Source organism: Triturus cristatus, chromosome 4_2, assembly GCF_964204655.1.
Source record: "Triturus cristatus chromosome 4_2, aTriCri1.1, whole genome shotgun sequence".
Taxonomy (NCBI): Eukaryota; Metazoa; Chordata; class Amphibia; order Caudata; family Salamandridae; genus Triturus; species Triturus cristatus.
In genome coordinates, this window is record NC_140586.1 from 181,554,345 (window position 1) to 182,131,060 (window position 576,716).

Genomic DNA, 576,716 nt, shown 5'->3' on the forward strand with positions numbered 1-576,716 from the left:
CCATGCTAGATTCTGGTGACATGGGATGTAAGGAACCCTCTCTCAGCCCAGAGTCACCCAAAATTATGCGCAACCCCAAAGGCATACTGGCTGTCAGTATAGATATTGATAACCAGCCCCTCACTCAATTCTCAAGCTCGAATAAGGACAGCAAGCTCAGCAGCTTGAGCCAACTGATAAGGGACTCGTGATGTCTCTACTACTGCACGCAGTGTGGTAATAGCATAAGCGGCAGTTGTAGTACCATCTGGTAATTTGAAACAAGAGGCATCAACATATAGTTACCCTTGTGGGTCAGATAAGGGGACATCAGTCAAGTCTACCTGTTCTTTCACTTTTTCTTCCGTCCGGAAGATACAGTCATGTTTGTCGACTTACTCACTCTCGGAAGGGAGGGGTAGTAACGTGGCTGGATTCAGAGTAGCACATCTTTTCATCGTGATATGTTTAGCAAACAATGTCAATTCATAGCCAGTAAGACATGCACTGGTGTGATGCTGTGTCTTTGTCTTATTCAGAAGTGTATCCACAGCACGGGGTACCATGACTGTAAGGTCAGTATCCGGTACAAGTCCAGCCGATTGTCTGATCGGAGTGGTCACGGCCGCAACCGCTCTTAGACAGCTTGGGAGGGCTCTTTTGACTGATTCAAGGACAGCAGAGAAATAAGCACATGGCCATTGCTTATCTCCAAATTTTTGTGTTAGGACATGAAGCGCACAACCAGCCATCTCATGCACGTACAAGACAAATGGCAAAATAGCATTGTCTTAGACCTGTATTGAAACTGGTGGTATATGCAACAGTCCTACGTCTGTATCACCTGTCGCCCACAAAGTGGGTGGCACATCAGAAAATTCAACAGGAAGAGGCACATTCTTGGACAGACACTGTTTAACACCCACTACATTTGGGCCCATTGTCATATAGACACCTGCCGGGGAACAATAAATAGTGACATGCAATTTCTTCAACAAATCTAAACCCAACAAATTCTCACTACAATTAGATGTCAGACAAAATGTAGAATCTACAGTGAAAGGACCAATAGTCAATGCAAGGGGTCTTGAAATGGGGCTCACAACCGCTACACCTGAAAAATCTACCAAAACATTATTATAGCCAGACAGAACTTTTTGTCGCATCTGTTTCTACCAAACATTCCTTAGTCAAACCTTGCAGTTCCGCTGTTACACAAGGACCACACTGGTCTACAGCTATTGGAACTGGTCCCCCACTCTGTCCCTGGCTAGCCTAGCTGTAAGACATTCCTGTGGCTTCATCCATATCATAGTCATCATGGTAGTACTGCCCATCGCGGGGGTCATCAAAGTAATTATTGTCAGAACGACCCTGTGAGGCTGGAGTATTCTGAGCCCTATCAGCCCCACCAGCTCCACGACCCAGTGCACAAGAACCTCGTCCTCTAGGGACCGCCACCTTCTGCAAAAGCACGGGACACTTGCTATGCCAGTGCCCCTTCTCCTTACAATATGCACACTGATTCGGCCCCAAAGTCATCGTTTTCGACTGCCTACTAGTGCATAGAAGCTGTCGGGCAGGACCACCACGTCCTGTACCATTCCCTTTAAATGCCTGTTGCAACAATACCTTCGTCTTCAAATTCTTATGCTTTTTCTTCATCCTCTCTTTCTGCTCTTGGTCCTGATGTTCATAGTATTGAGTCATATTCAAAATAACAGCAGGGGAAGAGGTGGACCAGGTACTTTCAGAGGCCTGTAAATGAGTCGCAATTTCGGAAAGTAAGTTAGAAACAAACCTGCAGACAAATAACCGAACACCTACTTCAATAGACATATCCTGCCCCCTGTAATCCAAAAATGTATCCTCAAACCGGGTGAAGAAATCAGAGACACTCTCATCTTTCTTTTGTCAGCATGCCGTCAGCTTGTCCCAACTTACTTTCTTCGGCGGAATAAGAGAATGCACATATGTAATAATGCGGTCTGGCTAAGCAAGTATCTCTGCTAGGGGCTTATCACCTGGCTTTTTTTCCTGATCCCATGCTTTAATTTGATCCCATGTACCACCCAACTTCGCAATATGATCTTAAGTATGAACCTGCCTCCAGATATCAACCGGAACAAACATTTCAATATCAGCAAGAGTCATTACAGTCGAAAAGGCAGCTATAGTCAGTTCTTTATAATGAGCAGTAGGATTTTTCCTAGGATCGGGCAAATGAGTCTTAAGGGATAAAACCTCACTTCTTTTTCAAGGAATATAAACCCATTGCTCCTGGAAACGGGCCACTATACCCGCTCAAGTAACATTACCTCGCTGATCTGTTAACTCTAATATCTCTGGGTGATATATGGGATAAACGTTTTGCATCAGAAATGGAGATACCATGGTAGGACTCTTCTCATGCAACCTGCCCCTGTAGGCAACCAACGTGGTAATGTTCCCAAAAGCTTGGCCTGGGTCCAAACCACTGGCATACAAGTGATCTCTAATATTGAATAAATTTTGTTGCGCGTCGTCCCCAAAATGTTAATGCCAAAGGCCAATCAACATGGAGGACATATGTTTTAGATCATGCTGCTGTATAAAAGGCTCATAATCTTTCATCACACCCCAAACATCCTCCATACTGTAAATGGGATTACGACCCCACTGCACAGCCTGATTAGCTACTACATTCTTCTCCTCATCCCCCAACGCAGACCGTACAAAAGGGCTCATACGCTCCTTAAATTCTGTCAAATCTCTATCCTCAAATCCAAGTGTTGGCGTCTCAGCACCCAAAAATGCCGGAAAATGAACCATCAAAGTTGGAGAGTCAACAGAAGCACCGGGTAGGATAGTCGCAGGCGGGTGCACCGGGGGAGAGAGAGCTGGAGATAGGGATGCTGAAACAGTAGGTGTGCTAACAGTCACAGTTGCCACAGAAGGTGAAGGCAAAGAAGGAGAAGGAGGAGCCGAAGCCACAGCCATCGAGATGACAGCAGTAGATACAGGGACAGTGGAAACAGCTGTATCAGGCAGCTGTGATGGCACAGGGACAGTGGGATATATCCTTTGCGGGGCATATGGGGGCAGGGGGCGGGGGGACGGGTGTCTAACAATTCCGCTACAAAGGTATCAGCTTCCTCCTGAGCCAAATACGATTTATCAACATGCAATCAGGATCTCCTATCTTCACATTCAACTCCCTTCTCCTGTTTCTCTCTATCATATGATACAGCTTTCTGAAACAGTGTCTGCATCTTCCCTTTCCTTGCCTCCTTCTCCGTTTTCAATCATCTCTGCCTAGCTGCTTTCTGGTACGTTCTGAGAGAATCAAACATAGACTGTCTACTTCGTCTCTTGAACAACTGTTCCTGTAAATATCCAATCTTTTGTTCTTCGAAAGGGCCCGTCAACGGCCACTTCAACTCGGCATTGTCCCTCTAATATTTGTGCCAAAATGCACTAAACATAATAGAGCCAAGACCATGCTTCACATACATATCAAAATTAGGAGTGCCTTCTGGAGGCACAGGCTGAGCTTCTTCCAATCGAACATCTGCAGAACAACAGCAACAGAGAAAACAGTTTACTGATACCAGACATTCTCAAAAGGAAACAAGTTCACTTTTTATGCCTGGCAAAGCAATTGCAAATGCTTTTATCACAAAGATGGTATTCAGACCGTACCAAATTCAAACCAAAATGGTACCATATCCACAAAGAACCAAAACAAACTCACCTGATATATGCAGATTAAGCGAACTAATTCTCCACTGCCAACTCTTCAGACCAAATGGTCAGATCCAATGGTTTCGTTGAGGACTCCAGTCGGGTTGACCGCTGGGTGAGGCACCGTCCGGCAGGACGGAAGGGCAGCTGTGAGCAATCAATGCTCCTCATACAGGGATCCCTGAACCATCAGTCCAACCCGACGATGGCCTCGACCTCCCTCCGTCAGCGGAAGGGGATGGATCACTCACCCGAAGAAGTCCCTGTTCGGGTGCCAACTGAAGACAGTGGCGCAATTAGTGGCCCGGGTCACTCACGACCACCTCCCAGCCTTCCATACTAAATAAAGAGTTGGTCAGACAGTAGAGAATACAAACCAATATCTATTTATTCAGGTACACTCAGAGTGGAGCCCAGTCTGTCAGTCGTTTAGGAGTGCTGCAGAGGAACTAACTTCAGAAAGCATAAACATACATTATGTACATTTCACAACCAATGAGGTCACGCCCACTGTGGAATTTTCCTTGCAGATGCAGCAAAACAGTGAAGTGCAGAAAATACGTTTTGATTCTGAGGCCGGGCACACACTATCTACTACTCAAGGTCGCTCTGCCCGTGCCCGCCACTAGACAAGTGGGAGATGACCTCTATCTAAAGGGAAAGGTATGCGCTAATAACAACTGTGGATTCATTAGTAAAGCAAAACTTAGCCTTAGAGAAACACAACTCAACAGAGGCCTTTTCTCGGAAATAGCGAAGAATAAGTTTCGATTATAACTCAAAATGGCGCGACATAGAAAATGGTGCCGCGAATGCTAACATACAAAGAACAATGCGCAAATATGAAGTTTTCTATTTTAACATGGGGGAGGTTACTCCTATCTCCTTTGTCTAGTTTCGTGCCAGAGCGGTAGCCAACGTCTCTCAGGACTGGTTTGAACTGGACTATGCACAAGGACACCAAATGTGCCCCTCATGCAGACTTTCCGTCCCTGGCAAGCGTACCCACCGAGTCCTAATACACTAAATCCTGTCTGGGAGGTGGTTGCACCTCCCTGTGACAGGATGTCTATCGTTCCGTCTTCCCCTACTCAAGCTTGGCTAAGCAGCAGGAGGGCAGGAATGTGTCTCTGGTCGGCAGCAACCATTTTGTGCTGTCCGGAGCTTGAAGACTGGTACCAGGAACACCAGGGACCGCACGAAGGAAGTTTCCGAGGGGTGGAATCATACTTCCCACACTGGTTACCGGTGTAGGGGGTATGATTCCAACATGTTTGACAACAAACACAATAGGGTTTGTTTCAGCCGTTTTAGAGTTGGTCATCACACCGTCGGGTAATGCCCCTCTATATATAGTATATGGCTGCTCCACTGACAACCCGGGAGAATGGACTCCGTAGGCTGCAGGGGTGTCCTGCTCATGCAGGGCACCTTCTCACTTAGAACCAAGCACCCTGCCCGCAGGATTGTAAAGGCCTACTATAGAGGTGACTTATAGGTTTTAAGTGCCTTGACCCTTAGATATAGTAAACCTAAATCTTAAGTAGGTGGTGCATGCACCACCTTACACAGGCTGCAATGGCAGGCCTGTAGTTTCATGGGTGGCATATTACATGCTTCAGCCCATGGGAGGCCTCTTGGGTACCTATGCCCTGGGTACATGTGTACCATATACTACGGACTGACAAGGGTACCCCAGTATCCAATCTGGAGTGTACCTAACTACATAACATAACAGTTTAGGGAGAAAGCAGATAGACTGGGGTCCTGATTAGCAGGATCCCAGTCAGACTAGTCAGAAACTGCATTACATCCAGCAAAAAGTGGGGGTACCATAGGAAACAGATCCTAATTTCCTATAGTCACCCCGCTTTTTGCTCTTGGTGCTGTAGTAATAGAATTGAAAGTAAACTGGGACCTGCTAACCAAGCCCCAGTGCCAGTGCTCTTTCTCTCAAAAGGTAATATGAATTGTTACATCCGATTGGCAAGCTGCTTTAACTCTCCCTTCTAAGTCCCTAGTATATGTTACCAAGGGCAAAGGTTTAAAGGGGTCACCAGGGCTGCCATCCTGAGTGACCAGAGTAAAAGTAAAATCTGCAGGTCTGCCATAGTAGCCTGCAGAAGCAGTTTCCCTGCTCGAGAATGACCCTGCACACACCACGTGCGACTGGGTCACCACACTGCCTTAATATAAGTACACCACCCCTCAGGTAGGCCTCCTATAGCCAAGGAGGCAGGGTGCATTATATTAACAGTGTGGACATGTATGTGCAAGCATACATTTCCCTACAGTGATCTTTCCATTAAAGATCAGTCACTGTAAGTGAACAACGGTCCATAGCTTAACAAGAACTGGCTACCGGGTGACCCTGAGTAAGCCAGCTCCATTATGGTGCTACCTAATTCTGTGATGTTGGGTATCAAACACCATGCTTTTTCACGCTTGACGCTAGCCTTGTGTCGAGGATGAGCTGGCATGTACACTAGTGGCATCCTTGGAGGTTACCACCAAGTTGCCCCAGACTCCCTGTGCTTTGGCGGGCTTTCCAAGCCGGTTGCCACCAAGACAGAGGTCTGCCCTCCTGCTGGGGAGTGCTATCACTCCCAGAGGACAGAGAAAAAAGGCCTGGGTAGGAAGGAGGCCATACCTTGGGCCTCCCAGGATGGCTTGTAAATGGCACACCAGGGCTGTGAGCCTCAAAGGCCACACCACCTCTAATTTATATGTGACTTGTCTACCAAGCACTTGTGCTTGAAAGGAGTTGTCAAGGTCCACGTACCAGACTCAAACTTTCCACGAGAGCAGAAGATAATTCCCCAAATCCCAAACTCCACTGCAAGCAGCATTCAAAATGGATCTGCTACTCACAATAAAGAGGGGGATTTGGAAAAAAGATAAGAGAGACTGCCACTGGATGTGCCACCTTCTCACACTACCCTACTATTTCCTAATCAGGAGTCTTCTTTGCCCCCTGCTAACATAAACAACAATGATAATTTCTATTGTAACTTCATCCTATATTACTTTAGATCTATTCTCTCTATCACAATTACCTCTGTCTCTCAGTGGTTTAGCTGCTCTCTTGTTAATCAGTTCATACATGATGTTATTTAAAAGTTTGTAACGTTTTCTTCAGTGAATGAAAAAGTCAATTTCTTTCCTTCCTTTCTCTTTTTCTTTAAGTACAGAGTGTACTCTCCATGTTCTAAAAAATGTTCTCTTCTTTTTTCATAGGATAGCCAGGTGCCAACTGAGGTAATTACTGAATTTATTTATATATGCATATAAAAGGTCTCTTTTATAAATATGAACTCCTTAGTAAAATCATCTCGTTTAATAGTTGACTCTTGTCTTTACTTCCACATGCATTGTACAGCTTGGGGTTTCTCAGCTGCCATAACCTCTGCTGAATGCTTATCTCTGTCTTTTTAGCAATTTAGAAAATAAAGTCTTAAATTGAAATAATAGTGGAAAAAAATGTTCGTATCTAGCTTCTTTCACTACTTACTTTCAGTTTTGATATCAATGGAAAAGTATTTTCGGTAATTCCTTGAATTAAAATATTCTTGCTCTCCTCTCTGTAAAACTGTGGATTATAAATTGAAGAATTCACTTACGGTTGCGTTGGCAAAAAAGGAACTTCTCTCTTGGGCAGCGCTCTGGATTAACACCAGTGATATCTCTGACCGGCAACTCTTTCTCGTGAACACTAAAACCAAAGTGGGAAGTTCTTGGGCAGTAGCGGAAGGAAGACACTACTCTCTTGAGGAGAATTCACCTCAAGGAAAAGCACGACGCAGGAACACTACTTCTCTTCAGTAGATATCAGTTGAAGTGCGCTTCGCGCATTGTGTGCGAGCGCGTTAACAGGTTCACTTCTTGAAAATAAAAAACGTGACTGCTACTTTCGCTCAGTCTTTTTCCCGCGGCTGCCATCTTGAATATCTAAGATCCTAGGGTTGTGGATTAATTTGAAAAGCACCTTCAAAAGTCTGAAGGACATAGATCCATGGTGCTTTCATAAAGGATATTTTAACTGCTTTCTGAACTTTCTGTGTTTAAATATTGTATCTGACAGTACCCCCCACCAAGGTTTCATCTCTCCCACCTTTTGGTTTTCTGGGATAGGTCTTATGAAATTCTGGCACCAAATGAGGTGCATGTACATTTGATTGAGGCTCCCAAGAACTCTCTTCTGGGACAAAACCTTTCCAGTCCACTAGATAAAATAATCTTACTCTTATTTTCTTCACATTCAAAATGTGCTTTACTTCGTATTCCTCTCTAGAATCAACTTGAACTGAATCGGGTGGAGTTAATTTCCTTAAACCTGGCAGACTTTTCTTGATTAAAAGCATCAGTGGCTGCCGGCATGGCTCGCGGTGGGAGGGAGCGGGGGTCGTGCGGGGAGAGCTTAACAAAAGAAAATAATAATAACTTACCTTTCGGCCAGGGCCCACGTCTCTACTCCTGCTCTCCTGCTTCCCACCTCAGGAACAGGAAGCAGGCATCCAGACTCCCCCACCTAAGCCAATCACAACCCTGCAATGCAGCGTTGTGAGTGGGCTGAGCGCCGTAACACGGCGCTTAGATAGGGTCTGTAGGGGTAGGCATGTTCTCCATGTAGGCTGTAATGCCGCCTGCATGGAGAAGGGTGACTGGTTTGGGTGGCCCGAGAGGGCCGACCAAATAGTCATTGCGCACTTAGGAGTGGGCAAACCACTCCTCTCCTGCCCTGCTCCGAGAGCAGAGCAGCCCCGCCCATCCACCGGCCCGCAAAGCAGCACAAACATAAAATGATAATAACTGAAAGTTATTATAATTTTATGTTTTTGTTTCTCACACTGCTTGAAAGCAGTGGGGCAGCTCTCCTCCGCCATAGCGGAGGAGCTGCCACTGAAAGACTTGTGAAACACAGAGTGTACTCTTAATCTTGGTAGAAGCTTCATCTATACAGACATTGGATTTACCATCTTTTCCACCAAGAAAGGTCCCACAAATAGTGGCTGAAATTTTCTGTTTCCTTTAAAATGCAAATATTGAGTCGAAACCAAAACCTTATCTCCTTAAAAAAAACTCTGTTCTCTCTCCTTTTTTTCTCTGCCTGCTTTTTACATGTTACCTTAGCCTTAACTAAATAGGTAGTGGCCTTCTGATAGGCTTACTGAAATATTTTTACAAATGTGTCAATTGGGGGTACTGCACTTTCTTCTCTTCCCAGTAACATGCTTGGATGTCTACCTGAATTTAAAAAGAAGGGGGAAAGCCCTGTGGAAGAGTATACTGCATTATTGTAAGCAGATTCTGCTGCCCAAATTAAATTTGGCCATTCTCCCTCTTGATCCATTAAATAAAGGTGCAATAATTGTTCCCATTCGTGGTTAACTCTCTCAGTTTGTCTGTCAGCCTCTGGATGGAAACTAGTGGACAACCAAGATTTCACTCCTAGACTTTTCAAAAAAACCTTCCAAAATTGGAAATTAACTGAGGGTCTCAATCAGAAATCACCACCTTGGGAACCCCATAAACTCTTACCACATGCTGAGTAAATAATTATAAACCATAAAGATCCACCCTCAGAACAGTTTCCAAAAAATAATTATCATGTCCTCCCGGGTAATGTATGTTTCCTACAATGGTGGGAAAAACACACAGTGTTTTGAAAATACCCCTCACACACCAAAAGGACCCTTGGTGTGATGCTTCATCATAGGGGTCTTCCCGCCCCTCTACGGGACGGGGCGTGCTACATCCTGCGAATTCGTGGGAGCACCTTTTTGTTGTGAAAACGACTATGTGTTTTGTAGGGGAGTGAGTGCGAGGGTCAGGAGTGGATGGGTGGGTGAGGTTAAAAAATTCCTGGCTCGTTGGGTTAGAAAATAATTTTTAATACACCTGTGAGCTGGTATTATTAAAAAGGGAGGTAAATATGCCTCAATGAGCTGTGCCTCCTAGGTCAGTCAACATGTTTCGAAGTTCCCCAGGCTTCTTCTTCAGGACTAGTGAGATCCCTATCTACACTCACGAAATTATGTGAAGTGCAAAATTACACTAATAGTCACAAGTAATTCAGTGCATGTCAATTCCCAATGCACGTATTAGATACCTTATTAGGTATCATCAATCAATTCATCTGAAAGGAAAGAACGGAGGTACATGTATTATAATGCGCGACATGTAACATGGCCAGCCATTGTGATAGTATAATAAACCTGCAAAAGGAAGTGCGATGAGTGAACATGTATTTCCTTATTATTATTCATAGTGCAGTTGGATGGTGGCGTGTCCCGCTGGAAAAATAGGAGGAAAAGAGACGGACAAAGACTTATGCACATGAAACATAAAGCACACACACTATGTCAAAGTATCAGGTCTAGTGATCCAAATGGTAGGGTTCTGCATTGCCTTTTTTTTTAATGATAGTTTGTAGGAAAAAGTATTATGGGTGGAAAGAGAACAACCTACTTGTATTCAAAAGGTAAAATGCCCCATGAGCCTGTAATGGGTGGGAGGGGTGCCTATAATTGCAACCTAGAAGGAAGACGTAAAACAAAGAGATATTAATTCCAAAAAGTCCCCTCGGCGTTCTGCCAAACTTACTACACATCTAAGAGGGTCCCCGGCTATGCCGTACTAACTGCTCCTGGGTCAGTGCCCCCACTGTGTCTGGCCTCCCCGTGGCTCCCCTGGACAATGGAGCTCGATGGGCGGGGGGTTTAAGTACAGTGGCTAATTGACCTTCCCGCTCTGGCTGGAGAAACAAATTGAAAGCACCTGTGTTTTTGGCCGGTTTTAGAAAGCTGGAGAGCTGACTCGTGATGCTTCTCCAAAGAGGTTCCGGTTGCAGCGTTTAGCGCTGAAGTACCGGAAGTAGAGCACGCGTGACAACGCGTGCGTCAGGTAAAAAGCTGGTGCGCTGACGATGTTCTGGTTGCAGTGTTTAGCGCTGAAGTACTGGAAGTAGAGCACGCGTGATAACGCGTGCGTCAGGTAAAGAGCTAGTGCGCTGACTAGGTGAAGTAAAAAATAGTAATAAAAACATGATATAAAGAGAGTGACCCAATAATCGGTCGGCGATACGAAAACTGGTAACTCTGAATTACATGATATTCAAGGGGGCGCATTACCCCAAGCGTTGAAATGAAAAAAAGGCGACTTTTTAAAAATCTGGTTAATACGTGAAAACCACGAGGTAGTTATTAATGATGGGTGGGAGGTATGGAAAAATGATATAGCGCTTTGAATTAAAGAAAAAGAGATTGGAGGGGGCGAATACCCCAATGGTGGGAATGCGTGGAGCTGATTGTGTTGGTAATAAGGCTGTTTGGTAAAGTGCCATGTCGTATATTGGGGAAAGTTGTAAGGTATGTCAAAAGGTGGTACAAAAGGGGGCAGGTAAAAAATGGGTGGTTGATAGTGCCAGGGCATTATTGGTTCTAGCAGCTGGTTATGTGAGGTAGGGCAGGTACCCTGGTACTGTCGCCAGGATATGGGAGATTTCCTGAAAGTATTGGAAAGGGCAGTCAAGGAAAGCCTGCTTTGAGAGCAAAGATTACTTAAACACACTGGTACATTCGTGAGACAGAAGAAATGTTGGAAAACCAGGTTTCAGAAATATACAGTGCACCCAGTATGGGGGTAGTTCATGAGAACTGGTTCCATGGTATATCATCCTTGAGCCCTTCAACGTGTGTACCTAAACGGAACACCCATCTTTGGTCTTTTTCAAAAAGGCCAACTTCGCTATTAAGTTGCTCAATGATGGTCCACTTTAAGTCACTCGTTCCATGATTGTGGGTTAGGTAGTGGATTTCCATCTTAGTTGTACTTTTTTTGCAGTGAGTGTTACTCTTCTGCTCCCCGATTCGGATCTTGACAGGTCTTGTGGTCATTCCAATGTATTCAAGGTTGCACTGGCAAGTGATCATATAGAAGGTATTCTTGCTATTGCAGTTAGTGAAACCTCTTTGTTCCCATTCATTGCCATTTCTAAATTTCAAAAACCTACTTTTGCGGGTTAAGTGGCACGTGTTACAACTGCCACAAGGATGGTGACCCTCAACTGGAGGTAAAAGTTGGTCCCTAGGTCTAGTGGGTGCTAGTCTCTTCGGTCTGGTGTGAACCAGCATGTCTTTTAAATTTCTTCCTCTCTTGTGGGCGAACATTGGTTTGGGAAAATTTAATTGGCAACTATTGAGGAGTCTCCAGTGTTTATTCACCACCTTGGTGATCTGGTTCGAATGTGTGTTGAAAGTGGTTACACAGATGGGTCGCTCATGTTGTTCGGTCATCACTCTATCCTCCAGCAGTTTTTATTCCTTGCCCTTTTCATGGCCTTGTCAATGACTCTTTTGGGATAGTTCAGTTGCATGAGTTTAGTTTTTAGGTCTGCCGCCTGGCTCCTGTAGTGATGTAACTCGGTACAATTCCTCCGATGGCAGAGAAATTGTCCGTAAGGAAGATTCTCCCTCAAATGGCATTGGTGAAAGCTATTATACATGAGCAAACAGTTCTTAGCTGTTGGTTTGAAGTGTGTCGTAGTTTTCAGGGTACCTTCATCAGGGTAAATGTTGAGATACAGAAATACCAAATTTGTGCATGAGATGGAACTGGTAAATTTCAGAAAATTGTTCTGACCGTTCAGCCATACCATGAAGGCTTCAGTGGAAGGGATGTCCCCTTCCCAAATAACTAGTATATCATCTATTTACCGTTTCCACGTTTTTATATTGTTGCAGAAGGGGTTCTCGGGATTCAGGATTATTTTAGACTCCAGTTGGTACATGTAGAGACCAGCTAGACTGGGAGCAAAAGTGATCCCCATGCTGGTCCCGTGTTTTTGTAGGGAGTATGTGTCTTCATACATGAAGTAGTTCTTGGTGATTGCCAAAGAAATGCACTCCAGCACCACATTTCGTGGTGTCTGGTATTCCCATTCGGCGGAGAACAGAACCTCCTCAATTATAGTTAATGTTTTGTCGTGAGGGAGGCTCGTATATAGGCTCTCTACATCGAGTCCTACGAGGATGTTCTTCTCAGGGTTAAACTCTATGTTTTGGAGTAGTTGTAGCACCCCCTTGGTGTCCTTTAGATAGGTCTCTGTAGATTGGACCATGGGGCGGAGGAATGCATCCGCAAATTTAGACAAAGGTTCCAAAATGGAATCTATCCCTGAGACAATAGGGCGCCCTGGTGGTTGCCCTAGATTTTTAAGAATCTTGGGTATAGTGTAGAAATACGGGACTCTTGGAGATTTTTTTGTAAGAAATTCCGCCTCTTTTTTTGATATTCAATTGTGGGCTGACGCCTCTTCTACCATAGTTGCTATGAGGACCCGGATGGATTCAGTGGGGTCGTCGCGGATAATCTCGTAATTCCTTGGGTCATCAAGGAGTTTCCTGCATTCATTGTCATAGGCGGTAGTCGTCTGTATCACGATGGCTCCACCTTTATCAGCCGGTTTAATGATAATGTCTCTGTTAAGTGATAGTTGGCGTATCGCTTTTCTCTCTTCATTCGAGGTATTCTGGAAGGTGGTGTTTTCTGACGCAGATAGATCTTGCATTTCCCCCATCACAGCTTTTTCAAATGCTAGTAGTTCCACCGGTAAAGCGGAGTCTGGGGGGACGTAAATTATTATGCCAACTGAGATGACTTAGACATGGAATTTAGAGGGACGAAATGACTCATCTTAGAAAAGTTGTCTACCTCCACCCAAATGGTTGAGAAACCTTGGCTGGAAGAGAGTTTTACTGTGAAATCCATTGATACAGTGTGCCAAGGATGAGAATCAGAGAGCAAAGGCATCAACAAACCTTGCAGGGCCTGTCTAAGGACCTTCCCTTTTACACACTGCTCGCTGGTAGCTACATATTGTCTCACTTAAGGGTCAATCTTGACCCTGCCGGGGAATTCTTTTTGCCAGTTTCGTTGTGGACTTCAAGCTACAGAAACCCAGGACCCCAGGAGGCAGACTCTGTAGCCTGCAAAGGCTGCACAGCTGTTCATCATCATCGCGCTATTTAACGAGCTCAGTGCTCCCGCGGCGCAGGATTATTTTTGCCAATTTTGTTGTGGACTTCAGGCTCCAGAAGCCCAGGGCCCCAGAAGGTGGTTCCTGTAGCCTGCACAGCCTGCACAGATGTGCGCCATCATCGCACTATTTAACGCGCTCAGAGCTCATGTGTTGCGGGACGCGCCCGGACAAATCCTGGGCCAATGGCGGACCCCGTCCTGCACCTGTCAGACTCAGGAAGAGACAGGGCAGAGCTACCCCCCTTTTCTCGCCGGGTAGGATTTTTGTAACCTTCAACTTGTATGCATACAATTCACCCGTGAGGTTTGTGAATTTCAACTACTTTCTGTATATGGAACTGGCTACAGCTATTGACTTTTATAGATATCGCCACCCGACAATATTGACTCTCGTACTTTTCATTGAGGGCTGGGCTTGATCTGTCACTTTGACTTTCTGTTAAATTTGATTGTGCAAGGTTCATGTTTATGTTTACATAAGGACTGATTTTAGAAAGGTCTTGATCATAGTGAAAAGAAAACATCCGGGTGAGATGGTGGGCAAAGCGTTCAATTTAGCTCGACCTTCTTCCTCTATTTTAAACTACATTACTGGTGCCATGGGGGTGGTTGAAAAACAGATAATGAGTGTTGAGGAAATCATAAATAATTGTACTGCAGATAATTCTGGATTGATTCCAACTACAGTAGGACCAAATCCCATTTCCAATCATGGTAGTCCAACAGGCAGAGGGCAGCTAGATGGCATGAAATTAGAAGAGAGCGTTGCTAAATCTCCCCTCTCGTGTTTGCTATTCACCCAACCGCAGAGAAAATGCCTTAAAACACCATCCACTACCCTGACTCAGATCCCTTCAGCTCCCCGGGAGGAGGGGTGGCACCCAAAGAAAACTATTCCCCAGAATCAAACTTTAACTAAGAAGCCCACTTATGCTCCAGTTAACTGCCCGTCCATACCATCTGCCGATCATCCCTCTCTGGTAGCCTCAGTACAGGCTCTTACGGACATGGTCAGGCTCTCATTTAGTGCTCTTAATAGGGCGATTAAAAGTCATTGAAAGCAGTGTCCTAACCTGTCTGGACCTGCTAGGGAAGGGCCATGTGCCATCTGATCATCACCCCACAGTAAGGGATAACGTAGTACCCCCACAGCTCCCACTAGGGCCCAACGTTCACTGTCCAGCCCAATGTGAGCCTCCCCTACCCCCTGTAGTTTCAGCCAACACTCCCACTGCATTTCCACCTAACATCATTCCGACCGGTTGCAGCCATAATCCAACCCCTTTGCCCCAACAAGTCCATCCTTCCCCCAGTAAACATTTTTCTACGATACATGATACTTTTTCCAATCCATTATCAATCAACAAAGCTATTCATGATTTACCATCTTCCTTTCCTATATCTAAATTTGAATGCCTGGAGCTTCCTCTGGTAGCCACACCTTATGTAGTAATCTTAGCCAATGCCCCCCCTCGTTTCTACCACAGTTCATGAATCCTGGATTTCACTGAGGAATAAATCCCTAAATTGGCTAAATGCGAGGGTGGGGTTGGGTGGTGCACTTTTTTGCAGTCCTTAAGATGATTTGGAATGTCAAATGGGTTGGCCTGGGGAGCTAATCATTGGAGGAAGATTGTGTGGTGCTCTTATTTAGATCTCCTAATTTAGTCGAAACCATATTAGTGAGAGCCAGTTCCCTATCCCTTACCGCAAAGTAAATTTCAGTTTTATCCCTCGGCTTCTTTTACCAGCCTCCCGTCTCTCACAAAACTTTCCAACAGCCATCCCAATTTTACTGGGCTTAGTTTACTGCTCCTTTACCTCCCATTGTAACTCCTAACAGGTTTGATTGCCTGTCTAATCTTAACGGTGTGGATTGACGGAAGGCCCCTACCATTTCAGGTGAGGGTAAATGGCATGGACTTTCCACTCTACCCGAGCTCAAACCTGATTTCTGCCTGGATATAGCGGCTGACTGCGATTCTCGCCCACCTGAGCCCTCAACTGATTAGGATTTCATAGCCAAATAAACAGCCGTCACAAGCCCAGGTCTCCTCCTCTGTTTTACTTAACACAGTTTTATTTTGGAATGTAGCTGGGATACGCCATAAATGTACTACAACCAAGCAGCTTGATTTTGCGTCTAAGTTCCATATTCTTTGCTTACAAGAAACTTGGGCTGTGGACTCAATACATCTTAATGGCTTCACACTCCAGCAATTCCCTCTACCTGTGGGAGACCTAAAGAGGGTTTATACATTTACGTGTCAAATAAGATGACCACGCTGAATTTTGTAGTGATTGCGACTAGAGTTTACTACCAGATCATCTCACCTATCAAACAGCATACTACTCTGGCTATAGTAAATTTCTATAATAATGCCTACATGTGAGATATTATCACTGTTCTCCACCAATTAAACACCGATCTCAAGTCAGCTTTCCCCACTGGATGCAGGGATTTAATTATCCTATGGGGTGGCGACTTTAATTTAAATCGATGTTGCATCCATCCAATAAGGTTTGTGGTCTAGCTGCCCCTGATAATGGTGATATCACTCACTTCTTACATACAGAGTATGGGGATTTGCTAAAGGATCTACTCTTCAAATACAATTTGTGTCTCTGCAATGAACTAACTAGACCCCCTGTTGAAGTCAAGAGTACTTTTAATGGCAGGGGAGAGAATAGCATCATAAATGTCCTGCTGTTTCCTTTATGTTATTCAGAGTTGGTCTTAGATTTCATTATTCGTTACATTGCAATTAGCGATGACTTTCCTCAAAGTGTTGCTCTGAATGCCAACCTTCTCTCACCACAGGGGCTATACAAAGTGTGTCATCTGTGGAGAACATCAATATCTCCCGCCACAAAGGGTATGCTTTAAGATGGTCCTTGGTAAAGCCATTTACTTTTCTAGAAAGATTAATTTCTAAACAGTGGGCGGCTTTTGATAATTGTCTAGATGAGTCTGCAGAGGCACATAAAATTATCACAGCCTTTGAGCAAATAAAAAAAGGTATTAGTGAAGGGTTTACCGTTAATCGGAATACAGCTGGATCAGGGAATTGTGGTTGGTTTGACTCTGCCTGCATGAAGGCCATAAGACGTTTAAAGTTAGCTCTAGGTAAACAACCTAGGTCTACCCAGGAAGTTCGGGAGGGCAAACATGCGTACAAGCTTGCTATCAAATACCACAAACAAGGTTTGAAGGAGGAGTCTTGGAATAAATTAATTGAGGCTAGCCTGATGAACAACAATATCACTTTCTGACGCATTATTAACTCTCCTTCTTTTAATACAGTTGACAGTCCTCATATTGAGAATGCCATTACAGAGGCTGATGTTGTGTAGTTCCTATAAAACCTTTACAGGATCTGAGCGTTTAGGCAACATACACTGCGGGCTTGGTGTCCGGACTGATTCTAGACACTCCCATTGGGTATGTTGGCCTGTATACAGCTCAAAGTGCTACTAGAAACTCCTCTTACCAAGGAAAGAATAGTTCCTGGCGACTATCGAACATGACAACCCTGATCCCTCAGAACCGTGGAAACAGTGCAATACTTTTTGCAATCACTCACTCGTGCTCACTTAGTCTCAGAGATATACACAAAATAAACGATATAAACGTTTTTCAATAAGTATTTATTGAACATTCGTCATTCTAGTGTAAAATAGGTGTGCTGGAACAACCACTAGACAGAAACAGATATAAATGATTAGAAGTACTAAGAAGGTAAAAGAATGGTAGGTTTCTACCATCTTGCTATAACTATGAATACAGGCAAGTATATAAAATACATGACAATAAAATGCGTACTCTTACGATGCTACCCTAAATAGATGTACCTAAGTGTACCTAGCATGTGTGTAGGTGTTAAGCCAAGAATCCCTCTAGGATAAAGTCAACCCCATTAACTGAAGTGAGAGATTGTGGGACCCCGTCTTGGTCTCGAGCTGGACACCCCGCAAGGGATGTTAGACCACTGCGAGCTGGAGTATCTGCATGCAGAAACCGTCTTGCGTCAGTGTGTCAGCATGGAAGTCGTGATCTCCTCTGACTATCTCAGCAAGATGTGATGTTTATATACTCGAAGGTATCCCCAGGGCTTTTACCTTGCTCTGCCACTGTTGGACTTAGGATGACGTTGAGAATGAACGTTGTACATAGGTATTATGCAGGAGATGACTTTCCTCAAAGTGTTGCTCTGAATGCCAACCTTCTCTCACCACAGGGGCTATACAAAGTGTGTCATATGTGGAGAACATCAATATCTCCCGCCACAAAGGGTATGCTTTAAGATGGTCCTTGGTAAAGCCATTTACTTTTCTAGAAAGATTAATTTCTAAACAGCGGGCGGCTTTTGATAATTGTCTAGATGAGTCTGCAGAGGCACATAAAATTATCACAGCCTTTGAGCAAATAAAAAAAGGTATTAGTGAAGGGTTTACCGTTAATCGGAATACAGCTGGATCAGGGAATTGTGGTTGGGTTGACTCTGCCTGCATGAAGGCCATAAGATGTTTAAAGTTAGCTCTAGGTAAACAACCTAGGTCTACCCAGGAAGTTCGGGAGGGCAAACATGCGTACAAGCTTGCTATTAAATACCACAAACAAGGTTTGAAGGAGGAGTCTTGGAATACATTACTTGAGGCTAGCCTGATGAACAACAATATCACTTTCTGACGCATTATTAACTCTCCTTCTTTTAATACAGTTGACAGTCCTCATATTGAGAATGCCATTACAGAGGCTGATGTTGTGTAGTTCCTATAAAACCTTTACAGGATCTGCGCGTTTAGGCAACATACACTGCAGGCTTGGTGTCCGGACTGATTCTAGACACTCCCATTGGGTATGTTGGCCTGTATACAGCTCAAAGTGCCACTAGAAACTCCTCTTACCAAGGAGAGAATAGTTCCTGGCGACTATCGAACATGACAACCCTGATCCCTCAGAACCATGGAAACAGTGCAATACTTTTCGCAATCACTCACTCGTGCTCACTTAGTCTCAGAGATATACACAAAATAAACGATATGGACGTTTTTCAATAAGTATTTATTGAAAATTCGTCATTCTAGTGTAAAATAGGTGTGCTGGAACAACCACTAGACAGAAACAGATATAAATGATTAGAAGTACTAAGAAGGTAAAAGAATGGTAGGTTTCTACCATCTTGCTATAACTATGAATACAGGCAAGTATATAAAATACATGACAATAAAATGCGTACTCTTACGATGCTACCCTAAATAGATGTACCTAAGTGTACCTAGCATGTGTGTAGGTGTTAAGCCAAGAATCCCTCTAGGATAAAGTCAACCCCATTAACTGAAGTGAGAGATTGTGGGACCCCGTCTTGGTCTCGAGCTGGACACCCCGCAAGGGATGTTAGACCACTGCGAGCTGGAGTATCTGCATGCAGAAACCCTCTTGCGTCAGTGTGTCAGCATGGAAGTCGTGATCTCCTCTGACTATCTCAGCAAGATGTGATGTTTATATACCCGAAGGTATCCCCAGGCCTTTTACCTTGCTCTGCCACTGTTGGACTTAGGATGACGTTGAGAATGAACGTTGTACATAGGTATTATGCAGGAGATGGTAGTCCTGCTGAGTTTCCAAGAATCCTCATGCATAATGTATGAGGCTATTGTTCAGGGAAAACCCCACGTTCTGTAAGCAGTACTGTACCTAGGTAAAGGGTCAGTCGTAGCAGCCCGTTATGTATGTAATGAAGGGAAAAATATAGGTGAAAGGTTGGGATGTTACCCAAGCCTATATTGGATACCTAACTGGAATATAACACTAAATGGCTAACCCATTTCACTAATCTTTATACAACTCAGGAGGCCACTGTCATCGCACTTCCCACAACAGCACCCTTTAGTGTGCCTGCTACAATTCCTACCCCGTCTGACCAAATCTACCCTGACTTTTCCTTAGACGAGGTAGTCTTGGCTCTGTAGGCGAGCAAAGGTGGTAAGGCTCCGTGCCCTGATGGGATCTCCATTGACTTGTTTAAATCTAATATTAATCTTTGGGGCCCTCTTTTAACTTTGCTCTTCAGAGCCTGCCGAAGTGAAGGATTCCTACGTACATGGCCCGAGTCCCTCATAGTTCCCATATTTAAGAAGGGAGACCGAAATAGTCAAGCACAATATAGATCCATTTCTCTGCTGGACTTCGTAGTTAAGGTGGCCGGACGCATTCTTCTAGGTAGAATGCAGGATTAGACAGAGTCCAATAGTAGTATCTTCAATTTGCAGTACGGGTTCCGACTAGGCGTGGGGACTACAGAGCAGGCTATCGACCTAAATTTACTCATAGGGAAATACGTGCTCATTAAAATAGGCAGCCTGTTTTAGCATTTGTAGACTTAACCTCTGCGTTTGATTTTGGGGTACATGATAAATTAAGGTCAATCATGGTCAGCATGGGTGTAAACCACACAATTCTGAACTTCCTTAGAAACTTGTATGCATGAAAGGGGGCAGAGTACAATACTGCCTAAAAGGCATATGCACCCAACCATTCAATATAGAAAGAGGAGTCCACCAAGGCTGCATACTCGCCCCTTTCTTGTTTAATCTCTACCATAACAGCTTAGGCAGAACCCTTGAAAGTAAGTGCACAGACTTACCCCAAGTCGGGCAGCATCCAATTCCAGCACTTTTATATGCAGACGACGCTGTATTAATGGTTCGTACCCCACTTGGCCTACAGCGATTATTTGATGAATTTGCCCAGTTCATGCAGAATCTTCGTATATAAATTAACATCAGTAAAACCTTCGTAATGAAACTTGGGAAAGAGCTACAAACTGCAGTGAGATTTTTATTGAGGGTTCTAAAATTTTGTTTACACCTACATTTTCATACCTAAGCATTTTATTTATCAAAGATGGGAACTGGACCAGTGCGATTAAGTCAAGGAGTCTTCAATTTGTCAAAAGCACCACAGCTCTGCTGAAATTCGATAGGAAAATGAGCATTGAAAACCCAATAGAAATGATGACCACCTATAAGGCCAAATGTAGACCAACTGCCACGTATGGGTCTCAGTTTTGGGGATACACAATTACTGATCTACTCCAGCTAGCCGAAAATGTGTTCCTAAGGAATCTCCTTATCCTCCCGAAAACTTGTTCAACCTTCGTTTGTCACTCCAAATTAGGAGTTCCCTATTTAAAAGATGTGATCAAGATCCAGGCAGTTTTGCTCTGGGACAAGATCTGGTCCTCTGAACACATAGTGCTCAACCATTCTATCGTAGAGGACTGTCTCAGATCTACGTCTGTGCTGAAAATCCCTTGGCTCAAATTTGTGCATGACTTTTTGGTCAACATTGCCCATCCTGAGCTTTTTGACCACCCTGAGCTCTTGATTAGCATCCAAAGGAAAGCTCGTAAATCGAAATGCCTCTCGTTACGTGAGTATTTGAGGCTATCCACAGAGATAAAACCTTCGGCCTGGAAGAACCAGTTGATTCTGACCAGTTATGATATGCAACCTTTTCTAGCTTATGTATACTATCCACGCCATAGATTTGTGCTGATTCGGTTTCGGCTGGACATGTCCCATAATTTAACCAGCTTCCCACCACTAATAGCTGGTCGCATGATCCTGTGTTATGCCCATGCGATAAGGTTTCCAAGCAGAGTACTATTCATATTCTCTTTTTTTGTATATTAAGAAAATGTTTTATTAACCCCCAGTTAAAACAACTTGGATTTGTGCAATGCCGACCAGCCTTCATTTATCTGCAGTCACTTTCAAATTTGTATATATATGCTATATTGTCACGGTTTATATTGGCTGTTATAAGATGTAGGAAACAGCTGTAGAAATGTTATTGACCACAAGGGTGTGGAGCTCCCCTGGTGTCTTTGTAGAGACGAGGTGGGCGAACAGATGCCGGATCCCAACTTCCTTCACCCACCAAATTAGCCCAACACAGTCAGAGCCAAAGAGGTGAATGTGGGGAAGAGGGAAAAACAAAACAAGGAAAGGGAGAAGGAGTCGATCACGATGGCACGATATTCCTACGGGTTTGACTGCAACTATATCCTATATGAAAATAACATAGGGTAGGTATATTCATGCATACAGTTGAAAGACGTATAGATAATAATGTGATGTGATATACCTGATGAACATCCCTCTTTCAATTCTTTTGAAGGAATACATGTGCAAGGTTTAAATTAGAAATGTTATGTTTAAAAACTGAAAAGGTACTAGGCATTAATGGAGGGGGTGCAGAATCTGGCATTCAATTTATAAAAAGCGTGAACAGTTCTGACCTTAACGAAGGCCACTATAATATCCATCAGACCGAAAAATATATTTATCCTGATACTAGGAAAAAACCGAAAAATCATATTTTCCTAGACAGGATAAAAACCAGAGAAAAGTTACAAAAAAAGTGCTGGGTCAAAAAATAGAATAGGCTATCTTTAGGGTTTAGGAAAATAACCTATTTCTACTTTCTTATTTGTTTCAGCATAAGAAAGAATGCAGAGAAAACAAAGAAAAGGCTCCAAAACCTCACAGAGTGGCAAGCAAGACATCAGATATGTAAATCTATACAGGAGTACTAGTACTCAATCCTATCATGAATTTCAGGTTTGGTGAAGAAAATAGGAAGTCTGAAAACGCTGTACTGTAGAAGCTGAAAGCACAAGGAAGGTCAGCAAGGGAACGCCAAGAACAGCTGACACCCCGGAAGAAAGACCGCGACCCAGAAGAGAACGCTCCTCCAGTCGCAGTAAGAATGCGCTGGAGATGTCTCCTAGACCCAACAGAGTAACAGCAATGAGGAATCAGGTAAGTGCGGACATAGGACTGAAATGCGGGTAAGGCTTGGCGGAAATCTGTGATGGAACGCGAAGCGCGCTCCAGTCACAGACCACCCTCTTTATTGGTAGTTGACCCCACCCCGTCCGCCGACATTCATCGCGAGCAGGGCTTTCATGACAAAGGGGATGTCCCTACCTGTTTTTATCCATGTGTTTTATCTAGCTTTTTAACTATTTCTTTTAATCAAATTTTAACTTAGATACCGTTATATTTAGCTTTTATGATTCACTTTGTGATTTCGAATAAAGCTTGATTGATTGATTGATTGATTGACCCAGTCACCAAAGATATCTCTTAATCAATTCCAGGATCTTTTTAACTCCTTGGTGCCCAGCTAGTGGGTTATCAGGACAAAGCTGAAGAACCTTTTGTGGAAGATCTTCACTAGGTAAATATAGAGCTCATTGAAAGTATTCAATCTCTTAACTCTCTTCCCGTTCCGACTCTAGCCAATTCCAACATTTCTTTCTTTGAAAAGGAACTCTTAATCTTGTCTTCCAAACCGGAATATGGAATGGTTCCTATAATCTTTTCTTCAGGAATAAACAATCTTTTTTCCAAGACTTTATTGTCTTCTCCACTATTCAATCGAGACAATGTATCAGCCTTTCCATTTGCAACCCCAGGTTTGTAGATCAAGACAAAATTAAAATCTGCCAAAAATAACAATCATCTCAATTTTTTTGGTGTATTCGTGCGAGCAGATTTGAGGAACTGCAAATTTCGATGGTCGGTAGACACTTTCACTGCACACAATAAATAGTGTCTCCACTCTTGAAAGGCATCCTTCTCAGACAATATCTCATTGTCTGCAATTGAATAGTTTATTTCTGCTGGTGTTAATTTTCTGGATCGATAAGCCACTGGATGAAGTTGACCAGTAGTTTTGTGTTTTTGAGACAATATTCCTCCAGTTGCCAAGTTTGAAGTATCTGCTTCCACATAAATAGGTTCTTCAGGATTTGGGTGAAGCAGCACTGGGGCAGTTATAAAGACTTCTTTTAGGAAACTGAAGGCCTTCTCAGTTTCTGTACTCCAGACAAATCTTTCTTTCTTCCTTAACAGACAAGTCAAAGAACTGACCTTTTCTGAAAACGTTAGGAATAAAGTATCTAAGAAAATAGGCAAAACCAATACAACTTTGTATTTCTTTAATATTCTTAGGTGATAGCCATTCTTTGATTGCTCTTATCTTGGCAATATCCATAGACACTCCATCCAAAGAAAGGATGAATCCTAAAAAAAAATCTACTCATTCAGTGTGAAAGTCACATATTTTTTTCAAGCTTAACATAAAACTGATTCTCCAGCAGCTTTTTAATAATTGTTCACATATGCTAAACATGTTCCTCCAAATTTCCTGATAAGATTAACACATCATCAATATAAACTACAACAAAAAAATGTAGAAATTCTTTTAGTATATAATTCACAAAAGGCTGGAAGGAAGCCACAGCGTTGCTCAACCCATAATGCATAACCTTGTATTCAAATTATCCAAATCGTGTTCGGAATGCTGTCTTCCACTCATCTCCCTCAGCGACTCCTACTAAATGGTAAATTCCTCTCAAATATAGTTTTGTATATATTCAGGCCTCTTTGACTTGGTCTAAAAGTTCAGAGATTAAAGAAAAGGGTATTGATTTTTCTTTGTGACTTGTTTTAGTGCTCTATAATCAATACAAGCACTGAGCTTTCCATCTTTTTGAGGAATGCAAAATAAAGGAGAGGAAACAGGAGACTGAAATGGACGAATGGAACCATTAGCCAAATACTGATCCAAATATTGATTGAGACAGAGATTTTCTGCTTCGGTAACAGCATATTTTTGACTACATGGCAAAGAGGCTCATGGCTCCAAATCTATCTTGCAATCATATTCATGATGTGAGGGTAATTTCTCGGCCTCCTTTTCATCAAATACTGTAGCCAGATCTCGATATTCTTGAGGAATTTCTTGTAATTCTAAGGCACACACCATCCAAGATTGGCTGGCCAGAATGGTCGTCTGAGATAATTTGTGCTCATCTAAACTCTAGTTTACGCAATGATTTCTACAATATTCTGAGTTCATTTCCACCGTTCTAGTGGCCCAGTCAATTTTTGGGTTGTGCTCCGTTAGACACTTGAATCCCAGAATGAGTTGAAACTGGGGAGAATCAATGAGACCAAACTGCAGTAAACTCTGGTGTTGATCTCCGTTTACCAATACATTTTTCTCAGTGTCATCTGTGATGGGACCTGAAGAAAGATTTGTTCCATCAACTGCCCAAAGTGACTCTGGTTTTTGTTTCTTGTGGAAGTGGATTCCTAGATACTTAGCAAACTTGATGACACAGTAGTTACCAGTGGCTCCCAAACCAATCATGACTGAGATTCTATTCACTTCCAATTTTCCAAATTTTATCAAACAGGATACTATTAAATGTGGAACAGACAACTGACACATATTTTCCACTTGTTGTAAATCTGGAGTTGTCTTCCCTGAAGCACCCACCAGAGGAGCTGCTTTTACTGATGGGGCCTGTCTTTTACCAGTGAATTACTCTTGGGCTTCTAAGAACACTCTTTGACAAAGTGACCTAAATTACCACAGTATATGCACAATTTTCCCACTCTTTGTCTCTCACTCTCTTCCTTAGTCAAAGGTTCTCGCACAGAACCAATCTGCATTGGCTCTTCCCCAGTAGAAGCTTCAGTGGGTTTCAGAGAATCTGATCTAATTCTATCAAAACTAGGGGGTGAATGATGGAATTCTCTTTTTTGTTCACTTTTTCATTCAAGTAAACGCTGATCAATCTGCAAAACCAAGTCAATTAGTTCAGAAACATCTGTGTGTCTCTTTGGAATCTGAGCCAAACCACCTTTAAGCTCATCCCTTAATCCTCTGTAGAAAATAGCCTCTCTCATAGTTTACGGCCAATTTGTTTTGACAATCAATTTGTTAAACTGAGCCAGGTAAGCTATCAAATCTCTATTTCCCTGCTTCAATTCCAAAAGCTCATTGTCATTGGCTTGTGATACAGATCAATGATCAAATATATGCAAAAACTCTCTTTTAAATTCTCCAAAACTAGTGGCACTTCAATCTGTCATGGTCCACGTACCTAAGTCAAACTTTCCACAGGAGCAGAAGATAATTCCACAAATCCCAAACTCCACTGCAAGCAGCATTCAAAACAGATCTGCTACTCACAATAGAGAGAGGGAAAGGGGATTGGGGAAAAAGATAAGAGAGACTGACAGTGGGCGTGCCACCTTTTCACACTATCTTACTGGTTACTAGTCTGGAGTCTTCTATATCACCTGTTAACATAAAACACAATTGTAATTTCTATTATAGCTTCACCATAGATTACTTTAGATCTATTCTCCCTATCACAATTACCTCAGTCTTTCAGTGGTTTGACTGCTCTCTTATTATTCAGTTCAAATATGATGTTATTTAAAAGTTTTTAGCATTTTCTTTTGCTGAGTGCAAAAGTCAATTTCTTTCTTTCTTTTCTCTTTTTCTTTAAGTACAGCCTGTATTCTACTTGTTCTAAAAATAATTTTCTTCTTCTTTCATAGGATAGTCATATGCCAACTGAGGTAAGTACTGAATTTATTTGTATATGCATATATGAGGTCTCTTTTATAAATATTAAGTCCTTAGTAAAATCCTCTCTTTTAGTAGTTTACTCTTGTCTTTACTTCCACATGCATTGTATAGCTTGGGGTTTCTCAGCTGCCATAACTTTAGCTAAATGCTTATCTCAGTCTTTCTAGCAATTTAGAAAATAAAGTCTTAAATTGAAATAGTAGTTGGAACAAAATGTTTTGTGTATATTTTCGTTCACTACTTGCTTTCAATTTTGATAACAATGGAAAAACCTTTTCAATAATTCCTTGACTTCAAATACTCTTGCACTCCTCACAGTAAAACTGTAGATTATAAGTGGAAGAATTCACTCACGGTTGCGTTGGCAAAAAATTAACTTCTCTCTTGGGCAGCACTCTGGTTTAACACCAATTATATCTCTTGCCGGCAGCTCTTTCTTGCGATCACTAAAGTCAAAGCTGGAAGTTCAGGGGCAGTAGCGGAAGGAAGACGTTACTCTTTTGAGGAGAATTCACCTCAAGGAAAAGCACGAACCAGGAACACTGCCTCTCTTCAGTAGGTATCAGTTGAAGTGCGCTTCACACGTTGTGCATGAGCGCGTAAACATGTTCACTTCTCCTTGAAAATAAAAGACTAGACTGCTACTTTTGCTCAGTCTTTTCTCCACAGCCACCATCTTGGATGTCTAAGAGCCTAGGACCATGGTTTAATTTGAAAAGCACCTTCACAAGTCTCAGGAAATGGATCCATGTCACTAACCTAAGGGATATTTTAACTGCTTTCTAACCCTTCTGTGTTTAAATATGGTATTGACCAAAAAATAGTGGGTTCTGGGTAGTTTGGTGACATACACCCCCTGGAGTTGATTAGCTGCAGGACCAATAGCCCATTGGCTACTGCCCCCACATCCTTAAGCACCCCCTAAATCCAGGGCATCCCCGATACCAGAATTCTGATCTGCTCTGAAGAAGAAAGACAAAGAAGAGACCTGTGTCGGCACGTGGCAGGACTCCACAGAGAGAAGGCGTGAAGCTCTGAACATGTGGCATTTCTCCCTGTACCTACTGGACTATGACTCATTTCGGACCAGAGAACAGGTCTAAAAGGAAGGTGAACACCTCTGCAACTGGAAGACTTCTCCAGGACTCTTAGGACTAGAGGTACTAGTCCCCCGCTGATGACAGGCCCATACCGCACTTCCCTAATCCAAAGAAGCACAGTCCACCAGGCTCTGTCAAGGACCAGCCCAAAAGTGACCAGCCAGGTGCTTTCTGGGAATTATAGTCCTGAACCTCCCCTAGGAATCAGCCCTTTTTGGTGTTCACAAAACTTCTGTAAGATTTGCTGCATCGCTGCATTTGCTGTGGCCAAGGTTTGTTGGTAGTCTGGCTGACTACTGATTGCTTTACTCGATGCTCCAAAACAGGAAAACACCCTGCATCATTGACCCTCAACTTCTGTGGGGTAGTTGTCGAGCACTTACATCCTAAACCTGTCTGCGTTGGTGTAACTTGTAAAGGGGATGAACTTCAGCCTAAAGGGGTTGGAACCTGATTGGTATATCTGCAGTTAAGGTTCACTATGTTTGGTACGGTATCTCGACCTCTGCCTTTATATTTAAAAATGGGGGATGGCAATCCATAGCTCTCATGTGTCCTGAAAAAGAGTTATTCCTGTAAGCAGTGACTGTGCAGTACTATAAATGCATTTTTCTACAGTCACTGCCTACCTTGGTGTCAATTTTAAGTGAGCGCCATCCCATAATTATCATGCCTTTTCTAGCCATCCATATTATTTATTAAGATATTGTATATCATGCTCCCACCAACCTATAATGCTCATCTGCTACTATTAGGGCCAAGGATTTAAGTCCCCATATACATTGCTTTTTATAAGAACAACTCTTTGCGCCCTGACAATGTTGCTGTTCTTAGAAGCGCAAATTATTTGTGGGGAAAATGAGATGCAGTGTATACTAAAACGCTGTTAAAGATGGTGGCTACTATAACCGAGCATTGCAGCTGAGATGTAGTCAGAACTGCCTCAATGTTTCCCTTAACCTTGGAACTCGTTGCCATCATTTAATTGAAATATTTTTCACTTCCGGGGTCAGGGAGTGAAGTACTGGGTTTTTAAAACCCAGCGGTGCAGGGGAACACACCCTAAGACTTCGAGTTCTTCCTGTTTCAGACCCACAGAAACACAGAGTCTTCTAGGTGAAGTCAAAGATCGTATTTATTGGCTGCAGACCAATTACAGGTATCCGAGAAGTACAACACAATGTATGTTCTCAGGAGACTGCTTAAACTTACAGGAACGGTCTTCTCCTTATATACAAAATATCATGCTTCAGGCACACATTCCTCGTTTTACGATATGGTCATTCATATGTATTCATTACAAACGAAAATGCAGAGTCATGATGACCATCCCACATTCCAGTTAAGCCAGCCCACAATTATTTACCCAGCGAGGCTCAGATCCCACATCAGATATCAGCAGACCCCAATAAACACGGGCACCTCCTGTTTGTAAAACAAGCCATAAAGCAGGAAGAGTCAGGTGTAAAAGAGATTAGCCGGAGGCTTGTGTGGGATGAAAAGGCTTTATGGTGTGTCAAACCCTGATGCTAATCAGGTGGCCGTAGGACGGGGAGCTCGTGGGACCGGACTGACCTGGGGCGGAGGAGCCAAATCGCATAGGTCACAGAGAAGTCAAAATGGAAGGCACGTGTGTTCTGAAGGCCTGTACTCGTCCTTAATGTGTAGCCTATGTGAGGGCAACCATAAGATGGCCACCGCTCCAAGATGGAACCCACGAAGTCAATGTGTAATATCGTATACACAGTGCATTTATCGATGAAACGTTATGCAAAGCACTTGTACATACTGCATTGGCCATTTGCGGTTCGCTGATACCGGAATAGGCAGGGTAGGGCCCTGCCTCCTAAGCGGTCCCAAATTTTAAAGTACCACAGACCCTCCTTTTGCCCTTACATAGGCAATAACTATACACATTTTAATCCGAGTCCAGGTCTATATTCATGAAGTCATGGAGATGTTGCTGTAGCATCATCCTATTACTTAGTTCGTCCCTCGATACAGGTTTCCTTACAAATAATGTAGCACAGAGGCCACATATCGCAGGAGCACACTGTATACACAGACAGAACAGGAAAAGAATGGCTAAGATCATTCCAACGACCATCAGAATCTTCCAACCCCAGGCAGATATCAGTTCCCAGAACCACCCCACCAGTGACCAATCTCCTTTATCCACGTGAATAGATTCAGATATTTTATGCAGTTTGGAGATGGCTTGATAAACTGTTGGAGCGTTATCTGGTATGAAAATGCAACAGCTAGACTGGATGACCTTACATACCCCACCGCGGTTTGCAAGTATGACGTCTAGAACCATACGGTTCTGCAAAGTCATGAGGCGATCCGCTTGGAGCTCAGCTGTCAAATTACCAAGGGCACCAGCCGTAACATTAACAGTGGATTCAACCACACGAGTCAGTTGTCTCAGGTTCCTACTATTGACCATAGGTCCCCAAAACGGCAGGAAACCCAGAAAGAAGTCTCCCGCTTCCTGACCGGCAGTATCCTCCTTACTAACCACGCCTCTCACAACTCTGGTCTTGTGATAATCAGAGGCAGCAGTAAATGTTGGCGGTAGCAAGTTTGCAATATAACATGTGCCCGAGAAATCAGGGGGCAACCATGTATATGCTCGGTCATTGCAGACAAAATATGTACCCTTGGCAGCCAAAAACGCAGGGGAAAACTGTGATGGAAAAGTGTACGTTTCAGTACAGTCACTTTTCCCCAGTTGAGCTCTTGGATTCTGACCATTACCTTGTAAACAGAACCGACCTATGTGGGGTACGACCCAAATTGGGGATGAGATTTTTCGCTGCCTTTCACCCAGACTAATGCTATACCCCGTCGCGTTCCAACCTACATAAGCTCGCAATTCATCCTTGGGAATAGATGAGTATGCGTCGATATCTCTGCTCATATCGGCAACTCCTTTCATTAAAGCTTTATTATTTGTGCTAGGTCTGATGGAACGCGGTTGTCGCGGGGAGTAGGCATCTAATGCAAAAATAAACATGGTCTGGAATGCCCATGACGATCCATTATAGCTAAACGGTAGCACTAGATAAGGAATACCCTTGTTAATGGTGTGTGGCATTAAACCACACACCCAGCACTTGGTTGTATTCATGACTAGTTGGTGCTGGTGCAGGAGTTGAATGAATGAATTGTTTACAAATTCGGAACGTCTAGCTTGTTCGTGTTCAGGCAGAGGGTAGAAAGAGTGTAATGAGGCAGTAGGAGGAGGTATAGGCTGTTCAGTGGGTGCAAATGGCACTTGAGAGGAGAAGAATACATAACCTACAGTAAACACCATCATACTAAATAATACAAACAGACATAATAATACAAAACGTTTGCTCTTCATTATTCTACATATTTTCATCTTAAAGTTCATTTCCTCAGCGGGTCTCTCCATCTTGAAAAACTCCATCCTCTAATCGTGCCGCTCGCGGCGGGTGAGTATCTTCTGCTAAGGAGTACGCCTGTCAGTCCAGGGAATGCCCTAGACCAACCAGAACCGTTGACCTAACGTCTTCGGCCTGTACCCCAAAGTCTTGGCACCGCGACCCTGCGGCTGAACCCGGATGGTGGTTCGAAAAACAAAAATCAAGAAAGTCCTTCAGATGGGAGAGCTATAATATCAAAAAATAGTAAGGGAAGGGAATTTTTATTTGTCCATAGGCCTTGGTCTCAAGTTGTAGCGGTTTCTGCCAGGTACTGACTAGTCTTGAAACAAGAGTTCAGGCTCTGTGGTGTCTATTCGAGTTGACGGTGGCACAGCTTCCTGCAAAATATCGTCACTTTCTTGTTCTGAAGTTGCGCCTCTTATGCGTGCATCACTAAATGGTACAAAACGAGGCACAGTGTCTGTTTCAGAATCAGCGATACCCTCCTGGACCCACCGGTCATATGGTAGGGGCAAAGGGATCCGTTTGCAGTGGGCGCCGTGAATCCAATTATTTTTCCCTTTCACTCGAACCGCTGATCTTGTCGACAGAAGTACGAGGTGAGGGCCGATCCAACGGGGCTCATCGTTGTTCTTTCGCTGAAAGTTTTTCATGAGTACCCACGAGCCAGGGTCGATATGGTGTCCTGGAGCTTCAGAGGCCTGGGGGAGAGTATCGTGCACCTGTTGGTGTAAAACACGCAATTTAGTCGTCAATTCATACAGGTAGTCAAGCAGTACTGGATGTTCGATTTCGCTGAATTTTGTCGGTCTTGGCACACCCCATACATTGGCCGGGTGGCCAAAAACCACTTCATATGGACTAAGTCCCACTCGTGAATGCACAGTCATTCTTGTTGATAGGAGTGCTAAAGGCAGAGCGTCAGGCCATTTAAGACCGGAGCTCGCCTGGATTTTGGCAAGTTTGAGCTTCAGAGTGCCATTGTAGCACTCTACTAATCCAGCTGATTGGGGGTGATTTGCAGCGTGAAATTTCTGCTTTATACCTAATCCCTCACACACATTCTTCATCACTCGACCCACAAATTCACTCCCATTATCACTCCACACCATTCTTGGCATTCCAAACCTAGGGAAAAATTCTTTCACAAGGGCTTTGGCTGTGGATAAAGCAGTGTTGTCTTTTAGGGGATATGCTTCTATCCATTTTGAAAAAGCGCAAACAACAACCAGTACATATTTCAAGTTGTTGCACCTTTCCATGTGGATAAAATCTAGCTGCAAAACCTCAAATGGATATGATGGAGGCGCAAAATGACCAGCTGGAGTTGGGGTTCCCCTACCAGGGTTGTATTACAAACATACCATACAATTCTTGACCACATTCTCTGCACACTTGGGAATTCCAGCGTTCTGCCATACTGGAGCCAACAACTTACAGATTTCTTTCACACTAATATGTGCCATTCCATGTGCCATAGTAACCACTGGAAGCACATATGCATCAGGTAGCAACCATCGCCGATGTTCTGACAAATCAACCCAACAACCATTCTCATCCAATTTACCCGTACTTTCTCTCCACTTGCTCAACTCTTTCTCTGTGGCTTCAGCTTGAAGGGACTTCACACTCTCTATCGTGTCTTCACACATTCCAACATCACCAACCCATCTTGCAGGGCCTGCAACATACATTCGAGTCTTCACATCTTTTGCTGTTTCTTTCACGATTTCGTCAGCATTACCACGACCAACATCATCAGTGACTTTCTTGTGAGCACTGCATTTCATAATCGCAACTTGTAACGGTAGGGTCAGTGACTCAAGGAGATCATTCACCAACTTGCCATTCTGAATTTTAGCTCCATGCGAAGTCAGGAACCCACGTTCTTTCCATAGGCACCCAAAACTATGGGCCACGCCAAAGGCGTACTGACTATCAGTATATATGTTCACTTTCATTCCTTCAGACAACACGCATGCTCTTGTAAGGGCAATTAATTCTGCTGCTTGAGCCGAATTATGTGGCACACGTGCAGTTTCAACAATCGTGTGCAAAGTCGTGATAGCATATGCAGCAGTCGTATCACCATTTGGAAGCTTGAAGCACGAACCATCCACCCATAAGGTACCATCACACTCAGTCAGGGGAGTATCTTTAAGATCCACTCTCCCTTTTGTCTCTTCTTCTGTTCTGAACAGACAATCATGCTGCTCAATCTCATCTATGTCTGCTGGAATCGGCAATAATGTAGCTGGATTCAACGTGTTGCATCTCTTTATGTGTATATGATTTGCCAACAGTGTCAATTCATATCCTGACAATCGAGCACTAGTTAAGTGCTGTGTCTTGGTCCGGTTTAACAATGTGTCCACAGCATGTGGAACCATTACAATTAATGTGTTATCCATTACCAATCCAGCAGTCTGTCGAATAGACATAGCTGCTGCGGCTGTAGCTCTCAGACAACTTGGTAATGCCCTCGCTACCGGGTCCAAGGTTGACGAAAAATATGCGCATGGACGCGGTCTGTCGCCAAAAGGCTGTGTTAACACTGATAATGCGCAACCGTCCTTTTCATGAACATACAATGTAAAAGGTTTGCTGTAGTCAGGGGTACCCAACACAGGAGCTGAACATAATGCATTACGCAATTCCCAAAAACTTTTCTGACACTCTTCAGACCATGGGACAGGATTCGGTGTGTTTTTACATGTTAATGCTAACAAAGGTTTTGCCAGCAAAGAAAAATTTGGTATCCAGTGCCTACAGTATGAAGTAATGCCCAAGAAAGCACGCACTTCTCTCTCTGTGTTCTTGGCACACTTAATTGTGCAATGGCTTGAATTCTTTCTGGGGTCAGTTTCCTTCCCTCCTTCGATAAGAGATGACCTAAGTAGGTCACTTCTTGTCGACAATATTGCAGTTTTGAGAGAGACACATTGTGATGAAAGGCAGACAAATGACACAACAATGACAATGTAGCTTCTTTACAAATCTTTTCAGTATCCGCGGCGATTAGTAAATCGTTAACATACTGAATAAGGATAGCACCACTAGGTAAGATAAGTGCATCAAGCTGCGCTTTTAAAGCCTGACTGTATATTGATGGACTTTCACAGTAGCCCTGTGGAGCGCGTTTAAAGCGGAAGCTTCGACCTCCTAAACTGAAGCCAAAAATGTCCCTACTCTCCTCTGCAATTGGGATGCTAAAGAAAGCATTCTTCAAATCGATCACTGAGAACCATGCAGCAGAGGCTGGAATCATGGTTAACAAGGCAGTTATATCAGGGACAACTGGAAACTGTGGCACAACAATCTTATTTACCTCTCTAAGATCAATCACAAATCTGTAAACAGGTGGCTGTGAAGGGTCCATACGTTTTAAAACAGGTAAAACAGGACTATTGCAAACGTTGCCTCTTGTTTCTTCAATTACACCCTTTTTAATCAAATCGCTGACAATTGCTAACAACGCTTTCTGACCTTCATTGGAGATCTTGTACTGGGGAATGCGTGGCAATCTGACATTGGCTTTTAAAGTGACCACGTATGGCGGTATTTCCAAGAGACCCACATCATTGGGACCAGTAGCCCAAAGGACATCCGGAAGGGATGACAATTCAGGTGGCAATTTATTCTTTGACAAATACATTGGGGAAATCACTTCCCTACCCAATGTAAGTTGTACTCCTGAAGGGGAACAATATAGCGTTGCATGCAATCTTTTTAACACATCTAATCCTAACAGATTTTCACCACAACCTGTCGTTAGGATGAGGGGTGCTTTTAACTCACAAGGTCCAACAGAAAGTGGCATAGGACTAGAAATCGGGTTCCTAACTGGGGCGCCAGAAAAACCTACTGAAACATTCATTTCGCCAGACAAAGGCGCGCCAGGGAGTTTTGAATGCATAATTGAACTCTTTGCAGCACCAGTGTCCAGCAGAAAGGGCTCTGTTACACCCGCTGTAGTCACCTTAACATACGGTCCACTCTGATCCACTGGCACTGAAACAACTCCCTCTCTCTGTCTATGGCTGTCCTAGTAATCATTACCTTCCACATTGTCGGCTTCTGCATAATAATCATTATTATAGTTCTGAGCTGTATTACCAGTTGCATTGGCTTGCTGATCAAAGCTATTTATCGTATTTTGAGGCGGAAGAGGACGCGCGTTCTGGGGAACATTTCCACGCCCTCTGCCTCTAGGAGCTTGCTGACCACCTCTACCTCTTGCGCCATACGCATTATTAGTACGCTGCAACAATTTAGGACAACTATACTTAAAATGACCTTCCTCTCTGCAATATGAACATTGATTGGGACCTATAGGGATACGTGGTTGATAATACCCATTCATTTGCTGGTTATTCTGAAACTGTTGGGGTTGCTGATAGATACCTTGGGTTTGCCTATAATTATTCTGTCCTCCACGTGGCGGATAAGCCTGCTGTAAAAGGACCTTCGTTTTCAATTCTTTTGTTTTCTTGTCTGTTCTATCCTTCTCGTCTTTATCTCTATTTTTGTAATACTGTGCAGTAGCCAGTATTTGCGCTGAAGAGGAAACAGCCCAAGAACTCTCTGAATCTTTTAATTTCTTACACAACTCGGGAAGTAGATTCTGCACAAATTTATCAACAAATAACCGTTGGCCACCTTCAGTACTCAGGTCTTGACCACTGTGGTCGATAAACGTTTCTTCAAACCTTGTAAAGAAATCGGACACTGTTTCATCTTTCTTCTGCTTGCATGCGGATAGTTTAGCCCAATTCACGCGCATCGCGGGCATTAAAGTTTTCATGTATGTAATAATTCTACCAGGGAGGTCTGCTACGAGGGGCTCAGGTTTTGCACCACCAACTTGTCTAGTGTCTGCGGCAACGATATTAGCCCATGTGCCCCCTAGTTCTGCAGCATGATCCGTATTACGAATGGATCCCCATAAAGGCTGTGGAACCACATTCCCAAACAAAATATCTATGTCAGCCAGATTCATGACACACGATTCTGCAGTCTGTGATAACTCCTTATAATATCCTGTAGGGTTTTTACGGGGGTCAGGTAATGTCTGTTTAAGTGCTAACACTTCAGAACGCTTCCATGGGACATGTACCCAAACACGCTGGAAATGAGCTGGAATAGGTGGATTAACATTTGCATCAGCAGGTCTCCAAACTGGAGGAACCTCACGCATCGGATATTGGTGCGCTTTTACCTTTTTCCCCACAGGGAATTCCTGTTCGAACAATAATTGTTGACAATCGTCATTCCTGAAGGACAGTAAAGTCGCAACTGCTTTATCTACATCGGGACCCACAATTGTACCTGTTCCAAAATTAAATCGCACTCGACACAACTCCTGCGGGTTTGAGTTTGAACCATGATCCTCCAATTCCTCACAGAGGAATTCACACATTTTGTCGAACACATACCTCTGTTTTGGGGCGTCCCATTGGTGAAACACCTTAACAACTGATTCCACATCATAGAGTGAAGGGAAAACAATCCACCTACGCGCCATATGATCTAATACCTCTTTCTCTTCAGGATTAGGCAGCTGACTACGCAACTGCTTACGTTGTAAACCAGGGGTAATACTAGATGACCCAAAGAGAGGCGACATTAAACTAGTAACTACATTAGCTAGTCGTTGTCGTGCTGAAGGAGAAGTTGAGGTGAAAACGGGGGGAAAGACAGAGGGAAGAAAAGCGGATGCAGATACAGGTACCTGGGTAGTGTAAGGAAGGGCGCCAGGGGAGGCAGCTGATGTACTAGGCAAAGTCGCAGGAAGTGCAGGGGCAACAGGTAACAAAACTGGCGGCCCTTGAGAGGGCTGCACTGCAGGGATAGGAGCCAGCTGAGGAGGAGCTGGCAGCTGTGGGAAGGCTTGCGGCACATTAACTGGAGGCTGCACATTTACGAGCTGTGGAGGCGCTGTGGCATTTTGCGCATACGGGGGTGGCGAACTTAGCAAATGGGACATTAGGGAATCCTTTTCTTTCTCTTTTGTCTCATCTTGTACAAGGGGTGACAAAACTGGGTAACATTTATCGATCCCTAGTTTGCGCTGTCTATGTAACTGCTCATTCATTTGTTCCTCCTCATTATCTTTAAATTGCACAGCTGCTTGCATCATTGACATACCTTTTTCTCTCTTATTCCTTTTTGCTAGCTTAATTTCCTTCTGTTTGGCTTCCTTTCGCCATAGGCGGAAAGAATCAAACATCGCCGGCCGGGCTTTCTTTTTAAACAATTTAACTTCCAAATTATCTAAGATATCTGTATCGAAACTTCCATTTTGGGGCCATTTTAAAACACCGTCCTTTCTGGTGTATCGGACCCATACTTCATTATACGCAATGGGGCCCACGCCATGTTTTACATAAAGCTCATAAGTTGGAGTTCCAATTGGAGGAACCGGACATGAATCCTCTAATTGGGAATCCCTTCTACAACCCAAACAAAACAATCTTCCAAATACACTAGAACCAGGCATCTTCGCTCACTAGTCTAGTTTCAAACTTCAAAGGATTATCGAATACGATAGTCTCGTGAATACACGAGTCCTCTGGCTTTGGCACTTGCAAGTTCCAAATCAAAGCGATCCCGAAGGATACCAAATTCCCGAAGGATACTAAACAAACTGGGAGACGCTCCACTTATACTTAACTGAATATCGATGATCGGTGGCATCACCAGAAGACTCTCTCGATTGTTTCGCTCTACCAAATCGTCAAGGGTCCAAAACAGGGCGATTAATCAGGGCAGCAGTCCTTTGTAGCCGTCGGGACGCGGAGAACGTCACAGAAAAGACTTTCGGACCACGTCGACATGCAGGGGTCGATGAAGTGGCGGCCTTCCTCCGGAATTTCCACACGAAGCTCCTCACGAACCTCTGGCTTGGACTGGTACCGCTGAAATCGCCCGACGTTGGGCGCCAACTGAAGTACTGGGTTTTTAAAACCCAGCGGTGCAGGGGAACACACCCTAAGACTTCGAGTTCTTCCTGTTTCAGACCCACAGAAACACAGAGTCTTCTAGGTGAAGTCAAAGATCGTATTTATTGGCTGCAGACCAATTACAGGTATCCGAAAAGTACAACACAATGTATGTTCTCAAGAGACTGCTTAAACTTACAGAAACGGTCTTCTCCTTATATACAAAATATCATGCTTCAGGCACACATTCCTCGTTTTACGATATGGTCATTCATATGTATTCATTACAAACGAAAAGGCAGAGTCATGATGACCATCCCACATTCCAGTTAAGCCAGCCCACAATTATTTACCCAGCGAGGCTCAGATCCCACATCAGATATCAGCAGACCCCAATAAACACGGGCACCTCCTGTTTGTAAAACAAGCCATAAAGCAGGAAGAGTCAGGTGTGAAAGAGATTAGCCGGAGGCTTGTGTGGGATGAAAAGGCTTTATGGTGTGTCAAACCCTGCTGCTAATCACAGGTGGCCGTAGGACGGGGAGCTCGTGGGACCGGACTGACCTGGGGCGGAGGAGCCAAATCGCATAGGTCACAGAGAAGTCAAAATGGAAGGCACGTGTGTTCTGAAGGCCTGTACTCGTCCTTAATGTGTAGCCTATGTGAGGGCAACCATAAGATGGCCACCGCTCCAAGATGGAACCCACGAAGTCAATGTGTAATATCGTATACACAGTGCATTTATCGATGAAACGTTATGCAAAGCACTTGTACATACTGCATTGGCCATTCGCGGTTCGCTGATACCGGAATAGGCAGGGTAGGGCCCTGCCTCCTACGCGGTCCCAAATTTTAAAGTACCACAGGAGTGACATTTGAATATGGAGAACCATTTCCCCGATGCCCATGGTAACCAATCAGCCGTGACACTGTCTGTTTTTCATCCAGGGGATGGGGAGAGGCCTCCCACTGACTTCCGGGTCGCCATCTGGCACTTCACAGGTGCCCGAGTCCTCGGTGCCTGTGGAGCATCAGAACGCAGACTGCCATCGCAGTGGTAAGTGGGGAGCCTTCTGATCATAGGCGGCAGCCTTTAAACATCTTGTGGACGGCAATGCAAGACGTTTAGTCTCACTACAACTAGCGGGTGATTTGGATAACATGCTAGGGCATATATTCTTGGTCCTCTTTTTTAGGTCTCGCCTGAGCCAGCGCATGCGCTGCTCTGGCGAGACATTTAGGGACCGATTCCGATCCGGGTCGGAAAGCACTCCGACCGAGCCGGATCCGGAGTGTTTTCCGATCGAGCCGGAGTCCTGCAGTCCGACCGAGCGAGTACAATGTGGTCGTATGTTGTCGGACTCGGTTCAGTCGGACTCCCATAGAAGTCAATGGGAGCAGGTTGCACGACGCGTACATGGGCTCCCATTGACTGAATGGGTATGTCGCGGACAAGTGCGCCCCCTACAGTGGGTATGCGTCGGTGCCATCTGCACCGTACATACCTGTGTTGGGGAGACCCATGGGTCTCCCCCTGTGTCCGAGTCCTAGGGCTGTGGGTGACAGGGGTCCGACGCGGACCCACAAAGGCAACCACCCAGACGATTTGCGAGCCGGACACTCCTGCTCGCACAGGTTGTCCGACGCATGTATCGTACTGACTTGGTCGTTAATTGTATCCATTGCACGCCACTGTTAGCTTCTGACCGAGACGTACGGAGCGGTTCGGACCCGGAAACGAGTCGGTCGCTGAATTTCATGTAGCTCGCATCGTACTTGCTCGCTCGTACAGCTGTAAGGGTCGGGTGGAAAACACGCGTACGGCACGTAGTTTTTCCAGCCAGATCGCGTTCGGTGCCCTTCCGACCCAGATCGGAATCGGCCCCTTAGTAGCGGCTTTTCAAAGTGGTACCAAAGCGGCCACCAGCTTGCTATCAAGCGTGCGTCCTGGTGTGCGCGCATCCCTCGCATGCTTTAGCGCGTCATCGCTTCATTGGTGAAAAGTCCATCGCGGTGTGACGGCAGGTCATGCTTGTCGACTGTTGGTGGCACTCGGAAAAAGTCCGCTACATGTATGTTCTGCCACATCGCAGCCACCTGAAGATAGGCAGTGTGGTCCTGGTGTCTTTTCATAAGCTGAGATGTATTTTTTATTTCTAAAGCGCTCAATCTGCCGAAGGCTTCTTGGCACTAGGGGAACTAAACACCGACTACTTTGTGTTGAGATCGCCTGGGCTGCCCTGTGAAATCTTTTATAAAGAGGTGGGTGAAGCTAGGCAACCTCTCCCCCCTAATCGGCCCTCATTCCCTAATAACAGTGGAGGTTATTAGGAAGTGAAAAATAGTGACTCCATTGCAGCCAGACCTCCCTCCTCTCTCGGGAATGCTGTCGGCCCCCTTGCCACTGGTCTGTGTTGCAGTGGATACAGACTCATGCCCTAGAAGGCTCCCAACCCCCTACATGTGCCCTTTAGAAAACCATAAACAGAATCGGGATCTTCCATGCACATAGATCCCGTTTCCCACATTTCAAAGGGCCGATGGAGCTTTTGATCTCAGATCAATGCGCCATTCACAGACTTCCACCTCCTTGGGGCCTTTTCCTCACTTGCGGTCCTTTAAATACAGCCCAAATATTGTGGCACCTGCAAGTTTCCATTTAATGCAGAAGCTGGAGGCAAAAAATTGAGCATATACTTTTTGCACATGCGAAATTTGCACACTGTTTGAAACACTTTTGCGTGAAGCTGGTCTTATTTTATGGGTTTTCTACTGGTTTTAATCACTTTTAACAAAGATCAGTTACCCTTAAATCCACCTCTTTAGACCTGCATAGCACTGGATCTGGATTCCGTGTTTTGTGCCTTAGGCCTGCTGCTTAAACCTATCCGTAAAGGTCCACCTCGCTTAGTGCTCAATGGGTTTACTAGCACGCGAGATCCATCCGAATCTTTGTTTTTATCATATGGTTTTATCTGAATGGATTACATTCCTATGCTTTTTACTGTTTGTAAAGGTTTTTATTAACCATACAATAAAAGTGACTTATGACTTCATTTTGCACAGTTTTTGCTAGTTCAAAAACGACCTCAGCTGTAGCTCTGAACTAGCTTTAAGTCTGCACATGGGCACTATAAGTTGTCTAATGTCGGCTCTGACTGAGCTCTTTGCCCCGCCCAGGGGTTTTCTTCGTATTGTGGTGCATGTTTTAATTTCACTCTCCTCCCTGTCTTATATCCTTTAAAGCATTATAAATGGCAGACTTTGAGTACTAGAATAGGAAGAAAAAACACAGCTATTGACACTTGACATATGTTGCCCTTAGATATCTAGATAAGGAATGGTGCAAAGAAGTTTTGCTCCAAACTCAGTTTAAGCTATGTTCAGAAAGTTTTGTGCCATGGCAAAATGTGGAATTTTTTCACCTACCAGACAGTGCAAGCTGTCTTTTTCCAAAAAGACCTATTTTCAGCTCACAGTGGGCCTAGAGCCTGCCCATTGCTTACCATCGATTGGCTTTATTGTCACTCTTTTATGCTTACTTCTTAGTTGTTAGCTTGCGTGGGCTTTACTTCCTCTTGTGTTTGTTCCTCCTCTGACGCTTAGTCTCAGTTCTTGTGTATGTCCACTGCTTACTATTCAGGCACTATTTTTTTTTCTTTTTGGGTGTCGCCTACCAGAAAGTGCTAGCTGCCTGTTTCTGAAAATAACTTTTGTTAGCTTAATTTGTTCTTAGAGCCCACCCATTGCTTACCATTGATTTGCTTTAGTGTTACTCTTATTTGCTTGATTTTTATTCATCAGCTTTTCTGGGCTTTCCTTCCCCTTTCTTGTGTTTGTCCCTCCCCTGGAGCTTGTCCTCATTACCTTTGTCCTTCCACTGCTTACTTAGTTTTCGAATTTGCTTCACCATGAACGAGAGTGCATGTGTTTTCCTGCTATCTACCCTCTGCACTTGTCTGCACTTCTCTTCCCTTCTTTGCCACACTCCATGGTGCTCTCTCTCTCTCGTCTGTGTGCTTCTCCACTGGTGCTGTCAGTGTTGTGCTCAGACTTGTGTGCTTCTCCTCTCCCCGTGTTGCTTTCTCACCTGTCTGCCTTCCCCCAGCTCCATGTAGCACTCTCTCACCTGTGTACATCTGTCCTCCAACACTCCACTTGCCTTCTTCGCCTGTGTGCTTCCCCCATCCTCTGTGTTGCTTTGGCCTTTCCCTACCCCCCGTTCAGCTTCCCCCACCTGCACCCTCTGTGGTGCTTCCAGCCATGTTGCTTCCGTCCACCCATGCCCAACTTGTGGCTCTTTGCCCCTTCCTGCCCTCTCTGTGTTGCTTCCCCCACATGTGCCCTCTGTGTTGCTTCCTCACACCAGCACCCTCCATGCTGCCTTCCCCCACCTGCTCTTACAAAAACAAAAAATCTCTTTTGTGCTACTTTTTTTATACACCGATTCCAACACATATTAGTAAACAAAGTGAAAATGAAAGTATCCACGTAATTTTGTAAGTGTTCGCATGTGTGGTGCACTCAGTTACAAAATGACACAGCCAATTGCATTATATGCTTTCTTTCTCCTCTTCTGCCATGCTGCACAGCATAGCTAAAAACCCTTGGAAAAGCCTATAGGTACCAAAAGCAAGACCTATTGTCTTGGCCAATGCTTCTTTCTGCTAGTGAACTATGGGCAGGGCAGACTAATTTACTTTGCCTTTTTAAACATCAAAATGTTTAAGTTACCCCTGTGCAAACTGTGTATCAGAGATTTTAAATTGCTTAAGTCAGGTAGTGAGAAGCTTATCAACTGATTAGTTTGTTTGTTTAGTGAAAGTATACACGTTATGTTATGTTATTTTACGTTTATGTTATGGTATGTGAATCCCTTTCTACACAGCAGCAAAAATTAATTGAAACAAGCATTGGCATAGCCAAAAGGTCTCGCCTTTGGGACCTTATAAGTGTTCAGCCATGCAACAGTTAATGTTGTTGCAGTAAGGATATTGTGCTGCATAACTAAATACTTATAAGGTCCCAAAGGAGAGACCTATTGGCTATGCCAATGCTTGTTTCTCTTAAAAAGCTTACAATTTCTTTTTTTTAAAATCTGAATGGCGTGTAACTTTGAGTATACCTCTATACCTTACCAACTAGACGATGTTGGAGGTGCAATGAGATTTTTTACCATTACATTATCATGATCGGCACCGTGAATTAGTGTTTGTGTCCCTTTACAGACACGTTGTTGTTTGCTGCACTGTACCCTGCAGGGGAGGCCAAGTTTTAGCCCCCCCGGTTGAGTTGCTGGTAGGAGTCCACCTGGCAACCACCCGGTAAATATGTCACTCTGGGAAGACACAAAATATGAGATGTGTCGTAATTTGAAAGTGTCAACACATGATAACTGTTTATAATTTCTGTTTTACTTTGTCTCTGGCACTATCACTCTTTGTTGCATTATTTTTATTAACCACTACAGATTCAAACCATCAGTGAGGTGGAGATACGTCCCCGTGCCCTGATGAAATTGGCAAAAACTGTTTGGGCAATGAAACATGTCGGCCATTCAAGTTAAAATGATCTAAACATGCAGTTTCTTTTAACCGAGTGTGGACACTATGAAAATAAAGACTGTGTGGAATACTTATTCACAACTCACTTTTAATTAGGAGATTTATTCACTCTTTTTTCACACTACGAGGCTTAGATGTTTGCTAGAGGATGTCATCATTTACACATTATTTTTATTTTTTCACCACTTCACATGAGCCTAAGAGTTAGGTCTCACATTTTTTCGTTCTTTCAAGAAAGTTGCCGATGATGACAGAATGAGCAATCTGGTGAATACCCACCAGTAGCTCCATGGATGGTGCTTACAGGAGGCACTTTCTGACTTCTCTCACATTTTTTCTTTGGTGGGTGTGAGATTAGCTGTGGATGGCTGATAATTTTTAAACGACGAACACTTCGAGGTGGAGCTTGACTAGAGAATTTAGCATAGCCATACCTAGGGGTATATAATACCCTCTCAACATAAGGTGTAAAGACTAAAAGTGTTCTGTCTAACCAGGTTATTTTTGTATGGGACCCCTTGCGGTCCTACAAGACCGTAATCTGTGAGACAGGCCTATGTCATGGTGCATACGCATGATCCGTGTTTGCCTATGACAACAAAAACCAGCATTAGGAAGCCAGACAACACTACAGTTCGGCACTCAGGGCAGTGGTACACATCTTTTACCATGCAGAGGACTTTTCTATCCCAACAACATCAGACTGCTCGCCTGCCCGTTTTCTTGCATGTGAGTGAGGAAACTACACTCACAGGCTGCACCTGATACTTCACATAGAGGTTAGGAACACTCAGCAACTCTACATGGTGCATTCTTCACTCCCTCTGTGCGGGACCACAGACTGCTCATCTGCCCATTTCATTGTTTGAGAGGGAAGAAGCTACATTTCTCAGGCTGCACCTGAAGCCTTCACAGAGGGGGGAATAAAAGGAGGATTCTCACCAGCTCTAAATAGTCTTTTCTTCATTCCCACTGTGCAGGATAAGCACAGGAGGTCCCCGGTCAAAACAGGGCCTGTCTGTGTCCTTCAATAGCTGACAGAGGTGGAGCCCTTTCTCCTTGCACTCTGATTCACATCCTTTTCCTACATAGTTAAAGGAGAAACCCTGGCTGCTGTTTCTGCTAATAAAGAACACCTTCCAAAATCTACAATAGTTAATTTCTTAATCAGTGCCATTGGCATCTTAAACAATGAAATTGATGAGATGGACGTAATGGAACAGATGCATTGAGTGACAGGGATAGAGCAGAAAAGCACCATATCAACCGAGATATGGCACTCTCCTCCCCTCTCCCTAGCGCCGGCTCACAATCAGACATTTGAGTGCCTTGCATGCACCTTTGCGCCGCAGTGCAAAGGTGCCTACATGAATCTAGCATAGATTTTGTACTGGAAGGGTACCCTTCTGGTACAAAATACTATATTTAGACTGATTTTAAAACATTTCCCACATTAGATGTATACAGTACATTGCAGCACGCAGGCAAAGGGGGGATAGTAAGGAGAAATAAAAGTATTTCATCTTTTTAACGCCTGCTTTCAAGTGGTGTTAATTTTTGTTACAAAATCCTGTCTTCTGTTGTTAGTAGATAGGGTTTCGAATCAAAAACCATGGATGGTCACACAGTAACGCTAATGTACCACCCATGGGACGCCCCCTTCTCACAGAGTAATGCAAAGCAGCGCTTTGTGTTACTTTTCCTTACAAACCAACGCAAATACCAAATTACGTTTGTTCATAAATACTGAAAAGGATTTTGCACCAGTTTTGTGTTATAGAAGTAGCACAAACGCAATGCAAAATCTTTGTAAATCTTTTCCTGGGTGTTTCTCATTGTGCTGTGCCCAGTCTGGTTGTACTGACCGTGGTAATATTACTACCAGGGAGACTGCCCTGACCACTGTAACAAAAGATTTTATTTATTTATTTATTTATGTAAAAGGTTTTATTTAGCGCTGGCTGGACCCAAGAGTATCAGAGCACTTTACAGCTTTTGGTAATACAGAATTACAATATAACTTTAGTACATTGAGATGAGACAAGGTAATTTGAAAATTTGAGACAGTGTTTTTTTTTTATTTAAAAGGGGTAAATTAACTAGAAAGACCTAATTCAAACATCAGATCGAAGATAGTAGAGCTGGAAGAAAGCAGTTAGTTAGTGTGTGAGGGGGAGGGAGGGCCAGAAAGTGAAGGACAACTGTGGAGGGAGGGTAATGTGTATTTTAAGAAAACCTTTGACTGTCGAAGCTGAAGTTCATGATCCTCCTCTAAGAGACACAATGTCTGTCTCCCACTGCTAACAAAAGGATATTTTGAGTAATTTTAATATTTGTGACCAACAGTCCTCTAGTATGGGTTGTTGTGTCATATGACCTAAGGGAGTAAATACACACCCTAAGTTGACTGTGGTTGACAATTCCTGGTCTTCGAGAACGTTGTGTCTAGACTCACCGTCACTGAAAAGATTCCTCCCAATTTAGTAGCTCAGCCAGTGACTGCTAAACAATTTTTCACATGAGGTACTTCTACTGAGTCTTGTAATTGGTCCCTTATTTGTGCGTAGTACCTCATATTTACTTAGCAGCATGCCTCTGTTGACCTTGTGGTTGTACTAACTAATGATCACTTTGATTGTAATATATCTTCAAAATAATAGTCTGATGACCACTATGGTCAATCGGTGACAAGAGCTTGAAGTACCTGCCCCTTTTACAACTTCTCTCTGAAGCTCACCCCTTTTTCATTGGTTTGGCGGATGCACTGCCTTTGGTATTCAATGCAACAGAAAACTTTACATAATTAAAAATTAAGATAGTTAACTGGGTCAGCCTTTAGATAAGAGGTGGTTGTCCAATTTATGTCTCAATTAACATGGTTAGACTTGTTTTTTTGAATGAGAATGGCATGAAATCCTGGTTTGGTGATTACATTATGGTAAATTTGGCGGGAAATTTAATTTCAAAACTTACTTGCATTCAGCCTCCTTGTCACAGAATCAAAGTGCTTTCTCTTCTATTTTTTTTAATAACCCTTCTCTTTTCATAATTCTACTATTGCCACTATGGTCACTGGGAGGGAATCTAGGCCGTCCTTTCCTAATCATTACCCCAACTCTACTTTCAACAAATTTGTGCCCTTGGGTTCATTGACTAGCAGCAACAGACTTTCTTCTGGCAATCCTGTCACTGGCATCTCCGATACAGATGTTGTTCTTGAACCAGTTGATAGTTTAGACACTTTAGGCAATCATTCTGATTTTGTCAGAATGTAGCTAATATTTACCTTATCTGATAAATAATGATATCCTGTGGTACGTTATTTATCGGGTTTAATAATTAGTACCTTTTACGGGTATTTGGGGAAAAGCATGCAGATTTTGGTGCTTAGGCTACAAAACCTATATGGAATGATAAATACTGTACTTTTTTCCCTGTTACACTCTTGCAGGCTTAACCTCCTGAAATGTAACAAAGGGTGAGATAATTAACTTACCTGATAATTACAAGCCATCTCGGGTTTCTGATACCCGTGCAATCAGGGATTTACACAGAGGTGAGAAAATTCCGACCAACTCGTAATTAGGGCCTTAGTCTCTTCAGATAATTTAAATGTTCGTTCCTGGAATGAGGCAGGCCTTCAGTCCAGTTCAGTATGACAGCCAGGATTGAGTCTCTTTTATAAAAGAATTTGATGTCTTGTTAGGACAAGACACATGAGCTTTATAATTTTTTCACTTTGATGGTTTCTCTTCTTTTTAATGGGTTTCTTTTTTTGAGGGTTTCTCTTCTTTTTGATGGGTTTTCTTCTTTTTTATGGGTTCTCTTTTTGAAGGGCTCTATTATTTTTGATGGGTTCTCTTATTTTTGATGATTTCTCTTCTTTTTGATGCTTTCTCTTATTTTTGATGGGTTCTCTTTTTGTGATGGGTTCTCTTCTTTGTGATGGGTTCTCTTCTTTTTGATGGTTTCTCTTTTTTTGCCATACCCACCCCTCTGGGAGGGCAAAAGGGGGACGTCTGATTTTAATAACCATTGCACTGACTTGGAAGGTTAAATCTCTGGTCAGTGACTTACCCTACTTACAGGACGTATTAATAAACAGCAGAAATACACAGAAAATGTTGTTGGTCTATTCCCATTATGATAATACGAAGAAGTTGTTTGGTTTTTTCGAGAACTTTAAGAGTTCTCAGTATTATCCTCCTTTCATTTTCGCTGTGGGAGGTTTTAATTCTCCTTTGTGTGCTATTCAGGTCAAAGTTCTTTTCTTGAGTTTCAACTTCAGAAGAAGGTGACTATTGCATTTCAGGCCTGATATCAAAGGTGAGGCTCTCAATGTCCTGATTCCTGATGTATTTGTAGAACTTGATAAATGTCCTTCAAGGACATGTCATACAAATGACATTCAATGTACTCCTACCTTTACAGGCAAAGGATCTCATAGCACAATCAACTGTTTACTCATGTCCAAGGATGCAACAAGCTCAGTTGCTGTTTCTACTATACTTTGGAATTATTTTAGTTATCCTGACCCTTTTTTGATTTACTTTCCTTAAATAACTCTAAAGTGAATCCCACCACTATATACCTAGGGGTTGAATCCATTAAATACAATGGTCTCCGAATAAGATGGAATTTTGTAAACTCTGAAACATTTTTGTGATTCTTTCTGGCACTAAGCACCAAGGAGATGTTTTGTTGTTTAGACAATAAGGCTGATCGAATGCCATTTTAGTTTCTTTTGATTTACTTTGTTCTTCAGTCAGAATATTATCATTCCAGCAAAACCGTGTTAAGCCTAAGACGGTTTGATTCTTCTATTCAGACCCATCGTGGACTGTTGTTTGCTTAAAAAAAAAACTCCACTATATGGCAGAGGTCAGGGCATGTAGAGTAACAGACGAAAACCACTGGTGGTGAGGATAGAAGCTTTGGACAAGTTACAAGCAGGCAGAGGGTAGAGTCCATTTGAACAGATTGTTGCAGTGGACTCACAAGAACTGTATTATTTCAGATATGCAATATTGATTCATACAGTCCTGGATACAATTGAACAGTGGCTCAATTTGCTTGTTTTAACTAATATATAAACTATTGTCAAACAAGGATCTATTCAGCTGACCTTCATGGATCTATGATCAGCTATTGATCATGGATCTATGATCAGCTATTGATCGCATGAATCAGTGATGTAGCACGTAGCAAGGGTGGGGCATGGGGCAGACCACCCCTGGCGACACGAGTTTGTGGGTGGTGGTCAGCCCCCCATACCTGCAGCCTTTGCGAGCCGGGCTACGCATGAGAATCACGAGCCTGCCCCCCGCTCTTACAAGCAAACGCCAGGGTCACCACGGGCAAACAATGGTCTAGCAACGCCACTGGCGTGAATAGATCAAAGTTGTGTCCAATAATGCCTTTCATGAGAGTCGAGTTCGCCATTGTCAACTTCTTGAGAGAATTACCTGCATGTCTTTCAGATATGGTAGGGAGGGTATGAGGCTGTGGGTGAATGTACAGAACCATTGAATTTAGGTAGTGGAGTTTGTCATGGTTGGGGTGGCATTTTATGATATGCCGGTGAGATGTAGCCCCTTTTATTGGAGGCAAGGGCTCGGTAGAGAAGTGGTGGGTAAATTAAACAGGCCAATAGCTGTGATAATTTGGAAGTTCCAGAACAGGTTAGTTAGAAGCTATGTTTAGCTTAGATACAGTATGGATGTTTTCAGGGCTTTTAGGATATCTGAGGTGTTGGGAGCATTGGACAGCATGTTGTGCAGATGAGAGTTGTGGTTAGCATGGAGAATAATACTGTGATACATTTGAGGCAATCCAAGACTGATCAAGTCTGAAAGGATAAGGACGTGGGGTTGCAAGAGTCAGTGGTAAGAGGACCTTTGTCAATTGTTGAGGACATTCTTGGTCTGGAAGGACAAAGATGAAGTGACTTTTTAAGCATGGGATAGGGCAGCTGGTGACACATTATCAGTTGCTGAGAGTCATGAGAAGGATGTTGCAAGAATTAAATTTGGGGCTGGTACATACTGATTTAGAATAGGGGTGGCAACTGAAGAAAGTGGATTGGGATTCTCATAGTTAGGGGAATACGGATATGGTGAAGAATGTGAGGCTGTTGAATATGGTGTTATTGCTCAACTAGCATGTTCTAAAAATGTTATCACCTTCATTTTTGATGTCAGTTTTCCTTTGTCATACAGAAGGGATTTAGTGCCTAGAGGAGGACAGAATAAATGTGAGCATATGCAATGTAGGGGGCACTTCGGGAAAAAGAGATCTAGCCAAAGGGTAGGGGTTGTTGTAACATGCTATTAGTGCAGCTAAAAGAAAATTGTTCTTTTCTAGGTGTAGTGTTATAAAAGGAATTTGCAGAAGATAATGATGAATTGCACTGGTACATGTGTATTTTGGACCAACTTGGTTCCAAGGAGCATATGGCGTGGGGTGTTATACATTGCTTATGTTGTGTTCATCTGTAGCTCTAGACTCTCCTGAAAATCAATCAAACTGAAAAACATTGAACCAAAGTAAATATTTTCAGGACTTTATTTCCACATCCAGAAACCTAGTATAAGCCCTACGTAAAATGCTTGCAATCATAAGGGAGTTAGTAACATCAGATGAAATCAGTTGCTTTTGTCTTAAGAGTTGGGCAGCATTCTGGAATCCAAAATTCAGCAGAGATCACAGGCATCCCCAGTGGATGTGAACACAATACAAATTGGGGTTTAGGGTGCTCTTCACATACAGGAGCCCACTGTACCACTTAACACAAGACTATTCAAGGTGAGCCCGACACACAGTTACTCACTCTATGCCCCCCTCCCACTCCCAGTGCCCAGTCATGCCTATGAAAGGGTACGGGCTCTCTCAGGCTTCATGCTGTAAAGTTGTGCCTTGAATCTCCTGTGAGGGGGGCATTGACTGCTCATTCAATTGCAGAAATCCCGGGTGCAGCAGATGGTTCTTGGTACACTGAGCTTAAATTTCTGGCAGTTTGCGGCGTTGGTGCAGCCGGAAGACACGACGACTAAGAGGAAAGAAAGATTGGAATCAGTAAATGTCACCCCGAAACTGATGAATAGATGCAAATCAAATCACACATTACAACTTATGAACAAATCTCCAGTAGCCAATCAGATCAACGATTTTCTGAACTATGCTCCAGCAGCCAATCACATCTCAGAAATGCTGATCCACTCTCTAACAGTTAATCAGATCACAGGGATCAAACCTCTTTCAAGCTGCTAGTTAAGATGCAGAATACCATGAACCACTCATTGGTAGCCAGTCAGACCCTAGAGACTTTAACAACTATCCATCAGTGAATCACATTCTATTTAAATGAGTGACTTGGGATATTGAGAATATATTTTCCTTTCTGAGCTATGGTGATCAAAACCCAATATGTTACTGGATGTTGGGGAATAATCAGGGGGTACAGGTGGTAAGGTTTTGCAGATAGACATTACACAACACACAACATGTACATACATACAAATACAGAAAGGGTCTCTTGGACAGCCCCTTTCCACCATGGGCTACTGTGGTGTAGCTGGCTTCAACCATTGGCTTACAGAGCTGTCCTTGGAATTGCATCAGTCCACATTTTGTGGATCCACAAAGTAGTTCCTCTTCTTGAGAGAAAGAGGGCTAAAAATTAATAACTCAAAAACATACACGATGGCCTGCGGTCCCGGAACAAAGAAAGCGCCTTGTTCAATCTTTTTAGATGACAAGAGGATCGAGACCACAGATCAATTTTCCTACCTTGGAATAAATTTCGACAGGAAGGGAAACTGGCACGCAGCTATTAATGCCAGACATCTAGCCTTCACTCGAGCAATAGGCGCCCTGAAAATTTTTGCGGCCAAACTAGGTGGAAGACCTGTGAAAGAGTTGATTGCAATTTATAAAGCTAAATGCATCTCCACTGCCACTTATGGAGCTGGCCTCTGGGGCATTGAAAACCCACAACTGATACAAAAAACAGAAAATCAGTTTCTACGCTATTTATTAGGAGTTTCTAAATCAACAGCAACTTATTTTATACATATTGAGCTGGGTCTATTGTACATTTCAGACGTTATTAAAATTGCGCCTATACTATTATGGCATAAAATTTGTGTTACCCCTGAGACCTCACTAAACAGAGACTTAATTACAGATTGTCTTAAACTTGATGGAATAAGCAACATTAAATGGCTCACCTACGTAAAAAACATGTTAACGGACCTTGGACACCCCGAGTTTTTTGCGAGGCCATCAAGTATGGAAATGGTGTCCAGAAAGTCGTTAAGAGAGTTGGCTCTCAACCATCTAACAAATAACAGATGGAATCTGGAAAAAATTAAAAACACAGTCACTGACTTCCAACAAGTAACTGTATATGAAGGGCTTCAAGGGTACTTGTCGATCCAGCCAAATTGTTATGCTCGAATGTTATTGACCCGTCTCAGATTTGGTATTTTTTTTCGTATGATTACTTTCCCTGTCTGTAATATTTGGTCAAATGAAATTTTACCATGTCCCTGTGATGATATCTCTGCTCAATCAAATATCCATTGTGTTTTATTTTGCAAATTTTATCAGTTGCCTAGGGGGGGCTTTCCTGAAACCAATTTTAAAGGCTTGGGGCATCCGCACTTGTAGACCAGCCATGATTAGGTTATTACAGCTAGAAAACGAACTTATCATCTCTGCAGTAACTAGCTTCCTAAAACTGGCCATCAAGTTTCGGAATTCAATGCAATCACCCTAAAATGCACTTTATGATCCTTTATATTGATAATATTTTTGACTGGTATGACAGCTCTGATTGTCTTTGATTGTTTTTAACCATTTTTTAACTGCTTTTATTTGCATCTAATTTTTACTGTATTTCCTAATGTATGCTTTTATGATTTTGATCTGAAAATCGAATAAAGCTTTCTTGACTTGACTTGACTAGTTCCTCTTCTTCTTGTTACACACCAAGTTAAGGAGTCAGACAGTGTGTGCTGCACAGTCCCCTACCCATTCCCTTTCTTCTAGTTGCCTCACCAAGCTGCTCCTCTCAAGTGCACCCGTTGCGTTTCTTCCTACAGTCTTTGCTGCTGTCCATTCTCCCACTGGGCGACTCTCATGCATGCTCTGCAGTTCCTTCCCTCTGCTCTCCCTTCTCTCACCGGGCCACTCCTCTCAGGTACTTGGCAGTTCCCTTGCTGCTCTCCCTTCTCCTGCGATGTCGCATCTCTCGCATGTGTTCATTCTTCCTTTCCTACAGCCTTGTTGAGATACCATCTCCCTTTTAGATGCACTACTCATGCTTCACCAGATTCTATTTTAGGACCTGAGGCTCCGATTAGGCTTCTCTTTCTTTACTGCCAAAACCTCAGCAGCCACTCAAAACATTTATAAACAAAACTACATACCCATGAGTATTAAGTAGGCCTCGGTGGTGAACTTCGCTCCGTCCGCGGAGTTTGTGGAGTTTTCTGCACTCCGCACTCTGCCGAGCTCACGAAGTGCAGAAAACTCCGCTTCACGTTGTGCAGCGGTAAGTTCGCGATCGCAAACTGTAAGTTTGCGAGCGCGAGCTGCCGCTCGGGTAGAATTTCTACCCGAGTGGCAGGAATACCAGCAAAACTGCATTTCACACTGCAGTCCGCCACTCGCCGGAACTTTGCTGAGTTTTTTTGTAACTTCACGGAGTTTAGCGTAGCAAAACTCAGCGAACTACTCTCCGGCCGAGTATTAAGCACCCACTCCCTTCAAACACTTTCTTTCCAGTCCATCAACCACAGCACCTACAGGTCAATAAAACAGAGAAACACCTTCTTGCGGCTTCTTTCTTCGCTGCTCAGCAGTCAAGATGGGTGTCTCTTTTTTTAAGTGAAGTAAGTATGTTTATTGTTTTATTATTTAAAATCTTTACAATAAAAAACTATGAAAGTACATTAATTCTGGTTGTTTAAAATGTCAATAGAGACATTTACTTTAGATGATCAACGGTAATTTATCATTTTTGTACATTGATAAGGAGGCAAGGAGGTAAAGTTAATTAGTCAAAAAGGCCTTGGAGAACGGCAGGGCAAATATGGTGAGGGGTGTTTTATTAACACTGTCCAAGGAGGTGACTATTTCCTCAGTCAGGGAGGGATAATCAGTCTGTTGTTAGAGCATGTTGCGATACTAGCCCCAGGCGATGTTTTGCTGCTTTTATGAGTGCCTTTTCCACACCATGGATGTACTTGACTGTTCTGGCAATGAAGCATGCATCTGATGAGTTGAAGACGGTCAGGATAGCTCCCCTGCAGGTGTGCACCCAGTGCTGTTTCCATTGGGGGTGCAAAAGTTTCCAACAAATTCTAGGGTGGTTGCGCAGAGCCAGATGCGGTGGATCAGGTTTTGGAATGCAAAGCCACAAAGCCTGCTGGCCGTGTCTCTTGCTGTCCTCATCCAGGGCTTGAGAAATGGTAGAAGAAATTGGGTCCGATTCACAGAACTAACTTAAGACAAAATCCTAAACTTACTACCATTTTGGTATTCACAGAAGGCACTTACTCATTTTGGTATTCACAGAAGGCACTTACTCATTTCGGTATTCACAGAAGTTAGGAGTCCTAACTTTAGGACTCCTAAATGACTTCTGTGAATACCGAAAGTCTTAAAATTAGGATTTTTCTCAGTTTAGTAGTAGTATAGTTAGGACTCCTAACTTTAGGACTCCTAAATGCCTTCTGTGAATACCGAAAGTCTTAAAATTAGGATTTTTCTCAATTTAGTAGTAGTAAAGTTAGGACTCCTAACTTTAGGACTCCTAAATACCTTCTGTGAATACCGAAAGCCTTAAACTTAGGATTTTTCTCAGTTTAGTAGTAGCAAAGTTAGGAGTCCTAACTTTAGGACTCCTAAACTGAGAAAAATCCTAATTTTAAGACTTTCGGTACTCACAGAAGGCATTTAGGAGTCCTAAAGTTAGGACTCCTAACTTCTGTGAATACCGAAGTGAGTAAGTGTCTTCTGTGAATACCAAAATGAGTAAGTGCCCTCTGTGAATACGAAAATGGTAGTAAGTTTAGGATTTTGTCTTAAGTTAGTTCTTTGAATCGGGCCCACTGTTTTTTTGTCTTGTGGTTTAGAGCTTCCACTAGGTACAGCTGAGATCTCAGGGATTTATAGCTATTCAATACAACCCAGGTGTGTTGGCATTTTGCTAGGGCTACCATGTCCTCTAACGATGCTGGAAGTTTAGATGATTTTGATATTGCCTTTTTGAATTGGGTTAGGCTTGCTGAGGTCAGTCACAATTCCGCCAGGCCTCCGAGTTTTTTAGCTTGTAGCAGAGAGTGGCAAAAGCTGCTCCTCTTGCATGAGACTGCTTTATTAGCCCAGACTTGAGCCTGATTTGTGCTTATGAGGTGCTTTGGGAGAGATGAAAGATTCACCTATATATGTAAACTGAGGTTTTGTCCAGGACCAAGATGTCTCTACCACTCAGTGCTTCACACCCATAGGCTAGGGTCGGTACTATTTTTGCTCTGGTGGTTTCAAGAATCAGGATGTAGGAGGGCCCATTTAGGTGTCTGAACAGCCCTGCCAGGCGTGCTGCAATGGACATCCTTTTCTTTTTGATCTCCTCTTTGTGAGACTTGTAAGAGCCGTTGCTGTTGAATGTGAGGCCAAGATAGTTGTAGCTGTCTGTTTCATCTATTCTGCTCCCCCGAAAGCCCCTTTGAAGGCCTTTCTCCCAGATATAAATATTTTAGTTTTTTTACTGTTTCATTTCATCCCATTGGTCTCAGCAAACTCCTCTGTCGCTTTCAATGGCCGCTGCATCCCGACTCGTGTTCTACTTAGTATCACCAGGTCATCGGCATAGAGTGCATTAGATAGCTGAGCAGACCCTAGTTTTGGGGCATGCAAGTTGGTGAAGAAAGTATTGGAGGAAGATCAGCAAGGAATACATTGAATAGCAGCTGTGCCAATACACATCATTGTTTAAGCCCTATGGTTGTTGGGATGGTCCTTGAAAGGTTGTCTCCATTCCTCAGTTTGATCCTTACCCAAGTATTGGTATATAGGGTTTCTATCGCTCTCAAGAGGTAGGGTATGATTTGCCAGGTCTTCAATTTTGACCATATCCTATTCTGGTCCGCTCGATCGAAAGTGGCCTGAAAGTCAAAGTAACATAGGTAAAGGGAAAGCTTTGAGGGTCTAGGATGGTCGAATATGAGCAAGAGTGCCATTATGTGTGTTATGGTCCCTGTATTCCTGGTGAACCCCGTTTGGTTGTGGGAGATAACAGAGTTCAAGTCGGCACAGTGCCCGAGGTGCCAAAGTAGGACTCCAGCGTAATATTTTGCCTCATTGTCAATCCGGGCTATCAGCCTATAGTTTCTTTGGTCAAGTTTATTCCCTCCTTTGAAGGTTGGTGAGATGATGGAACCTCTCCAGTTGGGTAGGATTGGTCCCCCATTTAGACTGTGATTGAAGAGTGGCCACATTGCTTCTGCCCATTTAGCTGAGTTGGTTTTATAGATTGATTGGGGGATCCTGTTTGACCCTGGAGTCCCGGTGTACCACTCCTTAGTAATCTGTTGCTGCACCTCTTCAAGCTTGATTTTAATGGTCCCTGGCTTGCCTGACTTCCGATTCGGTGCAAGTCTGCGATCTGGTCCTGTGATGTCTCATCTGTTCTCGTGCAGGTTGGAATTTATGTCTGCTTGAAGGTTGAAGTGGGCTGTTAGAAAAGCAGCCCAGTGTGATTATGGCACATTTGAACCTAACTTCCCGTGGATGGATTTTTTCAAAGACTTCACTGTGTGCCAGAAATTCCTTGTGTTGCTATGCTTGAGGTCCCATATAAGTTTTGCCCAAAAGGTGTAGGTGTTTTCTCTTTCAGATGGTCCAGTTTCCCAACCAGGGATGTACCCATGTGGTCCTTCCTTGCTGTACCTAGTTGGATCTGTTCAGAGATGTCCCACTCCTGTTCCTGGGCCTCATAAACTTCACTTTTGATGGTGTAGCCTATTAGTGTAATTTTTAGGTCGAGCCTAGAGCAGCGCATGCGCTGCTTGCTCGACTTTAGTAAGGGGCTTTTCAAACTGCTACCCGCCAGCCACCAGCTTGCGGTTACGTGCACAAGCACGCGCGCCTCGCTCTGCCTCGCCAATCATTGCTGCGTGCGCATCCCTCGCGTGCTTAGCACATCATCACGATCACTTTCGTTTTCACCGCGATGACGGCCAACAAGTGCCACTGTAAAAGCAACACTGCCTGCCAGCAGACGTCACTGTGAGAGCCAAAATTCCAGCTCCGTCAACTGGGTCACCATAAGAGCAGCACTCCTAGTCCCGAGCTGCAGGTATAGCAGTAAACAAGACAGTTCATATGTCAATTCTTTATATATCAATTACGTCATTCATATATGTATGCTTCAGTATTTCATGAAAGGCCGTCAAGCAATAGTGTAATAATACAAGTGACACAGTGAATAATAAGTGCTCGGTGACAGTGTGCGTGATATGTACAGTAGTTTAAAATCGAGAATATTCGAAAGTGGCCAGGGGGTTCAATAGTAAGGCTGCGTAATGGAAGAGTTCCTTTTTTGGCGCAGATTCTATGCAAAGGTCCACATAATAGTCGACGTTTCAACCCTAGTGCTGCACTCTTGATAGGTCAGTGCGGGTCTTCATCAGGACTTGGATAACCGGTGACGGCCTGTGATTGACAAAAGGACTAGGTCAGGTGTGTTGGCATCAGTGAAAGAACCTAAGTACTAAGGGTGGCAAGTAACTCACCTTAGTATGATTGAAATAGAATTCAAAATAGTCTGGGCCTGTGGAGTTGGTAAACATCCAGCTTGAATCTCAGGATGGGTTTGCAGTTAGTTATTCTGTGTTGGTGAAGGGCCTGTAAATAATTCATTCAGGATCAATTAAAATCATTATCTCCCAAATAGGGGGGGGGGGGGGGGGGAAACGATCAAAGTGAGAAGGGAGCCTGACTTGCTCACCTATGTAGTATGCGAGAGCAGTTGAATCACTGGTCCCGGAACATTCGGGGCTCCACAGTTGTATCTAAAATAGGTTGCATCTAGAAAATAATAAATAAATAACGGGACGTTAGAATAATCAAAGTAAATACCCACTGCATCTCGGCCGATTAATGGGTCGAATATTGCAGGGTAGGTGCTCACCTAATATTGTGCGAAGTGCTGTCTACAATCCAAGCGCTTCTAATCCCTTAGTGTGGGTAGTAGGCAATAGTGGCTCTTCATCCGAAATTAACTGTAAAGAAGCAATAGTCAGGTTGAAAAACCCAAAGAGCCTTATAGGGGCAAGGACTAAGAATATACGGGCGCCTAGGGAATTCTCAATTACCTCATTCGGAAGATCGGGCGGCAGGCCAAAGGTCCTGGCTCGTCTGATTGAATCGGCAGCAGCGTCCGGAGTGAGTCTGCATAAAAAGCCGAGAATAACGTGCGCGTGTACGCCAAACGCTGTGGGTTGCTAGGCAACGGGTGGCGCTGGCGCCAAAAAACGTGACTAATCGTCATGTGTTACCAAGGTAGCAAGGTAAACAAATACGTCACATGAGAAAATTCGGCTTCGTGGCGCAGGCGCCAACGAACGTGACTAATCGTCATGTGTTACCAACGTAACAAAGTAAACCAATTCGTCACATGAGAATTCGGCTACGTGGACACTCATGCACCAATTGCAGAGTATCGAGGCACAGAGTGACTGTTAGCAATTGTTAACCTGTGGAGTACAATAGTGCACGCATTCTAATGTATAAAGAGCTCCATGCCATGCAAGAAGGCGCCGTACTCTGAACGGTCAGCATAAACATTTGAGACACAGATTCAAGTCTCCATGCATGGTTCACAGTGTGCTCGAGTAAGTTGCCGAGGTACAAGTAACATGACCCATTGACACCAGTAATTCGTGCTACATGGTACGGTTCACAACAGTAATTCATATAACATAGAGTCATACATTCATGTGAGCAATTAGAAATTACAATGATGTGCTCTAAAGTTAGAAAATGCAGGTTAATACATAAGTGAGGGATTCAGACAGTTCTATGTTTTAGACAAAAAACTAGTGTATACTGGTTTGGGTCTGACTGAGCATAGGGGGCTGATTAGAGTAGGCCCATTTGTTTCGAGATCTCCTCCATCTCGTTCAACCCATTCTGGACTGAATTAAGCAAATGGATCCATCTACACTCCTTGTAGCTCAGTATCCTCACAATCGACCCACCTCTGGTACTAGGGATGATTTTTTCCAGTACCCACCATGTGATGTTGTTGGGAGAGTGATTGTGTGATGCAAAATGTTCAACCATAGGTGCCCCGTGTACCTTACATCTTATCCTACTCATGTGCTGCAAAATTCTGACTTTCACTTTCTGAGTCGTTTGTCCCACATATGTGAGTCCACAGGGACATTGGATGGCATATATAACATTCATACTGTTGCAATTGGTAAACTGTGTGTGTAAATGTGGTTCCTTCATAGCATAAGTCGCATGCCTTGCATTGCCCACATTTGTGGTGTCCAGATACAGGTGCCAGCCCCAGGAGATCCCTAAGGTCAGGTTGTTTGAGGAGGAACATCTGTATAGTCTGGACAACCCACACTTGAATGCCATCTCAGTGTGGAAGCGTTATATAGACGACGTCATTATGATCTGGTCTGGGAACAACAGCGAACTCAATAATTTCTTCACCTGGCTGAATGCGAGATCAACCGACATCCAGTTTACAATGACATGTAACAACGAAGCAATTGATTTTCTGGACTTAACATTCCGTTCACAAGATAATCTGCTATACTGTGATCTGTATCGTAAACCCATGGAAAGAAACTCATTACTTAAATACCAGTCCCATCATCCACGCAGCCTGCGAGACAATCTCCCGTATGGCCAATTCCTCAGACTGAGGAGGAACTGCACAAGAAGGACAGACTATTTCAGGGAATCTGAAATATTAGTGTCCAGACTCAGAGAGAGAGGTTACCCTACAGGTCTACTCAAGCGGGCAAAGAAACGGGCATGGTATTGCCCCCGGGAACAATTGTTAGAGATCAACCCAAAACAATTGGAGACAGACAAAATAGTCTGTGTGACAACATTCAACACTAAAAGCAATGAAATAAAGAAAGTTGTGAAGAAATATTGGAACCTAGTCGCGAGTGAACTACAGATATCGCAGGATCCCACATTTGCCTTCAAAAGAGGCAAAAATATTAAGGACTCGGTGGTGAATGCATACTTGGACACACCCAAACAACCTGACCTTAGGGATCTCCTGGGGCTGGCACCTGTATCTGGACACCACAAATGTGGACAATGCAAGGCATGCGACTTATGCTATGAAGGAACCACATTTACACACACTGGTAGAACATACAAACTTTCCCAGTTTACCAATTGCAACAGTATGAATGTTATATATGCCATCCAATGTCCCTGTGGACTCACATATGTCGGACAAACGACTCAGAAAGTGAAAGTCAGAATTTTGCAGCACATGAGTAGGATAAGATGTAAGGTACACAGGGCACCTATGGTTGAACATTTTGCATCACACAATCACTCTCCCAACAACATCACATGGTGGGTACTGGAAAAAATCATCCCTAGTACCAGAGGTGGGTCGATTGTGAGGATACTGAACTACAAGGAGTGTAGATGGATCCATTTGCTTAATTCAGTCCAGAATGGGTTGAATGAGATGGAGGAGATCTCGAAACAAATGGGCCTACTCTAATCAGCCCCCTATGCTCAGTCAGACCTAAACCAGTATACAATAGTTTTTTGTCTAAAACATAGAACTGTCTGAATCCCTCACTTATGTATTAACCTGCATTTTCTAACTTTAGAGCACATCATTGTAATTTCTAATTGCTCACATGAATGTATGACTCTATGTTATATGAATTACTGTTGTGAACCGTACCATGTAGCACGAATTACTGGTGTCAATGGGATCATGTTACTTGTACCTCGGCAACTTACTCGAGCACACTGTGAACCATGCATGGAGACTTGAATCTGTGTCTCAAATGTTTATGCTGACCGTTCAGAGTACGGCGCCTTCTTGCATGGCATGGAGCTCTTTATACATTAGAATGCATGCACTATTGTACTCCACAGGTTAACAATTGCTTACAGTCACTCTGTGCCTCGATACTCTGCAATTGGTGCATGAGTGTCCACGTAGCTGAATTCTCATGTGACGAATTGGTTTACTTTGTTACGTTGGTAACACATGACGATTAGTCACGTTCGTTGGCGCCTGCGCCACGAAGCCGAATTTTCTCATGTGACGTATTTGTTTACCTTGCTACCTTGGTAACACATGACGATTAGTCACGTTCGTTGGCGCCAGCGCCAGCGCCACCCGTTGCCTAGCAACCCACAGCGTTTGGCGTACACGCGCACGTTATTCTCGGCTTTTTATGCAGACTCACTCCGGACGCTGCTGCCGATTCAATCAGACGAGCCAGGACCTTTGGCCTGCCGCCCGATCTTCCGAATGAGGTAATTGAGAATTCCCTAGGGGCCCGTATATTCTTAGTCCTTGCCCCTATAAGGCTCTTTGGGTTTTTCAACCTGACTATTGCTTCTTTACAGTTAATTTCGGATGAAGAGCCACTATTGCCTACTACCCACACTAAGGGATTAGAAGCGCTTGGATTGTAGACAGCACTTCGCACAATATTAGGTGAGCACCTACCCTGCAATATTTTCGACCCATTAATCGGCCGAGTTGCAGTGGGTATTTACTTTGATTATTCTAACGTCCCGTTATTTATTTATTATTTTCTAGATGCAACCTATTTTAGATACAACTGTGGAGCCCCGAATGTTACGGGACCAGTGATTCAACTGCTCTCGCATACTACATAGGTGAGCAAGTCAGGCTCCCTTCTCACTTTGATCGTTCCCCCCCCCCCCCCCCTATTTGGGAGATAATGATTTTAATTGATCCTGAATGAATTAGTTACAGGCCCTTCACCAACACAGAATAACTAACTGCAAACCCATCCTGAGATTCAAGCTGGATGTTTACCAACTCCACAGGCCCAGACTATTTTGAATTCTATTTCAATCATACTAAGGTGAGTTACTTGCCACCCTTAGTACTTAGGTTCTTTCACTGATGCCAACACACCTGACCTAGTCCTTTTGTCAATCACAGGCCGTCACCGGTTATCCAAGTCCTGATGAAGACCCGCACTGACCTATCAAGAGTGCAGTACTAGGGTTGAAACGTCGACTATTATGTGGACCTTTGCATAGAATCTGCACCAAAAAAGGAACTCTTCCATTACGCAGCCTTACTATTGAACCCCCTGGCCACTTTCGAATATTCTTGATTTTAAACTACTGTACATATCACGCACACTGTCACCGAGCACTTATTATTCACTGTGTCACTTGTATTATTACACTATTGCTTGACGGCCTTTCATGAAATACTGAAGCATACATATATGAATGACGTAATTGATATATAAAGAATTGACATATGAACTGTCTTGTGTGTTGCTTTCAATAGAATATTGTATATTTTCTGAATAACGCTTGATTATGCCCAATGTGTAAAGTAATTTTTTCACCCAACGGAACCACTGTTTACCTTATAACTTACTGCCCAAGTTCTGAGGGATACTGGGTTACCCCATTATTGGTTTAACTGGTATAGCAGTAAAAGCGCCCGCTAGCTGTTGGGTGTCAGTGGCTGAGCAATACTTCCAAACTTGCTCCTATGATATTAGTATGAGAGAGAGCCTCTTCTCTGGCCCCCAGGTGCCACTGCAGTGCAGCACTACTAGCCACTGCAAGCAGATGCTACTGGAAAGGCAGCACTTCCTGCTCAGGCCAGCAGATGTCACTGTGTAAAGGCCATACTTCCAGTCTTTGCCAGCCATTGCCTCAGGAGCCCTCCTGGCAGCAGTAGCAGAGCTCCAAATTCCTTACCACAAGTGAGTCACTCGAAGGTCAGAGCTGCCATTGATTGTTAGTAGGTGTTGCTACAAAAGTAGGTCTCGCAGCCCTCTCCAGCAGGTACCACTGTAGAGCAGCACTACAAGCCAAGGCCAGCAAGTGTCATCGCAAGTGCGTCACTCCCAGCCCTAGCCAGTAGGTGTCAATGCCTCAATTCGCCACCCCCTTATTCGTGAAGAAAATATAATTAGGAGTCAGAAAGCATGTGCAGGTCACACCTGTTTTAATTTTGCTTCTCTGGTATCCTTGGAGTATCACATGCAGTTTAAACATGCCTACCTTATTCGTGAGGTATAAAACATGAAACAACATCCATAGCATTGGCATAGCCAATAGGTCTCGCTTTTGGGACCTTATAAGTATTTAGTTATGCAGCACAATATCCTTGGTGCAACACCATGAACTGCTGCATGGCTAAACACTTATAAGGTCCCAAAGGTGAGACCTATTGACTATGCCAATGCTTGTTAAATTGCCTGTCACTATTAGTAGGGTTTTGGATTGCCATCTTTCAGGTCAGCGATGTGGTTTATTAGTTGTTTGGACAGCTCTGTGCGAACTTTCCGCGTTGGTGGTACGCAGACGTTTATCAGCGTGAAGCGCTGGTCTTTCCCCATGATTGTGAGTGTTAGATGTATTGTCTGAAATCTATCATTTTCAATTGTTGGAGCAATGTAGCTCATTGTGAGTGCTGTTGATAAGTATACTCCGAGGCCACTTTTCCATTGTCCAGATTTGGCTTCTCTGTTAGCTGGGATCAGGACGTGAGAGATTCCCGGGATTGAGATTGGTTCTGGTGCCCAGGTTTCCTGAAGCGCTAATATTGAGAAAGATTGAAAATATCTCAGAAAATCAGGATCTTTGATATTGGCTTTCAGTCCATGGGTGTTCCATGAGCTAAGACTTAAGCTGGAGGTGGTCTGTTTTGGTCCAGTGCCCAAGGCGGTAATTCAGTCTATTGTTGGTTGCCAGGTGATGGTGCTCATGGCCCATCCCCATTCCTTACTTATCTCCTCCACCCTCTGGGTGTGGGTATTTCAGTCAGGTCTTTTGTCTGGGTGAGGGAGGCACCTATCACCTTCTTAAGGACTGGATAAGGAGCAAGTATAGATCTTTGTTTTGCAGTCAATATATTTTCTGTCCATGTAAGTGGTAGCTGGTACTCTGGTTCAAGGTACATTTCCACTAAGATCCCGCAGTTTAGGAATTGTTTGCTTTCGATCTGTGTCTCTTGATTTTGTACCCATTCTCCTTATAGTATTGTGTTTGTTTGATGGTTATTTACTTGGTTTATTAATTGATTTCTGTAGCTCTTTCTTTAAGAATTGCAATTTTCTTGTGTTTCAATTACCCGAATTGCCTCCGATTTTATAGTTGGCTTTCTAGGTGGCTCGACACCTTTGGTCTCTCGTGCAAGACCAGTGCGGTTCCTGCTCTCCACCCTCCCTCATTCCACAAGCTCAGCTACACCTTGCTGTCGGATTGATTTGGGTGGAAGTCTCAGTTGCTGATCCCCTCTTTGGTTGCGAAGTCTGCAATTGGGCGCTGCATGCATTCCTCTATTCCTCCCTAATTTTCTGCTCCTCCCTTGCTTCTCCTCGGCAGTTGAGCATGGCTGCAGTCACCTACTCGGGTCTGTATAATAGGAAGCTTGTTTTCTCTGTATCATCTGGGCATTTATTACGCTGTGAAACAGACACTCGTCCCCTTATCTCTACAACTCAAGACGATTACAATTTTAGATGTGGCTTCAAAAATTTGCGATCCTGTGGCTTTGCCACTCGTTGATGGGCCTCCCTGCAGGGCCTTGTTGGGGAATGCAAGAATTCTGGTACAGGCTGTGCCTGAAGAATGCTTGCTTCACCTCTGTGCTGTTAGAGGTTGTTTCATCCTTCCAGTGTCTATAGCCTTGATATTTAATCATGTCTGACTGTTAGCCCTATGATTCTGGCAAATATGAGCAGGAGGGCGAATACTATTTTGAATTGGTCTAGTGGAGGCTAAAGAAAGATATATCTGTTCAGAAATGGGTTAGAAAGGCCATGGCTTCAGCACTTCAGCCCATTACCGATCAATTAGAGCATCTGACCAAAAAGAAGAAATCAGCCTTGGCTCCCTCAACCTCTACTGAGGGAAATTCCTCTTCTCCTAGAGATAATCCTTCCAATTCGCCGAACTGGCCTCATGGGGCCGTCCTGGCCCACCTTTTTCAAGACTGGTTGGGTGAGCATCGATAATGTCCATGACCCTTCCCAGCCACCTCCTCAGAAGCCTTCCCAGGGTGATTTGGACACAGATTCTTCCTCCTCCTAACCCTCTTACTCCGATCCCCCTGTGACCCCCAAGAAGAAAAAAAAGAAATCCTGTGACCTCTCTGAAGTGCAGACAAGGCTCTGTGACTCAAACACTTTCAGTTTACACCAGAAGATATTGTCCACCCTATGTCCTCTGACTCAACTCCTGCCCCTGTGGTGGAGTACATGTAGGATTGTCTCAGAAAACCTTTTGATCAAGAGCTCCATAAAAGGCTGAGTGCCCCAGGCCTGACCTCACATGCAAGACAGACTGTACCCCAACATTGACCCCAGCATGCCGACCTTTTTGTAGAAATTTGCCAGGGACCCAAAAAAGGGCCTTGACGGCATGGGAAGTGTGCCAGGATAAACTCTTGGTCCCTTGGCCAAGATTTTGGAGATGGCTCGTGAGGCAAAGGCGACTGGTGCCATGATAGATCCAGAGATCCTGGCAGGCTAGTTGCAAAGGGCAAAGGGCAATTTGCCTCCTTGGAAACTCCAACCGCACCATCTCTTTGGAGCACAGGAAATCCCTCCTTATGCACATCAACCTTAAATTAGTGGACTTGGCCAATTCTGATGCTGGTGCCAACACTGATGGCCTCCTATTTGGAGAGACATTTGTCACAGACTTTAGCAAGTTCGTTAACACCTTCTTGGCCCTTGACAAATCTTAAATATATCTTAGGAAAATCTCCAAGCAAACCTTTTTGCCAGGACGCGGGCGAAGCACGGGCTGTTTGCCAAGCCAAGGATCTTTTCAGAGCTCCCTTTAAGGATTTGGGAACACAAGGAAGCTGGCAAGATAGTACCAGGGGAGCAGGCTTCTTCCCATCCTGGCCACGCTTTGCCAGAGACATACAGAGCAGGCTCTTTCAGTGGGTCCTCCCAGACTCCCCCATCTTCAAGTTTCACCAGTAAGCATTATCCCTTTATCTCAAGTGTGCTCAAGAGGCAGAACTCAAATGTTTGTTCACAATGGGTGGCAGATCACCCACGACCCCTGGGTCCTGGGTTCTGGAGACGGTTATCGAATTTTGTTTGGAGCTTGTAAGTTCTCTTCGCCAGCGGACTTCCCCTCAGCCACTCCTTTTTTCTGAACAAGAACTTATCTTTGTAATTCAGAGATTCACAAGCTTCTTTGGAAAGGTGCAATTTGCAATTCTTTCCCTCATCCCAGAGGTTTTTGCAGTTTGTTTTTCCTTTTCCAAAATAAAGGGGGACGTCAACGCCTGGTTTTATACCTCTAGGCAGTCTACAGTCACATAAAAATGGAGGGCAGACATTTGCTAAGATATCTGTTGATGGAGGGTGACCGGATGGTCTATCTGGACTTGAAAGACACCTATCTTACAGTGCCGCTCTTTCCACCTCACAGGAGCTTCTTACAATTTCAATGGTAGGATCAATGGAACAAATACATGTCTCTCCATTTAAGTCTCTCGTCAGTGCCTTCGTGTTTCAACAAGCTGATGCGGACCCAGGTAGAAAGACTCAGAGAGAAGGGCATAAGGTTAACTATTTATCTGGACAACATGATTCTCATGGCTCAATCACAGGTTCTTCTTCTGGACCACTTGTCCTTTATGGTTCATTTCTTTCAGTATTTGGACGTTGTCATCAACCAAACTATGTCTATCCTGATTCCAACCCAGAAAATCGAGCTCCTTAGCTTCCAGGTCTTCTAGGTCAAGGCACTAGGTCAAGGCGCTTCTTCAGCTTCCCTTCCAGTGGTTGAGAAACATCAAGAAGGTCTTGCAATCTACGTTGAGCAAACAATCAATATCATAATAGACAATTGCGAGGATCATTGGACTTCTGGCATACTCTAATCAGGTAATTTTTCTGGGGGTCACTTCGTTACAGGGCACGTTACAGACTCTTGTACAACACTCGGATTCCCCTCTCCGAAGAGACCAGGGAAGAACTGAATGGGTGGCTGATGCACATGGCTGCCTGGAACAGCAGGGCCATCTTAGGCGCTCTACCAGATGTGCTGATCAAGTCCGGCGCCAGCAGGTGGGGCTCAGGCTCCAGATGTGGAGATATCTCCACTGGGGGTCAGCGGCCTCCTCACGAATTGGATCTTCACATACACTGGCTTGAGCCTTTGGGAAGGGTCTTCTGCTATTCAAATGTTTTCTCCTCAGAAGAACAATTGGTGTATACCACTGCGGATGGACTTTGTCTCGGCATTTAAGTATATCAACAAACTCAGGGGCACCAAGTCCTGGTTGTTAGCAGAGATAGCCAATGTTTTTTGGCACTTCTGCCTTAAACATCGGATCTCAGTGATTGCAGAGTACATCCAGGGACAGAGGAATATCTCGTGGACTGGAACTCCAGGTTCCCTGCAAACAGGAATAACTAGAAGTTGCATCCTCTTGTGTTTCAACAGATTCAGATTCTTCTTGCCCATTATGTGATCTACCCGTTTGTGTCCCGACTGAATCACCAACTTCTGGTGATCTTCAGTTGGAAGACAGATCCCTTGTCACAAGCTACAGAAGAGTTTCTGCAGGATTGGTGCAAGAGGCTATTGTATGCATTTTCTTCTTTGCCATGATCACGAGAGTGGTGGTATAGGTGAGGAGACAGAGAGCAACAGTGGTCTTGGCGACCCCAGTATGGAAGGCCATTAGGGTGTTAATTTTGCAGTGAGAGTGTTTCAGAGGTGGCCATACAATAAGCTTTTGTCCAGGAAGCAACTTTCTGCTAAGCTCACTACGTTGCTTTGTCTGGTCTCCTGTCTGAGAGTTTCAGTCATATGGATTTAGCAGGTAGAGTAGTCTCTCAAGAGGGAGTTTATTTTGCTATCTCTTGACGTACAAACACATTTTTAAAGTCCATTGATGAACTGGATTTTACTCAAGATGAGAAGTTATGCGTGGTAAAATGCTAAAAATCTTGTGAGGACTATACTAGATTGTTGTGTTCTGAACCTTGTGGTCAACTTTTGATTGCTGTACAAAAACCTTTAGAGCCTGTGGCAGCCACGACTCTGGCCTGGTGGGTCCAATGGATTATGACCGAGGCAGGTATTGATGTTAGCAGGTTTGGGGCGCACTCTGCTCATGGAGCTATGGCTTCTAAAGCTCTCTGTATGGTATTCATTCTTAAAGACATATTGAGAGTGGCTGACCGGTCCTCGGACTCAACATTTAAACAGTTTTTTATAAACCAGTTGTTCATATGTCAAAAGTTGCTGTTAGTCAGCTTTGAACTAGCATAATGGAAGCCTCCAGTCCTGACACTGAATAAAAAACAATTCTAGCTTTCTTGACAAGAAATTCTGATTCTGTTAAGGACACAGCGGGTTATCTCACCCTGTGTTTATGGTGAAGAGTATACTTCAGTATGGTATTGATGGACTGGTTTATGTGTGTTACTGCTATTTCTGTACTTTTTTCCCATACCCACCATTAAGCGTGGAGATGGCTACGTCTTAAATTTGCTCTTATTGCAGATTCAGAGCAGGCGTGAACCCTGTTGGTGTCCTGTCTCTTACATGCAGAGTGGAAGCAGGAGTGAACCCTGTTAGTGTCCTGCCATTTGAAGTCTGAGCAGTTTGCAGTGTTATTGCCGATTTTGGAGTTGTTGTTTGTTTTCATCTTTGCTGATGATGAGAGTAGCCTCACAAAGAAAAAGGGAGCAGGAAGGTGTTTCTCAGTTTCAGGGACATGGAGGAACTATGGGGCCGGATGTACAACCGTTTTTTGCGGTCGCAAATGGGACATTGGCACGTTTGCGGCTGCAAAATAGGTCTGTGCAATGCGGAAAAACCCTATTTTGTGAGTGGGTAACCTATTACTGACTCACAAACCCTATTTCGCTTTTAGGAAGGGGTGTGCCAAGGGTGTTTCTTCCTAATAGCGAGTCGCACTTCTATGTACAATTGTTTTGTGACTAGAATTTGCGGTTGCAAAACACTTGCAATTTACCGTCTATTTCAAAAAGGTGGTAAGCCACTCACAAACAGGAAGGGGTCCCCAGGGGACCCCTTCCTAATTGTGACTGGCAGCAAAAATATTTTTCAATGGCAGACAATGGTCCCACGGACCACTACCTACTCTTAAAAAATGAAACAGACATTTTTCTTTTTTAAAAATGCATCCCGTTTTACTTTAAGAAAAACAGGCTGTATTGAAAAAAAAAATTGCTTTATTTGAAAGGCAGTCACAGACATGGTGGTCTGCTGACCCCAGCAGGCCACCATCCCTGTGATTGCTGGCCATCCCCAATGGGGCCTCAAATTTTGACGTGCATCATGAATATTATCGAGGCAGGTAATTTGTGACCCCATTGGGAATCGCAAACAGTGTCCGAGAAATTCCATTTTGCAAGTCGCAAATTGCGAGTCGCAAAAAGACACAATTTGCAACTTGCTAAATTGAAGGGTCATACATTTGGCCCTATGATTGGTGGACTGGTAAGGAAGTGTTTGAAGGGGGGGATTTTTAATGCTCATGGGATTTGTAACTTTGTTTATAAATATTTTGATTGGCTGCTGTGGTTTTGGCAGTAATCAAAGAGAAGTATAGTCCTCGTCTCCGTGGTTTAATAGATTCAGAAATTCTTGTTGCAAAAGCTAGAATATTTTTATCCCCTCCTACAACCCCCACATCTCTTCAGTTGCCTGCCAGAAAGCTCCTGTCATGTGAACCAGAAGCCATTCAGGAAGCTCCCTCTGTGCTCTCTGCTCTCTCCAGCCTCCTTTTATGTGCGCTCAGTCGTTTCTCCCAACAATTCTACTGCTCTCCCTATCTTCAGCCACCTCTGCCCCGTACATTTGTAGGAATAGAAAGACTGATTAACTTTGCCAATGCATGTTACATGTACATATAAGCGCAGAAGGTAAGCCTGTAAGGTGAGAAAAGTGTACTCAATGATCCACAAGCACAGTAAAAAAATACAAGTTGTACTTGTTATAAAGTTGAGAGAGAGGACACAGTGCCTACTTGTCATATTTCAAGGCATGTGAATGTAGCCCACTCTCCTAAAAAGGAGTAGATCCAGGATGAATCCCCTCTCCCAAAACTATGAGTGTTTTCAAAGAGACTTATCTTCAATAATATAAAATTGCTAATTTCTCCAATATGGACAGAAAGGGACCAATGCCCCATGGTTGACCACACATTCATGGCTGAATTATTCACAGTCAGGCTCATGGAGCCAGCTCCTGATCCCTGTATTCGTTTCCCTAAACAAAAGCATTCTACCTCAGTCCATCACTTGTGAACACTGAAACTGAAGAGAAACTCACAAGCGAATAGTTAGTAGAATTAATCACCTTGTAACTTTGACCACACCGATCTCTACAGCAGTCCTGTATCCATTGAGGTATCATGTTGTAAACCTTGAGCGCGGAGTGTTCTTGAACAAATATAAACTATCCGAGTGCATGAGATTGGCACCCTCATCACCTCTTTGTACTCTTCTATGTTCATCTTACTACATGTGACCATTATGCCTCCTCCAGACACGTCAGAATGTTTGATGTCTTTAAACAATGTCTTCATCGCATACTTCACCCACAAATAGGAGGGTATAAACCAACTCCTTATCTTTTGTCCTTTCCTTTTGGGTCAGGTGAATACAGGAGCACAAGCTGCTGTGTTTCTGCATAATTAGGAGAAACCCAACCACCTCTGTGGGGGTTGAGGCATGGTTAATGGAGAGTCTGAAGCAGTGAGGCTGTGGCGGTGCCAGCAGATCATTTCCTCTCATGGATGAGTTTACGTCTTCTGTGGAGCTCAGTTTTCGTAACGCTTATTGTTTTGTTTGTTTACAACATATCAACCCTAACGTGTGTCCTGTCTGTGCCTATAGGCAGGCCCACTGAAATTATGCGACAGGAGAGTGCCAAACTCAGCGGCAAGGGTGAGTAAATTATGTGGTAAGAAAAGGCATCCTCTGCAGCATAATGAGACACATTTTGTAACAGTATTACTTCATTATTTCCTCATTGTTAAGTCTCAACTAGGTATGGCATGCGCGATGTCTCTTCAAGACATGCTATATCTAAAATGTGGGCTTCAAGCACCACCAATCTTTTTCATTGGTTCCTCTTACCGCCCTTCGGAAATACCTGCTTTTGTTTGGTGAATATGCTTAGTAGTCCCTCATTTTGGTCTTTTGGAACCTCCAATGAGGAATGCCCCTGTTACATGTGCAAAAGACACATGAATGATGGACGGAATGCAGAGAAAATCAAACTTAAACCCCCAATCAAGAGGTCTGGGTTAAATGCATTGTTTTTTGCTCATCATGCCACCTCAGTTTAGACCCAGCCATATGCCAATCAGTCTTGACTCGGTGCCTCATGGAAACAGTCCAGCCCAAACTGCCAAGCCAGGTCCACCCTGGACTGGAAACAAGCATCCTGGGACCGGTTTCAGGGCATCACCCCTCATCAGTTAGGCTAGCTTGAATCCAGTGGCACAGCGAGCACGGGACCCACGTCTGGGCATACCCGGCGCACTTAGGGCGAGAAAGTAAAAGACACACGGATGATGGACAGAATGCAGAGCAAACCAAACATTCAACCCCAGTCAAGAGATCTGGGTTAAATCCATTGTTCTTTTGCTCACCATGTCACCCCAGTTTAGACCGAGCCATATGCAAATCGGTCTTGACCCTTTGCCTCATGGGAAAAGTCCAGGCGGAACTGCCAAGCCAGGTCCACCCTGGACCGGAAACAGGCGTCATGGTACTGGTTTCAGCGCATCACCCCTCATCGTCAAGGCAAGCTTGAATCCAGTGGCACAGTGAGCCTGGGATCAACGACTGGGCATACCCCGCACACTTAGGGCAAGAAAGCACAAGACACATGGATGATGGACGGAATTCCAAACAAATCAAACATTCACCCACAATCAAGAGATCTGGGTTAAATCCATCGTTCTTTTGCTCACCATGCCACCCTAGTTCAGACCCAGCCATATGCAAATCAGTTTTGACCTTATGCCTCCTGGGAACACTTCAGCCCAAGCTGCCAAGCCAGATCCACCCTGGACCGGAAACAAGCATCCTGGGACCGGTTTCATGGCATCACCCCTCATCAGCCAGGCTAGCTTGAATCCAGTGGTACAGTGAGCCTGGGACCCACATCTGGGCACACCCGGAACACATAGGGCGAGAAAGCAAAAGACAAATGGATGATGGACGGAATGCAGAGAAAATGAAACATTCACCCCCAGTCAAGATACCTGGGTTAAATCAATCGTTCTTTTGCTCACCATGCCACCCCAGTTTAGACGCAGCCCTATGCAAATCAGCTTGACACTGTGCCAAATGGCAACAGTCCAGCCCGAACTGCCAAGCCCTTTCTTGCTCCGCCCCCCCATTTCACTCCATCTTGTTGACCCTTTCCATCCTGCTCCTGCTGTCCCTCATTTCATTTGATGTTCTCCCATTGCACTGTGCATACTTGCTTTCCTCAGGCTGCACTTCATATCATAGGACTGCCAGCGTCCATAACAGGGCTTTCAATGTGTGTTCCTGGGCTGATTGTGAACATCCCAGGCCTCCTAGTGCCTATAACAGGGCTTTCAGTGCCCATGCCAGGGCTGCAGTTGCACAACCCAGGACCGCCATCTCCCATAACATGGCTTCCAGTGCCTGACCTGACAGTACACATCCCATGTCCCCCTGTGCACTTTCCAGGGCTCCCTGAGCCCATCACAGGGTTACCACTGCACATCCAAGGACTGCCAGCGTCCATATCAGGGTTTCTGGTAAATGTCCCAGGCCTCCTTGCACCCATAACAACGTTTCCAATGCACAGCCTTGGGCAGAAAATTCGCATCATAGGATTCTGAGTCCCCGTGAGAGGCCTGCCATTGCACATCTTAGGATGGCCAGCGACTTTCACAAGGCTGTCAGTGCATGTCCATGGCCTGACAGTGCCCATCCCATGGCTCCGAGTGCACATCTCAGGGCTCTGTGTGCCCATCACAGGGCTGCCAGTGCACACCCCTGGGATGAAAATGTGAATCTGAGTGCTCTTAGTCTCCAAAAGGACTTACAGTGCACACCACTGAACTGACAGTGCACATCCTATGGCTCCTAGTACATGTTTCAGGGCTGCATTGCACATTCTAGAAACAATAGCACCTATAAGAGAGCTTCCAGTGCACATATCCAGGCTGACAGTGCACATCCTAGGGCATACTATACCAATCATATGGCTTCCATTGCACATCCTGGAACAGCCAAGCACATTAATTTTATGTAAGTACTGAAAAAATGTTGAGCCGACGCGGAGATTCAGCCAGTCTGAACATTCATAATGTCAGTATTGTATGGATGAATTCAGCAAGAACACTTTGACTGGCATGTTTATTTGCTCTGAGCACTCAGGATAATGTGTTTGTTGTTTCAGAGAGAGGTTTTATTATTCATGCTTATAATTAATAGCATTAATATTTTGTAAAGGTTTTAGGTCTGTAGTTGAGTATAGAATATGCTTAGCTGTGTCTTGCCAGAGTGGACTAATACATTTTGTTAATTAGTTTGGAGTTAGGTAAAACTGTAATCTTCCTGAGTGCTATAATAATGAGGAACATAAAGTTGCTTAACTGTATATACCTAGTATCTTTCCATTGCACCAAGACAGAGGTAGAAGTGATTTTGCAGTGTCTGGTGTCTTCGGTTCTTTGTGAGTACGCTAAAGTGTATGCGGGCTTCCAGGTGAGTGCAGACGAACAGTTATACAAACATAACACTTTTAAATAAGTACTTCTCAATACAGTTCTATAATTTGCCTATTAGTGTCAAATCTTCCATGTTAAAGAACAGCAGATGTTGTAGCACACAGGATAATGTGCTGCATGGCTAAAAACTTATAAGGCCCCAAAGGTGAGACCGATTGGCTAGCCAATATTTGTTTAACTTGGTAACACTGCCAGGGCATTTGTTGCACCTCATCTGTACCAGTTTAATACCCAAAATGTAGCAATAAGCATCTGAAAGGTGATCAGTCCAGCTTTACAAAAGGACTTCCACTGCACAGCTACATGTGTCGCTGCATTGCTGTATTTTTGGTAACTTTTGAACCGTTTGAGCTAGAAAAATTTTTTTATGTTAAAATCTGCAGATTATGCGGCAGATAAGGGACTATGTGGCAAATGCGCTGTAGGAGAGTAGGATCTGCTTCACATGGGTACCCACACTTTTTGCTGGTGTTTCACTCTTTTTCGACCTTAGTCTGGCTGTGGCCCTGCTAATCAGGACCTCAGCCTAGCTGCTTCCTTTCTAAAATGGTTTCCATGTACATTAGGTACATTTCTAACCGGATCTCGGAGTGCCTTATAAGCCCCTAGTATATGGTATACTATGTACCTAGGGCATAGGTACCTCAGAGGCCTACCAGGGGCTGAAGCATGTATTATGCCACCCCTGGGAAGCACTCCAAAATGACACCACAGGTCTGCTACTGCAGCCTGGGTAAGGTGGTGCTTGCACCCCTTACTGTGGTATAGACTACCTATATCACCACCATTGCACACACATATAAAACCTATAAGTCACTCCTATGGCAGGCCTTAAGAATCCTGAAGGCAGAGTGCTTGGTTTTATGTGAGAGGGTGCCCCTGCATAAGCAGAGCCCCTCTGCAGCGTTCGGAGTACCTCATTTGATTCTGTTTGGGGTGCAGCCTGACCATATACTCTTAAGTGCATTATAACCTCGCGGTAAATGCTGACTTTGGACTGGCTGCATGGAAACATGTCATGTATGGTGTCAAATGCTTTGGAATACTAACACCCCCCCCCCGCCAGTTCTGGCGGCGGGGTAGCATTCCACCCTTCTAGAGGGAGAGACATGTTCACAGTGGTCTACCCGGTAAAGACTTTCTAAAGCCCGGGCACCACAAAATGGATGCCACTGCCACAGACACGGGTCTGGCCTCCTGCTTCTGACCGAAACTCTTGCAGGGGAGGCCTGGACTATAGGTTTCCTGTCCCATGGAGGTGTAACCACCTCCCCAGACAGGCAGATGTGTATTGGGGCTGGGCGGGACCACTCTCTGGTGCTTTGAAGTCCTGCCCTGGGGGCACACTTGGTGTCCCTGTGCATAGTCCAGTTCAAACCAGTTGCAGGGGCTACCTGCCCCTGCTCTGGCGCGAAACTGGACAAAGGAAATGGGTGTAACCACCCCTCTTTCCAAACCCTCCCATAGGTGGGTCCCTAGAGTATGTCCAACCCCCAAACTTTGTAAAAGTATGGGAACCCAGTCCTTGTGACTTTGGATTACCCTGGACGAAACTCTGCAACATATATCCTGGCCCTTCGACGTTCTATTTCAACTGGAAGATTGAAGAAATCTCCCTTGTGGTCAAGGAGTGACTCCCCTGCTTGGCAGGCACCAACGAAGCAAATGTCTGGTCTGCAATTCTGAAGCTCCCGACGGATGGCGAAGTCTCTGAATCCCCTGAGGTGGATTTCCAGACTTCCCCGAGGCTACTCTGAGTCCACAGCAAAGCTGAGGCCCGTGACTATCATAGGTGACGTGGAACCGTGACCCCTGGACAGCGTGATCTTTTACTAATCCATTATCTTCCTGGTCTTCCTGGAAGTTGTGCTTTGGACTCCGAGTAGCCCCAGCCTTGAGCATCTCCTGCACCGAAGATCTCTGGCCTCCACTCCACAAGTGACCCGTGGGCCAGTTTCAAGTGCAACCACTCGAGGCTCCTTTGCGATCACTAGCCCATTGGCTAGTGGGTCTCCATGAAGGCGACTCCTCTTCTGATTAGGCTTTCCTGGTTGCTCCAGACGTGCCCCAACTTACCCTTGCTGGGTGAGTTCCCCAGACCTTGCTGGTTTGCACCGACGTCCTTTCTCTATTTCCAACTGACTTGCTGTTGCCATGGCTTGTTGGGTCCAATCTGGTCGCCAACACCGCAGCACTCGAGATACTTTGTGGGACAGCTCGAATCCAGCTCCTGGTCATCATCGACGCCTCCTGGACCTCATGGCTGAAGAGTCAAGACACCCATCAACTATCCTGAAGCACCCGACATCTGTGAGCATTGGACTATCGTGCCCTTGGTCACTGGTAAGTGACCCAAACTCTGTCCCCTCTGCTTTCAGGTTCTTTCCATCCTAGATCCAGGCTTGGATCTCTCCAGACACTTCTCCTCTTCACGGCAGCAGCACTTCCTGAGCAGCTGCCATTGAAAACAGCGACGCGACCCGACACTATTTGACACCTATGCACCCAGCTTCCCTGGGTGAGGTAACTCGAATACTCTGGTGCTCCCGTGGGTTTTGGTCCTAGTCACCTCTAAGTCCAAAAGGGTTCGCTCGTAGACATCCTCTAAGTGTCCTTAAACTCTTAGGGCCCGATTCACAGAACTAACTTAAGACAAAATCCTAAACTTACTACCATTTTCTTATTCACAGAAGGCACTTACTCATTTTGGTATTCACAGAAGACACTTACTCATTTCGGTATTCACAGAAGTTAGGAGTCCTAAGTTTAGGACTCCTAAATGCCTACTGTGAATACCGAAAGTATTAAAATTAGGATTTTTCTCAGTTTAGGAGTCCTAATGTTAGGACTCCTAACTTTACTACTACTAAACTGAGAAAAATCCTAATTTTAAGGCTTTCGGTATTCACAGAAGGCATTTAGGAGTCCAAAAGTTAGGAGTCCTAACTTTACTACTACTAAATTGAGAAAAATCCTTATTTTAAGACTTTCGGTATTCACAGAAGGCATTTAAGAGTCCTAAAGTTAGGAGTCCTAACTATACTACTACGAAACTGAGAAAAATCCTAATTTTAAGACTTTCGGTATTCACAGAAGGCATTTAGGAGTCCTAAAGTTAGGACTCCTAACTTCTGTGAATACCGAAATGAGTAAGTGCTTTCTGTGAATACCGAAATGAGTAAGTGCCTTCTGTGAATACCAAAATGGTAGTAAGTTTAGGATTTTGTCTTAAGTTAGTTCTGTGAATCGGGCCCTTAATTTCCAACCGCGACTTTCCCCATAGTTAACGGCGATTCTCAGCTGTGTTCTCACACTGCACGCGTTCCCCGTGGGTCCCCTGTGTCACTACCTTGGGTGGTTCCTTGTGGTCCAAGCACTTCTACAGGCTCTAGGTCTTGTGTTCAGCTTAGTCGTGGTTCTTATACCACTTTATTAGTATATGGTTTGGTACGCCCCCATGGCCCAAACGTGTATTTGTGCTTTTACTGTTGAATACTGACTTGTAACTTAGGTACTTCGAACTCCAGCCTCATAAAGAGACTAGAGGGGTGTGTTTTATCTTAAATATATATATTTTAAATATATACCTGGTGTGGTTGTCCTTTCATTTGATCATTCAAGAGATTATAGACTGGTAAAACAAGCTGCTTTTCATTCCTTCAAGACTTAGCCTGAAGGCTGCTCTCCATAGCTACTACTAGGATAGCTTTCAATAAAGGTTGTCTTTAACCTATTACCATAAGGGGTTGTTTGGACTGATACAAGGTGCCCACTATAACTAGTGGACAGCATATATCAGGCCAACTTCTTACATGCGCCAATTCTATAATTATGTGAAAATTGCAGCAGCCACACAATTGCATATTTCCAGTGTCCCTGTCTCTATAAAATAAGCGTGCAGGCTGTCGCATGTATTCAATTTGGAGAAACAAAAGGCTTCCGCTTAATGGCAGCACAATAAGGTTGAAAGGGCTGTTTCCTGGATTTTTAATCAGGAAAATGAAAAAAGAATTGATTAATTGAGTTTGTAGCCCCTTTTATATTTTGCATATTTTTTATTTAAAAAAGAGGCAAATGGGGGGCGTGACCAGCAACTAACGAAGATGGCCGCAGCTTAAGAGGGCTCCGTGCCTGTACTCTGCCCGCCGCATAATCCTGCCACTAATCCGCTGCAACCTGAGAGTTCCCGTAGCGGCGGTGCTCTAGGAGTCTGAGGTGCCGCATCGGGAGAAGATTCTGCCCCGGGCGGACGTCCAGGCGCGACGCGGCGGGCCCGGCGGCGTCCGGCCCGGTGACCGCGTAGGAGCCGGGGCCTCGATTTAGCCTTTCCCGGAGCGGAAGCCCTGCGGAGGGCGACGGAGGACACAGCGGCGCCCCGAGTGACCCGGTGACGCCGGAGAGAAGTGCGATCAGAGGTACAAGGTGGGCAGCGCAGTGGGCCCCCCGCTCCACCGGATGTCCAACTGGACTGAGGAGTAACAGCCTGGGGCTGGTGGCGGTGAGTGGACGATATCCTGGGCCCGGGAAGCGAGCGCTCGTCATTAAAGGTGGACGACTGCCTGTGAGGCCTGGACTGCCCCGGGAGGAGTGCGACAAAAGGGATACGGGCCACCGAGCGGGGGGTGCAGTGCTGCACTGTGGCCTGACGTGCAGGGACCGGCTGCCCGGACGCCGATAGGGGCCCATAGCGTGGCGGGGACGCCGTTCCCCGGGCCTGCTCTATATACGCTGCCCGGGCTGCCAGCGTACGACTCCTTGCTTGGGACCCGATAGACGCCGCTGTGAGGCTCCAGGATATTCGGAACGGGCGCTGCCCCGGGGACATACGAGGCGCTGGGGTGCAGCGTCGCAGCGAGTGGGCGCCAGAGTGACAACCTGCGTAATTGCTGGAGGGGGCAAGCGGACGGCCCGGGCGGGACCGGGTTGCGCAGCAGGAGGCACGCGGCTTACATTCGTGGCTGGGGCGGTCCACCCCCATGCAAACCTGCCCACCAAAGGCCGGTGAAACCGACAGGCCGCACGAGGGAACACCCCCGTGGCAGGCGGCGGCGATAGCCAGGTCTCATCCGTATTAAGGACTTTTGGAGGGGCTGGACCCCGCCCCCGCCTCCTGGACACGATGGGGAGCAAGGGGCAGCGTTCGACATCCCACAACAAGCTGGAAAAATACGCATATCACAAAGGGCGTACCGAGACATCGCCTCCGCGAGGCGCGGCGGGCTCGGACCTGTCGCCTTCGACGCCGCCGGAGATCACACTCAAAGACGTGATGGACGCACAGGCGCAGATGAATGGCACTATGGGGACGATCTCGACGGATGTGGGGTTGCTTCGTGCAGACATCTCCAACATGAATGAGCGAGTCAAGGAGGTAGAAGCCACCACAGAGACCTTGACCAAGGACGCTGCAGTCTTCAAAAGCCAGATACGTGCACTGGAACAGACACAAAAACAATTGCTGGACAAGCTGGAGGGTCAGGAGGGACGGTCGAGACGGAACAACATACGCCTAGTGGGTGTACCAGTGAGCGTCCGGGGCCCGGCCCTAGATCTCTTCGTCGAGAAGCTGATTTTGGTTCAACTGCAGCCTCGTGGTCTCTCCAATTTCTTTTCTGTGGAGCGGGCGCACCGGGTGCCTGGGGGCAGGCCCCGGCCAGGCGCCCCGCCGCGGCCGATCCTGGACATCGGGACGCTATCCTGCAGCGGGCCCGCGTCGCCCCCCCCCACTAAGGTTGGATAACTGTACTGTCACACTATACCCAGACTACACGGCTGCGGTGACCAAGCAGCGTAGAGACTTCCTGAATGTAAAAAGGAAGCTGCGCAGTCGTGAACTCAAATACGCCATGCTATACCCCGCGAAATTGCGTGTTGAAGCGGAGGGGAAGACGTGGTTCTTCAACACGCCCGAGGAGGCCTCTGACAGGCTAGAAGGCTGGCAACCCGCACGCGATGTTCGGCGTGCAGATCCGGCACGCGGGTTGCAGCCGCAGACAGCGTTGCCCTCCGGTGACAACAGTCCGGAACTGGAAGACGTGGCAACGACGCAGGAAATCCACGCGGCGGACTGAAGAGGGGTGGCTGGTGCATGGGCATCAGGTACACGAGATGCTGCTGCTGGTCCGGTGTGTGGCTCGGCCCGCGCTGGGTTGTATAAGACTCATGGATTTTTGGACTCTCAGACTCTTGAAAGGAATCGTGTTATGGCTCGGTGATGGCGGAGCGGCATGTAGAGACTCTGTCCCCCCTACGCAAGTATACAGTTATGGGAATCAAGCACTCTGCTGAGTTGGGGTGGCGGGTAGTTCAAAATCCGCCGGGCAGGGAAGCAGGGAGGGGGGTGGCGGGGAGGGCACAGTTTCCAAAAGTTACTATTGGTTTGCTTGGAAGTGTTGTTGTGACGCATAGGACTCTACTGTATGGCACCCACAGCGCTGCAGCGATTAGGGCGACATGTACCTTGGGCGGATCCGGGGCGGTAGGGGGCGGGTGGGTTGTGATGGTGGACCCCAATGGCTGAATCAGGTGTAAGTGTACGGATTCCCCTGGCGCCCGCCTCAAGCCTCACGGTGCTGTCCTGGAATGTCAATGGGCTGGGCGATAAAATTAAACGTGGGCTGGTACAGCAGTATATAAAGCGCAGAGGTCCGGCAGTTGCACTGCTCCGAGAATCGCATTTGACAGGCTCGACCAGTAAGGCCCTAGATAGATGGGGCTACAAAATGGTAATACATTCCGACTTCACCAAGGGTTCGCGGGGAGTGGGGATATTGGTGAACAAGCGCTTCCCGCTGATAATCACTGACTCCCGGAAAGACGACCAGGGATGTTTTGCGGCAATCACCTGCCAATGGGAAGGCGGGACAAACAACATAGTGGCAGTCTACATCCCTCCCACATTGCATCAAACCGCTTTGCGTGCGCTGGGAGAGTTCCTCCTCTCCCTTCCACATGGCGAATTAATAATAGGGGGTGACTTCAATGCCACCATGGACACGTCCGTAGATAGGCAGCCCTCTAGGGGGCCCAATACGGCCAGTCTTCAGTTGCAGGAGTTCACGGAGGCTCTTGGGCTCGTAGATATCTGGAGACTTCGTCACCCCACTCAGAGACAGTATACATTCCACTCCGGGATACACAACAGCCTTTCTCGACTGGACTATATTTATACACTAGCGTCCTGGACGGGAGGGGGTGCAGAGGTGACGCACCTCCCTAGAGGCATATCTGATCACTCTCCTGTCCTCCTCACGTACACAGCGATGGCCCCTCGGGGGCGTAGGGTCTTCCCACTGTCTCCTGGGTATCTCAAGGTCCCGAAAATCGCCAAAGGTCTTCTCTTGACGACGAAACAATACTTTGCAGAAAACAAAAACACGGTTCCATCCCGACGACGTTGTGGGAGGCCTATAAAACGGTCCTACGGGGGCAGGCCATCTCGCTAGCAGCAGATCACAAAAAATCCCAGAAAAAGGAGGTTGAGGGACTGGAACAGAAGGTGTCACGGGCTGAAGCCACGCATGCGCTGCAGATCGATGAACACACGACACATCAGATGCATCTGGCGCAGCAGGAATATAAATCATATGTCTGGGGAATGGCACACACCAGGCTCACAGACACTCGGCACACTGTATACGAATTGGGCGATAACGCGGGTAAATTGTTAGCATGGCTAGATCGCAGGGAACGGGCCGGTAGATGGGTGGTGCAGATCCAACTGGCTGACGGCACGTCTACGACAGAGCCACAGCAGATAGCGGAGGCATTTGCATTGCACTTTCACGGAATTAATACCCCGAAAGCCACGAATACCGTGGACGACAACTTGGCCTTCCTCCGGGACATACATATGCCGGCCCTGGCCCCTACGGCGGTGGCTGCCCTAGAAAACGACCTGACCCCTGAGGAGCTTACGGCGGCGATCGCTGCGCTACACTCGGGGAAAGCACTGGGGCCGAATGGCCTGCCAGTAGAATTTTATAAAAAGGCAGCGCCGCAGATTGTGCCCCACTTGTTGAATATGTACACGGACAGCCTGGAGAGGGGGGCCCTGCCGCGGGCCCAGCGGTTGGCCACGATAGTGACTATCCACAAACCCCAAAAACCTCAGCACGAGTGTGCCTCCTACAGGCCGATCACCTTGCTCAATGCGGAAGCAAAGATTTTGGCAAAAGTGTTGGCCACCAGGTTGCAGGTATATCACCATAATTCATCCGGATCAATCTGGCTTCATGCCCAACAGGAACACCGCCCTGAATCTACGGCGTCTCCACGGGGTCCTTGCGCGTCAGCACACTATTGAGGAAGAGGCTGTTATTCTTTCACTTGATGCCAAAATGGCGTTTGACCTAGTGGAATGGCCCTTTCTTTTTGCTGTTCTTCAGCAGGTGGGGTTCGGTCCCAAGTTCTGTGCATGGGTCCAATTACTCTACACACGCCCCCTGGTGCAGGTTGTAGTGAACGGCCACGTATCGACCACTTTTCCGTTGGGACGTGGAACGCGGCAGCGGTGCCCCCTCTCGCCGCTTCTTTTCGCGCTGGTGCTGGAGCCGTTGGCGGCCTGGATTCGGCAGGACCAGGCTATCCGGGGTCTCAAATGGGCAAGGGGATGGGAGGATCGCATATCCCTCTTCGCGAACGATATCCTGCTCTATCTGGCGTCGCCGGCGAGCTCCATTAACTGTCTCCTGGACGTCTGCACATCCTATTGCCGAGTCTCCGGGTATACCATTAACTGGGAAAAATCGTGTCTCTATGCGCTCCGGGGCCCCCCAACGCGGCTTCCACAGGAATGTGGGAAGCAGATAGCGGAGGATGGTTGAAAATATCTGGGAAAATATGTCACCACCGACAGGGCACAATTCGTAGCAAAGAACCTCGCGCAGCCCCTTATGCGGCTTCGCCGTGATGTCAGGCATTGGCGGTCCCTGCCACTGACACTGCTGGGAAGAGAGGCCCTCTTCAAAATGATGGCTCTCCCCCGTTTCCTGTATGCCCTACAAAATGAGCCCTTTCCGGTCTCCCACGCGTATTTCGCAACAATAAATGCTGAGGTTACCAGCTTATTATGGGAGGGTAAGACACCACGAATAGTGATGCGTAAATTGACAAAAGGCTGCTATGACGGCGGCATTGCCCTCCCAGATATCAAAATTTACTACTGGGCCTCGCAGCTTGCGGTGGTAAACCAATGGCTACACGCGCCAGGTGATGATCCAGCATACCGCATGGACAGGCATCTGCTGGGCGAGGGCGGCGTCATGGGGGCATTGTATAACAAAACTAAGCGACACACCCTGACAGGCCCGACGGCGCACACTGTGCAGATATGGCATGAGGCGCAGAAACACCTGGGATGGGACGGAAAGATAAGACAGGCCATGCCGCTGTGGGACGTGCAGAGGCTGGGGAGACTGCGCAATACTAAAGGATTTCGACAGTGGGACCTGATAGGGATCTCGCGAGTGGGGGATCTCTGGAGGGGGCGAGAGGTGATACCCTTCGAGCAGTTGCAGACTGAGTATGACATGGATGAGGCCGAAAGATTCAGATACCTCCAAGTCAGACATGCGCTCATGGCGCAGATAGCACCGGGCACTCGACTGGTTTAGGCCTCGTCCTTGGAGGATAGACTCCTCACGGACCACCTTACCAAGCGGGCCATATCCCAGACATATCGTAAAATCATAAACAATCAGCCGGACCCTTTGCTGGCCCTGAAAGCGAGATGGGAGGGAGAGATCGGTGACTGTGACAAGACGGAATGGCAGGGGGGCATAGCTTCCCCCAGGGAGGTAGCGATACCATCCAAACTCAAGCTCATACAGTTGAAAATACTACATCGCACATACTATACACGAACTCTCCTCTATAAACTCAAGCAGACAAACTCACCCCTCTGTCTTCGACGGTGCGGGCAGGAGGGGACCCTCTTTCATACCCTGTGGACATGCCCCATAGTCAGTCAATACTGGAAGGCAGTCATGCGTACACTTTCGCAGGCAACACACGTCACGATGCTTCCGGAGCCCAGGAGGTGTCTCCTCAATATATGGGAACCCACTCATCTGAACCGCGCACTGCAAACATGGGTAACAATAGGCATGATGGTTGCAAAACGAAACATAGCGCAGAAGTGGGGGTCCAGCCAGTCCCCTCCCCTCCCCCAGTGGTGTAGGGACATGGATTCCATCATGGTTGCTAAAAAGGCAGTGTACATCCATAGGGGATGCCCCAAGAAATCGGCAGAAATATGGGGGGCATGGAATAGCTACCGAGGAGACATTTGCAAGCCCCCGAGGGAGAACTCGGATTCAGAACTTAGTGAATAGGCATACGAAGGGACGGACTGGGAGATGGAGGGTCGCCGCTGTGGTCCTGGCTAGAGTGCTTATACTTAAAGTAGAGATACTGTACCTGACACTGATTGTAGTGCTGTTTTTGATGTGGACTGATATTATGCATACTGATGTAATGATTCTCAAGCTATGCAATGTCACAGATTGTTCTTTATGCTCTAAGAAAACCAATAAAAAGTTTATTAAAAAAAAAAAAGAGGCAAATGAATTGTAGTCCCTTTTTATGTTAAAAAAATAGAAATGGGTTTGGCCACTTTCCATTGTCTTTTTCTACTGATCAACTTTTGTCATGGCCTAGCACTTTTATTGCTTGGGTTTCAGACTTGCAGACATTTGTGTTTCAAAATGGAAGGGAAGAGGTTATCAAAGAAAAAGGCATTTTTCTATTGATTCTTCTTCTGAGGAAGAGAGAAGAAGAGGTTCCTGAAGCTTGTTCAGGCACTCTGGTGATCAACAGAGAGAGAATGATCGTGGAGTGTTGACCACAAAAATTCAGACGCTTCGTGAAGGGGGAGACGCTTCGTGAAGCTTGTTTGTTGCCTCATTGCCGCCAGCACAGTCAGAGGGACTCAGGCTCCCAGGTACCAGCGGGGCAAAACACCGACCAGCGGCCACTCCCCCTATCAGCGGGGGCTTTATCAGCAGCTCGCGCCTCCCGCTTCGCGCGAAACGCTTCGTGAAGCTTGTTTGTTGCCTCATTGCCACCAGCACAGTCAGAGGGACTCAGGCTCCCAGGTACCAGCGGGGCAAAACACCGACCAGCGGCCACTCCCCCTACCATCAGAGTGTCCTTAGTGAGAGAGGATTCCCGCCACGCGGGACGCGTGCGGGCGGCGCCGGACGAAGCCCGGACAAAGGGCGGGCCCTCTTAGGCCCTCAGAGGCTGGGACAATCCCTTTTCTACCTGTGGTTACAGAGCGGCCATTCGACTTGCAAGGGTGGTGCGTGACTTTTGATCTCATTTTGTGATTCATACCTTGCTCGTGTCTGTGAGGGGGAGGCTTTATTAGTTACATTCAACCCATTATTATGGCTAAAGTGAATACCAAAATAGGTATGAGGACGGTGGGTATGGGGACTCTCGATGGGTATTTGAAACAGGTAGAATCTGTTGTTGTAAAGGAAATCGAATTAGTTGAACGGAGATTGTTCTTGGACCCAATTAGTCAAATAGTCTCTCCATCTTTACCTGTAGTGGAACTTGCCGACCAGCACCCTCACATGATCTCAAATGGGTCAGTTGCAGTAGACAATCTTACGATTTCTCCCGCCCCCCTACCTGTAACTAGTGCAGCCCCTTTTCCCATGGCTACATGCACCAGGCAGCTGAGGGCCAGACCGGATATGATAACTAACCGTAGTAAAACTGTTTCAGGGGAAAGGAAGGCTAAGAATATCCCACATGGTAGTCGGCAACAGGCAAAACAGCCGAGAAATAGCAATTCTGTATCTGGGTTAGATCTAAATGGAGTTAAAGTTCCCCACCTAGACAATGAGGATATGGGGGTGGGAAGAAATGATTGTATTAACTTAGATTTTGAGAATAGCAGTGGGGGAATTATGTCAGATTTTATTAAGATTTTGGACGCACGTCTTAGGTCATTTACTTTGCCCTTAATGCCTAACCTGGAACGAATAGAGGACCGACTTAATGCAATTGAAAAACATCTTAATACTAAGGCTTTAAAGACAGGGCCAAGTACACCGGCAGCTCGCTCATTAAGCGTAGTTACAGCTTCAGTAAATAACTTGTTGGATTCTATAATCACCCCACTCCAACAACCGGAACCCCTAGTGACTTCCCAGGGCATAGGACCAAGTACTCCACCTCTAGTCCCAAAAGTCACTGGAGTAACTTAGGGAGAGGAACGGGGTCCTCAGACTACAGTGGGGAGATTAAGTCCCCCGACACAGCCCGCTAAGAGAGAATTGTCGTTACATCTACCAGCAGAGGCATGTCCCTATACAATAATCCTTGCTAATGTTCCCAAACTGGAGGGCGGTAAAAATGAACATTGGACCTCACTAAAAAATAAGGCCCTCCATTATCTGTCCAATAAAACAGTTTTGGGACAACATTTGGATAACAATTTTATGATGATTAGAAGGGTGCCGTGGGTGGGTAAGATAAAGAAAAGCTTAGAAGGCGATTGTGTCGTCGTAAGCTTTAGATCCCCCAGGCGGGTCGACGACATATTGAGGCAGGCTGGGTCAGTTAGAATTCAAAATGAGTATGTAAACATACTCCCTCTGGGGTTCTTTTATCCCCCACTTCACATTAGGCCAGTGTCTAGCGACCTATCTAAAGGGAGAGGTCCTTATGAATTCACTGTTCCAATCTTTGATAGATTTGATACTCTTTCTAATCTAGGAGAAAACGAGTGACTAGGGATCCAAGAAGATACTATTATCCCTGTCACCTCAGTTAGAGTTTCCCCTGTAGCTGCACTGGTAAGAAATGCCCCCTTTGTAGATGGGTGTGATCAAAGGGGTACACCCATAAAGCTGGTAACTTGGAAAATAGCTGGTCTGAAAAATAAAATAGATGACCCAGTATGGAGAGAATTTATTGGTCTGGGTGATATTATAGGACTACAAGAAACCTGGGATACAGGGAATACCCTGACTTTGGATGGTTATTCGAGTTATTTTATCCCGGCGGTTCCATCTAATATGGGGAGGGCAAAGGGTGGCCTGGTTACTTTAATCTCAGCTACTATTCCGGGCACCCATATTCAACTAGATACGGGATCACGTAACTGCTTAGCAGTCCAAATTTCTTTGAGTGGGGTGGGAGATATCCTAATTATTAATTTTTATAATTCATATGATAGAGTCACCACGACTGATCACCTGGCCATGTTAAATCTTTTTTGGGCAGATTACAAGGAGGTCAATAAAAATCAATGTTTTATTATAGTTATGGGAGATTTTAACATCCATGGTTGTCTGGATAAATGTTTGTCATTAGATCTATTAGGTCCGGTAGAGCAAGGGGAGACTCATTTTGAACATTCTGCACAGGGAGATCTCCTTGAAATAATTTTGGCGGATAATGGTCTGATGCTTCCATCCACGTTGGATGAGGAGATACCTACCTTTAAAGGGAATGGTAGTCACTCAGTTATTGACTATATTTTTATTAGTTTAGCACTGGGGGATAGGATTCATGGATATTCGCCGGTTTGGTCACACTTTAGTGACCATAATCCAGTGGCCCTCAGTGTTTCGGACCTGATCATAAAGCCTGCGATAGCTCAAAATAGAATGGACAAATCTGATATCCGTCCAACAGATCAGGCGCGTAGGATTAGATGGAGTAGAGTCATACCGGGAGACTTTCATACCAACTTAATAAGGAAGGTAGGACCTGAGCTGGACACGTGTTTGAATTTGGGAGCGAGGAGGTTTTAGAGGCTTACTCAATAATTTGTGCCCAGGTCTCAGCAGACCTCAGACGGACAGGGAAAGTTAAGGATCCTGCCGAGATGGGGTGGTTTGATCAAAATTGTTCGTCAGCCAATAAAAAGTTGAAGGCCGCCCTGAATTGTAAGCCAGTGAATAGGGCTACTGTGGCCTTGTTAAGGAAAAGTTATAATAAAGCTCTGGAAACTAGAAGACGGAAGATTCGGGAGGATGCCTGGGAAGAATTATCCTCCGTGGATGTGCTTAGGAACAGCGCCAAATTTTGGGCTGTCGTAAACAAACCCTTTTTCCATGACCCTTGCAATAACCAATTAGACTGTGGTATTCAGGAACAGTTGTGGTGTTCTCATTTTAAGTCAGTCTATGAAGGGGAACATAGTGGGGAGGTGAATATGCCTACCCCTATCTTCGATCCCTATACTTTAACGGTTACCAAGATTGAGGTGGCAGACGCTATCAGGAAGATGACGAGCAATAAGGCTCCCGATGGAGTGCCAGCAGACCTCTTTAAATCAGATCTCAAGACCTGGTCCACAGTTTTAACAAATGTTTTTAACAGGGTATGTACTGCAGGTATTCCGGACACTTGGTCTGAATCTGTTATCGTACCCATTTTTAAGAAAGGCAATAGAGGGGATCCCAGTTGTTATCGCCCTATCTCTCTTATTGACTCTGCGGTGAAGGTATTGGGACGAGTGGTTTTAGGTAAAATAACAGCTTGGTTGGAGGATACTGATACCCTTTCATGCCTGCAATATGGGTTTAGGAAGGGACGAGGCACTATAGATCAAAGCCTCAACCTTTATCTACTAATACACCATTGCCAAAAGGGGCACGCTATATTTAGCCTTTATGGACCTTTCCTCTGCTTTTGACCGAGTGAATAGGTCCAAACTTTGGGGATTGCTCCTTAAGCTTGGCATTGATAAAAACATTGTGTATTTTCTTGCTGATTTACACAGGGACATTACTGCCACAGTTAGATATGACCGTTTAGGTAACTGTACGGGGATATTGGGATCACCAATGGGGTTAGGCAGGGGTGTATTTTAGCCCCCCTACTTTTCACCCTTTATATTAATGACCTGGGTGCTGCTCTAACGGAGGCGTGGAAGGATATTCCAAGGGCGGGCAAGTATTCCATTCCGGCATTATTGTATGCAGACGACTCTGCCTTAATAGCACGCACAGCAGTGGGGCTGCAATGTCTTTTATACCTATTTGCCAATTTTATGAAAGTACTGGATTTAAGTGTGAACTTTTTAAAATCGCATGTAATGATAGTGGGCAGTAAGCCCAAAAGACTCAAGACTATGCACTGTGAAGGGAATGTTCTATCTAGGGTTACAAGATTTCCATATCTGGGGGTTATTTTTGACGATAAGTCCACCTGGTTGCCTCAATTAGTTGCTAAACGTAATGCCTTTGCTAGGTCTATTTTAGCTGTTTTGGACTTCGCGCGTAAACTAGGGGTGAAGCCTTTACAGGCTGTGTTGAAAATTTATGACGCTAAATGTACCTCAATAGCTATGTACAGAGCTGATCTGTGGGGGTTTAAAAATGTAAATGCGTTGCAGGTGGCAGAGGATACCTTTTTGAAATCTATCTTATCCGTTCCCCAGTCAACATCTGGATATATTGTTCAACAAGAGTGCGGGATAGAATATCTAGCAGACTGCATAGCCCTAGCCCCGATATTTAAATGGATCTCAATATGCTTAAACCCTGACTTAGAGCTGAATCATGAGATCCTCAGGGATTGTTTATCCCTTAAGTACGGTAATACCATCCCCTGGTTGAACTATGTTAAAAAACTAACTATAGAAATGGGTCGTCCTGAATTGTTTGATCACCCAAATAATTTATCAAAGGGGGATGTGAAATGGGTGAAAGACACACACAAGCAGCTGGTAAATCTAGCAAGAGAAGAAAAGGAACTATATAAACCAACAGTAAGGGCTCACCAGTTGTTGATTACTTCTGGTGGCATAGAACCCTACTTGGGAATTGTTAACAATATGAATCATCGTTACTTACTAACTAAGTTTAGATTGAACAAATTCCACCTTCTGCTTACCGAACACCCGGGGTGGACGAAGGAGAGGGATTTGGAGATTTGTTCTTGTGATAGATTTTCTATCAAAGACACTGTGCACTTTATCTTCTTTTGTAAACATTTGTGCCCCATTCGTAAAAAGTTCATTATCCCTCTTATTAAAGGTAAAGGTTTTAGACAAGTTAAACCTGCTCTTTTGTATCTTCAGCTGTTGGGTACTACTTGGGAGATATTTAATATAGCAAATTTTTTGGCAATAGCAATGAGATTGAGGAAAAAGATTACTTGGCTATAGTGTATAGAATGGGAAATTCATGAATTATGACCGAGTGCTTTGTTTCTATTTTTAATGTGTTTGTATTGTCCTTTTTTAATGATATTTATAATGTATGTTTTTATATATATATATGTAATTGTATGGTTTGTAAAAAAAAATTGCATAATCGTTTTGTCACATTTAAAATAGTGGTCTTGACTTTGATGTACCATGTATTTTACTTTTATGGTTTTTGCTGTGAACCGAACAAAGTATCTTTTGACTGACTGACTGACTGACACAAAAATTCTGCCTTTGATACAAGAAGCATTTTGCAATGCCTTGATAGCAAACAGGAGCAAGAATTAAATGACCTACAGAAGTACTTCCTGGCATAATGATTTATCATTTTCCTCTTTAGAACATGGACAAATTTACCATCCTCAGGCAAATATGTTTACAGAAAGGAAATCTGGCAAGAGCTGAAGCATGTTAGTGTGAATTTGGGGTATCCAGAGACTGTCTCTTAGGTGATGCAAAGGGTCTTTTTCCACAATTTGACAGACCATTGAAGTTTCTATTCCCCTACATTACAGGAGAAAGGTTTTGATAACGAGAGAGTGCAAGGATTTAGAACATTTGAATATTCCATGTTTTCTTCAAATAATGTATGTGTAATTGCACACATAGGCTATCCTGCTACATTCAATAAAGATTGAGGCAATGTTAGCTACCTCGATTGGGCATGTATCAGTAAGTATTGATGATCACACACCCAAATATCCTTTTGACAAAAGGATTAAAGCAGTCATGCAGGAAGAGGGTGACTGTTTTGGATTTACTGGTCCAAATGGAACAGCACGCTAGATTTCTGTTTGATATATCATGCGACTCAATCAAAGCAACTGCGTTGTCTACAGGGCCTACAATTATGGCATTCAGACACGTGGTTAAACAACTAGAGGCATAGTTTTCAGAGACATCAGCTCTTTTATATTTTAAGGTAAAGTGTTGTTGGGGGATCACCTTTACCACACAGTGACAAAGGTGTTTAAGGACTAGAAACATGGTATGCCATATAATGGGATGTCATCTTCTCATTATTAAGGGGTCAAGAAGAGGTATTCTCACTTCTCACAACAATTCATACAATAGCTTTACGAGCAAAAGACATTTTCAGACTAAAAAGAAAGGTAAAGAATACTTCTCTTTTAGTCATGGTCAAAGAAATCAAAGGTCCGGACCATCCTCGAACGGGAAGGGAAACTCTATCAGTGGGAGGTCCTGCATTTTCAAGATATATGGAAAAGAATTGTGTAGGATCAATGGGTGCTGAATATAACTGTGAGAATATCTCATAGAATTCTCCTTTAAAAATTGTGAAGCGGGGGCGTGGCTACGGAGCTGCCGGTGATGGCCGCTCGGGTGAAAAGCTCCGAGGTACCGTAAGGCGACGGACGTCCTGCCTTGCATACTGTTGTTGGGGGCCCCATTTTCGGCACAGATGTGTCGGAACACCTGCCACTTCCAACAAAAGTATCGCCGAAGCTCTGGGTGAGCCCAGATAATGTTTATTTGAGTTTATCTGCCGGTCGCGGCTATCTGCGTAGTGGCGGCCGCCATTTTGTGTTTTTGGCCGTTTTTGCTGCATACCTTCTGACGAACTGAGGAACTTATGTGCTTTATGGAATGTCAAATACCCAGAAATTACTTATATTTAAAAGCGCTTCTCATTTTTATCATTTATACTTCCTACTATCAAGCGTTCGGGCAATATTGCTTCATCTACTCTCGCTTTCACCACAGTCATGCGAGTATTGTGCGCTCATTCACCATATAAGGCTATTGGCTACAACTACTACATAGCTTGACGCCTGATGATCTGAGGCGCATTTTTCTACATAATTCCTCGCATTTTTTTTTCTACATAACGCATTTTCTTACGTTAACTCTATATATTATTTTCATTGCTCATCCAATTTGAATGTATTTTCTGCTACCAAAAGTTGGACAATCATTATTTATTTCTTCTCGCCCTTCAACTTGGAAACTCGAGCACTGGGAGATTAAATATTTTACTATTTTCTTTGTTTCATCACAACTTTTTTCAATATCAATTGGGAGGTTTCTTTTATTCATACCATGACAAAACCTCGTTCTAATTGTAATGGTGCTCAACTCACAGACCCTACGTCTATAGAGGAATATAACCCTTTTAGTGTCTTGCAGGACAATATGGAAGATACAATCTCTGGTACTTCTACCACAAGTGGCTTGTCTCCTGCTACTCCCAGACACAATTCCAAATCAGGGTCCAAAATACCGTCTGCATCTAACTCAGCGCCAGGTAAAAGGGTTAAGAAAGATCCACCTTCTCCTACGTCTTCTCCCTCTTCAATTTCTATGGAGCTACTTCTGGACGAAATTCGAGCCCTTAGACCTCATATGGAGGAGACCAATACCCGTCTTCAGAGCCTTGAAGATAATTGGTCAAATACAGAGCAAAAAGTTGAGGATTTAGTGAAGAGAGTTGATACTATACAACTAACAACTGAGCAGGTTCCCGCCATGCATGAAGAGATACTTTTCCTCAAGCAACAGGTGGAAAATTTGGAAAAATCTTAACAGACGTAACAACCTACGCATTTATGGCCTTGTTGAGGGTGTTGAGGGTTCTGACCCTCTCACCTTTTTCCAGTCTTTTCTACCAACTCTTCTTGGTCTTCCTGACTCTCCACCACTGAATATTCAAAGAGCTCACCGTCTAGGTCAGGCCCCTCGCTCCTCTTCTTCTTCAGTGAAACCTAGGGGAGTTATTTTGTACTTTTTGGAGTATACAGATGTGCTTAGAGTTCTTCAAGCTGCCAAGCAAAAAGGAAAACAAATTGGGAATGGTTCTTCTCTTTTCTTTGCCCAATATTACGTCAAAGTGACAGCAGATAATCGGAAACAGTTCTTGGATATGAGACCAGCGTTTCGCAATTTGGATGCTCGTTATGGGTTATTCCACCCTTGCCTTTTCAAGGTGACTTACAATAACAAAACAACAACCTATGAAGACCCTACACTTCTTCAACGCTTCTTGGATACTTGCAGAGATGAGTCCATGGACATTCCTCGACCATGAATTACTTAGTTGTTCCATTTATGTTTCTCATCACTTGTACTTTTTCTTCTCCCCATTATAACTATTGTTGTATTGTTATGCCTGGTTAATTATTTATTTTTCTTCTTCATTAGGTGCAATACTGTGGTCCCTATTTTTTTCTGTTTCCTCTTGCTCCGCCTGGAGGATGTCCCCCGTTGCCGTCTTGGTCCTGGAGTCCTCTGCTCGGCGTGTTGTTCCCCCACGTCGTTTCACCTACCCCACTTTTATTGTCTTTTTGTGGTATGTTTTTTGATTATTCATTTTCTATTTCAAATGTTTGTTTTGTCTTTCTGTTTTTTGTCCTGCTCTTTTTCTTTTCTCCTCTTTTTTCTACACAATTTCCTCTCCCTTCCTTCTTTATAACACCTCTTTTATTCTCTTTACTCTTTCTTATTTCCTAAACTTCTTCTTCATTCCATACTATTGAACTGCTGACTGGTTTTCCTTTTCCTTTCCTTACTTCATCCCTTACTTTCTCCTTCCTTCCCTTCTCATACTATGTTTATCTTTCAAATTTTATGACTTCTCTCCTATCCTTTTCTCTCCCTTTTTTCCATTCCTGATTTAGCTCTTTTATCCTTATTCACTTACTATTTTTCTCTCATTCAAAAGAGATATTAATCAGTTCTTTGTTTGCATAATAATTGTGCATGTAAATTCTATTAGCTACATTTAGAGTTACTACATGGAATGTTAAAGGAGTAAACAACCCTATAAAAAGACAGCGGGTATTAACTCATCTATCCAAGTTAAAAACAGATATTGCTTTGATTCAAGAAACTCATTTGTGCGAAACTGAAGCAGCTAAACTAAAAAGATGTTGGATGGGCAGTGTTTTTTCCTCCCCTGCTTTGTGTAAGAAAAATGGAGTCTCTATTCTTTGTCATAAAAAATTCCAGATATCAGTTGAGCATCAAGAATCAGATTCAGAAGGGCGTTGGGTAATTGTTAAACTTATTATTAATCAAATACCTGTAATATGTTTTAATGTTTATACTCCAGTTACTGTTGGTAATGTTTTTTGGACCCACATTTCTGATAAGCTTCTTTTTGATGATGATTATGTAGTTTTTGGCGGAGATTGTAATCAAGTTCTTGATCCCATATTAGACAGACATTCCTCAGTTAAATTTGTCAACACTAAGATGCACTCACAATTCACTGCCACCATGCGTCGCAAATCTCTAGTTGACATTTGGAGGCTCTGTAACCCAGAACTTCGATAATATAGTTTTTATTCCCCTCCTCACCATTCACAATCCTAAATTCATTATCTCTTCCTTAGTAAATCCCTATCTCAACAGGTTCCCCATTCTGAAATTGGCTCTATTTTAATATCAGATCATGCCCCAGTTTCTGTTGATTTTGATTTGCTACCTTTTACCCCCCATGCCGGCAGATGGCGTTTTAACAATGCTTTGTTATCTGATCCTAATTTTTCAAGTCAATTCAACTCCTTTGCTTCTGAGTTCTTTTCTTTCAACTCCACCTCAGACTCATCTCCTGTAATGCTATGGGACTCCTTTAAAGCCACAGCCAGAGGATTTATAATGGCCTTTGTTTCCCAAAAAAAGAGGTCTTTCGAAGCCCAATCTGCCCAGCTACTCTCTAATATCAAGGACCTTGAATATACTTACTATCATTCAAACACTGAATCATCTTTAAAGAATCTTATTCATGCAAAGATTACTTTCAATAGAATATCCACGGAAGCTGCATCGTCTTATCTCTTAAAATGTAGTTCTCGCTATTATGGAGGTCAAAATAAAATGGGGAAGTTCCTGGCTAATTATTTAAAAATAAGACGTGATCGCACTAGAATAGAGTCCATATGAAATAATGCAGGTAATTCAGTTTTTAAAGACAGTGATATTCTAAATGAGTTTGTCTCCTTCTACAAAAAGTTATATACTCCTGAGAAAGAATCAACCTCTAATGATATCTTATCTTACTTTCAATCTATTACACCCCCTCTTACTTATTTTATTGACTTCAACTCCTTAGAAACCGGTTTTACTTTGTCAGAAATTACACATGCAGTCTCGATATTAAAAAGAGGTAAGGCTCCTGGCCCAGATGGCTTTACTATTGAATTTCATGCTCACTTTGCCAATCTTCTTCTTCCACATCTCCTATTACTTTTTAATTATTTTATTACAACCGGTTAATCCTCTGGTACTTTCCAAGAGGATATGATATGTTTAATACCTAATGATAATAAAGATCCGTCTATTTGCAAAAATTACTGTCCAATTTCTCTTTTTAATTTGGATTATAAATTATTTGTAAAAATTCTCGCCCTCCGTATTGATCCCCTTTTACCTAATCTTATTGGCCCCGAACAGGCGGGTTTCGTGAAGGGTCGGCTATCCTCTGATAATTCAAGAGTCTTTTTAAACATCCTTAGTAAAGCCTCCTCTCTTGGCTACCCTATTGCAGCTATAGCTTTAGACACAGAAAAGGCTTTTGATAGAATAGGATGGGATGTCATGTTTCAAGCTTTAATTCCTTACTATATTCAGGCCCCAAAGCATCTATTTTTGTTAATGGTAAAACTTCAGACTATTTTCCTCTGTTTAGAGGAGTAAGACAGGGATGTCCACTATCACCTCTTTTACTTATAGTAGCATTAGAACCTTTCTTAACCAAGATTAGACAAGATACTCAAATTACTGGCTTTCAATTTGACGCCTCTCATGTCAAAATGTCTGTTTATGCAGATGACATTCTCCTATATTGTTCCAATCCTGTCACATCTATCCCCTCCTTTCTTACTCAAGTGGATGCTTTTTCTCAAGTATCTGGATATCGCCTTAATTCGAGTAAATGTGAAATCTTTCCTCTCAATGTGACTTGCCTCAAACATGATTTTGCACTTACCGGTTTCTCTTGGAAACCATCTAAAATAAAGTATCTAGGACTATGGTTTTCTTCAAATATTTCTGATACATTGAAACTAAATTTTGATCACATTATCAAAAACCTATCCGATAGTATTGAACGTTGGCATCCATTATTTCTTTCTTGGTGGGGAAGACTGGATTCCATCAAGATGATGCTCTTCCCCTTGATTTTATATGCTCTTTCAATGATCCCTATACATATTCCAGGATGTTATTTAAGAAAATTGATTCTCTCTTAACAAAATTCCTTTGGAAGAATAAGTCAGCTCGTATAGCCTTATCTTCTCTGAAAGCAGACAAATCGTCAGGTGGGCTTAAATTTCCCGACTTTAAATCTTATCATTATGCTTTCTCTTTAAAGCAATCCTCTCTCTGGCTTTCCCCTGATCAATGTGTTCATACTCCTGTTTGGATCTCTATAGAAAAGGCTTTTATAGCTCCTTTTGATTTGACAGAATCTCTTACTTTTACTAATAATATAGCACCCTTACGTTCCCCAGTTATTTCCCACATGCGTAAAATTCTTAGCCCTCTCTTACCCTCTTCTTAGCCCTCTCTTTCTGTGTTGGATCAACAGCCTATTTGGCATAATAAATTATTCTGTGTAAAGAATCGTACCATTTACTGGAAGTCCTGGAGAACCAAAGGGCTCCTCTAGATTTCACAATTATTGTCTAACGGTACCCCCTTATCTTTTTTCGTGCTCCAAGCAAAATGTTCTTTGCCATCATCTTCTAAAGCACAATATAATCTCCTATTTCCTTCTCTTACCAAGTATCTTCTTTCTTTGTCATCTATCCCCAGTACACACTTAAAATGTCTTACCCTTTTCCCCTTATTAAGTTCTTCTCCCTCAGCATCCTCTCTAAATAAACTTCAATTTCTTCTTCAGAAAGAATTAAAACGAAGACTGAATTGACATGGGAAAAGGATCTAGCAGAGTGCTGGTCGACTCACTTTTGGGATAAACTATGGTTAAAAATCCATAAAGCTTCTAGAGCTGCTAACACCTCTCAATCCCTTTATTTTATCTATCAACGCCTTTTATTTTCCCCTACTAAGCTTGCCTCCTTCTCTTGTATTGCCCCTGCACCCATGCAGATTTAAAACATATGCTTTTTGAATGTCCCCCTATTTCCCGATTTTAGCACTTAGTTTTGTGCCAAATAAGTACGATTTTTAATACCAAGCTATCTTTTTCCCTCCCTATCATATTCTTAGGCTCCTTAGCTCCTCAGTGGTCCCAAACACCATCAAATTTTAAATTAGTAGATTTACTATTAGCAGTGGCCCTCCATCTAATAACCTCTAACTGGAAGCAAGCTGACAAAGTTACTTTTAAAGCATGGTGGAATGCTGTCTGTTTTCATCATAGACTTGACACTAACTACGTTACGCCCGTTTAGCTATTAAGAGAGATGTTTTGTGGCTCCCTTTAACCACTTACTTAACTTGGGTAGCTTCTACCACTACTACTCCAATCAAAACTTCGGACGAAGTTCGGAAACCTCCATAATGGAATATACTGTCTTATTTTATAGTTTCAAATATTTTGCTCTTGTTTTAGTGTTACTCCTCACAGTTATGTTTTTTCTTAACATAATATGATATTTTACTCTTCAGATGTTTCTACAGTGATTATTTCTCATAAGTTATCTCCTTTTTCTATAATATAAAGTTTATGATACTTTCTTTTTACTATTTTATCCCCTACACCTTTCCCCCTCCCCCTCCTTTCCTTTATCCCTTAAAATTATGAATTATATGTTATTTAATATTGTTTGAATATTGATTATACTTTTTCTCCTTTTAGAATTTCCTATGTATTTTATTGACATATACTGTACTTGTTGCATATGTTTTACTTCTCTTTGATGAATACAATCAAACTTTTAAAAAAACATTGTGAAGCATCCTTACTCCATTGCTGAGGAACAAAATAAAGGCAAACACATTGATAGAAGGTATTCCAGCATTGTTAAAACAGAAATCAATTGTGCCAGTGCGGTTGGATGAAAAAGGGGAGGGTCTCTACTCCATTGTCTAGAAAAGCACCTAAATGTTACAGACTGGTTCTGGATTTGAAATCAGAAAGTCATTGGATAAAGACCTTTCATTTTAAAACACACAATATTAAAAAGAAGTAATTGCCAAAATATTTGATGATAGCAAGAGATCTGCTAAATATTTGCTGTTATAGTCTTGTGTTTTTTAGAGTCATATAAGGTATTTCAGATTTGGAGTTCCAAATCTGCATTATCGGTTTGCAGTACTCCTATTTGCTCTTAATGGTGTTGGCACCTTTATTATACATTATTTGCAGGGAAGGGGTCCTTTTGCATCTTAGTTGAATGATTTGTTAGTGCATGCAAAGATAGACGACCAAGTCAACAAAGAAAAGGAAGTTTTGTTACAAATTCTTCAAAATCATGGATTTTTTATACACTGGGAAAATTGAGTTTGATCCTTCTCAAAATTTAGAGTTCATAGGAGCACTTTCTGAAATGTTGTCTTCCAGAACAAAAGAACTATGAAACAAAAATAAGTCTGCATAATCAGATCAGGCAGGATTCTTAACGATGGTAGCACCCTTCAAATATAATGAATAGTGTGCAGTTAAAGCATGTACATATTTACGTGCTATGAGAAACAAAATGTAGCTAACATAGAGAATGTTTTGATGATAATTTTCTAAATGTATTAAAATTAAATAAATGAATGTATAATAAAGTTCCTGAAATGCTATAATGCCTATTTAGTAATAATCAATAATATGCAAACCTGCAGCTTCCTGTAACATTTATGTGGTAAACGTGTATTACAGAGTGACACGTTAATATTATGTTTTGAAAACTATAACGTGCAAAATTGTTATAACATTTATTTTTTTAGTAGAACCTCATATTGACATGTAGCCTCTAAAAGAAAAAGAATAATTTAATAAATCAAGAGATGTCAAAATGCATTTAGTAATGTGTGTTTTATAATAATAACAACACAACAAAGATTCAGTTAAATTTCATGTAGGCCTCAAATGCTTTTCTTCCCTGTCCAAGTGTAAAATCAAATGAAGTAGTCACTTTAACCACTGTGAGACCTTTTCATGAAGTTCCTTTTCTGTATTGGTGAGCAATGGATGCACTTCTAGTTAGGCAGCATTCTTGACAAAAAAGGAGCAATATTATTGCAAACCCAGAAAAAGCGCTTGGGAACAGACAGACTGTGAGCAAAGTGAAGTTCTAACTACTTCCGTGCAAAGGGACGGGATTGTAATAAAAATTAAACTTAATAAATGTAATGAATTTGCAAAAGGATTACTTAATTCTCTGAATTTTTTGGTGATGTATTGATCACCCCATGAGCAGCCCACTGTGAGTGACCGATGAAAACCCTATGGACTAATGAAAATGTACTTTGTGGGAGTAAACCGTGCACCTTTGGAAGTATAATTACCCTCTTGGTGGAGGAGACGTGGGCTGAATGTGATTTTCAATTTTCCCACTTGACATGCTGATGAACTGACTCTTGATTTCCCTTAATGCCAAAACCTTGAACTGAACTTTTCTGGAACCTGCACTTTACCGGCTGGTAAAGTTGAGCAGGAAATGACCTTTTGGCTGAAGGGTTAACTGACTCCTTCTGTGGCACGCTGTGCTGCAATTTTGAATTTACCAAATCTATATCGAAGATGGACTAAATCTCTCAGTCTTGCTTTGGTTTGTATGATTCGATAACTGAGTCTTGAATTGTCTTTTGTTTCTCTATCACCCTCTCTCCTCAGGCAAGCTGCAAATGTTTATTATTTCCTGTAATGTATTGTGAGGCTACTTGTATTAATTACTTATTATTAAATCTGATTTGAAATGCAATTTCATGATCAGTACACTCAAAGGAGTCTTTAGATAAATGCTTTATATGAGTTGTCTTTATCGTTTTTGTCTCATTCTTTTAGTCATTTTTCTTGCCTCAAGCTTTGTGGTCCACCATCTGAGAAAGGTCATGAAATAGGCATGTGTTAAGCAATTTCTTTATTTCCAGGTCCTCATAAAGAAATTGCTTCACGCTATCCAAGTATTTTGGTCTCTGTTAGCTCAACAAAAAGCTCCATTGGAGGACCATGATTTATAGTAATAAGGATGATGATCAGAGAGTAAAGTGCTTCTATGTGTGTTTTTTATTGAAATGGGTCTAATGTGAGTATATCTGTTTGTGATAAAATAAAAAGATATATGTTAACTATTGGAAATGAACTCTGGAACGGAACATATAACAGAAGTCTCAACCTAGTGCTCACCTCGGTCCCTCCTGACTCCGGTGGGGCTGATTGGATGCAGCTCGCTTGCGGAGCGCTGATCGGATCACTCCGGGACTCCCACTTGTGCCTGCACTTGCACCGAGTCCGCCCTGGATCACCGAAAGCAGAGCAGTCCTCGAGCGGGACCTCAGTTGGAGCATCGCTGCCATCTGCGACGGTGATAGAGGTGATCGACTGTCGTGGGACGACGTGGACGTCCAGAGGGATCCTGGGGTCGATGGAGCAAGGTGAGCCCCCCCCCACAGAGGATCGGCCAAGATGGGATGCACAGGGACACACATAGTCTGCAGCCCCAGACGAGGCTGCACAGCATTGACCGGGGGAGTAAGGTGAGCACCGAGCCGGCTGCGGGTCTGACTAGTCACGGAGTTCACAGGGAGTGGGCAGCCCCGGGCGAAGCAGCAGCCTGGTCCCGCCCCCCTCGGATTTAACTCATTTCGGCACCGATTCTGCTCTTTGGAGCATGTTCTTGGTACACTGACCCCCACATTTTGTATTGTACATGTGAGCGTGTGCATATAGCTTCTTATGGCTCTATGGTTGCATCATTCGCACGGTGGTCCGGTGGAGGAAGCCTGAGATTTCTCCAAACACATTACTACTTCGTGAACATATTATTTTACTCTTATCACCTATTGTCTGTACCTGATGCGAGGTCCTGTAAAGGCAAAATGGCGGCCCACATGAATAACATTATTGTGGGGTCCGCCTCCAACCTGCTCCTGCTCTAGTGATAGAAAAACGTCAAGCCTGAGGGAAGCTGATGTTAAAAACTGAAAAAGGGTCAAAACAACAAAGGAAATTGAAACAGGACTACTGTTGCAGCCTGGTTAAAGGAAATAGACACAGGACTATACTGTTGGATATGATGGTCACTCCATGGAGGTGGCCATCTTGGACTGTCTCCATCGCTAACTATACAGGTCAGATCTTCAATCGAAACCTTTATTAACACTTCCTTAATTGCATCTATCTCATTCTTTATCACCTCACCTCCACTCCCACCCACTCCAAACAGGACGATTGTTGCAGCCTGGTTAATGGAAATAGTCACAGGACTATGGTGTTGGATATGTTGTCCATTCCTAGGATGTGGCCATCTTGGACTGTCTCCATCGCTATCTATACTGGGTAGATCCTCATTCTAAACCTATTTAAAACTTCCTTAATTGTTTCTATCTCATTCTTCACCACCACAGTTCCACTCCCACCCCCTCCATTCTCCTGCCACGGTGCACCTATTAGACTACTGATTCCATCTCTTACTCCTCCCCCACCTTCTTTCCCTCTCCACAACCTAAGCCACCACTCCAGCTGTTCCACCACTGCCCCCGCGTCACTCCCTCCCTCCCCAGCCCAACACACCCTGAGAACACCTACCCACATACACACTTATCGCCCCATAACGATCTATCCCATATTAACAGTGTCTGCCCCATTATGGAGCTCACAGGCGCACATACCTACACCATCAACTACCCCCACAATCTCTCAAACAAAGCTTCCAAACGCTTTAAACACAATATGATAAAACTACACCCGGAAACACCCATCTCCGATACCTACTTCTCTACAAACAGGGGGCATATAACCACGGATATTATCTTGTGCTCTCCGTTTAGTGTAAAATGGAGAAAAGCATTTCTAGATATATTCGCGATCTCCTCCACCAGAAAAAACGCACATGGTCTCATCAACTCTATCTCACCCTCCCAAATTTTCAAAGCAGCAGCAACGATCACTATCTATAATAATGGAATTATTCTCATGCGATCATCAGATCGTAGCCTAAACCTGCTTGATAAAATTTTTCCCATGATCAAAGAACAAGTAATAACACCACAAACCCCGCCCTTGAGCACTCCCAACGCTAGTCCACATCCTATCACACCGCCAATTTCCAGCCACGCTCCTCTACTATCCCGATCAATCTCCACACCTGAGCTCTATGCTACCTCTCCTCCCACACAACACAGACACTCCCCCTTGCCCATTACACCAGCATTTACACACCACGGACTCACACACCACCACACTGTTATCACAACCATTAGCTACAATTAAGCTCCTTTCCCCACTAGATTCCACCATAAAAAACTCCCCCTTACTATTGCACCAGCATTTACACCCTTAACGGGCTCAGCATCCTCCCCGGGAATGAATATTACCCCCCCCCCCACTAGCATCACTACCGCTTGCAAATCCACCAATCGCACAATCACAGCGCCACCGCATACTTCTACGATGCCCACATCCACTCCCCATTCCAGTCCACCCCTCCCTGATCTGGAGAGGGAACTAGACAGGACACCACATAATAAACCTGATGGCGTGCCTCCCTCTTACCATCCATGGGATGCAAACATACCTCTCACACCCATATCATATCCGCCTATATCGCTCCCACCCGCACCAGACCCTAGAATTGATGAGATCATACTCTCGCTACGTCAAATCAAAGAGGACATCAAAATGTATCCGATGTTCTTCTGAGTCAACCTTGGAACAACAGATTTGCACGACAGACTAAATCAAACGTTCACCTGACCCACCCAGTAATTACGTCAAAATTCTCGACCCCAAGATGGGAAACAGTTCCCTTGCACAATAAATCATCCCGCCCAATCCGCAGGACCAATCCCCTATCTGAGAAAGATGTACTCTCTATACTGCACTCTTACGAATCACCACTCCGGATTCACAACACTATACACCCAGATTACACACCCAAAATGGATCCAATCCCAACCATTCCCACCAATGCTCACAGGATGCCCATTAAACACAACCCTAGGGGAATCATCGAAAAAAACCTTAGACAAGTCCCCCTCTCCCATGAAGGATCAGAAGCAATCCTGAGATCCAACTAAAAACCCGCATTCTATCCTTGGTCAACAATGCCATAGATCATGAACTCATTTGCACCAAAGAGGCAGAATACCTTACACCCAGCTACACCCGAATACCCATCATTTATGGGGTACCCAAGACACACAAAAACATCCTGGACCCTCCATTACGACCTATTGTGTCCACGATTGGTTCAGCCCTTGAACCCCTAGCCAAATATGTGGATTGTTTTTTGAAACCCTTGGTGGGTGAACTGGAATCGTATGTGAGAGATACGGGCTACTTTATCTCCAAGATCGAAAACATCCCCTTTGACCCTGACAGGGAACTGCTGGTCACATTGGACCTTGAAGCCCTATACACAAACATACCTCAGGAGGGGGCTTTAACGGCTGTTGAAGAAATCCTCAATAATGATAATCGAATTACCAACTCTTCCTTTATCATCCAGTGTCTTGAGATTGTCTTAAATGACAATTATTTTGAATTTAATGGCGACTTTTTCCATCAAATACAGGGCGTCAGTATGGGGGCGTCCTGTGCGCCCAGTGTAGCTTGCCTCTACATGGGCAAATTTGAACAGGTTAACATCTACAACAACATGGCTCCATTCTATGAGAATGTACGAGCTTGGTCACGATTTATTGACGACATTTTTTTCGTCTGGAGTGGGGACGATAGATCCCTGGAAGAATTTGTTGCCTGGTTAAATGCTGCCGACACCAACCTCAAGTTCACAATGCATTCGAGTAACGTGAAGGTTGAATTCCTAGATGTATGGGTTGAACATCAGGATCATAAAATCTCCGTGTCCTTATACACCAAGCCCACTGCCCGGAACACTCTTCTCCTATACGGCAGCTATCATCCCAGGAGCCAGCGGGACAGCATTCCATTCAGCCAATTTCTTCGGCTCCGCAGAAACTGTTCTCACTTGAAAGACTTCCTCAGCGAAGCTGACATTCTAAAAACTAAATTCCTGAAACGGGGCTACCCCCACAAACTCATCAAAGACTCTTTCAAAAGAGCCCGATACTTTAACAGGGAAGCCATGTTTGAAAGAAGGGAACCTGACCCGGTTGACAAGTTGGTATATGTCACCAAACATTCCAACATCAACCATAGGATCAGACAGACCATCAATTCCCTTTGGTACCTGCTAAACATCGGCAACGATGGAAGCAGTATTCCCAAACCTCTAGTTGCGTTCAAGCGCAACAAGAATTTGAAAAATTGCCTGATCAGAGGTAAAATCATGACCAATACTGCACCCACTCAAACTGCCATTGTTGGACTTAAACCTGTGGAGGGTAACCACCGTTGTGGTACTTGCCAAGCATGTTCCCATGCCATGGTGGGCAACACAATTCGGACTAACACTCGGACGATCTTGCTTCGTGGAATGACCAATTGTAGGTCTTCCAATGTGATATACATCATCTTCTGCCCCTGTGATCTTCCCTATATCGGTGAAACGAGTCGGGAAATTAGATTGCGAATCTGTGAACACAGATCCAATATTCGCATCAAAAAAACATCTGCCCCACTAGTTAATCACTGGTTAGACATGAATCACAAAGATTCCGATCTGAAATGGACGATCTTGGAAAAAATATACTCCCCCCCTGGAAAAAACCCTACCTCCATCAGGAAGAAAAGGGAAACATTCTGGATTTTTTATTTGGACTCGGTGCGACATGGTCTCAATGAAATTATTTCATGGGAGAATGCCATCTTATAACGTTCATTAGGAATGGTACAACTTTCCATTTGGATGTTTAGTTTGGGTTCACCTACTCAGCAGTGTGACGACCTTAGCGTCATACCTTCCAACCCTGTACTGGCCTTTTTTCACCTTCTATATAGCAACATTTTCTCCCCAGATTATTTCTAATATTTATCCTTTGTTCTTATTTATAATTTTATATTATTTCCCTTTCGTCCTCTTGGGACCTATTTTGGAATTTGGTCACACCACATTATACTTGGCGGATCTATCCCCTTCTGATCCGAGTCCCTCCATGGTGCTTTTTTGTACAATTTTGTACAAATGTGCCTTATGGGGTTATAACTCGTCAAGCGGCCATACAATGGAATTCCTTTTTGTTCTTATGTTACCATTAAGATTTGGGGTTATTCCATGACCTTTGCGGACAATCTTCCCTATACTCACGGTGCAGTGTGGCAATTTCACCTTTTTGTAACTTTAAGATGGCGCCCTCATTTCCAACGCCGTCCCGACAGCCTTCAAACTGAAGTCCTCTGTCGATACCTAATCTGTTCCCTCCCTCCTCTGCCTTCATTGGCGGGCGGACCCCGGACGAGAGGTACTTGAGTAGGGCGGACTCTGCCCCATATTCACCGGCAAGGAGACAGAGACGCCGATCCTGTCACTCGGAACCTTTGGGGAATTCCTTGATCTTGGAACCAGTAAGTGTCGAATTTGTAGGCTTATTCACTTATCTAATACCGCTGCCCAATACCGGCTCCCGGCTCCCCCCAGGTCCGTTTCTTTCCCCCCCCCCTTACTTTTACCGTTGTCAACTTGATGGGGGTTCCATCCCTTTAGCTCTACCCTAGTTCCTCTTAGAACGGTACCTGTGCTATCCTTGAGGTCCCGTACGTGCTGGCTGTGATGGAATTCGGTCACTTCAACATCATCTCTACCCTCCCACTGTACCCATTTGCGTGACAGAGACATCCGTCATTATTATTATTATTATTATTTTTTGGGAACCAGTCTTAGACTCCCCCTTTTCATTTTTCTTTACAGAAACTTTATCAATATATATCTACATTATGGTGATTATGGACCGCTAGTCACTTGCCGCTTTTTTGCATTGCTTGCTCTTCGATTCTGAGTATCTCGAGCTTGCGCTCCGATTGGATTCTCTCGCATCGTAAGTATGGTGGTCACCTTATCTAGCCCCATTCTCCCTTTTCCCTTTTTTACAGCCTCCCCTTCTGAATAGCTTGTCATTATAGAAACCGATAGAGCCGGAGGTTTATTCTTTGTTCATTTATTCTTTCTGTAGATCATTGATGCACAAGATTTAAGCACCTCTGTTTCTCATTGGAAACAAATTTTTTTGCCTATAGCGAGCCTTATCTTACGGTTCCATAGGACTCTGGTCTTACTACTGTTGCCTGGAGGCGAATTATCCATGTTCCTCCTAGAACATCTATTTTAGTATGTATTTCCTTTTATGTTTGGGTTGTCTGGTAACAGCACTTATGTTCGTCTATGATTTCACCACTCTTGCGGATGGCTTCCTTTTTTCTGTATCAATCTTTCTTTTATTATTACCTTTTCTTTTTGCCCTGATCTAACTGGAGTTTTATCCTCATTATCTTGGTGAATGGATTTTCACTTTCTTACTCGGTCACTTCATTTATTAGTGGTGATTTGTGTTTCATGCTACTGTCGGACCCATTGGGCCTATATATATGAAACGATTTATTTATGAACCACCAGTGATATAACTGGACAAGTGATCTGGACATTAAAGAATCTAGAATTGTTGTTTGAATATCAAAGTTGTTAAGAGATGAATGCATTAGTGTTTGTCACTTTATGATATATATTTATTTGAATTTTTAGATCGAGTGTTTGCCCCCTATTATCCTTGGTCTACGCCCTGATGAAGGTGGGGCTCCCCCGTGGGCCCTATACCGAAACGCGCGTTGGCGCTTGATTCGATGACCTTCCTTCTTTCTGAAGTACCATCTGGCTTCCTCTGGATGAGATACAATCAATTCATCCATTCGAAATCCCAAGGATAACTTATGTTTACCAATTATTTGTCTAGATGTTATGAATGTGGTATTGACTGAATGTATGTATGGTTAAGTTTTCTAGCGGGGCACTCCCTTTGTCTTTGTCTTTGACTATTGTATATTTATTGTATTGTAATTTTTTGCCTTATATGTTTATGTATTTGTCCTATGATGAGACACATTTATACAAATTGAAAAATGAAATTTCCTATAAACAAAAAAAAGCAAAATAAATATGCTAGGTCTATTTTAATACCTACTATCTTCTGAGTACTTTTTGTCTTTGTTGTGTCCACCCTTGTTCCAGTTGTGTCTTGTGCCCTATCAAGGACCTATTTATTAGGCCACAGTCTACAATTATTGAACCGGTTTTGTTTTCTCTTTGAAGTAATTTCCCCTCTCCCATGAACTCAACACATCCCATCGTTCGCCTCGTCTTAAGTGTATACTACTAAATTGTAGATCGGCCTCAAGACACGCAACAGACATAGCTGACCTCATTCTCACAACCTGGCTAAAGGAATCCTCTACACCCATCATCGACTTACTAGTGCCCCCAAAATATGACATCATCAGGCTGGATAGAATTGATAAGATAGGGGGGGTATTGCATGCATACATAGGAACAATATCTCAGTTAACAGATCCTTGTCCCCTGTATTCCCCTCTTGTGAATACATCTGCCTTGACATCACTAGCAATGGCAAACCAATTTGCACTCTACACTCCCTCTATAATCCACCAGGTGACAACCTCACATTTACAGAACACTTTATGGACCTAGTCTCCACTAATGTTGGTCATCATAACACCCAAATATTTCTCGGAGACCTCAATCTCCATTGGAATGATCCCAATGATGCAGTTGTCAATAGTCTAAAAAACTTCCTTGTTGATCTCGACCTCACCCAATTTTGTAACAGCTCCACATACGAGAAAGTATCCCTCCTTGATTTAGTAATCGCCAAAGCTGATTCCATTCAGCTAGAAACAATGCTTCCATGTGACTGGTCTGATCATCATATTATCACCTTCTTCATCAATGAAACTGCTGATTAACCTGGGTCAACCCACAAGGCCTAAAGTATGGAAGAGGGATCTGAAAAACCCTAAGGCAATCCCAACTTCAAACTACAACTTATTTCTTCCCCACAAAGAGATATCCGATGTCCATGATCTCACCAACCACTACTTCAATTCCATGAACATATTACTAAACGAGATAGTCCCCCTCCAACTAAAGAGAGTCTCCACAAAAGATTCTAAGCCTTGGTACGATGGAAGACTGTAGGAGAGTAGGGTCTGCTATCCTATGGTCACCCCAAATTTTTGCTTTTTGCTTCACTGGTTTTTGACATATTGAGGCTGTGGGCCTGCTAATCAGACCCCCAGCCTGCTGTTCTCTCTAACTAAATTGACACTATGCACCCTAGGTGCATAACCAATTGGAATTGGATCACCCTGTGAGCCCCTGTACCAGTGTACACTAGGTACCCAGGGCATTGGTGTATCTAAGGCCTACCAGGGGCTGAAGCATGTATTATGCCACCCCAGGTCTGGCCTAACAAATTTGACACAACTGGCTGATCACTCAGCTGGGGTAAGTCGGTGTAACCACCTCTTACTTAGGTGTAGTATGCCTATACCTAACCTTAAATGGGACACCTGGTAACCTATAAGTCACTCCTATGGCAGGCCTTAACAATCCTGAAGGCAGAGTGCTTGGTTCCATGTGAGATGGTGCTCTGGCATGAGCTGCGCCTGTCTGCAGTGGTCGGAACAACTTCCTTCTACCGTTTCCAGATATCGTCATACCATATACTCTTAAGTGCATTATGAACCTCGCGGTTAAATGCTATCTTTGGTTTGGCTTTATCAAAACATGTCGAGTAAGGTGTCATACGAATTGGAATACTAACCCCTCGCCAATTCTGGCATTCCACCCTTCTAGAGGGACACGACATGTACAGTACCTGAAAACCGGGTAAAATCAGACATAGCCTCAGCTCCACAAAATGGATGCTGCCACCACAGACACAAGTCTGCCCTCCTGCTGCTGGGAGTCCTTCCAGCTTGGGAGACGTGGACAAAGGGTTTCCTGCCAGGGGAGGTGCGAGCACCACCCCAGACAGGATTTTGTGTATTGGTCAGGTACGGCTTGAAAGGAATCAGACATGCCTGAGGCTCACAAGGAGCCTCGGTGCATATGTCAGTTCAAACCGGTCCTGGGGCACACCAGCCCCGGACCTGGGGCGAGCTGGACAAAGGATTGGGGGTGTAACCACCCCCCTTCCTGGTCCCACCCTTAGGGAGGGACCTAGCAGGTAGTCCAGCCCCTAGAATCCGCTTAAAGGTAGGAGCTGTGTCCTAAGACTTCAGACATCCTGGAATCAACCTAACTACAAGAAGAAGACGGGAACTTCGATGCTCTGCTGCACAGAGGACAGAAGGAAATCTCCCCTATGGTCAGGGAGTGACCATCTTGCTAACGCAAGCACCAACCAGCTGTTCGACGTCTGCTTTGCCACCGCCTCCCGCCGGAGCCCGAGCCCAGAGCCCGACAAGACCTGGACCTCCAGACCTCTCACAGCCCGATCCACAGTCCCTGCAAAGAAGGAACCCATGGAGGCACCGAGACACGTGGAGCCAGTCATCTTGAAAGACCGACGACAAGCTGCAAGCGCGACAACAGAGGCTCCCTCCAAGTTGTGCTTTGGGTCCTGAGAAGCCCAACCACCGAGCAGCATCTGCACCAAAGGTGAGCCCTCCAGCATCTCCACGATCTGCGTGGGGCCCCTCTGCACTTTGCATCTCGACGCACCTTCCCGGTCCCTGGCCCGTTGGCTAGTGGCCATTTTAGCGACCTAACTTGAAATCAACGATGCTGGTCTGGTTGCTCCAGACTGGCCCCAGCAGCTCTCCAAAGGAGCAGCCCCTCTGACCTTGCTGGTCAAAACAATCAGCTTTCCTCTCTTTCCATGACTCCTGCCTTTGCCAAGGCTTGTTTGCCTCTTTCGAGTCGCCGACACCGCCGACAGTGAGAGCCTGCATGGGACAGCTCGTGAAGTGACTTCTGGACGTCGTCGACCTTCAGGGACCACGTGGCTGCGGAGACAAGCTACACCTCATCACCTGTTTGCACCCGACATCGCCTGGTACCTACCTGGTGCCACGCCGGTCACTGGCTAGTGACTGTGAACACTGTCCCCTCTGCTTTCAGGTCTTCTACAACTCCGATCCACTCTTGGATCCACCGCATCTCTTCTGGACCGACCGCCTGCAGCATCTTTGTCATCAGGCTCCATTGAATCGATAGAGGAAACCCGACGCACTTCGAGACCTATGCACCCGCTTCCTGTGGGTGAGGTAAAGCTGGCACTCCGGTGCCCAAGTGTAGAAAAACATCTCTAGTGTCTGTGTTTTGAATCTTAAATTCGTAGTCCACCCAGAAGACCCTTCTAGCAGTAACTTTTGAACTTTTACGCACCCATTGAAAACCTATGGGAGCACGCGTGTAACTTTCCTCACTGCACACGCGACCCGTGGACCTCCTGGTCACTAACTGAAGTTAGCTCCTTGTAGGCCCAGCGATTCTAGAGGCCCTAGGCCTTTTCCCTTTCCTGTTCATGGTACTTATACCACTATTTTAGTATATGGTTTGATCGGCCACCAGGGCCTATCCATATAAAGTGCAACTTCTGTATATTATAACATTGTCTTGTTTAAAGATTTGTGCTCCGGTGCTCATAAAGAGTCTAGGGGATACTTTGAGTAATAAATACATATATATTTTGAATATATATATATATCTGTGTGGTGTCCTTTCATTGGTATAAAGGGGGGTTACATATGGTAAAACAGCTTGCTTAACACGCTTTAACGAGTTTAGCCTCAAAGACTGCTTAGCCTACGCTACCACTAGGGCAGCTAGTCCGAAAAGGTTGACTTACAACCACACCATAAGGGTTGCTTGGCATGGTACAAGGTTGTCACTTTAACTAGTGAACAGCATATACCAGGCCAACTTCTCACATTGGTGAGCAGCGGTTGGATTTGAGCTTGCTGTGTTTTACCTCTGTAATCTCTTTATTACCAATTGAAAGATCATACAGGTACCTTTAGGTACATATAAAACAAGATAGATATACTTAAGTTCTACTGAACTTAGTTGTTGTAGAGCAAAGGGAGTAGCACACCCTGACTACAACTTCTAGATAGGTTTAGGAGGAAAACCCAAGTGTAGGTAGATTGCAACACATCCACCCACACTTAAGAGCAATGGCTGGGTCAGAGGGGTCCAATGTACCCATCTCTGTTGAAAGAGACCCCCAGAGGGCACCATCCATCTTTGCTACCCTAAACCAAAATGAGCTCAGGCAGTTGGCAAATATCAGGGGCCTTAAACAGCCCAAGAACCCTACCTCTGCTGAACTCAGAGAGCTTTTACAGGCTGATGAAGATCAGAAAGCTCTCAAGAAAGCCTTCCAGTTAGGCCCCTTAGGGACTGGAACAGGAGGCCCCCCTTCTGAAGATGCTACTGAGGTACCCCTTTCCAATAGTCACCCCTTAGATGAGAATCATACTACAGAGGATGAAAGTGATAAGGGCACTGAGACAGAAGGTAGTGGGGATGAAGGGAGAACTAGCCCAGTGCCAAGTGTTATACGTGGCCCAGCTAACCTTAGGCTACTGGGGACTGACAATGGGGTCACCCCATTGGATCTCCCTAGTGGACTTAACCAGGGGTTTGGGAGGCAAAGGAATCACTCAGGTGAAACTAATGCTTCTCATGCCTCTAGAGGCTCTCAAGGTCACTCCAGAAGAAGGATGACCACCCCTCAGAGGAGGGAACATGAGGCCAGAATGCAGGAAGCTCAGCTGAGAATCAGGAGACAGGAGCTAGAAGTAGCTCTGATGGAAGAGAAACTGAGTAAGGCTAGGCAACCTAGAGAGAGTGGGTCTATACCCACTGGTGGCAGCATTGTCCCTAAGGACAAAGATAGGGTCTTTGACAATAGGAACCTGTCCAACGTTGTGCCCCCCTACAAAAGTGGGGATGACATCCACAAATGGATGACTGCTCTTGAGAGAGCCTGCAAAGTGCAGCAGGTTCCTGAAGACCAGTGGGCAGCAATCTTATGGCTCTCCTTTGAAGGAAGAGGCAGAGATAGACTCCTCACTGTTAGAGAGGAGGATGTCAGAAACTACAGAGCCCTGAAGAGTGTCCTAGTTGATGGGTTAGGCTTAACCACTGAACAGTACAGGTTAATGTTCAGAGACACCCAGAAGACACAGACTCAGGACTGGTCTGAATACATTGAATGTGCCACTAAGGCTTTGGAGGGTTGGTTGCTGGGAAGTAAGGTATCTGATTATACAGGATTGTACAATTTGATGATGAGAGAACAGATTTTAAATAACTGTCAGAACCAGCAACTGCATCAACACTTGGTTGACTCAGATCTGACCTCTCCCCAAGAATTGGGAAAGAAGGCAGACAAATGGGTCAGAACCAGGGTTAAGCAAAAGAACCAGAACCAGGGCCAAGGGGGTGATCAGAAGAAAACAGACCAAAAGGGTGGAGATCAGAAATCTAAAGACCAGAAGTCTTCAACAGGGCCCCAAACTAGTACTAACGAGGGTGGGTCCCAGCCAAAAGGGAAGAAGAAAGAAGGTCCAAAGAAACCCTGGTGCAAATCTTGCAAGAATACAACTCACTGGACTAGTGATTGTAAGAAGGGTGGAGCCCCCAACACTGTTGCCCCTAAGGCACCTGCTCCCAGTACTACTGTTAGCAGTGTTGGTCCCCAGACAAAGGGTGTAGTGGGAATCACTATGGGAACTGAAGGAGATTCTGACTTAGACAGAACCCTGACACAGGCAGTCTTGATCTGTGATGGGGACATGGATTTGTCCCTGACTGTGAGCCCAAGTAACCTGGGCAAGTACAGACAGACTCCTTTAATAAATGAAAAAGTGGCTCAAGCCTACAGGGACACATGTGCCAGTGTCACTATGGTGACACCAGGCTTTGTGGACCCTGGACAGTACATACCAGGTGAGTATTACCTGGTGACCAATGCCAGCAATGCCACTACTTCACATAGTGTGGCAGTTGTTAACTTCTCATGGGGAGGGGTAACTGGCCTCAAAAGGGTTGTGGTTAGTGCAGACCTCCCAGTAGAACGTTTGTTGGGCAATGACCTAGAGAGTTCTCTATGGTCAGAAGTGGAGTACAGGACACATGCAGAGATGTTAGGTATATCACCACATGTCCTTGCTGTGACCAGGTCACAGGCCAAAAAGTGCCTTACTGAACCACAGGTCTTGGATCCTGGAACAATGGACCAAGCACCTACCAAGAGGAAGAACAGGAGGGTTAAGGCTGTGCCTTCCCCCCTGCCTCCAAGTGATGATTAGCCTTCCCAGGAAGATGATCTAGAGAACCCTGAAGGAACTGTCCCTGAAGAACTTGAACCTGATCAGGTTGAGTTTCTGGGGACAGGGGGACCTTCCAGGGCTGACTTGGGGCAGGCTCAGTTATCCTGTCCATCTCTTGAACCCCTCAGACAGCTGGCTGCTGCTGAGGCTGCTGGGAATGCTCAAGGTACCCATAAAGTGTATTGGGATGATGGGCTCCTTTATTCAGAGGCTAGAGACCCAAAACCTGGTGCAACCAGGAGGTTGGTTATACCTCTGCAATTTAGGGGCTTCCTTCTTACCTTGGCCCATGATATTCCTCTAGCAGGACACTTAGGCCAGAACAAGACTTGGGACAGGCTTGTCCCTCACTTTCACTGGCCTCACATGAATGAAGATACCAAGGAGTTTTGTCGCTCCTGTGTAACCTGCCAAGCCAGTGGCAAATCAGGTGGCACAACAAAGGCCCCCCTAATACCACTACCTGTGGTGGGGGTCCCCTTTGAAAGAGTGGGAATAGATATAGTGGGTCCCATGGATCCTCCCACTGCATCTGGGCACAGATTTATACTGGTGGTAGTGGATCATGCCACCAGGTATCCAGAGGCAATTCCCCTTAGGACCACTACAGCTCCTGTTGTGGCCAGGGCCCTGCTAGGAGTATTCTCCAGAGTGGGGTTTCCTAAGGAGGTGGTTTCTGACAGAGGTACCAACTTCATGTCAGGATACTTGACAGCTATGTGGAAGGAATGTGGTGTCAACTACAAGTTCACCACTCCTTATCACCCACAACGCAATGGGCTTGTTGAGAGATTCAACAAGACCCTAAAGGGTATGATCAAAGGATTACCTGAAAAGCTCAGGCGAAGATGGGACATCCTTCTACCCTGCCTTCTGTTTGCTTACAGAGAGGTCCCACAAAAAGGAGTTGGCTACAGCCCCTTTGAATTGTTGTTTGGGTACCCTGTGAGAGGCCCACTGTGTTTAGTGAAGGAAGGATGGGAGTTACCTCTCAAAAAGCCTAAACAAGACATAGTGGACTATGTACTTGGTCTCTGCTCCAGGATGGCTGAGTATATGGAGAAGGCATCCAAAAACCTTGAGGCAAGCCAGGCCTTACAGAAAGCTTGGCATGACCAAAAGACTGTCTTGGTTGAGTATCAGCCAGGACAGAAGGTATGGGTGTTGGAGCCAGTGGCCCCAGCAGCACTCCCAGACAAATGGTCTGGACCCCATACAATCCTGGAAAAGACAGGAGAGGTTACCTACTTGGTGGACCTAGGAACTCCCAGGAGTCTCCACAGGGTACTCCATGTTAACAGGCTAAAAGCATATGTTGACAGGGCAGACATGGGCTTGCTCATGGCTACAGATGAGGGACAGGAGGAAGAGAGTGACCCTCTCCCAGACTTGTTGTCTCAGAACCCTGAAGATGGCTCAGTTGAAGGAGTGACCCTTGGAGGCAACCTCACTGATCATCAGCAGATTTAATGTAGACAGGTTCTACAATCATTTCAGCATATGTTTTCATTGATACCTAGTCAAACTGACTGGTGTACCCATGTGGTGGACACTGGTGACAGTCTGCCTGTAAAGAACAAACTTTACAGACAACCTGACCACGTCAGGGAGTGTATAAAGGCTGAGGTACACAAAATGCTGGAGCTGGGTGTCATTGAGCCCTCAGAGAGCCCCTGGGCTAGCCCAGTGGTTCTGGTCCCCAAACTTCACACCAAAGATGGCAAGAGAGAGATGAGGTTCTGTGTGGATTACAGAGGACTCAATGCTGTCACTAGGACAGATGCACATCCTATTCCAAGGGCAGATGAGCTCATAGATAAACTGGCTTCTGCTAAGTTTTTGAGCACATTTGATTTGACAGCTGGCTATTGGCAAATCAGGTTAGCTGAGGAGTCCAAGGCCAAAACAGCATTCTCAACCCCAGGTGGGCATTATCAATGTTTAGTGATGCCCTTTGGTCTGAAGTATGCACCTGCCACCTTCCAAAGGTTGGTGAATCAAGTCCTTACTGGGTTGGATGACTTTTGTGCAGCATATCTTGATGACATTGCTGTCTTTAGCTCCACCTGGGAGGATCACCTGATCCACCTGAAGAAGGTACTTGAGGCTCTGCAAAAGGCAGGCCTCACTATCAAGGCTACTAAGTGCCAGATAGGGCAGAGTGAGGTTGTGTATTTGGGCCACCTTGTAGGTGGAGGCCAAGTTCAACCACTGGAGAGTAAGATACAATCCATCAAGGACTGGTGTCCTCCAACCACCCAGACTCAAGTTCGAGCTTTCTTGGGCTTGACTGGGTACTACAGGAAGTTTGTTAAGAACTATGGGTCCATTGTGACTCCTCTTAATGATCTGACATCCAAGAAGATGCCCAAAAAGGTTCAGTGGACAGTAAGCTGTCAAAAGGCATTTGATGACCTGAAGAAGGCCATGTGCTCTGCACCTATCCTGAAAAGTCCTGACTACTCCAAAGAGTTTATTGTCCAAACAGATGCTTCTGAGTTGGGTGTGAGAGCTGTGCTGTCACAACTTAATGTAGATGGTCAAGACCAACCCATTGCTTTCATTAGCAGAAGGTTGACCCCCAGAGAGAAGAATTGGTCAGCTATTTAGAGGGAGGCCTTTGCTGTGGTGTGGGCCCTGAAGAAGCTGAGGCCATACTTGTTTGGCACTCACTTCAAGATTCAGACCGACCATAAGCCCCTCTTGTGGCTAAATCAGATGAAGGGTGAAAACCCCAAACTGCTTAGGTGGTCCATTTCTCTACAGGGGATGGACTTTACAGTGGAGCACCGGCCAGGTACAGACCATGGGAATGCAGATGGTCTCTCCAGGTACTTCCACTTAGGACATGAAGACGAGACTGGTCAAGGCTAGTTTAATGTCCCTGCGTTTGGGGAGGGGGTTGTGTAGGAGAGTAGGGTCTGCTATCCTATGGTCACCCCAAATTTTTGCTTTTTGCTTCACTGGTTTTTGACATATTGAGGCTGTGGGCCTGCTAATCAGACCCCAGCCTGCTGTTCTATCTAACTAAATTGACACTATGCACCCTAGGGGCATAACCAATTGGAATTGGATCACCCTCTGAGCCCCTGTACCAGTGTACACTAGGTAACCAGGGCATTGGTGTATCTAAGGCCTACCAGGGGCTGAAGCATGTATTATGCCACCCCAGGTCTGGCCTAACAAATTTGACACAACTGGCTGATCACTCAGCTGGGGTAAGTCGGTGTAACCACCTCTTACTTAGGTGTAGTATGCCTATACCTAACCTTAAATGGGACACCTGGTAACCTATAAGTCACTCCTATGGCAGGCCTTAACAATCCTGAAGGCAGAGTGCTTGGTTCCATGTGAGATGGTGCTCTGGCATGAGCTGAGCCTGTCTGCAGTGGTCGGAACAACTTCCTTCTACCGTTTTCAGATATCGTCATACCATATACTCTTAAGTGCATTATGAACCTCGCGGTTAAATGCTATCTTTGGTTTGGCTTTATCAAAACATGTCGAGTAAGGTGTCATACGAATTGGAATACTAACCCCTCGCCAATTCTGGCGACGGGGTTAGCATTCCACCCTTCTAGAGGGACACGACATGTACAGTACCTGAAACCCGGGTAAAATCAGACATAGCCTCAGCTCCACAAAATGGATGCTGCCACCACAGACACAAGTCTGCCCTCCTGCTGCTGGGAGTCCTTCCAGCTTGGGAGATGTGGACAAAGGGTTTCCTGCCAGGGGAGGTGCGAGCACCACCCCAGAGAGGATTTTGTGTATTGGTCAGGTAGGGCTTGAAAGGAATCAGACATGCCTGAGGCTCACAAGGAGCCTCGGTGCATATGCCAGTTCAAACCGGTCCTGGGGAACACCAGCCCCAGACCTGGGGCGAGCTGGACAAAGGATTGGGGGTGTAACCACCCCCCTTCCTGGTCCCACCCTTAGGGAGGGACCTAGCAGGTAGTCCGGCCCCTAGAATCCGCTTAAAGGTAGGAGCTGTGTCCTAAGACTTCAGACATCCTGGAATCAACTTAATTACAAGAAGAAGACGGGAACTTCGACGCTCTGCTGCACAGAGGACAGAAGGAAATCTCCCCTATGGTCAGGGAGTGACCATCTTGCTAACGCAAGCACCAACCAGCTATTCGACGTCTGCTTTGCCGCCGCCTCCTGCCGGAGCCCGAGCCCAGAGCCCGACAAGATCTGGACCTCCAGACCTCTCACAGCCCAATCCACAGTCCCTGCAAAGAAGGAACCCGTGGAGGCACCGAGACACGTGGAGCCAGCCATCTTGAAAGACCGACGACAAGCTGCAAGCGCGACAACAGAGGCTCCCTCCAAGTTGTGCTTTGGGTCCTGAGAAGCCCAACCACCGAGCAGCATCTGCACCAAAGGTGAGCCCTCCAGCATCTCCACGATCTGCGTGGGGCCCCTCTGCACTTTGCATCTCGACGCGCCTGCCCGGTCCCTGGCCCATTGGCTAGTGGCCATTTTGGCGACCTAACTTGAAATCAACGATGCTGGTCTGGTTGCTTCAGACTGGCCCCAGCTGTTCTCCAAAGGAGCAGCCCCTATGACCTTGCTGGTCAGAACAATCAGCTTTCCTCTCTTTCCACGACTCCTGCCTTTGCCAAGGCTTGTTTGCCTCTTTCGAGTCGCCGACACCGCCGACAGCGAGAGCCTGCGTGGTACAGCTCGTGAACCGACTCCTGGATGTCGTCGACCTTCAGGGACCACGTGGCTGCGGAGACAAGCTACACCTCATCACCTGTTTGTACCCGACATCGCCTGGTACCTACCTGGTGCCACGCCGGTCACTGGCTAGTGACTGTGAACACTGTCCCCTCTGCTTTCAGGTCTTCTACAACTCCGATCCACTCTTGGATCCACCGCATCTCTTCTGGACCGACCGCCTGCAGCATCTTTGTCATCAGGCTCCATTGAATCGATAGAGGAAACCCAACGCACTTCGAGACCTATGCACCCGCTTCCTGTGGGTGAGGTAAAACTGGCACTCCGGTGCCCAAGTGTATAGAAACATCTCTAGTGTCTGTGTTTTGAATCTTAAATTCGTAGTCCACCCAGAAGACCCTTCTAGCAGTAACTTTTGAACTTTTTCGCACCCATTGAAAACCTATGGGAGCACGCGTGTAACTTTCCTCACTGCACACGCGACCCGTGGACCTCTTGGTCACTAACTGAAGTTAGCTCCTTGTAGGCCCAGCGATTCTAGAGGCCCTAGGCCTTTTCCCTTTCCTGTTCGTGGTACTTATACCACTATTTTAGTATATGGTTTGATCGGCCACCAGGGCCTATCCATATAAAGTGCAACTTCTGTATATTATAACATTGTCTTGTTTAACGATTTGTGCTCCTGTGCTCATAAAGAGTCTAGGGGATACTTTGAGTAATAAATACATATATATTTTGAATATATATCTGTCTGGTGTCCTTTCATTGGTATAAAGGGGGGTTACATATGGTAAAACAGCTTGCTTAACACGCTTTAACGAGTTTAGCCTCAAAAACTGCTTAGCCTACGCTACCACTAGGGCAGCTAGTCCGAAAAGGTTGACTTACAACCACACCATAAGGGTTGCTTGGCATGGTACAAGGTGGTCACTTTAACTAGTGAACAGCATATACCAGGCCAACTTCTCACAAAGACTCAATGAGGACAGAAGATACCTAAGACTATCTGAACGCAGGTGGAGATCAGTTCCATCTGCTAATCACCTCATGATACTAAGAAAGAAAAGAAACGCATACTTTAGAAAGATCAAACGTGCTAAAGCAGACTTCTGTAGACACCAACTAGACCAGGCAAAAAAACGTCCCCAAAAACTTTTTGAGTTAATCAAAACTCAATCTAAGGATGCAACGCACCGACCACAAGATAAATTAGGACCACGACCTAACGGTGATGATTTTGCTTCCTTCTTCACTCAGAAGACCGAGACCATAAAAAAGGAGCTTCTCAACGATCTTATCTCACTCTCGGTCGCACATACGAACCCCTCATCTTCCCCTCAAAAACCCATACATCAAATCTCTCCAAAGTTCGACCTAAAAAATAACGCATCTTGGTCATCCTTCACTACCTACAGCGTGGAATCAATTCTCAAAATGCTTACTACCTTAAATCCTGCCAATCACTTCGCTGACCCTCTTCCTGCAAACCTTGTTAAAGACTTCACCCCGCTGCTGGACCAAGATCATAAACAACTCCTTACGCCAAGGTTGCAAACCTGACACCCTCAAGGCTGGGCAGGTATCTCCCATTCTAAAGAAACCTACAGCTGACAATGCAGACTTAAATAACTACCGTCCTATATCCAATATCCCTACCCTAGCCAAACTCCTAGAAAAATGTGTTCACCTCCAGCTACTAAGACATATTGATCAGTTTAGCCTACTCAACAAATTCCAATCTGGTTTCCGCGCAGGTCACAGCACTGAAACGGCCATGACCCACATAATTGACGATGCCCTACAAATCCTGGATCAAAACGGAGCATGTGTACTCATCTTGCTGGACCTGTTCTCGGTCTTTGATACTGTCAAACACGAAAACCTGATTGACCTTCTGAAACACAGAATGGGATTAGCCGGTTCAGTTCTAAGATGGTTTACGTCATTCCTCCAAGATAGATCACAACGATTCAAGGTCAATCAGTCCCTGTCCAACCCCATTCCAGTCACTTTAGGAGTCCCTCAGGGATCGACACTATCTTCTACACTGTTCAATCCTTTCATGGAACCCCTCACTGAAATTCTCTACTCATCTAACGTGCAATATCACATGTACACGGACGACACACAACTATATCTCAAGATCCACACCCTTGAAGACATCAAAGCGCTCAACACCACCCTTTGGAATACTCAAACATGGCTGGCAGAAAATCATCTCAAACTGAATGCCCTTAAAACCGAATTGCTCCTCATCGCTCCCCCCGCCCAAGCACACGTATTGCAAGACTGGATCAAACACCTTACTGCACTCAATTGTCAACCTCTCATCGTTGATTCACCAAAATCGTTGGGAATATCACTGGACAGTCAGCTTAATATGCAAAAACACATCAGCAACGCAACAAAGGGAGCTAACTTTCAGATAAAGACTTAAAGAAAACTGAAACCCTTCCTGCCGGAAAAGGACTTTAAGATGGCAGTACAAGCACTAGTCATCCCAAGAGTGGATTATGGAAGTGTTACTCTATGTGGCCTACCCAGAGCTGCAACGGCCCCTCTGAGAGCCTCGATCAACACCACAGCGAGACTTATCACTGGCTCCAAAAGAATCTCCCATATATCTCCGGACCTAAAATCCCTTAATTGGCTAGCCTTTGAAGCCAGAATTCATCTGAAAATAGCTTGTTTGACCCATAAAGCCATACATCACAACACACCCAGTTATCTGGCACAGAAACTGGTGCCCCCTTGTGGTGTCAGATCCTTAAGAAGTTCTATCAACCTTCTATTGAAACCGCAAACATTCAACAAAAATAAAACATACAACCGAACCTTTTCAGGGATGACACCCAGAATTTGGAATGCTCTACCCCCAGAAACAAGACTTAATCCCTCCACTGCATCTTTCAAAAAAGAAGTGAGGGCGCTTCTCATTTCCAAACTCACCTGAACAGGGATACTGTTACTCTGCGACCCGGTGTATCCTCTATTCGGAACTTTATAATGTCCTCTGCCTGGCCAGAGACCCTAGATAATTATCTATATTATGCTTGAATCTCACCGAATGTTTTTGTTCTTGTTATGTATCTTATATCATGTGTCAATGATAGAATGAGTATACTTGCACTATTTTTTCTGTAATCTCTATGTGAATTCCCTCTGTCTATGTAAAGACTCTACCCTGTAAAGCGCTCTGATACCCGCAAGGGTCTGGTTTGCGCTCTACAAAACTCTCAAAATAAAATAAAATAAAAAATATGAGCTTTCCACTGCATCAAATCTTTCAAATGCAGAGATTTGGAGGCGAAATGTATAGCTCTTATGGGGTTTGCTCCTTATATAGAGGAAGAGCTATCATAGGGAACAGCCGTGGTCCGTAAAGGTAATAGCGGTGGGACGATGCAGAGGGAAAATTAAATAACTAAATAATTTCCCCTCTGCATCATCCCTTGAAATCCCCCCTAACCCGGCCCTACCGTCCAACCACTGTTACCTTCAGGATCCGCGGCTGGTAGTGAGGTCAGACAATGTGACAGCGAATGTGTATATAAACAAACAGGGGAAAAACTTCCACATCTCTGTTTCTATCTGCAGTAGTGATTTTTAGGTCTCGCCTACGCAGCACGCATGAGCTGCATAGGAAAAAGACCTTTAGAAATCGGTCCGGTTTTGCAGGCAAAAACGTGCACGTGTTGCATTGCTTTGAATGGCAACGCGTGCACGTTTCGCGTTCCCATTGCGGGAGCAAGCGGCGCCATGTGTTAGCAATTATCACGCTTGCTCCCGCAAGGGAAACGCTGCCTGCTCTCGGCCGCACTCCCCCCAACCCCTACTTGCATGAAGGGCGCGCTTGTTTCTTTTTACGTTTCTTTCAGCTCGCTTCTTGCATTTTTACTTTGTATTCTGTCGCAAAGTATCGGTAAGATGTGCTTTTAAGCACTTCCTTTAGATCTGACAAACTCGGCACACAGTCTGAAACCTTTTGGCATTAAGGATATAAAGTCTTGTAGTTGGAAGGGAGGCCAGAATTGTAACCAAGCTGCCCCAGAAGTTCCGAAAGTTAATGCGAAGCCGTAACTTAAATACCTACATAATCTTATATTTAGAAGAAGAAATTGGGAGGTACTGGAACCAGAAAATAAAGGCAATATCGAATATAGAAAATAAAAATATATGAAGAGTCTTGGACACCTAAGTGCTTCTCTGTGGCTTATTTTTCTAGTGTAACAATTTATACACACGTCATCATCCCTGGACTGAGGTCTTGCGTGACTGTCTTTACAATAAATAATATTCTTTTTTGTGTAGCCCTACACATGAAAATAAAAACGGTAATAGGTACGCCAGATCTTGGGGGAAGTGCGCAAGGAAGACGGAGGTCCGGGTGGTGGCGACAGTGGTGAACTTTATGTAGCGGTTCGGGAGCTCTGCGCGAGGGCGGCGTCTGCGCGGCAGCGGGGGAGTCCGCTCTCTGGCGGCTTCGGAAACCTGGGGTGGGCGGGTGAGAGGGCGTTACACTGCACACTTCTGGAGTCGGTCTATTTAAAGTTTTGGGTAATAAAAAAATCACAATAACGAGCACTGCCAGATAGCTTTGTCGGACTAATGAGAGTTAATTAAGCTGGTTAACATTTTAACAGCAACACTATTAAGCCTGGGAGTAGAAAGTGATCAGCCGATGATGTCGTGTCTCTGTGGAGGCAATCAATGTCGGATCTCCATTGAAACCCGTCCTGTGCGAGGCCACTGCTTCGTACGCGGGAGCCCAGGTAACAACACACGCCCCTGTCACTGTAGGGCGCTCACTAAAGCAGTGAGTTGATGCTCTATGGACTCCGTGCCAAGTTAACGCGGGGGAGAGTTTCTAACGTATCTGTTTACGTCTCACAAGTGCGCAAGGAAAGACACCAGCTCTCTAGCAGCAGCGGGTTGCATTAGTTGTAACTAGAGGGCCCTAGCAGGCTTGTTTCTGCCGAGGCTGCCTGTCAAGATGCAGTCTCTGGACTCCTTCTGCCCCGGCTGCTCTGTAGTGCCCGATATCACAGCCGTGTCAGGGCAGGCGCGCAACACCCATTGGACTCAAAGGGCTTCAGCCCCCCCCCCCCCCGTCGAGTGTGGCAGCCCGGGATGAGACACCTTCCTGGGCAAAATAACAGCCGCACTGCGCCCATTCCAGGAACCATACCATATTCGTGCATCTGCATTACTAGAAAAACAGCCAACAATCGTCGTATGTGGTGGTAATTGTTGGCCGCAGTTTTATTACATAAGTACAACTCCCCCTGCCACCCATTGGAGGCCGGGGTCATAAATCGTTGTCACACATTATTACAAATGTGATGTCACGCATTGTCAGCTGGACATCATAAATCATGGGCCATAAATCATTATGCATCATAAATCATTCTGCCGCAATTGGCCCTTACTTTGTTGCCATAAATCACTCTGCCTGATTCCCATAAATCAGCAGCCCGACATCATGGGTCGTAAATCATTGGTCATAAATCATTCTATCACAAACCATCATAATTTTCGTTATCATTTTGCCTACATATCATAAATCATGGGTCATAAATCATGGGTCATAAATCATCGGTAGGCCATAAATCATTCTGTCACAATCTGTCATCATTCGGCTGTCATAAATCACTCCGCATGAGCATCATAAATCATCAGCCATAAATCATCGGCTGGCCATAAATCACTGGTTTGTCTTTTTGCTCATTTGCAACTCCTAGGGTCGTAAATCACCCTGACAGCTCATAGATTGTTCTTTGTTGTTTACCACGCCCCTTTGCGTGTGGGGGGGTAGCCTTTTCCCCGGAGTTAGGCCCCCAACTCGCTACCTTGTTAGTCTCTTTTGTGCCCCACCTTCTGGCGGGGGCTGGGCTGCGAGCGCCGTCTCCGTTTGCTACCCCGATTTCGTCAGGCGCACTCACCCTGCCGTGCGGCATCCCAAAGTGAGTGGCCCTCCTTCTACACACCGCCCTGTTGGTGTGCTCCCATACAATACCAATACACTTGTTTTTTCCGCCACGCCGCAAGGGAGGCATACGTCTTCCTGCAGCTCCCCCCAAAAATGGTCAGCTCCGACGGCAATCTTCCCACAACTGCAATGATGCGCTCTGCTCCATCTTTGCCGTTAGTGCCCTGGCACACCTGCATCTTACTTTGATGCCTGACACTACTGTCTCCCCCCGCAATGGGTCATACCTCTCGTGGCTGATGTCGGGTAGGCTCTGATGGTACTCTTCAATCCATACGCCATGGTGCTCCGCTCCTTCCTCGCCTTTTTCCATTTTTGGGGCGGGACGCTTGCGTCCTGTTCGGAGTCTTACAGCGCTGTCTCCTCTCACCATGGGCCAATCATGAAACAAAAATTGGGAGACAGTCAGCTACAGTTTGTGGTGGCATGATACCGTCTACATTGCTCACATCCCATCCTCTACTTCACCCCTGCTCCTGGCAGGCTCCTCCGGTAGGCCCCTCTACACCCTGACCTCTACCTCTCCCAGGCTCCGCTACTACGGTTTCCGGTACCTACTGGATGGGTCGGTTTACGGTACACTGGATGGGTCGGGGTGGGGGGGGGGGGCCTCCGTGCAATCTCGGCGAGGAGTTTTGTAATCTTTTAATCAGCTGACTTCTGCTGTACCGCAGACATGTGGAGCACCAATACCAATATGAATGACAATTCGGTAATTCCGTGCACTACCCCTTAATTTCGCACTTGGCTGTCTTCATTACTATCCCGCCAACAGGTTTGGATCAAATGTGAAGAGCATGTATAATCTTGCTCATGTCCACACAACCATCCGGTAATTCATTGTTGTGTGGGTTTTGCAGCAGGCCTGCTAACCCAAGGCGCTGCGTGCCGGGACTCAAACAAACTGATCTTATTCCCCGGGGGTGAAATCACTAGTTGACATCCCACTTTCTGTTTTTTTTTTTTCTTTTTAAACCATATTATTAACAGCAGCTTGCTTTTTGTCAAGCTCAACTGGTTTACCGCTAAACCTTTCCTTATTCCTGCATTTTGCTGTGGTATTCTCGCGTCGGACCTTTTCCTCACATCCAGTCCACTGAGCTGTGGGAGGGTGAAAATACCGAGTAGGCCCAACCAGGGGGCGCATTGAAACTAACCTTCGTATCGCTATGGGTTCCTCAATGCGGTACAATGGGCGACCTTTGCGCAACGTGCCAGGCCACCCTGGGCACTACTTAGCTTGCAGATTGCCCTACCCAAGGCGGCAATCGATAGATCGTGCTCCAGTTGCGTTGAAGGCAGACACATTCATTTTTTTTTTTTTTTTTTTGACAAAGTAATTTAATTGAATTTCCACCATAAATACATGGCGATCCTAAACAGCTAGGAATGGTATATCAAGTCGCTGCCGGGATTTGAACCCCTGACCATTAAGCGTGTCGCCCAGGTCTTAGGAGCGGGTGTTTAACCAAATCAAGCCACTGCTGGGACAACTCTTTGAGCTAACTGTCCCGGTCCTCCCAATTCAATTAAATAATGCAAACGATATAATAAATCTTTCCGCGCTACAACATTTGGACCAATACGCCCTTCCTCCATTACTGTGGCCTTTGCCTCGATACCTCCGCGGGAACGAAACGCAGTTCACCGGAGCACCCAAATACACATACAAATACCTTCCACCAGGGCATGTCCGTTTTTTTTTTTTATTTTTTTTATTTTTACAGGTCACACGGACCTGTTATCTCGACTCCGGTGTGGGTTTATGGGCTTTAACCTGGAAAGGCTGTCGAGCCGCCCCGTGCCCTTTTTCACCTTGGCTCTTCCTTCGAAGGCAGGATGTGCATCCGGCGCTGGGACTTGAACCTGGGGCCCCCGTTTCAAAGCAGAAACTTGCGCGGGTGTTTTTTAGCTTGCCACTCTGTGCTTGTTTTCATTTTAAATGTAGAGAGTTAAACTTGGTCGCTACTCACAGGTGGCTCTATTACTTATGACACATTCGGAACATGTATCAGGCCGGAGCATAATATTTTTTTTTTTTTTTTTTTTTTAAGTTACCCCCTTCAGCAAAAGTGAAGGCACAGGCCTGATCACCGAGCCACCGAGCAACCCGACAGTTGTGCTCAGCTAAGTGCAGTAGCAACCATCCGAGCGCACTCATTCACCGCTATCCACTAGACTCTGGGCGCATATCTAGCGCTTTGGAGGGCACGCCTTTAGCTACCCACAAAGCGGCTCAAGCCGCCAGCGAAAAACCGGCGATAGAAGGTCTTCGTGTTTTTTGTTGTTGTTTTTTTTGGGTTATTTGCCTAGCGTGACTCGACCGGATGGTGTCGGAGCACGTTACATAGCACCATATTTACCGCACACATTCCGGCACATTTACATTCCACATTCCGGCACGGGTAGAGTAAGTGGTTAGCTAAGAGGCGCACACAAGCCTCGGTCAGCCCGCCCACTCGCCAGCAGCGCGTGACAGCACGGATCAAGATGCGCGCTTCTTAGCTGAGATCACCTGCGCTTTTTGGAGGCAGTGGGGGAAGAAAGGATCGTGCTTCAGTACTTGTGCCTAGGGTGCCCTTCTGGCCGGCGCTAGTGGTGCCTTGCCGCAGTGCCTTGCCCGGCTTAAGGGTTACCGCACCTCCCATCCCAACGGTGCTGTTGACTTATAGCTGAGTATCAATAAAGTCAAAGGAAAAGAATTGCGAGCAATCAGTACCCTAGTGGCCCTGCAAGCTCTGGTGGCACCTTAAAGTGTTTTAACGCAATTACGGTGTTGGACATTTATATAGCGCCAACTCGACCCTAAGGTATTGAAGCGCTTTACCTGAGCACCGTATTTACATTACACATCCAGACATGTGGACAAACTTTTTTTTTTTTTTTTTCATTTATATAGCGCGAACACGACCCGAAGTTATCGGAGCGCTGTACATGAGCCCCGTGTCTACATTACACATTCAGGCCCGGGGAGATTTAGTGCTTTGCCCAGAATCGCAGGATGTGGGCGCGACCTCGAGGCTCAAACTATTTTTTGCATCCGTAATTGTGTATGTGGCGCTTCCGTGGATTGCCTTGAACCTCTGCAAATATAATTTTTATTGTGCTAAGCCCGTCGAGGCCGAACAATTATTAACACAGCCAAGCCCACTGGGTCGCGGTACCAATCGGTGTTAAATTACTGGTGTGATCAGAGGTGGCCAACGAGCGCGCGGTGCCTTTCCTCAGGCCTGTCCTCATCTCGAGCCAGCGTTAATGATCTTCCCGTCCTGCATCGCGGCCCCGGGTGAATTTTAATTAAACGCAGCATTTCTTCCTGGTTCTTGAAAACCGGAGAAGCCCTTCAAGAATTTGTTTCCGGGAGGGGAAGGCGCCCTGCTATTTACTGGTGCGCTACTCCCCCACATACCAATAGAAAAAGACGGGGCGAGATCATTATTCTAAGGGCGGTTACTCCATATGGTTTGTACTGTTCTTGGCAGCACCGGCCGGGGCAATCGATGGTACAGGCCGTAGTGTCCTCCCGGAAAGGGCCCAGACACTTATATTTCTACTCAAAATTACGCACAGTAAACACGTGTCAGGCAGACGCTGTGCGTGATAGCGCGAATGTTTCCACATAACAGCCCTCCGCTCGCTGAGCCACCATCCTGTAGTAACGCCACATTTTGCCTACACTTGCATAGCTCGCACATCGCCATTGCGCCATAGAACAAAGGCAGGGCAGGACAACTTATTACACTTGCATAGCTCGCACATCGACAAAGGCAGGGCAGGACAACTTATTACAATATTGCCATGGTGACCGGCAGAGACTGAGGAAATATGAATCTTGTGATCAGTTATGTCCCCTATCGTAGACCCCAACGGCTCCATGTACATGCTATAAGTACATGTATGTTCCCTCCTGCTCCAGTTTTGAAGACGCAAATATATGTGCGTCCACCGTCAACATGTCCTCTTTCAGATTCGCCATGAATGGGTCAGATATTCCATTCCTAAGTATGAAAGGCCACCGACTTTATGTGGTTCACTTCCCACATTTTACAGATTCAGGCGAGTAGGCCCCGAATTCTGTCATCAAGCCTTTTCCTGCCTTCTGCTTCTGAAAGCTCCAGTCTGAGCCTGCATCTGTATCCATGAACTTTGTCCTACTCCCTGCGCGGCTAACGGTGCCTGATCCAGCCTGTCGCCTGCCAAAAAACTGTATTTCACCTTCAAGATTATCTACTCCGCTCCTCATCCGATGCATTCCTGTCTAGTAGTTTAGGTAAACATTCCTCCAGCTACCGTGCAAAGGGCCAGGCCTCGCTGTCCTCATGCAAGTAATTCATAGCCCCGTTACCATGGAATATTCCTACCCCCTCGCATCTAGTGTAGACACTTAGACGCTTGTACACGCACTAACAGTCAGTATAGAATAGATTCTATCCTAGAGACCTCTCCTTTTGGATAACACGGTTCTTTAAACATAGGATATTAGATATGATTTGGGATTAGGTTGACATGACCCCCAGACTTCTGTCTCCACATGTAGAGCTAAATGTCAAGTCCCCTTCACCCTCTAGTTGCACGTCAATCACACGTCATGCGGCTGCGCGCGCATCTCTGCCAAATATTTCTGCTGACATTGCAGGATTCTCTTATGGATCCACCCACTTGTGACATCATGTATGATGACGTTTATTAAATTACGCCCATACATCCGCCTCTATTAGTTACGTATGCACCTTTTATCTGTACTATCAGCTGTTACGCCTCTTGCATCTGTTTCACTGTAATGTATTTTCTATAAAACTGCTTATCTGTCAATAATGTATGCCCTACCTTCCTGAACTTTCGTGGTGATGGAATAGAAAGCCTACAATTCGAATTGTATTCCTTTGTATAGGAATAAAGCCTTTTAAAAACCTCTAATACCACGGATTCTGCCTCTTATATTTACTGAGTTATTCTTAATAGACTTTACCGCATAAAAAATAGTACCGGTAATGAAATATTTACCACATAAATTGGCGCCCGAACAGGGACACTTTCTCATCTCACGCGCCGGCGGTGCGTTGCAGGCCCGGTCTCCTGCCACAGCTGAACGGACAAAAACGCGTACCTGCAGGATTTCCTGTATCTCCCTCCGGCCAAGCGGGGACGACTGAGGCTGCGATCAACACCCAGACGAGGCGGTGAGAAGTGCGAAGTATCCCGACCAGAGCCTAGCTGAGAGAGCAAGATCCGAGGTATACAGAGGCCCACCAGGTCCCGAAGTTCCGAGTCCAGTCGAGTCGAGTCCAGTCCGGTCCAGTTTCAGTTCCGTTCCGAGGCCTTCCGTTCCGAGCTACCCGGTGAGTACCATTGCCGGGGAGGCATTTAACGTGCACATAGTCTGTGCCGGTCAAGACGGGTTTGGGTACACAAATCCGGTCTGCACTGTTTTAGCAGTGTATCTGTACTGTTTAGCAGTATATATAGTATGTCTTGCATATAAATAAGTACTATCTAGTGTCAGTATTATGTCAGTAACTAGTTTTCTATTAGTTATCATTGTTCGTAAAACTGTTAAGTGTTAAATGTTTTAAATACGTTCTATATATTGTGGTGTGAATGACTGTTCATTATTGTGTTTTCTTGTATAAAGTGTGTTCTAGTAATAAGGTCTAAAAATGCCGCTCTTTTTGAAACTAAGACAGATCAAAACTAGAAAAGGTGTACTCGAAGAAGCTGTTCCCATCCCACCTAGGGACACTCCAGGGTACTTTATGTATCATAAGCATGGCCTAGATGCCGTATTATTTCTTGATTTATGGGTGGACTACACCAAAGAATTACCAGAGAGTCAGAGATGGCCCGCAGCTGGGACCTGGGATGCAGATTGCATCATGAGAGTAGAAGAAGAATTATGGAAAAAGAAAGCCAGACAGTCACAGAAAGATGCCATTGAATTATGGCGTAAAGAATCATATAGACGTACAGAAAAAGCACTCAGACAGGAAGAGAAAGGTAGAGAGAATTCAAATAAAACCCGAGAAAATCTATTACTTGAGGAAGGTACCCGAGTAAAATCAGAACAAGTAGATAGACAAAGAAACACTCTTATGAATGGTATGTATCCTCTTCTGGCCGAAGGGTTACCTAAGGCTACCCCGGAAATACCAAAAGACTTAACTCCTCCATTGCTCCCGATAAAAGCACATCCCAAAACACATCCCAAAACAGCAAAGGACGTTTTCCTTTCCTCCTATCTAGATGACGCAGCTCCCGAGTATGCTAATGCCATACCACCCACACCGCTTGCCGATGGTGTTCAACACCAAGAGCATTCGTCTGTATCCCCGCAACTACAAACTCCTACACAAGTTCCAACAGGCCCGTCCGTTTCTACAGTTTTTCCCGCATCTACAATCTCTATCCTACGCCCAACGAATCCTTTCGTGCCTAGCACCTCAGATGGTGCTACAGGAGGTACGACAGACATGTTTGCCACACCGCCGCGAAATAAACAGACCCTTAGAGATTTAGCACTCCAACGTACACCCCAACTAGCGACATCCGACATGTTTAAAGAACAGCTTGTGGATTGTAGATACGACCCAGTACCAGGTAGACAGGATAAATTGCTCATATCATCACTACGTATAAGATGAGCTACATTATATTTAATGACGATACCAGGTATGGGTGAACACCTAGACGAAATATATCGCTTTGTCCAAACAGGGCGAGGTCCAGAAAGTATTAACGAAGCTATGGAATACCAGAAAGTGGATGTCCAAAGACAACTACTATGTTTTTTCATAAATTGTGTAATTAGGAATCAAGACAGGCCTGGGGCAGATCACGATACCATGCAAAGACTTGCCAAATGGGGTCAGAACATATCAGAAGAGAAACATGATAGACTGGCGTGTATAATCGCCATGTGTCGAAAGATCCGCAAGGAAGTAGAACGAATACATAAAGAAAGACGAGAAACAGACAGAGTAGAATCAGAAGAAGAGGAGGAGCAAGAATCAGAGCAATTAGAAACGATAGCTTATGTAGGTAGAGGAAGACCCCATAATAATACCAGAGGTTTTAACGACCCGATACGTCCAATACGTCCAGAATATAATAGACATTTTCCAAACCCTATGTTAAATACAAAATCCCCTGAACACCTATTCCAAGCCGCTGATAAATTACTCCGAGATCGAAGGGGGTACCACATGCTCGATTCCATGGACGAACAAGAATTAGCCAGGTCAGCAGTACAATGGGCTGACAGTCCCGGCGAATACAATGATGATGTACTTGCACACACGTTTTTGAATCTTGACCCATACGAACAGCGTTTAGCTAGTATATACATGATTCAACACCTCCTTATATTATATAAAAGCCAACACTCCGATCCAGGACCTTTACCTGACATATTGACAGAACTACTCACGAACATATGGAGAGGGTCAGGTACTGATTTGATTAAGGAAATTCTAGAATCCCGAAACCAATATTTAAATTTCGTATGCCCAGAACACGTTCCAGTTCCCATCATGGGAAGAAAAATGTATCACATAGATAGACAGAACCCGTTACGCGAAGTGCACCCAATCAGAGGTGACGGTAATAATTTTACACGCGTGTTTGTGTACACGCCTATAACTAAACTGGAATTATTAGAAATGAAGAAAGTAGTACCCAGCCATGACAAGGACCCAGCAGGTTTCCACCGTGAAATAAAGGACATGTTACTCATGGGAGAGTATACCTACCCCGACATTATGAAAATATTAAAAGTCCTATTACCCGCCGGTGTTTATGAGAAACTCAAAGAAAAAGAATGGGAGGTGGGAGACCAAAAGATAGATTGGATAGCATTAGAAAACGAAGAAAGGGCCCGAGCTGCAGGAGCAGGGCTTGGGGAAAAGACTACAGCACTAGCAGGATTACTAATACAGGTACTGCCACGTTTATTAACTACGAAAAAGGAAGACTGGGGTGCAATCTCAGCCTGTAAACAAAAGCCAGATGAAGACACTAGTGATTTCTATTCCCGATTTGAAAAATGTTTTAGTATAAATAGTGGCATAAAAGCCAGTAGTGAGTCATATCCACATCTGTTTGTGACAAAATTAGTTGAGAATTCTCTGCTGCAAGTCAAGAATAGAGTATTGAAGTTCGAAAGTACCTGGCAAGGTAATACCCCATCACAGATGTTACAGATGTTACAATATCACTACAATAGAATTAGAGAAGAACAAGAACACGAACAAAGACGTATGAAAGATACAAAAATGAAAATGCTTGTTGCACAGTCAGTTCCAGCCGAGGGTCATCAAAGGGGTGATTCCGCAGGTCCTGCGAAAGGGACATGCAACTATTGTAAACAACAAGGTCATTATATACACGATTGTCCAGTCCTGAAACATAATATTGCCACAGGTAGAACCCAGGAGAGACCACCTCCACCTAGACAGGATCAGAATCAACAACAAATCCCTCAGCATGCACAACCTAGGTTAGCTCCACAACAACTAGCTCCGCAACAGGCGGCTCCACAACAGATCGTAGCACCACCACAAGCGCAGCCTATTGCTGCAACACAAGCAACGACACAACAGATGTATCAGTACGCACAAACAGATTATCCCGATTATCAGCGATACTCATGAGATAGCCTAGAGAGGGAAGTTGGCTTACCCCTTATTGAGGTTCCTGTAGACCAAGAGGGACCTTATGTACATAGTGAACTATTAGGGGAAGACAGAAAGTTTTTACTTGATACAGGGGCAAGCAGAACAACTATAAGACGCAGTGAAGTTCCAGGGGCACCCCTCTCAGGCTCACAGAATATTTCCCTTGGATTCTCAGGAAAACCTATAATAAATGACGTAACACAACCTCTTCCACTTACGGTCGGTCCATTGACATGTACTACAGATTTATTGCTTACTAAATCATGTCCAGAAAACTTGTTAGGCATAAAAACATTGAAAGCTCTAGGAGCCATAATATGTTGTTCTCCGGAAGGAGTACGACTATTTTTACGTGACTTTAAAGGTCACTACGTGTCCAGAGACATGGATCACCGACTGCAGAATTTACCTACACATTTATGGGCACAAGGCCCCACTGATGTTGGTTGCATGAACATTACACCATATCGAGTTACACTGAAAACAGGAATAGTACTACCACGAATGCGACAATACAAGTTACCACCAGATGCTGTTGTGGCTTTACTGCAAATCATTGACGAGCTCATTGCACAAGGAGTGGTTGTCGAAACCGACTCCAATGTATGTAATTCCCCGATAATTCCGATTCTTAAAAGAACGGATCCAAAAGCACCACCAGTATATCGATTAGTTATTGATCTGCGCGAATTAAATAAATGTATTGTACCACAATACCCTGTGGTCCCAGATATCTCTTCATTACTAACAGCTATTGACTCAGAAGCAACGTTCTTCACTGTAATTGATCTCAAGAATGCTTTCTTTAGTGTCCCAATCGATCCGGAAAGTCAATATCTGTTCGGATTCAGTTTAAATGGACGAAGTTTTAAATTCACACGCGCACCTCAAGGGTTTACAGAAAGCCCCAGCATCTATAGCCAAGCACTGAAACGAGAACTTGACAGTATCCACATGCCAGTTAACACTGCCTTGCTTCAATATGTCGATGATCTGCTGATCACCGCCCGAAGCGAACCTGAATGTGAGACAGCGTCACTGACGGTTTTGAAATTTCTGGCCGACAAGGGGCACAAGGTGTCCCCTTCTAAGCTTCAATTCTGTGTCCAGCGAGTTGTTTACCTTGGGCACTCGCTGTCCAAGGAGGGAAGGCAGCTTACACCCGACCGCATCCAGTTAATTGCTAACATGCCACCACCCAAGACACAAAAGGAGGTGCGGGCTTTTATAGGCCTCACTTCATACTGTAGGCAGTGGATCCCTCAATATGCATTTCTAGCAAAACCACTCATCCAGTTGACAACACAGGAGGCAGCCACATCGACTGTCCTCCCTTGGACTCCAGAACATACACATGCCTTTGAAAGCTTAAAGAAAGCTTTATGCCAAGCACCTGTCCTAGCAACACCATGTTACAGTAAACAGTTTACACTCTTTGTTACAGAACGCGAAGGTACTGCCTTGTCAGTACTCACTCAGGAACAAGCAGGATCACACAAACCATGTGCTTATTTCTCTAGTACATTAGATCCAGTAGCTCAGGCTCTTCCTGCGTGCCTGAAATCGGTGGCAGCAACAGCTTTAGCAATCAGACAAAGCGATGCCATAGTGTTAGGACATCAATTGACAGTACAAGTACCACACGCAGTAGAGGTTCTTTTGAACCGTACACAAACACAACACTTGACTATAGCGAGACTCACCGGTTACGAATTAACATTGTTTCAGCCACATATAGAAATCAGACGTTGTAATACGTTAAATCCTGCCACACTGTTACCAGTAGGCGGAACAGATCCATTGGCACATGATTGTGTCGAAGTCATTACTATCACGACGAAACCCAGACAAGACTTGACAGATATCCCTTTGTCAGATCCAGACTTGACATTGTATGTAGATGGGTCATGTATGAGAACAAGTACAGGAGAGTTAGTGGCCGCTTACGCAGTTACAACAGACACTGAAGTCATTGAAACAAATTGTATTAACACTTTGTCAGCTCAAGCAGCAGAGCTCACCGCTCTGACACAAGCCTGTATTCAAGCCAAAAATAAGAAAGTCAATATATACACAGATTCCAGTTATGCATTCGGAGTCGTTCATGACTTCGGCGTACTGTGGCGAGAGAGAGGTTATTTAACTTCTCACGGTGCCCACATCCAACACGGACCCCTCATTCAAGCCCTATTAGATGCGATTCATCTACCTACTGTAATATCGATTATGAAATGCAAAGCCCACACAAAGGTTACCGATATCATTTCTCAGGGTAATGACCTAGCTGACAGAACAGCTAAACAGACTGCTCAGAATCAGACTCACACAACTGACATGACAAAGACAATAGTTCCGACACCAACACATTGCATGACAGTTAAGGATCCCGCCCTTGATGTAATTGACATACAGACACATGCTACACCAGAAGAAATAAAGAAATGGACTGAATTAGGAGGGATCCAAACAGATCAAGGATGGATGACGAAGGAAAAATCTATATGGTTTCTTCCCGACTCCATGGTTCAAGTCATCATTAACACAATACATAGTCCAGCGCACCTAGGAGAAAAAGCTATGCTAGACAGCATTCAGCACATTTGGTTCAACAAACATTTACGAGCCGCAGCTAAACAAAAAGTTCGTACCTGTATGATATGTTGTCAGTTTAATCCAGGTAAAAGCATCCCCGTAGAGCAGGGTGGATTTCAAACTCCCGATCATGCTTTTGAAGTCCTCCAGATGGATTATATCCAGATGGAACGATGTCGAGGATTCAAATATGTTCTCGTAGTTGTCTGTGCTCTTTCCCGTTGGACAGAAGCATACCCGGTTTCAGATTACACTGCCCCGACTACTGCCAAACAGTTAGTTCGAGAATTCTTCCCACGGTACGGTTTACCACGTGCTGTCTACTCAGATAACGGCCAGCCGTTCTCATCCGAACTAATGAAACACGTTTCCCTTTTGATAGGCTACCAATGGAAATTCCACTGTGTCCGACATCCCGAAGCGGCAGGTCTCGTGGAACGCCATAATCAAACTCTGAAAATTAGATTGTCCAAAATATGTAGAGAAAAAGGAGTCGATTGGATAGTAGCCTTACCAGTTGCGCTCTTTTACATGAGAATGGTAGCACATTCTCGAACAGGGCTATCCCCGTACGAGGTGATCTTCGGTAGACCACCAAATATGTGGGGGACGCCTATACCTCGCAAAATCACTGATGTTGACTGTAATATGCTGACAGATTACCTGGCTTCCTTGATGTCTGCACTACAATCTTGTCGTTCACAGGTAGCCGCAGCTTTTCCCGACAATACTGAGGTGAAGCCCCATGACGTGGTTCCTGGTGACCTGGTTTTGGTCAGGAATTTTGACCGAAAGACCCAACTGGAGCCTAGATGGACCTCGCCAAGATTGGTTCTACTAACTACAAGGACAGCCGTGAAGATTGAAGGACGCAAAGGGTGGTTGCACTCGAGTCATATCAAGAAATTTTATGGACTACCCTCTAGTGTGAACGTTCAGCCCTGCATTCCCTCACAGACAGACTCAAAGCTCCCCTTGGCTGAATTAACAAACTCAGAACTTTACAAACTAAAATTAAGGTCTAGTAAGTCAGACAATTTGATTGTTTAAGTCCTCTCCAAGGTGAATCGGTTGAATTTGTCTCTGACATGTATCCTCTAGACCGGAATAGAGAAAGAAATCATCAGATGCAGCTTAAGAAGCATGCGTATTGTAAATCATTTCGTAGTCACTGCACAGTAACATTATTAATTTTGTTTTTTCTAAATCTTCTGATCATCATTGTCAGCATACTATTGCACATGTATTACCCTATTCTTAAACGTGCTTACAATGTAACTGCAGAACATTCTTTTAGCGAATTACCTCCGCATGAGTTGTCCTATAGATTTGCGCTGCGCAATAACACATTCATTAGTATGTTACATCATTCCCATCAAACTAGCAATGCCACAAATTGTTGGATATGTGGCCGACTCCCTCCCTATCAGAACTATAAGGGAGTTTTGCCCCTCTTTCCCTATCCGTTCACACACAATGGCTCCTGTGGAGCATGGTTTAGTTTGATTAATTCCCTATATTCAAATTCCGCAGTTTATCAAGACAACTGGGTATGGGGAAACCTGAACTTAGTTTTGCTTAAAGTCTGCTACCCTAACAAGGAGGGACTTCCCAGAAGAACAGGAACTGATCTAGAAAATGAAGTATATGGATTAGGTAATTTTACACTTAACCTTATGATCCTGAACGTTGAATCTGAAGCTACACCAATCTTGCCCGCCATGTCAGTATTCCCAGTAAAAGGGGAATTATGTGTAAGAAAGAATGGTTCCATACACATGGGCCATAGTAAATGCACCACTGTAATACAATTCAGTGATCAAGGCAAGTCTACATTTAGAGCTTCTCGCCATTCCTACTTTATATGTGGCCAGACCGCATATATACGTCTACCTCTAGATTGGGATGGTACCTGTTACATAGCATTCCTTCTAACACCTGTTTTCCTAGCTCCTCCTGATTATCATAGAAATACCCATTTAGTACACAATAGACAGCAGAGAGATCTCCCAATTGTCGATTACACTGAAACAGCATGGGAAAAATACACCGATTTCAATAAGGGTTTCTTTCCCTATATAGGTACAGTCACTAATAGTAAGCTGATACGTAGATTAACCAGAACCCTTGAAGCAGTAGTGAACGAAACTATTTCCGCCTTAGGCAATTTAACAGAAGAGCAGTCTGCTATGCGGATTGTTGTGCTTCAAAATCGTCTTGTCCTTGACGTCATCCTGGCCGATAGGGGCGGAGCTTGTAGGGTCATCGGATCAAGTTGCTGCATTTTCATACCAGAAAATTCGCCGTCAGTATATAAAGCCATAACTCGCCTTCATAAGATTGTAAGCCAGATACACCAGAGTCCAGGCACCTGGACTTGGTCCGGGTGGTTCTGGGGCGTGTTGTCAGCCTGGGGATGGAGAATCCTATCCTTCCTAGGTATTGGCTTTCTCATACTATTCAGTTGCTGCTTATGTCTACAATGTGGGCCAGCGATTTGTGGTCTGTGTGCCACCTCATGTATCCCACATCCAAGTTTTCGTTCAAAATCCCGGAAGAAGAAAGAAGAACAAATGATGCTATATGAACAGATCGATGGATTGATGAAGATCGATATCTCCTGAGGGTCCGTAGGGGACAAGGAGGGAATGAGGAAATATGAATCTTGTGATCAGTTATGTCCCCTATCGTAGACCCCAACGGCTCCATGTACATGCTATAAGTACATGTATGTTCCCTCCTGCTCCAGTTTTGAAGACGCAAATATATGTGCGTCCACCGTCAACATGTCCTCTTTCAGATTCGCCATGAATGGGTCAGATATTCCATTCCTAAGTATGAAAGGCCACCGACTTTATGTGGTTCACTTCCCACATTTTACAGATTCAGGCGAGTAGGCCCCGAATTCTGTCATCAAGCCTTTTCCTGCCTTCTGCTTCTGAAAGCTCCAGTCTGAGCCTGCATCTGTATCCATGAACTTTGTCCTACTCCCTGCGCGGCTAACGGTGCCTGATCCAGCCTGTCGCCTGCCAAAAAACTGTATTTCACCTTCAAGATTATCTACTCCGCTCCTCATCCGATGCATTCCTGTCTAGTAGTTTAGGTAAACATTCCTCCAGCTACCGTGCAAAGGGCCAGGCCTCGCTGTCCTCATGCAAGTAATTCATAGCCCCGTTACCATGGAATATTCCTACCCCCTCGCATCTAGTGTAGACACTTAGATGCTTGTACACGCACTAACAGTCAGTATAGAATAGATTCTATCCTAGAGACCTCTCCTTTTGGATAACACGGTTCTTTAAACATAGGATATTAGATATGATTTGGGATTAGGTTGACATGACCCCCAGACTTCTGTCTCCACATGTAGAGCTAAATGTCAAGTCCCCTTCACCCTCTAGTTGCACGTCAATCACACGTCATGCGGCTGCGCGCGCATCTCTGCCAAATATTTCTGCTGACATTGCAGGATTCTCTTATGGATCCACCCACTTGTGACATCATGTATGATGACGTTTATTAAATTACGCCCATACATCCGCCTCTATTAGTTACGTATGCACCTTTTATCTGTACTATCAGCTGTTACGCCTCTTGCATCTGTTTCACTGTAATGTATTTTCTATAAAACTGCTTATCTGTCAATAATGTATGCCCTTCCTTCCTGAACTTTCGTGGTGATGGAATAGAAAGCCTACAATTCGAATTGTATTCCTTTGTATAGGAATAAAGCCTTTTAAAAACCTCTAATACCACGGATTCTGCCTCTTATATTTACTGAGTTATTCTTAATAGACTTTACCGCATAAAAAATAGTACCGGTAATGAAATATTTACCACAAGACGCCGCCACTCCTCGCTCCCCGAGCCCTTACCCTGCCATCGCTTCCGGCGCTGCCAGCCTCGTCATACTGCCTGGGGAGCTGGGGGTTGTGTCCGCGTGTCTCGGCTTCGGTCCATTCCCTCCCGACCTTCTGTGCCCCGGCAGGGGTGGGGACACTTCGGGCACGTCGTCCTCTGACACATGGCACCTCCTGTTCTCTCCTGCTGGTTTGGATCCTTCATCGCATGGGTTATGATGGTGGATACCGCAGCTGCTCCGAGTCGAAATCCCCCATTCGAAAATCTTTGGCGCCGCTCCCCCAGCTCCCATGATATGCAAGTGGGCTGCCACAGGGGGGAGCGTCGTCTTATATCTCCCCTTCCTATTGTTCTTGGAAGGGAGAGGGCGGGGGCCTCAGGGCATTCTGCCCTGCGGCGCTTCCCGCTGGTGAAAACCAGTTCCTGTTCCTTCCCGGGCTCTGGCGGCCATTATGGCGCCGGCCCTCGAGCCCCCTGCGGGGGCGGCCTCTGCAAAAGCAGCCGCACCCGAGCACTTCACAGGTCTTTAAAAGACCATTTGCATGTTAATGAGGCCTTGCTGTTGTTTCACCCCTTCTAAGAGCCCCTGCAGCTCCACTCTGCCTATTGCTTAAAGTTCAGCCCCCCCCCGAAATTTTTGCTCAGCCCCCCCGACATTTGGCTCTAGTTGCGCCTTTGTGTCAGGGTGTATGCCTCAGATAGAGAACCGCTGCAGCGTGGCCAGGCTTGCAAGGGGGCTAGCAGAGCTCCCTTTCTGATGGTCCCCCACTGGCCAGAGCCCGGCCTGCGAGCCCTAAAGCTTCTAATCCTTCAATCGTGTGAATTTTTCAAAAGATCTCTCAAAGCAATCTCAAGCCGCCTGACCACTGACAGATGCCGATCCCGTCATGCCTGTGGCACGCTGCACTTCATTTGTGGAGATAAATCTCCGCCTGCACCTCCAGATGATAACCTGACTACTTATTATGTGTACACGGACCCCAACTCTTTCATGGCCGAAAGGGAGAGGCAGATTTAAAAGCATGCAATCCGATTCAGAGCAGCAAAGTCCGAGGCATGCCTTTTAATGATTTCCAATTGGTTTATTGTGGTGCCGCTGTGGTGAAGTGTTACCCGTCACCCGTGTCATCTATCTATCTATCTATCTATCTATCTATCTATCTATCTATCTATCTATCTATCTATCTATCTATCTATCTATCTATCTATCGGGCATATTATCAAGCACAGCGTTAAAATTATCACCTCTTTAGCGGCAGAAAACTGCAGCTAAAGCGGCTATAATGGGCTTGATAATATGCCCTTGAGAATTCCAATAGAAGCCCATGTTGACACCAGAACATGGGCTTCTATGGGAATTCTGAAGGGCATATTATCAAGTCCATTATCGCCGCTTTAGCGGCAGTTTTCTGCCGCTAAAGAGGCGATAATTGTAACGCCGTTTCTTGATAATATGCCTCCATATTTACAAGCAGGCGATACAAAATTATCGCCGCTTTTGCGGCCGTTTTCGGCCGAAAAGCGGTGATAATATTATCACCTAATTAGCAAGGCCACGCTAACGCGTCAAACCTTGCTTTAGCGTGGGGATTCTTTACGCCCAGCTTTGCATCTCTAATGAGATGCAAAGTGGGCGTTCCTGACCTAACATGACAGGAGAAATGTCGCTAAGCGACATTTCTCCTATCATCAAGCCCTACGCTATGAAGCATAGCGCCAGGAAAAGTAGCTATAACCCTGTTATCGCTACTTTCCTTACACCTGCTTCAGGACTGACTTAGCCATGATATCCTATGGAGGGTGGATATCATGGCTAAGTTTGTGAGTCCCTATCAGCAAGCTAACGCCACATTGCGTGAGATTATCGCTGGGTTTCCAGCGATAATCTCACGTTAGGCAGTTAGCGTGAGGATTTTTATCGCTGAGAAGAGAAGCGTTGATAATAAAAATCCTCGTTACCCGGCGATAATTATCCTCTCGCTAAGAGCGCTGAGCGATAATTATCGCCGGGTGTTGCTGATATGCCCCCAAGTTCTTTCTTTTTCACAAGCGTGTTTATATAGAGTGTTAACGTGTCTGCCTGCATGCAGTGTCTGCTGTGCACCGAGGAAGGACAAATGGCAAAGACTCTAAATTATTTAACTCGAGCAAGTTTTTTTTATCCCTTCTCTAAATAAATGTTAAACGGTTTGGAGGGTTTCTTTCTCGACTTAACCATGTAGCACTTCCTTTTATGAATAGGGCTATGCTGAGCTACATAGAATGCCCTCCGCGTGGCATTCTAATATCTGCAGGCTGTGCATGCATTGTGCTTTCGTTGTATTGTGATGCTTTAAGTGCAGTGTGCAGGATGGGTGGCATTATTGCCCACGTCTGGTGCGCAGTGCTGGGCTTGTCGCAGGTTAGGTGGAGCGCAATTCTTTTTCTGCCCCAGATAAAGTCGGCGTGCGCGTGGCCATCCTAGCTGAGTGAGGTGCCCCACTCCTGCTCAGAGAGAAATCCTCGTCGAAAGGGACAGGTTAATTATCTCTTTGCGAAGTCAGTTCATCGATTACCTCTAGGCATGTCCAGAAGCTGACGCAGCACCACCTCAGCAGTAACACTGAAGTTTACCAGAAGCAGTGGAGACTTGCAAACAGCACTTTAGGCAGACTGCGGACGTCGGCCTTAAGTGGTAGACAGCAATCTTGGAATTTGAGGCTATGCACACATCCAGCTATTATGAAGTGTGCGCCTGCGCGCCTGGGGGTGCATTGTTGGAATTTTCGAGATTCTAAATCGAATCACCTCCAATAAAGTACATTGATTAAGTTATAGTAAACGGGAAGAATAGTTTGTGGGTAAAACTGCAAGGTAACGTTTGATATTTGGCCTGTGCTCAAGAAACCCACAAAGGCTCTACTATTGACAAGATATAGCAGGAGGTGATTACCGAGTCACCAACGTGTGGCCGAGAAAGGGAAACTACAAGCCCCAACATGCTTAGTGCTGTTGACTTACAACAAGGGCTAGGGGAAGATTACCCTCATGATGTGGGGGGAAGATGTTCAGTATGCCCCCTTAACATTTAAGGCACTTTGTTTGTTGTTTACGATGCCACCACAGCATCAGTCAGCACCACCACAGCATCACTCAGCACCACCACAGCATCACTCAGCACCACCACAGCATCAGTCAGCACCACCACATCATCACTGTGCACCACCACAGCATCACTCTGCAACAACACAGCATCACTCAGGGCCACCACAGGATCACTCACCTTCAACACAGTATCACTCAGCACCACCACAGCATCACTTAGGAACACAACAGCATCACTCAGTACCAACACAGCATCACTATGCGCTACCCCAGCATCACTCTGCAGCGCCACAGCATCAATCAGCATCAACACAGCATCAGTCAGCAACACCACAGCATCACTCAGGGCCACCACAACATCACTCAGGGTCAGCACAGGATCTCTCAATGCCACCACAGCATCAGTCAGCACCACCACAGCGTCACTCAGCACCACCGCAGCGTCACTCAGCACCACCCAGCATCACTCAGGACCACCACAGCATCACTCAGCACCACCACAGCATCAGTCAGCACCACCACATCATCACTATGCATCACCACAGCATCGCTCAGGGTCACCACACAATCACTCACCTTCACCACAGCATCACTCAGCACCACCACAGCATTCACTCAGGATCACCACAGCCTCACTCAGTACCACCACGGCATCACTATGCACTACCACAGCATCACTCTGCAGCGCAACAGCATCAATCAGCATCACCACAGCATCAGTCAGCACCACCACAGCATCCCTCAGAGGCACCACAGCATCACTCAACGCCACCGCTGCATAACTCAGGGCCAGCACAGCATCACTCAACGACACCACAGCATCACTCAGTGCTTCTTAAACTTTTTAATTACAACTTCTCAGCATGCTGCACAGCAGCCACACTTCTCTACAGCACAGGTTAGAAACATTGGCAAAGTCAATAGCTCTACCTAAACACTTATAAAGCCCCCCCAGTCCATAGCCAATAGGTCTCGCCTTTGGGACATTATAAGTGTTTAGTTATCCAGCACAATATCCTTCATTAAACAACATCAAGTGTTGCATGGCTAATCACTTATAAGGTCCCAAAAGTGAGACCTATTGGCTATGCCAATGCTTGTTAAGTTAGCAGAAACCAATTTATCTATGTTAACAGACTTTCATATTCAGGGTTCCTTGAAAGTAGATAACTCCTCAGCAGAACAATCCTTTCATCCCAAAATTTCCAGCTGAATCCTCTATTATTTGCATATATTTGTTAGACAGGGTGGAATTGAAAAGTGGAATTATTTATGGATCTTCGAAATGCTTTCCTTCGTTGTTTTTGTTAGAGGGGGAGGGTGCTTGGACCATAGATGCTCTGTCTTGTTCTTGCCGACTAGCAATTTTGTATGCTTTTTCCTCATTTCTACTGATTTTGAAATTACTTTTCCGGTGAAAGCGGAGAGGTCTACAGTGATTCTGAAGGCACCAGCATGGGTTCCCCCCTATTGATTTCCTCTGAGATTGGAAATAAAATTGGATCAAGAACTACATTTCTCAACAGATCCTTCTCCTCTAGTTTACCCTGTGTTGACTTAGGATGCTGTTTTGTGACTCCACTTGATGGTTTAGAAGTTAATTGGATAGGATAATAAAGATCACGTTTTACGGATGATTTGACAGTATCTGTCCAGGCGTCTAGAAGACAGTCTACTCTAAAGTCTTATTCTTGCCACAGGTGTTTATTTTAGAAATGGTTCAAAGGAAAGTATCTCTATCCATATTTCTTTAGGATAGTTTTTCGTTAGGCCTGTAAGTAGCTACACTAATACTGAAGAGGGTAGTAATTAGGGCTATTAGAAAGAACTCCACGGATATAAAATAATGTGATCTCTAGCTGTAGGAAAAGATGTTTCTAAAATGCATCTGGAGATTAGACCTCCAATGCCCAATTGGGATTTGAAATCTTCTCCTTTTGACCCTTAAGAGTCTGTTGATTTTAAAGTGTTTGACTATGAAGATTTTTTTCTTTTTTCTACCTATTACTACTCCAAGGAACAAAGGAGAGTTCTGGGCACTTAGAGGCACTGTGTTGTGAAGATCCCTATTTGGGAAAATTTACTGACAGTATTGCTTTAAGATTGAGTTCTGCTTTTATTCTGAAACTTTTGTCCAGGTTTTATTACGAACAGGAAGTGATTCTACCTGAATTTTTTTCCTTCTCCCACTTCTCAAGAAGAAATAAAACTGCACATGTTTGGTGTAAAGAGACCAATTTTTATTTGCCTGAATTGAGTGGCATCCCTTAGGTCTATGGAGGCTCCATTTGTGAATGCCAGTCCCGCAAATAAAGTAGGCAAATCATTTCTCCAAACTCTGAGCAGGTGGTTGAAAGCTCTGACAGAACAGGCTTAACAGTTGCAGGAATTTGATTGTCCCTCGAGTATTTGGTTGAGCTCAAATTAGAGGCATGTCTACTTCTTGGGCAGAATTCAAGGTGCTTCTTTAGTGGAGGTATGTTGGGTGGCAACTTGGTCAAGACCGCTGATCTTTATGAAATATTATTTAATTGGTAAAGTTGGTCAGTTGAAATGTTTGGAGTAAATGTTCTTTCTGCTATGGAGTAATAATCAGTATTTAATAAATATAGCTTGAGAGTACACATCTGGATTAATGTCTCACATTTTGTCCTGTTCCATTTCAATCATATTGTCTATAGCTTTCATATACTGAACAAGTGATGAGAGGAACAAGGAAGGGAAAGAAGAGGTAATGTTAAATTACTTACCTGTAATTTCATTATTATGAGTCCATACTTCCTTGATTTTCTCATTCCATCCCACACACCTTTTAAGATTCACATTATGATTGAAGTGTAAGGTAGAGGTGGATGAGTCAACAAATTAACAGGGAGAGTACAGCCAAAGCTGAGCCAAGGGTCAACTCTGGCTCTGCAAGAGCTAATCCTTGAAAGTCGTTGGCATGTAAACCATGCACCAGACAACGTGTAAGACTATAGTGTTTCTTCAACATGTGGAAGAATTTCTCTTTAGTAGACCAGATTATATTTCTGCATTGAGAGGCATTTATTAAAAGTGAGCGTTTTTACACATGAACTGAGACACTTTCCTTCCCCCACCCTGATGAATATGCTGTTAATAAAAAGAGCCAAATCAGTTGTCATTCGTATCATATATTTGGTCTGGATAAGGGTTTCCCAAACTGTGGGTCAAGACCCATTTCCACTCATTATCGTTTCAACGCTGTATAGTTTTATCAGCAAAACTGTATGTCATTGCAAATGAAATGGTCATTTCAGTTGTAAAGTAGTGCACATCTGACACCATGCATACTCCACTCGACGCCACTCCACTCGGATATTCTACTCCCTTCTATGCCACTCTATGCCCCTACACTATACACCACTCCAGTCTACTCCACACTACACCCTTCTACTCCACACAACTCTACCCTACTCTACTCCACTCTATGCCACTCCACTTTAGTCCACACCATACTACTCTACTCCACTCTGACACTCTACTCTACTTTAGGCCACTCCACCCCACTATACAACACTCCACTCTACAACACTCCACTCAATCCTACTCCACTCTATACCATGCCATGACACTCTGACACTCTGCTCCACTCTATTCCACTCCACGCCCCTCCACTTTGCGTCACTCTACTTTACAACACTATTCCACTTCACCCTATGTCACGATTTGCTGCATGCGCTTCCTTGCCCACCACCAGGGGGCTGAATGATGAGACTCTCCGATGTTCTAATAAGCTTCCAGACTATTCACTATATGCATATACTGATTTTAAGGCTCTCAGGATGCTATTCGGAAATGTCCATCTAGTTCTGATCCATGCTGGGTGTTGTGAAAGCCAGTCTACCTGTGTTAAATGGTCCATTTACCTATTATTTCCTGCTCACTGCTCATCTCTACCCTTTCAGAACAATGATGGGTAGAGGAATCAAGCACATCTGTAACTAGCAGGTGCTAGCATGCTCACACCTGAGGCATATGATCACAGTGAGGTCGTTTAAGCCCCATCTCCCTTCAGTCCAGCATTGGTAGTTGTAGAGGTCGGTGTTCCTGTTTGGTTGACCCCTAGCTTCCTGAGCTTTTGCTATCCTTGTTTCCAGAGTTCCTGAGCTATATTTATTCCTTGTATCCTGTTCCTGAGCTATAGCTAATCCCTTTGTACCTGAACTAGCACTGTCTGCAATACTACCTTGGTTCTTGAGCATTAGCTAATACTTGTTCCTGAGTTACCACTGCCTGCAGTGTTCTCTTGAATTCTGAGCCCGCAGTATTTTAGTGCACCCTTGAATTCTCTCTCCTCCTATATTAACCCTTTACTCTGTGCTAGCTTTCTTTCCCTTTCCCTCCTTCCAGCTTCTAGTTTGCTGCCTTCCTATTCGTGCTGTAGCTTCTAGTTTCCTTATGTGGTTGTTACTAGCTTTCTGCCAAGTGTGCCTTTTGTTTCCTATCTCTCCTGTTAAGCACTCTTCATTGCTAGCTCCTTCTCTGTTGTGCTAGTATTTAGTTCTACACCCCTGCGGTTACTGCCTTCTGTGTTCCTGTTTGATCGCCAGAATCCATGGGCACAGCTGACAACCTAGGTGGTGTTTCTTGTCCACTGTGAGTATTGTCTTTGAGTTGTTTTCATGACATTCACCATAGGTATCAGCTCCGCAGAATCTGCCTTTGCATGTATATCCTATATGTGGGTATTTGCAGCCAGTGTCTGTAAGAGCAATTGTTGGTGAGGAACTTACTGAGCTTTAGCCTTACTGTGTGGAGCTCCTGAGTGCTTTACCCCACATTCCCTTTATTGTTAATGTTGTTATATATATGTCCTGCACATCCGTCCTGGGCGCTAGTTATTATAAATGCCAAATTGCCTCTTGAGTGTCTGTCATTTTGAGTCTTAACTCTCTTGTTCCCTTGTGCAGAGGTTCCGTTTTGAATCCCCTTTCTCCTCTGACTCTCTTTGTGATCTTATGCGGCTCTGTACCCAATATTCTGCCTACTTTGTCTATCCTCCTGTGTCTAACCTGCCACCAGTTCTTGCCAGGGTCCCTGAGAGAATGATCAACCCAGATTTGTGTGTGAATATGTGCATAATGAAAGTTTTAGGAAAGAAAAGTACCAGTGCTTCAGTTAAGTTTGTGCAGATCAGTTCCCCAGTGCCCAACAATGAAATGCATTTAGGGGCCAATTGATCAAAAAGTCGTGTAGCAAGCCACCTTACTGTGCTGCGTAACAGGGAAAGGGCAGGAATGCGCTGTATTTAACATTATACACACATTCCTGACTTTTCACAGCACTGCCGCATAATGTACTGCCTAGCACCAACACAGGCACCCTTGCACAATAGTACAAGGGTGCCTGTGTTGTAAGCAGGATTGTTTTTGTGCAGGAAGGGTCAGCTTCCTGCACAAAAACAATCCCCCTGTGGCATTTTCCTCTTTCAATGTGTGCTGCATAATGCAGTACACATAAGAAGAGGAAACAACAAGGAGAAATAAACATATTCTCCTCATTACACCTCACTGGGGAAGTGTAGCAATTTTGGTATATTCCCAGGTCTACGAATTATGGTAAATCTGGAAATGCATCAAAATCAATGAGTGTTGCATGGGAACACTCACACACCACCCCTGGAAAGCCTCCCTGAGGCAGAGTAACACAACGGAGAGATTTTCGCTGTGTTGGGTTACTCCAGATTTATCAAACCACTCAGGGCCACCCATGGTGGCCTTGCGTGCTTAATAAATGGCTCTGCGTGGTGCAAATGCGACACTGATACATGATAAAAATGAGCCCTAGTGTCTACTTGAAGCTAACATTTATGCTCTGAATATTTTGCATAGTGGCTCTCAAACATCTATATGCCAGATTCTGACTTAATCTGCTGTTCTGATCCAGATTCCTTGACTGTGTCAGTATTGCAAAAGGTCAATGATACATTACTCACTTTGCTAAGCAAGAGTTCTGATTCTTGCATGTCCGCTGGAAGTGGTTATAAAATAGTATGTTTAACCACACAACAGACAACGAAAGATCAGATGCAATACATAATTTCTCTGTTCCATAAAAATTATGTAGCACAGTCTTGTAACCCAGTAAAGATCGCAGTCCCTAACATTAAAATGTTAAATCCTACATTGAAAGCAAACACTGAACAGTGTAGCAAAGAGAGGAGAGAAAATGCCTACTAAAACATACCAGCCAGTAACCAAAAATCAAAATATGTAGAGCTGTTGCTTGTTGTGAAGTTGCCAAACCCAACACTGCTCTTGTAGAGAAAAATCTGCAATCTTCACAGGATATAAAAAAATATAATTTTCTGAAATTGCAATAAGAGAATAAAACTTTTCAGACCCAGAGTTGAACTAGGAATCTAAAACCCGAGTACTAGACAACTTTTTTGCAACTGCTCTAGTCTCCTTACAAATAGAGAATGAAAGCCCTCAGGTTGATCTCCCTCCTCTTGTGCCCTGAGTCTCTGTTGTGAGCTCTCGTCTATACATCACACAAGTCCTACAAAAAATTGTTTAGTAAAAATTAGCATATCCAATGACGACATATGCAGTGACCTCAGAGAAGGTGACATCATGCCGCCATGATATTCCTCATATAGTGAAACAGGCTTATTGTACAGTCAAACTTGAGACACTGTTCTTAGACTCTCCTCCCCTAGTAATCACTATACCCCTTCCTTGTTGTTTTTCCTTCCTCATGCTCAACCACTGATTTGAATTGATGTGACCCAGCTGCTCTGTATACCCCAGTCTATGACACTTAATGCCACTCCACTCTATCACGCTCTACTCTATTCTATAACCCTCCAGTCTACGCCCCTTCACTCTCCACCTCTCCACACCAGTCCATACCACTCCACCATAATCTACACCACTCTTCTCCTCTCCACTCTACAACACTCTACACCACTCTACTCCACAACACTCCACTCTACGACACTGTATGACACTCCTCACCACTCTATGCCATTCCACAACCCTTCACTCTACGCCACTACACAACACTCTACAACACTCTCCTCTATGTCACTAACTTTTAGCCATGCTGAATAGCAGCCAGGCTGCTGTACAACATGGCTAAAACACATTGGCATAACCAATAGCTCTGCATAGGGGAGACCTATTGGCTTTGCCCGTGCTTGTTGTTACATGCAAAATAAAAAGTTTCAGCTGTGAAATACTGTCAATAGTGAATGCAATGTAATTTAAAAAAAAACTTTAATTGAACACCAGGTGTATCCGGAAAAATGGGAAAACACATAATAAACATGAAGAAAACAGTTAATAAAAAAGATCAACTGATATTCCGTCTTACATCATATAACAAACAATCAGAACACCATACATTATAGCAGATCTATTCAATGTTCATGGAACCACGAGCATGTACCTCTGCTCACAGAAATGCACCTAGATGAATTATCACTTAGTCTTCCATAAATTGTAGAAGTACATTAAGGGCTTCTCTGAGATTACTAATTTGGCACTTTTTTATAAGGGGAAACAGAAAGTGCCTTGAATACATGGCATAATAGCCCCAGAAAAATGTAAAGTGCAACATTGTTTGACCAGACTTTCCGTCACAGGGGCATGGCCAGGAGTCAAGCTTGGTATTAAAACCGAGAGGAAAACGTAACATATATTTCAATGTACCAGTCTTGTAACGGCACAGGAGACTCCGTTCCCAATGCCCCATTGGTCTGGTCAGATGTCCCGCAATCTGGCCTGGGGGTACGATATTCATGTAGGCGGCCACCCTCATCTCTTGCCGCTCTATGAGCATTCTTTCCAAGTCATCTAGATCATACAGGGCCTGGCGGAACAGTTTTTATTAACATTAAGATGCCTCTCAGGGTCAGTGAAAACCTGCTGTAGATTGACCGAGCGCAGGCTAGATTCCGCACTGGCTAGCCTGGGGATCTTAGAGCCTTTGTCACAACTGAGGCAATCCTTGATAATATCTCTAGTGAGACTCGCCTCCTTATTTTTCCAAACAGCCATCCATAAAAAGGGTGTCTGGGCTCTACTACAGACTTCTATATACGGAATACCAAATTCTCTTTGACAAATTAGGTGAGAGGACGAAATAGGAGCCATTCAAACCCTTCTGCAGAACCTATTCTCTTCGGTCTGGACAATATTGCATTTTTGGATGCCCCAAACTTCAGCCCCATACGTTGCATTAGGTATGCATTGTGTTTTATAAATTTGCAGTAGGAGGGGAAGTATGCCCCCTCCCCTATCCTGAGGTAGACTAAATAGAGTGCCAATCGCCTTTGTGAGTTTTGTCCTGCAGTGGGTAATATGTGGTACCCAAGATCTCATAGCAGCAAATGTTAATATCAAGTATGAAAAAGTGCTGGTGTAATTTAGTGCATTATTATCTAATAAAAGAGTGGTCAAACGATGTTTCTTAGTACCGCAGGCCATTATATAAGACTTCGTAAAATTGATCTGCAGGTCAAGTGTGGCCACAAAATCTACAAAACCATAAATTAAAAGTCGCAGGGCTCTAGGTGTACACGCATCAAGACGGCATCGTCCGAGAGTGAAGGTATTGTGGAGCCTTTGATTTTTTGGACATCTTTTGTGATATCCCTTAAAAAGGGATAACGATTATTGATGTATAAACTAGATAAAAGTGGTGCTTAAAGAAATCCTTGTCTAATACCACAAAAACCTACATCTGAGGTAACCTCACCATCTGTGAATATTCTGAGCCTGGTCTTCATGTCCTTGAGCAAATACACATGAAAATGTGCTAATCCTTCATCCATCCCCTGTGAAAGAATATTTGACCATAGCTTTGAGCCATTAACACACTCAGACACTGAGGTCAGAACCATAAAAGCCAAATATAGGGGAGAATGTTTCTCAATGGTGTATTTCCTGATGATGAGACACAGATTTAAACATTGTTCAATCATTCCACTCAATTCCTAAAACCATATTGGCACACATACAGAATAGACTTCTCTACTGCCAACTCTTACTCTATTATAGAGAACCCTTCCAAGAATCCTTATGGTGGTATCAATTAAAGAGCTGTGTCTGTAGCAACTAGGTTGTGGGTGGTCCCCCTTTTTAAAAAGAGCCACTATAATAGAGGTAGTCCATGAGCTAGGTAATGAGTCAGGCCATTGCTTGAAGAGATTGATTGGGACACCATCCTAGCCAAGGGCATTGCTACCTATTATCTGGCTGATAGCATCTTCCACCTCACTCAAGCATACTCGAAATCCCCAAGGGTATGCTCTGTAATAGGGGTAATCGGGACTTGAGTGGCATCATACATTTTGGCAAAATGGGCTTCCCAGGTATAGCTGGCAATATGACAAGTTATGGGTGTGGCTGCTTGACTCAGCTGCTTCGTGTCAGATACTGCCCTCTAAAACCCAACCTCGTTGCTGCTGCCAGCACTCGGAAATACCATTGAAGTTGCCAGATTTCTATTCTAAACTCTTTTACCATGCCTTTCAAAATATAACCAGTCATGTTTGCATAATAGAAATATGCTTCCTGTCCCAAACTTTACAATCTGATAATACCACCACTCTGTCTCTGACCTCTTTCACCTGGATGGAAGGACAGAATAGAGAAAACCCCTTTCTCAAACAAATTGGTTTCTTAACCCCTACCCAATCTCCAAACGTCTCTGAGTTTCTGTCACTGCAGGATTTTTCCGCATCATCCTTCCTGCACATCATCCTTCACATTGACAATGCCACTAAATCTCTCGTCATCAACTTGCTCCCTACTAAGCCACTCTCTGTTCATTCTTGCATGTGCCACTCTACCATTGAGAAGGGTGAATGGAGACATACCAGTGCTTATGTGTCAGATCCTGTTCTCATTGACCATAACACCTTCCCCACAACTTTTTTCCAACTGCCCTTGCTAAAAAGCACCAACATGAGATGACCCTTTACCACTCGATTGACTCTCAATCAAACCGATACTAATTGGGTGATAGTTTGATGACCTTATGTGTTTGTTACAAGCAGATCATAAGTACTGTCTCTTTTCAGGTTAGTTGCATACTATTCTCTGTCACAAGTACATTAGGGTAGCACTCCCTCAAAAATACATCTTGCATTAACTCAATGATGATTTGGGTGCTCACACTCTTCACAAACTTGTCTTCCGGCCGGCTCACTGACAGAATATCAATGTAAAAAATATAGAAGCAGAAAATATAGATGAAAAAATACAGAATGAAAAAATATCGACTCCCTATACTTAAAAAGGTAAGTACAAAAATATAGTTGTACAAAATATCGATTTATATATATAAAAAATAAAATACTAAATATTAAATATGTTAAATAATAAAATTAATATAAAAAAGAAAGTAGATTTAATATAAATTTTAACAAATATAAAATAAACTTAATTAAAAAGTTACACACATACATAATAACTAATATATATATTTACTTTAAAACAATTCAACTATTAATTTTAATTTATTTTATAATCAAATTTGAAATTATATACAAAGTCCACCTCTAGGCAATCTCACTGTATGGGGCTGTTAGACCTGGCACTTTGGCGTGAGTCTCCCTTCCACTTTTTGTCGCTGTGCCTCATGTGTTTTTATGGTGTTGGCCGCTCAGAGCACTGTGCCACTGCCAACCAGTGCCACAGTGCAAGTGCTCCCTATGTACATTGTGTATGTTGGTTGGATTCCATGATTGGCTTATTTGGTTTACTATCAGACCCCAGTAAAGTGCACCAGGAGTGCCAGGGCGTGTAAATACAAATGCCGCTGGTGGGCTCGCAGCACTGGTTGTGCCACCCACAGAAGCGGCCTAGTAAAATGAGTCTAGGTCTGCCATTGCAGAACCTGCGTGCAGTCTGGTACTGACATGCTGACTGGGCAAGTGCACAAACTTGCCAGTCCCTAAACCTTCCCTTAACTTAATATTAGTCACCCCTATGGCAGGCCCAAGGGCAGGGTGCATTGTAAGCATAAGGTAGGACAAGCCCTGATGTGTGTGGCATGTCCTAATAGTGAATTACAGCCGTTTTCGTTTTTCACTATTGTAAGGCTACCCTGTTCTCATAGGCCAGAATGGGCTGTTAAGATTGTTACATCCTATGATCCTAACAGACCCAGGGAACATGGCAGAAAGCCGAGTTTAGTATGCCTGAACTCAGAATAATAAAGTACATCTGTTAGCAAGGTTTATTTTAATGTTCTGTGTTCGCAAACGCCACTTTTAGAAAGATGGCCATTGCTTGCCTAACCATTTCAGCCCACCTCTGCGTGATGCGTATCTGTCTGGCTTGCGTGAGTGACAGGGCTGGGGAAACCCAGATGGGCAGGGCTAGGTAGCCTGGTGGTGAATAGGACGATTGACAGGTAGGTGGGTGGGAGGAGTACACCGGAACTCTGAATAGGACTGTGCTCTGCCACCACAATGCCGGCTCCGCCCCCTGTGGAGCGTCTGATGACTCTGTCCTGCACCCTGAATGAAGAAGCCTGCATCGCGTAAACAAAGTGCTCCAGAACTGGACTGAACTAGGCAAGGGCCCCCCTGGCATGGGAGGACAAAAGAAATGTAGTATAAATGTAGGAGCCCTGCTCCTAATAAATCAGATCCTGCTACAAGACGAACCTCTGCCTGAGGGGAAGGAACCGGGAAAGCTGTAGGAGGAATACTGTCCCTGACCTGGGGGATTGGCCTACAGTGGTTGCCTTGCTGCTGAAGGAGAGGAGAAAGATTGCTGAGAAACTTTGCTTCAACTTGTGCTGTTTAAGGTCTCCAAGGGCTTGTGCTAAGCTTGCCCCCTGAACGAAGTCCCAGGACCAGTGGACTTCACCCCCCTTGAGAACCGCCATTTTCCCTGTGAAGCTGATGCAGAGAAAAGTGTGCGCCTCTCAACTCGGCATGTACTTGGGCAAGTCTGTGCCCCCCTGCCCGGCCCGAGCAACGCGTCTAAGGCCCCTCGAGCCATAGCTCGCAACGCAAAGGAAGGACTTTGTGACACTTGCTATTTGCCCCTCTCCGCATCGTAGCCCTTGTGCATGCCCCCCTACCCTTGCTGAGGGCAGGCTGTGGTCCGTAGAGTGGTTGGCACGCGGCTCCCCCCGGGAGTGTACTGCCTGCTTCGCATCGCGCTGAGAACAAAGGCGCTGCTCTCAAGGTACGGCTCGAACGCCGCAAGGAAGAGCCATTGCACCGTACACCTGCATTGTTCCCCTGAGCAACGCGAATGAGGCCCCCTTCGAGCCGTAGCTCGCACCGCAATTGAAAGTACATCGCGCCGTACAAATGCGCTGGAATTCACCGCACCGTCCATGACGAACTCCTGAAAGATAAAGGTACTGTGCTCCCTTCGCACTGTAAGGTGTATGCATCGCCCGGAGCGTCTGCAAACTCTTGTGAGCCCCGCTTGCGAGCCTTTTACAGTCACACGAACCGCCCGACGCACACAAAGCGCACAGAACTTCTGAAAAACGCTTGAACTCAAGAACTACCTATTGCAATGTATTGTGGGCCCGTTTTAATGTTATTGGGTCTTGTGCTAAGTCTGCTTAACCCCTTCCATGCTGGGCGGATTCCCCTGCTGTGCTGATCTTTTCCTGCGCGGGCGTGGTCATGACGGAACGGTTCCGTCATGAGCACAGCTCAACCGTGGCTCATGACGGAACCGTTCCGTCATGAGCACCGAAGGGGTTAAACATGAAATACTTCTTATTGATAAACGCAGTGTGGAGTCCATTTGTGGGGGTATCATTGAATTGTTGTATGTGGTCCCAAATGCTTAACCATTACGCCTAAGATAACGCCTTGTCTGCTCGCGCCAAGCTCCCTAGAGGGTGAGCAGGGGTTATTGTTAGAGTGTAACCCCTTACCCTGACTGGAAGAAGGGATCCCTGCTTGACACAAGTCCCTACCTGTGTCAACCAGAGAACCCGGATTCTAACAGGGGCTTACTGGAAGTAAGAGGTAGGCTAGTTGGCCCCTAAAGGACTCCAGCAGCAAAAAGGACTTCAATCCCCATCCAAGAGCGCGCCAGGGAGAGCATCTGCAGAGTGGTGGGCAAAGGGGGTGTGGCCTGTTTTGAGAACTTAGCAATCCTGCTGTGTAGTAGTTACTGGAAGTAATAGGAGGGGTAGTTTCCCCCAATGATGTCCTTGGGGGCCAAGTACCCCTCTTTTTACCTCCAGTAAGTCCCACACAGTAGGATTGCTAAAACGTCTTTGGAGGCCATTCCCTCTTTCTCCTCCACTCTGCAAACACGCCTCTTGGCAGACTACAGGACGGGGGATGAAGTCCACTTTACTCCTGAGGGACTTTGGGGGCCAAGAAGCCCTTCTGGTACGTCCTGTAAATCCTACGCAGGGAAATTCCTGAGCGCTGGTCGGAGGCCCAGCACCCTTTCTCCACCACTCTACAAACGCGACTACTAGTTAAAGAAGTGTTTGCAATGTAATAGGTTTCGCATTTGCAAGAGTCACAGCTATTGGTGTTGCAAATGAAAACGTTTTTTAATAATGTTTCTTGGAGTGGAGTGGATGTTCGTTGTGTGTAGTGGAATTATGTGCTATGTTGTGCAGTGAAATTATGTGGATAGAAAGTATGTGGTATTTAGTGTATAGGAATTATGTAGAGTGGGATTATGTGTTACGGAGAGTAATTATGTGGTATTGTAGTCTGTGTTGTGGAGTGGTAACCTCAGGTTTAGTCTTCCTCGTTTCTAAAGAAGCTCAACTATGAACTCAGTGAGACGAAAAAATAAGGAATCACTGAGGAGCACTTGTGGACCTAGTCAGAGGTATGAGCAGGGCCACTTGAATTATGCGACTGTTTGGCTCCACCGAGTTTCGCACAATTATACATTTTCTGCATTTGCCACATAACCCATCATCTACTCCCTAATCTGAACAAAAAAAGCCTTGTTTCTAGCTCAAACAGTTCAAACGTTACCAAAAATGCAGCAACAAGTGTTACAGCGTGGTAGAAGGCCCTTTGCAAACCTAGAATGGTCACCTGTTACTTATAGCTAAATGTGGGTGTTAAATTGGTACTAATGGTGTGCAAGCCACTCTTGCTTCTTTCTGCACCTCTCTTGTCTCCTTCTGCATTTCTGTTGTTCTTTCTGCACATCTCTTTCTTTTTCTGTACTTCCCTTGCCTCTTTCTGCTCATCTCTTCTACTTTCTGAACCTCTCTTCCTTCTTTCTGCACGTCTGTTGCTCTTTCTAAACCTCATTTGCTTCTTTCTGCACCCCTCTTGCCTCTTTCTGCACCCTTCTTCCCTCTTTCTGTACCTATCTTGCCTTTTTCTGTATCCCTCTTATGTCTTTCTGCCTCCTTTTTGCCTCTTTTTGCACCTCTTTTACTTCTTTCTGTACCTCTATTGCTTCTTTCTGCACCTCACTTGCCTCTTTCAGCACCTCTGCTGGTTCTTTCTGCACTGCTCTTGCTTTTTTCTACACCTCACTTGCCTCTTTCTGTACTTCTCTTGCTTCTTTCCACACCTCTGTTGCTTCTTTCAGCAATCATCTTGCCTTTTTCTGCACTTCTCTTCCTTCTTTCAGCAACCCTCCTGCCTCTTTCTGTACCTCTCTTGCCTCTCTTTGCACCTCTCCTACCTTTTTCCGCAACCCTCTTGCCTCTTTTTGCACCTCTATTGGTTCTTTCTGCACTGCTCTTGCCTCTTTCTGCACTTCTCTTGCTTCTTTCTAAACCGCTGTTGCTTCTTTCAGCAATTTTCCTAGCTCTTTCTGCACTTCTCTTGCTTGTTTCTGCTCCTCTCTAAGCTCTTTCTGCACCTCTGTTGCCTCTTTCTGCACTTCACTTGCTTCTTTCTACACCTCGTGCCTCTTTCAGCACCTCTGTTAATTCTTCCTGCACCCCTCCTGCCTCTTTCTGCACCCCTCTTCCCTATTTATGCAACTCTCTTGCTTCTTTCTACACCTCTCTTTCCTCTTTCTGCACCACTCTTGACTCTTTCTGTACCTCTGTTGCTTCTTTCTGTACTTCTCTTGCCTCTTTATGCACCATTTGTGCCTCTTTCAGTACCTCTGTTGTTTCTTTCTGCACTTCTCTCCCTTCTTTCTGCACCCCCTGTGCCTCTTTCAGCACCTCCGTTGCTTCTTTCTGTAGTCCTCTTCCTTCTTTCTGCACCCCTTGTGCCTCCTTCTGCACCTCTGTTGCCTCTTTCAGCACCTCTGTTGGTTCTTTCTGCACTGCTCTTGCTTCTTTCTACACCTCACTTGTGTCTTTCTGCACTTCTCTTGCTTCTTTCTGCACCTCTGTTGCTTCTTTCAGCTATTCTCTTGCCTCTTTCTGTACCTGTCTTGCCTCTTTGTGTATCTCTCCTACCTCTTTCTGTACCCCTATTGCTTCTTTTTGCACCTCTGTTGGTTCTTTCTGCACTGCTTTTGCTTCTTTTTAAACCTCTGTTGCTTCTTTCAGCAATTGCCTTGCCTCTTTCTGCACTTCTCTTGCTTGTCTCTACACCTCTTTTGCGTCTTTCTGCACCTCTGTTGCCTCTTTCTGCACTTCACTTGCTACATTCTGCACCTCTCTTGCCTCTTTTGGAACCTGTTAGTTATTTCTGCACTGCTCCTGCCTCTTTCTGCACCCCTCTTCCCTATTTGTGCAACTCTCTTGCCTCTTTCCACACCTCTCTTCCCTCTTTCTGTACCACTCTTGCCTCTTTCTGTACCTCTGTTGCTTCTTTCTGCACTTCTCTTGCCTCTTTCTGCACCCTTCGTGCCTCTTTCAGCACTTTGTTGCTTCTTTCTGCAGTTCTCTTCCTTCTTTCTGCACCGCTTGTGCCTCCTTTTGCACCTCAGTTGCTTCTTTCTGCACTTCTCGAGGTTCTTTCTGCACTGCCCTTACTGCATCCCTTTTGCCTCTTTGAGCACCTCTTTTGCTTCTTTCTGCACTTCTCTCTCCTCTTTTTGTACCCCTCTTGCCTCTTTCTGTACCTCTGTTGCTTCTTTCTACACTTCTATTGTCTCTTTCTGTACCTCTCTTGCTTCCTTCTGAACCTCAGTTGCCTCTTTCAGCACCTCTGTTGCTTTTTTCTGCAGATCTTGTGCCTCTTTCTGCACCTGATTTGCATCTTTCAACACCTCTGTTGCTTTTTTCTGCAGATCTCTTGTCCCTTTCTGCACTCCTCTTTTCTCTTTCTGCACCTCCCTTGCCTCTTTCTGCAGCCCTGTTCCCTGTTTCTGCACCTTTCCTGCCTGTTTCTGCATATCTCTTGCCTCTTTCCGTACCACTGTTACCTCTTTTTGCAGTTCTCTTACTCTTTCTGCACCCTTCGCGCCTCTTTCAGCACCTCTGTTGGTTCTTTCTGTACTGCTCTTGCTTTTTTCGGCACCTCACTTGCGTCTTACTGCACTTCTGCACTTCTCTTTCTTCTTTCTAAACCTCTGTTGCTTCTTTTAGCTATTCTCTTAGCACTTTTTGCACTTCTCTTGCTTGTTTCTGCACCTCTCTTGCGTCTTTCTGCACCTCTGTTGCCTCATTCTGCACTTCACTTGCTTCTTTCTGCACCTCTCTTGCCTCTTTCTGCACCACTGTTAATTCTTTCCGCACCTCTCCTGCCTCTTTCTGCACCCCTCTTCCCTATTTCTGCAACTCTCTTGCCTCTTTCTACACCTCTCTTTCCTCTTTCTGCACTACTATTGTCTCTTTCTGTACCTCTGTTGATTCATTCTGCACTTCCCTTGCCTCTTTCTGCAGCCTTTATGCCTCTTTGAGCACCTCGGTTGCTTCTTTCTGTACTTCTCTTCCTTCTTTCTGCACCCCTCGTGCCTCTTTCAGCACCTCTGTTGCTTCTTTCTGTACCTCTGTTGCCTCTTTCTGCACTCCACTTGCTTCTTTCTACACCTCTCTTGCCTCTTTTGGTACCTCTTTTGCTTCTTTCTGCACCCCTCCTGCCTCTTTCTGTACCCCTCTGCCCTATTTGTGCAACTCTCTTACCTCTCTCTACACCTCTCTTCCCCTTTATACAGCACTCTTGCCTCTTTCTGTACCTCTGTTGCTTCTTTCTGCACTTCTCTTGCCTCATACTGCACCCTTCATGCCTTTTCCAGAACCTCCATTGCTTCTTTCTACACTTCTCTTCCTTCTTTCTGCTCCACTTGTGCCTCCTTTTGCACCTCTGTTGCTTCTTTCTGCACTTCTCTTGGTTCTTTCTGCACTTCACTTGCCTCTTTCTGCATCCCTCTTGCTTGCCTCTTTGAGCACCTCTTTTGCTTCTTTCTGCACTTCTCTCTCCTCTTTCTGAACCCCTCTTGCCTCTTTCAGCACCTCTGTTGCTTTTTTTCTGCAGATCCCGTGCCTTTTCTGCAACTCACTTGCATCTTTCAGCACCTCTGTTGCTTTTTTTCTGCAGATCTCTTGCCCCTTTCGGCACCCCTCTTTTCTCTTTCTTCACCCGCCTTGCCTCTTTCTACACCCCTGTTCCCTGTTTCTGCACCTTTCCTGCCTGTTTCTGCACATCTCTTGCCTCTTTCTGTACCTCTGTTACCTCTTCCTGTACTTCTCTTGCTATCTCTCCACCCTTCACACCTGTTACAGTACCTCTGTTGGTTCTTTCTGCATTGCTCTTGCTTTTTTCTGCACCTCACTTGCCTCTTTCTGCACTTCTCTTGCTTCTTTCTACACCTCTGTTGCTTCTTTCTGCACCTCTGTTGCCTCTATCTGCACTCCACTTGCTTCTTTCTACACCTCTCTTGCCTCTTTTGGCACATCTTTTGCTTCTTTCTGCACCCCTCCTGCCTCTTTCTGCACCCCTCTGCCCTATTTGTGCAACTCTCTTACCTCTCTCTACACCTCTCTTACCCTTTATGCAGCAGTCTTGCCTCTTTCTGTACCTCTGTTGCTTCTTTCTGCACTTCTCTTGCCTCATACTGCACCCTTCATGCCTTTTCCAGAACCTCCATTGCTTCTTTCTACACTTCTCTTGCTTCTTTCTACACCTCTGTTGCTTCTTTCAGCAATTCTCTTGCCTCTTTCTGCACTTCTCTTCCTTCTTTCTGCACCCCTTCTGCCTCTTTCTGTAACACTCTTGCCTCTTTGTGCACTCCTCCTACCTTTTTCTGCACCCCTCTAGCCTCTTTTTGCACATCTGTTAGTTCTTCCTGCACTGCTCTTACTTCTTTCTGCTCCTAACGTGCCTCTTTCTGCACCCCTGTTCCCTGTTTCTGCACCTTCTCTGCCTGTTTATGCACCTCTGAGTTAGAGGTAGTTTTAATCCCCCTGCCCTATAATGTACTAGGGTCTTACAGGGGCGGACATGCCAATCACAGGGATACCCCAACCCTTAGTGTACCCTAGTGTATGTAGGTGTTTTCACTGTATTCAAAGTGTCTTTCAGCATAGCACTGGTTCCAGACCTGGTTAGTCAGGGTCAGTTACCACCAGTACCAGTCAGTAAAATGTTGAGGGTGATGCAGCGTGGAACATCAAATCCTCTCTTCGTCACAGACCAAATATCGCAATACACATTAAATCAAATACATTCATTGGTGGGGCCCATAACACCAACACTCACACTTCATTGATCTGCTTTCCCGAGAGGGATAAGTTTCCAAATGCTGACATGAAAGGAATATCTTTACCTCAACTCTAAATGCATTGAATACCTTATTAACTCCAACTTTGTGATATTCCCCTCATTGGGTGATGAATCAAATAGTTGTTATATATGGCTTTAGTGATTTAATTAATTTATCTATACTCTTCTCTTATTCTAGTTTCTGCAAATAATCGACACAACACATTTATCAATTAATGAAATATCGTTTATCTAATTAAATTGCAAATTGTTAGAAATCATCATCCAAACCGCAGAACATCATATTTACCTAATCTGGCTAATAGTCGTCCTCTAAGTCAGTCAAGTCGTGGACAAATCTTTAATTCATCAAAGTTAGGCCGCAATTCAGTCTCTCATAGATTCAGGATAACAGCTGTCCAGCAGTGTCACCGTCCTCTCCGTCAGCATAACGTCAGGAAATCAAGTTCGTCAAAATTAATGGGATTTTTTTAAGTCACTTTTCTACCTACTTTTATAATGAAACTAATGTCAAAATGTATCAAGATTTAGGTTTTCGACAATCCCCATTGGTGGATTCGGGGTCCAATGGTAAAGTTCTCACATAGTCCGCAAAATCAAGTCACCGCACTTGCTGGTTCCGGTTTTAAAGACAGTCCATTGTATTATCCTTGGCGAAGCTCCCAGAGTGTCCTTGGTAAGAGCATCATCTCCTGGGGTCAGGACGAGGCCATTGTTGCTGCCGGTGACGCATGCGCACCTCACCCAGAACCTCGTGTGACAGCGGCAGTCACATGGTACGTCTCGGTCGGCCATTTTGAGAAAGGCCAAGAATGGTCAACTTAAGCGAAACAAACACAAAAACATAATTAAAACATAGAAATGGCTAATAAAATGTTAAACCCTCACTAATTCCCTTATGTGTAAGCAATTATCTAGCAGAATAGCAACATTCAAAGCGTTTATACTCACTCAATGATGCGCAACTTACAATTACATCACAAAAGCAACATATATCATGCAATATTCTAATTTTCTACTATTAGTATGCGTACATATGTTAGTATACAATTAGTTTAGCCATGTAAAGTGCAAATCCCACGTGTAATTCTTCTGTTAATATAATTGGTAAGTCTTTCACTTCAAACAAATTAATAAGGTTACTCTTAGTTCATTCATTCAAATAACTTTATTCGATTGTAAAATTTAACAATCATAAAAGCACAATACATGGATAAACATTTCACAGATAAATTGTTTAAAAAAGCTGTCCAATACTTATGTAAGATGGGCGGACTATGTAAACAGAATGAGTAAAGGCATCTAGCAGAATAATCAGGTTTAAGAATATAAATAATTTGTTCAAAGTTAAAAATCATTAGGGAATAGGACAATAAAAACAGCATAATTATCCCTCCATACTTTTCCTGAAAGTAATAGCTAGTTTTAAAAAGCTGCTTACATATAAAGTACAATCACAGTTCAAAAGTTGAAGGAAATAAAGTGCTGGTTTAATCTGTGTAAAATTTAGTTTCTTTAAACAAGGCTTTAGATATAGCCTTCGAGGTACTGAATAATACGGGCAAAAGAATAAAAAGTGCTCCAGATCTTGCGGAGACTTTCCGTCGCAGCCGCAAGCAGGTAGCACTTGTCCACGATGGGACCCTCTTGGTACAGCCAGTAGGAGGTGGAACAGGTCAAATCGGAACCTGGTCAACAAAAATCGTTCGTAGCCAGATATAGGCCACGAGAGATATGGTTCCAAATGTAAGCATGTTTTAAGTAGAGCGTGTTTCTTGACACTACATTTCATAAACTCGACCTCCTCCCGGGCAAGGTACCTAGTTGTAAGAAATGCTTTTTTTACAAATGTGACATCAGCTTTTGTTATAGTGGATGGGGTTAAAAACAGGGCTGGCCGTCCCAAGTTCGGTAAGACAATCTTTTATATATTTCAGCCATGGGACCTTGAATCTACCATCCCAGGTTAAGGCTTCTCTTAGTATATCGTTGGTAAGGGGTACTCTTAGTTGATTATTCAGATTATTATAAACATGCAAAATGGGGGGTATACAAACTTTTGTACTACCCGCTCCAGCAAGGGCACAGGATGACTTTGAAACAAGGCCTCTTTCTACACCTCTGTTGGTTCTTTCTGCATATCTCTTACTTCTTTCTGCACTTTTCTTCGTCTTTCTGGACTTCTGTTGACTCTTTCTACAATTCTCTTGCTTCTTTTTGCGCCTTTATTCCTCTTTCTTCACATGTCATACCTCTCTAGGCATAGTTAGAAATTAGCATTGAAAAAACCTTGGAAATTCATTGAAAAAAACGTAGGTTTCAGGGACGTTATAGTTAGAAATTAGCATTTAAAAAACCTTTTAAATTCACTGAAAAAAACACAGGTTTCAGGGACATTATGGTTAGTTGGACATTTCACTCGTACAAAACCAGAGAAACTGGGCCGTTATAGTTAGTTGAGCTAACTATAACTCGCGCCCCTACAATGCACTGCTGATGATGTCACATATTGCATCATTCATGACACGGTCAGAGACATCACTGATGACATTTCAAATGACATCACGGATTACATCATCCACGTGATAATCTAATGCACCTCCTCATACCCTAACATAACCTTTGATACACCCACTCTAAAATATAGACTACCATTTTCAAAACCATAGACACATCAATACCAGTTACTGATTCCTAGGTCTACACACACGTCCACTCATTCAACCATACAGTCACTCATACATGCAGTCACTCATCAGTACAGCACTATCATATGCACTCATACATCTATACAGACACTCACACACTGCTACTCATCCATACAGTTACTCACACACCTAGTCAGTCATGCAAAGAATCAATCACACTCCCATTTATTCACCTATACATTTATACACACACCACCTCACTTATTCATATAGATACTAACATATATTTACTCTCTTATACAATCACTGATACAAGCACACACTCATCCATACAGCCATTCTCACAATCCCTCACTCTCACATATAGTCATTTATATACTCCAACACTCACATATGCTGCCTTTCACATATGTAGTTACTCATACACATAACACTGAGATATCTATTCACTCACCAACACACCCATACACACACTCACCCAACCACACAGCCCTTCACACATGTAGTCTTGAACCCATACACCCATTGAATCACCCACTCACACATCTATGCACAGTCACATACCCCCCACCCATCCACACAGACACTCAGCCACCCATACAGATACTCAGACAACCAATCAATTACCCATATAGACACTCATATAGTTACTCACCAACCCATGCAGCCGCTTACACACCAACTGAGAGACTGATATATATATATATTCAACAAAACATCCTCCGAGCACAGGAGCCCCGACCCTGCAGGGCGGCCTCAGGATGATGGGCACGGAGCAGCCCATCGATTCATAAACCTGAAGCACAAAGGTGAGGCCCAATAGTGAAAAATGTGGCATTTAATCTGTAACACAGCAGCACAGAAAAGTTCCATCTCCTTACGTGTTTCGGCGTTAAATACCGCCTTGCTCACAGGTGGAAAAAATGTCTTTGCATAGTGCATGCGTGATTGCTTAAAAACTCATGGTCACATGACTTGTGAATAAGACTACAGTTCCCACAGTGCAGGACAGAGTCTTGTTACAATACAGGTAAGGAAGTACTCATTTTCTGTTGTTACCTGCACTGTGTTAGAGTGGAATAATAAATGCAGACAATCATGTGAATGTCATGTTTTTTGCATAATGCTCTTCAATTACGGGTGCCCAGAAAAAAAAGCCAGTTTTCAAAACGATCAAAACAGGATATCCTCCTTTTTGAATCCCTTCCTTGCTCTCCACATATTTGCTCAATTGGCATCTCCTTAATTAGGCATGCGAGGGCAAGTGGGTCAAGCTCTCCATTAGTATTCAAAAAAACATATATATATATATATATATATATATATATATATATATATATATATATATATATATATTTTCACTGAAAAAACCTTAGGTTTCAGGGGCGTTATAGTCAGCTGGACTTTTCACTCGTACAAAACCATTGAAATTGAGATGTCATCAGTGATGTCACTGACCATGTCATGAGTGATGTAATATGTGACGTCATTAGCAGTGCATTGCGGGCGCGCAAGTTATAGTTAACTGAACTAACTATAACGGGGGAATTTCAATGGTTTTGTACGAGTGAAAAGTCCAGCTAACTATAACGCCCCTGAAACCTATGGTTTTTTCAGTGAATTTTTAAGGTTTTTTTAAATGCTAATTTCTAACTATAAAGTGCCTGAAACCTATTTTTTTCCAGTGAATTTCAAAGGTTTTTTAAATGCTAATTTCTAACTATGCCTACAGAGATAGGACATGTGAAGAAAGAAGAAAAAACGCACAGAAAGAAAAAAAAGAAATGCAGAAAGAAGCAACAGACGTCCTCAAAGACGAAGAGAAGTGCAGGAAGAAGGATAACGTGCAGAAAGAACAAACAGAAGAGCAGAAAGAAGCCTTGTTGCAAAATCATCCTGTACCCTCAACTTTTTCAGACGGATACTGGTGGTAACTGAGTCTGACTAACCAGTCCTAGAGCCAGTGCTATGTTAAAAGACACTCAGAATACAGTGAAAACACCTACATACACTAGGGAACACTATGCATTGGGGTCCCCCTGTGATTAGCATGACCTCCTCTGTAAGCCCCCAGTATATAATAGGGCAGGGGATTAAAACGACCTCTTAAAACGTGCCACAGGGCGAGTTTGCACACGTCACCTCAGGCCCCGTCCCCTCCCTTCCCCACTGTGTAAACACGCCCTGTGGCCGTTTTAATTTGGGAGATTAAGTCCCCTTGAATCCTGAGGGTCCCTAGGGTTCGACTAGACCACTAGGTACCTCCAGTAAGCGCCACAGAGCTGCGTTACAGAGAGATGTAAAAAGGGGCACGGCCTAGTCCACCTCTCTGCAACGCAGCGCAGTGGCGCTTACTGGAAGCACCTGGTGGGCTAGTTGGCCCCCAGGGTCCCTCAGGATTGAAGGGGAATTATTTCCCCAACTTAAAACGCGCCACAGGGCGTGTTTGCACACGTTAACTCAGGCCCGTACCCTCCCTTCACCACTGTGTAAACACTCCCTGTGGCCGTTTTTAGTTGGGAGATTAAGTTCATTTGAATCCTGAGGGTCCCTAGGGTGCAACTAGCCCACTAGGTACCTCCAGTAAGCGCCACAGAGCTGCGTTGCAGAGAGGTGTAAAAAGTGGCACGGCCTGAACCACCTCTCTGCAACGCAGCTCAGTGGCGCTCACTGGAAGCACCTGGTGGGCTAGTTAGCCCCCAGGGGCCCTTAGGATTGAAGGGGAATTATTTCCCCAACTTAAAATGCGCCATAGGGCGTGTTTGCACATGTCAACTCAGGCCCCGTCCCCTCCCTTCCACACTGTGTAAACACGCCCTGTGGCCGTTTTAATTTGGGAGATTAAGTCCCCTTGAATCCTGAAGGTCCCTAGGGTCCAACTAGACCACTAGGTACCTCCAGTAAGCACCACAGAGCTGCGGTACAGAGAGATGTAAAAAGGAGCACGTCCTAGACCACCTCTCTTCAACGCAGCGCAGTAGCGCTTACTGGAAGCACCTGGTGGGCTAGTTGGCCCCCAGGGTCCCTCAGGATTGAAGGGGAATTATTTCCCCAACTTAAAACGCGCCACAGGGCGTGTTTGCACATGTTAACTCAGGCCCGTCCCCTCCCTTCACCACTGTGTAAACATGCCCTGTGGCCGTTTTTAGTTGGGAGATTAAGTTCATTTGAATCCTGAGGGATAGAACAGCCACAGGGCGCGTTTACGCAGTGGTGAAGGGAGGGGACGGGGCCTGAGGTGACGTGTGCAAACACGCCTTGTGGCACTTTTTAAGTTGGGGAAATAATTCCCTTTCAATTCTGAGGGTCCCTAGGGTCCAACTAGCCCACTAGGTACCTCCAGTAAGCGCCACAGAGCTGCATTGCAGAGAGGTGTAAAAAGTGCCACGGCCTGGACCACCTCTCTGCAAAGCAGAGCAGTGGCGCTTACTGGAAGCACCTGGTGGGCTAGTTGGCCCCCAGGGTCCCTCAGAATTGAAAGGGAATTATTTCCCCAACTTAAAAAGTGCCACAAGGCGTGTTTGCACACGTCACCTCAGGCCCCGTCCCCTCCCTTCACCACTGCGTAAACGCGCCCTGTGGCTGTTCTATGTTGAGAGATTAAGTCCCCTTGAATCCTAAGGGTCCCTAGGGTCAAACTAGCCCACTAGGAACCTACAGTAAGCGCCACAGAGCTGCGTTGCATAGAGGTGTAAAAAGGGGCATGGCCTCAGAACACCTGCCTGCAACGCAGATCCCTGGCGCATACTGGAGATACCTGTTGGGCTAGTTGGCCCCCAGGGACCCTCAGTATTGAAGGGGAATTAATTCCCCAACTTACAACGGGCCAGGGGGCGCGTTTGCAAAGTGCTGCAAGGAGGGGGCGTGGCCTCCGGCGCGATGCCGGGCTTTTATTTATTTTATGTTTTTTAAGAAGGAGGGATGTGTGGCCCCCCTTCTTTTTCTAATTTATTGGCCCTGGGGACCCCATCCCCCAGGACCTGCACCCTAATTTTTTTGGTTAAAAAAAATAAATTTGGAAGGGGGCTGTGCGGCCCCCCTCCCAAGGCCTTGGTCGGCCCCGGTGACCCCAACCCCCGGGTCATGGCCTTTTTAAAAAAAAATTATTCTTTAGTAGGGGGGCTGCGTTGCCCCCCTCCTCAGGCTACTTATGGCCCCAGGGACCCCATCACCCGGGGCCGGCCTTTGTTTTTTATTATTTTTTTTAAATATACTTATAGAAACACCTAGGACATGCTGGACAAACCGTATGTACCGATCACCATGACGATTTGCGTGATATTCATTAACAGGTGACTATGCATACAATGGATCCACGTGGAATGTATTTACACCGCTAGTGAAGCTCTGACATGTCTGACGCCCTACCGTGCCTAAACCCAGCGCCCCCGCCGGTGGGTACTCTCCAAGTAGACACCCTTGTTGTTTATTTATATAAACATGGGTAGCTATTGACGGGCACATTTAATACACACGCACACCAAGCCATTCAAAGGGGATTCGACAAAAATTCGACCAAACTATGCAAGAAACCCCCCTCACGGTTAATAAAACACACATCCACCGCCGGATGTGTAATACTTTTTATTTTACTCTCTGGAAAGGAGACGAACCTCACTTGAGAGTCACAGCATGCTCCTGGCTGAGCCCAATGCTGTGTTACACCCACCAGTGCTCGCCGAGTGCCACACACCTCTGTGTTGTATTCCACTAGCTAGTGCGTATGGTATGACACTCTCTAGCCCATGTGCACTGTAACACCTCCCCGTGAATATGTCATGCCGCACTTGCCTTCGCATGGGTTATATTGCCCCATCTAACGTGCCTTCCTCGATGCCTATGTTATAACGCACAGCGCTATGCCATACATATTACAATCTGGGATCCATATCTTTGTCACAGTGCATATGCAACGTTACACTCCCCAGCACATATTTTATATTACAACTTTAGAGACTAGTTAGGTTACACAACACTGCCCTGTGCATATTCCACTCCAAGGCGCATATCGCATAGCATGGGCTAGTGCCTGTGCTATCTCGCGCTCTCTAATGAATCTGTCATTGCGCACAATGTATTGCATACTATATTTCACGCCCCGGTTCATCTTATATCACACTTTTTGGTGCATAGTTTATACCATATACTATATCTAGTTTTCATTTTCAATCGTGCTCAAAGGTCTATGTTCTATATAACACTGCGTCCACCTACCCTTTTCACGGGCATTACATTTTGCGATGGGGGGTGGAGGGTCAGAGGGTGTGTCTGCCAAGTGAGCCCGGAGTCACAGTCACAAACGTCCTCTTCTTCCTGAATAAAAGTGAGATTATGCTCCATACTTGTTCATATTTTAAGTAGTTCGCACAGACACACATTTTAAAAACAATAAAGTTCCTAATACCCACCTTCTCTGAACAGTTAGCTTGCTGCCCCATTCACCTCCTCCCTATCCTCTGTTGTCTGAATCCATGGACTAGCCTCCTCCCTCCTGCATGCATGGTCTGATGTGCTGCCACTACCCTCCATTCAGCATGATGTACCAGTCCACTCCTCCTGCCCTCCATTGCCCAATTCTATGGCCCATCATTGACCTCCTGCTTAGCCTCTGTGCTTAGCTTGCTGCCCCTATTCTCCTTCCCCCTGCTCACCGAGGTCTTTGTGCATGCCCCAGCTCCATCCTTTTTGCCCACCATGTTCCATGGACCTGCCACTCCTATCTACTCTGAGTGTTCTGTTGAGCTGCCACTCCCCTCCCACCTGCCTAGCATTGTCAGATGACTGTAACCTGTCCCTGCCACCTCCACCCTGCCTGTCCACATGCCATGCCCCTATCTCCTTCCTCCTGTCCTCCATGGTCCATTTTTCTGCCACACCCTTCTGCCCTCCCTGGTCTGTTGTGCTGCAACTGCTCCTCCTGCCTGCCCTTCGCGGTCTGTTGTGAGGCCCCTTCCCCTGATCTCTCTTGTCTGTGCCCAGGTCCTGACCCTCCCTTCTATCCTCCATGGTCCTTTGTGCATGCCCCTGCACCCTCCTTCTTGCCCATTATAGCCATTGTGCTGCTACTAACCCTCCCGCTTGCCAAGCATGGTCTTCTGTGCTGCTATGGCCCTTCCCACCTTCCCTGTGTGGTCAGCTAGCTGTCCCTGACCCACTCACACCTTCCCTCCATGGTCTGTGTGTATGCCATCATAGTCTCACTGTTGCTCTCCATGGTGTGTCTTGTTTCTAGTGCCCATCCTGCCTGACCTCCATGGTCATCTTGCTGCTCCTGCCCTGCCCCCTTGCCCCCTGCCCTCTGTTTCCATGTGCAGACCCCTATTCCCTCCATCCTGGCTTGTCTGTTCCATTGTAATGCCCCTGATCCGTCCCTCCTGCCCTTTATGGTCTGTTATGCTGCAGCTTTCTCTCCTGTCTGTCCATTATGGTCAGCTAGCTAGCATTGCCTCTTTCCCCTCTGTTCTCTGTTGTCCATGTGCATGTCCTGTCCCCTCCCTATTGTTTTCTATGGATTGTTGTGCTGCACTCCCGTCCGCATGCCCTGTGTGGTGTATTGTGCTGCTGCAAACCCTGATGCCTGCCCTGTAGGGTCAGTTTGGTGCACCTCTCCATGTCCCTCCTGTCCTCTGTTATCCGAGTCCATGTCCCTACCCCAATTCCTCCTGCCTGCCATGATCCAATGTACCATACTTGCGAACATTTTGAACGTGGTAAGAGGGAGATTTTGAAAAAAAACTTGGGTATTGATTTTCCCATTTGAGTTATATTGAAAAAGAGGAGATTGTAGACAGGAGACAGATCAAATAAAGCCCATTTGAGCTTAAAAACATTGGACGTTTCCTGGCTGAAACGGGTCTGTTGGCATGTATGGTTGTACTACCACTGCCTCTTCCTTCTGCCCACAATGGTCTATTATATTGCCACAGCCTCTCTTGCCAGTCCTGTACTGTTGGTTTGTTGCCCCTGCCCCCCTTTCCACTGCCCTCCATAGTCTGTTGTGCTGCCACTGACCTACCTGCCAGCCCAATGTGGTGCAACTGTTGCCTCTGCACTCTCCCACCTGCCTTCAATTTTCAGAGTCCGTGCCCCTGGCCTCTGCCGCTCAACAGTATCCCAATGAACAACTAGATTGCTAACATTCTATATTTATTACAAAAGTGTGGAACGCCTGACGTCATCTTGATGTAATCAAAACTGTAATACCTACAGCATTTCTTTTAGAAATTACATATATGAGAGGGTCTTATTTGCATCAAAATTATGGTTAGTGCTCTAAAAAACAAAATGAGGACATATTTTCTGAGTTTTCAAATAGCGACAAAGAACTTTTAAATTATTTGTAATCTTTATGTTTTTTTATCTAGTTGACCACATAATTAAAAGCTGCTGCTGCTGGTATTAAAAGTGCATGTTTCAGCCTGCATATCAGAATTTTTTAATGAAATAGAATAGGATTTGAGAAGTCCCTCAAAATGTGCCCTAATTTTTCTTTCTTCAGCACTAATCAAAATTTCTATGGCAAAATGAACCCCCTCATTGTGTTCCTTTTTAAATTAAATGTTTTAAGTGTTACCAGTTTATTCCAATCAAGATGGCTTCAGGTGTGCCATACTTTTGTCATAAGTAAGACAGTAAGCGCTCTATTTGTTCTTAAGAACACTCTGGGACATTCTGTCATCGGGCTATACTTGGGCTACATCTGGGTGATATTTGGGCTACATTTGGGCTCTTTTGTCTCTGGTGGCCATCTTGGGAGATTTACTTGTTATGAAGTTTCCTAATTTCCTCATTTACTGCAGTCTCCTCAGTAGGAAATACTTTCAGTTTTTTACTTTGGTTCCATCAAGAAGGCATTCAGATGTGTCACACATTTGCCATAAATTCTGAATGTTAGCACTCTAGTTGCTCATTAGATCACTGTAGTAAAGCTACTGCTCAAAAGGGAAGTCTGCTGCTGGTATTCAAAGTGCATGTTTCAGTCTGCATGTCAGAATTTTTTTATGAAATAGAAGAGGATTTGAGAAGTCAAAATGTGCCCTAATTTTTCTTTCTGCAGCACTAATCATAATTTCTATGGCAAAATGAACCCCCTCATTTTGTTCCTTTGTAAATTAAATGTTTTAAGTGTTACCACTTTATTCCAATCAAGATGGCTTCAGGTGTGCCATACTTTTGTTATAAGTAAGACTGTTAGCGCTCTAGTTGTTCATTAGAACACTCTAGGACATTCTGTCATTGGGCTATACTTGGGCTACATCTGGGTGATATTTGGGCTACATTTGGGCTCTTTTGTCTCTGGTGGCCATCCTGGGAGATTTATTTGTTATGAAGTTTCCTAATTTCCTCATTTACTGCAGTCTCCTCAGTAGGAAATACTTTCAGTTTTTTACTTTGGTTCCATCAAGAAGACATTCAGATGTGTCACACATTTGCCATAAATTCTGCATGTTAGCACTCTAGTTGCTTATTAGATCACTGTAGTAAAGCTACTGCTCACCAGTGAAGTCTGCTGCTGGTATTCAAAGTGCATGTTTCAGTCTGCATGTCAGAATTTTTTTATGAAATAGAAGAGGATTTGAGAAGTCACTCAAAATGTGCCCTCATTTTTCTTTCTGTAGCACTAATCATACTTTCTATGACAAAATGAACCCCCACATTTTGTTCCTTTTTAAATTAAATGTTTTAAGAGTTACCACTTTATTTCAATCAAGATGGCTTCAAGAGTGCAATACTTTTTTCATAAGTAGGACTGTTAGCGCTCTGGTTGTTCTTTAGAATACTCTGGGAAGCTGCAGTAGAACACAAAGGAAGCAACTGACAGTCTCTGCCATTGTTGGATGTACATGTTTTACTGAGAATTTCAGACTTCATTCTCACATGACTGAAAAAAGATAATGTGAATTTACAGAAAATATGCTCTCAGTTTAGCTTATAGATCACCTTCCAAACCTCTGTGGGAAAAGCATGAGAAAATAGTTTTCTCTCAAACATGATTCGTGATATCACAGCAGAAGGCTTTTTCACATAGTAAAATCACCTTAGAACACACCACAATTCCTAAAATGAGTATGGTACCATCAACAAATGATTTATAATGTAACTAAAGTCTTAAAACCTTCTATTAACTGCAATGCTTTTTAATGAGGTGCTATCATGTATATTGGTCCCAAGATGGCTGCCAACACTTCTTGGATGAAGTACTGACACCCAATCGGATCTCACGATGAGATGTGTGGTTAGGCTCCGCCCAGATATATCTATCTTTTTAACTCTAATTTTCTCAGGAACTACTGAACGGATTTACACCATTTAAGCAAAAGGCACGAGTCTGAACTGAGGACTACCTCTTTGCCAAATTTGGTGTAATTCCGTTCAGCAGTTCGGGCTGTAGCTGCGTCAACAAGTCCTATTGGAAGATGCATTGGGAAAACGCGTTATGGTACCCCCCTTTTTTCTCGGCCCCCGCTTGACAAATCACCGTGAACTTTTCAGGATAGGAGCGGACCAGAGCTGGACAAAAGTTTGAAAAGTTTCGCGAAGTTTCGTCAATCGGCGCCAACGTTATTCCAAATAGAATGTTGCGGATTTCCTATGGAAAATAGGTCCAAACTATAACTACCTACTGGCGATTGCCAGTAGGTAATATATATATGAAACATATTTAAACTTTAGAGAAACACACAGTCACTGGATGATGTCATCAGTGATGTCATTTGAGATGTCATCAGTGATGTCATCAGTGATGTCATGAATGATGCAATATGTAACATCATCAGCAGTGCATTGCGGGGTCACGCGTTATAGTTACCTCAACTAACTATAACGGACGAATTTCTCATTTTGTAAGAGTGAAATGTCCAACTAACTATAAAGTCCCTGAAAGCTGTGGTGTTTTACACTTAAATTTCCCACTCCAGTGAGTACAAATTTCTATTCCCACTCCAGTGAGTGCAGCAGTAGGGAAAGTGTTGGATAGCGGAGGGGTAAAAATTACTATTCCCACTCCAGTGAGTGCAACAGTAGGGAAAGTGTTGGATAGCGGCGGGATAATATGTACTATTCCCACTCCAGTGAGAGTAACAGTAGGGAAAGTGTTGGCTAGCAGAGGAGTAAAAATTACTATTCCTACTCCAGTGAGTGCAACAGTAGGGAACTGTTAGATAGCAACGGGGTAAAAATTACTATTCCCACTCCAGTGAGTGCAAAAGTAGGGAAAGTGTTGGATAGCGGTGGGATAAAATTTTAAATTCTCACTCCAGTGAGTGTAACAGCAGGGAAAGTGACCGGGCGGAAAAGGTTTGAATATGGTGGCGGTGTCTGTTAGACATCGCCAACCATATTACAATGCATGCAGGGAAATGCCTTTTCATGGCGGTGTTGCCACCACGGAAAGGCATGCAGATTTGGGAAAAGGGGGCACGTTGTGGGCCCCCAGGATGTTGGGGGGTGGGGGGGCACATGAGGGTACCTATGGTACCCCCCTGCATTGGCACAGACAAAGTGTCAGGCACCGCGCGGTGTCTGTCACCTTGTGCATGCCAATGCACGACATGCATTCCCAGCATTGTGGCGGGCGGTGCTGTGAGCACCGCCCGCCACAATGCTGGGAATAGAGGATGCCACCACCACGGTGGTGGTGGCATCCTAATTGCCGGTGCGGGACCGCCGCACCACTGGTACCCGGTCCCAGCACCGCTATGGTGGCAGGCCAACGAAAGTCCACCGCCATCCAAATAGGCCCCTTAGTTTTAAGCAGAATTAGAATCCATCATAATAACAAGAGATAATAAATTTAAAGGCTTCTTCTCATCAATCGACATTTACCCCACCTCACGTTAGTTTAGTCGAGATTCAGTTCATCAATAAGATTGGTTTTTTAAATGAGAAAAAGGTTAAAAAGTTGGTTAACAATATGTTAAAAAGTTTAAATATTTAAAATGATTAGAATGCAACAAGGTCAACACTGTATAAGTTGTATGCTTGCAGTTATAAGTTTAACAACACCCTGCGATTGTGCCACATGGAGTTTAAAAAATGGGAGACGGCAAAAACAATGGGTGGGTGGGTATCCGTCCTCAAAATTCTAAATGCCTCCTCAAGCTGCCTGCACCCCAGGTTTCTGCAAAGTGGGAGTAACTATCGTCATCTGGATATTTTATAGTCAGGACAAAGGAAAAAGACATGGATAGCAGTCTCATTTATACAGTTACAGGCGGGGCACCCAAGGGGGGAGGCTTTTAGCCATTTATTGGTGAAGGCGCGTAGCGGCAGAGTCCCTATTCTAAACTGAATATATAGTTTCCTAGCCAGATAGGTTGAATATCGTCCAGAAGGGTCTCGAACTGATACTCAGCTTTGATGTTTAAACAATCAACTGTTAAGTGACCAAGTTGGGTGCTTCCCTCAATATCAGCTAGTTTGAGGGACCTCTATGCTTTTACTAGTTCTAGACGTGAGGTTACCATCCACACTATATCTGGGTTGCTCCATAGGCTTGGGAGACCTATCTTACAACATATATCCCTTATATGTGAGAATCATGGCAGTTTACCCGTACCCGCGAGGCCCAAAATCTCTTTTAGTTCTGACCGAATGATAAATGCAGACAATCATGTGAATGTCATGTTTTTTGCATAATGCTTTTCAATTACGGGTGCCCAGAAAAAAAGCCAGTTTTCAAAGCGATCAAAACAGGATATCCTCCTTTTTGAATCCCTTCCTCGCTCTCCACATATTTGCTCAATTGGCATCTCTTTAATTAGGCATGAGAGGGCAAGTGGGTCAAGCTCTCGATTAGTATTCAACAAAACATCCTGCGAGCACAGGACCCCGACCCTGCAGGGCGGCCTCAGGATGATGGGCACGGAGCAGCACATCGATTCACAAACATGAAGCACAAAGGTGAGGCCCAATAGTGAAAAATGTGGCATTTAATCTGTAACACAGCAGCACAGAAAAGTTCCATCTCCTTACGTGTTTCGGCGTTGAATACCGCCTTGCTCACAGGTGGAAATAATTTCTTTGCATAATGCATGTGTGCTTGCTTAAAAACTCATGGTCACATGACTTATGAATAAAACTACAATTCCCACAGTGTAGGATAGAGTCTTGTTACAATACAGGTGAGGAAGTCCTCATTTTCTGTTGTTACATGCACTGTGTTGGAGTGGAATAATAAATGCAGACAGTCATGTGAATTTCATGATTTTTGCATAATGCTCTTCAATTAAGGGTGCCCAGAAAAAAAATCCAGTTTTCAAAACGGTCAAAACAGGATATGCTCCTTTTTGAATCCCTTCCTCACTCTCCACATATTTACTCAATTGGCATCTCCTTAATTAGGCATGCAAGGGCAAGTGGGTCAAGCTCCCAATTAGTATTCAACAAAACATATATATATATATATTCACTTAAAAAAACATAGGTTTCAGGGGCTCTATAGTTAGCTGGACTTTTCACTCATACAAAACCATTGAAATTCCCCCGTTATAGTTAGTTCAGCTAACTTTAACTCGTGCGCCAGCAATGCACTGCTGATGACGTCACATATTACATCGCTCATGACATGGTCAGTGACATCACTGATGACATCACTGATGACATCTCAAATGACATCACTGATGACATCATCCAGTGAATGTGTGTTTTTCTGAAAATTACATATGTTTTATATTTGTATATCTCAAGGTCGATGGAAGAATAAATGGTTATATAAGTGTCTAAATGGATGATTTGTTTTTGAAAAATTGATTGTATAACTGACTGATTAAGTGTATCTTAGTGAATACATGGCTTAGTGAGTAATGTTTAAAATATGTAAATATCTGTATCAGTCTCTCACTTTGTGTATAAGTGGCTGCATGGGTTGGTGAGTAGCTACATGAGTGTCTATATAGGTTATTAGTTGGTTTTTTGAGTATCAGTATGAGTGTCTGAGTGTCTGTATGGTTCGGTGGGGAGTATTACGTAGTGCATAGGTGCATGAATGAATGACTCACTGTTTGTATGTGTTGAAGACAGCATGTGTGCAGGACTGTAGGGGTGGATGAGTGTGTGCATGGGTGTGTTAGTGAGTGAATGACTGTCTCAATAGTGTCTTTATGAGTAACTACATATGTTTTAAACTAGTATATGTGACTATTGGTGTATATAAGTGAGTATATGTGAGAGTGAGAGATTGGAAGAGTTTCTGTATGAATAAGTATGTGTTTCTATAAGTGAATGTTTAAAAGACTAAGTATGTGTAAGTTTCTGTAGAAGTAAGTGTGGTGGTGTGTGTATAACTGTATATGCAAGTAAATGGATGTTTGATTCTTTATTAGCATGAGTGACTATGTGTGTGAGTAACTATGGATTAGTGGCGTTGTGTAACCGGATGTATAGGTGTATGAGTACATATGATGAGTGAGTACATGTATGAGTGACTGTATAGAACTGTTGGTGAATGAGTGGATGTGTATGTGGATCTTAGAATTACTGAATAGGTTGTTGTAACTGGTATTGGTATGCCCATTGTTTTGAATATTTTTGTTTCTATTTTTGGATGTGTGTATCAAGGGTTATATCTATCACAAGGATGATGTCATCAGTGATGTCATTTGAGATGTCATCAGTGATGTCATCAGTGATGTCACTGACCATATCATGAGTGATGTAATATGTGACGTCATCAGCAGTGCATTGCGGGCGCGCGAGTTATAGTTAGCTGAACTAACTATAACAGGGGAATTTCAATGGTTTTGTACGAGTGAAAAGTCCAGCTAACTATAACGCCCCTGAAACCTATGGTTTTTTCAGTGAATTTTTAAGGTTTTTTAAATGCTAATTCCTAACTATAACGTGCCTGAAACCTATGGTTTTTTCAGTGAATTTCAAAGGTTTTTTAAATGCTAATTTCTAACTATGCCTACAGAGATAGGACATATGAAGAAAGAAGAAAAAACGCACAGAAAGAAAAAAAAGAAATGCAGAAAGAAGCAACAGAAGTCCTCAAAGATGAAGAAAAGTGCAGGAAGAAGGATAACGTGCAGAAAGAACAAACAGAAGAGCAGAAAGAAGCCTTGTTGCAAAATCATCCTGTACCCTCAACTTTTTCAGAAGGATACTGGTGGTAACTGAGTCTGACTAACCAGTCCTAGAGCCAGTTCTATGTTAAAAGACACTCAGAATACAGTGAAAACACCTATATACACTAGGGAACACTATGCGTTGGGGTCCCCCTGTGATTAGCATGACCTCCTCGGTAAACCCCTAGTATATAATACGGCAAGGGATTAAAACTACCTCTTAAAACGCGCCACAGGGCATGTTTGCACACGTCACCTCAGGCCCCGTCCCCTCCCTTCCCCACTATGTAAACACGCCTTGTGGCCGTTTTAATTTGGGAGAATAAGTCCCCTTGAATCCTGAGGGTCTCTAGGGTCCAACTAGACCACTAGGTACCTCCAGTAAGCGCCACAGAGCTACGTTACAGAGAGATGTAAAAAGGGGCACGGCCTAGACCACCTCTCTGCAATGCAGCGCAGTGGAGCTTACTGGAAGCACCTGGTGGGCTAGTTGGCCCCCAGGGTCCCTCAGGATTGAAGGGGAATTATTTCCCCAACTTAAAACGCGCCACAGGGCGTGTTTGCACACGTTAACTCAGGCCCCGTCCCCTCCCTTCACCACTGTGTAAACACGCCCTGTGGCCGTTTTTAGTTGGGAGATTAAGTTCATTTGAATCCTGAGGGTCCCTAGGGTCCAACTAGCCCACTAGGTACCTCCAGTAAGCGCCACAGAGCTGCGTTGCAGAGAGGTGTAAAAAGTGGCACGGCCTGGACCACCTCTCTGCAACGAAGCTCAGTGACGCTTACTGGAAGCACCTGGTGGGCTAGTTAGCCCCCAGGGCCCCTCAGGATTGAAGGGGAATTATTTCCCCAACTTAAAATGCGCCATAGGGCGTGTTTGCACACGTCACCTCAGGCCCCGTCCCTTTCCCACTGTGTAAACACACCCTGTGGGCGTTTTAAGTTGGGAGATTAAGTCCCCTTGAATCCTGAGGGTCCCCAGGGGCAAAATAGCCCACTAGGTACGTCCAGTAAGTGCCATTGCAGAGAGGTGTAAAAAGGGGCACAGCCTGCACCACCTCTCTGCAAAGCAGAGCAATGGCGCTTACTGGAAGCACCTGGTGGGCTAGTTGGCCCCCAGGGTCCCTCAGAATTGAAAGGGAATTATTTCCCCAACTTAAAACGCGCCACAGGGCGTGTTTACACACGTCACCTCAGGCCCCGTCCCCTCCCTTCACCACTGTGTAAACGCGCACCTGTGGCCGTTCTATGTTGAGAGATTAAGTCCCCTTGAATCCTAAGGGTCCCTAGGGTCAAACTAGCCCACTAGGTACCTCCAGTAAGCGCCACAGAGCTGCGTTGCATAGAGGTGTAAAAAGGGGTGTGGCCTCAGAACACCTGCCTGCAACGCAGCTCCCTGGCGCATACTGGAGATACCTGTTGGGCTAGTTGGCCCTTAGGGACCCTGAGTATTGAAGGGGAATTAATTCCCCAACTTACAACTGGCCAGGGGGTGCATTTGCAGAGTGCTGCAAGGAGGGGGCGTGGCCTCCGGCGCGATGCCGGTCTTTTATTTATTTTATTTTTGTAAGGAGGGATGTGTGGCCCCCCTTCTTTTTCTAATTTATTGGCCCTGGGGACCCCATCCCCCAGGGCCTGCACCCTAATTTTTTTTGTTGAAAAAAATTAATTTGGAAGGGGGCCGTGTGGCCCCTTCCCAAGGCCTTAATCGGCCCCGGGGACCCCAACCCCCGGGTCAGGCCCTTTTTTTTATTGTTTCGGAGGGGGGCTGCGTTGCCCCCCTCCTCAGGCCACTTATGGCCCCAGGGACCCCATCTCCCAGGGCCGGCCTTTGTTTTTTATTATTTTTTTTTAAATATACTTATAGAAAGACCTAGGACATGCTGGACAAACCATATGTACCTATCACCATGACGATTTGCGTGATATTCATTAAAAGGTGACTATGCATACAATGGATCCACGTGGAATGTATTTACACCGCTAGTGAAGCTCTGACATGACTGACGCCCTACCGTGCCTAATCCCGGCGCCCCCGCCGGTGGGTACTCTCCAAGTAGACACCCTTGTCGATTATTTATACAAACATGGGTAGCTATTGACGGGCACATTTAATACTCACGCACACCAAGCCATTCAAAGGGGATTCGACAAAATTTCGACCAAACTATGCAAGAAACCCCCCTCACGGTTAATAAAACACTCATCCACCGCCGGATGTGTAATACTTTTTATTTTACTCTCTGGAAAGGAGACAAACCTCACTTGAGAGTCACAGTGTGCTCCTGGCTGAGCCCAATGCTGTGTTACACCCACCAGTGCCCGCCGAGTGCCACACATCTCTGTGTTGTATTCCACCAGCTAGTGCATATGCTATGACACTCTCTATCCCATGTGCACTGTAAGACCACCCCGTGAATATGTCATGCCACACTTGCCTTCGCATGGGTTATATTGCCCCATCTAACGTGCCTTCCTCGATGCCTATGTTATAACGCACAGCGCTATGCCATACATATTACAATCTGGGATCCATATCTTTGTCACAGTGCATATGCAACGTTACACTCCCCAGCACATATTTTATATTACAACATTAGAGACTAGTTAGGTTACACAACTCTGCCCTGTGCATATAACACTCCAAGGCGCATATCGCATAGCACGCGCTAGTGCCTGTGCTATCTAGCGCTCTCCAATGAATCTGTCATTGCGCACAATGTATTGCATATTATAGTTCACGCCCCGGTTCATCTTATATCACACTTTTTGGTGCATAGTTTATACCATAGACTATATCTAGTTTTCATTTTCAATCGTGCTCTCAGGACTATGTTCTATATAACACTGCATCCACCTACCCTTTTCACGGGCATTTCTTTTTGCGATGAGGGGGTGGAGCGTCAGGGGGTGTTTCTGCCAAGTGAGCCCGGAGTCACAGTCACAAACGTCCTCTTCTTCCTGAATAAAAGTGAGATTATGCTCCATACTTGTTCATATTTTAAGTAGTTCGCACAGACACACATTTTAAAAACAATGAAGTTCCTAATACCCACCTTCTCTGAACAGTTAGCTTGCTGCCCCATCCACCTCCTCCCTATCCTCTGTTGTCTGAATCCATGGACTAGCCTTCTCCATCCTGCCATGCATGGTCTGATGTGCTGCCACTGCCCTCCATTCAGCATGATGTACCAGTCCACTCCTCCTGCCCTCCATTGCCCAATTTTATGGCCCATCATTGACCTCCTGCTTAGCCTCTGTGCTTAGCTTGCTGCCCCTATTCTCCTTCCCCCTGCTCTCCGATGTCTTTGTGCATGCCCCTGCTCCATCCTTTTTGCCCACCATGTTCCATGGACCTGCCACTCCTATCTAATCTGAGTGTTCTGTTGAGCTGCCACTCCCCTCCCACCTGCCTAGCATTGTCAGATGACTGTAACCTGTCCCTGCCACCTCCACCCTGCCTGTCCACATGCCATGCCCCTATCCCCTTCCTCCTGTCCTCCATGGTCCATTTTACTGCCACACCCTTCTGCCCTCCCTGGTCTGTTGTGCTGCAACTGCTCCTCCTGCCTGCCCCGCGCAGTCTGTTGTGAGGCCCCTTCCCCTGAACTCTCTTGTCTGTGCCCAGGTCCTGACCCTCCCTTCTATCCTCCATGGTCTTTTGTGCATACCCCTGCACCCTCCTTATTGCCCATCATAGCCATTGTGCTGCTACTAACCCTCCTGCTTGCCATGCATGGTCTTCTGTGCTGCCATGGCCCCTCCCACCTTCCCTGTGTGGTCAGCTAGGCGCCCCTGACTCCCTCTCACCTTCCCTCCATAGTCTGTGTGTATGCCATCATAGTCTCACTGTTGCTCTCCATGGTGTGTCTTGTTTCTAGTGCCCATCCTGCCTGACCTCCATGGTCATCTTGCTGCTCCTGCCCTGCCCCCTTGCCCCGAGCCCTCTGTTTCCATGTGCAGACCCCTATTCCCTCCCTCCTGGTTTGTCTGTTCCATTGTAATGCCCCTGATCCGTCCCTCCTGCCCTTTATGGTCTGTTATGCTGCAGCTTTCTCTCCTGTCTGTCCATTATGGTCAGCTAGCTACCATTGCCTCTTTCCCCTCTGTTCTCTGCTGTCCATGTGCATGGTCCTGTCCCCTCCCTATTGCTTTCCATGGATTGTTGTGCTGCACTCCGTCCCGCATACCCTGTGTGGTGTATTGTGCTGCTGCAAACCCTGATGCCTGCCCTGTAGGGTCAGTTTGGTGCACCTCTCCATGTCCCTCCTGTCCTCTGTTATCCGAGTCCATGTCCCTACCCCAATTCCTCCTGCCTACCATGATCCAATGTACCATACTTGCGAACATTTTGAACTTGGTAAGAGGGAGATTTTGAAAAAAAACTGGGGTATTGATTTTCCCCTTTGAGTTACATCGAAAAAGAGGAGATTGTAGACAGGAGACAGATCAAATAAAGCCCATTTGAGCTTAAAAACATTGGACGTTTCCTGGCTGAAACGGGTCTGTTGGCATGTATGGTTGTACTACCACTGCCTCTTCCTTCTGCCCACAATGGTCTATTATATTGCCACAGCCTCTCTTGCCAGTCCTGTATTGTTGGTGTGTTGCCCCTGCCCCCCTTTCCACTGCCCTCCATAGTCTGTTGTGCTGCCACTGCCCTTCCTGCCAGCCCAGTGTGGTCAAATTGTTGCCTCTGCACTCTCCTACCTGCCTTCAATTTTCAGAGTCCGTGCCCCTGGCCTCTGCCTCTCAACAGTATCCCAATGAACAACTAGATTGCTAACATTCTACATTTATTACAATAGTGTGGAACGCCTGACGTCATCTTGATGTAATCAAAACTGTAATACCTAGAGCATTTCCTTTAGAAATTAAATATATGAGAGGGTCTTATTTGCATCAAAATTATGGTTAGTGCTATAGAGTTTTCAAATAGCGACAAAGAACTTTTAAATTATTTGTGATCTTTATGTTTTTTATCCAGTTGACCACTTGATTAAATGTTGCACTTAGGGGAGAGGATGTGGTGTTACTTCCAGAGCTGCAGACTTTGCAACTGGGGAACCAGGTTGGAGTTTCTGCTTCAGCTCAACATCCTGTGATTCTTGTCAAATCACTTAATCACCCCATGTCTACAACCAAAATGAATTTGATCGTCAGTGATGTAACCATTGCTCATGTAAAGCACTCCAATACCTGACAAGTCTGCACTATATAAAACTGCAAATACACAAAAAATAAGTGTTTTGCCCATTTCTGTCATTGGACTACATGTGGGCTACATCTGGGTGATATTTGTGCTGCATTTGGGCTCTTTTGCCTCTGGTGGCCATCTTGGGAGATTTATTTGTTATGAAGTTTTCTAATTTCCTCATTTACTGCAGTCTCCTCAGTAGGCATACTTTCAGTTTTTTACTTTGGTTCCATCAAGAAGGCATTCAGATGTGTCACACATTTGCCATAAATTCTGAATGTTAGCACTCTAGTTGCTCATTAGATCACTGTAGTAAAGCTACTGCTCACCAGGGAAGTCTGCTGCTGGTAATGAAAGTGCATGTTTCAGTCTGCATGTCAGAATTTTTTAATGAAATAGCAGAGGATTTGAGAAGTCACTCAAAATGTGCCCTAATTTTTCTTTCTGCAGCACTAATCATAATTTCTTTGGCAAAATGAACCCCCTCATTTTGTTCCTTTGTAAATTAAATTTTTTAAGTGTTACCACTTTATTCCAATCAAGATGGCTTCAGGTGTGCCATACTTTTGTCATAAGTAAGACTGTTAGCGCTCTAGTTGTTCGTTAGAACACTCTGGGACATTCTGTCATTGGGCTATATTTGGGCTACATCTGGGTGATATTTGTGCTACATTTGGGCTCTTTTGTCTCTGGTGGCTATTTTGGGAGACTTATTTGTTATGAAGTTTCCTAATTTCCTCATGTACTACAGTCTCCTCAGTAGGAAATACATTCAGTTTTTTACTTTGATTCCATCAAGAAGGCATTCAGATGTGTCACACATTTGCCATAAATTCAGAATGTTAGCACTCTAGTTGCTTATTAGATCACTGTAGTAAAGCTACTGCTCACCAGGGAAGTCTGCCGCTGGTATTGAAAGTGCATGTTTCAGTCTGCATGTCAGAATTTTTTAATGAAATAGAAGAGGATTTGAGAAGTCACTCAAAATGTGCCCCAATTTTAATTCATGTAGCACTAATCATACTTTCTATGGCAAAATGAACCCCCTCATTATGTTCCTTTTTAAATTAAATGTTTTAAGAGTTACCACTTTATTTCAATCAAGATGGCATCAGGTGTGCAATACGTTTGTTATAAGTAGGCCTGTTAGCTCTCTAGTTGTTCTTTAGAATACTCTGGGAATCTGCAGTTGAACACAAAGGAATCAACTGACAGTCTCTGCCATTGTTGGATGTACATGTTTTACTGAGAATTTCAGACTTCATTCCGTCATGACTGAGAAAGATAATGTGAATTTACAGAAAATATGCTCTCAGTTTAGCTTATAGAGCTCCTTCCAAACCTCTGTGGGAAAAGCATGAGAAAATAGTTTTCTCTCAAACATGATTCATGATATCACAGCAGAAGGCTTTTTCACATAGTAAAATCACCTTAGAACACACCACAATTCCTAAAATGAGTATGGTGCCATCAACAAATTATTTTTAATGTAACTAAAGTCTTAAAACCTTCTATTAACTGCAATGTTTTTGAATGAGGTGCTATCATGTATATTGGTCCCAAGATGGCTGCCAGCACTTCTTAGATGAAGTACTGACACCCAATCAGATCTCACGATGAGATGTGTGGTTAGGCTCCGCCCAGATATATCTATCTTTTTAACTCTAATTTTCTCAGGAACTACTGAACGGATTTACACCATTTAAGCAAAAGGCACGAGTCTGAACTGAGGACTACCTCTTTGCCAAATTTGGTGTAATTCCATTCAGCAGTTCGGGCTGTAGCTGCGTCAACAGGTCCTATGGGAAAATGCATGGGGAAAACGCGTTTTGGGACCCCCCTTTTTTCTCGGCCCCCGCTTGACGAATCACCGTGAACTTTTCAGGATAGGAGCATACCGGAGCTGTCCAAAAGTTTGGAAAATATCGCGAAGATTCGTCAATCTGCGCCAACGTTATTTCAAATAGAATGTTGCGGATTTCCTATGGAAAATAGGTCCAAACTATAACTACCTACTGGTGACTGCCAGTAGGTAATATATATATGAAACATATTTAAACTTTACAGAAACACACAGTCACTGGATGATGTCATCAGTGATGTCATTTGAGATGTCATCAGTGATGTCATCAGTGATGTCATGAATGATGCAATATGTGACATCATCAGCAGTGCATTGCGGGGGCACGAGTTATATTTACCTCAACTAACTATAACGGACAAATTTCTCATTTTGTAAGAGTGAAATGTCCAACTAACTATAAAGTCCCTGAAAGCCGTGGTGTTTTACACTTAAATTTCCCACTCCTGTGAGTAAAAATTACTATTCCCACTCCAGTGAGTGCAGCAGTAGGGAAAGTGTTGGATAGCGGAGGGGTAAAAATTACTATTCCCACTCCAGTGAGTGCAACAGTAGGGAAAGTGTTGGATAGAGGGGGGATAAAATGCACTATTCCCACTCCAGTGAGTGTAACTGTAGGGAAAGTGTTTGACAGCGGAGGGGTAAAAATTACTATTCCTACTCCAGTGAGTGCAACAGTAGGGAAAGTGTTGGATAGCGGAGGGGTAAACATTACTATTCCCACTCCAGTGAGTGCAACAGTAGGGAAAGTGTTGGATAGCGGCGGGATAATATGTACTATTCCCACTCCAGTGAGAGTAACAGTAGGGAAAGTGTTGGCTAGCAGAGGGGTAAAAATTACTATTCCTACTCCAGGGAGTGCAACAGTAGGGAAATGTTAGATAGCAAAGGGGTAAAAAGTACTATTGCCACTCCTGTGAGTGCAACAGTAGGGAAAGTGTTGGATAGCGGTGGGATAAAATTTTAAATTCTCACTCCAGTGAGTGTAACAGTAGGGAAAGTGACCGGGCGGAAAAGGTTTAAATATGGTGGCGGTGTCTGTTAGACATCGCCATCCATATTACAATGCATGCAGGGAAATGCCTTTTCATGGCGTTGTTGCCACCACGGAAAGGCATGCAGATTTGGCAAAAGGGGGCCCGTTGTGGGCCCCCAGGATGTTGGGGGTTGGAGGGGCACATGGGGGTACCTATGGTACCCCCTGCATTGGCACAGACAAAGTGGCAGGCACTGCGCAGTGCCTGTCACCTTGTGCATGCCAATGCACGACGTGCATTCCCAGCATTGTGGCGGGCGGTGCTGTGAGCACCGCCCACCACAATGCTGGGAATAGAGGATGCCACGGTGGTGGTGGCATCCTAATTGCCGGTGCGGGACTGCCGCACCACTGGCAGCCGGTCCCAGCACCGCTAGGGTGGCAGGCCGACGAAAGTCCACCCGCCATCCTAATAGGCCCCTTAGTTTTAAGCAGAATTAGAATCCATCATAATAACAAGAGTTAATAAATTTAAAGGCTTCTTCTTATCAATCGACATTTACGCCACCTCACGTTAGTTTAGTCGAGATTCAGTTCATCAATAAGATTGTTTTTATTAAATGAGAAAAAGGTTAAACAGTTGGTAAACAATATGTTAAAAAGTTCAAATATTTAAAATGATTAGAATGCAAAAGGTCAACACTGTATAAGTTGTATGCTTGCAGTGATAAGTTTAACAACACCCTTAGATTGTGCCAGATGGAGTTTAAAAAATGGGAGACGGCAAAAACAATGGGTGGGTGTGTATCCGTCCTCAAAATTCTAAATGCCTCCTCAAGCTGCCTGCACCTCAGGTTTCTGCAAAGTGGGAGTAACTATCGTCACCTGGGTATTTTAAAGCCAGGACAAAGGAAAAAGACATGGATAGTAGTCTCATTTATACAGTTACAGGCGGGGCACCCAAGGGGGGAGGCTTTTAGCCATTTATTGGTGAAGACGTGTAGCGGCAGAGTCCCTATTCTAAACTGAATATATAGTTTCCTAGCCAAATAGGTTGAATATCGTCCAGAAGGGGCTCGAACTGATACTCAGCTTTGATGTTTGAACAATCAACTGTTAAGTGACCAAGTTGGGTGCTTCCCTCAATATCAGCTAGTTTGAGGGATCTCTATGCTTTTATTAGTTCTAGACGTGAGGTTACCATCCACACTATATCTGGGTTGCTCCATAGGCTTGGGAGACCTATCTTATAACATATTACATATATCCCTTATATGTGAGAACCATGGCAGTTTACCCGTACCTGCGAGGCCCAAAATCTCTTTTAGTTCTGACCGGTAAGCTGCTAGTTCCGGGGTATCCCACAGTCTACGCCAGAAGGTCAGAGGTCTAAGACCAGTCTCTTCTGCAATAGGTCTAATTCCTAAGTCCATACATAGGGGGATAAGAGGGGTGCTTGGAGGAAGGCCCAACAACAGTCTCATAAAATTATTTTCTGTTTTAGACAGAGCGCCAGGGGGACAATGACCCCAGAGATCAGCGCCATACATCGCAGCATTCCTGGTTTGCACTTTATGAATCTCAACCACCAGGCCTGCCGGTTTATAGGAGGAGTTCCTACATGTTTTTAAAACTCCCCCTACCGTCTGGGCTAATTTGAGGCTTGCTTTAGCTAGTTGCGGGCCCCACTGGAAAGTTTCGGACAGGGTGACACCAAGGTAGTCAAAAACGGACACCCTCTCTAGTAAGGTACCATTTAAGGAGGGATTTGGGTGGGAAGTATTGGCTGGGATAAAGACCTTAAATTTGGTTTTTAGTGTATTAATCTCCAGCCCCCTGGTTTTACAGAACGTTACAAAACTATCAAGAACCCTCTGGATGCCCATGGGCGACTTCGACAACAAAAGAGTGTCGCCCACAAACATCATTGCTGGCACCTTTCTATGCACCAGTCTAGGGGCGTCGTTATCCACTACCTCATTTAGTTGGGCAACCAGAGTGTTGAGGAAAAGACAAAACAGGGTGGGGGCGAGCACACACCCCTGCCTTATTCCTCTGTTCACTGGAAAGCGCTGGGTTAATTTCCCATATTTACCTTACCATACTTGGGCACAATTGCCCTTGTGTAGTCTTGTGATCAATGACAAGAGATAGGGGGGATTCCTAGTTGTTTAAGAACCTCCCACAATTTTTCTCTGGGGACCAGATCAAAAGCCGTTTTCAGGTTGATGAATATCAAATAGAGGCTGCCACCCTCTAATGTTACCGACTTCCAGTATAGTAATTGAAGCCTGAAAAGTTGATCTATGGTGGAGATATTTTTCCTAAACCCGGCTTGATAAGGGCTAAGGATTTCACACTCCTTCATCCACACATGAAGGCGATCAAGGAGGATCCTTGCGAACAGTTTCTGGGTGACATCTATCAAACTGATCGGCCTATAATTGGTTGGCAGGAGAGGTGAACCCTTTTTAAAGAAGGGGAACATTTCCACCCCATTCCTGATAGTGTTTAGCATCTCTGTTAATGGAAGCCCTTGGGCCTCTTCAGAGAAAATCCCTGGAATAATTGGAGGACTTTCAGCTTCTGTGTCTATGTGCTCTTCGGTAGAGTATCCAGCTGGTACACTGTACAATCCAAGTGCGTAGCAACCCAAGTACATAAACCGCCTGAGGGTCTGTCTCTCCCTCTCACCGTTGCAAGCATATTAAAGGTTGCATATCCGGACTTCACAATATCATCCCTTGCCCATGTTTCCTGATATATACACACATCATAATTGCCCACAAATAACCCCAATTCTGGGCAATATAATTTACTTTTTATTCCAGCGATGTTCCAGGATGAGACCCTCAGCTTATGTTCGGGGTTACAGTTTTCACCAAGATCATTAAGGTTGTTGGAGTTGGGGGATTGGTGGACCTTCTGCTGAGCCATAGGGGCTAATTCCACATCATCCACTGGGGGACCACTCCTGGATCGGCCAAAGATTAAAGAGTCGTGCACTTTTGGGACTAGGTTTCTAGGTGAGTCTACACAAATCCCATGGGAATCGATGAATCCCAGTTGGTTTTCGATTTGTGTAGCTCCTGAATCATCCTCATGACTACAGGGGGTATTTTGTTTCGGCTGCCCACTATTGGTTTCCATTGGTACCCTACTTTACCCCCGGGACCCATATCTCGGGGAAGGTCCACCTTCCCACACAAGCCAATCCACTTCCTCTAAAGCCCCAAACCTATTCCCCACTGGGATGTTAAATAGGAGAGGTCTGGTGGGTGGACCCACTATTGGTTGCTCTAAAGACCAGTTAGCTGGAGCACAGGTGTTGGGTGTCCTGTTTTTGCTTTGACTATGGAAATAAAAATAGTCCAATGTGTGGGCCCTGACCCTTGTGTATGGTGCATAGTGACTGGAGATAAGGGCTGTTAGGGTGTGAATGGTCTGGGGATTGTTAAAATTGATAACAATATAATCCCCTTGCGATGTCTTGGTTCTCTTGCCCACCCAGCCAACTCTATGAACCATTAAAATCTCTCCTGCTAGATCATAGGAAAACTCTCTGTATCTGGCGAACCAGAAACGGCATTTGCTCCTTAGTTCAAGCTGCATTTCTTTCTGGCCATCTTTAATCTCGGGTACACCTGTCAATATAATGACATACAGCAGTGAGGCTGGGGGTAAATTTATAGTCGGGAGGGTCACTGCTCCGTAGCCTTTCTCTATGGCCTCCACCACTTCCCTGCCCGTCCTGGGCTCTATTCGCGTTGGCCTTTTTACTGTTTGGGTCCTCTGTGTAGGAGTCACAATTATTGCTCCCTTTTGTTTTAATAAGGCTCCTGGGGCTAGTGACAGTCTTTGGGTCTTGGGCCTGTTGAGTGCCAAGCCTTTCTAAATGGCACAAAATGGTTTCCACTGTCTCAGTATTATGAGCATCTATTTTACTGGCTCCATTTTGGACATTAGGGAGTGCCACCTCGTGGGACCATGCTTGACTAGAGGGATTTGGTCTACACTGTCTGTCTGGGAACTACAATCCGTCTTCTTCCCTGGGGCTTGGGTAGTACAATCAGAGGTTTTCATATGCCTATTGTCCCCCATTATGTGTCCTATGTCTGGGTGATTAAGTAGGTGAGCAAGCTCTTCCTTTACAATAGCTCTTAACTGGGTCGCCAGGTCAGCTATCAGGTTCCTCACCCAGGGTGGACAATCAGGTTCTGCCCGAGGGTTAGTGGGGTTTTCTATCACTCCCTCAGTACTGGGTAGTTCATCTCCCCTAGATGACAAGTCAGTGTTTTTCTTCCTTTTGGCTCCTGTCCTTTTTCCAATTTTGCACTTCCCGTTCTTGGCTAAATTAGTGCTGGTTCCACCTTCGCACGTAACTGGCTTCACTGGTAGTTCTTGGGGTAAAGATGGAGGAGATACAGGGGTTGTGGCTTGGGAGGTAGATGCCTCGGGCACTGGGCAAAAGATGTCTGGCGTTAAAGACAAGCGTCTCTCAGTCAACTCTATTTCGGACATTACCACCCCAAAAGCCCTCTGGAGCATCCTATCGATTGAGGTTGAGGGCATGGGAGAGGAAATGGGCACTTGGGGATGTTTAGTTACACATGCGCACTTACCAGTTCTCAATCAAACAGAGCTGAAATATGGTCTCACCCCTGAATTAAGATATGTGCGACAGAATAAAAATTTGAAGAAAATACTGTGCTTATGCCTGAAGAACGAGATACAGTCAAAAAGGTTCTTTTGTGAAAAAACACAAATAGATGTTTAAAGAGAGAAAGTTCAACAGTCAATAATCACAGTGAAATTGTCTCTGGCACTGCCCAGCCTATTACAGTACATGAATGGCTTTCAAGTATGTTCAGTAGGTTACAGGTCCCTGTTTCCACCACCAGCTCCTGGTGATAGGTCTGAGAGGTTTATTGACGACTATACAGTACAGTGGGATAGTATTGGAAGATGAAAAAAGTCTATTATTAGTGCAGGAAAAAGTCCTACCAGAGTTGGTGACCCGACCGATCAAAACCAAGGGGGGTGGCCCTGCCCTGCCTCTTCCTGTCAATGACGGGCAAGGATGGGCAAGCCCGTGTTCCGGGCTTTGCCCAGGCTTGGCCCGGGCACGCCCATGCGCATCCTGCACTGTGGGAGTCCGCTGGTGTTTTTAACACGCCTCCAGGCGCCGGATGCGGGCGTCGGTGGTGGTGTCAGCAAGCCACAGGGGTGCCTGGGACTTGGAGTCCTGTGTCTGCTCCCCCTCGCAACAGTAGCAGCAAAGTAACGGGCTTCCCACGCTGCGGGAGCCTGCTGGTGTTTTTAGCGTGCCTCCAGGCGTGGGATGCGGGTGTCGGTGGTGGTGTCAGCAAGCCACAAGGGTGCCTGGGACTTGGAGTCCTGTGTCCGCTCCCCCTCGCAACAGTAGCAGCAAAGTAACGGGCTTCCCGCGCTGCGGGAGCCCGCTGGTATTTTTAACACGGCTCCAGGCGTGGGATGCGGGCGTCGTTGGTGGCGTCAGCAAGCCACAAGGGTGCCTGGGACTTGGAGTCCTGTGTCCGCTCCCCCTAGCACCAGTAGCAGCAAAGTAACAGGGCTTCCTGCGCTGCGGGAGCCATTTGGTGTTTTTAACGCACCTCCATGCGTGGGATGCGGGCGTCGGTGGTGGCATCAGCAAGCCACGAGGGTGCCTGGGACTTGGAGTCCTGTGTCCGCTCCCCCTTGCAACAGTAGCAGCAAAGTAACAGGCTTAATATTAATGATCAACTAATTATTAATTAATTCAACATAAATTACTTCCCACCCTTTACCCCCTTAAACCCCACAACCCACACCTAAAATTAATATACAATTTCCATATTTTTTTCATAATTAATTAATATCAATTAACAACTAATTATTAATTTGTTAAACATAAATTACTTCCCACCTTTACCCCATAAACCCCACAACCTGCACCTAAAATAATTACACAATTTCCATAATTCATTTTCAATCAATTAATTAATATAAATAACAACAAATTATTAATTAAGCAAAAATTACTACCCACCCTTTACCACTTTAAACCCCACAACCCACACCTAAAAAGATTACACAATTACCATAATTATTTACCAATTAATTAATTTATATAATTAACAAGCAATTCATAATTAATTAAAAATAAATTACTTCCCACAATTAACACTGTAGAACCGCAATGAAAAAAATATATAATAATAAAAAATAATAATTAATTTATTATAATTAGGGCTCCCGGTTTTCCGTTCATACGGATTTTTACATATAAATACAGACGGAAAACTATTTTTCCTTTGTTTGTATTTATAGTTAGAAACGGCAAAATACTAGTAAATTTTGCCGCGCTGCCGTGCTTCAGAGTTGCGTGCCACGCCCCTGTTCATGATGCTTGAAATTCCTTTCAGTTTCTCCCAATCAGGGTCTTTTAGTGACCTATTGTTGACCTATTGGCTCAGGGTCTCGAGGGAGCTCTGCGCCAGCCCGCCGCTGTTTCTACTGGCAATGTAAGTGTATTTCCGTGGTCCTCCCCACACCCCACTACCTGAAAGCCATGGGGCGGGCCCGCCTCTCCGCAGCAGGAGCAAGTGTGAGAGGGCAGCAGTGCAGGGAACAACGGCAGGTGTCAGCGAGGAGCAGGAAGTGCTGGAGCGGCTCCTCTGCTATCCCAGGGCCTCTCGCAAGCCCTTGGGCCTCATGCACCTCGTAGTAGTCGGCCTCGTGCACCTCGCACCCCAGCCTCTGCTTGCCAACTGCGCCCTTCCCTAGCCTGGCTCTGCTTGCATGCAAATATATCTGTCCGGCTGCATTTCCGTGGTGCAGCTTCCAGGGAATGCAAGGCAATGCCTCAGCGATAGCAGAAAGAGTGCAGGTGAGATCTAAGAGTAGTTATCCAAAACCAACATGCATAGCTATGAGCAATTGAGGGCTTAACCATAGCAGGAATTACTAGATTTGTCGGCATAAATTTATTTAGGGAAAATCTTCATTCAGAGGTAATATTGTGCTATGACCACAAACTTTCATACTTTCATATTCAATAGCTTGAACTTCACTGTATGGAATTTAAGTTATCGCCAACCATTTGAGTCCGAACTAAAACACTTATCAAACATTCGCCTTCAGATCTCCATACATAGCTCACAGCCAGGCATGTTAGTGTTTTGGGAGTATTACTTTAATCCGACCGGAAGATATGTATTTTGGAAGTGGGGTGTGCAGGGGGAGCTCGCTGCATACCTGAGGCAGTGAGACTGCACATGCGACAGCTCTTCAGGAGAGTGAGTGCAGACAGACAAGTACAGCGCCACACCGAGTGGCCTCTTGGCACATGGCCATGCGCTGACGTCTGCAGCTCCCACAATGTGTAATCTCAAAGGCTGCCCTGAGGCACTATTCATCTGCGTGCTACAAATTTCACATAATTGGCTGCAGATCAGGTTTAGGTTGAGGTTTCAACAGGGCTGGCTGTTCCTTTCATCCTTCTGAGGACGGTTTAACTCAGCACCATTGTTGAGTTGGATTAGTAAGTGTGCCTGCTTGATTTTGCTCGTAACAAAGCCACTCATAGTCGTAAAAATGCCTCTCATAATTTCACTGAAATTATGAAAATGTCCCGCATGTCGATGTGAAACCTTGGCAGCTATGGGTTAGTCCACTCCGCTTCCGGTAAAAACAATTGGGGTGACTTAAAGCCACGTTAGAGCTAACGTTTAGCGTGGGGCTCACTATGTCACAACCAGTATTTATGTCCTACAGCCTCCTTCCTGGATCAATTTAAATAAATGTGGAAAAATACTAGCTGTAGCATCGTCTTTTGCTTGTCGCTAAAATAAATGTGGATAGATACAGATAAAATGCCCAAAAAATAAATATGGATAAATACAGACAGAAATGGCAAACAAATAAATACCATAAAACCGGGAGCCCTAATTATAATTAAATTGCTTCCTACCCTTTTCCCCTATCAACCCACAACCCGCTACGGAACTAAAAAACACAAAATGTACTTAAAATAAAATTGATAACTAATAAAAATGTAACACATATATTAAAAAACATAAACAATACATATACAAAAAAACATACATCACATACATTTAAAATATAAACTAAAATATATAACACTAATTAAAAAATCGATGTTTTAAACAACTATATTTTTGCAAACGATATTAATGACTTCTATGTTTTTTATAACAATATATCTTATCTTAAATTTGATATTCTTGACAACGATATTCTGGGTGTAGATATTCTGCGTCACGATATCTCCAACTCGATATTTGAGTAAGTCAACATTTCCAACTCAATATTTGTGTAAGTCGACATTTCCAACTCGATATTCTGTCTAAATACCCTTCCAGCCATTTTGACTTATAGTCAGTCATGATCAACGCATATAGGGGCACCTCAGCCATCATCCTAAACGGACCCAAGATGTCCAATGCAACCTTCCTCCTAATGGTATAATGCACCTCCACCAGTTCAACTTAAGACAGAACAGTAACTTGAGTTTTACCAATTATGTCTCAGAGATACCGCTCATGAACGGCCATTTGGTATCTGTTTCAATCCCAGCCACCAAAGAGTTCATCCTGATCCTGCGTTTCATTGTCCTGAAACCTAGATGCCCATCAGAGGCCCCTATCCTTTTTGCCAATGTAAAGAAGACAGCACCTTCAGGTGGAAGTATTTCTTGATCAGTTTCACTGAACTGGCCAACTTGCCAAAGAATGATAAATCAAAGATAAACAGCAACGGAACGTAGAATGTCAAGCCTATAAACATTTCCAAAATACACAGACCCCTCAGCCTTACGTAATGCTACCTGTCGTAACAAACATTTGGTAGGATCTGCAGGGAAGGGAGGAGGAATTAGTGTTTGTGTTCCTTTTTCCCCCTCACCTGTAGTGACAGTAGGCACTTTGTTCCCCTAAACTATTTCAGGACGAGTATGTTGTATTTTATTGTAACATTCAAAGAGTGCTAGCTACCCTGCATGGGCGTCAGGCTTCGCTGTGTAGCGTGTGTAGTTGGAAGGGTGTGGTCTTTGTTTTGATCCTGTATGAGAAGTGTTTCCAAGTCATGCATGATGACCACCAAGCTTTGGTTATCGTATACCTTGATGCAGCGCTTTGCAGTGTGGGGGATATAGAGGTGTGAGAGACAGACGGGCAGTTTATGGTTTTCAGTACCCTTGCAGCTTTGAGCAGCTCGCAGGACCCTTTACGGTATTTCTTATGATCATAGTCCACTTAGCAGGCATCTGTAACTGTGAAGCTTTGATGGTACAAGGTAACATTCAGACAACTTTCAGACCAGCAAACCCTTTCAAACCTTGTCAGTTGAACAAGAGGTGCTGTTGTTTATACAGTCTCTCCTCATCCCTCTACGACCATCCTCTCCGATGATGAAAGGTCTACTCACGCTGTGGTGTCTCCGATATCATTGTGAAGCAAGTGTTGTGTTCCTCGACGCACATTATGGGGAGGACTCTGCAGGGCTTGGAACCGGTGCAGGAGATGTACTGGCACTTGAGAGTGAAGGCTGCAAAAGTCGCACACAAAAGAGAGGACGGTCAGCGAAGGGTGGTCCACTCACCTAAACATTATGGTTTTTATTACTCCTCACTCCATAAAGTTCACTTCTACCACCGTTATCTTTTAATCATAGATCAATTCATTACAAGACCAGATAGGTCAGTGGGTTTCTGCTCCACTGTACCATTTTGAACATAATATACAGGTCACAAACTTCAATGTTAGTAAAACATTGCCCAAGAGCATGGAGAAGAGAAAAGGTGGCAGCTTATTCGCCTGCTACAGACCTCCACGTTGACCCTGCAGACCATGAATTCCAGCCCCAGAATGTAGCTCAGAGATTAGTGCTACTGCTTCAGTAGTCTGTGTCTACCCTTTGGGGTCATTAGCTGTGATTTGATTAATTTCTACAAGGGATTAATATGCTCCTCACTAAAGCCTGCCTATATACCTGAAACACACAGAAGGCGATGGGAGGAATGCTTGCAATAAGTCTAATCACGGGCAATAGTTTAGGGTGTCACTCCAACTCATCAGTATTTTGCACACCATGCCTCCTCAGTTTGGACCCAGTCATATGATTAGTCGACCCTGCTTCAATGGGAATAGCCCAGCCCGAACTGCCGGGCCAGGTCCTCCCTGAAGTGGAACACATTCAATTCAGGACCTGTTTCACCCTGGTTACGGGCTCATCAGCTGGGTACAGCTTGGTTCCAGTGACACAGTGAGTATGGCACCCACGTCTGGGCATACCCATGCCACTTAGGACGGTACATGAAGCACACAAAAGGTGATGGGAGGCTGTTTGCAATAAATCCAACAACTGGCAGTAGCTTGGGTCAGCACTCCAACCTATCCTTAGTTTGGTCACCATGCCGCTTGTGTCAGTGGACCAAGCTATACCCGGCTGATGAACCCATAAATAGGGTGAAACCAGCCCTGGGTTGTTTGTGTTCTGGTTCAGGGAGGACCTGGTTTGGCAGTTCGGGCTGGACTGATCCCATGAGGAGCAGGGTCAAGACTGGTTTGCATATGGTGGGTCCAAACTGAGGTGGCAAGGTAAGCAAAAGAACGATGGGTTGGGATGCTACCCCCAGGGGCATACAAAACTTGCAGGAGCCCCCACATGCTCCGGAACCAGACAGGAGCTATCAGGATTGCCCTTGCCCTTGCATAGCACCGGAGGGGGCACTTTGGAGCTCGGGGCTGCAGGGGCTATTGTTACGCCACTGGCTACCGCGAGGGATTGCTAATGGTTAGACAAATTGCAAGCATTCCTCCATTCACCTTTTTTGTGTTTCTTCCTACATAGCTGCCAACATTTTGCAACAGAAAACAGGGACATAGTAAAAATCAGGGGAATGTATTACCACTATTGAAACAAATTGCATTTTAGTCTGGAGACAGCTAAAATGAATTCATTTTCCTTTATAAATCGGGCGTCTCCCGTCTGAATCGGTTCTGTTGGCAATGCATGGAGAGCCTGTGTGTAAACTGTAGGTCACAGGTTCCAATCCAGGTTCAGTGACAAACTCAAGGTGTTAATGCGTTCTGTGGCATAGCCTGCAGGTCACAATCTACTGTCCCTGTAAACGAACTCATGGAATTAAAGTACCTGCTACGGAGGACTGCGGTGCCCCTGCTGGTGAAAGGCGACAGTGCAACTAGATTAGACCAGGGGGAAGTGCGCCTGCCGCAGTTCAGAGGCCCTCAAGAGCGCAATGCATTCTGGTAGTTTGAATCCGCACTATCTTATGATGCATTTGAAGATAGGAAACAGCGAAGTGATTAAATCCTTTTGCTGCCCCTTTCAATGGCTATCTCTGCAGGCAGGGGCTAATCATGTTGTACTTGGGGAAACGACACTTTCGCAGGGCGGAGAGCAGAATGTCACGTGCCCCCTCTGTGGCAGGGGGTGTCTGTGAGTACTCACCCTCCTGGAGAACGAATCCCAGCACCAACAGCAGCGGCAGAATGCGCCCCATCGCCTTTCCGCTTTTCTGATTGGTTGATCCTTATTTGGGGCTTGGGCGCGAGTCGGTCTGCTTCACTGTGGTGCGTTGAATCCCTCTCAGTGTCTCCTCTCACTCGCCCGCACACTGCCTAAGATATACACACTCCCCACTCTAGGCTGGTGCATCTACCTTCACTCTACCTCACCTCGAGTAACTTTAACCTTGTTGCAGCATCACCGGAATATGTGTCGTCTGGTGCGACGATTCATCTTATTTTCACGTTTGTGAAACATTCCAACCTCGGGCCTCCCTCTGCACTCAGGCGAAATGTGTGTCTTGGATGCAGAACAGTCACACAGACTGCCCATGAGCTTCTATGCGCAGTGCACACAGACCGCCCAAAGGATTGCACCAAGGACCTCAGAAGAACATTCTGAGTTTTCCCTCGGTACAGTACATGCGCACCTCCCAGCTGGACATGGCACCTTTGGTAGAGGGTCTGGGCGTAGAGGGACTCCATCTGTAGACAACCGCCCAACAGAGTCAATAGTCTCTTCCATTCTCAATAACCCCTCTTTCTCTATCACCCACCCCACCCATCACTCTCTCTTCTGTTCAATCACTTTCCTCAACTCGCTCCACACACTTTCTCCGACCCCTTTCCCACTACCTTTCATTTTCTCACCACCCTCTTCTCTCACAACTTTCCTTTCTCATTGGTATCCTTCACTGGACCTATCACCTTTCCCAACTCCTTTCCCTACACACGCCCATCTCTCGGTACAGGTCTCGCTATTTGCACAGCCCCACTGCCCACGGTGCTCATCATTCTCCCGCTCCATCCTTCTTCCTCAGACTCCTCTTTTATCCTCCTTCATCCACCTCTCACACCATCTTCATTGCTTTCGCTACTGTTTGACATACATCACCCACTTCTCATCTCTAATCAACCCTCTGTCATACTTCTTCTCTTGCCTTCTACTCATTCCTTTACTCTCAGTTCATACACATCTTTTCTTTTGTCTTAGCCTTCCTTTTCTTTATCTTACTCATGTTTTTTCTACCCCATACCTTCCTCTAATCACCACCCATCTCTCATCTCTGTATCCCATAACCTTTTCCAGTTGTCAAGATTCTAGAATGTTGGATCGTGTTCACTGCCATTTGGAACCACATTTGTGAAAATTGGAGAGCTGGGTTTTTCAGGACCTCCGATGAAAGGACACCACCACACCCACAGCTGCACGTTAATGGATAGCTAATATCATTAGAGGTCTAACTGGCACATGCATCAACAATGCCATTTGCGATTCCTTATTAGCGAAAAATAAGGATTCGCTAATAAGGAATAGCAAAAGGCTATGCATGTAGAAATCGCTTAAAAAATAGTGATTTCTAAACATTCCTTAATTGCGAGTCGCAATTAAGGAATACCTCCTCATTCATTCCTATGGGCCTAGAGGCCCATAGGAATGAATGGGAAGAAATTCTCAATTTGCGATTCTCAATTAGCGACTCGCAAATTGAGAATGCAATTTCAAGGGTGCCAGGGTGTCAAAAGGACACCCTGTTGCACCCCTGAAATCTACACATGAGTACATCTTGCATACACACATGCCCCAAGGACATGTGTGTGTGTAAAATGGAACTTTGAAAAACGCACTTTAGTGCATTTTTCTACGTTTTTGTAAATTACCATGGGCCACATGCATCAACGAGAAAACTGGTCGCAAACGAGCAGATTAGCAGAATCTGCCCCTTTGCGACCGGTATTTTTGCATTTGGGATGCATCATCCCAAATGCAAAAATCGCAATTTAAGGAATCTGTAAATAGCGATTCCTTAAATTGTGATTGCATTTAAGGAATCCCAAATTGAGATTCCTTAAATGCAATGCATTAAAGTTAAAAAAATTAGCGATTTCGCTAATAGGGGGAGCAAATTACCATGAAGTTGAACTTCATGGTAATTTGCAAAAACTTTGAAAAATGCACTTTTGTGCATTTTTCAAAGTTTCATGTTGTGCACACACATGCCCTTAGAGCATGTGTGTGTGCAACATATGTGCACAGATCAATTTCAGGGGTGCAATAGGGTGTCATTTTGACACCCTTGCACTCTTGAAATTGCATGAGCAATTTGCGAGTACATACTGGTACTCGCAATTTGCTCATGCAATCTCCAATTCATTCCTATGGGCCTGGAGGCCCATAGGAATGAATGGGACGGCATTCCTTAATTGCGACTCGCAATTTACGAGTCGCAATTAAGAAATTTGTAGGAATCGCTATTTTTATAGCGATTCCTACATGCATAGGCTTTTGCAATTCCTTAATTGCGATTCCTTAAAAATCGCAATTAAGGAATCGCAAAAGTCTTTGTTGATGCATGTGCCAGCAAGAAGTTCAACTTCATGGTCATTTGCTCCCCCTATTAGCGAAATCGCTAGTTTTTTTACTTTAATGCATTGCATTTAAGCAATCTCAATTTGCGATTCCTTAAATGCAATGGCAATTTAAGTAATCGCAATTTAGAGATTACTTAAATTGGGAGTTTTGCATTTGGGATGATGCATCCCAAATGCAAAAATACCGGTCGCAAAGGGGCAGATTCTGAGAATCTGCCTGTTTGCGACCGGTTTTTGCTTTGATGCATGTGGGCCTAAGTGAGTTATGTACTCTACCTTTCCAAGTACCGGAAATCATCACATTTGTCAGTTATCAAGATCAGGGACGCCAATCATCTCAAAATTGTTATAATGATGGCAGGACATAAAATGTTTTTACAATGCTTCCTGTCCCACTCATGTATTGAAATTCAAGCCTGAGTATCAAGATTTGAACTTGTGAAGTCAAGGATTATAAGAACATCTTAACAGCATGTGAATAAGCCCACTTTCTTATTTTTGCAGTTGTATACAGTGCAAACCAGGCCCACGAGAATCAGAGAAGCACAAGAGAACAATAAGAATAATATGGATAACAATAGGTAAGCATTAAAAAAAACACACAGATCAAACAGTACGTACCTAGACAGATTGGATAAATCAGAAAAGAGGATGCAGAGAAGTGATCATAGGTTTATTAAAAGTGACTTCCAAATAGGACCCTGGCTGATTTGGGGTGAAACCCAGAAACCGGTCCTAGGATGCTTGTTTCTGGTTCAGGGAGGACCTGGCTTGGCAGTTCGGGCTGGACTGTTCCCATGAGGCACAGGGTCAAGATTGATTTTCATATGGCCAAGTCTAAACTGGGGTGGCATGGTGAGAAAAAGAATGATGGATTTAACCCAGATCTCTTGACTGTGGATGTATGTTTTGATTTGGTTTACATTCTGTCCATCAATTGTGTGTCTTTTGCTTTCTCACCCTAAGTTCTCCGGGTATGCCCAGACGTGGGTCCCGGGCTCACTGTGCCACTGGATTCAAGCTATCCCGGCTGATGAGGGACGAAACCTCAAAATCGGTCCTAGGATGCCTGTTTCCGGTCCACAGAGGACCTGGCTTGGCAGTTCAGGCTGGACTGTTCACATGAGGCACAGGGTCAAGACTGATTTGCATATGGCTTGGCAGTTCGGGCTGGATTGTTCCCATGAGGCATAGGATCAAGATTGATTTGCATATGGCCAAGTCTAAACTGGGGTGGCATGGTGGGAAAAAGAATGATGGATTTAACTCAGATGTCTTGACTAGGGGTGAATGTTTTGAATTGTTCTGCATACCGTCCATCAATTGGGTTTCTTTTGACATCCTAAGATGGCAGCTCCCATAGTCTCCATGTCTGTCCTATATACCAGCCCACTCCAGTGCTCCCATGTAGCCCCCAGCAAAGAGCAACCCCCAGTCTGAAAAAGGTTTTGTATGGGCGCAGCATTTTTTGCAACCTGATGATCCTTGAAATTTTTCTTGTCTAATTTTTGTGTCGATAGACTCTTAGCTTTTGCTATGGACGCTGCAGGGCCTCCATTGGTTGAACAGAGTCTGGGCGGCAGTCTAGGAATCTGAACATGTCCGAGAGTGGGACGGCTCTGGGGGGAAACAGCGATATACCGAGCAAGAAGCAAAAGATGATCAGCGATAAGAATAGCCACTCGCGCATCTTAGTATCTAGGTATGTCTTGTGAATCTGTGAGTGCTTAAAACGGAGTGGGGTTTCAATCCCAAGAATGGTAGCAAGTTTGCTATTGAAGTAATTGTGGTGCTAGCCTGTACGTGCAAGATTTGTTCAATGGAAGCAAGCTCAAAAAGGAGGCTACTGCCCTGCATGATTTATCAAGGCAACAGATTGTGCCTCCTAGGCTTTTACACTTGATTTCCCATCACCAAGGAGGATCTTTAATTTCTTTATCTTTTTGGGTCAACTGAACTGGTGGCTTTATACTGAGATGGACTTGACTGCTGTGAAATTTACATAGTCCAGAATAGAATTGACCCTGTCCAGATGGGACGAATGTGATGGCACGTAAGAGAGTATGACGGCACTCCTACAATCCCTTCTTCACTAAAGCCATAAGAAATTTGGGTCAGTGAAATGCATTCCTCCATGGGGGAGTGAGTGTGCAGCATCTCGGAGCAAACTGCCTGAGTCACTGCACCCCAATGAGGAAAACAACATAATTGTCACCGGATAGTGACTGACTGGGATCACTGCACCCAGGCACAGGGGGTTGGCCTTGACAGATGACACAATCAATGAGCAATAATACATATGTCCCACTGCTGGGTATCACTGTAACACATTGTGACGTATTTGGTAGAAAGGTGGATGCAGTGTTTTAGAACACTTGTATCTCACCCTTGACCTACATGTGGTTAGGGGAGTACAGTTGAACAGGGTCTGTTACACCCGGGCTAACTCGTTGAAGGTAGGTTACCATGCTGGTTTCAAGCACCTGTATGAACTTCTGGCCCTTTACTTCTTATGAAATGTGTATGTGATTATACCACCTGAGAATATGTGCCAGACATACACATTTCATAGGTTTAAACCTTTTTATGTGTTCTTCTTATATTTCAGTATCGCTTCTATGTAAACTGTTAGAAATGGGATTTCTGGTTGGCTAAGGCTTGCGCCAAAGTCAGGCAGAAACCACCACTCTAGTCAGGGCAAGGAAGTTACACGCCAAAGATAACCCCTGCTCACCCCCTTGGTAGCTTGGCACGAGCAGACAGGCTTATCCCTGAGGCGATGTGTAAAGCGTTTGCGCACGCACCCAGCAACAACACCCAAGGCCCACCACAAAGGAAACTCCACACAAGGTATTATATAAAAATAACCTTTGTATTATACACAACACATTAGATAAAAACACACACTTTACAATGTGCCAACAGGCACGGGCAGAATTTACAAGGGATTATATATACAGGGGACAGGGCCACATGGACCACTGTCAGGAATTAGCACTCTTTAGAAATAGCACTTAGAACGTAGGAATAATATTTTACAACATAGCACATACAATCACTGTAGCACTAAAAATAGAACATATAGCACACAACCAGTAACTACTGGTAACCAGAAAGTACCACCTACGCAACCCTAACCACCTTTAGGAATATCACGCAGGGAACTAGGACCTTACTAGTACCACCTGTACTAAGGAGAAAACAACCACCTAAGTATCACTCTACCTGTAGGGGTCTAAGCACATAAACACAGGATGCATAAAATACATTTAGAGGTGGAAACACAGTTTAGGAAAAAATATCATGAAGGCATTGCGCAGGCGCAAAAAGTACATGTATGAAAATCACCAAGCGCCCTAGGGGAGGGCACAACATCAGATAACTGTCCGCAGGCCAACTGGCCTCTCAGGATGCAGAAATACCCAATATACAAGAATGTCAGGGCGCGACTGCGCAGGCTGCGCAAGCCCGGCGCACAATGTACAACCTAAACGTTGCAGCTGCCCACTAAGTGCTGGGCAGCTGGGGAGATGCTGGGGCACCACTGTGCCTTTTCAAACAATATACAGCACTCACGTGGAGCCTCTCTGGGCTCTGAGAAAGCAATGCCCCATAAACAGCGCGGGAGCCTCGTGGGCTCTAGAACGATGTGCCTCAACGTTGGAGCGCCTAGCGCTCTAAATACTTGTGCCCCCTTGGAGCCTTCTAGGCTCAGAGAGAATGCGCCTTTTTTTGGAGCCTCGTGGGCTCTGGACCAACTGTGGGGGCAACGTTGGAGCGGCCCGCTGCCTTCCGGGGCCGCTCTTATCATTAAAAATAAATGCCCCTCTATGTTAGAGCCTCGGGGCTCTAAATCAAGAATGCCTCCGACGTTGGAGCGCTCCGAGCGCTCTGAAACAAAGGTGCCTCGTGGGAGTCCTTCTAGACTCAACAAAATACTGCCCCCGCCGTTGGAGCTACACGGAGCTCTACACAACCAGGCTCCTCTTAGGTGGGGGGCGGCCCACTGCCAGACGGGGCCGCCCTGCCTTCGTGCCTCCGCTACCCTCGCTCTCGAGCCCCACTCACCTGGGCTCTCTGGCGGGACGTCTCCGTGGGGGTGGCGCTGCCCCTCTCGTTAGATCCAGCGCGGGGTGGGCTCCCGCCTGGATGCCTCTCCTTTCCTTCTGGCAGCAACGGCGCGGGGCTCCCTCAGCTCACGGGAGCCCCGGTCTACAACTTACTTCCTGCTTTGTCCGGGACAGCGCGGGGTAGGCTCCTGGCTGCTTCCTGCTGCAAAGTCCCGCCCCCGTCCCAACGAAGGCTGCCTGCCTTCCGGCTGGGGCGGCAGTCGATACGGATCTCGGGCTGCGGCGGTGATTCCTTAGATAGCAAAAGCGGGGTAGGCACCCGCTATCGGGCACACTAACGCGGGGTGGGCTCCCGCTATGGAAATATTAAAATAAGCGGGGTAGGCACCCGCGAGGATGGAAAAGCGGGGGAATCCCTAGGATGCAGCTTCGCGCTGCCGGCCACAAAATAAAGCGCTCTTAGCGCTGTCAATGATAAAAGCGCTCCCAGGCGCTGCAAGTAAAAGTCCAGCACAAAGTCCTGGCAAAGTTTTTAAGAAGGTAGGCAGGGGGCAAGGCTGGGCCCAGAGCCAGCTCACTGGGCCTCCAGGCAGGGAGGTAGTCCAAGTGGCGGTCCTCTGGCCCAGCAACAGCAGCAGCCCCCTCAGGCAGGATCCTGGCAGAGAACAGTTTCTGTGGGGACACAGCCCCATTTTTATACACTGAAACCCTTTGTTCTTGATTCAGGGTGAGGGGGAAAACCAGTCGCAGCTGGTTGGGGAGCACCCTTGATGTGCTCAGCCCCTCACTCTATTCATTGGCAGGGCTAGGGTCGTCAGTCGCACCGCAGGGGGCGGAGCCAGCATTGTGTGTGGAAATCCCTGCCCTATTCAGGACCCAGGTGTACTCCTCCCACCCATCTAGCTGCTGATCTCCCCATTCACCACTGGGTGACTCATCCTGACTCTGGGGAATCCCTAGCCCGTCACATGACACGACCAGCCAATCACGCGACAGACACACTGCACACAGAAGTGCCCACTTCTAGAAGTGGCACTTCCACACTAGGTACATGCACGCCGCACACCTCATCGCGCAGCATTCACTCCCACGAGTCCGCACATACCAAACTCGGGCCTGCACACCCCACGCATCAGGAACTACTAGGGACACATACATTCCCCATGCATTCCTATGGGAGGGCAGGCCTATCTCACCACATGCACTCAGAGTACGCACGCACTTTACCCTGGGACACAGGGAAAGTGCGCAGAAACCAAAAACTCACCACACCAAGTCACCAGTAAAAAGCAAAAAAGTTCAGGGGTGAACCTGCCAGAAGGGCCAAGTCCAACACAACCCCCTTCCAGCCAAAACGCAGGGCAGCCCAATCACCACCATGATGGACTTCCCTGCTTGGGGCGATAGAACACGGACGCGGGCCCGCAACTGCAGGGACACCCTCCGGTTCTACGCCACGGTGAACCCATGGAATTCTTTCTAACACCACTGTCTGGACCAACTGGGCTACCCCACTGGTACTCCCAAGCTGTCCGCGGCCAAGACCAGGCCCTAGGCCACCCAGGTGCCACTGGTCTTTGCCTAACCACAGAGTGGGGGGTAGTAACCCCTGGCACATAGCGGCCATTCTCCACTCTTCCTCTCTGAAAGACAGGACTAGACTGCCACTGGTTCTCCAGCCTAGGGTCTACACCCTCAGGCGGACCAGGAGTCTCAGGGAAGGCTCTCCTCCCCCTACCTCTTCTCCTAGGGTTCCTCCTCCTCTGGCGAGGGGTACACCTAGAACGCCATTCCAACCCAGGGTTTAACCCCTCAGGTTGTACCGGGGGCAGAGGTGGGCTCTCCCACCCTCTGCACCCCCTTCCAGAACCCTGCTCCCTACCAACTGGGGCGGTACCTCTGGAAGAAGAACTGGTCGGGACGCTGATTACAGACGTCCCACCCTTCAGGTCAGGCTGATCCCGAACCTGGCCTTCCAACCTCCGGCCTAGAACCTTTGGTGGAATAATTGCCTGGCACTCCAGGACTTCTGGGGATCTCCACTCCATCTCCCTGAGGCTATCAAATGACACATATGTCGAGCGACTGTCTGTCTGGCGCTAATCTCCCGTCCCCTGTCCACCTGACAGTGCGCGGAGATCCCCCAGAACAGAAGTGGTGTCACCCTGGTCACTACACGGGAACCTAGCCCAACTGGGAAGTCCCTGACCCACCGGCTCTTCCACTGGGGAAATCATCCCCCAATCACTCACGCTGGACTCCTGTACCCTCCCTACCGGAGCGGTACCGCCAGACTCCAGAACCACAGGAGCCCTGGTTACAGGTGCTCCAGGTCCTCCACTCACTAAGAGATCTTCCTCAAGTGGACTAACAGGACAGCCTAGGTCCCCAACTTGGTGTTCCCTCATGAAACCATCCAAGTCCTGAGGCAGGGTTTCGGGCGTCTGGGGACCCTCGGTCACCCCCTCACTCCTGCTCCACTGAGCCAGGCAGTGAGCCCCTACACCCTCCTCGCTATCCTGGGACCTAGCTGGGCTACACTGAGCCTCCTCCACCACGCTGGGCTGGAGGATCTCTGACCCACTATTGTTGGAATCACTCACTAATGACACTAGAGAACCTCTGGCCCTTTCCCAGCGGTCTGCTTCCTCTGCAAGTTCAAATGGACAAAAAGAGTTATACCTCAACAGGTGTTGGCGCAACCCTGGAGAACAACTACTGAGCATCTGCTCCTTGATAATCATATTTAGTACTCCATCCAAATCCTGCTCCGGGTTAAACACCAACCAGTCCACCAGGGCATCATGACATTCCTCCACAGCCTCCTCCCAAGACTGGTGAGACAGCTTCTTACTGCCCCTGAACTTCAACCTACATTCCTCCTCTCGGGAACAAGGTACCACACTCGGGGAACTGGGACTGGGACTCTCTATACTGCCCTTTATATTGCTGCCCCCCCTGGACTCCACCCTCACTGGGGAATCCAGAAAACTACCACTGCGCTCAGGGGACAGGGAAAGGGATGAGGCGCTATCTTCTACGCTGGACCCAGCAAGGGACTCCCTACCTACGGGGTCCTCACTCTCTACTGGCGTCCAGGTACTGTCATCTTCTTCTGAGTCTTCAGGGCTCCCCACAGACCCACCACCCTCCAGGTGTGAGGCCCGGGCCCTTTCTTCCTCACTGCGCTCACGTTTCCATTCATCTGCTTGCCATCCAATCATGTAGTTCCTCAATTCGTACACCGTGTCTGACTCTCTCACCCCTATGTTTCTTTCTCTACAGAACCTTTCCAACTCCTGCATACTGTAATAAACTAGATCACTGAGATCAAAAGCAGGCTCCATTCTGGCAGACGTTCTAGAGAAAAGATCACACAGGGAACCTAGGGGTCTGAGTTTAACAGGAGTACACAATTCACAAAAAGATTCAGCAAGCTCTCTAACCCAGAGAACTCACACTCACCTGCCTAGTGCCACTCACCACTCATCCACACACAACCCTCCCCTCGGACTGGTAAGGCAGTTTCTACCACCCCTGATTCCTCAACCTGACCACCACGTGACACAGGTACCAACTCTGGGCGCAGGGCGGGGGACAAATGTACAGGACACTATTACGCTGCCACCACTGGATCCCACCCTCTGGTGAATCCAGAAACACAATGCACTAAGGGGGATGATCTACCCTCCCGAGCTAGGGACACCTAACTCACAGTGCACAAAACCACATTTCCAAAGAAATGACAATTAAAAACAAACTTAGAACAATAATCCCTATACCATGTGATTTATCTAAATGCAGAGTTTTGTAGTGCGGCCAGTTGCCGCTGCGGTACAGCGCAAACGCAAGTCCAAATCCCACCGCTGATCACCAATGTTAGAAATGGGATTTCTGGTTGGCTAAGGCTTGCGCCAAAGTCAGGCAGAAACCACCACTCTAGTCAGGGCAAGGAAGTTACACGCCAAAGATAACCCCTGCTCACCCCCTTGGTAGCTTGGCACGAGCAGACAAGCTTATCCCTGAGGCGATGTGTAAAGCGTTTGCGCACGCACCCAGCAACAACACCCAAGGCCCACCACAAAGGAAACTCCACACAAGGTATTATATAAAAATAACCTTTGTATTATACACAACACATTAGATAAAAACACACACTTTACAATGTGCCAACAGGCACGGGCAGAATTTACAAGGGATTATATATACAGGGGACAGGGCCACATGGACCACTGTCAGGAATTAGCACTCTTTAGAAATAGCACTTAGAACGTAGGAATAATATTTTAGAACATAGCACATACAATCACTGTAGCACTAAAAATAGAACATATAGCACTCAACCAGTAACTACTGGTAACCAGAAAGTACCACCTACGCAACCCTAACCACCTTTAGGAATATCACGCAGGGAACTAGGACCTTACTAGTACCACCTGTACTAAGGAGAAAACAACCACCTAAGTATCACTCTACCTGTAGGGGTCTAAGCACATAAACACAGGATGCATAAAATACATTTAGAGGTGGAAACACAGTTTAGGAAAAAATATCATGAAGGCATTGCGCAGGCGCAAAAAGTACATGTATGAAAATCACCAAGCGCCCTAGGGGAGGGCACAACACCAGATAACTGTCCGCAGGCCAACTGGCCTCTCAGGATGCAGAAATACCCAATATACAAGAATGTCAGGGCGCGACTGCGCAGGCTGCGCAAGCCCGGCGCACAATGTACAACCTAAACGTTGCAGCTGCCCACTAAGTGCTGGGCAGCTGGGGAGATGCTGGGGCACCACTGTGCCTTTTCAAACAATATACAGCACTCACGTGGAGCCTCTCTGGGCTCTGAGAAAGCAATGCCCCATAAACAGCGCGGGAGCCTCGTGGGCTCTAGAACGATGTGCCTCAACGTTGGAGCGCCTAGCGCTCTAAATACTTGTGCCCCCTTGGAGCCTTCTAGGCTCAGAGAGAATGCGCCTTTTTTTGGAGCCTCGTGGGCTCTGGACCAACTGTGGGGGCAACGTTGGAGCGGCCCGCTGCCTTCCGGGGCCGCTCTTATCATTAAAAATAAATGCCCCTCTATGTTAGAGCCTCGGGGCTCTAAATCAAGAATGCCTCCGACGTTGGAGCGCTCCGAGCGCTCTGAAACAAAGGTGCCTCGTGGGAGTCCTTCTAGACTCAACAAAATACTGCCCCCGCCGTTGGAGCTACACGGAGCTCTACACAACCAGGCTCCTCTTAGGTGGGGGGCGGCCCACTGCCAGACGGGGCCGCCCTGCCTTCGTGCCTCCGCTACCCTCGCTCTCGAGCCCCACTCACCTGGGCTCTCTGGCGGGACGTCTCCGTGGGGGTGGCGCTGCCCCTCTCGTTAGATCCAGCGCGGGGTGGGCTCCCGCTTGGATGCCTCTCCTTTCCTTCTGGCAGCAACGGCGCGGGGCTCCCTCAGCTCACGGGAGCCCCGGTCTACAACTTACTTCCTGCTTTGTCCGGGACAGCGCGGGGTAGGCTCCTGGCTGCTTCCTGCTGCACAGTCCCGCCCCCGTCCCAACGAAGGCTGCCTGCCTTCCGGCCAGGGCGGCAGTCGATACGGATCTCGGGCTGCGGCGGTGATTCCTTAGATAGCAAAAGCGGGGTAGGCACCCGCTATCGGGCACACTAACGCGGGGTGGGCTCCCGCTATGGAAATATTAAAATAAGCGGGGTAGGCACCCGCGAGGATGGAAAAGCGGGGGAATCCCTAGGATGCAGCTTCGCGCTGCCGGCCACAAAATAAAGCGCTCTTAGCGCTGTCAATGATAAAAGCGCTCCCAGGCGCTGCAAGTAAAAGTCCAGCACAAAGTCCTGGCAAAGTTTTTAAGAAGGTAGGCAGGGGGCAAGGCTGGGCCCAGAGCCAGCTCACTGGGCCTCCAGGCAGGGAGGTAGTCCAAGTGGCGGTCCTCTGGCCCAGCAACAGCAGCAGCCCCCTCAGGCAGGATCCTGGCAGAGAACAGTTTCTGTAGGGACACAGCCCCATTTTTATACACTGAAACCCTTTGTTCTTGATTCAGGGTGAGGGGGAAAACCAGTCGCAGCTGGTTGGGGAGCACCCTTGATGTGCTCAGCCCCTCACTCTATTCATTGGCAGGGCTAGGGTCGTCAGTCGCACCGCAGGGGGCGGAGCCAGCATTGTGTGTGGAAATCCCTGCCCTATTCAGGACCCAGGTGTACTCCTCCCACCCATCTAGCTGCTGATCTCCCCATTCACCACTGGGTGACTCATCCTGACTCTGGGGAATCCCTAGCCCGTCACATGACACGACCAGCCAATCACGCGACAGACACACTGCACACAGAAGTGCCCACTTCTAGAAGTGGCACTTCCACACTAGGTACATGCACGCCGCACACCTCATCGCGCAGCATTCACTCCCACGAGTCCGCACATACCAAACTCGGGCCTGCACACCCCACGCATCAGGAACTACTAGGGACACATACATTCCCCATGCATTCCTATGGGAGGGCAGGCCTATCTCACCACATGCACTCAGAGTACGCACGCACTTTACCCTGGGACACAGGGAAAGTGCGCAGAAACCAAAAACTCACCACACCAAGTCACCAGTAAAAAGCAAAAAAGTTCAGGGGTGAACCTGCCAGAAGGGCCAAGTCCAACATAAACCATTTGTGTTTGTATTTTTTTATTTGCACCCTGCAGTAAGTATTTCAGGCCTTTTGATGTCTACTGTGCATGTAGATGCAATAGAGTATTGTAGCAGGTAATGTCAGGCTGCATTTATAACTCAGCAGGCCCTCTATTTATAGGGATTTTTGGCATTGAACAGATAGATAGCAGTAAGTAACAGTTTAGAGGATTTTGACACTGATTATTGTTGTTTGTTCACGTGCCCTGCCTGGTGTTTCTATGTGCTATTAAATGATGATCCTTATTAATTCATCAACCCCTCGGATACCTCTCTGAAGTGATCCTAATTTTTTCAACCATTTTTTTCCCATCACCTTGAAATTACATTTTCATATCTGAGTAAATATTGAATGCAGGGCATTATGTTCTTTAACTTTCAGAAGGTGAGTTGTTTTATACAGTGTAATGTACAAGCCTCGCATTGCGTCATTCTGTAAAACCTTTTCTGTTAATGCCAGTTTATGCTTTTAAGTGTTTTATCTGGTACATGTTGAATTACTCTATGTAAGCTTTAAATGGAGCGATGACTTTCCCAGTACTCCAAAATACAAGTGAAAGGGCCGGGCCATAAATCCTGGCATTTTTCTAGAGACACAATCCAGTGGTTCTTTTTAGCAGCATGGAAGCGTAGAGGGTATAAAATGTATTAGAACATTGGAATGTGGAGCACTCCATTGTAGACAATGGAGTGCTCCATGCTTCTACGGGCCGGTAAAGGCCCGCAGAGCAACATTCCAATGTTTTACAAAAGCCTCTCGAAGCTCGAGGGGATTTAAATCCCCTTGAGCTTCGAGAAGCCTTTGTTTAATATGTTAAAACATTCTGCCCTCTAGTGGCAGAATGTTCTAATAGCCTTATAGCCCTTCGTAGCAGGGCTATACCGCTATTAAAGTCCCGCTGCTTTTGTTAAAGTCCCTCGCCTTCGGCTCGGGCCTTTAACGCTGCAGCGGGCCTTTAATATCCGGTATAGCCCGCTACGGCGGGCTATAAGGCTATATTAATAATGCCAATTAATTAAGAAAGAAATCCTTTGGACACATAGTAACCACAGACAACTACATAAGGTTAGTTAATTTATTACAAAGCCAGAAATAATTGGACATAAAGACACCTCAAGATGAGTGTGTACAAATACATCAGAATCAGCATGAAGCCAAATCTGTTTATCCAATTAAGACGATGAAGCATATGTAAAACAATTAATTCAAAATACAGGTAGCAGAGAAAGCATGAGTCCAAGTTTCCTTAAATTGAGGGTTGATGAGTATAAAGTATTAATCTATCCCTACACTAACGCTAAGATGACGTGCCTACTTAAGCATCTTCAGGAAAAGGAATAAAAGGTGTCCGCCTGTGGAGTCTTCCTAAGAAGTCTCCCCACAGTTAATTGGTCATGTGGCAAAAAGCGAGAGATACAGAGCGTGTTCTAAGATGCTCTCTCTCCGAAGGCAGAAGAAGAAGTGGACACTTTCCCTACTCCCAGCAACACATTATTGCAGGTATCTTTCCCAAGAGTCTTTGCAGGTCATGCCATGTGGTCTGAGTACAATCCTAAAGGTAGTTTTCTATGGGATAACGATGTTCTTCTTCTTGCTTGGTTCCCAAGCCTTCTCCTGTGTGAAGCACAATGACCTTCCTTTATCGACTCAAGCTATGCGATTGTAACTTCTTCTCTTCTTGCCTGACTAATAAAACAAAGACATTATTCTAGTTAACGAGAACGCTTCTTTTACCTGCAACACAAAACGTGAAAAAGAACAAATTCCACAGCACACATGAAATTCAGCTATTTTCCAGGGAAATGCTTTTCAGGCCTACAAGATTCAGTTAACATAAGAAACCAGTATATGAGGTTTACGAATTTGCATCAGAAAATAAGGCACATTCAATTAATGCATTTACCTACATTCAAAATGGCACAATTTAAACACATTTAGCACATGAATAATTGTCAGTTTCACAACATGAGTTCTTCACGTTAAATATTTCTGCTAAATACATTTACTTTCTGCGTCAATTCTCCATGTCACTTTTCAAAGCCCTAAGCACATCACATTTCATGTTAATACATTTCACAATTCTACTACCTCAGGTTAATAAGCGAAAAGATTATACGCTGGTGCGCTCTACATGTGTGATTCTAATGCACCCATCCATAAAATGTGATTTCCATTACATCACCAGACACACCTTTTTGTCAGTGAATACATTTTCGCGCATCTGAACTGTATTTTTGACATTGTCCACGTGTTTGTTTCTTGCCTTTAGGTGACAAGCCATTTGCAAAACTTCTCACATTCTAAGTCCTCTAAACAGTGCTGCAGCTGCTTCTCTGGTGCCGTTGGTAATGTCCAAATTTTAAGTCCTCTAGGCAGTGCTGCAGTTGTCTCTGTTCCAAGTGGTAATTCCTCATTCTTAGTCCTCTAGACAGTGCTGCTAGCTGCTTCTCTGTTCTCATCAATAATTCCTCATTCTAAATCATGTAGACAGTGCTGCAGTTGCTTCTCTGGGCCTGTTTGTAATTCCCACATTTTAAGTCCTCTAGGCAGTGCTGCAAATGTATCTCCCTTCCCAGTGTTAATTCCTCATTCTTAGTCCTCTAGGCAGTGCTGCTTCTCTGGTCCCATCAGTCACTCACCCATTCTAAATCCTCTAGGCAGTGCTGCGGCTGTCTCTCTAATCACAGTGATAATTCCTCAATCTTAGTTCTCCAGGCAGTGCTGCTAACTGCTTCTCTGGTCCCATCGGTATTTCCTCATTCTAAGTCCTCTACACAGGGCTGCAGCTGCTTCTCTGGTTCTGTCGGTAATTCCCACATTTTAAGACCTGTAGTCAGTGCTGCACCTGCTTTTTTGGTCCTGCCAGTAATTCCTCCTTCTAAGTCCTCTATACAATGCTGCATCTCTGGTTCAGTCAGTAATTCGTCATTCTAAGTCCTCCAGACAGTGCTGCTGCTGCTGCTTCTGATGTTCCAGTGGTATTTCCTCTTTCTAAGTCCTCTAGGCAGTTATGCAGCTGTCTCTCTCTTCCTAGTGGTAATTCTTTCTACTTAGTCCTCTAGAGTCCTCAAGTAAAAAAAACAATGTCCTTTACAATGCCAATGTAAGGTAACAAAAATGCTTAATACACTTTTTTTTATAATAACTTTTTAACATGCTGCACAGCACCTACACTGCTCTGCAAAATAGCTTAAAAACATTGGCAAAGCCAATAGCTGTGGCTAAACACTTATAAGGTCCCAAAAGCGAGACCTATTAAATATACCAATGCTTGTTTCCTTTCAAACGTCCGTCCTCCTTTGCATTTTTTATAAGCCCATGTGTTATAGTGTTAATTATGAGCTATTATCTGCCAGGTTGCAGACAGAAGAGGCCAATAAAGAAACCCACCCCCTGTAACTGTTAAAGTAGGGTGTCACGATGTCCCCGCCTACAGGTGTATAAGGAATGAACGAGCGTAATCTCAGTGTCCATATGGACAAGGACCAAACAGGAAATTAGTTGATAACCGTAGATTAACCAACCTAAAGGGTCTGAGCTGTACCCTGGAAGGTTTCCAGTTCTTTAGTTTGGCGAATTGTCAGACATCCCGCCATTTACCTGCTCTTCACAGTATTGCCCGGAACTAAATTGGGTCTCTGTCTGGTGTGTTTATTTATGTGGAGGGTGGTGTCATGCATAAGATATCGAGCTGCTATTTGTTTCTACAGGTAGCAGGGGAGACTCGTGTCGGTGGTGCGGAATTTCATGGTGTCTCAGATCCACAAATACTCAGACCGGGCAGTCATGGAGTAGGGTTGAAATGATGGGAGGCAGGTGTTTTGCACTAGGGTGTGTGAGGCCACCCATCAGGCCATACTCTAGCGCTGTTGTGCCTGTGTGACAATCTTATTTTGCAGCCCCCAGTACGACCTCCTCCCCAGATTCCTACACTACCACCCAGCAAAAGTGCCCCTTCTCTCTCAATATATTTAATTAACAACAAGAGCACCCATGTAAGGTCGGCCTGGGACCATGGGAAACATGTAATTATAGACAACAGAAAGGTCCCTAGGGGCAAGTTAAATAAAGAAGGGAATCAATAAGGACCCAATCAGTGCTTATTTTTAAAGACTTGTCCAGCCGGACAGTGGTCAAAAATTTACTGATATAGTAATTAAGCAACAGTTACAAGAAAAATTCTCAAAGTTGGACACAAGCCTGTGTCCCGTACAGTTTTTTAGGGAGAAAACATAAACAACAAAACAGGTTCAGGCAAATAATGTTTTACAATTGGCAGAGGATGAAGAGTGAACTCAACAAACATTACACGGGACACCCTTATGTATAAAACATAGTATCGTTAGGAACATATAGGGTGTGTACAAGTGTCGACGGCGTTTCGATCCTACAACCGAAATATTAGGATCATCATCAGGACAACATTAGTAAAGCCTGTACAATTTCACCTGAGTAGCTTGATTGAAGAAGGGGGGAAAAATAAGGGGGAGAGGGGTGGGGGGGAAACAAGATAAAAGGTTAGAAAGTAGCGATTCCATATACATGATTAAATACAATAATCAATTGAATTAGAGAAAGGTCTGACCGAACACACTGTAAGTATCCTTGTGTCAAGGAACAGAATTGTGAGCTAACATAGTCGTCCTATGTCCAAGTGAGTGAGAGTGAAAGGTGAGGAGGAGATATTAACATAATAAGGATGGTGCCGGAAGTCAATTTTCCGTATTGTCAACATGAGTGTTGACAGAGGAGGGTCATAATAAGACCTTAAAAAGGGGTTCTACAGCTTGGCGATCGATGCAAATTAGAACCGCAAGTGAAAGAAGCGACGTAATTAAGCATGCCAGGTGGGGAGAGTGCGAAAAAATGCTGAGGAAGACCTTAGTGACAGATAATTAGCTAAGACGTGCGATCGGTGAAGCATCTAGCAGGATGAGTTCCAAGGCGCTGAACGGAGGTGAAAAGTGATACAGTTCAAAGCGAAACCGACGAAAACGAACAACGGTACCGATGTGTTCGCTGTGAGAAGGCAGAAGGAATAAGGCGGCTGACTCACCAAGGAATGAAGGGACAAGGAGTACGTGGCCAGGTTGGAGGCTGGGGGAGCCTCGGGTAATTGGTTCGTCACTAGGACTGATAAGAAGGGAAGTAGTTAGGAGCACGTCTAAGTAAGAATGACCGGGGTAGGATAGGGAGAGCAGGGAAACTCACCGGAGTCAGGAAGGGCAGGAAATGGAAGGTGCAGTTGCTGCGACTGAATGCAGTCCGGGTCAAGGTTCAGCGGAATCAAGGATTCAAGGGATGAAGTTCCGGAGTATCGGTAATATCCGCGACTTGGGAAGCCCGTGGCAAGGGGCGTCCAAGGGGCTTAATGCGGTCCGCGGCAGTGCGCTGAAGGGGGGAAGATGAAGGTTAGAAGGAGGGCAAGGGTGGGAGGGAATCGTGAAGGTGGAGAGGGTGGTAGGACTCACCGGTCTGATGGTGATTCTGGAAGTCCGGCAATGCGGGGAGCAGGGTCCGGTAATACGGCTGCTACCGTTGGTGGAGAAAGGGGCATATGATAAGGAGGGAGAGGAGGATGCTGATTGGATGGCGTCGGGAGTAGGGTAAAAATAGAGAAGGGAACAAGAACAAAATGACGGGTGCCATCTTGGATAGGGTGAATAAAGGGAGAGGAAGGGGAGAAGCAGTGGTGTAAGGTGGTGAATGAGTATAAGGATCAATTGGCAGAAGGTGCTGGGTGATATTTAAAAGGTAGTGCTGAGTGATAATTACAAGGAGAGGATAGAGAGTAATAGAATAACAGAGTAACACAACAGAGAACCAACCACATGGAATTGGTTTTAAGGGCATTTGTTGCTCAATAGAATTATGCAAAAGTATTCAAGGCACTTGGTGAAGACAGATTTGCAAGTTAGATACTTGTGGACCAATCCTCATGTCTATTTAATCCAGAATTGAAACTATCTGTATTCAGAATCCATTTTAATTCCTCTCTGTTCAGTGTCTTCATCATATCCCCTCCTCTTGGGGGCAATTTGACAACAGAAATGACAGTCCATCGAATTTCATCTTCAGAGTGTTTCTTTTCCACGAAATGTTCAACCAATGGTGCTGTGAGGATTTTGCATCTAATTCTACTGCGATGCTGGGAGATGCGTAGACAGATCTTTTGCGTAGTCTGGCCAATGTAAATCATATTACAAGGACAGAAGATTGCATAAATGACATTTGTAGAATTACAGTTGGTGAACCTTCTCTCTCAATAGCCCCTCTCTCAAATACATTTTGTTTGCTTAAAAGGGCTGGTAAATGCTGCCTTTACTAATCCACTCAGCTGTCCACATATAATACAGATCTGTTCTTTGCAGCAGGCATATTAACCCTCTGTGCTACTTTATGGTGAGTTGAAACTGCCCCTTGATAAAACTCTGATCTCTCTCACTCTAGCAGGAACATTAATCACATGAATCATCATGACATTTTTATCCCTGCCTGAAAGCTGAATGCACAAGGAATTCTGCGGCACGTGCTTTTAAATAGTACAACATTGCTACACTCAGCGCCCCCCCCCCTGAAGTCAGTGCCCCCACTCCCGGTCAGCGCCCAGTGCAGCCGCACCGGTCGCACCGCCCTAGAGCTGGCCCTGACCTTTACTCTCCTATGTGGACATCTGTGGCGATCTGGACATGTGTCTGGGCGGTAATGGTTTCTGCTGATATTTAACTTTGCATTACTCTGTTGGTCACAGGGCCAGAAGCGGCTGCAACCGATCGGGAGTAGTGGTCCTCTTCTTCCTGTCTCCGCCAGCATCAGGAAGCAGTAGGAAGCTCCCAGGCTCCCCATAGCTAATTGCAATGGAGCTTTGTGATTGGTTTGAGCGCCAAATCACGGCGCTCAGGCGGGGACTGGGAGGCTTTGCATGGTCCTCACCAGACTGTGTAATGTAAGCCTGGTGGGTAAGATGCCGGCAAAGCAGTCGTGCCAACTTAAAGAGTGCCAACCACTCCTCTCTCTGCTCTGGCCAGCCCTGCCCCGAGAACCACTGACTTAAATAGGAAAAATAATGATACATTATTATAATTGTATTTTTCCTTTTGATCAGTGGGGCGGAGGACCCGCCACTACAGGCACCTTTGCTCAGAAGCCATCCGTGAAACAGTCTGTGCGGGGTACATTGACGATGAACTGCCCTATTTGCACATTTCATTCTGGGAACTACTTTGGTACCCGAGTTTTCACTGCTGTGTTGGCCATCTATGCCCTCTTTACAAAAGTAAGGGAGGAAACCCTTTGTGTGGGTTACTGCAGTAAGGGCAGTCCCACTGACCATGGATACAGGGACACACTTCTTGCCGAGGCCTCGTGAGGCAATCTTCTGGGTGATGTAGCACATTGACTGCAGACTGCCTTCTGGGCCGCCGATGGGGCAGTGGTATGGACCCTCAGTACGGTTGGACCTGTGCAGGACATGTAGCCTACCCTGTTGGCCACAGACCGCCTTTGTACAGAGGCCCCGCTGGGATATTCTGTGCTGGACTTCAACAGCACATAAGGACCGCCCTGCTGGCCATTGATAAGGAGACCGCGTGGCCTTATATTTGGGGATTGAACAGTACATTGAGTGTGAACCATTCCACCCAATGATCTGCTTTGTAACCATCACTTTGACCATCCCATTGGCGATCGATCTCCCTCGCAGAGAGGCCCTCGATGGATATTCTGTGCTGCCCTCTAAGGAGCATACAAACTGCCCCTTCTGCCATTGACACCCTTTGAGGAGAGGCCAATGTTCTGTGTTGTCCTTCTGGAGGACATACAGACCGCATTGTCAGTCATGGATGTCCTTCGTACAGAGGCGCTCAGTGGATATTCTGTACTAGGCGCTATAGAATACGTCTTTGGCTTTGATACCATTTGTACAGAGGGTCCTTCTTTCGGCCCAATACAGTATACCTGGGCTGCCCCATCACCCTGATAGATAGTGCTTGAAATGGAAAAATAGAAGTGCAGGCTCTCTGTACCACGGTACCTACTTGTTTCTGAAAAGTGCTGGTACTCTCCAATTAAAAGTATTACGTTTTTCTTTAGAAGAGCAGGTACTCTCTCTCTCAAAATAAAAAAGTGCTAGTACTCAGTACTGGATAGTACCTGCCCATTTAAAGCACTGCTGATAGATACCCTTTGTCTGTCGGTTCTCAAGGAGATATCCGGAGTTGGGTGTGGCACAGTGTCTGCACCGCCCCCCTCCACCCTCCGACGACCATCGAGACCCTGTGGAGAGAGGCTGTGGTTGGCATACTCTGCGTGGGCCAGTGAAACCACGCACTGCCCTGTTGGCACTTTGCGGAAACACACGAGAATCTTTGACGTCATCTACAAGAACCAGTTGCAGATGTTTCCTCCTGTGAAATGCTACCAGATCATGACATGTGTCTGTAAAATAAACATTTCTCGGGCTTGCGAAATGTGCTCATTTCCCGCAGTTCGCCCTGTGTATTGCATCAAGTACAAAGGTAACTCGTTGTTAAACAAAGCAAGAACCGTGCAATGTCCTTTGATGTAGCGCTTAAAAGTTTGAAAACTGTAGGGGTGCATTATACTCACTGTTAGTCGGCACCCGCATATAATCAAATGTGTACTCAGGTATTTTGTGTGCAATGTATTACGAATTGTATAACCTATATCGATTTTAATAGAAGTGCCAGCTATGTACAAGCATCGTATGTATATATTGAAGCCATGCATAGAGCTTAGTCCTTTTTGAACAATGTGATGTTAAAACGTGTAGATTAGACTTCGTGTCTGTGGACTGTTTAGTTTGACCACACATGAAAGAAAGACGTAAATGTCAATACTGTGATTTAAACCTGCTTGTGTAACCGAAGTAGTGACCAGAATTCGCATATATCGTTGAGGCGAAAGGCCTGGTATTTTCTTATGTTAGCCAAGGGCAATAGGCCAAAAAGGATTTATTCCAGTAGAGGTTTTAGGCTGTAGTAAATTGCAACTTAAAAGATGTGAAGAATGTCTGCTTTGCATGATCTCACCCCAGGTGCAAGGACAGTTGCTCGTTAGTAGAGAAGCTCTTTGTTCACAAATTGACTTATGTAGTAAAAGCCAGACATGGGAGTGTATTGGAATGTGCCAATCGTAACTCCTAGTGCGGATGGCGTCTGGGACTCAAGGCCAAGCGATGGACGATGGAACTGGACAGCGCTCTGTGGAAATTTACTGAAAGACGACCCCGCAGAAGAGGAGGCGCAAAGGGCGTGTTCTGGGATTTGGGGTTCTGTATTAGGGACAGCGCCCCGAGGGTGGAGGCAGATCAGAGCAGCCCAGAGCAGAGGAAGGCTAGGCGAAGAGATAGAGGGGGCAACTTAGACCAGCTCTCTAAGTGAAGTCTTCTTATGAAGTTTCACTCTGACACCTTTTATTCGATGAGGGTCTCAAGGGGTTGCTAAGTAGGGATGTCATCTAGTGCAGAGTAGGGACAGAGATGGTATGGTTCAGTGTCCCTAGTATCGACATTTGCTTGGTGGTGTTCTACCTCATGCTTTTAGAGATTGTACTTTTAGTTATTTTTAGCCGTATGCGGATTCTCCGTAGAGTAGCTTTTGTGTTAGTGCCTATGTACCTGTTGTGCCTCGTATTGAGGACTTTGTATCTGCAAATCTTTATGTTGATAATAAAAACCAGAGAGCCAAGAGATTAAGTCTCGAGTCCTTGATTATGGCAAATTGCGGACAGTAATTTTGATAATTGTGTGTTTTTCCCCCCACGCTATTGGGCAAGTAAAAAGGTCCATCTGACCAGAGTGGGTTCCAGTAGATAATTGCGAGATACTCAAATGGGCCGGAGCACCTTCGACCTCGAGATACTGAGCAGGACAACACACATTCCAACAGTTGGAAGCAGAAAGCAGGGAGATTAAAAAAAAATGGAGGCATTTATTTTAATCATTGACTGCCACTGAAGTGAACGTGTATTTGGAAGTAAGAACGCTCAAATAAAGAGATTTCTTTAAGCCTACCCACTAGGGTTTTTGGGATTTGCAAATGGGTCAATTCATCTGAAAGGATTTTGGTATATATGAAACCCAAACTGCAATTCGATAACACGTTACCAAATCGCTATTTGGGTTTGTGACGAATTGGTATTTGAAAGGGGCATGTTTAGGGCGTCCCCTACAAATATGGAATCAGAATGGTTACAGACTACAAACATGCAGAAACAGCAAGGGGTGCCTCTGGGGCCCATTCTCCTTTGTGAATGCAAAAAAAAAGTATGCTTAATAGGAGGCAGTGCTCCACGGGACCACTGTGTCTTCTTAGACAAACAAAAACAACCCAAAGAAACTTCTGCTGAAATGTAGTCCAGTTTCCTTTAAGTGAAATAGGCTTCATACAAAAAAAGATTGCTTTATTAAATAAAAATCACAGGGATGGTGGTCTGCTGATCCCAACAGGTCACCATCTCTGCGATGACAGTGATAATCAGTGGATCGCAACTTGCGACCTACCTTATTAAAATTCAAGAGGTAGGTCAAATTACCACTCATTACGAATCTGTACCTGTTGTGCCTCGTATTGAGGACTTTGTATCTGCAAATCTTTATGTTGATAATAAAAACCAGAGAGCCAAGAGATTAAGTCTCGAGTCCTTGATTATGGCAAATTGCGGACAATTTGCCATAATTGTGTGTTTTTCCCTCCACGCTATTGGGCAAGTAAAAAGGTCCATCTGACCAGAGTGGGTTCCAGTAGATAATTGCGAGATACTCAAATGGGCCGGAGCAGTTGGTAGCAAACGAGGATGGTTTCTTACTGATAGCGAGGGAAGATTAGATAAGGATAAGTGACCCTTGAGGCCCGAGAGACGATAAGTGATGCTGAATCATCAGATGGCGAGCAGCAGACGGCAGCAGATGAGCATCGACGGCGAGTAGCGGTGCGGCAGAAAGCAGCAGTTCCAGGAGTGAGTATGAACATAATGAGATGTTGTAGATTGCGGTGTTGATTTGTTGTGTGATGTCTTGCGGAGTTGTTGTGTATGTCGTGTGATTGTGAGATCAGGCTGTGAGCGCGCGCAGCCCGGGAATTGTGGTGTAGAAGACACCTGAGATAGATTTTGTTGACCACCCAAAGGAGATCGTGAGGTACCATCGATCACCTGGACCGAGATAGGGGGAGCGAATGCGTGTGTGTATGGCAACTTAACGCTGGTCGTGGGTTGTGGTGTGCAGATCGGAGTGTTAGTAACCTATCAGAGGCGATTTGTCTGGCCGGACGGGGGCAGACGGGCGCCAATTGAGGTCAACAAGGTCGAGAGACTGTGGACGAACAGTCAGAGGCTGTGGACGGACAGCCAGAGAAGTAACTTAATCGGTTATTTCAGTGTGTGAATGGGACGTGAGTAAGCGTGAAGCGAGTTTTGGAGAAGGGAACTGCTGCGAACGAAGGAAGGTGACGTCAGAGGGTGTCGCGCTGTGATAGGCCGGTTGGTGTGAGTCGCGCTGTTATTGGAGGATTCGGGAACAAGAAGTAAATAGAGCGCGAGATCGAATTTGCTCATTATGAAGTGCCTTAGGGCTTTGCGAGAGTTGTGTAGAGGCGATAAGCATGTGGTTGTTCGTGGGGGAGAAGAAGCCCCTCCCGAGGATACCCCGGCACATTACATGGCACAGAATGTGGGGTTACATACTATAGTTTGGATTGAGAACTGGCACAAGGTTACACAAGGTGAAGGGGAATTAGCTTTCCCGAGGTACGGCTCATTTAGATTAGCGGTGCTGTACCAACTGAAGACGGTGATGGGGTCCTTAAAACCCTTGCCAAGACCAGCACAGTTTGAAGCATTACATGCGTGGATTAGAGCAGCGCATGATAAGGAAAAGGGAAGAAGTCAGGAGAGAATGAGGAAGTCGATTAGGGCATTTCAGGATGCCAAGTGGAACGCAGCGGAGAAAAGATGGAGAGTGCAGACAATTGAGGAAGCGAAACTGTATCCCGCGCTAATGGAGGAGACTGGGATAAGGCATGGGAAAGCACAGAAAGAGGAAGAGGATAGTGATTCTGATGATGGGGTATTGCAAAGATTGCTAGACGAAAGACCACCCCCTTATAATCCAGATGAAGAGGATGATAGGTGGGGTGAGAGGGGAGACTCTAGGAGGGTAACAATCCAGCCTGAGACCCGAGTGGAAGGGTTGGTTTCGTTTGAAACAGCGAGTTCACAGGGTCAGTCGGAGACCAGTGGAAGGATTGGAAGAGAGATGAGGTTACCGGATGCCTTAAGGGTACCGGTCACCATTGGACCGATTGTGTCGATATACAGTCCGGAATCAGAGGAAAGAGAGAGGTCAGAAAGGGTGGCAGAAAGAACGAGGAGAGAAAGCGGGGAAAGTGAGTTGGAAGGGGCAACGGCCCGACCTCCAAGCCCTGTACAATGGAGTACACCATTAGCAGCGGTGTCAGACACATCTAGGGGCGAAGAGGACGAGAGACCGGTGAGGCCGAGGACTCTGATGGAGTCAAGATCAGATTCAGGGTCATGGGTACCGCCAAAGAAGCAAATGAGCTGGAATATGGGCCGAGCGGGGACAACCCCAGTTGCCTTTACGAGTCATTCTGCTCCCATAGAACTACCAGAAGAAAGGAGAGAGCAGGAGCCGGAATGCGAGTATGATGAGGGACGCGGAGCAAGTTGTCAGGTGTTGAAAGGGGCCTTGAAGGCAGGAATGATAGATGTAGTAAGACTTAAAGCAGAAGCGGATGAAATAATATATGGGAATCTACCTCTTGAGAGGGTAGTGACATATACTCCAGATGAGTTGCTTTTTGTAGCAAAAGACGTGACTCGTAAAGCACGAGCGGCACATGAGAAACTGGCGGGTTTGGCTAGAGAATATGGGGTGGATCTGTCCAAGACTAGAGCGTTGCAAGGGAGCCATAGGATGCATTGTACCGAGCGGGAATTGGAAGAGAAAAGAGTTGTTGGTCTAAGGTCACATACTAAGGAACTGATTGTAGCTATGAGAATATGGCTGATGCTTGACAAATGGCAAGAGAAATGGGCTAGGAAAAAGAATTCTAGGGGAGCGAAAGGAGGGAGCTCTGAAGGAGATTTGCAGGAGGTAAAGATCCTTCCCTTGAGAGAGGTGGCGAATGGAGGATATGTGCATGTACCATGGAGCAGGGGGGATTTGGCATCATTTACGAATGATTTTCCCAGGCTCAGGGAGAAGCCTGCAGAGTGGTACAAGCAAGTTGAGCGTTTTGTTAAAATTTCGAAGGTGTTGTGGATAGATCTGAACACCTTATTCGATATCGTGGTTCCGGGAGATCTGTGGAACGCATGTAAAATTGCTGTTGATTGGCCGGACTATGAGCCTGATAGGAACATAGTTACAAATGGTCCGTCGCCCGTGGTAATGAGGCTGTACGATAAGGTAATTACCTGGTTGAAATCGAAGGTTTCACCCCAAGACATCGATTGGGTGAAGATAGATAGGACGGTGCAGGAGCCAAAGGAGACAGTACATGAATTTTATGAGAGACTTTTGAAGGCTTTTAAGCAGTACAGTGGCCTAGATGAGCTGGAAACGAAGGACATGGGACAGTTTGTGTCTAAGTTCGTGCTGGGTTTGAAGCCCGAGGTCAGTCTCATGATACAGCAGCATTTGATCTGTTGGCAGAATAAGCCTGTAGATGAGATCTTGCGGTACGCCAGGTACTGCACGGATGAGATTGAGTCCAAGCACAAGAAGATGAAGGATAACCTATTGCTCATTCAGATGCAAGCTGCTCAGGGACCGCCGAATGGGGGTCAGGTGGGGCGGAGACAGGGAAATTATCAGACAGGGAATCAGAACGCGCAGGGTCAGGGAAGGCCGAGGCCCGTTGACCCTAGGACAGGCATAGATGTAGCGATCTTGAAGAAGACGACTGCTTGTCACCAGTGTCACCAGGTAGGACACTGGAGGCGCGAGTGTCCCTTGAACCCCTATAATCAGCCGCAGATGGAGGGAGGAATGGGTCAGGTCCCTGGGGCGGAGCAGGTACAGACGGTGACTGTACCGAGAATGATGCAAGGGGGGACAGGCGTCTCGCAGGTGCAGGTTCCCCAGCCACCCCGGATGCAGAACATACAGCAGGGAGCTCGGACTTATTTGCAGATGCCCATGTTCGAAGTGGGAGAGGAGAGGGATGCAGATTTGCTGGCGCAGCTAAGTTTAGGTCAGGACGATGATTGCCTACTTAGGGCTATTCTAGAGGTAGATCAGAGAGGACCCTTTGTGGAAGCAGAACTCGATGGACGCCCGACTACCTTTTTGGTAGATACGGGGGCTACCAGGTCAACTATTAGGTCAGCAGTAATTCCGGGGGTAGCCCTTTCGGGGGAATGCATACAAGTGGTTGGAGTGGCGAACAAGAGGTTAGTGAGCCCCTTAACGGAACCGATTCCAGTCAGGATAGGAAACTTTAGGGATCGTCATCAGTTCGTGGTGTGCGACTCTAGTCCTGTTTGTTTGTTGGGAAGAGACTTATTGTGTAAACTAAATTGCACAATTTACTGTACCCCGAAGGGGGTAGAGGTACAGACAAGAGATGATGACGCGACCTTTAAGGTTGCAAATCAGCGGGTGTGTGTGGAAATGTACCCGGCTTTGACAGTGGAGGAGCTTCCGCCGGATTTGAGGGAATCTGTATCGACCGATGTGTGGGATCTAAGCGGAGAGGAGATCGGTTTAGTCAGGGGAGTGGAACCAGTGAAGATACAGGTTAAACCGAATGCAGAATTCCCGAGAACACCTCAGTATAAACTATCGCCTGAAACAGTTGCAGGGATTAAACCTGTGATTGAGTCTATGATTAGGCAGGGAATACTGGTGGAGATCATGGGTAGTCCATGTAACTCACCCATTATGGGACTGCAGAAACCAAGTGGGAAGTTCAGGATAGTGCAAGACCTGCGGAAAATAAACGACATAGTTGTTCCATGTTGTCCAGTGGTACCGAATCCATCTGTGATACTGTTCCAGATCCCATGTGAAGCTGGATGGTTCACAGTGATTGACTTGTGTCAGGCATTCTTTTCGATTCCCCTACATGAAGAGAGTAGATTTCTTTTTGCATTTAGGCTAGAGAACCGTATATTAACATGGTGTCGTATCCCACAGGGGTATACGGAGAGCCCGTCAATTTTTAATCAGCTCTTAAAGAAGAATCTTGAAGGTCTTGTGTTGCCGAAAAACTCTGTTTTGGTGCAATACATTGACGACCTGCTTATTGCATCAGAGACAGAAGACGCTTGCAGGGTCGATACCATTGCGTTGTTGAACTTCCTGGGAGAGAACGGTCACAAGGTGTCTCCAAACAAGCTGCAATACTGTTTACCTGAGGTACAGTATTTGGGGCACAGAATTGAGAAGGGTAAAAGGAAAGTGTCTCCAGATCGCATTGATGCGATTCTGAGGATGCCAGTTCCTTCGACACAGAGGGAAGTTAGAATGTTTTTGGGAATGGTGGGCTATTGCCGCCAGTGGATCCCAAACTTTTCCTTTGAAGCGAAGCCTTTACAGCGGCTGACGCGAAAGGATGTAAGTGATCCGGTACCATGGGACGACGACTGTTTGAAATCATTTCTGAGGCTGAGAGAAGCCTTATGTAGCGCTCCTGCGTTGGGAATGCCGGATTACAACAAGGCATTTGCATTATTCTGCTGCGAAAGAGAAGGTTGCGCATTAGCAGTGTTAACCCAGAATCATGGAGGTGTCCGTAGACCAGTTGCTTATTTCTCAGCTACTTTAGATCCAGTAGCTTCTGCGTTGCCCGGATGTCTCAGATCCGTTGCGGCAACAGGTGTCAGCATCGAGAGATGTGAGAGCATTGTGATGGGTCATCCTCTTACTGTACATGTGCCACACTCTGTTGAATTGTTGATGACTAGGACTAAAACACAGCACCTCACGAATAATAGGCTGACTCGTTATGAGCAAGTTATCCTTGCAGCCGATAATGTGACATTGAAGAGGTGTGCTGTTTTAAATCCTGCTACATTGTTACCTATTCCAATTATAGATGATAATGAAGATTGTGAGGACCATGATTGTCTCGATGTGACTGAACTATGCACCAAACCGAGACCCGACATTGTCGATGAACCGCTCCCAGTGTCAGATGAGATTTTCTTTGTAGACGGTTCATGTTTAAGAGACAGTGTCGGTCGACTGAGAGCAGCGTTTGCTGTATGCACCATCACGGGTGTGGTTGAAGCCGCTTGTTTAGAAGGAGTACACTCCGCACAGGTGGCTGAGCTCATTGCTTTGACTCGTGCCTGTTTGGCAGCCGACAAGATCCGTGTAACTATTTACACGGACAGCCAGTATGGGTTTGGTGTGGTTCATGACTTCGGACAGCTATGGTCCCAGAGAGGGTTTATGACGTCTTCAGGTTCTCCTATAAGAAATGGTGATCATGTGCGGAAACTGTTAAAAGCATTGCAAGGTCCTGATGAAATTGCTGTTGTTAAATGTGCTGCCCACACAAAGGGAAATGATTTCGTCTCGTTGGGAAACAATTACGCTGATGAAGTAGCCCGATTTTGTGCAGAACAGGGATGCAACTTCACTGAGACCCATGTTGAGGAAACTGGGGAGGAGGTGGTGTACGGTCAGATGTTAGCAATGGCCGACTCATGGGAGGAACTGAAACAGCTTCAGGAAGGGGTCTCGGAACAGGAACGTGACAGCTGGATACGAGCGGGATGTGAGAAGGGAGATGCGGATATATGGGTTTCGAATGATGGACGAGCAGTGTTGCCGGAAAGTTTGTTGAACCCCATGGCGAGGTTGATACATGGTGCTGTACATCTTGGTAGGGATGCCATGATGAGAGTGTTTCGTCAGACTTGGTACAACCCGAAGTTTCGTGCAGTGGCTGAAACTGTGTGCCAGAGGTGTGTCACTTGTCAACAGATGAATGTAGGGAAAAGAACCGCTGTGACGTTGAGCCACATAGGGAGGTCAGGGGGACCTTTCAATAGGATGCAGTTGGATTTTGTCGAAATGCCGAAGTGTAATGGGTTGAGGTACATATTAGTGATAGTATGTGTCTTTTCCAGGTGGGTGGAGGCGTACCCTACACGCAGATGTGACACACTCACAGTAGCGAAACGGTTATTGAGAGAACTCATTCCAAGGTACGGGTTCCCGACGTCCTTTGAATCGGACAGAGGAACTCATTTCCACAGTGAAGTTATGAAGTTGCTTTGTGCTGCTTTGAATATAGACCAGAAGTTACACTGTAGCTATAGACCAGAAGCTTCAGGGATAGTGGAGCAGGTGAATGGAACTCTGAAGGCTCGGATGGCGAAAGTATGTTCGTCCACGTCTCTGAAATGGCCTGACGCACTACCTTTGGTCCTTATGAGCCTTCGAAGTGTGCCTGATAGAAGGACTGGGTTGTCACCCCATGAAATCCTCATGGGAAGAGCGATGCGTTTGCCTGCAATACCTGCTACTGCTCTGATAAATATCACTGATGATATGATCCTGGACTATTGTAAAGGCCTTGCTGACGTGGTCCGTTCTGTGTCTCAGCAGGTGCAGACAGCAACGGTTCCAGCTGCGAGTGACCGGTGCCACGACTTGGACCCAGGCGATTGGGTCCTAGTCCGAAAGCACGTGAGGAAGAGTTGTTTGGATGCTAGGTGGCGCGGCCCTTTCCAAGTGATTCTTGTCACGAACACCGCTGTCAAGTGTGGAGGTTTACCGAACTGGGTGCATGCTTCTCATACCCGTAGAGTTCCAGCACCCTTGGAAGATACAGCCCCTCTCGAGAACCAAGATCCCAGTGAGCCGACAGAGCCTCCTGAGAGGGTCAGTCAAGCTGTAAGGGTTGCTGAAGCGGCTGATGGTGCACTGAATCGTATTGGGGAAGAGCGTGAAAGGAGTACTGACCCAGAAACCGGCGAAAGAGCAAGAGGTGCAGTGGGTAGTACAGAATCAAGTTCTGCCGAAGAAGAGGAGGTCAGTGCACAGGGTATCGAAGGGAAGACCGGAGGTGTTACCGAAGCAGAAAGGGTTTGGCCCGCAAGAGAGAACCGGGTAAACCTGAGGTTGGCTCCGGACACAGACCTTGCACCAGTTTCGGAAGAGCCAGAAGAAGAATCAGGTGACGAGGAGAATCCTCAAGGTGGTGTGAGAAGGTCCAAGAGAACTCGAGTGCCAAGTCGGAAGTACGCTTCACCCGAGTGGGCATATCAAGTGACTGATGCCAGGGTTACCGAGCACGGGAAGGCTGAGGTCGATGACATTGGTCAACAGTGTCCCGCTCCAGAGGGTGGAAGTGTTGCTGAAGGTTCCGGGATTGGAGATCGAAGGAATTTTGACGATTCATATTCCGAGTCCGCCATTCCTGAGTGTCATTCGAGGTATGATCTTGGACAATTTGGAGTTCCCGACGTTCACGACCGTGCCAGACCCACAAGAACTGATCATTCTTAAGCTCGAAATATTGCAGGGAGTCTTGGAACTGTTAGGACCAGCGCTTATGCTAGATTGATTTGAGAAGGTTGCAAGCAGAAAAGAAGATAACCTAGATCCGAGCGGAAGAAGAACAAAATTAGGGATTTTTCCGTTATAGAACGAAGAAAAGTTAGGGAGGTTTGCCTAAGTTCCCGAAAGAGACACTGATGAGAAAGAGACTTACCCTTTCAGAGACTGTATTGGACACTGAGTATATTCCGAAGATGGCAGATCCTGCAAACCCACATCGTAGGGCTAAATGGATAATAGGCACATTGGTAGGAGTTGTGATAGTCACCATATTTGCGGTAGTGATAAGTTCGTACATGGTGGCTCACAGGCAAGAGGGGAAGGTTCAGGGAGCACCCACACCTATTACCCCAGGGCAGAGTGGTGTCAGTATCAGGGAACAAGAAACATCGAAGATGAGGGATGATCGCAGACTCCACATGGATTTGTCCAAGGGTGATTTCAAGCTTAATGCGTACGCAAGGTTGCTGTATGAGTATGTTGATGCGATGGATGTGAAGGATTGCTATGTATGTATGCAGTTGCCTGCTTCAGTGGATGAGGGTATCAAGTATCATCATCTCCCATTGACTTATGGGATTTCTTGTAGTTTATTACTCAGTTTATTTTATGACAGGAGACAGTTCGAGTATTTCTTTTCAAATTTTGACACGGTACTTCCTGAAGTTCCAGCAATCAAGCATTTGAACAAATATGATTCTAATAAGAAAGAGGACAGACTCCTGAAGTATTTTAGACCGACTATGAAGTTGGATACGGCGCATGCTCACAGGAATAACCTGACATGTGCGTTATCTGAGATAGAGAAGAAATTCATAGACCAGGTAGAGGACAGATACAGACAGTTGACCCAGACACGACACACCGGAGATAGCCCAGTAGATTGGACAGACGAGGAGAGAGCTCACAGATCCAAGGGAAGCTATGGACCAATAGCGTTAGATGAGGTACAGAGAGGGAATTTGTGTATTGGACGGCCTCAATCCGATACGGATAAGGTCGCAGTCGGACATAGCACTTGTTCTCAGACTTTCACAGTGGAAACTTCTGCTAAGAATGTTATGGTAGGTCCAGTAGAAGTAATTCCGACAGTATATTATGTATGTGGGAAAAATGCTTATGTCAGGCTACCTGCGAATTGGTATGGCATATGCTATTTGGCTATCATATTCCCGAAGATCTATCACACCGAGGACTTGGAGTTGTTAGAGACGAAGCGACAGTCTAGGAAACGTAGGGCTACGAACGCCGGTGCAGTGATTGGGGACATATATGGAGCAATGATACCTAGTATGGGTGTGGTGTTGAATGATGTGAAAATTAGGAGGTTGGCGACTGTGGTTGATGAGTTGTCTATGAACACGGCGAGATCTTTGTTGTTGGTGGCTGGAGAGATGTTGTCGATACGGAATATGGTTATGCAGAATCGCCTTGCTTTAGATGTATTATTAGCAAAAGAAGGCGGAGTCTGCAAGTTATTGAAGGTTCAGGAATGCTGCACATATATTCCAGACAACACGAAGGAGATAGGGAAGTACATAGATAACATCACGACTATTCACAAGGAGATTATGGATTTGACGGAGGAGAATGTGTGGGAGAAGATTGGATTAGGATTTGGAAGAGTGGGAACTTGGTTTGCGAATTTGGGAAGAGGATTTCTGGGATCAGTGTTGAAGCCAATTATCATTGCTGTGGTTTGCGTGATTTGTTTGTGGGGATGCGTGAAGGCATGGAAGTGGTATCAAGGAGGTAAGGTTGAAAGGGCTCTTAAGGCAAACGAGAAAAGGATGGCGAAGCTCCAGGAGCAGCAATATGAGAGTCTTAAGAAACTGGAGGGAGTTCGACATGGCAAGGTTATGACTAGCGCGGTCTAAATCAGTTCTAAAGAAGAGAAATGTAAGGGTGTGATGACGGATGTCATCAAAGGGGGGAACTGATCTAGCGCTTAAAAGTTTGAAAACCGTAGGGGTGCATTATACTCACTGTTAGTCGGCACCCGCATATAATCAAATGTGTACTCAGGTATTTTGTGTGCAATGTATTACGAATTGTATAACCTATATCGATTTTAATAGAAGTGCCAGCTATGTACAAGCATCGTATGTATATATTGAAGCCATGCATAGAGCTTAGTCCTTTTTGAACAATGTGATGTTAAAACGTGTAGATTAGACTTCGTGTCTGTGGACTGTTTAGTTTGACCACACATGAAAGAAAGACGTAAATGTCAATACTGTGATTTAAACCTGCTTGTGTAACCGAAGTAGTGGCCAGAATTCGCATATATCGTTGAGGCGAAAGGCCTGGTATTTTCTTATGTTAGCCAAGGGCAATAGGCCAAAAAGGATTTATTCCAGTAGAGGTTTTAGGCTGTAGTAAATTGCAACTTAAAAGATGTGAAGAATGTCTGCTTTGCATGATCTCACCCCAGGTGCAAGGACAGTTGCTCGTTAGTAGAGAAGCTCTTTGTTCACAAATTGACTTATGTAGTAAAAGCCAGACATGGGAGTGTATTGGAATGTGCCAATCGTAACTCCTAGTGCGGATGGCGTCTGGGACTCAAGGCCAAGCGATGGACGATGGAACTGGACAGCGCTCTGTGGAAATTTACTGAAAGACGACCCCGCAGAAGAGGAGGCGCAAAGGGCGTGTTCTGGGATTTGGGGTTCTGTATTAGGGACAGCGCCCCGAGGGTGGAGGCAGATCAGAGCAGCCCAGAGCAGAGGAAGGCTAGGCGAAGAGATAGAGGGGGCAACTTAGACCAGCTCTCTAAGTGAAGTCTTCTTATGAAGTTTCACTCTGACACCTTTTATTCGATGAGGGTCTCAAGGGGTTGCTAAGTAGGGATGTCATCTAGTGCAGAGTAGGGACAGAGATGGTATGGTTCAGTGTCCCTAGTATCGACATTTGCTTGGTGGTGTTCTACCTCATGCTTTTAGAGATTGTACTTTTAGTTATTTTTAGCCGTATGCGGATTCTCCGTAGAGTAGCTTTTGTGTTAGTGCCTATGTACCTGTTGTGCCTCGTATTGAGGACTTTGTATCTGCAAATCTTTATGTTGATAATAAAAACCAGAGAGCCAAGAGATTAAGTCTCGAGTCCTTGATTATGGCAAATTGCGGACAGTAATTTTGATAATTGTGTGTTTTTCCCCCCACGCTATTGGGCAAGTAAAAAGGTCCATCTGACCAGAGTGGGTTCCAGTAGATAATTGCGAGATACTCAAATGGGCCGGAGCACCTTCGACCTCGAGATACTGAGCAGGACAACACACATTCCAACAGTTGGAAGCAGAAAGCAGGGAGATTAAAAAAAAATGGAGGCATTTATTTTAATCATTGACTGCCACTGAAGTGAACGTGTATTTGGAAGTAAGAACGCTCAAATAAAGAGATTTCTTTAAGCCTACCCACTAGGGTTTTTGGGATTTGCAAATGGGTCAATTCATCTGAAAGGATTTTGGTATATATGAAACCCAAACTGCAATTCGATAACACGTTACCAAATCGCTATTTGGGTTTGTGACGAATTGGTATTTGAAAGGGGCATGTTTAGGGCGTCCCCTACAAATATGGAATCAGAATGGTTACAGACTACAAACATGCAGAAACAGCAAGGGGTGCCTCTGGGGCCCATTCTCCTTTGTGAATGCAAAAAAAAAGTATGCTTAATAGGAGGCAGTGCTCCACGGGACCACTGTGTCTTCTTAGACAAACAAAAACAACCCAAAGAAACTTCTGCTGAAATGTAGTCCAGTTTCCTTTAAGTGAAATAGGCTTCATACAAAAAAAGATTGCTTTATTAAATAAAAATCACAGGGATGGTGGTCTGCTGATCCCAACAGGTCACCATCTCTGCGATGACAGTGATAATCAGTGGATCGCAACTTGCGACCTACCTTATTAAAATTCAAGAGGTAGGTCAAATTACCACTCATTACGAATCTGTGATTTGGAAAGCCAGTTATTAGTACGTAAGTCAGTTCGCAAATGAACATACTGGTCGCAAAAATACTAGTTTCAAATTGCAACCAGTATTTTGTGACCAGTTCTTAGTACATCTGCCTTTAAACCCCTTTATCATTGCTATTTTGTGCTTGATCCAGACTGACATTGCTTCGTATGACCTTTCTCCTTAGAATTATGTACTCGGTCTTGAATTGGCATCCTTCACAACAACCCCTTTATTTATGTATTTATGTATGTATTTATTTATTTATTTATGTATTGGATTCTGTACTTTTCTTTGATAAGCTGTGCTACATTTGCCATCTTGGGTTGTTTTCTTTTATAAATGGAACGAAAACAATGAAACATCAAAGAACATCTTTTAGTGTCTACGGGAAAAGACCCTGATGAATGCCTGCCAAACATCTATGGGTCTAACTTTCTTTTCCACTGAGGAATATGATGTAAGAGTAACTGTATAAAAATATTTGGATTTGACATTGGGCTACTGAAATTACAAGGAGGCAGTGGAATATCTTTATAGCGAAGAACTCTATTCTGGTGTTTCTGATGGATACTTGTACTTGCAGATTTCTGATCTCTTGAATATACCTAGGCACCAACAGGATCAGGAAGTACTTCACATAGCTCTCCTGCACTTGACTATAGCATTGACTTCTTTCTTGAAGTCGGTTGCAGTGTAGATGTGACGTCACCTGGGCTATATAGCACCATCCTGGACTTCCTATGTCAGTTCTTTTCTGACAAAGCCCTATGATGTGTATTCAGAGCTGCTCTCTGTGTAAACATTGTCATTGAAAAATGTGTTTATTGAAATTTGCATCTTTATGTCTCCCTCAAAAAAATGAAGGCTTTAAGCCTTGTCTCCAGCCTTTGACAGATGTACTTTTCAAGCCCCTACAAGGTTTGCATTTATTACGCTTGGGACTGAAGAATGACTTCAAGTTGTGTGGTGACTGCAGCCTCATGCAAACTACGGCTATCAAGGAGCAGAAGGCAAAACCTTTTGAACGGTGTTAGAAATGGGGTTTCTGATTGGCAGAGGTATGCACCTTTTCCAAGCAGAAACCACCACTGTAGTCAGAGTAAGCTAAATACACACTAAAAGATAACCTGAGCTCCCCATCTGGTAGCAGGTATGTACCTGTCAGGCTTATCTAAAGAGGCAATGTGTAAAGAATGTGTGCAATACACACACACACACACACACACAGTAACACAATGAATACACCACACAAATACTCCACACAGGGTTAGAAACATTGACTATATTTTTATGAATAAAACAAGACCAAAACAACAAACATCCATCCAATAAATTGAACAAGAGTTATGCATTTTCAAAGATTAAATAGAAATATAGTGTGTAGAGTCATAAGGCGCCAACCAGGGGGCATATTGTCATGCTAGGCTGGGGTAAATCCAAAGTTCAGGTTGACCACGATAGAGGGTAGGCCAGCTACAGGACTCACACAGATCCTACTATAAAAGTACTTTGAATGGTGGAGGTATCGACGCTGAAGACTCGATGCGAGGAGGCACAGCGTCACTGTTGATCCCAGGGATGGAGGCAATGCATTGGTTACGATCTGCGTAGTTGATGAGGGCTTCCTCGATGAGCCTTTTTAAAATCATGATGATGCGTCATCTTTGAGCCAGTCAGTCCATCGATGCGGTGCCGTCGAACGGCAACTGCATAGGTGTCAAAGGGCAATGCGTCGGTTCTGATCGGCTCAAAGTCACCCATGTGTTGGTTTTGGCGGATCAGTACAGCAGAAATAATCTTTCTAGGGCTCAGGACAGGGTTGGCACCACTTGGCAGGGCAGGACTCACAGATGAGAGAGTCCATGGGCTGTTGCTGGATTGAAGGAAGTTTTTGATGGCCCTGACACGTTAGAACAGGGAGCAAACCATTAAGCCATTGGAGCCTTTAGAGTTTCAAATGAGATGGGTCCAGACCTTGTCCTCAGCAGGGCCATAGATCAGCAGACAGGAGGGCAGCACAGCAAAGCGGAAAAACAGTTCTTCCAGAGCAGCAGTCAAGCAGAGTAGCAATCCGTGTAGCACAACAATCTTTACTCCTGGTAGAGTTCTTCACAGGACCAGTAGTGTACTGTCTTGGTAGGGTCAGACACCCAGTACTTATACACAGTTGTGCTTTTGAAGTAGGGGCAACTTCAAAACAGGGTCTTTGAAGTGTGCACAGGTTTTTTGTTCCCAACCCCGGCACCAGACTGTCAGGAGGGGGTAATCAATCCTTTTTGTGGGAAACAGGACACTGCCTATTCAGGTGTAAGTGTTAGCTCCCCCCCTTCCTATCCAAGAGGAACTATCAGAATGCAGATGAGTATGTCACACCTACCCTCCATTTGTTTGTGGCTGTCTAGAGGGAATGCACAAAGTGTAGCTGTCACCCAACCGAGACGTATAGTGGAGACAGGCTGCAAGGCACACAGATCAGTAAGAGCAGAGAAATACCAACTTTCCGAAAGTAGCATTTCTAGAAGGCTACTAAGGCTAAATCCAACTTTACCAATAAGATGGATTTATCATTACCATTCCAAAGATATAAAACATGATGCAGCTACTCCTTTCTGAATAGGAATTACAGTTTTAAACTATTTTAAGGAATTCCCAATGTTAGTCTATGAGAGGAGTAGGTCTCACAGTAGTCAAAAACAAATTTAGCTGTTTGTCACTACCAGGACATGAAAAACCTAAAAGTACATGTCCTACCTTTTATTTACACAACACCCTGCCCATTGGGCTACTTAAGGCCTAGCTTAGGTATGACTTATGGGGAATAAAAGGGGAGTTTACGACTTGACAAGTGGTGTTAAATTCCAAGTCAAAGTGGCAGTAAACTGCACACACAGGCCTTACAATAGAAGACATGAGACAGATTTGAAAGGCTACTTGTGTGGGTGGCACAATCAGTGCTGCAGGCCCACAATTAGCATTTATTTTACAGGCCCTGGGTATGTGGTATGCCACTCTACAAGAGCCTGGCAAGTAAATTAAATATGCCAAACAGGTGTAAACCAATGATACCATATTTAGAGAAGAGAGCACATGCTCTTTAACACTGGTTAGCAGTGGCGAAGTGCACAGAGTCCTAAAGCCAAAAAAGGTCATACAAAGAGGAGGCGGAAGCAATAGGTTTGGGGGTGACCCTTCAGAGAGGACCATTTTCCAACACAACCCCCTCGAGCCTAATGCCTGGGTAGACTAATGAATACCTTGATGGACTTCCCTGCATAGGGTGATAGAACCTGGACTATGGTCCACTACTTAATAGGTACTTGCCAGTTCTGCACCTCTCTGAACCCAGTTGGATCCATCTGGCTTTACTCTCAGGGGCCACTGAACTGAGCCATGGGAATCCTCTCCCCTCTGTGAACCCCATCTGGGGAGCACCTAACGTTGATCTGCTCATAGATGCATTCCAGCAGGCAGACAGTACCACCATGGCCAACAAAGTGATGCTGCCCATCCCACCCCTTGTCCCCAACTCAAGGAAAACTCTGTCCACATGGACAGCAACCAGCAGATGCCACTGGAAACTGTCAGAGTCAAAAGCCAGGCCCCAGGCTGCTCAGGGGTATCTGTCCTCTGTGGTTTTTCAGAATGGTGGGCAGTAGCCCCAGATGCCTCGCATCCTTTTCCCACTACATCTCCCACCAGTTCAGAAGATGTATCCTGCAACTGGTCCTCACACCCAGGGTCTGTACCCTTGGGCTGGATAGGAGTCAGGGGTGAGTCCTTCCTTCTCCTACCCCTCCACCCGGGGGTGTTTGCCCTCCGTATGTGAGTAGTACCCCCAGAAAATTGAACTGTCAGGGCGCCTGTGGCGGCCCCCCTTATCTTGACACTGGGGGCAGCTCATTCCCCAGAATGTAGTCAGTGGGCATTTGGGGGCTAACTATGACCCTTCTTTGGGTCACCTCCCCACCCCACTCTAGGAGAACCAGGGCCATAAGGCAGAAAAAGTCCTGCCTGTGGGCTGGAGTTACTCTACACACATGAGAGGTGTACTGCTCGGGGGAGATTAGCCATTCCACAACAATCATCCTGCTAGTCCCAGTATCCTTCAGAGCAGTGGTTGGGACCCCATTCGCTCCCACCTAGTGGAAGTGACAACCTCCACCCTCAGGGATCATCAACTCACTCTCTGAGTCTATCTCCTAGCTGAGGGAGTTCATGGCATGTTCTATGACCTGCCCCGGACGACTACTTTCCTCTAAAGCCACATTGGCCACCCCAGTAGAGATCCCACCAGTGGGTGGTTTCTATGAACAGAGAGATACCCTTGCTTGTGTCCTGGTTGGGAATACTCAAAGCAGCAGGGTTGGAAATGGGGTGCCCTGGGCCACCACCCACAAGAACCTCCCTCCTTCTTCTCGGAAGGGACATGGGAACCCTTTCATTCCTCCATACCATGAGACCTGTCTGGGTCTCTCTTGACCTACCCATCAATCTCTTGAGGGGGAACACATACCACCCGTCTTGAGGTCATACCCGGTACCTTTTCGGACACTCCCATGCTGACCCCGATGTCTGCCTCATCAGCAAGCTTCCTGGGGTAAGAAAGCTTACTATCTATCAGGTATTGGTGCAGCTCTGTAAAACAAAGACCACACATGTTCTGAGTTCATTGAGCCCAAACTCCATTTCTCTATCATGTCCCAAAGGGGAAGTTATGCTTGTAAGATTATACAAAGTAACTCCCATTCTATCCTACAGATAGCTTTCAATAGTGAAAAATGAAATTCACTGTACTACACTATCAGGACATTTTACACACACAAATGCATGTCCTACCTTTCACATACACTGCACCCTGCCCATAGGGGTACCTTGAGCCTACCTGAGAGATGCCTTACATGTAAGAAAAGAGAAGGTTTGGGGCCTGGCAAATGAATACCCTTGCCAGGTTGACATGGCAGTCACAACTGTGGGCAGACACTGCAGTGGCAGGTCTGAGAACCCTTTAAAGGCAGGCTTGTGTGGGTGTCATAACCAGTGCTACAAGCCCACTAGCAGCATTTGATTTACAGGCCCCGGGCACACACAGTGCACTGTACTAGGGACCTAGCAGTAAATCAAATAGCCAATAAATGAAAGACCAATCCATAAAACAATTTATCCTAGGAGCACGTGCACTTTAACACTGATCAGCAGTGAGAAAGTGTGCAGAGACACTAAACCAGAAAAAAAGAGCCAAGACCAGGAGGTCAGAAAGCAAAAAGACAGGGGGAACATGCCAAAAGATGCCAGGTCTAACAGTGGCCCTTCCCACTATGGGAATATACCTCCATAAACTACCACCCCATAATTTATCTGAGTTCTTGTGCACTCTTAGAGCCACTTCAGAGGCTGTAAACCATTTGTCTGTCCCATCCCCCACCATATAACTGGGCACCAAATCCTTGGGTATTCAGACTCTGGACTCACCAGTGGAAACTGCAGGTATGCTGTCACAATTGCTGTGGCTGGACCCCACTTGTAGGGCTCTTATGTCCAGCTCTTTGAGGTTGAGCTCATGGGTTAGTTTCCTCTCCTTCATTGCCACCCTCCTCTCTTCTCGAGCCTGCTCCAACTTAGTAAGCTCCAGTTTGAGATTCATTTCCTCCTTCCTGCCTGCCAGCTTCTTTGGGGACAGGTTACTGGAGGAGACACTGCACCATGGTCTAGTACTGCTACTAGCAAGTTGTTGGCCCCTTCTACAGGTAGTTACAAATCCCCATGAAATTCATAGATCAGCTCATCCTTCCCCTCAAGAATGTTCTGTTCTTCTTCTGGATTGTCATTCCCTTCAACCTGGGTCTCTGCCCAGGCTCTCAAGGCTTTCTGCACCTCCACCTTCCTGGTGAAGCCTCTTGTAGAAATGTGAAATCCTTAAAAAATCTCTCAGCTGAAGCACAATGTAGACTTCTAACCTGGCCAGCTCGAAATCAATTTCTGCAGGAACAAGTGCTGCTACTCCAGAGTGAGACATCATTTAGCAGAAATAAATCAAAGGCCAATTAGGGAAAATTGATAAGGGCTCAAATAGGTCTTAGTGTGGAGTTATAGAGAGCAATCAAGTGCTATACAGTATTGCACACTCACAAGTCCTATCCTCAGAGCAAATCACCAATGTTTGAAATGGGGTTTCTGGTTGGTAGAGGTATGAGCCTTGTTCAAGCAGGAACCAACACTCTAGTCAGGGTACGCTAGATACATACTAAAACATAACCTGTGCACACTCTCTGGTAGCTTGGCATAAAGCAGTCAGGCTTATCTAAAGAGGCAATGTATAAAGTATTTTCTGTAACACACACACACACACACAATCACAATGAATACACCACAAAAAAACTTTATTTTTATGAATAAACAAGGCCAAAACAATAATAAACCGATAAGTAGCCCTGGAGGTATGCATTTTGTAAAGAGTATATGAAAATATAGTGCGTATAGTCATAATGTGCCAACTGGGGACAGCTGGTCACATTAGACTGGGGTAAACCCAAAGTTCAGGTTGACCACAATGGAGGGCAGGCTGGCTACAGGACTCACACAAGTTTAGCTGAAATAGGACCTTGGATGAAGGAGGAGTCAATGTTGAAGACTCAATGGGAGGATGCGAGGAGGTGCAGGTGTTGTCATAAATCCCATGGATGGAGGCGATGCATTGGTTCCGATACACGCAGTCAATGAAGGCTTTGTCGACAAACCCCTTTATGATGCTAGTGATACATTGTCGCCGAGCAGTCTGTCGTCATCGAGTTGCACAGTCCGTTGAAACAATGTCGTCATGTGACAACTGCATCGGTGTCGAAGAGGCAATGTATAAAGTATTTTCTGTAACACACACACACACACACAATCACAATGAATACACCACAAAAAAACTCCACACAGGGTTATAAAAAAAGAGATTATATTTTTATGAATAAACAAGGCCAAAACAATAAAAATCCGATAAGTAGCCCTGGAGGTATGCATTTTGTAAAGAGTATATGAAAATATAGTGGGTATAGTCATAATGTGCCAACTGGGGACAGCTGGTCACATTAGACTGGGGTAAACCCAAAGTTCAGGTTGACCACAATGGAGGGCAGGCTGGCTACAGGACTCACACAAGTTTAGCTGAAATAGGACCTTGGATGAAGGAGGAGTCAATGTTGAAGACTCAATGGGAGGATGCGAGGAGGTGCAGGTGTTGTCATAAATCCCATGGATGGAGGCGATGCATTGGTTCCGATACACGCAATCAATGAAGGCTTTGTCGACGAACCCCTTTATGATGCTAGTGATACATTGTCGCCGAGCAGTCTGTCGTCATCGAGTTGCACAGTCCGTTGAAACAATGTCGTCATGTGACAACTGCATCGGTGTCGAAGGGCAATGGATCAGTCCTGATCGGCGCAAAGTCACTGACGCGTCGGTTTGGATGGAGAAGCACAGCAGAAATCACCTTTCAAGGGCCCTGGACTGAATTCACACCACTTGGCAGAGCAGTACTCACAGATGTCAGAGTCCAGGTGCTGTTGCAGGGTTGAAGAAAATCTTTGATGGCCGTGCTACATAAGAACAGGGGGCAAGCAAGCAGCCCCTTGGAGTCACTCTAGTTTTAAGTGAGATGGATAAAAGTCCTTGTCCTCAGCAGGGCAGAGATCAGCAGGCAGAAGGACAGCAAAGCATAAAAGCAGTGCTTTCAGAGCAGCAGTCAAGCAGAGTAGCAATCCTTGTAGCACAGCAGTCTTTACTCCTGGCAGAGTTCTTCACAGGTCCAGTAGAGCACTGTCTTGGTAGGGTCAGAGTCCCAGTACTTATACCCAGTTGTGTCTTTGAAGTGGGGGTGACTTCAAAGCAGGGTCTTTGAAATGCACACAGGCCCTTTCTTCTCAACCCTGGCTCCAGAATATCAGTTGGGGGTAATCAGCCCTTTTTGTGGGAAACAAAGTACTGCCTATTCAAGATGTGAGTGTCAGCTCCCCCCTCCCCTCCTTTTCAACCCAGGAAGAGCTATCAAGATGCAGATGAGTTCTCTGTCACCCCTACCCTTCCTGTGTTTGTAGCTGTGCACAGGGAATGCAAAAAAATAAAGCTGTCACCCACCCAGATGTGTATTGGAGACAGGTTGCAAGGCAGACAAGGAGAGAAATACCCACTATCTAAAAGTGGCATTTCTAGAATAGTAAGGTTAAATCCAACTTTACCAATAAGGATGATTTATCATTACCATTCCACTCCTTTCTGATTCGGAATTACATCTTAAAAGTGTGTTAAAGAATTCCCAATATTAGCTTATGAGAGGAGTAGGCCTAACTGTAGTGAAAACAAAATTGAGCTGTTTGTCAATACCAGGGCATGCAAAACGTAAAAGTACATGTTCCTGGGGGGGGGCGCTAGAGAGCCCGTCGCAAGATGGCTGCACATTAGTGCTGCTCCGCGGGTCGGGGCTTCAATCGGGCAAAAATCCTGTTCTACTTCCGTCCATCCAGCGGTGCACAGATAAGGAGATCCTTCCCCTGCATGTAGCGGCCCGATTCCTGCCAAGAGCGCTGCCATTATCGTGCTCCCTTCTCAGTGATTCCTGGATGACAGCGCGGCCCTGAGATGGCAGCTTCCCTCCGTAACAGACGATGACCGGTGAGCGCTTATAAGTTACACTACAGAGCACTCTGACTGTGTGGATTGGCAGGTGCAGTCTATACAGCGGGTGTTGCGGACCTGCGGAGGCGCCTCCAGTGACATTGGACACTTGAATGAGGACCGTCCGCAGCCTGAAGGAGCGGCAAGATCAGTAAAGGGCAGAGGGTGGCATCTGTGTCCTGTGGTGTAGCGGCGATTTCCTCCCCGCCTCAGCGATCTCCTGCCGGGGGCACTGGCACATTGTTTGCGGTGCATGGCTGTGGTGATTAATAGGCTGCTCTTCCAGTGACTGTACTGCCCGGTGTTGCTGGCTGTATTACGGCGGCCGTGCGCTTTCTTCACTCCTATCCTGCCCAGAACTATGCGCTCCAGCCCCTATTGTGTAGGCGGCGGAGCATTGTGACGATCACACGCTTGTGTCTGAGGACCGTGGCTGAGTGCGCCACTCTCACTGTGGTGCTGCTGACAACCTGAGGTGCCCCTGCCACGATACACTCCGCTGCGGCGCCAGATAAGCCTGAGATCTGTGCACACGGTCACCATTTTGGATTCCTGGCAGTGGATTAGACGTGCGCGGCGGTGTGCTGTTGCCTTAGGGGACCGCAGTGCGGCACACTTTGGCCTCTACTTGGGCATGACTGTGTCTTCATGCCACTTGCGGTGCTCGCCTTCCTACATCTGCTGAGCCGTCCTCTTTTGCTCCCTGTACCATTGTAGTTGTGGCTGTTTGCCGATATGGCGCTGGCGACCTGCCTGCTGTGGATGATGCTGCTGCGCATTTGAAGGGGGATGTGGGGATTGCCTACTTAGCGCTGCTGTGTTGCCCCATGAACTTGGCGGCTGCACTCCTGGAACGATACTGCATTATGTGCATGGTGGATACAGCTGGCGACTGTCACTCCTGATCGATATTACAGCAGCTGGCCGGAGTGCTTGTGGTGAAGTGACCTAGTGTGGAGAGATACAGAGGCTGGCGCGTTCTTGCCTAGTAGTGCGCTACCTCTCTGACGGCGCTGTGTGATCTTTGATGCTGCGCACACCCTAAATGATCCATCTCTCGCTATTGCATCCAGAATCGCAGACCAGATCTGTGGGTGCACTGACCCTACAACTGGGCAACTGGTGACTGCCGCGCTTCGCTGCCTCAGGTGGTCAGTGTGTTGCTGCGAACTGCGGTGACAGCACATCTGTACTCCTACACCCCACGTGTCTACAACTGGCAGATTGGGCCACGGCGACAATGGGTAAACCAGACAAGCAACAACCTAAGCTCTCATTTGAATCTAAACGCCTCACTAAATCCCGCACTCCGCCTGCATCGGATACTGAGCCGGAATTGGAACCTGGCACTGGCGCGAAGCTAGAACGCATGATGCTTGCAAGGCAACACAGTTTGCAGGTGATTGATAGCAAAATTGACAACCTCAATTTAAGGATGGACAATATGGCGGCAAAACTTGACAAACATGGCTCCCGCATCACGGAGGCTGAATTGCTCATATCTACCCCGGAAGACCAGGTGGGGATCGTTAGCGAATCATGCGCACAAATGGAGAAACTCCTGGCCATAATTCAGGCAAAGAATGAAGATTTTGAGGCCAGGTCCTGGCGCAACAATCTCCGAATTACTGGAGTGCCTGAATCCGTCAATACGGGAAAAATTGAACTTTATGTGGATGCTATGTTAAAGGACATGCTGGGTGCGGAGCATTTTTCTGATATGTTGATTGTGGATAGGGCACATAGGTCCTTAGCACTCAGGCCCGTACTGGGCGCTCCGCCACGCCCTATTATAGCTCGCCTTCTTAATTATCGTGATCGTGACACTGCACTGCGTCTGGTGAGAGAGAAGGGGACTACCACATACCAAGGAGTGCAAGTTGCCCTGTTCCCAGACTTCACGACTGCGGTGCAGCAGGCAAGACACGAGTTCCATCCGGAAAAAAAAACCTACAAGCACTACAAATCCATTATGCTATACTGTACCCGGCACGTCTGCGGGTGCAGCACAAAGGTAAAGTGAATATTTTTACAACACCAAAAGACGCCATGCAGTCTGCACGCCAAGTGAAGCGACAGGAATCCTCTAAAGCGATAATGATGATGCAGACACCGAAGACTGATGCATTCTGCAGCACAAAGCGCTGGCTTCTGGTACCATCTTTGTAATTATTGCTGTCTACAGCTAGTTTCTTGTTGATACTCTTTGCTGTTCTACTATATACTCTTTATTTCTCTTCGACACTGCTTATGTTGTGATATGTACTGCAAGCCCCCAATCCCTAATGTACTCATGACTGATATAATATTTCTGAAGAGGCATGCTCTGCCGCTGAGCCCCCCGGTGCGCACCTGGTGGATATTCCTAGCAATGGACAAGAATGTTGTGGGTTGGACACTATGGCGCTCACTGAACTATGGGCCTAATGCACTCGGCATGCGCAGGAACCCCTATGGACTTAATTGGCATGGGATGTAGGTGCTATGATTGCTAGACATTGTTCATGCTTCTTTTATAGCATGGTATACATGCCACATAGTATATTATATGGGGCTCTGTAGTGCGCATTTTGGTAATTGCCGTTAATGTTGCAACCTCCTGTCTTGATGTGTTGATATAGAACCTCTGAAGCTCGCTACACATGATTTTCTTGACACTCTGCTGGATGGGGTTAGTTTTTCCTTAAGCCCTGCCCCCCCCCCCCGACTACCGCGGGGATGCTGCACGGCTTCTGGTGTTCCGCCAAGAGGGTGTCCCCTGAACTGATTTCCTGTTATACTGGAACACTTTGTTAGGTGTTTTACTTTTCAAATGAGGGGTATGATGTTCCATGCCTCTGTTTTTTGTTCTTTACAGGGAGACCCTAGCATAATTGGGATGCTAGTGGGTGGGCAGGGTGAGTGGGGAATTTGTTGTTTGCACTTGCTTGAAATGCAGATTACATTGGTGGCAAAAGGTACAGGTACAGTTCAATGGCACAGGTTTACATGCTGACACGTTTGATAACGAAACATGTCACCATGCCGGATAGCGGTGGTAATGTCATCACATGGATGACATGGAACTTGCGGGGACTAAATAATCCCAAAAAGACACGGCAAGTATTGGCCTACCTAGATCGACATGGTATTCAATTGGCTCTGCTCCAAGAGACTCACCTCACTAAACATACTGCTAAGACAGTTGCTACTAGTTGGGCTGGAGTCCGCTTGGCATCTTCGTACTCCTCCTATGCGCGGGTAGTCATGATTTTAGTTAAGAAAAATGTATCATTTGATCTTTTGCATGTAGATGCTGAGGACCAGGGACGGTATATAATAGCACACGGTAAACTCTGCGGTTGATTATTAGCCATAGCTAATGTATATGGCCCTAATATAGACGACCCTGGTTTTTATGACACACTCTGGAACAAGATAAATATGCGTCCCCCTGCTGCACTTATTTGTGGTGGTGATTTTAATGTTTTATTAGTCCCTAGTGAAGACAGGACAACTTCTGCAGAATACACGCATAAAAAAGCTACTATATCTGTTCTAGATGGTATGAAGGGCTTGGGTCTACTGGATGTCTGGCGGCTAAGACACCCTGGTCGACGTGAGAGCACCTGTCACTCCTATGTTCATCAATCTTGGTCCAGGATAGACTTTTGGCTAGCCACCCATGATGTGAACACGTGGATCACTTCAGTCCGACACCTGCCTAAGACATTGTCGGATCATTCCCCGGTAGTACTATGCATGTCTGTGCCTACACACACACTGTCCCAATTTCAGTGGCGCTTGCAGGCATCCTCACTGCTGGATCAAGTGTTCCGTGAGGAACTAAAAGAAGAGATACTTGAATATTTTAATACTAATATTGGCTCAGTACAGAGCATGGAAACGATTTGGGAGGCATTCAAAGTCACAATACGTGGTGTCTGTCTGGGTATACATAAGAATCAATATAGGGTTCTGGCCAAAAATCAGCAAGGCTGGGCCAACTAAACACTCAAGAAACAAGGAAGTGCCAGTACTGATGCTATTTGAACACTCAGATAAACCAATCACTCGTACCACTCAAAGTGATTGTAATCATTTTATTTAGAAATTAATTGTATTTTATTTTTATTTTGTGTTTAAAATTTATTTGTGGGGATCTTTTTACATTTTTAAAGATACGCTCGGAAACAATTTTTAACGGACCAAACATGAATATTTACAATTCATAAATGATAAACATACAAATGCAATTACATAATACATAATATAGTGTCCCACCAAATTTTGGCACAATAGTGTTCAGGTAGAATAGTTCAATCCTTGCAAATACACATTATTTGTAAATACACCTGACACCTTTTTTAATTCACAACACTTGTTTCTGCCAAGAATTGAACTATTCTACCTGAACACTAGACTGTTGTGCCAAAATTTGGTGGGACACTATATGTTCCACTTTTCTTTCTTTTTTCTTTGAAATCCTTCTGAATTCCTTTCCTATTTCTTTTATAAACTTCTTTTGACTATTTTGGTTTTTTGGGTTTTTGTTCATTCACTTTGTATGTATGATGTAATTGCATTTGTATGTTTATCATTTATGAATTGTAAATAATATTCATGTTTGGTCTGTTAAAAAATTGTTCCCGAGCGTATCTTTAAAAATGTAAAATGATCCCCACAAGTAAATTTTAAATACAAAATGAAAATAAAATACAATTAATTTCTAAATAAAATGATTACAATCACTTTGAGTGGTACGAGTGATTGGTTTATCTGAGTGTTCAAATAGCATCAGTACTGGCACTTTCTTATTCCTTGAGTGTATGGGAATACAGGCAGGTGTCCTTAAATCCTTAAGAAATACCATTCAGAGACTTGAATGCGAATTAGGCGACCTTGAACGAGCATATACACTCACGGCAAATGCGACAACCCTAGCATCTATTAGGTCAAAAGTTACAGAATACAATGAGATGGCGGAGCAAGAGGTGAAACATAAATCACGCAGGTGGATGGCTAGGTACTATGGAGAGGGTGGTAGACCCGGGAGGGCGTTAGCAAACAAAATTGTAGAACCCTGGGCCAAACCGCACATTGTACAGGCTTTTGCAGATGATGGGACTGTTCACTTTGACACACCGGGTATTTTAGACTCCTTTGTGCAATATTATCAAACACTATATGCCGGTAAACAATCAGCGAGTACAGGGGAATTAGAGCAATATCTGGAGGATATAGCATTGGTCTGGCTCTCGCGCAGGCAACAGGTTTTTTTTAATGCACCAACTAACACTTGATGAAATACGAGAGGCTATCCAGATATTACCAAATGGGAAGACCACTGGTACGGATGGCTTACCTGCCGAGTTTGTTGATATTCTGGCTCCTTACATGTCAAAATTCTGGCCAAGATGTTGGCCAATAGACTGCAACTCCTTCTACCTGACATGGTACTTCCTGGCCAGTCAGGATTCATACCGACTCGCTCTACATCGCATAATTTGCGTACATTGTTTACGATGCTGCATTTACTGGAGCCAACATTGCCTGAAGTGGCGGTCTTACTATACGCCGCTAAGGCATTTGATTCCATTGCATGGACCTATATATTTGCGGTCCTACATCGAATGGGAGTGCCCTTTGTATATACTAATTGGATCAAACTATTGTATACGGACCCAGTGGCGAAGGTGCGCATCAATGGCCAGACCTCTGCCTCTTTCCCGATACAACGTGGCACTCGGCAGGGCTGCCCACTATCGCCCCTGTTGTTTGCGGTTGCGCTGGAACCGTTGGCATGCATATTACGCCAAAGATATGCATCAGCAGCATTGCGATTCTACCAACACCCCCTTGAAGTGTCAATGTATGCCGACGATATGGTCCTGTAGGTTCGTGAGCCTGACACATATCTTGAACGACTTACATTCGCTTTGAATGGCACTCAGGCCTCGGCATTAATTGGGATAAGTCAATTATACTCCCACTCACTGACAGCACGCCCCGCATGGAACTTGGTTACCCACTGGAATGGAGTACTGACCCAGTCAAATACCTTGGTGTTTGGATCCACAAGGATCCCCAAGCGGTCATACAAAATAATTATGGTAAGGCAGTCATGAAACTTGAAGATCAAGTAAATAGATGGATAAAGCTGCCGCTGTCCATTGCAGATAGAATAGCACTGATCAAAATGACACAACACTTTTTCGCCACACTTCGCACGTTGCTCATCAAGTTAATGTGGGGTGGGAAGAAACCAAGAGTGAAATGGGAACAACTAATGCTACCTTTTGATAGGGGCAGGTTCATGGTACCAGATCTCAGACTATATTATCTATGTGCTCAAGCACATTATGTATATTATTGGCAGCAGACACCTGCTTTTACCCCTCATGTGGCTGTGGAGGAGGGTTCGGTCCACCCCACGCCGCTTAAAGCGATGATTGTCAATAGCCGTACGATTTTTGAAAAGGGTGAGATAGACTTGGTGCACTGCACGGCAAATGCAGGGAACGAACTTGGGAAGCGAGCAAACAAACTACCGCTATACGCCCCAGCTATGCCCCTATTGCATCATGATGCCATATCCGTAACTAATGAGATTGGATCCATCAAGATCCTTCATGACGCGGGGTTACGCACAATGGGCGATCTCTTCCCCGGGTGTAAATTCCTTGATATCTCAAAGTACAGGGAGGATGGCCGTGCCACTACAATGATGATATTTCTCTATTTACGACAGAGAGCAGCTAAGAGTAAATGATATCCCAATTTTCCCATGGAATCGCAGGCTTTGGGAGCCCTGCAGCTGATTTACACCACACACACCAGACCCAGACTGATTACACGTTTATATCATACCTCACAACTTGAAGAAATTACGGAGATAGATAGGTCACTTGAAAAATGGAATGCTATTTTAACAGAGCCATTAACACCGAAAGATTGGAAGTCGTGTTGCAAACTGACAGGGCAGTTAACTGCCAATGGGAACCTTAGAATTATTAATATTAAATATCTGCACCAGATGTACTACACGCCTGTTCAGTTGCATAAATATGGCTTGCGTGAATCAGACTGCTGTATTCGGTGTGGTACACCAGGTGCAGGCTTCCAACACCTAGCATGGTCCTGTCCCAAGGTTGCTGAATAGTGGGAGCAAGTTACACGCTCCATCTCCGCAATTGTAGAGGAAAGTACAGAATGTACTATGCATGCCTGCTTGCTTGGAAGAATTGCACTGAAAAACACTGGCCGTCGTAAGCTGGTAGCTATTGCACTACTGCTGGCAAAGCGTAGGGTCTCTATTCACTGGGGCGGCAGGCCCGCACAAACATGTAAACGCTGGCTACAAGACATGGCTTACTGTAGAGACCAATTGATATGTTATGCAGAAGAATTACCATGTAAGGCCCGACCACGTGACATATGGGGCCTGTTGACCTCTTATTTTATGGCTCAACAAACTGAATAATTAACTATGTCTCCTGTACATGCTATGTTACTTCATTTTTTTTTTCTAGCCACTACCTGTGTTACAACCAATGATGACAACTGTGAGTACTGTACCAATTAATTCCTATGCACTTTATCAATGTCTGCAACTGATGATAAAGTTTTGATTGTTACGTTGATGAAATTAAAAAAACTCTATATAAAAATAAAATTAAGAAAAGTACATGTTCCTCCTTTTATTTAACTGCATCCTGCCCTTAGGGCTACCTAGGGCCTGCCTTGGGGTGACCTATGTGCAATAAAAAGGGAGTTTAAGGCTTGCCAAGTGGTTTTAAATGCCAAGTTGAAGTGACAGTAAACTGCACACACAGGCTGTGCAATGGCAGGCCTGGGACAGGTTTCAAAGGCTACTTGTGTGGGTGGGGCAATCAGTGCTGCAGGCCCATTAGTAGCATTGAATTTACAGGCCCTGTGTATATAGTATATCACTTTACTAGGGACTTCCAAGTAAATTAAATATGCCAAATAGGGGTAAACCAATTATAACCAGTTTATAGAAGATAGCACATGCACTTTAGCACTGGTTAGCAGAGGGAAAGAGCTCAGAGTCCTAAAGTCAACAGAAAGGTCAGAAAAAGAGGAGGAAGAAGGCAAAAAGTTTGGAAATGACCCTTGCGAGAGGACCCTTTTTCAACAAACGCAATGAACACCAAGCTTGGCATCGATCATGCTCATGTTCAGGATCAAAGTCACACTCTTCTTCTTTCTAGAAGTCTTCGGATGAGAAGAAAAGAAATCACAAGGAGAGACTACAAGACAGGTCCTCATCCAGGTGTCATTCCGGCTCTTGGAATAGGTCTAGTGAGTGCTCTGCACTCCAGTGGAGTCTTCCTACAAGCCATAGCTGGTTGAAATCCCTCTGACGAAAGGAGCCCTTGCTCATTCCAGCCTCAGCACTGGCCTCAGCCCCTGCCCTGTTTCTAGCTCTAATGCCTGCACCCTTTCCAGAATTTCCAGTGCCTGGCACCGATCCTTTACAATAAATACCTCCACATCATGATGGCACTGTTTAGGAATGAATCAGTTCACTCTGGTTCACCTGCAGGCCCCACAGAATTGTTTGAACCCCCGACTAGGGTACCCCTGAAGCCAGGCGAACCAAATAATGCACCATATGAACCACCCCCGGTGTTGACTGGAGCTGCCCAGTATCCTGTTGCTTATCCAGAGACTTCATCTGCCCTTGCCCAGCCTCAAGGACCATCCTCTCAGACAAAAGCTATATTGAGGCGGTCCAGAAAGGAGGTGCAATTCTTAGCAGAAGAGGCAAGGTATAGAGAAGGTACTTAGCCTGGGCCTGCTTCAAGAAAAAAGTATTGGCAGACAACGGAGGATCTTTTTGTGTCAGATCCGATACAAATGCCCCAATTTATTCTGCATGATGATGATGATAGCAGTCAGGAGGTCAGCTTTCCCCCTCTCTCAAACTCATACACTGCAGGTTGTTTTGCACGGCAAAATGCAAGTGAACTTGACACCTTCCTATAGTTGGAAATGGTGTGCCCGTCCAGGCCAGAACCTCCAGTGGTGGACACGCTTACATCAGTCTTGAGAAATGCAGCAAAATTGCTTTACATTACTCCTGCCCACAGTTGAGGCCATGTCACATATCCTGACAGGGATTCTACAGGCCACTTTGGTGGCCTCTGAACTTTTAACCCCATTCAATGATGTTCTCATGGAGGACATCAATATGGCATGGGATAAACTAACGTTTGCCCTGGAGGTCAAGAGACTTATCTCCGGCTGATATAGGTTGGCAATAGGGAATCCTGATTTTCTCTCTTCCCACCCTTCGCCAGAAAGACTGGTCATGCAAGCCTCTTTTTGCTCCAAGCAGACCCCGGGAGAATTTCCCAACGTTTCTCCAGACAGAGCATCTAAGAAGCTGCAATTTATTGGGTAAAAGGTGTTTTCGGCAAGGAGTCTGGAGTGGCAACCAAAGAACACCACATGCCTTCTAGCCATCTACGTCTATGCACATGGGAGATGGTGGGCCACGTGTATCTAAAGCACCTGAAAGACAATTTTGCTTAGTTGGTCAGGGATGGTTAGGACACACAGAAAAATCCTTGAGCATGCCTTGGAACAGTAGATTCAGCGGCAAGAGCAATGGACTCCTCCATTCAGATCCATCCAGCTCAGCTTTCAGGCATCCTTCCTCTTTCTTCCATGCTCTGCAAAACTCTCCACTCCTCTGGGTCTTCTGGCTCTGCCTCAATCACCAGTTCCATTCATCCCTCTGCTTGTCCTTTCTCACGTTTTCTACGTTCTCCTCCTCCGCCTGCAAATACAACAGTCCTTTCTTTTTTTCTGCATTTTCTCGTCACTCCTGCTCGTGTCCTTCATCCCTTTTAATGCTGTAATGTTTGTGTTTTTCAGATCCTCAGAATGATGCGGACCAGCGGGGAAGTTCAGGTGAGTTTTCAGTTTCTTTTTCATCGTCTCCGAGGTCCCTTTTGTGACATTTCTATTTGTCTCTTTTTCTTTTTTTCCACAACTTTATTCAATCAATCAATCAATCAAGGCATTTGTATAGCGCGCTACTCACCCGGAGGGTCTCAAGGCACTTGGGGAGGGGGGGGGGGGGGGGTCCGCTACTGCTCGAACAGCCAGGTCTTGAGTTGCTTCCTGAAGGCGAGGTGGTCTTGCGTCTGTCGGAGGTGGGTCGGGAGGGAGTTCCATGTCTTGGCGGCCAGGTAGGAGAAGGATCTTCCTCCCATGGTGGCTCTTCGGATGCGGGGGACGGCGGTGAGGGCGTGGTTGGTCGAGCGAAGCTGGCGTGTGGGTGTGTAGAAGCTGAGGCGGTTGTTCAGGTATCTCGGGCCTTGGTTGTGTAGGGCTTTGTGTGCGTAGGTGAGGAGTCGGAACGTTATTCTCTTGTTGACCGGGAGCCAGTGCAGGTTTCTCAGGTGTTCGGAGATGTGGCTGTGTCGGGGGATGTCGAGGATGAGTCTTGCTGAGGCGTTCTGGATCCTCTGGAGTCTCTTCTGGAGTTTGGCAGTCGTTCCGGCGTATAGGGCGTTGCCGTAGTCCAGTCGGCTGGTGACGAGGGCCTGGGTAACCGTCTTCCTGGTCTCGGTGGGGATCCACCGGAAGATCTTTCGAAGCATGCGCAGACTGTTGAAGCACGACGAGGAGACGGCGTTGACTTGTCTGGTCAAGGAGAGGGAGGAGTCCAGGATGAAGCCCAGGTTGCGTGCGTGGTCCGTAGGTTTGGGTGCGCTGCCCAGGGCGGGGGGCCATCAGGAGTCGTCCCAGGCGGAGGGTGATGATACCAGGATGAGGACTTCCGTCTTATCTGCGTTTAGTTTCAGGCGGCTGTTCTTCATCCATTCGGCTACATCTTTCATCCCTTCGTGTAGGTTGGCTCTGGCTGTGGCGGGGTCGTTGGTGAGGGAGAGGATCAGCTGGGTGTCGTCGGCGTACGAAATGATGTTGAGGTTGTGTTGGCGTGCGATGGCCGCAAGGGGGCTCATGTAGACATTGAAGAGTGTGGGGCTGAGCGAGGAGCCTTGGGGGACGCCGCAGATGACTTCGGTGGCTTCTGATCTGAACGGGGGGAGGCGGACTCTCTGTGTCCTTCCGGCGAGGAAGGAGATGATCCATTCTAGCGCCTTCTCTTGGATTCCGACGTTGTCGAGGCGCTGCACTAGGGTGCGGTGGCAGACAGTGTCGAATGCCGCGGAGAGGTCCAGGAGGATGAGGGCCGCGGTCTCCCCGTTGTCGATTAGGGCTCGGATGTCATCGGTGGCTGCGATGAGGGCGGTCTCGGTGCTGTGGTTGGCCCGGAAGCCAGACTGCGTGGTGTCGAGGGATCCGTTCGTCTCGAGGAAGGCGGCCAGCTGCTTGTTGACGGTCTTCTCGATGACTTTGGCTGGAAACTGGAGGAGCGAGATGGGGCGGTAGTTTTTGAGGTCAGTGGGGTCTGCTGCTGGTTTCTTCAGTAGAGCGCTGAGTTCGGCGTGCTTCCAGCTCTCCGGGAAGGTAGCGGTGTCGAAGGAGGTGTTGATGAGGTCTCGTAGGTGGGGTGCGATGATGGTGTCGGCCTTGTTGTAGATGTGGTGGGGGCAGGGGTCGGTTGGGGATCCGGAGTGGATGGAGTTCATAGTGCGTTGCGTTTCTTCGGTGTTGATCTAGTTCCAGGCGTGGAGGATGGTGGTGGGGGGTGCCGTTGCGGTCGTGAGGTTCGTCGGCTCTGTGTTGAAGCTGTTGTGTATGTCTGCGATCTTATTGTGGAAGTAGGCGGCGAGGGAGTTGCAGAGGTCTTGTGATGGGGTGATGTCGTTGTTGCCGGCGTTGGGGTTGGAGAGCTCTCTGACGATGTTGAAGAGTTCCTTGCTGTTATGTGCGCTGTTGTCCAGTCGTTCCTTGAATGCAGTTTTCTTGGTGGCGTGGATCAGTTGGTGGTGTTTTCGAGTGGCGAGTTTGAGGGTGGTCATGTTGTCTGGTGTTGGGTCGCTGCGCCAGGTTCTCTCGAGGGCTCTGCAGTTCTTCTTGGAGCTCTTGAGTTCGTCGGTGAACCATGGTGCTTTCTTACTGCCGGGTCTACTGGGTGGGGTCCTCAGGGGGGTGAGGTCATCGGCGCATCTGCTGATCCACCTCGTGAGGTTGCTGGCGGCCTGGCTGGGGTTCGCTGAGCATACGGGGGGGTCCTGGCTCAGGGATGCGGCGAGCTGATCGGCAGTGATCTTGTTCCAGCTTCTGCGTGCGGCCTGTTGTTGGTGGTGGTGGGTCGTGTTCCTTCTGAAGCTGAAGTGGATGCAGCTGTGGTCCGTCCAGTGGAGACCGGTGGCGTGGCTGAAGACGATGTCCTTGCTGGAAGAGAAGACGGGGTCGAGTGTATGTCCGGCGTAGTGGGTGGGGGTGGTCACCAGCTGCTTGAGACTGAGGTTGGCGAGGTTGTCCAGCAGGGTGGTGGTGTTGCGGTCGTTGTTGTTCTCCAGGTGGAAGTTGAGGTCCCCGAGGAGGATGTAGTCGGTGGAGGGGAGGGCGTGCGGGCTGATGAAGTCGGCGAAATCTTCGCTGAATTGTGTGCGTGGGCCCGGGGGTCTGTAGATGAGGGTGCCTCTGAGGGTGGTCTTGGGATCGGTGTGGATCTGGAAGTGCAGGTGTTCGGCGGCTGTGAGGGTGTCATCGGTGGTGGTTGTGATGCGGATGGTGTTCTTGTGGACTATGGCGATGCCTCCTCCAGTCTGGTTGGCGACGCGATCTCTCCGGGTGATCTTGTATCCGTCCGGGATGGCGATGGCGATGTCGGGAGCTGAGGAGACGTTCATCCAGGTTTCTGTGAGGAAGGCGACGTTGGAGATGTGGTGTCGAGGAGGTTCCAGAGTTGGACGGCGTGTCTGTGGACGGATCGGGTGTTGAGAAGGATGCACTTCAGGTGATTGATGTTGGTGCTCTTCTTGGCAAGTGTGGGTGTAGTGCAGGTCCGGATGCAGGTGAACTTGCAGGCACGGCAGCTGAAGGATCCGTGGGTCCGTCTCGGGGTGGCCCGGTAGCAGCCCTGGATCCGGCCGGTGTTGAGTGCGAAGAGGTTGGTGGCGTCGTAGGTCAGGCGGGTGGGTTGGCGACGGCGGGAGCCAGGGGGTCTGGCGCTCGGCGCGGTCTTGGCGCGGACGGGCGCAGACGGGCTTACCTTTGGCGCACCTTCGGCGCACAATCGGCACGCCCGCTGCGCGTCAACGCTGCGCGTTTGCCACTCTGCCATATGAGGAGAGTGGGGGGGCGGAGCGAGGGAGGAGCAGCTGGGAGGCAGGAGCGGGGCGGCGAATGGGAAGGCTCTCAGGTGGAAGGGGGCGGGGCCGCAGGGGGGCAGCAGCGGGGAGCGGGGAGGTGGCGGGAAACGCGGCGGGGGCACAGCAAGGGAAACAGCGGCCAACAGAAAACAGGACAAGTAAGGGGCAAAGGCTGGGCACAGAAGGGCAACAGAGGAAACAGCAATATAAACTGCAAAAAAGGATATCTTGAGCAGAAAACACACGCAAAATTGCTTACATAAAACATCAACATAGTAAGTATGATAGCCAGACAACATATTTTTGCTTGTTTTCCATCTAAGTCTCCTAATCCATCATTGGTCACTTTTTCATCCTCCGCTCGACTGCCCTTTTGTCCTATAATGGCCCTTATCACAATGCCCTTTTAGAACTGTACTTTTCCCCACAATCAGAATTGGAAGTTGTGCAAGAAAGCACACTTTCAATGCTGTGCCCGATGCCCATTATATTAGGAAAAATGCTGCAAAATCTGTGCAGGAAAGAAAGGGCAGCGGAAAAGGTGGCCTCATTTAAGGGGTCTATTTCACCTTAGCAACAGAGACCACAGTTGCACCCTTCGCCCCCCATCATCTATCAAATGGTACTGCTATTGAAAAACTAAACAGCGGCCTCACTCATCAAAAGACCTAAACTGAATTTCTAAAGGAGCCTTGCCTCCTCTATCTGACTTTAATGTTTGGGTCTCCTCCCTCCAGCTTCAGGACTGTCAGCAACACTTTTCCACTCTCTGACAAAACACCCTCACCTTTATCTTGTGTATAAGAACTGGCCAGTAGTTTCCGAAATCGATCCCACAGACCTCCATTACCTCCTCGTCAGACCTACCCATCACAGTCAATACCTCATGAGCTCCTTGCCCAGAACTTCCAAGTAAAACTCAACAAGCCCATCCCTAGCCTCCAAGCCACTCCCACATCATGTGGCATTTAACCCATGACCCCCGTAATCACATCCTGTACACCCAAGCACAAGAAGACGAACAGGGAGGGAGGGATGGGAAGCAGGACTGTGACTGGGAGGTCTACGACTCAGAGTAATGAATATTACCGGTAAGTAACTATTCATTACTTTGTCTCACTCATATACCACACAGGCTGCATACACTACCACACTCAATATACAATTGGTAAGCTAGGATCTGGGTTAGTACATAGTGCATGAAATGAAAACAAGTGGGGCTGGGAGGCATCTACATCTAGTTATACAGATAACAATGTCTGGAAACAACCATGGATTCACGAAACATGGTACGCTGCCACCACCGCCCTACATGCTAAACCCATGACAGGGATAGTTGGCTACTGTCAATAATATGAAGGCTTGCTTGATGCACCCCTCCAAGTCGCAGGACAGGTTCAGGACATCAAGCATGTCAAAGGACAGGCCTTATCCGCTGCACATACACTAGATTATTGTGAGGCTAGGGACAAAACCAAAAAACATGGTACCAGATACTCGGAGTCAGATGTTTAGGGCAAGGAACACACCAGTTTACCATGCAGGAGACATTCCTGACTTGCAGAACCTGTATGATCATCTTCAGTTGGAAAGTACTGTTCATGCTTTAGAATTGAGAGTTGGCATATAACGGTTCTATGCCTGGAGTAGGGCACTCTCCCATGACCAAATGTTGTCAGTTTTTCAACCCCAAATCTCACAAGGGTTTTATAGGTGGCATACAAGGGCTTCCTCTACACATTAAAATTGTCCAATTAGGGACATCCATTCCCTACAGTGCTAATAGTAACCCACCACAAGAATGTATGATGTCACAGTATTACAAGCTTCCCCCGAGAAATTAGGTAAACCTTTGGAAATTTATATTTCCTCGCCAATTCTAGCATATTTTTCTTCAATTCCGCTGCATTTTCCTGCACCGATTTTGCAACCTTTTTCCTAGCAAAATGTGCATTTGGGACAACAGTGAAAAGTGTGGCGTTTTTGCGCAGCCTGTAATTTTGATTGTGGTGGAAATTTCAGTTTTGAATGGGCCATCGAGCGAATGATAAAAAAGTGACCAATGATTGATTAGGCGATTTAGATCGAATATAACCAAACATGTGTTGTCTGGATTTCATGCTTATTATTTTGATGTTTTTACTTCAATTTTACATGTGTTTGCTGGCGCTGCTCAAGAAATGCTCTTTCGTAGGTTATGTCTAAGAAAGTTGACACATAGAAATGTCACATGAAGGACCTCGGAGACAATAAGAAAGAAACTGAAGACTTACCTGCTGGTCCGCATCACTCCGGGGACCTGAAAAACACAAAAATGACAGCATTAAAATAATTGACTCATGGTCTCTTTTTAAAAATAAAAAAAAAATTACTTCTATGGAGCACCTCTATAATTTTTTTCTAACAACTTTGTTGTTAACAAATTTACCAACTCTTAAGATAATATCACCTTCTATCGTTAACTCATTCCTAACTTTTGAGAACACTTGAAGAGAAGAGGTCACATTCCTTTCTTGTGGCCATTCTCGATTGAATTAATTGCCTAATCTTGTTTAAAACGATTTAGGCCAGAGGTTAGACTCTTTACGTGTTATGTCCGTGAGAGGCTCTACAAGAGAGAGGCGGGACTAACGGCCGCAGACTGCCGGCTGTTAGATCACTGCCCCACGCCGTCTTTGAGCCTCTCTGCCCTCGCCCCTACTGCTGTTGGCGGGCTACTCCACGGGCTCTCCTGCAGCCCTCCTGCAGCAATGACTACAGCCTGGATGGCAGTCTAGGGCCGCCTGTATAGCAGTACCCAGGACTAACCCTGGGCGTAGTTCGCGTAGTAGCGCTATGCGTAGCTACGCGAAGTGCACTTCGCACTACGCAAGAAACGCGTAGCATTATGCGAACTGCGTAGTACGCTGTTTGCGATGATTGCACAGTGCCGGATGCTTGTCCGCACTGTGCAATCATTGCAAACGGCATCTTGCACAGTGCAAGCGGTCATTTTCGAGTACATTTTTACTCGAGCTGCAGCTTTCTCAACGCGGACTGGTAGTTTCTCATCGCGAGCAGTCGCGAGCATACGCGACCACTCGCAGTGAGAAACTTGACCTCCCCGCTTTGAGAATCTTGCCAGGAGGTTTATTTTCTACGCTCGCAATCGGCAACTTGACGTTGCTGATCGCGAACGAGGAAGAAGTCTCGCCGGGATGTCATTTGGCTCGCTCGCGGTCGCCAACTTGACGTTGAGGACTGCAAGCGAGCAAAAAAAGCCAACTACGCTATGCGATTTTGCACTGTGCTATGTGCAATTCGCGTAGCGTGAAGTAGAACAAACTACGCAAACTTCACGAGTGTAGCGTAGTTGTCCGCCCAGGGTTACCCAGGACCCTCACGCAAAGTAAAGAGAGGGCGGGGCTCAGAAATTAAGACTGGCCCTTAACCCTGTGGCCCCACAGAGACAAGAGGAGAGATGGCTGAGAGTAGTGCAAGAGCTGTGCGAAGCTGTGTAGGCAGCAGGAGGCGGCAGGAGCCAGACAGCAATCACTAGGATGCAGCACCGCATGCCCCATTGAGGTGGCCGCCGTTAGGCCAATGTGGCTTGTGTGGGTTGCGTTGTCCGCTGCAGCCATCTTGCCGCAGCGTAAGGGGCATGCAAGGTGCATTTCAGAGCATTAGAGAGTGCAGTGAGCATTTTAGAGCATGATAGAGTTGAAAGGACGGCACAAAACGTTCCTGGTTTGCCCCCGCCTGCCAATCACATTGCTCCCCGAGTCCCCGCACACTTTTTAGACATCTATCACCAGCCGAGAGAGATCAAATCCGGAGTCTCCTGAGCCCTTATAGTCACACTGTCCGAGAAGTCGGAGCCCAGGAATTTTGAGGGAGGGACAGGGGTGTAGCTTTTGTGAGTGCTAGGCACTGGTTGCCCCCCTAGCAGAGGTGGCCAGCAGTAGGCCAGTACAGCCTGCTGGGGTTGGCGGTGGCTTGCCACCTGTTCAGCTGTTCCCCCTTGTGTTACTACTTACTGACGGTGAACTGTGCTCTATGGACTGTTAAATATTGAACATTTAGCTTGTCTGGAGAATTCTGACTGCCCTTCTCCACCGATGGACCTGTCACCCTCCTCTCTCCCTGCAGAAGAAACACTTGATTTATTGAGAAGCTGGGGGTATTGAGTTTATGTGGCTTCTATTGTTTGCTTGGAACTGAGGAATTTGAAGAAAGGTCGCCAATAGGTGGGCAGCGAAAGCAAAACGTTTCTTTCAAGTGGGGGCACCCACTTTTTCACTTGAATTTTTGGTCACAATACTATTCTTTAAATGCTGTCCAGCTCAAAGGCTGTCCAGCCATTAGTGTGTACGGAGCCAGGATCAAACACTGTCCTTGCGACTTAGTGATCGAAATGCACACAAGAAGTTCATCACTACTGAACGTCCGCGCAACAAGAGCATCAAGAGCAACCAGGTCTAAGGCAACTTTTGACAAATGAAAGCAGGGGGAACTCCCCTCCCACAAACGGGGTAGCGCAGCATTATTTTTAAGATCAACTTCCACAGAATCTAAGTCAAATATGAAGAATCAAGTTTTCCCTCCTACAGAAATAAGAAAGTACTGTAAAACAAAAAAGACCCAAACCTTGGACCTTGGATGCTGCAGTTCCCTCCCAGGATCACCAAATCCAGAGGACAATCAGCAACTGTACCTCCATAGTCAAAAACACAATCCTACATCAACAATGGTACAAAAAAAGGCCACAGTGGCTGGCTGTTTACAAATTCATGTACGTGGAACTTAACTCAAATCCATTAAATAATTCAAAACGTCACAACAAAAAATTATTTAACTGTGATTTAATATTGCATCACGGAAATAGAATTAATCAAAACATATGAATAAGAGATTTAATCAAAATTGGTACATATTGATGCTCAGAAAAAGAGGGAAGGAGTGAGTGCTCAGGGAGAGTTGTGTGATTGTGTGAAGGAACGGAAAGGTAATGTGATTTAAGTACATCTAATTTGTTTAGAACCAATCCTGTCTATAACTTCGACAAAGCAATGTTCAAATAAATATAACAATCTAGGCGCAGATAGACATGTCTCTGTTGCCTACTTTTGATATATATACAGATATGTCAACGTTTCGACCCCTGTTATCATAAAGGTTGCTTCATCCTTATTGGGGGGTCTTCATCAGGACTCAAAGAATTAGTGAGGGAGGGGAAGGAGCACCATTAAAGGACAGGACGAACAATCCGGCTGTATTTTCAGAATGCGGGCCCGTTAGCTCTTGCAAATGGAAACTAATTCCAGTGTGATTGAAGGATGGGTGCCACGAGTACACATTGGTGTCCAAAAACAGTTGATAAGTAACCGTCGGCATTACATATGCAAGAGCTAACGGGTCCGCATTCTGAAAATGCAGCAGGATTGTTCGTCCTGTCCTTTAATGGTGCTCCTTCCCCTCCCTCCAACCATGATTTCAAAAGCAAAAACCCAATTCATGCAGGTGAAAAATGCATAGGAAAATGCACTGAGTTGACGCACTGCCATAGACAGTACAGTGACAACCATTGGTCAGGCAGCTATAATGCACGCTGATAAATTAGACACACAAATACTCATTTTACAATCTCTGGTGAATTACGTGAAAGCAATGAAACTTAATTAGTCAATTTAAATTCTCTCATTGTGAAAGCCCGACAACCGGCAGGCAAACTGCAAACCCATGATAACCCATGATGATAAACATTGATTTGCAGTTTGCCTGCCGGTTCTCTCTTAGAGAAGATTTTGACTTTGCTAGTCTAATGTCAGAGCTAGTAAAAGAGTGCACATTGAGTAAATATAACTTAAGGCCAAGACCCAATGGTGAAGCATCAGACACCAATGGCAGGGTACCACCCTGCTCAAACCTTGACCTTTTATCTGGCCCGGCACCAGATGAAAAATTCTTGAAAATATCAAAACTCACTGTCCATCCATCCAAATAGGGTGAAGTGAATTCCTCACTTAATGAATCATCAAGTTTGATTAGTGGTGAACTACCGGCCAACAAGCTTTCGAAGAAGAATAGAAAACGTCTGCAGAAGTTAAACAAAAAACAAAAATACCAGATAAAATTAGATCAAACATTTTACCCAATATTTTAAAATCTACTGCAGTGGAACTAGACAATAAATATAAAACCAATGACGCAGAAATTATTGGGCAACAGCATAGACTCAACCACCCCTTCCCCCCAGCAGTGTAACGATCATCCTCTCAGAGAACACGGACCGGGACGATGAAGTAAAATGCCATCAACTGAATGTTCCAAAAATGACAACGACTGCCGCGGTTCAGGCAGAGAAAACCACCACCGCTTCAAGCCTTCATGCCTCTGGAGCTGAGGTCAATTGTAAAAATGTGGAAATGGCCAAACAAAGGAATGGAGAAGGGAAATCTATCCTGCAGAGTATTATGAAACATACCCTGCGCGGACCAAAATTCTTCACAGGCTGTCCTCCAATGAATACAAACTCATTTATTAATTCCAACAATTCGTAGCCTAGAGTCAGATATGGCTGGATTGACAGACAGGGCTCCAAACTCCCACACGTAAATGCTCACCAGCACTATGCTCTTTATGCGAGAATCCCTGACTGCACTCCCGCTAGTGTGCCTGAAGGAGCATGGACCTGAAAGGCAAATTTGGACATCGCACCCTTCTCCGTAAAGCACGACTGCGGGTACCATGAAGTACAGAACCTTGAGGCTGCTCTTATATTATACACCAAATATACTTGATGCGGGCACAAAGACATTTTGAACAGACAAAACATACCCCATCTTCTATGGGCATTTTCCTGGTCTGGGCACCATCGAATCTAAAGATCTGGATTACATTGGTTTTATCCCAGGGACTAAGCATTTACTGAAGGAGGCAACTAAAGTATTGTTTGGAGAACCTGAGATAGCAAGACACGGGGAGGTCCAATAAAAAAAAACGGGCAGAATGAGGGATTGGCATCAGTAAAGTGACAAAACCAAAAAATCCATGGCTTCTGGTCAAAATCAATCATCAACACCGGCAGCAGAAATCTGTCCTTTGCTGTTCCAAGGACCCACAAAACCCAAAGTAAGAAATTGAGCTGATTAAGATCAAGAAGGAGTCTGTTGCCAACAAAAGAGTGCACTGTTTGGCTCCCAGCTCACATTGAAAGCCAATAATCTTCTATGGAAATCAGGAAAATGTTATCTCCTCCAACCACAATCGTGAACTGCAATTCTATTAATGAAATATTCGAGGTCTTAATAGCCTCATGTCTAACATCGATGTGATGAAGGAAATTAGCAAAAAAGACATTGTTAGTTTGCAAGAAACTTGGCAGTTGGTGGCCACAACATGGCAGGATTACTTCAGATTTTTCACAGCAGGTGAACCTTTGTCAAAGGTGGTCATTTCTCTGGAGAAGTTTCCATTCTGATACAAAAATCACGGGAGCTCAAGATAAAAGAGCTTGCAAGTGTTTTGGGGCGTATATCTTTGCGAAAGCCACAGCTGCAAATAAAGTGCATTGCAGGAATGCACACCCAATTTTTATCAGGAGTATTTACATAAACCCTGAACAGCCTAAGAACAAATCTGCCACAGGAGAAATCTTAAAAACCATTAAAACCCTAAGGCAACAATATCAGGAAGCCATGTGGGCAATGGCGTGTGATTTCAATATGTATGTATTAGGAACAGAGCAACTCTCCATATGGCAACAGGAAGAAGACATATCCTAGAGATTGTTTTGGGGAAAATCAAGAAGGACAAGCCCGGAGAAATATTTGCCACCACTCTCAATTCACTGGGTTGTAGAACCCTAAATGGAAAAGGTGCCCTGGCTCAACCTCCATCTTGCATGTATAGCACAAGCTTTAGTTCGTCTTTAATTGATTATAGTGGAGTACCCACACAGAAATATCCTCAGACAAGTAATTTTCAAGCCCCACACAGTTTGATCAGTGACTATGCAAGATTAATCTGCTCTCTCCAAAATAACCACTAGACTCTCACAAACTAACAATGGCAACCAGGAGGGCGTCTGTGGAGTTTGAAGAATAGCATGGTCTATAATGTCAACAGCCATAAAAAGAAAGAATTGAAGAAAGGTCTAAAAACAAGGATAACTGAGCAGGCTTTTTCACCCTTACAATGGTCCTTGTTCATGAAACAACTACTCAACATGTTTGCCAACAGGGAGGGAGTTGCAGGAAGCATGCAAGTAAGCATCTGAATTCCTGGATTGAGGGATCTTAAACATAAACTGAATAAGCTGATGAAAATAGCCCACAGTAACAGCATCAGCCCTTCAAGAATAGAAGAGATTCGGAATGCGAGAAAGACCTACAAAACAAAAGTCTGGAAAGTTGCTAGACAAAAAAAGGGTAAACTGTGGAGCAAACTCCAAGAGGCCTCGGAATAGTAAATTCTGCAAAAGGTTGGAGACTGGTGCGGAAACGATCAAATGGAAATAATTTGAAGGTTACTCCATCTATTATTGCACGTAAGTGGACAGAATACATCTCCAATTAGTATAACACCACGGATGGAGGGTCTGGCCTTGACCCGTCTTGGGTTGACAAATCTGATCATTTTCATGTAAATATTGATCAATGGAATTGTGCCACGGGCAATAAAATAAAATAGCACTAACACTTGCTTCTTTTCAATTTGCAGTGACCCCACAACCAAACAGTCTTCCCACCAGTAAATTTAAATCTGCAATTGAAGAGTGGGCCTCTTTATTAAGCCCCCTTTTCAAGAACTGCATCTTGTCAGGTGTTGGACCGGACAGTTGGAGAAGCTCCTTATTAACTCCAATTCACCAAAAAGGTGCAAATGACAACCTGCCAACTTCAGGTTAATTACCCTCTATAACACTGATGGCAAATGCTTCACAATTTTTTTCATAGCGAGTTATAGGAATGGGCCACGTTAAAAGCTTTAATTCCTATCACTTATTCAGTCTTTAGATGTGACCACAGCACTGAGGGTAATTTGATCATTCCCTGTCTCCTTGATTAATGCTGCTTCCATCAAAGATGCCCCTCCACTCTATGTAGCATCTATCGATTTCACCACTGCATTCAACTAAGTTGACAGATTAAGACTCTGGCTGAAGTTGCAAAGCAGGGGCATCCCGGAAAATCTATTGAGGGCCATTAGGAGTCTTTATACAAGGAATTGGGTGAAGAGTCAAAATATCGGAAATATGATTACAACACACAAGATTTGGACCGGTCTAAAACAGGTATGCATCCTAGCCGTCCCCCCTCCCCCCTTTATTTGATCTCTATTTGGCTGACATAAATGATGCACTAGCTTCAGTCCAAGTCTTCCCCCAAAAATTGAAAGGCACCAATATCCAGTGCCTCCAGGATGCTGATGACACACCATAGTTTGATTATACTGAAGTGGGTCTCCAACAATCCTTGGATGAACACTGTATTGCAAGGAAAATATGTCATCAGTCAATCATTTAAAAACAAAGATCATGATCTGTGGCGCTAGAAAAATCAGCATCTTCAACAAATTCAAATTTGTCATGAATGGCTTACGATTGGAGCAAGTGTTAGGGATAAAGTATTTGGGCATTTATTTCAAACAGTGTGGCTCACACCTAACACAGCTCTCCACCCTAAAAGAAATCTCCCTGTCTATGATCATGAGCTTCCAAAAACTGGCAAAAAAGATGCATGGTCCAGACCTACGGGGCATTTGCAAAGTTATCAATGCCAAGTTTATGCCAACCTTAACCTATGGCTCACTGATCTTCAAAGATCATCTCGCCACATGGCTGGACAAACCCCAAAACCGATGCGAGAGGCACCTGTTCCAGGTTCCAGATGCTACTCCATCATCCCAAATACGACTGGAATTTGAACTATGTAAAGAAGCAATCATGCAGAAAGCTCGGTTTTTGGGCTATTACTTTAAGTTCAAGGCGGCCATCAAATAATCTCTTAAAGAATTAATATAACTATGCATCCAGGATAACAAGCTTTGATGAGAACCATACTGCACGGTCTCTCCTTGAACAAAACTTGCCTCCAAAATTAACCTGTAAAATTATTGCAAAAAACGCAAAAATATAATCAGGGAAAGACAGGCAAGAGCTTCCACAAAAGGCTCATGCGGAACGCTGTATAATTTTCTATCCTGTCCTGTGAAACTGGTCTTTAATTATTATTTTGAGACGTGGATTGATACACTTAAAAGCATACAAATTTGGACGTTTAAAAGGCTCTTCTGACTATACCTGTCGACTGTGCAATTTTAAGCAGGAACCACTGAGGCACGTTGTTTGTCTTTGCCTACGCTTAAAAAGTCCAAGGTGTTACTGGTTAAAGCCAATATTCCGACACTTGGGCATAAACCAATGTAATAAAGCTGTTATTGCATGTTTGAGCGGAGTAGATGCACAGCTCTCAGCTAGGTTTGTGATATTTCTCGGGGAAGCCCTGAAGTTATTGAACTCGAGCCCTGTAGGCTGCTAAAGTTGTTTCCACTTAAGGCTAGCCTAAGAACAGTTGCCGCTTTGATTTTTGCTGCTTAATGTAATCAACCAGAGCACTTTCTCATCGGGTTTGGTTAAGTCCAATGTGTTGCACCTGTGATGACTTTAGACGATTGGAAAGCATCTTAAGCATAATAATGTCTTCTATAACGATGCGTTAATGATGGGGTGGATCTCTGAATACTGATTGGAGTAATAGCACAACTCAATGCTTCCATTGGCCGGTTGAGCTTACCTACACCCAAAGTGGTGTGGCACACAAACTTGCTGGATTAAGCAAGCCGCATACAGAATCTGAGGCCCACATTGGCAGTGTTCTCTTGAGAAGAAACCTTCTTCAACAACTATGGACTCTGAAGCATTTGCTGGCACTTTTCCCAAGGTGAATCCATAAAGGGTCAGCTCAGCATACATAGCACAGAACACACTGGCAGTGCCATAGGCAAAATAAGGCAGCAGCCTTACAGTATCTTCTGGTGGGGGCGTCACATGACAACAAAGTATAGACACGCCCTTTTCATTCAGCAGAGCTTTTTTGCCTGGGGTGTGGAGCATCCATGCACCCTTCCTGATGGATTTAAACCTGGATTTGTTCTGGAAGGTCATAACTTTTGTTTAATTTATGGCCAGGCACCGGAGGTTGCTTTTGTAGGAGAGCATGGGGATGCCATGTTGTAGGCCCTGTTCTGTAAGACAGAAGGAGCGGTCCAGCTGCGCAGAGCAGGAGGCTAATCTTCTTGTCTGGGGAAGTGGTCCAGTGGTCTGTGACCTCTGGTCTGACCTCTAGCTTGAGGTGTTTGTGTCACTGTAAACAAAGGTGGCTGCCGCTGCATCTGGGCCCAGCTCTTCCTGGCTGATGCTGCCGGACTTTGAGATGTTTGTGAGAACACCTTTCCTTACTGAGTACACCAGCTTCTAGGAGCTTAAGCAAGAGCAGTATACACCAGATTGTGAGGCATGAATAACAGCCGCACCGCGCCCATTCCCGGAACCATACCATACCTGTGTATCTGTATTACTACACACAGGCAACAGTCATTGTATTTGTGGTGGTTGTTGGCCGCAGTTTTATTACTCATTACATACGTCACATTTGTACAACTCCCCTGGATACCTTCTCGTGCCGGGGTCATAAATCATTATTCTACATTATCACAATTGGTTATCACTCGGTGTCATTTGGATGTCATAAATCATGGGCCATAAATCATCGGGTATCGTAGCAATAGTATTGATTTACGCTCGCATTTGGCTGGTCAGACCGAGAAACCCCATATTTTTTTTTTTTAACTTTCGCGCCGGCCTTGCCGTGCAAGCTGCGCAGCCATTTTGCTACACTTGTTCCTACAACCATTGCGCAGCATTTTACCTCCGAAACCACACCTTACCGTTGCCGAGCGAGGGGTGAGGCGGCGTGCTCCCGCTGGGATTATTCTTTTTGTGTCAGTCCAATCTCAAAGTGGTGCCTTGGGCCGCCTCGAAACGTGGCCTCTGCTTTTACAAGCCCCCACTCCCAGATATGCGCTGAGGCCTCCCTTCGCCCCGCTGCTGCTGCCACCTCGGCTGATCAGTCCCGGCCTCATTCTCCACTGTAGAGGGAGGTATGGGTCATCCACTCGCCTTTCCTACCCGTGACTTCAAGTCCCACTCTGCCACAGCCTGCCCCTTTAAGATGTGCTCCATGTCAGGAATGCAGCTGAAGGACCGCTGCGTCTCCTCGTTTACTCAGGCAGGCGACCATTCCCTGTTCGCCAATGAAATACCGGGCTTCGGCGGCGCGTTTGGCTGTGCTGCTCGGGTACTGGGGGCTTACTGGCCGCGGCTGCTGGAGGTTCCTCGGTTGGGTCCTGCTGGGGTGGCGGTACACTGGATTCCTTGCGCGGTTGTTTCCAGGTTCTTCGGATGTCTACAAAGTTGTTCAGCGCACTCAAAAACTGTTGGTGCCGCTCCCCCAGCTCCCTGGTGTAAAAGGTTAGCTGCCCAGAGGGAGCGTCGCCTTATATCCCCCTCCCCCTTTCCTTCTTTCCTTTGTTCTTGGGGGGGGAGAGGGCCTTGGGAGCTTGTCGATGCATGGCAATTCCTGGCGGCGCTAACCAGTGCAAGCTGGATCCGTTCCTTGTGGGCTCGGGCGGCCGATATGACGCCGGCCCCTCGAGGCCCCCTTCGGGGGTGGCCTCTGCTATTTTCTTAATCAACCCACTCTGTGGATGTATGTGTTAATAAGAACATATAATATGTACATCTGGTCTGAGATTGCTGTCTCTCTTTCTTATCTATTCTCTTTCCTGCCAATATCTCTCTCTCTCTCACTTTCTCTGTATTTCTTTCTCTTTTTTGCTTCCACTCTCTTCTCTTCTACTCTGTCTACCACCTCTTTCTCATCCACTCCCCCTCCATCTACACTCCCTCTTCTTCTCTTAGCTTTCTCGTTGTATCCCTTGCTGTTTCTTTCTCTCCCCGTCTCTTTCACTCTTTTTCTTTCTCTACCTTTTGCTCTCTTTCCCTCTCTGTCCTCAGTATTCTGCATCCCCGCCTCACTTTCACATACACTCCCTTCCCTCCATCTACAGTCAGTTTCCCTCCCTCGGAATGCACGTCATGTACAGCCCTGGCACATGAAAGGCCTCCGTGAAGTGAGCAGCAAGAGGCGGTGTCAATATTTGCAGGCAGTGAGTGAAATATTTATCTGAGTGCCTATGTCTGTGCTGAGGGGAGGAGGCTGCATTAAGGTTGAGGCCCAGCAGATGAGGGGACAGCCCCCTATCCGCCTTGTGTGATCTCTGTGCTCAGACACTGGAGCAAGAAGCTGTTATTCATCCTGAGCTCAGTTCATGGCTGTCTCATAACTCACTGGAGCTTGTAATGTTCACAGGTGGGGTAGCGGTACAGTCTACCTGCACCGTGAACATACGCGCTGGCGTTGGTGTATGATGCCATGCGCATATATAAAATAAAGAGGCGTGGCCCGTTTAGTTAGTCGGGACCTCGCCACAGAACCAAACACCAGTGTAGCTCATTATTTCGGCCGCTGCAGCGCGCACATGGCATCACGCGCTGCATCTTATTACACTGGCGACGAGGCAGTAAAGAGCTCACGCCACCAGAGAGGGCCCTGCAGCCCCGATAAAAGCCAGCCTGCTGCCATTTGAGAGGGCCCTGCAGCCCCAATCAGAGCCAGAGTGCACAGAGGTGATTAGCCCTCAGCACCCCAGCCTATGACCACGCGCTTGTCTGCCTCCCCAGCGCCCCCTAGTGGACGTCGACGGCTGGGTCAGACTACTAAACCACGGTGCTCAGAATTCACAGTGGCAGTTGGCCACAGTCTACCTCGGCCACATGGCTGCCCCTCAGGTCAGACAGAGAGGCCATGCACGTGCCGCGAGGTACACCCACAGCCACATCCTGATGGCGCCGCGAGGTACACCCACAGCCGCATCCTGATGGCGACAATCCCTGCCATCGAGCCCTTCGTCGTAGACGGTGCTCGCTCTTCCCTCGCCTCAAAATGAAGGGACTGGACAGAACATCTCCAATTTTACTTTGAAGAGGCAGGAATAGCCCGCGACATGCGCAGAGCACTGCTCCTCCACCTCAGAGACAAAGACATACATTGCATCTACAAAACGCTGATAGAGTCCACCCCCAAGCCATACGTGACACAGCTAAACGCTCTTAATGCGCATTTCGAACCAATGGCGAACAGAGACTATGAGCGTTTCATTTTTTGCCAAGCCGAACAGGAAGCGGAAGAGTCATTAGACACGTTCCATGGGCGTTTGAAAGAGCTGGCCAGCACGTGCGGTTTCCAGGATGAACAAGAGGAAATCAGGGCCCAGATAATACAAGGCTGCTACTCCTCAAAGCTCAGAGAGAACATCCTCCAAGAATCCGGCAAATCCTTGGCTGACATCCTCACCATGGGATGGTCAAAAGAACTAGCGAAGGTCAGAGCATCCCACATGGAGGCCGCTCTCCACCGTCCCATCAAGACGGAGCAGGTGAACGCTGTGAAAGCCAAGTCGCGCCAAAGCCCGGACAAGCGTCCGCAGGACAAAAAGAAGGAATGCGGCTACTGTGGGGGCACGCCCCACCGTATGCAGGACTGCCCGGCAAAAGGGAAGAGGTACACGGCCTGCGGATGGATGAACCATTTGGCAGCAGTGTGCAGGTCATCAAAGCCTCAGAAAGAAAAGGCCCAGACCGTAGTCGAAACACAAGACAGCGAAGACATGGATGACGACACGGGACATTACCCCGTCCATTATGTATTTGCAATGGACCAACCGCCGCGGAAAAGACGCCGCTCCCAAAGTGCCGAATCCAGGTTCACCACCAAGACGTGCGGGCCACCATAGACACAGGGGCCTCAATCGAACTGATGGCTGCCAATGTATATAACCAGTTGAGCCCACGCCCACCTTTGCGCGAAGCAAGTATTTGTGTATTTGATTACGGGCAGAAGACACTCATCCTACTCTTGGGATGTTTCAAAACCGAACTTCAGCATCAGGATCTCTGGATCCCCATCACAGTATACGTGACCAAAGAAGGGAGTGGAATGCTGGTAAGTGACCAGACAGCAGAAGAGCTGAGGCTGATCTCCTTTGCCCTCGCTGTCCAGAAAGAGGAACTAGCGGCCATCATGGAGGAGTTCGAGGATATCTTCAAAGGAATCAGATGCCTCAAAGGGAAAGAAGTCTCTCTCCACATCGACCAGTCAGTTCAACCGGTGGCGCTGAGGCACAAACGCATAGCGTTCCACCTATGACAAAAAGTCGAAGATGAGCTGGAGGCGTTGGAGCGGCAAGGGATCATAGAGAAGGTCAACAGGCCCACTCCTTCGGTGTCCCTGATTGTGGTAGCGAGAAAACCAAAACAGCCAGGACAAGTCCGCATCTGCGTTGACATGCGCCTCCCAAATGCAGCAATAAAAAGGGAACGTCACATAACCCCTACCATCGATGACATTCTGGAGGAGCTGAAGGGTGCTGTGTGGTTCTAAAAGATGGACCTATGATCAGGGTATCGCCAACTGCTCCTACATCGAGATTCCCAATATATTACCACATTCTCTATCCACGTAGGCCTCAGACGATACAAGCGCCTCAACTTTGGATATCGAGTGCTGCTGAGGTGTTTCAGAACACCATTAGGGAAGTCCTCAGTGGCCTCCCTGGAGTCCTGAATGTGAGTGACGACCTGTTGGTATATGCCACGTCCGTGGAGGATCACCACAGAAGACTCTGCAGCATTCTCCAGTGGATCCGAGAGTCCGGCCTCACCTTGCACAGAGAAAAATGCCAATTCTTGAAAAAGAGAATCAGCTTCTTTGGCTACACGTTCTCGGACAAAGGAGTGGCCCCAGACCCCGACAAGGTGCGAGACATTCAGGAAGCTCCGGCACCCTCCAACATCTCGGAAGTGCGGAGTTTCCTAGGGATGGTAAACTTCTGTGGACGTTTCATCCCCGATCTGACCAACATCACGAAGCACCTCAGGGAGCTGACGAAGTCCACCACCACGTGGCAGTGGGGCCCGACCAAGAACAAACCTTCAAAGACACTAAAGCAACACTCTCGGCAGATACCGCGCTGTCGTACTTTGACCCGGCCCGGCCTACCAACGTTGCCGTTGATGCCAGCCCCTATGGGCTAGGAGCGGTGCTCACGCAACAACAATGCAATGAAGAATGGGCTCGGATTGCCTACGCAAGCCACTCCCTGGCGGAAACTGAGCAGCGCTACTCTCAGATTGAGAGGTAGGCGATTGCCATCCACTAGGCATGACGGCATTTCCACATTTACGTGTATGGACACCCATTTACAGTTTCCACCAACCACAAGCCCCTCATACCCCTTTTCCAAGGATCTGCGTCAAAGCCCCCCCCCCCCAAGGATAGAAAAATGGATCCTTCAGCTGCAGGGATGTGATTATCAGGTAGAGTACAAACCAGGCACGTCCAACCCAGCAGACTATCTCTCGAGGCACCTGAGGGCCGCGACCAAAGCAGAGGAAAAGGATGCTGAGGACACCGAAGAATATGTACGTTTTATAGCGGAATGGTCCTGACCACTCCCGATGAGTCTTGAAGCAATAGTGGAAGCTACCCGGAATGACGAGTGTCTGCAGCTGGCCATCTCCGCAGTTCGAGCCAATGACTGGCGCCCCATTTAGAACACTATGACCAGGCGAACATCACAAACGAAGGCCACACTAGAGTCGATCATGAGAATCAAAGAAGAACTTTCTGTCGACGGCTGTGGGTGCCTGCTCAGAGGCCAACGGCTAGTGATCCCGTCAAGCCTTGCTCAACAGGTGGTAGATCTTGCACACCGAGGGCACGAAGGCGTGGTGAAGTCGAAAGGCCGGCTGAGAGCGAAACTGTGGTTCCCGGGGATGGACACAATGGTAGAGCAGACGGTCAGAACATGCCAATGGTGCCAGGTGTCAGGCCAACCTGATCGTCCTCACCCCATCATCACTGAAGACAACCCCCGGCGACCGTGGGAGTGTGTCAGTATAGACTTTGGGCATCTACCAGATGGGCGCCATGCCCTCGTAGTCATAGATGACTAAGTGAAATACCCGGAAATCGAAATCGTCGCAGGCCAAACGGCCATGGAAGTGATCACTAAAGTGGAGAAGATCATTGCTACCCATGGGATTTTGAGGTGGTGAAGACAGACAACGGCCCGCCCTTACAGGGACAGGAGTTTACCAACTACCTAAAATCTTGGGGCATCCACCATCGGAAAGTAACGCCACGTTGGCCCGCATCGCGCATGCTGAGAAAGCACCCCTGGAAAGAGCCATCTACAGCTTCCTGCGAGAATACAGGTTGATGCCCTATCGGACGACCGAAAGGGCACCGGGACCTGCAAGCATGGGTCAAATAGTGCAAGACACCATTCCCCATCACCCGAACTAGGCCCCTTCCCTGATTGACAGTACAAGGGTTCTAGCTAAAAGTACCAGCACCAATGGCCAATCCAGTGTCAACCGAAGAGCGAGAGCGTCGCCCATCCAGGAGAGGGACCTGGTCTATGTCAAAGACAGACATCCAGGGAGCAAGTTCCGCCTCCCGTTTGAGCAGCGTTCATGGACAGTGACTCGCGGGACAGGCACGATGGTAACAGCCCGGAGAGGGACGGAAGAACTCACACGGAAAATATCATTCTTCAAAAAGGTCCACACTGGAACTCCCGACTTTCGAATCCTGGACAATGTGAAGGCTGGCCCAAGTCAGAGATTGGCCGATGGGGAGGAAGCAAGCCAGAGAGCCATCCCTGAGGACACTTCGGATGTGGCTGACAGCGGCCCGCCATCACTGCTCGGAGCCCTTGAGGGAGGACCGTCCAGCTCCCCACGACGGACGACAGGGTCTCTGGGGAACTCGCCCCGTCCCTATCATCATCCCAGGGAGAGCCTTCCAGGTACTGTCTGCAGAGCAACCCGGCCCGCTCCTCCCGTCTTGCAGGGTCCATGGTGTGAAGAACTTAGGACCCATAGAGGACTGCGACCTGTACCTGTGTCGGTGAGCTGGAAGCAGACGCTACGGCCAGAGCTGGTAACAGACTGAATGTTGATGCTTTTGTTCTGTTTAATAAAGGTTAGAAGGAATGTAATGTTCACAGGTGGGGTAGCGGTACAGACTACCCAAGCCATGAACATACGCGCTGGCGTATGACGCCATGTGCATATATAAAATAAAGAGGCGTAGCCCCGTTTAGTTAGTTGGGACCGCGCCACAGAACCAAACATCAGCGTAGCTCAATATTTTGGCCGCTGCAGCGCGCACATGGCATCACGCGCTGCAGCTTATTACAGAGATTTCAGTGAGATATATGGATGTATGCATGGGTGTGACATCAGCAACTTCTTCCTGCTGCAAAGCAGTAGGGGTGAAAAGGGTGCCTTTCTTAGCATTAGCACAAGTAGGAGGTGCCGCTAGTGTTTGCGTGCCTTTAGCTGCTAGTAAATGCCCACAAAGAATGTCAAATTTGGAGCATTAAGAAAGTGGGCACAAACACGTTACTCGACATTTTTAACTAGAGGTGGATGGCAGGCAGCGGTAAACTCCATCATGAGAGTCTGAGTTTTTGGCCGAACTCTGTGCTCCAAGCGGAGGGAGTATTTGCCAAAACTCTGTGAACTCTGCCTCCAGAGCGGAGTTTACCTCCCGGGCCTACTTTTGAAGCCAAATGAAATTGCTTAGTGCGTGTTATTAACTTTACACTTTTCTTATTCCAGGTTGGCCAGGATTAGTGCGCGTTAGGCTTGGTAGGCCCTTTGACACTGTCAATTGCACTTTATGAACCTGGGGCCAGATGTATGAGCAACCATTTTGTGATTTCCTAATTGCAATTTATTTTGTGATTCGCAATTAGGAAAGCACTAAATGGCACTAAATTACATGCATGGTTGCACACCGACCGGAATTTGTGAGTTGGCAAGGAGACCCTTTGCTAAATAGGAAATCACTATTTGCAATTACTTATTTGGTCACAATGCAGTCACAAATTGCAAATGCAATCATAAATTGCGACTGCATTAAAAAAAGTGATTCTGTTTCCTGGGTCAGGGAGATGACCCCACAAACAGGAAGTGCAGGATAGGAGAAGCCACAGGAGCAGGCAGAGCAAGCAGGGGAGATCTGCTGCACAATCTAAGTGGCCTGAAGAGGCCCAAACCCTAAATAAATACCACAGGAATGGCCAGCCAAAAGACAGAGATGGAGGCATGGGTGAGAAAAAGCTAATTGAAGTTCTCTGAAAAAGAACTGGAGATACTAACAGAGGAGTGCTGTAACAACCATGAGCAGCTGTTTGGTGGTGCATCTATGACTGTGCCTGAAATCCAGAAACACAATATTGGGAAGAACATACAGCAACAATAAAAAATGCCGTAAGTGTGGTGCAGCACTTGGTGGAAGACATACAGAAGAGGTGGTATAATCTTGCACCAAGGAAAGGGTGGCAATGTGCCTGAGTGAGTCCTGGGCCACAGGGGGTGGTCCCTTAACTGTACCCCCACCCATGAAACTGGAGGCAATGGCAGAGACTACACTGGAGCCAGCGGCAGTAGTTGGTTTTAGAAGCTGTGACACCTTTGCATCTGCACCATTGCAAAGCAAGTGTCCATCTATATAACTGTAAACTACATACATGTAAAAATAGAACTCATACAGGCAGATCAGTATGGGACCATTACACAGCTTAAATACCACTTATAGTGCTGTCAAAACAATTCCACACTGTATTCAATGTCATACATTTATTACATCATATTGTACAACTAAAGGCAAATGGCTTCCCCATAAATGACACTGATAGCATGTCCATTCTTCAAATACATGAACCTGAGGAAGAAATCAAACGCTCAATTGATTAGGGGGAAGAACAGGCCCAAATGGTGCAGGAAGAAGCAATATTGGTGGAGGGTCTGCCCAGACCACCTCATGCCCACTCCAGCAGTGCATCTTTCTCCCCACAGCCACTGTCATTTGAGGATGAGGATACCGTCCAGCCACTCACTCTAATCCAGCTACAAGTTGTCAGGCCCGATACCAGCGTACTGCAGTGCATGCTCGTAGGCACTGATGTAGCGCTTAAAAGGTTGAAAATTGTAGGGGTGCGTTGTATTCACTGTTAGTCGGCACCCGCATATAATCAAATGTGTACTCAGGTATTTTGTATGTAATGTATTAAAGAATTGTATAACCTATATCGATTTCAATAGAAGTGTTAGCTATGTACAAGCATATTGTGTATGTATTAGAGAAATGCATAGAGTTTAGTCCTTTGAACAAGGTGATGTTAAAAACGTGTAGATTAGAATTCGTGTCTGTAGACTGTTTAGTTTGACCACACATGAAAGAAAGACGTAAATGTCAATACTGTGATTTAGACATGCTTGTGTAACCGAAGTAGTGGCCAGAATTCGCATATATCGTTGAGGCGAAAGGCCTGGTATTTTCTTATGTTAGCCAAGGGCAATAGGCCAAAAAGGATTTATTCCAGTAGAGGTTTTAGGCTGTAGTAAATTGCAAAGTTAAAAGATGCAGAGTATGTCTGCCTTGCATGATCTCACCCCAGGTGCAAGGACAGTTGCTCGTTAGTAGAGAAGCTCTTTGTTCATGAATTGACTTATGTGGTAAAAGCCAGACATGGGAGTGCATTGGAATGTGCCAATCGTAACTCCTAGTGCGGATGGTGTCTGGGACTCAAGGCCAAGCGATGGACGATGGAACTGGACAGCGCTCTGTGGAAAATTACTGAAAGCCGACCCCGCAGAAGAGGAGGCGCAAAGGGCGTGTTCTGAGACTTGGGGTTCCGTATTAGGGAAAGCGCCCCGAGGGTGGACAGCAGATCAGAGCAGCCCAGAGCAGAGAAAGGGTAGGCGAAGAGCTAGAGGGGGCAACTTAGATCAAGCTCTCTAAGTGAAGACTTCTTAGGAAGTTTCACTCTGACACCTTTCGATTGAGGGTCTCAAGGGATTGCTAAGTAGGGATGTCATCTAGTACAGAGTAGGGACAGAGATGGTATGGTCCAGTGTCCCTAGTATCGACATTGGCTTGGTAGTTTTCTACCTCATGCTTTTAGAGATTGTGCTTTTAGTCATTTTTAGCCGTATGCGGATTCTTCGTAGAGTAGCCTTTGTGTTAGTGCCTATGTACTTGTTGTGCCTCGTATTGAGGACTTTGTATCTTCAAATCTTTATGCTGATAATAAAAGCCAGAGAGCCAAGAGATTAAGTCTCGAGTCCTTAATTATGACCAATTGCGGACAGCATTTTTGATAATTGTGTTTATTCCCTCCACGCTATTGGGCAAGTAAAAAGTTCCATCCGACCAGAGTGGGTTCTAGTAGATAATTGCGAGATACTAAAATGGGCCGGAGCAGTTGGTAGCAGAAACGGATGGTTACTTCCGATAGTGAGGGACGATTAGATTAGATAAGGATAAGTGATCCTTGAGGCCCAAAAGACGATAAGTGATGGTGAATCATCAGATGGCGAGTAGCAGACGGCAGCAGATGAGCATCGACGGCGAGTAGCAGTGCGGCAGGAAGCAGCAGTTCCAGGAGTGAGTATGAAAATGAGATGTTGTAGATTGCGGTGTTGATTTGTTGTGTGATGTCTTGCGGAGTTGATGTGTATGTCGTGTGATTGTGAGATCAGGCTGTGAGCGCGCGCAGCCCGGGAGTTGTGGTGTAGAAGACACCTGAGATAGATTTTGTTGACCACCCAAAAGGAGATCGTGAGGTACCATCGATCACCTGGACCGAGATAGGGGGAGCGAATGTGTGTGTGTATGGCAACTTAACGCTGGTCGTGGGTTGTTGTGTGTGGATCGGAGTGTTAGTAACCTATCAGTGGCGATCTGTCTGGCCGGACGGGGGCAGACGGTTGCCGATCGAGGTCAACAAGGTCGAGAGACTGTGGACGAACAGTCAGAGGCTGTGGACGGACAGCCAGAGAAGTAACTTAATCGGTTATTTCAGTGTATGAAGGGGACGAGAGTAGGCGTGAACGTGTTTGGAGAAGGGAACTGCTGCGAACGGAGGAAGGTGACGTCAGAGAGTGCCGCGCTGTGATAGGCCGGTTGGTGTGAGTCGCGCTGCTATTGAAGGATTTAAGAACAAGAAGTAAACAGAGCGCGAGATCAAATTCGCTCGTCATGAAGTGTCTTAGGGTTTTGCGAGAATTGTGTAGAGGCGATAAACATGTGGTTGTGCGAGAGGGAGAAGAAGCCCCTCCCGAGGACACCCCAGCACATTACATGGCAAAGAATGTGGGGTTACATACTATAGTTTGGATTGAGAATTGGCACAAGATTACACAAGGTGAAGGGGAACTAGCTTTCCCGAGGTATGGCTCATTTAGACTGGCGGTGCTGTACCAGCTGAAGTCGGTGATGGGGTCCTTAAGACCCTTGCCAAGACCGGCACAGTTCGAAGCATTACATGCGTGGATTAGAGCAGCGCATGATAAGGAAAAGGGAAGAAGTCAGGAAAGGATGAGAAAGTCGATCAGGGCATTTCAGGATGCCAAGTGGGACGCAGCGGAGAAAAGATGGAGAGTGCAGACAATTGAGGAACAGAAACTGTATCCCTTACTGATAGACTCGACGGGGATAAGGCATGTGAAAGCACAGGATGAAGAGAGTGACTCCGATGATGGAGTATTGCAAAGATTGTTAGACGAGAGACCACCTCCTTATAATCCAGATGAAGCAGACGATAGATGGGGTGAGAGAGGGGAAACTAGAAGAGTAACAATGCCACCCGAGACTCGAGTGGAAGGGTTGGTCTCGTTTGGAACAGAGAGTTCACGGAGTCAGTCTGAGGCTAGTGGGAGGATTGAGAGAGAGATGAGGTTACCGGATGCATTGAGGGTACTGGTGACCATTGGACCAATTGTGTCAATATACAGTCCGGAATCGGAGGAAAGTGAGAGGTCTGAACAAGTGGCAGAAAGAACGAGGAGAGAAAGTGAGGAAAGTGGGTTGGAAGGGGCAACGGCCTGACCTCCAAGCCCTGTACAATGGAGTACACCATTGGCGGCGGTATCGGACACATCTAGGGTCGAAGAGGAACAGAGACCGGTGAGACCGAGAAATCTGATGGAATCGAGATCAGATTTAAGGTCATGGGTACCGTCAGAGAGGCATCTAAACCCGAATGTGGTCCAATCGGAGGGAGTTCGGGATAACTTTAGGAGTTATTCTGCTCCTATAGAAACACCAGAAGAGAGGAGAGAGAAGGAACCAGAATGTGAATATGACGAGAGACGTGGAGCAAGTTGTCAGGTGTTGAAAGGAGCCTTGAAGGCAGGCATGATAGATATAGTAAGGCTCAAGGCAGAGGTAGACGAAATTATATATGGAAGTCTACCTCTTGAGAGAATAGTATCCTACAGTCCGGATGAACTGTTTTTGTAGCGAAAGATGTGAGTCGGAAAGCACGAATGGCACACGAGAAATTGAGGGGATTGGCGAAGGAATATGAGGTGGATTTAACCAAGACTAGGGTGTTGCAAGGAAGTCATAGGATGCACTATACCGAGCGGGAGCTGGAGGAGAAGAGGGTTGTTGGATTGAGGTCACATGCCAGAGAACTGGTTCTAGCCATGCGGCCATGGCTGATGCTTGAAAAATGGGAGGAAAAATGGTCAAAGAAAAAGACCTCTAAGGGAGCGGAAGGAGGAACTCCGGGTGAAGGGTTGTTACTAGCAAAGACCTTTCCCCTGAGGGAAGTGGCGAATGGAGGATATGTGCATGTACCATGGAGCAGGGGGGATTTGGCATAGTTCACGAATGATTTTCCCAGGCTCAGGGAGAAACCTGCAGAGTGGTACAAGCAGGTTGAGCGTTTTGTTAAGATTTCGAAGGTGTTGTGGATAGACCTAAATACCTTATTCGATATTGTGGTTCCGGGAGATCTGTGGAACGCATGTAAGGTTGCTGTTGATTGGCCGGACTATGAGCCTGAGAGGAATATGATTACAAATGGTCCGTCGCCAGCAGTGATGAGGCTGTATGAGAAAGTAATTACCTGGTTGAAATCGAAGGTTTCACCCCAAGACATTGATTGGGTGAAAATAGACAGGACGGTGCAGGAGCCAAAGGAGACAGTACATGAATTTTATGAGAGACTCTTGAAGGCTTTCAAGCAGTACAGTGGTCTAGACGAGTTAGAGACGAAAGATATGGGACAGTTTGTGTCTAAGTTTGTGCTGGGTTTGAAGCCCGAGGTTAGTCTTATGATACAACAGCATTTGATCTGTTGGCAGAATAAGCCCGTAGATGAAATCTTGCGGTACGCTAGGTACTGCACGGATGAGATTGAGTCGAAGCATAAGAAGATGAAAGATAATCTATTGCTCATTCAGATGCAAGCTGCTCAGGGACCGCCGAATGGGGGTCCAGTGGTAAGGAGACAGGGAAGCTACCAGACAGGGAATCAGAACGCGCAGGGTCAGGGAAGGCCGAGGCCCGTAGACCCTAGGACAGGCATAGATGTAGCAATACTGAAAAAGACGACTGCTTGTCACCAGTGTCACCAGGTGGGACACTGGAGGCGCGAGTGTCCCTTGAACCCCTATAATCAGCCACAGATAGAGGGAGGAATGAGTCAGGTCCCTGGGGCGGAACAGGTACAGACGGTGACTACACCGAGAAGGATGCAAGGGGGGACCGGCATCCCGCAAGTGCAGATTCCCCAGCCACCCAGGATACAGAACATACAGCAGGGAGCCCGAGCTTATTTGCAGATGCCCATGTTTGAAGTTAGCGAGGAGAAGGATATGGATTTACTGGCTCGGTTGAGTTTAGGACAAGATGATGACTGCATACTAAGGGCCATTTTAGAGGTAGATCAGAGAGGACCCTTTGTGGAAGCAGAACTCGACGGACACCCTACTACCTTTTTGGTTGATACGGGGGCTACCAGGTCAACTATAAGATCAGCGGTAGTTCCGGGGGTAGCCCTTTCTGGAGAAAGCATACAGGTGGTTGGAGTGGCGAACAAGAGGCTAGTTAGCCCCTTGACAGAACCGATTCCAGTCAGGATAGGAAACTTTAGGGATCGACATCAGTTCGTGGTGTGCGATTCTAGTCCTGTTTGTTTGTTGGGAAGAGACCTATTGTGCAAGCTCAATTGCACAATATACTGTACCCCGAAAGGAGTAGAGGTGCAGACAAGGGACGATGACGCGACCTTTAAGGTTGCAAATCAGCGTGTGTGTGTGGAAATGTACCCAGCTTTGACAGTGGAGGAGCTTCCACAGGATTTGAGGGAGTCAGTATCGACCGACGTGTGGGACCTAAGTGGAGTGGAGATTGGCTTAGTCAGGGGAGTGGAACCGGTGAAGATACAGGTTAAGCCAAACGTGGAATTCCCGAGAACACCTCAGTACAAATTATCCCCTGAAACGATTGCTGGGATTAAGCCTGTGATCGAGTCTATGATTAAGCAGGGAATACTGGTGGAGATCATGGGTAGTCCATGTAACTCGCCCATTATGGGACTGCAGAAACCAAGTGGGAAGTTCAGGATAGTGCAAGACCTGCGGAAAATAAACGACATAGTTGTTCCATGTTGTCCAGTGGTACCGAATCCATCTGTGATACTGTTTCAGATCCCATGTGAAGCTGAATGGTTCACAGTGATTGACTTGTGTCAGGCATTTTTTTCGATTCCCCTACATGAAGAGAGCAGATTTCTTTTTGCATTTAGACTAGAAAATCGTGTATTAACGTGGTGTCGTATCCCACAGGGGTATACGGAGAGCCCATCGATTTTTAATCAGCTGCTAAAGAGAAACCTTGAAAGTCTTGTGTTGCCACAAAACTCTGTTTTAGTGCAATACATTGACGACCTGCTCGTTGCATCGGAGACAGAAGACGCTTGCAGAACCGATACCATTGCTCTGTTGAATTTCCTGGGAGAGAATGGTCACAAGGTGTCTCCAAACAAGCTGCAATACTGTTTACCTGAGGTACAGTATTTGGGGCACAGAATCGAGAAGGGTAAAAGAAAGGTGTCTCCAGATCGCATTGATGCGATTCTGAGAATGCCAGTTCCCTCGACGCAGAGGGAAGTTAGAATGTTTTTGGGAATGGTGGGTTATTGCCGCCAGTGGATCCCAAACTTTTCCTTTGAAGCGAAGCCTTTACAGCAGCTGACGCGAAAGGATGTAAGTGATCCGGTACCATGGGACGACGAATGTTTGAAATCATTTCTGAGGCTGAGAGAAGCCTTATGTAGCGCTCCTGCGTTGGGAATGCCGGATTACAACAAGGCATTTGCATTGTTCTGCTGCGAAAGAGAAGGTTGCGCGTTAGCAGTGTTAACCCAGAATCATGGAGGTGTCCGTAGACCAGTTGCCTATTTCTCAGCTACTTTAGATCCAGTAGCTTCTGCGTTGCCCGGATGTCTCAGATCCGTTGCGGCAACAGGTGTCAGCATCGAGAGATGTGAGAGCATTGTAATGGGTCATCCTCTTACTGTACATGTGCCACATTCTGTTGAATTGTTGATGACTAGGACTAAAACACAGCACCTCACGAATAATAGGCTGACTCGTTATGAGCAAGTGATCCTTGCAGCCGATAATGTGGTATTGAAGAGGTGTGCTGTTTTAAATCCTGCTACATTGTTACCTGTTCCAAATATAGATGATAATGAAGATTGTGAGGACCATGATTGTCTCGACGTTACGGAACTATGCACCAAACCGAGACCTGACATTGTCGATGAACCGCTCCCAGTGTCAGATGAGATTTTCTTTGTGGACGGTTCATGTTTAAGAGACAGTGTCGGTCGATTGAGAGCAGCTTTTGCTGTATGCACCATCACGGGTGTGGTCGAAGCCGCTTGTTTAGAAGGAGTACACTCCGCGCAGGTGGCTGAGCTCATTGCCTTGACTCGTGCCTGTTTGGCAGCTGAGAAGATCCGTGTAACGATTTACACGGACAGCCAGTATGGGTTTGGTGTGGTTCATGACTTCGGACAGCTATGGTCCCAGAGAGGGTTTATGACGTCTTCAGGTTCTCCTATAAGAAATGGTGACCATGTACGAAAATTGCTTGAAGCATTGCAAGGCCCTGATGAAATTGCTGTTTGTTAAATGTGCTGCACACACGAAAGGAAATGATTTTGTTTCATTGGGTAATAATTATGCTGATGAAGTAGCTCGGTTTTGTGCAGAGCAGGGATGCAATTTTACGGAGACTCACATTGAAGAAACGGAGGAGGAATTAGTGTATGATCAAATGTTAGCAATGGCAGACTCATGGGAGGAACTGAAACAGCTTCAGGAAGGGGTTTCTGATCAGGAGCGAGATAGTTGGATACGAGCTGGATGTGAGAAAGGAGATGTGGATATATGGGTTTCGAATGATGGACGAGCAGTGTTGCCGGAAAGTTTGTTGAACCCCATGGCGAGGCTGATACATGGTGCTGTACATCTAGGTAGGGACGCAATGATGAGAGTGTTTCGTCAGACTTGGTACAACCCGAAGTTTCGGGCAGTGGCTGAAACCGGGTGCCAGAGGTGTGTCACTTGTCAACAGATGAATGTAGGAAAGAGGACAGCTGTGACGTTGAGTCACATAGAGAGGTCAGGTGGACCTTTCAATAGGATGCAGCTGGATTTTGTTGAAATGCCGAAATGTAATGGGTTGAGGTACATATTAGTGTTAGTATGTGTCTTTTCCAGGTGGGTGGAGGCATACCCTACACGCAGATGTGACACACTCACGGTAGCAAAACTACTATTGAGAGAACTCATTCCAAGGTACGGGTTCCCGACGTCCTTTGAATCGGACAGAGGAACTCATTTCCATAGCGAAGTTATGAAGTTGCTTTGTGCTGCCTTGAATATAGATCAGAGGTTACATTGTAGCTATAGACCAGAAGCTTCAGGGATAGGGGAGCAGGTAAATGGAACTCTGAAGGCTCGGATGGCGAAAGTGTGTTCGTCTACGTCTCTGAAATGGCCTGATGCATTACCCTTGGTCCTTATGAGCCTCCGAAGCGTGCCTGATAAGAGGACTGGGTTGTCACCCCATGAAATCCTCATGGGAAGAGCGATGCGTTTGCCTGCAATACCCGCTACAGCACTGATAAATATCACTGATGATATGATCCTGGACTATTGTAAAGGTCTTGCTGACGTGGTCCGTTCTGTGTCTCAGCAGGTGCAGACAGCAACGGTTCCAGCTGCGAGCGACCTGTGCCACGACTTATGCCCAGGCGATTGGGTCTTAGTCCGCAAGCACGTGAGGAAGAGTTGCTTGGATGCAAGGTGGCGCGGCCCGTTTCAAGTGATCCTCATTATGAACACAGCCGTTAAGTGTGGAGGTTTACCGAACTGGGTGCATGCTTCCCATACCCGCAGAGTTCCAGCACCCTTAGAAGATACAGCCCCTCTCGAGAACGAAGTCCCAGCTGAGCCGACAGAGCTACCTGAGAGGGCCAGTCAAGCTGTAAGGGTTGCTGAAGCGGCTTATGGTGCACTGAATCGAGCTGAGGAAGGACGTGAAAGACGTACTGACCCAGAAACAGGCGAAGGAGCAAGAGGTGCAGTGGGTAGTACGGAATCGAGTTCTGCCGAAGAGGAGGAGGTCAGGGCACAGGGTATCGAAGGGAAGACCGGAGGTGCCACAGAAGCAGACAGGGTTTGGCCCGCAAGACAGAAACGGGTGAACCTGAAGTTGGTACCGGACACAGATCTTGCACCAGTTTCGGAGGAGCCAGAAGAAGAATCAGGCGACGAGGAGTATCCTCAAGGTGGTGTGAGAAGATCAAAGAGAACTAGAGTGCCAAGTCGGAAGTACGCTTCACCAGAGTGGGCATATCCAGTGACTGATGCCAGGGTTACCGAGCACGGGAAGATTGAGCTCGATGACATTGGTCAACAGTGTCCCGCTCCAGAGAGTGGAAGTGTTGCTGAAAGTTCCGGGATTGGAGATCGAAGGAATTCTGACGATTCATATTTCGAGTCCGCCTTTCCTGAGTGTCATTCGAGGTATGATCTTGGACAATTTAGAGTTCCCGACGTTCACTACTGTGCCAGATCCACAAGAACTGATTATCCTTAAGCTCGAAATATTGCAGGGAGTCCTGGAACTGTTGGGACCAGCAGTTATGTTGGACTGATTCGAGAGGGTTGCAAGCAGGGAAGAAGATAACCTAGATCCGAGCGGAAGAAGAACAAAATTAGGGATTTTTCCGTTATAGAACGAAGAACAGTTAGGGAGGGTTTGCCTAAGTTCACGAAAGAGACATTAATGATAAAGAGACTTACCATTCCAGAAACTGTATTGGACATTGAGTATATCCTGAAGATGGCAGATCCTGCAACCACACATCGTAGGGCTAAATTGATAATAGGCACACTGATAGGGGTTGTGATAGTCACTATATTTGCAGTAGTGATAAGTTCATACATGGTGGCTCACAGGCAGGAGGGGAAGGTTCAGGGAGCACCTACACCTATTACCCCAGAGCAGAGAGGTGTCAATATCAGAGAGCAGGGAACATCCAAGTTAAGTGAGGATCGCAGACTCCACATGGATTTGTCGAAGGGTGATTTTAAGCTTAATGCTTATGCAAAGTTATTGTATGAATATGTTGATGCGATGGATGTGAAGGACTGTTATGTGTGTATGCAGTTGCCCGCTTCAGTGGATGAAGGTATCAAGTATCATCATCTCCCATTGACCTATGGGATTTCTTGTAGTTTATTGCTCAGTTTATTTTACGACAGGAGACAGTTCGAGTATTTCTTTTCAAATTTTGATACGGTACTTCCTGAAGTTCCAGCCATCAAGCATTTGAATAAATATGATTATTATAAGAAAGAGGACAGACTCCTTAAGTATTTTAGACCGACTGTGAAGTTGGATACTGCGCATGCTCACAGGCATAACCTGACATGTGCGTTATCTGGGACGGAGAAGAAATTCATTGATCAAGTAGAGGACAGGTATAGAAAGTTGACCCAGACACGAGACACCGGAGATAGCCCAGTAGATTGGACGGACGAGGAGAGGGCTCACAGGTCCAAGGGAAGTTATGGACCAATAGCGTTAGATGAAGTGCAGAGAGGGAACTTGTGTATTGGGCGGCCTCAATCGGCCACGGAGAAGGTTGCAGTAGGACATAGCACCTGTTCTCAGACCTTCACTCTGGAGGCTTCTGTTAAGGACTTTATGCAAGGTCCAGTAGAGGTGATTCCGACGGTGTATTATGTATGTGGGAAGAATGCTTATGTCAGGTTACCTGCAAATTGGTATGGCATATGCTATTTGGCTATCATATTCCCGAAGATTTATCACACAGAGGACTTGGAGTTGTTAGAGACGAGACAACATTCTAGAAGACGTAGGGCCGTAAACGCAGGTGCAGTGATTGGGGACATATACGGAGCAATGATACCTAGTATGGATGTGAAGATCAGGAGGTTGGCGACTGTAGTTGATGAGTTGTCTATGAATACGGCGAGGTCTTTGTTGTTGGTGGCTGGAGAGATGTTGTCGATACGAAATATGGTTATGCAGAATCGCCTTGCGTTAGACGTGTTATTAGCCAAGGAAGGCGGAGTCTGCAAATTATTGAAGGTTCAAGAATGCTGCACATATATTCCAGACAACACGAAGGAGTTAGGGAAGTACATAGATAACATCACAACTATTCACAAGGAGATTATGGACTTGACAGAGGAGAATGTGTGGGAAAAGATTGGACAAGGATTTGGAAGAGTGGGAACGTGGTTTGCGAATTTGGGAAGAGGATTTCTTGGATCAGTATTGAAGCAGATTATCATTGCAGTTGTTTGTGTGATTTGTTTGTGGGGTTGCGTGAAAGCGTGGAAGTGGTATCAAGGAGGCAAGGTTGAAAGAGCTCTTAGAGCAAACGAGAAAAGAATGGCGAAGTTTCAGGAGCAGCAATATGAAAGTCTTAAGAGAATGGAGGGAGTTCGACATGGCAGAGTCATGACCAGCACTGTTTAAATCAGTTCCAAAGAAGAAGATTGTAATGGTGTGATGACAGATGTCATCAAAGGGGGGAACTGATGTAGCGCTTAAAAGGTTGAAAATTGTAGGGGTGCGTTGTATTCACTGTTAGTCGGCACCCGCATATAATCAAATGTGTACTCAGGTATTTTGTGTGTAATGTATTAAAGAATTGTATAACCTATATCGATTTCAATAGAAGTGTTAGCTATGTACAAGCATATTGTGTATGTATTAGAGAAATGCATAGAGTTTAGTCCTTTGAACAAGGTGATGTTAAAAACGTGTAGATTAGAATTCGTGTCTGTAGACTGTTTAGTTTGACCACACATGAAAGAAAGACGTAAATGTCAATACTGTGATTTAGACATGCTTGTGTAACCGAAGTAGTGGCCAGAATTCGCATATATCGTTGAGGCGAAAGGCCTGGTATTTTCTTATGTTAGCCAAGGGCAATAGGCCAAAAAGGATTTATTCCAGTAGAGGTTTTAGGCTGTAGTAAATTGCAAAGTTAAAAGATGCAGAGTATGTCTGCCTTGCATGATCTCACCCCAGGTGCAAGGACAGTTGCTCGTTAGTAGAGAAGCTCTTTGTTCATGAATTGACTTATGTGGTAAAAGCCAGACATGGGAGTGCATTGGAATGTGCCAATCGTAACTCCTAGTGCGGATGGCGTCTGGGACTCAAGGCCAAGCGATGGACGATGGAACTGGACAGCGCTCGGTGGAAAATTACTGAAAGCCGACCCCGCAGAAGAGGAGGCGCAAAGGGCGTGTTCTGAGACTTGGGGTTCTGTATTAGGGAAAGCGCCCCGAGGGTGGACAGCAGATCAGAGCAGCCCAGAGCAGAGAAAGGGTAGGCGAAGAGCTAGAGGGGGCAACTTAGATCAAGCTCTCTAAGTGAAGACTTCTTAGGAAGTTTCACTCTGACACCTTTCGATTGAGGGTCTCAAGGGATTGCTAAGTAGGGATGTCATCTAGTACAGAGTAGGGACAGAGATGGTATGGTCCAGTGTCCCTAGTATCGACATTGGCTTGGTAGTTTTCTACCTCATGCTTTTAGAGATTGTGCTTTTAGTCATTTTTAGCCGTATGCGGATTCTTCGTAGAGTAGCCTTTGTGTTAGTGCCTATGTACTTGTTGTGCCTCGTATTGAGGACTTTGTATCTTCAAATCTTTATGCTGATAAAAGCCAGAGAGCCAAGAGATTAAGTCTCGAGTCCTTAATTATGACCAATTGCGGACAGCATTTTTGATAATTGTGTTTATTCCCTCCACGCTATTGGGCAAGTAAAAAGTTCCATCCGACCAGAGTGGGTTCTAGTAGATAATTGCGAGATACTAAAATGGGCCGGAGCAGCACCGTGAAATTCCTCATGTACACCAGCCTTCTCTGTCCCAGGCAACTTCAGAACAGCAAACACCATTTGGTAGGCCTGAGGTGTCCATGCTGCAGATTCAATGCCTGGAGCACAAACAAATTAAATTAGTCAACAGAAAATTGCATAACATTCAGCATGCAGTATTAGTGGGCTTCAATACAGTGGCCACAAAAATGGACAACCTAACTAGTATCCTAGAGAAGGAATGCTCACAGATGACAGAGGACACTAGCAATCAGAGGGGCGGAGAGAGTGTGTATAGGTGCCTTAACAAGCTCAATTTGAAGGCTTGCACAAGCCACCTCAGCATTATCAAAGAGCACTTTGACTCTAAAGGTCAAAATGGGGTTCTTTAGTGGGAATATGTCGAGGGGCCTTGGCCAGATTACCCCTGAAGTGGAAGCCATGCAGACAGTGCACATTTTTGAAGGGCAACCTCATAGTTAGGAATTGTCAAGTGTCAGCAGCATCTCTGTCACAGATGCACAAGTGCTGAAACACCGTTGTAGCCCTACTCCTGCACCTCAACATGGTGTAATGTCCCATTCTGCACATAGTCACAGAAAAATTAGAGGGGTGCCTATCATGGAGTGCCTAAATATGTTTTGTTTAATTTAGGTTGGTGCTGTAACCAACTTACATGTTGACCTCATGTTGCATACATTAATGCATAAAATAGACAGATTTTTTTTAAACTTTAGTTAAACACCTGACAATAAAGTAGGGGTGAGCGGAAGACAAATATTTTCTCTTCGTGGAGTTGCATAAAAACCCTGCGGGAATCCGTGGAGTTCCACCCTTAGCTGTCAGTGCAGTGCAAACATCTCCTGTGGGCTTTCTTCTGCCCAATCTCGGCACATAGAAGGAAGTAAGGACTAAAACTGTCTTCCCAATTTTTGAAAGAACATGCTACAGGAAAGGTGCCGAGAGCTTGTCAGGAGTTACAAAAGGTGAAAACAACCCCGGTGACTAAACCGCTATACAAATACATAAACACTGAGAGTGGTCTGTTTGGATACATTAGAGTCTAGCGCACTGAATTAAGGTTTGTCTTTGAAGGTGGTAGGTTATTCCATCCTCCCCAACTCCCCTGGAATGGGGTTTTGACAGTGGCCTCTGCTCAGCCGTGCCACTCCTTTACCTTGTCCAGTTACTCCTGGCACATGGCAGACTACCTCTAGACACAGAAAGCACCTGAATCTTGGTGGAGCCTTGGAAGCAGAAGGGGGGATCGCAGCGACTCAACACGCAGCTATGCTCGTGAGCCAGATCTGGAGGGGTGGATAGGAGAAGAAACCTGCTGGCATGGGACAGCGATGTGGGAGGTCAGATAGACTTCCCGGAACTGTGGTGGGACTCAGGGCTCATCTCATTCTTGGCGTGGGATGCTGTTTTGTCTTAGCTGCTGGTGAGTGTCGAGAGCAGCCCAGTGGCCGTGCTGCGATGAGCTGACACCGGGAGACGAGCCCAGCTTCACCTGCTTAGCCAGCTTGACGTCAACGGTCCTAGCAACAGCACTCAGTAAACCACACCGGATCATATAATTCTGGGCACATGGCCTGGAATAGCATTCCTGGCTGGGCTGGAACATCATCCACTGTCATAGACATAAAGATGGTACAGGGGAGACAGCTGGCCATAATATGCCTGAAACAGGTTAGCATTCTAGCTGCGCTCTGTGACATCTTTGCATTGGGCCGTGACATGTAGCTCTGTAATCTCTGTGCATATATAGCAATGCAACACACACAATTTCAAGCGGTGCACCTGAGGAACAGTAGGGGTGGGCGCTGGTAACTCCGCTACACGTGGTGGGCGAAGTTTTTGACAAACTCTGCTCTCCAAGCCAAGCGCGGAGTGGCAAACCTCTGCAAACTCCACCAGCAGAGCGGAGTTCACTGCCCACACCTACAATAAAGGTATCTTCACTTTGACAAATCAAACTATTGTGAAAACATTTTATTTCAATTTGTTGAAGTAACCATGACGTACCTTGTGAAGTAATGCTTTGCAATGCAGTCCCAGCGCCTCATCTCCTCTCCTCCACTGCTCTGCTCTTCTCTGTTGGATGCTAAACTGGTGGGCCAGGTTGTTCATCCTCAGAATTGGATTCTGACACCATAATGTGTAGGCCTCTCCTGCAGGCAATGGTGTGTAGTAGAACACAGGGTTCTGCCATCTTATGGGCAATTTCTGGTACATATTGTAGGGCACCCCAACTCTTTTGCAGGTAGCCAAACAGTGATTTCAGGTGCCCAAATGTCTGCTGAATTACAGTCCTTGTGCAATGATGTGCAGTGTTATATCTCCTCTCATTCTGGGTGTAAACATCCAGGGGTGTAGGGCATACGCAGTGACCTGAAAAACATACATTAGTGTGAGGCAACATACATTTTATGTGGATAGGGCAATTTTGAATATTTATTGACTTTTATTTTCAGTACCTAATAAATATCCGCCCCCAAACTCCCCTCTTTCCAGTCGTCTGTAAATTCCGCTGTTCCTAAACATGAAGAAATCATGGGTGCTTCTGGGATATTGTGACACTATATCAGTGATTATGTTGTGGCATTGCATGCCATTTGAATGTTAAGGGAATGGGTATTTGGGGGTATTTCTGGGGTTCCTAAACCATACTTCAATATGATTGGTGGACATATGGCCACATGTGTCCCATCTATACTCCCTAAGGTATGGGTAAAATAATAAATCCTGTAAAATTGCAGTTTAGTACTTTATATTTCCTGGCCATTCCTGTGCAGGTATATGTGGCAGTGGATGTAGATAAGCATGGCATCTAGGAATCTCCTGAAGAAATGCCAAGGTGTACTTTGAAACACCCCTCCTGCAACAGCTATCACATCCTGGTAACTTCTGCTGGCTAATAGGTTTAACGAGCACAACACCTGAAGGTGGGTGGGGATAAAATTTCTGCACAGACTACCGCCTCCTAAATGTGGCTTTAAAAGGTCTATGACATCCAGAATTACAGTGCTGTCTGGTCATGAATGTATTCTTCTGCTTGTTGCAAAATGATAAGATCGGTTCGAAAAATCCTTTCTTGTCTCCGCTTCCTCCTCTGCTGAGTTGCCAGTATGCGCATCCTCCTTGCTATCAGGTACAGGGCCATTGTGGAAAGCTGTGATGCATTATGAGCCAGCTTTCATAATTTTCAACCATTTACCACCTGGTTTGAATTGGTTGTGAATGATATGTGTTAACGGACCAAATAGGCACTATTCACTATTTGCAACTCACTCATATTTCCTGTTTGTGAGTCGGTATTAGCGATTCCCTAATACCGACTCGCTATTTCGTTGGCAGAAACTTGTGAGTTGCAAATTGATCGCATTGCAATTTTAAGTTTGCAACTGGCTTTCATACAAAGGGCCCGATTCCGATCTCGCTAGGAAAGCCCTACGGCCAACTCGCACCCGTAGAGCTTTCCGAGCGACTCGGGCTGCTTGGCTCCGAGTCACTGAGTACGATGCAATTCAGCGCTGACGGACTCGAGTCGCTCGGAGCCCCATTGAAGTGAATGGGAGCCTGTTGTACAGAGCGTACATAGGATCCCATTGTCAAAAAAGGCATTTCTCGGGAAAGGATGCCCCCTGTAACGGGATCGCCTCGGTGCACCCCGCACCATGCATGCATGTGAAGAGGGGACCCCTGGGTCCCCCTCGCTGGCCTAGTTGTAGGGCCCCGGGTGAAGGGGGGTCCGCCGCCGGCCCCCGAAGTCCGCTTCCCGGTGCTTTTTTACAAGTCGGAGACTTCAACTCGCTCCGGCTGCTCGAAACGCACATCGCAATCGCTCGGTCTGAAATCGTATGCATTGCGCTATACGCGTCGGCCATTTTAAAGTCGCTCGGAAGGCATCGCTGACAGGTACAAGTCGGTCATAGCGCGCGGCTTAAAACACACCATACTTGCTTGCTTGTACAGCGTACAAGCCGGTCGGAAATCGAATCTACAAATCAGACTCGCGCTTCACAGATGCGATTCGTAGCCCTTCCGAGCGAGATCGGAATCGGGCCCATAATGTACAGCCCTTTTTCCATTTGTGAACCAGTTTGTGACCGGTTTGCGACTCGCAAATCGTTCGTACATCAGGCCCCTGGTCTGCATTTTTTTAAGTCCAGTAAAAGTGCACAGTGCACTTTATTCACCTACGTGCAGCCTTATTGTTCCATCATGGTCAGGGTTAGTACGAGTTAGGCATGGTATACCATATGTTATTGTAAGATGCAGTTTATACATCTGATTACAATCTCCCTGGCTTCTGCAGCCTAATGAAATTGCTGAGTGCACTTTATTAACTGGCTTACACTTTTGTTTTTCCAGGTTGGTCAGGACTAGTGCGAGCCAGGCTTGGCTGGCCCTTTGATATTGTAAAATGCACTTTGCCAAACTGGATGGAATGCAATCTGCTTTGAAGCCTAACGCACATTAATAATGGGTTTACATTTTTGCCTTTCTAGGTTGGCAGGCAACAATTATACAACCATAGCGTCTTATTGCCCTGGTTTTGGACTAGTGCATAGCAGGCTCTGCAGGCCCCCAACATTCTAAAATACACTTTATGACCTTGATTGAAAATAGCATGTATGTTACTCACTGTATTGCTCATTCTGATGTCAGGATTTGTTATCTAGTGATTTAAGTCCTTAGTATCAAAAGGTTTACAAAAGTTGATCTCTGAGGTAATGCCCAAATCATCGTCCTAGCGGCTCCATCTTTTGTGATGCAGCAACTCCGTCAAACTCTGAAATTTCTTAAAGTTTATTGCACTATACTCTTTTGGACTGAATGGTTTCAAGGGATTGAGTTGGCACAAGAGTGCTGTAGTGTATTTAAAGGTTATTTTCTACATCACGATTTACTGTTGATTGGAAAAGATGTAATGAATAAGCACTTTCATGATGCATTTAATTGAGAGTTGTATGTTTTGAACAGGTCACTTGTGACTTTATTAGTTCTCTTTCCCTTCAATTTTTTTACATTTTCTTGCTCAATTGTTATGGTTTTTAATAACTAGAAACAATAAAAAATCAATGTTTTCAAGAAGTTTAAAAATCTGTATTTATTATGATTTACTCTTTCAGCTCCATAAATATTGAAGGAGTTAGAATTTTCCAGCGCTTATAAGGAATTTGATTTATTTTCTTGTTTTCCTCGATCGTTCATATTGTTAATTCTTCTTTCTTTTTTTTCTAATCTTAATTCTCTTCTCTGTATCTTTTTTGTGTATTTGCTCTACAAAGCAACTTTTCATTTTTCCCTCACCTCCCTTCTTGTCTTATTTCCCAGCACTTAAACTCTTCTTTCAAGCAATGAAGTCCCACCCTTTGTCCAGAATGCACATGGATACAGATAAGTTTGCACCCATTAGGATTTGATTGCAGCATAAAAAGGGTAAACTGTGATCATTTAATGCACTGTCTTGCTGCTAAACAGTGATGCACTGCCCTTTTCTTTGTCTCAAGATACCAAGAAAGGACTGTGTTATTAAATGTGCTAGTACTATCTGAACGGAGCATAATCCTGCTCTACATGGTCATAGGGGAGGCCCCTGCTAAGGAATGAATATGCAAACTGTTAGATGTACGGTCTTTTGCAAAAGCAAACTTTGCTGCTGTGCACCGGGTCTGGTGGCTCAGTGGACTAAAGCAGCCCCTCCAAGGACCTGTGTTCGACCTCATGGTCACAGGTTCAAATCCTGGCAGGCCCACTCAGCCTTTCATCCATTTGAGGTCGATAAAATGAGTACCATTGAGTTGGGTAACAATAAACACCTGTTATTCAGCGCCAGGACACCTACGGGTAATTGTGCGCTTTACAAATACACCTGTTATGTTATAAAGACACTTTATGGCCTGGGGGATGCCTTAGGTTGTTTACCTGTCCACCTTAACCATGAATGAAGTTTACTTTACATTGTTGAGCCATGCCTATGGGGTTTGTGTTTATTTGAAAGCTGGCAAAAGGACCACTAAGAATAGCGTTTTTAGCAGCACGTACGCCTTTGTTCATTTGAAAGCAGTGCAGGACTTTGCTCCTTCTCTGCATGCTTGAGAGTTGCTAAGGGCACTTTACTTTTGTGTTCTATGCAGCTTTCACTATTCTTCTGCTTGTTCTGGAAAAAGAAAGAGGACAGCTCAACATGATTGAATTAAATACATCACTGTAGTTTGTACTGGTGATTTTGTTAAGCGTAAGGTCTTAATTTAGCATTGTAAGAAAATGGGTTATTAGTTGGGAAGGAAGTAAGTCCCACCCATGTAATAAGTCCTGAAGTCTTGTATGGGCAAACACAGTTTCAATAATTTAAATCTGGGCTCAGTCCTTGGTAGCTATGGCACAGATCATACATGTTTAACTTGGGAAATGTGCAAAATATTTAGCAATGAGAAAACAGTCAAAAAAAAGTCAAAACACAACTCCAAAAAAATCCCACAACCAATTTCTAATAATTAAGAAAAACATATTAAGAGGAATTACACCAAAATGACCAAAATCCAAAAAGGGTTACCACCAGTATGGGTTTTTAAAGTTTAAGGAACAAAGAGCCAAGAAAAAGTAAATCGCAATAAGAATCCACTTTTTATAATTGATAGGAACCAAAGTGCAATTTCAGGCCAAAAGCAGAGGTCATATACACCAAGCACCATCTGACTGGTGGACTCATGAACGAAGAATTCATTAGGTAAAAGAGGTGGCAATTTGCACCCCAACTGTAACCGAATGCATTCTTATTTTGCGAAACCAACCTACATATTAATAGGTCGGTTCTCAAAATACAGGTCAGACTTCAACCTAACTCATAAATAATAATGCGATAGGTCGCTAATTGCGGCCCACTATGATTGGCTACAAACATCAGCATAATGGCCTTCTGGGGTCAGCCCCCCCATCATCATGTCTGTGATAGCTTTTAAGTAAAGTATTTTTTTTAATGTATACCTTGTAGGAAAATGGGCTGCATTTAAAAAAAGGAAATACAAATGTTTTAAAAGTTTTTTAAGATTAGGCAGTAGTCCATAAAACCACTGTCAACTCTTAAAAAATGTTTTTTCACCATTCACCAAGTGGAAGTAGTTCCTTGGGGACCATTTCCCAGTTGTAAATGGGTTACCACCTCCTTTGAAATGATGAAAAAATATTATTTTTGGGACCAGATTTTGTTTGTAAAACATTAATACATGCCTTAAAGAACTGGTATTTGAAAGGAATACCCTTAAAACATGCGCCCAAATAATGATTCCTTACTGTTTCCTAATCCCATTTAACAATTCAGAAAATCTTTTATGAATTATTAAATGCATTTAGTACATTTAAAAAGGGTTTTAGTATTTGTAAATCCTCTGATTTACCAAATTTTAGGGTTTATGAATGCAAACCCCATGTGTACATGAGGCCTTTAGTTTTTTTATGGAAGACTATATCCTCCAGTGGGGTAAGGTTGAAGGTTGTATCCAAGGAATTCTTGTCAAATCTGAATGGCTGCTGAGCGAAGTTTAGCTGAACATGTTGGTTTTGGCTGAAAAAACCCCAAACAGGAAAATTCAATTTTCATGTTGGCAAAGTCCTCTTCTTAGGCGTATGCTTTTCACACCTTTGCCTGGTCAAGATTTCTACCTTCAGAATTGGTCTCTTTTTTGAAGCTTAAAATCTTCCAGCATGGCAAACCTAAAGCTGTATCCAACAAGTCCTTCCAAAATCAGAGACCATGCTGCAAAGTCCAGCTAAAGCTTTAGAGATCTTGAGAGTCCAAAGCTTTTGTAAATCCCAACTTTTCAGACCTTTTGCTGAAGTTCCAGTTAGCCACCTCTGAGACTCCCAGGACCTCAGGGATAGTACGTACGGGCCTGGATACATTCCAGAAGTGGCTACCAACCACATCTAGTCCAGTCCAGCAGTAACTTGCCAACTGATCACTCCTGGAAAAATATATTTTTCAGTTTATGTCCCTGTAGCCACACCAGAGCTCTGCCAACTGACCCTTGGAGTCCTGGGTACAAGTGGGAGCATTTCCAGTTCTTGAGGTCTCTATACAGGTCTTAAACTAGAGTTCTATTCCTTTTCTGTTCTTCCACAAGTCCAGTAAGTGTTCTCATGAGCAGTGGGTGAAGTGCTACTTTTGTTCAATTCACTAACCAGGGCTTGAGAATGACCCATGTACACTCCTGTTATGTTACAGTGATTTATAGTGCACATGGCTACTCATGAGTGTCCCGGCGGAACATCCATAATAGAAAACTGAAGGGAACTGAGAGAGATTACCGATTAAATAAACAGCAGGGTTTTTAGTCTTTTCTTGAAGAGGCATGGGTCTTGAATATTGCGCAGTTCAAGAGGGAGAGAATTCCAAGCTTCGGCTGCTTTGAAAGATAGCGAACTACCTCTAATTCTAACCAGGCGAAAGCGAGGGATCGATGCCAAACACTGTGAAGCGGAGCGCAGATGCCTTCGAGGGGCATAATAACTAAACCGTTTCCTCAGGTAGAGTGGCCCTGCTCCGGAAAGGGCTGAGGGGGCCATCGTGAGAGCCTTAAATTTGACTAGTTGAGCCACTGGGAGCCAGTGCAGATCCCGCTGATGATGTCTTACGCTGGACCTGCCCGGAATGTCTACCATAGCTCTGGCCGCAGCATTCTGTACTATCTGAAGTTTCTTGAGCTGGTAACCTGGCAGGCCAATATAGAGTGCATTGGCATAGTAAAGGCAGCTGAGGATCAAAGCACGCGTGACCATCTCCTTAGCAGTCTTGGGTAATAAAGGTAGAAACTTCCCAAGGGACTTCAGTGTGCCAAAACATTAGCCTGCCAATTTCTTTACTTGCATGGAGAACCTAAGATTCTCCTCGAACCAGACACCCAAGTTCTTAGCTGCCTGACCCGTAGAGTTGGGAAGGGGGTAGTCTGGCAGCCAGAGGGCTTCCTCCTTGAGCAATAGGCAAAACGTTTTATAGAGCAAACCTTCCCACTTTGTAGTATATATTGTTTACCTCACTCAAGCGATCCCACAGTGCACTATTCTCAGTAAAATCCAAGATGGCAAAATCTTTCTGCCCTTGGTGGAAGCATGTGGCACACCTATGGGTATGTTTAATAAAATTAGCAGTTCCCTCCCACTCAACCGCTCCAAACTGGTTTGGGGGCTATTTTCCTACTTCACTGATTGTCTAAAGTGGGTGCTTAGAGAACAAAAGAACCCTCTCCTCCACACTTTCCTTATCACTAAGCAATAAAGGTACTGGCCTGACCCCTTTTTAGTTACCAAAGTTCCAGGACACTCCTATATCGGCCTGCTTGTGTTAGGGTGGACCGCATTGCTCCATAAGCCATCTTGCACGTCCCAAGACATTGTCTCTACTGTTGGAGCAGTATTTCATATCTCATCAAAGCAGCACTGACCGGCCAGTTTCAGGCCAATGCTATTTAACCCACATGGGCTTCAGGCAGGGAATATATAACTTTCTAAAAGTTACTTTTCCTATATATTTATCAAAAATCAAGCTTCACCTTAATATTGAATTTTAAATAAATATTTAACACAGTGGTTGAATAATCTCTGTAGCATATTGGAACACACAGACGTGGGATTAATACATTAATTGTACTTTCGTTTTTTCTTCAGAGGATCATCTATAGTCCTAAAAGCGAAAATAGCGCTTAGAGGCTGGTCATTGTAGTAACATGCAAACAATAAATTCTCACATGTTCTACATTTAAATACCAGGCACTTTCCCTTCTGGGCTTCAAAGTCTGCTAAGGGGTGACCTACCTGATATTTAAAAGTAGGGTTGCCCTCCTGATCATAAGGATTATTTTTATAGTTCTGCCTACTGATTTGAAACCTTCAGGAGCCAGTCTACAAATGTAGGCCTGAAGCTATGTTGCCTTCTTTTCATGTTTTTTGTGACTGGCACAATAGGTAATGCAGTCAAGAGGTGACATTTCACTGTCTATCCCATCGGTGTATATTCAAAAACGTACTATGTCCTTACTGGAAAGTTAAATATACCAATTGTGAATTTCCCACGTTTAGACCATGTTTCAGTGTTCATAGCTCATATGCTAGGGACTGTATAGTAGTTCCCCTGTGCACAGAATTCAGAAACTAGCAGCAACAGTATACATAAATGGGAATGAGCATGAAAAAAGAGGCGCTTTCTTACAAGCACCATAAGTTCCAGGTTTTCATTTTGATAATAGGAATGAAAATGATTTTGGGGATGTATCAAGAGTAGGTTCTACCTCAGTGTGCAGGCTGAGAATGGGTCCATGCACCTATGTTTGCTCAACTTGTGCTGTCCACAGCCCATATGTAGAAGCACATATTTAGAAACAAAGAGCAGTGGCTGTTTCCTCATGTTTTAACGCTGTACTGTCTGCAATGTATGCACTAACTCATATATTTTATGAGTTAATGGGTGCACAGGAGGTAGCTCAGTTTTAGCAAAACTGGTGGATGGGCCACTTTTGAGCCTGTTCTTGGCTACGGATGATATTCATGAAATAGCCCTTGTCCGTCTTTGTGAGGGGATGTAGCTTCTGTAAGAAGACTTTTCAAACCATTGCCATGTAAATCTAAGAACAGGAGTGTTAGGTATATTGCATTATGAGAGAACACTCATTCTAGATGTGTTGAATGTACAGTGATCTCTATTGGCACAGTCATGATCCATTCAGAAATCAAAGTTCCATTCTACTCTTAGCAAGGGAGAATGACATCATGCTGGTGCCTCTTCTGGATCGACACCCCACTCATAGTTCAGTTGTGATCCTGCTGGCCACTACACAACAGTGTGCTTCGAGCAGAAAGCTGAATACATATAAGGTGAGTCATGCTACAAAATGGGCATGGAAGCAGGTCCAGGGATTTAAAGGTCCTCCTGTATAGTCTAAGAGAGCATTAAAATTGGGGTGTTGACGATTTTATATTTCACTAATGCAAAATCTTCAGCTATTTGTTGCTTCCACATAAATGTAAAAACAAATCATTATTACCCTCATGCCAGCTGTTAAAACAGAAAAAAATCAACGAAAACAGAAAAAAATATTTATAGTAATATTCACACAAGCCAAAAAATGAAGTTAACTGGTCTCTAGATTTTAGAATTGGTAAATGAAGACTCAACCTAATGAGGAAATCTTTGGGTCTCACACCTTCTCTGGAAACAGAAGGTACTAAATATTTAACTTCTTCACAGAGAAATGTTCACTTTTCCATTGGAAGTTCCATATTCCTCTTATTTCTTAGTACCATTTTCAGTTTTTCTTTGTGCTATTTTAAAGTTTGCACAAAAGCCAAAATAATGCAGTTACTCTTCATATATGAAAACAACAGTTGATGGACAGAATGCAGAACACTGTCATACATTCACCCCAGTACAGAGATATGGGTCTAAATCCATCCTTTTTTTGCTCACCATGCCATTCCAGTTTGAACCCAGATATTTGCAAATCATTCTTTTTTTTTAAATCTGCATTTGCCTCTTATTGCCTCTTAAAAGAAAAAAAAGCACCATTCCACTTACACCAGCAAAATGGAAAGTACCATGCCCTTCTGTACATTTGTACTGGAAGCAAATGATAGAGGAGAGAGGAAACACCCGCTTCAAAACTTTGCCGCCCTGGTTTAAAAAGAAGCGTCGTCTTCCAGCCTCGACTTCCTTGCTATCACTCCTCTGCAATCCCCCATGAGCCAAAGCACAGATTAGGAAGCAGGAAAGGAGAGAAAACCAGACCAGCCATACCAGGCAGATAGGGCATAATCATTGGATTTCAGCGTTCGTTTGTTGCTCACACCACTCAAAAACGGGAGGCCAAAAGTTATGCTTTATAAAAACCTTCATGTCTAGACTGGCCACATATTTAATAGAGGACACCCAGTTAAAAAATCTAGGAGGGAAAGTAGATATCCACTGCTTACATATTTCTCTGTGCTAGTAGCATAGAGTAAAAAAACAGCATTGCCTTATTCTCTGTGGATCCTCAAGGGAGTCTTCACAGCCAAAAATAATCGACAGAACGCTTACCTTGATGTCAGTACCCAGCATAGAGGACAAAGCCTTACTCACGTCAGACCAGAATATCTGGATATCAGGACAGTCCACAAACATGTGCACATCATCTTCTTTCAAGCTACCGCACTTAGGGCAGGCTACATCACCTCCTCTCCCGAACTTTGACAACCTCCGTGGCGACCAATAGGCTCTGTGGATGGAGAAAAGGTGATTTCTCCTTAGGTACGCAGATTTTACAATTTTAAAAAACATAGACATTGATACTTGTCACTTATTTTCCAGCGAAGACTCCGGCAAGCATCTTCCCCATAATTCCGTGGGTAGTGTAAAAACTCCATCCTCCAGCTCAACCAGCAACCAGTAGATCATCGCAAGCTCTTTTTTAGTGGTTATCTCATCCAGAAGTCTATCCTCCAGTTTGTTTGTGTTTCCTATCGCCAGGCTTGGATCTTGGAACCAGCTCTGTATTTGTGTATATTTATATCTGGATACTTGTTGATTCGACAGGTGGTTGCACGTTTCCCAGCTTAATAATTGCGCATCCAATATGATGTGGTTGCAACTTGTTAGACCTTCCTCTCTCAATGGCCTAGCCAAGGCATCTTTTGTCTAGCCCGGTGAGCCTGGTGAGTCCCAGATAGGACCATAGAACTATAATATGGTATCTTTAAAGCTTTTCTGACCCTATACCAGGTCTCTGCTAGACCTCTCAGGATCTTCAGCCTGACTTTCTTGAAGTACTTAGGGTCTGCGTATTTGAACATAAAACCTTGACTGCCTCCTGGCTTCTGTCCTGACTTAAAGTGTTTTGGAGATTAGTTGTATAAATAAGAATATCGTCTGCATAGAGACCCAATTTCCTACTCCATCCCTCAAATTGGAAAGGTATAATCTCCGGGTCTTCCCTGATTTTTTTGGCCAGAGGCTCTATGTATAAATTGAACAGGAGTGGTGATAGAGGGCACCCCTGCCTTGTGCCTCTGCTAAAAAAAAACGAGTCCGTCAGGAAACCATTGATCAATAGTCTAGCTTTTGGCGGTTTTGCCACTGCCCGCAAAAAAACCAATTAACTCGGTCAAAAGCTTTAGTGGCATCTAAAGCTATTACCGCAAGTGGAAGCTCATAAGTGGATGCCAAATCTATCGAGCCTATCAGAGGAAAAGTTAACTCCTTTAGAAACCTTCCGCATATAAAACCTTTTTGATCTAAATGGATCAACTCTGCTATGGATCCGTTCAACCTATCGGCCAGTATCTTTGCGAAGATTTTGTATTCACAATTCAATAAAGATATCGGCCAATACGAGTCACAGTTAGTTGGAAATTTGCCGGGCTGCAAAATTAGGGAGATATTTGCCTCATTCCATGAGGCTGGTATTTCAGCCCCATTAATAAAAAAATCATTGAAAATGTCTAAAAAAATGGGTTTTAATGTATTTGCCAGAGCTTTATAAACTTCAAGGGGTAAGCCATCGGCGGTGATTGGGGCTTTTCCTTTCTTTCCTTGCCTTAATGCAAGTTCAATTTCCCCTTCTTTAATTTCCTGGTTCAAATGCCTGTTTTTTTCGGCAGTAAGGGTCTTTCCTGAGCCCTGACCTAACCAAGCTCCGACCTCATCTTGAGTGAGTTTTAGATCTTCTTGATACACCCTGCTGTAATACTTATGAAAGGCCTGCTCAATCTCCTCATTGTCATTTGTAAGGGCATCTGTGCTTTCACATTTGACCTGGTCAATTCTATTCCTCACCGGTTCTTTTTTAACCTTCCAGGCCAACAACTTGATGCAGCCTTCACTGTATTCAAAATGGGCCAGCTTGCTTGCCTCCCATTTTTTTCTCACCCTTTCATATAGAATTGTTGCCAATTTAGATTTTACTATCTGCACTTTTCGGGATATATTATCCCGAGCTTCTTCATCCGTCATGGGGTCGGTCAGATCTTTCTCTAAAGTCCGGACCTGTTCCTCTACTATTGACACCTCATTATAATAACAACTCCTTCTTCCACCCACTAATGTCCCTAATCTGCCTCTAAGAAAAGCTTTATAAGCGTCCCAAATTATTCCACGTGTGGCTGACCCCTGATTAAAATGAAAAAACTCTTCTGTTTCTCTGGTCAGTGTTGCTATGACATCCTCTTCCTGTAGAATTTTACGATCTAGAGTCCATCTAGATTGGGGGCTATCTTGTATAGCTTTAGATGTACAATCACTGCCGAATAGTCTGACAGATGGACACCCACATGTTCAACCCTGTGAATCCATTTAGTCAGATTACTATCTGTGAGAAAATAGTCTATCCTAGACTGATGTCTATATTTTTGGTTATAGAATGTAAAACCTTTTCTTTGTGCCAACTGGGTCATTATTTGTGTGATGAGCATTGACATTTTTGAGTTAACACAAGCTCTACTACGTGAAGTCCTATCTAGATTATGATCTAAAACTGCTTTAAAATCTCCAGCCATAATAATTGGGTCAGAAGAGTCCACTAATACCGCTAGTAAATCCCCCAGAGGGGAGACATCATCCTGATTGGGGCCGTAGTAACCCACTAAAGTAAAAGCATAGCCTGAAAGCTTCGCCTTGACCACTAACCATCTTCCAGCTTTATCCGAGACATGGCCATCAAAAACCACTTGAGACCCTCTCTTTGCTAAAATGGCAACCCCTTTAGTTGCAGCCGAATGCGATGTAAATGCTACTTGGGAGATCCAGCTTTGGCACCTAAAAACTCTCTTTTTCTGGTAAAGGGGTCTCCTGCAATATAATAATCTGGGCTGGACAGTCTTTTAGATATTGTAAAATGTTGTCCCTCCTCCCCCGTACCCTAAGACCATTGACATTCCATGAAAGAATTTTTATTACCTCTCCTCTCTTCTCATCCATCTATCTTGAAAATACAAAAAACCAGCACAAGGTCAAGAGGGCAAGAGAAAGGAAAAAAGAAAAAACAAGACTAATCAATACTGAAAAAGGAAAGTTTAGAGGTGTCAGAGGATCTTTTTTTTTTATTTTTTCCCTCTGCTCCCCACCCTGTGTTTCCCCCAGACCCCCCACCCCCTGGAAAACCCTCCCCAGCTTCTACATGGCTCATGGCCATATGAGTCCCCCCCCTCGGAACATACATGTGTATAAAAGAGAAAAAAAAGATTATGGTGTTATTTCCACTCCTGTATGAGTTTGCCTATAAATTCACTTATTTGTGGCTTGATACAATTTAGTTTATACCCATAGGTTTAATATAAAGGGAAGATTTACACCCCTCCATAACCGCTATAGAACCATAGCCATGTTTAAAAACAGATGGTAGGAAGGCCTAGCTCCCCGATTGGAAACTTTTAATGAAGTCGTCTAGCTTATCTACAGAATGGAAGATGTACATATTAATATTTAGCATAACCTTTAAATAAGCAGGGAATAATAGCTGTACTGATGCGTCCAAGCATTTTAAACTATCAATCCTTTGCCCCATCTCCCATTGCCTGTTAGAGGTAGTAACAGAGACGTCCGATCTTATCTCATATCTAACTCCGTAAACCTCAATTGATTTCATCCCCAGGGCTTTGGAAATATTTTTTTCTTTTAATGAGTAAGTTAAAACGTTCAATAGGATTTTCCTGGGCTTGGACCTATTTGTGTTGAGTCTAAATGGACGCGTCGTATGTCTTTTGCTATTTTCTCTTCTGATTCTTCCAACTGGAGTTTATTCTTAATCAACTTTACAACATGTGATTTAATATTGTCTCCTCTGCCTTTCGACACCTTCAAAATCTTCAGATTGTTGCGTCTCTGGAAATTTTCCAGCCTTTCTACTCTGTCCATATTCTCTTTTTCAACAGTCTTTAGTTTATCAGTCTCAGCACAATTTGCCTGCACTGTTTCTCTGAGCTTTTTGACCTCCTTTTCTAGTGTTGTTGTTCTGGAACTGAGGTCATCGATCTTCTTTTCCATTACTTCGCAAGCCTTTTTTATCTCCCGCTGATTAGACTCTGCTATCTCAAATCTGTTCTTAATTTTATCTGTTAGTGCTGATAGAAGTACACCAAGTGACAAATCTTCCTTAGCTGGATGGCTTAAGCCCTGTTCAGACTTTTTTTCAAAATTAGAGGCTAACCTTTCCAGTTCGTTGCCGGAATTTATTTGTGGCCCTCCTGCTTCGTGTCCTGTCCCCTCTGGACAGTCTGGGAAATCTTCAGGAAATGTTAGCTGTCTCTCGGCATGTTTGGCCAGATCATTCTTTCACCCCGCCATTATGTTTTCACCCAGGAGTAGTATTTTCGGTAGGACTTTAAAATAGGTTTGAGAGAGGGGGTGATTTTTACTTTAAGACCTTGCGTTTTTTTCTTTTGTAAGAGCTCTTGTGGGGTTTTCTATACTTTGTTTTGGGAAAAGAGGGAATCGTTTTATTCACTGTGGGATATAGAGTTTCGGAGACCCCTGCTCTTACTTCTTTCTCTACTTTCTCTGTCTCCCCGCACTCATTCCCCTTCTCCCCCTTCTTACTCTTCTCACCCTTTTGCCTCCTATCTCGTTTGCCAGAGATCTCTCTATCTTTCAGAGGTTCACCTGCCCCCCAACTATCTCCTTTGCCCAGCGTTACTATTGAACTGCGCAGATCATACCTAGATATCCCTTCTGCTGGGGTGCCTCCAAGTACCACTTTCCGCCTACCTTTTGTAATTGCTTTGTTAGTACAGTCAGGTTGCAGGGGGACTGTATCCTCCACTTCGCCGAGCGCTTTCCTCCGCTCCCAGTCCTTCGAGAGGCCACCCTCGCTCAGAGGAACATCCCCCCATAGAACGGCCCCACTGTCCTCCACACTAAGTGAACCTTCGCCTCCAGCCCCCCGGGAAGAGATTTTCGCTGCGGCTCCTCTCCCCTTACGGAGCTCCAGGGCCGCTCTGCGCCACACCTGTTCCGGCGCCGTGTTAGCCGAAGAAAGCGCTGCCTCGTTCGCCAAGCTTCCACCGAGCCCTCACCCCGCCTTCTCTCTCATTTTACACGGGGCCAGCCCCTCTCACCACACGGGAGCCGGGAACCGAGGAGGCGGTAGACCTGAGCGCAAAGCCAATAAGGTAGAAATTTTGATGTATTTCTTTTAAAGAACGTTGCGAATCATCTTTTTTTCTTTCCAGGGGCAAACTCGAAACTACAATTCCATATTAAGATTCACGGACGTTCCGGGAGCTCACCCACGACCTGCTACTCGCTGGCCACCATGTTTTCCCTTGCATATCAGTCTTGACCCTGTGCCTCAAGAGAGTGGCATTGTGAGCAAAAAAACGGTGGATTTAGGCCCAGATCTCTGTACTAGGGTGAATGTCTGACAATGTTCTGCATTCTGTCCATCAACTTTTGTTTTTGCATTTGTCACCCCGAATGGGACAGGTATGCCCAGACGTGGGTCCCGTGCTCTCCATGCCACTGGAATCAAGCTATCCTTAATGAAGAGGGGTGAAATCCCGAAACCGGTCCTAGGATGCTTGTTTCCAGTCCAGGGAGGACCTGGCTTGGCAGTTCGGGCTGGTCTGTTCCCATGAGGCACAGGCTCCAGACTGATTTTCATATGGCTGTGTTCAAACTGGAATGGCATGGTGAGCAAAAAAAGATGGCTTTAGGCCCAGATCTCTGTACTGGAGTGAATGTATGACATTGTTCTGCATTCTGTCCATCAACTGTTGTTTTTGCATTTGTCACCCCGAGTGGGACGGGTATGCCCAGACGTGGGTCCCGTGCTCTCTATGCCACTGGAATCAAAGCTATCCTGGCTGAAGAGGGGTGAAGCCCAGAAACCGGTCCTAGGATGCTTATTTCCAGTCCAGGGAGGACCTGGCTTGATAGTTCGGGCTGGACTGTTCCCATGAGGCACAGGGTCAAGACTGATTTTCATATGGCTGGGTTTAAACTGGAATGGCATGGTGAGCAAAAAAAACGATGGATTTAGGCCCAGATCTCTGTACTGGGGTGAATGTATGACATTGTTCTGCATTCTGTCCATCAACTGTTGTTTTTGCATTTGTCACCCTGAATGGGACGGGTATGCCCAGACGTGGGCCCCGTGCTCTCCATGCCACTGGAATCAAGCTATCCTGGCTGAAGAGGGGTGAAACCCCGAAACCGGTCCTAGGATGCTTGTTTACAGTCCAGGGAGGACCTGGCTTGGCAGTTCGGGCTGAACTGTTCCCATGTGGCACAGGGTCAAGACTGATTTGCATATGGCCAGGTCCAAACTGGGGTGACATGGTGAACAAAAGAATGAGGGATTTAACCCAGATCTTTTGACTGGGGGTGAATGTTTTGATTTGTTATGCATTCCGTCCATCAATTGTGTCTCTTTTCTTTCTCACTCTTCATATGTGGGCAAATAAAATGTGCATGAATCTCTGAAAAATGTAAGTGAAAGATGCCAAACTAAAAGGTATGCACAAGAAGAAAAAGGCAACATCAGGAATGAGAAATGCAGTGAGATGTTTGCAATTAAGACTTATTTGCATCAGGAGATATGCTTCCAGTGGCGGCTCCTCAGATAAGGCGGAGGAGCGTTGCCCTACTGCGCAAAAAGGAAAAATAAAAAAATGATAGGGTATTGTTATTATCATTTTATTTTTCCTATTGCATGCAGTCAATGGCCTGTGTGCAGTGTGGGGGGGGGGAGGGCGACCAGAGCAGGGTAAGAGTGGTTTGCACTCCCAAAGTGCGCATCAACTGTTTGGGCGGCCCTCTTGCTCTGACCGAACAATTCATGCACACTTTGCATGTTACACCCGAGGCTGCATTACACAGCCTTGCGAGGAACATGCACAGGCTCCCTCTTCCAGTCTGAGTGCCGATCCACGGCGCTCAGACCAATCGCAACGCTGCATTGCAGCGTTGTGATTGTCTCAGGAGAACCTGTGTGCTGGGTGCTTCATGCTGCTGGCAGAATTGCAGAAAGGAAGAGGACCCAGGGGAGGCAGTGGCTGGCCAGTCGTTTCAAGGTAAGTGTTTTTTTTGTTAATTAACCCCCACCATCCCCTGCCCACCACCCCCATTCGATAGCAGCCGCTACTGTATGCTACACATAAATTTAGGGTAGAAAATATTTGCCATTTCCCATTTTCACAAGCAGTTCTTGAACTTTGGGTCATGGGTAGCTTTAAGAAATAAATTATTACTTGGACTGGATGGCAGTCCACCACAAGTAATTCGGGGGCAGATGTATCATTGTAGCAGTTTGCGAGTCCTTAATAGCGATTTTTAGAGAATTGCTATTAAGGACTCGCAAAATACTATGTAGGTAGTAATCGCAATCATTTTTGGTATTAGTATTTTTAGTATAAAAGACCCTCACTCCCCACTACAAATTAGAAGAGAATTCCTTCCAAGCTGACACGGGGTCCTGCATGCTGAATCTTTGACACACAGCGATCTGAAAGGGGTCCTTCGTTCTAAACCATCAGGCGAGGGGGGTAGTTCTTCCCTGGGGTTTCTTGGCTACAGATACACATTGCTACATGCATATTCATGCTACACATGCAGATCTAGGCTAGGTACATTTAGGGAAATTACTTAGGGTACGCATTTTAGGAATATGGAAGTGCTACTGTTTTCATCTGAACTGCTTAACTTCATCATATAGCACTATTGTAGAAATGTTTCTACTATTTACTATATTGGTACTAGCCATCTCTTTTTTATGCTTCTGTATCCTGATTGTTGCAGCACATATGTTTTAAACCAGATTGTCGCTGGACCAATAAATACTTATTGAAACGTCCTAATTGCTAATCTGTGTATTTCTGAGAGTAAGCAAGAACGAGTGTCTGAGCGAAACGTACTGTACTGTTTTCCATGATCCCTGAGGAATTAGGGTTGTCATGTTCAGTGGTTACCAGAGACTACCTACATCACTGTAGAATAAAGGGGGGTAGTAGTGGCACTGTAGAGATAGCTGTTCTAACGGCTGACATATCCTTTGGGGTGTCCGGAAGCTGTTGGAACACCAAGTCCTCAGTTTAGGTCATCCAAAATGCGCAGGTCCTGGGAGATGCCTAGGAACTACACAACAAGGTCACATACAGCAGTCAACTTCAGTAACCTTTTGTGTTTTTGCAAGAAGGGGTGCCCACCCGCTCTTGAAGCTCACATACTCCTGTTTCCCTCCATAAAAGCTGAGGCTGTGGTGGCATGAGAGCCGCATTCCCATTTTCAGACCTCGCTCCTCTGTGGCCCTGCCTCCTCTTACAAGGTAAAAAATGATTTCAAGTTGGCAGGCCTGCAGAATGCTCCACTATTTAAACATATCAGTGCTGTTGCTACAGACTCCCACAAGCTGCTGAATGCCAAACATTAAGTCAATTTAAGAGAAGGTTCAGCATTGGTAACCAAAAGAGTACTTCTGAAGTTTTCATCTTTCTCTGCAAAGTGTGTCTTGTCAAAAATCCAGCTAGTCAAAACACATGTCCAGGTTGAGAAATATATAGCTAAGTTCTTGGTCATTGGTGTGCGTTGTGTCCATTACAAAGAATGGTTTCTCAGTGATTGCCAGCCTTCAGTCTGATGATGACGATGATGATAATCACCTCACTGAGGAAGCACATTGCATTGATAGTGATGATGTAAAAGTCTTATGCCAAGTAGACACTGGTTGTCCATCAATTTTTATCACAGGTGTTGAATTAGCCTGACTGCACCAAGATCCTCAAGTACAGCCAACTAAGACAATGTTTTATTGCTGTCCAAAATATGATATCCCTGTCCTGCAAAGATCCTATCCTGATGCATGAGACCATAATGCAGCATTCAACGTATATTTCGCAAAGTTGCTTCTGGTGCAGGCTGTTTGTTGAGCTTCCATTCTGCTATGAAATTGGGTCTGCTGTAGGTACTCTGTCTGCTCATTGAGCGTGTCACATTTTTAGCAAAAAAGAAAGTAGGGGAGCTATTTCCCAAATTGTTCATAGACATTGGCAAACTGAGACCCAGTTGTAATTACACATTCATGAATTCGTGAAGCCAATGGCCCAACTTTTTAGCCTCATCCCATTCAACATTCCAAAGCAAGTCTGAAATCCTAAACTTCCGGAGCAGGATATCACATACTCCATGGAGAGGTCCACTGTTAGGGTTTTGCACATCGTGCTAGGTTGGGTGCTCAAAAGACAGTCTGGACCAACAGATCTACATATGTGTGAACATACACAGTTGAAACTTGACGTGCAACGGGAAAGCACACATCCACGCAAGAGCAGCTCCTCCACTTGAGCGGAGGATTGTCGCCCCACAAGCCCCAGAGCTGAAAAATGAAACAGTAATAAAAAAATGTCATTACCGTTTTATTTTTCAGCAACCCACCCTGAACTAAGGGGCTGATCACGATGTCAGTCGGAATGTCCTCCTCTAGACACCAACTCGGAATCGAGACCAACCGACTCGCAGTGGGCGGTTCCTCCCGACTGATTATGATGCTCCTGAACACCGTTCGGAAGGACCCCCATTAACTTCAATGGTAACCTGTGTTCCCACCAACAACACAGGCTCCTATGGGGAAAATGGGTGTCTGCGGAAAGCCTTGCACCCTGTCGCAGGCACCACATGGTGCCTGACTCACAGTGAAGGGTATTGCATGGGCGGGGGCCCTTAAGTACCCCCATGGCCCTCAACTGGAGGCCTCAGGATGAAGGGGGCCTGCTAGGGGCCCCCAAAATCAGTTTCTGGCAACCTTTTTGTGTCGGACAGACCGAGTCGGGAAGGCTGTCAGAATCCGACATCGCAATTGGTCGTTCGGAAAACGCTGTTGAGAGAGCTGTATGAATCAGCTCCGACCGACTCAGATTCTCCTAGTGCTGGTCGGAATTGATTCAGAATGACCGAATGGTTCCCCTTTGGACCACAAGCATCGTAATCGGTGGGACGGAATTATTTCCAACCGAGTCGGGCGGATGGGTTCCGACACGGTCTAGGAGAATCCGACTGCCGGTCAGAGGCTTTCCGACCGACATTGTAATTAGCCCCTTAGTAGCAGGACAAGGGGGACGCCAGCGCTGCCGTGTGGCAGCAGCAGAGAGCCAGGTGCTTTAAAATATGCACGTCTCCTTGGCTGGTCGTCTAGGGCAAGCCAGCGAGACATGCGCATTTAAAAGTTCACTAAATCAACTGTCTTAGACACCTGGGTTAGAGAAAGTGCAGGCCTCCAGTGCTCTTAGGAGCACTGAGAGAGGCTGCTCTATCCAATCCTGGTGCTGCTTTCATGCTGTGAAAGCAGTGCCAGGATTGGATAGTGCAGTTTCCTTCTTCCTGGCTTACAGAATATGCTGGAGGAAGGAGGACATTGCTAGGCAAAGAAAGGAAGGTAAGTTTATTTTTTATTTTTTTGTTGTGTCCCACCCACCCTCGGTACATGCCAGCCACCAATGACAACCAGGATGAGATTCATCAATTAAGTAGTGCTCGGTTTTTCAATGAGCTAGATCTTACCAAAGGTTAGAATCAGATGAAGCTTGGAGAGTCATCCACCTATATCACAACATAAGCCACGTAATGGGGTCTTTCAGATGAAAGAAGTGCTTCATTTTTGCTGGCGGTTGCAGGTGAGGCCCACTGGCACTCATATGTGGGTCCCGGCACTTATTTTCCTCATCAGACTTCGATCCAGAGCAAGAGAGAGAACAAGCATTGGCATAGCCAATAGGTCTCGCCTTTGAGACCTTATAAGTATTTAATTATGCAGCACAATATCCTTACTGCAACAACATTAACTGTTGCATGGCTAAACACTTATAAGGTCCCAAAGGCGAGACCTATTGGCTATGCCAATGCTTGTTAACTCTTGGATGGATGAAAGGTTGAGTTTGTCATATAGCTATTAATACTTATAACCAACGAGTCAGTGGCGAGGGCTTAGCTTGGCAAACCATAAGAGGCCATGAAGGATAAAAGCTGGTGGAGGCTCCTGATGCTGCCGTGACAGGCTGGAGCTGGCCTCTTCACCGGGAGGCAGGAGGTGTTCCTGATGAAGAATATGTACAGGACCCATAATGTCTATGCAAGCTTCACGCCGACACACTGAGCAAGTGCTGTGTGATTTATAAGTTACCCTTCTCACATTGCATTGGGGCGGGGTCACTCACACCCATGTCTGTAGCCCTGGCAAAGGAGGTGCCTGATACCAGCTGAAAGGGAATCACATACAGGGTCTCGACCACTGCGGAGCGAGCAACAGTGGGAGAGGAGACAGTGGCCGGTCCAACGGGGACAGAGGCAGCGTGGAACTCATGCCACAGTGGAAGAGAAGGTGGGCCTAATGGAAGACACATGCCCCTATAATTTCTGCCAACTAAGGGACACGTGCCAACCGCCACCACTAGAGGCCGGCTCATAGCTTTCTAAAAGTGGTAAGCCAAGCACCGAGCTAGTGGGTGGTCTTTACATGCGGGTGTGTGGTAGCAGCGGCAGGAGCGGAGATGGAGTTAGAAAGGAATGGAATAAAGAGCTCCCCGCATCTATTATGAATGACACTTGGAGCTCCTGACCTTGAGCGCACGAGAGCGGAAGAAAAGGCAGGGGATGAAAGGAGCGCACGCACCACCAGGTGGCAGCACCAGGAGGTGTGGCGGAGGGCCAGACTCGAGTGGCCAATTAGGAGCTGAAGCACCAGGGGCGCCACTTATGCACAAAGTACACATTTGCTTGAATTATCCTCGATGAAGAGCGTGGAAGGAACTTGGTGAAGCCACTGCCTCAGCACTTCAGGTATTGCAAGGGAGGGGCAGGCGGGAAGGGCAGAATAATATGGTAATTGTAAAAGGGCTTTCGTCGTGTATATCAGGGCTCCAGAGTTACTGAGTTTGCACTGTGTTTGTGAATGCTTGCACGTACAGTCTTTTTTTTGTGGCATTACAGACAAACAGATACATTTTTTATTTATGGTGGTTTGCCCAGAATCACAAGATGCACGACCTTCTTCCCATGGTCTGCCGGCTGCGAGGGCACATGAGGACCCCTCTATAGTTTCTGATATTTCTGCCTTTCCTTATGCAGTAGTCTGCTTTTTGGCAGATGTTTTTGTAAATTAAAAAAGCGGATAGGGAAATGTCTCCGAGTTCGGGCAAACAACAGAAAACATGCCTGGCACGAAGCGTGCTGTAAAGATAACCCCGGGAGCAGGGCCATCTGAATCTAAGACGAACAAGCACCGAAACACAAGTGCGGCAGCTAGAGTGGCGGTACGTGCTGCTGCACATTAATGTATTCAAAGAAATTGTTTTAAGCAAGCAATACTTGAAATGCTCAAGCTAACAATGGAAAGCAGGCCGGGGGATATAGGCTAAAAAACTGCCCGGTCTCGGTGTGTGCTCCGCTGCAATCGAGGGTCAATTTAAAGGAGGGGTCCGAGAGGAACGAAGACTTCAAAGGAAGAACACGAACAGAACGCGCAGGAGAGAGAGGGAGGTGAGGTTTGGTGGGGAAGGGTAAGCACTCGTGCTTGCGGGAGCGAGGAGAGGCTTTTCAAAGGTGAAACAAGCACTAGTTAATTAGCCCATGAGTGATGCGCGCTATGCGTATGCCGCCACAAGCACGACTATGTGCTTTGAAAAAGAGCTGCACGACGGCTAAAGGTCTCCTATGCAACACATGCGCGCTGCGTAGGCGAGACCTAAAAACGTGCAATGGGGGATGGAGAGCGTGAAAGATGGAAAAACAGTGACAAAAGGAGAAAGCAAGGATAAAAAAGAACTTGCAGTGTGAAATAACGAATGCGGTGGGGAAGAGAGAGGAGTGCAGTGAAATCCAGAGTATGCAGCCTTGGTATTTGGCAATCCTGGCATTCATCAGCTCCAGCTGCAGGCTTGTGCAAAAAACTATTGCCACCAGCACTTATTATGTTACAAATTAGGCACTGAGTAAAAGCCTCTCAGCCATGGTGTTTTCTATGCAGCAAGGTTTTCTAGGAAGAGATAGAGAAAATCATCAGATACATGCCCAACAGACTAATTGCACTGAAGAGTCAGACATTCTTGTCTTTGGAAAATAAAGGGGAAACATGATTCAGCACCGGTCATGAGATGAACTGAACAGTAGATAAAGGCAAGTGTGACTTTTCCACTCAAGTTCTACAGCATTTGCTCTTGATATGATTTTGTTTCTTGGGGCTTTTTACTTATGGCCACTTATAAGTCCTGAATGTATTGTGTGCAGTATCAGTGTACCCTTGCAAGTCCTCCTCAAGAAAGTCACGTGATACCGCTTGTCACAACACTGCCAATCTATATTCAAAACAATTAGATCCCACAGTGCCAAAACAAATGACATAGCCTACTTCGACCCTTTTCAGCACACTGAGGCGAAAGTTGATGCCAGTCTGGTTGGCTTAGGCTAGTGCATGAACATTGGTTCCTAAAGGAGTAGTTCAAGCAAACTATAATCAAAGCCAAAAGGTAATTTAGCCGCATATTTCACGTCATGCGGCAAGCCACCTTGCTGCTCTGCGCTGCATGAAAGGGAACAGGCAGGAATGCATCATAGTTAATATTATGCGGCCCATTCCTGCTCTATGCCAGAACTGCTGCATAATGGACAGCTAGCGCAATGCAGGCACCATGATGCAAGGGTGCCTGAATTGTAGCCAGCATTGTTCTTGTGCAGGAAGGGGCATCTTCACGCACAAAAACAATCTTCAGAGGCATTTTCCTCTTTCTAAGTGTGATGCAGAATACAGCACACTTAGAAAGAGGAAACAATGAGGATAAATAAAGATATTTCTCCTCATAAAACCTCTGGTGGGGAGGCGTACACTTCTGACACATTATACCAATGTTTCATCCTCCAACAAGTAGTGATCCAGAGGGCAAGTCTGCAAAGTGGTGGAGAAATGGGGCGGGCCTTTGACGAGCTCTTAGTACTTCAACTATGTGAGACTTACTGATGTTAACGGGAGAGGCTCTTGGCCCCCAAGGACCCTCAGCATATTAGGGGACTTTATTCCCCAGCAAGTAGTGTACTAGGAGGCTCATTTGCACAGTGGTGGACAAAGGGGGCTGGGCCTTCATAATGTAAGCCCCAGGGAAGTCGTTGTACCCAGGGCTTCAAACAGCCCCTGGGGGTGTCCGCGTAGCCCCATTCATTTATAAACATAAAGCCCCAGGGAGGTGGTAGTCCTCAGGTCTTAAATCTGCCCATCGAGGGGCTCAGAGCGGCACCCTCCAACATTTACATAAAGCACCCAGGGAAATGGTGGTCCCCAGGGCTCAAAGAGCATTATGAAGGGGGCCCATGTGCCTCCCTCCTTTTTAAACAAAATGCCCCCGGGACCTGGCCCACACAGGAGCCCTAATCAAAATAAGCCCTGGCACCTCGCTTCTTTTTTTAAAAGATGTTGCCACAGATTTGCGGCTCCCTCATGTTTCCGCAGCAAATTTTCTTTTTATTAAGTGCTTTTTGGCCCTGATGGGGCCATAGGGGGACCCCAGGAAAGCAGTTAGAGGGAGACAGGGTATTCATACCCTGCCCCCTTTTCTTTTTTTTAAACGTTTTTTATGGGACACGGCTGAAGCTGAGTCCCAAGATGGCTACCAACACTTTCTTGTTGAAGTGTTGGCAGCTAATCAGATTTCAGCATGGGAACTGTCAGATCCTCTGAGGATCCGGGTGCCTATTCATACAAATTTGGAATTTTTTTAATAGCTCAAAAACTACTGAATGGATTTACACCATATAATAATAAAACTCATTCTGGACCAAGAGCTAGTTTTTGCCAATGTTTGGTGTAATTCCATCCAGCAGTTCGGGCTGTAGTCATCTTCAAAATTCTCTATGGAAATTAACATTGGAAAAACACTTGATTAACCCCCCCTTTTTCTTAGCCCCCGCTTGATGGATCATCCCAAAACTTTAAATGCACAACAAGAATCACTGGGACACTTTTTTTGGGGTACATTTTGTTACATTTCATTAAATGACGCCAAAGATATAGGCAGGTCAAAAACTGCTACCTGTGGAAACATGGTATATATACTTGAAGAGTATTTTATTTTATTTTTCATTCATGTAACAGAGCCTGGTATTATTGTGACTTTAATATTGTATGAATTCATATGAAGAGAGTATTTCTTCTAGCTTCAGGCTTTCAATATAGGCAGGCAAATCGCACCCGTTTTTTTCTATGTTTGAACCACTATTCATTGCTGATTGGCCCTTAGCACGTCATGTGAGCAAGACAGCATTCGGCTGTCGAAACGCGTCATGCTGGGCACTTGCTGTCAACAATACTGCTAATACCAATGCAATAAAACCGCACGAAATCAACTTACAACACGCTGTGGTCCGTTTTTGTTGGGGGATCCCGGGCAGAACAGGACTGTGAAATTCTAAATTCATTTTGGTGAAGTTCAGCTGTCTTCATCTAAAAGGACCCTCCCATCGTAAGAGGCTGGTCAGTACGCGGCCGACATCGCAGTGGCGATACAGTGGAAAACCCGGAAGGAGTATTCGCCGAGCCAGCCTCCAGCTACGGAAGCCAGAGGAGACGAGAAACGCTCAAGCGAGTCCGCGGAACGATCAACAACTTGGAGGAAGTCGGAGGACGCCGACGAGCTGTTTGATCTCCGTACGGGTAAGCCGTGGTTTCTCTACCTCGTAAACAGTAGCAGAATAAAAGAGGGTGTTTGGGATAGTGTCAAAAAGAAGTGGCGCCTAAACAAAAGGAATTCATTGCAATAAATTAGTGCGCATATTGCGGAAATCACTGGTCCAAAACAGCAGAAAAGAAGATGTCAACATCAGCAGACACGCTACGGGCTAGAGAAGCCGTAGCAGATGCTTTATTTTTAAACCTACCGGGAGCGAACACAGTGCAAAACGGGCATAATACCGTAACAAGTGTAACTAATGATGTCAAGAGCATGTTAAAAAATGTGGAGAAAATGCTTAGGACAGAACTAACAAAATGGTGGGTGAAGAAGAGCCTAGAAAAGTACAAAGAAGTGGGCCGAGTACCTCGTGGTCTCAGAGTACTAATCGCACCATCGTTTGAAAAACCTAATCCGTTAATGTTAAAAGAATGGGCCAATAACAACTTAGAAGCGTCTATGAACATGGTGTCGATTTTAATCAAATATGTGGAAATCGACAGACAAGAAATAGTCAAGGAAATGGACAAATTAAACGCAATACTGGATGCTCACGACCAAAAGGAGTTGATTAAAAAAGGCTGTGAAGATATTGACATAAGATTAAAAAAGCACGAGGAAACCATCAAAACGCAAAAAATATGGAAGTTTGCTCGTGACAAAAACGATTACGAGACGGGGCGAGTATTTACATTTTCGAAGAAATTTGACAATTCCAAAAGACAAGATTTAGCCCCAAAAACATCAGCAAGTAATATCACAGTCCATGCCAATATTGATCCATCCAGCTCAGAGGCCAGTTCGCTTAGTAGTAATTATGAATCGGATGATAGTATGTCCAACAATCAACTGTTAAAATTACCCACTGACTACACACCATCAGAAGAATTGGGGTTTCTCATAGAAGATCGCCGTCAAACACTTCGCTCGTACAATCCGACGAGGAAAAACGGCGACGCAACAACATGCGCAGAAAACAAAGGTGAAAAACCCAAAGGCAGAGGCAGAGGAGTCAGGGGCAAGAAATGGTCCCAACAGTAATTGAATCAAAAATGTCTGACAAAACAGTGATCAATCTTTCCAATGTCGAACTCACCATTGCAGAACTCCAGCTCCTATCCTTAGGCCTCTCATTCTATCCAGGCAACAACTTCAAATACCCCCAATCGCGGGTAGATGTATTTAAATGTATTTGTAAACTGAAGCTCCTGAAACATTTCAAACTAAACAAAGTCAATCAATTGGTGAATACTAGCAAATCCACTGTAACAATGGATGAACATCTACAGGTTTCTGACATTCCTTTACTTAGATCCATGCAAGCACTGGCACAAGAAGATGAAATCACTACAAACTCTATCCAACAAGATCTGTCTGACTTAGGAATGCAATATAACTACAGTAATTTAACCCCCTTTCGACCATCGTCAGCATTTATACCTATGATGACAAAAGATGCAATCGACATCTTCAGTGATTGCGTTGTGGAAGATTTAAAACAACTCAACAGAACTGTGTTACAAAAAGAAAACAACGCAAATACAAAGAAAAACAATACTCTTCACTAATGCACAAATTACAAAATAATGGCAACATTATCATTAACAAATCTGATAAAGGGGGAAACATAGTACACTGGCCTCGTGACTTGTACATGCAGGAAGCAGAAAGACACCTAGGCGATCCAGAGTGCTATAGAAAGGCTGCATTCAGTGATCTCAAACACATCAAGGAATCCATTTTTAAAGAACTGTCCCAATGGAAAAGAATGGGACGCATCAGTAAAAATGAATAAGGCTTTTTAAAAAATGATTACCCTACTACACCAGTGCTATATTTTATCCCTAAGGTGCACAAAAATATAACTTCAGTACCGGGGAGGCCCATAATATCGGCACAAAGAGGACTATTGGAACCCATGTCCAAATACGTTGATTTTTTCCTTCATGAATATGTAGAGACGTTACCATCCTATATAAGAGACACTGGACACTTTTTATCCAAAATACAGACAATAGAGTGGAAACAAGAATATGTCTTATTAGTTATGGACATAAGTTCACTCTATACAAGCATACAACATGTGGATGGAATAGCAGCAATCAGACACTTCTTGTCAAAACGTAACGTCAAATATTATCAGCACAGTGAAATGCTTTTGAGTTTGATCAACTTATGCCTGAATAATAATTATTTTATCTTTAACAAAGAAGTGCATCAGCCGCTGCGTGGCGATGGGGGTGTGCTTTTTTCCCAGCTATGCGTGTCTTCACATTGGCTGGTGGGAGGAGCACGTCCGCAGAAGCACCCACAAAGTTCTGTTTGAAGCACGTCAGGCAGTGGTGGCGTTTTATAGATGACGTGTGTGTCATTTGGGAGGGATCTATTGAATCTGCTTATGAATTTGTCAAAGTAATCAATAATAATGATCTCAATTTAAGTTTCACAGCTGAGGCAAATACAGAAAGAGTACAATTTCTAGATGTTGAGATTTACATCGAACACAATGCTATTCACACCAAACTACATAGAAAAAGCACTGCAGGCAATGCAGTGCTTCATGCCAGCAGCTCCCACCCCAAGCACCTAATAAAAAGTATCCCCTATGGGGAGTTTGTAAGGATAAAACGCATTCGTAACTCAGAGGAGGATCTTAAGAATTGTCAATATGAGGCGTTCCAGAGATTTAAGATTCGTGGGTATAAGGAGAGAGATTTGAATATGGCCATGACTAAAGTAAACAATCTAACTAATGAAACAAATACAGCTAGCCCTATAAGTACAGACACTTTTAGTATTAAAATCAGAGACCAACCAAAACAAGATGATACGGTGAGACTCATTACATCTTATAATAAGCAAGAAAAACAACTTAGGAAGACCATATACAAAAACTGGCCCACTGTAAAAACAGATCTGACTATGTCACAATTGGTGCCAGAATTACCTATGATTACTTTCAGGTGTGCTCCCTCCATGAGGGACACACTGGTAAAGAGAAGTCCTGAGGTTGCTAGTACTTCTAACTGGCTTTCAAATAGAGTGGGTTTCTTTAAATGTAGCTCATGCAGAGCGTGTAAGTTTGGGAAGAATACCAATAAAGTAACAACAGCATTTGACCCTAACCCTATGAAAATTACTAAATTGCTTTCATGCAGTACTGAGTTTGCAGTTTATGTATTAGAGTGTTCACGTAAGCTCAGATACGTGGGTAGTTCCAAACTTCAAGTATTTGATCGCATACTGCAACATTTGAGAGCAATAGTGAACTCTGTTCCCAGTTACCCGTGACTAGGAACTTCAAACATGTACACAATAATGACTTGAAAGAACTTAGTTATTTTGTAATAGATTCAGTGCCTAGATCATTGAGGGGTGGCAACAGGGAGAAAAAGCTTAGACAGTTAGATTCTCACTATATACTGGTACTCGATACCAAAATTCCTAATGGTCTCAATATGGGAGAAGAGTTACATTATTATTTATAAAATGTAAAATTGCACTGATTCTTGAGCTTTTTCTGTATTTTATCGCACCATATTTATTCCACGGTTTTAGCCTAGTTTTAATATGGGTTTTTATCTGGAGTTTCCAGGTTTTAGCCTCTGGTCTTACTAATCTTTTACATGGCTGATGCCGCGTTTTTATTATGGGCGATTTTATAGTGGTTTTTACAACAGGAAAAAAGTTTGGAGATATTGGGTTTAATTATGTTTCCCAATTTAAGAGATATCACCATTAGGGATTGTTCAGTGTAAATTGATTTATGGCAAGTTTAGCACTGGCCAAACATGTCGGATAATGTAGTACTTCAACTATTGTGATGATTACCTATGGACTTGCTCGCATATTGCACTAATGTTAGATAGATTATGACAGAAATTTTGCACTTGCACCTTATGTCAGCTGGTAGGTTGAAAATGGTTTTAAAGCATTTTTTACGGTCTTACCTTTGAGTATGTTTTACAGTTATGTTGTTTTAAATAACTGGTGACTTATCAGGTCTAGACCATATATTTATTTAGCACTAGCACTTTATAGTTCACTTGAAGTGTATTTTATTTTATTTTTCATTCATGTAACAGAGCCTGGTATAATTGTGACTTTCATATTGTATGAATTAATATGAAGAGAGTATTTCTTCTAGCTTCAGGCTTTCAATATAGGCGGGCAAATCACACCAGTTTTTTTCTATGTTTGAACCACTATTTATTGCTGATTGGCCCTTTGCACGTCATGTGATCAAGACAGCATTCGGCTGTCGAAACGCGTCATGCTGGGCACTTGTTGTCAACAATACTGCTAATATCAATGCAATAAAACCGCACAAAATCAACTTACAACACGCTGTGGTCTGTACCTGTTTGTTGAGGGATCCCGGGCAGCACAGGACTGTGAAATTATATATATACTTGTGTATCAGTTAGTTCAATCTCATCCACATCATGGGCCAATTCATAAGCTGTTATTAAGCTTGTTGTTTCTGCAATGGTATATCCTTGAGTCTGTGTAGCAATATAAGTGTCTTCTCCAGCTGCAATTTGGCCAGAGTTAAAAGCCATTTTTTCAAAGAACTTCTTAAATTTCAGTTTACGGCTATACTTATACATATCTATTTTGGTTTCTACTACGTCGTGGTGACTTTGAAATATATATATATATATATATATATATATATATATATATATATATATATATATATACATACATATATATATATATATATATATATATATACAGTAATTATGTAGCGCAAACCTGGCCAAAAGACAATGAAACACTGTACAGAGTCAAAGGCAAGCATACAGTCAACAAATGACAAAAGAGGTAGCTGGGTTGTGCACTTTCAATGCACTGTGATGTAGTATTCTTTAAAGAAGTGCATTTCCAACTCTTTCCTAAATTGGAACAGCATCGGGGTGGTTCCTGATGTATATCCCAGCTACTGGGTGCATAGATGAAAAAGGCCTAGTGCCTTGTGTTTTCTGGGTGTTTTACACTTCTTGGGCCCTAAATAGGTGCGTGGGTGCTATTTATCACACCTTGTAATGAAACAATGCGGTATGTTATTTATTAGGTGTGATAAATAACACCTATTATGAGTTGGTGGAGAATAATATGCAAATGTTGGTGTTTAATACACCAAAATCTGCATGATACGGTGAATACCATATGCTTTTCCCTTGTTAAGTTCTGGGAGGACTGACCTGCCAAAACCTAAGGAAGACCGAGGTATTAATGCATCTGATAATTAGTTGATGCGTTAAATACCAACCAACTCATAATTCCAACCCGTGTTTAAACAGAGATTTACACATGAGTTGAAATATACTGACCAACTCGTAAACAGGACCTCAGTCTCTGGTTTAATGGCAAGAGTAACCACAGATAGTGACCCTGTCTGCAAGATAAGCAGAGGTGCTGGTTGTGATTGCTTTGTAAACAATGTGCCTGGTTTTAAAGAAGGTGCTGACTGCCACAGGAGTTTCATCAGGACTGAGGTTATGTGGTCATATTTCTCCATGCACTGGATGGGATATGTTGCAGCATTTGGATGCCCTTAAGGGATGCCATCGTAGAGTTTGGGAGGATGTGGGCCAGGACTTTATCACATCTAGAATCGAGAATACGAGGGGTTGGCGAGGAGTTCTGAAGTTGCTTTCTGGAAGAAATTGTTCTTTGTTTTTTTGAGAGGGTGTGCACTGAGAGTGAAGTTGGAGTCCTAAGTGATTTGGTAATTGGAGAAAGTTGGGGATCTAAAGCCGTCAACTTTCATGTCATTGAGCCAGTTTCGTACTATGTCTTGCTTGTTGTTCACGGCAAATAATAGGAATTTGTCTTTGATGAGCTTCAGGTAGACGCTGGACATCCAAGCCTGGATGATGTGCAGGCAGTACTTGAGGCACTGGATGTCTGAAGCAAAGGACACTTTCAAGTAGAGTTGTGTATAATCAGCATATTGGAAAATTGTGATGCTTTTAGCTGTAAGAAGAGCCCCAAGGGGTTCAATGTAGAGATTGAAAATGAAAAGAGTACAATATGGAACCCAAAGGGACCTGGCAGGTGGTGGGGATCTTTGGGACCTAAAGTTTCCATATGAACAAATTGGTATAAGGTAGAAAATAACCTTTAATGTTTAGAAAAGTCTGAATCTTCCCCGACCTGAGCCATGCTACATTGCTGAGGAGCAGGAGTACCAGGTTATTAAAAAAAGGGTGGCTAATAATGGTCCTATATGCGTACCTATTAGGTACGGCTAAATTGCTGATTCAACATTTCTATTCATCCTGAGGCTGCTGGAGAGCTCCTACGTCTTGCATTGCAGGGGTTGTGCACTTTCAAAAAGTTAATTTGAAAATGTTTTCACTAGCTAAGGAAAGAGAACTGAGATTCCATGTTATCTTGTGTCACAGATGAGAGGCTCTTTCAGTCGTCTTTTCTTTGTATTCTGTGGAATGTGTTTCTCTGTTTATGATGGTAAAACAAGACTACAAGTACCAGAAAGCAAAAGATCTGGATAAGTTTCAATTTATGTTTCCTTGTGGTAGACCGGAAGAGGGTGGAGAGATGTCCACAGACCCATGATGGGAATCATTTGCAGTCTGGATTGGAAATCAGAGAGAAAATAATCATAGCTCTGTCTGTGATTTGTTATACAAAATTGAGCTGTACTCTGTTAGCTGAAACCCACCAAATGAAAACACTCCTTCCCCCATATTGTAAGGATTCCTAAGGACAGCCTGGTGAGGATGGGCTTGGGTGATGGATTCCTCCAATGCTTTTATCCCTCAGTAAATCTGGTGGTGCTACCTGAAAAAGGCAATGTAGAACCTCAGGTGACTATGTAAAGAACTTAACTTTGTCCACGTTGTATTGGGAGGGCCAGAGGAAACGAGCATGCACAATTTAATTAATGATAGCCCACAACCAAACTTATTGTGAAAACCAAGAAGAAGAAAAAGTCAGAAGGCAACGACAAGTTGGAAAAAACAGAACTGTCAGGGGAAATCCAGCATGTCGGATCCTAATTTATTTTAGGATTACTAGGGATGGCATATCTTCTAGGCGATGTGGAGCGTGTTTTCGGTGCAACACTTGCAGATAAGGTTGCTAATGATTAAGTGAACTCTTCATTTTAATGTTATCCCTTTTCAAAGTGTGGCATTTACAAACAGCAGGCATCTTGCTCCCAGTGGCTGGTGGATACAGTGCCATATTTATAACTGAAAAAATACAGTCATCATTTTCTTTTACATGGGAGAAATTTAAAGTGAAGAAAAATGTTTCTATGAAACATTAAGTTTCAATGTTTTCTCTACTTAAATTAAGCCAATTAAGTCCTAATGTTTTATGAAGCATGGTTCTTCACTTTAAATTCCTCACATTTAAACAAATGACTGTATTTTCCTGTTATAAATATGGCACCATGTCTACTGGCCACTGTGAGTAAAATGCCTGCTATTTATAAAGACTCTTTGACATGGTGAAAATTAAAATGATGAGTTTTATGTAATGCATATAAACATAAAGTTAACTCTTCAGTTTCACAGTGTCACATTAACACACAGCGGGCATCTTGCTCTCAGTGGCTAGCAGACACGCTGCTATATTTATAACTGGAAAATAGAGCCATTGTTTGTGATGCACATGTAACAGTGCCACATTTAGCTAAAGGTAAGTCCTGTGCCACAAGTACATACCACACAGGCTCTCAGTTCACTATACACATAAATTCAATTCATTCACCCACATGTTCATACATTCCCACAGGCCATGCACTCACTGACGCACATGTCAGCCGTATCTTAGTACTGTTAGTCACAGTATTTTGTTCAAACGATAGTATGGGGCTCCATGAACATTAGGTTTAAAGTCACTCAAGCTATGGGAGGGTTTATCTGGCAACAATGCACAAGTTGCCTGGTCTTCAGTAGCTCATGACGATGTTCACTGATCATAAGTAGCTTTTATTACAGAAAAGGTTGGAGACCCCTACGCTAGCACATGCTTCTTGCCTACAAGATACTGCTGTTAACAGAAAAAAGGGTTTGGAGCCCGCCCATTGCTTGCCATTTGTTGGCTTGCAAGGCACTGATTTTTACAGTCTTGGATTCATTAAGGCAGGTCTAACATCATTTCCAATCCTCTCTGTGGCACAGGGACCAGGCACTGATTGATTCAACTTAATCAATCCCCATCCACTGCTCCCAATGGGATTGATGTACCATTGTGTTCTCTTGAACCTTTAGTGCCCTGTAAACAGTAGGCATGTGACTTGCAAAAACGTGCTCAACAGGACAAACACAAATGCAAAGATTTATTTTCTATAGTTAGATTTCTTTTATTTTGCCAAGTCTTCTTTTCTGATTTTGCACTGATGTTTTCTTATTTATTTTTTTTGCTTGTGGGTGCTATTCTCAAGAGATGAGGGGCATCTCATTGCAAAGCAACATTATATCTTTTTATCTGTCATTTCTGAAAGTATGCCTTAACACATGATCATGCAGTGCACCCCAATCTGTTCCACTCCAATCCAGGCCAATTCACCCACCTCACCCCACACCACCCCACCTCACCCCCACACCAATCTGCCCCACTCAATCCAATCCAATCCACCAAAGAAAAATGCAGTCTTTGCCACTCCAATCCAAACCACTCACCCCAACTCATCCACTACACTCCAAACTTCCCAACCCATCCCACTCTAATCTGCCACACTCCAATCTGCTCCACTCCAATCCAAAGAAATCTGCCCCACTTCAATCTGCCCCACTCCAATCCAAAGCAAACTGTCCCACTCGAACCTGCGCCACTCTATTCCAAAACAATATGCCCCACACCAATCCAAAACAATCTGCCCCAAGCCAGTCCAAAACCGTGAGGCCCACTGCAATCAGCCCCACTCCAATCCAAACCAATCTGCTCCACTCCAATTTAATCCACCCCATTCCAATTCAATCCACCCCACTCAAATCCAATTCACCCCACTCCTATCCACCCACTACTAGTCCAATCCACCCCCTCCGCTCCACTCTAATTCACCCCGCTCCAAACCCCCCAACATTACTCCAATCCACCCCACCCCAATCCACCCCACCACACCCCATGTCAAACCAATCTAATCCACCCCTCTCCAATCCACCCTAATCTAATAAACCTCACTCCATTTCAACCCACCCTAACAAAATGCAACCCACCCAATTCAGTCCAACTACTCCACCCATCCACCTCCCACTCGTCACTGTTTGCCCCCGCTGAACTCCACTGCCCAGATCCCCTCCTCCACCAATTCAGTTTTTCACATTTTTGTGTGCAGTTTTATGTAGCATGAACACTACCCAAAGGTACTGGAGTGCTTTACATTAGCACCATTTACCTGTTTTTTGGGCAGTTTTATATAGCGCCAACACTACCTGAAGGTATTGGAACACTTTACATTAGCACCACTTACTTTACGCAAGGACACATTCATTTTTGTAGGCACGTTGAGTTTAAGCGATTTTCCCAAAATCAAGCATGTTGAGCTAATGCCGAAACTCAAACATGGTTTCCCAACAACTGCAGCTCTAGCCCTTACGCCACATCCTTTCACAAAACACTGCCATATCATCTCCCTAGCCTCGGCCGGTTTTCTCTATTTGCAGCTAAGTTTGCAATTTGTTGTGCACAAATTTATTTGAAGCTGTGTGAACACAATGAGTTAGTGGCTCTAAGGAGATGATACGGGATTCAAGAGTTTTTTAAAGTATTTGCTTTACAGAGTTACATGACATTTCACAAGTGTACACCATCATGCATCAATTAATCAGCAAAAAATTCAAGACTATTTTATTATCAAAAACACATACAATTTATACTTACTATACACCCACACTACTGTAAAACAAAGAAAAAAACTCTTGCAAAAGCGAGACCTATTGGCTTCGCCAACAGTTTTTTTTTTTAATACAATCTCTCCTGCTCCACCGCTGCCCCTCCCCGGCCTTCCACTCATCTATGAATGTCCTTTGTGCATCGGTTAGTGTATAAATAAGGAAGAAGATTCTCCGCCTCTCACTTCAGTACTCACTATATCTATTAATTCTGGTCTCTATATCCCTGTTTGCGTGTCTCTGGTTTTATATGACACTGGTGTGTGGTCTCCAAGGCAGACACCAGGATGTGAGCTGTCACTGGGCTTCAGGCCGCACTAGAACCTGCGGAGATCTGCCAGGCAGTGGCCCAAGGCGCGCTTCACGTCCTAGGCCGGGCCTCCTACTCTGCACCAACACGGACAAACAACCCCACCCCTGAGGAGAGTTCTGTTAGAGTGCAGGCAGCCATGATGAAAGGAGGGCGAGGGAGCCTGAGAACCCCAAGAATCCCTGCACGCCAAGTAAGGAATGCAGCCATAATATATGTGCAGGTATTTGATGAATAACTGGTGCATTGACACCGAATTACAATCTGCAGTAAAACGCAGTTTGGGTGACTCTCTAAATGAGGTCTTTGGAGCTTTGGGCTAAACGTGTGCTAATGTCACAAATCAGTGAATGTTCTACTAAATTTGATATTAACCAGAGCAAAAAAATCATTTACTTTTGATCTTGTTTGATATTATGACATTTGTTATCAGAGAGCGCTGCGTTCCTTAAAATCACAAAAAACGTGAATTAATCAACTGATCCCTCTTTTCTTATAGGTTTTTGGGGGGTTTTTGCACATCAGAAACACTTTAAAAACGGGTGAAGACGTTGAGGAACGTGGCTGAGGTTTCTGAGACAAAGTCTGTGTAGATTTGCAGCCAAGGCTACGAGTCTGAATGAGATGTGTCTTTGGGGTTGCGTTGTCAAATACATTTTAGGTTAGCGTTTATGCTAAGACTGTGGATTAAATTTAGGGGTGGGTGAAGAATTACACTCTCCTTGGTGAAGCTTGCAGAGTTTTGCCCACTCCGCACAGAGCGCAGAGTTCTGAAAAACTCCATGAAGTGACGTGGAGTGGAGTTTTTTCTCTCGCGTGGCTCGAACGCTTGCAAGAAAAAATCTTTTGCTATTCCTCCTGCCAGCGAGATTTCTCAACGTGGGCACTCGCGGCAGATCGTGACCGCTCGCGTTGAGAAATCTGCCAATTGCTGAGGAAGCTGCAGCTTGACTAGAATGTCCATTCAAGCGGCAGAGCAGCGCCCTCTGGCGCGATGCGTAGTGCCGTTCATGCTGATTTTAAAACACGGGACAAACTCCCTGTGCTAAAAATCAGTGTGTGAAGTGCGACTTAACAGAGTTTTTTCGGCACTTTGCAGAGTTCCACGGAGTAAAACTACACAAACTTCGCCTCGGCCTAATTAATTCACATTGGTGAAGATGTGTTTTGATCCAGGGTTGACACTGACAAGCATTCTGGCTTTCTTGACTGAGGTGTATTGGGTGAGCTATGTTGGTGACTTAATAAAGAATAGCATAGGGACTGAGATTGAGCATGTATGAGGTGCTCTGAAAGAGCTATCTGTCAATCTTGCACAATGACAGCAGAAGGGTAAGCCGTCCATGATTGTAGTGCAGCAGCTGAACACTATGCGAGTCTGTGCACAAGAATACAAAAGTTCTCCTTGAGGGAGGTGCACGAATACAGGTTGCATCGATAGGAAGTAAGCACTCTTCACCAGCTACGAAGGAATGGCATTCATGATTCATCGGTAGATATATAAAATTCTTCTACATTAAGATTTATCTCCAGGTAAGTGATTCATTCCAGGGAATTAAGAACTCATTTTCAGTAAAAGTAAAATGCTCATATTCGATGTACTGGGTCTTACAGCAGAGAAGTCCACTTACAAAGGCATAATTGTTTTAGGCCCTCCAACAAACAAAAGTCAACCTATCTTGGTTCCCCTGATCTTTCCTCTAATTTGGAGATTTGTATGACAACCCCTGGACCACCCTGCGCCGTGGATGTAACACTCAGTGTAAATGCATACCTCTGCACGTGTCTGTAAATCTCTAATGTGCGCTCATTGGCTCTGCTAGTATAGTCCATAGGCATGAATCCTGGCTCCTGCCTCTTGTGTGCCTCACTCTTGACTGAAGTCACATTCCGGTTCAATCTTGGCCAGGCGTCCCCTGTAAATAGCAGAGGGGTGCCATTAGTCGCTCCGCGGACAGGGGCCAAGATGGAGAGTCCCTCGTCAGTGTCACCACAAAGCAGGGTGGCCCCGGGACATCGTCAGGTGGTTCCCAGGACGGCAGCATTTATGCCCTTGGGTGAGGCCGTGGGCGATGGATAAGGTAAAGGGGTCTTCTGGCACTTTGCATTCTGAAATGTTCCGCTGTAAAGTAAAGTGGAGACGACTGTTGTATTGCTTGCACAATCTTTCAACTGTTCTGCTGCCTCAAATCCTGCATTCTCATAACAATAATGTATCACTTTTGCTGATCTTACTTCCTGTATTCTCATAACAATAATGTATCACTTTTGCTGATCTTACTTCCTGCATTCTCATAACAATAATGTATCACTTTTGCTGATCTTTCTTCCTGCATTCTCATAACAATAATGTATCACTTTTGCTGATCTTTCTTCCTGTATTCTCATAACAATAATGTATCACTTTTGTTGATCTTACTTCCTGCATTCTCATAACAATAATGTATCACTTTTGCTGATCTTTCTTCCTGTATTCTCATAACAATAATGTATCACTTGTGCTGATCTTACTTCCTGCATTCTCATAACAATAATGTATCACTTTTGCTGATCTTACTTCCTGTATTCTCATAACAATAATGTCTGCTTAACTATGGTTATCATTTCCCAATGAATCTATGTGGCTTTGTGAATAAGCTACGCCTTTGGTTGAACCACACTAATCGCAGTTCTCTATCTCCTTGGGGGTTGTTTCAGTGGAGGGCAGTGAATGGCACATTGTGAGCGCACTGAAGCCGCTTGGGCTGCTTGCAGGCACTTTCCAAGATCTGGCAAGCTGGAGATGAGACAGAACTGACACAAAGTGGTGCTGCTGTTTATCCTCCACAATAAATCTATCATTACCCCATCCTATGTGTCGCAATACTCAAATACCCATGGTGATTGTATTTTATGCAAAGTTACTTTCCCCTTCTATTACACAATTCTTTATTTTGATGTACTGTATGATAGTGGTTGTTTTTATTCTGATTAAATTATCGTGTTTTTTTTTATTGACTGGATTTCAATCTCTGCTTTTATGGTTTGTTTAAAACTGAATAAAGACTTTTGAAGTAAAGATTTCAGTATGAATGTTATAATGCTGCTTTCTTTGGCTAGGCAGTGCTTAGTAGTCTGGCTGGGTCACAGTCTGTTTTTCTCAGATATGCAATCTGTTCCCCCAGTTACACGAACCATATACTCCAAGAATTAATCAGTTGTTGAGAGTGCTCTCCTTCTCTTGTTTCCTGTAGATTATTGATTAATTCCAGTAGTTGCAATATTTATCAGTGTATGTTATGTTCTGCTCAGCTTCTTTTGTATAACATAGTCAGCCGGTCACCATTTAGCTCTGGTGGTCAATGCACATGCTGCAGAGCTGTATCTGTAATTTCAGAACAGAGGATTGCACCATCGTATAATCATATAGTAGTTTCGAGGGTTAATATTCCTGCTGCAGAGCATTGCGAGCAATTCACAGGTAACATATTTTCATATTTACAAAGTAGCTCAGTGGGCTAATGTGTCCGTTACAGGATATATATCGCGATCTAAATATCATGATCAGAATGTTATAAAGCACCTCAGTGATTTTTATGTCTGCCGCAAATATCACATGCAACCAGTAAGGCACTAGTTTCAGCCTTTGCAGGTTTTAACTCGATCTCTCATTCTTTTAAATTTGATAAAACAACAATCATTAATTTTCAAAACAGTACTATAGTTTGCATTTGTGCATTATTAATCTTATATAAATTATCAATGTTAATGTTATTGCACACACAAACTTACATATCTTTAAAGATTTACAATCCTAGAGAAAGTCCCATGAGTTTGTAATCTTTTTTGGATACTAAGCATGGGCGGCTGGTACCCTCTGAAAGTGGTAGGGCTAGTGAAATCCCACCACTTCCCAAAAAAACAAAATAAAACACTTCATCCCTCCAAAACCCCAAAGTACACCCCTCCCTCCAAAAGCCCAAAATAAAACAACCCCTCCCTCCAAAAATCAAAAAAATACAACTAGAATAACATTTTAAATAAAATAAAAGGTACTTACCCACGGCTGCACGTCCTCCTCGGTGTTAAACTTTTGAATCTACTGTGGAAGTCGGGCTTCTCTAACCAATCCAGACACTGCTCTCATGCTGTTAATCAGCAGGAGAGCAGCACCAGGATTGGAAGGAGCATGCTGGCTAGACATTCCTTCCGGCCCTGGAGGCCTTTGCTTGGTCTCCACCCAGCTGTCTAAGACAGCTGGACGGAGAGTTTCAAAGTGCGCATGGCGCTTTGGCCGCCGCAAGACAGCCGGCCAAAGTGACATGCCACTCACTGTGAAACATCCAGTCAGCCACTGCTCCTGTCCTCTGCTGCCAATTGGCAGGAGAGTACACAACCCGAGGTCTGCTGGCTGCTGCCGTGAACACATCGGAAAAATAAAATGGCAGTGAAATCTTTTCATTGCCGTTTTATGTTTTTCTGTGTGGCACGCAGCGGGTGGAGGGGTGACGCTCACCCGCCCTTGTGAGGAAACCGCCGCTGGAAGGAAGGAGAACCATCATTAATGTGTATGCTTCTGTTTGCTCTAATAAGTTAAAGTTAGCATAGACAAGAAGGCATTGAGCCATCTTTGAAGATGACATTTTTCAAGCACTGACAGAGCCAATAGCTTCAGTTCAATATCTTGAAAAGTTCATTTCTATGCCTAAAATATGGTTGCCACATTGTGTCTAGATGCAATGTGCCATCTTGGATGTATATCCAATAACAACCAGCCATTTTGGAACACTATTTTGTATACTTCCAAGATGGCTACTGTTAGACCTGTCGGCCCTTTGGGTGGTCCCTCCTCATCATTATTTATTTTGTCCCACTTTTGCCTCAAACCCTATTATAATTTTTCCTTTTTGGGAACCACCAGACTTTTTAGTGTTGATGCAGGGTCAGGGAGCCATTTTCCCTACCCCTGGAACTTCTGTCTGAGGGCCTGAGACACAAAATGGTGGCCACCTGTGACATCATCAGAACCCACTGGAGATTTCTAGAACCTTCCGTAACATTCTGGAACCCTGTGACAGTTAGAGGCAGTTTAGAATGTTGGGAGGCCATCTCAGAGTGGCAGTTGGCAACTGACTAGAGAGGAGAGAGGACCAGTTCAGGAGGAGGTCGGAGTAAGGCAGCAGGGGTGGAAACCAGTGCTTGGAGTGGGGTCCAGAAACCCACCCTTGATGCTAGTCCCTACTGACCAAGCCCAGCCTAGAGCCCTGTGTGGGACCAAGACCAGAAAAACCATCTTAAGGACCTACATATTGTGAAGAGGCCTTAAAGAAGAAGACCAGCAAGCTCCTGACCTGTTTAGCGGTGTCCTCCTGGAGTCCTGACGTCGAGAAGCCTGGAGACCTGAGGCCTGAGGTGGAGAAGCGGCGCTGACAGGAAGCAGACGTCGTACCCGGAGCCGTCAGAGGTCGAGAGAGGGCATCGACGGAGGTCGTGGAGAGGCATCGGAGGTCGAGTAAGGAGTCACCTGAGGTCGAGGTGAAGCGCGCCGGAGGTCGGGAGTGGAGATCGCACTCCAGAGTCGCCGGAGATCGAGGTGAAGCGCGCCGGAGGTCGGGAGTGGAGATCGCACTCCGGAGACGCCGGAATCTGAGGTGAAGCGCGCCGGAGGTCGGGAGTGGAGGTCGCACTCCGGAGACACCCGGAAGCGGGGAGGCCGTGACCCTGCGACGCCGGAAGGCGACATCGAGCCGGAGCAGCCGAGCGACATCGAGCCGAGGCCGCCCAGCGACATCGATCCGGAGCCGCCCAGCGACATCGATCCGAAGCCGCCCAGCGACATCGATCCGAAGCCGCCCAGCGACATCGAACCGGAGCCGTCCAGCGACGTCGACCCGGCGCCGAGCGGAGCCGATCATCGTGAAAAGGGCAGTAAGTGGTAGAGGGGGCGTCTGAGGCCCCGTGGAGCCCTAAAGGACCATTCTAGGGGCTAGAGGGGTGTTAGAACCAGCCTGGGAGTGCCAGGGGTGAACTGAGACTGGTGCAGTGACCTCTGTGAGGGGTTGTGTATTTTGGGAGAGCCAGATCCTTAGGTTACCCTTATTCTACCTCAGTGCAGGCCCAGCCTTGACCAATCTAGGTGGGACACCCCCCATGTCATCCAAATGACCACAAGCTGTACTTGGGCAAAGTGAAACCAAACTACCTCGTGAAAGTGTTGTGAACTATAATTGTCATTGATTGTGTTATTTAAGTTATTGAGGGTGCTTTATTTATTGTCCTGCACTGTATTTATTCCTGCACTGTATTTATTCCTGACTGTATTTATTTGCCATCTGTATTTATTGCACCTATATTTATTCCGTGTTTATTTATGACCTGATCCTATTTATTGAAACCCCACTGTGGTATTATTTATTTGACCTGCTATTTTCAAGAAAAGTCTTATGGTATTGTATGTATGTTTTGAAACCTGCAACTAAGAGAAAATAAGATAAAGACAAACTTCTTTCTTTCATAATTTTTACAGTGTAGTGTCGTTTTTGGAACGGATGAAAGCATGGTTATTGTGAGGGTGTGACGTACGCTTAGCACGGTGCCTGACCCCAACCGCTCGAGCGAAGCTACCGCCGTGTTGGGAACCTGGTGACTGCTAACCCGGTTGCCCGGTTTCCAACATAAAATTGGTGTTCAGCGGTGGGATAGAGCTGTGCTTGCGTCTACTCGACAATAAATGTGGGTAGTCCATAGGCCTACACCGGGAGTTTTCTCCAAGCGGACTTCCTAATTTTGAGTTTTGTTTTTTCCAAATTTACTTCTGGTGGTGGGAGGAGGTATTACAAAAGGTACCCCCCTGCATAGCTTCTGTAAGCAACTGTCTTCTAACCTGAGTGGGCAAAATGGAGTTTGTGTTGGAGGATGTGGAAACTTATACTGTGGCCCAACTCAGGGAGTTTTGTCAGAGAGAGGGGGTGTTTTGTCCCCAAGGTGCAAAGAAGGGTGAGCTCCAGACCAGCTTAAGGGCTTGGTGGGAGGCACGACGAGAAAGTAAGGTTGAGAAGGAGGACAGGGATGGAGAGCCTGACAGCGAGGGGGCTGGTTTGTACCAACCTGAGGTGGGGGACCTAGTAGCAGGGCCCAGAACACTTTCAAGGAAGGGCAGCAGTGTCTCTAGCAACGGCTTATTAGAAGCAGAATTCACTGACCGGAGGGAGAAAAGACAGCTCACATGGGATTTGGCGAAGCTGGAGAATGAAAAAGAGGAACGGAGGATGGCTCACGAGTTGAGGCTCAGGGAGATAGATCTCCAGATCCTACGGGTCGGGGCACACCCTGTTCCTAGTGGTGGCAGCGAAGAAAGAGAAATCACCAGGGAACCCAAACCCTATTTGCCGAAAGACATAGTAGCTAGCTATAGTGCAGGTGATGATATCGCCAAGTGGCTAGCGGCCTATGAGATCTCATTAAGAGTCCATGGGGTTCCAGAGAAGTATTGGGGAGGGGGATTGTATAAATACATGCCTCCAGCTGGTAGGGATACATTATTGGCCCTGGAGCAGGATGAGCAGACCCACTACCCCACCATGAAAGTGGCGCTCGTGAGGAAGTTTGGACTAACACCCGAGAAGTATAGACAGAAGTTCCGGGGTAGCCACAAACTGGGCACACAGAATTGGGTGGATTTCCTGGACTATGCAAAGAAGGCATTAGAGGGTTGGATACAAGGCACGGAGGTGAGGGACTACGAGGGGTTGTTTGATTTGATGTTGAAGGAACACCTGCTCGAAAAATGTTTCCCTGAACTGCGTCAACACCTGGTGGATAGCAAGCTGACCAATCCCCAGAAGCTTGCTGAGGAGGCGGACATTTGGGCTAGTACCCGGGTGTCCACAAGGGGGACTGGAGGGGACTCTCAAAAGACCGGATAGGTCGCCCCCCAGAAGAAAGACGGAGGGGAAAAGAAAACGGAGTTCTCTAAAGGCCCCCAAAATAGTTCCCAAGGGAAGGGAACAGGATTCACCCCTAGGGCTAACCCACCCAGAAACCCTAATCCTGGCCAGAGTCAGCAGCCAAGGGTTGTCCATTGCTACGAGTGCGGTGGTGTCGGACACTATAAGGGAGATGTGAAGTGCCCGAAAAGACCACCCCCTCCCATCGGAGGAAAGGCCCCCGGAGTAGCTAGTGTAGTGCTCGGGGAGGAGATGCCCTTAGGTAAGGGAAGGGAGTGGGCGGGTGTCACTTTAGTGTCCCTGGCAGAACGGGAGATGGTTCCTAAGATCCAGGTGCCCGCAAATACCACAAAGTATGGGCAGTGGGTCACCATCAACGGCCAAAGAGGGGAGGCTCTGAGAGACACAGGAGCCAGTATGACTATGGTACGCAGCCAACTGGTGTCTCCAGAGCAGGTGATTCCCCATGTACTCCACCCCGCCGCGATGGCTGACGGCAGAATGGGCCACTATCCGGTGGCCGAGGTTCCATTTGAATGGGAAGGGGTTGCAGGGTCACTTCGAGTTGCCGTAAGCCCTGCCGTGCCAGTCGATTGTCTGCTGGGGAATGACATGGAGCATAATGCTTGGAAGGAGGTGGAATACCGGACTCATGCTGAGATGCTGGGTACACCTGACTGGGCCTGTGTCAGCACAAGGCCTGCGACTACCCGGAGGGGGAGTTCGTTTAGGCGGGAGCCTGGAACAAAGGCACCGCCGGCTGCCAATCAAGGGAAGAACCGAGGACAGGAGGAGCCTGCCTCGGCATCCGCGCCCCGTGTGACGGATAGGCCACCGGAGGTGGTGGACCAGGAGTCCGCGGGGGGGGGATGTTACCCAACTGGAGAACCTACCCATCCCGGCCGAGTGGCACGTGGAGGGAGGGCCGACCAGGGAGGAATTCTGCAAGGGCCAGAGGGAGTGTCCTACCCTTGAGGGACTCAGGCGACAGGCTGAAGCCCAGGCAGCAGGGAACGTTGAGAGGAGCTACAATATTTACTGGGAGGATGGCCTCCTCTACAGTGAACCCAAGGCACCCATGCACGGATCGTCACGGGCCTTGGTTGTCCCTCAACGTTACCGAGCCTTCCTTCTGGAATTGGCTCATGAGATCCCCTTGGCAGGACACCTGGGGCAAGACAAGACCTTTGCCCGTCTTGTCCCACACTTTTATTGGCCTCAAATGAAAGTGTCGTCCGACACCTACTGCCGGACGTGTGTGTCTTGTCAAGCCAGTGTGAAAACAGGGGTGAAGCTGAAAGCTCCCCTGGAACCACTTCCTGTCGTTAGCACCCCCTTTGAAAGGGTGGGCATCGACATTGTGGGTCCGTTAGATCCGCCTACTACAGCTGGTCACAGGTTTATCCTGGTTCTGGTGGATCATGCCACACGGTACCCAGAGGCTATACCTCTGAGGACCATTACTGCACCTGTTGTGGCTAGGGCCCTGATGGGAATCTTTACCCGAGTGGGTTTTCCCAAGGAAGTTGTGTCCCACAGGGGGACCAACTTCATGTCAGCATACATGCGGGCGATGTGGAAGGAGTGTGGAGTGACCTACCGGTTCACCACTCCTTACCACCCCCAGACCAATGGTCTGGTGGAGAGGTTTAACAAAACCTTGAAAGGCATGATCAGAAGTCTGCCTGAAAGCCTGCGGAGGAAATGGGACCTCCTCCTACCCTGTCTATTGTTTTCCTACAGGGAAGTGCCACAGAAGGGAGTGGGCTTCAGCCCCTTCGAGCTTTTGTATGGGCACCCTGTGCATGGACCTCTCAGTCTGGTGAGAGACGGATGGGAAAGAACTCCCAGAAAGCTTCCCCAGGACGTGGTGAGCTACATGCTGGCCTTCCGGAGCCAAATGGCTAAGTTGTGGAAGCAAGCTTCTGACAACTTGGAAGCCAGCCAAGCAGTGATGAAGGCGTGGTATGACCACAATGCTCACCCGGTGGAGTTGGAGCCTGGCCAGAAGGTGTGGGTGATCGAACCAGGAGAGCTTAGCGCCCTCCAGGATCGCTGGTCAGGACCCTTTGACGTGTTGGAGAAGAAGGGTAAGGCTACCTACTTGGTGGATCTGAAGACCCCTCGTCAGCCCCTACGGGTGCTGCATGCCAACCGCCTCAAACCCCACCATGAGAGGCCCGAAGTCATATTGTTAATGGTGACTGACGGAGCAGAGGACGTGGAAAGCGAGCCTCTCCCGACTTATTTGCGTCTCAAGAAAAGGATGGGTTGGTGGAGGGAGTGATTCTCTCCCCGTCCCTAACTCCTGAACAGCAGGAGGACTGCCGCCAGGTCCTGGGGCAGTACTCTTCGTTGTTCTCCCTTGTTCCGGGTAGGACTCACCTGTGCGTCCATGACGTGGACACAGGAGACAGCCCACCTGTGAAGTCAAAGATCTACCGGATGACAGACAAGGTGAAGGCCAGCATTCACAGTGAAGTCACTAAGATGCTGGAGCTAGGAGTGATTGAACCTTCCAGCAGCCCCTGGTCCAGTCCGGTGGTACTAGTACCAAAAGCTGCACCACCGGGGGCCCAACCGGAACTGAGGTTCTGTGTGGACTACCGGGGACTGAACTCAGTAACCAAGACTGATGCTCATCCGATCCCGAGGGCGGATGAACTGATTGACTGGCTGGGAGCTGCCCAATATTTGAGTACCTTTGACCTTACTTCTGGGTACTGGCAGATCTCTCTGACTGATGGAGCTAAGGAAAGGTCAGCCTTCTCCACGCCCAAGGGCCACTACCAGTTCTGCGTGATGCCCTTTGGGCTCAAGAACGCACCTGCCACGTTTCAGCGTCTGGTGAACCAGATCCTCGCCGGAATGGAGAGTTTCTCTGCTGCTTATCTGGACGACATTGCCGTCTTCAGTAACAGCTGGGAGGATCACTTGCGTCACCTGCAAGCTGTTCTCCAGGCCCTGAAACACGCTGGGTTAACGATCAAGGCCAGTAAATGCCAGATCGGGCAGGGGTCGATAGTGTACCTTGGACACTTGGTGGGTAGGGGAGCGGTGCAACCCCTCCAGGTGAAAATCGAGGCTATCATGGCCTGGGAACCCCCCCAAGACTCAGACTGAGGCCCGAGCTTTTCTGGGCCTCACAGGATATTACCGCCGCTTCGTAAAGGGGTACGGTACCATTGTGGCCCCCCTCACGGAGCTTACGTCCAAGAAACAACCTCGACGGGTAGTCTGGACGGAGGCTTGCCAGCAGGCCTTTGTGAAACTGAAGCAAGCCATGTGCGAGGCCCCGGTCTTAAGGGCCCCAGATTTTTCCAAGGAGTTCATTGTCCAGACGGATGCATCGGAACATGGCATTGGGGCAGTGTTATCGCAACTCAATGAAGAGGGTCTGGACCAACCCGTGGTCTTCCTATCCCGGAGACTACTTCCCAGGGAACAGAAGTGGAGTGCAATAGAGCGTGAAGCCTTTGCCGTGGTATGGGCTCTGAAGAAGTTGCGGCCATACCTGTTTGGCTCGCACTTCCTAGTTCAGACCGACCACAGACCCCTTCGTTGGCTGATGCAGATGAAGGGGGAGAATCCCAAGTTGCTAAGGTGGTCTATCTCCCTACAGGAAATGGACTTTCAGGTGGAACATCGGCCTGGAGTGGACCACGCCAATGCAGACGGTCTCTCAAGGTATTTCCGCCTTAGTGATGAGAACTCCCAAAGGGTTGGGTAGCTCTCCCCACTTTCAGCTGGGGGGGACGCGTGTTAGACCTGTCGGCCCTTTGGGTGGTCCCTCCTCATCATTATTTATTTTGTCCCACTTTTGCCTCAAACCCTATTATAATTTTTCCTTTTTGGGAACCACCAGACTTTTTAGTGTTGATGCAGGGTCAGGGAGCCATTTTCCCTACCCCTGGAACTTCTGTCTGAGGGCCTGAGACACAAAATGGTGGCCACCTGAGACATCATCAGAACCCACTGGAGATTTCTAGAACCTTCCGTAACATTCTGGAACCCTGTGACAGTTAGAGGCAGTTTAGAATGTTGGGAGGCCATCTCAGAGTGGCAGTTGGCAACTGACTAGAGAGGAGAGAGGACCAGTTTAGAAGGAGGTCGGAGTAAGGCAGCAGGGGTGGAAACCAGTGCTTGGAGTGGGGTCCAGAAACCCACCCTTGATGCTAGTCCCTACTGACCAAGCCCAGCCTAGAGCCCTGTGTGGGACCAAGACCAGAAAAACCATCTTAAAGACCTACATATTGTGAAGAGGCCTTAAAGAAGAAGACCAGCAAGCTCCTGACCTGTTTAGCGGTGTCCACCTGGAGTCCTGACGTCGAGAAGCCTGGAGGCCTGAGGTGGAGAAGCGGCGCTGACAGGAAGCAGACGTCGTACCCGGAGCCGTCAGAGGTCGAGAGAGGGCGTCGACGGAGGTCGTGGAGAGGCATCGGAGGTCGAGTAAGGAGTCACCTGAGGTCGAGGTGAAGCGCGCCGGAGGTCGGGAGTGGAGATCGCACTCCGGAGTCGCCGGAGATCGAGGTGAAGCGCGCCGGAGGTCGGGAGTGAAGATCGCACTCCGGAGACGCCGGAATCTGAGGTGAAGCGCGCCGGAGGTCGGGAGTGGAAGTCGCACTCCGGAGACACCCGGAAGCGGGGAGGCCGTGACCCTGCGACGCCGGAAGGCGACATCGAGCCGGAGCAGCCCAGCGACATCGAGCCGAGGCCGCCCAGCGACATCGATCCGGAGCCGCCCAGCGACATCGATCCGAAGCCGCCCAGCGACATCGATCCGAAGCCGCCCAGCGACATCGAACCGGAGCCGTCCAGCGACGTCGACCCGGCGCCGAGCGGAGCCGATCATCGTGAAAAGGGCAGTAAGTGGTAGAGGGGGCGTCTGAGGCCCCGTGGAGCCCTAAAGGACCATTCTAGGGGCTAGAGGGGTGTTAGAACCAGCCTGGGAGTGCCAGGGGTGAACTGAGACTGGTGCAGTGACCTATGTGAGGGGTTGTGTATTTTGGGAGAGCCAGATCCTTAGGTTACCCTTATTCTACCTCAGTGCAGGCCCAGCCTTGACCAATCTAGGTGGGACACCCCCCATGTCATCCAAATGACCACAAGCTGTACTTGGGCAAAGTGAAACCAAACTACCTCGTGAAAGTGTTGTGAACTATAATTGTCATTGATTGTGTTATTTAAGTTATTGAGGGTGCTTTATTTATTGTCCTGCACTGTATTTATTCCTGCACTGTATTTATTCCTGACTGTATTTATTTGCCATCTGTATTTATTGCACCTATATTTATTCCGTGTTTATTTATGACCTGATCCTATTTATTGAAACCCCACTGTGGTATTATTTATTTGACCTGCTATTTTCAAGAAAAGTCTTATGGTATTAAATGTATGTTTTGAAACCTGCAACTAAGAGAAAATAAGATAAAGACAAACTTCTTTCTTTCATAATTTTTACGGTGTAGTGTCGTTTTTGGAACGGATGAACGCATGGTTATTGTGAGGGTGTGACGTACGCTTAGCACGGTGCCTGACCCCAACCGCTCGAGCCAAGCTACCGTTGTGCTGGGAACCTGGTGACTGCTAACCCGGTTGCCCGGTTTCCAACAGCTACTAAGTTGCATCTTGACGAGCACCTGTTCTTCGGCTTTCAGCACTCTATGAGAATGGATGTGCTTTCTTTGTCTCTACACCGCTTGCTCCTCTTACCCCCACAATCTCTATTTGCTCACCTCCCCTGCTTTCTGGTGCTGCTTGTCCAGTTCACCGTTTTTATTTAAATGTTTAGTTTTGAATGAGGGCCCTGTATCAAACATTTCAAAATGGCTACAGGTGCGTCACAACAGACGCACACACATAACTTACAACAGGTACGTACGCATAAGTCACAACATATGTGTCGCAATGCATGAATACGCAATGGCGGCCTCTTGGAATTATTTTTCAAGAAACCCATTCCAAGAACCCTTGCTTAAAGAGTATTCTCCAATGTAAGGCCTGGCCAAAGAAATAACGCATCCATACACTGCAATAGAACACTTCAGTTGATGCTTAACCTATAATACAGTGCTACTGATCTGATTGTGCACCACGGGCAGGTTTGCACCCAAAAGTAATTTTGCACAATTATAAAGTGATTTTAAACCTAAATGTGATTTGTGGTTCTAAAAGTGTTCCAGGTTCCTGTTAATGTTGCTCCAACTGTGAGTTTGCTTCCAAATGAGATTTTGTACTTAAACATTTTATTTCACTTAGATATTTTCCCCACTACCGCTGATACTGTACCAAGGGTGATTCTGGACTGAAAATTGTATTTTGTAACTGAACACGATTTTTGCTCTAGCATGTGTTTTTACAGTCCTGTTGATAGTGCATTTTGGATTATTTTTTACCGAAGTGTGTCTTTGCCGAAAATGTCACTTGCAATCCTAAAAATGTGTCCACACTCCTGTTGCCGATGCACTTAAATTGGATTTTGCACCTTAGTGTGATTTTGCTTGTAACTAAATGTGAATTTGCATTTAAATATATTTTCCTCCTACATGTTATTTGAGTTCCTTAGAGTGTTTCCATGCCACTGCTGATTGTTGACCTAGGATAATTTTGTACCATATTTGTGATTTTGCACGCACGTGTGAGATTGCTCCTAAGCGTGATACTTTGCACCAGTAATCAGTTTGCACCCTAAATACGACTTTCAACTCGCATGTTGATCATTTTTTATCCTAAATGTATTATGCATCTAGAAGAATCTTCTCACTCCTGATGATGTTGAACTGGGGGCAATTTTACACTTAAATTTGATTTTGCACCTAAAGGGGGTTTTGCTGCTAAAAATGTTCCAACAGTCCTTCTGATGTTGCACGGTGGGTGATTTTGCACCTAACCATGATTTCACACTGAAAAATGATTTGGAATGGACTTAACGATAAAATAATTTGCAAATAATAGTTATTGAAATAAGCACCTGCTGATATTCTTACCCTTGATGACATACAATGATTGACGGTCATCCAAGTAGTTAGAAGCCATAACCTCATTCTTAGTACAATTCATGCGTCACTGTGTGGTTTACAAGAAAGCACTGCAGATCAAATTCATGTAAAACATAGGTACCACTTTGAAAAATGATTAGGACTATGGAAGTTCTTCTCAAGACCATCATTAGCTAAGAATGTTCGTTCCACTAAACATATTATCACTCAAAAGAGTCTAGCCTATAATATTGCTTGGCCTTTGTAGTAAGAGAAAATGTGCTCAGATACCTTTTCCCACACCTGTATGTGTTTAGATTTAGATCGCCCCAAATAACTTTGTGCCCCAGAGGTCAATAGCCTAATTAGATTTGAAATGAAAAAGCTGAGAACCAGAAGATGAGGTGGATTGATCCAAGGTCTCTCAATTTCTAGCAGACTTATAAAATAGTGCCATTGGTGGAGCAGGTAAAACTGAAAATGTGTATACCTTCTCTATTTTACATGAAAACATTAACCACGTAATCAACGTAAATATTAACCTGTATTAATTGTTTGCAGTGGTATCACTAAATCAACATTACACCTTAATAAACACAAATTACACGCGGAACTAAAATGCTAATGGCATGGCAAATAACTCTAATGACTAACGGTGGTACGCATATTAACTGTAGAATGAGTTGATATAGAAAATTGCATGATTTATGTTGCTTTTGTAATGGTTTTGTGTTACTGGTATGGCGAAATTGTGAGTATCATTGCTTTAAATGTTGCCATAAGCTAGGAAAATACTAATATAAAAGGGGTTAGTGTGGGTTTAAACATTAGAATCTATATTTCCGTATATTAATTACTTTTTATGTTTGTTTTGCGTAAGTTGGCTATTAGGCCATGATATTCAAAATGGAGTTCGGAAGTGGCAACCGTCGTGTGAGCGCGATGTCTACTGCGTAGACTCGGATGGCTCTGAAGATCTCCAGGCGTCCCCTGATCAGGGCACAGTGTTCCTCGTCAAGGATAGGAACGTGAAGGACTGCCAAAACTTAACTAATGTGAATGACAGAAAAGACAATGGAAACCTGTCCTTAGAGGTCTGCATATTGATACTTTGGACCCTTTCGCATGAGAACTGTACAATCTAAAGGATGACATATCCAAGCCCATGTGAACCAAGAAAACTCTGGGAATTGTGTCCAGTATTACAAAATTGAGGGGCTTAGCCAATCCGAGTGTTTAGATTTTAGAAATTGTTGCCGATTATTTTAGAAATTACTATAAAAGGGGAACTGTAGAAGAGGGGTAGACTAGTGCGTTCCAGAAGGGTGTCCCCAATTTGCGTTGGTGCCTGTAGAGCGATTTGCTTGCACGATTTCCTGGTCCTTTGGATATCTTTGGGACTGCGTCGTACCAAGCGAAAAAGTAATTTTCCCGGACTTATTGGGGTATTAGCCTGCATTTCGATTGGAAGATTTCACCCGAAGGGATTTGATTTATGCAGGGCTAACAGGGTTTGAGAAGTGGTCACCGATATCAAGATTTAGGTAAATATAATTGTCATGCAAATTTGTGCCGAATAATCAAATTTGAATTCTGTGTTGACTAAAATACTGATTATGCAAATGTAAGCAAATTAATTAGATAAACTAAACATTGATTAACAGAAATGAGTTTGTGATTCTTTAAATAAGGTATTGATTAAAGGTTTCAAAGCTTTAAATGTGTTTTAGCTGGTTCTAAATCACCATCAACCAGTCCAACTAATTGGTCCGTCGTCCAAGTGGTATAGTGCCTTGATGTTAAGATTAGGATTCTATAGGTACTGAGGGAAAAATGTATATACTGTAATAAATTTCCTTTCCTATAGGTAATAAGGTACCCCCACATGTCCAGCGCTTCTTTCCTCCTGTGTGCAGATTCGAAGTGAGACGTATGAGTGTTGGTGTTATGGGCCCCACCAATGAATGAGTGTATGAATGAATGAGCATGACAGGTCTGTGACGCAGAGAGGATATGTAAATTTGCCTTTTCCGCTGGAGCAGTTTTTCTGGTAGCAGAGTTATGGTTTTATTGCATTGGTTTGGTGATTATTGATTATTGATGATTGATTATTGATTTATGTGCTAACATTCTATGTTGAGTCGCGTCGCGTTTTATGTTGTTTTTGAAGACTTCTGGGATGTAGGAAGTTGGGTGCCCCGTAGGTACATAGGGAAAACGTGTGGCAAGTGAAGTCGCACAGTGTATTGTCTTGTTGCCCTGTAGGTACACGGGGAAAACGTGTGGCGATTGGAGTCGCACAACGCATTGTCTGGGTTTGATTTGGTAACATCGTCGTGTGTTATCGTTAGGGACATTTCTGTGTGAAAGTGCGTGAGTGCAATAGAAACAGGTTCTCTCGTGAAACTCTGGCCTTAATTCTCAGGAGCAGTGTAGTCTCCACATGTGTTTTATCCCCAGAGAAACGGTTAGCCTTTTTGCTTGTTAGAAGGGTAAGGTAGAGGGAAGTGCTACTTTATCGGCGAAACTGAGTAATTCTGTGGAAGGGCAGAGGTAAGCGCTGCTCTCGCTCGAGAAATACAGAATTCTTGTGTAATTGGACAAAGCTATCTCTTTGGTTTACGAAACAGGCAATGGTGGTGTTTTCATGTCGTTACTAACAGATTTTGATTGAAGAAAACGTAAGAAAAGTTTGCCGATAAATTTTGTAAAGGAGGGGTCAGCAGAAGCAGGAGTAGCAAGAAAAGCTGTCCCCAGAAAGAAGTATAGAGCGATTAAGAAATGAAACAATGCCTGTAGGTCCCACTTCAGATGAATTAAGCGATTGGTTAAGGAGTTTACAGCAAAAAGATACAGAACCTCAACCTTTAGATGTGATAAAGTTAAAAATAACGTTGGAGGAATTAATAGTATGGACTATTCCAACTGAAAAATTAAAAGCATATCAGGACGAGGAATTAATGTTTCTTTGTAAAAGTATAACTTGGAGAGCGAGAAGTTTGCATGAGAAACTGGAAGAGACAGCAAGCGAAATGGGTATTGATTTTGAGAAAATAAAATCATTACAGAAACCATATAGAGTAGATTTCTCCGAAAAAGATATTGAGAATTTAAATACTGCAGGAAGATTAACTCAAATTAAAGAACTGATTGCATTGCTAAGGAAATGGGGTGATGTAGATAGATGGAAAAGTAGGTGGTTTCGGAAAAGAGACGATGCAACAGATAAGACTTTTTCAGCATTTCCAGTAAGAGAAAAGGAGGTTGTAGTCACGGAATGCCCTATGAGGGAGATTCCAGGATGAGGTTATGTGCATGTTCCCTGGCCTAGACAGGATATTTTGTCATTTACAAACGACTTCCCCAGGCTCCGGGAGAAGCCTGTGGAGTGGTATCGACAAGTAGAAAGATTTGTCAAATTATCAAAAGTACTGTGGATAGGCTTGAATGGTCTGTTCAATATAATTGTGCCGGCAGATCTATGGGCAGAATGTAAAATCACGGTAGGTTGGCCCACTCAAGAGTATCCTAGGGATCCTAAAACAGGTGCCCCTGACCCAGAAGTAATGAGAAAGTATGAGCAGGTAATTACTTTTTTGAAAAATAAAGTACCTCCGAAAGAAACTGATTGGGTGAAAATTGATAGAACTCACCAGGAAGTAAAAGAATCTGTACATGCCTATTATGAGAGATTGCTATTGGCTTTTAAGCAATACAGTGGTGATGAGAAATTGAGTGAAAAGTATCTAAGTCATTTTGTATATCGATTTGTGTATGGGTTGAGACCTGAGGTAAGCAAAATGATTAAACAGCATACAGTGGATTGGCAAAATAAAAAGATAGATGAAGTACTGAGACATGCGAAATATTTTAGTGAAGAAATTGAAGCAAAGCAACGCAAGCTAAAAGATAAGGCCCTGTGGGCTCAGGTTAAGGTAGCGGAAAGGCAGGAAGCCCAACTGATTGAACAAGCAAATGGCATGGGCCATGTGAGACAAAAACCTAATATTGGAAAAGGAAAGGGACAGATTAGTCTAGACGAAGCCAAAAAGAAGTGGCCATGTCATAACTGCGGGAAGGTAAGGCATTGGAAATCTGAGTGTAAATTGCCCCCAAGTGCTAATGGCGATAATGCATCATTGAATCGACAGGTGCAGAATGAGGTGAGTTGTCAACCACAGCAACAGCAGCAGGTTAACAAAGCTACCGCAAGGTAATGCTGTTTCGCAGTATTGGCTGCAACGCGATGAGAGTGAGTCAGAAGAGAGTTATTGACGGTGCCGAGGAGAGGAAGAAGAGTGCGTACTTGGTGCAACTCTAGAGGTAGACCAGACAGGCCCTTTTGTGGACGGAAAGGTAAATGATGAAAGTATTACTTTTCTAGTAGATACTGGTGCTACTCATTCATCTGTTAGATCAGCTAACGTCAAAAATCTTCCTCTCTCGGATGACACAATCCAAGTAGTTGGAGTCTCAAACAGACAGATAAAAACGTATCTTACTGAACCAGTTAAAGTTAAAATAGGGAGATTTTCTGAAATGCACCGCTTTGTCGTGTGCGATACCAACCCTGTAAATTTATTAGGGAGGGATTTGTTGTGTAAAATGAATTGCACGATTTTCTGTACTCTGGATGGCATAGCTTTTGAAACTCCTGATGAGGATGTACTGTATAAAATGATCATGGCCAATATGGAACCCGAAGTTACTGAGGCATTTGTTCTATTTGACCCAGAACAGTTGCCTTGAAGAAAACAGTGAAACCAGAGGTATGGGATTTCACAGGAGAAGATATGGGATTGATGAGAAACGTAGACCCTGTAAAGATAACTGTAAAGAAGGAATAAGAAGGAATAAGTTACCCAAATATTCCCCAGTATAAATTGACACCCGAAGTAATTGCAGGAGTGACTCCTATAACAGACAAAATGATTGAGCAAGGTATTTTGAGAGAGATAATGAGTAGTCCATGTAATTCACCAATCATGGGTCTGAAAAAGCCTAACGGAACTTTCAGGATAGTACAAGACCTGAAAAAAGTGAATAAAATTGTTGTATCATGTTGTCCCATTGTACCAAACCCTTCAGTGATCCTATATCAGATTCCTCATGATGCAGAATAGTACACAGTCATTGACCTGTGTCATGCTTTCTTTTCCATCCCATTGCACCCTGACAGCCAACAGATTTTTGCGTTTCTTGGGTTGCGAACGTATTTTGGCATGGTGCCGAATCCCACAGGGGTATACAGAAAGTCCATCGATATTTAATCAGATTCTAAAGAAATCCCTGGAAGATTTAAAAATGCCCAAAAGTTCAGTACTAGTTCAATACATCGATGACCTACTAGTGGCATCGAGAACCCGAGAAGCCTGTGTGGTAGATACCGTTGCATTACTGAATCATTTGGTGGATGGAGGACTTAAAGCATCCCCATCGAAATTACAATTTTTCAAAAAGGAAGTACAATATTTAGGCCATAAAATTGAGAAAGGGCTGAGAAAAGTGACTGCAGACAGGATCAGAATAATAAAGGGAATGAGGGCACCAATGACTCAAAGAAAAGTGAGAATGTTTCTTCGAATGGTTGGATACTGCCGTCAGTGGATCAGCAACTTTTCACTGATTGCAAAGCCTTTGGTGCGATTGACGAAGAGTGATGTGAAAGACCCCCTTGAATTAAACAAGGCAGAGTTGAAGGCTTTTAAACAATTAAGAGACAGCTTCTGTGAAGCCCCGGCTCTTGGAATGCCTGATTATGAAAAAGAGTTTGAGCTCTATTGCAGTGAAAGAGATGGATGTGCACTTTCTGTGTTAGTACAGAAACATGGAAAATTGAGACAACCAATTGCATATTTCTCGGCTGTACTAGATCCTGTAGCTGTGGCATTGCCTGGTTGTTTGAAAGCAGTGGCTACTACCTGTAAAAGCTTGGAGCAGAGTGAAGGAATTGTGATGGGATATCCTGTGAGAGTGTTTGTACCTCATGATGTGGCGATCCTTTTAACAAGGAGCTGCACCCAATTTATGACGCATAGTCGTCTAACCAACTATGAGAAAGTCATTTTGAGTGCAACGAATGTGAGCCTTGTGAGGTGTCTCAATGTGAATCCCTCAACGTTGTTGCCTGATGCTATAAATGTGGAAGTGAAGGATGACGTGGAGCATGATTGTTTGGAAGTGCTTGACTTTTGCACCAAGCCGAGTCCTGACATAAAAGATGTGCCTCTGAAAGAAAGTGACTATGTGATGTTTGTGGATGGGTCATGTTTGAGAACCGAAGAAGGAATTTTGAGTGCAGCGTACGCAGTATGTACTGTAGCGGCTGTATTGGAAGTGTCATGTCTGACAGGAGTGAGATCAGCTCAGGTTGCTGAACTGTTTGCGTTAACGAGAGCATGCAAATTGGGAAAGAATCTGAGAGCCACTGTCATTATTGATAGTCAGTATGGATTCGGAGTTGTGCATGACTTTGGGCAAATCTGGTCCCAAAGAGGGTTCTTGACATCGAGTGGAACCCCTATAATGAATGCTGAAGTGGTTGGGAAGTTTGCTTGAGGCGATACAGCTGCCTAAACAATTGGCAGTAGTAAAGTGTGCTGCCCATTCGAAGAGTGCTGATTACGTATCGACTGGGAATGAATTCGCAAATGACATAGCGCAATATTGTGCGCGCAACCAGAACTCAGTCAATCGAAGCAGGGAAAAGGAAATTAACTCATGTCCCTTACTTTTTACTAACACTGTGAATATGTGGGAAGAGGTGAGGCAGTTACAGGAAGAGGCAGGAGATGAGGAAAAGAAACAGTGGATAAAATCAGGATGTGCACCCCGAGAGGCAGACCGAGTTTGGGTTTATCAGGATGGAAGACCAGTCATGCCTGATGTAAATGTAAATGTAAATGTAATGTAAATGTATGGATACTTGTATAGCGCACGACTACCCGGAGGCCTCTCGGCGCTTGTACGAATACCGCTGTGGAACCCATCCTGGCTTTTCCCTGTGAGGCGTCCACTCCTGGGCACCCCCAAGGTGAAGGCCAGGCATCCTTAGCGTTGTGGGGGCCGTTGTGGAGATTAAGCAAGCTATTGATAAGATGGTCTCTACCATGGCACGGATGGACCATGGACAGGCACATGTAGGAAGGGATGCTATGATCAGACTTTTCAAACAGACATGGTATAATGCCAAGTTTCGGCTTGTAGCTGAGAGCCTTTGTCAAAGATGTCTCATATGTCAGCAATACAATCCAGGAAGAAAAACAGTGGTGAGCTTGGGAACAATAGGACGGAAGGTCCTTTCACCAGAATGCAGATTGATTTCATTGAAATGCCCCCATGTAATCGGCTAAGGTATGTCCTAGTGGTTGTTTGTCTTTTTTCACGATGGGTAGAGGCGTACCCAACCAGAAGGAGTGATGGGGTTACAGTAGCAAAACTCCTGTTGAGAGAGTTTATTCCTAGATTTGGTTTCCCAGTTACGATTGAGTCAGATAGAGGAAAGCATTTTGAGAATGAAATCATAAAATTGATTTGTGAAGCATTGAATGTACAACAGAAACTGCATTGTGCCTACCGTCCACAGGCTTCTGGAGTAGTGAAACAAATGAATGGCACCATGAAAAACAGATTGGGAAATATGTGTTTGGCCACAGGTTTAAAATGGCCCGATGTCTTGTCTAGTTCTCATGACTATTAGATCTATTCCTGATAGAAATACTGGACTGAGTCCCCATGAAATTGTTATGGGTAGAGCTATGAGACATGTTTTCATTCCTGTCAACAAACTATTGCCTATATCTGATGACTTCGTATTGGATTATTGCAAGGGGTTGGCTGATTCCATTCGTTCTGTGTTTCATCAGGTTGGATCGGATGCAACCACCCTTGAAAACTTGAAAAAAAGCATTCTCATGATTTAAGTCCAGGAGACTGGGTAAAGAATCAAAGTGCATAGAAGAAGAAATTGTCTGGTCCCACATTGGGGAAAACCACGTCGTGATTTTGACCACTACGACGGCTGTGAAATGTGCCAGAGTAAAGAATTGAATTCATGCGAGTCATACTCTCTGAATCCCGAGTCCTGCAGGTAGACCTGAAGAAGAATATCTGGGAGAGTCAGATACCAGTTCTGAGTCAGAATCCGAAGAAACCAGGACCAGGCCAACTCCAAGAAGAGGAGAGTTGGAACCAAGCCAAGTTACAGAACCAGAGAATTTGCCATTGAGAAGACGATTGGAGATTTCTGATACTAGCTCCGAGTCAGATACTGAAGAGGTGAGAGTACAGGAAAAGGTGAAGGAAAATATTGAAGAAACTGTCAAAGATATCCTTGATAAAGAAGCTCCACATGCAAATACAAGAGAGATTCCACTTGAGGTCATAGAAGTAGAAGGTGAGGAATTAGATACAGAGAGTGAGGGTAAGATTGTTGCGGAAGACCCCCGAGGAGGCGTAGGGAAAACGCACATCCAGGTAGAAGAAGTGACAGTTAGTCAGCAGGAAGATTGCATGGAAGAAACACGAGGAGGGACAACTGTAGACAGGGAACAGGAAGTTGTAGAATAAAAGTCGAAGGAAGGTAAAAGTTACCCTGAGACCCAATCCGAAGAAAGAAGAAAGTGAAGGAGAAGCACAAGAAGGACGAGTCTTGAGCAAGAGAGCTTGGAAAACCAAGCGAGGTGAAAAGGGAAATAGGTTGAAAAGGCCAGCAAAAGAGGAGATTTGGCCAAACAAAATAAAAAGGCTAAGGTATCGATTAACTAGAGTGAAATCAGCCAAAGCAGAACAAGTGAATGAGGTGTCTAGTTAAGAAAAATCAGAAGACCTTGATCCGACACAATTGAAGAAAGAAAAACGAATTAAGAGACCCAACCAGAAGTATAAGTCACCAGAGTGGACGTATGTGGCACTTCCTGAAGTACAAGAGGAAGCAGACAGCCAAGAAACTCTAGGTGTGACTGTACCGGAAGTGGTTGAAGAGGAAGAAGAGTCAGAAATCCTGAGAGTTATCTTGTCTGATATCGGAGAAGAAACAGATGTTCAGGAAATTCTGAATCAAGATTGTGAAACCAAGAACAAAGACGATCAAATGCCAGACTGAAGTGGCAAGAGAGATTTAATTACCGGATAAGACCTATAACCGAAAAGAACCATGTAGGCGCATAGAGCCTTGGGTTTAGACAAAGTTAGTTGTGAATAAAAGAGGCTAAGTCAAAAGACACTGGTCATTTCCAAAATGGCAAACACAGAAGGTAGAAAATCTACGTGTGTGTTCCTTCAAAAATGGTGCAAAGTGTGTTGTTGTACAGGATTACTAATGCTTCTGTGGAGTGTATTGGCTTTAATAATTTCATTTAAAGTAACGTTCGAAACGGTAGAAGGTCATACAGAGAACAAGACTAATATAGAAAAGATTCATGATACTCACATAACTAGATTGATAGACAGAACTGATCTGCATAAGGATAGGTCTATAACAGATTTTTCTAATAATGTTTTTTCAAAATTATTGTATGAATATGTAAAAACTATGGACGTTAGAGATTGTTATGTTTGCATGCAATTACCTGCATCGGTGTCTGAAGGCGTTCCATATCACCACCTTCCTGTGACATATGGAATAACCTGTAGTGTATTGGCAAGTTTGTTTTATTAAACAGGGAAATTAGAATACTATTTCTCTGACGTAGATAACATTTTCTCACAAGTACCTGTAGTTCCTGAATTGAATAAGATAAAACCTGGTAAGACTGTAGGTGAATATTTCTTATAAACTAGAGAATTGACATTGGAAGCAGTGTTTAAGAATAATCTTACGTGTAGTCTAAAGAAGGAAGAAAAGACCTTCTTGGACATGGTGGAAGAGAGGAGAATCAAGATGCAAAGAAAGATACCTGAGGGAAAAGGAGAGAAGACAGTTTGGGACGTAGAAAAGGAAAGACATTTAAAGGGAGAAAGTCCCGCAATGGCTTTAGATTGGCCTCAGAGAGGACAATTGTGTATCAGAAGAAATGAAACTGTGTATGATAATTATTTTATAGGTGAGAGTGAATGCCATGAAACATATAGACTCATGGGAGGATGGGGATTTAAAGGAGGGAACGATCCGGTATTCCCTGGATTATATTTTATCTGCGGGAACAAAGCATATTATCGGTTGCCGGACCACTGGTATGACACATGTTACCTAGGCCTGGTCTTCCCAAAGATATTTCATGAGGGAAGATGAAAGGATGGTGCGCATGAGATAGGTAGGCAACTAACACGTAGGAGGTGCAAAAGTTGGTCGGAAATTGTAGGGGATATTTTTGGAGCACTGATACCAGCTGTTGGAATATCTCTGAATGCACATAAAATTAGAAAATTGTCTACAGTAGTGGATCGCTTATCGACAAGCACTGCTGGAATACCGAAATGGTTGCCATGAGAGCCATGGTGATGCAAAATAGACTTGCCCTTGATATTATTTTGGCAAAGGAGGGAGGAGTCTGTGGAATGCTGAAAGTGCAACATTGTTGTACTTATATTCCTGACGAGAGTCAAGATTTAAAGAAATATATTAAGAATATAACAGACTTGCATGAGGAAATTGTTCCATTGGAGGTTCAAAGTGTTTGGGAAAAGATTGGTAAAGGGTTTTCTACTATCAAAAGCTTCTTAATAAAATTAGGTAGTTCATTTGTAGGTAAGATTCTAATTCCAGTGACTTGTGTGGTAATATTAGTATTAATACTAAGATTAGGGTGTGTATGTATGAAAAGAAGAAAGTTACAAAATAAAATAAAAAAGAGAAGTAGCTAAGAAAAGCGAGAAAGAAACAAAGGAAAGAGAAATGGGAGATATAGGACTGGAAGAATGGAAAGAAAATATGGATAAGAAAACAAGAGAGGATGAGGTAGGGGAAACAATGATGTTAGATTTTAGAAATTGTTGCCGATTATTTTAGAAATTACTATAAAAGGGGAACTGTAGAAGAGGGGTAGACTAGTGCGTTCGAGAAGGGTGTCCTGAATTTGCGTTGGTGGCTGTAGATCGATTTGCTTGCACGATTGCCTGGTCCTTTGGATATCTTTGGGAGTGCTTTGTGCCAAGCGAAAAATAACTTTTCCCGGACTTATTGGGGTATTAGCCTGCATTTCGATTGGACGATTTCACCCGAAGGGATTTGATTTATGCAGGGCTAACAGGGTTTGAGAAATGGTAACAGATATCAAGATTTAGGTAAATATAATTGTCATGCAAATTTGTGCCGAATAATCAAATTTGAATTCTGTGTTGACTAAAATACTGATTATGCAAATGTAAGCGAAGTAATTAGATAAACTTAACATTGATTAACAGAAATGAGTTTGTGATTCTTTAAATAAGGTATTGATTAAAGGTTCTGAAGCTTTAAATATGTTTTAGCTGGTACTAAATCACCATCAACCAGTCCAAATAATTGATCCGTTGACCAAGTGGTGGAGTGCCTTGATGTTAAGGTTAGGATTCTATAGGTACTGAGGGAAAAATTTAAATACTGTAATACATTTCCTTTCCTATAGGTAATAAGGTACCCCCACATGTCCAGCGCTTCTTTCCTCCTGTGTGCAGATTCGAAGTGAGACGTATGAGTGTTGGTGTAAATTTGCCTTTTCCGCTGGAGCACCAACTTAATTTTTTTAATCAAACAAAGCATTTCCAGTTGAATACACAACTGAATCATAACTTCAGACCTACAGGGTCGATGTCTCTGGTTCTGAGATATATATGCAGCTTCCTTCAATAAGAACCCCTCAAGAGGATAGACATGGTGTACAGACTTGACAATACTTTATGTTATAGAAAGGACAAGGTGAACATCCTCTAGGCCCACCAGTGGCTTCAAAGTGGAGTGATGCAATGTCACAAAGAAAAGAAAGGAAGATAATAGGCCAGGGAAGAAGCAGGCTTACCACACTTCTGATATTAGAAAGCATCCCATAGGTATGTGGCCTTCTGGTTACACAGGATCTCCTTTTGTAACCTTTGGCAAGCTGATCTCCGGTCTTTTGCACGTCTTGGCTGGCACACTTCCTTGAGACAAGCACTTTGAAGGGTTAATTCGTCTGTGAAGTGGTGGTTTAACTCTTGGCAAAATGTCAAGATCCTTCCACATACAGCCCTCTTTTTCAACAAAGGACAAGCGGAAGTAGCAGTCTTCCTCAACTCTCTCAACAAATAGAGGTCTATCCCTGGTGATGCTCTATATAGGCTGATGCATGGAGTCTCCTCTTAAGTCCAAATTAAGTACAAGTTAGTGATGCCATGGAGCCAGCATCAATCCTGATTTGGAGTCATCTGAAGGATACCAGTGTCAACCAACTACAACACTTCCTTTACATTGACATTAAAACTCTTCCAGTTAGGATGGGATGGGTTTTCTTAAGCTTTATTTGATTTCACTGGCTTTTGCTGAGCCTACAGGTACAGGTACAACATGTCAATACTTTTAAATTTAAAACAAAAGACTAAACGCTTATGAATCCACAACTAGACAAATGCATCGGTGGCCAGAAACATTCAAACAGGGGGCGGGTGCTGAATTTTCACATTCATATGAGGTCTTTTGCTTGTATATGTTGATGCCAAGCCCAATTAAGAAAACTTTGATGGTGTGTGATGCTCACCCAGTTCCCTTAAACCAAGGAGGGTCTTCTCTATGAAGTAGGATCACAAGGTGGACAACTTTTCTTATCATAACTCCATGGTGACTGCAAACAAATTTTCTAGTCACAGTCAGTAAATCAGATTACTCAGAGGGAACCATCATCAGTGAATACCCAAATTGTATTGTATTGTATTGTAACTGCATTTATATAGCGCTTACTACCCCTGACGAGGCAAAAATCAAAATGATGAGAAAGGTAAAATACTTTTTCCTTCAATGAGATTTGAACTTTGTTTTTTCATTTTTATCTCTAAATGTGGATTTTTTGATAATTTGTGAAGAAATGGTCCTTCCGACACAAAGGATTAACACTTTCAATAGTTTATCTACAAACAACTACCTTGTTAGGTATCAGTTTCTCTCTACAAATGTCATTATCATTGCATTAGATTACTTGAGTTGCTATCACATTGTTTTTTTGGAGACCAGCAATTGTCCAATGATTTGTTTATCCCCCCTACTTTTCCAGAAACGGAAAAAAATAAAATTCATCCATAATGCTGTTTTGTGCCTAAACATGATTGTTGCTCATACACAACTTTTGCATGCCTGTTGAGGTACCACCAAGGGTGATTTGGCACCTAAATCGGGTTTTCCACCAAAATGTTTTTTCTCTTAAATTTGATTTGTTGATATTGCACCTCAATGTGATGTCAATCGAATAGGAGGTATGATGGTGTACACCTTTTACATCTAATGTGACATCTTACTACTACATTTTAATTCTGATCTTAATGGTACCTCATACTGGCAGAGTGTGGCTTTCCCATACTAAATTTGCTTCTCATGGTAATTAGCCTACATATTTTTGTGTTGTTTTATGATGGCCATCGGCCCTAACAGAAAGAGAATTTTATATCAGATGGAATGCTAGGACGCCTGTAACAACTCTGCCTCACCACAGATAAAAAACAAAATGCAAGACACCATCTGATAACCACAGGGTGACGAATTTTCCAAAATGAAGAAAATGTTTTCCTTAAAATATTTGATGAAAAGTGACTAATATGCCACAATAAGGAGACGGTGGCATGAAAATTGCACAAGAAAGTGGTAAGATAAAAAAAAGGCAAGAGTAATGGGATCGGAGGGAGAACAAGTACTAATATATATGTGGGGTACAGTTTGAGGTTAGAGGTACGGGGTATAGGTAGGGCTAGAGATGCTAGGGTATAGGTGGGTATAAGCACTTGCCTCTTGGTAGGGGTACATCATCAGGTATAGAGGGAGATAGAGGTACTATGGTATAATACAGGGTACAAGTGGGGTAGAGGGAAAAGGGCAAAGATACTAGTGAAGATGGCAAGGTGCTGATGGGTACTGGGACTGGGATGTATGTAGTTGTATAAGGACTAGGATTTGGAGGGAAATAAGTGCAAGGGTGGGAGCACAGAACCGGCCCAGGAAGGACTAGGAGCTACAGTGTTCTATGCGGCAGCAGCCGCCTCGCCAAGGCCCTAATCAATAAGCACCTGCTAGCGCATAAAGACATTTCTGCCGTCCAGCAGCGGGGGATCACAGAACCGGCCCTGCAAGGACTACGGGCTCCAGTGTTCTATGCGGCAGGAGCCGCCTCGCCAGTTATCAGCAAGCACCTGCTAGCGCATAAAGACAACTCTGCTGTCAAGCAGCGTGGGGGACCACAGAACCAGCCTAGCAAGTACTACGGGCTCCTGTGTTTCATGTGGCAGGAGCCACCTCGCCAGTAATCAGCAAGCACCTGCTGGCACATAAAGACATTGCCGCTGTCCCGCAGCACAGGGAGCACAGAACTGGCCCAGCAAGGACTACGGACTCCAGTGTTCTGAATGGCAGGGCATGCCTCAACACACAGGTAATCAGCAAACGCCTACTGGTGCATAAAGACATTCCCGCTGACCCGCAGAGCAAGGTAGCACAGAACCGGCCCAACAAGGACTACGGACTCCAGTGTTCTATGTGGCAGGAGCCGCCTCGCCATGCCCGTAATCCGCAAGAGGGGCTTGGGAGGTAGCCGACCGCAGGGAGGTCTCCCCCCGGGCAGTTTTGGAGAGGGGGGCGGGCTTCAAGCCAGCCATTTTGTTGTTTTGGGCTCCTTTAGTTTATAGCCCAAATGGAGCCCCAGGATAAAGCCACCATTTTAGGTTTGGGGACCTGGTGGTTGGGAGCTTTAGCTCAGTGTAATGTTTTGTGCTTTATACTAGTGTAGTTTTAGTGCAGGATTAGCTTAGCTTTCTTTTCTGTTTCGCTATGTCTAAAGGATTATCGTGTCCTTGAAGCCCTCCGGCTCCTGAGTGAAGCGGGCTGGATGGACTTGGTCGTGGGTGAGGTGGCGGGCCCGGCGCACCCTGAGCAGCAGCCCTCGGCGGGCGTAGCGGTGGCCGCCTGCACGTCGCCTAAACGAAGTCAAATTTCCCCAGTAAGTGAGCGGGGCTGCCCGCATGTCAGAAAGGCGGCCCGGCTTTTAATTTGCAGCCCGGGGGGGGGAAGTTGTGGAGGGAGTCAGGTGGTCCGGGGCACAAGGGCGGGAAGTTCGCATTGAGGCCGGGGGAGTTGTCGGCCGACCCCCTGGGGCCATTATCTGCGTCAGGAAGCGGGGAGAGGGCAGGCTCAGCGCCCGCTGGGAGAGGGAAACGTGTGGGAGGGTGGGGCAGCAAGCGTCGCTCGGCCTCTCTTTCCCTTGTACCGGGTTCAGTGTCAGCGGGGGAGGACGGGCAGGCTGGGGCTCCGGGTCTGCCCTGTGCGGAAGAGGGATCGGGAATGATCAGCTGGGAGGCAGGCGGGGATTCTCGTGAGCCCGCTATGCGTGCGCCACTATTGGCAGGGCACGACGGCTGCGTTGGAGGGTGGGGGAGGTATTATGTCATTAGCGCCTTTCCCCAGCGTGATGGATTTGGCGGGTGTTTTTTCCCCTGGGCGGGGTAGCGGTACGGGGCATTTCGCGGGGGGGAGGCAGACGTGGGTGTGGGGGGGACTATATCTAGCCCTTTGCTTGTTTCACCCCCCTATTCCGGGAGGGGGGAGACTGTTTCTTTGGGGGGGAGCTCTGTGGGATATGGCGAGTGGGCCCAAGTGGGGGGGTGGGGAGGCCACCAGAGGGTTTTCTCCAGCCAGCATACAGTGGCTGTCAGAGCGGGCCCCTCTCCAGGCTTGGAGGGGCATGGGGCACCCAATTTTGGTGATGGGGATATGGTGTGGGGGCTGGGGGATGGAGGAGGTAGATTTGGGCCGGAGTGTGAAATGCAGGTCTATTTGGACCCAGCTGGGGGTAGCCCGGCTTGGGAGGGCTTGGACATTTTTCCTTCTCGGTCAGAGGGGGTGCGGGGCCGCGGCGAGGGCGAACAGCTAGATCTTCAGTGGTCCCTTGGGCCTAGGGTGGGTGCGCACAGGCCGGATGGCCCTGGGCAGGGGAGATGGGCAAGGGAGGTGCACGGGTAAGGCTCGGGGGTACAGGCGGTGTGGGGAGTGGGGGCCAGGGCTGGCGCCCAGCTTTTGCGGTGGTTCAGGCGATGTTGGAGAGGAGTGGCGAGGAAGAAGGGGGGATCCCCCCCTCGGGTGGGGGCAGATAGGTCAGGGCAGGCACGGCAAGATAAAGGGAGGTGGGCCAGGAAGTTTTCTCTGGGCTTGCAGGGGGCAGGGGTAAGGGGCAGACGTGAGGGCCTCAGCACATCAGTCCAAACTTTTTCTTACAGGGCGCGTAGCGTCGTAGCGCAGCTGACTCGGTAGGGCGGGAGTGGCCCAGTTGCACCGAGGTGAAGGGAGGGTGGAGCCTTACGCGGCACACTCCGTACCGGCGGGGGATCTCGGCGCGGCCAGCACACGAAGGTCCGGAGCGACCTCACTGGCCCCAACAACAAGCAGAGCAAGGTGGTCTGCCATGCCAGCGAAGATGGAATTTCAGAGAGGTCAACGCATGGGGGAGTATCGGCGTGTACAGTTGACTCCCCCGCAAGGAGTGCATGCCGGGACCGTTAGGGTCAGTGTAGGGCATGCTGGGTCCGGTAAGATGTGGATTTTGCTAATGATGCGCTCCAGGTGGAGGAGCCTATTGTGTTGCACTATGATGAGGATAGCCCTGAGGAAGGGGAATTGCTGGATAATTATGAGTGGGGGCCCTCTCATGTGTCTCCTAGTATTTTGCAGGCACCGGCGGCATTGCCGCACAGAAGGGCATCGGCATCGGACTCCAGGAGAGAGCACGGCACCTCGGTGAGGGCTCCTCGAACAGTGGATCACACAGAGCCAGTGGCACAGCGGTCGGTATACATCCGGGCACCCTCCTTAGAGCCAGGTGAGATGGGGAGAACACAGGCCTAACCTAAAATGGTGTCTGTGGGGACGGTGAGAGGGGGGTGGGGGAGTGATTGAGGGGAGACTACACAGAGGAAAATATGTTAAGGATACGGGGGTAGAAACGGGAGACGGGGGAGTAGCGCAGGGCACCAAAGAATAGAGCGGGACAAATACAGGGCAGCAGGGGGGGTAAGGAGCCTTTGGAGAGTAAAGAGTTGAAAATTAAGAAACTGCCATATATGGGAGTGACAAAGCCTTAGGGTGCTCATCTAATGCTGGCAACCAAGGAGCATATTTGGAAACGAGAATACGTTGAAATGCTGAAGCTTCTACACAGGGAAGTAAGGTCTAAAGAGGGCTCTAAGGAGGAGGAATATGAGTTGGCCAAGGGGCCTAAGGTGCCATTAACCATAGAGAATTGGACTTCAGCGTTTTTGATTTATGTCAGCGTTTACTGTGAAAAGTTTCCCGAGCTCTGCATGGCCATTTTTAAGTACATGGATGTAATTCGAAAGGCACAGATCACAGGAGGTGGTTACACATGGGCTCAACATGACGAGGAGTTCCAGGCCTGTATGGCCTGGGACCTCGAGGCGAAGGGGGGAGAGTTGGACACAGATTTATGGCAGCATACGAAGGGGGCTGCAGCGGGGGGTAAGACCATTTTTACAGCCAGCGGTTTGCCTTTGGTATACCAGCCCTTTTAGGGGAGGCCCATCCGGGGAGGGGTGGGAGGCACGGCCACGACACAAACTGGGACTGGAGCATGCTAGGACTTTAATAAAGGCCTATGCACAAGGGAGTACTGCAAGTTTCGGCACGAGTGCTCAAAGTGTGGAAAGCGCCATCCCCTTGTTAACTGTTGGGGCGCCAAACCACAGGGAGGCCAGCAATGGCAGCATTCAGGTGCCAGCACCTCTGGCCTCTCTCAGCAATTCCAGAGCATTAGGGGGGGTAAGGGACCTCAGAGTACTGGGCCCAAAGGCTCCTAAGCCAGTTAGGTTAGCGAAGCTGGTGGAGGGCCTGCAGGGGTAGGGAAAATAGCGGGCCCCTTTGATGGTTGGCCAACAGAGAACCTAATTATCTCGCAGATTGGGGTTGTTCCCAAAAAGGAGGAAGGACAATACAGATTGATTCAGCATCTCTCCTGACCAGAGGGGTCTTCAGTTAATGATTTAATTTACGAGGAGGCGGCATCAGTTTCATACTCCTCAGTTGACGTGGCCATGTCACTAGTGGTGACCGCGGGCGCGACTGCAGAGATGGCAAAATGTGACATAAAGTCGGCATTTTGGTTGCTTCCAGTCCATCCAGATGATTGGGATCTTCTGGGTATCCATTTCGAAGGTAAATGGTACGTGGACAAAGAATTACCGATGGGTTGATTTATGTCGTGTGCTTTATTTGAACGTTTTAGTACTTTCTTGGAGTGGTATTTCACGCAACACACGGGTCACACATTGGTGACGCACTACTTGGAATACTTCTTCTTTGTCGGTGCCCCGGGCTCCACGGAGTGCCAGATAGCTCTGGACACGTTCCATGAGCTCATGGAGGAAATGGGGGTGACATTGGCACCTGAGAAGACAATGGGAACCTGTACGGCTCTGTCTTTTCTGGGGATTGAAATCGATTCTGTGGCAATGGGGGCTCACTTGCCAGCGGACAAAAAAGTGAAGATGTTGGAGCTGTTGGACAGAATGCTGTCAAAGCAGAAAGTGACAGTAAAGGACATTCAGGTGTTACAAAATCATCTTAACTTTGCCTGCAGGGTGGTCAGGGCGGGGAGGACATTTTGTAGACGGTTGGGGCGGGCACTGGCAGGACATCATTTTCCCCACCACCATGTCCGCCTCTCGGCAGGGGTGAAGAAGGACTTGCGTATGTGGTCAGTTTTTCTACATGACTTCAATGGAGTGCCGTTGGCCAGGGAGGAGGATGTCCAGTGGGATGTACAAATCTTTTCTGATGCAGCAGGCAGCGATGGCTTTGGCCTATACTGGCAGGGCAGGTGGTGTGCTGAGAAGTGGCCTCCACAATGGAAGGATGGGGGAGGAGCATAGCTTTTTTGGAGCTCTTCCCGTTACTGGTAGCACTGACACTGTGGGGTGAGGAGTTGGCACATAAGAGAGTCTTGTTTCGAGTGGATAACATGGCAGTGGTGGAGATCATCAATAGGCAGTCCGCAAGGGATGAGCAGATTATGAAGTTGCTGCGGGTCTTTGTGCTAGGATGCCTTAGACATGACATTGCTTTCAGGGCATTGCACATACCTGGTGTGGACAATTACATAGCCGATGCTTTGTCTCGTTCACAGTGGGGGAGATTGTGTGGGCTGGCCAAGGTGACGGACAGGACACCGACCCCAATGCCAGAGCATCTTTGGCATGTAGGCAACGTAGGGTGCTACAACTACTGGTGGTAGGCTCGTTGTCAGCAGCTACATGGGCGGCATATCAGTTGGCTTGGAGGGATTTCTTAGCATTTGGAGCCTGTAGGCGGGAGGAGGTCTGGCGGCGGTCTGAGGATGTGATTCAGTTTATTGAGAGAGGCCTTTCTCGGATGACCATCGCCTGGAAATTGGCGGGCATTGCTTTCATGGGGAAACTCCTTTGGGGTTACACCCCTTCCGCAGGGGAAGTGGGAGGAGGATGCTGGACGGTTGGGCTAGGGTGTGGGGAGGGAAGCGTTTGTCCCGTAGCCCCCTTTCATGGCAGACACTGGCTCGGTTACTGGTGGCGTTACCTGCAGTCTGTAGAGACGGCTTTGAGGCATGTTTGTTCTCCACTCTTATGGTGTGGATGTTTTTTGGGGCGTTCAGAGTCTCCGAGCTTCTAGGCAACAGGGTTAGGAGGGGCGTTCGTTGGCAAGATATGTTTGTCGAGGAGAGGGGGGAACATATCTGGCTGGCCAGTTCTAAAATGGACCAGAGACATCTAGGGAAAGGAGTTTGATTGGAAGCAGCTGTCACTGTTTCTACATGCCCGCTGCATTGGGCCCGCCGTTGGGGGACGTTGTCAAGTGGTTCTGGGGACGATTTGGTTTTCCGGCATTACAACGGGTCCAGGGTGACGGATTACCAGTTGCGCATGATGTTGCAGAAGGCTTTGCATAGTATTGGGATGGATGGGGCACTTTATGGGATGCATTCTTTCAGGATTGGGGCAGCAACGGAGGCACACAACAGGGGTTGGTCACGGGGGGACATAATGCGGCTGGGGCACTGGTCGCCAGACTGTTTTCAACGCTATGTGCGAAGGAATGTGGAGGAGGCGCTGGCGTCATCCTCCTTGTAGTGAGTCTCATTCTATTTTCTCTCATTACAGGTTCGGTAGCTGGGCCCCAAGCGAAGGAATTAACCATCTGGATAGTGGGGCATTCGTTCGTTAAATGGGCACAGGTCCAGGCATGCCGGAGTTATTTTGGGGCAATGTTGAGTTTCAATGAGCATCTGTTTAAAGTTGTTTGAAAGGGTAAGGGAGGTATGCTTTGGAAGGAATTGATACTTGGGCTGAATAAGTGGATGGTAAGGGGCCCAGTGCCCCGATGTCTTGCTAATTCATCTTGGTGAGAACGATCTTTGCGAGGTGAAGGGTGTGGTCCTGTTGAGGGCAATGAAGAGGGACTTGTCTCTCTTAAGGGAACATTGGTCTGGGTGCCACATTTTGTAGACGGAGTTGGTTCCGCGCAGGGTTTGGAGGGGTGCTGTGAATCCCAGGGCCATTGACAGGGCGCATAGGAAGGTGAACACTGAGATTTCCAGATTTTGTAGCAGTTTGGGTTTTAGAAGAGTGGCGCACAAAGAGATTCGTTTTGAGGCAGTGGAATTTTTCAGGGATGACGGAGTGCATTTATCCAGGCTGGGTATGGACCTTTATTTACTGGAGATCAGGGAAGTGTTGTCGAGATGCTTGAACATCCAGATGCCTTCCGCATAGACTGTAAACAGTTGGCCTAATTGGAGGGGGACAGAAAGGGGGGGGGGGGGTAGTTGCCTCCCCCCCAGCTTTCTGGGTGGCGAGGGTTAGTGGAAGTTTGCCAGGGTTGGCAGAGGTTTGTTGATCATTGTTGAAGTTTGGGTTATTGACAGGGAAAGGGTAGGCAGGTAAATTTTTAGTTAGGTCACACAGGTTGGGTGATTGACAGTTGTAAAGAAGCAGGCAGGGGAGGTTGTCTAATGGATGCGTTGAATTTATAGGATTATACGTTGATTCATTGGTTTGTATTGTTTGTAATGTGGTAATGTATGGGTGGGGGCGGGTTCAAGGAAATATTAGGGGTGGGGTTGGGATCCGGGGTTAGGTAAATAGTTTGATTAGTGAGGTTTAGTTTTATAAGGCTTTTGCCGAGGAATTATACTGTTATCTGCACCTGTTTCAATAAAGCGGCCTTTTACACACAGATCCTGGGTTTGTGGTCTGCTCCCCCCCTCCCTCCCAAGTGCATGCTGGCGTATAAAGACATCCCTACTGTCCAACAGCGCGGGGAGCACAGGACCGGCCTAGTAAGGACTACAGGCTTCAATGTTCTACGTGGCAGGAGCCGCCTACCTCGACACACACCCGTAATCAGCAAGCGCCTACTGGCGCATAAAGACGTCGCCGCTGTCCCACATCGTGGGGGGCACCCAGGCAAAGACCATTCACGGCCAACCGGGGCTGGGCCAGGACCCTCGATTAGCTGCAGCACTTCAAGTGTCCCGAGTGAGTGCTCCAATTTCCACACACAGCATGGGTAAACATAAAGCTATAGGAGGGTGTACTAGTGTTCCCCCCAAGATGACTAGCATAGGCACTATGCTCGAACGAGCCATGAGTGTTGTCACAAATGACACTGCTTTAACGGAGCGCAGATTATCCATGGAACAAGAGAAGGGGCTAGTTGATGTGGCTAGTGGCTCTGGCATACTTGCGGGTGATTTACGAGACTCTGAGAGGGAAGGAACAGAGGTATGCCTTTCCAGCAGTAATAACACAGATAGCATCCCGTTAGTTGCTCAGGACAATGTGAGATTGAGCCCGGTGCCACCTAGCACAATGACTGCTAACTCCCCTCCTGAACCGGCTGTGAAGCACAAAAATACCAGCAGCTGCGCAACCTGGCCTAAGTCACAACTAAGCCAGACGAAACCATGTAAGAGGACAGATCATTTTGATTCGTGCTTCCCCACTATTGAGGAAATATGTAAAACATTCTCCACCTTTCTGCAACACAATTCAGCCCAAATAAGGAGTGATTGACCACCTTGGAGGCCCAAATAGCTAGTTTAATTAAACTTATCCTGCTGACTATTAATCAAAACAACACCACTGGTCGCAGCAACGTGCATGCCTGCTGTTTTGAGCATCAGGAAAAGAGGGGGATAATTTGCTACCTGAGGACAACAGGAAATCAGAGTACAATCTCCTCTGCACCCGTTATGACCTCCAGCTCTAACCGTAGCACTGTGGTCCTCACTGCCTGCTGGACCTTCTCGCAGTGTCACCCATATCGACCTCTCTGAACTTCACGAGCATACAGGGCCCCAATCAATATGGGTAAAAAAGACTTGGTTCTCAAACCCAGGGCCTCGACCTTAAACTTACCTCCAGCGGCATGTTCTTACGTGCTGATATTGGCAGGGGTGCCTCAGTTAAAGCCAAATCAATCAATCAATCAAGGATTTGTGAAGCGCACTACTAACCCATAGGGTGCATCCACAAGCATCTTTATTCTACCCCTGGGGTAATTCTGCAAACCCCCCAAACAGGTGACACGTCTTCTTCCATCTAGTTACCAGTATCAGTAAGATTTGGGCATGGTATTTAGCAACAGGTACGTAGTCCTAGCAGGTCTCACAGAGATTGACTTGGGCCATTCTTCTATGGTATTTTGTCAAAGCATTCTGTGGTTTTGCCAGACCTCCCATCCCTAATTTCAAACTTCTCCACCCCAAAGACAAACGGCCCCACACTTAATATTTTAAGCTGGAACATTGCAGGACTCCACTCTAAAGTACTTCTTCCAGAATGGCAACTATTCATAAGAAGTTATGACATTCTGCTATTGCAAGATACTTGGTACCCCAGCCGGACTGTGTTTGATGAGTATCTATGCTTCAGCATACTGGCTACTCCATCTCGCTCTGGCCATGCCCCAGACGGCCTAACTATATGGGTAAACCAATCTCTTGGCTCTCACGCCGTGACCTTAAACACCCCTATTCAAGCGGCATTTCACATTGTACCTAATTCATTTTTATAACAATGACTTTATTAATGTCCCAAACAGCAGGGGAGAGCAACAGGAGAAGGGCGGCAAGTGTTTCTGTGCTTAGCGGGGACTGTGTTTGATGAGTATCTATGCTTCAGCATACTGGCTACTCCATCTCGCTCTGGCCATGCCCCAGACGGCCTAACTATATGGGTAAACCAATCTCTTGGCTCTCACGCCGTGACCTTAAACACCCCTATTCAAGCGGCATTTCACATTGTACCTAATTCATTTTTATAACAATGACTTTATTAATGTCCCAAACAGCAGGGGAGAGCAACAGGAGAAGGGCGGCAAGTGTTTCTGTGCTTAGCGTTTAATGCAAGTTTGCCCCCCCAACATCAAGGAAAGGGGTTGATATTGATGTAGGCCCTGATCAAAGGTGCAAGGAACTGGAGGTTCTCCTCTCCTCAATGGATTTGCACAATGTGCTGGAGGAGGCAGGTACAGGCGATATTGGATTACCACAGGGGCGGCTCCTCCTTTAGGGCAGAGGAGCGTCTCTCGCAGTGAGAAAAGCAGAAACTAAAAATGGTAAAACTACCATTTTATGTTTCTGCTTCTCACACTACAAGAAAGCAGAAGGGTTTTCCTAGCTGTGGGCGGGCGGGTTGGGGAGGAGTGGTTTGCTAAATGTTGTGGGCCCTGACTGTTTGGTCTGTCCTCTGGGGCCGAACAAACCAGTCATGGGCACTTTCCCTTTTCTCCATGTAGGCTGCATGCAGCCTACATGGAGAAAATGGTCTCCCCATAAGCGCCCGGCTGAGCGCCGTCCCCACCAATCACAATGCTGCCATTGCAGCATTGTGATTGGCTGAGGGGAGGGGACGGAGGCTGCCTGCTTCCTGTTCAGCAGGGAAGCAGGAAAATGGGACCCGGCCAGAGCCACAACGTCACGGGTCCCGGGACACGGGAAGGTATGTTTCTTTTTTAAAAATATTATTTACCCCAGCGCAAATCCCGAGCGAACCCCCACCCACGAGTCATGCCGGCCGTGACTGGATTACCAACATTCAGGGTAGGAATCTGTTATTGATTATATCTTTGTCTCTGGTAATCTGATTAATCGGCTGATGCACAACACCATTATACGCTCTAACTTTGGCAATCACAACCCAATTGAGGTAGCCCTGACTATGTCATCCAGGTCAGAATTTAAAGTTGGGACAGGAACCTGCAACCTAAAGCCATACACAGACAATCCTAGAGTGTGTTGGAAATGTTAGGTAAAGGGGTTATTAGGTCCAATAGGCTTGCCGAGGAAGATCAGACTATGTTGGAGGAATCCCTTAATCTAGATGAAACCTTAATCACCATTAAAAATCTCCTGAAGCGGAAAGCTACCGGATTGGATATTATCCCTTCCGAGTTTTACTTAACGTTTCTAGAGCAAATTAAAAACATTTTATTAGAACTAATTATACATATTTTTAAAGGCGGCCAACCTCCAAATTCTTGGTCTAGGGCAAAAATAGTTTTTTTCCCCTAAAAAGAATAAACCTCCAGAGCAGCTAGGTTCATACCGCCCTATTACCCTCATCAATGCAGATTCAAAAATATATTCAAAAATCCTGGCTAATCGGGTTGCCCCTATTGTCCACAAATTGATTGTTAAGTGCCAACATGGTTTTGTGCCAGGGAGGTCAACAATTAATCACATTCAGAGACTGATTACCCTATTTGACGGTACGGAGGTTGCGGGAGACCCTATGGCATTGATCCTTCTCGATGCCGAGAAGGCTTTCGATATGGTCTCCTGGCAATTTCTGTGGAACTCTATGTCTAAGGTTGGGATCAAGGAAGGTTTTATACAGGCAGTACAAAAAGTATATATGAACCCCAGAGCAGTGGTATTGGTGAATGGAAGCTTGACCAAAGACTTAACAATCTCCCAAGGAACACGCCAGGGCTGCCCATGCTCACCATTGCTTTTTGCAGTTTACATAGATCCCTTTATCCGTAGACTAGGAAGGAATAGGGAAATAATACCTATTGTGTTACAAGAATATCCAACCAAAACATTGGCATATGCCGATGATATAGCCATTGTAACTGCTGATCCTATTACAGCTATGTCTGTTATTGAGAGTGAAGCTAGCAATTTTGGATTAGTTTCCGGCTATGGGCTCAACCGAGGGAAGACACAGATTGTTTTGAATAAAAAAAGCATGATGGATGATCCTCGGGTGGTGGAAAAAGCAACATACTTGGGAATCGCCATCTGCTTTAATCTTGATAATATGGTAGACATAAACCTAAAACCAATTTTGGGCTCAATGCAAAAAGATTTACGCCGTTTAGACAATCTTCATCTGTCTATTATTGGAAGAGTGAATGCAGTCAAGATGGTGTATTTGCCTAAAATTCTGTATTTGTTTAGAGCAATTAGTCTCGAATTCAACAGTCACTGGTTTAAGTCAATTGAACGCACGTTCTCTAGTTTCATTTGGGCATATTCGCAACCCCGGCGAGCTTATAAATTTCTCACTGTCCCCAAGGATAGAGGAGGTCTAGCTCTCCCTAATTTAAAAACGTATTATTGGGCATCGGTGCTACTCTATGGCAGTGAGCTACTACAAAATATGGGGGCTGAGGAAATGTGTAAGGGCAATACACCGTCTCTTTTCCAATTAATTCTTGGTAACAAAAGCAGAGGGTATTTATGGAGACATCTGCATGACAGTTATAAGAAGGTCACATTTAAAACACTCTACAGTGGGTTTAAGGTTTGGAAGGCGGTGAGGAAAATGTTAGGTTTAGGGCAAATTTCTCATTATACCCCCCTAATGGATAATCCAATTCTTTCGGGAACCATCTTTAGAGACAATTGAATAAACAGATGGAACAAGGCAGGAATAATACAGTTAGTATGCCTCTTCTCCCCATCCGGGATTAAATCTTTTGAAGCTTTGAAAAATGAGTATCACTTGGATTGGCGGGACTTTTTACATTTCTACAAATCAGGGATTTTCTTACACGTAATTTAGGGGGGAGGGTATTGGGTGAAAAAACATCCTTAGTAGAGACAGTCATACACACCAGGAACCACACTATAGGGGGAGTTTACTCCTCTCTCATCGCAATGTTTCCAGATGATTTAGAGAAAATCTCACAGAAGTGGCAGGGCAAGTTAGAAATATCTGCCGAGGGATTTAATTATGCCTATCTTCTTTCTCAAACCATACTCATTTCTACCAAACTTCAGGCACAGTTTTACAATCCTGCTTCTTCTTATATTACACGCCAGACAAAATAGCCAAGTGGGGGAGTGGCAAGGGAACCTGCTGCCCCAGATGCATGATGTTTAATGCTGATTCTATTCATATCTTCGCCACTTGCACCAGATTGACAATGTTAAAACAAAACATAGAGACATTTTTGACTACTGTTTTGCATAGGGAGATAGCTCTACCCAGCGAAGTAATCCTATTAGGGGCCAACGACCCTGACAACCCGGGTATTGGCCACAAGTTTATTTTTATTGCGATGGCGGTCTTAAGATTATGTATAGCCTCGGCATGGTTAGATCCTGTAACACCATCTTTCCAACAGTGATTAGCCAGGCTATTAGCCATGTCTAATTTGGAGGTCGCCATCTATAAGCAGAAGGGCAAGCTACGGCGTAAAGGGGGGTTGAGGATTTGGACTCCTCTTATACAATGGAGCCTAGCTCAAAGCTAACTGCTATAAATTTTTCTGTAAATTTGTTTTTGTAAATTAACCAAATGTATGATGAATAAGAATGCTTTTGCTGATTATTGTGTAATGTGTATAACGAATTCGTTTGTATATTTGTCTGACTCCGGAGGGTGGGGGGCGGGGCGATAATTGTGGAAAAAATCTGACTAAAGATAATATTAAAAAACTAAAGCCGAAAAAAAAAAAAAGGAAATGTTAGGTAAAGTAGTCATAGAAAATATGGAAGTAGTACCGGGTGCCTGGCTAATAGTGATTTGAAAGGTAAATAGTTAGCTCTTTTGTGGCATTCTGAATAAGCATTAAAAAGTCTTATTCTAAACCCCTGAAATCAGCCCACCCGGCTCAAGATAGTTCGATCATGAGTCTTTGGCAGCAAATCGAGTGCTGTGGAGAGCTCTAGCTTCTTGTCCGAGGAACCCCGCTGTTGTGGCCATTCTTCAAAAACAGTATAAAAGGTCCACAACAAAGAGGCGGAGAGCCGTTATCACCTAGCAGTGGGACACCTTAGCTCACGCAGCATCCACCAAAAATAGCAACTCCTTCTAGAATTCCGTTTCAGTCAAGAGAATGGCTAACCAGACGGTGACCGCGATCGGCTGTCACATAGGCAGCGAGGCATAAGAGGCACATTTCTCCCAAATTTACTCTGCAGAGGAACCTGTTTCCCAGGCCTTAGAGATGATGGATCCTTACCCTGATATACAGGTCACTTTACAGGAGGTTATAGCAGGTATACAGGAGAGCATAGGGGGCAACGCACTGGGCCCGGATGGTGACCCATTAATTTAATAAAATGTAACATCAATCTCTGGGCCCCCTTGCTGACTAATGTTTTTAATAATTTAAAACACTCCCTATACCTGGCTCCTGGGCTCTATCCACCAATGCACTGATCTTTATGAAGGGGGATCGCTCCCTGCCAAGCTGCTATCACCCAAATCTCAAGGATAGATATACCGGCAAATATCCTCAGATGGGTTCTATACAATAGGCTCTGTGGGCAAAGGAAAACGAAATGATAAACCCCTGCCAATACGGTTTTTGCAATCTTATAGGCACGATAAAGCAATGCCTGAACCTACACCTGATATTAGGTAAATATACAGTGGCTAAGCAAGCCCCATTATGCCTCGCCTTCATGGGCTTGTCCAGGTTTCGACTGTGTCAGCCGCTCTAAAGTATGGCAGCTTTTACTGGAAATGGGGCTTGATGCAACATTTGTCCATCTCCTGTCATCCCTACATGAGAACATAAAGGCCAGGGTTAGATTTGGTCACAATGACGAAGTATCCAAGGAAATTCATACTGGGCGCCAGGTGAGACAAGGGTGCGTGCTCACCCCTCGTTGTTTGCTTCATACATTAATAAATTTAGCTCCCATCCCGGACGTTCCTATGGTAAAAGGCGTCCCATTTCCTGCATTTTCATATGTGGATGACACTGTATTAATAGCTTGTACACCTAAAGCTCTGGGCTTGATGGTTCATTTATTTGTGAACATTATGGCCACCCTTGATTATTCATGAATTTCTCTAAATCATTTACAATGGCATGTAGTCGTAAGAGCACACAACTCTCAAGTTTTGTGGTAGGCACAAACCGATTGTTAATTACAAGCACTTTTCCTACCTAGAGGTTACTTTTATATGCAACTGGCTCATGGGCACCGCACATAATACACTGCAGAGCGAAGTTATCTAGGTTCACTTTTTAGCCTCGCTCCCCCCTGCGGCAGGACCATCCCACCGCTGCTACACATATAAACTTCACAAAGCGTTATGGTGGCATCCTATGGGGCGGAAATCTGGGGCATTGGGATCCCTTGATTATTCGGGTAGAGAAAAATCGTGTCTGCAGTCAAATATTTGTCGGTCCCCTATTTTCTTCCCATTTTATCCTCCAGGAGAAGCTAGGTCTGAGTTACCTGAGTGACCAAATTTGTACCCACCCATCACTGTTCGGGCTATCCATCTGGTAAACTGAAGAAGCCTACCTAACGAGATATATAATCAGTGACTGTTCAGCCTGTGATAAAGGCCTCTCCAACCCATGGATAGCCTACAACCCATGGATAGCCTACAACCCATGGATAGCCTACAACTCATGGATAGCCTACAACCCATGGATAGCCTACAACCCATGGATAGCCTACAACCCATGGATAGCCTACATAAAGCAATCTTTTGAAGAGATCAGCCTGGCTAAACTAGCTCAAGCCTTTTTTAACGCAGCATCGAATGTCAACCTAGGGAGGAAGTATGATCAAACTCTATTGTTAGAAAAGGCTAAGATTTGAAACATTAAAACCTACTATTGCTGCCTACTTGCATTTGAGTACCGAAACCCTTCCCAGCAACTATTGATTTATATCCTCAGTGGATGTGGGAATGCTCTTGTAAATTGTAAATTGATACTTGTATAGTGCACTACTCACCCGCAAGGGTCTCAAGGCGCTTGTACGAATACCGCTGTGGAACCCATCCTGGCTTTCCCTGTGAGGCGTCCACTCTCGTCCACTCCTGGGCACCCCCAAGGTGGAGGCCAGGCATCCTTAGCGTTGTGGGGGCCGTTGTGGAGATTAAGCAAGCTATTGCCCAGAGTTGCAGAGTGGGACTCCATGATTGGAATAGGCACCGAGGCGAGAATTATCATGTCCGTGGAATTTTTGAGCCCAAGACCCGCCAAGGCAGGAAATTGAACCCTGGTCCCAGACTAGACCTCTGCATCAGGGTCTGCCGCTCTAATCATTGAGCCACACTTCTCCACTCCACACTCCACTCTCCACTCTTCACTGTTTTGTTTCAGGGCAGACACAATTAAATACTTACTTTGCTTCCCACTAGGCTTTCAGAGTAATCTTGAATCTAGTCCATGCCATGCAACGACAACTCTGGGCAAATCATGTTATAATTTATCTTTTTTTGTAGCTTTTATAAAAGATTTACTAAAATGTTCTGAACCTCATTTATGAAGTCCAGAACTCTGAGGCATTGTATTCAGGCTTACCATAGTTTAACGCAGCTACACAAAGATGAGACCTGTTTTTATGTAAGCTCTTTTTTACGCGCTGCGGTACGATCGCGGGGCACAATGCACCCTGATTAAAGTTTTTTCAAGTATCATATTTTATCTCTTTTTTCATATTAACATACTTAATGCTTGTTTGTTACTATTTATGCAGTCTTGTTTGTCCACGAAAAAGTATTGATGAAACTGGATTGCGATGTATGTTTTTATTGCTTATTTGCTCTTTTATGGCTCCTTCGCAGCGGAATAAAGTTTTAAAACTGAACTGAACTGAAGTGCAAGGCTGTAGACAAACATAGAAATGCTTGGGATGTATTAGGATATCAGCAGGTATAGGACACTGTGGTTTATTAAACAAAGATGCAGGAAACGGGGGAGGTACCTACGTAAGTATAGGAAGAGAGATGAATAGATGAGGTAAAGGTGGGTTGCCCCCCCATCCTTAAGCAAGAAACTGTGAGGGTAGACTGGGAAAAGGCACAGAAGGCGTAAAAGGTTTGTAATGTAAAACCCAAACAAGGGATCTATGTGATCCTGGAAAAAAGAGAAGAAGAGAATTTTTTTGACTGAAGACCATTTACCAGAATGGCTTCAACATCCAGTGGGAGCCATTTATGTAGGGACAATGGAGAAACAGGTTCTACTCCAGAAATATGTATGCCCATGTAACAACTCCCCAGAGATTCTATTCTCTCTGACCTATTCAAAACTCCCCCAAAACCCACAAACATCCAGTCCTGATGGCCAGCTTGAACACCCTATTTAGTGACAAATACCACAGACTCAACTTCATTAAAGTTGACCTATTCTTTTTTTTATACTAAGGATGTGCACTTCTGGAATCAGATACTTTTTATTTTCTTAGATTCAAAGAACACAGAAATGTATTTCAGGGGAAAATCTCAGATTACCGTACCAGAAATGTGAACTGCACATCTCCATGTCTGAAAATGGGAAGGCCAAGGTCCATTTCTCTACCATCGACCTCAATAGCATCATCACATTGTTTGATACTATCAAGGTCTTAAAAGGTTCTGTGATGTTAACACTGGCACAAAGTCTATCAACTCTACTGACTGCAACTCCACTATCTCACCCATCGCCATGCCTGCAACTCCCTATCATCGCCCACACACCAGTTGGAGAATTAAACGAGAAAGCATGATACCAGTATAACTCAAGGTAGTCTGAACTATAGCCTGCAATAAAGCTACTCCTACACTGATAGATAGAAATATAGCCAATGACCAAATCTACAGGCTTTTTACTAGCAGCAATTCCCCTTAGTTCAGCCTCTGTCAACCAACCTACCGATCCGGTGCACCAGCATCAATGCAAAAGCACACAAACTCACTCTCTGCAGAAAGACTCAAGACCGCTGGGTGGTTGGATCTTGTGAAAACATTTGATGTGATTTGCCTTCAGGAAACCTGGGCCACTGAGTGCAATTATTATCTGGACGGCTATAAAACTCTCTTTGTCCCAGCAACTCCATCTTTGTCAGGGAGAGCAAAGGGGGGGCTTGTTACCTTTGTTTCGTTGGCCTTCCCTGATATTGCAGTATCCGTACTCCATGTCTCGCCCAATGTACAAGTGTTGTCACTATCTAGTGGCAAGAGTAGACTCCTCTTGGTAAATTTTTATAATGCGGGAGCCATTTTTGAGGGTGAGGGTAACATAACGCAGCTGGGGTCAGTATTACCGGATTGTACACTGAATGCCCAGAACTGTCATCATATGTTCTTAACAGGGGACTTTAATATCCACATGTGTGGGGACATCAGAAAAGGAGGAGTGGAAGCCATGGGTTGTGCACAACAATCGGGCCTGCGCATGGAGCATACCGCCCAGGGAACACAGCTCAACACTTTTCTGCTCAAATGCGACTTAACATCAGTCATAAATAAGTTGCCCCCTGGGTAAACCGACATTGCCCCTACTTTTAGTGGCAGAGGGGGTGAGACTTTTATAGATTTTACTTTTGTATCTACCCCCTTCTTTGCTTTAGTTACAGACTTCCTAATTCAGACAAGTGGATTTAGTGACCACAACCCCATCTGTATCACTACAGGCTGGCCCCAAGTATGTGGACACTCTGAGGTTGGCGGGGGAGTAGCCCCTGTTAAAGTGGCCGAGAAGGGGAGGAGTTTAAAATGGGGGTGCATAGCCCCAGATTTCATCCATGAGTCCCTCACAACTCAGTGTCTTAGGGAGTTTGCCACCTGTCTCGATGGGGAGGCTGGTGCCTCTGACATCTTGGGTACTTTCAGTACCATGTCAACAATCATATGGAGGTTACTACGTGCCCCGGATGGGGGCAGGGAGCCCGCAGGCCCAAGATGGTTTGACTCTGCATGCTCCCAGGCTTCTAGGAAGTTGAGACAGGCTCTGAGCAACAAGCCCCGTGACATGGTGGTGGTCAAAGGTCTGCGTAGAGCATATAAGGTTGCGTTAGCAACCCGTAAGTCCACCTTGAAAGATGAGGCTTGGTCGGATTTAGTGGCGGCAAGCACTCTGCGAAACAACTCTAAGTTCTGGGCTATTACTAATAGCCCATTTCTCTCAGAAGAGAGTGCTCACCTATTGGAAGCCCACATCACGGAGGACGATTGGGTTCTTCATTTTGAGGGTATCTTTCAGCCAGATTCCACGCCTAGTGAGAGGCAAAACAGGGTGGAGGGTAAGGCGGATCTCGTCTTCTCAGAATTAGAGGCTAGAGCAGGCATACAGGGCTTGACAAAGAGAAAAGCCCTGGGGTCAGACGGGATCCCACCCGATCTTTATCTCGCCCATATAGATACATGGGCGCCTGTCCTTACTGCTGTCATCAACGCCTCGGTTTGGGCTGGCCGACCCGATTCCTGGGCTTTATCGACCACAGTCCAGACTTTTAAAAAGGGCAACCGGGATAGCACCTAATGCTATAGGCCCATCTCCCTCCTGGATTCTGTGGTGAAGGTGGTGGGCCGCATGATACTTGAAAGGCTGGTATCTTGGGCAGATGAAAGTAATTTATTTTCTGAGATCCAATATGGGTTGCCTCCCGGGCGTTCCACCATGGAGCAGTGTCTCACCTTGTATCTTGTCTTGAACAAGTATACGGTGGTCCGTGCCTGTCCCATATACTTTGCTTACATGGACCTGTCCTCAGCCTTCGACTGTGTGAACAGGTCCAAGTTATGGCAGATGATGGCTCCTGTCGGTATTGATAACAACATCATCTGTTTTTTTAGGGATCTTCGCCGAGACTTTAGGGCAGGAGTACGCTACTCAAAGGATTTGAAAGTGTCCTGCCAACTCAACATAAAGAGGGTGGTGCATCAGGGGTGTATCCTTTCTCCCTTTCTTTTTAACTTATATATTAATTCTCTGGAGAATTTAGATATTAAAGCAGACACCCCACAGGTAGGTAAGCGTAGTCTGCCGGTCCTCTTATATGCGGACGATGCAGCCCTCCTGGCGAGGATTGCAAGGGGCTTACAACTTCTCCTTAATTCTTTTGCTTCTTTTATGGAGGAGTTGGACTTATCAGTAAACCATTCCAACTCATATATCATGCAAGTGGTCCCTGGTAAGGTGAAGGCAAAAGAGCCCACTTTTAAATTAGGACGTTCGCCAATACCTAAAACTAACGTCTTTTCCTACCTGGGAGTTTTATTTGACGACTCCCTGAGCTGGAGCCCCTTGATTAACCGTAAGAAACGGGACCTAGTGAAAGCCTCCACAGCCGTTTTTAACTTTGGCAGTAGAGTGGGCAGGAAACCAATAGTGGCCCTCCTGAAGATTTATCAAGCAAAATGTATCTCTAAGGTTAGGTATGGGAGCGAGATATGGGGTCATATTGAACTTGGGGCCGTGCAGAGCACCGAGAACTCATTCTTGCGAGGAGTCCTCTCTGTTCCGCAAAGTACCCCATCCTATGTTGTGCAGGAGGTATGGGGGATGTCTTTCCTTGCTGATGACTTAGCTTTCCGCCCTTTGTCCTTGTGGCTCAAAATGTGGTCTAAGCAGGAGAATTCACTTAGTAAAGACATCATACGGGACTGTCTCTTACTCGATCATGCTTCACGCATCTGTTGGCTCCAGTACAGAAGCATTGGCCTCGCCAGGCTTGGAAGAGCTGATCTTTACACGAACCCAGAGGGTATTTGCAAAATGGACCTCATTTGGGTCAAGGAGGGTTTTTTAAGAAATTGTCATCATGATAGAGAGGATAAAGAGTTGTGTAAACCGACTGTGTGAAAATATGTTATATTGAAAACTTTGCTTAAAAGTACCTATGAACTGTTTCTACTGACGAGGTTCCGGCTCCACCTCTTTCACTATTTATTGGCATACCCCCAAGGTTCCCACAGAGGTCATTGCCTCATGTCCTGTGGCTGCGATGGAGAGTCTCCTCAGGACATGATGCACTTTTTAATGTTTTGTACCTTTTATGTTGCACCCAGAAAATTATTTATTATCCCCATTTTAAAACATTTTGGGTTTTAGGAGGGCATGGCCAGCATTTATCTTTTTACAACTTCTCTCTCTAGAGATACAGTTTTTTACGGGATGCCATCAGACTTCGGAAAAGTCGCGACTATTATTTGTATTGCCTATCATGTATTTTACCTTGTGTTTTGATTATTTGGATTTTGCTACATCTGTGAATTTGTATTGTACGATGATATTTTGTAGTTGTTTGACTTTTATGGTGTTATCCTTAAAGCCAAATAAAGTTTATTGATGATGGATGATGATGACTCAAGAACGCCTAAGCATCATTCACATAATAATTGTGATTGTTCATCTGATACTTCTTATAGACACTTACTACTGACCAGAGCACAAATATCTTATACACCCCTCAGAACGAAGGGGAGTATAGTGCATGATGAACATTTATAAAGTCCATCAACCACAATCTCCATCTCTCTCCCACAATCACTCTCTTCATATAGACAACAGTCCTAAACCTCATTACACCTCAATCAACACATCTACCCCTGAGTAGCCCAATGCACACACCAACTCCAGTGCTCTGAAGCATTACTTGAGGCATATTAACTTGAAGGCACACACAAACCAGAATACTTTGTGATCACCGATCCAGCATCAAATCGAATTACCAAAATTCCCAATCCTACGTTTTCTAAATTCAAATAAAGATCAATCTGCCAAAGCAAACTCAGGAAAATCACCTCCTGTCGACATAGGGACCCATTGCTACTCAAAAAAGCAAAGCTGCTCTCCTGAACTGTAGATCTTTGGTCTCTAAGACAACTTCCATAACCGCATTCATCCAAAAGTGTGGCATTGATGCTACTGCACTCACTGAAACTTGGTTCAGCTGATCCTCCTTCCCAATATCTTATCACTAAGATACAATCTCCACTGCCTCAATGGAAGAGAAACATTTGATGTGGGTGTCTAGCTTGATCCACCAGGAGTCCCTTCCTTAAATGCAAACCGAATAACTCAGTAAACTCCTTAATCAAGTGCCGCACAGTGAAGTTGGCCAACAGAACACTTAAAGCTCAGAGGCTGAATATCCAATGCCAACCAACTGACAGAAACAATAGTCTTATTGTTAGTTTCCCTGATTATACAACTGATAACATCGCCTCCTGTTTGGATTAGATTTTTTTCCTGTGGGATTTCAGCCTCCACTGGGAATAAAATAAAGACCCCCAAACAAACATAATTCTTGAAGAAATCATTCCTATCATACAATATCCTACTACAACTATGAACCCTATCTACACACAGACATAGTAGCCTTCTTTTGAGGTAGAGATAGAAGAGGGTTGCAGAGAGGCAAGGCAAAAAGTTTTGTGTGCATTTGTGCACGCCTGTGTTTTTATCCATTAGCCTGCTAAAGCCAGGTCTATTGGCTTTGTCAGAGTTTCTTTCACTTTGTAAGAACCTTTACTAAACACTGGATTCTTTCAAATACTTTTCGCTTACAACTGTTTGGAACACATCAGTGATTTAATAAAAACACAGATTATTCTCTGTATCTTTCTGTAACTGTTACTTGACAGAGTGTACTGTTACCAAGCAAGGAATAAAATGAGTTTCAATAAAAAACATGTGAGAAGAGCAAGTGAGAAAATGTGCAGTAGCCAAAATAGCGCAAGAGTGTGGAAAAATAAACCACAAAAGCATATTTTTAACTGGTTCTGATCTGCTTACGTTCGTTCTTCGAGGCTTCACATCTATACCACTTTATACATGGGCATTTTTATAAGTATCTTTTTCCAAAAGTATACCTATTTTCTTGAATCAGATGAAAGCCCACATTATTCCAGATTCAGCACAGAGCCAAGTTCCACACTGCACATTTCTGAGGGATGTAACATCTAGATGTGGATTTAAACCAGTACTCATTATGTTCATTTTGATTGTTTGAGTGATGAATGGCATTTTGTGCCCTGTGTTGAAAATAATAGTTGTAATAGCAATTTCACAAATGGCAAACTTGTATGCAGCATTCGAAATATAATTTTGTAAGTTGCACTGCACAGATAAAGTACAATTCATTTCTACATTTTAGAAATTTCTTGTCACTCTCATGGTTGTCAACATTTTCTGAATTACCTAGAGATCATTAAACATTATGCACATGGTGAAATATCCTTTTATCAGTTGTTAACAATAATACTAAAAACAGTATAAATAAACACAAAGAAAATAATAGCAAGCAAAGAAAAAAATATGAAGAAAGTCTTGAATGTACTTGGAATACTTTCCTTTTTAGTATTACAACATCTGGGTAACAACAGAATGACAATGACGATTCAGTTGTGATTAGAATATATGTAATGGTTGCGTGACAGAACACAAAAATATTGTGCTAAAAAAACATGTAGTTCTAATATCAAGTAGCAAACAATTTCTAATGTACATATAGATTCACTTTTCTTCGCTCCACATCTACTTTCCTTGAAAATATATATCTCGTCGAGGTGCATATGTGTGGAGTTAAATATAGTACATCTATACTTATCAACATTTACATGCATTCACAATATTTTAGTAATTTATGTCCATCATAACATGTTTTTGTAGTACAATATTTAAAACTTTATTTTGGTAGTATACAATTAGTAATATATATATATATATATATATATATATATATATATATATATATATATATATATATATATATATATATATATATATTCACTGAAAAAACCATAGGTTTCACACATGTTATAGTTAGCTGGACATTTTACTGATAAAAAACCAATGAAATTCCCCCGTTATAGTTACTGTAGGCAACTATAACTCACGCGACCGCAATCCTCTGCTGATGCTAATACTGTATTTAGATACTTATTTGCCCATATCTTCTTCCATTAAATTTTAGCTATACATATATTACAAATATTTTTTTTTCATAAAGACACATATGTCATCAGCAGAGGATTACGGTCGCGTGAGTTATAGTTGCCTACAGTAACTATAACGGGGGAATTTCATTGGTTTTTTATCAGTAAAATGTCCAGCTAACTATAACATGTGTGAAACCTATGGTTTTTTCAGTGAATTAGCAAGGTTTTTTAAATGCTATTTCCTAACTATAACGTGTGTGAAACCTATGGTTTTTTCAGTGAATTTGTACGGTTTTTTAAATGCTAAGTTACTTTACGCCATTTGTGGCGTGCGCGCCCACTTAACGCAGTTCGTTCCGTGCACGGTTTTTATCAACTTTAATAAGCCCTGTACATTTGGTGGCCTTCGGCCACCAAAAGCACAGGGGGTGAGGTCAATGTGGATAGTGTTTTTTTTATTTCGATTTTATAATTTCATGTTGCCAAAATTACGTTTTTTGTTCTCTATTAATAAGCCCTGCACATTTGGTGGCCTGCGGCCACCAAAAGCACAGGGGGTGGGGTAAGTGTGGATAGTGTTTTTTTTATTTTTATTTTTTTACCGTAAGCGTACGGTAAGCTTACGGTAAGCGTACGGTAAGCGTACCCCGCGAAATTGCCGAAAAAAAAATAAAACCGTTTTTGCTCTTGGGGGATGTTTGGGGACTCCCTCAACATGACTATGTGGGAGGGAGTTGTCAAAACAGCCCCGTAACATGTTTTTGGCCATCATGTTTGATAAACAACACTCAGTGCGAGAGACAAAATGGCGGACGCCGCTTCCTGGTTTCGGCCGATTCGAATGTTTACTAAGATCTAAGAGCCAATCAGAATCGCGCTCGCGCACGCCACCGTAAGCTTACGGTAAGCGTACGGTAAGCGTACCGTAAGCGGGCTCAGATATATATATTGATTTAAAGGCTATTTTCTCAGAATCTACTGAACAGATTTACACCAAACCTACAAAAGGCACTTCCTTGACCTAGGGACTACCTCTCTGCCAAATTTCTAGTAATTCTGTTCAGCCGTTCGGGCTGTAGCTCGTTCTAAAGGTCCTATGGAAAAATGCATGGGAAAAACGCGTTTTGGGACCCCCCTTTTATCTCAGCCCCCGCTTGACGAATCCCCCCGAAACTTTCAGGGTAGGAGCGGAGCGTAGCGCCCCACCTATTTTGAGAAATTCGCGAGGATTCGTCGACCGGCGCCAAAGTTATTCAAAATAGAATGTTGAGGTTTTCCTATGGAAACGTGGTCCTAACTATAACTACCTACTGGCGACCGCCAGTAGGTAATATATATATATATATATATATATATATATATATATATATATATAAACAAGATGTAAGGCCCAATACTGAAAATATCGCATTTATTCAAGGCACAGCAGCACACAAAAGCTTCCATCACCTTACGCGTTTCAGCGTTCAATGCCGCCTTGTTCACAGGTGGAAACAATGTCTTTGCATAATGCAGACGTGCTTGCTTAAGAAATCAAAGTCACATGACTAGTTCATACAAAATACATTTCCCATAATGCAGGTCAAATTCTTGTAAATATTCAGGTAAGGAAATCCTCGTTTTCAATTGCACCTGCATGATGTTTGTGTGGACAAATGAATGAAAAAGTCATGTACAAAATAATAATTGCGAAGTGCTCAAATGTTTTCAAGTGCCCTGAAAATGCTTGCCTTCCAGCACGATCACAGGGGAAATCCTCCTCTGTGAATCCCTTCCTCGCGCACACGATGTTGGCTGAAATAGCTTCTCCTTAAATAGGCACGTGAGAGCAAGTGGGTCATGCTCCCGATTAAACATCACAACATCTCCTCCGAACCACAGGAGCCCCCGACCCTGCAGGGCGGCCTCACGGACAATGGGCACGGAGCAGCCCATCAACTTCACACAAACAAGATGTGAGGCCCAATACTGGAAATATCGCATTTATTCAAGGCACAGCAGCACACAAAAGCTTCCATCACCTTACGCGTTTCAGCATTCAATGCCGCCTTGTTCACAGGTGGAAACAACGTCTTTGCATAATGCGGACGTGCTTGCTTAAGAAATCAAAGTCACATGACTAGTTCGTAAAAAATACATTTCCCATAATTCAGGTCAAATTCTTGTAAATATTCAGGTTAGGAAATCCTCGTTTTCAATTGCACCTGCATGATGTTAGTGTGGACAAATGAATGAAAAAGTCATGTACAAAATAATAATTGCGAAGTGCTCAAATGTTTTCAAGTGCCCTGAAAAATGCTTGCCTTCCAGCACGATCACAGGGGAAATCCTCCTCTGTGAATCCCTTCCTCGCGCACACGATGTTGGGCACTTGAAAACATTTGAGCACTTCGCAATTATTATTTTGTACATGAATTTTTCATTCATTTGTCCACACTAACATCATGCAGGTGCAATTGAAAACGAGGATTTCCTTACCTGAATATTTACAAGAATTTGACCTGCATTATGGGAAATGTATTTTTTACGAACTAGTCATGTGACTTTGATTTCTTAAGCAAGCACGTCTGCATTATGCAAAGACATTGTTTCCACCTGTGAACAAGGCGGCATTGAACGCTGAAACGCGTAAGGTGATGGAAGCTTTTGTGTGCTGCTGTGCCTTGAATAAATGCGATATTTCCAGTATTGGGCCTCACATCTTGTTTGTGTGAAATTGATGGGCTGCTCCGTGCCCATTGTCCGTGAGGCCGCCCTGCAGGGTCGGGGGCTCCTCTGGTTCGGAGGAGATTTTGTGATGTTTAATCGGGAGCATGACCCACTTACTCTCACGTGCCTATTTAAGGAGAAGCTATTTCAGCCAACATCGTGTGCGCGAGGAAGGGATTCACAGAGGAGGATTTCCCCTGTGATCGTGCTGGAAGGCAAGCATTTTTCAGGGCACTTGAAAACATTTGAGCACTTCGCAATTATTATTTTGTACATGACTTTTTCATTCATTTGTCCACACTAACATCATGCAGGTGCAATTGAAAATGAGGATTTCCTTACCTGAATGTTTACAAGAATGTGACCTGCATTATGGGAAATGTATTTTTTACGAACTAGTCATGTGACTTTGATTTCTTAAGCAAGCACGTCCGCATTATGCAAAGACATTGTTTCCACCTGTGAACAAGGCGGCATTGAACGCTGAAACGCGTAAGGTGATGGAAGCTTTTGTGTGCTGCTGTGCCTTGAATAAATGCGATATTTCCAGTATTGGGCCTCACATCTTGTTTGTGTGAAGTTGATGGGCTGCTCCGTGCCCATTGTCCGCGAGGCCGCCCTGCAGGGTCGGGGGCTCTTGTGGTTCGGAGGAGATTTTGTGATGTTTAATCGGGAGCATGACCCACTTGCTCTCACGTGCCTATTTAAGGAGAAGCTCTTTCAGCCAACATCGTGTGCGCGAGGAAGGGATTAACAGAAGAGGATTTCCCCTGTGATCGTGCTGGAAGGCAAGCATTTTTCAGGGCACTTGAAAACATTTGAGCACTTCGCAATTATTATTTTGTACATGAATTTTTCATTCATTTGTCCACACTAACATCATGCAGGTGCAATTGAAAACGAGGATTTCCTTACCTGAATATTTACAAGAATTTGACCTGCATTATGGGAAATGTATTTTTTACGAACTAGTCATATGACTTTGATTTCTTAAGCAAGCACGTCCGCATTATGCAAAGACATTGTTTCCACCTGTGAACAAGGCGGCATTGAACGCTGAAACGCGTAAGGTGATGAAAGCTTTTGTGTGCTGCTGTGCCTTGAATAAATGCGATATTTCCAGTATTGGGCCTCACATTTTGTTTGTGTGAAATTGATGGGCTGCTCCGTGCCCATTGTCCGTGAGGGCGGATGTTTCAGAATTCGGCTAAAACCTCCACCAGAACTGTCTTGTATAAAAATACACAGTACTGTCTTGTATGTCTTGTGTAATCTTCACAGATACCTGCAATAATATATATGAGGAATTTTGAGGCAGAATGTATGCAAATACTGCTGCCATTTAATTTATGGTATTGGTCTGAAATTCCTGTTTGTTTCTTTGTTCAGGCAGCTTCTGCATGTGTCCTGATTCCAGGCTGAAGTCCATTTACACAGGGACGCAAGAGGTTTTTCAGGTTACTCTGAAGACAGTAAGTTTCTTTTCATTCTCTATAATGGTTAATAAAACAAATCGTATTAAAATGTTCATTTGAGTGCCCCGCTTTGTTATAAAATAAGCAAGCCTCGTCTTTGCGACAGTGCTAGAAAATGTGATGCACAGTGAAATGCAGTCTCTGTTGATATGTTTCCACATGTGTAGAAGGAAGCTAGATCTAAAGTGAACTACAAGCAAACTCCTCATCTAGAGAAGAAGCGACTGATAGTGCAGTTGGAATCAATGTCAGAAAACATTAATAACCATGAGAAGACATTTCTAAAATCACTCGAAAGGAGCAATACACTCAACAGATTTTTTCAGGAAGACCTCTTTTTAAACAGTCTGAGAAAACTGGGCTAAATGCATGCCTTTATAGTTTCTGACCTGTTTCCAGGTTCTTCGCTTTTTTGATATATTTATCTATTTTAATTTTTTTATTGTTTGAAGTTTTTTGATAGTTTGCAAATACATTTTGTCAACAAAATTTATTTTATTCACACTGTACTTTTTGTGATTATGCCTTCACAGGTAATTACATGGAGTAAAGTGTCCTTACACATAAATCATACAGACAACATTGAAAACATATTATTTTAATATTATGTTAATCTACTTGGGGCAGAGCCCTAGGTTCAAATTAATGAGTCATTTTCCATACACAAGTCAGACTTATGCATAGAAAACTAAAAGTGGAAACTCTCCAAGCATACCATACAGGTGGTCTACAAGGTACGATTTGTCTGCAGAAATGTCACTTATGAAAACCTAGTAGCTGTTGGTATTATAGGTGATGCCTCAAGGGGTCGGTCAGGATGATGTCTCAGAAGTAAGGAGATCTCGCACAAATGTGTACCTTTGAGGATTATCTATTCACAATCATCTGCGATGCCTTTTTGATTAGTACTTGCTTTCTCACATTAACACCTGAATGAAACAGGTTTAAGTGGTCCAGAGATCCTTGGACTACCCAGTATTCCCACATGGCTGAAACAAGGGTTACCTTACTGGGAAACATACTTCCAAGTAAATTTCTTAATTGATAAATGTCCTTAACACTACATTTGGTGATCCTCCACACTTATACAAGTAGTGGAACCAGGCTATGCATGGGAAGTTACCCAAGTTGCTTAACACCCTCATTTTGTGACTCCTGTGTACAGGTCTAACTCTTTGCTATGGCAGTGCACCTCGTCTCCTATGCATTTGATTTTCAGAGAGGATTTAAAAAAAAAAAAAAATGTAAACTTAATGTACAAAAAGGAATGCTTGACGTGCATGGTCAGATTTCATCTCAATAGCTTGTCTGCACTTTGTGGGCCACCTGAGGTTGTGTTCTTGTGAAGTTGGTTCTCTAGGAAGTGGATTTGTCACCATTGAAATGTATTAGATGCGGGGTGTCCTCCCAGAGTGGTGATGAACATTCTGATCAGTAGCCTCTGAAAGTCTAACCTTGAGCCCTCGTGGGTTCAGAACCAGTCCCCATATTCTGGAGCCATGAATGTGTTTAGTACTGGGTGTTCCTTGGGCAAACTAAAACACAGTGAATCTTTAGCCGTGTAGATTCAAGTTCCTACTGCAGTGATTCGCTTAGAGAATACTATCGCAGATTGACTTTTGGCCGCTTCAACTCAGCCTTTACTCTTTTCAAATAAATTATCATTAAATTAGATACAAGTTACAGCTAACATGGAGTGTTTCGGTGCCCAGGTATATATGTCACTCATCTTCTCAGGTAATTACTAGCCATATAGATTCCCGTTATAGAGGTCCACCCCAAATGATTAACCAGGTTCTGTTTCAACGAAGTTGAGCCATATCTGCTCTGGCCCAGTGGTGATAACAGAAATAGCGAAAAACTTTTCTGCACAACATGTTTGCGGCAGATCGCTGCCAAGAAATGCAATCCTCGTGCACAACACCACACAGGACGTGCATCTCAAGCCCCAAGAAAAGAGTATTTATTGTGCGCCGCTCATCTGGTTCCTATAATCGATACAAGCAAACACATCACAACAAACTACAGGCCTCGTCACGGTGCACGCTTCTAAGGTACAGGTGAGAGTACAAGAAGTGCGGCCATTTGTTGTGCTCGAGCTCTTCTGATTGGATGGCCGCACTTTGTTCTAGATGATTCCAAACTGGGCTAGCTCGTGGAGTTCCAGGTGACTGAACGCCTCCCAGGGGCAGATGACGGTGATGTCTGAAAGAGGCAGAAAGAGATACAGAGTTAAAGAACCGTATAAATAAGGGGGTGCAGCACAGTGACATGCGCTATTTGTACAGTGAAAGGGGAGGAGGCCGAAGGAGCACGTGGTCCAGGCTTTTTTATCATGGCGGCTTGCTCTTAAGTGGACAGTTGTAGAAATACAGAACCTAAACTCAGGAAATGCTGGTTGCAAACTGTGTTGCAACAGCCAGTGACTAGCTTGTCCAAAAATAGGTGGACACAGAATACAAAGAATTTGTACGAAGTACGACACAGGGACGATAGCAATAAACTGTATTATGGGACGCAGCAAAAGAACAAAGCAGAGCTTACCCTGAAAAGCGGGTCAAGGACTAAGGGGGAAACTAAATAAAGGGAATAACGTAGGGTTTATGTGCATCACAGGACCTGAAATATGTATTTGCATTAGAAAATTGACAGAATAAACATTAGTTTTATTTAAGAAGCATTTTGCTCAGGCAGGGTATTTTTTTGTCCTCCTATAACATCAATAAAGGTATTCAGAGCTTGAATTCAGCAAGTTAAACGCAATTGTAGCAGTTTTTTTCCCCAGCGTGGGAAGATATTCGCAACTTGCATTCCTATTCATGCTCAACGACCAATTTGCTATGTTTTTTTTAGAGTGAAACATACGCTCTTATGAATTAGCTATTGATATTTTAAATCATCGGACTGATTTTTTTCTTGACCACTTTAGACTTCTATTTCCAAATTATGACTCTTCCCATTTCTCCCAGATCTCCCAAAATTTGACCTTTTTACTTTTCTTCAGTGAACTCCTACAGTCTAGCAACCTTATTCTCTGAATGGATGATACCCACTCTAGTTTAGTTGGAGGTGTAGGTAATATCCATTTAATGCAAATCTCCCTCCTTCCCAACAAGATTAGTATAAAAATCAGAGATTTTTGATTTCTGGATAATTTGTTCCCCCCTCTTCTACCCCACAGATAACCGTTTGGAGGCTTACCTTAATATCTTGACTTATAACATCTCTAACCGTCTTACCCACTTCTAGCCAGAAGGGTTCTATCCAAGGGCACCGCCAGAAAATATGGACATTACCATAACCGTCCACCCTGGGACACCCCCACCCTTCACTTTCCACGCTCTTCCTTAAAGTTCCACCTTTCACTTGCCACACAGTCCTCTTTCTTCCGTGAAAAGAAGACAACCCTAAGTGCACTGATAACACATTACACCAGAATCATTAACACCCGTTCACACACACCAACACTACAATAGCCAGACCCAAAACTAATGCAAATTTCAACACAGTTATCACAACCTAAAATCCACCTCACACAAATAGCACTTATCTTACCATCTTAAAATCACTGTATTTCCTAGAAACATTGGTCTTCAGAGCGCTACAATGACAAACATCAGCACCCAACACTCTCCCATTGACATTGCCTCCATAACTAGCTCCACTCGACACAACCACATGACTATTCCCATTCGCACCACTACATGTACTACATTCTCCCTCAATGGAATGTCAATACCCAAAAGCATGTTACTATTGCTCACTTCATACTCATCTGTGGCAACGACTTCTCATCTGAATGGGTAAATGTGTCCACATTTCACACATTGCACCCTTTTACTCTGAAGGCTGTCTTAAAAACCTGCACTACCTTTTGAGGCCTTGACCACGAAGACATCCCCTTACCCCAATCACAAGGCTCCCTGACATGGAACAGGTGTCTGACACAAACACATACCTTGGATAATTTGCCTTTGGTTTGATCCCTCTAATGCCACATTCTACCCTTGTACCTCACCATCCTGTAACCAAGGACCACATGTTCCAGGGTGCCTCCAGTTCAATGTCTGCTCCTTAACCACCAGGGATACATCTTTGAACCACAATATCTAAAATTGCGTACAACCAGTTACAGGGTGTCTGATGGTTTGACAAGACAACAAAAACATTTGGAGACCTTTCCAACTCACACCATTAGTATGTGTTAACTGAGTCATATCTTTGATGACCTTATTGAACTTCACCACCTGCCAATTGGTTCCTAGATGGAACACAACAATTCTCTTATAAATAATGTTCAATTGCTCAAAAAAACTCCTTCATTAGCAAACAAATAAATTAAGGACCATTGTCAAATAAGGTGCTCTCAGCAAATCTTCTACCACAAAAATATTGACCAGAAACGCAATAACAATGTCTGCTGTAATTCTATCCGCCATCGTAATCTCCGGCCACTGCATAAAATAATTCACAAGACCAAACGCCTCTTTCGGTGATAAAATCACAAATGGCATAATTATGTCCACCCTAGTTGCCCTGGAGACCACCTGCCACTTCTGTAGGTTTAGACTCAACCATACATGCCTTGTCTAACTTGTCGGTATTCCTACAATAGTGAAGTCCCTAATCCAACTACCAATACAAGCATCCCTTGCTTGCCACCAGTATTCTTCCCTAATGCGAATCTTCATGGCCGAGAAGCTCATATGTCCTTTGTGAGTAAGTTTATTTTTAATTGGGTTGAGTAGTGGTCCATCACTGCTAATACTGGCATAATCCTTGTTAGGACCAATAAAGGTTTCAGTAATTTAAACCTGAGCTCCATCCCTGGGAGCTGTCACAAAGCAAACCGGCGTACCGGGAAAATGTGTAAAGCATTTAGATGTACCAAAACAGTTAAAAGATCAAAAACACAACACATTACAAATCCCACTCGAATTTGTAAAACTTGAGAATATTCTAATAAATAAAATTACACCAAACAGCAAAAATCCAGAAAGGGGAACTGACTTTATAAATTTTAAAAGTTTTAAATAAAACTAGAACTAAAAAGCTAATAGTGCCAAGTGCGGTCATCTGGTTGCATTTGGCTGGTCCCTAGGCATGAGTTAAATCCAGACGTGATGGAGTGCAGGTCATTTATGCGGACCTGTTTCGACCCATTTGGAAGTTTTATCTGCTAGCTTAGTCACTGAAATTGAAGTAAAAAATACTCAGTGGGGCAATTGCCGGTGAAACCATTGACAGGAAAGCTCAGCGCGGAAGACATTCAAAATCCGTGCCCAAAGAATCCCTCCCCAGCTCGACACTTTTGGAGCCTTCATCCGATGCGGACTTCTACCTTTGGACTTAGTCATTTTTTTGGATCTCAGATTGTTCCAGCAGGGCAAGTCTGCGAGTTGTGACTAAACAGTGATCCATGGGGCTGAATACCTTCTCTGTGATGTCCTACTGAAATGGATTTGGTCCAGCGTCAGGGCACCTTCGTCAGACTGACTTGGCAGGTTTGTCCCAGTGTTCTGTTAGTTCTCCAGACAAAAAGTCTTGAAAAAGTTTCAAAGTCCCATTTTTTAGGTAGGGGTAGGCAGGTGAAGTACACTTTGACACCAGCCAAGGTATCCAGGCCCTCAGGAACAGGACTTGGGGGTCAGGGCTCACTCCACAGAAGTCATAAGCAGGATCCAGGGCGGGGAGCCGGGCTCCTTCAGGAAATGGGCTTCTTGCAGTTTTTGTGTCTCTGTAACTAAACAGGAGGCCAGCCAGCTAACCCTCAAAGTCCACTTCTCATTCCTGGGTACAAATGGGAGCAGGGAGCAGCCCTTAGGCTTCTCCTCACATGTCAAAACAGGAGGTGCAGTTCATCTTCTGTCATCCACAAATCCAATAGTGTTCTAAAGAGGGTGCAGGGGTAACACATTTATGCCTTGTACTAACCTGTGGGGGGATGATATTTGTCCTCTCTCTAATCAATAGGATAACGTTCCCACCCACTTGTGCTGCAGTTTCTGTATACCCTGTCACAAACAATCTCACAGTGCCAATCTCTACCTAAAACCAAGGTGGCAGAACCTTTCCTCCCTTGTGCAGAGCTCTTGTGCCCACTTTCGAGATGTGGCTAGGGAAATGAGCAAACTCTCCCCTCTGGTCACTCTAAACCGGTTATGGGGCAGCTCCTATGCACCTGAGATTGGTGCCTGGCTGGCTAGAAGGACAATAGAGGGCAGGCCTAGGTATGAGCTACATGTGCCTGTGACAGGGGAGGTGCCTTTGAAAATAATTAGGTTCCAGTGCTCTGCCCAGATGGTCATCCTGTCAAAGCAACAGGACACATCATCACACCGAAGCCCTATGTCTCATCTCTGGGCTCTATTCATCTCTTGGGTGACAGTTGGAAACTCAGGCAAATAGGAGCTAGAGGTTTTAGGGAGGCTAAAGGTAACTTTTAAAAATACCTTCTGTAAAAATAAATTACAAATCTGACCTTACTAATTAATTTCATTTGTAATAAACAAAATACAAAAAAGTAACTTTTTATTTGGTTCCTAGCTGGAGATAACATTGTTAACTAAAAAAAAGTGTCACTCTGCTTTTCTATGGAACAGCTAACCTTGCTACAGTGAAAAAAGCTTTTAGGCCATTGTCAAAAAAGCTTTTAGGACATGTTTAACATTAAACTTTTAGACGTCCTTTTACATATCATGCACCCAGCCTTATGAGCATTTAAGTCTTACATAAGGGTGACATTGATATTTAGAAAGAGCATTTAGGCCTGTAAAAAGGATTTATTTTTTACAGGCCAAATTTGCAGTTTAAACCTTCACAGCCAGGTTACTGGTGGCAGGCCATAAGTCATGTTTTGCATGGTCACTTTAGTGGCGGCTCAATATTTCCTGCACTCCACTGATGACATTTAACTTACAAGCCCTGGGTGCACTTTGTACCATATACTAGGGACCTATAGTTAAGTTAAATGTGCCAATTAGGAGTATAGCCAATTTCAACATGCTTTAGGGGGTCACAGCCCATGCACTTGGCCATGGTTAGCACAGAGTCAAAATAACCAGCAGCATCATTCCCAAAAAATATGGGAGATCTTGAGAGGCATCTTCACACAACCTTCATGAAACCATTTGGAAATCTTCTTCCTCAACCCTAGTGGAGGAATAACTTTGTTCCCTAATGTCAAAGCCCCTTCCTCAATGTAAATTCTTCCTGTAGCTTCTAAAATAATTTAAAATTGCCAACAAGATTCATCTTTTCTGACCAGCCTTTCTAGACATACTCTACTTCAGACACCATATCATTCACACTCATACATAATACACTATTCTACACACACCCATCCTTCACATCCATAAATGTGTGAACATAAGCTCATAAATAATTTTGTCCTCTTCAAGGGGTTCTCCAATGTTATTCTGGACATGAAATCAGCATGCACATTACGGTAACTGGGAGCATATTCTTCTACGAAACGGAACGCCCAAAGCTTTGCAGCTGACCAAGCTAACCTAGTGTCTCTGTTCGTTACCCAACAGGTGCCTCTATGTTGACTGGTGTTTGTTCCATACTGATAATGAACGTTGTTCCCCAAATGAACATTCTGTAATCCTCAAAAGCTCACGAGCATACTAACAACTCCTTCTCTACAATAGAATAGTTACGTTCTCTTTGCCTCAGGGTCCTAGAACAGTATGATACAGTCCATTCATGTTTCCCATCTATTTTTTAACACTTCACCCATTCATACAATACGGACATCCACACCAATAGCTCCTTCTTTTCATTCTATTTTTGGCTTCTAACATAGAGCAGAGTGGCGTGGTGATGCAGCCAAGATGGAGTACGTGTTCTGAAAGCGCTCCAGCTGCCTCTTCTGTATCCTGAATCTGGCCTATTTACACCCCCTTTCAAGAACACCCGTTCTGATACGCCTTCTCCCTTACCCGGTGAGCTGACGACATGGTAACGGCTGCATCCAAGCCACACCGGAGCCTCACAAGATGGCAGCGGTCCATGCGGGCAGATATGCTGCCTTTCGTTGGTGCGACACCTCGGCCACGACTGCATTGTTGCCTGCCACCCCAATTCCAGATCCTGTCACTGTTGAGGTGCAGCTGCCTGCCTGATTGCCACCAGGGCTTGCGACTTTAGAGAACTGCACTCAAGCCGAGTGGTTCCGCTGCCTAGGAGATGTCATTGAGGGGGCGGCTTTAGCCTGTGGGGCCTTCTGCCATACAGCAGTGGTGCAATGTGGGCCATAATTGGCCTGTTCTTCCTGTCGGAGGCGGTGGCCCCTGAAGGCAAGATCCAGATCTGACGGCCTCCTTCCCATCGATGGGGCCGTGTTGCCAGGGCCAATCCATGAGTGCAGGTAGGACTGCTACACCTTGCCGATCCCTTGCTGCCCTTGTGGAACCCTCCTGAGACCCCACGAGTGAGTTTGGGGATGCTATTCACAGCCTGCCTGCAACCCACAGTTTGATGGTGATCTTGGAACTAGTTGAAGGGACAGGCTACCTGTGCCAAAGTCTGCCAATTACTGGCCCCTGGGGATCATGACTGCCGGTTCCTAATGCAATGCTTGGGGCCCCTGAACTGTCTCCCTGAACTTGTGGTTGTGCCCTAATAAACCGTATTCTGCCTGTCTGTGCCTAGGCTGGATACCACTGTCCTCCTCCGTGACTATATGGTGCTGGACCCTATCGCACAGGAATACTGCGACCAAGCAGTACTTCATTTCCTCACTGAGTGCTTTGGCCCCTCACAGGCCTCAATGGCAGAAATGCTTCACTCATCTCTGTGATCACCCTCCCCAGCTGCTTGTGTTGCCCCGGTGGTGGGGCAATCAGGCTGGGTGTGCTCCATTTTTGGCCCACCGGCACTGATTCAGCTGTGCACGTCCAATGTTCCTGCCTGCCTGCGTATTTCAATTCTTTCAGGACTCTCTGCTGCCTGTGAGGAGTACAGATGGGGAAGGACAAGCCCAAAATAGACAGGTTTGCCACTTCGGCCCCTGATCTCTAGATAAAAATCATCCGGAAGGGATCCCTCACAAACCAGCATAGTTTTCCCTGATGTGCAGTATATTCTTCAAGTCATCCAGACTTCCAAAGACATGCTTGAGTCCAAAATATGGGGAGTGAAGATGGATGTGGCACTTATATGGCTCGCTACATTGCAGCGGTCTTATCATAGGATGGAGGCTAAGGGTTGCATCTCCACCCTCGAGGATGACTCTTCAGACACAAAAACCAAAGTATACGCCCTGCAAATCACGGTCTGAGTCGTTGGAGCCCGTGCATAAGACACCAAAAACAGATTCCGTCAAAATAACCTCCATTGGTGGGCTTCGCCGAGGGTGTCATAACTCCCGGCACAACGGACTTCATTGAGAATTGTCTCAAATCCAGGATCCCAGAGACTGCCATCTCCCTGTGGTTTGTGGTGGATGAAGCCCACCATTCACTAACAAAGAACCCACCCCGCCAGACCCCTCTTGCCCATTGATTGTATGGATACTCAACTACTGCAACTATAACATGGTTCTGTGCGATGCAAATACCCAGACAAACCTCACCTATCAATCCACACTCAATGATATTCCCCGATTATACAAGAGCAACCAAATGTGCAATGCAAATATTTGACGAGGTAAAGAAAAATCCCAGAGCCACGTCCATCCCCTACGTGCTGCTTTTCCTCTCCAGACTGTGAGTGATGCATGCCTCTTGTACTAATTTTTTCGCAACCCTGGAGGCGGCGTGGAAATAGGCCACAGAACAAAGATCCGGTGGTAGTCATGACTCTTCAGGAGGTGCTAGACAGATAGCTTCACTATGTTCTCAACCTGTTGTGGCTCCTTCCAGTCTCGTCTATGTTAGAAATCGAGGGGTAGGAGGTGAGGCCATGCTCGATCCCCTGCATCTTCAGACTCCAAACATTCTTGGTCGCAAACCCATCCGGGGTTATAGTGTGTCTAGCCGGCTCCCCCATGATTCCCTCACTTAACGCGATGCACCAGTGTCTGATGATTCAACTTCCCAAGCAGTCCCACTGTGACTTCTCAACTTCTTTGTACTACCAAAAATTTGCCCTGGACTCAGTGTGTCCGCTCATACTGACATCCTTTACATGTATCCTTCCTGATGGAAGAAGCCCTCTTTAACTTCCTTTGGTCTATATATAGTTTATAAACTGTTGGAGAATGTTTTTGGGCTTCTGGTTGGAATTGTGAGGAGGGGGGTGTTGGGGCTCCAGTTGTAGGATGAAATTGAACAATTTTCTATGTTTTCACCTTTTGTTGTTTTTGGGCATTTTCCTTTTGATAGGTGCTTTAGGCTCCTAGCAGCTGTCCCTTCTCCGTGAATGCCCTGTTGCTCTTCCTCCAAAGCACGCACATTTCATACCCCAGCCGACTAAATGATTGACGATAGGGTCCTCTCCTGGAATGTCAATGATTTGCAAGACCACTTGACAGCGGTCCTTAAATCCCTACACCATCATCGCCCCACTCTAGTCCTATTGTAAGGGACCCATGGTCTAGGGATGAAATGCCCTTTTCTGGGCAGATTCAGTTACAACTGTGTAATTCACTCTGGCTTTACCAAGGGATTCATAGTCACAGCGATCCTTCAACACAAACACTTCCCCCTTGTGGCCACCCAGATTCATCATGACCCTTTAGGAAGCTATGTGGGCTGGAGGGGAAGCACTATATTATTTTCAGTGTGTATGTCCCCCCACAGTTGCACACACACCTTCCGTGACCTGACTCGGGTGGTGTCAGATTTGCCTGATGATTCACTGATTCTTGAGGGGAGACTTTAACGCGGTGGTCGATCCACTCCTAGATATATCCGGCCTGCAATATCGAAAACGATAAACCTGATCCGGCGCCCTAAACGAATGGCTGACTTCGCTATGCCTCTCCGATTGTTGGAGGACAAGGCACCCACATGAGAGGGCTTATTCTCACTTGTCAGCCTCCACTATATTGATGTCCCGCATGGATTACATCTTTTTACAAGAGTCAGACATCCATACCAAGACTGGAATGTTGATGCTCCCTTGGGGCATCTCCGATCACTATCCAGAAGTCCTCAGCTTGGGCTCCCTCCTCTTATTAGATGGTTTTTGGTAGATGAGGGACTGATCGAATACCTAGAAAGTGAACTTACCTCCTATTTTGACACAAATACAGGGTCTCTACAAAGCACTGGCACGCTCTTGTCGGCCAGCAAGCCCACGATTCAGGGACTGGTGAGGGGGTATCTCAAAAACGGGAAAGAGATAGGCAGCATGATATTACAGATTTGGAGACCTGTATACTCGACAATAAACCGAAGTTGACCTGTGGACCCATGGAGATGCTGACCCGACAACTTGACATAGACAGATCCGTGTTACAGCTACTCCAATGCAAAGCCTGCAGTTGTTGGAGAGCTCCCATCCACGGGTCTATAAACATAGCAACAAAACCAGGGCGCTCCTGTATAATTTAATAACCCATGATATTGCCTCCCGGTTTCTCCCTTAGATTGCGAATGACTCTGGATCTGTGGTCAATATGGCCCATACAATCACGGTAGCCTTTGCAACTTACTACAAACGGTGATATGCTCACCATCCACGGCCTCCCAAGGACACAATGCAGGAATTTAGAGGAATTGATTTCTGAAGACAAAATAAAGCCGCCATTGGGGACCTGAGTTCTGGAGGACTCCCGGCCTGGACGGCTTTCCTTTTGAGTACTATTCTAAATTTGAGCACACACTGACCTCTTATCTCTTGCAGTTGTATGTGGAGGCTGTCGAAAAGGGCTAATTTCCCCGAGATCTGGACATTGCTACTATTGTTGTGATTCCTAAAATCAACCCGCCCTCACTAATACGGTTCTTATCACCCTATTTCCTTAATTAATGCAGACACTAAAATATACACGAAGATCCTGGCAACTAGACTTCATCCAGTCCTCACCTCCCTAATTCACCCTGACCAGTTTGACTTCATGCCGAATCTCAGCACACGGCACTGCATCCGGCACCTACACTGTGCCCTAGATCATAGGGAGAAACTGCCAGGTGATCTAGCGTTATTCCTTGTGGACTTCGAAAAAGCCTTCAACACGATCGACTGGGCTTTTTTGGAGACAGTGCTGCATCAAATGGGCTTTGGACCTCGCTTCCCTGTAATGGTGTCTGTGTTACTAAAGCCCAATAGCTCAGGTCCAAGTTAACAGTACATTATCCGATGCGCTCCCAATTGAACTTGACAAGGGTGTCCTCTCTCCCCATTGCTCTTTCCATGGCCATAGAGCCCCTGGCATGACTAATCCACTGTGATGCACAACTTGAGGGCTTGCTGTAGAGGTCCCAGCTGAGAACAGAATCACGTTGTGTGCAGATGATGTTCAGCTCTACCTTGAAAATCCAGCTATCTCGTGCCCACACCCTGGAGCTCCTCTCACTTTTCAAGGGTGCATCAGGCCTCTGCCTTAAAAAGGACAAAAACTCTTCTTGTTCCCCTGCAGGGCAATGAGACATTGGTCATTTATAGGGGAATCATTCCTATTCGCCAGCTCAGCTTCAAATATCTGGGGCTGCATACCACGACTGTGCTGAAACTCACTTGCACCCTTAATCTGACACCCCTCTTGCAAGACACTCAGGCTAGTTTGACCATGTGGTGCCACCTTCCGTTAAACCTCCTCAGTAGAGTAGAATGCATAAAAATGATGCTGTTACCCTGTTTCTTTTATATAGTGCAAAATTTCTGGATTCATATTCCAAACGCGTGGTTCAAAGACGTGTCGTCGCTGTTTCATTCCTTCCTCTAGCGTGGATGTCCTCCTCATGTAGCCCAGGGCACATGTTGTTGACTGGTGTATGAGGGTGGGATCGAGGCAGTGGATATCCGTCTTCATTATTGGGCCTCCCAGCTCTAGTTATTAACGACTGGTTGTTGGGTGGTTTAAGCGATCCAGCTCATCAGTTGGAACTCAATGAAATAGGGGTCAATCACTGTTCTCCCTTTCCACCACCCAGTTTCACCGCTACCTCCAAATAAGGTATGCCCTTGCCCCTTACAATGCAGAGCTACATGATATCCCAGACTTCAACCCTCTTGAGGCCTGCTTGCTACTTGGGAGACTGGGCAAAGGTGGGATTTCCCAATGATATAATTCCTTGGTGGGTAATGCATCCGGGGTCGTTAGACCGATTGTATCAGAAATGGGAGGGATGGGTCAGTGAACTGGACAAGGTGGAGTGGTGGGAGGCTGGTATGGCTCCCAGAGAGTTGGCAATATCTTCTCAACTCAGGCTAATTCAATTCCATTATGTCCATCACACTTATCTGACCCTCCAAAAGACTAGGCCAGGTGCGAATTCTTACTGATGCCTGCTGCACTTGATGTCATTCCCATCAGCTGACTTCTTCCACTTGAGATGGCTCTGCCCACGACTTGTTCCATACTGGCTCTCTGTGGGCTCCACCCTTTCAGAAGTCTTGTGCTTTCCACTGCAATTATCACCCAAAGTAGCATTGTTTGGGATAATTAATTTGCGAGTGCCCCCGGGACCTGGCCCACCTGGGGGCTTTTTCAAAACAAAGCGCGGGAGCCCGCGGTTCGTTTTTTAAAAATAATTTTAGCGGTATACGCGGCCCCAACGCGATTTACCCCAAAATTATTTTTTTTTAAATGCATTTTTTGGCCCTGGGGGTCCTTGTGGGACCCCCTGAGCAGGACTCACCATACTGGCCCACTGGGGAAGCACCTGGTGCCCGCAAACAGCCAGTCCGGCCCTGCGCTTACCTCAGGAATGGAGAAGTCAGTGCTGCACGCGCACGTTATAGTGATGACAGAGCAAAAGTGTTGACAAAGCGTTTGAAGTTTGTGGGAAAAAAGTAGAGCCACTACTTTTTATTTTTTACAGAGTTTTATATAGCGCGAACTTGCCCCAAAGGTATTGGGTATCAGAGTGCTTTACATAGCACCAGTTGCGTTACATGAGGACACATTCATTTTTTTGTTAGGCACGGGGAGATTAAGTGATTTGCCCAGAATCACAGGATGTTCAGCGTTATTGCCGAGACTCGAATCCGGTTCCCCAGATTCGAGGTCGACCGCACTAGCCGTTAGGCCAAATCATCTCCCCACTTTAAAACTGTTCACTGCTTTTGATATGCTACTAAAAGTAACTAAAGAAGCGTGTTGTGAGTAATCAAAAAGTGGCAACCATTCAATATTGGGTGAGGTGTGGTTTCTTTGTGCCTTGTGATCTACCTCATATACACCATGCCAATACAGTGCATCTCATGAGCAGAGGTTTTGAGAGAAGACAGTTCAGATTGTAGACTAAGTGTCAGGTCTGCCATTTTGAATGGATTAAAAATAACAGATACACAGTAGCGAAAAGGCAAGAACAAACTCTTCCCCGGCCACACTAACCCCAACACCCTCCCGCCTACCACTCGTAATCGTACTTCCCAAAGACACATTACACTCTACCAAAGATATTTCCCTGGGGTAAGTATTGCAAAGGCCGTACCTGTTCCGAGTCCCTCCATTCCAGGGATGTCATCTCCGAACCTAGAGAACAGAAAATAGTCCTGTTACTGTGAAGGGGATTCTACCCTGAGATTAGTAAAACATTAGCAATGCCCAAGCAGTAAAAAATGAATATATATAATTGACAGAAACCTAATGTCAGCACTCCATCAAAAGAAACCCACAATGTGTGATCGAAAGAACTGTAGAAAGAACAAGCAACACAAAGAGAATCCCACAATGTGTGATTGAAATACCCATAGAAAGAAAGAAATAACCCGGTCAAAAATCCCACAATGTGTGATCTGAAGAAGCTGAGAAAAGAAGCCGGCAATGCCACAAGAAACCCCCTTAATCTACAATCAAAATGGCCTTAGGACAGTACAAGCAGCCTAAATTGAGTAGCCTAGAATCTATAATATGGAAAACCCTTAGGTGGATACCAGCCACCCGATAACAAACCGTCTTTGTTTAAAGAGTCATTTGGAGATAGAAGCAATATGGGCAAATACTCAGACTATGACTAAAATAAATTATGGTGATACCAGAAAATTTGAATCCCATAATCTGAAATCGAAAAAGCTTTGAAAGATACCAGCCACCCTACAAAAATATACCAGAATATAGATTAGGGAAATCAATCACTTATGACTTATGACTTCGACTGATACACAGCAAAATACTAGCAGCTCATGAATAATATACTAGAATTTGTCAATTTAAAAGATACTAGCCACCCAAGGAGAACATATTACAATTTATGTTTGAGAGAAGCTTAGCGAGATACCTCAAACCCATGACCAATCTGCAATCTTTGACTCAGAAAGCAGTAGATATCAGCAATCCAGCAACAATATTTGAGATTCTATGATCAGGAAAACCTTGGATAGATACAAGGAACTCAATGCTCTAGGACAAGACAGTGTGTGGGATGAAACATGCAAGTCAAGAACTTTACTATATGATTGGAAGAACTCATAATCCATGATGGCAATCCAGTTATTAGGAATTGGAAGAAACATGGAATGATAGCCTCAACATAAAAATCGCCTTTACTGCCATTTTGAGGCACTTTGTTGTCCAAAAACGAAAGTTCCCACACTACACTATGACAATTTCATGGTAGACACACTCAAGACTAATTTCGCCTTATACCTCATAACCGTCAACCACGACCCAGACATAAAACAAGAGACAGCCTTGCCCAACTCAACCCTTTAATTTTGCTAATTTTGGGTGGGGAACCTAACTCACTCCAGAGGGGAAGTAATGTTTTGAAATATTCTCTTACCCCTTGACCCCTTTCTTGGGGGGCTTGCTCTTGAATTGTCGTGTCTGCCGTTGCTTGAACTTAGGTGGCCCCTTGCGAGGAGTGGTGGGTCCTCCAGAGATGGATGCGGGGGCCAGGGCGCTGTTGGCCGGAGAGTTGGTGCTCATCGCGGGGTTGTGTGGAGTGTCTGTTTCTTAGATAGCTCGGTCTAGAAGATAAAAGGGTGAGATGTCACACTTTTAACCTACGAGCATGATGAAATGTGGTTAATGAGGGTCATGTGGCAAGAAACTAGTAGGAGGAGATGGATAGGTGGATACAAGAAACCAGCTATTCAACCACATAAAGCAGCCTCTCAAATGTTTGGAAGTCATTACACCTACATGGAGAGTAATTCTTGTCGAAAAAAAATAGACTTACAATCCTAAAAAAACGTTTCTCAGATTCACCCCCTGAAAGTCCCACAGATCTCAGGAAATTAGGTTTGGTGGCAGGTTTGAGTTGTCAACTCTCCAGGTGTCAAACCAGCTAAAGAAGGATTCACCTATGGTCTGAAAATATGGTTAAGTATCCCAGAGAGTCCGAAACTCTCACATACGGTCCTAAAAAGGTTCATCATAAAGTCAGGCATTCTGACCCAGTCCAAGCAGGACTCGGTCAACTCTCTGAAGTCAATACAACTAGAGGAGGATTCATCAACAGTCACAAAAGAGGCTTTGAATTCCGAGAGGGTCTGAAACTCTAAAATAATCAGGTCCAGTCCCCAGAGGGTCCCTTGATTCTTAGGAAATACTGTACAGCCTCAGGAGTCCTTCAGCTCTCAAGCAATGAAGTTCAACTACAGGAGCTCCCCAAGTCTCACACAGTCAGAGCCAATCCCAGGAGAGCCCAAACCCAATTTCCAGCAAAGCAGGCTCGATTTTGGGAGAGCCCAAGAATTCTTAGCAAATTCCGTCCTTTCCTTAGCAAAGCCAATAACTCTCAGTCAATCAGGTTCTACCCAGGAGACTCCCTTGGTCTACAAGCACCTCACCAAGTTGGAAAAGGGAAGCCCTTTTTAAGGCAGGTGCAAAGTGGACAACTGCCCAGGACACCACCCCACCCCACCCCACCCCCTTCCAGCAGGGGGCATCTTCCAGGGCTCTCCCTTGTAGAGTGAGAATGAAAAACTGTGATTCCTTTTTTACTGCTGGGCAAGCCTGCCTGCCCACCCTTAACCCTTATGCTCTCTTTCATAAGTCTCTCTACCTCACCTCTCAATACACCGCCTCTACCCCACCTCCCTCTACCTCTTATGACCTCACCTCATTTGTTCGCTCGGTGGTCCTACCTATAAGTCTCTATCTGATCACCCTATCACTTCACCACATCTCTCTCTTTACCTCATAACTCTATGCACCAATCTGCTCTGTTTCCTTCCCATCTCTCTGTATCTCTCATCCATCCACCGCCTCTCCCAACCTGTCATCTGCTTAGCCTTTTATTTCAATTCAATATTATTTTTTTTTACCTAATCTCTCTATCTCTCTTCTCTTTATCTCTGATCCGTTTACCTCACCTCTCCCACTAATTTATAAAATTGTTCCTACCTCTCTGGCAGGACAACTACCTATTTTCTCTCTCATTCCCTTCTATCATTCGCTCTCTCAACTCTCTCTCTCTACACCTTCTTCTTCATTTCAGTTTCCCCTTAGTGCCTCACCTCTCTCCCTACCTCTACCTATGTCACTCTTTCTTTACATCTCTGTATATCTCCTCTTTGTCTCTGCTTCTGTCTAACCCACAACTCTAACACTATGTATCAACCGCACCTTTCTTTTCTCTACCTCACGGCTGTCTCTACTTCACCTCGTCCCTCTCTACATCTCATCTCTGTTGACTTTTCACACGTGTCCCCCTTTCTCTTTGCCTATGTTTTTACCTAAACTGTCTTTATTTACCTATTTCCATTTTGCCCCTCTCTATACCCACAACATTCTCTACTTTGCATCTATGTATACTTCTTTCACCAACTCACCTCCCTATCGGTCTATCTCTACCTCTTTCGGCTTTACCACCTTCAAAGCACCGTTCATCAGTGCTTAATTTGAGCCGGTGGTTTCCAGTGCTCAGCACCGGCACTAAATTCGTTTCCAGTGCTCTGCACAGCACTTAATTGTCAGTACTGACAGTCTGTCACATGGTGGTGTTGCTCATCTAATTTAGAGATGAGCAGAACAAGGTTGTTTATGAATACAATATACATAAAAAATTACTAATACCTGCCTCCCGAGCCATTCCTTTAGCTTTGGAGAGCTGGAATAATCGGAACTGTCACATTTGCAGGAGAGAGAGATGGTTAGGAGTTGTTTTGGCAGCGATGATGGGTGATGTGTGGTGCAAGCTGTAGTGGCCTCCTGGTCAGGGCCCTGGCACTTATTATTTTACAAATTAAGCACTGCCTTACATGATACCATTACTCGATCTGTATCCCACCCCACTCTTCATTTCCCTCTCCCTGTCTCAAGCTAAATCTACCTCACTCTAAAAATATTTCTATTTTTTCACTTCTGTGTATTTACATACCCATTGCTCTTCCTACCTCTCTGTATCTTTCATTCTGCCTACCTGATCTTTAAATTACATATTTCCTTACCTCGTCTATCTATTTGCCTCATCTCTGTCGCTCAGTATTTTTCCTCCACTTGACCTCTCGCACTATAACATTCTCTTAACCTCTCTGTCCTTCTCCTGTATTCTGCCCATCCCATTTCTCAGAATTCATTGTCAATCCATAGTATTATACAATAATAAAAATAGGAGTGGAGGAAGAGAGCAGGGGAAGAAAACTAAGAGGAAAATTATCAGAATTCACTGAAATGGACAGTGAAAAATCCAGGAGCATGGCTTTGACATGGGTAATGAATTAAAAAGATGGCACAAGAAAAAATTATTTCCTTCAACCACTTATAACAGTTAATAATTGATAAAAAAAATGCGGTCTCTCGGCAACAGTTCTGTAGATATTCCATTGGATGGCAGTGTTGGATAAGAAAAGGCTGAAAAGTGTTACAAGGTAGGTATTGGCAACACATGAAGTAGTGCAGGCTTGCTTAATGTAGCCAGTGGCGTATAAAACGTGACGGGGCCCACGTGCAAGATATGCTGAAGTGGCCCCTCACACTCACATCAATAGGGGTCGAGGGGGTCCCTCCTGTATGGCTCCCTCCCCCCCCCCCCACGAAGCGGCGGAACCCCCTTTGTTAGGGTCCTGAATGCACACCTTCAACGCATAACATGCAATAAACTATCACCCAAAAAATTGTAAAAAATCCGCACCGTAACATAAATATTCGACACCACAAACATATCCAAGCAAGAAATCAACATATAACTAGTGAAATAGTTTTACAAACAAAGCGGTGAGCTCCGTAATCACAAATGTAGTGCTGTAGAAAGTTGAATAAAGGGCTCTCGAACTAATGTATGTACGACAAGAAAAAGGTAAGTGCACACCTGTCAAGAACCAGAGCAACAGCACCACAATCAACCACTAGCCTAAAGAGATACAATCAACTCGGGTAAAATATCTACAAGAACAGTTCTACCTTCAAGACCATTATTATACCAAATTCAGGCTGCGGTGTCAGATTCAGTTATTGCGGAAACAGCCCTTGCTGCAGGAGTTGTGCCCGGGAGAGTAGGACTGTCAGACCAAGCACTCCTTTACAAAATGGTATGTCACAACGCGGTTTATACAATGCACTGTACTTTTACAGCGCGTTGTTCTACCACGTTATACTTTAACATGCAAAATTGGTAGTAAGTACATACTTGTGGGTGTTTTTTGCTAAATGTTTTATTGGGGATCACATATAAAATATATATATATATATATATATATATATATTATACAATCACTTCACTTTGATAGCTTTATTTCGGTCAATGACCATAAAAGCACAGATAAAATATATACATTTACATAAAATACATAAATAATTCAATATTTATAGATAAAAAGTTATTAAACAACAGTTATCAAAGTAGCAGGAATGAACAATTAAATTCCATTGTGTTAAAAATAGATAGTTGATTAGGTTATCAAGGCAGACCTTCTTCTCCACATACCATATAAAAAACGGGAAACAGAGAACACGATTGGGGGGGAAGTGTCATAGCGTAAAATCCTACAGGCTTGTGCACAGTGCTTTATTCCCAGATTTCGGCACAATGGCACTAGCCAGGCTCTGCGTATTTCATTATAAGCGGTGCAGAAAAATAAAACGTGGACAAGGTCTTCTTTGGTTTTATTACAGACAGGGCAAACCCCCGCATCTCTTCCCGTCCACTTGGACGTCAGTTCCCCAATCGGGAGGCAACCATACCTTAGTTGGATGTATAATTTCTTTGCTCTGGGCGGCTGAATCAAATCTAGGAACTCCTCCCTGCTAGGGGTCAGTTTTACTTGCAGGAATTCCATAGTCAGCCTGCCCATAGATGACAGGCGGTATAGTTGGTCCAGATTGTGCTGTCTAACTAGGGCTATCAACTCCGTTCTTTTTACCGCCATACAACCTTCTTCTGGAGTCTCCCATAATTGAGGGAGACCAATCTGGTATGATGTGGCCTTTATATGGGATAGCCAATGTATGTTTCTACTCTTCAGCTGATCCCAAATTGCTAGAAACTCAGCTCTGTAATCTCCTAGCTCTGGTGCTGTCCACAACCTTCTCCAATACAGGAGGGGTCTGCTCGCCAGGAGTTCAGAGATAGGCTCTAGATCTAAATCCAACCTCAGGGGTATCAACGGGGTACTCTGTGGTAGCCCTATCAAATTTCTAATAAATGTATGTTCGACCTTGGACAGGGCCAGTACACGGGTATAGCCCCAGAGTTCTGCACCGTACATTGCAGCAGGTCTAGCTTGGGCTTTATATATTTCAAGACCAGGGGAGACTGGCTTAAATAGCGTGTTCCTTTGGAATTTATGTATACCCCCCGCTATCTGTGTAAGCCTCAGGGCAGATTTGACCACCTGCGGGCCCCAACCAAAATCTTCAGTCAGGGTAACACCCAGGTAGACAAAGGTACTAACCCTTTCTAATGGTATGCCATTTAGGACTGGGCAGGGGCGAGTGCGCTTCGGGGGGCCAAAGATCATGAACTTTGTCTTTTCTAGATTGATCTCAAGCCCCCGTGATGCGCAAAATATTACAAAGCCATCCAATACCCTCTGGATGCCTGTAGAGGTTCGAGACAACAGTAGGGTGTCGTCTGCGAACATTAATGCAGGCACCCGTCCAGATGCCAACCGAGGAACATCGCCATTCTCAACCTTATCTAACTCACTCACCAGACCATTGATGTAGAGGCTAAAGAGAGTGGGTGCCAGGGCGCAGCCCTGGCGTACTCCTCTGGTGACTGGAAAACGTTCTGAAAGCTCTCCATTTTTCCCACAGCGTACCTGGGCGTAGTTCTCTTTGTGGAAATGCTTCAAAACATCTAGTAGGTAAGGCGGGAGGTTTAGATCTTTCAGGACCTTCCATAGACTTTCTCTGGGCACAAGGTCAAAAGCAGCCCGTAAGTCTACGAAGACCAGGTAGAGGCTACCCCCTCCCAGAATTACGGTCTTCCAAAACAGGACCTGTAATCTAAAGAGCTGGTCCAAGGTCGAGATCCCTGCTCTAAACCCTGCCTGGTAGGTACTTAATAACTTGTTCTCCTCTGTCCACCCGAGTATTCTATCTAGTATGATCCGGCCCATAAGTTTCTGTGTAGTATCCAAGAGACTTATAGGCCTATAATTCGAGGGAACTAGAGGGCAACCTTTTTTATAAATAGGAACAATTTCAGCCCCTGCCCAGGTGTCTGGTAAACTAGCTCCCGCCAGAACTGCATTGAATAATACAACTAGATAAGGTCCCCAGATTTTAGGTTGTGAACAAAAGAGATCACCTGGCACTTTATCAAGCCCTGGGGCTTTATTGGAGGGCTGCCTGGCAATAGCGGATTCTACTTCCTTAATTGAGATTTCCTCAACGCTTTCAGAAGTCATCTGGTTCCTAGTTCTTAGGTGGTCAGAGTGGTTTCCACGATCTGGCCGCTCCTGTGGACAATGCTCGTGTGTAGGATCTAGGTCCGGTAAAATACAAAGTTGGTCACTTGATTGCATTATCAGAGCCCTGTTCAGTGGCTCCAAGGTGACCGAGGGTGAGGAATACAATGTGGCAAAGTGAATTTCCCATACTGAGGGAGCAATATTAGGCAGGAAAGATTCCCCCCTGCCTCCTACAGAGGAGTTTACTAGGTCCCAAAAGAGTTTGGCATCCCTTGTCACTAAGGCATCCCTCAACGCTTCCCACCTCTCTTCTTCCCATTCCATCCTACTCCTAGACAGTTCCTTCTTATACTCTTGTCTAGCAACTCGTATGTTGGGTTTATTTTTTATTTTGATTGCTGCGAGGAGGTTCTTTTTTTGTTCCCTACACCTAGTATTAAACCAGGGAAAAGCTTTGGGGACATACTTATTTGCTCCAGCTATCGGGTAAAAGACATCCCCCAATTCCGTCACTAACTGTTTGTGGGTTTCCACTACTTGCATAGGTCCTATTTCGGTAGCCATCCGAGTTATCAAGGGTATCGCAGTTTGATAAATTTTCGCAAGTTGTGAAAGTGACGTTGCCAGCCGAGGCCATTTCACCCTTCTGCGATTGTTGGATAATACAAGGGGAGGAATTATACAATCCAATTCAAACGGTACTGAAAAGGCGCTGACACCGTGGGAAATCCATCAAGAAAATGTTTTATTCACACCAAAGCCAAACGCGTTTCGACGGACTTGCCGCCTTGGTCACTGAACACAGGTAGGACATAATCACTGCGTTTAAATACGTTTAAATACACCCTTAGCTTGTTAACCTATGGCGGTTATTCATAAACATAGAAAGAGTCACTATTATGTAACGAGTATTTTTTGGAAAAACAAGTGTTTGTACAAAGAAATAATGATTTCATTAATGTTTACATTTCCATCGTTAAACATAAAACATGAACATTGCAAACGTACTTAAATGTTATTAGATTGACTCGCTAACAAAGCAATTAAACCCCAGTGGGTAGTGGCTGCTTGTGACTCCAATATGAGGGTTCAGAGCGCCTAAAGGAAAAACAAGCTAATATTAATCTTGACTAAACCAAAAGTCTAAACCTGTGCTTAAGAAGAGTGAGCAAAAAACACAAAAAGAAGTCTTTAAAATAAATGAATGAACAGACAGTGCAGTGTTACTTCAATGCTACATGTACTGTGTTGCATTTCTTTTGCTTTATTATTGCAGATGCACACTAAGGGCCTCATCCGCGTTAAGTCCATTCGGAATTTTGCTATTGAGTAACAAGATGTATCTTGATTCGAGTTTGCGCAGAGATAGTAATCTGTTCCCTCCTCGAATGTTTTTGGGGACACTATCTATCACAAAATATGTAAATGTATATACAAATACTAAAAGCACTTTGATGAGAATTTCCGTGTGTGCTCTCATACTTGGCGTTTGGAAGTAATCGCTGTTGTGTGTGTGTGTGTATATATATATATATATATATATATATATATATATATATATATATATACACACACACACACACACACAACAGCGATTACTTCCAAACGCCAAGTATGAGAGCACACACGGAAATTCTCATCAAAGTGCTTTTAGTGTGCAGGCCCCCTGCACTGACAGACGCGTTTCGGCTTTACGGCTTCCTCTATGTATATATACACACATATACGCACATATTCTATTGGAGTCCGTGCCCATCTGTCAAAGATGTGTATATATATATATATATATATATATATATATATATATATATATATATTTATTTATTTACCTACTGGCAGTCCCCAGTAGGTAGTTATAGTTAGGACCTAGTTTCCATAGGAAAAGCGTTTTTTGTTTTCCCAATACCTTTGGCGTCGTTTGACGAATCTTTGCGAAATTTTCAAAACTAGTGGGGCGCTCCGGTCAGCTCCTGTCTTGAAAGTTTCAGGGTGATTTTTCAAGCAGGGGCCGAGAAAAGAGAGGGGTCCCAAAACGCGTTTTCCCCATGTTATTTTCCATAGGAAACTTTAGACAAAGCTACAGCCCGAACTGCTGAACGGAATTACACAAAATTTGGCAAAAAGGTAGGTCTTGGTTTAGAAAATGACCTTTTTTTTAAATGGCGTAAATCCGTTCAATAGTTTCTGAGAAATTAGAAAAATAAAAATTTTGATATCTGGGTTAGCGGTGAGTTCGCGAACCCTCCAGAGCACAAGCTTCACTGTGATTGGCTGCCAACACTCCAAACCAGAAAGTGTTGGCAGCCATCTTGTGACTCTGTAGAACCGAGTCACAAGAAAACAGTGAAACACAGTGAAAAAACAAGAAAAGGGGGCAGGGTAAAAACACCCTGACCCCCTAGGCCTGCTCAGGGGGTCCCACAAGGACCCCCAGGGCCAAAAAATTCATTTTTTAAAAATAATTTTGGGTGAAATCGCGTTGGGGCCGCGTATCCCGCTGAAATTGTTTTTAAAAAACGAACCGCGGGCTCCCGCGCTTCGTTTTGAAAAAGCCCCCAGGTGGGCCAGGTCCCGGGGGCACTCGCAATTTAATTAGCGGGGGCCCACGTGGGCCCCCGCAGTCCGGGGACCACCACCTCCCCGGGGCTTATTATATTGTATGCAGGGGTCACTGCCCCGGGGACCACCTCTTCCCGGGGCTTATCACATTGTATGGGGGGGGCACTGCACAAAATGCGTCAGGGGTCCCAATCCCCCCCATGCTGCCCCGGGGACCGCCACCTCCCCGGGGCTTTCAGAATAAACTGCGGGGGGCACGTGGCCCCCTGCACCCATGGGGACCGCCACCTCCCCGGGCTCTGTTTAAAATTTTAAAAGATATGTGGGGGCACGAGCCCCCCCACAAACCCCGAGGACCACCATCTCCTGGGACACTTTGTATTTAAATTACAGGGTCCGTTACCGACCCCCGTGACTACCACCAAAAGGGATGTGGCCTCGGAACACTTCTCTGCAACTCAGCTCTGTGGCGCTTACCGGAGTTACCTGGTGGGCTTGTTGGCCCCCAGCGACCCTCTGGATTCAAGGGGACTTAATCCCTCAACTTTCAACGCACCAGAGGGCACGTTTGCACAGTGGTGTAGGGGGGGCGGGACCTGATATGACAAGTGTGCAAACATACCCCCTGGCACGTTGTAAATTGGGGGATTAAATCCCCTTGAATCCTGAGGGTCCCTGGTGGCCAACTAGCCCTCCGGGGACATCTAGCAAGCACAACAGAGCTGCGTTGCAGAGAGGTGGTCTGAGGCCACGCCCCTTTTTACACCACTCTGCAAACACGTTTCTGGTGCACTGCTGGTGGGGTGATGAGGTCCACTTGTGTCCTGAGGACCTCAGGACACAAGTGGACTTCATCCTCAGAACTTGAATATATATATATAAATATATATATAACACACTGGCGGTTGCCAGTATGTAATTATAGTTAGGACCTAGTTTACATAGGAAAAGCGTTTTTTGATTTGCCAAAAATTACCGGCGCTCATGGCAGATTCTGTCCTGAAAATGTTGGAGTGATCCATCAAGTGGGGGCCGAGGAAAAAAGTGTGGTCTCAAAACGCTTTTTCTCCATGTTAATTTCCATGAGAAACTGCTGACGCAGCTACAGCCCAAACTGCTGAACGCAATTATACCAAATTTGGCAGAAAGGTAGCTGTTGGTCCAGAGTGTACTCTTTTTGTTAAATGATGTAAATCCTTTCAGTAGTTCCTGAGAACTTTGAAGGTTTCTAAGATAAACAACTGTGTCTGCGGTAGGGTCCGTGAACCCTCCTGATCTTGTACCTGCGATCTGATTGGCTGCCAACACTTCAAACCAGAAAGTGTTGGCAGCCATCTTGTGACTCGGTGGAAGAAAGGTTAAAAAACAAGAAAAGGGGGCAGGGTGGAAACACTCAGACCCCCTAGGCCTGTTAAGGGGGTCCCACAGGGACACCTGGAGCCCCAAAAAAACATTTTTATTTAAAACATTTGGCGGGGAGTCACGGTGGGTCCACGAATCCCGCTGACATTTTTTTTAAAAACAAAGCGCGGTCTCCCGCACTTCATTTAATTAGGCCCCAGGGGGCAATTTGAACTAATGCGGGGGCCCCGTGAGCCCCCGCAGCCCCGGGGACCGCCACCTCCCCTGGGCCAATTGCATAATTAAATGCATGGGGGCTCCAGTCCCCCCACGCTGCCTTGGTGACCGCCACCTCCCCGGGGCAAATATATTAAAATGCAGGGGGGCCACATGCCCCCCCCCGCTGCCCCGGGGACCACCACCTCACCGAGGCTAGATTACAACATGCATGGTTGGACTCCAGCCCCTTCCGGGGCTAATGTATTGAAATGTGGGCCACCTCCCCGGGCCACAAATTAAGTAAAGACGGGGTCCGTTGTGGCCCCCTGGCCACAAGGACCACCACCTTCCCAGGGCTACAGAGTAGATGGAAGGAGGTACGGGCCCCCCTCCAGGAGCACTCCATGACCCTGGGGACCGCCACCCCCCAGGGGTGCCCACCTCCGAGACATTGCTTTTTTCTATGGCTTGGCGGGAGCACTGCTCCCGCCTAGTCATAGCAAACACTGCTTCACTTCAAGGCAGCAAGAGCATTAAAAAATGCTCTCGCTTCCATGAAGCGGAGCAGAATTGTTTTTGGGCAGAGGGAGCTGCATGTTAGCTGTGGGGGCCTTGGGGCTCCCCCCACAGTCTCCAACAACCTGGCCATGCCCTGGGGGATGGGGTCCCTGGGGCAATATCAGCCAGGGTAGGGGGGCTGTGCAGGCCCCCCTACCCATTTTTTTTTAAAGAAAAGGTTAAGGCCTGGCCCTGGGTAATGGGGTCCCCAGGGTCGAAATTGGCCTCAGGACAGGAGGGTGGCCGCTTGCCCCCCCTCCTTTAAAAGAAAATTAAATTAAAAAAAGAAATGGCCAGGCCCAGGGGATGGGGTGTCCGGGGTGGGGGGGTCACACGTGTTTCGGGTAAGTGACTGGATGCCAGAACATCCACACTGAAAATCTCACGACTAACCCGCGCCGAGTCCTCATCCCCTCCACACCCCTCACCTCTGCTGCCTCTTCCCAGTGTTCAGTCTGGGGGCTCACCAATTCAGCATTTGTCATGCCACCTCCAATTTCTTTGCTGTTCCTTTGGTAGCCCAAAAAGTCTGGTGGTGCATGTATAAGCATCACCGCAATGCCCTAGTAAATATCCATACACAAATTGCTTCCCATTCAAAGAAGAGGGCACGCAAACATAATCCACGGAATCCCGCCATGTCTTCATTCAGTTTGGCCTCCCTCGACCCAGTAATTAAAATTGGAGATGTGTTTGGGCAGATCAAGTGTCTTTGTCAATTCTAAAGCCGCCATGTTCGTGCTTCCTTTAAATACTAAAAACATTGGACATAGAGAAAGCACTTCCCATATTTGCCGTCCATCCCTCTGAGACTTTAAAAATATTTCACAAGCTGCTGATATATGTAGCAGGCATCAATAAAAACTGCCAGCCTAACTATATAGATTAAACATGTAAGTATTGTTCTTTTCTTTGGCATGCTCGGTTAAAATTTCAATATCATCACATTTCAGCTTTACTCTATTAGCTCAGGGACTCGAATATAAGTAGTTGCAACACATAAGTTCGTTTTCTATGTTCGTGTATTTCTGAGTGGGGTTATGGGTAAGTGGCTGGAAGACAGAACAGCCATGCTGAAAATCCCATGACTTCCCCACACCGAGTCCTCATCCCTTCCACACCCCTCACCTCTGTTGCCTCTTCCCGGTGTGCCGTCTGGGGGCTCACTAATTCAGCACTTGCCATGCCACACCCACTGGATTCAAGGTAGCCTGACTGATGAGGGGTGATACCCCGAAATCGGTACTAGGATGCTAGTTGCCCGGTTCAGATAGGACCTGGCCTGGCAGTGAGGGCTAGACTGTTCCCATGCGGAGCAGGGTCAAGACTGATTTGCCTATGGCTGGGTCCAAGCTGGGGTGGCATGGTGAGAAAAAATATTATGGATTTAAACCTGATCTGTGACTAGTGGTGAATGTTTGATAATGTTCAGTATTCCATCCATAACATATGAATATTGATTATTTACTCCTCCCTTACTCATCTCTCAAACCTTAAAACCTCATACTACTTCCTTTACCTCTCTCCTCTCTCTATTCCTTAACCCTAAGAACCCCTTATCAACCCTTTACCATTGTTTAGTAAGCAAAGGTTTACTCCATATGTACCTTGACAATTTATGTATCCTCAAAAAACGTAGATGTGGAGTAAATCTATACATGCGCTCTGTCCCTCCTTCAGTCAGATATGAAACCCTTAGCACACAACAAAAATAACATCACAGTGTTCATTTAGTTTGGAAATTCAATCAACAATAAATTCAGAAAAGATTTTCTGATGCGAGACTTGATATTTTTCTTCTAGGTCCTTCTTTAATAGCAAGAGCTGTGATTCAGAGGAAAAGCCAATGCCAAATGCCAACACGTGTCTCGTCGCCTTCACAATTTACATGCAACTTTTTCAAGGCTACATAAAAAATAATAAGGAATCACAGTCATGACTGTGATTCCTTATTATCCTTATTGTGATTCCAAACTAAATGAACACTGTGATGTTATTTTTGTTGTGTGCTAAGGGTTTCATATCTATTCGTGCACTGTAGTTTTACCACAGTCGGGTTGGAGGAGTTTGATGGTTCTCCTCTCCCCTTTTAGCACCACACCAAACACTTATACCCAATAGATATTTTAGTGAATATTTCTAGGAGCGCCTCCCCTATTGGAAAATACCACTACCTTTGCTATTGACCCTCCTTCAGTCAATTTGAAATTCTTCCCTCTACCTCCTGTTGAAGCTTCTATACCCCACCCCATGTGTCCTCTGAAATAACCTACTTCAATGGGTCTTTACTGGCAGTCATAAGCAATGAAGTGTGTGAGTGATCCTGGAGCACTTTAAAAAATATGCTTACAAGATTATATAAAAATCTTTTGGAATAAGATAGTTTAGAAGCCAAACACATTTGTAGCCTATCTGAAATACACTAGCCTCTCTTGGCTGGCTGCCTTCTACTTTATCAACCTAACTAAGGGCCCGTTTACGAGTCTGGTTGCCTACAGACTGCCAGACTCATGTGTGCGCGGCGGTAGAGGTCTCCCAAAGCCCTATTACAATTCGGGCGGGCGAACAGCCATAACCCCACTGCAGCCACCAGGGAAATGCTGTTCCCTGGATGTGTTGCGGCAGTCAGGAGGCCGCAATATGCTTTGCGGAACTTCCGCAGTCCTGCCAAGCATATTACGAGCCTCCTCTCCACCGACAGTGTCATGGAGGTTCCTCCTTCATGAACACCGTTGCGGAGAGGAAACAAAGGGGGCTCTGCAGGGGGGCAGAACATGTGCCCCACTGTGTGCATGCGCCCCAGTTCCTGCACGGCATGGACTGAAAAGTCCATGCCGTACAGGAAATGTTTTGGGTGCTCCCATTACAGTGCCCATTTTCTGAGGCACCGCCATGGAAATGCCAAAAACCAGCATGTTAGACAGAAGGAAACTCCTAATCTGGCGGGTGGTGTGGCCGCGGTGTTGGTGGTGTGGCGGCAGAGCAGACCTGGTGTCGCACCCCCAAAGTCATAATCAGGCCCTAAGTGTCTTCACTGACCTTCCTTCCCTTCTCCTGTAACCCTAATATCTCTTGGCAGAACGATTTTCTGTTTTACCTAGCCTAACATCACTTTTGTTTTGTTTTGTTCCCATGTTTCCTAACCTATGTAAGACCTCTCAAGTATCAGCGGTGCGCTATACAATAGCTAGTGTGAAATTTTAGTAGCTTCCTTTGTGGAAGCCTGTGTGAAATGACTCTATTTTCCTTTGTACAAATTAGTAGAAATTCCCTAAAAATTAAACAAAATTCCAATTCGACATTTTGTGCTATTTGTTAGCAAGAAGTGTGCTCTTGCAGATGCATTATGCTTTAAAAAAAATAGTGCAAAATTGAGCCTGACGTGAACAAATACTAATCACATTCTGTTTGTTTAAGTTGTTCCCGTGCTCCCGCAATATGCTTTTTTTTTACCAAAATGACATCTCAATTATGTAATATGGCAGGATAGCAGACATTTTTCATAGAGCGAAATGCCTGAAACGACATAACATTATGCCGTCGTAATTGAAATTTTACCAGGGCATACTATATAAATATCTAGGGCTGGGTGAATCTTTTTTCTTTTGTCTGCGAAATGCTGACGCGAATCACACATCGATTCGAAGTGATCTGCATTGACCCACCGGGGCAAAGAACAGGGTGATCTGCATATGCCGATTTCAGGGTGGTCAATGCACCACTGTGAAATTTCCTGCCCATGTGATTCGTGGGTAGTTAGTGGATGGGACATTCTGCAGCAAATTAGAATAGGTCTAACACAGTAATATTTTGATAGGTCGAAAGAGTTCATATTGAAGGACCTTTCTGATTGGCTGCTAGGAATCGATTAGAATACCTCTGGGCAGTTCACACCCTTGGTCGGATTGGGATCACAATTAGGCCCGGGCACTCAAAAAATTGGCCCACATTCCCTGTTCATCCCTTTCATGGATCACCATCTTTTTAGTCTCACTGGAATCTGGTCTGTTACTTTTTTGTATAGTGTGAACTCAGTCCAGAGTCATTGGAGCAATGTACATGTGCATCGGTTACATTACACAAGATCAAATTCATTTTCGTATAGAGATGAAGTGATTTGCCGAGAATCACAGGATGTTGAGCTGACACTGGGACTCGAACCTAGTATCAAGGTCTGCAACTCTGACCATAGCACAATTTTACGCAACCCTCTCCTCTCCATCAATCAATCAGGGGCTTTTAAAGCATGCTACTCACCCATGAGAGTCTCAATGCTCGTGGGGGGGGGGGGGGGGGAGTTGCAGCTCTGGTTCAGCCAAAAACCAGGTCTTGAGGCTCTTCCTGAAGGTGTGCAGGGTAGAGGAGCATCTGATGTTGACTGGGAGCTCGTTCCAGGCTTTGGCTGCGATGTAGAAGATGGCTCTTCCAACTGCTCTGGTTCTGTGGATGCGCGGGGTCTCTGCTAGGGCGAGGTCGGAGGAACGGAAGATTCTTTTGGGTGGTTGGAAAGAGATTCTTTGGTTCAGGTATTTGGGTCCGATGTTGTGGAGGGATTTGTAGGCATGGGTGAGTAGCTTGAAAGTTACTCTCTTCTCGACTGGGAGCCAGTGGAGGTTTTGCAGGTGTTGGGTCATGTGTACATGTCTTGGGGTGCCAAGAACGAGTCTGGCTGCAGTGTTCTGGATGGTCTAGAGTTTGTGTATCAGGGATTTGTTGATTTCAGTGTAGAGGGCATTTCCGTAGTCCAGTCTGCTAGTTATGAGTGCGTGGGTGACGGTCTTTCTGGCTTCGGTGGGATCCACTTTAAGGTCTTGCGGAGGATGCGGAGGTAGTTGTCACAGGTGGAGGCAACGGCGCTGATCTGGGGAGTCATGGTGAGGGAGGAGTCTAGAATAATGCTGAGTTTCTGGGCATGGTCCGTCGGGGTGGGTGGGTTTCCGAGGGCGGAGGGACACCAGGAGTTGTGCTCCAGCGGTGGGGGAGGTGCGAAGGGCGAGGGCTTCTGTCTTCTTCAAGTTCAGCTTTAGGCAGCTGTTGCTCATCCAGACTGCGACGTCTTTCATTCCTTCCTGGAAGCTGAGTCTGGTGTCTTCGGGGTTCTTCGTGAGGGAGAGTCCTAATAGACACTGGAGATGAGGTCACAACACTTGGCTGCAATGGAGGCCACTTCTCTTACTCACCACCTCCCCAGCCCTTTATAGCCTCAGGGCATTTATCTGGCAAGGGAGGAGTCAAAAAGCACACTGCTGCTGCTCAGGGAAGGGGGGATGAGTAGGGGAGAATGGCCCAATAAAACCTGCCCCCTCCCCCGTAATTCCCCTGCATACAACCCACCCTCCCTGCATCCGCAATGGCCTAAAAGTGATGGCTGGGCAGGGGGATATCACTGCTTCTGGAAGGTCAGGCGAGGCAAGGTGCCAAGGTGAGAATGCCCCAGAGGCTAAAGCCACACCTGGCCCCCAGCCTCAATTTACAGCATGGCAGAAACTGGCGCCACATTAAAGTAGCCTGGCAGGGACTGGGAAAAGAAGTCAGCCTCTTGGGCTGGTTTACAGAGGGCCCCAAAAAAACAGACTCACAGGTGACCCTGAGGCGCCGGCCCATCGACCAATGCACAATTGCCTGCCTGCCCAATATGGGCCTCTTCACACCACGATAGGTTGCATTTTGAAGTCAAGAGATGCGCTGGCAGACCAAAAAATTGGCATTGTTTGTGTTCCTGTTCCGTCAAAAAAGACCTGATTTTTCTAGTTCATCAGAATAAATGTGGTCAAGTCCTTTTCTCGATTTTACTTCGTGGCCGAATGTAAAAAAGAGTTGATTTCGTATGATTTTTTTTTCAGTGAATCGTCCCACCCAGCTGTACAAATGACAGATACCGTTCCTCTTGTGTCGAAGATGAGACAGAGATCCGAGATTTCCCCACCTTGGCACAGGCAGGCCAAAGCGCATGTTTCGTGCTTTTTCAAGTGGGCGATAGATGTAAAAGCTACGCTTGGATCATGCCACGTGCTTGCGCTTTTACTAAAATCATTCTTGTGGCTGAGAGGATGAGCGCCTGTCAGCTTTCTAGGAGATTCTGTGGAGGGGAGCGGAAACGATGTTATTGGGCATGGAACAGTGCTCTAATTCTGCTAAAAAAAATAAACAAGTGTAAACTTCCGTGCCATTTATTTTACAATCCCCTCCATAATATTGTAATTGTGGCACTGTTTCTTAATAATTCTACATACTAGTTTTATTTTCTTGATTGACCCTGGAGTTCTATGCGCTTTTTGACGGAAGCAGCTATGCATGAATGCATAACTACCTTTGAGTCACTTGTCTTAAATATAAAGGGACAACCTAAGAGTAGTCATTGGGCCGCATAGTCACCCCTGACCCAATACCTTGTTGAGTAACACTGATCCCACATGGCCGAAGTCACACTCCGGTGCAACTAATGTCCACTCCGATTCCTGACGTTGCCATCTGAGGGGTGGGATAATCCCTCCCCTAAGGAGCTCCCGGATGTAATCCTCCATTTTAAGAAGCTCTGAGGTTTAAGAGCTTAGCTCTCTTACCCGCCACACCATGTGTATCCTTGGACAGGCGCGTGTACTAGGCCTCATTTAGCGGTGTTTCGCTCCCTCCTGCAGTGTGGAGTATGCTTCCTGCCTGCAGTATGAGTTTCCACCCAGGGCTGTGAGCTTCCTCCCAGCAGCGTGCGCTTCCTCCCAATGGCACAAGTTTCTTTTTCGCACAGTGAGCTTCGTCCTGGCAGTCTGTGCACTTCTTTTAGCAGGACCATTTCCTCTCAGTACCATGAGCTTCCTCCAAGCAGTGTGCACTTCCTGCCAACAGTATGCTCTTCATCTCAGGTCTGTGAGTTTCTTTCCAGTGGTATGACCTTTCGTCTAGCAGCATGGATTTTCTTTCAGCAGAGTGAACTCCCTCCAGCAGTGTGAGCTTCCACCCACCAGTGTACGCTTCCCCAAGTACGGTAAGCTTCCTCCCAGCAGTGCATGCACCTTTTATATGAATATGAATGCTTCTTCTCTAATCCCGAACAAAGCAAAAACAAGGAGATGATGGACGGAGTGCTGAAACTTTTCAGACACTCACCCCCAGACACAGATCTGGGTTGAATCCATCATCCTTCTTTAGCTCACTTCGCCACCCCAGTTAAGACACAGCTATATGCAAATCAGTCTTGACCCTGTGCCTCATGGGAAAAGTCCAGCCCGAACTGCCAAGAAATGTCTTCCTTGGACTGGAAACAAGCATCCTGGGACTGGTTTCGGCAGGGCTGGACTGGGAACCACAACCGGCCCTCACCCCCCGGCGGGGGGGGGCCGCTGAGCTCTTTGCCAGGGCCGGTTTTCAACCGATTTTGTTACAGGGCCGATTTTGCAGCTATGCTGCAAAAACGGCCCTGTAACAAAACCGACCCCCAGGGGCCCAAAACCGGCCCCCATCCGTGCAGCGCACTGGGGGATTGCCCGGTGCCCGCTACGGCCAGTCCGGCCCTGGGTTTCGGGCCAACAGCTCTCATCAGCCAGGCTAGCTTGGATCCAGTGGCAAAGTGAGCAAGGGACCCACGTCTGGGCATACCCTGCTAACTTAGGGCAAACAAAGCATACACAAGGAGATGATGGACGGAGCGCGGAAACTTTTCAGACACTCACACCCAGTCACAGATCTGGGTTGAATCCATCATTGTTCTTTCGCTCACTTCGCCACCCCAGTTCAGACACAGTTATATGCAAATCAGTCTTGACGCTGTGCCTCCTGGGAACAGTCCAGCCTGAACTGCCAAGAAATGTCTTCCTTGGACCGAAAACAAACATCCTGGGACCTGTTCCGGCTAACAGCCCTCATCAGCCAGGCTAGCTTGGATCCAGTGGCAAAGTGAGCAAGGGTCCCACGTCTGGGCATACCCTGCCAACTTAGGGCGAGCAAAGCAAACACAAGGAGATGATGGACGGAGCGCTGAAACTTTTCAGACACTCACCCCCAGTCACAGATCTGGGTTGAATCCATCATCGTTCTTTAGCTCACTTCGCCACCCCAGTTCAGACACAGCTATATGCAAATAAGTCTTGACCCTGTGCCTCATGGGAACAGTCCAGCCCGAACTGCTAAGCCATGTCTTCCTTGGACAGGAAACAAGCATCCTGGGACTCAATGCCACTGGAGTCAAGCTATCCTGGCTGATGAGGGCTGAGAGCCCGAAACCGGTCCTAGGATGCTTGTTTCCAGTCGTGGGAAGACCTTCCCATGGGGCGCAGGGTCAAGACTGATTTGCATATGGCTGGGTCCAAACTGGAATGGCATGGTGCGCAAACAAACAATGGATTTAGGCGCAGATCTCTGTACTGGGGTGAATGTATTACATTGTTCTGCATTCTGTCCATCAATTGTTCTTTTTGCACTCTCCTCTAATCCAAGCACTATGTGTGTATCTCTAGCAGTGTGCCTTTCCTACCAGCAGGGTTGGTTGCCTCCCAGCATGGAGAACTACTTCTGAGCTGTGTGTGACCTTCCTCCAATCAGTTTTCACTTCCTGCAGGCGCAGTGAGCCTCCACCTAGAAGTGTGGGCTTCTAAACCCAACGGTCTTCAAACTTTATAAAATAGCGCCCTTGCTCAAAAAAGATCAAATGGATCCTCTCCTCAAAATGACAAGCATATTTTCTCACCTTTATTACAAAACTTTTTAAATATGCAAGCTGTTATATTTAAGATCAAGTGAACTCTCTTCCTTAGTTCACCCACATACTCTCCGTCCCTTCTTTAGTCAATTTTAAATTAGTATAGTTTATGGATACCGCTCACGTATCCATATTGACAGAGAAAAGCCCTGAATACTCATGAGAAGAATGCTGGGGCATCTTTAAAGTGTACATACAGATATATATAAAAATCTTTTGAAACTGAGAGTTTAGCACTAGCAGCCCATCTGAAATAAGCATGTCTTGGCTGGCTGTCCTCCACTTTCCCAGTATAAAATGTTTTCACAGACTGCCTTCCCATCTCCCCTAAAGTAACATCTCTTGCTGCCGAGTTTGTACTTCTCGTACCCTAGCAGCACTTTGATTGTCGCATTCCCATGTTCCCTAAACTTCATGAAACCTCACAAAATGTATGATGTTACAACGCAAACATTTACAATGCATGCCTTTACAACGCAGTTTTTTTATCACAACATCCATTGCAACGCATGATTTTACAACGCATGCCATCGCAACGCATTTTTAGAAACTACATTTACAACCCATTCCATTACAAAGCTTACGATTACAACGCATACCATTACATTGCATATTACTTTTAGGGCAACAGTAGGGTAAGTGTTGAATAGTGTAGGGGTAAAAATTACTATTCCCACTCCAGTGAGTGCAACAGTAGGGTAAGTGTTGGATAGTGTAAGGGTAAAAGTTACTATTCCCACTCTAGTGAGTGCAACAGTAGGGTAAGTGTTAGATAATGTAGGTTAAAAATTACTATTCCCCATTACTTACCTTATAATGCGTTGTAATGGCATGCATTCTAGTGACATGCACTGCAATGTATGCGTTGTAATGGCACGCGATGTAAAGGATGTTGCGTTGTAATGACTGCGTTGTAAAGGTAGTGCATTGCAATGACTGTGTTGTAAAGGTTGTTTCCTAAACTCACGTAGTGGTGCGCTGTATGAAACTCTATGGCTGAGAGAAACTCACCGATCTGGGCTGTCCACGAGCTTCCTCCATTCAGTTTGCACTTCCTGCCAGCACAGTGCCCTTCCACCTAGAAACGTGGACTTTCTCTAATCCAATTGTCTTCAAACTTTCTGAACCAGCCCCAAAAAATAATCTTAAATTATACGTGTATTTTTCTCACCTTTATTCCATAAACCGTTCCATAGGAAAGCTGAAAATGTTCACTGGGGTTTGAGAGCATGGCCTGGAACAGTCATTGAGCAAACTTATATGCAGCAGTTATTTTAATGTCCACAATACATATAACCACTGACTTTTTTTGTCAAAAGCATTTGGCATGCTGGGATTTTTGACCCCGACTTACAATAGTGATTCCAAAATCACAAACCTCAAAATGCACTGTGCTGTTGGCTAAAATGCCTGGACTGGCTGAAGGCTGCAGAACACATGGGACCACTCGGCAAATAGGAGCTCGTCTAACAGTTCGAACAATGTAGCTGTGTTCAGTCATCTCTTACAAAAGCACCCTCAAAGGCATGATTGTGAACATGCTGTTGGCAGACAGTTCATTCTAAAAATGGCCACTGTGTGAGTCTTTATCAGAATTGAGGGGCTGAGGCACCGAGGAGCATTTGGAGGTCCCCTGACACCCACTCCCAGCCAGAGGGCGAGCGTCAACAGATGTAATGGTCAGTCACAGAGTGATTCACATCTGCTGTTTTCTTTCAGTATACCAAAGCAAAGTTTTTTTTCAGCTTAATGTTTATCTGTATTCTTCCGGTACTAGCTGAGTGCTCCTCTTTGTAGCCCCCCCCCTTGGCATCAACTTATGCCGGTCTCCAGGGGACCAGTCGCACAGTTTGAAGACTAGAATCTAATCAGTGTCTGTTTCCTCACAACTGTGTGCGCTTCCCGCAGCATTATGCACTTCTTCACAGCAATGTGTGCTTCCTCCTAGCAGTGTAAGCTTCCTGCTACCAGTGTGCATTTTCTCAGTAGTGCACGCTTCCTCTTAGCAGAATTCTCTTCCTCCCAGTAATATGAGCTTTTTCCTAGCAGTGTGTGTGCGTCTTTACAGCGGATGTATGTCGTTACAACGCACACTTTTACAACGCATGCACTTACAACGCATTTTTTACAACGCAACATCCACTACAACGCATTCCATTACATAGCATGACACTACAACGCATTTTTAAAAACTACCTTTACAACGCATTCCATTACATCGCATACTACCTTTACAACGCATACCATTACAACGCATAATATTAAATTGCATTTAAGGTAAGTATTGGATAGTATAGGGGTAAAAATTACTATTCTAACTCCAGGGGGTGCAACAGTAGGGTAAGTGTTGGATAGTGTAGTGTAATATTATGCGTTGTAATGGTATGCGTTGTAAAGGTAGTATGCGATGTAATGGAATGCGTTGTAAAGGTAGTTTTTAAAAATGCGTTGTAGTGTCATGCTATGTAATGGAATGCGTTGTAGTGGATGTTGCGTTGTAAAAAATGCGTTGTAAGTGTAGTGCGTTGTAAAAGTTGCGTTGTAAACGTTGTTCCCCCTTTACAGCAGTAGGCACTTCCTCCGGTTAACGTGAGCTTCCTCCCCGCAATGTGTGCCTCCTCCTATCACCGTGCTCTTCCACTCATTACCTTGAGCTCCCTCCTGTCAGCATGGTTTTCCTCACAGCAGTTCGAGCTTTCTCCCAGGAGTGTGTGCTTCTTTTCAGTACCCCAAGCTTCCTTCCAACATTTCCTAACCAGAGAAGAAGTACTTTTTCCAACAATGAACGCTTCCTTCCAGCAGTGTGAGCATATTCCCAGGAATCTGAGCTTCCTTCCAGCAAGGTGTACACTTCCTATCAGGAATTTGAACTTCCTTCCAGCAAGGGGTACACTTCCTCCCAGGAACATGAGCTTCCTCCCAGCAGGGTGTGTGCGTCATCCTAGCAGGTGCCCCTTTCTCCAAGCAGCATGAGTGTACGCCTATCACAGTCAGCTTTCTACCAGCAGGAAGTGCAATTTTTACTACCAGTGTGTGCGCTTACTCCTCCTTCGCATCAGCATGTTCTTTCTCCCAGCATTGTGCTCTTGCAAGAGCACCATCAACTGCCTCCAACAAAGCCACAACGTGAGCTCCCTCATACAATGCCTTAACTGTGAACTCCCTCATACACTGCCTTCAATGTGAGCTTTCTCATACGCTGCCTTCACTGTGAACTCCCTCATATGCTGCCTTTGCTGTGATCTCCCTCATATGCTGCCTTCAATGTGAACCCCCTCATACACTGCCTTCAATGTGAGCTCTCTCATGCGATGTCTTCAATGTGAGCTCCCTCATACACTCCCTTCACTGTGAGCTCTCTCATACACTGCCTTTACTGTGAGCTCTCTCATGCGATGTCTTCAATGTGAGCTCCCTCATACACTGCCTTTACTGTGAGCTTCCTTATATGCTGCCTTCAATGTGAGCTCTCTCATACACTGCCTTCGCTGTGAACTCCCTCATACACTGCCTTCAATGTGAACGCCCTCATACGCTGCCTTCAATGTAATCTCCCTAATACACTGCCGTCACTGTGAACTCCCTCATATGCTGCCTTTGATGTGAACTCCCTCATACACTGCCTTCAATGTGAACTCACTCATACACTGACTTCAATGTGAGATCACTCATACACTGCCTTCAGTGTGAGCTCCCTCGAACAAAGCCCTCAGGTTGAACTCCCTCCTCTTGTGCCCCGAGTCCCTCTTGTGAACTCTCTTCTACACATCACACAAGTCCTACAAAAAATAGTTTAGTACAAATTAGCATATGCAATGACGACATATGCAGTGACCTCAGAGAAAGTGACATCACACCGATATGATATTTCGCTGAAACCGTAGAAGGCCCATAGCAGGAGAACCTAGACCTGAAATACCTATGTTTTGAGACCCTTTCTAAAAGTGATGGGTGAGCTCGCACCTCTGATATCAATTGGAAGCGTATTCCATAATTTCGCTGTACCATACTAAATGCTTCGGCCTCCCCAGCTGGAGGTCCGGATCCTCGGAATCATCATAAGTCTGGCGCCAGTGGAGCACAACTGTCTGGCAGGGTGGTGCCAAGAGAAGAGATTTTCAAGGAACACTGGTCCATCGTTATTGAGGGCCTTATACGCGAAGCATGGTGCCTTGAACTTGATAGCTGTGCCACAGGGAGCCAGTGGAGTCTCAGAATTTCCTCGGTTACTGCCTCAAACTTAGGGATGTTAAGTAGGAGGCCTGCGGCTGCTTTTCCAACCATCTGTAGTTTTTTTTTATATTGTTTCTGCATATTCAGGTAGAGCCCGTTGCAATAGTCTAATTGTGACAGCACAAGTGCAGTCACTACCGTCCTCCTGGAATCTACGGAGATATAAGGCATAAGCTACTTCAGTTTCCTAATCAAATGATGGGAGGTCAACACAATAGCATGGTCTGCTGAGATAAGGTTAGTTTGTTATCAATCAGTACCCCGAGATTTCTTGCCTTTTGTACTGGTTTTGGCAGTTCACCCATCTCAGCCGGCCACCAAAGGCCATCCCATCTGGGTTGTAGGTTCCCGAAGATCACTACTTCGGGTTTTCTCCGAGTTAAGTTTGAGACAGTGCTCGCCCACCCATATATCCATATCTCCAGATATATAGATTAGGCAACTACGCATTCCTAACATCGTCTGTATATTCGGAAGTCGGTAAAGGGGGTTTATGATCTGAGGTGGCCTCTTGACTGTATATGGGCTTCACAATAACAACAAACGAATGCAGTTACACAGAAACGTAAAGCAACTTTTATTGAAGCTTGCTTTTCTGTTTTATTTTTCACGTCTAGGATTTCTGTATGTGCAACTATGCTTAGAAATTGCCGCAAGTGGCACGATTTTAAGATATGGGAGTTGGTAATGGCACTTTTAACTGGTTTTAAAGACCAAATAAAATGTATGAGGGGCATTTTTTTAATTTGTTAATCTGCGTGGTGTCTATGCGCTTGCTTCTTACATTCACACCTTGTTGAGCCATCGTCACAGATGAAACTCGCCAGCGGTAGGTTGAAAAACACCATCTGGCCACGTTATAAACCTATTTGATGCCTTACAGTGTTTGAAAATGCAGGCAGGTGAAGTGGGCTCACAAAGGGGTGGGGCTCCATGCACCCATATCAACAGCCCCACCTCAAGCACCCCGCCTACCCCGACCGGTGCCCTTCTTCTGGGGTTCCCGCAGTGATGGCTTCCTCCAACACAGGCCTCCGCGTGACGCTCTCCTTGACTCCATATACCCGTGTCAACCGACCGCCCCCCCCCCCCCCTGCCCGTCAATGATGGCTTCCTCCAACACAGGCCTCCACGTGACGCTCTCCTTCAAAGCCCTCCCTGACAGGTGAGCTGTGGCACGTGCTGACACAGGTGGGACTGAAAGCAGCGGCTCCTGGAATGTGCGTTCTGAATGTCTGCGTGCCTGGGCAGATTTGGGCTCGAGCCGGTGTTTGTGAGCAGCTACCCTCCCTTCTTGGAAGGGGGTCGGGGGTGGGGGGGGGGCGTGGCGGGGGGGGGGGGGAAGGGGAGGTTAGTGGGTCAGGTTGAAAGATTTTCCTAAATACAGATTGTCCTGGCTCAGAATGATTCCGTGATACTCCGAGACCAGCCGGGCCCACGGGACATGTCATGAGTGCACGCGGAGCTTCAAAGGCCCCCGCGCGCCCGCTCCTCTATCTCTGACATCAGCCGCTCTCCTAATGGAAAATATGCCGTTGCCTCCGGAGCCAGATCTGATGTGTGGAGGGGGAGTGAGGGCTAGAAAGCAGAGCCACAAGGGTTCAGGACAAATAATAAACCAAACACTGAAAAAGCCTGAACGGCTGGCACATTTGAAGTGAATTTGTTACAATGTCTGCATTTAAACTGAAGTCTTCACCCGGTGAGCTATGCGATCAGCTATTGCCGCAGATCCACATCCAAACTGCTCAGACATTCTTTGTGTCAAAAAACACTGCACTCCCTGCTCCGAAGTGCTGAGTGCATGAAAATGGCTGCCGCGGGCTACAGCGATTACCCCAGTGGAGGGGCAGCCCGGGCCCACGCACGCAGTCCATTCCATTGAAGAGGAATGGGCCATACCTGTAACCCGATTGCGTGGTGGACTCAGATATTTAAATGTCTCAAAGAACAAGGAGGTTTGCTACAAATAGCAACACGTTTCAACACGCTTCGTTCCCAGCTCGGACTCCACGCCTCCGGCTTGAGGGACACATTGTAACGCTTCAGTGCTAACACAGCTCTACCCCATCATGGCCCAAATCGCAACTTTGAAACCACACACTTTACGGTCTGAACCATGAGTAGATGTTTTTTTGTAGGGTTAGTGGGAGCTGACCTCAATTAACATCTGCAGCATCAACAGGGGTCTCAGGCTGCACATTGCATCCTCCCTCCACACTATCTTTTATAAATAGTACAATATCGTTAGATGTTTAAAAAAAAAACACACATAGCATATGTAGCTGTATTTCTAATATATTACCACATTTTTAAAGTATGTGTATCATTCTACCTTTACGGATATTTGTGACAAAAACTAGGAAATAGGAAGCAACGGGAATTTTTCAGGAAATGTGTGTCAAATTGTGTTTTGAGAGTAGTTCCTAATAGTACACTTGAGGAAAAATGTAAATAATATAAATATGATTATGCATGGAGTTGGTGGTTCTCCACCAGAGGACTTTTAGGAAATGTGTGCCAAACGATGCATGTCTAGGTATATTTTACTAAAAATCATTGATAATACAGTTCTAAACACATTGGTGTATTGTTACGCGTATACAAAGATATGATCCCACTGTCATTCAGCACTGCACCGCCTCGATGGGATAGGCAGACATGGTAGGCATAGTGTGCTTGTCGAGCATGGGCATAGCTTGTGGAGTGACTGTGATGGAGGGTCCACTTCCACTAGTCAAAGGAGCGAGAACTAGCCAGGCAGCTGCCCAGCCATCATTTCAGATCACTGGACTCAGTGCTTAATTTGTACAGGTGGTTGCTGGTGGTGAGTGCTGGTACTCATTTTTGGTGACCAAGACCTATTTTGCAACATCAGACTTTGGCCCAAATTAAAACAGAGTAAGGCAGAACACATAGAAAAATGAAGAAAGAAAAGACAGGGAACAGCGATAGAGGAGAAAGGCTTTAATGAAAAGAATAAGAACAAGAGTCAGGAAGTGTAGGGTGGAAAAAGAAAGAGGCTCGCCGTGGAATCAAAACTAGTAGGCCTTACTCTTTGGCAAGCTCCACATGCAGCAGGCACGGTGTGAATGAAGTCCTCCTCTCAGTGCTTCAGTGTAGTTTGTATGGACTTGTTAGTTTTACTTGGTTAGTAGCCCCATGTTAGTGTCTGCATATGTCCTGTCCCTCTGTTGGTTTACTTCTATCAGTGACATATTAGCAATGCCAGTGTCATTATTACCCCATTTTCATTTCTCTAAATGTCAATGCTTAGATGTCAATCAATGTCCTAGTATTAATGTCTCTGAGTCGGCTTCCCCATGTCATTTCTCAGTGTCATTGTCCATGTTCCAATATCTTTGCCCCAATGTTTGTTCGGTGTTCCGGTGTCAGTGTCTCCAGGCCATGTCACTGTGACAGTAACCCTTGGCAAATTAGCAGTGCCCAATACCCATGTCAGGGTTCCACTGTCAATATCTATGCTTTTGTCCCTATGTCAGTATCTCCATTTCAGTGACGGGTCAGCATCACAGTCAGTGGCCCCTGTAAGAAATAATAGGGCAATACCGCAGTGTTGTTATTCCACAAGCAGCACGCGTGTATTAGTGACCCTGTGTTGTGTCACTCTCTTGGTGTTCGTCTGCATGTCAGCATTTTAGTATCAGTATCTACGTGTCCCTGTGTCAATATCACCTTTAGTGCCCTGTGACAAACTACTCACACCAACCTAGGTCTACTTTGAGGCACCACGGAGGATGAAAGAGACCTAAGGGCTGAGAGTAAAATTGAACAAGCGACCTTGTAACCAAAAAAAGAACTAGTGTAATAAGTGTTTCAGGAAAGATAACTTGAAACAGTTTGCAATATTATTTTTTCTGAGAGAGAGAAAACCCCACTTAAAAAAGGGATAGTTGACAAGTAAAACATGCGTTCTATTAATGCATACATTACAGTGAGTAATTATGATTATCTCCCAAATCTTCACATTTTCTGTAGATGGCCATGCAGGAGCAAATTCACAGATCATTTGAAAATTAAAACAGTGATTTGAAGGTTATTTCACGAGTGAGGTCTTTAATTTTATCTTAAATTCAGAACATATTCATTGGTGAAGGAGGTGTTAACAAGGGTTATGCTTTTGTTTTGAAAGCAATCTGTGACCTGCTGCCAGTTGTATTAGAGATGGGGCAATCATTTGTATCAGGGTCCTGGCCCTGCCAGCCCTCCCTGTGCGTAAGGCCCTGCACACTTTCCTTCCAGGGAGGAAAGAAAGGACGGCCACTGAGCTGGGCATGCACTGGGCTAATCCAGAGCAACAATAACATCCAGACAGCGAAATGGAACACCTTGCAAGGTAACCACCCGGCAAGGCAATGCCCAGTAACATGAATCCGAGGAGGTAAAAAATGGGAAGGGCAGAACAACATTCAATCTTCTAGCCAACCCAATTACACCGCTGGGGAACCCGTTCCCTGACACTGCCCTCTCTTTGTGTGAAAAGTTCATAGGAGCGTCTCCCAGAAGAGGGATCAGCTGGACAAAAATGGGACAGGTAAATGCATTGCCCAGGCCCTCTCGCCCACATAAATTAAAGACTTCATGCAAGAGGCAATCTTATGGCCATCAGACCAGTCACTGGTGCCAACAACTCCGAGATCCCAAGAGTTAGATCTGAAACGCATAATGTGTGAAAGTAGTGTGCTAGCAGAGTAGGCTGGCTGTGAAATAGTGACAAAATAATTGGGGTGCAATGGAACCCCCATCTATAAGCGGGATACCCAGGATAAAGCCCTTGAAACCTACCTGACTTGGAGAAAGAGAGATGGTAGCAAGACCAGCAAGTTTGTTGAAGAATACATCCCCAGGCACTTGAAGACCCTCACACAGTGAGATGTAGGTGTGTTGACCACATTGGATGACAAACTCCACACAGACACAGTAGAAAACATTATACCGATGCGAAGTGAGTGAGGACTTTTCAACAGCATGCATACTGTCTGTACGCGGGGCGCTACTCTGCACAGCAGAGTAAATACCTATAGGAAAGACTGCTACATCTTTTCACCAGTATGAGTTGCCTACACTGGGGCTTTTACTAACTGAGGTGACAGGCCCCCATAAAAAGGTGTTGAGTAATGAGAGGTGCCTATAGCAGAGCCAGAGTTAATGAATGTGGCAGGTGTCTCCTCCGTCCTTCTCAGTCACGGAGCCTCACGAGGCTTCAGCCCGGAAATGGGGAATTACTGGGTCCTACACCAAATGCAGTTCCCAATTTCAGGACTATATTGCATGTATTTCCCATTTCCAGGCCAACCTGCTGTAGGCACATGGAAAATGACTGGCTTTACTTCGTACAATGCTGCATCTGGTAAAACTTGCAATTGGGGAGGGCGGTATCCTCCACAGGATAATGGTTCTCCCATCCATTATGGCCTCTTTAGGGTACTCCAAATTTATGGCAAATGCCCATGCTTCAATGCAATGAAAAAGATCATTGTAATTGTAACTGTAATTGCATTTATATAGCGCCTGCTACCCCTGACGAGGCATCAAAGCACTTTTTGTAGAGTAGCACGCTACTCGGGAACCCAAAAAGGATTCGTGGTGAGCCAGTATAAGAACATATATAAATTAATTTTAGAGGTGGACATGTGAGTCTGTTTTTGGGTTGAAATGAATAGTGCAATGAAAAAGGCAGATTACTGTGTTATGTAAGACATCTTAGTTTGGGGTCGGTGCAACCACTGAAAGCTAGATATTAACTTTGATGACTGTTTGTGTTATATTCAGATGCTACTCTAAAATTACTGCTCTATGCTTGTGAGTCAAGAGATTCTACCTATGGAATTGTACGCAATGTACAGCATGGTCTTTCACAGTTCCTAAGCTTATAGTAGTGCTTGAGAGACTAAACATGCTTTAAGCATACATTGCCTCAAAGTGTTTGATTTGCACAGGGTGTCTGCTAGGTATTACATTCATTTCACAAAGGGTCCTGCCTGCCTGAGTGCTGGTTCCTGCAGCAGCAATCAAATAACCCTTTCATCTGCCACTAGGTGCCCCCCTCCATTCAAGGTAGCCCACTTCATATGAACTTCAGAAGATCTGATCTCTGCAGGATGCTTGGGACACAATGCCCTTCGATGCCCACAGCAAAATTAGCGCTTTGTGATTTCTCAATCAGCGTGAGACTTGTTAGACCTGATTGGGTGTATTCTTCCAAGGCTCAACATCAAGGAGCTAAGTTTTTCTTTTTCTTTGACTACTCAAAGAGAGTGCTTGTGTTTTCTTGTCCCCTACCCATGTACCGCTTTCCCCTCTTCTCCACTAGAGCCCCCGCAAGCCCCTTCCTCTGTCCCCCCATCCACTACTTCCTCCACTCGACTCCAAGCACAGAATCATGCCCAGAGTTGCATACCAAAAATTCTCTCTGAGACACCAGATCTACTTCTGTTTTCTTTGACATGCCTCTTGCCAGCAATTGTCGCCCTTCTCTTTCCGACTTCCTTCCTCTCTCCTCACCCTTACCCCCGCCATCAACTTTCCCAATGTTTGCGTGTTCAATGGAGTTTAAGAAATCCAGCGTGGATTATATTCTTTCTGTAAATGTTAATTTCTTATTAAACACTAAATTCACTATTCTTTGCCATGTGAAAGAGGGGTGTGGGGTGTGGGGAGGGGGAAGCGACAGAGAGAGAGTAAAATGGAGTAGCTCTTTAACCAACCAACCAGACGTGCTTTGGGGCCCCACTCAGCAAGATTAGACGCTATACACAAACTCCAGAACAATACAAGAGAGGTCTGCACTGCTGCTGCCTGTGCTGTATCCGTTCAGTCAAATCTGTATTGTCTCTATTGCCTTCTTACACGCCACACCAGTGTCCATCAAACCTGCTCAGGAGTCTGCAAGCAGAGACTACACTCATGCTGATTTAAATATATTAAAATTGCCTGCAAATAGCAATCATTTAAAAGTATAGGACCCATGCAGAGGAGTGCTATTTATGAATATATTATTGATGCAGAGAAGTTCTGATACTGTCCATGTGCAATGTGTAGCATTCCATTTGAAAACTGGCAGTACTACCCCTGTTCAAAGAAAACAGCTCTGCCGAGGCGATTGCTAATGCTGCATTAGAAGTATAACAGGCAGCTCTGCTTAGGTGTTCGTAAATTGCCCTCTGGGGTGATCTGCCCCTATAAACGAGCATCAGTGCGAAGTTCAGATACTGCCACATTAAGGGCCTAATTACGAGAATAAGACACGTTACAATGCAAACTTTTACAATGCATACCTTTACAATGCGGTTTTTACGTCGTAACATCCATTACAACACATGATTTTACAAAGCATGCTACCACAACACATTTTAAGAAACTACACTTACAATGCTTTCCATTACAACGCATACCATTACAACGCACACCATTAAAACGCATAATACTTTTAGGGCAACAGTAGTGTAAGTGTTGGATAGTGTAGGTGTAGAAATTACTATTCCCACTCCAGTGAGTGCAACAGTAGGGTAAGTGTTGAATAGTGTAGGGGTAAAAATTACTGTTTCCCATTACTTAACTTATAATGCGTTGTAATGGCATGTGTGTGTAGTGGCATGCTTTGTAGTGGCATGCGTTGTAGAGACATGCGTTGTAATGGCTGTGTTGTAATGGCATGCAAGGTAAAGGATGTTGCGTTGTAATGACTGCGTTGTAAAGGTAGTACGTTGTAATGACTGTGTTGTAATGGTTGTTTCCCAATTACGAGTCTGGCAGTCCACGGACCGCCAGACACATGGGGGCGCTGAATCCTTAAAAAACTGCTTCATAAACGAGTACCATTTTTCTGGGGTGATGATGAAACCCTTGCATTTGAACAAACTAGGTATTTAATTGTGGAGGCTTCAGCTCTGAACTGATATCCTGAAGGTGACATGCGCACTATCAGAGGGGATGCCAGTGCCATTGGGGATGTTGCTGTTTTAAGCCAAAGAATTATCTCGAAGGAGCTTACTGTGACCTTGGGGTGTAAGTACTTAAGCGATGCAGAGGTGAATTAGCACGCCATTGATCGTTATGCACTAGCATGTGTTTGGGCTACACAACTTTTTGCAAAGTATGTTTGGGGAATAACATTTGTCATATGCACAGACCACAAACCACTTGTGTATTTCCTGAGTGAAAAGGGGACAGGCGGAGCTTCTACACGCCTTTTTGAAGTTATTATCATGGTTAAAGGAAGTAGTGCACATATCTGTGCTACAGCCAATTTCTTATCCAGGTTCCCTCTAGCAGATAATGGCAATTACGCCACTCTGACGGATGATGTGGAGAAGGCCGTTGAAGGGACTGATGGTGCATCTGTTTTTGGTGATGCAATTCCAATGAATGATTGCAGATTTCCAAAGTTGTTCTAAAATTCAGGATGAATTAAATATTCTTTTGGTTTTGAGGGAGGAAAAGCTGTTCTTCCTGTTTTGTTGTGCGTGTGCTGTTAATCCTATCAGTAGCGGCTCCTCAAGGGAGCGCTGCGGGGCGGGCGGGGGAGGGGCAGAGCGGGGGGTGGTAAACTCCGGCATACGGCTGACCGGAGTTGAGTAAATAAATGAATAAATAAAACAAATTACATTGTGCGCGCTGCAACGCCAAATCAGCGATGCAGTGCGCAATGTAATTCGTTTTATTTCTTTATTTATTTACTCAACTCCCGTATGCCGGAGTTTCCTACCTCCCACCCTACCCCTCCACCCCTCCCCACTGCCCCGCAGCACTCCCTCGAGGAGCCGCTACTGAATCCTATTGACTCATGAGGGGTACCAAGGGATGACTGCAACAAAACAAGATTGTGTGAGTATTAGCAGTGGCCTTCTATGGATGGTGCAGTGGAATTGTTTGCTGGAGTTTGTCAAGAAGCAGATAAGAACATTTCCACATACTGTACTCCCCTCATTTCTGTTGATTTTCCTAAGAAAGCCTGTGAAAAGCTGTCACATTGTGTGGAAAAAAATGCATTATTGTTCAAGTTGATATAGCATTCCAATTAGATGTACCATTCATTGTTGAGAAAATGGACTACACTTGCTGGTATTAATTTTTTTAACAATATTTTAACCGTGGAAGGTTATCCAAAGTCTTAGTCTGCGATGTAGGGGTCCAATTTGTCTCCCATGCAATGAAGGAATATTTACCTGTTGTCAGGATTTACTTAGTGGAATGAGTGATTAGGATTTTGAAATGTGCCATTCAGTTAATGTATCAAGCTGGAATTGCTGTGGATGTGGAATTATTTGATAGACTTCGGAATTATCATCTTACTCCTCACTCTAACCAAGGTGTCAAGTTAGTCCATTTAAGCTGTTACGTCTCGAAGAGTTGGCCACTTAGTTGCTTCCAGGGTATGTTCAAGAATGGAATGACAAAGAATGAGTCGTTGACATGGACGTTGTCCGTAACAGGGTGCATGATGTCCATAACAAGAATGTTGAAGCTTACAAAAAATCTCAAAATGTCAAAGTTTCTGAATTCAAGACTGGTGCTATGGGTGGAGTGTGCAAAACATATGGGTTTTCCAAAACAAAATCAACATTTTTCCATACGATCCGGATCATTAGAGTAGATATAGGTTCTGCTCAAGTTAATGATAGGTCACTTTTCTCATAGTAAGTTACATTATGATGATAGTTATAAGGCGGTAATGGGATTGTCGAATCATGCTTCTAAACATACTAAGTTTAGCCTGTAATCTTAACAAAGAGAACATTCCAGATGCTGGTTCTTGTTATAACGATGATAATGTTGGATACAACCAATGTACAGCTTGATGACCATGGCATTGTGAACAATTCTGATGCCTCCATTGATTCTATTTCACAGCACGATTGTAATGAACACATTCCAGATATCATGGATTCCCAATTTGTCACTCCACCACCAATTCCACTGTAACTCCTACCGAGAGATTTGGTAGGATTGCAAAACCTCAGTCATATTGTAAGGATTTTGTTTGTAATTGATTTGCAGGGTTTTGTTTCTAGCTCCAGCCTATTACCTTATCTTGCATCCTTATTCATAAAGTTATAGGGCCATCCATTTCTATTATTTTCATTCCGTTATAGAATCTTACATTCTACCTTTTTTACTTTGTTGCTGTTGTTAGAGGGGATGTGTGTTGTGTCCTTGTTATGTTGCATTTTCTTATACTTATCCATGCAGCTTTCTTCCATGTTCTTCATGGAATGTTCATCTTGGTTTGGAGATCTTTCTAAGACAGTTGAAAAAGGCCCACCTTCCGAGGTGGAGCTACACCTGCATCTGGCATTTATTATTAGAAACTTGAATAAGGACTACTACTTTTTATATGGTTAAGTGCATTCCTGCTCCTTTCAGCTTCCAACTAAAGTCCTCCCTGTAGTTACACTAGTCCATTACTCAGGTAAAGCGCCAGGACCTGGCTCTCGGCTTGTGTGGCATTTTGCGTCCCTTTCTGTTTCGAAAGGAGAGCTAGGGTCTAGAAGTGCCGCAATACAGAGGGGACCTTCCCGTCCATCATCATTCCACTCTGTTTGTTGCCTTTCGTAGATACAGATTGCAAGAGCAGAAACGAATTGTACGCAGCAAACACAAGCACAGTCAGCTGAGTGGATCTTGTGAATGCGCATGTGTTCCCTCACGGAGGCCTTGTCGGGTGTTCCCAAGTAGCACTGCAGTTAATTACTGGTCAGTGTTATCTTTTGACTGTAATGAGGATGGTAAGGCTTTCCTCAGATGTAGGGGTTAGAGTAGGGCTCTCCAACAGGCAGATCGCTTGACTGCAGTCATCTAAAAGGCGCCCTCTCAACGTATTATTTGTTGAGCTCTGCTCAGTTGCGTAACGCAAAATGATGAGACCGCCCTGCAGACAGCGGCGGCTCATCCGCGAAGGGGGAGGAGCGTCGCCCCACTGCTTTAAAGCAGTGCAACGAAAAATAACATGATAATAACGGAATGTTATTATCATTTTATTTTTAGTATTGCAGTTGTACCCAGGTTGTTGGGACGGGGCCAGGCTGGGCTCCCCTGACATCGAGAGAGGAGGAGTTGTGGCTGCCCCATAAGTGCGTATGACGGTTTGCCAGCCGTCTCAGGCCGACCAAATCATCATGCGCACTTCGCATGTTCTCCACGGGCTGTATTGTACAGCCTTGGTGAAGAACATGAACAGCCTCCGAGTCCATCTCTGCGCGCCGAACCACGGTGCTCATACCAATTACAGCGCTGCTGTAAGGCAGCATTGTGATTGGTCAGGGGATTCTGGGAGGCTGTTTGCATCCTGGTTCTGGCTGGAGGAGAGGCAGCGGCTAGCAATGGCGACCACCAGGTAAGTTTTCTTTTCCTTTTTTTTTCTAACACCCCTCAACTTTCCCCCGCCACCATTCCCTAACAGCCGCCACTGCCTGCAGAATATGATAAGGGGTCCAAATCTTCAATAACTCACCAGTATTCATAGGCTTTGGGCTAAATGGGGGCCCCCTTCACGGAAGGGGCCTGTGTTGGGCCCCTACTTCTGCTGACAAAGAACAAATCTATGCACCGGAGTATGTCTAGGATCCCCATGTATTGTAATGGTATGGTGCATTCTGCCGCTCTTTAGGTTACGGTGCAGTTTGCCATCTGGTGCTGTTGGTGGATCTCGTCTGCTGTCTATCAGGCTTGCGTTTGTTGCTCCCCCGTCCCAGGGATTCAGGCAGCAGCGCAATGCCACCCCACAGCTCGGCAGAGTGCATGAGAGATCCCCCCTCCATTGCTCAAATGACCCTGACGCAAATGAGCTTCTGTAAGCTATTCCTGCTAAAGAAAAAGCTTTTTTCTCAGTGCCAATGGCCATTAAATAAGGTTCCCTGGAAAGCAGCTGACAGGATAAACAGCCTCGTAATTAGGGTCAGACTGGGGCAGAAAATAGGCCCAGGCACCAGAAGGCCCCCGTTAGCGAATCAGGTAGCTAAAAAAGTGGCCAACATATGCAAATCGGGCTAGTTTCGAACTTGTAAAGGCACGCTGGGTTGGAGCTTTTCATGGTACAAGAAGCTGCATGCATTATGCTTGCTGCAGGCAATGCTTCTAGTAACATCGGTGTTATCAACAGTATAAATCAGCCCACCACACAAAAGTCCCACAAATAATCCAAACAAGTACCGGCAAAGCCAATAGGTTGTGCACTTGTGAGATTTAATGACTTTGCCAGTGTTTTTATAAGTGAGATTTAATGCCTTTGTCAATGTCTTTAGACTTCTTGCACAGCACTGTGGGCTGCTGTGCAACATGGCTGAAAGTAAAGATAATAATAGCGGTGGCCAGTGCTGGCCGCATCACAGCTCTTTTTTCCCCCTACTTTAAGGCATGTTGCACAGCAACCAATGCTGCTGCAGAACATGTGTAAAACAAACTGACAACGCCAATTGAGCTTGCAAAGGTAAAACATATGGAATTTGCTAATGCTTATTGAGCGTTTATCTTGCCATTGCATACATTGTGTATGCAGTAAAAGGACAAAAGTAGTCCAAACACCCCAACCCAGCACTACTCTCCGTAATCAGACATAACCAGAGTACACTAGGGGGCAGATTTACAAGCCCCTTGCGCCACCTGTACGTCACTTTTCCCATGTTAAATATGACTCAATAGTGGCGCAAGGGGCTTATAAATCTGCCCCTAGGTTTTCAGTGCTGCTGTGTAAACCCTGGTAAATGGCAGCATTGGAGAGTAAGGAAGCCGCCAGCGGGGCAGCTTAAAGAGGACCCAGTACTGAGAACCAGAGTGGCTCAGTGAGTTGAACGAGCGACACTGAAAAATGCAATGATCTAAAAGACTCGAGTTCAGTCCCGGCTAGGACGACCCGGCCTTCATTCTAGGATTTACAGTGCTTAGAAACGGCAACAGTGCTTTCATAAAAGCTAGAAACACTTATTGTTGAGAACAAAGTCACGTGGACAAATATGTCAAGTACAAACAAGGGTCAATGAAATACTAAATATAAAATGGTCTCAGTCAGATAGGGTGTGCGCCCTTAAATTATTCCATCCAGCCCGGACCCTGTCCCTCATGACTGGTTGTTCACTTAATCATTTGATTGATTGCCTCGTCAGCCGCTGCTCGTCTCTGAGAAGGGATCAGGGAGGAGCCCCCTCGGCAGCCTGCGAGCTGCCTGCAGACGGCTTCAAAACAAGGGGGCAGATTTATGAGCCCCTTGCTCCACTTTTGCGTCACTTTTAACATGGGAAAAGTGACGCAAAAGTGGCGCAAGGGGCTCATAAATCTGCACCAAGGGGTTTATATAGTCTCGCAAGCTGAGCCAGCGCAGCATGGGCTGTGAAGCTAGCGCGGCTCTGAGCGATGTGTCATTTATTTGCTACAACAAAGCGCGGAAGTTCCTCTGCAGGGCACAAGATGTCCTGCAGAGGTGGTGGGTTAACCAAACGCTTCCACTTAGCAGCGAAAGTGCTGAGAATTGCCTAAAGAGTGTTTGCAATGGAGCGTGGCTGGCGAGCCATGATGGGGATGTGACTAGAATAGAGATCCCACATTACCCTCACACAAACCCCTTTCTCACAGCTCCACAGGAAATGAAAAGAATGGGTGGTAAAGGGGTGAATACTGTGCCTATACCGCCATCCACCAGAAAAGCACACCTTCCTTTGTGCTCAGACGCGAGTTTTGCCCAAAATGACAGTAACAAAATGAACGAAAAGAGGAAAGGAGGGTTGGGGGAGAACCAAATGCCCGACCCCTGCAGTTAACATTATTTCTAGCCTGCCCTCCCACTTTTTATTGATCATTTTGTCGCACAAGCATGTTTACCGCGCTGTCGGGGATGCAGAAAGCTGCACCGGTTCATACAGAGAGAGACGTGTTTGTGTGCTGTGGGGGTAGCAAAAAGTGTAGGAATTTTGTACAGTACCCTCCACCACCCAAAATTGTACTCTTCACTGAAGGAAATAACACACTCACCTAAAACGATGACAGCGCTAGTGAGATACCTTTAATTGACGGCTCTAAGAAGTCACCATCCCCAGCTGCACTTTGGGTTTAGTCCCCCAAAACAATCAACTGAAAAGCACCAAACACCACCATTGAAGGCGGGGTTGAAGGAGAAGAACTGCAGGCACATGTATTCTCTAAGAGTGCATGTGGACATTTTCAAAAGAGTACCTGTGGCCAGTGGAAGGAAATTGGTCACAGGAAGTACTACTTGGTCTATGCTCCACGGCATGGATGAAGACTCCGAAGCCCAAGAGGAAGCCTGTGGCCAGGAGGAGCCACTGACCAAGAAAATGAGAGAGATGTGGGAGCCAACCAATGGTAATAAAGATAAGTAATGGGTGGGCTCTGAGCACCTTTTAGGATGTTATTTTTCATTACAATACATTTTTCAAGCACACAGCAAGCGCTGTGCAGGCGAAAGCTAAAAATGACCCACACACTGACCTGTCAGACCACTCTGTCTGCTACTGCCAGATTACCCCACAGGCCAGTCTAACTCTGATCGTGATATCGCAATATGCTAACATATTTGCAGATAGCCTGTCTATAAAAAGTTGTTAGTAACCGGAGGGGAATGAGAAGGGTCAGTCCTCAGCCACATTACAAAAAGGATGAGTCAAGGCTCCAAAATGTGCTTCTCTGTTGGATGCGCTTCTTTTTGTTTAGTCTGCAGCACCATGAAGGAATGTTTGGTCATTTTCTATGGTCTAAAGAAAGTACAGCTTCACCTCCTATGTTTGAAGACTAGATTCCAAGTTTCAAGTTGATTTTTATTTGCATAGTTACTAAAAACCATTGCAACATTTTAAAATAAGTAATAGAACTGATATTGTACACCATTAAAATCAATAAAAACGCATGCTAAAAATGCTGTACAGTGGTTAAAATTGTCGGTGTGAGCGTTACTAAGAATCGTTGATTTCCAGGGTAAAGTGCAATGCGGTTGCTTAATACGATACTGAGGCCAGAAATACGCGTAGTACAGTGCTGTATAGTGCATATTATTTGATGGTGATAGCAGTGCGTTGGTTCCTACTAAGAGTTTGTACAGTAAAAAGGTGCTCTATCCTTATTGCGACAAAGAGATGCAGCAACCAGCTTGCGGGCCAATGGCTCCACAACCAGATTTTTGCTTGTGTGGTCAAGGTTGGGTTGTTCTTTTAGGCATTTTTTGTTTGGCCTGCATGAGAAATTTTACCATTCTGCAGTTCAGTTGCGTATCCCCCGGGTCAAAGCATGCCAGCACCGCTTGCCTCCTGGTGCGGATACCTTTCTGCTTAAAGGGGGCCTTTAGTAGCTGTGACCGTTCTTGCTGCAGTTCTTTGCATGTGCAGATTAAATGCAGAATGTCTCCTTGTTCGGTGTCGCACAGCCTGCAAGTGCTTTGGGTTGTTTCCCTCAGCCCAGGTGGAAGGTGCTGAGTGCGTGGTAGAATGCCCAATCTGTGCCTTAGAAATGTTATTTTTATTGGTTTAGGATAGCCCTGATTGAAGTATTTGTGCGGTGCAAGTGTTTTGTAGGAGTTTAGGGTCATCCAGGCGTGAGATCCGGCTGAGAATGTTGCCTTGTCCTCCAGCAGTGAGAGTTGTTTTACCTGTTTCTAAACCAATTTTTGGAAAGTTAAATGATAAAGTTGTGTGTTCCAGAGTTCGGTGAGCCTGGTAGTTTCCAGCGATGTCTGTAGGTAACTTCTTGCATAGGAAGTTTCCCTCTGCTGGAGTTCTTGTCATAGCAGTTGATTTAAGGTGTTTGAGGTGGCAGTTCTGATCTTGTGCCAGCAGATAATGTAGGATCCATTCCATGCCTGGCCAGGGGTTGTTGTAATAAACCGAACTCCAGCCTTATTTGAGCTGGTGAGGTGTAGTGCGGAAGACAGAACATAGTTCTATATACTTAGACCAGCGTGTTATCTAGTAAATTGGGATCTCTCCCCCGCATTGCTTCACTGCCGGAGGTTATCGTAGGAAGTAGTTTTGCTTGGCCTACCTTTAGGAGCGGGCTCAATGTCGGCCCATCAATGTATGTGTGAGGCTTTTCATTGATAGTGCTATTACCCACCCTCTCCTTCTTGTTTCCTCTTTTTGGCAGGCGAAGGTCCCTTCTTTATCAATAATACCTCCTAGGTACTTATATCCGTGTGATGGTTCAAGCTGTGTGCCTCCCAAGTGCCATTTCCTCTGCCAATTTCTTTTGTTGTTTATTGTCATTGTCCGTGTCTTACTAAGGTTCATTTTTAAGTTGTTCTCTGTGGCGTAGTTCTGCATTTCCGTGATTAGATGTTGGAGACCGACGTTGGTATGGCTGAGCATCACTACATCATTTGCATACATAAGATTGGTCAGTGTTTTGCTTCCAAACTTAGGTGCATGTGAGTTACAGGTGTCGAGTGCCTGTGGAAGGTCAGCCATGAATAGGTTGAACAGGGTGGGTGCAAGCACCAACCCTGCTTCAATCCTTTGGTTGTAGGGACTCTTGAGGAGAGGTGAGTTCCGCCGCCCAGTTTCACCTGAACCCAGGTGTCTGTATGAAGGAGTGACAAGATGATTAAGATTGCCTGTTGGACGTCCTAGTGCGCCAGCTTCCCCCACATTCTACCCCTCTCTATGTTATCGAATACAGAGCTGAAGTCAATGAAGCATAGGTGTAGTGGAAGGTTTGCTTTTTTTGCTGCGTCGATGAGTAAGTAGATTGCGATGATGATTGTTGTTGTGACAGCCATTTTGCGAGAGCCTGTCTGATTTAGCGGTATTTTCTCATTTTCCTGTTTGAAGACTATCTTGTTCGCCGCAAAAAGCCCAATCGGGGCAGATTCTCTGACACACTAATGTTTTACACAATCTGGCTCAGAGGAACGCCAATGCGCCAGGTCTTTCAACATTAAAGTGTATCGAGGAGGTAGTCTCATTTCACTCCTTAATTTGTTGAAAGAAGAGTTGCTGATGCCCAAAGTTTTGCACAGAAGTCCTCTGCCAGCTATTGTATGTCAGCGTGCCAAATACCAAGGCTGCATTTCTCCCTTTGTCATGCGTTTCCATCTTTCTCTTTCTTTCCCAGGGGTGTTTTTTTCACTCAGTTGCTCTGGGTTAAAGTCTGATGAGGTAACATAACTCGCATTTCCCAAAAATGAGTGCCTATCGGCCCAATCTGCAACCAACGGCTTAAATTAAGCACTGACTGTGATAGAGGCGGGCTCATGCGAGGCGTCCTCATCCCTAGAAAGGTGTAAAGATCCATAGTCCACTCCTATTATATATTTATGGTATTGTGGAAAGTAAAGGCTATATGTGGTCCCTGGGAGTCCCCACGCAGTGAACGGGTTTGTTTTTGTCCTTACGCTACTGTTTTGCAATGAACTTTTAACCCTATTAGGGAATTTGGTGCCTGAAAACATTTGAGATGAAGATATTTGGAAAATGAATTAACTGATTCCCCAGGTTGGAAGAGTGATAAACATTGTTACAAACTGCATTTTTTAGTATATGGAGTACTACTATAGTAGTACGACTTACTACTGCAAAATACGATTCATAACACTTAAGGGTGGAACTAGGGCTTTAAGTGGGATGAAAAAACCGAGGGATCTCCCAAAAGGGTGTGGCCGATGTAATTAGGGGCGTGGCTTAAAAACACATAAGCTAAAAATCTGTCCTTAGCATAGCATGCCGCCCGACTGGTATTTTGCTGCTTCTGCCAGTGCGTTCAGATATATAATACAACAAGTAGCAAATACACCTGCAACAAGCTAGGACTATTAGCTTTGTCAATGGTTGTTAGTTGTACAAGATAAATAGGCAACGATTATGGCTTTGTTTTATCATATTAAAAATGCTTCAGTTCTGATATGAAAGGACTGTGAAAGAATGGTAATGAGTCACTTTGAAGTTACATCAAAGGCCATAAAGAGTGGAACTGCTGCAGAGTTAATTTTTTTTCTCCACCCTGAGGGTGAGGGCAAAATTGGAGAGCACATTCTGCTGGTGCTGAGCACTGGCCGGGCCCGGCCTACTTAAAGCCCTGAGTGGAACAGTGGCGTAACATTAGCCCACGCAACCTCTGCAGAGCGGGGGGCCCTGAGCTCCAGGGAGCCCATTCAGCACTTTACACTGACTGGGTATGGGACCAACCAGTTAGTGTTTTTACGGTGGGGAAGAGTGGTAGGTGTTGGGCCGGGGGGAGGGGGGGTTGCCTTTATGTACTTTGCAGGGGGGGGGGCTCACTTATTCTTTTCTCTGTGGTTGTCTCCGGCACGTGCACAGAGATCTATGCACATATAGGTGTACGTTTTTGTAGTAAATGTAGAAGGGACCTAAGGCAGTGTCTGGAAAATGGAGAATATTTACTATTAAATAAGAGGGGTTGAAGCAAATGTAAGGAGGGGTTTACAAAGGGACATGCTTATACAAACACACTCTGACAAAAGAGTAAAACCCTTGCTATTCACAAATTACACTTCTAAATTTACAACAGTCCAAAAAGCTTCAAAACATGCTTGAATGTGCGCCAGCTCAACCTTGCAGTAAGTCAAGCACCACAAATGACCACTCACAGGTACTGTCACACACTCCCACATAAAATAGGAGATACGAAAATAACACCTCGTAGGAACTAATCATTATATATATATATATTCACTGAAAAAACCATAGGTTTCACACACGTTATAGTTAGGAAATAGCATTAAAAAAACCTTGCTAATTCACTGAAAAAACCATAGGTTTCACACATGTTATAGTTAGCTGGACATTTTACTGATAAAAAACCAATGAAATTCCCCCATTATAGTTACTGTAGGCAACTATAACTCACGCGACCGCAATCCTCTGCTGATGCTAATACTGTATTTAGACACTTATTTGCCCATATCTTCTTCCATTAAATTTTAGCTATACATATATTACAAATATTTTTTTTTCATAAAGACACATATGTCATCAGCAGAGGATTACGGTCGCGTGAGTTATAGTTGCCTACAGTAACTATAACGGGGGAATTTCATTGGTTTTTTTATCAGTAAAATGTCCAGCTAACTATAACATGTGTGAAACCTATGGTTTTTTCAGTGAATTTGTACGGTTTTTTAAATGCTAAGTTACTTTACGCCATTTGTGGCGTGCGCGCCCACTTAACGCAGTTCGTTCCGTGCACGGTTTTTATCAACTTTAATAAGCCCTGTACATTTGGTGGCCTTCGGCCACCAAAAGCACAGGGGGTGAGGTCAATGTGGATAGTGTTTTTTTTATTTCGATTTTATAATTTCATGTTGCCAAAATTACGTTTTTTTTCTCTATTAATAAGCCCTGCACATTTGGTGGCCTGCGGCCACCAAAAGCACAGGGGGTGGGGTAAGTGTGGATAGTGTTTTTTTTATTTTTATTTTTTTACCGTAAGCGTACGGTAAGCTTACGGTAAGCGTACGGTAAGCGTACGGTAAGCGTACCCCGCGAAATTGCCGAAAAAAAAATAAAACCGTTTTTGCTCTTGGGGGATGTTTGGGGACTCCCTCAACATGACTATGTGGGAGGGAGTTGTCAAAACAGCCCCGTAACATGTTTTTGGCCATCATGTTTGATAAACAACACTCAGTGCGAGAGACAAAATGGCGGACGCCGCTTCCTGGTTTCGGCCGATTCGAATGTTTACTAAGATCTAAGAGCCAATCAGAATCGCGCTCGCGCACGCCACCGTAAGCTTACGGTAAGCGTACGGTAAGCGTACGGTAAGCGTACCGTAAGCGGGCTCAGATATATATATTGATTTAAAGGCTATTTTCTCAGAATCTACTGAACAGATTTACACCAAACCTACAAAAGGCACTTCCTTGACCTAGGGACTACCTCTCTGCCAAATTTCTAGTAATTCTGTTCAGCCGTTCGGGCTGTAGCTCATTCTAAAGGTCCTATGGAAAAATGCATGGGAAAAACGCGTTTTGGGACCCCCCTTTTATCTCAGCCCCCGCTTGACGAATCCCCCCGAGACTTTCGGGGTAGGAGCGGAGCGTACCGCCCCACCTATTTTGAGAAATTCGCGAGGATTCGTCGACCGGCGCCAAAGTTATTCAAAATAGAATGTTGAGGTTTTCCTATGGAAACGTGGTCCTAACTAGAACTACCTACTGGCGACCGCCAGTAGGTAATATATATATATATATATATATATATATATATATATATATATATATATATATATATATATATATATATATATATATATATATATATATATATATATATATTACCTACTGGCGGTCGCCAGTAGGTAGTTATAGTTAGGACCCCTTTTCCATAGGAAAACCTCAACATTCTATTTTGAATTACTTTGGCGCCGGTCGATGAATCCTCGCGAATTTCTCAAAATAGGTGGGGCGCTACGCTCCGCTCCTACCCTGAAAGTCTCGGGAGGATTCGTCAAGCGGGGGCTGAGATAAAAGGGGGGTCCCAAAACGCGTTTTTCCCATGCATTTTTCCATAGGACCTTTAGAACGAGCTACAGCCCGAACGGCTGAACAGAATTACTAGAAATTTGGGAGAGAGGTAGTCCCTAGGTCAAGGAAGTGCCTTTTGTAGGTTTGGTGTAAATCTGTTCAGTAGATTCTGAGAAAATAGCCTTTAAATCAATATATATATCTGAGCCCGCTTACGGTACGCTTACCGTACGCTTACCGTAAGCGTACGGTGGCGTGCGCGAGCGCGATTCTGATTGGCTCTTAGATCTTAGTAAACATTCGAATCGGCCGAAACCAGGAAGCGGCGGCCGCCATTTTGTCTCTCGCACTGAGTGTTGTTTATCAAACAAGATGGCCAAAAACATGTTACGGGGCTGTTTTGACAACTCCCTCCCACATAGTCATGTTGAGGGAGTCCCCAAACATCCCCCAAGAGCAAAAACGTTTTTATTTTTTTTCGGCAATTTCGCCGAGTACGCTTACCGTACGCTTACCGTAAGCGTACGGTAAAAAAAAAGAAATAAAAAAAACACTATCCACACTTACCCCACCCCCTGTGCTTTTGGTGGCCGTAGGCCACCAAATGTACAGGGCTTATTAATAAGTAAAAAAAACTAAATTTTGGCAACATGAAATTATAAAATCGAAATAAAAAAAACACTATCCACATTGACCCCACCCCCTGTGCTTTTGGTGGCCGAAGGCCACCAAATGTACAGGGCTTATTAAAGTTGATAAAAACCGTGCACGGAACGAACTGCGTTAAGTGGGCGCGCACGCCTCGAATGGCGTAAAGTAACTTAGCATTTAAAAAACCGTACAAATTCACTGAAAAAACCATAGGTTTCACACATGTTATAGTTAGGAATTAGCATTTAAAAAACCTTGCAAATTCACTGAAAAAACCATAGGTTTCACACATGTTATAGTTAGCGGAAATTTTACTGATAAAAAACCAGTGAAATTGCCCCGTTATAGTTAGTGCTGGCAACTATAACTCACGCGACCGCAATCTTCTGCTGATGACATATGTGTCTTTATGAAAAAAAAATATTTGTAATATATGTATAGCTAAAAATGTATGGAAGAAGACATGGGCAAATAAGTGTCTAAATACAGTATTAGCATCAGCAGAGGATTGCGGTCGCGTGAGTTATAGTTGCCAGCACTAACTATAACGGGGCAATTTCACTGGTTTTTTATCAGTAAAATTTCCGCTAACTATAACATGTGTGAAACCTATGGTTTTTTCAGTGAATATATATATATATAGTCAACCTTAATAAACATGCTTAAAAATTAAAACATTAATTTTTATTAAAACAATTTGAAATTATTTAATACAAATTAAAATATGTGAATGAACTCAACATATACCGTTTAATAAAATTTACTACAAAAATTACTGCATATTCAAGAGAAATGCAAATAGTGAGGTGGGATTTTTTAAAAATGTTTTTCAAAAAAATATTATTTTTAAAATAACTGAATACATTTAAATGAATTCATAATTTAATACAGATTTACTTTTATGTGTAAATATTCAGTTGCATTTTATTTAATTAGCCTTAATAATACATATTTTAAACTAATTTACATTTGTATTATGTATCAAAATATTATTTTTTAATATTTTTATTGCTTTTTCTTCAAATACAATAACATGTACTGCATACTGGGGCATACTAGGATTACATTCGCATCGGGCTTCTGTCCCAGCCACACCAGGTGCAGCACATCATAACGTACCTAATAACATGGTGCAATATCTTTCATTATATACTAGTGTTGCGTTAATAAACATTTGCAGAAACTAAAAACTTAACTTCCCCCTTCTTCTCCCTCCCCTGTGGTTCCATCCTTCCATCTGGTCAGTGCATTTAGAATGTTTTCTGAGCTCCCCCACAGTCCATCCATAATCAGATATAACTAGGGAGTCCCCTATCTCACCTGGGCTCTTGATCCTCTACTCCCACAGATTCTTCATCTTCTTAGTATATGTCAGTCATCTGTCGGGCCTTGTGCGGCTTTCATGGGGGTCCGTTTTCATGGCTTCTGTTAAGGCTTGCATCATAATTTCCCAGGAGATGAGGTCGTCTGCCACCCTCTCCTCCCTGTGTGTCCGTCTCATGTGTGCTTCTTCCGCCCACTCCCACTCCAATAGGTCTCTCCTCCAGTCCAGCTGCAAGTGGAGTCGTAGGCGCATCCAGCTAATAGTGATACATCTTTTGGCTAATATGAGGCCTAGCATCGTACACTTCCTACTCAGTTTCTTCTTAGCTGTGTCAGGGAGCAGACCTAGGAGACATTGCTTAACCGTGTGTGGGACATCTCACCCCATTATTCTCTTGATTTGGGCCAATACCTCTACCCAGTAGGTCATAATAATTGGAAAATTCCACATTAAATGAAATAAATCCGCCTCTACACTTCCATTGCTTATGCAGTTCTGATCCCTGGATGGGTATATAGTGTGAAGTGTTTAAGGGGAGAAGTAGGCTATGTGTATAACATTTTAATGCACCAGTTTAAACCTTGCATTTATCGATACCCTATGGACACCATATTGTATTTGAAGCCAGTCTTTGGGGGTTATGGGTCATCATAAATACACTGCCAGGCCTCCTCAACTCTCAGCTGCCATCCGTTTATCTGCATGTAAAGCTTGGTTGGTATAACTATGTACTCAACTTACAGCTCCCTCCTAGAGTGAGTATGGCAACCAATGTCCGTGAGGGTTCAGGGAACAACCGCTACATCTTCCTGGGCGTAGCCACTATTTTTGCATACTGGGTGAACTTCCCTGGCCCAGGCAACTGTCTCAAATCCTTCTGCATAGTTGTGAAGCGGGCTGCAGGTTAAAGATCTGACAACTTGTTGCCTCCTCCAACACGCCAGCGGTCGACAGGCATATCCTGGGCTATTTGTGCAAAGGGTCGTACTATCTAGAAGTCTAATTTGGCGCATTTGGTGCTCTTCGTCTCACTCTCTGGATTGCTCTAAGAGCCAGCACATCAACCGAATCACATGGGGCAGAGAGGTCTATCCTCCCCCTCATCAATAGGGCCCCAAGTTGGTGGTCCCATACGTGCCTTTGAGAAGTGACTTTTCCAAATTCCCTCCCTCACCCAGCCAATGTGTTGCATGCTGTAGTTGTGCTGCCAGGTAGTAAAGCTCTAGGTCAGGTATCTCCACCCGCCTCGCTCCCATTCCAACTTAATGATGCCTAATCCTATTCTGCATCTGTTTCCAGCCCATAAGGGTTCCACCAGCAGTTGATCTAGTTACCGAAACACATGTCGAGGGATCTCATACATGGCCCCCTTGTAGAATGTAGGGACATCAAGACAGCACTACTATTTTAATGAGTGCTATTTTACGCATCAGGGACAATTTCAACATGTTCTAAAAAATGACAGATGGACATAAATAACGGAGCACCCTTCCAAGGTTTAGATCATGAATTTGTTGTCCACCGTGTGTGATGTACATCCCTAAGTATTTGACACTATCCACCTTCCAGGTGCATCCCGACTTTGGCACTGGGGCAATTGGTATCCCCTTCAACTGCCCTAGTGGGAACAAAGCCAATTTAGTAAGGTTAACTCGGAGTCTGGGTTAGGTCCCCAGATTCCCTCATGACGTTCAGTAGGATTGTGACAGACAAGGCAGGTTGACGCAGATAGATCATTGCATCATCTGTGTAGAGCAAGACGATATGCACCATGAGACCCACCTGTATTCTCCACCCCTGCAGTATCTGCTGGAGGTGGCACGCCAGGTGCACTATCGCCAGGGTTAACATTGGGGGGATAGTGGGCACCGCTACCGCGTGCCCCTCCGCAGAAATATCTCAGACGAGGTGTATCTCCCAGTCAGCACCCATGCCACTAGCTGCTGGTGGAGTAATTTGGTCTACTGTATATATTTATGGCCTAGTCCTAATCTGTCCAATTCCTTCCAGACACATTTCCAGCACATAGAGTCAAAGGTCTGATCTATATCTGGGAAGGCCAGACTATATTGGTCATGCTCGAAGGTAGGGGCAAGCAGGACATGCATCAAGTGATGTTTATTATACAGTAATGTAGTACAACATTTTAAATATTTTTTAAAGAATAATGAACTAATATTTTTCCCCACACTTTCCTGTAGATAGATCTTTGCAATAATAGTGGACATCTCCACCTATGTGTGCAAAATAGTACCTTTTCACTTGTAAATTCTGTTAAAGGGGGCTCTGCCTGATTGGAACGAAAATAATTGTACACCAGTGAGGAAATCCACATGGTTTCATATGGTTCTATAAATAGTGAAAAGGAAAATAATGTAGAATTACACCTAGATGAACCAGTGAAATCAAATGAGTAAATTCACACTTGTCTTTGCCTTTGTGAATATGTCCTATAGTATTTTCAAAATTCATTTGAAGCGATTCTACTTCAGGTCAGTCACTATACTTACAAAGAGTCTCTGACTTTATTGTAGCATGATGCTGCATTTAGTGCCCTCTGCAACCTGAACAAGCCTTGGTAAAGCCAATAGGTTTTGCATTTAGGACCTATTGGCTGTGCCAGTGGTTTATAATCACACTGCACAGCATCGCCAATGCTGTGCAGTGCAGCTAAAGTAAAATAAAGTTAACGCTGCATCCTGCTTCTTCATTTTGTAGCCACGCGAACCACAAATGGGTGTGCCTATATAAAGGTACAGCCGTTTTTTTGTATTTTAGCTGATGATCCTAGTTGGATCAGCAACATAACAAAACACTCAAGGTGTTTTTTACTTAATCTCTGACTGGGTCAGATTCCATTGAAAGTATATAAGTACGGTTGCTTGACCGGTCATCGGGGTCCCCAATGTAGGTGCTGTCGCTCCTCAATAGAGAAGCTTCACCATATTATTTGTGTGTGTATCTTACCAGTCCCAGGTGCTTTTGGCTAGTGCCAATTTTAAGATAACTGAATATTAAATCTTGTAAAGCAGTCATAGACAGATGTTTAAACGAGGACTTGTGCGTATTATCTGGAAGATTCCTAAAATTAATGAAGTTTGGGGAAATTATGTTGAACGTTTGGGCATTATAGCTCTTGCACTTTTTCTAGGGATGGTTCCATTTTGAGTTCCTTGGTATCAATTTACCTGAGAATTAAAAGGTCGGGCTCACTCTGCTATGTTCTTGACTGAACAGGCATTCACAACTGACTTTGAATGAATTATGATGAAATTGAGCTTTCTACTATTGTTAGCATTTGGACGTTCAATGATTTATGACATGCTTGCTATCATTTCAGCAGCTTTCAGCAGATTGTAACACTCTGCCATAACATAATAGAGCTCTAAAAAGACTGTGAATTTCTCAGCCATCTTTCCCCACCATTTCAGCTCTTGAGGAAATTGCATCAGTTATTATTTTAGTACCTGTGCCCAACTGTTTCTGATGTGCTTGTTTTTAGCTGTTTTTACAAGACCATGATGAGATGGGGTTACTGGATATGTATTGCATTTGCATTTTAACTATCTATAATGAGGGATGTCTGTGTTTTTAGCAGCTAGCTACAATTTAATTGAGCCGCAAACTTTTAATCAGTTTTTTAAAGTCGAGCCTAGGCAGCGCGCATGCACTGCTTCAAGACATGCTGTATTCACTCTGTGGGTTAAGACCCCGCCTCCAGCTTTTGCTTGGCTTTTGTCAGTGTCCTATAAAAGCTTTGCTTCTAATTAGATAATGGTTCCTGTTTGCCCCACCTTTTCTCAATTGTTAACTCCCATGGAGTATTTTCAGAGGACTTGTCTGCTTCTAATTGTGCCATTTATTAGCTATGGAACTTTTTTTACATTTCGAACACAAGCACTTCTTTTAAGCGGGATTTCACATCACCACTTTTAAAACCTGTGGCATAATCTCAATCCCCCACACACACCGTCACTTCTTCATCTTGCTTCCCAACCCTTTCATCTTGCTTCCCCACCCTTTCATCTCGCTTCCCCCTCCACTTCCAAGTACCAGTCCAGGTCGGCCGTTGTTTCATTCTACCTTTTAGCACTACTACGTTCTTACTATATGATCATTTTGAACACAAGCACTTCTTATAAGCAGGATTCCACATCGCCACTTTTAAAAACCCCTGGCATAATATCGAACCTCGACAAGGCCCATTGCTGCTTCTTCTTGCTCCCCGACACTTTCATCTCGCTTCCTCACCCTTTCACCTCGCTCCCCCCTCAACCTTCAACAACCAGTCCATGCTGACCTTTGTTTCAACCTTCCTTTTAGAACTTCTAGGTTCTTACTAAATGATCCCTTCAGGGATTTGTAGCACTTGCCGTTTTTTTTGTTAGCAGGAAAAAATACGGAGTTTCAATCCACTCGTCACTCGTGGATGGGGTGTGGAGCAATACATGAGCAAATGATTGTGCACATCAAGTTAAGGCAGCATGTACTGGCAAGGGAGACGTGATGTATTTGTGGATGGGTGTGGATTTGAAGTTAATTGTACATGCGTATTTAACTATACAACATATATTTAAGCCTTCAATATGCCATGGGTTAAAACACCATTCTAAGATGGCGGTGAAACTACGTTTCTCAGCTCGCCCTTGCATGGAAGTTATTTTGTATTGAGAAGAGAACTACATGACAAATCGCTTTGGAGGTTGGTCTGTTTTCTATTTTTATAGATCGCAAGACTGTTCGACATAATACTTAAATCACTCGTGGTGCCAGCATTAAGCTTTTGGCAGATACAGGGCACACACAATTATTTACTGTGCCGGCACGGTAAGACTAAATTGTTTTTACACTATAGAAGTTTTTTTTTGTGCATCTGGGCATGTGTGGATAACAGAAGATTCTATTTGAAACTGCTTTGGCTATCACTGGCTGAGGCAAGTAAGATCCAGATGGCTCACGGAATCGAGCTGAATCTTTCTGCCATGATGGTATACTCTTCCCATACTTAGCTATTTGTTCTTACGATGGGGCTTTAGGGATTTTATTGCTAACAACAGCTAAGATGTACATATTGCTTAGTATGTGACAACTCTACATATAATTTCTCAAGACGTTCCATTTTGGCTAATACCACAACTGATTTTGGTGTGTGTATTTAACCTTTTTAGACAGGGCACACATGCTTCAGGATTAATACGGGAAAACATGTTGTCAAAGATAAAGAGAATAAAGAGTTACAAACCGACGGGGTTGTATACACCGTGCACTGTGTTACTAAAGAACCCTACAAGTTTTCTTTAAGTGATCAAAAAATAATAAGCAAATTAAAACCAGTGATAATTCATAACCAATGTAATGTTTAAATCGTCATACACATTAATTTGCATAAATCAAAATTAGGTGAACATAATTATTTCACAAATATGCATCATAACTCTTTACTCTATTTAACAAGATGCTTGATCTGACAGCAGGCGTAACACTGTCGCACCATTGAGAATTAGCAGAATAAACAGTTTACAGGCTCAAACAGGTGTGCGCCTCCTCCCCCATATTTCTATTTTCAAAGATAAAGGACATATGTTTAGTTTAACAAGACTCTGGTGTGCAACATGCTAGATGTTATTCAGGAATTATTTTTTTAAATATAGGAACTTGTGGGGTGTGGGCAACAGTATAAATTAAGACACAGGTGTTTTTATGACCAGATTAATAACAAGATAATGTGCTGCAGGGCTAAACACTGATAAGGTCCCAAAGGTGAGACCTATTGGCTTTGCCAATGCTTGTTTTAGCTGGTTCTGCTCTTTAGTAAGTTGCTATAGAGAAGCTTAAAGAGAGTGAGTTTAGGCTATCGCTGTCGGACATTACACAATATGTTGCATTGTTTTTATTTGTATTTTTATGTATTTGCTGAAATGATTTTGAATAATTGAACCTTTTACCGTGGGCTGGAGAGAGCTGAAGAAACAGGGGTCAAAGCAAAAGGGATTAGAAGCAACTCAGAGGATTGTGGGGGGATACAGAAGCAACAAGGAAACAACGGGGGATGCAGAAGCATCAAGGGACATGAAAACACAGAAGCAACAACAAGGAGGGCAGGGGGCCATGGAAGCTACACTAGGAGAGCGGGGGCAGATGGAATCGCAACAATAGGGAGTGGGAAGAGAGAAGAATAGAGGAACAGGCAGGAGCACAAGGGGGAAAATAAGTACACAAGGGAGACACAAAAAGAACAAGCATTTGCAATACAATAGGTCTCACATCATCAGGTTAGGTATATATATATATGCTCCACAGTCCACACAACACCCACCTCTCACTCAACCAGTCATCCGAACTTTCCATCTAACATGCCTCCTGTCTCACTCCTCCCTTTACTGTCTCTCTCACACTGTTTAAAGATCAACACACACGTTTAAAACTGAGCGCGGCGCCGCTTCAAGGACACCGTGCTCAGTTTCTTTTTTTATTTTTAACTTTAACCCTGAGCGCGGTGTCCTTGAAGCGGCGCCGCGCTCAGTTTTAAAGTAAAAAACACAAAACAAAAACAAACAGAGCATGGTGTCCCTAACCGGGCACCACACTCATTATGAAAGTTTTTTTTTAAATTACAAATAAAAAGAGCGTGGTGTCCCAAAAGTGGACACCGCACTCAACGTGAAAGTTAAATATAAATAAATAAATGAACTGGGCGCGATCTCCCTAAAGCGGGCGCCACGCTCAGGATACAAAATACAAAAAAATAGCATCCGCCATTGTCCCCATAAGTGCCCATGAACAAAATTATGCTGACCCCCTAGATAAAGCTGACCGTGTAACGAGCCAAGTAAAAGGTCCAGTCCTTATGGGCAGTACCAAATCGAGACAAGGAGGGACTAACAAGCCTCATAATGAATCGGAAGCCAGCATTTACCAAGGACAATGAAACCAGTCAATGAAAAGTATGGGCGGAGAGTGGGCAAGACCTACACAGCATACTCGACTACTGCATGCCTCGCAGAGTGAGAATGCGCTGCTGCTCAGCTTGACCTAAAAACGTAGGTCCTTGACATTGTTCACAGACTCTGGGCAAACTCACACATGATATAGAGGCAATGCTCCATGGTATAGACTAACACAAGACTGACAAGCTGGGGCACGAATAGGAAGCAGGCAAATGAAAGTGACAAAAGACAGTGCCAAACGTAAGCACTGGGTGGAATGCATTTCTAGGTAGGGCTTTGGCATGTCCCCAAAATGTCTTTGCAACCAGTTACACTGTTTGGGAGGCTTGGGCTTACAAATGTACGGCACAATATAAGAATACACCCAGGTGTGATTGACCGTAATCTAGGGATAGGGGTTGTTAGTTAGATTGTGGAAAGTTGGGAGCATTGCTAAGTTCGGAAAAGAAGGCATGCCGGTGCCCAAATATCTGCTTGGAAGCATGCACAGGTGCAATAAATATCTGTGCATCAAATTCCAAAGCTGCAAAGTCTTAAATCCACTTTATGCCTCTTTAATCTCATGCCAAACACTCCCAACCCTTTTCTCTTACTCTAGCAGGTTCCTGCTTACTCCTTTTTTACGCGCTTTTTCTGTGCTTCTCTTCCTCCATCATTCTGCTTTGTTTCCCTTCTTGCTGTCAGTAAGTTTTTGATGGAGAAAAATAAGTGCTGTTCCCCTAAAATGAGTGCCGGTGCCCCCACAAGCAACCACTAGCTCAAAATAAGCACTGTGTGGAAGGGGCTAGTTCGAGCCGGTTGGAAGGGTAGATATGACCTTAGAGGCTGAGGCCTAACAAGAGAGACAAGCTAGACGAATAACAGGTACACTGGGTATCTTAAGGTTTATAAAGCGAAAAGTCAGTCATTGTATACAGTTATCCTCCTAACTCCAGTGATTTGAGGAGGCATGGGCTGTATGACGGAGGGAACTATCCCTCTCTGTGCAGAGAGCCCTCTACAAAGCACAATGTGCCCGCTCCACACTTCACTAATGGCTGTGTTACCTAGCGTGGTATTTCTAAATCAGCATGGCTTGTGTATTAGTCAATGGTGAGTTGCATTTTTGCCTGAAATAGTATTAAGCAGATTCCTTAATGCTCTATTATTTTGCCCTTTTCAGAATGTCAGCTGTTCTGTCACCTGAGGGGTAATTCTTTGTCACTGTGTGGGCGTTGGATGGAACGCTATGAAAGCCGCTCTTTCACCTCATTACTCAAACTATACATGAATTATTCAATTCTGCTGCCTTTTCCACATAATTATGGACTTGCCGCATTTGCTAAATGAGCCATCATTTGCTGAACATTCTTTAGATTTTGCTGCAAAAATGTTGTTTCCAGCTCATAATTTACTAAGAACACGGCGACACCTGTTCTTGCGCAGTGGGAGACCATTCCAAAGGGAGACTGGTCATCTTTCAGTTGCTTCTTATTGCCATACTTGGGTATTAAACCTGGTACTAACAAGATAAAATCTTTTCCCATACAATATTACCATGTGTAACAATGACAAATTAAGTAAAACTATCACAAAATGTGCCACATAAATCTGCATAATTTGTCTTTTCTTGTCTCATAATTATCTCAATCTTGCCGCATAATCTGGGCCTCCCCAGCCTTATAATTCCAGTTGCTCTGAATGTCCTGGGGGCCAGTTTACCCTTTTTTGTCTTTCTCACAAACATCGGACACAGTTTGGATATACCACAAAATCCGCTAATAATGAACTCTCAACTGCCCCTACCATACAAGGCATATTACTTTATTTTATTTCTAGAGCTCTGAACTGCTAAAGGGGCTTCCTGGCGCTAAGTGATGTAAAAGCAGTGAACTATTGAAGACAGTATGATGTGTGTCGTTTATTCAACAAACAACCACATCCAAGGCAAGATGGCTACTGTGTTGAAGGATTCCAAGGTAGGTAGATCCACGGCCAAGAGGAGTGTATATTAAAGCTCCCCCTTCAGTTAGCGAGCTTTTGATTGGCTGAATTTGCAAAAGTGCCCATCTTGAAGATCGAAAGTCAAGTGTGAGTGCCTACAGTCAAAATCAATCTGTGTGCTAGAATTTCGAAGCATATTCAGTCCTTTCCAACAAAACATGATATACAGAGCTCCTGACACTCTTGTGTGCAATGTTCACTGCACGACATCAAAAGCCACGTGGCTGGCAAAGTGTTTTAACATCAACAGCACTTCCTCCTCCTCACCACACAGGCTTCCACCTTAAAAGCCTTCACAGCAACTTGCATTAAACATAGCATATGCGCACAACACTGAAGCTATGGATCCGACTGGTGAATGCCCTCACAGGCAGAGTTCTCGTAGCTGGAACAGACAACGCTTTATCCCAGACGAACTAAATGACCCGCTAAGTCACTTGGCGCACACATCCATGGTGGACTTCTGAGATTCACGGCGAAAGAGACAGGACATGTTTTGACAAAACATTATCAAACAGAACATAGAATAAAACAGACACCAGTCAATGAAGAAATGTAAAACAGGTGGAAAAGGACGCCCATAGTCCACAAAAGCTGCGGTGCAACACAGATTGTTTTTGTTTTTAGTTGCATGTAGCGCGAACTCGACCGAAGGTATCAGAGCGCTTTACATGAGAACCAGTTGCATTACACGCGGAAGCATGTTTTTTTAGGCCTGGGGAGATTAAGTGAGTTGCCCAGAATCACAGGATGCTTGAACGTCCCCCGCCAGACTCGACCCCGATACCCCTGCTTCAAAGTCTGCCGCTCTAGCCATTAAGTGCTGAATAAACAGCACTAACGTGCCACCCTGCGCACTTCCTCACCACCCGGTGTGTTACCTCACTTCATGAAATGACGCCTTGTTCCAAACATAACACACTTTGGGCAGTGTCCCCGCCCTAGAGCTACACGGGCCTTTGATTCTCCACCCACAGAATGACGTGTACCCGCAGGGACGTGGCTACCATTGGTGCAGCAGGTGTAGTGGCACCGAGGCTCAGAGCCCTGAGGAGTCCATTCAAATCTGGAAATTGCTGTAACTATTAACTTAACAGCATTCTACTCGGACTTGCATCGGGCCTGTGGCACCCTTGTCACACTATTGTACTGTGTACCTGGCCAGTTTCCCCTCCAAACACACCTTACCAAGTGCCCCCCCTCAGAGAACCCGGCCTGGGTGAGCTTCACCCATCTCTTCTCTCAGTATTGGCTGCACTCAGAGCAGGATTCCCTCAGCAGTGACCTCAGTGTATGCTTATCTCAGCAATTGCCTCAGTGAGAGATACCTTCAGCAGTGCCCTTAGAGGGAGCAAGAGCCCTTGGTGCGCACTTCCTTCAGCACTGCCCTCAGTGTGAGCTTCCCTCAGCACTGCCCTCAGTGCAAGCTCCCACCAGCAACGCCTCAGTCTGAGCTTCTTCCAGCAGTGTGCTCAGATTCAACGTCCCTCAGCAGTACTCTCCATGCAAGCTTCCTAGAGCAGTGCTTAGGCAGTGTTTGCTTCCCTCAGCAGCGCCCTCAGTGTAAGCTTCCTGCAGCAATGTGCTGAATTTGAGCTTCCTTTACATACAAGCTTCCCTCAGCAGTGCCTAGGTAGTGTGTGCTTCCCTCAGCAGCTCCCTCAGTGTAAACTTCTTGCAGTAGTGTGCTGAATTTGAGCTTCCTTTACATACAAGCTTCCCTCAGCGGTGCCTAGGTGGTGTGTGCTTTGATCAGCAGCGACCTCAGTGTAAGCTTCCTGCAGCAGTGTGCTGAATTTAAGCTTCCTTTACATACAAGCTTCCCTCAGCGGTGCCTAGGTGGTGTGTGCTTCCCTCAGCCGCGCCCTCAGGGTAAACTTCTTGCAGTAGTGTGCTCAATGTTGGCTTCCTTTACATACAAGCTTCCCTCAGCGGTGCCTAGGTGGTGTGTGCTTTGATCAGCAGCGACCTCAGTGTAAGCTTCCTGCAGCAGTGTGCTGAATTTAAGCTTCCTTTACATACAAGCTTCCCTCAGCGGTGCCTAGGTGGTGTGTGCTTTGATCAGCAGCGACCTCAGTGTAAGCTTCCTGCAGCAGTGTGCTGAATTTAAGCTTCCTTTACATACAAGCTTCCCTCAGTGGTGCCTAGGTGGTGTGTGCTTCCCTCAGCCGCGCCCTCAGTGTAAGCTTCCTGCAGCAGTGTGCTGAATTTAAACTTCCTTTACATACAAGCTTCCCTCAGTGAGTGCCTAGGTAGTGTGTGCCTCACTCGAGTGTGCCTTCACCTTGAGCTTCTCCCAGCAGGGCGCTCAGTGTGCGCTTCCATCAGACACGCTCTCGGTCTGAGCTTCTCTCTGGAATGTCCTGGGTGCGTGCCAGCTTCCCTCGGCAATGCGATCAGAGTAAACTTCCCTCAGTGTGAGTTGAGATCCCCTGTGCAATGCTCTCGATCTGAGCTTCTTCAAATAGCGCTCTAAGTCTACGCTTCGTCGAGCAGCATTCTCAGTGCGAGCTTCCCTCATCACTGCGCAGCATGTAAACTTCTCTCAGGAGTTGCCCGACTCCTCAGAGTAAGCTCATCTCGGCAGTGCCTGGTGGTTGAGTTCCTCTCAGACTTAGAAGTGGTTTAAGTGTGGCCTTCCTCCAGGAGTGGGAGCTTTCCGCTCCAGTTCTCTTACTGGGTTTCCCTCAGCACTGCCCTCAGCTGCGCGTGTCCGAATGTGAGTGCTCCACACAGCGAGCTTCTCCCTCTAGTGCTCTTAGTACCAGTGCTTAATTTGAGCCGAAGCTTTCCGATGCTGAGCACCGGCACCTAATTGTCAACACCACACTTAGGGTAGTCTGCCACAAGGTGGCGCTGCTCATGTAATTTAGAGATGAGCAGTATAACAGTTGTTTAGGAAAACAATATACCTTCAAAAATTACTAATACCTGCCTCCCCAGCAATTCCTTTAGCTTTGGGGACCTGGAATAATCTGAACTGCTGCACTTGCAGGCGGAGAGAGATGGTTAGTAGTTTTTTTTGGCAACGATGACAGGGACGAAGGGTGGTGTAAACTGCAGTGGCCTCCTGGTCAGAGCCCAGGCACTTAATATTTTACAAATTAAGCACTGCTTAGTACTATGAGGTTCCCTCAGCAGAGACCTCAGCCACCATGCCTTCAACGCGAGCTGCCCTCTGTGGTAGTGTGTGAGCCTCTCGTCTGTTTCATGCACCACGCGCACACACACACCCACGCCCCTCCCGCGGAAGTGGTCAGAGTGCCTGTAATCTGTAAATGTGCCGCTCGTGCCCCAGAGGAAGATTCCACCCCTTACTTGGCTTCAAGCTCTATTGCGTTAGAATAAACATTTTAACAAAATGGCATGCTCAGGCGCAGACAGTCGAGGAGCCATTTTAGGGGCCCTCTCTGAAGCGCAGCACTTCCCTCCACGCCCCCCCCCCCTCACTCCTAACCCCAGATCGCACCTGCTGACGTTTTAAGTATAATTGGGAGAACCAACAAATGAATAGGGCGAGCCGAGCCAAGGGCCTGGCTCGGATCTTAGAGCCCGTTCACGAGCCGAGCCCTGAAAATATTTGCAATGTAAATCGTACAACAATCATATAACATAAAATATGATAAAGTCTATTAAACATTTACACACATCCATCTATTTAGAATGTGGAAGCTTTCACATTAATGGACACAATATAACACAGCATTGAGAAGTACTTATTAAAAGTGATAGGTTTGTACAAATGGTGGCCTGAACGCACAACTTTGAAAGTGCTGTTATACACAATAGCAAAAAAAAGCGTTTTGGTAAAATGATATATTTGCTTAAGAATGAACAATTTAAGCCGGAAAACTGCGATTTATACAGATTTACCAGTTGCACTTTGTACAAATCAGCCATTAAATGGGGCATCTATTTGTCTTTCCTTATGTTAAGGCTTATATTTTACCACCCAATGCATTTTGTGCAGTTTTAAAATATAGCCCAAAGTCAACTCGAAGGCCTAGTGCTTTACATGAAAGCCAGTTTAATTACACAAGGTCACATGCAGAGTTTACAGGCATTGGGAGATTAAGTGATTTGCCCAGAATGAGAGGATCTTAAGCTTAAGCCGACGTCGAGACTCAAACCTGGGTAGAGTGAGGGAGGCAGCAAAAGCTACATGAAAGCTCGGCTCGTTATGGATCCGAGGTTCCAACAGGACCTCGAGCTGGGCCAGAGCCAGGTTTCAGGCTCGACACTGGCTCGAGCTTTCAGTGGCTCGCCCACCTCTGGTTGTATGATGGTACAACGCATGTCTCAACCACGACCACGTCTTTACCATGCTTGCCTTTACCACGCAATTTCGTGGTAAAGACATGATTGGTAAAGGGACATGTGGTAAAGATTACAGCCCCCCACAGCCCTGAAAACTGTCCCTTTTACCCTGCATGAGCCCTAAAAATTGACTCCACGCCCTTAAAACTACTCTGACCCAGCCCTCCCCGCCACGAGGCCTAAAACTGCACCAACCCTGAAAACTGTCCCTTCCCCCTGCCCCGAGCAGCGGTCCCCAGAAATCAGTGCCGGCGGCCCTCGCCGGCAACCACCGGTTCAAATTAAGCACTGACTGGTTGACGAAATCATAACTTCAAACATTGAATCCTTGGTGGCACTCACCTATCTTCTCATCAATAGAAAGATAATCCGCGGATACAGACAGCGCGGTCCTGGAAATGGACCACCTCCTACCCCCCCTGCCCGAAACTCCACCGACCCCCCCCCCCCCCCCCCCCCCCAGAAAGACCAGGACTACATTGGACCGGCCCACCCCCCTCCACCGGTGCTCCCCGGAGAGGCCCGGGGTGCAGCTGACCTGGAGGCTGAGTTTCCTCCTCGCCCCCGTGACTCCCCAAGACACCAGAGGTGCTGTACGCTTGATCTCGGCCCCCAATACCTGGGTTTTGTGAGTACTCACAGCGTTGGCTGGGCCTCATCGAGGCGCTGGCGCTTTTCTCCCTCTCTTGATAAGTGGTCTGAGACCCCCCAGCTCATCCCCTTGAAATACCCCTGGACCTGTAATCCTTCCAGGCAGGCGCAGCCAATCAGAGGGCCGGGCCCGGGAGCCTCTGGCTCAGGAGGGCGAGGGGTGGGGCACACCTTGCCGTTATGTGATCGCACTGTTTGTCCTTTGCCCGGACGGGACACAGGCTGTGGCCCCTCATACTCTAAGAGAGTGGGGGGTAGGGGGGTATTTGCAGTAAAGCACAGGCTGTTTATGTGTCCGTAAATAGTTTTTCTTCAGGTGCTGCCGACCCTAAGAGGATTAATGCTCAAAGCCACAGGAGTTCAAGTGACTGCTTGCGCCTGAGATCAGGGGTGGCGAAGGAGCGGTGGGGGCGGGGGATGTTTGTCAAACACCAGCAGGCACCAGGAGCCTGTCTGAGACCAGACGTCCCCTCCCAAGAGATCCTCCCGAGGTTAGGGATCAGTCACTGAAGCCTCCTCTGATGTCAGTCACCAGAGCTCGCCGATGATAGTCACTCGGTCTCCCCTCTCCCAGAGTTCCTACAGCGCCCTGAGAGCAGTCTCCAAGCATTCTTCTCCCCAAAGGTACTGCTGTCCTTTGAGAGAAGTCACCAACAAGCCCTCTCACAGAAACCCCAGCAGAGCTTTAGGAGCACTCACCAGCGATTCCTTTTCCACTTCTTCTGATGCCAACCCCCAGAGCATTCCTCTCCAGACACATGTATTACCTCTATGTGGTTGCTGAAGCACTTGCTCACACAGGTACCAAGGTAACCCATGCAGGTTATGTTAGAAATGGGGGTCTCTAGTTGGCAGGGCTTGCACCCTGCCCAAGTAGGGACCCTTATTCTAGTCACGGTAAGGGAGTTACACACCGAGATATTACCTGCTCACCCCTTGGCTGCTTGGCACGAGCAGTCAGGCTTATATCAGAGGCACCCTGTAAAGCATTTGTACATAAACGCACAGTAACACAGTGAAAACACTACAAAAGGACACAACATCAGTTTAGAACAAGCATTGTCATAGCCAATAGGTCTCGCATTTGGGACCTTATAAGTGTTTAGCCATGCAACAGTTGCATAACTAAATACTTATAAAGTCCCAAAAGCGCGGCCACGAAAGTTAAAGTGATCACGATCAAACATCAAAGCGGCCGTGCGGCCGCGAAAGTGAAAGTAATTGCGGTAAAGCACGGCGCGCGCGCCCGTGCACATGCACTGTAACTCTAGGCTGGCCTGGTAGCACTTTTTGGAGCCCTCTCAATAAGTCTCGCCAGACCAGCGCATGCGCTGGGTCAGGCGAGACCTAAAAATAACCAACAGTTATGTCACATTTGGAATCTTTCTCACCAGTCTTGGTGGCCTAGGATGGTTCTCGACTTCAGTTCTTGAAGGCATCTGACCGAGGTATGGGCGACCCTTTCAGGTAGCCACAGTGCTGCCGACAATGAAAACGCCTGAGCAGACTGTGCCTTCCAGAAGGAGTCCCAAGAGGAAAAAAAACCCTGTTGGGAAAAACCTCTGTTGCAATTGGAGACTCCAGGAACGGAAAGGAAGGAGAAAATCAAGGAGCAAGGGCAGACACCAAATGAGGAGAAGGTACTTGAAGACCAGAATTCTATGAAAGAGCAGATGGCTACAAGGAACCCAACTGGAACAGGAGGCGCAAGTGGGAAACAAAGGTGCGCCAACGTGAAGGAAAAGTACACCAAACAGGAATAAAAGGCACCAACAGGAGCGAGGACACACTAGTAGGAGCAAGGAGTGTTGCAACGCAAAGAAAGGAAAGGTTCAGCCCCTTATATACTCATGAACAGGAAGTGATCAAACAGGAAGTAAGCAGTTGCCATCTTAAATATGGAAAAGGGATAATGAACAGAATAGGAAAGGTCACCTTCTTAGAATGGTAGAACAAAACCTCCCCAAATCCTTCTGGGACAAAGTATGTGGAATCAGGGGAAGATGAAAGGCAACAAGATGGCCTCAAAGAATATTGAAGAGCAGCACGGAAAATATATAGGAAGCCGCAGTCCCAAGATTGGAGCTGTAGCATTCCTAATATGCAAAATATTACACAACGGGCCACCGTGTAGGTCCCCAGTATACCCGACACCGAAAAAGAATAGGTGTGTTGCGGGATGCCAGAACAGCAACAGCGGGCCGCTGTGCAGCAGCCTAGTGCACCCAATAAGAAGAGGGAGGCAACCCGGGCTGCACTGCGGCCCGCGAGGATGAAGCGGGCATCATTGCGGCTTGAACCACGGCCGGTGGTGCAACAATTTATCTGAATAAAACAAGACCAAAATGACAAAAATCCAACATACAGGGGCAAAGATATTATTTTAAAAAGGTTCAAAATAGTTCACTCCATAGGAATCTATGGATGCATCACTTTTATCATAAGTACCTGGGATGCGTCAAAATCAAAGATGAAAACAGGCACAGGGGAGGTGAGGTCCCGGTAAACCAAAGCGATGTGTGGGTTCCTTACTCCCAGGGGAGGTGATGCATCAGTTCCATACTTCCAGGGGAGGTGATGCATCGCTTCCTTACTGCAGGAAAAGGGAAGGTGATGCGTCGGTTTCTTATTGTCAGGGAAGGTGATGTGTTGGTTCCTTACTGTGAGGGGAGCTGATATTTGAAGAGGCCATTATACATGCCCTGAATAATGTAGCACCCATGTCAAGAGTAAAGACTAAAGTTAAAGCCTCTCCATGGTTTACATCAGCACTAGAAATTGAGAAACTCGCCTGCAGAACTGCCGAAAGGCACTGGAGGAAAACTAAAACCACTGAAGACCAAATCAGATATAAATTAATTTACCGTTCCTACTTGAACAATATTAAACTAGCTAAAAAGTCCTATCTAACAGCGAGGATTAATAACGCTGCAAACTCCAGTAAAGAGTTGTATAAAATCTTGAAGGAGTTCACTACTCCTCAGGTCACCCAGCGTATCCTTCCCCCTCACAAGAATGGGTTAATAGCGTATCCTCCTTTTTTGATGAAAAGGTTAAAGCCATCTATAGCTCTTTTCCCCTAGACAATGTAAGCAATGTTGACCTGTATTCAGCGGCGAAAAGTCAATCGCGGGTGCCTTTGCTAGGTGCATTTAAAACTGTAACCTGTGAACAGGTATCAGAAGCCATTATTAAGGTCAAATCTGGCTCACCGGCAGATCCTCTACCTCCCTGCTTCTTCATGCAGCTAGCACCCCTGTTAATACCAAAGTTAACAGAGATCTTTAACATGTCATTAAAACAGGCGATGGTGACCAAAAGTTGGAAATCAGCTCTTGTCAGGCCTATTCTGAAAAAGCCTACCTTAGATCCCAGAGAACCAGGTAACTAACGTCCCATCCCGTTACTGCCTTACTTCGGGAAGGTGCTTGAATACCTGGTAAATAAACAGCTTCCTATCCATCTGGAAAGTCATGGACTTCTTGATTCATCGCAATCAGGATTTCGGTCGGCGTAGAGTACCGAAACGGCAGTAGTAGAGATGGTGGATAACATCAGACTGGCTTTGGATAATAAATAATCAGCTATACTGGTTCTTTTAGACCTGTCCGCTGCATTCAACACCATCTCCCATGACATTTTGGAACAACGGCTCTGTGAAATGGGGGTCCGAGGTAAAGCCCTGGACTGCTTTAAAAACGATCTAAAGGACCGCTCCACTACTGTGCACATGGACACACTGGCCTCATGCAGTAGACCAGTAAGCATTGGAGTTCCTCAGGGGTCAATTCTGAGTCCGATGCTTTTTAATCTTTATGTTACTCCTTTGGCTAGGATAATCAGGTCATATGGGTTTGAGGTTGTGTCATATGCCGATGACACCCAGCTGCTGATCACCTTTGGTCCTGATCCTACTGACTCAGTGATCCGGTTTAAAAACTGTCTGACCCACACAAACAACTGGATGAACAATAACAAATTACAGCTAAATGGCAGCAAAACCGAAACCATTATGTTTGGCAGGGCCGAAGAGTATTGGTCTAGCAGCTTGTGGCCTCAGGCACTGGGCCCATGCCCGTCCCCTAAACAAGTAGTCTGCAATCTTGGAATTAATATTGACAACAAGTTATCCATGAAAAATCATGTCAATCGTGTGATGAACACTTGTTACGGGATCATGAGGCAACTACGTAAAATCTTTTAAGTGGCTATCTATTGAAGCCAGGAAGCCTCTGGTCCAGGGCCTAGTTGTAAGCCGTTTGGACTACAGGAATGCCTTATGAAGATCTTGTTTCTAAATTGCAAGTCTTGCAGAACACCCCTGCCAGACTGATCTTGAACCTCCCTCCTAGATCTCCTTCAGCCCCAAGTCTGAGATCCCTCCATTGGCTTCCAGTTAGGAAAAGAGGTCATTTTAAAATCCTGTGCCTAACTCATAAAAGTATCCATGGTACCGGACCCGGTTATTTAGCGAAAAAACATAAAAAATATCAGCCAAAAAGAACACTTAGATCTAGTTCCAAATCTCTTCTTACCCCATTTCGCGTCCGCACCACACGCAATGGGGGCCGATCGTTTTCCTTTCTTGCTCCCTATCTCTGGAACAAGCTGCTGCCTCATCTCCTTTCCAAGGTGGACCATCAGCGTTTCCGTAAAGAACTGAAAACATGGTTGTTTGACCAGAATTAATGTTATTGGATTTGTCCCCCGGCTCTAAAGTTTCTGCAAGCGCCTCGAGACCTAGCGGTGATATGCGCACTATATAAGATTCCCTGACTTGACTTGACTTGACTATGTCGGTTTCTAGACACGCAGCTTCATTTCCTTACTACTGGGCAACATTGATGAAGTACTTGGAGCCCAGGAGCCATGCGTCGAAAATCCGGAAGCGCTGGGTCGATGCAGCGGCAGCAAAATAGGCGCTGCGTCAATCTTCCAGCTGCAAGCAGGTGATGCGTCAATTTCTTCAGCCGCACAGCAGGGCCTGCGTCATGGTCAGAGTGGGTGCCAAGGATGTCGGTGACACAGTGCTAGGGACTCAGGCTGCGGTGATCTTTCAGCCGCACGTCAGGCGCTGAGTCGATGGCAAATCTCCGAATGAATGCTCGGAAAAAGTTCAGCCCAGATTTCTGTAATACCATAGGTCAATTCTTTGTAAACAAAGTCGAGACTGTATACAGAACATTCCCGGACAATTACACCCCTCCACATGAAGGACCCAGGCCAGGATTAGAGGCATCAGACAAGCTTTTCACCTTCTCTGGACCGATGATGGAATATGTAACCCAAGTGGTCAAGACTACCAAGTCAGGGACTCCGTCTGACCCTTGTCCACCCAAGGTGTTCCATTTTTTACCAGAAATGCTTAGCGAACAACTCAAAATATTATTCTCAGATATAATACAATCTGGTATTTTTCCTATGGCCTGGAAGTCAGCCTCAGTCTGACCACTCCTTAAAAAAGCTAACCTTGATCCTAATGAACCTAGTAGCTATAGGCCCATCTCCAGGATTCCGTTTCCCTCTAAGGTGCTGGAGAAGCTACTTAATACGCAGATCACATCATATATCACCGCGGGAAACTTCTTGGACCACTCACAATATGGTTTCCGAGAAGGCCACGGGACAGAGACTGCACTAATAATGGCAGTAGAGGAGCTCAGAGGTACATTAGATGCAGGAAAGAAGGCCGCCTTGATCTTGTTGGATCTCTCGGTGGCCTTCGACACTGTTAATCATAAGATCCTGATTGGTAGACTAGCTGAGATCGGACTTCATGACACTGCCATCACCTTATTGTCATCTTATCTAGCAGATAGTTCATTTGTAATAGAAGCAGATGGATCAGCATCCAAATCCTTCGCGCTGCCATGGGGGGTGCCACAGGGTTCATCTTTGAGCCCCACGCTGTTTAACATATATGTGGCCCCTCTGGCAGCAATTATCAGGCAATGTGGCTTCTCGGTGATATCATACGCCGACGACACCCAGGTGGTTGTATCAATCTCAAATAACATCGAGGATACAGCAGACCAATTCAATGTCTGTATGTCCCAGATAAACACCTGGATGCAGAAAAACTGTCTTAAACGGCGAAAAAACCAAGGTACTACTACTAGGGACAAACACCACCTTCTGGTCCCCAAGATGGTGGCCAGCTGACATGGGTGAATGCCCTATCCCAGTCCCAAAGGTCAGAAATCTGGGAGTTATCTTCGATGAAAGAATAACTTTTAAATGCCAGATCAATAAACTTGCCTCCACTTTTTGGGGCATCCTGAAAATGATCAAGAAAATAAGTTTTTTCATCCCTAAAGATTAATTGAAGACCTTGGTCACAGCATTGGCCCTCTCGAGATTGGATTACGGCAATGCGCTATCTGTAGGGCTACAATCTCAACTCCTTCTGAAGCTTCAGCGAATGCAGAACGCAGCAGCAAGACTAATTTTAGATATACCCAAATACGAACCAGTCTCCCATAGGCTGAGGGACCTCCACTGGCTTCCAGTCGAAAAAAGAATAAAATTCAAGTCACAATGCCTAGCATATAAGGCCCTGCATGGCAGAGGACCGTTGTACATAAGAACACATCTTCAAAGATATACATCAACCAGAAATTTAAGGTCAAATCACCAGCAATTATTGTCAGTCCCCAGGTTCAAGCAGGCCCATTGGGGGGGTAGAAGCTTCCTGCTGGGAACAGCAAAAACATGGAATAGTCTACCAATCCAAATAAAAAACAGCACATCGCTTATGTCATTCAGAAAGCTATTGAAAACCTAGCTATTTGTCAACTGAAATGCCATAGCCCATTATTCCTACCTACTCCAGCGCCAAGACGCCCCCGGGCATACGTTGCGCTATACAAATCTACAAATCAAATCAAATCGATACTTCAGCCGCACCACGGTGATGCGCTGTTTTTTCTACCGCACGGCATTTTGACTACGGGAAAAACAGGCACTGAAGGTTGATGCATGGATTTTCTTCAGTTCTTTGAAGCAAAGCCACCTCCAAGGACCCAGAACTGGAAGTGGCACCACTTGGCAAGTTAGAACTCCCAGCAGAGTAGTTTAGGGGCTGCAAATGAAGTCTTTGATGGTCCTGAGACTTCTTAACAGGAGGCAAGCACACACAGCCCTTGGAGAACCTTGGAAAGCAGGATGCAGAAAGCAAAGTCCAGTCCTTTCACTGCCTAAGACAGAAGTAGCAAGCAGTAGGCCGGTACAACACAGCAACAAGCAGAGTGGCAGTTCCCCTCCTACAGCTTCCCCAGTTCTTCTTGGCAGGATCTCCTCTTAGTCCAGAAGTGTTCTGAAATTCTGGTTTGACAGCTCCAGTACTTATACCAGTTTCTGTCTTTGAAGTAGGCACTCTTTAAAGGAAAGTCTTTATGGCGCACAAGACTCTGCCTTTCCCTGACCTGGCTCCAGACACACTGCAGGGGGGTGGAGACCGCTTTGTGTGAGGACAGGCACAGCCCTATTTAGATGTCAGTGACAACTCCACGTGACACTCTAGCTCAAGAAGACCCATCAGCCTGGCGATGGGCCATCAGGATATGCAGGGCACACCTCAGCTCTTTTTGAGTGACTGTCTAGAGCAGGGGTCTTCAAAGTGTGGGGCGCGACCCCCAGGGGGGCCGTGAAGTGATGGAAAGGGGGTCGCGCATTCCCGGTCACACTTCTGCGAGGCACAACAAGGGATTCAGCCCCCCTCCTCCCCCTTAGTGTGTCTCAGCTCGAGCTGCTGTGGGCTCCGCTGGGCTGTCTGCAGTCTTATCTCCTGAGTTTTTCACAGGTCGTTAAGGACCATTTGCAGATTTACATACCTTTTGTAAAGTGCTTACTGATTTTTTCTAGTTCCAGTACCCCCTGGGCCCCAACTCTGCCTTTTCCTTACATTTGTATTTTACAGTTACTGCAGTAGTGTGTTAGAATGCATTTCATGAAAATAAATATAAAGTAGGGTTGCAAGAAGAAAAATACCAGCCATTTGATGTTTAGAGCCTGCAAAGGCCTCCTCTTGACACTAAATGGGATTGTACATAAAATCATATGCATTCATTCGTAATGTGACTTTTCTGTCTTTGTTCCCTTTAATTATCAGTCATGGATCATTGAGGCAGCCCTAGAACAAATTAAAAGTGCTTTTATTTATATTTGCTGTTCCAAGTACGCACAGATGAGTGCTGAAATATACAGCTTTAGGTGACTGCTTATTTTTGTACTGTCTGGGACATCAAAATAATGAGCAGGCAACCCTAACCATAGGACTGGAAGTGTGTTGCAGGGTCAGCATATTATTTATTTCCTCCACCCTCGATCGCTGATTAATGCCAGAATAGCAATAGTTTAACTTATATCTTAAACCCTACGCTGCCGTCAATAATATGCTCTGTTACTTCAAGTGTTTGGGAATGCACCCGCATTCAGAGAACTCACTTCTCATTCTCGCCCTTCACTTTCACACTCACACTGATCACCATGCACTCACATCATTCACCCTCTCACACTGCACTCACAGTGATCACTCTGCAATCACAATGCACTTGCGTTGTCCACCCTGTACCTCAGCCTGCGGTCACACCACTCATATGCACTCATGTGACACCTCATTCACCTGTCCCCTCACTGCTCAATTTGCAATTTGCTCAAACAAACCCATTATTAACCATGCATTCATTCGTCCCACTCTGCACTTATATCCGCACCCAAATTCATGGTCACCTCACTCACCCTGCAGTCACTCCTCTTTCCCTACTCTCACACTGTTGCATCACTCACCATGCACTCACATGGGCACACTTCTCATCCACCGAGTGCAGAGGGTTAATGTGCCTGCTACAAAGAACATGTACTATGCAGATCACAGAACTGTGAGTAAACTGAGTAGCACTATAAAAAAAAATGTTTGTCAGAAAGTTGCTACAGAGAGATGAGGTGCTTTGTTGGTGAGTGGTAGTGAGGGAATTTATGGAGAAGGAGGAAACGGGGATGGGCCACCAAAAAAGACTGTTGCACCACGTGTGGCCAGTGCTATGGCCAGCCCTGCCTGGGAGTGTAGGCCCCCTCGTGAAGTTTGGGTCTAGTCGCTCCCATGCTTCTGCCTTCTACTATTATTATTTACATTTGTAGTGTGCTGCTATTACCAAAAGGTGTCCTGGGACTAATAGCCATCTGCTGCCTGAAGGCAAATGAGAAACATACAGAAGGGGAAGGAGAACCAGCCAAAAGGGGTGACCTACAGAGCATAGAGCCAGGTTTTTATATCTTCCTAAAGGATAATAGAGTCTTGGTGGAGCGAAGCAAAGGAGGGTGCACGTTCCATAACTGCGCGGCCTGCACCAAAACAGCGCAACAGACAATTCGTGCCTTCCTGAATTAGGTAACATTAAGCAGAGTGGCACAGGCCAAGAGGAGCATACGGGTCCGACCCGTGTGCTCGGTGAGGAGAGATGAGAGGATGAGAAAGTACAGCAAGGGAGTGAGAGAATTCGATTGAAGAGGTCAGGGATGAGGAGAAATGTGAAGTGCCGAAGGGAAGTGCAGACACGCAAGAAGTGAGTGTGAGGATAAGTTGCGGGCACAGAGGAGGGCTACTGTCAAACTGTGAGAGAAGATAGCTGAGAGATGATCTGTGACCTAAAAAGTAATTTGATGCAACATTGGTGAGGGACAGCAGCGATAGGGTAAGAGACGGAGTAGTGGGGTGGGTGCTGAGCAGTGACTAATTTGTAATAAAACATGTGCCAGGGACCTCACCAGTAGGCCACTGCAACTTTAACCACCCACCCATTGCCTTGCATGTGCAGCCAATGTCAATACCTATGCAACTACCAACCATAACACTGTACAAGTGTGACTATTTCAAGCCCCAAAGCTATAAGAATGGCATGGATGTCAGAAGTTTATCGTTTTTAATGTATATTGAATTAATAAACAGCTGTTCTGCTCATCTCTAAATTACACAGACAGAGCCATCAAGTGGCATGTGGCAGACGGTCATATTGCCAGTGTGCACAATTAGGTGCCAGTGCGGAGCAACGGAAACTACCTTCTCAAATTAAGCACTGGTGCTGAGGTAACAGGGGAGAGGGACATTGGTTCAAGAAGGTGTGAAAAAACAAAGGATAGATGTGAAAGATGAATGGGGGACTGGAGAGGTGTAAGATACAAATAGACAACAATTTGAACGGAGAGACTTGAGATGAATGAGAAGTGCGGATGGGCACGGGAGGTGACAGGGCCAGAGAGGCCATGAGATAAATGCGAGAAACTGTTAGAGATGAGGGCAGTGAAAAGGCAGAATGGCAAGAGGTGATTAAGGGTGAAGTGAGAAGTTGAATGAGGAGAGTTTAGAAGTTGTAAGAAGGGGTGAAATAAAATGGCCTGCAAAGTGAGAGAGGGATCCAGGAGAGGAGAGGAGAGAGGGATGGAAGGGAGGGGTGACAGGAAAGTGGCATGGGTAAATTGCTTAACTCTGCACAAGACTGTCAGGGTTTTAAGGGTCCCCTGCTGGGCCAGGTGAGCTTCTAATATGGCATCACGTATTCCTGCGGAGTGGAAGGCCCATCTCAAAGGTTGACTATACATGTTTCTGATGTTAATTGCTGTTTTTTGGTTATAAACTGGTATTGATGGGGTGAAATCTTTCCTCAGTGTTACTGTGTGCAAAAAAATTAAAAATAATGAAGCAATTCTATCCCAAAATAACGCTGCATCACATAACATTATTTAAATTTTCTTCCCACACAATTTAGTCAAGCCTGTCGTGTAATTTGGTCCTCACCTGCCTCGTAATTCCAGAAGCCCTGCCTACAGGTTTAGAAATGTTTATCAGGAGGGGGTCCTTACGACTGAAAATGTTGACAGGGGGGTCTCGGCACCCAAAAGTTTGAAGACCTCTGGTCTAGAGTGAATGCACAAACAACCCATCTGTCAGTCTGAATCAGAGATGGATTACACAGGCAGGCAGGAGCACAGAATGGTAACGCAAGAAAATGCTTTCTTTCTAAATGCAATAGAGACACAAATGATGGACGGAATGCAGAACAAATCAAACATTCACCCCTAGTGAAGAGATCTGTGTTAAATCCATTGATCTTTTTCTCACCATGCCACCCCAGTTTAGACCCAGCCATATGCAAATCAGTTTTGTGTCATGGTTGTGGACGAGCAGGCATGCCTGGCGAGTGTGTGTGGTGTGTGCCTCCTGAGTTTTTCCATGGCACTCGGTGATGTCAGGACGCATTGTGCCGGTTGGCGGTCTAGCCTCCATTCACCGGAAGCAGACGCCAGAACAGTCAATCAGCACTTCCGGGGGAAACCGCATAACTGCCTGCGGTGCCAACCGAACAGCGCTTTGGATTAATACCTTTGCCCTGCTGAGTCAGTTCATCCAGCTCCTTCGGACACCCCATTTCAGGTACTTAGCAAGCGCAGGAGCGCTTGCTTCCTTTTTGACCCTGGCTCCGCTGGTGCGCGTATGCATATCTCTGTTGCCATAGCAAGCACAGGAGTGATTGCTTCCTTCGTGACTCTGGCTCACGCTAGTGCGCAAAGCCGTATCTTCATTGTCGTAGCAAGCGCAGGAGCGCTTGCTTCCTTCGTGACTCTGGCTCGTGCGCGAAGCCGTATCTTCGTTGCCGTAGCAAGTTTAGGAGCGCTTGCTTCATTCGTGACTCTGGCTCGCGCTGGTGTGTGTAGCCATATCTTCGTAATTCTGGGCACGTGCAGGAGCGCTTGCTCATCCCTCACCTTGTGGCTAGTGCTGGAGCACATAGCCGTTCTTTGATGCCAAAAAACAAGCGCAGGAGCGCTTATCTTTTCCTTTCAGTTTGACTGCTAGTTCAGGTGCGCTAGCATATCAGTTGTTCTTTGGACACAAGAGCAGGTACACTTTCTTTTCCTTTCCCTATTGCCACACGTGCAGGAGTGCTTGCCAATTTATACTGTCCCTGCTGAAGAAGTCTCTTTTCCATCCATCATGGTGCCACACTTAAGGTGACTATACGATTCACTGCGCACTGTTTCTGTACTATGTATGGACACGTTTGAATGTATCAGTGTTAATAGTGTTACCCTGCGCTTCTCCTTCCAGACGGTGTTTCCAGAGGGATCCCGTGAACACAGGGGGGGTTACCATTCTGGTCTTCAGGAGTATATCTTCCATACCATTAGCTTTCTCCCCCGGTCCCATCTTCATGCTGGTCAGTACACACGCCATTTCTAGGATACGGTGGGAGACGGTGGTGGTTGTTCATGTCATCTCTGTGAGGTTGTTCACAAGCAGAAGGTAAGATTTGTAGGGTTCTGACATCTTGACCCTGCTCCTGATGGTAACAGTTTAGCCCGAACTGCCAAGACACTTTCTAAAACTGTCATTTTTAAACACGCAATTCAAAAACCAACTACACTAAAAGATGTATTTTTAAATTGGGAGTTCAGTGACCCCAAAATCCAAATCTCTATCTCTTCCCGATTGAAAGTAAACATTGTAAGAGGTTATAAGGCAGCTTCAACGTTAACCTATGGGATAAATAGTCTTTTCAATAGTGAAAAAACAAATTTGGCAGTTTTTCACTATCAGGACATGTAAAATACACCAGTACATGTCCCATCTTTCACATACATTGCTCCCTACCCATGGGGCTACCTCAGGGGTGCCTTACCTGTAGGAAAAGGGAAGGTTTGAGCCTGGCAAGTGTGTAGACTTGTCAATACTGCCCAAAAAAATGCTTCTTTGGACCGCACGAGCACTTTTACAGAGCTTATCATAAAAAAGATACAAACTGAAGCATGACTTTCACTTAGTTTTAATTTTTATCCTTTTTGAATTATAAAACATAAAACAAACGTTTTCACTATTCTAATACAGAAACCACTCCTGATTTGCTTGTATTGTCTTCATACCATCCTTGATGTTGACCAAATCATATTACTCCATACAATATATTTTAAATTGTTGTGATTACAATCATTGTAAAATTGAAGAGTACAATGCATTTCGGAATGAGCCGTACCAAAGGGGATGATGGGCGGAGCGTTTGAGCAAATCAAACACTCACCCCCAGTCAACTGATCGGGTTTAATCCATCATCATTCTTTAGCTCACTCTATCCTGAGCCGGCAAGAGCTGCGGCGCCATCTTGCTGAGGCCGCGGGCGGAACGGTATGGCTCGGAGGCTCAGACCACCCTTCAGGAGCCGAGGGCTTAATACTGGCAACTAACAGCGATCGGGTGTGAACGTCCTGAAGCGTGACAGGCGACCTCAAGATCATGCCCAGGTCGGTCCCCGGGCAAACGGAGGGCGGCCGCAGTGGGGTGGCGCAGAGGTGGACCCAGCAAGCCCTGGTGAGAGCTTGCCATTAAGTACAGTAAGCCGGAAGGATGGCGGGCAAAGAAGGAGTCTGGCGGGCAGTGCGAGTGCCCCCCTGCCGAGGGCCTAGTTTAGGACCAGGGGAGAACCACCGGAGGTGTAGGGGCTGTGAATAGCGCACCCTTGCTCGCACGAACGGAGGGTGGCTGGTGCCACGACCGAGCTGCCGCAGCGACATAGGCCTGATGGAATTGGCGGGCGGATCGCTGAAACATACACGAACCGGTAGGCCTAACAGGAGACACTGAGCAATAGGGATATACCCCAGAACCAGGTGCTGGCAAATACTGCATGCGGGGAGATTCCCCTGGACCTACAAGACCGGGGGAGGGGCACAGCTGCTCGTTGCACACCAGAGAATAGCCTGCCAGACAGGGACACCTCGTGACGGCAATACAGGCCTGGCACTAGAAGATAGCGAGACAAGCGGACACCAGGCAGCCAGGGCTGAATTGCAGTCTGGCCGGTGGGAGAGGAAGAGGACTCCACCTGACAAGTGAGGGTGTCGGCACCCCGCAGAGGAGACGTTATTTGAGGGTGCGAGTGTTGGGGACTGGCTGGGCCCTGGGGTCCTGTGTTGCCCTGGTATGATGGTGAAGGACAGGAACAAAAAAGTCCAAACTAACAAAATCTCTAACTACGCACAGCCGTGCCACGCAGAACAGCCCGGAGCGGCAGCAAACCCAGACGAGCAGGGGGATGGACCGAGCCTGTTACCAGACACGTTCCCATCACTGGCGGAAATTATAGCAGCAATCCAGGCGTCCAAGGCAGAGGTGGTGCACAGAATTGGCGCCGTTGCGATAGTGGTGAACCTTCTATGAAGTGATCTTCGCAAAGTGTCAGACAGGGTAGCAGCCACGGAGCACAACGTGAAAACTATGCAACAGGAGGTCCGTGAACTTAGTGACTCGATGGTGTGACTGCAGAAAAGGGTGGTGCAACTGGATGAGCGGGCGGAGGATGCAGAGGGTAGATCTTGAAGAAATAATCTGCGCTTCATTGGTTTCCCTGAAAAGGCGGAAGGGCCGGCTGCGGACCTATTCTTGGAGATTGTCAGTGAGTTGGCCCCCAACAAACGATCTAAGTTCTTCAGTATTGAGAGAGCACACAGAGGGCTGGGCACGCCACCCTGCCCTGGAGCGCCCCCAAGAGCGATTATAGCCCGGTTCTTTAATTTTAGGGACAGGGACATTATCCTCCAGGCCACTAGAGCGAAAGGCTGAATAATGTATCAAGGGCACTCCATCGCGATCTTCCCGGACCATACCCAAAGGGTACAGGAACAAAGGGGGACATTTCTGGCGGTAAAACGTTGGCTGCGTGAAACAGGGCTGAAATAAAGTTTGCTCTACCCGGCCAAATTGCGGGTGGAGCACATGGAAAGAGCATACATCTTTCAGACGCCGGAGGCAGCGACGTTCTGGCTTGATGAGATGAGAACGTCAGATATGAGTCTGGGACTAAGAGAGGGTACGAATAGATCCTGGCGTGGGTCTGGCCATTCGGGAGAGGGTACCCGGTCAGTCCGAAAGCCACAAGAGGACCGTGATGACACTCTGGGAAAAGGATCCGAGTAAACTCAGACTCTGCTCCACATGGAAGCAGGCCGAGGGTCGCAGGTTGTGGTCCCGGACACCCTCCTGTCGACGGAGGGCGCAAGCTGAATTGGGACACTGAGATGCACAAGTCAAACTACGAGTGTGCGGGATACAACAGAAAGAAATATAAAAGACACAAAGCCAAAGGAAATAAGAACAAGCTGATGGACAAAATATGCAGAAGGACTTGCAGTAGCAGATAAGTGAATGTACTGTGGGCAGTGACGATCATAGGAAATGACAGGATGGGGTGGAATGCTGAAGGGATAGTAACCAGCGGGGGGTTCTGAGCATGCCGCCTTAGGGACCAGACTGTGGTCTGGGAGCTTGAGGCTAGCCTCGCACCCGACTGTCTGTACCGATCGCTTCTAGGTGCAGTGGGGTGCCATACTGATACTTCAAGTTAACAAGTTTACGGCGGCTCGGGGTGATGATACGAAACCGCTAGAGCTATAGCCATTGTTCAGTTGTAAAGTTATTTGGAGGGGGTATGGGGCAACTCCGGCGAGCCCCGATTTGCTGCACCGAGGGAGTAGGGGATGTAACCGGGTTGCCCAGGGGGTGGGGGTGAGTTATCTAAGTTCAAGGGTGGGGGAAAGTCGGTTGTTCATGCAGCTACAGAGGTCTCTGCTTAGGTATGAGGGAAGGACTGTCCGAGTCTACACTCAGTTGGGAAAGGGGGGAGGGGGTGTGCAGGAGGTAGTGGGGGTGAAGCTGAAACGTAGCAATGGCATCTTCAACTTTGAAGGTTCTCACATGGAATGTTCGGGGGCTGGCTGCATTTGAGAAACGCAGACGGGTGTCCGCATATTTGAAAAGATACATGGTGTCAATAGCATGCTTGCAGGAGACTTATGTATGGGGGAATGCACTACTGTGTCTGAAACGCAGGTGGAGAGGCCAATTATATGCCACCTCGTATTCAGGTTTCGCCAGGGGCGTTTTGATATGGGTGGCGCCCGGAGTAACATTTAAGTGTTTGACTCAGATAGTGGACCTGGAAGGTCGGTATGTCTTTTTGCATGGCACATTAGAAGGGAAGGATTTATGCATCAATAATGTGTACGCCCCGAATGTAGATTGCCCAGCTTTCTTCCCATCTGTCGGAGTGGCTGCCGCACCGTTTATAGGTGAGGCGACCATTATGGTTGGGGACGTAAATTGTGTCATTGATGGCAACCTTGACCAGGAGCCGCCACGGCTTCATACAAAACCACGCATGACTAGCTCCCTGACGGACTTGCTGAGGGACATGCAGCTCACAGACATATCGAGAGAACGCAACCCCACACGCAAAACATTCTCATGCCATACACCGTCCACGAACCCACACAGCCGTCTAGATTGGTGCTTCATCTCCCCATCGCTAGCCCAAGAAGTGAAAGGGGTAGCATACCAAGCAAGATATCTCTCAGACCACTCTCCGCTTTTAATATGCATGGAGGGCCGTAGACCACGACAGGCTATTCCTACATGGCGCCTTAGGGCTGAAGCTTTGCTGGACCGCCCCCCGTTTGAAAAGGCTGTGGTGACAGCACTAGACAAATATTTCACGGAAAACTGGGGGTCAGCATCGAATAGAGCCTATGAATGGGATGCTATGAAAGTAGTCCTCCGGGGGGTGTGTATGCAAAAAACATATGGGGTAAGGCGGCAACTAGTAAGAGACATAGAGGAGCAGGAACGTAGACTGGGTAAACTTGAGAAGAGGTTACACGAGACCACAATGCGAAGGGGGGAGTGGTGCGAGACCAGGGTTACATTGCTGGAGGCATGGCAGCAGCTGGAAAAGCACGACTATATGCTGTACCGGCAGCGACTGCATCAGGAAGGAGATAAATCGGGAGCCATGTTAGCGAGACTATTAAAAAGGGAAACGTCGCCGGAACCGATATTGTCACTTATGGATGGGGCGGGGAATCTAGTGTATACACAAGCGGGGATGACAGATCTCTTTGCGGACCATCTGGCTAAAATATAGCGAGGGGGGTATTGGCCTGAGTCTGCAGCTATAGAGGAAGTTTTAGAGCGGGTGGAGTTACCCCAACTGGCTGAGGGGATGGAGGAATCGCTAGGTGGGCCGATCACAAGAGAGGAAATTCTGGGAGCTATTAAACGGCTCAAATCAGGGAAAGCGCTGGGAAATGATGGTTTCCTGGTGGAGTTCTATCAGAAATTTGCACCACTTTTAGTAGACCGGCTAGTGGAAGTGTACAACGAGGCCTTGCAAGAGAAGCGGTTGCCGGACTTTATGCGCGAAGCTTTAGTGATCATGATCCCGAAACCAGACAGAGACCCACGACTGCCCAAGTCATACAGACCAATCTCACTTCTATAGATGTGAATTTGATGAGCGGCGTACTGTCGAGTAGACTCCTTCCCCATATGCCGCATTTGATCCATCCAGATCAGGTGGGATTTATCCCACGACATAACACGACGTTTAACCTTAGCCCATATATGGCATGACCCCAATTTGATACACGCGGAGCATGCCTTAGTTCTTCTAGATATTGAACAAGCGTTCGATTCCGTGGCGTGGGTCTATATCTGGGCAGTGTTCTGCTGCTCTATGCTAGGCCCAGTGCGAGGGTAAAGACCGGAGGAAGAATCTCTAAGTCGTTTCACCTGGAGAGGGGCACGAGGCAGGGGTGCCCACTCTCCCCTTTAATATTTGCTATCGTTATGGAGCCACTAGCAGAGATGCTCAGAATGCGGCTAGAGGAATGGAGCATTAAGGTGGGGAAAACTCGCCATGTAGTCTCAACGTATGCGGATGAGACTCTGGTATACTGCAGACAACCGTCAGACTCGATCCCGGTCTTCTTGACGGTATTGGAGGAGTTCGGGAGGGTATCCCAACTCCGAGTAAAGCCTCAGAAGTTGAAATTACTGCCATTGGGGAGTTTGTCATGCCGAACGACAGATACGTTGTCTGAGGCGGGCCTGCCCTGGACGACGGACCCCCCCAGATATCTAGAGATCAGATTGGCACAACCAGCGTAGCGCTTTCTAGGTCTCAACATGAGCAGGGTGGTCCATGGGATACGGGGTTCGGTGCGCTTCTGGAGGGATTTGTCCCTGTCATTGATCGGAAAGGTAGCAATCACAAAAATGTTTGTAGTACCGAGATGTTTATATGTACTCCAAAACTCGTTATATGCAATACCGCCTAGTATTTTCAAAGAATTAGATATCCTAATAACAGACCTGTTGTAAAACGTACGTGTTCTTAATGCGGAAACTAGAATAAGTAGTGTGGAAGACTTTACAACATGTCCAAAATTGGAAGTGCTCTATTACTGCCGTGAGGATGAATCTCACAGAACAAGAAGATCATAATAGAAGAAGTAATCTTCATATTTTTGGTTTGCCGGAGGACTGTGAAAAGTCTGTTCCTTCATTAATTGATTTCTTGCTTACATGGATCCCAAATAACTTGAATATTTCTTTCAATAAAGACTTTGAGACAAAGCGTGCCCACAGAGTTCCAACCTTCAAACCAAGATTGATGTTCTCTCCAAGGCCCCTGATTTTTAAATCTTTGCGCCATCAACATACAAAAATAATTCTGGTACAAATGAGGAAAATTAAGTCAATACAGTGTGAGGGTCACAGAATATCCATTTCACAAGACTTTGCCAGAGACACTGTGATCCGCTGCAAAGGTTTTCTGAATATAAGCAAGAGACTTACTGATTTAAATATCTCATTCTCTTTTGCTGGTCCCTCAAGATTCCGGATCACTTTCAAAGGCCATCCACAATTCTTTTATGAACCTTCAGATCTCACGACTTTTTGGACAATCAATCTGTATCGCAAATGTACTCAGAATCTCTTCCTGGTACTTCTCGTCTCTAATATTTTGTACTTATTTACATGATTTGTGCCTAATACTTTCTCATTTATCTAGTACAGATGCGGTGCCTTTCTTTTTTTCTATCAACTGTTATTCTTTCATATAGGACAGGGTAACTTTTTGTATTGTATTTAGTTCTAATCAAGATCACATCCCTGGTTTTGTTCTATACAGTGCTAGTCCACCATACTCATATGGCCCTTTAGTACTATTTGGGTTTATAGCCTTGGTGTTGTTCTGTACTTTGTTGGTTGACCTAATTTATATGGCTCCTTGCAGATATGTTGTTACATTTGATATCTATTATTATATTTAAACATTTTTATTCATCTTTATTTTTTTGCCTCTTTTCTAATATTTCACTATCAGTAAGTATTTGATGCTTTATTCATTTGCTTCTTCCACTTTCTATTTTACTTCTTGCTCTGTCTTCCCTCCTTTCAATGATCTTTTTTAAGAGGTAACCTATTTATATGATATATCATTCTCTGACACCATTGACCACCAACGATGTGATGGATATAAACTGGCCCTATGCCATAGTTATGATGTACAGTGGTCATTTATGCTATATATAATTCGTACTTATTTAAAGAATAGTACTATGTAGTTCTGTGTTTTGTACTTTGCCTCTTGGAGACTATTTCTTTATGAGCTAAACGTTTGTCTGTTTCTCTTTATTCTGTGACTTATCATTTGCTTTCTCTTTCATCAATCTCTTGATAAGATTAGTACCTTATTTTCTATTTTCTATACTCTGTTTCCCTTTTTTCATCTTATTCTACCTTTTCTCGCTTTTCTGTTTGGTTGGTTTATTCTATCTTTCACTCTATCTCTTTTCTTTTCTCGGTGCTTTGTGTTGGTGGTAATTTATATATATGTATATACTATTTATTATTATTGATCTTCATCAAATTGCCAATTATTTTGATGATTTGTGTCATTATATGCATCTATTTAGTATCTATGTATTTATTTCTTGATTTAACCTTTTTAATGTGCTTCTAACCTGATCTTCTATTCTACTATAGCCGAGTTGAATTTTATCTTACATTAGATACTCTATTTATATTTAATTCTGATCTAATATGTGTTTTAATTGTATGAGATTGTTCCTGATTTTTATTATTATTCAACCATTTTACAGTTGGTTATTTATTCCATATATTGTATCTATTTATTTACTTATGAAATATTATCTATTTTTCAAATGTTCGTATATAATATATTTATTGAATGTATACTATTTATTCGTATTAGCAAGTTGTAGTACTATACGAATCCACCTGAAAATGGTATACTTGTTCATCGCTCTACAGCCTGATAATCGTTGAGCTATCCTTACTGAGGTTGTTAACCTCTGCTGTTGTTTCTCCACGTTGCTTCCCCCGTGCAATTTGTGTTCAACAGACATCCCCTGGTGGGGTTGTATTTTGTTGATACTCTGTTTTTCTCTGGAGTACTTTTGTTCTTTCTTTTCCTTCTATTCCTCATTTCCTTTCTTTTTCTCTACCATATTTCTGGGACATCTGCTTCATTTTATTTTGGGATACATGTTTTATTTCCTTTAGTTTTTGATTTATCTTGGTTGTCCTTTTTTCTTGTTATCAGATGCATTCATTTGTGTAGTTTAAATATAGTTTTTCTTAATGTTCGGGGGTTAAATCACCCTGTTTAACGGGCCAAAATTTTAGATTATTGCAAAAGCTTATCTGGTGGTGTGGTTCTACTTCAAGAGACTAAGATAGCCTTTAAGGAGGCTCTTCTTCTGAGGAAAGATTGAGTTTTTGATGTTACTTGTTCCGAGGCTGCGGGGAAGAAAAATGGGGTTGTTACTCTTATTCCCAAAGGTCTGGTTTGTCTATTGTTACAGCTGAACATGATACCAGTGGCAGGTGGTTACTTACTCATTTGACTAATGGTTCGGATGATCTATATATTATGCATTTATATGCCCCAAACATTGATGATCCACTTTTTTGGCGTTCCATGAATGATAAATGTACTGATATTTCACAAAATTCAAGAACAATTGTAGGCGGGGATTTTAATCTTCCCCTTGATCCTATTATGGATAGACACACTGATTTTAAGTTTCGCCCCCCTAGGGCGCATAAACACATGCTCAATATGTGCTTGTTTCATCATCTTGTTGATGCATGGAGATTGCATAACCTTATGGGTAGTGAGATCACGTTTTTCTCCTCTCCACATCCTAGCTTCTCTCGTATTGATTATCTTTTGGTAGATGCCTCTCTTTTAAAACATACTATAAATGTTACGATTCATCCAATAGTTGTTTCTGATCATGCAGCGGTCTCTTTAACTATCCTTAATCTCACAGATACGAGAGGCCCTCATAATTGGCGCCTCAATACAGAAATTTTGGAAGATAATGATGAAGTTAAAGAACTTAATGAAGAGATTTATAATTTCTTCAAAGATATTGAGTCTTCAGTGAACTTCCCAATAGTATTGTGGGACGCATTTAAATGTACTATACGGGGTCACATTATTAAAAAAATGTCTAAACGAAACAGTGACATTAGAAAATCTCTTCAGTCTCTGGGTGATGATATTAAACAAAAAGAGGAACTATTTAGCCATTTTAACGACAAATCGGTCCTACAGGATATAAAACATTTGAAATACTCTTTCAACTCCATAGTCACTAAAAGAGCTTATATTGGTGTCCATGCTCAAAAATCCTGTCACTTATTACAACGGAATAGAGCTGGTACACTGTTGGCCACCACCCTAAAATATCAAAACACTACAGCTACTCATATCTCTTATATTACGGATAAAAATGGGTCAAAGAAGTTTCATACTCAAGAAATTCTTGGTGTCTTTCGTGATTTTTATGAAACTCTGTACACATCTAGAGATCAATGTTCCAAGATGGCTTGTCAGCAGTTTCTTGATTCGATTCCTATTAATACTATTTTGCATTCCGATATGATTGAAGTGGGGAAACCGATTGATACAGACAAGATCATTTAGGCTATTAAGGCTACTCGTTTGGGGAAGGCTCTGGGGCCAGATGGGTTCCCTATTGCCTTTTATAAAACATTTTCTCCCTCAATAATCAAATATCTTAAGAAGGTTTTTTATAATTATGTTCTTTCTGGCAAGGTCTCAGCTGCTGAGACTACTATTGTAGTGATTCCGAAAGATGGCAAAGATCATTCTAATCCTAAAAAATGAAGTCTAATTTCATTATTAAATATGGAAGCTAAAATTCTTGCCAAGATCTTGGCTAAGCACTTAGAGGGTCATATTCCTAATCTTATCCATGACTCCCAAACTGGTTTAGTTAAGGGGAGACACGCTAAAGAAAATATTTGTTACCTTTTGCCATATTTCAAAAAAAGCAAAACTTTCTGTATTGCCATCAGCGGTGATCGCCCTTGATGCCGAAAAGTCTTTTGACAAAGTCTCTTGGCCTTTTTTACAAGCAGTGCTAGAATCTCATAACCTTGGTGACTCCTTTATTAATATGGCAATGTCTCTCTATGCGCAGCCAAAAGCTAATATCAAAATTAATGGGACTACGTCTTTCTTTTTTAATCTTCGTCAGGGCACTAGACAAGGGTGCCCTTTATCACCTCTTCTTTTCCTCTTGTCTATAGACCCACTCCTTCGTCTACTAAATTTGAACCAGAGTATTAAAGGTTTTCAATTTGGATCGTATACGCTTAAAACAGCTGCTTACGCTGATGACGTCCTTATTTTTTCATAGGATATTGCAGCAGCGATTCCTGTTATTTCTAACAACATAAAGGATTTCTCATTTGTTTCCGGGTACACTCTTAACAAGGAAAAAACTGAAAGGTTTCCCCTCAATTCATTGTGCTTTCCTTCTCACATGGGATGGCAATCGACCCGTATTAAATACTTAGGAATTTGGTTCTATAAGAATCTTTCAGATACTATCACTTATAACGAATCCCATATCATATCTAAAGTGAAAGATATTTTGTCTTCCTTGTCTCCTAAATATATTTCTTGGTGGGGAAGAATACAAACTCTTAAAATGATGATAACCCCGAATATTATTTTTTTATCCTCCATGTTACCTATAAAGCTTTCTTCTACCTTCTTCCATGAAATTGATTCAATCTCTTCAAAATTTCTATGGAATGATAAGAGAGCTAGAATTGCTTATAAATACTTTAGAAATCCTTCTGTCCTGGGTGGTTGTAATTTTCTGGATTGGAACTTATATCTGATCGCCTTTCTTGCATCTCAAGGTGCACTTTGGTTCTCCCAACATATACCCCCTTATATTTATATTGAACGTGAGCTGTGTACTCCTTTCTCCACTACTTCCTTTTTCACAGCTTCTAAACTTGGTTTTGATCACTCTCAACGTATAATACAAGCTACGATTAATGCATTAAACATTATTGACAAAAAAGTATCCAAACCTATTCATAAATCAAGATGGTCCTCTTTATGGTACAATCCTAAACTTGTTACTGACATCGATCCTACTACGGCCTCTTTGTGGGCTGCTAGTGGTATCAGATTGGTAAAAGATCTTTATAATTCTAATCATGGCCAGCTCCCCTTTTCTCTCTTAGCCAAGACAGATAATCTTAGTTGGATTTTTATTCTTTTTTTAAACTAAAGGTTAAACTTTCTAAAATATCCCTCTCTACAGATTCGGTTATTGTTTCACTTCTCTCTACGTGGTTACGCTCAGGTCATACTGCGTCTAAAATATATACATCTTTATCCGCTCCACTCCCTTCACAATCTACAGTCACTTATGTTAAATGTTCTCATCACTTTGAAGATGACATTTTTAAACATATTTCACAATATACTTGGCAACTGATTGGGAAATTATCCCTACGTAATAAAATTGCTCCTTCATTTATTCAATCTAAATTCTTTACATTAAATTTCCTTAATTGCACCACTCTTCGTTTATACAAGTTGAAACTATGAGATTCCGACCTTTGTTGGAATTGTAACGTAGTACCAGGCACCCATCAACATATGTTTTTTGAATGTACATTATTACAATCTTTCCGGGCCTGATACAGAAACACTTATCACTAATCTTTGACATATTTATAGATCTTTCTTTACCTATGATTCCATTGGGTCCATGGACTACAGCTATTCCTTTACCCCTTGACAATACGGATCTGGAGTTCTTATATTTACTTTCATCCATTGCAGTTAAAATTATATTAACAGAACGGAAATCCTTTCATCTTCTATCTTATCATATATGGTGGGCATGGGTCTCATACCTTCGTGGAGCTCAGACTTTGGTTGAGAAAATCATTACTCGCCTTCCATCTCTAGTAATGTTTGGCGGTCCTTGGACAACTATATGAATTTGTCCTCTCAGGGGTTGGTAGCTCACTATCCCTTTGATTCCATTTCTTAATTTATTTCCTTTCATTGGAGCCGATGTCCCCTTCTACCTCTTTGACTCCTTTCTTTTCCTTTCTCTGTCTTTTCCCCAGATTTCTTTTTTCTTTTTCTTTCTCCCCATTTCTCCTTGCTGATTGATCTCACCTATTTAACAATACAACTTATATATGTATATGTCATGATATACATAGTTGATTTGCCCGTTCCAGATGTCTGGGATTTCTATTGTTATTTGATGAATTTTATAACATTTACTGTGTGTCATGATATTTATTTGGTCACCTTATTTAAATACTGATATGTTTCGTATTCTTTTTATCCCAGTCCATTGATTCCTGTTATGAAATCTTTTTATTCTTAAAACAAATTCGGTACTAATGTATTATATTTTTGATTCTGATTTGTTGTATTGTTATTGTACTACCAATGTACTTCTCTTTTATATAAATAATAAAATATTTGAACAAAAAAAATTAATGTGTGTACACTTGCCAGGCCGACATGGTAATTTAAAACTGCACAGACAGACACTGAAGTTGCAGGTCTGAGACATGGTTGCAGGGCTACTTATGTGGGTGGCACAATCAGGGCTGCAGGCCCACTAGTAGCATTTGAATTACAGGCCCTGGGTACATATAGTGAATTTTACTAGGGAATTACCAGTAAATCGACTATGGCAATCATGGATAACCATCACAATTACAATATACACAGGGAGCACTTGCACGTCAGCACTGATCAGCAGTAGTAAGGCACCCAGAGTTCTAAAAGCAGCAAAAACAAAATGAGGCACACAGTCAAAAACAGAAGGTCAGAAGCAAAAAAAGACAGGGGAAAAACATGCCAAAAATGCCAGGTCTAACAGGTTGGGAAAATGTTGTGAATTGTTGTGCACCTATGTAGAACATGGTTTATTGATGTGCCTCAGTGACCGGAGGGGTGCTCTTATCTTGACACATTCCGAAGCAAACAACCACGGAGGCACTGTTAAGTAGCCAGGGAACAGGTTATCTTGCTTGGGGGAGTGAAGGTGAGGGGTTAACTGTCATGGCACTGAAACTTATCGGCACATACATTGCACTTATCTTGTTAGAGGGGCATCCGTGAGCTGTGTGAGTTTACACCAAAACAGGGGGGTGGTCTCTGAAGGCCGAGTAATCCAAATAGAACCATGTGCAAGGCAGGGATACAGTCAAATGAGTATAATAGCGGCTATAGAAGGGCTGGAGCAGTAAGGAAAGAAGGTAATAAGAGCAGGTGCGATACAGCTTTTAAGGCAGGGATAATACATATAACTGTACAAATACATCTGTGTTAGAAATGGGATTTATGGTAGGCTAGGGCATGTGCCAAAGCCAGGCAGAAACCACCACTCTAGACAGGATAAGGGAGCTACACTCCTAACATAACCCCTGCTCACCCCCTGGTAGCTTGGCCCAACAGTCAGGCTTATCTTAGAGGCAGTGGGCCCGATTCACAGAACTAACTTAAGACAAAATCCTAAACTTACTACCATTTTGGTATTCACAGAAGGCACTTACTCATTTTGGTATTCACAGAAGGCACTTACTCATTTCGGTATTCACAGAAGTTAGGAGTCCTAACTTTAGGACTCCTAAATGCCTTCTGTGAATACCGAAAGTCTTAAAATTAGGATTTTTCGCAGTTTAGTAGTAGTATAGTTAGGACTCCTAACTTTAGGACTCCTAAATGCCTTCTGTGAATACCGAAATTCTTAAAATTAGGATTTTTCTCAATTTAGTAGTCCTAAGTTTAGGACTCCTAACTTTAGGACTCCTAAATGCCTTCTGTGACTACCGAAAGTCTTAAAATTAGGATTTTTCGCAGTTTAGTAGTAGTATAGTTAGGACTCCTAACTTTAGGACTCCTAAATGCCTTCTGTGAATACTGAAATTCTTAAAATTAGGATTTTTCTCAATTTAGTAGTCCTAAGTCTAAACTTAGGACTACTAAATTGAGAAAAATCCTAATTTTAAGACTTTCGGTATTCACAGAAGGCATTTAGGAGTCCTAAAGTTAGGAGTCCTAACTATACTACTACTAAACTGCGAAAAATCCTAATTTTAAGACTTTCGGTATTCACAGAAGGCATTTAGGAGTCCTAAAGTTAGGACTCCTAACTTCTGTGAATACCGAAATGAGTAAGTGCCTTCTGTGAATACCAAAATGAGTAAGTGCCTTCTGTGAATACCAAAATGGTAGTAAGTTTAGGATTTTGTCTTAAGTTAGTTCTGTGAATCGGGCCCAGTGTGTACAGCATTTGCACATAACCAACAGTAATATAGTGTAAGCACTACAATAGGATACCACACCAGTTTAGAAAAATATCCAATATTTTTACATACTTAAGACAAGACCAAAAACGATAAAAATCCACAATACAGTACTTAAAAATCTACAGTTATCAAAATATGCTCGAAAAACAGTTCCTTGATGACGATAGCTCCGTCATGGGCTATCACGGCGTCGTGAGCAAACAAATCCAAAAAGTTCTCGCTGACTGCAGCGTCGCGGGCCAGCTATGGTGTCGGGAAGACTTGCAAACAGTACCTTTTAGAAAAGCAGGGCATCGGCGACCTCTCGTTGGGCGTCCGAAAGCACGGTGTCCACAGGCGTCGGTTCCGGAGGCCGGTGCAAGAGTCGTCGGGGCCCTCGAAGTCACACGCATTGCAGATCTATCGCCTCTCTGTTGGAGTCAAGAGTGCTGGCGTCGGAAGACGTTGGGTGCTGCGGTGCAAAGTGCAGCGGTGCGGCGTGCGGTGCCCTCAGGTTGCAGTGCGAGCAGCGGCTCGGTGGCGGCATGAGATGTCGTCGGTGAGACCAGGGTCACGGTGCGAAGTGAATACTGTGCTCTTCGCGGTGCAGGCAGTTCACGGTGCAAGCAGCGGCGGTGTCGTTGCTGAAGCGCTGTCGTCGGCTGATGAACTGGAGTCGATTGCGCCAGCGTCGGTAGGCCAAGGCTGCAGTGCGGGATGAGAGCGGTGCATCGTGTAACTGCACAAGCGGTGCCCTCGAACCACGGTGCAACCAGCGGCGTCAATTTTGGCGTGGAGCACCATCGTCTGGGATACCAAGGCGTCGTTGTGAAGCGAATTGGTGCGGAGTGCGGTGCCCACACGTCGCGGTGCGAGCAGCGGCTCGGTGGCGGCATCAGCAGGCATCGTCAGTGAGACCAGGGTCACGGTACAGCATTGCACCGATGCCCTCTGCGGTGCCTTTAGGATACGGAGTCGGCAGCGGCATCGTAGACGTCGTCGGGTTGCTTTTCTTCTGTTGCAGCAAAAACACACAGTCCCCAGTGCTGAGGGCAGAAGAGCTTGAAGTCTGTGCTGTTCCTGAGACTTCTTGAACAGGGGGCAAGCTCTACCTCAGGCCCTTGGAGAAACTCACAAAGTAGATTGCAGAAAGGTCGGTCCAGTCCTTTCACTGCTCAAAGACAGAAGCAGCCACTGCAGGCCAACGCAGCAAAGCACACAGCCAAGTGGTAGTTCCTCCTCACAGCTTCTCCGGCTCTTCTTCTTGGCAGTCTTCTTGGTCCAAACGAGTTCTAAAGTTCAGGGGTCTGGGTCCCAATATTTATATCCCCATATCCTTTGATCTCTTAGGCAGAGAATGTCTGTGCCCAACCAGAACCAGTTCTGCCTTCTCTGGTGAGACTTCCTGGCAGGAGTTGGAGACGGCATGGTCAGAGGCAGACCAGGCCCTTTGAGGTGCAAGGAACTCTCCTCCCTCTTCCCCAGTTGCAGCCCAGGTCTATTCAGCCCTTTTCTGACCCATCTAGACTATCCGGAGCCACTCCTGCTCCCCAGCCTTCTGTCATCCAAAACCCAGACAGGCAATCCACATTCAAGCAAAGGCACACGGGATGACTGAGCAAGAAAATACCTACTTTCTGAAAGTGGTATTTTCAAACACAGAATGTAAAAATCACCTTCACTAAAAGATGCATCTTTAGATTCTGAGTTCAGGCATTCTAAACTTTATTTTCCTACCTAATTCCTCAGGGCCAGTTATGTTTATAAGATGTTATAAACAAACACCCCATTCTGGCCTATGGGGAACGGGTAGCCTTGCAATAGCAAAAAACGAAATTGGCCGTAATTCACTCTCAGGACATGCAACACACACCAGGGCATGTCCTACCTTTCACATACACTGCACCTGGCCCACAGGGGTAGCTTGGGCCTTCCTTAGGGGTGGCTGACATATAAGAAAAGGGACGGTGAGGGACTGGCAAGTGAGTGCACTGGCCAAGTCGACATGGCAGTTACAAACTGCGCGCAGACTCTGCAGTGGCGGGTCTGAGTTCCCTTTCAGGGCTACTCACATGGGTGGCACAATCAGTGCTGCAGGCCCACTAGTAGCATTTGATTCACAGGCCCTGGCACACTCAGTGCACTTTACTAGGAACTAACAAGTAAATCAAATATCCAATCATGGAAACGCCAATCCATAACACACTTTCCCACAGGAGCACTTGCACTTTACCACTGCTCACCAGTGAGAAAAGTGCGCAGAAACACAACGCCAGGAACAACAGAGTCAAAACAGGGAGGTCAGAAAGCAAAAACTCAGGGGAAACACGCCAAAATATGCCAAGTCCAACAATCTGAGTAAGATAAGAGGTGGAAAACCAAATAAGGATAGCAACCTGAGAAGAAACAACATAATCAGTAAAGGCTCACACCTAACTTAATTATGTAAGGCCAAAAGGCCACATTTGGGGGTACGGTTTTGAGCACCAGTCAGGTGAGTTCTAATCTATAGTGGCTCATGCCCAAACTGGACTGGAATCTGCAAATGCTAAGGTGTAACACTAGGTGCTAGGTAGGTTGCAGCCCGGACTGACCAAGACAGAAACACCCTGCCCACATTGCCCTTCTATTCTCACCCTGCCATGCAAGTCCAATGCTTTGTCTTAGATCTCAGAGGCCCTTGTTCCATCTCTAATTTGCATCAGAAGGAGTCTTCCTACTCTTTCACAATTTCCTCCCGGACAGTTTGTATTTTCACTATTAGTTAGGAAAGACATCTTAGGCAAAAACAGTGTGGTGAAAAGTAGACTTACACTTGCTTCCAAAGCTTCACCTATGACACCACCTTGACAGAGATACATATCTAGGGCTGATTTCTTTTGGGGTGAAGGTGAAATTTAAAATATGTTCACAAAATTCACATTAATTTGGCGAATTTTGCTTCACTCATGTTATGCAAAATTCCTGAAATTATGACATCAGGCCACTTCATGTAATTGTTCACCGTTTGCAGTCAGGTTTGACAGTGAGCACTTGTGCAAGAATGTAAGCTGCTGTTCCTTGCACTGGGCGTGTTTTCATGCTATTATTTTGCCATGAAATGCATTCTCGTGTCAAAAGTAATGGTGAGCATTTATTTTGCGGTAAAATATGGCAGTAAACGATGGGTTTACTTTTCGCGTAATCACACATAATTTTGCATTATTCGACTGAAATTTAGCATAACTATGAGAGAGCATATTACGTGAATTTTTGGCACCCCTCATTTTTTCCATCCCTAGTCCCACTTTTCTCTGATCAGTGAACTTTTCAAAACACAATTTTATATATCTCCACAAGTAAACTTCCTTCTGATCTGCTCTGTCTTGCCCCACTCTGCTGCCTGCCAACCCCCCCCCCCCCCACGCACTCAACTCTGCTCTTATCTATAGCAAGAGGCATTTGATCAATGCATAATTTGAACACGTGGTTTCCGGTGCTCAGCACCTGCACTCAATGGCCAACAGTGTCACTTATGACAGCCTGCCACATGGTTGTGCTGTTTGTCTTAATTAAAGATGACCAGAACAACAGTTGTTTATTAATCCAATATATATTAAAAGGGACAAAATACCTGCCACACAAGCCATTCATATAGCTTTGGGAGTTGGAATACTCGGAATTCTCACACATGTAGGAGTGTGATGGTTAGTAGTTCTGTTTGTACTGTCATTGGCAGCATGGGTGAGGGCAATGTGTGGGGCTAGCTGCAGTGGCCTCCTGACAAGGGCCCTGGCGCTTATTCTTTTTATAAATTAAGCGCTGCCATTGAGTCAGCTAAATTTAGTAAAGGTCAGTGCAGTTTCTTATTGAACCAACCCATCTAAAAGCAGGTTCCAGCCAGTAAAGTGTATTGCTTGCGTCTGCTGGGCACTGCAGCTCATGTTTGCCCTGGAAGGATTGAGATATGGTCCACCTTGTTCATCCAAGTGCTCTGGCTTTGGAGTCCTGTGGGAACATCATAGGGAAAAAGCAACCTACCTCCTACTTCTTCGAGGCTGGTCGCAATGATTCGGACTAGCCTCACTGATGCTAGGGCACTCGATCCTGTCCTGCTGACCCTTAGCAATGCAAACTTGACATGCAATCTGTTTTTATAGGCCTTTTAAATGCCTTTAACACATTTAAACACATTCATGCTTTAAGGCATTAACACATTAAGACCAACACACTAATTAACGTCAATGGATATTAATTTACTTAAATAATTAGTATTAATTAATGAACATTAACCCATTAACACATATGAAGGCATTTTAACACAGAATTCTGATGATAGGCACTAGAGGGTCCCTCTCCCACGAGATCCAATAGAGCTCTGAGATCTTTGAATGGCACTTCATTCACACCAGAGACCCTGCAGAGCTCGGCATTTAGTTGCCACAGCTTCCTCTCCAGAGATCTTACAGAGCTCCTAGACTAGTCAGCAGAATGTTCCTCTCTCCAGATATTCTGCAAAGCGCCTCTCTCCCCAGAGACCCTACAGTGCTATAACAGTAGTCACCAGAGCTTCCCACCCCCAGCGATCATACAGAGCTACAACACTAGTCACCAGTGCTTCTCACCCCAGTGATCGTACTCAGCAATTAAACTAATCATCAGAGCTTCCCACTCCTCAGTGATCATACAGATCTCTGACACTAGTCACCAGAGCTTCCTCTCCCAAGAGATCATACAGAACTACGACACTAGTCACTAGAGCTTCCCACTCCCCAGAGATCATACAGAGCTATGACACTAGTCACCAGAGCTTCCCACTCCTCAGAGACCATACAGAGCTATGACACTAGTCACCAGAGCTTCCCACTCCCAGCGATCATATAGAACTACGACACTAGTCACCAGAGCTTCCAACTCCCCAGAGATCATACAGAGCTATGACACTAGTCACCAGAGCTTCCCACTCCTCAGAGATCATACAGAGCTACGACACTAGTCACCAGAGCTTCCCGCTCCCAAGAGATCATACAGAGCTACGACACTAGTCACTAGAGCTTCCCTCTCCCCAGAGATCATACAGAGCTATGACACTAGTCACCAGAGCTTCCCACCCCCGGCGATCATACAGAACTACGACACTAGTCACCAGAGCTTCCCACTCCCAGCGATCAAACAGAACTACGACACTAGTCACCAGAGCTTCCCTCTCCCCAGTGACCCTACAGTGCTACAACACTAGTCACCATAGTTTCCCACTCCCCAGACATCATACAGAGCTACAACACTAGTCACCAGATCTTCCCACTCATTAGAGATCATACAGAGTTACGTCACTAATCACCAGAGTTTCCCACTCCCCAGTGACAACAGTAGTCACCAGAGCTTTTCCCACTCCTCACAGATCACCAGAGCTTCAATCTCCCCAACTATCATACAGAGCTTCAACACCAATCACCAAAGCTTCCCACTCCCCAGTGATGATACAGAGCTATGCCACCAGTCACCAGAGCTTCCCACTCCCTAGTGATGATACAGAGCTATGACACTAGTAACCAGAGCTTCCCACTACCCAGAAATCATACAGAGCTACGGCAAAAGCCACCAGAGCTTCCAACTACCCAGAGATCATATAGAGCTACAACACTAGTCACCAGAGCTTCCCTCTCCCCAGAGTTCACACAGAGCTACGGCACTTGTGGAAATCACTCTCTTTTAGCATCCACTTTGCAAACAGAGAAGCCAGTAGTCAGAGGTTTGCCAAAGTATCTCACATGTATTATCAACGCTCGTTGCACATATTCACAGCATAAGGATGGCTATGAAAAGAGTGGACATCGTACAAAGATCTGCGAGGTTATTTATACATGTTGCATGACCTGGTGATGTGTAAAGCATTTGCAGAAGGAACAATCCCTGATTAGGTAAAAAGGGTAAAGCTTGTTTCTTTTCTCATATCATGACAGACAATCGAACAAACAAACATAAACATTAGAAGTGGACATTGATTGTTCCTTCTCATACATTTGTCAGACTATTGAACAATCAAGTATAAACATTGCAAGTGGATTATTGCTAAGCCTCAGACAGGCAAAGAGCAGGTATGTCAACACCAAGTGTGTAACAATACGGGTAAAACAAGTCTGTTTGTGCTGCCTTGAAACACAAGTAGAAAGGCTCCAAAGTTTGCGATTGAACATATCAGGGAAATACAATAAGGAAGAACTGATGTTTAACATAATGAGTAAAAATTTGATTTTTAACACAGTAGTCACCAGAGCTTCCCACTCCTCAGAGATCATACAGAGCTACAACACTAGTCACCAGAGCTTACCACTCCTCAGAGACCATACAGAGCTATGACACTAGTCACCAGAGCTTCCCACTCCTCAGAGATCATACAGAGCTATGACACTAGTCACCAGAGCTTCCCACTCCCCACTGATCATACAGAATTATGACACTAGCCACAAGAGCTTCACACTGCACAGAAATTCTACAGCACTCTGACACTAGTCACCAGAGCTTCCCACTCCTCAGAGACCATACAGAGCTATGACACTAGTCACCAGAGCTTCCCACTCCCCAGCCCTCATAGAGAGCTATGGCACTAGTCATCTGAGCTTCCAATTCCCCAGAGATCACCAGAGATTCCGACATCCCACCGATCATACAGAGCTATGACTCTAGTCACCAGAGCTCCCCACTCCCCAGAAATCAAACAGAGCTCTGACACTAGTCATCAGAGCTTCCCACTCCCCACCGATCATACAGAACTATGACACTAGCCACAAGAGCTTCACACTGCACAGAAATTCAACAGAATTCTGACACTAGTCACCAGAGCTTCCCACTCCACAGCGATCATACAGTGCTATGACACTAGTCACCAGAGCTTCCCACTCCCCAGCCCGCATAGAGAGCTATGACACTAGTCACCAGAGCTTCCCACTCCCCAGCCCTCATAGAGAGCTATGGAACTAGTCATCAGAGCTTCCAATTCCCCAGAGATCACCAGAAAGTCCCACTTCCCACCGATCATACAGAGCTATGACTCTAGTCACCAGAGCTCCCCAATCCCCAGAAATCATACAGAGCTCCGACACTAGTCATCAGAGCTTCCCGCTCCCCACCGGTCATACAGAGCTACGACACTAGTCACCAGAGCTTCCCACTCCCCACTGATCATACAGAATTATGACACTAGCCACAAGAGCTTCACACCGCACAGAAATTCTTCAGAACTCTGACACTAGTCACCAGAGCTTCCCACTCCCCAGCGATCATACAGAGTTACAACACTAGTCACCAGTGCTTCTCACCCCAGTGATCGTACTCAGCAATTAAACTAATCATCAGAGCTTCCCACTCCCCAGCGATCATACAGAGCTTCGACACTAGTCACCAGAGCTTCGCACTCCCCTGAGATCATACAGAGCTACGACACTAGTCACCAGAGCTTCCCACTCCCCAGAGATCATACAGAGCTATGACACTAGTCACCAGAGCTTCCCACCCCCGGCGATCATACAGAACTACAACACTAGTCACCAGAGCTTCCCACCCCCAGCGAACATACAGAACTACGACACTAGTCACCAGAGCTTCCCTCTCCCCAGTGACCCTACAGTGCTACAACACTAGTCACCATAGTTTCCCACTCCCCAGACATCATACAGAGCTACAACACTAGTCACCAGATCTTCCCACTCATTAGAGATCATACAGAGTTACGTCACTAATCACCAGAGTTTCCCACTCCCCAGTGACAACAGTAGTCACCAGAGCTTTTCCCACTCCTCACAGATCACCAGAGCTTCAATCTCCCCAACTATCATACAGAGCTTCAACACCAATCACCAAAGCTTCCCACTCCCCAGTGATGATACAGAGCTATGCCACCAGTCACCAGAGCTTCCCACTCCCCAGTGATGATACAGAGCTATGACACTAGTAACCAGAGCCTCCCACTACCCAGAAATCATACAGAGCTACGGCAAAAGCCACCAGAGCTTCCAACTACCCAGAGATCATATAGAGCTACAACACTAGTCACCAGAGCTTCCAACTACCCAGAGTTCACACAGAGCTACGGCACTAGTGGAAATCACTCTCTTTTAGCCTCCACTTTGTAAACAGAGAAGCCAGTAGTCAGAGGTCTGCCAAAGTATCTCACATGTATTATCAACGTTCGTTGCACATATTCACAGCATAAGGATGGCTATGAAAAGAGTGGACATCGTACAAAGATCTGTGAGGTTATTTATACATGTTGCATGACCTGGTGATGTGTAAAGCATTTGCAGAAGGAACAATTCCTGATTAGGTAAAAAGGGTAAAGCTTGTTTCTTTTCTCATATCATGACAGACAATCGAACAAACAAACATAAACATTAGAAGTGGACATTGATTGTTCCTTCTCATACATTTGTCAGACTATTGAACAATCAAGTATAAACATTGCAAGTGGATTATTGCTAAGCCTCAGACAGGCAAATAGCAGGTATGTCAACACCAAGTGTGTAACAATACGGGTAAAATAAGTCTGTTTGTGCTGCCTTGAAACACAAGTAGAAAGGCACCAAAGTTTGCGATTGAACATATCAGGGAAATACAATAAGGAAGAACTGATGTTTAACATAATGAGTAAAAATTTGATTTTTAACACAGTAGTCACCAGAGCTTCCCACTCCTCAGAGATCATACAGAGCTACAACACTAGTCACCAGAGCTTCCCACTCCTCAGAGACCATACAGAGCTATGACACTAGTCACCAGAGCTTCCCACTCCTCAGAGATCATACAGAGCTATGACACTAGTCACCAGAGCTTCCCACTCCTCAGAGATCATACAGAGCTATGACACTAGTCACCAGAGCTTCCCACTCCTCAGAGATCATACAGAGCTATGGCACTAGTCACCAGAGCTTCCCACTCCCCAGCCCTCATAGAGAGCTATGACACTAGTCACCAGAGCTTCCCACTCCCCAGCCCTCATAGAGAGCTATGACACTAGTCACCAGAGCTTCCCACTCCCCAGCCCTCATAGAGAGCTATGACACTAGTCACCAGAGCTTCCCACTCCTCAGAGATCATACAGAGCTATGACACTAGTCACCAGAGCTTCCCACTCCTCAGAGATCATACAGAGCTATGGCACTAGTCACCAGAGCTTCCCACTCCCCAGCCCTCATAGAGAGCTATGACACTAGTCACCAGAGCTTCCCACTCCCCAGCCCTCATAGAGAGCTATGGCACTAGTCACCAGAGCTTCCCACTCCCCAGCCCTCATAGAGAGCTATGACACTAGTCACCAGAGCTTCCCACTCCCCAGCCTTCATAGAGCTCCCCAGCCTTCATAGAGAGCTATGGCACTAGGCATCAGAGCTTCCAATTCCTCAGAGATCACCAGAAATTCCGACTTCCGACCGACCATACAGAGCTATGACTCTAGTTACCAGAGCTCCCCACTCCCCAGAAATCATACAGAGCTCCGACACTAGTCATCAGAGCTTCCCACTCCCCACCGATCATACAGAGCTACGACACTAGTCATCAGAGCTTCCCACTCCCCAGCCCTCATAGAGAGCTATGGCACTAGTCATCTGAGCTTCCAATTCCCCAGAGATCACCAGAGATTCCCACTTCCCACCATTCATACAGAGCTATGACTCTAGTCACCAGAGCTCCCCACTCCCCAGAAATCATACAGAGCTCCGACACTAGTCATCAGAGCTCCCCACTCCCCAGAAATCATACAGAGCTCCAACACTAGTCATCAGAGCTTCCCACTCCCCACTGATCATACAGAGCTACGACACTAGTCACCAGAGCTTCCCACTCCCCACTGATCATACAGAATTATGACACTAGCCACAAGAGCTTCACACTGCACAGAAATTCTACAGAACTCTGACACTAGTCACCAGAGCTTCCCACTCCCCAGAGATCATACAGAGCTATGGCACTAGTCACCAGAGCTTCCCACTCCCCAGCCCTCATAGAGAGCTATGGCACTAGTCACCAGAGCTTCCCACTCCCCAGCCCTCATAGAGAGCTATGACACTAGTCACCAGAGCTTCCCACTCCCCAGCCTTCATAGAGCTCCCCAGCCTTCATAGAGAGCTATGGCACTAGGCATCAGAGCTTCCAATTCCTCAGAGATCACCAGAAATTCCGACTTCCGACCGACCATACAGAGCTATGACTCTAGTTACCAGAGCTCCCCACTCCCCAGAAATCATACAGAGCTCCGACACTAGTCATCAGAGCTTCCCACTCCCCACCGATCATACAGAGCTACGACACTAGTCATCAGAGCTTCCCACTCCACACTGATCATACAGAACTATGACACTAGCCACAAGAGCTTCACACTGCACAGAAATTCTACAGAATTCTGACACTAGTCACTAGAGCTTCCCACTCCCCAGACCTCATAGACAGCTATGGCACTAGTCATCAGAGCTTCCAATTCCCCAGAGATCACCAGAAATTACCACTTTCCACCGATCATACAGAGCTATGACTCTAGTCACCAGAGCTCCCCACTCCCCAGAAATCATACAGAGCTCCGACACTAGTCATCAGAGCTCCCCACTCCCCAGAAATCATACAGAGCTCCGACACTAGTCATCAGAGCTTCCCACTCCCCACTGATCATACAGAGCTACGGCACTAGTCACCAGAGCTTCCCACTCCCCACTGATCATACAGAATTATGACACTAGCCACAAGAGCTTCACACTGCACAGAAGTTCTACAGCACTCTGACACTAGTCACCAGAGGTTCCCACTCCCCAGAGATCATACAGAGCTATCACACTAGTCACCAGAGCTTCCCACTCCCCAGCCCTCATAGAGAGCTATGGCACTAGGCATCGGCGCTTCCAATTCCTCAGAGATCACCAGAAATTCCGACTTCCCACCGATCATACAGAGCTATGACTCTAGTCACCAGAGCTCCCCACTCCCCAGAAATCAAACAGAGCTCCAACACTAGTCATCAGAGCTTCCCACTCTCCACCGATCATACAGAGCTACGACACTAGTCATCAGAGCTTCCCACTCCCCACTGATCATACAGAACTATGACACTAGCCACAAGAGCTTCACACTGCACAGAAATTCTACAGAATTCTGACACTAGTCACCAGAGCTTCCCACTCCCCAGCGATCATACAGAGCTACGACACTAGTCACCAGAGCTTCCCACTCCCCAGCTCTCATAGAGAGCTATGGCACTAGTCATCTGAGCTTCCAATTCCCCAGAGATCACCAGAGATTCCCACTTCCCACCATTCATACAGAGCTATGACTCTAGTCACCAGAGCTCCCCACTCCCCAGAAATCATACAGAGCTCCGACACTAGTCATCAGAGCTCCCCACTCCCCAGAAATCATACAGAGCAACAACACTAGTCATCAGAGCTTCCCACTCCCCACTGATCATACAGAGCTACGACACTAGTCACCAGAGCTTCCCACTCCCCACTGATGATACAGAATTATGACACTAGCCACAAGAGCTTCACACTGCACAGAAATTCTACAGAACTCTGACACTAGTCACCAGAGCTTCCCACTCCCCAGAGATCATACAGAGCTATGGCACTAGTCACCAGAGCTTCCCACTCCCCAGCCCTCATAGAGAGCTATGGCACTAGTCACCAGAGCTTCCCACTCCCCAGCCCTCATAGAGAGCTATGACACTAGTCACCAGAGCTTCCCACTCCCCAGCCTTCATAGAGAGCTATGGCACTAGGCATCAGAGCTTCCAATTCCTCAGAGATCACCAGAAATTCCGACTTCCCACCGATCATACAGAGCTATGACTCTAGTCACCAGAGCTCCTCACTCCCCAGAAATCATACAGAGCTCCGACACTAGTCATCAGAGCTTCCCACTCCCCACCGATCATACAGAGCTACGACACTAGTCATCAGAGCTTCCCACTCCCCACTGATCATACAGAACTATGACACTAGTCATCAGAGCTTCCCACTCCTCACTGATCATACAGAATTATGACACTAGCCACAAGAGCTTCACACTGCACAGAAATTCTACAGAATTCTGACACTAGTCACCAGAGCTTCCCACTCCCCAGCGATCATACAGAGCTACGACACTAGTCACTAGAGCTTCCCACTCCCCAGCCCTCATAGAGAGCTATGGCACTAGTCATCAGAGCTTCCAATTCCCCAGAGATCACCAGAAATTCCCACTTTCCACCGATCATACAGAGCTATGACTCTAGTCACCAGAGCTCCCCACTCCCCAGAAATCATACAGAGCTCCGACACTAGTCACCAGAGCTCCCCACTCCCCAGAAATCATACAGAGCTCCGACACTAGTCATCAGAGCTTCCCACTCCCCACTGATCATACAGAGCTACGGCACTAGTCACCAGAGCTTCCCACTCCCCACTGATCATACAGAATTATGACACTAGCCACAAGAGCTTCACACTGCACAGAAATTCTACAGCACTCTGACACTAGTCACCAGAGGTTCCCACTCCCCAGAGATCATACAGAGCTATGGCACTAGTCACCAGAGCTTCGCACTCCCCTGAGATCATACAGAGCTACGACACTAGTCACCAGAGCTTCCCACTCCCCACTGATCATACAGAATTATGACACTAGCCACAAGAGCTTCACACTGCACAGAAATTCTACAGAACTCTGACACTAGTCACCAGAGCTTCCCACTCCCCAGAGATCATACAGAGCTATGACACTAGTCACCAGAGCTTCCCACTCCCCAGCCCTCATAGAGAGCTATGGCACTAGGCATCAGAGCTTCCAATTCCTCAGAGATCACCAGAAATTCCGACTTCCCACCGATCATACAGAGCTATGACTGTAGTCACCAGAGCTCCCCACTCCCCAGAAATCAAACAGAGCTCCGACACTAGTCATCAGAGCTTCCCACTCCCCACCAATCATACAGAGCTACGACACTAGTCATCAGAGCTTCCCACTCCCCACTGATCATACAGAGCTACGGCACTAGTCACCAGAGCTTCCCACTCCCCACTGATCATACAGAATTATGACACTAGCCACAAGAGCTTCACACTGCACAGAAATTCTACAGCACTCTGACACTAGTCACCAGAGGTTCCCACTCCCCAGAGATCATACAGAGCTATGACACTAGTCACCAGAGCTTCCCACTCCCCAGCCCTCATAGAGAGCTATGGCACTAGGCATCAGAGCTTCCAATTCCTCAGAGATCACCAGAAATTCCGACTTCCCACCGATCATACAGAGCTATGACTGTAGTCACCAGAGCTCCCCACTCCCCAGAAATCAAACAGAGCTCCGACACTAGTCATCAGAGCTTCCCACTCCCCACCAATCATACAGAGCTACGACACTAGTCATCAGAGCTTCCCACTCCCCACTGATCATACAGAGCTACGGCACTAGTCACCAGAGCTTCCCACTCCCCACTGATCATACAGAATTATGACACTAGCCACAAGAGCTTCACACTGCACAGAAATTCTACAGCACTCTGACACTAGTCACCAGAGGTTCCCACTCCCCAGAGATCATACAGAGCTATGACACTAGTCACCAGAGCTTCCCACTCCCCAGCCCTCATAGAGAGCTATGGCACTAGGCATCAGAGCTTCCAATTCCTCAGAGATCACCAGAAATTCCGACTTCCCACCGATCATACAGAGCTATGACTGTAGTCACCAGAGCTCCCCACTTCCCAGAAATCAAACAGAGCTCCGACACTAGTCATCAGAGCTTCCCACTCCCCACCGATCATACAGAGCTACGACACTAGTCACCAGAGCTTCCCACTCCCCACTGATCATACAGAATTATGACACTAGCCACAAGAGCTTCACACTGCACAGAAATTCTACAGAACTCTGACACTAGTCACCAGAGCTTCCCACTCCCCAGAGATCATACAGAGCTATGACACTAGTCACCAGAGCTTCCCACTCCCCAGCCCTCATAGAGAGCTTTGGCACTAGGCATCAGAGCTTCCAATTCCTCAGAGATCACCAGAAATTCCCACTTCCCACCGATCATACAGAGCTATGACTGTAGTCACCAGAGCTCCCCACTCCCCAGAAATCATACAGAGCTCCGACACTAGTCATCAGAGCTTCCCACTCCCCACTGATCATACAGAATTATGACACTAGCCACAAGAGCTTCACACTGCACAGAAATTCTACAGAATTCTGACACTAGTCACCAGAGCTTCCCACTTCCCAGCGATCATACAGAGCTACGACACTAGTCACTAGAGCTTCCCACTCCCCAGCCCTCATAGAGAGCTATGGCACTAGTCATCAGAGCTTCCAATTCCCCAGAGATCACCAGAAATTCCCACTTTCCACCGATCATACAGAGCTATGACTCTAGTCACCAGAGCTCCCCACTCCCCAGAAATCATACAGATCTCTGACACTAGTCACCAGAGCTTCCCACTCCCCAGCGATCATACAGAGCTACGACACTAGTCACCAGACCTTCCCACTCCCCACTGATCATACAGAATTATGACACTAGCCACAAGAGCTTCACACTACAAAGAAATTCTACAGAACTCTGACACTAGTCACAAGAGCTTCACACTGCACAGTAATTCTACAGAGCTATGACACTAGTCACCAGAGCTTCCCACTCCCCAGCCTTCATAGAGAGCTATGGCACTAGTCATCAGAGCTTCCAATTCCCCAGAGATCACCAGAAATTCCCACTTCCCACCGATCATACAGAGCTATGACTCTAGTCACCAGAGCTCCCCACTCCCCAGAAATCATACAGAGCTCCGACACTAGTCATCAGAGCTTCCCACTCCCCACCGATCATACAGAGCTACGACACTAGTCACCAGAGCTTCCCACTCCCCACTGATCATACAGAATTCTGACACTAGTCACCAGAGCTTCCTTCTCCGCTGAGATCATACTGTGGTTTTATACGAGTCACCATAGTTCTAGAGCTTTTCACTCCTGAAATCTTACAAAGTTCTCAGAGCAGGTATCAGTGCTATCCTTTCTCAAACCTTTCATAAGAGATCCCCTCTCCCCAGGCCTCAAACTAAAGCTCTACCACAGATCATCAAATTAGCTCCCTTTGCTTCTGCAGGGGACTCAGTGATAATTCAAATCTTTAAGAACTCTGTGATCATGACGGCCAGTTGCCCCGGGCATGCCTTTGGAAGGTCCAGATATAGAACACCAAGGCCACCTTTAGGCACTTGGAGAAGGCCTTTACTGCCCATTTACTCCGGAGAGGTGAACGAGCCAGCAGTTGTGCCTCGGTAGTCATAGCAGAAAGCAGAAGCAGCCCTCCAATAGTGATATCATCTTGGAGGCCTGAACTGAGGCTAAGTGACCGCACCTCCAAACCACACGTAAAGGCAGCTCCCTCAGTGGGACCTCACTCAGGCTGGGGGAAACTGGGGGCCCATATGTACAAGGAAGTGGCGGAGCGTGTAGTTAGCCTCCTTGGCTTAACGACACACTCCGCCACTTCTGAAACGGAAGGCTGCACCATATTTACTAGAATGTGGTGCAGCCTTGCATTTCCCCCTGCGATGGTGCTAAGTTTAGCAACTTAGCGCCAACGCAGGCACCCTTACACCAGAGTGCAAGGGTGCCTGTGTGCAGGGGAGGATTGTTTATGTGTGGGAAGGTGCCCCTTCCTGCACATAAACTATCCTAAAATGCAATTCTGCCACTTTCATGTGTGTTGCTTCATGCAGCACACATGAAAGTTACAAAATGGCATTTTTTTTTAAAGTTTGCTAATGTACAGGAAGGGACACCTTCCCGTACATTAACAAACCATGGTATTTTGCTTTTTCCATGTGCGCTGCACAAGGCAGCACACGTGGAAAAAGGCAAAACTAGGAGAAATAATGCATTTCTCCTTGTTTTGCCAACTTAAGGCCATGGTGTTCCTGTTCTTAATTTTGGTGCTGCCTACTATGTACGCCACCCTTGTACATAGGGGGCAGCGTCAAATACAATAGGTGTTGTGGTGGAACGACCACCACAATACCGACTGCACGCTCCTTTCACGCTAGGCATAGCTTGAAATGGGGCCTTATGTACAAGGCAGCGTTCAGCCACATTAAGTGGCTTAACGCGGCACGGTATATAAGGCGCAGCCCCTATCGCCACCACAACGTTTGTAAAAGTGACGTTCTGGTGGCGATAGGGGCTTGTACATATGCCCCTGGATTTCTAGCAGCAGTTTTTTTCGGAGTTGTTAATAAACAGTTCTGTGCATTTTCCACACTGTCTAACATTCCTATCTGGCAGATCATGAATTACAGCATTGCCAACATGGACAGAAGCCATCTCTGTTTACTGTTCAGCCTAGTTCAGTTGTGTCAGACTGAACCATTTGTTACTATAACCCTTTCAGACTGAAATATGTCTTTCACTAGGAGCTGATTTTGTTCTAACCCTGTCAGACTGAAGCTCTTTCTGTCTCTCAGCTAGCTGCGTTTTAATCATGTCTGAATGAAGCCCTTTGTCTCAGTGAGTTGGTCTTTTTATAAGTCTGTCAGACTGTAGGGCTGTCTCGAGACAACCTTGTTCTAACCCTGTCAGGGTGAAGGCCTTTCCCCGTCAAGGAGCAGCCTTGTTCTAACTTTGTCTGACTGAAGTCTTGCCTATGAGCCCGCCTTCCTTCAACACTCCTAAACTCTCTGTATAAAGTGACCTTTTACTAATCCTGTTAGGCTGAAATCCCGCCCGTCTGTGGGCCGGCTTCATAAGGTCTCAGCTAAAGACAGATTTTAGCTGTCTGTTGTTGAAAGACCCCTAGTGAACCCTGTCAAAAACTTACAGTGGTCGAAGTGGGCGGGATCGGCAGGTCATGGCGTGCTCCTACTTCTTTAATTTCATAGATTCCGTTCCCCTACTTTCTTATTTTAAATATGCGTCCCGGTGGGCAGAAATCTCCAAGGCCGATAGTTAAGGCTCGGCTTTTAGGGATGGGCGGAACGGGCAGAGAAGGAAAAGGACTCTGTCTTTTCCTTCGAGCCCAGAGAGGACAAGGGCAGTGTCCAGTTCTCCTGATGCTGGCAGCTGCCCCCTTTTGTTCCCCCTCTTCCGTCTCTTTCGGTCTTGCTCCTCCTCATTTAGTGAAAACCAAGACTTCAAGAAACAGGTATTACCTTCTCTTTCCTCCTTTCGTTTATTTGCTCCCCTGTGAAATGGATCCAAAAAAGAATAATACATTTGCTGGAAACGTCCTCTTTTTCTGAAATTTTTCAATTTCTAAGTGCAGCCTGGGGGTGGAGAGAAATAAAACATTCAAAATATGAAAATAACTAACTAACAAAAGCAAGACAGAGTAGTTGCAAGGTAGCCAGACTGATTTATTCACACCTAAACACATTAGCGCCACATTACAGTGCTTGCCAGTGAAGCCCTACTTTTATTTTCTCGTCTCTCTTTAAACAACATTGTTTTCCCTGGGTGGGAAAGTGCACCATTCCTGTAGGTACTGAAATAGCTGCTTGATGGGTGAATTGGAAAACAAAATGTGTACAGCGGCTGTGTGTTCACAAATGTGGTCTTTTTAAACCATACTGCTTACGTTTTGTAAGGATATAACAATGGGCATTGAAATAGGTCCCTTCCGTGCCCTGTAGTCATGGCCTTAACTTTTCAGGCAAAAGCACTCACTAATTTCTGAATAATGAATGTAAAAGAAAAAGGGTAACCATGTTCCTGCTTACATTTCACATGCTTTACTTAATCTTGCATTCCCTATGAGTTTTAGCTTTTTCTAGGATGTTAATTTTTTTTAGGTAGCATATTTCTCTTGTCTAGTGCGTAATTTGAATTGAGTCGCATCGAGGTGTTTATAGCGGGTCAGTGCAGTGCGAGTTTCTCTCAGTGGGGCAGTAAGGTATTCAGTGGGATATAAGATGTGGCACTATGGTCAGAGCTGCTGTATTTGGAACTGGGGAACGAGGTTCAGCATTCATGACCAGTCCACCAGACCACTCTCCTGACATAGCACATTCTCTGTCACTGAGGTCACAGGACCCTTGAGCAGGGTGGCTTTAGGGCAGTGCGACTGCACTGGGCGCTTACTTTAGGTGGGGGCGTCATGTTTGCACATATTATATAGTTTTAAAAGCACTTGCTGCCTCCTTCCTGGCCTCCACCCATTTTCGGCAACAATAAAAATGTCATGATAACTCCAGTGATTAATGTTCTTAGTAGAGAGAGATGGTGTTTTGTCTAGTGGAAGTTTTGACTCTTAGAAAGTAAGCGCAGAGGATTAATGTTCCTGCCGCTAAGAACATGTACCATGCAGATCACAAAGTGTATATATTGTAAATAGATCAGTGGGTTACTGTTTTTGTCAGAGAGACCCTACTGTTACTTGCAGTTAATAAGTTAAAAATCTAACATAGAACAGTGAACTTTTAACTGTCATGTAAGAGCTGCATGCAAACTGCAAGGTATAAATGTGAGCGTTATGGTTTTTCCCCAGTCTTTGATTATCCTAATGTTGCAAAAAAGGGTTCATTTGGGTAGAAATCAATTCTGATTATTAAAGAGAACCCCCAACCATGGTATTACATTTTCAATTTCGAGTTTGTGTTTCTCCAGACCAATCACTATTAAACTATGCTGCCTACTAGTATGGTTGTCATGTGACTCCTACACCTTGTAGTCCTTTGTCTTATGTAACATTTTCTATACAGTGATGTACACACGTATGATTGATTGTCTCTGTGTAATATGTGTTATGTAAAGTGCTCCGACACGCTACACTGGTAATAGTGGTGCTGTAAATTTTCTGATACTTGATTATTTTGAAATTTTTACACATGCTAACAGTCTCTGCAAAGATTTTTCCTCATTAGTACCAGTGGAACATACAACTGCAGCAATGAGAAAGGTGACCAGTCAACCCTTGCAAAGGGCCTTCCACATCACAGCAGCAGCAGCCACACTTTTTAGTAACTTTTGATCCGTTTGAGCTATAAACAATTTATTAGTTAAAATCATCAGATTATGCAGCAGATGATGTATTATGTGGCAAATATAGCAGAGCCATAATTATGTGGAACACATTTGCAAATTAGGATATTTTGACATTCATGTTTGAACTGCTCTTGTGGAAAAAGGGAGAAGTGCTGATGACAGAAACTCCATGGCTCAGAGACAAATGGATTAAGATTCCACTTTTAAGGATATTTGGGACATTCTGTGATTGGAAAGGTATCCCATTTTGTGAATGTATTTTAATGTCAATAACTCATAATACACCTTAAATAAACATGTGTATCCATTGGTTAAATTAAATAACGTAATAAGCTGTAACTGGTTAATCAAATGAGATACAAATACAAAACATTGGGATATTTTGCTCTTTCTGCCACACCTCTGACTCCGCCCACTGACCCAATCCACGGGTTATTACCGCCCTCTGATTCTCTGCCCACAATTCCCCTACTTCTTTCTCCCCACTTCGACCACTGACAGTGGGCTTAGGGCAGGCCCATTGCTTATCCATTGGGTGGCTTTCTTCTCACTCTCAATTGCTTACTTCTCAATCGGTGTCTTTCCTTCCTATTGTATGTTTCCCTCCCCTGTAGTTTCCCTGTAGTATACTCCTTGCGCAACTTTTTGCAATCACTTAATAGACATTAGGTCAAAAGAGGAGACAAGAGAGAGAGAACGCTAGAGATTAGGGTTCAAATCCCAGTGTTTGAGTATATTTGTGAATTTCGCTTCAACTTACAGGTAATACTTCAATACTCCTTCTGGCTCTCAATAGTTGAGAATCTGAAGCGGGTGACCCACTTACACATTGAATTGACTCCCCAGTGATGTTTACTTGGCCTGTTCAAATTACCCCGTAAGTGCAAGACGACTTATAAATTTGGTCAACTAGCGATGGTGCTAGCAAGACGCAGAGTATCCATTACGTGGCCTTCCACACCCTCCCCAACGCTCGACAAGTGGCGGGGCGATTGGGCAGAGTGGGCACTGGCAGAGGAGGCACATATGCGGTTAAGCAGAAGGGATGACAAGCTGGAAGAAGACATAAACACCTGGACAGCTCTAACGGATGATCTCCTCGCCCCAACATCCGCAGCAGTCAGACATGGATTGGGGAGGGGGGGAGGGTAGATACCACCCAGAATAGTGCTGAGGTGGCACAAGGGGTGAACAATCCAATAGCCTCGACTAACATCAGACAAACAAGACTGCATCTGAGGCAACAATACACAAGGGGTCAGAGTAAAGGAAGGCATTTAACATTCAGATACTGAAACGCTGTATGAGGGCATGTACTTCTTACTAAAACACCTGTATGTACCACCGTGAGTTTTTGATATGTGTAACTTGCATTCATTAGAGTAAGTTGATGAGAAAGAATGAAAATAAAATTTAAAAAACACCTTACAGGTAATACTTTTAACTAAAGAACTGCAATGTCATAGTAAGGCTTCAATGGGATAGCTTAACAAATAATGACTATTTGCAGGAAGCAACAGACTTTTTTTTCTGCTCCTTTACATATTAATGTATATGTTTCAGTACATTTAGCTGAAAACAAAATCATTATAGAGTCATATCATAGTACATATCGAGTCGAGGTATGTATGTGTGTATGTTGCATCTGTCTGCATACCTAGCCAATCAGCAGCTGAGCACTGTACAAGGTCAAAGACAAGGATACATTCAATGAGTGACAGAAGAGATAGCTGGGTTATGGGCGGTTTGAAGTACTGGGTATTTTAGACCCAGCGGTGCAGGGGCACACACCCTATGACTTCTGGGTTTCACCCTGTTCCGGACCTACAGAAACACAGAGTCTTCTGGGTGAAGTCAAAGAATCGTTTATTGGCTGCAGACCAATGACAGGTATCCTAGAAGTACAACAGCGTGTATGTTCTCAGGAGACTGCTGAAAATCATAGGAACGGACTTCTCCTTAAGTACAAAATATCATGCTCCAGGCGCACATTCCTTGGTTTACGATATGGCCATATAAAGGTATACATTACAAACGAAAAAGCAGAGTCATGATGACCATCCCACATTCCAATTCGGCCAGCCCACAATGATTTACACAGTAAGGTTCAGATCCCACGTTTGATGTAAAGAGACCCCCCAATAAACATGAGCATCTCCTGTTTTGGGAAACAAGTCATAAAGCAGGAACAAGCAGGTGTGGAAGAGATTAGCCGGAGGCTTGTGTAGAATGAAAGGGCTTTATGACGGGTCAAACCCTGATGCTAATCACAGGTGGACGGAGGAAGGGGAGCTCGTGAGACCGGTTTGACCCAGGGCAGCAGAGCCAGCTGCCCAGGTCACAGAGAAGTCAGAGGGGAAGCCCATGTACTGTGAGGCCCGTATTTACTCCATTATAGCCTATGTGAGGGCAATGACAAGATGGCCACTGTTTCCAAAATGGAACCCGCGTAGTGGAGCAGAAGAACGTGTACACAGTGCATTCATAGCTAGAACGATATATAAAGCACTCGTACATGCCGCATTTACCATTTGCGGTTCGCTAATACCAAGATAGACAGGGGTAAGGCCCTGTCCCCTACGCGGTCCCGAATATTAAAGTACGACAGACCCTCCTTTTGCCCTTACATAGGCAATCACTATACTCATCTTAATCCGAGTCTAGGTCAATGTTCACGAAGTCATGGAGATGTTGCTGTAGCATCATCCTATTACTTAGCTCGTCCCTTGATACAGGTTTCCTTACACATAAGGTAGTACAGAGGCCACATATCGCAGGAGCACACTGTATGCACAGACAGAACAGGAAAAGAATGGCTAAGATCATTCCAACGACCATCAGAACTTTCCAACCCCAGGCAGATATCAATTCCCAGAACCACCCCACCAGTGACCAATCTCCCTTATCCACGTGTATGGCTTCAGATATTTTATGGAGTTTGGAGATGGCTTGATACACTGTTGGAGCATTATCTGGTATGAAAATGCAGCAACTGGATTGGATGACCTTGCATACCCCACCGCGGTCTGCAAGAATAACGTCTAGAACCATGCGGTTCTGCAGAGTCATAAGGCGATCCGCTTGGAGCTCAGCTGTCAGATTACTAAGGGCACCAGCCGTTACATTGACAGTGGATTCAACCACACGTGTCAGCTGTCTCAGGTTCCTACTATTGACCATAGGTCCCCAAAACGGCAGGAAACCCAAGAAGAAGTCTCCCGCTTCCTGACCGGCAGTATCCTCCTTACTAATCACACCTCTCACAACTCTGGTCTTGTGATAGTCAGAGGCGGCAGTAAATGTCGGCGGTAGCAAGTTCGCAATATAACATGTGCCCGAGAAATCAGGGGGCAGCCATGTATATGCTCGGTCATTACAGATGAAATATGTGCCCTTGGCAGCTAGAAACGCAGGGGAGAACTGTGACGGGAAGGTGTACGTTTCAGTACAGTCACTTCTTCCCAGTTGAGCTCTAGGATTCTGACCATTACCCTGTAAGCAGAACCGACCCATGTGGGGTACGACCCAGATTGGAGATGAGATTTTTCGCTGTCTTTCACCCAGACTAATACTATACCCCGTCGCGTTCCATCCTACATAAGGTCTCAGCTCTTCTTTGGGAATGGATGAGTATGCATCAATATCCCTACTCATATCGGCAACTCCTTTCATCAAAGCCTTATTATTGGTGATAGGTCTAATGGAACGCGGTTGGCGAGGGGAGTATGTATCTAGGGCATAGAGAAACATGGTTTGGAATGCCCATGACGATCCATTGTAACTGTACGGTAGCACCAGGTAGGGAATACCTTTGTTAATGGTATGTGGCATTAACCCACACACCCAGCAATTGGTCGTATTCATTACTAGTTGGTGCTGGTGCAAGAGTTGGATAAACGAGTTATTTACAAACTCTGATCGTCTGGTCTGTTCGTGCTCAGGCAAAGGGTGAAAAGAGTGAGAGGAGGCAGTAGAAAGAGATATAGGCTGTTGAGTGGGTTCAATGGGCTTTTGAGCGGAGAAGAACACAAATCCTACAATAAACATTATGATACTACATAGTGTAAAAAGGCACAAAAAGACAAAACATTTACTTTTCACAATTCTACACATTCTTGCATTAGAGTTCATTTCCTCAATCGGTCTCTCCATCTTAAAAAACTCCATCCTCTACTCGGGCCGCTCGCGGTGGATGAGTTTCTTCTGCTAAGGAGTACGCCTGTCAGTCCAGGGAAACGCCCTAGACTAACCAGAACCGTTGACCTAGCGTCTTCGGCCTGTACCCCAAAGTCTTGGCACCGCGACCCTGCGGCAGAACCCGGATGGTGGTTCGAAAAACAAAAATCAAGAAAGTCCTTCAGATGGGAGAGCAAAAAATGTCAAAAGGGAAATAGTGAGGAAAATCTTTATTTGTCCATGGGCCTTGGTCTCAAATTATAGCGAAGGCGGCCAGGTGCTGTTTGGTCTTGAAACAAAAGTTCAGGCTCAGTGGTGTCCAGTCGATTTGATGGTGGCACAGTTTCTTGCAGAATATTGTCACTCTCTTGGTCTGAAACTGTGTCTCTTAAGCGTGCGTCACTGAATGGTACAAAACGAGGTACAGTGTCTGTCTCTGAGTCGGCGATACCCTCCTTGACCCACTGGTCATATGGCAGAGGCAAGGGGACTATTTTGCAGTGGGTACCATGGATCCAGTGCTTCTTCCCTTTCACTCGCACTGCTGATCTCGTCGACAGAAGAACAAGATGAGGGCCGATCCAGCGAGGCTCGTCGTTGCCCTTACGCTGGAAATTCCGGACCAGGACCCACGAGCCAGGGTTGATAGGGTGTCCAGGAGGTTCAGAGGCTTGGGGAAGAGTATCATGTACCTGTTGGTGCAAAACACGCAGTTTAACAGTCAAATCATACAGGTAATCGAGTAGTACTGGATGCTCTATCTCACTGAACTTCGTAGGCCTCGGTACACCCCATACGTTGGCGGGACGGCCAAAAACGACCTCGTAAGGACTAAGTCCCACTCGTGAGTGTATGGTCATTCTAGTGGACAGGAGTGCTAAGGGCAGAGCGTCAGGCCATTTAAGACCGGTGCTCGCCTGAATTTTGGCCAGCTTGAGCTTTAAGGCTCCATTGTAGCGTTCTACTAGTCCAGCTGATTGGGGGTGATTTGCAGCGTGGAACTTCTGCTTTATCCCTAGCCCTTCACATACATTCTTCATCACTTTACCCACAAACTCACTTCCGTTATCACACCACACCATTCTTGGCATCCCAAACCTAGGGAAGAATTCCTTCACAAGGGCTTTGGCTGTGGATAGGGCAGTGTTATCTTTCAGAGGATAAGCCTCTATCCATTTTGAGAAAGCACAAACAACCACCAGTACATATTTCAGGTTGTTGCATCTTTCCATGTGAATAAAGTCCAGCTGCAAAACTTCGAATGGACATGATGGGGGTGCAAAGTGACCAGCCGGAGTTGGGGTTCCCCTACCAGGGTTGTACTTCAAGCATACTATGCAATTCTTGACCACATTCTCTGCACACTTGGGAATCCCAGCATTCTGCCATACTGGAGCCAACAACTTGCATATGCCTTTCGTACTGATATGTGCCATTCCATGTGCCATAGTAACCACTGGAAGCACATATGCATCAGGCAACAACCATCGCCTATGTTCTGTCAGATCAATCCAACAACCATTCTCATCCAACTTACCCATACTTTCTCTCCACTTGCTTAACTCTTCCTCTGTGGCTTCAGCCTGAAGCGACTTCACACTCTCTATTGTGTTCTCACACATCCCAACATCATTAACCCATCTTGCGGGGCCTGCAACATACATTCTAGTCTTCACATTCTGTGCCGTTTCTTTCGCGGTCTCATCAGCAAACGCATTCCCACGTCCAACATCATCTGTGACTTTCCTGTGCGCACTGCATTTCATGATCGCAACTTGCAACGGTAGGGTCAGTGACTCAAGGAGATCATTCACCAACTTGCCATTCTGAATTTTAGCTCCATGCGACGTCAGGAACCCACGCTCTTTCCACAAACGCCCAAAATTATGAGCCACGCCAAAGGCGTACTGGCTATCTGTGTATATGTTCACTCTCATTCCTTCAGACAACACACAGGCTCTCGTGAGGGCGATTAATTCTGCTGCTTGGGCCGAATTATGTGGCACTCGTGCAGTTTCCACGACCGTGTGCAAAGTCGTGATAGCATATGCAGCAGTCGTGTCACCATTAGGGAGCTTGAAGCATGAACCATCTACCCATAAAGTGCCATCACACTCAGTCAGGGGAGTATCTTTTAGATCTACTCTCCCTTTCGTCTCTTCTTCTGTTCTGAACAGACAATCATGTTGCTCAATCTCATCTGAGTCTGCTGGAATTGGCAACAATGTAGCTGGATTCAGCGTATTACATCTTTTTATGTGTATGTGATTCGCTAACAGTGTAAGTTCATAACCTGATAATCGCGCACTAGTCAAGTGTTGTGTCTTGGTCCTATTTAATAATGTGTCTACAGCATGTGGAACCATAACAATCAATGTATTGTCCATTACCAAACCAGCAGATTGTCGGATAGACATCGCTGCAGCAGCTGTCGCTCTCAGACAGCTTGGCAATGCCCTCGCTACAGGGTCCAAGGTTGATGAAAAATATGCGCATGGGCGCGGTCTGTCGCCAAAAGGCTGTGTTAACACTGATAATGCGCATCCATCTTTCTCATGAACATACAATGTAAAAGGCTTGCTGTAGTCAGGAGTGCCCAACACAGGAGCTGAACATAACGCATTACGCAATTCCACAAAACTTTTCTGGCACTCTTCAGACCATGGGATAGGATTCAGCGTGTCTTTGCATGTTAAGGCTAATAAAGGCTTTGCCAACAAAGAAAAACTAGGGATCCAATGCCTACAGTATGAAGTGATGCCCAAGAAAGCACGCACTTCTCTCTGTGTCTTTGGCACACTCAACTGTGCAATGGCTTGAATTCTTTCTGGGGTCAGTTTCCTTCCCTCCTTCGATAAGAGATGACCTAAGTAGGTCACTTCTTGTCGACAATATTGCAGCTTAGAGAGAGACACTTTGTGATGGAAAGCGGATAAATGGCGCAACAGTGACAATGTGGCTTCTTTACAGATCTTCTCAGTATCCGCAGCGATTAGTAAATCGTCCACGTACTGAATCAGGATAGCGCCACTAGGTAGAATAAGTGCATCAAGCTGCGCTTTCAAAGCTTGACTGTATATGGATGGACTCTCACAGTAGCCCTGGGGAGCACGTTTGAAGCGGAAGCTTCGGCCTCCCAGACTAAAACCAAAAATGTCTCTGCTCTTTTCTGCAATTGGGATGCTAAAGAAAGCATTCTTTAAATCAATCACTGAAAACCATACAGCAGAGGCTGGAATCATCGTTAACAAGGCAGTTATATCAGGGACAACTGGAAACTGTGGCACAACAATCTTATTAACCTCTCTAAGATCAATCACAAATCTGTAAACAGGTGGCTGTGAAGGATCCGTCCGTTTTAAGACAGGTAAAATCGGACTATTGCAAACGTTGCCTCTTGTCTCTTCAATCACACCTTTATTAATCAGGTCGCTGACAATGTCTAACAATGCTTTCTGGCCTTCATTAGAGATTTTGTACTGGGAAATACGTGGCAGTCTGACATTAGCCTTTAAAGTTACCACGTATGGCGGTATCTCCAAGAGGCCCACATCATTGGGACCAGTAGCCCAAAGGGCATCCGGAAGGGATGACAATTCAGGCGGCATTGTATTTTTAGACAAGTACATCGGGGAAATCACTTTCTTGCCTAATGTAAGTTGTACTCCTGAAGGAGAACAATACAGTGTAGCGTGCAATCTTTTCAACAAATCTAATCCCAGCAAATTCTCACCACAACCCGTTGTTAGGATCAGGGGTGCTTTCAGCTCACAAGGTCCAACAGAAAGTGACATGGGACTAGAAATCGGGTTCCTAACTGGGGCGCCAGAAAAACCTACTGAAACATTTATCCCGCCAGACAAAGGTGCGCCAGGAAGTTTTGAATGCATGATTGAACTCTTTGCAGCACCAGTATCTAGCAGAAAAGGCTCCGTTACATTTGCTGTAGTCACCTCAACATACGGTCCACTCTGATCCACTGGCACTGAAACAACTCCCTCTCTTTGTCTATGGCTGTCCTAGTAATCATTATTCTCTGCATCACCGTCCTCTGCATAATAATCATTATTATAATACTGGGCCGTATTACTAGTCGCGTTAGCTTGCTGATCAAAACTATTGATGGTATTTTGAGGCGGCAGAGGACGCGCGTTCTGGGGAGCATTTCCACGCCCTCTGCCTCTAGGAGCTTGCTGACCACCCCTACCTTTTGCGCCATACGCATTACCGTTCCGCTGCATTAATTTAGGGCAACTATATTTATAATGACCTTCCTCTTTGCAGTATGAACATTGGTTGGGACCTACAGGGACACGTGGTTGATAATACCCATTCATTTGCTGGTTTGTCTGAAACTGTTGGGGTTGGTGATAGACACCTTGGGGTTGCCTAAAATTATTACCACCTCCACGTGGCGGGTAGGCCTGCTGTAAAAGGACCTTTGTCTTCAGTTCCTTCGTTTTCTTTTCTGTTCTATCTTTCTCGTCCTTATCTCTATTTTCATAATACTGTGCAGTAGCCAGTATTTGCGCTGAAGAAGAAACAGCCCAGGAACTCTCTGAATCTTTTAACTTTTTACACAGGTCAGGAAGTAGATTCTGCACAAACTTATCCACAAATAACCGTTGGCCACCCTCAGTACTCATATCCTGCCCACTGTGGTCAATAAACGTTTCTTCAAACCTAGTAAAGAAGTCTGACACTGTCTCATCTTTCTTCTGCTTGCATGCAGATAACTTGTCCCAATTTACGCGCATCGCAGGCATTATTGTCTTCATATACGTGATGATTCTACCAGGCAATTCAGCTACTAAAGGTTCTGGTTTCGCACCACCAGTTTGTCTAGCATCAGCAGCAACAATGTTGGCCCATGTATCCCCTAGTTCTGCATTGTGATCTACATTACGAATTGATCCCCATAGAGGCTGTGGAACAACATTGCCAAACAACATGTCTATATCGGCCAGATTCATAATGCATGACCCTGCCGTCTGTGACAACTCTTTATAATAACCTGCTGGGTTCTTACGGGGATCAGGTAAGGACTGCTTAAGCGCTAACACTTCAGAGCGCTTCCATGGAACATGCACCCAAACACGCTGGAAATGCGCTGCCACAGCGGGGTTACCACCGACAGCTGCAACCGCTTCCTTCCATACCGGGGGAACTTCTCTCATAGGGTATTGTCGCGCTTTTGCCTTTTTCCCCACAAGGACCTCTTGTTCAAACAATGACTGTTGGCAATCGTCATTCCTAAGTGACAATACAACCGCAACTGCTTTATCTACTTCGCGGTCCACAATTATACCAGTTCCAAAATCGAACCTCACTCTACACAACTCCTGCGGGTTCGGATTTTTACCACTATCCTCCAATTCTTCACAGAGAATTTCGCACATTTTCTCAAACACATATCTCTGTTTAGGGGCATCCCATTGATGGAAAGTGTTGACAACTGATTCCACATCATAAAGTGAAGGAAAAACGATCCATCTACGCGCCATGTGATCTATTACCTTTTTCTCATCGGGGTTAGGCAATTGGCTGCGCAACTGCTTACGCTGTACACCAGGAGTTGCACCAGATGACCCAAAGAGAGGAGACATTAATGTAGTAACCACATTAGCTAAGCGCTGTCGCGCTGAAGGAGAAGCTGAGGCGAGAACAGGGGGAAAAACAGAGGGAAGAAAAGAGGATGTAGAGACAGGTACTGGAGTGGTGGAAGGAAGAGTGTTAGGGGAGGCAGTTACTGGATTAGGCAAAGTCGCAGGAAGTGCGGGGGCAGTTGGAAGCACAACTGGCGGCGCTTGAGAGGGCTGCGCTACAGGAATAGGAACTGGCTGCAAAGCAACTGGCGGTTGCGGCAAGGCTTGCAGTATATGCACTGGAGGCGGCATATTTACAAGCTGGGGAGGCGCCGTGGCAGTTTGAGCATACGGGGGTGGCGAACTCAACAAATGTGACATCAAGGGATCTTTCTCCTTTTCTTCTGACTCATCCTGCTTAGAATGTGGCAAAGCTGGGTAACATTTGTCAATCCCTAACTTACGCTGCCTGTGCAATTGCTCATTCATTTGCTCCTCCTCATTGTCTTTAAATTGTACAGCTGCTTGCATTACTGACATACCTCTCTCTCTCTTATTCTTTTTCGCTAACTTAATTTCCTTCTGTTTGGCTTCCTTTCGCCATAAGCGGAAAGAGTCAAACATCGCCGGCCGGGCTTTCTTCTTAAACAATTTAATTTCCAGATTATCTAAAATATCAGTATCGAAACTACCATTTTGGGGCCATTTTAAAACACCATCTTTCCTGGTGTAGTGGATCCACACTTCGTTATATGCAATGGGGCCTACGCCATGTTTCACATAGAGCCCATAAGTTGGAGTTCCAACCGGAGGAACCGGACATGATTCCTCTAGCTGGAAATCTTTTCCACAACCCAAACAGAATAATCTACCAAATAGTCCAGAACCAGGCATCTTCGCTCACTAGTCTAGATCCAAACGTCAAAGGATTATCGATTACGATAGCCTCGTGAATACACGAGTCCTCTGGTTTTGGCGTTTGCAAACTCCAAAGTACCAATTCGAATGATCCCGAAGGATACCAAAACAAATGGGAGACGCTCCACTTATACTTAACTGAATATTGCTGATCGATGGCGTCACCAGAAGACTCTCTCGATTGTTTCGCTCTCTCAAACTCGTCAAGGGTCCAAAACAGGTCGATTAATCAGGGCAGCAGTCCTTCGTAGCCGTCGGGACGCGGAGAACCTCGCAGAAAAGACTTTCGGACCACGTCGACATGCAGGGGTCGATGAAGTGGCGGCCTTCCTCCGGAATTTCCACACGAAGCTCCTCACGAACCTCTGGCTTGGACTGGTACCGCTGAAATCGCCCCACGTTGGGCGCCAAACTGAAGTACTGGGTATTTTAGACCCAGCGGTGCAGGGGCACACACCCTATGACTTCTGGGTTTCACCCTGTTCCGGACCTACAGAAACACAGAGTCTTCTGGGTGAAGTCAAAGAATCGTTTATTGGCTGCAGACCAATGACAGGTATCCTAGAAGTACAACAGCGTGTATGTTCTCAGGAGACTGCTGAAAATCATAGGAACGGACTTCTCCTTAAGTACAAAATATCATGCTCCAGGCGCACATTCCTTGGTTTACGATATGGCCATATAAAGGTATACATTACAAACGAAAAAGCAGAGTCATGATGACCATCCCACATTCCAATTCGGCCAGCCCACAATGATTTACACAGTAAGGTTCAGATCCCACGTTTGATGTAAAGAGACCCCCCAATAAACATGAGCATCTCCTGTTTTGGGAAACAAGTCATAAAGCAGGAACAAGCAGGTGTGGAAGAGATTAGCCGGAGGCTTGTGTAGAATGAAAGGGCTTTATGACGGGTCAAACCCTGATGCTAATCACAGGTGGACGGAGGAAGGGGAGCTCGTGAGACCGGTTTGACCCAGGGCAGCAGAGCCAGCTGCCCAGGTCACAGAGAAGTCAGAGGGGAAGCCCATGTACTGTGAGGCCCGTATTTACTCCATTATAGCCTATGTGAGGGCAATGACAAGATGGCCACTGTTTCCAAAATGGAACCCGCGTAGTGGAGCAGAAGAACGTGTACACAGTGCATTCATAGCTAGAACGATATATAAAGCACTCGTACATGCCGCATTTACCATTTGCGGTTTGCTAATACCAAGATAGACAGGGGTAAGGCCCTGTCCCCTACGCGGTCACGAATATTAAAGTACGACAGGTTCATGCATAATGATGTAGAATTCTTTAAGGAGGTGAGTCTTCAGCTTTTTCTTAAATTGGTGCAGCACTGGGGCGGTCCTGATGGATATGGGGATTCCAGATCCAGGGTGTTTAGATGGAAAAGTCCTGCTCCCATGTTTTTTTATTACATGTCTTAGGCTGCCGTCTCATGGTGTCCTGGCTGCCGGTGAGCTGAGAACCACAAGAGATGTTGAGCTTATCTGCAAAATATGAAGGTGTTATGGTTATGAGGGTTTTGTAAATTATGCCGCCAATGGAGTTCCATCACGATGAGAGTGATAGTGAACATATTTCTTCAAGCGCTGTGCTCACTATTCTCTAGCACCCACATATTTTATGCATGCACTGGCACTTTACACGCTCATGGCATGTCAAGGGTTTGGCCAAAGGGTAGTGTGCCCCCATCTGAGAGGTGGGAACTGCATGGCAGTTGGCACTTTTTGCAAGTGTAATAATCTCTCTTTATTTCAGTACACAACACACTTCATGCTCTTTTGCACAGTTTATATGCAGCCCTTGTCTTTTTCCTCCTTGTCCAAATATGTGTTGCAAGCCCCTGTTGACCCATTTCTGATCATTGTTCTAATATCTGTCTTTCAAAAGGGGGCTAGATCCACAATTGTGGTGGCTAGCAATCTCAACATTTTAAAACTTTTTAAAATTACCTTAATTCCAACGATGTTTTCTGTTATATAGCATCTCCAGTTACTTATGGAAAATGTAATCAGACCTACATGGCGGACCCTTGAGGTTTTTGCTTGTCCGCCATTTTTCCATATAACATATATTGATTACATTTCATTTTATTAGTCTTTTTAAATTAGACTCTGCTGAGGAAATTGACATATTTTACCATTGCGTCCAGAATTGTGAACATATTTCTTCAAGCGCTGAATGAGCCATGCTGCGGTGTGTAAGATGCCTTTAAGGAGTGCCATTGTAGAGTCTGGAAGTCCATGGAGCGGGCTGTACCACAATCCAGATGTGGGTGTACGAGGGCTTGAAGAGCAGTTTGGAAGTGGTTTTCTGAAAAAACGGTTTACCTTGATTCAGAAGAAAGCTGGAAAGGTGTTATTTGAGGGTGAGTTTGGTGTCCAGCATAAATCCATGTGCCTTGCCATTCAGTGAAAGTTGGGGGTTCGAAGTAGTCAAGGTTCATATCACTGAGCCTGGTTTGTCCTGTTTCTTGATCTTGGTTACTAACAGGAATTCTGTTTTTGTTGGGTTAAGTTTCAGGTAGGCACTGTACATTCAGGCTTGGGTGACGTGTAGGAAGTGTTTTAGGCGTTGGATGTCTGTGGGTACAGAATACAACTTCTTCCATTCCACAAATAACATGTGACATTGCAAAGTCCCTGTTCGTAACAGCTTTGCATTCATGATCCAGTTTCAGCTCTTTCGTGCCCTCTTTGGACAGGTCACTGACAGGCACACTCGTCACACGTGTTTACAGCTAATATTCAGGTATACTGATGTGTATTTTCAGTGCTGTAACACAGCTGCAACTCACTCATTTTGCAAATAATCTAGATGTCACGCTCCCATTTCTCATTTGTGCGGTCCAGTTTTGACCTAAAAGAACCTTTTTTTTTGGATGTTGCATGAAACATAAACACAGCATTTCTCGGCAAAAACGTCTGTAACAGACGGACACATTACCCACAATAGATTTTTTTAAAGGACAACAGTATTTAAAACAATCTGTTTAAGAATTATTCAAGACTCTCTTCAGAATAGAGGTGGCTGTATCAGCCCCCCACCCCCCGCCTGAAAGGCTGGGGCCCTGGGTCAGAACCCACTTTGCCCATGCCTTAAAATGTCTCTGAAGAGAACATCAGAGACACTGGTATCTTGGACTTTTCTTGTGGATGAGTATGTCATTATCTAAAAAATAATATTTGGAATTAAACACTTAACACTTTAACATTTCCTCTGTAATGCAGAATTTGTGTTTTTCTCTTGGGTGTGATGTTTTTCAATTATGTATTAGTTGTAAGGGCCGGATTTGTAACTGATTTTACTACTATGATCTGGTTATCATGTTTCTTCCCACTGGGCTATGGGCAAATCTGGTGCTAGAACTACAAAAAGGGCCACTTGAGGCTTTCTGGAATGAAGACCAGAACACTGGTTTAGCTCAATGACTTTGGTATGATATTTGAGGTGTGCAGTGTTATGTGTGTCCCCATTCCCTGGATGTCCAGACTATTGCATGAAGACCCTGCCCTCCAACTACAACAGTGAGGACCAACATCCTCTGCCTGAGTGGTAGGAGTATAAATATGGAAACAATGTGGAGCCAATTTTTAAATGAAGCTGCTGTGCTATTCATGCTGCCTCTGTTGTGTTTAAGGTGAGCGATTATGTTAGCTGCATCCTAAGATCTCGCAGTATTTTATGGTTTCAGTTTGTGAGGTCTACCAACAGATGTGATCTCCTCTGTTTGTTTGGTGCCTCAACCAGAGCCTTTTTAAAATAATAGAAGGCGAAAGTTGACTATTATGCCAATACCTAACAAGGTGGACATCTGATAAAGACACTCGTCTCAAAACTGTAGTAGAATCAAAACTTAGAGGTGATCCCCACCAACAAATACCTAGTCCATGTACCTCAGACAGCATAACTCCTCCTTAGTAAACATAGGGTTTTAGCATTTTAATTTGCTTTGTCCTGCCAAAGACATAGACCTCTCTTCAGTAGCTGAGAAATTGAAAGCTAAAGGTTGGCTCATGGTGGATGCTTTTCCAAACCACTTTTCAAATGGACAAAAGGGAGGAGCATATCAGCAAAGCCAAGCCCTGACAGGATGGTACTGTGATGAAAGGCACACATTAGAGGTGTGCGACTTATTCATAAATAAGAAGCGAACACTGAGAATAAGTTTCAGTCATGCCAACAGATCTAACTTAATCACTCAATTTAAAATTAATAGACACAGCACAAACAAAATAATTAAGCTAATAATTAAGCTATTACTAGTGTTTCGGTCTTCATCCACGGAAGCAATAACTGACCATTTTTGTCGTTCTATCGCCAGACTTGCCCATAGCCCGGTATGAAAAGATATGTTAATCAGATGGGCCTTACTACCTTTCTGTTGAGGTTAGGGGTTAGGGCCATAATACAAGATTCTCGAGCCACTCAGCGAGGAGGTAAGTTCTTAATTTCATGGTAGGACCTTAGCCTACAACAACTGCAGGTAGGTTCTGTTAGGGATCCCCTGCAACTATCCCTATCTTGTAATTTCCACTCTACACCACACACCCAGATTATACTTGATCTTTCACTCTCAGCATCCCAGACAGCAGCTCAGGTATACACAGAATAGGGAAACACAGAACACTAAAAAACTCCCTTCCTACAAACAACAAAACAAACAGCAGTCACTCACTTTCATATAAACCACAGGAACAGGCATTCACAATCACTCTATCTCCAACCTGTCTTGCTTCTACATTCAACAAACAACAACCTGCTAAATGATCCAATACTCATGCAGACAAAGACAATTAATAGGAGCCACAAAACTCTGCGACTGGTCAAATACTGAGGCTTCCTACACCTCATGTCAAACAAAGAAATGAGACAACAACTAGGTTGTGACTAACATTGCACAACAGTCCAAGAGGTGCAAGTCTTGTGACCTCTTCAGACATGAGACCCTACTACCACCGTCTGCACACTCATGATGATACCATAAAACATGTATGCAATCACGGATGCTCAGCCACGTAACGGAGAGGGCATGGAACCCACCAGATTCCTTCGATAAATATCCCCAGACATCCACTTCCCATTATTAAACTATACAGGTGACACAGACACAACAACTCTTGCATGTGCTTCATCATCCACAAGCAACACACACAATCCCAGAAGGACAATGCACCCCACCACACACTCAGACACATAATTGCAACCAAGCATACTCAACATGCCCTACACCCAGTCACACTAGCTGGCCAAACCAACATGACCAAGCACCAGGCAGAAAAAAGCACGTAATCTGCAGCTAATACCATGATGCCTGGAAACTGAACCAGAAAAAATCAGACATCTTCTCCTACAGTAGAAGTATACTAAAACACATATTGACACAACACAACAATCAAACTCTAGAGCTATCCAGCAATACCATTGTTAACACCAGACCACTTCAGCAGGTAAAGAAATACTTGTCTACAAGCCATTAGAGCTACATAAAACACCACTATTCAAACACAGCACTGACTGACTATGCAAAATTAATAAAGCGCACCACAAAACGATCACAAATGTACTCTGTTTTTGTACAAGACACCTGTCAAAGCCCCCCGTGTGTAAAGAATGAAGACTCAGGCGAAACATGTGGCTATCACCCACAACAATATAGGGTTCCTTCAAGGAAATCGGGCTGCATTTAAAAAAAACCTGCTTTTTTTAAAAAGCAGTCAGACATGGTGGTCTGCTGACCCCAGCAGGCCACCATCCCCGGGAGTGCTAGCCATTCCAAATGGGGTTGCAAATTGCGCTTAAATCATGAATATTAATTAGGCATGTAATTTGCGACCCCATTGGGAATCGCGAACAGTGTCTGAGATACTGTTGTACATTGACTTTTGCGAGTGGCAAATTGCAAGTCGCAATTAGATGCAATTTGCGACTCGAAACAGTGAATGGCCATACGTATTGCCCTTAGATTCATAAGAAGAAGGTAGGGAAAATCAGGCTTGATGAGTTATAAAAGGAATACAAATGTCAATGTGAGAAAGTTGATAAATCCAACAAAGCCCTTTAGCATGCCATTCCTTCCAAAAATGGTTTTAATTATTAAATCAAAGGTGTTTATTGTACCAAATGGAGGATTTCAAAAATTGATCCTTATCATTTTGATAAGGCTGAAATTTTTTTGAGATATTATTAAAAATAGGGAGGGATAGTGACAAAGGTCTATGTGAGAGAGATAGGAATTCTTTGAAAGAAAAAGGATGAAAAAAAGACTTTCCATTATTGGTCCATAAAGGTAAGTTTAAAAGATCATCTTCTTGTACTAACAAAGAAGATTGCTTGAGGGAAAATGTGGTATGATAGGAATGAAAGTCTGGAAGGTTAGCTCCCCCTAAATGTTTGAGTTTATGAAGAGACATGCGGGGCTTTTTATTATTCCATAAGAATTTAGATAAAATGGAGTTGATTATCTTGTATTGAGAATGAGGTATATTTATAGGAATATTGAAAACATAAAAAAGTATTATAGGAACCAGCTTAATTTCTATTACGTCCAGGCGGCCCCACCAAGATTAAAGCAAGGGATCCTATCTAGAAGTAATAGTTTTCTATCTTATTTGCAGCTCTTTCAGATTAAGAGAGACAGTTTCTTTAAGATTAGATTCAAACCATAAACCAAGATATTTAATTTTATCCGGTTTCCAACGAAAATCGGAGGAGATATAATCTGCATGAAAGCATAATTTATTGTAGGGAAGAATTCTACATTTGTCAGTATTTAATTTATATCCTGACACCAAAGCAAAAAGATGTACCTCTGATAATAAAGCTGAAAATTAGGTCTGTGGTTGTGAAAGAAAAAGCAAGATGTCGTCAGCATAGACTGAAACCGTTAATTGATTATCACCATAATGAAAGCTGATAATCTGAGGATTTGTACAAATGTTTATTACAAAGAGTTCAAGAGCAAGACTGAAAAGGAGAGGAGAAAGAGGGAAACCTTGCCTAACACCTTGATATAGAGGAAACAAGGAAGAAAGAAGGCTGTTAGCTAAAATAGAGGATGTAGGAGAGGAATATAACAATGAGACATAATTAATAAAAGTAGTACCAAAGCCAAACCAAGATAGAGTAGAGAAGATAAAAGGCCAGTTTAGATGGTCAAATGCCTTTTCAGCATCTAAAGAAATAGCTGCCAAAGAGTGTTTATAAGATTTGGACTTGCTAATGACATTAAGAAATAATCTAATGTTGTCTGAAATATGTCGGCCCTTTATAAAACCATATTGCTCCTGCCCAATTAGCTGAGGCCATAAAGATTCTAAACGAAGAGCTAATATTTTTGCGAAACTTTTATGATCTAAATTAATCAAAGAAACGGCCTATCATTTTTACGCAGTGTGGGATCCTTATTATCTTTGGGAAGAAGACATATGAAGGCATCGCGAAAAGAACCACTAGATTACTGAAAAGATATAAAAACGAGAAATTATTGGTGTAATTTAGGAAGAAGAAAGTGAGAAAATGAGCGTAAAACGCAACAGTAAATCCATCAGGACCTGGCGCTTTACCACGTTTAATAGTTCGTATAGATGTAGGAATATCCTGAATTTGAATCTCACTATCTAGTATTGAGAAGTCTAAACTAAGGTGAGAGGGAGGGTTAATAGAGGATAAATATTGCAGAATATCATCTTGAAGTGTAAGAGATTCAGGTGTATAAAGGTTCTGAAAGAAATGGGTACATTTTGAAAATATGTCTTCATTTTTATAAACTGATTAGAAGAATGAAGGATTGAATTGATTTTGCTACATTCCTTTTTAGGTCTCGCCTGCGTTGCAGGGCATGCACTGCTCGCTGGCGAGAAATTTTGTGAGAGAGGGATTTCATAAAAGGGCTTTAAGCCCTGCCCCTCATTTCAATTGGCTTGCATCACCGTTTATGCTAAATGGTGGTCTGCCATTGAAAATGGGGTATTTTGGTTGCCGCCCTTTTTCTCTTTGGGACAGCCCCTCCGGACTGGATCACTTGCTTCACAGCTGTCGTGAAGCACTTTCTTATCTTTAGGGAGGGCCATCTGTTTCTAATTAGAAACAGATGGCCCTCCCTAAAGATGCTCTGAGCTGAAATGACCGCCATCCAAAATGTTACCGTGGGGGTGTTGGCGGGGCTGTTAATTAGGCGAGGAGTTTACATGTAAATTGCAGGAGGGAGAGGACGGTAAAAATTTGAAATGCGGTATGCTGCATCGTGAGGACTTTACAGTGCAAATATTGTAATATACACTACGGCGCTGCCAGGAGCTTTCCCGGCCGTCGTAGAGCTTTACTGTCGGAGGTGTGGATGCGGGGCTGTGCTTTTCTGTGCTGGATTGCTTGTAGCGCTTTTAATCCCTTACACTATGGTAAATACAAATATAATACACAGGTTAATAAAATATTATACACTTACGGAACAGCTCATTATACAGTACGCAAATAGTGAGTATGTATCTCCCTCTATGTATATACAGATATACCACTCTTGGACATATTTTATTGTAATAAAGCGAGGGCGCAGTCGCCATCCTCATGCGAGGATTTTCTGTTATTGCTCATAACTAATCCCTTCCTGACTGCTGACTAGTTTCACTCGCATCGCTCTTGTGATATACCGTTCCGTATTTTAAAAGTAAAAACCCACTTTCAGGACACCAATTAACTGTTTCACGCTCCTTGTAGGCCACTTACACGCTCCATGAGCCCCCATTCCCAAAAGGCCCCATGCCCGTTGTGGGGAATAAGGGATGTATTGCACGTTAACTGGAAGGCTTGCAGTAACCCTGCTTTAATTGCATGTTTGGCACTGAAAGGTATCTGTGTGTGTGTATATTCGTGTGTGCGCGTGTGTTGTTCTGTGTGTGCTGATGTTTGTATAAATGTGATTATTTCTATGTTTGTTTGTGTGTGTGCAGTGTGTCGGTGTTTGTCTAAATGTAATATATTTGTGTGTGCGTTTGTGTGTGCGTGTCTGTGTGTTCGGTGTGTGCCGTTGTTTGTATCAGTGCACCTATTTCTGTTTGTGTGTCTGTTTGTTCGGTGTGTATCGGTGCTGGTATAAATGTACTTATTTCTGCGTGTGTGACTGTGTGTGCCAGTGGGTGTATAATTGGTCTATCGTGTGTGTGTGCGCGCGTGTTTGTGTTGATGTTTGAAAAAGTGTGCCTGCTTGTGTGTCTCCGTTTGTGTGCATGTGTCTATATGTCTGTGCTGGTAATTGAAGACGTACATGTCTGTCTCTGTTTGTGTGTGAGCTTTTTTCAAGAGTACATTCCCTTTGACCAGGTGATACCAATTTACAAAATGGTTTCCTCCTGTGACATGTTTTCTGAAAGTAATCTAAAATTACAAAAGTAAAGACAATACAAATTGAAATATTTCCTTTAACCTCGAGTCAAATATGATGGGTTTCTCTTCAAGTAGTTTTCTAGCGGGTCATTTGTTTAAATGTTAAGTCAATCTAAGTAAGAAAATATTCTTCCTAATGATTATGAACACTTTTACTTCCCGTGGTTCTTCCTCTGGTCGTTTTAATGTTGGTTACGAAGACCAAGCTGATGCTACCGCCTCTACTAGTAATAATATCATGTTTGTATATCTTTTCACACGCAACGGCCATACTGTAATTACAAGTCCTGTAGTTACAGATGGCACCTAGTTTTTATGTGTTTATTTCATTTTTGGGGTAAACCGCTGGCCTTTATATGTATTATGGAGTGCTACAGAACACAACACTCCAAAATGAAAATACAGCAATAAATAAAATAATATAACAGACAAATACGGCAGCTAGTATAACAAGCATTTGCAATGCAATAGGTTTCGCCTTTGTGAGAGTTTATGTGTTTTGAAAACCTGTAAGAGGTCTGTAAACACGCACTCTGTACTAATAGCTGGCATAAAAAAGGCACAGCTATTGCCAGCCTTGCTTCTCGTAAGCAACGACTATAAGTATAAAGTGTGTGTTTACGCACCACTTGCATGTTTTCAAACCACATAAATAAAAGGCATTGTCATTTACAATGCCAATAGCTTAAGCTCTCGCAAAGGCGAGACCCATTGCATTGCAAATGCTTGTTTATCTTAAGATAGTTAAAAGTTTCCCAGATTAATTTTGACCTCCTGCTCTAAGCAAAAAGGAATTGACATTGTCTTTGGACAATTTATTAAAAGTAAATTTGGATTTCAGAAGTTCTCCCAGGCAGGTTTTAGAATCTGTGTGATAATAAGAATGTTCTAATTGTTTAATACGTGCTGTAAAGGACTTCAAAGTATTTAAAGAGGCTCTCTTTTTGCAAGAGACAAAAAGGAAATAATGAAATCTCTAGAAGCAGCTTTAAAGGAATCTCATATAATTTGTGGAGAGATGTGTGGGTGTTCATTTTCAAGAAAAAAGGTAGTAGGAAAGGATTCAAAACTTTGAGTAAAATTTAGGGGTGGGCGGAATTTGAGAAGTTGCCTTTCGCAAAATTCCGCGAAACGGCAAAAAATCTCCACGAACACACGGAATTTCGTGCGCTTGTGGAGATTTCGGGGGCGTGGCTTCTTTGCGAGTTCACAATGCCTCTTGATAGGGTCAGAGACGCTGTACCGGAATTCCACCGTTTTGTGCAATGCCTCTACTCAACTGGAGATCTTTCTACTGGCTAATCAGTAAGTGCTACCTTGTTGGGTAAATGTATAGTGCTTTTCCTCCACTACAGATGCTTAAAGGGCCAGAAGAGTTGTCTCCACTCCAGTGACCATGTGTGTCTAACTTTGCCACCGTGCCCAAAGGCGCCGGGGTCCCTCGAGTGAGCTGTCCATCATAATGGGTAAAGGGTGGGAAGCCGTTGCATACCGCTAGTGCGTGTGGGGCGGGGTCAAACGGGTGGGCTTCTATGCGAGTTCACATGCCTCCTGTTTATAAAAGGTCAGAGACCGATCAGAGCAGCAGATGAGGAGAAAGAACCTCCTGGTCACAGGAACTACACGTGGCTTGCGCTGGAGAAAGTCATGGATGCACAGACCTCTATCAAGCACCACAGCTGACTTTTGACGGTAGATATGGGGAGAAAGCACACCTGCCCAGCCTCGACCGAGCTCACAACTTTTTTGGCCTGATTAATGTGTTACTGAATTTGAGCTTCAACTCGGGCACCTGCTTTATTTATATCCGGAAGTGCTTCCTGCTGAGGTTTAATTTTTGTGACAGGAGCATCGTGCCAGAATGAATCCTGCCCTGCATATTTATCCAGGAAGATGCCACCGTTTTGTGCAATACCTCTACCCTCATGCCCCCGAATTCCGTTCCACCGCAGATCGCGGAAGTTTCAACATTTTCACGTTCCGCGCAGAATGCGAAAATGCCATAATTTTGCAAGTTCTGCGAGCAGAACGGAATTTGCCGCCCACCCTTAGTAAAATTGTGATCTAAAAGAAGGGAATTATTGAATCTCCACCTTCTAGTACCTTGAGTAGGAGGAAGGAGATCTAAATCTAAATTGACCGGGGCGTGATCCAAGATTAATACAGAGCCTATATCCGAGTGAGTAATATGTTGCGCAACGGATTAGAGAGAAACAGATAATCTAATCGGTATTAAGGAAATGTACAGGAGAGAAAAAGGTAAACTCGAAAAGCTTAGAATTATATAGCCGCCAAGCATCCACTAAAGACCATTGCTGAATAGTAGATGTAAACTGAGAGTACATGGGGGAAGGAATACATTTAAATTTAGAATTATGGCCAATAATAGGGCCAAAAACCATGTTGCAATCACCACATACCAATAGATAATCATCTTTATAAGTCATCAATTTAGACAGTTTTTCGGGCCAAAAAGAACTGTCAGAATAGTAGGTGCATAAAGATTACAAAGAGCCATAGAGATTTTATTAACCAGTAAAGAAACAGAGACCCATCTACCTATTTCATCTGTATCCTGTGACTGCAACTGTATATCTAAACGTTTACGACATAAAATGGAAACTTTGTTACATTTCCCAGTACCTGGGGAAGCAAAAACATGGACAACCCATTGTCGTTTAAGCTTAGATATTTCTTTATCTAAAATATGAATTTCCTACAACAAAGCAATGTCACATTTTGAATTAGAAATATGAGTTAGCACTCTTTGACGTTTTATAGGAGATCCTAGACCTTTAACATTCCAGGAAAGAATTCTTAAAGCCATCTATATTGGAATAAACATTGTAAATAGTCAAAATAAATATTAACAGTATTTAAGCATCGCAAGATCATATAAGTAACGAAAATTTTAAAAAACAAGTCTAAATATTGGAGCAGAAATTGATTAGCATATAGAAAGAAATATGTGATTATGAAAGAAGAAAAAGTATAGAGCCAATAAAAAGCTAAATATGAATAGGAAAAAAATGAAGCAACGACAAGGTTATAGTAAAGAAAATAAATTGTCAGAAAAAGGATAGGAAAGAGAAAAAGAAAAAAGAAAAAGAGGAACAAAGAAGAGTAACAAAACCATACACATAAAAGACAAACTAACATATCAAAAAAGATATAGCATAAATTAAGGTGGTGAAGCCATATAAGGAAGGCGACACAACTGACCAGACAACTCAGGTATGATCGGGAGGAATGGACACCGAATCCAAACGGGCCAGGAATCACAAGGGTCAAATACGAAAACCAGACCTACCATAAGAAGAAACATGAAAAATAAACGGTCCATATTTATCAACCGCCAGAGAGTCTTGGAGAAAAAAACAATTAAAACATATCACAGCTTTTGAAATATTAGAAAGCCTGGTAACATCCATATCTTCTTCTCTACAGTTGTCTAAAGAATGCTGTAATAAAATAGGATCTGCATAATTTGTAGTCTTGCTTTTATATGTTACTTTAAAAAGACATTGATGAAAGAGGACAAATCTAGAATTGAGATTACGAAGTGCTGGTCTCATGTCCAAAATCTTTCCCCTTGCTGCTGTTTTCTTAGCATAGTCCTGTGAAATGAAAAGATTAGAACCTTGCCAAGATATTCGCCCCTTAAGCTTAGCTGTTTGTAAAACCCTCAATAAGTCAGTGTATTCCAGGAAATAAATGAAAACACCTCTTGGTTCATTAGACGAGGATGTAGATCATGGACCATAGCCCAAGCTGTGTGCTCTTTGAATATTGAGAATTGGAGTATCAGGAATGCCAAGTACTTTTGGAAGAAAAGACTTGAAAAATGAAATGGGATCCAAACCTTCTAGACCCTCCGTCAAACCATATATGCACGAGTTATGACGTCTGTTACGATTTTCAAGATTTTACATTTTTAAAAGAAATGTAATTTCCGATTGCATAGAGGGGACCTGGTTCACCTCAGCTTGTAAAGAGTCAACACGATGTTCCACTTGCACAACTTTATTTTACATGCATGACCATTTTTCATGTAAGTTTTAAGATGTTTATTAGTTTCCTCCATGTAAGGACGAAGAGCTCAAATCTCCTCAAGAAGTAAGTCCAAGGAAGCAGGGGGAGGAGAGATAATAGGTGATGTTGGATCCTTTTTAATATGTTTACCAGATAATAGTGTAGAGGAGACCGCTAATTTGGAAACATGCTTGGTAGTTGGAAGCGGAATATTAGACAACGATGCTGTTGTGCCCACTGAAGGGGGTGTGAAAACGTGTAATATCTTCATTAGCATAAGCAACAGCCATTTTAGCTGTGGTGTCCATTTCGTTTCCTTCGTAATTCTTTCGTCCTCTGCTGTTTGCCTTTTCACCCTGCTTGTGTCATCTATTTTAGTTGACCTCTTTCGACATGGCTCAGCAATGTATGTGCTGGGGGTTTGTAGCTGACAGTGCACCTGGTCTTAGATGTTATCTGTTGATTGTTTACTGCTGTTGTAAGCATTCCTACTCCCCCTCCCTATTTGCTGACCAAGTAGGCATCCATCTGCCCTTGTTTACTGATAGTTATTTCTAAACTTGTTCTTTCCATTTCTGTCCATATGCTTACATTGCAACAAAGCTGTATATAAGGACGATGGTTTGTGAGTTCAGTGTACCTCCTCCTACAACACTTGAGAGTGTTGTGTGGATGTGGTCCTGCTCATGAGTGATTAAATAAACTTGTTATTTTATTTCAACTCCAGTGCCGATCTCTTTTTGTTTGTCTTTGGACCCGTGGATGAGATGGTGACCCTGCACCAGTGTGCTCACTTTTGGGTACATTTCCACAGTTGACGCCCAACGTGGGGCCCCATCGGAGACGCGGCCTTCCGAAGGAGTGGTCTCGATGGAGGACCAAAATATTACTGAGGATGCGCACTGCATGAGAAGACCCTTGTCTTTGCAGGATGACGTGACTTTTCCGGTTTTCCCGATTTGACCCTCCGGGTGGTGGCCGGTCTCGACTGAGGCTTTCTTTGGCGCATTCTGCAGTGACCATTAGGTCGACCAGAGATCGGCAGGTGGGAGTTGGAGACTTCTGTTTGGTAAGGTCGCTGAAGCGACACTCTTGATTTGCTTGGTTTAGTTTTTGTTTTGGTTTTTGTATTCATTCTTTGCAAAGACAGAAGGCAGGTAATTTAGAGATTTTTCTCCTTTTGAAATATTTGTTTGGAGTAGTAATATTTTACATATACTTGTGAAAACATGCCTGTTCTCAGCACACTCCATAAGTGGTGTTGCTGCTCTTGTGGTACCAAGAAAGCTTTAGAGCAAAGTCAGCCGGCTCCTCCGGAAGGAACCCCAAATAGAGAAATGTATATCAAATATGGTAGTAGTAGTAGTAAATATCTTTATTCAATTGTCCATTAAAACCATAAAAGCTCATCATATAAAATTCATTGAAGGAAGGAAAAACATTTTGGGAAAAATGATTGATTGAGGAAACCGAGGCTATCTGTCTCAGAAGTCTAGATTAAGTTACTATAACATTTTGATAGAGTACATGATGATAATACCATTTAAAAGCAAACATCAAGTTAATGTTAAAATAAGGATATTTACAAGTATAAAAACAATCAAATATGGTATTTATCCCATAATGTATGGTTCATTGTGGAACAAATACACAAAGAAAGAGTTTGATTTACAATGGCCAGTGAATAAGTCATTCAATTCTAAAAAGGTTCAATATGTAGAGCAGTGTTTATTTAAAAGAAAGAGTAGACAGGATATGTTTGATTGTGTACGTATGTGGGATAAAGATGTGCGAGAGAGAGCAAAGATAGCAGAAGCTATAGCAGAAAAAGAGCAGCGGAAAACGATATATCAAAAAGCGGTGGAATGAAAAGACAAAGAAATGAAGGAAACAATAGAAAAGGAAGATAGGGAACGTCGATTAGAGTTAAATGGCCAGTATCCTATTAGGCCCCCTATCTATCCACTACTTAACACACCTCAGGATGATTGCATCCTAATAGAACGACCCCCAGCCCGTATAAATTTCCCGCTCCAAGTGCCCCTGAGGCGGATGCTTCTGATGAGGAGGTTTCTTCTTTAGATGATAAGGATAAAGACAAGCAAGGTGGCAGCAGACTCAATCTACTTTGACTAAAGCAGAAAAAAGATAAATTAAAAATCACTGCTAGAGAGGAAGCTCGCCGGACTACCACAGCGACGATCCTCATAAATATGGTTCAATCCTGGAAAGATATAGACCAGTTATATTTAATAAAAAATTCTGTTGGGAGGTAATATATGGTTGGCGGCATATTTCTGCCGAGACAGAACCAGCTGATCTGAACGTTGATTATAAGTGGTTAGTAGATGGGGCTTACCTTTTTTCAGATATACCTGATACGATTAGACGAATAGTTAAATTACGAGATGAAACATTGCGTTTACGAAAAGAGTAAAAATTAGCTAGAAAAAATAAAGTTGTAGAAACAGTTCAATCCCAAGCACAGAAAGTAGATGTTCCGGTGGATGAGAATAAACCCAGTTGTAGTGAAATTACTATGAAGCCAATGCGTGAAGCTGCACCCCTGTATGTTCCTCCGAAGGTTGCGGGAACAAATGATGATACAACTTCGGATGATGCAAAGGGATATTTTATATATAATTGGGTTTACACTCCTTGGAGTAGAGCAGATGTTATGGCTCTTAAAGCTGCTTTGCCCGACCCCCCGGAAAAATCCCACCGCCTTCTATGAGGAGGTGGAAGGAGCCATCAGCTCCTGCACTATGACCTTGCCAGATATTGATGTGGAGCTCCACAGTGCTATACAGAGAGTCCTTCTTCACACTGCTCAGGGGTATCTGCAGCTAACAAGCTAACAAGAGGCAAGAAATGAATAACAATAACAGTGTTCCTTCTTCTCTGTTCCTTCTTTGTACAGAGAGTCCTAGCATTTACAGTCAGGAATTAAAAAGACAGCTTGATTCCTTTCCTGTACCAAATAATGATAATGTGGCATATGGTGATATCATTTCTTGCCTCTCATAATCACAAAGTCTCGCAAAAGAAATTGCAATATTGTAGACAGCAGGTTACCTATTTAGGTCACCTCCTGTCTAATGAGAGACGTGCACCCACACCAGATCGCATTCAGACCATTTTAGATACTCCTGTGCCCCGTACTCATAAGGATGTCCGTGCATTGATTGGCCTTACTTTTTTTTGTAGGCAGTGGATCCCTAGTTTTTCACACATTATTAAACCTTTGTTTCCCCATCTGACTAAAGACACGTCGATGCCCCTCCCTATGGACTACTGAATGTCAGAATGCTTTTTAACAGTCATGCCAAGCTCTTTGCTCTGCACCAGTATTAGGCACTCCAGACTACACTAAGACTTTTACACTCTATGTACACGAGAGGGAAGGTTGTGCCCTCACGGTTTTAACACAGACACGCGGTGATTAACAACGTCCTTGTGCATATTTCTCAGCTGTCCTTGACCCAGTCGCTCGCGCGCTGCCTGGATGTTTCTGAGCGGTGACAGCAATGGCTGTATCTATACGTCAGAGTGAAGGAATAGTTTTGTCACACAAACTGCTTGTGTTAGTACCCCATTCAGTTGATGCTTTGCTAAATCAAACGAAAACACAGCATTTGGCTAGTGCTCGCTTGACAGGATATGAATTGACACTTTTGGCCCCTCATATCACATTGAAAATATGTTTGACATTAAACCCTGCTACACTATTGCCATTTCCAGCTACTCAGTCACAGTCGCAAGAGTTACATGATTGTATATTCCTCACTGAAGAGCAAACAAAGGGTTGTGTTGACCTACAAGATACACCTCTTTCTAGTGTTGATGGGGAGTTATGGGTTGATGGCTCATGCTCGAAATTACCTGATGGCACTACATCTGCTGCCTATGCTATTACGACACTTCAGACAGTAGTTGAGACAGCTCGCCTTCCACAGAAGTCGGCCCAAGCGGCCGAATTGATTGCACTGACGAGAGCATGTGAGCTTAGTACAGACTTACTTGTCAACATTTTTATCAACAGCCAGTACGCATTCGGGGTGGCACATAATTTTGGTCGCTTATGGAAAGAAAGGGGCTTCCTCACTTCACATGGGACACAGCTAGTTCATGGAGAATTAGTGCATAATCTTCTTACTGCCCTAACCTATCCTAAGAAAGTGGCAATTGTTAAGTGTAGTGCACACATGAAAGTGACTAATAAAATAGGAGCAGGTAATGCCTTTGTGGATCACACAGCCCGTGAGACCGCAATGCAGCAAAGTTCCACATCCATGTATGTGGTGAAGTCACAAGTTGAACGTTGGCATGATGCCAGCCAGGAAGTGCTGGACATGCAACAATCTGCCTCTGCTGACGAACTAGACCAATGGTCTAAGGAGGAAACACTGGATGATGAGGGCTGCTGGAGGAATAAAGATATGACCAAATGGAAGTTACCCACAGCATACTTATACCCTTTGATTCATATGGCACGTGGGCCGGCACATGTTGGTGCATCCTCAATGGCAAAACAACTTATGCAAGTTTGGGATCATCCTGATATTGCCGGCACTGCTAAAAAGATAGTCCAGTCTTGTCTGGTCTGTCTCCAGTATAATCCTGGAAAGGGAAAGCGAACTCCATCAGGAGGGTTTGCGACACCAACTGCTTCTTTTGAGGTCCTGCACATTCAGTTTGAGCACTGTAATAATCTAAAATATGTTCTAGTAGTGGTTTGTGCCTTCAGTAAGTGGGTGGAGGCGTATGCTACGAAGGATAATACAGCTCTTACAACAGCGAAAGTTCTCCTAAAGGAGTTCTTCCCTCGCTTCGGCATTTGTCGGGTCCTTTGGAGTGACAATGGACCTCCTTTCATTGGGCAAGTTGTAGAATATGTCATGAAAAGGTTGGGGATTAAGCAGAAATTTCATGCCGCTTTTCACCCACAATCAGCAGGTCTGGTGGAGCGTTACAACTCCACCCTGAAATTGAAATTGGCTAAAATACAGATTTCCACGTCTTTGAAATGGCCTGATGCTCTGCCCCTAGCCTTGCTTTCTATCAGATCAACACCACATACACAATCTGGCCTTACACAACATGAAATTGTCTTTGGAAGGCCCATGAATATTTGGGGGGTCCCTAAGCCTCGCCCTATACATGTTGTTCCTCACATGCTGATGAGTGGCTATTTGTCCCAGTTAAGTGACAGCTTGTCTTCTATTTATCAGCAGGTATGGGAAGCTCTTCCAGACAGGTCACAGGGTGAAGAGGCCACGATCTGCGGCCTGGCGATTACGTGCTGATGAAATCGTTACAGCGGACAAGTTCCTTGGCACCTCGGTGGCGTGGCCCAGAGCAGGTCTTCCTTGCTACCAGAACTGCAGTGCGAGTGACCAACAGGAAGAATTGGGTCCAGGCCAACCACTGCCGAAAGATTCCGCATACCTTTGTGAGCCCTGCTGCGTTGACAGATCACCCCAACATTCTGGTCACCGAGAAAGGACGAGCTGCGTCACCTGAAGGACCTGAGGAAGTTTTCCCAGACCACACGATCCCTGGTGCATCTAGATATTTGCTTCGATCCAGGAAGAAAGACACTTCATCGCAAAAAGAGACTGTTTGAACCCCTGTCCTGGGTGGTTAAAGACTGACTACAAAGGGGGTAGCCTTTTAGTGACTACTCGTCTCAACGTCAGTGAAGAAACAAACGCCTGCCCAGGACCTTAGGGCATCATCTGTTTTGTTGTTTGCCGACGAGATTAACATGCCTAAGGAGAAGAAATAGAATGTTTCAAAAATCTGTAGCAAATGCACAATGTTCATCACTGGACTAACTTTAACTGCTGTCATCATTGCTATGATAATGTGGGTTGTGGAGGAAGTAACTCTGGCTCGAAACTTACTGACTGCTACTACTCCTGTCCCCACAGAACATTATTACTTCACTCTTCCCTATCATGAAAAAAAGCACCGAATGCCATATCTCAATAACACTTTCATACAAATGTATATCATACCCCTTTGAAGGGGTAAGAAAATGTCTTAGCTTATGCTAAAAGGGTCATCTGTGGAAACGTGTAATATTTTCATTTGCATAAGCAACAGCCATTTTGGCTGTGGTGTCCATTTCGTTTCCTTCGTAATTCTTTCGTCCTCAGCTGTTTGCCTTTTCACCCTGCTTGTGTCATCTATTTTAGTTGACCTCTTTCGACATGGCTCAGCAATGTATGTGCTGGGGGTTTGTAGCTGACAGTGCACCTGGTCTTAGATGTTATCTGTTGATTGTTTACTGCTGTTGTAAGCATTCCTACTCCCCCTCCCTATTTGCTGACCAAGTAGGCATCCATCTGCCCTTGTTTACTGATAGTTATTTCTAAACTTGTTCTTTCCATTTCTGTCCATATGCTTACATTGCAACAAAGCTGTATATAAGGACGATGGTTTGTGAGTTCAGTGTACCTCCTCCTACAACACTTGAGAGTGTTGTGTGGATGTGGTCCTGCTCATGAGTGATTAAATAAACTTGTTATTTTATTTCAACTCCAGTGCCGATCTCTTTTTGTTTGTCTTTGGACCCGTGGATGAGAGGGTGACCCTGCACCAGTGTGCTCACTTTTGGGTACATTTCCACAGTTGACGCCCAACGTGGGGCCCCATCGGAGACGCGGCCTTCCGAAGGAGTGGTCTCGATGGAGGACCGAAATATTACTGAGGATGCGCACTGCATGAGAAGACCCTTGTCTTTGCAGGATGACGTGACTTTTCCGGTTTTCCCGATTTGACCCTCCGGGTGGTGGCCGGTCTCGACTGAGGCTTTCTTTGGCGCATTCTGCAGTGACCATTAGGTCGACCAGAGATCGGCAGGTGGGAGTTGGAGACTTCTGTTTGGTAAGGTCGCTGAAGCGACACTCTTGATTTGCTTGGTTTAGTTTTTGTTTTGGTTTTTGTATTCATTCTTTGCAAAGACAGAAGGCAGGTAATTTAGAGATTTTTCTCCTTTTGAAATATTTGTTTGGAGTAGTAATATTTTACATATACTTGTGAAAACATGCCTGTTCTCAGCACACTCCATAAGTGGTGTTGCTGCTCTTGTGGTACCAAGAAAGCTTTAGAGCAAAGTCAGCCGGCTCCTCCGGAAGGAACCCCAAATAGAGAAATGTATATCAAATATGGTAGTAGTAGTAGTAAATATCTTTATTCAATTGTCCATTAAAACCATAAAAGCTCATCATATAAAATTCATTGAAGGAAGGAAAAACATTTTGGGAAAAATGATTGATTGAGGAAACCGAGGCTATCTGTCTCAGAAGTCTAGATTAAGTTACTATAACATTTTGATAGAGTACATGATGATAATACCATTTAAAAGCAAACATCAAGTTAATGTTAAAATAAGGATATTTACAAGTATAAAAACAATCAAATATGGTATTTATCCCATAATGTATGGTTCATTGTGGAACAAATACACAAAGAAAGAGTTTGATTTACAATGGCCAGTGAATAAGTCATTCAATTCTAAAAAGGTTCAATATGTAGAGCAGTGTTTATTTAAAAGAAAGAGTAGACAGGATATGTTTGATTGTGTACGTATGTGGGATAAAGATGTGCGAGAGAGAGCAAAGATAGCAGAAGCTATAGCAGAAAAAGAGCAGCGGAAAACGATATATCAAAAAGCGGTGGAAGGAAAAGACAAAGAAATGAAGGAAACAATAGAAAAGGAAGATAGGGAACGTCGATTAGAGGTAAATGGCCAGTATCCTATTAGGCCCCCTATCTATCCACTACTTAACACACCTCAGGATGATTGCATCCTAATAGAACGACCCCCAGCCTGTATAAATTTCCCGCTCCAAGTGCCCCTGAGGCGGATGCTTCTGATGAGGAGGTTTCTTCTTTAGATGATAAGGATAAAGACAAGCAAGGTGGCAGCAGACTCAATCTACTTTGACTAAAGCAGAAAAAAGATAAATTAAAAATCACTGCTAGAGAGGAAGCTCGCCGGACTACCACAGCGACGATCCTCATAAATATGGTTCAATCCTGGAAAGATATAGACCAGTTATATTTAATAAAAAATTCTGTTGGGAGGTAATATATGGTTGGCGGCATATTTCTGACGAGACAGAACCAGCTGATCTGAACGTTGATTATAAGTGGTTAGTAGATGGGGCTTACCTTTTTTCAGATATACCTGATACGATTAGACGAATAGTTAAATTACGAGATGAAACATTGCGTTTACGAAAAGAGTAAAAATTAGCTAGAAAAAATAAAGTTGTAGAAACAGTTCAATCCCAAGCACAGAAAGTAGATGTTCCGGTGGATGAGAATAAACCCAGTTGTAGTGAAATTACTATGCAGCCAATGCGTGAAGCTGCACCCCTGTATGTTCCTCCGAAGGTTGCGGGAACAAATGATGATACAACTTCGGATGATGCAAAGGGATATTTTATATATAATTGGGTTTACACTCCTTGGAGTAGAGCAGATGTTATGGCTCTTAAAGCTGCTTTGCCCGACTCCCCGGAAAAATCCCACCGCCTTCTATGAGGAGGTGGAAGGAGCCATCAGCTCCTGCACTATGACCTTGCCAGATATTGATGTGGAGCTCCACAGTGCTATACAGAGAGTCCTTCTTCACACTGCTCAGGGGTATCTGCAGCTAACAAGCTAACAAGAGGCAAGAAATGAATAACAATAACAGTGTTCCTTCTTCTCTGTTCCTTCTTTGTACAGAGAGTCCTAGCATTTACAGTCAGGAATTAAAAAGACAGCTTGATTCCTTTCCTGTACCAAATAATGATAATGTGGCATATGGTGATATCATTTCTTGCCTCTCATAATCACAAAGTCTCGCAAAAGAAATTGCAATATTGTAGACAGCAGGTTACCTATTTAGGTCACCTCCTGTCTAATGAGAGACGTGCACCCACACCAGATCGCATTCAGACCATTTTAGATACTCCTGTGCCCCGTACTCATAAGGATGTCCGTGCATTGATTGGCCTTACTTTTTTTTGTAGGCAGTGGATCCCCAGTTTTTCACACATTATTAAACCTTTGTTTCCCCATCTGACTAAAGACACGTCGATGCCCCTCCCTATGGACTACTGAATGTCAGAATGCTTTTTAACAGTCATGCCAAGCTCTTTGCTCTGCACCAGTATTAGGCACTCCAGACTACACTAAGACTTTTACACTCTATGTACACGAGAGGGAAGGTTGTGCCCTCACGGTTTTAACACAGACACGCGGTGATTAACAACGTCCTTGTGCATATTTCTCAGCTGTCCTTGACCCAGTCGCTCGCGCGCTGCCTGGATGTTTCTGAGCGGTGACAGCAATGGCTGTATCTATACGTCAGAGTGAAGGAATAGTTTTGTCACACAAACTGCTTGTGTTAGTACCCCATTCAGTTGATGCTTTGCTAAATCAAACGAAAACACAGCATTTGGCTAGTGCTCGCTTGACAGGATATGAATTGACACTTTTGGCCCCTCATATCACATTGAAAATATGTTTGACATTAAACCCTGCTACACTATTGCCATTTCCAGCTACTCAGTCACAGTCGCAAGAGTTACATGATTGTATATTCCTCACTGAAGAGCAAACAAAGGGTTGTGTTGACCTACAAGATACACCTCTTTCTAGTGTTGATGGGGAGTTATGGGTTGATGGCTCATGCTCGAAATTACCTGATGGCACTACATCTGCTGCCTATGCTATTACGACACTTCAGACAGTAGTTGAGACAGCTCGCCTTCCACAGAAGTCGGCCCAAGCGGCCGAATTGATTGCACTGACGAGAGCATGTGAGCTTAGTACAGACTTACTTGTCAACATTTTTATCAACAGCCAGTACGCATTCGGGGTGGCACATAATTTTGGTCGCTTATGGAAAGAAAGGGGCTTCCTCACTTCACATGGGACACAGCTAGTTCATGGAGAATTAGTGCATAATCTTCTTACTGCCCTAACCTATCCTAAGAAAGTGGCAATTGTTAAGTGTAGTGCACACATGAAAGTGACTAATAAAATAGGAGCAGGTAATGCCTTTGTGGATCACACAGCCCGTGAGACCGCAATGCAGCAAAGTTCCACATCCATGTATGTGGTGAAGTCACAAGTTGAACGTTGGCATGATGCCAGCCAGGAAGTGCTGGACATGCAACAATCTGCCTCTGCTGACGAACTAGACCAATGGTCTAAGGAGGAAACACTGGATGATGAGGGCTGCTGGAGGAATAAAGATATGACCAAATGGAAGTTACCCACAGCATACTTATACCCTTTGATTCATATGGCACGTGGGCCGGCACATGTTGGTGCATCCTCAATGGCAAAACAACTTATGCAAGTTTGGGATCATCCTGATATTGCCGGCACTGCTAAAAAGATAGTCCAGTCTTGTCTGGTCTGTCTCCAGTATAATCCTGGAAAGGGAAAGCGAACTCCATCAGGAGGGTTTGCGACACCAACTGCTTCTTTTGAGGTCCTGCACATTCAGTTTGAGCACTGTAATAATCTAAAATATGTTCTAGTAGTGGTTTTTGCCTTCAGTAAGTGGGTGGAGGCGTATGCTACGAAGGATAATACAGCTCTTACAACAGCGAAAGTTCTCCTAAAGGAGTTCTTCCCTCGCTTCGGCATTTGTCGGGTCCTTTGGAGTGACAATGGACCTCCTTTCATTGGGCAAGTTGTAGAATATGTCATGAAAAGGTTGGGGATTAAGCAGAAATTTCATGCCGCTTTTCACCCACAATCAGCAGGTCTGGTGGAGCGTTACAACTCCACCCTGAAATTGAAATTGGCTAAAATACAGATTTCCACGTCTTTGAAATGGCCTGATGCTCTGCCCCTAGCCTTGCTTTCTATCAGATCAACACCACATACACAATCTGGCCTTACACAACATGAAATTGTCTTTGGAAGGCCCATGAATATTTGGGGGGTCCCTAAGCCTCGCCCTATACATGTTGTTCCTCACATGCTGATGAGTGGCTATTTGTCCCAGTTAAGTGACAGCTTGTCTTCTATTTATCAGCAGGTATGGGAAGCTCTTCCAGACAGGTCACAGGGTGAAGAGGCCACGATCTGCGGCCTGGCGATTACGTGCTGATGAAATCGTTACAGCGGACAAGTTCCTTGGCACCTCGGTGGCGTGGCCCAGAGCAGGTCTTCCTTGCTACCAGAACTGCAGTGCGAGTGACCAACAGGAAGAATTGGGTCCAGGCCAACCACTGCCGAAAGATTCCGCATACCTTTGTGAGCCCTGCTGCGTTGACAGATCACCCCAACATTCTGGTCACCGAGAAAGGACGAGCTGCGTCACCTGAAGGACCTGAGGAAGTTTTCCCAGACCACACGATCCCTGGTGCATCTAGATATTTGCTTCGATCCAGGAAGAAAGACACTTCATCGCAAAAAGAGACTGTTTGAACCCCTGTCCTGGGTGGTTAAAGACTGACTACAAAGGGGGTAGCCTTTTAGTGACTACTCGTCTCAACGTCAGTGAAGAAACAAACGCCTGCCCAGGACCTTAGGGCATCATCTGTTTTGTTGTTTGCCGACGAGATTAACATGCCTAAGGAGAAGAAATAGAATGTTTCAAAAATCTGTAGCAAATGCACAATGTTCATCACTGGACTAACTTTAACTGCTGTCATCATTGCTATGATAATGTGGGTTGTGGAGGAAGTAACTCTGGCTCGAAACTTACTGACTGCTACTACTCCTGTCCCCACAGAACATTATTACTTCACTCTTCCCTATCATGAAAAAAAGCACCGAATGCCATATCTCAATAACACTTTCATACAAATGTATATCATACCCCTTTGAAGGGGTAAGAAAATGTCTTAGCTTATGCTAAAAGGGTCATCTGTGGAAACGTGTAATATTTTCATTTGCATAAGCAACAGCCATTTTGGCTGTGGTGTCCATTTCGTTTCCTTCGTAATTCTTTCGTCCTCAGCTGTTTGTCTTTTCACCCTGCTTGTGTCATCTATTTTAGTTGACCTCTTTCGACATGGCTCAGCAATGTATGTGCTGGGGGTTTGTAGCTGACAGTGCACCTGGTCTTAGATGTTATCTGTTGATTGTTTACTGCTGTTGTAAGCATTCCTACTCCCCCTCCCTATTTGCTGACCAAGTAGGCATCCATCTGCCCTTGTTTACTGATAGTTATTTCTAAACTTGTTCTTTCCATTTCTGTCCATATGCTTACATTGCAACAAAGCTGTATATAAGGACGATGGTTTGTGAGTTCAGTGTACCTCCTCCTACAACACTTGAGAGTGTTGTGTGGATGTGGTCCTGCTCATGAGTGATTAAATAAACTTGTTATTTTATTTCAACTCCAGTGCCGATCTCTTTTTGTTTGTCTTTGGACCCGTGGATGAGAGGGTGACCCTGCACCAGTGTGCTCACTTTTGGGTACATTTCCACAGTTGACGCCCAACGTGGGGCCCCATCGGAGACGCGGCCTTCCGAAGGAGTGGTCTCGATGGAGGACCGAAATATTACTGAGGATGCGCACTGCATGAGAAGACCCTTGTCTTTGCAGGATGACGTGACTTTTCCGGTTTTCCCGATTTGACCCTCCGGGTGGTGGCCGGTCTCGACTGAGGCTTTCTTTGGCGCATTCTGCAGTGACCATTAGGTCGACCAGAGATCGGCAGGTGGGAGTTGGAGACTTCTGTTTGGTAAGGTCGCTGAAGCGACACTCTTGATTTGCTTGGTTTAGTTTTTGTTTTGGTTTTTGTATTCATTCTTTGCAAAGACAGAAGGCAGGTAATTTAGAGATTTTTCTCCTTTTGAAATATTTGTTTGGAGTAGTAATATTTTACATATACTTGTGAAAACATGCCTGTTCTCAGCACACTCCATAAGTGGTGTTGCTGCTCTTGTGGTACCAAGAAAGCTTTAGAGCAAAGTCAGCCGGCTCCTCCGGAAGGAACCCCAAATAGAGAAATGTATATCAAATATGGTAGTAGTAGTAGTAAATATCTTTATTCAATTGTCCATTAAAACCATAAAAGCTCATCATATAAAATTCATTGAAGGAAGGAAAAACATTTTGGGAAAAATGATTGATTGAGGAAACCGAGGCTATCTGTCTCAGAAGTCTAGATTAAGTTACTATAACATTTTGATAGAGTACATGATGATAATACCATTTAAAAGCAAACATCAAGTTAATGTTAAAATAAGGATATTTACAAGTATAAAAACAATCAAATATGGTATTTATCCCATAATGTATGGTTCATTGTGGAACAAATACACAAAGAAAGAGTTTGATTTACAATGGCCAGTGAATAAGTCATTCAATTCTAAAAAGGTTCAATATGTAGAGCAGTGTTTATTTAAAAGAAAGAGTAGACAGGATATGTTTGATTGTGTACGTATGTGGGATAAAGATGTGCGAGAGAGAGCAAAGATAGCAGAAGCTATAGCAGAAAAAGAGCAGCGGAAAACGATATATCAAAAAGCGGTGGAATGAAAAGACAAAGAAATGAAGGAAACAATAGAAAAGGAAGATAGGGAACGTCGATTAGAGGTAAATGGCCAGTATCCTATTAGGCCCCCTATCTATCCACTACTTAACACACCTCAGGATGATTGCATCCTAATAGAACGACCCCCAGCCTGTATAAATTTCCCGCTCCAAGTGCCCCTGAGGCGGATGCTTCTGATGAGGAGGTTTCTTCTTTAGATGATAAGGATAAAGACAAGCAAGGTGGCAGCAGACTCAATCTACTTTGACTAAAGCAGAAAAAAGATAAATTAAAAATCACTGCTAGAGAGGAAGCTCGCCGGACTACCACAGCGACGATCCTCATAAATATGGTTCAATCCTGGAAAGATATAGACCAGTTATATTTAATAAAAAATTCTGTTAGGAGGTAATATATGGTTGGCGGCATATTTCTGACGAGACAGAACCAGCTGATCTGAACGTTGATTATAAGTGGTTAGTAGATGGGGCTTACCTTTTTTCAGATATACCTGATACGATTAGACGAATAGTTAAATTACGAGATGAAACATTGCGTTTACGAAAAGAGTAAAAATTAGCTAGAAAAAATAAAGTTGTAGAAACAGTTCAATCCCAAGCACAGAAAGTAGATGTTCCGGTGGATGAGAATAAACCCAGTTGTAGTGAAATTACTATGCAGCCAATGCGTGAAGCTGCACCCCTGTATGTTCCTCCGAAGGTTGCGGGAACAAATGATGATACAACTTCGGATGATGCAAAGGGATATTTTATATATAATTGGGTTTACACTCCTTGGAGTAGAGCAGATGTTATGGCTCTTAAAGCTGCTTTGCCCGACTCCCCGGAAAAATCCCACCGCCTTCTATGAGGAGGTGGAAGGAGCCATCAGCTCCTGCACTATGACCTTGCCAGATATTGATGTGGAGCTCCACAGTGCTATACAGAGAGTCCTTCTTCACACTGCTCAGGGGTATCTGCAGCTAACAAGCTAACAAGAGGCAAGAAATGAATAACAATAACAGTGTTCCTTCTTCTCTGTTCCTTCTTTGTACAGAGAGTCCTAGCATTTACAGTCAGGAATTAAAAAGACAGCTTGATTCCTTTCCTGTACCAAATAATGATAATGTGGCATATGGTGATATCATTTCTTGCCTCTCATAATCACAAAGTCTCGCAAAAGAAATTGCAATATTGTAGACAGCAGGTTACCTATTTAGGTCACCTCCTGTCTAATGAGAGACGTGCACCCACACCAGATCGCATTCAGACCATTTTAGATACTCCTGTGCCCCGTACTCATAAGGATGTCCGTGCATTGATTGGCCTTACTTTTTTTTGTAGGCAGTGGATCCCCAGTTTTTCACACATTATTAAACCTTTGTTTCCCCATCTGACTAAAGACACGTCGATGCCCCTCCCTATGGACTACTGAATGTCAGAATGCTTTTTAACAGTCATGCCAAGCTCTTTGCTCTGCACCAGTATTAGGCACTCCAGACTACACTAAGACTTTTACACTCTATGTACACGAGAGGGAAGGTTGTGCCCTCACGGTTTTAACACAGACACGCGGTGATTAACAACGTCCTTGTGCATATTTCTCAGCTGTCCTTGACCCAGTCGCTCGCGCGCTGCCTGGATGTTTCTGAGCGGTGACAGCAATGGCTGTATCTATACGTCAGAGTGAAGGAATAGTTTTGTCACACAAACTGCTTGTGTTAGTACCCCATTCAGTTGATGCTTTGCTAAATCAAACGAAAACACAGCATTTGGCTAGTGCTCGCTTGACAGGATATGAATTGACACTTTTGGCCCCTCATATCACATTGAAAATATGTTTGACATTAAACCCTGCTACACTATTGCCATTTCCAGCTACTCAGTCACAGTCGCAAGAGTTACATGATTGTATATTCCTCACTGAAGAGCAAACAAAGGGTTGTGTTGACCTACAAGATACACCTCTTTCTAGTGTTGATGGGGAGTTATGGGTTGATGGCTCATGCTCGAAATTACCTGATGGCACTACATCTGCTGCCTATGCTATTACGACACTTCAGACAGTAGTTGAGACAGCTCGCCTTCCACAGAAGTCGGCCCAAGCGGCCGAATTGATTGCACTGACGAGAGCATGTGAGCTTAGTACAGACTTACTTGTCAACATTTTTATCAACAGCCAGTACGCATTCGGGGTGGCACATAATTTTGGTCGCTTATGGAAAGAAAGGGGCTTCCTCACTTCACATGGGACACAGCTAGTTCATGGAGAATTAGTGCATAATCTTCTTACTGCCCTAACCTATCCTAAGAAAGTGGCAATTGTTAAGTGTAGTGCACACATGAAAGTGACTAATAAAATAGGAGCAGGTAATGCCTTTGTGGATCACACAGCCCGTGAGACCGCAATGCAGCAAAGTTCCACATCCATGTATGTGGTGAAGTCACAAGTTGAACGTTGGCATGATGCCAGCCAGGAAGTGCTGGACATGCAACAATCTGCCTCTGCTGACGAACTAGACCAATGGTCTAAGGAGGAAACACTGGATGATGAGGGCTGCTGGAGGAATAAAGATATGACCAAATGGAAGTTACCCACAGCATACTTATACCCTTTGATTCATATGGCACGTGGGCCGGCACATGTTGGTGCATCCTCAATGGCAAAACAACTTATGCAAGTTTGGGATCATCCTGATATTGCCGGCACTGCTAAAAAGATAGTCCAGTCTTGTCTGGTCTGTCTCCAGTATAATCCTGGAAAGGGAAAGCGAACTCCATCAGGAGGGTTTGCGACACCAACTGCTTCTTTTGAGGTCCTGCACATTCAGTTTGAGCACTGTAATAATCTAAAATATGTTCTAGTAGTGGTTTGTGCCTTCAGTAAGTGGGTGGAGGCGTATGCTACGAAGGATAATACAGCTCTTACAACAGCGAAAGTTCTCCTAAAGGAGTTCTTCCCTCGCTTCGGCATTTGTCGGGTCCTTTGGAGTGACAATGGACCTCCTTTCATTGGGCAAGTTGTAGAATATGTCATGAAAAGGTTGGGGATTAAGCAGAAATTTCATGCCGCTTTTCACCCACAATCAGCAGGTCTGGTGGAGCGTTACAACTCCACCCTGAAATTGAAATTGGCTAAAATACAGATTTCCACGTCTTTGAAATGGCCTGATGCTCTGCCCCTAGCCTTGCTTTCTATCAGATCAACACCACATACACAATCTGGCCTTACACAACATGAAATTGTCTTTGGAAGGCCCATGAATATTTGGGGGGTCCCTAAGCCTCGCCCTATACATGTTGTTCCTCACATGCTGATGAGTGGCTATTTGTCCCAGTTAAGTGACAGCTTGTCTTCTATTTATCAGCAGGTATGGGAAGCTCTTCCAGACAGGTCACAGGGTGAAGAGGCCACGATCTGCGGCCTGGCGATTACGTGCTGATGAAATCGTTACAGCGGACAAGTTCCTTGGCACCTCGGTGGCGTGGCCCAGAGAAGGTCTTCCTTGCTACCAGAACTGCAGTGCGAGTGACCAACAGGAAGAATTGGGTCCAGGCCAACCACTGCCGAAAGATTCCGCATACCTTTGTGAGCCCTGCTGCGTTGACAGATCACCCCAACATTCTGGTCACCGAGAAAGGACGAGCTGCGTCACCTGAAGGACCTGAGGAAGTTTTCCCAGACCACACGATCCCTGGTGCATCTAGATATTTGCTTCGATCCAGGAAGAAAGACACTTCATCGCAAAAAGAGACTGTTTGAACCCCTGTCCTGGGTGGTTAAAGACTGACTACAAAGGGGGTAGCCTTTTAGTGACTACTCGTCTCAACGTCAGTGAAGAAACCAACGCCTGCCCAGGACCTTAGGGCATCATCTGTTTTGTTGTTTGCCGACGAGATTAACATGCCTAAGGAGAAGAAATAGAATGTTTCAAAAATCTGTAGCAAATGCACAATGTTCATCACTGGACTAACTTTAACTGCTGTCATCATTGCTATGATAATGTGGGTTGTGGAGGAAGTAACTCTGGCTCGAAACTTACTGACTGCTACTACTCCTGTCCCCACAGAACATTATTACTTCACTCTTCCCTATCATGAAAAAAAGCACCGAATGCCATATCTCAATAACACTTTCATACAAATGTATATCATACCCCTTTGAAGGGGTAAGAAAATGTCTTAGCTTATGCTAAAAGGGTCATCTGTGGAAACGTGTAATATTTTCATTAGCATAAGCAACAGCCATTTTGGCTGTGGTGTCCATTTCGTTTCCTTCATAATTCTTTCGTCCTCTGCTGTTCGCCTTTTCACCCTGCTTGTGTCATCTATTTTAGTTGACCTCTTTCGACATGGCTCAGCAATGTACTTGCTGGGGGATTTGTAGCTTCCAGTGCAACTGGTCTTAGATGTTATCTGTTGACTGTTTACTGCTGTCATAAACATTCCTGCTCCCCCTCCCTATTTGCTGAACAAGTAGTCATCCATCTGCCCTTGTTTGCTGATAGTTATTTCTAAACTTGTTATTTCCATTTCTGTCCACATGCTTACATTGCAACAAATCTATAAGGACAATGATTTGTGAGTTCAGTGTACCTCCTCCTACAACACTTGAGAGGGTTGTGTGGACGTGGTTCCGCTCATGAGTGACTAAATAAACTTGTTATTTTATTTCAACTCCAGTGCCAATCTCTTTTTGTTTGTCTTTGGACCCATGGACGAGAGGGTGACCCTGCACCAGTGTGCTCACTTTTGGGTACATTTCCTCAGGGGTAAGGTGTTGCAGTCCAAATCCTCCATGTCTGTGTGAAGGATATTAAATGGATTATAATCCTCCAAATGAGATGACGAAGAAGGTGGAGTGGAAGTGCGGAGCACAGACTTTGTTCTCCCCATAAACAGTGAAAAATGGCACTTCAACCAGGATGTTTGTGAAGATAAAAGATCACCTAAGCAGCAGTAGGAGAGACCAATAATCCCAAAGGAGGAATACATTGAGGAATTAGTTGTAAAAGAGACTCAAAATTCTTCAAAAACTTCAAGAAAGGGGAGGCAAGGCACATCTACTAAGCAAGTAAAATGTGAGTAGGAAGATGGCTGTAATAAGCCACAAGCTTAAATATATTGGGCCATTAATCTTATAGGGGGTCACCTTGAAAAAACACCAGGTGCGGAATTATAAAGGAAAAATTGGGAGAACCACCGTTGGAGTGAAGCGCAAAAAAGAAGAAACGTTGTAGACATTCGCCCCATGCATCTGAGATGGGGTCAGGAAAAAATAGCAGCAGCAAAGTTATCCTCATTCCATATTCTACAGAAATTCCCGCCTGCAAAGAGCAGTATTGACACTTTAAAATTAATATATGTTCATAAACAGGTGGTATAGAGCATACAAAGCTAATGTTAATGAAGTGAGGAGAGTCCAATAACCATATATGCCAGAGGAATTCTGTCAGAAATAATGACGTAGGAAAGAAATTGTGCCAAAACCTCCTCTCCTCCAAATTCCTTCAGCAGACTGGTCACATTGGCGAAAAGATACATATAAAACACTGTGCCTCATAAGAAATTCCAAGGAAGGAGTGTTTACTCTGTATAATTTGGAAAACGGAGTGACGACAAAAACAAAGATGGCGGGCGCAAGTCCTGTGAGAAAGACGAGCTGACCAAACCTGTTGAAAAAGGAAGAGAAAGGCGCTCACCAGCGCAGCAGAAATGGCATAACGAAGATCAGGAGTCCTTCATACCTCAAAGGACTCCACTCCTGTGGAGAAAATCATGAAGTGTCCGTGAGGAGGTCGACAAACCTCCCAGGCAACTGCGGAGCCTCAGCAGAAAGCGGCCATCTTCATTGGCATCAAGCCGCGCCCCACATGTAAAGATTTTTGGCAATGACAAAGTTCCCCTGGGCTTTGACACCATCAATATTTCAGAATCTTTAGGATCTTGCCAGCCTGTCAAGCCCACTCCCGTTCAACATAAATGGCATGATAAGCCCTGCGGCAAGAGAAATTAGAATATTTGTGCTGTTGTCAAGGTATTGCCCACAACCTAGTACAGATTACTGAAATTAGACCATATATGCCTGTATATGCCTCTGTCTCTGCCATTTACTGATTTACTTCTGCACTCAATCTGGATGAGTTCTTTAAATTGTGGATTACTGATCTTACTTTCACACTCAATCATGATGACTTCTTTAAATTGTGAATTACTGATTTAAACTGTGAGTGAGCCTTGAATGTGAGGAGTGCTTTCTTATTAGCCTTACACAGGAACCTAAGTGCTTCTATGGCCCAGGTATGGGCTATAGCAAGGTATGGAAATAGAAAAATAAATAGTCTGGGATCCCATAAATTAGGGTGTTGAGGGGAGGCAGCGGTTAGGGGATTGAACCACTAGGGGTAGAGCCATGTGGAGCAGAGTCCAAGAATCTACCTACCTATTTATTTTTAAATGAGTCTTCTCAAATAAATTGGCAGGAAGAACAAATGTGATAGTAAATCTGTTCTGTTTACTTAATTGGTCACAAACAAACTTGCATTTTAAAATATGTTTAGGCTATATTCAAAGAAATGTAACTTTGGTAGTTTATGCACTTGCTGGAGAAATCTGTGTGCATTGGAGCAGATTTCACTTATCATAAAGTAGCACCGAGAGTTAATGTACCTGCTGCACTGAACAATATATAACATGTAGGTCACAACTTTGTATTTTATGTGGACAGTTCAGTTGGGTACTACTTTTGCTATATAGATCCTAGTGTTTCTTGCAGGTTCCAAGTTATAACCCTTGTAATATAGTTAAGTACGTTTGGATGCAGCAACGAGGAGGTGAAAGGAGCCTGCAAGGCACAAGTATAGAACCTTACTATTTTTTCACAAGTTTTTCTAAGATTGGTGAAAAGGTTTCCTTTGTAACACAGACTAATTACTAAGTGCTCTTTAAGAGGTAACTAGTGTAAATCACTCATATAGACAGATATATTTGTCTTATTACAGTGCATGCATATCACTTAGAGTTTGGAAAATTCAAAAACTTGCTTTTAAGTCATTGTTTAGCTCACGAACATGTGAAGTGACAAGTTAAATGTCAGCACATTTCAATGAGGCCACCCCAGATTCTGGATCTGGCTCAATAATAACTGCTGAATCCAGGATGTTGATATATCCCCCTCATTTCCAACACTGGTCATAGAGGTATAGACGAAGGTGGGCGTGGGCGTCATTCTTAGGTTCGGAGAGAGATGTTCAAGCAGGGCTGTTTCTTGGCTCTCATCCTGGTTACATTTTATATCTACCAGTTGGATCCCGAGTTTCTGCAGGTCTGCACAGATCTTCCAGTGGTGGGATGAAGGTGATTGCTACTCCTTCCCATTGTGGATGACTCTGTTCTTCTACCAAAGACTCCAAATTCAGTAGAACAATTAGTCACAAGGTATGTGCCCCACTTAGAATCCATATGTCTGGTTACAAGTTGAGTAAAATCCTAAAGTTTGGCCTAGATTGGCTGTTCCACTTCCACATTCAAAGCGATTTGTGTTAAGTATTTGCTTAAGAAAGTGATATTGTTTATGTACTTGGAACTTACTTTTGATTGAATTGGTCTTCCATTTTGACAGTGCTGATCAGCAAAAAAAGCTCAAATGGGTTGTCTACTATTTTGCAAACACACTGCTTCTTCCCTCAATTCTGAGGGCATAAAGACCAAGTGTAGGAAGCTGGCTCTGTATATACTATACCAAAGTAAGGTATAGTGTGCACAGAGTCCAGTGGCTTACAGAGGCTTAAGTAGATAATACTAAAAGCTCTGTTTGTGGTAGTGTGGTCGAGCAGTTAGGCTTATCAGAGGGCTGTGTTAAGCATTTGCTGTACACACTAAGACAATAAATATTTACACACACTCAAAGACTGAATCCAAGACCATCTGTCGTGTCTAAAAAGTTATTTTTTTGTTATTTTATTTTTAGAACCAAGAAGAACTCAGTTGCAGGTAAGTATGACTTTTCAATAGTAATAATACTTTAAGAATACCGTTGGTATGTGTAGCATATAGCAATGGAAATACTTTACAGTAAGAATGTAAAATGCTTTGCCGTGTTGGAAAATACTTTGTAATATTTTAAGAAATGAGCACTTAGTGCAAAGTCAGCAAAATGCAATGCAACCCTATTGAAAGAAAACAGGTAAGTAATTTTAACAGGTAAGTACTGGAAATACTTTTACTATGGCCATTCACTTTACAGAGGCAGTATAAAACTTTGGATACAAGTGAAAGTACTTTTACAAGGCAATTCGGTTTCAAAGGCAATGTTAACCAAGGGTGCACAATAGAACACAATGCATTCCCTAAGGAGAAATTTGGCACAGTAGGAAAAAACACAACGCACAGCAATCGGGGGTTCACCTTTGAGGAGCAGACAGGTAGAGAGCTCAGGTCCAAGGTTCCTAGGTGCGTCTCATAGGAAACTCCCAAGTTTTGGCGGGTGGATGGGACAAAGGAAAAATTTAGCTGGTGTGCCACCAAAAGGGGGCCACTTGGATGAAGGCTGTATAAAGGGACTTACGAGGCAGTCAGAGGTCGCCCCAAAGAGGGTGAGGATTGCAAGGGTCATGGGACCTCGGGCCACAGCAGTATTTTGGAGATCCTGTCCGGATGGGCAGGGAACGGCACAAACAGGACGGTGTGGCACCGTGCACAAAAGTGTGCCTAGCTGTCAGGACTAGCACGTTTTCATCAGGTTTCCAGGTATTCCGGGGCACTTAGAAAGTTGGCCTCTAGAGGCTGGATGTCCCTTGAGTGGAGCTAGCATGCTGGTGAGCTGGAGACCGCTAGAACTTGTTTAACCCAGTTTTCAGGTACGGTGGCATGGTACCCTGGGTATTGTTACCAGGCAGACTGGAAAGGTCCTAGGACCATCAGATTTGGGGTGGTGGTCGATCTGACCCTCCTTAGTGATTGTACTAAAGCTCAGCCCTCTGCTGTTTCGGGCAGTCCAGGCAGAGCAAAGACGTGGTAACGAACTATAGAGATTTTTGCGCCAATGTCCTGAGGGAGAGCTTTGTCAATTTTCCAGGTGTGGCAGCACTCTGGGGTTTGTAGAGACCACACAGTTGCAAGAGTGGCTGATGGGGGTGATTCTCGAGTTCCAGAGTGGTAGGCAGGGGTTTGGTGCCAACATTCCTCCTAGAATCTTCAGTTTAGCACTCCAGCAGCAGTTCCTCCTCTTCTTCGAGTCTTGGCCCATGGAAAATCTATTGTTCTGGTTCAGGGATGCCCCTAACTACTACATTTAGGGGCATTTTAAGCAACTAGAGGGCAAAGACCAACTGGCCCCTTACCTTGGGGTGAAATGCCAGCCTCCAGTGGGAGGGGGCATATCCCTAAACCCTCTTGGCTATTCTACCCATCTTCAAGATGGTGGAAAGTGAATTTTGTGCTTTACCTCGCTTCCCCCACCAGAGGGGTGGGGTTGGCAGAGGAGGTCACACCTCCTGGCTATTATGGGTTTCTAGCCTTTATTTCTTCCAAAAGGGGCTGGGATAAGAAGGGGGTCCTCTCCTGCTACAGGAGAGGTTGGGGGAGGTGACCAAAGGGTGCTGGGCTCTTTGAAGCTCATCGCCTCTGATTACCCATTCTGGCTGGTAGGGGATGTGCAGCCCTCCGCCCAGTACAGGTTTTGTTCCGGGCACTGAGAGCGCTGGCTCTAGCCCCATGTGTCCAGAACAGTATCTCAGGGCAGCAGGCGGGCTCAGACCAGTCAACAAACCCACAAGAGCTATTGGTTTTTCAGGCAACCCCTCTAAGGGGATCTGTGAGTGCATTTGTTAATCAATCCAACCCTGGCATCAGGGTGGGTTTATTATTAGGAGTTGCTTGATATCAAACTCCCCTAGGTTCAGTAAAACCATCATGGTGCTGTGAAACTCATTTATGGGTAGTTTACAGCCATGGACTCTATATAGCTTCACTGTCACTTACAATATTAAGAATAGACTTAATATTGCAGGGTCATATCTGCTCCGGCAGATATGCCTTCACCATAGATATATTGCACCTTGCTTTAGGCCTGAGAGGCCTTCCAGAGGGGTGACTTACAAATACCTTGACAGTGCTGTTTTGGCATGGCACACAGGGCTGTGTGCCATGTCGACCTTTCTTCTTTCTCTACACCAAGGCACACAGGCTGCAGTGGCAGTTTGCATGACCTTGATTAGGGGTTTCCTAGAGTGGCCTAACTAGTGCTGCAGCCCTTGAGCACCCTATTCAGTACCATTCACTAGGGACTTACAGGGGTGTCTAAAGTTGGTCCATTTGTGGATTAGTTTTGTGGAAAGAGCACAGGCACTGGGAACCTGGTTAGCAGGAACCCAGTGCACATTCAGTCAAAGTTGCATCAGATACCAGGCAAAAAGTGGGGGATACTGCAACAGAACCCCATTTTCCTACCGCAAGCCTGTGTAAATCTGTGGCGTTGCCTGGCCAATTGTAGCTACACCAACACTCATAATGACTGGCTTTGGAGAAAGGTTAATTAAAGAAGACTGCCAGCAGGAATTTCTACATTAGCATGTCATAAAGAAACAGGGATGCCTTATGTAAGGAAATTATTCTTTTTGCATATCACCCAAAAAGTTTTGGACTGAAGCTGCTGGTTTTTCGACTCCCAATGTGCGTTGAAGCCTGCTAACCAAACCACAGTGCTAGTGATCTGACCCTTAAAAATGTACGTTTTTATCCAATTGGCATACGTTAACTCAATGTAAACCCCCTAGTATGTGGTACAAGGGGTAACCAGGGCTTGTAAGTTAAAGCTTCCCTCCGGGGTTGCAGCACTTGTTGTGCCATACTAAGTATGTCAAAGTTAAACATGTCTCCCCGTCTGCGACTGCAGACTGGGGGAGCAGTTTTAAATTGCTAACCTGACTTAGTCATTTAAACCAATGACAAAGTCCAAACCTCCTTTTTAGGTCGAGCTTCGACCTGTTGTATCTGTTCTGTGGGGTTTGGCAAACCCATCGATTGCCATTGGTTACTACGTCCTGGCATTCAGAAATGCTGGCTTGTTATTGGTGCATTTGTGTAAATGCCTCTCCTTTTCTGCTTAGTTCTGTCCCTGGCGATTTCACTCAGAGAATGTTTTGTTTGGCCATCACACATACAGTATGTGATGGCTCCTCCTCCTTGTTTTCATTCCTCGGCTAGTTTTATTTTGACTCTAACTTGTTTTTCACCTACTGCGTACGCAAGCAAAATGCTTTTGAAAACTCGACTCTCAATACATTTTACGAGATTTTTTTTTTCCAAACTGTTACCAGGCTTGGGAAGCAAACACCAGGTGTCATCAAAGAGCGCGTCCAATGGAGATACAATAGCTGATGTACACTCATATTCTTGCTGCATTATTAAAATAGCTGTTTTCTCGCCTTGAGAGCTGACTTTGCATTCCTACTCAGCCACAATTAATTATCTTACATAGTGTTGAGGCTTCCGCTGGAGCCAGCAGAAAGCCCCTGATGGTGCTAAGTAGGGTGCTGTCATGCCAGACAGTGAACCTGAGTGTTATTCCATTTCAATTGAAACAATCTGCAAAATGTTAAAGCAATATTTACAAATTAAATGTGCTTGTAAAAGCATGAAAAGCAACACAGAGAAGATAATGATTTCGAATTTAGCTTTGGAATTAAAGTGTATGACATTAGGATAGCCATTTGTTTCGTTTTTTGCATGCCTGAACCTTTCACCTTTATACTGTTCCTGAAAACGTGAGTTTATGCTCAGTGTATTTACATGCGAGCAATGGAGCTGACCCAGTCCAGTGCCCTCTCTTTTTTATGCACATAATTGCTTTACTGGCCAGTTATTATCATCAACATGTCCTGCCTTGTGCAGAAAAAGGAAAATGGGAGAGATCAGGGTTTGCACGCTCGCAATTGAAATTTACTGCACGACGCCGCAGCTGCTGTGCTGTGTGGACGACAGCAAAGTGTGTATTTTACTGATTTCCGAGTTCGGAAACAGATGACACTCTATTACCTCCTCGTAAGTCTTCCTCGCCACATGATTATGGCCGGGGGGACGAAGCCAAGCTCTAGCGGGCTCCTGCTCTGGGTTTCCCCCTTTGTGACTTTTGGCCCTCACCTTGCCCCCTTGGTTTCTCCTGCTCTGCTCTAGCGAGCTCTTAGGTTGGGGGCTCTGGGTGTTTGTCCAACCCTGCTCTGGCGGGCTCTCCTTGTTGGGTCTCCCCGGGCTTGTCCTGGCTGCTCCGGGGTGTCACTGGCCTCGCATCCGTCCCGCCCCCCACCTTTGTTACTTACTGGGTCCGGGTGTGCGGGGCACTGGTTGGCTGGGGTCGTGGAGTTTTTCTCCTGGGGTGGCGCCTCTCCCGACAGGCTTTGGGGTTGCCTGGCTGCGTTGGCTTGCGGCTTTTTGGGGTTGTGGAGACGGCAGGCGTGTTCATGTTTGCCACGCCGGAATCTTCCCTGGCATCTCTTTTGACCATCTCGCAGCGTTGTTTATGGTGCTTCGAAAGATGTGGCGGCCTCGAGGGGCCATGCCAGGTTGAACGGCTGGCTGTCTCGTTGGCCAGGGTTTACTTCCAGGCTGCTCCCTCTCCCGGGCGGAATAGTCATGCGCGCTGCCGGGAGCCGCGCGCAGCTCCAGACAGCCTGAGGTCACACACTGCTGCCTTAGCCTTGGCGCACCCTGGCCAAGGTAGTACTGTACTGGCTCGTTCCTCCTACTGGCGGGCGGCTGGTGAGTTTGGCTTCGGTTTTTGGTGTGATTCTTCACAGCTTTTCCCTTCTTGTTGTCTTCAAACTGTTGCCTTTGTTCACAGATCAGGGCCCATTGATGGCTTAACCTTGCCGGCAGTACGTGTTGTGTGCCTGCAAGCTTGCAACTATAATTAAATGCGAGCCTCCTGCTGTCCTCCTTGTGGCTTTATGGGAATTCGTGGGACAAGATCTTTGTTTCTATGTCCCGCGCATGAGCGCTCCGTGCTTTCCTCACGCTGTGTGACTGTAATCCTGGTTTCCGACTGTGGGTGTCTGTTTTGTTTTGTGCTCTCACTCTACTGTCACGTTTCTGTTTCTACCTTCTCGGGGCTGTGTATTGGGTACACCAGACTCTGATTGGGTTTTATGTGTGTTCGCCTTACAGCCTGCTCTGATCGTTACAGCATCCAGTCGGTGTGTGGAGTTTTGATTTACCGCGGGATATCCTGGGGTTGACGATCCTGCTGCAATGCGCTGCGTGTAGAGGGTCTACGGTGCTGTGGCTCATGGGTTGGTCTTGTGCCTCTGGTGGCTCTGACTCACTCAGGCCAGGGGTTTGGTTTCTGCCTTGCTCTGCACCGTTCTGTTTTGGGTTTCTGAGTCCTTCCCACCGTTTAGGTGGTCTCGCCCGTGAGATCGCATTGGGGTGTTGCAGTATGGCCTTCTGACTGGTGCGTTCACTCGTCATCCTGGGTTCCTGGATGGTTTGCTTCTTCCTACTTTGGGGCATAATTCTTTGTGTTTATTGCCTGCTGGTCTTTTCTGACTAGGGTGTGTTGAAGATTTTTTTTTTTGTGGCACCATCCCGGAGCCGTGCGGACACTGGCAGGTGCACTACTTGTCTCGGCTTTGGCCCTTCCTGGGTTTCCGTGAGGGGTCCCTTGGGGTAATATTCCGACCTAGGTGCTTTTGCTCACTGGTTAGTCTTGTGCCTCTGGTGGCTCAGGATCGCACAGGGCAATGGTTCATTTCCTGCCGAGGTTTTCAAAAATACCCCATGGTGGTTTAAGTTCTTAGGGGCCTTACACTGATTTGTCTGTTTTGCCGTCTTGGTGCGTGCGGTTCTTGGTTTCGGCCATTTGCCCTGAGGGTTGTGTGTTCATGTCCTACAGGGGGTATGTCAGAGGGCCTTGGATTCATGTTGTTTCCTGTGTTGTCCCTGGCTTTTTCTTCCTTTCCATGCGTTGGGCCTTCGGTCCCTCCGTCCTGTGGGCTCCTACTCCCTCCTGCTCGCCATTGTGTGGTGGTGTCTATCCTGGTGGGTTCCTGGTTGGGCGTCCTCCTTCACCATGCTATTGGGTGCTGCGTCTCTGAGGGGGTTGGGCAGCTGGTGGCACCTGTCCGCCCTTCGCTGGGCTGCTTCCGTGGTCTTCATGTGGGCTCTTGCCTCTGCTTCTGCTCCTGGGGGGCTTGCCTTTTTTTTCTTCCTGTCTGGGGCCACGTCCGTGGCACCCCATAGTTTCCTGCTCCCTGGCTCGTCAGGCAGCTGCAACGCATCCTGTCCAGGTCGTACTTCTCCTCAGATCCTGGCCGATGTCTCTGTTGGGGGCCGTCTGTTGCCTCTCCTCCCGTCCTGGGTGGCCTGACTCTCGGTTCTGTGGGCCGTACCCACTGCCGTGCCGTGCCGGTTGTTGGGCTCCCCTACTCGTTTTCCATTGTGCTATGGCTCATTGGTGGCCTATTGCCTCTGGGGGTGTCGGCTTGGTCATGCCTGGGGTTTGGCACACGCCTCTGCAGGGGTGTGCGTTGTGTGAACTGGTTTCGTGTGGCCCCCCGGCTGTTCGTGTTGAGTTGGTCTACCATGGTTGAGGCCTTCCTTGGGGAGTGTTTCAGGCCTTGTGGTCAGGGGATGCTTGCCTGGTTCTGCCCGTTGGGGGTCCGCCCCGTCCTGTTGGTCTCTGGGCTTTTGGGCCTTCCTTTGTCCCTGTGCGTTCCCGGCTTCTCCTGTGCCAGTGGTTGTCCCGTGTCTTGCCCCATTGGCTCCCTCCCCACCCGGTCTCCCAGTGCAGCCAGTGGTCTTCTATTCTGGTTTGCCCTTCCCGTTGGCGGCCTTTGCCGTCCTGTGTGGCGTGCTTGGGTTTCCGGTCTTTTCTGGATCGGTTGGTGCGCCTGATGGCGGGTTTTCTCGTCTGTCTTCCGTTACCTGTGCCATGTCTTTCAGGGGTTTGCACCTGCCTTGCGGGGGCCTCTTGTTGCTCTTCTGGGCGGTTTGTCCCCTGCCTCGTTCTCCGGGGGGGGTTGCACAGTTTACCCCCTTGACTTATTGGCTCAGTTGTGCTGTCCTTGACTGGGTTACTCTTGCTCGAGTTTGTCTCCCCGGTGTTGGCATCTCTGCCTTCTTTTACGGGCTCCCGGATTTGCGCTTTCCTCTGGTCACTTTGCTTACGGGGGTCTGGGCTTGTCTGGCCTGGTAGGGGCATTTGACTTTTTGGTGGTACCCTCCTGGGTGCTTCTCTCTTGTTTTTCTGCTGCTGCGAGTGTTGGACCGTGGTGCTATGGATCGATGGTGAGTCTTGTGCTTCTGGGGGCAGGACTTGCTCGGGACAGGGTTTGTCTCCTGCCGCTCCTTTTGTGATCTTCCATGTTCGTGTGTGTTTGGACGGGGCCTTCCTTGCCCGGGGAGGCTGGGTTCCCCGGATCCCCTTCCCTAGGCAGGGCCCTTCGATTCCTGTGCGGCATTTGCATCCTTTCTTCTTTGTCCCTGGTTTTGAATGAGATGCTGTGGCTTGGTCCTCTTACCCTTGAGGTTGTGTGTTCTACCCCTGGTGTTTCGCTGGTGGTGGCTTCTGGGGCATACTTTTTGGTACTGAGGCCTGCTCCCTTGTGTTGCTGACGTTGCTCGGGCTCGCTTTGCCCAGCTCTTCTGTCATCTCGCCTTGGGTGTGTTGCTGCCTGTGGCCTTCCCTCCCTGTCCGTTCCTATGCCTTTCGGCTCTTCCTTGTTCGGCTGGGTCGGACCTGGTTGTTGTCTGGCTGGCTGGCCTCCTGGGTGCTCGCTTCGGCGGCTCGCTTGCTACATGTGGAACGTTCCTGGGACGTTTTGCTTGGCCCCTAAGCGGGGCGCTCTCACTCCGTGCTCCGTTCTCCTCCCTGCCGGGTTCTTTTTGCGTTCTTGGGCATGGTGGCCCCTGGTGGGAGTTCGCTTCCTTTCTGGTGGCTGGACCCTGGGCCTGGTTCCTTCCACTTTTCGAGCTCCATGGCCGGCCTTCGGGGCTTTCCATTTTTTTTCGCTGTTGGCCGGTTGGGTTCCCTTGGGGACCGGGTCGTTCCGGCGGCTTCCTGGGTTTCTTTGCCTTGTGCCTGCCTGGCATTTCTTGTTGGTGTCGCTCTCCCTTCTGGGGGTTCCTTTGTGCGACTGGGGTCCATGTCCCACCTGTTTAGCTCCTTGCTGGTGGGGTTTGGTGCTCTTATTTTTGTTGTCCGGTTGGCGTGCTGGGTTCCCTTCTTCGCCTCGTCCGTTCTTGCGGCTACGGCCTGTTTGTTTTGTTTACATCTGGTTCCAGTGCTTCGGTTGTTGGGTTAAGGCTCTCTCACTGTTGGTGGTCCTCAGTGCGGTGTTGCTCTGTTTCGGTCGGTCTGCGTCTCTTCCTGCTGTGGCTCTTTGCTGGGTCACTGTGGTGAGGATGCCCTCTGTTCTGGGTTCCGACACCTGGGCTTTTGCTCCCCTCTTGCTTTTGGCTGTCTGTTGGGCGGTCTTGGGGTGTTTGGACCGGCTAGCTGCTTTCTGTTCTGGGTCTGGTTGTTTCTGTGGCCCGTGTGGTCTAGTTCCGTGCTTTCTCTGTCCTCCTTCAGTGGTTGGTTCTGGGACATTTTTCGGCGTCCCTACGGGTCTCGGGGGACCGGGTCCTCGGCCCTCCCGGTGTCTCTATGTCTCATTCTTCCTGCTCGTGATTGCCTCTCTCTTGGGAGATCCTTCCACTCGTCTGGTCTTTTGAGTTTGCCTGCTTCATTGGCATCCCCTTCTGGTCTGTTGGTTTCTTGTGAGTTTCCATGAAGCCGCTTGGCTTTGGTATGTGCTCACTTCGTTAATCATGTGGCGAGAAAGACTTACAAGGAGGTAATGCCCCGGTTACTTACCGGTAATCTTCATTACTCCGAGTATAGTCTTCCTCGCAACATGAGTTACCATTCCTCCCTCCCTGCCTGGCTATCGGCTTCATGTTTATGCTTGGTAGTTTCAGGCTGAAGGATTGGGCCGGCCCACCTCTTATAGAGGTCATGGGTGAGATGGGTCGGCCATATTGGGAAGGGATGGGAGGCATGGGATGCTAACTGTTTTGCTTTGGATGGTTCTGGTGTGGAGCTGAAGCTCACTTCGTTGATCATGTGGCGAGGAAGACTATACTCGGAGTAATGAAGTTTACCGGTAAGTAACCGGGGCATTTGTGTTTATTTTGTATCAGCGCGCAATTGTCTTTGTGCATGTGTTGGTGTGTATGTTTCCATCTACATATTCCTGCCAAACTGTGTGTGTGTCTCTCTGTGATGTTGCATGGCTCTGTGTTGGTGTGTGTGCTTTGCGTGGAGTGAGCTTGTCTGGATGGTTGTCTCTGTTCATCGAATGCTATTAATGACACGTTTTCTCCACGGATTTCAGATTTTTCATATCAAGAACATACCAGATGACTCAATGACAGCCTTCTCTAGATTCTCCAGCATCCCGAGGTAGATTAGCGTTTTAGCAGGATTGCACAATCAATGTTGCTCTAAAGACTATTATGGGCATGAATATTATAATGCCTTAATTGGTTGTTGTGTCAGTGCTGTATTTCGCAAATACGGTAGTCGTGACAGAAGATAATGTCATTTATTTTGCTTAGGCAGGATCCTCAAAAACTGTAGCTCATTATGAGCCGAGAGCCACGTGTTCAGAGCGACCAAACATTAGCATTGTAAACACAAACAAGCATTGGCAAAGCCAATGGGTCTCAGCTCTGAAAGGTTAATTTATTGGCTTTCCATTAAGATGCATGCGCACACATGGCCAGCAATCTTCCAAGGGGCTTTTATCAAAGAAAATTGAATTAAAAATACATAGTTGCAATTTTTTTACTTTCCCTTTCAAAAATAGTGGAAAGCTATGTTAAAGAATTAATTGAACAGAAAAAAAATAAGTACGTGCAGTGCCAGAAAAGTAGTGGGAAACCCAGAAACACTTATCAGTTGCTCAGCTTTTGTAAAATAAATAAATAAATAAATGCTTAAACAAATAATAAACAGAGCATAGAGAACAGCAAGAATTTTCCATCTATTCGATTTGGAACTACATGCCCATAGCCATCAGGCCACCTCAATGCTGCTTCAATTTAGGAAAAAGTAGAAGACTCACCTCTTTATACAAAACAAAATCAAAGCGGATTGACTATCCCAAAAACCCAGCTTCCTCTCATCTTACTTGTTGACTTAAAGTTTGTCTTTGACCCTGTACTGAACACCTCTGCCTTTTGGCTAAGTTCATGCTTAAAAGTACTATATACGTACATATGTAATTTCAGGTGAGCAAGACAGTAAAAAGAGTGTATGGGTGGGATAAAGAGGAAAAAGTGGGAGAGAGGAAAGAAACACAGCTGGGAGTGCTGCATAGAACATTTACATAGTGCCCTCAAGTATGAAGTGGAAGGATACAACTAATCCAATCAAATCAATGTGAGACCGACTTGTCTCTGGGCAGGACCACCCGAGAACGTGGAGGAAGAACACTGAATAAAATAAGCATTTGCAATGCAAGAGGTCTTGCATTTACGAGAGTTTGAGCTATTGGCATTGTAAATGACAATACTGTTTATTTATGTGTTGTTTTTAAACAGATAAAAGACATTGTCATTTACAATAACAGTAGCTTAAACTCTCCCAAATGTGAGACCTATTGTATTTCAAATGCTTGTTAATATATATGTCAACACTAAGGTAGGCCTATTGAGTCCAAAAGGCAGGGTGCTGTATATTAAAAAGTAGAAACCCCAAATGTCCTAACGGTAAATGTCGTTTTACTGTGGGAAGGCTAGTAGCCCATTGGGAAGTACAAGATTACACACTGGCAACTCAGCTGTGCTAACTCCAGAATGGTACTACTAAAGTTGGCACTTCAAGGTATTAAAAGAATCGTTACATTAAACCCGACCTGATGCCCAAGTCCAATTTAATGTAGCTTTTGAGTAAAAAGCATCTTTAGAAAGTTGTCACTCTGTTGCCCAAGTTTTCCCGTGGCCATTTGCACATGCTGGCCATAAGACAAGACAGCCTTCTACCCTCCTGGAAAGAGGTGTGAACAGCTCACAATAAAGGAAACAACAGAGTCCTGCTGGTGGAAGAGCAGTTACTCCTCCCTGACCAAAAGCTACTCAGGGTGTGAGCCCAAAAGGATAGCTTCAAAGATGAACCCCCCCTTTGAAGAGCCAATGTTGGACACGCACAAGAGGGGCTGTTTATTTGTTCTGGTAGATAGGTTGTTGCTGGGGACAGAGGGGAAAAGAGCTGCCATACCAGTTTTCCCGTGGATGTGTAGCCCTAAGGTGTCATCAGTGATGTAATTTCAGATGTCATCAATGATGTCATCAGTGATGTCACTGAGAATGTCATGAATGATGTAATATGTGATGTCATCAGCAGTGTATTGTGGGGGCGCGAGTTATAGTTAGCTGAACTAACTATAACAGGGGAATTTCTCTGGTTTTGCACGAGTGAAATGTCCAACTAACTATAACATCCCTGAAACCTGTGTTTTTTTCAGTGAATTTCTAAGGTTTTTTAAATGCTAATTTCTAACTATAATGTGTCTGAAACCTATGTTTTTTCAGTGAATTTTAAAGGTTTTTTAAATGGTAATTTCGAATTATAATGTTCATTAAAGTGTTGCGCACCCATCGTGTACTTATCTCGCTTGGTGTGCGGAATCAAACCGCCATATTGGTAAAGTTGTGAAGGATGCGCATTTCAACCAGCCCACTCCGCTTACGCTTACAGGGAGGTAACTACAACGCTACATGTCCCAGGTCTTCCCTGTAGTGATCTGCTGATCACAGGTCTAGTTGTCAGCATGCCACAGCCTCTCCCTCATGGCTGCTTTACACCCACACCACACCCATGCAGCACAGGCCTCACAGGACATGTGACCCTGCCAATAAAAAGGGCCGGGCGCACGTGCTCGATGCCATTTCTACTCTATATCTGGGTGTATCTGTGTGCTTATTATGTTGGTGGCAGCCGAGGCACTTTGACCAACACGGGCCTCCCGCAACGTCGCGATGAGTTGAGGTGCACAGAGATGGTGGCAGCTGAAGCACTTTGCCGGACACTGGCCTCCTGCCACGAGACGATGACTTAAGGTGCACAGAGTTGGTGGCAGCCGAGGCATTTTGGCTGACACGGGCCTCCCGACACGTGGGGATGACTTGAGCTGCACTGAGTTAGTGCCACCAGAGCTGAGCGGGTGTGCAGCCTGCGATGATGCGTGGCCTCGATACGCTATCCTGGCAATCAAGACCCGATTTGAATTGTGAGCTCAGCTGGAACGCGTGTACGCCAAAGGTAGCTGGCTGTACAGACATGACTCCTCGGCGCGGTGCAGCAGGATGCGCTGGGGGCCTGTGCTGAAAAATCCAGCGATGGCTGAGGAGGTTGCTCCGGCACATGGTGGATCCTCCTGGAGACACGCCGGTTGCGGTAGGTGAGCATTAAGGTCTGGGTGCGTAGGGTCGGGCAGTCATCGCTGGGCAGCGGACTAGTCTGGGGACCAGGGCTGGGATGGTTGCGAAAGATGTAAGAATCATGCACACTGCCTGAGAAGTTTGCGACGACATTAGTGTACAGGCCCCGTTGGTCCAGTTTTGCCTGCACATTGTTGGAATGCGTGTGGTTTCTGTTGCGGTGATTGGGTGTAGTGTCGGCAGGGGGCACAAATAGTACATGTGTGCAGTCAGTTGCCCCCAACACTTGCAGGAAGGCTGCTATGGCGTGGTTCCCTTGCTTGGTCTACAGTTTTTTCTGCGCAGTTTAGGTGAAGTGCACATGCATGTGTATCAAGCTGAAACGAACCCTGATGCTTACAAGTGTGATAAATCCTGCATAATGAGACCGTAACAGAAGTTTGAGTGGTTGTAAGGTTCCTTTTCTTTCCTACGAAGGTTACTACCACACAAACTTCTGGTACGGTCTTTTTGTGTAGGATTGATCATACCTGTAAGCATTCCGGTTTGTCCAAGTGCAATACATTGTACCATATTACATTGGTGACCATACTAACGCTTGACCATTATCTCAATTTATCCAACAGCTTTCTGAATACGGACTTTTGGGATTTCCAGGACGATCTACAGTTATTTCAATCCACAAGTTGATGTTCCCCGTTGGCAATGTCACTCGTTGTTTGATGTTTTTGTGTTGTTAAATTATGTTTTTCTAATAAAGTACTGTTTTTCCACTACTGTTGACTACTAGACTTCATCACCTGGCGCACCCCCATTTCAGTGGCTACAATCTTGGCTCTGGAGCACAGAGGCGTCAAGCAACGGCTGGGGTTGGGGTTGGTTATGCAGGAATACTACGAATTGTGACGAGCGGGTGGTACGGAGGCAGGGGCCAAGTTCCTTTTGTAGATATGCATCCAAGACGTGTGAGGAAGTTTAATAGGGCTGGCTGTGAGACTCCTCCGACTCTCGCAGTTGTTAGTTGGAAGACACCAGAGGCTAACAGGTGCAGCACAGCCAGCAGCTTTGTCTGCGTAACGATGTTGATTGTCCACTGTGTTGGTACCGTCAGCCTGTGGGCAATGTGGAAGTGTGCACCAACTTAAGAATGGGGCGATAATTCTTTCACCACTTTTGCTGCGCTAAACTGCCAATAACTCGGTGATAAGTCCCAACTGTTGGGTTATAGGTTGACTCTAAAACAAGCCCTGGTGTTTATTAGGACTTTGTTGTAGCTACATGTGAATAACAAGAAAAAAGATGAAAAAACAAGAAAAGTGGGCAGGGTACAAACACCCTGACCCCCTGGGCCTGCTTAGGGGATCCTACGAAAAGCCCCAGGGCCCAAAAATTATTACTATTTTTTTTTTTTAAAGCGGCTGGGCACATGAATCCGGACGGAAAAAAACCCCAAAAGGATGGGGTGTATTCTCAAGAACTTATCGCTGAGTTATCGGCACTTTACCGCAGCAAAAGAATTATCATCCCATTCTCAACCTTGTGAAAACTGCCGATATCGCCAGTTTTCCAGCGATAGCTTCCTCAAAAAAACATCACCACCAATGAGAGCGACAATTAACGCTAATGATATGCAGAATAGGCATTCCCATACCACTTTCCGATATTTTCAACAACCATCTAAATCTGCGATGCAATCCAAGCCGCGTTAGCAGTAGGAATTTAACATCTGCCTTTTACTGGTGTAAAGCAGGACAACTACCTACAGTATGAAAAGGAAGCCCAGCCCAGAACCACATCTGAAGACCAACACATGTCATAGAGCTACTGACCATGCAGGTCCAACACCCAAAAAGACCACAACACCCACTGCCACCACCCCCAGGACCTCCCCCTTGGACCACCCCCCCTACCACCACCGAGGCAGCGCAAAACAGAACAGGGAACCTTCCCAAAATGGCATGGTCACTCAGCCACACAATAGCTGAATGTTGGGAGACGTGGGAACCAAGTATGTGTGAAGGAGGCAAGTCAACCATCAATTACAATGCACACAATGCCAATTGTAGCGGTAATGTGCTGGACAGACCTCACTATGCAGAGCACAGACCTCTCCATGTGTACATATACTGCTGGTGCTTGTACTGTTGTGGACAGTGGACGCAACAATGTTACCTCAGGCAGTGGGGAAGATCTTGGTAATGTAGCTGTGTCGTCCCCCCCTAAGCGGAACTGGAAGCGGAGTGGGCTGGTCCAACGTACGCCACTCCAGTATAGACGTGTGAATAAATAGGCCGGGGCTCTGGGCGTGGTTCACTTCTGGGAAGGCCAACGCGTCTGCCAGAGCGGTGGCCCTCACCCTGCCACAAGGCCGCCGACATGACCGCTGGCCTCCTCGACACAGGCCCCCTGCTAACCCAGCGGCCCATTAAAGCAGAGTTATGTCTGTACAGACTACTACCTTCGATGTACACTGCGGACAGCAGGGCTCACAATTCAGATCGAGTCGCGATTGCAGATGACGCAGTCCAGTAGGCAAGAGACATAGCTCCCAGTACAGTCCGCTCAGACACGCATCATTGCTGGCTGCGCACACGTGGAGTGCTCCAGGTACAACTAACTCTGTGCAGCTCAAGTGAACGCCACGTCGCTGTTGGCCCTTCCTGTCCGCTGCCTCCCGCCTACACTGCGGTTAACAGGGCTGACAATTCAGATAGAGTCGAGATTGCAGATGACGCAGTCGAGTAGGCAACAGACATTGCATCCAGTGTGGCCCACCCGGACAACGCATCATCGCTGGCTGCGCACACGTTGAGTGCTTCAGGTACCACTAACTCTGTGCAGCTCAAGTGAACGCCACGTGGCTGTTGGCCCTTGCTGACCGCTGCCTCCGATCTACCCTGCGGTCATCAGGGCTCACAGTTAAAATTGAGTCTTGATTCATTAATTTCAAAGTCCTGTAGACGACTAACTATAATGTCTCTGAAACCTCCATATTTCGACAATATATTCCATACATATTTCATCTTTTATTCCATACGCCTACACTGTGGTCAGCAGGGCTCACAATTTGAATTGAGTCTTGATTTATTAATTGTAGAGAGAATTGTACTCTGTTCTCTGATTTTGTCAAGAGGAAGTGACAAAAAGCATTCCTCGATGTCTGTGCTGACTACTGCCTTCCATCTACACTGCGGTTAACAGGGCTGACAATTCAGATCGAGTCGAGATTGCAGATGACGCAGTCCAGTAGGCAACAGACATTGCATCCAGTGTGGCCCGCCCGGACCACGCATCATCGCTGGCTGAGCACACTTTGAGTGCTTCAGGTACCACTAACTCTGTGCAGCTCAAGTGAACGCCACGTGGCTGTTGGCCCTTCCTGTCTGCTGCCTCCAGCCTACACTGCAGTTAACAGGTCTGACAATTCAGATAGAGTCGAGATTGCAGATGACGCAGTCCAGTAGGCAACAGACATTGCATCCAGTGCGGCCCGCCCGGACCACGCATCATTGCTGGCTGCGCACACGCGGAGTGCTTCAGGTACCACTAACTCTGTGCAGCTCAAGTCAACGCCACGTGGCTGTTGGCCCTTGCTAACCGCTGCCTCCGATCTACCCTGCGGTCATCAGGGCTCACAGTTAAAATTGAGTCTTGATTCATTAATTTCAAAGTCCTGTAGACGACTAACTATAACGTCTCTGAAACCTCCATATTTCGACAACATATTCCATACATATTTCATCTTTTGTTCCATACGCCTACACTGCGGTCAGCAGGGCTCACAATTTGAATTGAGTCTTGATTTATTAATTGCAGAGAGAATTGTACTCTGTTCTCTGATTTTGTCAAGAGGAAGTGACAAAAAAGCATTCCTCGATGTCTGTGCTGCCTACTGCCTTCCATCTACACTGCGTATAACAGGGCTCACAATTCAGATCGAGTCGCGATTGCAGATGACGCAGTCCAGTAGGCAACAGACATTGCTCCCAGTGCGGCCCGCCCGCACCACGCATCATCGCTTGCTGCGCACACACTGAATGTTTCTGATGCCACTAACTCAGTGCACCACAAGTCACCACCACGTGGCCTTATTGACACAGAATTCATTAGGCAAAAGATATTGCTCCCAGTGTGGCCCGCCCGAGCTACGTATCATCGCTGGCAGCGCACATGCTGAGCGCCACTGTTGCCACTAACTCAGTGCACCACAAGTCAACACCATGTAGTTGTAGGCCCTTGCTGACTGCTGCCTCCGACCTACACTGCGGTCAGCAGGTCTCACACATATCCAATCCAATCCTGTCCTGCAAGGACATGCCATCATCGCTGGCTGCGCACACACTGAGCTCTTCAGGTGCCACTAACTCTGTGCATCACAACTCATGGACCCTTTATGATTGACTTTCGTGCTGCAGACACCGGATGCAACAATGTCACCTCATGCAGCAGGAATATCCCAAAGGGACATTAACAATTTCTTCACATCCGCACGCTCCTCTCTGGTGCCCCCACCTCAGTGCACCACAAGTCATGGACCCTTTATGATTGAATCTATGTGTGTGAACCGATTATCACTCTTGTTGCCAGCACCAGCACCAGCTTACACTCACCCCACACGCATCCAGCACACACGTCACTGGACATGTGACCCTGGTAATAAAAAGGGGCCGAGCGCACGTGCCCGTAGCCAGTTCCACTATCTATTTTACAGTGTCCATGTGTTCATTATGTATGCATAGGCTCCGGTATTAGGTTTAAACCTAAAATAACTGATAAAACTCCACCAGAAGGGAAATAGCCCTCACCAGTATAAACATATAAACACTGAAAAAAACCTGCAAAAATACAAACTAAATGGCTTTCAAAGAAAGGAAAAGGAGAGTGAAAGAGTCATTTTTATTTCATCCTGAAGGGGCCACTACAATGTAACTTTGTTATATAAGCTAGCAGTAAGAAAGACTGGACTAACATTATTCTGCTTGATAAACAACTGCAATGGACCGCACTCCGCTAGCTCCTCCTCCGGGTCGCCCCAAGGGAAGTTGGTACATGAAGTTCTTGAGTGGTTCACCCCAGTGGGTGCAAGTAAGTACTTGTTGAACTGATGATCTCTGATGGAGTTCTTGAGTGGTTCACCCCAGTGGGTGCAAGTAAGTACTTGTTGAACTGATGATCTCTAGACCCGATACATGTCCCGGGTTTTAAAATATCGCCCGAGACATGGCTCGGGTTTCGGGATAACTTCCCTCCTCAGTAGAGAAAATAGTTCGGGGTGGAAGAGAGGGCCGCCAAACAACCGTCAAGGGCCTCAGTGCCCGCACAGGCACGCAGGTGCGTCGTCCAGGAGCTCGTCAGCCCAAAGCTCGAAGGAGCCATCTTTATAAACAACTGCAATGGACCGCACTCCGCTAGCTCCTCCTCCGGGTCGCCCCAAGGGAAGTTGGTACATGAAGTTCTTGAGTGGTTCACCCCAGTGGGTGCAAGTAAGTACTTGTTGAACTGATGATCTCTGATGGAGTTCTTGAGTGGTTCACCCCAGTGGGTGCAAGTAAGTACTTGTTGAACTGATGATCTCTAGACCCGATACATGTCCCGGGTTTTAAAATATCGCCCGAGACATGGCTCGGGTTTCGGGATAACTTCCCTCCTCAGTAGAGAAAATAGTTCGGGGTGGAAGAGAGGGCCGCCAAACAACCGTCAAGGGCCTCAGTGCCCGCACAGGCACGCAGGTGCGTCGTCCAGGAGCTCGTCAGCCCAAAGCTCGAAGGAGCCATCTTTATAAACAACTGCAATGGACCGCACTCCGCTAGCTCCTCCTCCGGGTCGCCCCAAGGGAAGTTGGTACATGAAGTTCTTGAGTGGTTCACCCCAGTGGGTGCAAGTAAGTACTTGTTGAACTGATGATCTCTGATGGAGTTCTTGAGTGGTTCACCCCAGTGGGTGCAAGTAAGTACTTGTTGAACTGATGATCTCTAGACCCGATACATGTCCCGGGTTTTAAAATATCGCCCGAGACATGGCTCGGGTTTCGGGATAACTTCCCTCCTCAGTAGAGAAAATAGTTCGGGGTGGAAGAGAGGGCCGCCAAACAACCGTCAAGGGCCTCAGTGCCCGCACAGGCACGCAGGTGCGTCGTCCAGGAGCTCGTCAGCCCAAAGCTCGAAGGAGCCATCTTTATAAACAACTGCAATGGACCGCACTCCGCTAGCTCCTCCTCCGGGTCGCCCCAAGGGAAGTTGGTACATGAAGTTCTTGAGTGGTTCACCCCAGTGGGTGCAAGTAAGTACTTGTTGAACTGATGATCTCTGATGGAGTTCTTGAGTGGTTCACCCCAGTGGGTGCAAGTAAGTACTTGTTGAACTGATGATCTCTAGACCCGATACATGTCCCGGGTTTTAAAATATCGCCCGAGACATGGCTCGGGTTTCGGGATAACTTCCCTCCTCAGTAGAGAAAATAGTTCGGGGTGGAAGAGAGGGCCGCCAAACAACCGTCAAGGGCCTCAGTGCCCGCACAGGCACGCAGGTGCGTCGTCCAGGAGCTCGTCAGCCCAAAGCTCGAAGGAGCCATCTTTATAAACAACTGCAATGGACCGCACTCCGCTAGCTCCTCCTCCGGGTCGCCCCAAGGGAAGTTGGTACATGAAGTTCTTGAGTGGTTCACCCCAGTGGGTGCAAGTAAGTACTTGTTGAACTGATGATCTCTGATGGAGTTCTTGAGTGGTTCACCCCAGTGGGTGCAAGTAAGTACTTGTTGAACTGATGATCTCTAGACCCGATACATGTCCCGGGTTTTAAAATATCGCCCGAGACATGGCTCGGGTTTCGGGATAACTTCCCTCCTCAGTAGAGAAAATAGTTCGGGGTGGAAGAGAGGGCCGCCAAACAACCGTCAAGGGCCTCAGTGCCCGCACAGGCACGCAGGTGCGTCGTCCAGGAGCTCGTCAGCCCAAAGCTCGAAGGAGCCATCTTTATAAACAACTGCAATGGACCGCACTCCGCTAGCTCCTCCTCCGGGTCGCCCCAAGGGAAGTTGGTACATGAAGTTCTTGAGTGGTTCACCCCAGTGGGTGCAAGTAAGTACTTGTTGAACTGATGATCTCTGATGGAGTTCTTGAGTGGTTCACCCCAGTGGGTGCAAGTAAGTACTTGTTGAACTGATGATCTCTAGACCCGATACATGTCCCGGGTTTTAAAATATCGCCCGAGACATGGCTCGGGTTTCGGGATAACTTCCCTCCTCAGTAGAGAAAATAGTTCGGGGTGGAAGAGAGGGCCGCCAAACAACCGTCAAGGGCCTCAGTGCCCGCACAGGCACGCAGGTGCGTCGTCCAGGAGCTCGTCAGCCCAAAGCTCGAAGGAGCCATCTTTATAAACAACTGCAATGGACCGCACTCCGCTAGCTCCTCCTCCGGGTCGCCCCAAGGGAAGTTGGTACATGAAGTTCTTGAGTGGTTCACCCCAGTGGGTGCAAGTAAGTACTTGTTGAACTGATGATCTCTGATGGAGTTCTTGAGTGGTTCACCCCAGTGGGTGCAAGTAAGTACTTGTTGAACTGATGATCTCTAGACCCGATACATGTCCCGGGTTTTAAAATATCGCCCGAGACATGGCTCGGGTTTCGGGATAACTTCCCTCCTCAGTAGAGAAAATAGTTCGGGGTGGAAGAGAGGGCCGCCAAACAACCGTCAAGGGCCTCAGTGCCCGCACAGGCACGCAGGTGCGTCGTCCAGGAGCTCGTCAGCCCAAAGCTCGAAGGAGCCATCTTTATAAACAACTGCAATGGACCGCACTCCGCTAGCTCCTCCTCCGGGTCGCCCCAAGGCTCCCTCGAGCTTTGAGCTGACGAGCCCCTGGACGACGCACCTGCGTGCCTGTGCGGGCACTGAGGCCTTTGACGGTTGCTTGGCGGCCCTCTCTTCCACCCCTAACTATTTTCTCTACTGAGGAGGGAAGTTATCCCGAAACCCGAGCCATGTCTCGGGCGATATTTTAAAACCTGGGACATGTATCGGGTCTAGAGATCAAACAAGTACTTACTTGCACCCACTGGGGTGAACTACTCGGGAACTTCATGTACCAGCTTCGCTTGGGGCGACCCGGAGGAGGGGCTAGCGGTGTGCGCTCCATTGCGGTTGATTATTCTGCTTGAGTTTTGTTGTTTAGGGATGTCACTAAAATATTGTTCCTTCTACCTTTTTTCAGTTTTGTGGTCTTTGGTCTACAGATAAAGGGGTCTGGAGCATATTTTAGGTGTGTTTACTTATGTAATAAACTGTAGAGAATCAGGAAATATCAAAATCATATTTGATTTTTTGGCTTTGTTTGAGTCTTTCACTGATAGGAAAAAATGTAGGTTTCATAAGAATCTTTCCCAATATGTAACATCACATTTACCCACAGAGAATTGGTAAAAACCCTTGATAGATCAGCCCCTTTTTCTAGTGAGTCAATATTGATAGTAGGTGAATTGCCAAACACCCCAGGCCTTAAACATTCAATGCAAGATATAGTGATAGGTATATGTGAAAACAGTGCAGTAACAAAGCATCTGGGATACTGGTGAAAATATGACAGCAGACTTTTGGAAAACATGGAACGCAGTGTCACTTTGAATGTTGCTGCAAAAAGTCCTTACCGAGTTCAACAAAGATTGGAGTGATTTTGTTTGTATTTGCAGTGATTCAGCTTCGTATCTGAAAAAGTTTGGTTTGACACTCAAAATTGATACCTGAGCTGAAGTGCTTCCCTGTAAGAGATCCTTGCCACTTGTTAGATGGTATGCTGAAAGCATCTTTACAATCTTCAGAGTTAATGAAGAATGCTATTAACTTTTTAGTCCATTCTGGTGTACTGTTTTGTGCACGGAAACTAAAATGCAAATTTAGTGTTTTGTGTGACATCAAAGAAAGAGTCATCCCAATTGTGTCACTTAGCTGGTGTTTCTTAGTCCTAGAGGCCATGAATGCTATATTATCCATGTGGCAACCGTTTACAGAACTTTTGCTGAGTGATGATGCCAAAGGCAAGAAATGTGAGGATCTTTGGTCACATATTGATAGTGATTTGAAAAAAAGTACACTCTACTGCATTCTTAGATTTTTACAGAAAAACATGACTGCTGTAGTAGACATGATAAAAAATATTGAGACTGAAAACACACTTGTCTACCAAGTGTTCGGCATAATTGGTGTAGATGTGAAACATCTCCTTGAGAGTAGGCTGGGAAACACTTTTAGTGACTTTGGCACTGCAACATATTCCATGTTAGAGTGCTCGCCACTTGGTAAGCAAAGAAATGTTGAGGAGCATTTCAGGAACTTTTATTTTACAATGTATGAGAAATAGCTCTTCACCCACCATGGCATTTGAAGTCAATGAAGCCTCACTGTGGTACTCTGCACAAGTTATAGATCCCTTCCATAAAGGGAAATTGTCTCCGGAGTTTCAAAAGTGCTGCCTTATTTTTGACCGCTTCAATAACTCTGAGGGCATATGTGCCCATTTCAACGCATATGTTGCAGAACCTGTCGCATAGAATCACAATCTTCAGGTATTGGCATCCAGTATTCGCATGGATAGATAAGTCAGTGGTAAGAGTTAGCAAATTGTACACAGTCTATTTTGGTGTTGCCTGTCTCAAGTGCCAATGCTGAGAGGGCCTTTTCACAGATAAAAGTTTACATGGGAAGGAAAGAGCGAGCGTGCGTGACCAAAGAATCACTGAAGAAGTATTGTATGGTGTACTACGATAAGTTTTATTTGTAAAAATGTATTTGGACCTCATTTACGCTGTATGTACACTGTCTATATACCATGCACAATCAGTGGAGAAAGCAAGCAATATTAAAAGTAAAAAGTTCCATAAACACTGGAAAAACATTGTTTCTGTTGTTTTTAATGATGTGAAAATGTGTAACCACTGATAACCACTGATTTTAAGGTATTGAAATCACTTGAAAAACACTGGAAAAAAACACACCAGAATTTACCAAAAATAGAATCTGAAAACAGGAAAGCCCATGTATGCATGATGACCCTGGTCCCTACCACATTACATTGTGCTGTTGACTGCGAATGCAACCATGTTACCTCTGGCAGTGGGGAAGACCTTGGTTATGTAACGTTGTCTGGGTCATTCTATGAGTACATGGGTAGAGACTGGATGATTAGAGTACTACAAGGAGAGTGTATAGTGATCTATAAGTGCTTGGGGATTAGCGGAGTGATTGGATAAGTGCATATGTTGGTGGTGCCTAACCCCCGAGTACGAGCTTGGCTCTAATTGGCTGCCAACCAGTTTCAACCCTGGCGGAGTGTCAGGATTGCAAACCAAGCCTCGGGAAAGGCTCAGAATCCTGTCTGCAAGATATTCCCAGCCCCACAGCTGGATCACTGACATATGGCGGATAGAACTACGGAATTCTGTAAGCGTAAGCGGAGTGGGCTGAGCTGACGTACGCCAGTCAGATGTGCAACTAGAGCCAAATTTCGGGGAGGCTGATAAAAATGTTGGGGGGAGGGCTAATTCTTCAAGTCATAGGCAGAGTGGATATGCAGGGGCTCTAAGAAGAGGTGAAATCACAACAAAGCCTCCTACACAGGTAAATGGTCTTTTAAAGACCTGTGAATTACTCGGGTGCTGTGCAGAGAGCTGTGCACCCAGCACATTCACACTAGGGGGCCGTGCTGAGATCCACGCTCCCAGCACGTTCACCCTAGGGGGTCACACTTAGAACCGCGCACCCAGCACGTTCACACTAGCAGGCCGTGCTAAGCGCCACCTTAGGATCGCCACTCCAAACTTTTCTAAAAAAAAAACCAGTCCACTTCCATTAATTTATATTCGCCCCGAGGACCCCATCCTCGGGGGATGCCCAATTATTGAATGTTTTTATTAATTATTAGGAAGGGGGGCCACCTGGTTCCCCTTCCCTTCTCCATTTCTGGTCCCGGGGACCCCATCCCCCGAGGCCTGGCCTCTTCATTGGGGACCGTGGGGGGAGCCCCAATGCCCTCACGCTCCTGCCGGCTCCCCGCCTCCTGCACGAACCCGCATTGCTTTTGGGCAAGGGAAGATGCTAACATACAGCTCCCCTTGCCCAAAAGCAATCCTGCTTTGCTTCATTGAAGCGAGAGCAGGTTTTCCTCTTCTCGCTTCAATGAAGCAAACCAGGGTTTGCTATGACAGTGTGCGAGGCATGCTTCCACCCTGTCATAGCAAACAACAATGTCCCGGGGATGGGCTCCACAGGACATTGGAGGGGCCGGCCCTGGATGGTGGTGGTCTCCAGGGCAATCAAGGGCTTTCTGAACCAAGCTCTACCTTTTTGCCAAATTTGGTGTCATTCTGTTCAGCAGTTTGGGCTGTAGCCTGTAATAAAATTTCCTATGGAAATTAACATGGAGAAAACACTTTTTCGGACTCCCCTTTTTTCTCAGCCCCGCTTCATGAATCACCCCCAAACTTTAAGGATAGCAGCTGACCTGGATAGATCTTTTTTTTTGAGAATTTTGCGAACATTCGTCAAACGACGGCAAAGTTTTGGCAAATGCTTTTCCTATGGAGACTAGGTTCTAACTATAACTACCTACTGGCGACCGCGAGTAGGTAATATACATATATCTATAGGAGCAGGGTGCTGGAATGTGTGTGTTAGAGATCTTTTTGGAAACGGAATAAAAGACATTTTTCATATTGGAGCCGGAGTGCGCAGCATTGTTTCTGCAGTGCGTGTTCGGCTAGTACCTCACGTAAAACATACGAACAAGGTCACAATCAGAGAGTAATAACCCAGTTCCTCACATGCAGCACCACATTTGCTATATATGTGATAGAATGCCCATGTGGACTTTACTATATAGGCAGTACCACCCTGATGGCCAAGAAAAGGGTACTCGAACACAAGCGGGCCATCACCAACAAAGACCCCAAATACCCAGTGGCTAGACATTTCCAAGAACGACACTACTCTGACTCCTCACTACTGAAATATTTTATTTTGGAACAAGTCCGGTTAGATCACAGAGGGGGTAACAGGACACTCAAACTCAGACAGAGAGAGTCAAAATACATTGTAGATCTCCAAACGAAGGCCCCTGGAGGTATGAACCAAGACGAGGAACTTTCAATACATTTGAAGAAAGAGTAATCCTATACTTTTTATTCCGACAGGTCTAACGAGATGTCTTGTATAACCTAGGATGTACCTGCTTTTGTGTTTTGTTTTGTTTTGTTTTGCTTTCACATGTTTCTCTGACTTGTCAGCTAATGTTTATCTCATGTTTTAATTGCAGGAGAGAAGGAAGGCACCTAACCACTACACAGGTGCCTAACCTTTTCTTCGGAGTCACGTCTTCACCTTCACTAAGAGAAATGGGGCACTTGGATTACGATTGGACACTTCCAGAGGGGCTCTGAGAGTAACAGGATAAGTGAATTTTGGTTATTGATTGACCCAGGGCATTTGCTCATCACTGTTTTTACACTTTTTACACTGTTTATTTATCCTCTATGATTTGAGAGACCAGGTGTTATGCACTTCATGAGCACTATGCCGGTACTTTTGTGCATGGATTATCATCCCCATGTACATTTTCAGGGTGAACGATGCATTTCGTGCAACGAGCATACGAAGAGGCATTGGTCCTAACTAGCCTATTATATATTTTTTTAGTTGCTAGCACTATCACTCACCCTCTTTTGTGACCTCAACACCTTATATTATATCCATTATACGCCTGAAATCTGTCCTGATATCCATCGTTTATACTAACCAAGATGCTAATTTTCTGGCTATTTTAGCCACGATCTCTTAGCAGAGCGGGTTATTACTACTTTGCAGGGCTTTCACACTGGCCAGGCGTTCCTGATCATTTAGGACATAGTATTGCGATGCTCGCAGTCTACCATGTATTTTACGTCACTATTAGTCACTTGTGAGTTGCTCCGGTACGTTACTGCTTTCCGAGGCGTACAATATATTTGTCATTGTTATTCAACCTCACATACATGGAATGGTAGAGGATGTTCATTTGTTCATCTGTACTGTTGGTCTTTCATGCATTTCGGTACTTTGAATCTGTATTGCATTAAGCTATTAACAATGTTTACATTACATTTCCCAGCGTGCACCGAAATTGAATTTACAAAGACGGCTTACTGGAAGCCAGTTTAATTGATAAAAAGCACAGGGGAGGATGTAGTAACACAACGGAAATGGTTCCATGACATATGCCTCTGAGGAAGAAGCGAGAAAGGCTTAGAAACGCGTCAGGCAGCAGGACTTCATGACGGGATGAGAAGACGAATGTTTGCAATTAAAGGATTGATGCCTTACTTGCCTTGGTGTGCGGCCTCATGTCTGAGTGACTCTTTGGGAATATATATATATTATTTCACAAATGTTCACAAATGGTTTACAATTTGCATTATTGTATATATAATTCACTGGTTATCTCAGGAATTTTTTCTCAATATGAATTAACGATGGATCAATGTAATCTTTTGAATTTTTTGTATTATTACAATTGTATGAAAAGACACCAGTCTGAGAAAAGACTTTTTCAACGTCAGTATTTCTTTTATGTCAATTTTTGTTTACTGGTTGCCAAGTAACCTGGGGGTGTGTGTCACATGCACGTAACCAGCATATAAGCATTGTATTTGAACTAGGTCTGACACAGTGAGCAAGGCGGATTTGTTCGCCGAAACGCGTCTGGGCCACAGCTTTTGAAATAAAGCATCATCTTTGAGAACCTATCCCACGGAGTCAGTGCCTGTTTCGTATGTATGGAACCTGGTTTGGAGTTAATATTAGAGGCGTTCCGGTGCCTCTTACACTGACCCTCCTCGGTTTGGCGCTTTCCGTTACCGGAGTCAAGCTTTTGGATTGTCTTTGCGTGCAAGGAAAACGGAGAGCCCCCCGCAGCCTGAATCTTGGAATATCGTACGCGGTTTGGATTACCTAAATGGGAGTGTCCTGATTCTCGTAAATGTCGGAGGGCAGTCCGGGATACAGGTAAGCCCATTGTGTGATCCATTGCGGTTTGAGATATTCCCACAGGTGGCTGATGGGAGAGGTAGTCCTGTAGGTCTTTATCTACGGGCTGTGGGTGTCAAAGACAATAACTATTTCAATTGCAATGGCCGAGGTTTGGATCAAGGACCGCGAAGAGGCAGCACTTGATATCTTTAGCGAAAAAGATAGCTATGATGAAACGCCGTCAACCAGCGGCAACACGCAATTACCAACTACAGGAAGTAATTTGAAAAAACTACTTGGTGAATTAGAGAAACTTCGGAGACATGAAATAGCTAAATGGTGGGAATGTACATCACTGAAAAAATACCTCGAAGTGAACCGTATTCCGAGGGGTTTGAGGATTTTTGTAGCGCCAACTTATGAAAATCCAGATCCAGCTATGTTACAGGAGTGGGCTGATAACAGCGCCCAATCATCTCGCAACATGTTACAAATACTCATTAAATTCGCTACAACAGACAGAGACAAAATTCTGGTACGAATCAATGAAATATATAAAGAACTTGAAGAAATAACTAATCAAGATGAGGTAAATAAAGGTCTAGCGGAGATAAAAAACCGTATTTTGAAATACGAACAAATAATTAAAGAACGAAAAGCCAGCAAGTTTCAGCGTGATAGAAATGACTATCTACATGGCAGAATTTACACTTTCTAAAGACGTTTTGAAAATATACGTCGACAGGAGCTATTGAAAACAATGGCGGGCCCCTCGAGTCAACGGGAACCAAGTGATACAGATTTAAGTTCAGAAATTGAATCCGAACCTGAAATGAGTGGCAGCAAGGAACAAGCACATCAGGCGCCTACACCGATCCAAGAACTCGGTTTTTTACGAGTCGAGCGTTTGATGAGTCTACGCCCAAGACCCCAGAGACAGGCGTACCCATCAAACAGGGCTCAAAATCAAGGAACAGAAGGAGGAAAAATCGCAGATGGGGCCAACAAAACACAGCAAAAAAACGTATACAGACGGAACAAGAGGAAATGAACAACAACAAAGAGAAACCAGATAACACAGTTGTAAACTTAACTAATATGGCTTTGACTCCAGACGAAGAACACATTCTTGCTTTAGGATTATCGTATTGCAAGACAACCAACTTTGATTATACCCAAACCAGAATAGACCTTTACCACTTTATACGGAAACTGAAATTGCGCAAGCATTTCTTTAACACTAAGGAAAAGATGAACATGAAAGACCAAGGAGCAATTATAGATCAAGAACCAGATAGTTTATCTGTAGTGGATTTATCTTTCCTGAAAGACATGGCAGAACTTGAGAAGGAGTGTTCAACAGAGGTACCAATTTTGGATGATACAGGAATGAATTTGGATTTTAATATATCGGCATCTGTGACAACACCCTTTCGACCAAAATCCATTTTTAATCCTCTTATGCCAAGGGATAACATTGACATCTTTGCGGACAAAATGATCCAGGATCTTAGAGTTTTGGCAACTGAAAGCAGCAATACATTTAACATGTTAAAAAATAAAGAACCAGTTGGATATTCCAAGACAATGCTAAAAATAAAAGAACGTTCCGGCATCGTGGTACGTTGGTCGGACAAAGGAGGCAACATCGTACTCTGGCCTTTAGACATGTACAATAAGGAAGCATTAAACCAACTGTCAGACATGAACTGTTATATACGGATCAGTGCCACTAATATCATCAGCACCAAAGAAAAATTCCACGGATGTTTGTATGATTGGAAACAGAAGGGGCTAATAACCAGAAATGAACTTGATTTTTAAAAAAATGATTACCCTGTGACACCGCAGCTATATTTGTTACCAAAAATTCATAAGAATGCTGTGTGTCCTCCAGGCAGACCAATTATATCTGCCATTGGGAGTCTATTTGAAAATACCAGCAAGTTCATAAATTTCTTTCTTCAGCCATTTGTACAGACTTTACCATCCTACACCAAAGATACTGGTGATTTTCTCACTAAGATTTTTGATTTTAAATGGCAGGAGGATTATTTGTTTGTTACACTAGATGTACAAAGTTTGTATACTAGTATAAGACATCATGATGGCATGAGAGCCACGAAACATTACTTGAGCACAAGGGATTTGAGTCTACATGAACACACAGCTATGTTGTTACAGATGGTGGAGTGGTGCTTAACAAATAACATTTTCTTGTTTGACAGGCTATTATATAAGCAGGTACAAGGTACTTGCTTCGCCCCCAGCTCTGCGAATTTGCATATGGGCTGGTGGGAGGAGCAAGTACTCATGAAAACATGCAATATTCAAATGTATGAAAATGTTGTCATATATCAACGTTACATTGATGACATCTTTATTGTGTGGAAGGGCAGTGAACTAAGTGCCATTGATTTTGTAAATGTCATTAATACCAATGATTTAAATCTCAAATTTACAGGCACCATAGACAAGCAGTCCATTGTGTTTCTTGATTTAGAACTTTACACTATGAACAACAGAATACATTCGCGCACACACCGGAAATTGACATCAGGGAATGTCATTTTACACGCTCAGAGTTTTCATCCTGTTAAACTCATTGAGAGCATTCCCTTTGCCGAGTGCCTACGCATGAAGAGAAACTGTAGCACCGTTGAGAGCCTTATTGAATCAACCAATAATCTATGTAAAAGACTTAGCAATAGAGGTTATAAAACAAAAACTCTAAAACTAG

At 45.3% G+C, this 576,716-nt stretch overlaps 2 protein-coding genes across 8 annotated transcripts; both read right to left on the reverse strand.

Moving 5' to 3' along the window:
* Positions 1-49,768: 49,768 nt before the first annotated feature.
* Positions 49,769-378,569, reverse strand: LOC146833305 (uncharacterized). 6 transcript variants are annotated; one of them, XM_085601007.1, is made up of 6 exons: positions 303,230-303,518; positions 298,613-298,748; positions 288,523-288,888; positions 256,362-256,387; positions 194,442-194,561; positions 49,769-50,269 (listed from the first exon to the last, which is right to left on the reverse strand). In XM_085601007.1, exons 3-6 carry the CDS (start codon positions 288,730-288,732, stop codon positions 50,221-50,223), a joined length of 405 nt encoding a protein of 134 aa, XP_085457133.1. In that variant the 5' UTR covers positions 288,733-288,888; positions 298,613-298,748; positions 303,230-303,518; the 3' UTR covers positions 49,769-50,220. The 6 variants fall into 6 exon arrangements, 5 of the variants coding, with proteins under 5 accessions (XP_085457133.1, XP_085457129.1, XP_085457130.1 ...); XM_085601003.1 differs by lacking the exon at positions 256,362-256,387 and adding an exon at positions 258,715-258,803; XM_085601004.1 differs by lacking the exon at positions 256,362-256,387 and adding an exon at positions 258,715-258,803 and having other exon boundaries at positions 298,571-298,748.
* A 3,365-nt stretch (positions 378,570-381,934) lies between these two features.
* Positions 381,935-456,608, reverse strand: PDE6H (phosphodiesterase 6H). 2 transcript variants are annotated; one of them, XM_085601008.1, is made up of 4 exons: positions 456,457-456,608; positions 396,537-396,723; positions 395,247-395,287; positions 381,935-382,899 (listed from the first exon to the last, which is right to left on the reverse strand). In XM_085601008.1, exons 2-4 carry the CDS (start codon positions 396,680-396,682, stop codon positions 382,823-382,825), a joined length of 264 nt encoding a protein of 87 aa, XP_085457134.1. In that variant the 5' UTR covers positions 396,683-396,723; positions 456,457-456,608; the 3' UTR covers positions 381,935-382,822. The 2 variants fall into 2 exon arrangements, with proteins under 2 accessions (XP_085457134.1, XP_085457135.1); XM_085601009.1 differs by having other exon boundaries at positions 456,436-456,559.
* Between the last annotated feature and the right edge of the window lie 120,108 nt (positions 456,609-576,716).

What these genes read in the sequence shown, in the direction of transcription:
- LOC146833305 (XM_085601006.1), bottom strand. Translation starts at nt 288,732, where the DNA reads ATGTACCAGAAATTGCCCATAAGATGGCAGAACCCTGTGTTCTACTAC. An exon ending in TGCAGCATCCAAGGTCCAAG is followed by an intron (nt 194,562 to 258,714) that starts GTTTGGGTCTTT and finishes CGACTTTTGCAG; the next exon opens with CCTTCACTCTCAAGTGCCAG. An exon ending in GATATCGGAGACACCACAGC is followed by an intron (nt 50,270 to 194,441) that starts GTGAGTAGACCT and finishes CTTTCCTCTTAG; the next exon opens with TCGTCGTGTCTTCCGGCTGC.
- PDE6H (XM_085601008.1), bottom strand. Translation starts at nt 396,682, where the DNA reads ATGAGCACCAACTCTCCGGCCAACAGCGCCCTGGCCCCCGCATCCATC. An exon ending in CCCAAGAAAGGGGTCAAGGG is followed by an intron (nt 395,288 to 396,536) that starts GTAAGAGAATAT and finishes TCTGTTCTCTAG; the next exon opens with GTTCGGAGATGACATCCCTG. An exon ending in AATGGAGGGACTCGGAACAG is followed by an intron (nt 382,900 to 395,246) that starts GTACGGCCTTTG and finishes TGCCTCTTTCAG; the next exon opens with ACATCACCGTCATCTGCCCC.